The sequence below is a fragment of the Pogoniulus pusillus genome, chromosome 6, assembly GCF_015220805.1.
Source record: "Pogoniulus pusillus isolate bPogPus1 chromosome 6, bPogPus1.pri, whole genome shotgun sequence".
NCBI classification, from domain to species: Eukaryota; Metazoa; Chordata; class Aves; order Piciformes; family Lybiidae; genus Pogoniulus; species Pogoniulus pusillus.
In genome coordinates this window covers 3,151,543-3,725,498 of record NC_087269.1, presented here as the reverse complement: position 1 = coordinate 3,725,498, position 573,956 = coordinate 3,151,543, and the positions used below count along the sequence as shown (strand labels likewise).

General features: G+C 48.4%; 2 protein-coding genes and 2 long non-coding RNA genes across 21 annotated transcripts; 2 read left to right on the top strand and 2 right to left on the bottom strand.

Annotated features, from left to right (window-relative positions):
- The first annotated feature begins 36,811 nt into the window (after nt 1–36,811).
- Nucleotides 36,812–103,028, top strand: WDR11 (WD repeat domain 11). Of its 5 annotated transcripts, XR_010302488.1 has the most exons (30): nt 36,812–36,922; nt 39,322–39,433; nt 45,875–46,028; nt 49,995–50,168; nt 52,522–52,708; nt 53,647–53,812; nt 55,396–55,510; nt 57,365–57,560; nt 59,663–59,766; nt 62,973–63,152; nt 67,228–67,312; nt 72,427–72,533; nt 76,891–76,966; nt 79,003–79,111; nt 79,441–79,565; nt 80,922–81,069; nt 81,931–82,037; nt 84,270–84,384; nt 86,089–86,260; nt 89,632–89,740; nt 91,134–91,196; nt 93,020–93,085; nt 94,480–94,651; nt 94,897–94,992; nt 96,676–96,841; nt 97,823–97,920; nt 98,779–98,924; nt 99,825–99,907; nt 100,750–101,661; nt 101,954–103,028. XR_010302488.1 is itself a non-coding variant. In XM_064144255.1 (29 exons), exons 1-29 carry the CDS (start codon nt 36,837–36,839, stop codon nt 100,902–100,904), a joined length of 3,666 nt encoding a protein of 1,221 aa, XP_064000325.1. In that variant the 5' UTR covers nt 36,812–36,836; the 3' UTR covers nt 100,905–103,028. The 5 variants fall into 5 exon arrangements, 4 of the variants coding, with proteins under 4 accessions (XP_064000325.1, XP_064000323.1, XP_064000322.1 ...); XM_064144255.1 differs by having other exon boundaries at nt 59,666–59,766; nt 62,976–63,152; nt 100,750–103,028; XM_064144253.1 differs by having other exon boundaries at nt 59,666–59,766; nt 100,750–103,028.
- Nucleotides 103,029–149,609: 46,581 nt separating this feature from the next.
- On the top strand, nt 149,610–162,075 carry LOC135175872 (uncharacterized). Its single transcript, XR_010302487.1, has 3 exons — nt 149,610–149,808; nt 157,100–157,214; nt 161,928–162,075. It is a non-coding gene; the product is annotated as an uncharacterized LOC135175872 (long non-coding RNA).
- Nucleotides 162,076–203,913: 41,838 nt separating this feature from the next.
- Nucleotides 203,914–371,065, bottom strand: LOC135175871 (uncharacterized). Of its 5 annotated transcripts, XR_010302483.1 has the most exons (7): nt 370,503–371,065; nt 368,572–368,672; nt 302,619–302,703; nt 247,962–248,084; nt 236,539–236,636; nt 224,861–224,987; nt 203,914–204,067 (listed from the first exon to the last, which is right to left on the bottom strand). It is a non-coding gene; the product is annotated as an uncharacterized LOC135175871 (long non-coding RNA). The 5 variants fall into 5 exon arrangements; XR_010302482.1 differs by lacking the exon at nt 203,914–204,067 and having other exon boundaries at nt 224,542–224,987; nt 370,503–370,992; XR_010302486.1 differs by lacking the exons at nt 203,914–204,067; nt 236,539–236,636 and having other exon boundaries at nt 224,541–224,987; nt 370,503–370,991.
- A 1,614-nt stretch (nt 371,066–372,679) lies between these two features.
- FGFR2 (fibroblast growth factor receptor 2) lies at nt 372,680–569,205 on the bottom strand. 10 transcript variants are annotated; one of them, XM_064144242.1, is made up of 19 exons: nt 569,122–569,205; nt 547,193–547,309; nt 487,505–487,761; nt 462,817–463,083; nt 461,841–461,915; nt 453,878–454,047; nt 444,179–444,302; nt 419,413–419,603; nt 415,558–415,702; nt 412,729–412,931; nt 399,028–399,179; nt 394,593–394,714; nt 393,713–393,823; nt 390,889–391,079; nt 388,021–388,143; nt 386,529–386,599; nt 383,364–383,501; nt 381,784–381,889; nt 372,967–373,458 (listed from the first exon to the last, which is right to left on the bottom strand). In XM_064144242.1, the coding sequence occupies exons 3-19, from the start codon at nt 487,677–487,679 to the stop codon at nt 373,294–373,296; spliced, it is 2,529 nt and encodes an 842-aa protein (XP_064000312.1). In that variant the 5' UTR covers nt 487,680–487,761; nt 547,193–547,309; nt 569,122–569,205; the 3' UTR covers nt 372,967–373,293. The 10 variants fall into 10 exon arrangements, with proteins under 10 accessions (XP_064000310.1, XP_064000312.1, XP_064000314.1 ...); XM_064144244.1 differs by having other exon boundaries at nt 487,505–487,758; XM_064144243.1 differs by lacking the exon at nt 569,122–569,205 and adding an exon at nt 548,537–548,551.
- Between the last annotated feature and the right edge of the window lie 4,751 nt (nt 569,206–573,956).

Sequence of the window (573,956 nt, the reverse complement as noted above, 5' to 3'; positions counted from 1 at the left end):
TCACCTCATCCAAATAGGAGCAGTGAGGTCCCAGCAAAACAGGTGTCCATGCTCAGGCTCCTGGAAGCTGCCTGTCTTCAGTTTAGTCTAAATCTCTTCAGACTAAGAATGTGGGGAAGCTTGGAACTGGCAGGAATATTCCATCCCTTCATAACATACAGCCCAGCACAGCCTTCTCCCTCCCTAATTTTGTGATCTCTTTTTTCTCTGCTTGAGCACTTTGTTGTTTTTCTTCCCAATCCTCTCAGCCTAACTCCCCCACAGGCTGTTTTTCTTTTTATGTAAATTCTGATATTTTATTGTCTCTTTCCACAGTCTTTCAAGTAGATGTGATTGACCTTGATAGTTTCATCTCCTTTTAGTCACCACTTTTCCTTTCAAATATTTCCTTTTCCTTTTTTAATGAGAGGATTTTAGTAGACATCATTAAGGTTCCTGTCCAGATCCCTTCCCTTTCCTTCTCTGCACCCTACCAGGTGTGGGTTTTGTCCACACAACTTTTGTTTCTTTCACCTCTTAACACTATCCTCTCACAGAATTTCTTAGATAGGAAAAGATCTTCAAGCTTATTGAGTCCAATGATTAGTTTCACACTGACAAGTCCTCGACTAAACCACATCCCTCAGCACAACATCTCATCACTATGAATCGCTATGGTTGGAAAGGACCACCAGGATCATCCAGTCCAACCTTCTTCCCAGCATCTTTAATCAGTGGACCATAGTCTCAAGTGCCACATCCACTCTCCCTTTAAATACCTCCAGAGATAGTGACTACACCACCTCCCTGGGCAGCCTGTGCCAGTGCCTGACCACCTGCTCAGTGAAGAATTTCCTCTGAAGATCCAACCTAAACCTCCCCTGATGCAACTTGAGGCCATTTCCTTTTGTCCTATCATTAGTAATTGGGGAGAAGAGACCAGCTCCTCACTACAACCTCGTTTTAGGTAGTTGTGGAAGGCAATAAGGTTTCCTCTCAGCCTTCTCTTCTCCAGATGAAACAACCCCATTTTCCTCAGCTGCTCTTCATAGGTCATGTTTTCCAGACCTCTCACCAGCTTCATTGCCCTTCTCTGCACCCACTCCCTTTTGTCCTTCTGTGTAATGTTTTACCTACACTTATTTACCTCCTTTTATTGCCCTCAGGTCATTCTCACATGCACTGCAGTCAAGCACTGAAAGATTCATTTCAATTCCACCTCCTCTGTCTTTTTGTTAGTCCTATGCTACCATTAACAGGGCAGGTAATTATTTTCAAGCTAAAGAATACTTCCATATCCTCATAACCTAAAGTATACTTCACCTCTGCCTCAAAGCTTATAATGGAGAAACTCCTGTGTGGTACCTTTGTGAGATCAAGACTCTAAATTAGCTGGAGGGAGGAAACAAAAGAGGGGAAATCAGGTAGCAAATTGTAGGCAAGTGACATTTGTCTTGCACTTTGTAAACCATTTTGTAAGGATCTGTTAGCCAACAGCCTGAAGCATAATGTTGCAGGTGCAAGGTTTGGGAGGAAAAAACCTATTTGATTCAGTGTGTTAACCTTAGTTGTGTTTTACTTGGAGATAAATCCAAGTTTCTCCTTGCTGCTGTGAGCTGGGATGGAGTTGATGAACTGAGGTGATTTGATATGTAACAAAGGGAGCAGAAGGATCTAGTTGATTGGAGAAGGCAGAATGTCTAGTTGATTGGATAGGGCTGGGTGATAGGTTGGACTGGATAATCTCGGAAGCCTTTTCCAGCCTGGTTGATTCTATGAGCCAGATGCAGACTTGATACTCTAAAATCAGTGGAAGAGTTTTGGTCTCATCTGTAGGAAACAGTGAGCGTTATTTTGGTTCAAATCTGACCAAAACTTTTATATCAGCTTTGATGAAAACAACTAAGTGTCTCTGAGCAAGCTGCCAAGATAGAGCAGCTCAGGGTTGGTTCCTTGTGATATGGGTCAGGATGTGAGTGTATGGCATATAGCAGATATGAGCCAGGCCATATAGCAGTGTCTTGGGTTCAAATGCAGGTTCCCAGAGACTCTTATAAATTTGGTAGACCCAATGACAATTTATAGGATTTATAGAGTTTATAGAGTGCCCTCCCCTCCTCCCCCTCCTTTCCCCAAAAGACAGGGAGAGAGATAAAAGGTAGGGACACCCCAATAAATCAATCTCACTCGATTTGGAAGTTAAAAAAAAAGGAAAAAATTTAACAATAACTTAGAAAAAGGGATTGGAGGTAGGGGAGTTTACAAAGGATAAGGAAGGGAAAACAGCAAAATACAAAACAGGGATGGATACAACCCGAGTAGTGTGATGGTGTCTCTGCCTCGTGGCTGGTATGCAGTATCAGTGTGTGTGTGCGGTCATGAACGCAGGTAGGGAGAAAGAGGGCGAAAAGAGAGGAAGAGACAGGAGAACTCCTGTCTTTTATACCACAGGAAGTGGGGGGAGTGGGCTAACCATCACCTGGAGTGTGGCCCACCCCTGAGGAGGGGCCAAGACCCCTAGGGTCAGGTTCAGGGTCACTCCCCCAGGAGTGTTAACCCTATACAAGCAGATATTAGCCAGGGCTAATATCAAACCAAACAATTTTGTGGAGTGTGTGAAGTTTTGTTTGGTTGAGGTTTGTTTGGTTTGATTTGGGTTGTTTTTTTCCCCTGGAAAAGGTTGTGCTCAGATTCTTCCTCTGGGCAACCTGATCTAGTTGAGGATGCCCCTGCTGACTGCAGAGAAGGTTGGACTGGGATGACCTTTGGAGATCCCTTACTCCTATTCTGTGACTCTGAGATACCTGCTTTGTAAATGTCACCTTAGGCTGTGACCAGTTGTCTCTCAGTTCCCCAGTGTGGCTATTTCCAAGCCACCCCACCCTGATTCCTCTTTAACAGGTGAAATTTTGGCATTTGCCTCTCCTTCACTGTGTTACTCAAAATGTGACATGGTTGTGTCTTTAGTGATGTGGCTGGATGGTAGTGTTTGACAAGATGTTCCCTGCCCAGATCAGAAACCTACAGAAGCTGATGAGAGCCTCAGCTTACGGCTATCTGCATGACAACCTTTGTCCTTGAGTGTGTTCAAGCTTGAATTATAGCCACACTAGCACAAGTACCATCAGGTTGTACTTTCTGTGGGGACTTCCATGACCAAAAAAACAACAACAACCCCTATTTCAAGTGTTTTCCTCAGGAATGTTTCCATTGTCAAAGGAAAATAATAATGCTTTATTTTTTTTTTCCTGCTTCAGTGAAAATTACTTCAAACACATTTGGAGATGTGACTTCAAATCATAGAATCAGTCAGGGTTGGAAGGGACCACAAGGATCATTCTGTTCCAACCCCCCTGCCATGGGCAGGGACACCTCACACTACATCAGGCTGTCTAGAGCTTCATCCAGCCTGGCCTTAAACACCTCCAGGCATAAGACTTCCAACACCTCCTTGGGCAGCCCCTTCCAGGCTCTCACAACCCTCATGCTGAAGAACTTCTTCCTAACCTCCAGTCTGAATCTACCCATTTCTAGCTTGGTTCCATTCCCCCCAGACCTATCACTACCTGACATCCTAAAAAGTCCCTCCCCAGCTTTCTTGTAGCCACAAGAAGGTCACCTTGGTCACTTGTAGGAACTTTAAGACTGTCTGGTTCTGTCAATAGGGCTTGACAGAACAAGAGAGAATGACCTCAAGCTGCCAGTGGGTCAGTTTAGGTTGGATACTAGGAAAACTTTTTTCCTGGCAAGAGTGGTCAGGGACTGGAATGAGCTACCTAGGGAGGTGGTGGAGTCATCAACCCTGGATATGTTTAAGGATTGTTTGGATGTAGTGCCTGGGAATATGGTTTAGGGATGAACCTCACAGGGTAGGGTCAATGGTTGGACTTGGTGACCCTGAGAGGCTTTAGCAAGATGGATGCTTCACAGAATTAACCAGGTTGGAAAAGACCTTTGAGATCACCAAGTCAAACTTATCACCTAACACCTTCTAATTAACTAACCCATGGCACTAAGTGATTCTATGGAAGCTCTCCATCCATGATCAGCTCTCTGAAGCAATTCTGAGGAGCAGTTTCTTCTCTGATTCTTCTTTGCTCTAGAGGAAGTATTTCAGCATATTTGGTACTTTCTCCTTTGTGTCAGTGGTGGAAATGCAGCTTTTATATTACCTTGTGATTCTTCTTTAATATTCATTTCCCTATGATATCTGTTTGCCAAGCTTTTAGCTGAAAGCCAAGGCTGTAGTTGGATGAGGCTTATTATCACTTCTCTTAACAGGAGAGCAAATAAAGATGCAGTCAATGCCCATTTCCCCCAAGGTCAAGGAGAAAAGGAGCATACAGGGGGTACTTAAGAGATAAAAAAACCCTAACCAAAACCAAAGAAATGAACTAAAAATCATCACAGCTGGACCTCTGTTGTCCTGTTAAAATGACAAATCTGCCATTCAGCCTCTGTGAAAAAAAAAGGCCACTGATGGAATCACTCACTGAAAGCTGACAGTTGCCCTTTGAGGCTGACCTTTTGTTTGACCAATTCTCCCCCACTCAGATCATAATGCCCATTGCAGAGAGGTTGATGCAGAGCAAATAGTCCAGAAAATTACTAACAGTGAAAGAAGCTCCATCAGAAAAATGAAACATTTTTTATATGTGCTGCTCACTTTTTTTTCTTTTAATGGAAAGGTCAAAATTAGCATTTTTGTTTAGGTCAGAATGGAGATCCTTGATCCAATGGAGACTTATCCCCCTCTCATCATGAGTTTGTGTTGTATGTGGTCTTGGAGATCACAGCTTGATTCTTTTCAAAGAAGGAAAAGCAGATGATGTGCCAGGGGAGGTCTAGGCTGGATATTAGGAGGAAGCTCTTCCCAGAGAGAGTGATTGGCATTGGAATGGGCTGCCCAGGGAGGTGGTGGAGTCACTGTCCCTGGAGATGCTCAAGAAAAGCCTGGATGAGGCACTTAGTGCCATGGTCTGGTTGATTGGCTAGGGCTGGGTGCTAGGTTGGACTGGATGATCTTGGAGGTCTCTTCCAACCTGGTTGATTCTACGATTCTAATATCCAGCCTGAACCTGCCCTGGCAATGTGTCCTCTTGTTCTGCCTCTGAGTGCCTGGCAGAAGAGACCAAACCCACCTGGCCACAACCTCCCTTTAGGTAGCTGTAGAGAACAGTGAGTCTGCCCTGAGCCTCCTCTTCTGCAGGCTGAACACCCTCAGCTTCCTCAGCCACTTCCCATAAGGTTTATTATTTTCCAGTCCCTTTGCCAGCCTTGATGTCCTTCTCTGGACACCTTCCAGCACCTCAACATGTTTCTTAAATTGAGGGGCCCACAACTGGACACAGGACTCATGGAGTGGCCTAACCAGTGCTAAGCACAGGGCAGATAGACTGTCCTGGTCCTGATGGCCACACTGTTCCTGATCCAGGCCAGGATGCCATTGGCCTTTTTGGCCACCTGAGCACACTGCTGGCTCATGTTCAGCTGCCAGTCACTACCCTCTGGTCCCTCTCTGCCTGGCTGCCCTCCAGCCACTCTCTCCCCAGCCTGTAGCACTGCATGGGATTGTTGTGGCCAAAGTGCAGAACCTGGCACTTGGACCTGCTCAAACTTCTGGCACATAAAGACTCTCCATAGCTTCTGGCAGAAGTTACTCCCCAAGCAGCACATTTTTTCTCTAGAGGATAGCAGCTGCAGATGCTCACAGGTTGGGGTTGAAGTCTTTATGCCATGTAAGAAGTCAGCTTGGGGTATCTATTGGGCAGAGATAAGGCTTTTCATGCCTGTTGTTCCTCTGACCTGCCCAGGTTGTGTGAGCAAGCATGCAGCTGCCTCAAGAGACCTCAAGCATTTCCCTTCTGGTAAGCTTGAAGGCTCTGGTGGACAGTCCTGTGTATTTACTGCATCTGATGTGAGTAATAGCACCTGGCTGTGGAAAGGGCTTAAACTTCCATTGTGGTGATTGCAGACACTCTTATTCAAGGCTCCCCAGTGAGGCCATTAACTAAAGTTGGAATGCAAGAAATAGTTTGATCCAAAGAAGACAAAAATAGAGAAGCCTGCAAGTAGCATTCTGACATTTCCACACATCAATATTTATCCTTCAGGCTATGTATTTGAAAAAAACAGCCTGACATCTCCACAGGAGCTAGAAGAGAAGGGTTGGCAGGGCCATCTGCTTGCCCTTCCATAATAAACTGCAGGAAACCTTCCCACTGGGTCTCTTCTGTCTCTGATTGCTGCTGCTAGGAAGGTTGGCTTAGGGCTACGAAGATGCTGAAGGGGCTGGAGCACTGCCCTGCGAGGAGAGGCTGAGGGACCTGGGGCTGTTTGGGCTGGGAATGAGAAGATTTAGAGGGCATCTGATCAAATTTTATAAATATCTGAGGGCTGGGGGTTAAGAGGGAGGGGATAATCTCTTCTCAGTTGTGTCCTGTGACAGGACAAGGGGCAATGGGTGGAAAATACAGCACAGGAGGTTCCACCTCAACATGAGGAAGAACTTCTTGACTGTAAGGGTCACAGAGCACTGGAACAGGCTGCCTACAGAGGTGGTGGAGTCTCCTTCTCTGGAAACTTTCCAGCCCTGTCTGGATGTGCTCCTGTGTGACCTGAGCTAGATTGTATGGTCCTGCACTGGCAGGGGTGTTGGACTGGATGATGCAGGACCAGGGCAGTCCTTCTGCCCCTGTTCTCAGCACTGGTTAAGCCACTACTTGAGTGCTGTGTCCAGTTCTGGGGCCCTCAATTTAAGAAAGATGTTGAGGTGCTGGAAGATGTCCAGAGAAGGGCACCAGGGCTGGTGAGGGGGCTGAAGCACAGCCCTGTGAGGAGAGGCTGAGGGAGCTGGGGGTGTGCAGCCTGTAGAAGAGGAGGAAGGAGGCTCAGGGCAGAACTCATTGCTGTCTACAACTACCTGAAGGGAGGCTTTGACATTGGTCTCTTCCGCCAGGCACCCAGGATAGAACCAGAGGACACAGCCTCAAGCTGTGCCACAGCAGGTTCAGGCTGGATGTTAAGAAGAAGTTTTTCCCAGCAAGAGTGATTGGCATTGGAATGGGCTGCCTGGGGAGGTGGTGGAGTCCCCAACCCTGGAGGTGCTGAAGAAGAGGCTGGATGAGGCACTTGGTGCCATGGGTTGGTTAAATAGAAGGTGTTAGGTGATAGGTTGGACTCGATGATGTTAGACCTTTTCCAACCTGGTTAATTCTGTGATTCTGTGGTCTCTGGAGGTCCCTTCTCCTGATCTAGGGTAGGTAGGAACTAGATGATCCTTGTGGTCCCTTCCAACCCTGACTGATTCTATGATTCCAACCTCTAACATCCTGTGCCCCTGTGGCTGGCCATTGGCAATGGGTCAGCAGTCCTGACCCAAATATCAATGCAAAGAGGGCACTGAGCTTGTGGTTGGATTGGTAACTTTTAAGTCCTTCTCACAGTAGTTCTGGTGTTCTAAGAGTTGCTACCTGAAAACAGCCATTCTGCCTGGAAAGTGCTTTCTGGCCACACAGTCCCCCATGAATAAGTAATTCAGGGAATTTCATTATGAAAACACACTAGGTTTCATGATAGGATGAAATAGGGAACTTAAGTGATTAAATTCCTGTGGGTAATGTGTTTTACACGCAGCACTTCAAAGCACAGAACATTACCAGCTGCCTCCTGTGCTCTTGGGAACTGCATAAATAATAACAGTCATAGGGATTAGGGGAAAATCAAGCAGGAAAGGTCACGTGTGTCTGGAATTACAGAGTAATACATCAGCCTGCAGAGCAAGACAGTGCTTTAAGGTTGAAAGAATACATTGTTCTGAGCAAACTGCCCTGGAGTAAATGACAAAAATTCATCATTTGCAAAGAACTGCTGCTGTTTATGATGAATGTTGTAGGCAACAGAGACACAGCACCCTAAGATATTCTAACAGGCAGTGTCTGCATCTGGCTTGAGACTGCTGGAGCAAGGATGCTCCTACCCTGCCTTCTGCTCTGTGGGTCCTGGGTGCAGATGTTTGCTTTAGTATGTCTTCTGTTTATTTAAATTAGGGTTTCTCAGCTCTTTTTTGTATTTCCAAGCCTGATCTAAAGCACTCTGGAGACAGTGGAAGCATTCAGGAAGCATCACATGTGACCCACTTGAGATGGTTCCTTGTCAGCTGGTGTCCTTTGGGTGTCTGATTCTTGGTGGGGCTTGCTCCACAAGCCAGACTTGGGAAAGCAGCCTCATTTAAACCAGTAACTGGGTGACTCCACCACCTCCCTGGGCAGCTCATTCCAGTCCCTGAACACTCTCTCCAGGAAAAACTTTTTCCTAATGTCCAATCTAAACCTCCCCAGCCTCAGCTTGAGGCCATTTCCCTTTGTTCTGTCTGCAATTCCCTGTGAGGAGAGCCCAGCAGCAGCCTCTCCACAATGTCCCTTCACGTAGCTGCAGACAGCAATGAGGTCTTCTCTCAGCCTCCTCTTCCTCACACTAACCATCCCCAGCTCCCTCAGTCACTCTTCATCAGATTTATTCTCCAGGCCCTTCCCCACTTTTGTTGCCCTCCTCTGGACTTGCTCCAGCACCTCCACATCTCTTTTGTATTGTGATGCCCAAAACTGAACACAACACTCGAGGTGTGGCCTCGCCAGAGCAGAGTCCAAGGGGACAATCACCTCTTTTCTCCTGCTGGACACAGCATTTTTAATCCAAGCCAGGATGCCACTGGCCTTCTTGGCCACCTGGGCACACTGCTGGCTCTTATTCATCTGCTTGTCTGTTACAACCCCCAGTTCCCTTTCTGCCAGCAGCTCTCCAGCCACACTGCCCCAAGCCTGTAGCGTTGCTTGTGGTTGTTGTGACCCAGGAGCAGGACCTGGCATTTGGCCTTGTTGAAACTCATCCCAAGTTCAGTGCAGCAAAACTGCTGCTCTGTGGATAAAGTAAAGCAGTGCTTTAATATCTAACCAGCGCTCAGCTTCCAACCTTGCGTTATCACACACAGGCAGAGGCAGATAAAGCAAATCAGAAGCACTCTGGGGCAATCACCAGAGGAGCAGGGACTTCAAGCAGGATTACTCACTCGTTTTATATAGTCCCTCTACATGACAGCTGAGGTGTATCAGAGGAAAAATGGGATGGGCTTCATGATTAGTAGCTGGTTTGTACTTTTCTTACAGCTACCAAATTCTTACTTGCAGAGCTCACAGTCCAGTGCTTTTTATCAGTGATGCCTCTGTGTAGTTAGGTGTTAATACAAGAGACATTCTGGAGAGCTGAGATCTGTGACCACCTCTGAGTAATTTCCTGCATGAATGCCTGGGTGGAATTTATTGCATTCTCATGGCTACTGCTAAGAACTGGACAGGATCTTCACAAGATTTATCTCCCCATATTAAACACTTGTATGCTAGGCAGTGAGCATTGATTTTGTGATAACAGCTCATTTGAGGATGTTCATCATGGTACAAAATATGACACTATGCTTAGCAGAATCATTTTCACCTGTATTTTTCACTGCCTTACTCTAGTTGATCCTTCTTCTAAATGTTATGCATTGCTGTTTCATAGTCCTTGTGTACTAAAGAGCACTCAAGTTTGTTTAATCTGCCCAGCATCAAAGGGTGATTAAAAAAGAATCATAGTTATTGCAGTCCAAGAAGCCTCATCAATTATTAAACCTTTCTATCTCTCTCTGCTTTACAATGGAATCAACAGAGTTCAAGCTATGCTTGGGTTTGACTTTATTAATCTGGAGTCTGTGATTCTTGTGAAAACAGTTAACAGCTAAGGCAATTTTTTTGTGGAGTGGAAGGAGTAGCTACCTAACTTCTCTGGGAGTAGCTTTAAATATAGGTTTTCAGACAGTATTAAAACATTCAAAACACTTAGGAATCATAGAATCGTAGAATCAGTCAGGTTGGAAGAGACCTCCAAGCTCATTCAGTCCAACCTAGCAAAGGCAAAGCAGCTGTGGCTCAACACCCCTCACAAGCATACTTCTCTGCTCTACTAGCCCCCTAGAATCATAGACTCAGGGCTGGAAGGTACCACAAGGATTATCTAGTTCCAAACCCCCTGCCATAGGCAGGGACACCTCACACTAGATCAGGCTGTCCAGAGCCTCAGCCAGCCTGGCCTTAAACATCTCCAGGGATGAGGCTTCCACCACCTCCCTGGGCAACCCCTTCCAGGCTCTCACCACCCTGATGCTGAAGAACTTCTTCCTAGCATCTAGGCTGAACCTCCCCATTTCTAGTTTTGTCTATTCCCCCAAGTCCTGTTACTACCTGACAGCCTAAAAAGTCCCTCCTCAGCCTTCTTGCAGCCCCCTTAAGATACCGAAAGGCCACAATAAGACCACATCAGATCCTCCTCTCCAGACTGAACAGCCCCAACTCCCTCAATCTCTCCTCACAGCAGAGCAGCTCCAGCCCTCTTCTCATCTTCATGGCCCTACTCTGGACACCTTCCAGCACATCCATATCGCTCATGTCCCAGGGGCTCCAGAACTGGACACAGTACACCAGGTGGAGTCTCACCAGTGCAGAGCAGAAGGGGAGGATCACTTCCCTTGACCTGCTGACCTCTTCTGAAGCTGTTGCTGCTCCAAGGGGTTCTTCTCCTCCAAGCCATTCTGCAGCTCTCTGCATATCTTTGGCTTGAGGTGCTTCATTTCCTCCAGCCTACTGCTCTTGACTTTATGCCTCCTGATCAACAGCTTTCCATTAACTGGATGGCAAGCACTCATATTTGCAACATCAAAGGCATTTCCCAGGGCAGACTTTGGATCTTATGATGAGGTAGTGGCTGATACTAAAACCTCTTTATCAAGCAAAATTCTCAGCACCCTTTGTTTATTGTGCAGATATTCCTCTCGAAGATGCATTTTTGTGGTGAGAGATTTAAAGACTGCTCCCTGTCATCGATGGATACCATCGAAGGGGAGCTGCTCTGAAAAACCCTCCAGGCAGCAGGGGCTTGTTTTTAGTGTGGTTAACAGCAGGGAAAACCCAGTGTTTGGAGTGATGTGTGATTTCAGCTACTGAGGTCAGTCTCTGCTGTCCTCTTCTGCAGTGTATTTTTGCTTGATTGAGATGTCATACTCCAGCAGGGTCAGAGCTAGCAAAACATGTCTTTATTCCCCCCTCTCCTAAATTCAGCTTTAATTCTGAAAATTTGGTCTATAAGCTTCAGAACAGTTAAAGAAAAGAGTCTCCAAGATCAAAGAGGCAGTAGCAGATGAAAGGGGAACTTGAGGATGCCTTTAGGGATTAATGAGGAGTCTTGAGGAAAAAGGCACCAAAGATCCAGTCAGACACTACCAAACTCTGCAGAAATATCTTCTCTGTCAAAAAAAAAAGGCAGAATTACATAAAGAAGGTTGATTGCTGTTATTTAGGCAAAATCTGGAATGCTGATGATGGGGTGATGGAGAGAGAGAGGGGGAAGAAAAATGGGGGTTGCCATCACCCCAGAGATGAAAACAGCAATGGCAGTGCTCAGGGAGGGAAGTGAGAGGATTCATTATTTATAGCTCTCTTGAGACAAGATGCAAAATAGTTCATGTTCTTCATGCACCCCTGTGATTTGCAGCAAAGGGAATGAGCTTCCTCTTCTGAGATGTTCACTTAATGTCTGTGTAAGCAGCCCAGCGGAGCTGCATGCTCATGTGTCTCACTTCAGCAGGAGAAATAACCACGCTGCAAATAGGTAAGAGTGAGCAAATGCTGACCTGGCACTGAATCTTCCCAACCCTCTGCCTGGGTAATGAGCATGTGAAAATGCTAACATGGAGCTTATTGCTTCATTACTTATCACCTGTATTCCTCCTGCTGAATTTAATTAGCTTTCATAGGCTAAGAGGAGTGAATATCTGCTGGCAGATTCTGGGTCATTGCTGTAGCTTTCTGTGACATATAATTAGAGTAACTATCCACAGGAGTCAATGGCAATAACCTGTCCTGCATCACTGGACATGTGGACTATAACCTCTGCAAAGGGAGTTGGACTTGATGACCTTTATGGGTCCCTTCCAACTTGAGATATTCTGTGACTCCAGCAACTTTGCCATGTGGCAACTGTGAGCATCCTTTGGCTTGCTGAACACACAGTCAATAAATGCTGAGTTAAAAGCCCAAACTAGCAGGGCTTGTAACTCAGGACAAGGGGTGATGGTTTCAAAGTGAAAAATGAAAGATTTAGACTGAGTAGAAGGAAGAAGTTTCTTATGAAGCTGGTGGAACCCTGGCACAGGTTGCCCACAGCAGTGGTAGATGTCCCATTCCTGAAAACATTCCAGGTAAGGTTGGATGGGGCTTTGAGCAACTTGCTTTCATTGAAGGTGTCCCTGCTGACTGCAGGGTGTTGGACTAGATGACCTTTAAAGGTCCCTTCCAACCCATCTCAATCCATTATTTTATGATTGTAAATTCCCACTGAAACAAGCTCAGCCTGCAGCAACTCAAACTTGGGTGTGTGGAAAGGTTCAACCTGGGTCAGACTGTTTTGCTAAGAGGGATGAGCAAATGATGGGAGGAAGCTATGGTGACACTGTGTTGTCTGGTTTGATAAAAAGGAGACAGGTGGAGGACTGTTGCATTAGAAAGGTCAGAAAAATCCTAAAGCAAGGTCTGGCAGACAGCATGAAGATGTTGGTAGTTGGCAGACCTGCACAACCTGAAGATGAGGTCAGTTACTCCTTGCCTAGCTACAGACATGGTGAAGACTGGGAGGAGCTGCCCTGTCTCAATCCCTGCAGCCTAGGTCAGCTTGCTCCTTGGCTCTCCTTTACTTCAGGGCAAGTCAGGAAAGACTTTGATTTAGCATCAGTGGGGCCGATACAGCCCTTGAAAGAGCTAAGGAAAGCTAAGGATTGTGGTAGTGTTAATTTCCCATATTTCTGCAGTTCACCAGGATTTTCCCACACCTATCCACGGTCCCAAGATGCTGGAAAACCTTTGTGTCACTCTGCTGCCTGACTCTCACCATTCAGTATCTCACAGGGTCCAGTTCTACTGCAGCTTGTAAAGCTCACACATGAGCAGGCATGGGAAGGTCCCTTCAAGCCTCAGGCTTTTGACAACCGGGCAAAGTTGACTACCACAAATGTCATCACAAGCAGCTGCTTATCAAAGCACTGCACACTGGAAGGGCAACATACTACAGTGTCTGCTTTCACTGGGTGTTCTGGGAGCACAAAACAGCCTAGCAAAAAGCAAACAGGTTTAGAAATTACTTAAAGGAAACAACAAAAGTGAAATAATAATAATATATATATACATTCTTGGGCTATTAAATTACAGTAAGAACATTAGTCCTGCACAGATCGTTATTTTATCATTAGCTTAATGTAATCACTTAATGAAGGCTTCCAAGAAACATTCATGCAGCTATTATGCATGGCTTGGATAAGAGATGCAATTAAAAGGCTGCCAAAGTCATCATCTTTGCAGCAAAGCTTCCCAAGTGCCTATCAGTGCTCCAACAGCACTGGTTGTGGGTTGGTGGTGAGAAGTGTTTTTAATTTTACCCTGAGAGATTCTTGTTTTCCCCATAGCATGGAACAGGAAATTTTCCATCACACTGTCATGAAGAGGGGGAATTCATGTGGCTGAGTCAGGAATTATGAAAATGGAACTATTATTTTTCTGAAAACCCTGCTCCCAAACTAGTTTAGAATGATAGAATCAAGCAGGTTGGAAGAAACCTCCAAGATCATCCAGTCCAACCTAGCACCCAGCCCTAGCCAATCAACTAGACCATGGCACTAAGTGCCTCATCCAGGCTTTGCTTGAACATCTCCAGGGACAGCAACTCCACCACCTCCCTGGGCAGCCCATTCCAATGCCAATCACTCTCTCTGGGAAGAACTCTCTCCTAACATCCAGCCTAGATGTCCCCCAGCACAATTTGAGATTGTGTCCCCTCATTTTGTTCTGTTGCTGCTTGCCTGGAAGAAGAGCCCAACCCCACCTGGCTACAGCCTCCCTGCAGGTAGTTGCAGACAGCAATGAGCTCTGCCCTGAGCCTCCTCTTCTCCAGGCTGCACACCCCACAGCTCCCTCAGCCTCTCCTCACAGGGCTGTGCTCTAGTCCCTTCCCCAGTCTTGATGCCCTTCTCTGGACACCTTCAAGCACCTCAACATCTTTCTTAAATTGAGGGACCTACAACTGGATGCAGGACTCAAGGAGTGGCCTAACCAGTGATAAGTACAGAGCAGAAGGACTTTCCTGGTCCTGCTGGCCACACTGTTCCTCACATAGGCTAGAATGCCATTGGCCTTCTTGGCCACCTGAGCACACTTTGGCTCATGTTCAGCTACCAATCAGTTTGCCAGGTCCCTCTCTGCCTGGCTGCTCTCCAGCCACTCTGTCCCCAGCCTGTAGCACTGCATGGGGTTGCTGTGGCCAAACCTGGCACTTGGACTTGTTCAAAGTCATGGCACTGGCCCGTGCCCATCTGTGCAGCCTGCCCAGGTCCTTCTGCAGAGCTCTCCTGTCCTCTAACAGATGGACACATACTCCCAACTTGCTGTTGTCTGCAGACTTACTCCGAAGGGATTTGCCTTCTAGGAAGAAGAAAAAAAGTGTTGGTAAAGCTCTCCTGAGTTTTGTCAGCTTCTGTTTCTTGAAGGTGTCCTGTAGCACCCAGCAACCCCCTCACACACACACGCCTGCCTCAGCCCCTAAAATGCCCTCTGCCTGGCAAGGTTGAGGCATTTGCAGCCACTTTCTGAGGTGAACAGGTGATGGGTGACTTCTAGGGAAATCTATTGTAATTAATATTGGGGTGAAGCCTCAGGCAGCACCTTCCCAGGGAATGATGTAATAGGATCCAGCAAGGTGCCTGCCCTGGTGTGCAGCATCACTCAAGTTCCTGGGGCTGCGGTTAAGAAAGATTTGGTTTCACTGTTTTGCACATGCTGCAGTTTTGAACTTAGCATCCCCCACGTGTGAGCAATTTGTGTCTGCCTGGCCTGCCTGCCATTTGTCTTGTCTGCTTCCACAGTAATCAGCTAATTTACACTCCACATATGACTCAGCACAACTGCATTCATCTCAGCAGAGGAGCTCATTTTGCACTGCAGAAGCATCACTTCATCTAATTCTCTCTGCCTGGAGAGATATTATCATAACACAAGCTCACAGGGTGTTAGGGGTTGGAAGTGACCTCCAGAGATCATCCCTGCCAGAGCAGAGCCATAGAATCCAGCTCAGGTCACAAAGGAACACATCCAGACAGGGCTGGAAAGTCTCCAGAGAAGGAGACTCCAGAACCTCTCTGGGGATCTGTTCCAGTGTTCTGTGACCCTTCCAGTCAAGAAGTCCTCCTTCATGTTGAGGTGGAATTTCCTGTGCTGCAGTTTATACCCATTACCCCTTGTCCTACTAGAAGAGTTCATTCCTTCTCTCTTGATACACATCATTATCATTGTTACAACAGTCGTATTAGTAAAGAAATTGCAGGGTGCTGTTGCAGCAAGCTGCAGGATGAATGGCCTCAAGCTGAGGTGGGGGAGGTTTAGATTGGACATTAGGAAAAAGATTTTCACAGAGAGAATGTTCAAGGACTGCAATGAGCTGCCCAGGGAGGTGGTGGGGTCACCCACCTTGGATGTGTTTAAGGGTGGTTTGGATGTGGCGCTTGGGGATATGGTTTAAGGTGAACCTTGTAGAGTAGGGTTCTAAGTTGGACTTCGAGGGGCTTAGGCAACCTGGATGATTCTCTGCTTCTGTTTCCTCTGCCTGGTTATTTTGGTAAGAAGACATTAATTTCTTACTACTACTTATTTTCTTGCAGCCTTTAGGTTCTGCCCAGTGACAGGACAAGGGGCAATGGGTGGAAGTTGAGGCATAGGAGGTTTCATGTGAACTTGAGGAAGACTTTTTTTTTTTATCCTGTGAGGGTGACAGAGCACTGGAACAGGCTGCCCAGGAGGGTTGTGGAGTCTCCCTTTCTGGAGATATTCAAGAACCATGTGCATATGGCCAGTAGGAACAGTGTGGCCAGCAGGACAAGGGAGGTTACTGTTCCTGTACTCAGCACTGGTGAGGCCACACCTTGAGTGCTGTGTCCAGTTCTGGGCCCTTCGATGCAAGAGAGATGTTGAGGTGATGGAAGGTGTCCAGAGAAGGGCAACAAGGCTGGTGAAAGGCCTGGAACACAAACCCTATGAGGAGAGGCTGAGGGAGCTTGGGGGTGTGCAGCCTGCAGAAGAGGAGGCTCAGGGCAGACCTCATTGCTGCCTACAGCTACCCAAAGGGACGTTGTAGCCAGGTGGGGTTGGTCTCTTCTTCCAGGCAAGCAGCAACAGAACACAGTCTCAAGTTGTGGCAGGTCTAGGCAGGATGTTAGGAGAGAGTTCTTCCCAGAGAGAGTGATTGGCATTGGAATGGGCTGCCCAGGGAGGTAGTGGAGTTGCTGTCCCTGGAGGTGTTGAAGCAAAGCCTGGCTGAGGCACTTAGTGCCATGGTCTGGCTGATTGGCTAGGTCTGGGTGCTAGGTTGGACTGGATGAGCTTGGAGGTTTCTTCCAACCTGGTTGATTCTATGATCCTATGTGTTCCAGTGTGATCTGCTCCAGGTGAGCCTACTCTGGCAGGGGAGTTGGACTGGATGAGCTTTGCAGGTCCCTTCCAGCCCCTGACATTCAATGATTCTATACTACATCAGAAATTAAGAAGTGACATTGTGTTTCCTATCATTCCTGCATCTCAGTGTGTGGAATCATGACAAGCCAAAGAGCAGAAAGTCACATTTCATGCTACTTGTAGGAAGCTTGGAACAAGACTATCCTCGAGGTCCTTCCAACCCTGGCAATTCTGCAGTCCTGTGACTTTTAGAAAAGACCTCCTCTCTAAAACCCCAAGAACCACGAAGCAGACAAAAAACTGAGGGCAAATTAACTTATAAATCCTTCTTTTATTCTCAGCCACAAACTTGAGGGGATACTTTTTTAATCTACTCCATGCAGCTAGGTAATTAGATGTCATTGCCTATGAGGGCTCCAGGTGGTACCATCAAAATTCCAGAAGCCTTTGCAAGCTTCCAGACAGCTTTGAAAAATGTGTCCCTGCAGTGATCAAATGGATCAAAATATGCAAAACCAGAAAAGCTACAAGGGGGCTCAGTTGTTTAATCAAAGAGATGGATAGGAGTTGTAAATGGATGAGCAAATGGCTACAGGCAGGGAAGGCTACAGTAAATAGAATCCTATAATGGTTTGGGTTGGAAGGGACCTGAAAGCTTAGCCAGTTCTAACCACCAACATAGGCAGGGACACCTCCCACTAGAACAGGTCACTCAAGGCCTCATCCAATCTGGCCTTGAACACCTCCAGGGAGGTTGTGGAGCACAGAACCACAGAATGTGATCAAAGATGACATTCATCACATTCTGTGATTCTGTGCTCCACAACCTCCCTGGGAAACCTGTGCCAGTGTTTCACCACCCTCACTGCAAACAACTGCTTCCTAACATCCACTTTCAATCTCCCCTCTGACACTTCAAGCCCATTCCTCCTTGTTCTGTCATTACCAGACCTTGTCAATAGTCCCTCCCCAGTCCTCCTCTAGCCCCCTTCAGATACTGGAAGGCCACTCCAAGGTCTCCTTAAAGCCTTCTCTATTCCAGGCTGCAGAACCCCAACTCTCTCAGCCTGTCATAGCAGAGCTGCTGCAGTCCTCTCAGCATCTTGGTGGTCTCCTCTGGACTGGCTCCAACAGTTCCATGTCCTCCTTGTGGTGGGAGCTTCAGAACTGCACACAGGAGTGCAGGTGGGGTCTGAGGAGAGCAGAGCCAAGGGGCAGAATCCCCTCCCTTGCCCTGCTGCCCACACTGCTCTTGCTGCAGCCCAGCACAGGGTTGTGTCTGGGCTGCACTCACACTGCAGGCTCACGCTGAGCTTTGCATCACCCTAGACCCGCAGGTCCTCTCCTCCGGGCTGCTCTGAGCCATTTGCCACCCAGCCTGGAGTTGGGATTTCACACACCCAGATGCAGGATCTTACACTTGGCCTTGTTGAATGTCATGAGGCTGGTCTGGGCACACCTCTCGAGCCTATCCAGGTCCTTTGGATGGATCCCTGCCCTCTAGCAAGTCTAGCATGTAAAAGAGAAGGGAAAACAAACAGGCAGTTGAAGCTCTTGTGGGCTTTTTTTTTTCACATGCTGGAGAAGTGGAGCTGTGTTGTCCACAGACAAGGATGTGACTGCTCCTACCATGTAGATTTGGCCAATCACTCTCCCTTCAGTCACAGAGATGCTGCCTGGGAGCAGTGTTTGATTAATTTGCTCCTGAGTTGCTGAAATACAGCCTACATGTTATTATTTATGATATTAAGTGACCTCAGCCTTAGTATTCTGCTCCCAAAGTACAGCAGCAGCAAATAAATTGCTGCCTTTTCACACAAAGCTTCCAAACCTCCCCCAACAGCAACTGGCCTGAAACTTGAGGCATTTGCATTTTTAATTTCCTCTTGTCAGGCCTGGTTTTAATTAACAAAAACTATGATGGCAGTGACTTGCACAGAGAGGTGCTGGGACTAATTCCTGAGCTGGCACAAGCAAAGATTTAAAAGGTAGATTTAATTTGGGGGAAGGACAATATTTAATAAAAAATAAAAGCAACCTCAAAGCCTTCCTAGAGACAGCAGTTTGCAGCAGTGTGCTGAGCTGCCTCTTACAGGAAAGTGGATTCTGTTTGCAGGAAGCACACTGCCATATTTCATATCCTATCAGCTCTGAGGAGAAGGACCTGGGGGTCAGGGGTGATGAAAAGCTCAACGTGAGCCTGCAGTGTGAGTGCAGCCCAGACAGCAACCTTGTGCTGGGTGCAGCAAGAGCAGTGTGGGCAGCAGGGCAAGGGAGGGGATTCTGCCCCTTTACTCTGCACTCCTCAGACCCCACCTGCAGTCCTGGGTGCAGTTCTGGAGCCCCCAACACAAGAAGGACATGAAACTGTTTGAGCCAGTCCAGAGGAGGCCATCAAGATGTTGAGAGGGCTGCAGCAGCTCTGTTCTGAGCACACACTGAGAGAGTTGGGGTTCTGCAGCCTGGAGAAGAGAAGGCTTTGAGGAAACCTTGGAGTGGCCTTCCAGTAAGTGAAGGGGGTTACAGGAGGGCTGGTGAGGGACTACTGACAAGGTCTTGTAATGACAGGACAAAGGATAGTGGGCTTGAAGTGTCAGAGGGGAGATTGAAAGTGGATGTTAGGAGGAAGTTCTTTGCAGCGAGGATGGCGAGACACTGGCACAGGTTGCCCAGGGAGGTTGTGGAGCACAGAATCACAGAATGTGATTTCTGATCAGATTCTGTGCTCCACAACCTCCCTGGAGGTGTTCAAGGCCATATTGGATGAGTCCTTGAGCAACCTGTTCTAGTGGGAGGTGTCCCTGCCTATGGCAGGGGATTGGAACTGGACAAGCTTTGAGATCTCTTCCAACCCAAAGCATTCTATGATTGTGTTGTATTTTCAGGGGGAAATGAATCAAAATGTATTGATGGTAGAGATTCTATTCCTGGAACTTCAGAGTTCAGCTGAAGTTCAGATCAAAATAAAAGCAATCTCTGACTTTTGGAGTATGAAATATTTGGTGCCTAGCACAGTTTTACACAAAATCAAATGGTTTTGAGCAAATACACAATCACTTGCCTCCCTTCTCAAATGCTTTCAGCTAAAAGGATCAAAAACAGAATCATAGATTCACAGAACCTAAACCATTCTCAATTTGAGAGGGATGTTGAGATACTGGAATGTGTCCAGAGAAGGGTGACAAAGCTGGTGAGAGGCTTGGAACACAAACCCTACGAGGAGAGGCTGAGGGAGCTGGCAGTGTGCAGCCTGCAGAAGAGAAGGCTCAGGGGTGACCTTGTTGCTGTCTACAACTACCTGAAGAGAGGCTGTAGCCAGGTGAGGGTTGTTCTTGGACAGGGCTGGGTGATAGGTTGGACTGGATGATCTTGGAGATCTCTTCCCACCTGGTTGATTCTCTGATTCTATGCATCTTATTCTTTTCACTGCATCTTATTTCTTCACTGCTGCTGAGAGGGGAGGGGAGAAAAAGGATCAAATTCATCATTGCAGTAAATCCACTGATATGAGTTCACATCTGAAGGCAAAATTATCACAAGCAGTGCAAGGGGTTTTGTGTGAGAGGCAAAATTCTCATTCTTTATTAATGAGGATTTGCTGTTGACAGATGTGCTTTGTGTGCCAGCAGCTGCAATTGGTTTTAGTGTTACAAGAACTTCTATAGGAGATGCCTGAGTTACTTACAGCTAAGCAGTGATGTTCAAAGAAGAGCTGATATGCAATCCATGGCACAGCAGTGAATAAGAAGCTTTTGCTATGCAGCCTCCTGCCGTTTGTGAATCCTTTCACTGGAAGGATCACAGATAGGGCATCACACTGGGACATGGCAGGCTCACATTTTTCCTAGCTGTGCCACCAGTTTGTTGGATCATAGAATCACAGAATGTCAGGGGCTGGAAGGGGCCTCCAAATCTCATCCAGTCTAACCCCTCTGCCAGAGCAGGATCTCCTATACCAGATCACACAGGAACACGTCCAGGTGGGTTCAGAATATCTCCAGAGAGAGACTCAACAATCCCCTTGGGCAGCCTGTTCCAGGGTTCTGGCACCCTCACAGAGAAAAAAAGTGACCTTCTTGTGGCCTTTCAGTATGTTAAGTGGGCTACAAGAAAGCTGGGGAGGGACTTTTTAGGCTGTGAGGTAGTGATAAGTCTGGGAGGAATGGAACAAAGCTAGAAATGGGTAGATTCAGACTGGAGGTTAGCAAGAAGTCCTTCAGCATGAGGGTGGTGAGAGCCTGGAATGGGTTGCCCAGGAGTGTTGTGGAAGCCTCATTCCTGGAGGTGTTTAAGGCCAGGCTGGCTGAGGCTCTGGACAGTCTGATGGTAGCGTGAGGTGTCCCTGCTTATGGCAGGGGGGTTGGAACAGAATGACCCAGGGACTGATGGGACACCTCATTGCTGTCTACAGCTACTTGAAGGGGCATTGTGGAGAGGCTGCTGCCAGGTTCTTCTCACAGGGAATTGGAGACAGAAATAGGGGGAATGGCCTCAAGCTGAGGCTGGGGAGGTTTGGATTGGACATTAAGAAAAAGTTTTTCCTGGAGAGAGTGGTCAGGGACTGGAATGAGCTGCCCAGGGAGGTGGTGGAGTCACCCACCCTGGATGTGTTTAAGGGTTGTATGGATGCAGAGCTCTAGGATATGGTTTAAGGTGAATCTTGTGGAGTAGGGATCTAGATTGGACATGGTGATCCTGAGGGGCTTTGCCAACCTGGATGCTTCTGTAATTCAGTGCTCCTGTCTCGGGCAGAGGCTCACTGAGCTGAACACAACAGATGCCGCAAAAGTGTAAACCAATCTGATTTGCAAACCAATGAAAGATACAAGAACTTATTTTGCCCAGCAGCCCTGCTGAGGATTGGGGAGCTCTACATAAAAATTGGAAAGAAAAAAATACCCAGGTTGCTGACTGTGAGGAATAATGCAGCTGTGCTCCTCATTGAGCTGGGTAATGAAATGAGGGACGTGCTTAATTATGCTGCCCCAGTGGTAATGTGGGAAATAATCAAGTTGCTGTTTGCTTCTCCTCTTATTCCTCCTTGCCATCATCCTTCTGCAATTTCTAATCTTGCTAAAAGAATTGTTAAATTACTGTCCAATGTTCAATGCAGAAGTAAGGCTACGAAGTATGGTAGGACAGTGTTGATGGTCACAGTGCCAGCCTAATCACAGCCTCGGCTTTGGCAAAGCCTCTTCCCTGTAAGTCACAAAAGTAGTCCTTTTAAGTCTTAGAAACAGGGAAAACAAAGCAAAAAAGGAAGAAATGTGATAAGATTTGGGGTGTGGGCGTGTGTGACTAAGGTTTTTCATGTTTGGGTTTTCTTTCTTCTTTGTAAATGAGCATTTATCTCTTAGTAAAGCATAGCACAGCTGTCTTTGTTCTGGTTTAAGTTTCCCAGAGGCACAAAATATAGGTAACAGAACCAATGCAATTATAGGATGCCTTCCCCTCTTTTGGAAAGAAAAGGAATTAGATGTAGAGAGGAAAAGGTAAACCACACTCAAATAAAGAGTCTCACTTTGATTTGGAAGTTAAAAGAGAAATAAAAAAAACCCAACTTGAACAATAAATAAAGATATGTAAGGTAGGGGAGTTACAAAAAGGTATAGGGAAGGGGAAAAACAATCAAGATACAAATATATATATATATATATAACACCAGACTAATGGCAATGGATGGAGACAGTGATAAGAAGGGTTTTGTCCACCACATGGAAGGATGGCCATGTGACAAAAAATGGGAGCAGCAGCAACAAGGTGATGGTAACAAGCAGGCAGGTGAAAGACAGAGAGAGAAACACAAAGATGCTCTGATTTTATAGGGGGCTGGACAGGAAGTGTGAGTGGGCTAAGCATTATACCTGGAGCCAGGTTCAAGATCCACCCCCCAGGAGGAGTCAGGAAGACCTGGGGTCAGGTTTGAGACCACCCCTCAGGAAGGTTAACCCTTTACAATTGCTCACACTGTACTCAGCACTGGTCAGGTCACATCTTGAGTCCTGTGTCCAGTTCTGGGCTCATCCATTCAAGAGAGATGTTGAGATACGGAAACATGTCCAGAAAAGGGTGATGAAGATAGTGAGAGGCCTGGAACACAGCCCTCAGGGAAGGCAACTCTTGTGCTACAGAGGACATAAAGAAGGAATCATCTTTGCACACCTCAGCTCTCTGAAGCAAAAATCTCAGCCCCCACTGGTGGCTAAGTAAGGTTGACTGCTAGGGATAGGAGGATTGTGGCTGCCACTAGGCTGAAAATCACAGAACCACAAAAACATCCAGGTTGGCAAAGTGCCTCAGGACCACCAAGTCCAACCTATGACCCTACTCTACAAGATTCAGCTCAAACCATATCCTCAGGCACCACACCCAAACAACCCTTAAGCACATCCAGGTTTTCAAAGCCCCTCAAGATCATAAAGTCCAACCTATAATCCTACTCTACAACATTCATCATAGAATCAAGCAGGTTGGAAGAGACCTCCAAGATCATCCAGTCCAACCTAGCACCCAGACCTAGCCAATTAACTAGACCATGGCACTAATTGCCTCATCCAGTCTTGTCTTGAACATCTCCAGGAATGGTGACTCCACCACCTCCCTGGGCAGCCCATTCCAATGCCAATCACTCTCTCAATGAAGAATTTCCTCCTAACATCCAGCCTAGACCTCCCCTGCCACAACTTGAGACTGTGTCCCCTTGTTCTGTCCCTGGGTGTCTGGCAGAAGAGCCCAACCCCACCTGGCTACAGTCTCAGGTACTTGTAGCCAGCACTGAGGTCTGCCCTGAGCCTCCTCTTCTGCAGGCTAAACACCCCCAGCTCCCTCAGCCTCTCCTCACAGGGCTGTGCTCCAGGCCCCCCCACCAGTTTCATTGCCCTTCTCTGGACATGTTCCAGCATCTCAACATCTTCTTTGAATTGAGGAGCCCAGAACTGGACACAGCACTCAAGGTGTGGCCTGACCAGTGTTGAGTACAATGGAAGAATAACCTCCCTTGTGCTGCTGGCCACAAATATCCCTGCAAAGATTGTCACAATATTCTATTTGATATCACACACAAAAAAGATTTACTATTAGAAAGACTAAAAAAAAACACTTAGAGTTATGAGACACAAAAAATTTCAATGTAAAGTTGCTTTTAACTTGTCTAAAGGCAAGCCAGAAGTTCTGAGCAGTATTTTATCACCATTTCAGATAGAGATTCTACCCTACAAACAAAAATCAGAAAGAAATAGGAACTTGTGGGTTTGTTTGAGAAATTCTTTAACAGGTTAAATGAACTCAAGAGTGCTTTGTAAATATCACTGCCCTGGCTTCAACTCTCTTTTGGTTTTAATATTGTATAACTCATGCTGAATATTTAATTCTATTTTTAAATGTTTCCTGCTCTGGAGCTTGTCCATCCAGGATGTGGTTGAGATTGATCATTCTCCCTTCAAACTGGAGATGCTTTATTTAACATTCTGTAGAGAATAGGGAGCTAGAGGACTGCTTTATCAAGGAAATCTCATTTACAGTAACTCACTGTATGAGCAACATCTGTGTTCCCCAATATATGCAAAAGGCAACACAGAGAGAAAGAAGAGGAAAATACTAGGATGAAGATGGAACAGAATTTGTAAGCAAGGGAAAAGTGCTTTGGGCTCCCAGTTTCAGATCTGTGGATCTCACCAGTGACAAAGTGGCTATGCAGTTTGTGTCAAAACTGAGTGTTAGATCTCTTCTCACAGCAGAAATTCCAAATTTTCTGAAAGAAACAGCTGCAGGGGAGTAGGAAAGAAAATGAAGGAAACCTTTCAAAGGCAGCTGAATTACGGAGCCTTAGAGGTTGGAAGGGATGTCCAGAGATCATCCAGTCCAATGCTCCCTTGCCAAGCAGGATCCCTTAGGGTAGTTCACACAGGAGTGCATCCAGGGCGCTTAGAAAGTCTCCAGAGAAGAAGACTCCACAACCTCTCTGGGCAGCCTGTTCCAGTGCTCTATCACCCTCACACCAATGAAGTTTCACCCTATGGTGAGCTGAAACCTCCTCTGTTCCAGTTTGTAGCTGTTGCTCCTTGTCTTATCGCTGCTGAGCACTGAAAAGAGCTTGGTCCCAGCCACTTGACACCCACCCCTCAGATATTTGCACACATTGATCAGATCTCTCAGCCTTCTCTTTTCCAGACTAAGCAGCCCCAGGGCTCTCAGGCTCTCTCCATAGGAAAGATGCTCAAGCCCCCCACCCATCCTCGTGGCTCTCCACTGGACTCTTTCTAGCAGGTCTCTGTCTCTCTTGAACTGGGGAGTGCAAAATTGGACACAGTATTCCAGGTGTGGTATCACTAGGGCAGAGTAGAGGGGGAGAACAACCTCTTTAGCCCTGCTGGCCACATCTTTCCTGTTGCCCTCCCAGGATGCCATTGGCTCTCTTGGCCACAAGGGCACATTATTGGCACATGCAGAATTTTCTGCCTTACAACCAGCACTCCAAGGTCTTTCTGCACAGAGCTGCTTTCCAGCAGGGCAGCTTCAACCTGTACTGCTGCTTGTCACCATTCCTTCCCAGAGCAAGCAGATTGTGCCGGGGAGGTTTAGATTGGCTATTAGGAAACATTCCTTTACAGAAAGGGTGCTTAGGCACTGACACAGGCTGCCCAGGGAAGTGGTAGAGTCACCATCCCTGGAGATGTTCAAAACCATGTGGCCATAGCCTGCTGGGACATGGTTTAGTGTCCATGGTGGTGTTGGGTTGATGGATTATGAGGGGCTATGACTGGATGATCTTGGAGGTTTAATGGCCATGGTGGTGTTGGGTTGATGGATTATGGTGGATTATGATGGATGATCTTGGAGGTCTAATGGCCATGGTGATGTTGGGCTGATGGATTATGATGGATGATCTTGGTGGTCTAATGGACATAGTGATGTTGGGTTGATGGATTATGATGCATGATCTTGGTGGTCTAATGGACATAGTGATGTTGGGTTGATGGATTATCTTGGAGGTCTAATGGACATCGTGATGTTGGGTTGATGGATAATGAGGGATTATGACTGGATCTTATTGGAGGTTTAACGGCCATGGTGATGTTGGGTTGACGGATTATGATGGATTATCTTGGAGGTCTAATGGCCATGGTGATGTTGGGTTGATGGATTATGACTGAATGTGCAGCCATCCAGAGAGACCTGGTCAGTCTAGAGAGCTGGGCACAGAGGAACCAGATGAAGTTCAACAAGGACAAGTGCAGAGTCCTGCATCTGGGGAGGAACAATAAACTGCACTAGTACAGGCTGGGAGGTGATCTGCTGGAAAGCAGTCCTGTGGAGAGGGACTTGGGGTTCCTGGTGGCTAACAAGCTAACCATGGCACAGCAATGTGCCCTTGTGGCCAAGAAGGCCAATGGGATCCTGGGGTGTATTAGGAAGAGTGTGTCCAGCAGATCAGGAGAGGTTCTCCTCACCCTCTACTCTGCCCTGGTGAGACCTCATCTTGAATACTGTGTGCAGTTTTGGAGAGAGCACTTGAACAGGCTACCCAGGCAGGCTGTGGAGTCTCCCTCTCTGGAGATATTAAAAAACCACCTGGATGTGTTCCTCTGTGATCTGGTATAGGAGATCCCACTCTGGTAGGGGGGTTGGACTGGATGAGCTTTGGAGGTCCTTTCCAGCCTCTGATATTCTGTGACTCTATGAAAATAGCAGCACATACAGCTGGACTTTGAAGGAATTGATTTATTCTTAGCTGGCAAGGCAGGGGTCTAATCCCAGGCAGTATTTATTTTTAATAGGCTCTTGAGAGGATGATTTTCCTATCTCAGGATTAATAGATCCTGTATTTCAGCCAAGCCACTGCCTCCCTTGCAGACCCTGTGAAGAACAGGCCACTCTGTGCGTCAGACTTAGAGGATTTTTACCACAACATTGCTTCTGTTGCTGATCATCAAGCTTGCTGTCTCAGCACAATGTCAGTGTCAGATCAAAAAATTACTGTACTTATGGGAAACATTTACATAAGCTCTTTACAATCTGAAATCTGAACAGCCACACATCAAATTTAAGACTTCTCTGATTTCAGTAACTTAATGCCACACGAGAAAGCAGTTTAAAGCGTGAGAAGCAGCCATGGCCTTATTGAAGAAGCAGCCCCTGTGACCTGCTCTCTCTCCACCAGCCACAGATTTTTCTCTTCCTTGTGACTCTCAGACCTCGTTGCTGACAACTGCCACTTTTTTCTACTTCCCACACATCTGAAGTTTCTGCAGAGCTGCCTTCTACCTGCTCTGACCAGTTTGTCCCACAGGCAGAAGTCAGAATCACAGAACCTTAGACGCTGGAAGGGATCTCTGGAGATCATCCAGTCCAACCCCCTGCCAAGGGGGCCAGGAGAGCCAATGGCATTTTGGGAGGCAGCAGGAAAAAGCATGGCCAGCGGGGCTAGGGAAGTTGTTCTCCCCCTCTACTCTGCCCTAGTGAGACCACATCTGGAATACTGTGCACAAGTTTGGGCTCTCCAGTTCAGGAGAGACAGAGTTGCTGGAGAGAGTCCAGCAGAGAGACATGAGGATGAGTGGGGAACTTGAGCATCTCCCCTGTGGAGAGAGCCTGAGATCCCTGGGGCTGTTTAGTCTGGAGAAGAGAAGGCTGAGAGGAGATCTAATCAATGTGTACAAATCACAGGCTCAAGGGGGGTTGGAAGGGACCCAAGGAGATCATCCAGTCCAACCCCCCTGCCAGAGCAGGACCATACAATCTAGCTCAGGTCACACAGGAACACATCCAGACAGGCCTTGAAAGGCTCCAGAGAAGGAGACTCCACAGCCTCTCTGGGCAGCCTGTGTCAGTGCTCTGGGACCCTTACAGTCAAGAATTTCCCCCTTGTGTTGAGGCAGAACCTCTTTTGCTGCAACTTACACCCATTGCTCCTTGTCCTATCCCAGGGAGCAAATGAGCAGAGCCTGTCCCCCCCATCCTGATCCCCAGACCTCAGACAGTTATAAGCATTTATTAAATTCCCTCTCAGTCTTCTCTTCTCCAGACTAAGCAGCCCCAGGTCCCTCAGCCTCTCCTCATCAGGCAGTGCTCTAGTCCCCTGTTCTCTGCTGGACCCTCTCCAGCAGATCCCTGTCCCTCTTAATATGGAGAGGTAAAACTGAATGCAGTATTCAATATGAGGTCTCACCAGGGCAGAGTAGAGGGGAAGGAGAAACTCCCTTGATCTGCTGGACACACTCTTCCTAATACACCCCAAGATCCCTGTCCCTCTTAAACTGAGGCGCACAAAACTGAAGGCAGTACTCAAGATGAGGTCTCACCAGGGCAGAGTAGAGGAGGAGAAGAACCTATCTTGATCTGCTGGGTCCCATTTGCTCTCTTGGCCACCAGGGCACATTGCTGTCTCATGGACGTTTTCCACCAGCACTCCCAGGTCCCTCTCCACAGGGCTGCTCTCCAGCAGATCATCTCCCAGCCTGTACTGCTGCAGTTTATTCCTTCCTAGGTGCAGGACTCTGCACTTGTTCTTGTTGAACCTCATTTGGTTCCTCTCTGCCCAGCTCTCAGCCTGTCCAAGCCTTGCTGCATGGCTGCACAGCCTTCAGCTGAATCAGGGTGGCACTGCACTGTTCAGCGTTAGATAAGGTGATACTGTGTAGGGATTGGCAAGTTTGGGGTGGGACTAGCTTGAGCTCTCTGTTCTATTCATTAGCCTTCTCTTTTGTTTATTGATTTCTCTGATGCTGTGTGTCAAAGTATTTCTCAAACAGCCCTGAGAGTGAGGGTTGCTGCAGCAGTAATTTACCTGTTCAAGACCATCTCAGTTAATTAGTTCATGGCACCACCACTTGGAAGAGAGGTTGCCTGGGTAACAGAATAATCCTCTCTTCTTTCTTACAAAAGCTTTAAATCTTTCCTGATTTGTTTCATCCCTCATTCAGAGGATTAAGCCACCCCAATATTGATGGGCCAACATCACTACACTGTATGGCTCCAACTCCTAAATCAGAAAGGAAGAGAATGAAAACTGGCACCAGAGAAATTAATTTGTGAATAAGGTAATCACTTGTTCTACTTTTCATCACCTTCTTAGACACTTAGAGAAATGCTTAAGGCTGAGGAAAATATTTTCAAAGGAAAAACCAGCACAAAACCTGAGAAGTATTTCCTTGGATAACAGTCCAAAAGAAAAAAGGGAGACTGGAGGCAGTGATTTGAGCTCTCTCCAATCATTGGAGGTTGGTTTGCTCCACTACCATTGGGGTGGTTTGCTCCACTACTTTGAAAGGTTACATTTATGTGCCCAGCAAGTTTGGTGGAACTGAATCAGACCAAACATGCTCACTTGGAGGAGAGTTTCTGGATCATTGATCATGAGCCAGCAGTGTGCACTGGTGGCCAGGAGGGGCAATGCTATTCTGGCATGTACTAGAAGGGCTGTGGCTAGTAGGTGGAGAGAAGTTCTCCTGCCCCTCTACTCTGCCCTGCTTAGGCCACATCTGGAGTACTGTGTCTAGTTCTGGGGCCCACAGTTCAAGAGGGACATAGAACTGCTTGAGAGCACAGAGCCACAAAGATGCTGAAGGGAATGGAACATCTCTGTTATGAGAGAGCTGGGGCTGTGCTGCTTGGAGAGGAGGAGACTGAGAGGTAACTTTATCAGTGGTTATCAATATGTAAAGGTGAGTGCTAGGAGGCTGGAACTGGAACCAGGCTCTGTGGGGTGATGCCCAATGCCAGGACAAAGGGCACTGGGTGGAAGCTGAGGCATAGGAAGTTTCATTTAAACATGAGGAGGATTTTTTTCCCCTGTGAGGATGACAGAACCCTGGAACAGGCTGCCCAGAGGGGTTGTGGAGTCTCCCTCTCTGGAGACACTTCACTTGGACACATTCCTGCGTGATCTGCTCTGGGTGATCCTGCTCTGGCAGGGGGGTTGGACTGGATGAGCTTTGGAGGTCCCTTCCACCCCCTGACATTCTGTGATCCTATCATTCTACAATTCTATTTTTGATCCTTTTAGCTGAAAGCATTTGAGAAGGGAGACAAGTGATTGTGTATTTGCTCAAAACCATTTGGTTTTGTGTAAAACTGATAAGAGTTCTAGGCACCAAATATATTTCATACTCTGAAAGTCAGAGAGTGATTTTATTTTGAACTTTAGCTGAACTCTGAAGTCCCAGGAACAGAACCTCTACCATCAATATCTTTTCATTCATCTTCCCTCCTGAAAATACCACACAGAATCATAGAATGGGTTGGGTTGGAAGGGACCTCAAAGTTCATTCAGTTCCAACACGCTGATATAGGCAGGGACACTTCCCACTACAACAGGTTGCTCAAGGACTCATCCAACCTGACCTTGAACACCTCCAGGGGGGGTTATGCATCACAGAATCACAGAATGTGACTGGAGATCACACATTCTGTGATTCTGTGCTCCACAACTTCCCTGGGCAACCTGTGCCAGTGTCTCACCATATTCACTGGAAAGAACTTCCTAACGTCCAGTTTCAGTCTTCTCTCTGCCAGTTTAAACTCCTCATCCTGTCATTACAACACCTTGTCAATAGTGCCTTGCCAACATGAAATCCACAGATCCCTATTAGAACAATAAAGTTAGGCTGTGATTCAGTGAATCTTGATCTTAAGATATATCACTTAAAAACAAACAAAGCAACCAACCCCCAAACCCTGCTTTCTTGATTTAAAATAACAAAGTTACCCAGGCTAACACCCAAAACAAGGCAAGGCACAGAGGGATTCCCTTTCTTCAGGGCAGCCTTAGAAACAGCTGCAGTGTTTCAGTGCACATAAGAAGGTGCTTGCTCACCCTTCTTTGTTGGAGAGGACTGCTTGGCTGAAAAAGGAGCTCATTCTCTGCAGGTGCTGAATGCAGAAGTTCTGCTTGACTCCTTGAGAAAAGGCAGTGTCATGTCAGGTCAATTGCTGGGGAAGCTGTCTGCTTTCTGTGATATGACATAGCTGTGCCAAGCTGCCTTTCCAGCCTGCTATCTCAGGCTGCAGGTGCAGGACCTTGTTTCAGATGAGCTGTCTGCAGTTTGAGGAGCTTGTTTCAGGTGAGTTCAGGAGCTTGTTTCAGATGAGCTGCCTGCAGTTTGAGGAGGTTGCAGCTATAGGGGCAGAGGACATGAGTTTTTCAGAGAACGTGGTCAGGGACTGGAATGAGCTGCCCAGGGAGGTGGTGGAGTCACCAACCCTGGATATGTTTCAGGGTCATTTGGATGTGGTGCTCAGGGCTATGGTTTAAGGTGAATCTTGTAGAGTAGGGTTCGAGGTTGGACTTGGTGATGCTGAGAGGCTTTGCCAACCTGCATGTTTCTGTGGTTCTGTGACTTGGCATGGAACTGGGCTTGTGTAGGTGATGTGAGTTAGGAACCTTCTCCCTTCCGCTACTGCTATTTACCAGACTAGCTCAGATGGATTTAAAGTAAGCTGAAGCTCTATTTACAGCAAGACAAAATGTACAAGCACATATGCAGACAATATATTTACAAGTATTTACAATTATAAACAAATCAGAGATAATATAGAAATCCAAACTCTCTCCTGGACAAAGCAAATTGCCCAGAAGGGGCTCAAAGGTACCCTCTCTTTCTCCCTCTCTATCACCCTTCCAGCCAGCCAAACAAAAGAACCAGCAAAGCTTAAGTTTTTATGTGTTAGCTGAGATTAGAGGAGAGATCATAGAATCAGTCAGGGTTGGAAGGGACCACAAGGATCATCTGGTTCCAATCCCCCTGACATAGGCAGGGACACCTCACACTACATCAAGGCTGGCCAGAGCCTCATCCAGCCTGGCCTTAAACATCTCCAGGGATGAGGCTTCCACTATTTCCCTGGGCAACCTGTTCCAGGCTCTCGCTATCCTCACGGCAAAGAACTTTTTGCTAACATCCAGTCTGGACCTACCCATTTCCAGCTTTGTTCCGTTCCCCCCCAGTCCTATCACTACCTGACAGCCTGAAAAGTCCCTCCCAGGCTTTCCTGTAGGCCCTCTTATGATATTGAAAGATATTAGAGAGGAGTTAAGAGGAAGGAATTACATCCAGCAACACAGAACAGACTGCTCCAAATTGTTTTACATTTTAGCTTTTTATCCCTCTCAGCAAACCAAAGAATGATATGGATTTCATCATTATTTTCTTTTCTCAACTAATGATTCAATTCCCTTCCTTAAAATATTCCAATTAGCCTCAAATCAGCACAGTAGGGTGGCCAGCTGTGAAGTTGTACCAAGCAAAGGACAATTGTGTGAGTTGTGCCTTGTGCATGAACTCTGACATGGAGAATGACATCAGTGCATGTTTTTTTATTGCCAGCCCCCGCTCAACAAAGAGCACTTCGCTAGAAAGAAGCTTAAGAATGCACAGAGCAGAAATGATAACACTGAGGCAACACCAACATCATTTGCAAGTCAAACATCACCTGCCCCATAGCAGATATGAACTGGTTACACATCCTGACTTCAGACTGGAGTTTGTCTAATGGAATGTAAGAATGCAGAGTTTCAGACCGTGGTGGCTCACTAGTGGATCCCAAGAGCTCCTGGAGCTCTAACTTGAGGCCATGGAAATTAAAGATGTCCCAAAAGCTTTCACGGAATAAATCCTGAAGTAATCACTACATAAAAGAGAAACCTAAAAGAGCAAAACCGTGAACATGAGTCTACCTTGGCCCCACTTCTTCTTGTTCACTCAAGAAAATAATACAGTCATGAGCCAAAAGCTATGCAGAAGCACAGTTCTCAATGTTTATTTAATCATTAATTTATTAATTTTTTTTTTATCCACTCCAGAGCCTCATTCAAGAGAGATGTTGAGGTGCTGGAACATGTCCAGAGGACGGCAGCAAGGCTGCTGAGAGGCCTGGAGCACAAACCTTATGAGGAGAGGCTGAGGGAGCTGGGGGTGTGCAGCCTGGAGAAGAGGAGGCTCAGGGCAGACCTCATTGCTGTCTACAACTACCTGATGGGAGGTTGTAGACAGGTGGGAGTTGGTTTCTTCTGCCTGGCAAGCAGCAACAGAACAAGGGGACACAGTCTCAAGTTGTGGCAGGGGGGATCTAGACTGGATTTTAGGAGGAAATTCTTGCTGGAGAGAGTGATTTGCCATTGGAATGAGCTGCCCAGGGAGGTGGTGGAGTCACCATCCCTGGAGGTGTGCAAGCAAAGCCTGGCTGAGGTACTTAGTGCCATGGTCTAGCTGACTGGCTAGGGCTGGGTGATAGATTGGGCTGGATGAGCTTTGGAAGTCTCTTCCACCCTGGTTGATTCTATGATTCTCCACATATACTGTGTGAGGACAACTGGAGCTCAAGCTGTATGAAATGAAGTATCTCTCACTGAGTATCTTCTCTTGGCCATTTGCTACTCCCAGAGTTTTAGTGAGTTTCCCACTGGTCCTGACCATGCAGCTGAACAGATTGCTGCAGTCTGATGTTTACTGTTTGCAGAGCAGGCAAAACTGTGCCTCGGTATTTAGAGATGAATGAGAGGACTAAGTGCCTTAATGCATTTTGCATTCTTGCTTGGCAAAGATTTAAATTCACAATGGCAAAGACTTAAATTCACAATAAGGGCTGAAAGAGGGCAAACTGTTAACCAGCTCAATACCCCATTAGAATCTCTGGCTTTAGTTTGCATCTATCTGCTGGGCACCACTCTCTGGGTCAGTGAGTAGCTACAGAGGGACCCCAGGGCTCAAGTCTAGTTCAGTTTATTAAAATGAATTTAATAAATGTTTACAAATGTCTGAGGGCTGGAGGTCGGGGGGGGGGGTGGGGCAGGTAAGCAGGCTCTGGTCACTTGCTCCCTGGGATAGGACAAGGAGCAATGGATAGAAGCTGCAGCACAGGAGGTACCACCTCAACACAAGGGGAAACTTCTTGAGAGTCCTAGAGCACTGGAACAGGCTGTCCAGAGAGATTGTGGAGTCTCCTTCTGTGGAGCCTTTTAAGGCCTGTCTGGATGTGTTCCTGTGTGACCTGAGCTAGATTGTATGGTCCTGCTCTGGCAGAGGGGTTGCTCTCGATGACCAATTTGGGTCCCTTCCAACCCCTGACGTGCTGTGATCATCCAGGACATGCCTCTTTTCCTTCTAACACCTCGCATTCTTTCTTCTTTTGTGCTCTTCCAATGCTCTTTAGCACTGCTCACAAACCTCTTCCTCTTCTCCTCCCCCTCCCTCTGATGAATCTTCAGTACATATTCTTCTGGCTGATGCAGACTGATTTTCACCTTTTCTGACCCTGAAAACCACTCTCAGATTCCTGATTTTTCACACAATTTGGTTACACAGACCTGATTTTCTGCTTCTCTCTTTTCTTTTTCCTTCATCCTTATCTTTAACAACCTTAAAGCATCTATTTCTTTCAAGCATTTCATTTATCTTTTGGTTTCCCAGGGAGATGGTTGTCGCCCCATCACTGGAGATGCTCAAGGTGAGGCTGAACAGGGCTGTGGGCAACCTGATTTAGTGGAGGATATTCCTGTTGACTGCAGAGGGGTTGGACTGGATGAGCTTTGGAGGTTCCTTCCAATGCAGACCATTCCATGAGTCCATGGTTTTCTGGTACCAAGAAGGTCGACAGGAAGCTGTCAAGAAGAACCTCTGGTTCTATTGTGCAAAACTCCCTGCAATCTTCCAAAGCACCCTTTGTAAAATCCAACAAACCACAAAATATCATAGAATTAACCAGGATGGAAAAGACCTCTGAGATCATGAAATCCAACCTGTCACCTAACCCTTTTAATTAACTCATGGCACTAAGTGCCTCATACAGCCTCCTCTTAAACATCTCCAGGGATAGGGACTCCACCACCTCCCTGGGCAGCCCATTCCATGGGAAGAACTTCTTCCTAACATTCAGCCTGAACCTGTCCTGGCATAGCTTGTGGTTGTGTCCTCTTGTTCTATCCCTGGGTGCCTGGCAGAAGAGACCAACCCCACCTGGCTACAACCTCCCTTCAGGTAGTGTAGACAGCAATGAGCTCTGCCCTGAGCCTCCTCCAGGCTGCACACCCCTCTGCTCTCTTGGACTCTTTTCACAGGGCTGTGCTCCAGCCCTCTCACCAGCCTTGCTGCCCTTCTCTGGACACCTTCAAGCATATCCAAAACCTGGAGCAGTAGCAGGTTATTCAAAGACACAGGGAAAAGGAAGAATTAGCAAAAAGTAACTGAAATTAATGAAGGCAGTGCCTGCTTAGGCTCCTGCAAAATTAGTCTCTGGAGGTGCAGATCATTTAGTCCTCAAATAGTAGTAAAGAAAAAGGAATTGCTTCTCCAAACAGTGCTTTTTCAGCTTTAAGAGCAGAGAGAGAGAGATTTAGGTAGAGGTTTTCAGAAGTAAGTTTCAATATTAACATGATGTGAAAATGGTATTGAACAATGCAGTGCATTTCAAGAGTAGATTTCCATATGAGAGTGTTGGGAAAGATACAAGTGGAAAAAAAAAATCAATCCCAAAATAAAATAGAGGAAAGCACTGTTGGATCTTCTGTGACACTGCAGCACTGCAAAAAACCCCCATGTACCTGGCATTAAGATCTTGCCATCTTTGGCCATCTAGTGGCATCTTGTTTTACTGTGCAAAACAACAATTCCTAGCTGTTTGGAAGAGAAATAAATCTCCAAACGTTGCATGAATGTCAAGTAATGTGCCTGGAACTATGTGGTTCTAGCCATCTTATTAGTGCTGTGGCACAGGAAAATGTTCTGGCTGCTTCCGTGCTCTGCAGCCTGCTGTAAACGTGCAGCAGACTTGCATGTGGATGTGTGTTTGCCAGGGTGGTCTTGCCAAGCACGAGTGGCAGCCTGTGGGCAAGATGGAAGATGGGTGCATTAGAATCATAGAATGGTTTAAGTTGGAAGGGAGCTCAAGGATCAGCCAGTTCCAGGCAGGACACCTCCTGCTAGAACAGGTTGCTCAAGGCCTCATCCAGCCTCGCCTTGAATACCTTCAGGGAGGTTGTGGAGCACAGAATCACCCAATGTGATCTTTGATCACATTGGGTGATTCTGTGCTCCACAACCTCCCTGGGTAACATGTGCCAGTGTCTCACCACCCTCACTGCAAAGAACCTTTTCCTAACATCCAGTTTAAATTTCCCCTCTACCACTTCAAACCCATTCCTTCTCCTCCTGTCATTACAAGACCTTCCACATAGTCCCTCCCCAGCACTCCTCTGGTCTCTTTCACATACTGGAAGGCCACTGCAAGGTCATCTCCAAGCCTTCTCACTGCAATGTGAGTGCAGCCCAGACAGCAAACATGGGCTGGGCTGCAGCAAGAGCAGCAGGGCAAGGGAGGGGATTCTGCTCATTTACTCTGCTCTCCCCAGACCCCAACTGGAGGACTGTGTGCAGTTCTGGAGCCCCCAACACAAGAAGGACATGGAACTGTTTGAGACAGTCCAGAGGAGGCCACCAAGATGCTGAGAGGGCTGCAGCAGCTCTGCTCTGAGGACAGGCTGTAAAGCTGGGTCTCTGCAGCCTGGAGAAGGCTGGGAGGAGACCTTGGAGTGGCCTTCCAGTATCTAAAAAGGGCTCCAGGAGGGCTGGGAAAGGACTATTGACAAGGTCTTGTAATGAGAGGAGGAGGAATGGGTTTAAAGTGGTAGAGGGGAGATTTAAACTGGATGTTAGGGAAGGGTTCTTTGCAGTGAGGGTGGTGAGACACTGGCACAGGTTGCCCAGTTCAAGGCCAGGCTGGAGGAGACCCTGAGTGCCCTGTCCTAGCAGGAGGTGTCCCTGCCTATGGCAGGGGATTGGAACTGGATGAGCTCTGAGATCCCCTCCACCCTACACCACTCTATGACTCTAGTTACTTGGGAGAACAGCGCAACTCCCACTTCGCTGCAGCCTTCTTTCAGCTAGTCGTAGAGAGCGAGAAAGTCTCCTCAGTGCCTCCTTTTCTCCAGGCTACCTAATCTCAGTTCCCTCCACTCGCTCGCTCCAGGATGCGTGACTGAAAGCCAGCGAGGCGGCAGCAGCCTTGTGCCCGGGTCCGGGTGGCTGTTCTGGCGTTGCCTGGAGTGAACCGGGAAGCCAGACTTCGGCGGATAGCGAACAATCCCCGCGCCGAGAGGGGCCGGGCCCGGAGCAGTGCAGGCTCCCCGAGCGGCGGCGCACGTAGCCTGCCCCGGAACTGCCGTTCCTGAGCCGCGGCGGCCCCGGCGGAGCCCGGAGGCACGGACCGGCGGCAGTGCCGAGACAGCGCTTCCTGCGCGGCGGCGCTGCGCAGGGCGAGCGGCTGCGCCCGGCGCTCCCCAGCCTCGCCATGCAGCGCTTCACCGTCAACATCAAGCTGCCGGCGCGGACGCTGACGGGAGCCCTCAGCGCCCCCAACAGAGGGGCGGCCGACTGGTGAGGGGCCGGGCCGCGGGCGGGCGGTCTGCCGGGCTCGGGGAGGTGGCGGAGGAGAGGGGCGGCTCAGGTGTCCCGGGGCGCGACCCGCCGCGTCCCCCAAGCCGCCTTGCTGCTGCCTTTCATAGCATCGTAAAATCACAGAATGGTTTAGGTTGGAGGACAGGGACACCTCCTGCTAGCACGGGTCGCTCAAGGCCTCATCCAGCCTGGCCCTGAACACCTCCAGGAAGGGAGCACCTGGAACCTTCCTGGGCAGCCTGCGCCAGTGTCTCACCAGCCTCACTGCAAAGAGCTTTTTCCTGACCTGCAGTTTAAACCCCTTACCCCTCGTCCCGTCATCATAAGAACTTGTCAGTAGTCCTTCCCCGGCCTTCCTGTAGGTCCCCTTCAGATACTGAAAGGCCACTCCAAGGTCTCCTTGAAGCCTTCTCTTCTCCAGGCTGCACAGCCCCAACTCTTGTAGCCTGTCTTCGTAGCAGAGCTGCTGCAGCCCTCTGATCATCATCGTGGCCCTCCTCTAGACTCACTCTAGCAGTTCCTCAGCTGCCGGTTGGGCTTTGCTCTGCGCTGCCTGCCCCGGGTTTGCCGCGGGGCCCTGCTCTTTGAACAGGGACGTTCTCGTGGCCAGCAGTGCTAATGCTGTTCTGGGTTGGATTGGAAGGGCTGTGGTTTGTAGGTCGAGGGAGGTTCTCCTTCCTCTCTACGCTGCCCTGGTGAAGCCTCCTCTGAAGTACTGTGTCCAGTTCTGGGCCCCACAGTTCAAGAAGGGCATGGAGCTGCTTGAGAGAGTCCAGCACAGAGCCGCAGAAATGATTAAGGAAGTTGAACATCTTTTTTACGAGGAGAGCCTGATCGAGCTGAGGCTTGGAGCTGGGAGAGGAGAGCACTAAGGAGTGGCTTCGTTAATGTTTATACATAGGTACGGGGTGAGTGCCAGGAGGCTGCAGCCAGGCTCTGCTCGGTGATGCCCAGTGACAGGATGAGGAGCAACGGGTGCAAGCTGAGGCATAGGAGGTTCCATGTGATCCCGAGGAAAACTTTTTTCCCTGTGAAGGTGACAGATCACTGGAACAGGCTGCCCAGGGAGGTTGTGGAGTCTCCATCTCTGGAGATACTCAAGAACCACCTGGATGTGTTCCTTTGTGATTTGCTCTATGTGATCCTGCTCTGGCAAAGAGCCTGGACCAGATGATATTTTGAGGTTCTTTCCAGTCCCTGATACTCTGTGATTCTATTTCTTCTGTTTTGGAGGCTTGCTGTACATTGCCAGTACATGTTTTGGGGTTTATGATCGTGTTTCAGAACAAAGATTTCACTCAGCTGTGTTGTAGAGCATTACCCCTAAACTGCAGAAGCTTCAGCAGGGGAAATGATTGAGCTGAACCCAGTCACTTTTTTTCCCCTTCTAAACTGTGGCCTTTAGGTTTGTCATCTTACAAAGCCATGAATGTGGAAGTACTCTATATAAATTTCTTGCTTCAAAACCTTCTTTTTCTCCTTTGACTGTTCCCACTTGTGTGGAATGTACCATTGCTTTATAGTTGTTATTAGCCCCTTCTGAAGTTAGACAGGCCTCAGTAGATTTCCATTAATGTGGCTTTCCAGTATCTGAAGTGGCCTACAGGAAAGCTGGGGAGGAACTTTTTAGGCTGTCAGGTAGTGATAGGACTGGGGGGAATGGAACAAAGCTGGAAATGGATAGATTCAGGCTGGGTGTTAGGAAGTTCTTCATCATGAGAGTGCCGAGAGCCTGGAACAGATTGCCCAGGGTGGTGGTGGAAGCCTCATCCCTGGAGATGTTTAAGGCCAGGCTGGATGAGACTCTGAGCAGCCTGATGTAGTGTGAGGTGTCCCTGCCCATAGCATTGGGGTTGGAACTGGATGATCCTTGAGATCCCAAGGATGATCCTTGAGTTTCCAACCCTGACAATTCTATGGTTGCTACTCTAATTGTTGTTCACATGCTCTGTGTTTGCCTAAGAAGAAAAAATGGGGGAGGGCAATTAAAGCCATAATTTCAAATCCATTGCCTGTCTGCATGCTCATACATGAAACTTGGGAATGCACTTCCCAATCCATTGCCTGTCTGCATGTTCATATATGAAACTGGGGAAAGCACTTCATGTATTCCTGTCTGCTGCCTTAAATTTACAGGAGAGGATTTCTGTGAATGAAGACAAAGAGATGCTTTGGGGTAGCTTAGAGTTCCATTAGCAAATGGTTCAGCAGACAGTGCAGCAACAGCATTTTGTAATGCTTTTGAGTTTTATTTAATCAGTTTTTACTGTTTGATGCATGTGTCTAGTAGCAAGTATCTAACTTGAAGAAAAGTCTTGCTGTGGAGTGGTTTTTGGTCTTTTCTGTTTGATTGCTGATGTTGATATGTGATTTTCTAGGGGCTGGCAAGGTTTGATTGCATATGGATGCCATTCTCTTGTGCTGGTAATTGATGCTGATACTGCTCAGACTTTGCAGGTTTTGGAAAGACACAAAGCTAGCGTTGTCAAGGTGAGGTTTATGTGTGTTTTAAGGTATATTACTTGATTCTAGTGCATATGTTATTTTTCTGAGTCATTGTAAATGCTTGACATGATATGGCACTTGATTTGCACATAAAATCTGGGGTAAAATGCCTGTTGGTTACATGATCTCTTTTGTAGCTAAATCAAACCATACCTGCTGAAATTTGAACTGAGGTTGAAGGTATAGAATATATAGAAATACATAACAGTGTTGTAGAACACAGAACTGAAGTGTCTTGGGACAGAAATTTCTAAGTAACATTACAAAATGCTAGATGAGTCTTTTTTGGTTGACCTTTCCTTCCTTATCTATTTGATGTGGACTTGTTCTGCTTTAACACTACAAAATACTAGGTGAATCTTTTTTTGGTTGACCTTTCCTTCCTTATCTATTTGATGTGCACTTGTTCTGCTTTAAGGATGAACTAAGATAGGCTGAAGATACCAAAAGAATAAAGAAACCTTAATGCTAAGCTAGTGGGAATTTATCTATCACAAAAATGACTGGAGGTAGTCAGTGCACCTTTTGATTAGAGTTGCTTTTCAGGTTCCTATTTTTGTTCTTAGCTGTAGAAAAAAAACAATAGCAAATAAAATTGAACATTTGGTTTTAGGAATAAAAAGAAGTGGCTAACATTTAAGCCTAAGTGTAGACTAGCTGTATTTTTTGCTTTGAATGTCCTTGATTTGAAATTTGAGAGGGTTTGGCTTTGGGTCAAGCATGGAACACTTTGATGCATCATTTCTTTGATATGTGCTTTCTTTGATACATCATTACTCTGATGGGACATTTCTGTCACTCTGGAGAATGACAGACTGAGGGTGCAGAAGCATGTTTGGCTGGCAGATGAAATATTTGATAGCCCTTAGCCCAGATGTTATATTAGAAAGCAGGCAGTGATTTATGAAGAAAAATACATTTTTTTTTAGATAGGAAGATTTGGGGATTTTTGTGTTTCTGTAGTTTCTTCTGCCAGGCAAGCAGCAACAGAACAAGGGGACACAGCCTCAAGTTGTGCCAGGGGAGGTCTAGGCTGGATGTTAGGAGAAAGTTGTTGTCAGAGAGAATGATTGGCATTGGAATGGGCTGCCCAGGGAGGTGGTGGAGTCACCATCCCTGGAGGTGTTGAAGCAAAGCCTGAATGAGGCACTTAGTGCCATGGTCTAGCTGATTGGGTAGGGCTGGGTGATAGATTGGATCTTGGAGGTCTCTTCCAACCTGGTTGGAAGATGTCCTGTGAGGGGGAGCTGGGGCTGATCAGCCTACAAAAAAGGATGCTGTGAGGGGAGACCTTACTGCTCCCTACAACTACCAGAAAGGAGGTTGTAGAGAGGTAGGCACTGATCTCTTCTCAGAAGTTACTAAAGACAGAATGAGAGGGTATGGCCTCAAGCTGCTGCAGGGCAGGTTTAGGCTGGACATCAGGAATATTTTTTCATGGGAAGGGTTGTCAGGCACTGGAATGGGCTGCCCAGGAAGGTGGTCAAATAACGATCCCTGGATGTGTTTAAAAGCCATACGGATCTGGTGCTTGGGGACTTGGTGGAGTGGACAAAATGGCTGGACTTGATGATCCTTTCCAGCCTGGATGATTCTATAATTCTAAGAAAAAATTTGAATGGACCTTCTGGAAATAGCATGTGATTTTTTTTTTTGCTAGATGTAATTGTCTTTAGATAAACCATCTTGACAATCTCATTACTGTGTATCAATATGTAAAGGTGAGTGCCAATAGGATGGAGCCAGGCTCTGCTGGGTGATGTCCAATGAGAGGATGAGGGGCTGTGGATTCAAGTTGAGGCATAGGAAGTTCCATGTAAACATGAGGAGAATTTTTTTTCCCTGTGAGGGTGACAGGACCCTGGAACAGGCTGTCCAGGGACTTTGTGGAGTCTCCCTCTCTGGAGTTATTCAGGATCTGCCTGGATGTGTTCCTGTGTGATCTGTTCTAGGTGATCCTGCTCTGGCATGGGGATTGGACCTAAACCATTCTGATTCTATGAAATGACTTAACCGGTCTCTGAGTAAGGAAAAGTTGTTTTTTGTCAGTTAGGTCTGAGCTGCCTATGGCAGCAATCATGGAGCAAGAAGTACTCCCTATATCAGTACCATGCTTCTCTGTTGGCAGCTTGCTGGATAAAGCATAATCTTAGCCTCAGTTCTCTTCAGGCTACCCTTTAAAATGAGCAAATCAATTCCAGTGTCTGTAATTGTGTGAAAAACAGAAGATGAAAGTGGGAGCTGTAATAATGACCTTGCTTTAAAATCTCCACTTAGCTTGATAATAAGTTGTAGCCGAATGAATTTTTCATCCCTGTAGTGATAGCATTTTAATGTTCTTCACTTAACGTTCACTAGCTTTGAGAAGGATCACGATTTGAGTAGGAAACCAAGTGCTAAAGTCCAAATAGTTTTTATTTCATTTATAAGATAATTTCTCAAACTCACTGTCTGCTGCTTTGTTATTAACAGAAATAGACTGTGAGGAGAAAGAATGAAGAGAAATTCTGTTCTTCTTTGAGAAGTAGACATTACATGAGAAATTACTGAGCTCATGATCACTGCAGATAACTTTTCCATGCAGTTGTAAAGAATTTTCAAGTTCCTGACTTCTGATTTTGTTTGTAAATGCCATGAGCCTAAAGAAGCTGAGGGAGGTGTGTAAGAAGTCTGCTGTGTATGTGTGACTTAAACCATTTTGTATTAGTGCTTCATGCCAGCAAACAGTCTACAGGAGATCCTCTCTCCCCAAAACCCATGCTTCAGCTAAAACATAACCACTACCTGCAACCAAAAAACCAACCAACCAAAACCTGATTGTTTCATCATCCTTCTGCAGTCAGCTTAACTGTTTTTGTTGAAACATCCTGGCCTTTGGGTGTGTTTGCATAGAATCATAGAATCAACCAGGTTGGAAGAGACCTCCAGGATCATCCAGTCCAACTTAGCACCCAGCCCTATCCAGTCAACCAGACCATGGCACCGAGTGCCTCATCCAGTCTTTTCTTGAACACCTCCAGGGACAGTGCCTCCGCCACCTCCCTGGGCAGCCCATTCCAATGCCAATCACTCTCTGTGAAGAACTTCCTCCTAACATCCAGCCTAGACCTACCCCGGCACAACTGGGGACTGTGTCCCCTTGTTCTGTTGCTGGTTGCCTGGGAGAAGAGACCAACCCCACCTGGCTACAATGTCCCTTCAGGTAGTTGTAGACAGGAATGAGGTCCCCCCTGAGCCTCCTCTTCTCCAGGCTAAACAACCCCAGCTCCCTCAGCATCTCCTCATAGGGTTTGTGTTCCAGGCCCCTCACCAGCTTTGTTGCCCTTCTCTAGGCACGTTCCAGCACCTCAACATCTCTCTTGAATTGAGGGGCCCACAACTGGACACAGTACTGAAGGTGTGGCCTGAGCAGTGCTGAATACAGGGGAAGAATAACCTCCCTTGTCCTACTGGCCACACTGTTCCTGATGCAGGCCAGGATGCCATTGGCTCTCTTGGCCACCTGGGCATGCTGCTGGCTCATCTTCAGCCTACTATCTATCAGTACCCCCAGGTCCATTTCCTCCTGGCTGCTCTCAGCCACTCTGTCCTCAGCCTGTAGCGCTACTTGGGATTGTTGTATTAACTGTGTGATAATGTAATGATTTCTGTGACAATAGATTCAGACTAGTTGTCCATATGACATCTGTGGGATGTTTGTATGGCATGGATTGTACCTGATTTCTTTAAATGTAATGCTACAGAGTTAACTTCTACAAAAGAAAATGTAATTACAGAATGAGTGGTTTGATTGAGAGTTGAAATTTCACTTGTGTGCGTTCTGATGTGCTGATAAAAAGTGATAATAAGGGGCTTGAAATTAGGTGAGATTGTGAAAAGTAGAAAACCTTCACCTCTGATTCTGTTTCTGACCAGTGCTGCTGTATTTTGAAGTCAGGGTAGGGAGTCAGTGACCAGTCCAGTAAGAAAAAAAGTTGCTTTAGCAGAGGGATCATGTGTGAGGACTGTTGGAGCAATGTGGTTAGAATGAGAACAGAGGGCGGAGAGAGCAGCATGAGCTCTGGCTGAGACTGGATGCATTAAAGGTCTCTTTTTTGTTGTTCATAACTTCATGGCAGCTCTTCCCTTGGGAAATGAAGCTTTCCAGGCTTGGATTTTGCTTCAGAATAATGCATATTTAACTGAGGAGTTAACAACTTTGCAGGTTTCTGTAATTACATTGTTTTGATAGTAACATGGATGTCTCCTTGTGAATAGCAGGGAAGTAGAAACTGCATCACTGAAATTGCAGGCAGAGGAGAGTCTCCCAAGATTTCTTCCTTACTCTGGTAGAAAGGCACTTTGAGCTCATAGTTAGATCTCTTCAAAAGCTGCTTGCTAAGTTGTTATTATTCAGGTAGACTCTTGCAGAGTTAGTGGTGCCCACCTTTTATTCAGTGTCTTTTAAGTGTCTGCTGTGAGTGGTGTGTTTAACCTCACCCTTTCTCTGTCAGGTGTGAAAGAACACAGCTAGCTACTGAAAGTGTCATTTTTGTGATAGGTCAATTCCCACTAGCTTAGCTTAGGGTTCTTTATTCTTTTGGTATCTTCAGCCTCTCTTAGGGGCATAAGTTCACCTTTAAAGCAGACAGCAAAATAAGTCCATGTCAAATAGATAAGGAAGGTGTCGGACTTATCTCTTTATAACCTCCACGGAGTCATCTTGTAGACAGAGTGTTTCAGATTTCAAGACATGTAGTTTTCATCAGTGTTGCCAACTTGCAAGCCTTTGCAGCTGGAAATCCCAAACCAGAAAGTGATGTGTGGAAATTAATGGTGGCAATGTGCAGAACAGGGTGAAAAAGGTAACAAAGATAACACTTGTCAGGACTAGAGGTTGGACTTGATGATCTCTTGGGGTCCTTTCCAACCCATAACATCCTATGATCCTGTGACTAGCTTGACATGAGACATCATGTATGATTTAACACTTGGACTTCATGACCTTAAAGGCCTTTTGCAACCTAGGTGATTCTGTGATTGTGTATGGGAGAAAGACTTCCTCCCCAATCCACAATATACTTATTTTTACTAGATTAGGAAGATGGTGTGTTTTAGGATGGATGTACAAGCTGTAAACCTTCATTTCATTTCATGTGAGCTTTCATTTTGTTTGAAGTCAGTGATTCTAGGTCTGTAGATGCCCACTGAAACTCAAACACTGCCATTTAGTTTCTTCTAAATATTTGAGTAGGTATTTTTTTATACATTGCATCTATGATCTAGTTGATTGGATAGGGCTGGATGGTAGGTTGGACTGGATGATACTAGAGCTGTCTTCCAACCTGGGTGATGCCATGATAAATAGAATCAACCAGGTTGGGTGAGACCTCCAAGATCATCCAGTCCAACCTATCACCCAGCCCTATCCAGTCAACTAGACCATGGCACTAAGTGCCTCATCCAGGCTTTGCTTCAACACCTCCAGGGACGGTGCCTCCACCACCTCCCTGGGCAGCCTATTCCAATGCCAGTCACTCTCTCTGTGAAGAACTTCCTCCTAACATCCAGCCTTTACTTCCCCTGGCACAACCTGAAACTGTGTCCCCTTGTTCTGTTGCTGGTTGTCTGGGAGAAGAGGCCACCCCCTACCTGGCTACAATGTCCCTTCGGGTAGTTGTAGACAGCAATGAGGTCACCCCTGAGCCTCCTCCAGGCTGCACACCCCCAGCTTCCTCAGTCTCTCCTCACAGGGCTGTGCTCCAGGCCCCTCACCAGCTTTGTTGCCCTTCTCTGGATGCCTTCCAGCACCTCAACATCTCTCTTGAATTGAGGGGCCCAGAATGGGACACATCACTCAAGGTGTGCCCTGACCAGTGTTGAGTACAGGGGCAGAATAACCTCCCTTGTCCTACTGGCTACACTGTTCCTGATGCAGGCCAGGATGCCATTGGCTTACTTGGCCACCTGGGCACACTGCTGGCTCATCTTCAGCCTACTGTCTATCAGTACCCCCAGGTCCCTTTCCTCCAGCCACTCTGTCCCCAGCCTGTAGCACTGCTTGGGGTTGTTGTGGCCAAAGTGCAGAACCCTGCACTTGGCCTTGTTCATCTCATTGGCCTCTGCCCACCTATCCAGCCTGTCCAGGTCCCTCTGCAGGGCTCTCCTACCTTCCAACAGATCAACACCTGGATTGCTGTAATTAGCTTCAGGAACAAGGACTGTCAATTTACTTGGCCTGAAAGTATCAACCATACAATCATGCAGCACACTTGCAACATGCACAGCTGATGGTAGCTTAAATGTGTGGTTGCACAGATGCTATTAATGTTAATTGTTACTATGCTGTTTAGTTGAGTGAATTACTCTTTGTTTATCCATCTGGAAAGTGTGTAGTATCATGCCTTAAGTTTGCCTCCTTTGACCAGTTTTCATCTGTCTCTTCAGGTTAAATGGGCTAAAGAAAATTACCATCACAATATTGGCTCTCCGTATTCTTTACGTTTAGCTTCTGCCGATGTCACTGGAAAAATCATTGTGTGGGATGTGGCCACAGGCACAGCTCGTTGTGAAATACAAGAACATGCAAAACCAATTCAAGGTAATGACAGATGTGGGGTTTGTGTGGGGAGAATCACAGAATGGTTTAGAATGGAAGGGACTTCAAAGATCATCCAGCTCAAATCCCCCCGCCATAGGCAGGGACATCTCCCGCTAGAGCAGGTCGCTCAAGGCCTCATCCAGACTGGCCTTGAACACCTCCAGGGAGGGAGCATCAACAGCTTCCTTGGGCAGCCAGTGTCTCACCATCCTCACTGCAAAGAACTTCTTCCTACCATCCAGTTTCAATCTCCCCTCTGCCACTTTAAACCCATTCCTCCTTGTACTGTCATTACAAGACCTTGTCAATAGTCCCTCCCCAGCCCTCTTGTAGCCCCCTTCAGAAGACCACTGCAAGGTCTCCTCCAAGCCTTCATTCTTCAGGCTGCAGAGGCCCAACTCTCTCAGACTGTCCTCAGAGCAGAGCTGCTGCAGCCTTCTGATTGTCTTTGTGGCCTCCTCTGGACTGTCTCCGACACTTCCATGTCCTTCTTGTGTTGGTGACTACAGAACTGCACACAGGACTCCAGGTGGGGTCTGAGGAGAACAGAGCAAAGGGGCAGAATCCCCTCCCTTGCCCTGCTGGCCATGCTGCTCTTGCTGCAGCCCAGCACAGGGTTGCTGTCTGGGCTGCACTCACACTGCAGGCTCATGCTGAGCTTTTCATCACCCCAGACCCCCAAGTCCTTCTCACCACCCAGCCTGGAGTTGTGCTTGAGATTGGGCCCACCTGTCTCCCAGAGAGGTGCTGTGAGATTTAATTAATTTTGGTAATATTTCTCGGGATATTCTGATGAAAAGTTCCAATCTACTGTTATGAATGTGATTGATTGAAATAATATTGACAATATCAAGGACATCTTCATGCTTTTGAATTGGGGATATAGTGTGCTTTGCATCACACCTGAATGTGAATGCCATCTGGAGTTAAGAGTTCTGGTTATGCACATCTGCCTTGACAGTTATTGAGGTAGTTCATCATTGAATATACTGGCATGCTAATATACACTTGCATTATAACTAGAGAGCAGCTGTGCAGTTGTCTTGATTCACAGGAGTGAAGAGATATTTTCTTTGCATACCAATATTAAGATGTGAAAAGTGACTGCATACATCTTAGCAGAGAAGACACTTGTCAATAAGGGAGGTTTCACATAAAGCTGGAGCTAGGAGTGTGAAGACTTGAAACTGAGGATGACACATTTGAATTTGATTTCTAGTAAACATAAAACACAAGGATTAAAACAGTCAAGAGAAGGAGAAATTGTGAAAGTGATAGAAATAACTTGGGTTTGGCTTTCACAGCATCATAGAGTGGTTTAGGTTGGAAGGGACCTCAAAGGTCATCGAGTTCCAACCCCCTGCCATAGGCAGGGACACCTCCTGCTAGAACAGGTTGCTCAAGGCCTCATCCAGCCTGGCCCTCAACACGTCCAGGGAGGTTGTGGATCACAGAATCACAGAATGTGATCTTTGGGCAACCTGTGCCAGTGTCTCACCACCCTCACTGCAAAGAACTTCTTCCTAATATCAAGTTTCAATCTTCTCTCTGCCACTTTAAACCCATTCCTCCTTGTCCTGTCATTACGTGACCTTGTCAATAGTCCCTCCCCAGTTCTCCTTGAGCCCCCTTCAGATACTGGAAGGCCACTCCAAGGTCTCCTCCAAGCTTTCCTATCTTCAGGCTGCAGAGACCCAGTTATCTCAGCTTGTCCTCATAGAGCTGCTGCAGCCCTCTCAGCATCTTTGTGGCCTCCTCTGGACTGGCTCCAACAGTTCCATGTCCTTCTTGTGTTGGGGGCTCCAGAACTGCACACAGTCCTCCAGGTGGGGTCTGAGGAGAGCAAAGTGGGAGGATCACCTCCCTTGCCCTGCTGGCCACACTTCTCTTGCTGCAGCCCAGGACATGCAGGAGGAGAGTTTTTTCATATGAGAGGAGAGTTCAGTGATGGTGTTTGCTGCTTTCATTTCTGTTCTGTGGGTGTAACACAGTGCACCTGGGAAGGTCTGAAATAGAGTCATAGAATGTGTTGGGCTGGAAGGCACCTCCAGAAGTCATTTGTTCCAACTCCCTTGCAGTCAACAGGCGCATCCTCAGCTAGATCAGGTTGCTTGACAACGCTTAGGTTGCTCTAAGCCTTGTCAAGCCTGACTTTGAATGTCTCCAGGGATGGGGCCCCTAACACCTCCCTGGGTAAACTATTCCAGTGTTCCACTACCTTCATAATAAAGAAGTTGTTCCTGGTGTACAGCATATGTCCAAAATATGTCTAATATACATCCCCCTAAAAATTATCCAAACAGTTCTGGGCAACTGGATGGTGGATGATTCTTTATCCATTGCACAGAAAGTCTTGACAGCATTCAGGAATTTCACACATCTCTAGGGGGGGAAAAAATAACCAATCCAGAAAAAAAAGCAAAAGCAAACCCAAACCAACAACAAAAACAACCTCTGTCAAGAAAAAAAAAACCAAAACAAAATCCCAAACAAGCAAACAAAAAAGCCTGAAGAAAGGATTTATGAAGATTTAGTTTTGCTTGTGCTAGAGGCTGGAAGCCTGGCCTGGAGGTAAGTGTTGTATTAGTTGTTCTTATTATTGATGAAGTAAAATTTAGAACTCTTATTTCTTTTTCTCTTCTTTATTTCCCCCCCTCCCCCTCTGCCAAACTTAATGAGTTTCTAAGAATAACTTACATTGCTCTATTTTAAAGACCTCTGATTATGGCTTGTGTTATATGTTTGGTTTTCATTTGGAATCCCATTATGATGAAAACCCACCTGTGAAATTAGGTTGTCTTATTATTACTCTGTTTTTATTAGTCCTGTGAAACCAGATAAAACATTCTATGCCTCCTTGTGGGACACTGAAAATTTATTCTATTGACTGCACTTAGTTTGATTAAGTTTTATTTCTTTTTGTGTGCCTGTGTGTTATAAGTTGCTTTTTATTTATACCCATTCACTGAATGTTTGATTGCTTTTGACCATGCTGTTTGAAGATTTCTGTAAGTTTTCAGACCCAATTTTTTTCTCTGGGTGGGAAAAAAATGTAAATAAGCAACAGATTTAAAATTCTGTTGTGTCTTCTGATTTGGTTCAGCAGTAATCATAGAATCAGTCTGGGTTGGAAGGGACCACAAGGATAGGGCTGGGTGCTAGGTTGGACTGGATGATCTTGGAGGTCTCTTCCAACCTGCTTGGTTTTTATGATTCTATCATCATCCAGTTCCAACCCCCCTGCCATGGGCAGGGACACCTCACACTACATCAGGCTGTCCAGAGCCTCATTCAGCCTGGCTTTAAACACTCTCAGGGATGAGGCTTCCACCACCACCTTGAGGAACCCATTCCTGGCTCTCACCACCCTCATGCTGAAGAACTTCTTCGTAACATCCAGTTTGAATCTTTCCATTTCTAGCTTTGTTCCATTCCCCCCAGTCCTATCACTCCCTGACAGCCTAAAAAGTCCCTCCCCAGCTTTATTGTAGGCCCGTTAAGATATTGAAAAGCCACAATAAGGTCACCTCCAGACTGAACAGCCCCAACTCCCTCAGTCTCTAAAAAAAGCAGCTTTGATTTTGCTTTCCAGCTGTTTCTGAGGCTTCTGGGTTTTTACAAGCCTGTAGAAAACGGTGCAAATACAGAGATGGAGCACCAGAGTGATCTGTAGGTTTTCTGTGTGTAGGATAACAGCTGGAGCCTCACTGTTTCAATGAAGGGAGAAGTGATGCACTGTCTGAAAAGATCTGAATTCCTCAGCTAGGATGTGAGTTGTGTGCATGTATTTAGACAGCTATAACTCAGTTTCTTGTTGCTTGTTAAAAACATAAATTCAGGCCAGAAGGGAAACTTTGGTTTCAAAGCATCTGGTTCTTGACAAGTCATTGTTCATCTCTTTAAAGAGATGTTAGAGAAGAAGAATGGTTTTAAAATGTCACTGTTGTTCCTTCTTTCTTTTGACAGACATGCAGTGGTTATGGAATCAAGATGCTTCTAGAGACCTACTGCTTGCAGTTCATCCACCTAACTATATTGTACTGTGGAATGCAGATACAGGCACCAAACTTTGGAAGAAAAGTTATGCTGAAAATATCCTGTCTTTTTCATTTGACCCCTTTGATCCCTCACACTTAGCTTGTAAGTTTATTTGTATAAAGTACCTTGAATGTGTGATCAGAAAAAATGTTAGACTTAAAATGGTTAATACTGAGACTAAAAGTAATGGGTTGGAAAGAATAGAATCACAGAATATGTTTGGTTGGAAGAGACCTGGAAGGTTATCCAGTCCAACCCCCAGCTCATCAGCACTGAACACCAAACCATGTCCCTAAGTGCCAGGTCCACAAGCTACTTGAATACCTTTGGGAATGTTGAGTCCAGCACTGCCTGGGGAGACCATTCCAATGTTTGACAATCCTTTAAGTGAAGAAATTTCCTAACATGCAACCTGAACCTCCCCTGGTAGAGCATGGAACCATTTCCTCTAGCCCTGTCACTTGTCAACTCAAAGAGGCTGTCTTGCTCCATCCTCCTTTCAAGGAGCTGTAGAGAGTCATGAGGTCTGCTCTCAGCCTCTTTTTTTCTAGACTGAACACCCCCAGCTCCCTCAGCTGCTCCTTGTAGCCCAGGTGCTGCAGGCCCTTCATGAGCCTCCCTGCCCTTCTCTGGATATGCTCAAGCCCCCTCAATGTCCTTCCTGTAATGAGGAGCCCAGAACTGAACAATCATGCTTGAGATGTGGCCTCAGCAGTGCTGAGTATAGAAGGATGATCACCTCCCTGTCCTTACTGGCCGCTGTTTCTGATACAAGCCAGGATGCCATTGGCTTTCTTGTCCACTGGGCATACTGCTGACCTATGTTCAGTCAACTGTCAACTGAAATAATGTCATAGTTGCCAAGAAGACATCTCAAAACCAAGACAGGAGAATCTTTGGCCAGTGTGGAGTCTTCTATAACTTGATGCCATTGTGGGTGGGAATATGAAAGCTAGGCATGAGCAGAGAAGGTGGAGACCTGCAAAGAGATGTTTGAAGCTTTAAGAGTTGTAAAGTGTGTAGCTAGGGAGCTGGAGGAAGCCCAGTGTGATGAGCCCTGTTAAACTGACATTAAAAGCTATAAAAGGATTGATGCTGAGAGGGAATCACTGAGATGAGTAGACCAAGAGTAAAGGTTACTTATAACAGACAGGAATACAGTGTGGACTGCAGTTTCAGAAGCAATGCAGTCATCAAGGGGGATGTAATGCAGAATTACTCACATTTTATAAGGACAAAGCTAGGAGAAGTCAGAGTCACTATTTTATTCTTTAGTTTAGCTTCCTCACTCCTGATGTGTAATGAGACAGTGCAGTTCCTGGCTTTTGTGGTTGTATTTTCTTGTTACCTGTCAATCCATCATATAAGCACAGAGTGAGGTTTTAGCTCCATCTTGCCACTTAGCTGAATCTTTGTGCAGCAACATAAAAGATATGAATGAACTGTTCTTTGAGCCATAGAATCAGAGAATCATTAAGGTTGGAAGAAGACTTCTAAGATCATCAAGTCCAACCATCCTTTGCACAAGAACAAACAATAGTGATACAGTGTGGGCAACCTTGAGTCCTGTTTGCATTGTGAAGCTTAGTTAACAGAGTAACTGTTCTGAACAGCCAAGAAGTTTCTGTCAGTAATTTCCACAGTATCTTTTTAGTATAGACTAAAGTGCATTTAGTGGATATAGAATGATAGAACTGTCAGGGCTGGGAGTGTCCTCAAGGATCATCTAGTTCCAGCTCCCTGCCATGGACAGGGACACTTCACATTAGATCAGGTTGCTCAGAGCCACATCCAGACTGGCCTTAAAAACTTCAGGGATGGGGATTCCACCACCTCCCTGGGCAATCTGTGCCAGTGTCTCATCACTCTTATGGTGAAGAATTCCTTCTTAACATCCAATCTGAATCTTTCCACTTCTAGCTTTGTTCCATTCCCCCCAGTCTTATCACTACCTGACAGCCTAGAATGTCCCTCCTCAGCTTTCCTGTTGCCCCCTTCGGATACTGGAAGGCCACAATAAAGTCTCCTTGGAGCATTTCTTCTTCAAACTGAACAACCCCAACTCTTTCAGCCTGTCCCCGTAGCAGAGCAGCTCCAGCCCTCTGATCATCCTTGTGGCCCTTCTCTGGGCACCTTCCAGCACTTCCAGATCTTTCTTGTAACAGTGGCTCCAGAACTAGTCACAGTGCTCCAGGTGGAGTCTCACAAGTGTGGAGTAGAGGGGGAGAATCATAGAATGGTTTAGTTTGGAAGTGACCTCAAAGATCATCTAGTTCTAGTATGAATTAATTGTAATGGACCATCTGCTGCTTTTAAATGGAAGTTGCTGGGTTTCTAGAATGAAGGCTTTTCTCCCTAATATGACATATTACAGCTAAATTTCATTCAAGTGGGATGCTACATTCAAGTTGCAGGTTGTTCTTTGCTACAATAACAATTGTTTTTCTTGATACAGTGCTCACCAGTGAAGGAATAGTGTTCATCTCTGACTTCTCTCCTTCCAAAGCTCCTGCCAGCTCAGGGAAGAAAGTTTACATCTCTAGTCCCCATTCCAGTCCTTCTCACAACAAGCTGGCTGCTGCTACAGGAGCTAAAAAGGCCCTTGATAAAGTAAAAATACTAATCAGTAATGAAAAGCCAAGGTGGGTGGCAAATATTTCTCCTCAGTTAATGTTTTTTTCTGCCTATATATTTCATGTGTACAATTAGGAGAAAACCTTTAAGATAATTAGTTGAAAAAAGAAAATTCATTGTGGTCAGAGGCAAACCCAGGGAGGTTCTCCCCCTCTGCTCTGGTGAATCCATACCTGGAATACTGTGTCCAAGTTTGGGCTCCACAGTTCAAGAGAGACAAGAACCTGCTGGAGAGAGTCCATCACATTCTGTGATTCTGTGATCCACATCCTCCCTAGGCAACCTGTGCCAGTGTCTCACCACCCACCATGGTTTGGGTTGGAAGAAACCTCAAAGCTCATCAGTTCCAACCACTGCTGTAGGCAGGGACACCTCCTACTAGAACAGATCACTCAAGAACTCATCTAACCTGGCCTTGAACACCTCCAGGGAGGCTGTGCATCACAGAATCACTGAATGTGATGAAAGATCACATTCTGTGACTCTGTGATCCACAACCTCCCTGGGAAACCTGTGCCAGTGTCTCACCACCTTCTTTGTCAACAGCATCTTCCTAATATCCCCTCTGACATTTTAAACCCATTCTTCCTTGTCCTGTCATGACAAGACCTTGTCAGTTGTCCCTCCTCAGCCCTCCTGTATATAGAAATGGAAGTCAGCAGTATAGTTAAGAGTAAATGGTATGGCAGCTAGTGCACAGCTCTGTGTTTGACATGACTGTAAGATTGTAGTTGTTCCATTTGCATCACATCCATGGTAACATTGCAGTCTTCTTTAGACAAAAGCTTTCAAAGGTCAGTGATGCTTTGCAGCAATGAAATGGAATTCTGCAGTTGCCCAGTGATCAAAATGGGGAATGCCTTATGAAAACTGCAGATATGTGCTGTTGAGTTGGAAGCATTTGCTGAGACCATCTGATTTAACATTTCTGTCTGCTGTTTTACAGTGCTGAATCTGTAACACTCAACGACTGTCTTCAGTTGTCATTTTTGCCTTCTAAAAGGAACTACATGCTCCTGTTGTATCCCAGAGAAATCTTGATTCTTGACTTGGAAGTGAACCAGACTGTGGGTGTGATTGCAATCGAAAGAACTGGTGTGCCTTTCATACAGGTGATGGCTGTTCCACTGCTTTCTGTCACTGCAAGAGTTTTCTGAGCTCATCTGTAAGTTTGTGATGAGGCCACATCTGGGGTTGTTCAGCCTGGAGAAAAGGAGGCTCAGGGCAGACCTCATTGCTCTCAACAACTACCTGATGGGACACTGTAGCCAGGTGGGGTCTCTTCTGCCAGGTACCCAGAGACAGAACAAGAGGACAGAGCATCAAGCTGTGCCAAGGCAGGTTCAGGCTGGATGTTAGGAAGAAGTTCTTCCCAGCAAGAATGATTTGCATTAGAATGGGCTGCCCAGGGATGTGGTGGAGTTGCCATCCCTGGAGGTGTTCAAGACTGGATGAGGCACTTAGTGCCATGGTCTAATTGATTGGATAAGGCTGAGTGCTAGGTTGGACTGGATGATCTTGGAGGTCTCTTCCAACCTTGTTGATTCTATGATTCTGTGAATATTGTGTTCAATTCTGGGCTGCTTAGGACCTCAGGGAACTGATTGAAAGAGTCCACCACAGAGCCACAAAGCTGCTGCAGGCAGTGGAACATCTCTCTGCTGAGGACAGGCTGAGGGAGCTGGGGCTGGTAGCTTGGAGAAGAGGAGTCTGAGGGAGGGACTTCATTCATGTGTGAAGGATGGAGCTAGGCTTCTCAGAGATGCCCAATGATAGGATAAGGAGCAGTGGGTGCAGGCTGGAGCATAGAAGGTTCCATGTGAATGTAAGGAAAAACTTTGTTAGGGTGACAAAACTGGCCGGAGCAGCTCTGCTACAAGAGTTTGGGCTCCTCAGCCTGGAGAGGAGAAGGCTTGGAGGAGACCTTGGAGTGGCCTTCCAGGATCTGAAGTGGGCTACAGGAAGGCTGGGGAGAGACTATGGACAAGGTCTTGTAATGACAGAAGGAGGAGGAATGGGTTTAAACTGTCAGAGAGGAGATTGAAACTGGGTGTTAGGAAGAAGTTGTTTGCAGTGAGGGTGGTGAGACACTGGCACAGGTTGCCCAGGGAGGTTGTGGATCACAAAATGTGTCCCTGCAGGGCTTTGCAAAGAGTCTCTCTGCAGCCTTCTTGTACATTAGTGTTGTTGTTTGGTTTTTTTAATGACTAAGCAACAACAAAAAAACCCAAACCAAACAAGCACACCCAACAGAAACCTCATCTCTAAAGCAGCAGGTAATCCAGAGATAAACTTTGAGTTGCTTTCTCACATTACTTGACCTCCCTAGTCTCAGCTACTGTAACTAAAGACATTCATTGAAGTGTTCCATTAATGCTGCCATTTTTACTGAGTTTGCTGACATTGATGAGATCCCCTCTCAGTTTTCTCTTCTCCAGACTAACAGCCCCAGGTCCCTCAGCCTCTCCTCATCAGGCAGTGCTCCAGTCCCCTCATCATCCTCCTAGCCCTCTCTTGGAGTCTCTCCAGTGGATCCCTGTACCTCTTCAACTGGGGAGCCCAAAACTGAAGGCAGTACTCAAGATGGGGTCTCACCAGGGCAGAGTAGAGGCAGAATTTTCTGTTAATTTGCAAGTGTGCTTTGCATAGGATAACATTTTGCTAGCAGAGTATGATGTAGTGTTTCTTTACCTAGGTGATTCCCTGTTTCCAACGTGATGGCTTGTTCTGCCTACATGAAAATGGTTGCATAACTTTGAGAGTTCGTAGATCTAACTGCAGTGTAACTGGAACTCCACATGAAGAGCCAGGTATGTTTGTTTTGGGGCAGAAATGTCCAGAGCTCCACTTGGGGACATTTTAATGCTTTAACCCAAATATTACCTGTCACATCCCGTAGAGGATGGTGAGTAACACCTTTTCTAGTGGCTCTTTTTTTCCTTCTTGTGCATTACATTGAGGTGTATCACAGAAACATCCAGGTAGGCAACGCCCCTCAGGATCACCATAGTCCAACCTAGATCCCTACTCCACAAGATTCACCTCAAACCATATCCTAGAGCACTGCATCCAAACCACCCTGAAACACATCCAGGGTGGGTGACTCCACCACCTCCCTGGGCAGCTCATTCTAATCCCTGACCACTCTCTCCATGAAGAACATTTTCCTAATGTCCAATCTAAACCTCTCCAGCCTCAGCTGAGGCCATTCCCCCTTGTTCTGTCTCCAGTGACCTGTAAGAAGAGCCCAGCAGCAGCCTCTCCACAATGTCCCTTCAGGTAGCTGTAGACAGCAATGAAGTCTCCCCTCAGCCTCCTCTTCCTCACACTACCCATCCCCAGCTCCCTCAGTCACTCCTCATCAGATTTATTCTCCAGGTCCTTCCCCAGCTTTGTTGTCTTTCTCTGGACCCACTCCAGTTACCTGTGAGACCAGCACGAACTTCTGCAGTGTCCTTTCAGGTGGGACTTCTTAGGATATCATGTAGTGACAGGCCTAGGGGGAATGCAGCAAAGGTGGAGGTGGGTAAGTTCAGACTGGACATGAGGAAGAAGATCTTCACCATGAGAGTGGTCAGAGCCTGGAATGTGTTGCCCAGGGATGTGGTTGAGGCCCTGTCCCTGGAGGTGTTTAAGGCCAGGCTGGATGAGGCTCTGACCAGGCTGATCTAGGGTAGGGTGTCCGTGGGCACGGCAGGGAGGTTGGAACTGGCTGATCCTTGTGGTCCCTTCCACCCCTGACTGATTCTATGATTCTATAGTTGTAGACAGCACTTCCCCAAAAAAGCTTCTCTTATACTCAGTGAAAAATTAGATATATTAAGATCCTGCAAATCACTAAATCATAAAGTGTCACTAATACTTTAATTATTAAATAGCTTAATAGTCCCAAATTCGGGTGTATTTTAGATGGCAGTTGATGAATGTGTTCTCTTTTATCTCTAAGGAAAAAATGTATTTTCCAGGCAAACACAAGAATTTGGAAGTCATTTGATCAGTTGAAAGAGCTGATTTTAGAACCAAGACATGAGATTAAAATCTAAATGGTCAAAGATTTGTCTCTTATGAAATGTTACTTAGAATAATATTTTAAGACTAATGGAGGAGACTGGGGGGGTGAAAAAACAGAAGGGAAAACAGTTTTGTATATATAAGTAAGTAATTTTTTTTGGTCAGTGTTGGTTTAGTTTTAGCAGTTTGGTAACTTCTACTAAGCCACTTCACTAATCATAGAGTCATAGAATCAACCAGGTTGGAAGAGACCTCCAAGCTCATCCAGTCCAACCTATCACCCAGCCCTATCCAGCCAACTAGACCATGGCACCGAGTGCCTCAGTGCTTCAAGGTTAACCAATAAATGGGTTTGGTGTTGTTGAGAGCAGGAGTACTTCCTGCCAAGATGTAACAATTAAAATAAGTAGTGTTTATTTTGCAAGATTCCTATGGAATAAGATATTTTAAAGTCAAAAGTTATGTTTTGGAGACCTTTCCACAGCTGTTTTGTACAGCAAGATCAACACTATATTTTTTTCACCATTTTTTCCTGATTGTCACACAGGCAGCAAGTGGATTTCAACCAAAATATTCAGTCATGCTGCAGCTTTACCATCACATTGTATTAATCACTCTAATTGTTTATCCTTTGTGGGACATTGATGTTGCAGATGCAGACCCAGTTCAGGAGCTGGTTTATGATTTGAGAAGTCAGTGTGATGCAATCAGGGTAACCAAAACCATTCGACCCTTCAGCATGGTGTGTTGCCCAGTGAATGAGAATTCTGCAGCTCTCATTGTCAGTGATGGCAGGGTAATGATCTGGGAATTAAAATCCAGCATTTCTGGCAGAACTATACGTAACAGGTAATGGGATTTACCTTTCTTATCCCAGCTTTCCCCTCTTAGATTTACAAGTGGTGTGTGGTAGTTAAATATATTTCACAAGCAACAGCGGTGCCCTTGTGTATATGGCAATGTGCTATAGATCTGTGTGATTGAAAGGAAGGGAAGGCAAATAGATCAGCCAAGTAGATGAGTTCCCTTGCTTTGGGAAAATGAAGGAACTGCATTTACTATTCTCTCTTTAAAAAATAATCCCATACTAAGTGATTGGAGTAAGAAAAGAAGAGACAGAATGAATATCCACATGCATCATTCTATTTGGCTTTCTTCAGACTATATATTTTCTCTCAGGAATGGATCCCTCACTTACAGTGACATGAAAAGACTTCAAAATGAGTCTGGGAAGGACTGGTTTTAGCAGGGGAAAGGTTTTCTGTTAGATCAGTGTGAATCTGACACTGAACAATATGAGGCTGCACAGCAGGTGGCTGGGATACAGTGGTAAAAACTATTTTAATATGTAAGTAAAGCTTTGAGAGCTTTGGATTTTGAGCAGGCTCAAAAATTGTGTGTGAAGTAGTATAGTTCTTTGAACATTCAGTGCATTAAGATCTGCTGCAATAAACCTTTGATGAAGAAAACAACTGATTGCCACAAGAGAAATACTTAATTCTTACTACATATTTAAAAGTCAGTAGTGCTGCACACATCCTTTTGTTGTTCATCTGTGAGTTAATGCTTTTATTCTTGGTGTCCTTAAAAATACTCTTGTGTGGATTCTTCTTCAGATGCAATATCCAAGAGAGCTGTTTAGGATCCAGATCTTGCTGGATTTTACTTGCATTCTTAAGACTTCTTTGTAAAACACTGATTTTTGTCATGATTATGTAACAAGGGAAAATGTACTAATATAGGAAGCACTGAGCTTAGAGGAATTCACCTTCTGGATATAGTTGGATTGTACTGAAAAGTAAAGCATGTTTCTTGTTGGCAGAGAGTCTTTAATGGATTTTTTAAGGAGGCTTCCTCCATTAGTTCTTAATCCTGCTGGATTTGCTAGTCTTAAAATCTGAACTCAAAGTCTGCTCAAATGAGATTTTAAAGGAAAAGGCTTTGTACCTGCCTTAAACTGCATTTTTGCATGCAGGTAGAAGCAGACAGCAGTGTTTGGTCTTTGGTTCTGACATCAACCTGCCCCCAAGCCCAGCTAAATAAAATTACTAAGGCTACAAGGGCCATTTGAGTCCCTTCTAGATGAAGGTTGTGCTGAAACCCAGTGAGAACATTGGGGGAAATAATAACACAAAGCCTTGATGCACAGATACCTGCCAAGGCTGTAAACACAGCTGATCATAGAATCAACCAGGTTGGAAGAGACCTAAGATCATCCAGTCCAACCTAGCACCCAGCCCTATCCAGTCAACCAGACCATGGCACTAAGTGCCTCATCCAGGCTTTTCTTGAGCACCTCCAGGGACGGTGCCTCCACCACCTCCCTGAGCAGCCCATTCCAATGCCAATCACTCTCTCTGGCAAGAACTTCCTCCTAAAATCCAGCCTATACTTCCTGCTGTAGCTTTGTCTGTGCAAAGGCTCTCAGGTTTCATGTGTTTAGGAGAAGAGCATTGTTTCAGTTATGGCTTTTATCATCTGGAACCTAAGTGAGAAGTTAATACAGGTTAACAAAAGCCCTTTCCTCAGGGAATTTGTTGGTAAATGTTAAAGCATTTATGATTGTTGCTTAGCTGCATTCATTGGCAGGGTAATAATGCAGTAGGCTCTACATATTAGCACACACTATGTTGAAAAGCCTCCTTTCAGTGCTTGCTGCAGAACAAGAGGTGCACCTGCCTACGTTTCCATTACAAAGGAAGGTGAAATTTGTTTTCAGTTTTGTGTATTTTTCTGTGCTTTTTTCTCCTGGAAGAGTTGTTCCTGGAAGTTGATAGTGGGAATAATCTTCTTAAAATATTCTGAAAGTAGTAAGTGTTGAGAATACTGCAAAAACAATCACAGGGAAAAAAAAACCAAACAAACACAAAACCCAATCAACAAAATCAAGTATTTAAGTCAGCAAATGATCTATTTTTTTCACCAGGAACTTGTTTTCATTCCTTTTACAGCAGTTCCAGTGCATCACCTTTATATTCTCCTGTCTCCTTTTGTGGAATTCCTGTAGGAGCATTCCAAAATAAACTTCCAGACCTCTCACTAGACAACATGATTGGTAAGAATTTCTTCCACTAATATCACTGCTGTTCATTTCTAGTTGTTTTTTTTTCATCTAAATAGCTACCAACACTTCAGGATGGAGAAATATTCCATGCAAGTGATTACCCTTATGTTTTAAAACTCTTGCTTTTGATGAAAAAGTGATTAGTACTGCTCAGAGATACAAAGCTGCAGATTTCAAATTGCTGTTGGTGAAAGCTGGTGGAGGCAGCTTACCACTGTGGGAGGTTCTTCTGCACTTTTATGTTTAAGGAAGATATTTAGGGCATGAATTTTCTCCTGCCTGCGTTTCCCACAGTAATAGATACCATTGCTGTTGTTCTTCTCTACCTCACATCCTTCAGACTTGTGGAATTGCATCTTCACTGTGCCCATCTTTATTGTTCTATCTGAGCAAATTTGTTGTATTTGTAGCATTAGGCTGCACTCAGTTTTTTGATCTTTGGTGTTTGACTTCTATTAGGCTTTGAGTTGGTCTAATAATTTAAAAATACTTATAATTAACCTCAGAATCATCAACAGCCTCTCTGGGCAAGCTGTGCCTGTGTTTCACCACTCTCATTGGGAAAATTTTCTTCCTTGTATACAGGAATCTCTCCTCTTTTAGTTTCAAACCATCACCCCTTGTCCTGCTAAAAAGATTGCTTTGAGGAAACCTTGGAGTGGCCTTCCAGTATCTGAAGGGGGCTAGAGGAGGGCTGGGGAGGGACTACTGACAAGGTCTTGTCATGACAAGATGAGGAGGGATGGGTTTAAAGTGGCTGAGGGGAGATTGAAACTGAATGTTAGGAGGAAGAAGTTCATAGAATCAGTCAGGGTTGGAAGGGATCACAGGGATTGTCTAGTTCCAAAACCCCTGCCATGCCCAGGGACACCCTACCCTAGATCAGGCTGCCCACGGCCTCATCCAGCCTGGCCTTAAACGCCTCTGGGGATGGAGTCTCAACCACCTCCCTGGGCAACCCATTCCAGCCTCTGACCACTCTCATGCTCAACAACTTCCTCCTCATGTCCAGTCTGAAACTTCCCATCTCCAGCTTTGTTCCATTTCCCTTAGTCCTATCACTCCCTGATGTCCTGAAAAGTCCCTCCCCAGCTTTTTTGCAGGCTCTCTTCAGATACTGAAAGGCCACAAGGAGGAGCCTTCTCCTCTCCAGACTGAACAGCCCCAACTCTTTCAGTCTGTCCTCATAGCAGAGCTGCTGCAGCCCTCTGGACATCCTCCTGGCCCTTCTCTGGACACACTCCAGCATCTCCACATCTTTCTTGTAATGGGGGCTCCAGAACTGGATGCAGTACTCCAGGTCGGGTCTCACCAGAGTGCAGTAGAGAGGGAGAATCACCTCCCTCTACCTGCTGGCCACACTTCTGATTGTCCTCCCTCCAGGCTGCAGGTGCACACTGCTGGCTCATGCTGAGCTCCTCAACCACCAGCACCCCCAAATCCCTCTCCTCAGGGATGCTCTCCAGCCACTCACTGCCCAGCCTGGATTTGTGCTTGGGATTGCCCCAACCTAGATGCAGGACCCTGCATTTGGTCTTGTTGAACCTCCTGAGGTTGGCTTGTGCCCACCTCTGCAGCCTGTCCAGGTCCTTCTGGCTGGCATCCCTGCCCTCCAGCCTGTCTGCTGCACCACACAGCTTGGTGTGCTCTGCAAACTTGCTGAGGCTGCCCTCAATGCCTCTGTCCATGTCACCAACAAAGATGGTCCCAGGACTGATCCCTGAGGGACTCTGTTTGTCACTGGCCTCCACATGGACATGTACCTGTTGACAGCCACTCTTTGGGTGTGGCCATCAAGCCAGTTCTTTATCCATCTCGTGGTCCACCCATCAGACCCATGTGTCACCAGCTTGGAGACCCGGATGTGGTGCAGGACAGTGTCAAAGGTCTTGTTCAGGTCCAGGTGAATGACATCAGTTGCTTGCCTCTCATCTATTAATGTTGTGACCTGTTCATAGAAGGCCACCAGGTCTGTCAGGCAGGATTTGCCCTTGGTGAAGCCATGCTGATTGCACCCAATCACCTCTTCACTATTCTTCTGTCTCAGTAGTGCCTCCAGGAGGATCTGTCCCATGATCTTACTGGGCACAGAGGTGAGGCTGACTGGCCTGGAGTTCCCTGGCTCATCCTTCCTACCCTTTTTGAAAATGGGGATTATGTTTCCCCTGTTCCAGTCAGTGGGAACTTCACCAGACTGCCAGGACTTTTGGAATAGAATAGAGAGGGGTTTAGCAACCTCATCTGCCAGGTCCCTCAGCACCCGTGGGTGTATCCCATTGGGTCCCATGGACTTGAACACTTTCAGGTTCTTCAGGTGATCACAAACCTGATCTTCACTTATGATGGGCAGCTCTTCCTTCCAGCTCCTGCCATTACCTTCCATGGCTCCAGGAATGTGGCTGGAGGCCTTTGCAGTGAAGACTGAGTTAAAGAAGTCATTGAGAACCTCAGCCTTTTCCATGTCACTTGTGACCATTTCACCTGTTTCCTTTCTGAGGGGGCCCAACCTTCCCTAAGCTTCTTTTTACTATTAATATACCTTTAGTGTTCCCTTTGCCTTCCCTGGCTAGATTCAATTCAAAGTCTGCCTTGACTTTCCAAACCAGATCACTGTCTGCTCAGGCAGCTTCCTTGTGTAGCCCCCATTCCTTATAGAGTTTCTTTTTGTGTGACAGCATGTCTAGGAGCTCCTTGCTCAGACAGGTAGGCCTTCTGACATTCTTCCCTGCTTTCCTCTTTGTTGGGTTGCAGTGCTCCTGGACACAGAGGAGGTGATCCTTGAATACTAAGTTCTTGACAGTGAGGGTGGTGAGACACTGGCACAGGTTGCCCAGGGATGTTGTGGATCACAGAATCACAGTATGATCCAGGATCATATTCTGTGATTCAGTGCTTCACAACCTCCCTGGAGGTGTTCAAGGCCAGGTTGAATGAGGCCTTGAGTGACCTGTTCTAATGGGAGGTGTCCCTGCCTACGGTGGGGAGTTGGAACCGGATGTGCTTTGAGGTCCCTTCCAACCTGAACCATTCTATGATTCTTAGGAGCCCTCTTTAAGTACTGAAAAACCACAATAAGGTCTTCTGGAAGCCTTCTTTTCTCCAGGTTGCACAACCCCAACTTTCTCAGGTATTCTTCACAGGAGAAGTGTTCCATCTCTAGTGAAAGTTTTATACTAATAAGAACTTTAATTTTTAAGCAGGGCAAGGCACAATTGCTGGAGAAGAACAGTTGAAGAATTGTTTTCTACAAGAGGTACAGCTCAAATTTCTGCTGACTGGGCTGCTCTCAGGACTTCCTTTGCCTCCGTTTGCTATCCGCATGTGCCCACCTCTTACAACAAAAAACATTAAGCAGTATGAACCAATCCTTGCTGTTGGTAAGTGCCTGGAATAGATTATTCTTTGCTCTGAAGATAACCCATTCTATATTGAATACAAATGTAGTTTCTACTAAAGAAAGATCTTTTTGACCTCTCATAACATGGATATCAACCCTTGTGTTAGTTTGTCATCTTCATTCTTCTCCTGCTCTGGGTTTAAGTAATGCTACTTTAAGAATTGCAGTGTTATTGGCAAGTTAATGGTTCAGATTGATGATCCTAAGGGTCTTTTCCAACCTAAACCACTCTATATGTTTATCCTTTCATTCAGTGTGCCGTTGGTCCGTTGAGACACTTTGTGTTTTCCATGCTGCTCTCCCTTCAATCTGAGCATCAATAAATAGGATTTGCTGCAGCACTGAATTCCTAGAACAAATAAATAAACTTCACAGACACTGTGTTTGGATCCTGATGTTGGTGCCTAAAAGTACGCTTACAGCAGGCTATTGAGTGGTTCTATTCTACCTTACAACAAATGTACTTAAACTCATTTAAATTTTTGAGTAGTTGCCTGTGAGCACCTGATTTATTACTTTAGCAACTGAGTTTTCTGCCATGCCCTTGCAGGCCACATCAGTGATGGCTGTTCCACTGCTTTCTGTCACTGCAAGAGTTTTCTGAGCTCATCTGTAGGTTTGTGATGAGGCCACATCTAGGGTTGTTCAGCCTGGAGAAAAGGAGGCTCAGGGCAGACCTCATTGCTCTCAACAACTACCTGATGGGACACTGTAGCCAGGTGGGGTCTCTTCTGCCAGGTACCCAGAGACAGAACAAGAGGACAGAGCGTCAAGCTGTGCCAAGGCAGGTTCAGGCTGGATGTTAGGAAGAAGTTCTTCCCAGCAAGAATGATTGGCATTAGAATGGGCTGCCCAGGGAGGTGGTGGAGTTGCCATCCCTGGAGGTGTTCAAGACTGGATGAGGCACTTAGTGCCATGGTCTAATTGATTGGATAAGGCTGAGTGCTAGGTTGGACTGGATGATCTTGGAGGTCTCTTCCAACCTTGTTGATTCTATGATCAGAGATTTCACAGTGCATCCATACAGGTACCTCTCCTTGTAGTGAACACACTGCAAGAGTCCACACACAGAGATGCTCTAAGATTGTCATAGGCTGTTCAATCAGATCTCCAGGTTTGGGTTGTTCAAATGTGCTCTTGATGTATGTAAGCTGTTGATTCTGGGCTATACAGCCTGAACTTTGCCTTGCCACTTGGGAGATCCTTGGTAAGGTTGTCTGCTCTCTAAAGCCTTCTTAGGTTTTTCAACAGGGCTGAGGTCTATCACAGAGGAGAATATTATGCAGAAGCTTATAAATAGGCTATGACTCCAGTAATGAAAATGCCCTAATAGTGTATGTATCTTTTGTGTACTTACTGCAATACTTCTGTTATCACTGAGCCAAAGGTGCCATCAGTAGTTGTGCTTCAAGCTGTGAGCAAGCTACCTTTACATGATGTGAAGATTTAGGAAGAATTTCATTGCAGTGGGGGTGGTGAGACACTGGCGCAGGTTGCCCAGGGAGGTTGTGGAGCAGAGAATCACAGAATCTTTGATCATATTCTGTGATTCTCTGCTCCACAACCTCCCTGGAGGTGTTCAAAGCCAGGCTGGATGAGGCCTTGAGTGACATGACTGAGTGGCTGGAGAGCAGCCAGAAGGAAAGGGACCTGGGGGTACTGATAGATACTGATAGATAGTAGGCTGAACATGAGCCAGCAGTGTGCCCAGGTGGCCAAGAGAGCAATGGCATCCTGGCCTGCATCAGGAACAGTGTGGCCAGTAGGACAAGGGAGGTTATTCTGCCCCTGTACTCAGCACTGGTCAGGCCACACCTTGAGTGCTGTGTCCAGTTCTGGGCCCCTCAATTCAAGAGAGATGTTGAGATGCTGGAGCATGTCCAGAGAAGGGCAACCAAGCTGGTGAGGGGCCTGGAGCACAAACTCTATGAGGAGAGACTGAGGCAGCTGGGGGTGTGCAGCCTGCAGAAGAGGAGGCTCAGGGGTGATCTTATTACTGTCTACAACTACCTGAAGGGACTTTGTAGCCAGGTGGGGGGTGGCCTTTTATGCCAGGCAACCAGCAATAGAACAAGGGGACACAGTCTCAGGTTGTGCTGGGGTAGGTGTGGGCTGGATGTTAGGAGGAAGTTCTTCCCAGAGAGAGTGATTGGCATTGGAATGAGCTGCTCAGGGAGGTGGTGGAGGCACCGTCCCTGGAGGTGTTCAAGAAAAGCCTGGATGAGGCACTTGGTGCTATGGTCTAGTTGACTGGATAGGGCTGGGTGCTAGGTTGGAGCAGATGATCTTGGAGGTCCCTTCCAACCTAAACCATTCTATGATTCAGCTACCTTAAATGGAGGATGCAAAGACAAATCTCTCTCCTTCTAATTGCAATACAGGTTTTTTGATTTTGCATAAGCTGTGTCAGTTAAAATGGCTGAAATACAACGATCAGGAGACTAATGAGTATATATAAACTGCACTTAACAGCAAGATCTGCTGCATCCTAGACTCAAGGTACCTGAATGACTTCTTAGGTATCTGTTTTTGTATTTAATAAATTTGACCTGAGTGGAAAAGAAAAGAAAAGAACTAAGTCTTCCAGTGTCTAAGAGAAAATTGTAGCTTTCAGTGTTTCAGAAGATTTATTTTATCTAATTGAAGCTGATAGCTACTAAGTTATTGATTTGGAATTTGAAAAAGGTCATTGTTTCAGGCATTAGAAAGCAGAACTGCATTGATGAGTTGGTAAAAGCTACCCATGGTTGTCCCCTGAGGTTATTGGTGCATAACAGTTAATACTTGAGGCATTTGCTCTACTTTATCAATCAAAACATAAAGAAACATTCCTGACCTGCCACTGGCTGTGTTCTGAAAACGCAGCAACACTGAACATATTTTCTGCAGACTCTACAGGGAGATGTAGGAAAAGATCTTAGAATCATAGAGTTAACCAGGTTGGATGAGACCTCTAAGACCACCCAGGCCAACGTAGCACCCAGCCCTATCCAGTCAACCAGACCATGGCACTAAGTGCCTCATCCAGGCTTTGCTTGGACACCTCCAGGGACAGTGACTCTACCACGTCCCTGGGCAGCCCATTCCAATGCCAATCACTCTCTCTGTGAAAACTTCCTCCTAACATCCAGCCTATACTTCCCTGGCACAACTTGAGACTGTGTCCCCTTGTTCTGTTGCTGGTTGCCTGGCAGAAGAAACCAACCCCACCTGGCTACAACCTCCCTTCAGGTAGTTGTAGACAGCAATGAGCTCTGCCCTGAGCCTCCTCTTCTGCAGGCTGCACACCCCCAGCTCCCGCAGCCTCTCCTCACAGGGCTGTGCTCCAGGCCCCTCATCAGCTTGGTTGCCCTTCTCTGGACACCTTCCAGCACCTCAATCTCTCGAATTGAGGGTCCCAGAACTAGACACACTCAAGGTGTGGCCTGACCAGTGTTGAGTACAGGGGAAGAATAACCTCCCTTGTCCTACTTGATCCAAATGCATTTTACTTTCTGCAGAGAATCTCAGAGGGTTTTATATCTGAGACTTAAGCTCTAAGAGACCTCATTGCTATCTACAATTACCTGAAGGGACATTGTGGAGAGGCTGCTGCTGGGCTCATCTCACATGGAATTGGAAACAGAACAAGGGGGAATGGCCTCAAGCTGAGGCTGGGGAAGTTTAGATTGGACATTAAGAAAACTTTTTTCATGGATCCCAGGTTAGGGACTGGACTTAGCTGCCCATGGAGGTGGATGTGTTTAAGGATGGTTTGGATGTGGTGCTTAGGGCTATGGTTTAAGGTGAATATTGTAGAGTAGGGTTCTAGGTTGGACTTGGTGATGCTGAGAGGCTTTGCCAACCTGGACATTCCTGTGATTCTGTAATTCTAGAAGTCAAAATACCTTTTCTAAAATGTAAAATAGAAGTTAAAGGTTTTTAAAAAAACTTAGAAAAGCAATGAAAAAAGGAGAAATAGCTGTCAATTCTGCATTTTTCACTACTCTTTGAAGAGGAGAATAAATCAAGCCTACATTTTCTTCTTTCTGTTTTTTTAAACCACTCTTTCTAAGGTACAAGTAATGGCTCTGTCCTGGTGTTTCATCTTACAAGTGGACTCTTGCAGAAAGAGCTAAGCATCCATTCCTGTGAAGTCAAGTAAGTTTTCACTTTTAATGCCTACTCTAATCCTTTTGGGAGACAAATACCAACAAACCTGACTGAAGTTGGAGCAGCAAGGTAGGTTGCTTCATTGGTAATGACTCAAGAAAATGAGTCCTTGAATGGTCTACCCTGGCAGTATCTTTGCTATGTCTCAAAACTGAGGTGGAAAGGACATAGAACTAAACATTTACATTGTATCTGTACCCTGCTGATCTAGGGTGCTTATCAACTACTTTCAGTTTCTTCAGTGCATGGTAGTACACAGACTTTTTAGGGTGAGAAACTTGCTTGCAGTGTCTTATTTCTAAACAGTGACTCAAAGATTTTGTCCTTTTAAATAATTGTGCTTTGTACACCAGATTTATTTGCTGAAATTGCTACTGAGACAGTTCTAGCCCTAGCTGAAGTTAAGAAAGATGTTGAGATGCTTGAAGGTGTCCAGAGAAGAGCATCAAGGCTGGTAAGGGGGCTAGAGCTGAGGGAGCTGGAGGTGTGCAGCCTGCAGAAGAGGGAGCTCAGAGCAGATATCATTGTTCTCTACAGCTACCTGAAGGGAGGCTGTAGCCAGGTGGGGTTGGTCTCTTGTGCAGGCATCCAGGGACAGAAATAGAGAAGACACAGCCTCAAGCTGTGCCAGGGCAGGTTCAGGCTGGATGTTAGGAAGAAGTTCTTCCCAGCAAGAGTGATTGGCATTGGAATGGGCTGCCCAGGGAGGTGGTGGAGTCCCCATCCCTGGAGGTGTTTAATAGGAGGCTGGATGAGATACTTAGTGCCATGGGTTGGTTAAATAGGTGAGGTGTTAGGTGATAGGTTGGACTGGCTGATTTTAGAGGTCCTTTCCAGCCTGGTTAGTTCTGTGATTCTGTGACTCTCCATGCAGCCCAACAAAGCTGTGTAAGACACCAACCATGTCCAAACTCTGGTCAGCCCAAAGCAGGAAGGCAGCAGAACATCCATGGTCTGGGGGATAGGTTGGACTGGATGATCTTAGAGGTCTCTTCCAACCTGGTTGATTCTATGATTCTATGATCATTTGTAAACTCAGTATCTGCCTCAAGCTGGGTGCTTGCTTTTTGCACAGTCTGTGTTTTCAGCAGTGATCAGTATTACCTAGTGGGAGATGGTTACCAAAATAGATCTGAGGATCTAAGATTCTGTGATTCTGTGAAGTAAAAAGAAATCTAAGACCAAATAGAGGGCTCAGTATTCATCTGTGCTGAGAACACTGATAGACAACTCGTGTCACAGTTGAGACTTGAAGCCTTCATCAGGTTATAGTCTCCATTTTAACGTTGACTTTGTGCGAGGATTAAGTACAGGTGACTGAGAATGGATAGTTCTGAAAGTTCATTGTGGAGATCTATTTTGAATCTGCCACCAAAATCACATATTTGTGGTGTGATTGGGCAGCAGTGTAAAGCTGGAACTCCCCTTTCTATTCTAAACCAGTTGAGATTTTTAGTTCCATACCATTAACTACTTATTATTGTCATTTGATTTTCTATTAGGCAGCACAATATATTACTGCTTGTTTTTCTTTATGAAGGTGATTAGAGAATTCAAAATGAAAGCCCCTGCAGCTGTAAATAACCCAACCAAACCTTTGAACAATCCTTTCTCTTTTATTTAAAGTCTGTGTATTGTTAATTTGGGCCTTGAACTTTGTGGAGATTTTGCTACTTTTGAAAAGCTCCAAGAATCTGCTGCCTTTCTAGCAACTGTCCTCCCACAAGTGCTATTTCCAGAACAAAGTCAAAATGATTCTGAACTTTATTTAGCCAGAAGCTGGTAGCTGAGTAAGTCATTTAAATGTTTAATTCCCTCAGTCCTCCTTTTATGGTCTGAGTGACTTTCCACTACCTTTTACAAGTTCAAGGAAATGCTTTAAGCAGTGTAGAATAAGGCACAGGCTTTTTAATTATTTGGTGTTAATATTCCTGGAGTGCAACAGTTTTGCTTTCAGTGGGAATTCTTTACCTCTGAGATGCAGGCAGATTGGAGAATTACTTGATTTCATTTTTGTCTGAGAATGCACCTTCAGAGAGTAGCATTACTGTAGTATGTAATTGAGAGGATACCCTACAACTGTAACCAGGACCAAAGGGCTTTACAGTGCTCCATAGTGTGACAAGAGTCATAGAATCAGTCAGGGTTGGAAGGGACCACAAGGATCATCTAGTTCCAACCCCCCTGCCATGGGCAGGGACACCCTACCCTAGATAAGGCTGAGTTAGTCTCATATCCCAGACAAGACAGTCTCAAGTTGTGCCAGGGGTTGTATAGGCTGGATGTTAGGAGGAAGCTCTTCACAGAGAGAGTGATTTTGTAAAACTAAGGTCTTTGGAATGGCAGCTGTCCTTTACACATAGGTGTGATGGAATAGTGGGCACTGAGCTCTCAAGGTGCTAGCAACTGCAACAGGATTTTAGAGACTGGGTGTTCTTTTGTAGAGGCTGCAGATGTTGTTACAGGTTTGGTTTGAGTTTTGACTTTGCAATTCTGTATTGCAATTAGAAGAGAGATTTGTGTTTCCATCCTCCATTTCAAGTAGCTCATAGAATCACAGAATGGTTTAGGTTGGGAGGGACCTCGAAGATCACTCAGATGCAACCCTACTGACAAAGGCAGGGACACCTCCCACTAGAACAGGTCGCTCAAGGTCTCATCCAACCTGATCTTTGATCACATTCTGTGCTTCTGTGCTCCACAACCTCCCTGGGCAACCTGTGCCAGTGTCTCACCACCCTCACTGCAAACAACTTCTTCCTAACATCCACTTTCAATCTCCCCTCTGCCACTTTAAACCCATTCTTCCTCATCCTGTCATGACAAGACCTTGTCAATAGTCCCTCCCCAGCCCTCCTTTAGCCCCCTTCAGATACTGGAAGGCCACTCCAAAGTCTGCTCAAAGTCTTCTCTTCTCCAGGCTGCAGAGGCCCAACTCTTCATACTCCTTAGTAACCTTGAATACTCATTTTATCTGTGATGATGGCTCAGCTATTTCACTATTTGTTTGGAACTCTGAGTGAATCCTTAATCCTCTGAGTTTATCTTTTGTAAGGAAACTGAGGCAAGAAAGGATATGGAACTGTTGGAGCCAGTCCAGAGAAGGCCACAAAGATGCTGAGAGGGACACAGCAGCTCTGCTATGAGGACAGGCTGAGAGAGTTGGGGCTCTGCAGCCTGGAGAAGAGAAGGCTTTGAAGAGACCTTGGAGTGGCCTTCCAGTGTCTGGAGGGGCTCCAGGAGGGCTAAAGAGGGACTACTGACAAGGTCTTGTCATGACAAGGCAAGGAGTAATGGGTTTAAAGTGGCAGAGGGGAGATTGAAACTGGATGTTAGGAAGACATTCTTTCCAGTGAGGATGATGAGATGCTGGCACAGGTTGCCCAGGGAGGTGGTTGAGGTCCCATCCCTGGAGATATTCAAGATGAGGCTGGACAGGGCTCTGGGCAACCTGATCTAGCTGAGGATGTCCCTGCTGACTGCAGAGGGGTTGGACTGGATGAGCTTTGGAGGTCCCTTCCAACCCAAACCGTTCTGTGGTTCTGCAAATTAGAAGAACCTGGAAATAACTAAGTGATATCTGTTCTGTTGGCTGAGTGGAGCAATCTAAGCTGTTGTGGTATGAAAGGAGCTGATAATCCATTTTCAGTGCAGAGGGGAATGTATTTGGGATGTGGTGTAGCTTCTAGCTGAGCACAAGTGGTGCATTTGCAATGCCTCTTACTGCTAATTTTGCATATTCTGGTAGCTAACTGTGAGCAGAGCAGTTTTTTTCTTTCCCCTTTTCACTGGAGGTGAGCAAGTTGAAGTTTACAGCAGGTTTAGTTTTTAAAATGAAAACCTCACTGCCTTCAAGAACATCTATGGCCTGCAGAGAAATCTTGGAGATGACAGCCTTACAAACAAGCTTTTAGCAGGTGAATTGAAGTTGAGTCACCTTTGGGCAAACTGCTTACCAAATATTCATCACCTGCTCCTTAGGAGGAGAGCCTGAGGGAGCTGCAGCTCTTTAGCTTAGAGAAGAGGAGACTGAGAGGTGACCTCATCAGTGTTCATAAATGTGTGCAGGCAGAGACCCAGGAGGCTGGAGCCAGGCTCTGCTGGGTGATGCCCAATGACAGGACAAGGGGCACTGGGTGGAAGCTGAGGCATAGAAAGTTTCATTTAAACATGAGGAAGAATTGTTTCCCTATGAGGGTGCCAGAACCCTGGAACAGGCTGCCCAGAGGGGTTGTGGATTCTCCCTCTCTGGAGATACTCAAAACCCACCTGGATGCATTCCTGTGTGATCTGCTCTAGGTGCTCCTCCTCTGGCAGGGGTTTTGGACTGGATGAGCTTTGGAGGTCCCTTCCAGCCCCTGACATTCTGTGATTCTGAGATGGGAACAGAGAGCTATCTCCTTTTGGAACAGTACCACCTAGTGCCACTTCCTATCTTTTTGTAGCCTGTGCCATACTTGAGGGATTTGCTTAGAACCCATTTGTGGGGACAATGTGTTGTACACAGGGTAACTTTACATTCTTGCAGCTCTTCCAGTTGACTTGCTTTGTGAATGCCCATGAAAAAGGAAGGCCAAGAGTTCAGTTCCTTTGTGCTAACCTTTGAAATCTGTTCAGGGCCTCTCTCTCAGTGTCATCTTTGTTTCTCCTCTCTCTGTATTCAAAGAATCAAGTCTCCTGCTATCCATACAAGTATTTTCCAGTATCCTGGCAGATTAGAGTTACTTGGTTGTTCTTCCCATTTAGTAAACCACTGATTTAATCAGAGTGGTCCTTCTGACCTGCTGCAGTGCTGAATATTTGTGAGGGATTTGAACAAAAGCTGCCAGTGCTCTTAACTGAAATTGTTGTTTTAACCACACAAGAACCAATGTAGCCTGACTAGGAAGCTCTTAGTAACTATGCATTGTAGTTGTGAACATGTAGCTTCTTTTTATGCTGAAGTACAGTATATCCATCAAGTGTACAAAACCACTCTGTGCTGTTGTCATATTAAAGAACATGCATAGAAAAAAGCCCAAAACTCTGCTTCAGTCCAGGCTGATTTGTAACCATTTGAATGTTTTTGCTAATCTGCTCCTTTTTCTCTTTTCTGATGACAGGGGAATTGAGTGGATAAGCTTGACTGGATTTATTTCCTTTGCCACATCAACACCTAACAATCTGGGGCTGGTAAGGAATGAGCTGCAGCTGGTGGATCTACCAACAGGTCAGTATTTGCTGAGAAATAGAGGCTGACAGATTTGCTGGGGAGTGACAAGCCTGAGTTCTTACTGAGTGTTGTGACAAAATCAAGTAATAAAGAGGACTTTTAGCTGGTTCTGCTCTCCTGTCCCTAGTGAAGCTGTGTAACATGTTCCACCTGGTGCTCCACAGACAGGCTTGAAACAACACCTTTGCAAAGATGTCTGTGGTTGGGACTTACTGAAAGGATGAATATATGTCAGCAGGAGGCGTAGAGGCAGTCACATAGCACAGGTATTAGTTGGGTACTTTGTGCACTAAATGCATAGAGTGCCAAGTGTGATTTGTCACAACCTGTAGCCAGTGTTTGATGTACTCTTGAAAGAGTGTTGAACCATTTATTATGCTTTGGGTCAGCAACAGGACATTTCTCAAGGTAGACCAGGCCTGTGACCAGGATTTGAGTGCGTGCATGAATGTGAAGTTCAAGGGTTCATTGAATGGTTTGGGTTGGAAGGGATCTTTAAAGTCTATCCATCTCCCCTGCCATAGGCAGAGACACCTTCAACAACCAAGTTGCTCAAGGCCTCATCCAGACTGGCCTTGAACACCTCCAGGGAGGGGGCATCCACAGCCTCCCTGGGCAACTTGTGCCAGTGTCTCACCACCCTCACTGCAAAGAACTTCTTCCTAATATCCACTTTCAATCTCCCCTCTGCCACTTTAAACCCATTCCTCCTCATCCTGTCATGACAAGACCTTGTCAATAGTCCCTTCCCAGCCCTCCTGTAGCCCCCTTCACATACTGGAAGGCTACTCCAAGGTCTCCTCCAAGCCTTCTCTTCTCCAGGCTGCCAAGCCCCAGCTCTCTCAGCCTGTCCTCATAGCAGTGCTGCTGCAGCTCTCTCAGCCTCTTTGTGGCTCTTCTCTAGACTGGCTCCAACAGTTCCATGTCCTTCTTGTGCTGGGGTCTCCAGAACTGCACACAGTCCTCCAGGTGGGGTCCCCCCATTTACGCTCATATTAGTGTCTTGTTTGACTTGCCCTCCTTGTGTGCTCCAAGGCATTTTGCTGTTTCTTGCCTCAGGGCCCCAACACTCAGCCTGTCCCATAGCAGAGGTGCTTCCAGAGGTACCAGAAGGTTTCTCTAAGAGCTTTCTCTTCTCCAGGCTGAACAACCCTCATTCTCTCAGCCTGTCTGCTTAGAGAAGGTGCCGCAGCCACCTGATCATCTTTGTAGCCTCTTCTGGATCTGCTCCAGCAGTTTCCTGTCCTTATGGAGGAGTCAGCATCCCTGGAGGTGTTCAGAAAAAGCCTGGATGAGGCACTTAGTGCCGTGGTCTGGTTGACTGAATAGGGCTGGGTGCTAGGCTGGACTGGATGATCTTGGAGGTCTCTTCCAACCTGCTTGATTCTGTGATTCTTATGCAGGGAGCATCAGAACTGGACGCAGTACTCCAGGTGTGATCTGTCAAGAGCAGAGTAGAGGGGGACAATCCCCTCCCTTGGAATTCACAAACAAACCAAACATGCATTTTACTAATGAAACAAGAGACTTTTGTAAAGGATTGGAAGAGTTAACAAACAAAAGCTTTTAAAGCTACTGTTGATAGCAAAACTGAAAGGTCATCTGAGGTTCTACTGGGATGTGTCCCAGCCTATGGCGGGAGGTTGGAACTGGATGATCTTTAAGGTCCCTTCCAACCTAAATGATTCTATCATTCTGTGGTTTTCAGCTCTTCTGGCCTTACCATAGCTGACAAATGCATTTGTGATGGAGTTCAGCATTTGCACAATACCAGGAGGTGTAATTGGGGAGATTAAACAGCCCCAAATAGGAAGCACTTAGATAATTTCAAATTACATTTGAAGGGGAAAACGTGGAGACAATCAATTTCTAACTGAATAGCCTGAATCTTCTAACACATGGCTAATTCTCAATTAGTTTATGTAGCATAAAGTGAGGTTTCATATCCCTTTTTTTTAAAGAACCTGGAAAAAGACTCAATTTTTTGTTCTTACAGGGTGCTGCACAGTGAGGCTGTTACTTTAATGTAATAATACCATCGTTTTTTTCCCCCCATAGTGTTTTTTTTTCCCCACTCGTTTAAAAGCAAAAGAGAAAAGGTAGATGCTTTGTAAAATTCATTTAGTGGGAAATGGGCCTTTGATTTTTCACTCAGCTTGTAAATCAATCTTGGAACATTGGTTAAATAGAAGTGATGAAAGGTGCAGGATTTCTACAGGCGGCCAAGTTGCAAATAAAAGTGACTGCCTGACACCACAGTGTATGTTTTTGCTTCAAAAACTTAGCTTTCTCTCTGACAAGAAAGGCTTAGCTACTTAACTGTTGGTTCTTCCACCACTAATTAGCCCAATTTTCTGTTCTAGTGCTAAGGAAGCTGTGCTGATTTGTATTTACTTCATGACTACTTTGACAAAATCCTCATTTACACCAGTAAGGAAGAAAATTCCTAGGGTGTTTGATCACTAATGAAGACAGGAGAGGTGGGAGGTTTCCTGTAGCCTGCCTTCTGACATGAGAGCTCTAACAGTGTTTTTGCTAACTAGATTTATTGACATAATTGTTGTGAGATCAGTAATTTAGCTACAAGCAGCCACAGGGGTGGCTGAAGTGTGAAAATTTGAATTTGCTTGGAAGGAAACTTGCATGGGAGGTGCTGTGACACCCTGGTGCTTGTAGGTCATTATTTTTGTGATATCATAGAATCATATCATAGAACCAACCAGGTTGGATGACACCTCCAAGATCATCCACTCCAACCTAGCACCCAGCCCTAGCCAGTCAACTAGACCATGGCACTAAGTGCCTCATTGAGGCTTTGCTTCAACACCTCCAGGAATGGTGACTCCACCACCTCCCTGGGCAGCCCATTCCAATGCAAATCACTCTCTCTGCCAACAACTTCCTCCTAACATCCAGGCTAGACCTCCCCAGCACTCCCCTTGTTCTATTGGTGGTTGCCTGAGAGAAGAGACCAACCCCCACCTGGCTACAACCTCCCTTCAGGTAGTTATTATGTAGACATAATGCCTTTAATTCTCAAATGCTTTGTACAAGTGGGTCAAAATTTCAAGAATAAGATTGTGAGTTCTTAAGATTGTGAGTTTTGTAAGTTTTATTCTTTAGCTGGAAAAGAGAATAGTTCTGCTCAGTTGAGTATAAAAGCATAGAATCCTAGAATGGTTTAGGTTGGAGGGGAGATTCAGTTCCAACCCACCACCACAGGCAGAGACACCTCCCACTAGAACAGGTCACTCAAGGCCTCATCCAGCTTGGTCCTGAACACCAGGGAGGTTGTGGATCACAGAATCAAAGAATATGATCTTCGGTCTCATTTTGTGATTCTGTGATCCACAGCCTCCTTGGGCAACCTGTGTCAGTGTCTCACCACCCTCACTGTAAGGAGCTTCTTCCTGTCATCTACTTTAAAACTCCCTTCTGCCAGTTGAAACCCATTCCTCCTCATCCTGTCACTCCAACACCTTGTCGATAGTTCCTCCCCAGCCCTCCTGTAGCCTACTTCAGATACTGGAAGGCTGCTACAAGGTCTCCTCAAAGCCTTCTCTTCTGCAAGCTGAAATTAATTGGTGTTTCATTCATTCATTAGAATGAATTAGTGTTTCACTGTGGAAGGATTTTAAGATGTGGTTCAGGGCAGAGTTAATTTTCTTAGAAACTTGAAATCTACCAATGAGTTTCCTTCCCCCTCCTCAGTTGAGAGTTTAGCTCATTGGCTTTGAGTGGAGAAGAATAACACTTGTAACTCTCTCTGCATATTTGTGTAATGTAATGACAGGATGAGGAGGAATGGGTTTAAAGTGGCAGAGGGGAGATTGAAAGTGGATGTTAGGAAGAAGTTGTTTGCAGTGAGGGTGGTGAGACACTGGCACAGGTTGCCCAGGGAGGTTGTGGATCACAGAATCACAGAATGGGATCTTTAATAACATTCTGTGGTCCACAACCTCCCTGGAGGTGTTCAAGGCCAAGTTGGAGGAGGCTTTGAGCAACCTGTTCTAGTGGGAGGTGTCCCTGCCTATTGCAATGGGTTGGAACTGGCTGAGCTTTGAAGTCCCTTCCAACCTGAACCATTCTATGATTCTATCTAATGTTTAAGATGTATCAATTTCAGTTGTGCTCTGGAAGCAAGTCAAGAATTGTATTGGACAGTAGAGGTTACATTATGTTTAGTCCTTTGAAATGCAGCAAAGCTTAGACAGTAATAAGATAAATTAAGACATGATAGGATACTTGGAGATGTTCCACTTCTGAACAGAGTAGCTCAGAAACTACTTCTCTACTTCTCTACTTCTCTTTAGTTTAGTAACTGTTCTCCCCTTTGTCCTTTTCTGTGTTCCAGGCAGGAGCATCGCGTTCCGTGGGGAGCGAGGCAACGATGAGCCAGCTATTGAAATGATAAAGGTGTCTCATTTGAAGTAAGTAGATTAGCTGTGTGTAGTTCATAAATTATACTTCAATGCCTGAACATCTCCATGACTTGACAGGAAGAACAGAAATTCCAGGAACAAATGCTCTTCTCTGAGAGCATGGAAAAATCTTGCAACGGCATTGAGAGCAACAAGCCCTGTGAGGAGAAGCTGAGGGAGCTGGGGGTGTGCAGCCTGCAGAAGAGCAGGCTCAAGGGTGACCTGATTGCTGTTTACAACTACCTGGAGGAGGTTATAGCCAGGTGGGGTTGATCTGTTCTCCCAGGCAACCAGCAACAGAACAAGGGGACACAGTCTCAAGTTGTGCTGGGCAGGTATAGGCTGGATGTTAGGAGGAACTCACAATCGTAGAATCAACCAGGTTGAAAGAGACCTTCAAGATCATCCAGTCCAAGCTAGCACCCAGCCTTACCCAGTCAACCAGACCATAGCACTAAGTGCCTCATCCAGGCTTTGCTTGAACATCTCCAGGGACAGCAACTCCACCACCTCCCTGGGCAGCCCATTCCAATGCCAGTCACTCTCTCTGGGAAGAACTTCCTCCTAACATCCAGCCTAGACCTCCCCCTGCTTCTTCACAGACAGAGAGATCTTTAATAACATTCTGTGATTCTGTGCTCCACAACCTTCCTGGAGGTGTTCAGGACCAGGTTGGATGAGTCCTTGAGAAACCTGTTCTAGTGGGAGGTGTCCCTGCCTATGGTGGGGGGCTGGAACTAGATGGTTCTTGAGGTCCCCTCCGACCTAAACCATTCTATTCTTCTATGCCATTTTGATGATACTAGGGAGGATAAAAATCCTGAACAGCTTCTGTCAGCTTTGGTTCCATTATGACTTAATTCCCTTTTCTGTGAGTTAAACTCCAAGATTGGCTTTAAAGGTAGAAGGGATTTCCACATATTTATTCATTTTTCCAAGTGAATATTTCACATCTATATAACATCTATCTACGGGAAACTCAGATGTGAGGTTAAGTTTGAGAAGTCAGATGATGAATGACCAAACTCTTTGCCATGAAATCCAGATTTTGAGATCAGGCCAGTGACAGGAGGCTCTGGTCATTATAGTATTAAAAAGAATAGTAGTAGGACTCTGTACTTCCCTGTGTAAGTAAAATTAAAGTCGTGTTGAGTTGAACAAGACGTCTCTACATTGTAGTAGTTTCTTCTTTACAGAGAAGGAAAGAAAATACTGTTCTCTAGCTTGCACAGGAGTATTTTTGGAAGCATGTCTGTGTTCCAGGGAATTTGCAGGAGTTCAACCATAAAATGAACTTATTACTGCATTAAAAAATAAGGAGAGCCCTGGGCTTAGGTGAAGAGAACAAAATGTTAAGTGAGGAGAAGAAAAGATCATTTGAAGAGAGGCTGATATGGTTGTGAAGGGTACATGTAGCTGCAGAGCCTCTCTATTTTCAAGCTGGATGTGAGAAGTGGTAGACTGAAGGTGTTTGCCTCATCTAGCTCTGCAGATGAAAGGTTTTGAAGACATGACTGAGAAGTGGTTCAGAGTAAGAGGATTTTGTGTTCCTTTATCACTGGATTAGGAAAGTGTTATGCATCTGGAGTGGAGGGGGAAAAAATGTGTCCAACCTCTAGCCTTGGCCTGTCTGTCTGCTATCTTGTGCAGCCATCAGCTCAGGCTGAGCAGGCCTAAATTAGAGCTGCTGCTGCTGTCTGTGAATCCCTTCCTTTGGCTTCTTTATAGCAGTTGAGCAGTACCACTTGACAGAAATGTCTACATCTTTTAGCTTCAAATCATAGAATTATTTGGGTTAGAAAAGACTTGTAAGAGCTCTTTTGGCTTTGAAGGAGGACTGTCTTTCAGAAAGACTCTTTTTGCACCTCATTAACTCAAAGGAAATCACAAGTTTCAGAGTGAGATTTGAGTCACCTGAATTTTCTCTGCTTCCTCTTAGTCTTTGAGTGTTTCCCAGGTGTTGACGTGAACATCTTGTGTGAAATAAAATGCTCAAATAAGAGAGTAATGATTCCTTTTGATGTAGTAAATTCTTATTGTTTTAGGCAGTACCTAGCTGTGGTCTTTAAAGACAAACCCCTGGAGATCTGGGATGTCAGAACATGCACTCTGCTCAGAGAAATGTCCAAAAACTTCCCAACAGTGACTGCTTTGGTAAGGAATAAAATCTGTTACTTACTGTTTAGTAAATGTAGTATGTTGAGATAGCATAGAACAATTTTGCAGCAAAGTATTGCTGCATCTGTGGCACACAGATAAATGCTTTCACCTTTTTGTTTTGCTTTGTCATCAAGTAGAGGCAAGGGAAAAAAAAAGTCAAGGAACTGGTATCCAATTTGGATTGGCTCCTTGGCTGGTGGAGGGAACAGTGTTATAGAAAGCAATCTGCATTGAACTCATTACAAGGATTTGAAACCCCCCAAATAAATTCAGAGAGTAAACTTTTGCCTTTTGCACTTTTCCTGGACCTTTTTCTTCCACAGGAGTGGTCACCTTCTCATAACCTGAAAAGCCTGAGGAAAAAGCAGTTGGCAGCTCGTGAGGCCATGGCCCGGCAGACAGTTGCATCAGATACTGAAGTTAGCAGCTTAGAATCTTCTGTGATCAGGTATTTCTCATTCTGATCTAATGAGATTCTTTGAGCAGTTGCTGTTTTTCCACCATATGCCATTGGGCTGTAGAACAGAGTATTTTGGAACATGCTGTTCTTCAGCCTGGAAATGAGGAGGCTCCAGGGAGACCTTATAACAGCCTGACAGTACTTGAACGGGGGCTACAAGAAGGATGGACAGAGACTGTTTAAAAAGGCCTGCAGGGACAGGACGAGGGCAATGGCTTCAAACTAGAGAAGATTAGAGTTAGATTGGATGTTAGGAACAAGTTCTCCACCATGAGGGAGGTGGAACACTGCAACAGGTTGCCCAGAGAGGTGGTCAAGGCCTAGTCCCTGGAGATACTCAAGGTGAGGCTGGACAGGGTTCTGGGCAACCCGATCTAGTTGAGGGTGTCCCTGCTGACTGCAGAGGGGGTTGGGCTGGATGACCCTGGGAGGTCTCTTCCAACCCAGGCAACTTTGTTATTCTATTAAATCAACTTTATGGGCTTCCCTTTAGCCTTTAAGTGTAGAGCTTTGATTTACTGCTGAATGAAACAGGGCAAGTCTCTGTCAAGTGTGTCTGTAACAGTCTATTACTTACTTGGTCCTTCAAGTCAAGAACTCTTTGTTTTCCCCTGAATACCACAAGTGGTCAAACAGGTTGCCCAGGGAGGTTGTGGCTGCTCCCTTCCTGTAGGTGTTCGAGGCCAGGTTGGAGGAGGCCTTGAGTGACCTGTTCTAGTGGGAGGTGTCCCTGCCTATGGCAGAGGGATGGAACTGGATGACCTGTGAGGTCCCTATTCTGTGATAGATGAGTTAAGTGGTGCTTCTGGTTTTGAAGGATGTATATATTTTTGTGCTGCCTCTGTGCATTAGTTAGGAAGAAATTGAACATCTTCCTTATGATGAGAGCCTGAGGGAGCTGAGGCTTTTTGGCTTGGAGAGGAGACAACTAAAGGGTAACCTCATTCATGCTTATCAATATGTGCAGGGTGAGTGCCAGGAGGCTGGAGCCAGGCTCTGCTGGGTGATGCCCAGTGACAGCACAAGGGACAATGAGTGCAAATTGAGGCATAGGAGGTTCCATGGGAATCTGAGGAAGAATTTTTAGCCTGTGAGGGTGACAAAGCACTGGGACAGGCTGCTCATGGGGGTTGTGGAGTCTCCCTCTCTGGAGATACTCAAGAACTGCCTGGATGTGTTCCAGTATGATCTGGTCTAGGTGCTCCTGCTCTGGTAGGAGGGCTGGACCAGATGATCTTTCAAGCTCCCTTCCAGCCCCTGACATTCTATGATTCTGTGATAATTTGCCTTGCAATTGTAATTTCAAGAAAGAAATCCTTGTATTTTGTTTTGTTCTCTTTCAAGTTTGTTACAGGAGGCTGAAAGTAAATCAGAGCTGAGCCAGAACATCTCTGCCAGAGAGCACTTTGTGTTTACAGGTGCTGATGGGCAAGTTTATCACCTCACAGTAGAAGGAAACTCAGTAAAAGACAGTGCAAGAATTCCTCCTGATGTGAGTTTCAGTTTTCTTTATCATTTCTACTTTGATTTTTTTTCTTGGCTGTTATTGCCTGAAAAAATATCAGGGATGTGCATTGTAGGAGTGAGTGGTGGATGGGCATTAAATCAGTAGTTTGAAACATGAAATGCAAATTCTAACTTCACTGAAGCACTTCTCTTTTCCTAATATTTATACTGAGAGCACCATTGAAAGAAATCATTTACTTCTGTTGGGTTTTTTTTTGCCACAATTTAGGATCTTCATAGGCTCTGATGTCCTTTCTCAAATCACATGGCAAGGATTTTATTGAAGCATATACAAAAAGGCTTGAGTGGCAAAAGAGATGTTACTGAAGCATGGTTGTGTTCTGTTAATGGATTTATCTTATGCCATCTGGAGGGCTTGAGTGGGCCAAAGCTCTCTTTAGTGAATGTTAAGTTTGGGTTTTTCCAGATACTCTGAAGAACAATCTTATTTCACTTGATCTTGAAAGCTTTGCTAAACCAGACTCCCAAATAGGACACCTTTGATTTGTTTCTTCTTATTTTGTTCATAAATATATGCCAGGGTTGTGATTAATGAAGTCTGTCATGCTGCTGTTCCCATGCAATAAGAGACAGAGAAGTGATTTGCATTGCTTTAAACCCCAAATTTGTCAGAAGGAAGTTTCTTTTGAAGCATATTGAAGCACATGTGACAGACTCAAGAAATGCTTACATTCAGTAGAATGATTTCCTTTCTTCACTGAGCAGAATTTGGTCTTATACATCATGTGGCATTTGCTTAGAAAGAATTGTTAGTGTCAAAATGTTTATTCCTATGCTTGGCTCTATTAATCACAACATTTTATTCTGCTTTTTTGAATGATTCCAGGGCAGTATGGGTAGCATCACATGCATTGCCTGGAAAGGGGATATCCTGGTTCTTGGGGATGTTGATGGGAACTTAAACTTCTGGGATTTGAAAGCCAGAATGTCCAGGTAAGAGTGCAAATTGTTGTAGCCAGGTGGGGGTTGGTCCCTTCTCCCAGGCAACCAGCAGTACAACAAGAGGACACAGTCTCAAGTTGTGCCAGGGGAAGTATAGGCTGGATGTTAGGAGGAAGTTCTTCACAGAGGGAGTGATTGGTATTGGAATGGGCTGCCCAGGGAGGTGGTGGAGTCACCATCCCTGGAGGTGTTCAGGAAAAGCCTGGCTGAGGCACTTAGTGCTATGGTCTGGTTGACTGGCTAGGGCTGGGTGCTAGGTTGGACTGGATGATCTTGGAGGTCTCTTCCAACCTGGTTGATTCTATCATCCAGTCCAACCTATCCCCCAGCCCTATCCAGTCAACCAGACCATGGCACCAAGTGCCTCATCCTGGCTTTGCTTGAACACCTCCAGGGATGGAAACTCCACCACCTCCCTGGGCAGCCCATTCCAATGGGAAATCACTCTCTCTGTGAAGAACTTCCTTGGAGGTCTCTTCCAATCTGGTTGATTCTATGAAATGAAATCTGTCATCAGATGGAAAGTGTTAGAATGCTTGGTTGTTTTTTTTCCCTCCTCATTTTTATTCACAGAATCACAGAATTAACCACATCAGAAAAGACCTCTAAGATCATCAAGTCCAATCTGTCACCTAACCCTTCTAATTAAGCCATGGCACTAAGTGCCTCATCCAGCCTCCTTTTAAACACCTTCAGGGATGGGGTCTCCACCACCTCCCTGGGCAGCTCATTCCAGTGCCAGTCACTCTTGCTGGGAAGAACTTCTTCCTAACATCCAGCCTGAACCTGCTCTGATGCAGCTTGAGGCTGTGTCCTCTTGTTCTGTCGTTGTAAGAGGTCGTCTGTGACTTTTGGGGTAAAATCTGCAAGGATTTAGAAGTAATTTTTCACAAAATGCCTACTGTGTTACAATTCTCTCTTGCATTCAGTTGAGAGAGTTGGGGCTCTGCAGCCTGGGAAGAGAAGGCTTGGAGAAGACCTTGGAGTGGCCCTCCAGTATGTGAAGGGGGCTACAGGAGGGCTGGGGAGGGACTATTGACGAGGTCTTGTAATGGCAGGACAAGGAAGAATGGGTTTAAAGTGTCAGAGGGGAGACTGAAACTGTGTGTTATGAAGTTGTTTGCACTGAGGGAGGTGAGACACTGGCACAGGTTGCCCAGGGAGGTTGTGGATCACAGAAGCACTGAACATGATCAAAGATCATATTCTATGATCCACAACCTCCCTGGAGGTGTTCAGGACCACACTGGATGAGACCTTGAGCAACCTGTTCTAGTGGGAGGTGTCCTTGCCTGTGGCAGGTAAGATGGAACTAGATGAGTTTAAAGCGTCAGGGGAGATCGAAAGTGGATGTTAGGAAGAAGTTGTTGGCAGTGAGGGTGGTGAGACACTGGCACAGATTGCCCAGGGAGGCTGTGGAGCACAGAATGTGATTTTGGTCACATTCTGTGCTCCACAACCTCCCTGGAGGCGTTCAAGGCCAGGTTGGATGAGATCTTGAGCAACCTGTTCTAGTAGGTGTCCCTGCCTATAGCAAGGGGTTGGAACTGGATGATCTTTGAGGTCCCTTCCAACCTAAACCATTCTGTGCTTCTCAGATGAATTAAAATCTTTTAGCAACATTTTAAAACCAGCTGAACAGTTATGGTCAGTCTGCAATGGCCTTTAATAAAGTGTTAAGCACTGTGTTTATTTCAGGCATTTTCCTCTTTTCATGTTATCTTGGAAAGCTGTTTGTGTGTGTGTATGTAGCTTCTTCTCCTCAATCTGTACAACATCAGGATCTGCAATGCTCACAGAGAGAGACAAAGGCTGAGAGGGGATTTAATCAACTGAAATATCTGAGGGCAATGAGTCAGGAAGGGAGGGACAGGGACAGCCTCTGCTCACTTGTGCCTTGGGGTAGGACAAGAGGCAAAGATATGTGAACTACAGCACAGGAGGTTCCACCTCAACATGAAGAAGAACTTCCTGACTGTAAGGGTCACAGAGCACTGGATCAGGCTGCCCAGAGAGGTTGTGGACTCTGGAGTCTTTTTAGCCCTGCCTGGATGTTTTCCTGTGTGACCTGTGCTTGATTCTATGGTCCTGCTGTGGCAGGGGTTTGGACTTGGATGATCTCTGGAGGTCCCTTCCAAGCCCTAACATCCTGTGATCCTGGGAACTACCCCCAGTATTAGGTATGGAATGATTGATGCTAATCTTACCCTTTTCTTTCCTTAGAGGCATTCCCACACACCGAAGCTGGGTTAGAAAGATTCGGTTTGCACCTGGGAAAGGAAACCAAAAGCTCCTTGCAATGTACAACGATGGAGCAGAAATATGGGATTCAAAAGAGGTGAATATCTCTTGCTCTCATAGGCTCTTCTTTGCAAACACACATTATTTCTCAAAATCAGAGCAAGTCAGGGGTTAAGTTTTGCTTAGCTCTGATCCCTTGCTGACAGTTGTATAATAAAGTTGCATGACATTGCCCTTTTAGTTCCAGCCTTTTTAAGCTGTCATCAGGGCAAAGTTCTTTTCACTCAGTGAAGCTGGCAGTGTCTGCATTGTACCCTTTGGCGTTCTCTTGTAATGTTTTTTTGAGGCAGACATGAAAAGTTTAATGGGGAGTCCTCAATCTTGCAGTCTGTATTTTTACTACAGCTTTCTTAACTGCTGTGGGTATTAAGGAGTGTGTCACTTGTTAGGTACTGCTAGAAAGCTAGAGACACTTGAAATGTAACATTCTCTAGCTTCTCATTTTACTCAGGAATTCTCTTGTAATGCTCAGAAGTCTTTTGAGATGTAGAATCACAGAATCATTTAGGTTGGAAGGGACCTCAAAGATCATCTAGTTCCACCCCCCTGCCATAGGAAGGGATGCCTTGCACTGAGGCACTGTGGTCAGGATGGTCAGGGCACTCCCTGATTGGGAACTCGTTGAAGGAAAGAAGCCAGAGAGCTGTGGTCAATGGGATGGAGTCTAGTTGGAGGCCTGTGACTAGTGGGGTCCCACAGGAGTCAGTACTGGGAGCAGTTCTGGTCAATATATTCATCAATCACCTGTCTGAGGGCACTGTCAGCAGGTTTGCTGATGACACCAAACTGGGTGGAGTGGCTGCCACACCAGAAGGCTGTGCTGCCATTCAGCCAGACCTGGACAGGCTGAGGGGAGGGCAGGGAGAAATTGAATGAAATTCACCAAAGACGAGGATAGAGTCAGGCACCTGGGAAAGAACAACCCCAGGGATCAGGACAGGTTGGGGACTGAGCTGTTGGAGAGCAGTGAAGGGGAAAAGGATCTGGGGTCCTAGTGGATGGGAGGTTGACCATAAGCCAGCAATGTGCTCTGGTGGCCAGGAGGGTCAGTGCCATTCTGGGGTGGATTAGAAGGGCTGTGGTTAGTAGGTGGAGAGAGGTTCTCAAAAGAAAAAGAACCTTTACCACTAAATAAAAGGTATTTGAGGTAGGGGAGTTACAAAGAGGTATAGGGGAGGGGAACAATATACAAGAAATACGTATATGCATCCAGATTGATGGCAGTGGATGGAGGTAGTGGGAGGTGTCCCTGCCTATGGTAGGGGGTTGGAACTGGATGAGCTTTGAGGTCCCTTCCAGCCTAAACCAATCTGTGATTCCTGTTCTATGATTCTATTTCCATTCTATGATTCTATTCCCATTCTACGATTCTGTTTCCCTTCTATGATTCTATTTCCATTCTATGATTCTGTTTCCCTTCTATGATTCTTTTTCCATTCTATGATTCTATACATTTCCACCACTTTTCTGGCATAAAATTTCCATGGTAAAGATAACAAAAGCTGTATCAAAAGGGTCTCAGCTCCCACTTAGGAAGAAGTATTATTTGAAGGCAACCATGAGCCCCACTGCAAGGTTTCTAACTTCCCTCTTCTTAGGCAAAGATCAGCATTAAAAAGATTTGTGGCTCCCTTCCCTTTTTATTGCCAGTTTCGTGATACACCTCGTGGGCACCTGATGGAGTCTTTACAGTGCATGATGGAGAGCCTACTGAAAATAACAAACAACTCTGCTTTTCAAGGTGCAGATGGTGAGCAGCTTGAGAAGTGGGAGAAACGTCAACTTCCGCATCCTGGATGTGGACTGGTGTAGCTCAGACAAAGTAGTCCTGGCATCAGATGATGGCTGCATTAGAGTCCTGGACCTGTCCATGAAGCCCTCGTGTTTTAGAATGGATGAGCAGGATTTAATAGGTGTGTTGATTGCTTTTTGGGTTTTCTTTCCTGTTGACCCTGAGAAGAGAAAGCTCTTGGAGTAACCTTCTAGTACCTGTGGAAGCACTTCTGCTGTGGGACAGGCTGAGAGAGTTGGGGCTCTGCAGCCTGGAGAAGAGAAGGCTTGGAGGAGACCTTGGAGTGGCCTTCCAGTATCCAAAGGGGGCTAGAGGAGGGCTGGGGAGGAACTATTGACAAGGTCTTGTAACAATAGGACGAGGAGGAATGGGTTCAAAGTGTCAGAGGGGAGATTGAAAGTGGATGTTAGGAAGAAGTTGTTGGCAGTGAGGGTGGTGAGACACTAAATAGGTTGCCCAGGGAGGTTGTGGATCACAGAATGTGATTTTGGTCACATTGAGTGATTCTGTGCTCCACAACCTCCCTAGAGGTGTTCAAGACCAGGTTGGATGAGATCTTGAGCGACCTGTTCTAGTGGGAGGTGTCCCTCTGGCAGGGGGCTGGAAGTGGATGGGCTTTGAGGTCCATTCTGTGATTCTACCTGAAGGGGACCTATAAGAAAGCCATTGAGGGACAATTTTATGATTCTGTAGAAACTTTTGAAAGTGGACCATAAAAATGTTGACCATAAAAATGTTCAGCACTTGTGTGATTCTGTTAGTACAGAGCATTGTCACCTGAAGAGGATTAGGTGTCCCTGTAGTGGTTTTCTTTGCTGCAGATAAATTCTGTAGGCTCAGAGCACTGAGTTGGTTTAATCTCTTGAATAAGCAATACTTGTAACAATCTCATTTGGGATGTAAATTAACAACACAACAACTTTTTGTGCAGCTGTCTAGCAAGCTGACCTCAAAAGTGTCAGTATCTCAACTGAGTGTCAGTACCTGTGACACTGATAAATCCTTACCTGGTTTTGATACATGTGTTGATGTGTGAAAAAGGCTTTTCTGATTGTCTGCAAGCTGCCTTTGGTATGCTGATTCATTGCTTTGCTAAGTAGGGGTCGTGCAGTTTGGAGAAGAGAAGGCTTCAAGGAGACCTTATTCTGACCTTCCATTATCTGAAGGGGGCCACAAGAAAGCTGGGAAGGGACTTTTTAGGGTGCCTGGTAGTGACAGGGCTCAGGGGAATGGATCCAAGCTAGAGGAGGGGAGATTGAGATTGGACATTAGGAAGAAGTTTGGTGACACATTGAAACAGATTGCCCAAAGAGATGGTGGAAGCCTCATCCCTGGAAGTTTTTAAGGCCAGATTGCCTGTGGCTCTGAGCAACTTCATCTAGTGTGAGGTGTCCCTGCCCATTGGGAGGGGAGTTGGAACTGGATGATGCTTGAGGTCCCTTCCAACCCTGACAATTCTGTGATTTTTGCCCACTGAACTTCAAAATAGCAAAACTAGTGATGTTTGATTGGGTTTTTTTGCCATAGTTGAGGAGGGAATTTAAATATTTAACTGCTTAAATAGTTAACTGAGCTATACTTTTCTATTCTTTGTTTCTAGTGTTCCAAATAACTGCTTCTGGTTTGGTCTTTTTGCTCAGTCCTGCCCTTAAAAGGTGTAGATTCTGACTCAGACATATCTAATAAAACAGAGCTGTTGTGAGCTGTGATGTGGGAGGAGAAAACCATTTATCACAGCTATTTTTACTGTCCTTTGAATGTTCTGTAATATTAAGCTATAAAAATCAATGTTCTGAAGCCGAGCTCACTGAAATTGAGGGATAGCAGGGTTAAGGTTGCCTGCCATTCAGCTCTCCTTCTGCCTCTGCACTGTGATCATCTTTTTAATTAAAACCCAATCACATTTAACAAGATTCCTACATCACTCAGTGCATGTGAGGTAGAGGGAATTGCTGAGTATTTAATAATGTAGCTGGTTGCTGCTTGGTGTACTCCTGACTGAGGAACATTTATTGCATGCCACCACAGCCCTTGGACCAAATCATAGAATCAACCAGGTTGGAAGAGAACTCCAAGATCATCCAGTCCAACCTGTCCCCCAGCCCCATCCAGTCAACTAGACCATGGCACCAAGTGCCTCATCTAGTCTTTTCCTTAAGACCTCCAGGGACAGTGACTCCACCACCTCCCCAGACTTGCTGACTTTTAAATTGGTATGAAAGCCACTTAGTGCTCTTATTTTTTTTGGTGAATCTGATTTCTTTGCTGTCAACATAACACCATCATGGCCATGAAACCATGTCCCCAAGAGCCATGTCCACAGGTTTCTTGGCACACCTCCACTGATGGTGACTCCACCACCTCCCTGGGCAGTCTATTCCAATCATTGGCCACTCTTGCAGTAAAGAAGCTTTTCCTAATGTCCAAACTGAACCTCCCCTGGTACAATTCCAGAAGAGACCACCCCCCACCTCACTCCAGTCTCCTTTCAGGTAGTTGTAGACAGCAATGAGGTCTCCACTTAGCCTACTCTTCTCCAGATTGGACAATCCCAGATCCCTCAGCACCTCCTCTCCAGCCCTCTTCTCCAAACCCTTTGTCAGCCTTGTTGCCCATCTCTGGACATGCTCCAGCACCTCAGTATCTTTCATGTAATGAAGAGCCCCAAACTGAACACAGAACTTGAGGTGAGGCCTTTCCAGCATGTCCTTATAGAAGCACAGAATCACAGAATGCCAGGGGCTGGAAGGGGCCTCCAAAGCTCATCCAGTCCAACTCCCCTGCCAGAGCAGGATCACCTAGAGTAGATCACACAGGAACACATCCAGGAGGATTTGGAATATCTCCAGAGAGGGAGACTCCACAACCCCCTTGGGCAGCCTTTTCCAGTGCTCTGTCACCCTCACAGGAGAAAAATTCCTCCTCATGTTTCCATGGAACTTCCTATGCCTCAGCTTCCACCCAGTGCCCCTTTTCCTGCCACTGGACATCACCCAGCAGAGCCTGGCTCCAGCCTCCTGGCACCTGCACATCTTGATAACCACTGATCAGGTCACCTCTCAGGCTCCTCTTCTCAAGCAGCACATCCCCAGTTCCCTCAGGCTCTCCTCATAACAAAGATGTTCCATTCCCTTCATCACCTTTGTAGCTCTGTGCTGCACTCTCTCAAGCAGTTCTATGTCCCTCTTGAACTGGGGGGCCCAGTAGCAGCAATCATCATGCACAGCTCTACTTGGCTGCCAGTGTAATGTATGCCAGGAGTCTGTAGCTAAATCCAATGTGGAATGTGCTAAAATTTTCCTTTGAGAAGCCTGTACCTTCTGTGAGATGGTTTTGCTTGCCTGTAGACATCAGCTGCTGTCTGGTAAGAAGTGCTGTGTTTGTGAAGAGCCTGTGATGGATGATTTTCTTCTGGGGCTTGCAAACAAGGTGCTCTGTGTTATGGTTCTGCACACTAACCACTCAACCATGAATCTTTTCCTTCTGTTTCAGAACCTGCATGGTGTCCCTATCTGCTTGTTCCAAGGGCTTCATTAGCTTTAAAAGCATTCTTACTGCATCAGCCATGGAATGAAAAACACTCTCTAGATATTACAAGCATGTAAGAAGAAATCTATATCTCTATGTAAAAAATATTATGGCTTTCCTTAAATCCAGTATTTTTATTACTCCTTCAGTGCAAATAACTGTTAGGCATGCAAGCCTCCTCTCTCTGAGGCAGGCAGAAAGGTAATAGCTTTGCTAAATGTAACAAATAGAAAATGTTTTAAGATCAAGCATTTTATTTCTTTTGACTTTCATTAGCCCTTGGCTGTTGAAAGCTGCTGTCTGCTCTTAAAGTACTGGCAATATTTTTATGTCCTTCACAGGTTATATGATTTCAGAGAGTAACTGTGTGTTTGCTCTTTGCAAGGAGTTAATGTAAGGGTAGCCAGAGTTGGTTCCTAAAGTGTAATTGAAAGTCTGCCACAGTCTAGTAGGCCTGTCAGTACTTTTAGTGAGAGTGAGCTGTGCTTCACACCACAGTGGGAGCACCTTTCTGTGGCACAGAATGAGAGGGGTTGGAATGGACCCCTGGAGATCATCAAGTCCAAGCTCCCTGCCAAAGCAGGACCACCAAGAGCAAGTTGCACAGGGCAGTGTCCAGATGAGCTTTTAATGTCTCCAGAATATGGAGACTCCACCACCTCTCTGCTCCAGTGCTCCACCACCCTCAAAGTGAAGATGTTTATCCCACATCCAGGTTTGTCCTGTTGCTGGGCAGGACTGAAAAAAGACTGTCCCCATCCTCCTGACACCTGCTCCTTAGATATTTATAAGCATTTATAATTCACCCCACCTGCTCTCCCAGTCTTTCTCCAGGCTAAAAAGCCCCGAGTCCCTCTGTCACAAGACATATGTTCTAGTCCTCTAATCGTCTTTGTAACCCTTTGCTGTACATTCTGCAGCAGTTTCTTGCCCTTCTTGAAATGGGGAGACTAGAACTGGTTCTCCCTGCCTCTACTCTCTCTTAGTGAGACCTCATCTGGAGTCAGTACAGCAGATGAATCCTCACCAGAGCAAAGCAGAGGCAGGGAGTATCTTCCTCAGCCTTCTTGCTACACACTTGATGCATACCAGGATACCATTTCTGGCCATAAGGACACCTTGCTGGCTCATGCTCATTTGTTGTCCACAGGATGTATTTGTTTGTGGCTGGGTTTTGCCATTTTATTTTAGTCATTAACCTTGAAATGAGTTAAAAGCAAGAAATGAAAGCTTGGTGGCACCAACTCTGGGATGGAAAGGAAGCAAAACCACTCCTTCATTGATGTTTTAGAACCAGTAGTTAGACAAAGAATATTGTATGGATGGCTTAGCATAAGAGCATGAAAGATTGTTTCCATCTATATAGCTCTGTGTGTGTCTTCTACCAGTAATGCTTCTCCATTTCAGATCATTTTGTCATTTTGGTAACACAGGAACCTTTTTTTTTCTTTCATTTTTCCATCCAGTGATTATCCAGAGAATGAAAATACTAAAACCCTTCTTCAGGAGCAGTTGAACTCATTGTCCAAGTAAGACAATTCCTCTTACTATTTGAATAAGCTGGGGAATGCAGGGAAGTCAAAAAGAGAATCCAATTAGTGGCAGTTCAGCACTTAATGAGGGAATGCTGCTTTGGCTTTCTGAAGAGAAGCTTGGCTAATGACAGCTTTTAATGAGTTAATTTTGAGGTTTATGTCACTCTTCAAGGTGGTGCTTTATTCTTTTCAAATAAGCAACATTTGTTAAATATTGACTCATCAAAATGTTCTTTTCTGAGTACATAAATCAGGCTCGGAATTTTAACACACTGACTGACAATTGGAGATTGAAAGATACTTCTTGGGTTAGTTTATGCTCTGTGCTTGACCAGTGAGCATTTAGCATTTCCAGGCAGTACTTCTCAGTGATGTATGGTTCTCTGGTGCTGGTCACAGAATCACAGAATGGCAGGGGCTGGAAGGGACCTCCAAAGTTCATCCAGTCCAACCCCCCTGCCAGAGCAGGATCACCTAGAGCAGATCACATAGGAATGCATCCAGGAGGGATTTGAATATCTCCAGAGAGGGAGACTCCACAACTCCCCTGTACACCTTGTTCCAGGGTTCTGTCACCCTCATGGGGAAAGAATTTTTCCTCCTGTTTCCATGAAACTTCCTATGCCTCAACTTCCACCCATTGCCCCTGGGCATCACCCAGCAGAGCCTGGCTCCAGCCTCCTGGCACTTACCCTTTTCCTCTTTATAAACATGAATAAGGTCCCCCTTCAGTCTCCTCCTCTCCAAGCAGCACAGCCCCAGCTCCCTCAGACTCTCCTGGTAAGGAAGATGTTCCACTGCCTTCAGCATTTTTCTGGCTCTGTGTTGGACTCTTTCAAGCAGTTCTCTGAGGTCCTTCTTGACCTGAGGGGCCCAGAACTAGACACAGTACTCCAGATGTGGCCTCATGTGGCCAGGGCAGATTAGAGGGGCAGGAGAACCTCTTTCGACCTATTAACCACAGCCCTTCTAATACACCGCAGGATGCCATTGGCCTTCTTGGCCACCAGAGCACACTGCTGGCTCACAGGCATCCTTTCCCAGGTCCCTCTCCCCTTCACTACTCTCCAGCAGGTCAGTCCCCAACCTATCCTGATCCCTGGGGTTGTTCTTTCCCAGGTGCAAAACTCTACCCTTGCCCTTGTTGAACTTCATTCAGTTTGTTCCTGCCCAACTCTCAGCTTGTCCAGTTCTGGCTGAGTGACAGCACAACCCTCTAGCGTGTCACCCACTCCAGCTAGCTTTGTGTGGTCAGCAGACCTGCTGACAGTGCCCTCTGTGCCCTCATCTGGATCCATACTGTCTTGGACACTACTGCTGAAGTACTCCAAGGATTGTTAAGATATTGAAGCTCAGAGAAAGAAAAGACAAACAGTTGTAGATAAACATGACATATCTCCACCCAGTTTGAAACATCTCTACAAAAACTAACTTCTTTTACATAACTCCACTATATAACTGCAAGATTATTTCTAATGGAATTAGTTCTATCATTTGTAGAATCACTGCAGACTAATTCGCAGCTTTGTCTACACCCTTGTGGCTGTTCCTTTCATTACAGGAATAAGGACTCCTGGTGGACTCCCTGTTTGTATGCAGGCTGGATCAATCCTGGTTTAAGTGCTGTGTACTTGCTGTTGTAACAGTTTTGACAGACGTGTGTTGTAGTTGTTTGGGGCTTTTTTTCTTTTCAGAATAGAAATTCTGTCTCTTGGGGGTTTTCTATCAGCAGGTGATCTATCATGTTTGTGTTCAAAACCAACTGAAGTAACTTGTAGGGCTTTTTACACATCATTTATGTCCTTTTCTCTTGGCAGTGACATCAAGAAACTGTTGCTTGATCCAGATTTTACTCTCTTGCAAAGATGTCTCCTGGTTGCCAGGTAGGAGAGGTTCAGATACCTTTTTTCCCTAATAAAATCCTGATCCCCTAAATGTAAATTAGTTGAAGTACTCAACTCATTCTCCCTTAACTCAGTGCAATTCCTAAACCATTCTGTTACCCACATATCAGAGTGTTCCCAGGAGCAAGAATGGAAATGTTTACCTTGCTGAAACACTTTGTCTTTGCTTGCTGGATGCAGAGAGCTGTCTTCAGCTATGGTGGTACTTTCCTAGTTAGCAGTTCTGCTAACTACACTACACTGAGTCATACAGTGTCCAAAACTGGACTTCACAACTCCACAACACATAGGTTATATGCAGGCAGGGCAAGTTGCCATCCCTGGAGGTATTCAAGCAAAGCCTGGATGAGACACTTAGTGCATGGTCTTGTTGACTGGATAGGGCTGGGTGCTAGGTTGGACTGGATGAGCTTGGAGGTCTCCTCCAACCTGAGTGATTATGTGATTTTATGTTTGTTTTATTTCAAATGTATCTGTTCTGTGTTATTCTTCTGCCTAAACTCTAATTTTAGTCTGCATTCAGAGATATTTTCCAACCTCAGTCATTTCCTCAGAGTTAAAAGAGGGTGTTAAAGTGGAAAACAATAATGAGATATCAATTCCCACATCTATTGATGCTGAAAATTTATTAATTGCTCTTGTCAGACTCTTCTGACCACCCTCTTACCTCTCTAGCTTGTCAAATCACATACCTTAATTTTTTTTCCTTGTGATGATTTAGGTGCTACCTGCTCCCCCACACACACACTTAAGAAAATCACCCAGACCAGACTCAGCTGCTGCAAATTTTGAATGAAGCTTTATACTTTAGCACAACATCCAAGCAGATATTTACAGTATATGCAGCTGTGGACAGAAATAGACAAGTTAAAAAGCAATACAGAAACACAACAGCCCTCCCAGAAAACAGAGTCCCCAGGAGAGGCTCCCAACCAGAGTCCCTTTCACCTTCTCCCCATACCTCTACCTTACCCCAGACTTTGCCTTCCACTCAAAGTGAGTTTGGAGAGTCAGCCAGCGGGGCTAGGAAGCAGGATTAGTCAGGCAGCAGGTTAGAGAGAGAAGTTCATGCAGCCCCGAAAGCCAGAGAGACACTCAGTTATCTGTGTTAATGTTCTTGGTCATATCCATCTCAGCAACCCTGTGAGTGAAGCAGACATCACCACTGTTTCCTTTTCACAGCCTATCATCTCATTCTTCTCACCCAAATATCCCAGCTAGGCTCAAACTAGCACATTCCTGTACTTTGTCCCTCTGATGATGCAAAGCATTTGTGGCATGGTCTTTGTGCAAAGCTATTCTGGAGGTGTCATATTTTAATGTGGCATATGGAAAAGTGCAGGCACTTCACATCCTGACTTCTGTCTTCTCAGGCTGTATGGAGATGAATCTGAGCTGCATTTCTGGACTATTGCTGCCCACTATTTGCACAGCTTATCCCAGCAGAAGCCTGCAAAGCCAACAGACACAACTCTCCTGCAAGAGCCCTTGGTCAATCCCTTGGATATATGCTATGACATACTGTGTGAAAATAACTACTTTCAGGTATTTCAAGGAGTTCACAAATGTGTTTAATTAGGTTGTCATCAGCACCATGGGCACTCAGCCTTGACACCTTCTTCTCATCTTACCCCTTTTCACTTCTGTTAGTAACCTACCTCTCTGGATTAAATCAGTCTCTATTATTTCAAAACCCAGAGGTCCTCCAGAAGCCCTCAAAAGAATTCTGTAGGTTGCTTTTATTTCTTGTGGTAGTCTTCCTCTGAAAATATTTTTCATTCCTTATGCAGAAATTCCAACTTGAAAGGGTAAATCTGCAGGAAGTGAAGAGATCAACATATGATCACACCAGGAAATGTGCTGATCAGCTGCTTCTCTTGGGCCAGGTTTGTGGGTAATATTTGAGTTTTTTCTTCTTCTTCTCTCTCCATTTCACATACTCAGCCTATTCAAGTAGTGTTTTGTCTAGCTCATATCTGCTGTTTCCTTCTTCTAGTCACCCAGTGCAGAGTTTCTGCTGTCTTAATCTGCTATTACTCTGCAAACTCTGTGTAGTTACATGGTATATAATAATGTTTGCTGTTACCTGCATCAGATGATTTTGTTTTCAAGGGAACCCTATGAAAATCTTCCTTTTCATTTTGTGGCTAGAAGATGAAACTTAGCATCTTGAGTATCCAAGAACCAGAAGAATGTAACACCTCTTTGATGAGTCAGTCGGAACCTACTGCTCTCACCTTAGTTAACAAAGGATGCATTTGAGCTTTTGAGCAGTGAGGCTTCACAGAGCTGCTCACTCAGACCCTGACAAGAATACTGTTGCTTTTGTACAGCATATACCATGAGGTTGTGCTGCATCCACTTCCAAAAAAACCATAGAATCACAGAAATCATTGAACCATAGAATCAGTCAGGGTTGGAAGGGACCACTAGGGTCGTCTAGTTCCAATCCCCCTGCCATGGGCAGAGGCACCTCACACTAGATAGAGCTGTTCAGAACCTCAACCAGCCTGGCCTTAAACACCTCCAGGGATGGGGTTGACACCACCTCCCTGGGCTACCCATGCCATGCTCTCACCACGCTCATGCTGAAGAACTTTTTCCTAATATCTAGGCTGAATCTACCCATTTCCAGCTTTGTTCCATTCCCCACACTCCTATCACTACCTGTCAGCCTAAAAAGTCCCTCCCCAGCTTTCTTGCAGACCCTCTTAAGATACTGAAAGTCCACAAGAAGGTCACCTGGGAGCCCTCTCCTCTCCAGACTGAACAGTCCCAAATCCCTCAGGCTCTCCTCACAGCAGAGCAGCTCCAGCCCTCTGCTCATCCTTGAGGCCCTTCTCTGTACATCTTCCAGCACCTCCATATCCCTCTTGTGAACTGGACACAGTACACCAGCTTTAATGTTGCTAGTTTGACCTTAAGTGCTTTCTGTGCCACTGTGCATTTGAGCATGAAACACAGCCTACTAGGAAAAGATGCCAGAAATATTTATTCTGTAGCTAGTCTGTTTAAAATGCCACTTTATGGAAGCTGAAAAATCCCCTTCCTGCAGCAGTTCAGGTGTCTGCAGCCAGTGTGAGCAGCTTCACACCTCAGGTGCTCAGCTAACATTTTTGAAGGGGTGAACACTACCACTGGATGAATTAATCCATGACGCTTTGCTTTAAAGCATCAAGTACCAAATCAATCCTTGGGATCCTTACATTTCCTTTTTCTTTTCTGCTTATTTTAAAGGCTTCTCTTCCTTTTTCTTTATAACTCTGCAAAATATTTTGTTGAACAGGGAAATAAAATATTCTGCATTGCATTTTTCTTGGCCCTCTCCTAGAGTTAGGCTGTGATTAAAGATGACATTCGTGGTGGGTGTTTAAATGCTCTCTTTACTAAGGATGCCTTTATAGAGTAGAATCTTCATTATTCCTATGCTGGTAGGTGTTTTTGTAGCCTGTTTTAGAGCAACTTTCCTTGTTACTCATTTCACATCATTAAAAAGGGTTAAAAATCTAAAGACTTTTGTCTCAAAGTGGGGAAACAAACGTTTCATTTCTTTCTTTTTCTCCTGGCAGACCGACCGAGCAGTACAGCTGCTGTTAGAAACAAGTTCAGAGAATGCACATTATTACTGTGATTCACTCAAAGCTTGCTTGGTCACAACTGTCACCTCCTCAGGGCCATCTCAAAGCACCATTAAACTGGTGGCAACCAACATGATAGCCAATGGAAAGCTGGCAGGTAAAACGTGGCTTGAATTTTCCCTTTGCGTCTAAACTACTAAATCTAATCTTTGTTTAATGGAAATAAGAGAGGAGGAGGTCCTGTTGTGATAGGTCTTATATGTTGCATATGTTACAGTATGCACTGCCTGGGGTAGGTGACACAAGAATAATCAGTCAGTTGTAAAGTTCAGCTGGGTTTGGTTTGGTTTGGTTTCAGTGGAAAGCATATTTCTGGAGCAGTTCTCTGATACCCAAGTTCTATGAAGACAAATAAGGGCTTATCACAGAGTCATAGAACCTTAGAGGTTCTGTGGGTGTGGAAGTGACCTCCAGAGATCATCCAGTCCAACCCCCCTCTCAAGGGGGAATCCCCTAGGGTAGTTCACACAGGAATATATCCAGGTGGGTTTGGAATATCTCCAGAGAAGACTCCACAACTTCTCTGGGCAGCCTGCTCCAGGACTCTGTCACCCTCAATGCAAAGAAGTTTCTTCTCATATTGAGGTGAAACTTTATCTGTTCCAGTTTGCAGCTGTTGCTCCTTGGCTTATTGCTGCTGAGCACCAAAAAGAGATTGGCCCCAGGCACTTGACACCCACCCCTCAGATATTTGTACACATTGATCTCCTCTCAGCCTTCTTTTCTCTAGACTAATCAGCCCCAGGGCTCTCAGTCTCTCTTTGTAGGGGAGATGCTCAAGTGCCCCATTTATCCTCGTGGCTCTCCACTGGACTCTCTCCAGCAGGTCCCTGTCTCTCCTGAAGTGGGAAGCCCAAAACTGGACACAGTATTTCAGATGTGGTCTCACTACGACAGAGCAGAACCTCCCTAGCCCTGCTGGCCACACTTTTCCTGCTGCCCCCCAGGATGCCATTTGCTCTCTTGGCCACAAGGGCACGTTGCTGGCCAAACATCCTTTTTCTGGATGTGAGCTGCTCATACTTACATAGCAGTTCCTTTAAACAGCTCCTGCTGTGTTGTCCTTTGTGTTTTGCAGAGGGGGTGCAGTTGCTGTGCCTCATCGATAAGGCTGCTGATGCCTGCCGCTACTTGCAGACCTACGGTGAATGGAATCGTGCAGCCTGGCTTGCAAAGGTATCAGTTCTCAGTTTTCAGTCTGCTAACAGCAATCCCCTGCCTAGGTATGAATGCTGATGAGGGTACCCAAGTCCTCCAGAGTTAACAGCCTGAGACATGAGTTTGAAATACCATCACCAGTTCTTTCTGTGTGCGAAGCTGTAACAAGCCAGCCTTTCAGTCACTGCTGGCAGCTTCTTCAGCCTTTGGCCTACAGAGGTCTGCCCTGGATCTTGGAGGTCTCTTCCAACCTGGTTGATTCTATGATTCTATGGCAGAAGTGAGGCCTAGAAATTGTTGGAGTAGTCACTTTTCTAGTTGTTGAGGAGGGCTTTGTAAAGCTGCAGATAGCTGCAGCAGTACAGAGATCAGAAAGTACAAAATACCACTCCCAAAACTCCTTCACCACAGAAGTCATTAGTCACAGAATCACAGAATGGCAGGGGCTGGAAGAGACCTCAAAAGCTCATCCAGTCCAACCCCCATGCCAGAGCAGGATCACCTATACCAGATCACACAGGAATGTGTCCAGGCAGGGTTTTTTAATCCCTGTTTATTCTTAGTTTTCCTTTATATTGTATTAATTCAAGGTATAATCTATGTTGCAGAAGGGAGGTTGTGAATGCTTCCTCCCTGGAGGTGTTCAAGGCCAGGTTGGATAAGGCCTTGAGCGACCTGTTCTAGTGGGAGAAGTCCCTGCCTATGGTGGGCAGTTGGAACTGGCTGAGCTTTGAGGTCCCTTCCAACCTAAACCATTCTATGATTCTCTGCTTTCACTTCTGCTCAAAGTGTTTCACTCCAAATACAAAGCAGGAGCAGAATGCTTTCTTTAGCTGGCAGCTGAGAATTTCTAAGTGGCTTTCCCATCTCCTCAAGGTCCGTTTGAACTCAGAGGAGTGTGCTGATGTGCTGAAGCGTTGGGTAGATCACCTGTGCTCTCCACAAGTCAATCAGAAGTCCAAAGCCATTCTTGTCCTCTTGTCACTTGGCTGCTTTGCAAAAGTGGCAGAGATGTTGCACAGGTAAGGATGAAGTAGTGCAATCTCTATTTTATCTTGTCCAAAACTGTGATTTAAACATTTGTGACTCAGAGGGGGAAGGAGGGAGCCTGCAGTTTCTGATGTTTGCTTCATTCTGCTGCAGCCTGGTTTTCTTTAATGAACTTCCATCTCAGCAGTGTGCCAGAGCTGATGTTTTAGCTACCATTTCAATTAAAAAAGACTGGCATTGAGATTTAGTGCAGCCTTCAATATTGCTGGGGAGCACTGACCAGGCAATTTAGAGAAGCTGTGATTATTTCTGAGCAAGTTGGGCCTTGATCTTTCCAAAATTTGGCATCAAATATCAATTCCTTGAGTGCAAGAAGGAAGGAGACAGATAAGAAGCTTGGGAAGAGGGCAGTGCAATACTATCAGATGTGAGGGGAGCATGAGGCAATACATGGGGACAGGGTAAGGTGTTCCTACCTGTCTGGGAGCAGGGTAGCAGCAGTCAGTACTGTTGTGGTGTGGTGAGCACTCAAGGTCTATGAAGCATGAAGATGGAAGTGTTCAAGGCCAGATTGGATGAGGCTTTGAGTGACCTGTTCTAGTGGGAGGTGTCCCTGCCTGTGGTGGGGAGTTGGAACTGGATGACCTCTGAGGTCCCTTCCAACCTAAACCATTCTGTGATTGTATGCAGAGAAGCTGTGGGGGGTGTGTGTGTGAAGTGTGTGTCACAGTGGCAGCTGAGTGGTGATGCTGTTTAACCCTGGTGATCTGAAGCCTTGTTCAGCCTTCAGTGCCCAAGAGATTTGCTACTCCAGGCCTAGGTGCAAAGTCCCACAAGGATCTCTCTGCAAGTGTTTTGGTGCAGTATCCTGGAATACTTTCCTGTGGTCTTGACTTAACAAATTGCTCCCTTTTTTCCCCTCCATCTAACAGCATGAGGTACTTTGACAGAGCAGCTCTGTTTGTTGAAGCTTGTCTGAAGTATGGAGCACTGGAAGCGAACGATGACACAAATATCCTTTTTCTGAAACCCTGCTTTGGCATCTAGGGCCTCACACGCAGTGAGTATGGCTGGAGAGCAGCCCTGAGGAGAGGGACTTGGAGGTGCTGATGGACAAGAAGCTCAGTATGAGCCAGCAGTGTGCTCTTGCAGCCCAGAGAGCAACCAGAGCCTGGGCTGCAGCAAGAGCAGTGTGGGCAGCAGGGCAAGGGTGAGGTCGCCGCACTGGTGAGACCCTACTTGAAGTACTGCATCCAGTTCTGGAGCCCCTGGGACAAGAGGGCTCTGAAGGTGCTGGAAGGTGTCCAGAGAAGGGCCACGGGGATGAGCAGAGGGCTGGAGCTGCTCTGCTGTGAGGAGAGACTGAGGGAGTTGGGGCTGTGCAGTCTGGAGAGGACAAGGCGCCCAGGTGACCTTCTTGTGGCTTTTCAGTATCTGAAGTGGGCTACAAGAAAGCTGGGGAGGGACTTTTTAGGCTGTCAGGGAGTGATAGGAGTGTGGGGAATGGAACAAAGCTGGAAATGGGTAGATTCAGCCTGGATGTTAGGAAGAAGTTCTTCAGCATGAGAGTGGTGATAGCCTGGAACAAGTTGCCCAGAGTGGTGGTGGAAGCCTCTTCAGTGGAGGTGTTTAAGGCCAGGCTGGATGAGGCTGAATCAGACACCTCCTGATCTAGTGTGAGGTGTCCCTGCAGGTTATGGCTTGGTATCACTGTAGCTGCTTACCCATATCTGAAATGTGTCTGAGTTTGTAGCTCTCTGCACCTTGCTAATAATTGAGTAGTAGAATTTAATACTTAAGGAGTAGAATTTAAAGCAACTCTGAACTTTGTGTTTTCCTTAATGCTTCCTTTACATAAATTGATCCATGCTGTGTATGCAGATTATGCCAGAAGCTTGAAGCTCCTGGGCTTTAAAGAGGGAGCTGTTCTTTTTGCCTCAAAAGCAGGAGAGAGTGGCAAAGAGTTACTGTCTGAGCTCAAACAGCCTAAGGAGGAAGTCACACAAGAGTAAGGTTTCTGTGTCTGAGGAGGTTTGGTTATCTGGCAAGCTGAGACTGCTGTGTGAAGCTGCATTTTCCCCATGATCACTGTAAAGCTGATCTGTGTGATTTGAGCAATGACTGTTAAATATGTGTGTGGAAGCAGGGTTAACAACTGCTTTATCTTTGGGGTTTGCTTCCCTTGTTTTCACCTTCCTGAGAAACAGGAGCCTGTGATGAAGCTATACAAAAATATCTTCAGCTGTAGCAGGAAATCAGATTTCAAATTGTGCTGAGTTTTGTCCCTGTGTAAAACTCTCCTCCTGTTTACTTCTAAGCAGTCTTTACAGCTCTTTGTTCCTGTTGTATTTATTGTGTATAAATGATTCAATCTGTGCTATAAGAACATCTAAATCTACTTAAAGAATAAATGTAGATGGCAAACCACACTTTTATTTCCTGGGATGTGCTGTTCTCTCAGTCCAGTTCTTCTGTTGGTTTAGAGCAGTAGTTCTTCTGTTGGTTTAGAGCAGTAGTCCTTCTGTTGGTTTAGAGCAGTGCTTCTTCTGCTGTTTTAGAGCAGTTCACTCTCCTGTCATTTTCATAACAACCTAAAAGAGGTCTTTAGCAGCTCTACTTATGAATGTCTCTTAGCATTCCAAAAATCCATGTTCTTGTTATAGCCTTTGTTACTCACTCCCTGCACCCCTTAGGGACTGAGTTCTGCCTTGTGTCGACTGGTTCATGGGATCAAAGGATGGAAGAAGATCCTACCTCATGGGCAGCAAGGTAGGCTCCTGCAGCATACTCAGGAGACTGCCAGTGCTGTCTCCACAATTCATGTGTTGCTATTTGAAGCTGTTGGTAACAAGAGGTTAGAAAAAATAGCATTTTGCAAAGCTCAAGTCTGACTTTTTAAACAGATCCTTTTATTACTGTCTTAAGGTCTAGGTACATAAGGGTGCCACAAATCACAGCTTTCCTGATCTTTGTGCCAGTGTTTCTGTACTTGAGTGCTTGCTTTCATGATGGTTTCTTATGTCAGATGTATCTTTTTGTTACTGACTGAATTTTTTTCCAGCTGAGGAGCAGGAGCTGATGTTAAGTTGCCCTTGCAAAGCGGAGCAGGAGCTGATGTTAAGTTGCCCTTGCAAAGTGGAGCAGGAGCTGATGTTCATTTGCCCTTGCAAATCAGAGCTTGGGGCACCTCAAATTCATTAGTGTTGGCTAAAAAATAAAACATTCTTCTCTCTGGCAAGTGGTTGGAGCTGCTGGAGTTCAGTACACAGCAGTGAAAAGAATCATACCATGTAAAAGGGCTCATGTTGGAGCGTGATTTGTGGTTTGTCTGCTTTAAGTAACAGTGTATTGAGTTCTCCTTATGTTTGGGTATTTGTGGGTATGAATTCTGTGCTCTTTCCTAGAGGAGTCCACTTTGGGACTTCTCTAACTCCATAAGCCCTCTGGTTGAAATCTAAAGCAGCACCTCTGAGGAAATGGGAAAGGTTTCCCATAGTGGTGGGGTTTAGACACATTGAAGCTGTAAGTTTCAGTGCTCTAAGAAGAACAGCACTTTAACTGCAGGCTGTCTTCTTTCTTACCCACATCTTACACCACAAAATGCTTTCTGGTCAGTGTGTTACAAATGTGGCCACACCTTACACCAGAAAATGCTTCCTGGTTAATGTGTTGCTTTAGCTTGGGAAAATAAGTATACAGTGAGATTTGTCTTAACTGTTAACTGGTGAGCAGCAGAGTGGAGCACAATTTACTGACATTAACAATGAGCTAAATTCTGGCTCCTGTTTGCTACTACAATACTCCTCAGTTCCTGCTCTTGTCTTTGGCAGCAGTACCCATAGAGAGGGTTACTACAGAGTTAGTTTAAGCAGACACAAACCTGTGCTTTGTAGAATTGTTTGTCAGTGGGTCTCTGGAAAAGAAACTGTTTTAATATCCACTTGGCTTTATAAATCTGATGTTTGTAGCACGTTGCAAAGGCCTTTTAATACTGACTGTTTCTATATACTTTTAAATGTGAAGGTTGCAAACAGGGTGTGGAACCTTCCTAATGAAAATAGTGTGCAAAGGTGATTGAAAAGTTGATTTGGATAACAATACAGTCATGCTGTAGTAATAAATCAGACTTGTACATCTCTCTGTGTCTTCATTTAATACAGAAACATCACCTGCTGCACTGGGATTCAATCCTGGTTGTCTCACTGGTGGCTTCTTGCCTTCCAGACTGACCCAGGGCTGGTTTTAGTGGAGGAAGAGATTGTCCGTGTACATTCCATACAGGTACTGATGAAATGTTGCCTTTGGGAAGCCAGAGGGTTGTGGTTAATGGGATAGAGTCTAGTTGGAGGCCTGTGACTAGTGGGGTCCCACATGGGTCAGTACTGGGACCAGTTCTGGTCAATATGCTCATCAGTGACCTGGCTGAGGGCACAGAGGGCACTGTCACCAAACTGGATGGAGTGGCTGCCACCCCAAAAGGCTGTGTTGTCAGCCAGACCTAGACAGGCTGAGGGGAAGGCAGGGAGAAATTGAATGAAATTCACCAAGGGCAAGTGTAGTCTGGCACCTGGGAAAGAACAACCCCAGGGATCAGGAGAGGTTTGGGACTGACTTGCTGGAAGGCAGCAAAGGCTAAAAGGATCTGGGGGTCCTGGTGGATGGGAGGTTGACCATGAGCCACCAATGTGCTCTGGTGGCCAGGAGGAGCAATGCCATTCTGGGGTGGATTAGAAGGGCTGTGGCTAGTAGGTGGAGAGAGGTTCTCCTGCTCCTCTACTCTGCCCTGCTGAGGCCACATCTGGAGTGCTGTGTCCAGTTCTGGGTCCCGAGTTCAAGAGGGACATAGAACTGCTTGAGAGAGTCCAGCACAGAGCCACAAAGATGCTGAAGGGAATGGAACATCTCTGTTATGAGGAGAGCCTGAAGGAGCTGGAGCTGTGCTGCTTGGAGAAGAGGAGACTGAGAGCTGACTTCGTCAATGGTTATCAAGATGTGCAGGGTGAGTGCCAGGAGGCTGGAGCCAGGCTCTGCTGGGTGATGTCCAATGCCAGGACAAGGGGCACTGGGTGGAAGCTGAGGCATAAGAAGTTTCATTTAAACATGAGGAAGAACTCTGGGAGTGGGGTTGGACTGGATGACCTTATGAAGTCCCTTCCAGCCCCTGACATTCTGTGATTCTATGGTGGTATGATTAATTCCCAAGCTTTGCTAGCACCAAATTTGTACAGGTTAAAGTGGAGCAGGACCCTGTCTCTGCTTGCTGGTTTTTAAAAGCATGGAAATATTTATGGAGTCATAGAATGGTTTGGATGGGAAAGGACTTAAAGATCAGCCAATTCAAATTCCTTTGCCATGGGTAAGGACACCAACTGGACCAGGTTGCTCAAGGCCATACCCAGTGTGACTTTGAGCACTTTTACAGGGTTGGAGCCTTCACAGCTGCTCAAGGCAGCTTGTTCTTGGGAAGAAGCTTTTCCTCCTGTCTCAGGCACCCAGGGACAGAACCAGAGGACACAGGCTCAAGCTGTGCCAGGGCAGGTTCAGGATGGATGTTTGGAAGAAGTTCTTCCAAGCAAGAGTGAGTGGCATTGGAATTCACATCCAGGGAGGTGTTGAAGTCCCCACCCCTTGAGGTATTTAAGAGGAGACTGAATGAGGCACTTAGTGCCATGGTCTAGTTGATTGGACAGGATTGGGTGAGAGGTTAGAACGGATGATACTGGAACGGATGATCTTGGAGGTCTACACCTTGAGTAGTGTGTCCAATTCTGGGCTCCTCAATTCAAGAGAGATGTTGAGGTACTGGAATGTGTCCAGAGAAGGGTGACAAAGCTGATGAGGGGCCTGGAGCACAGCCCTGTGAGGAGAGGCTGAGGGAGCTGGGGGTGTGCAGCCTGCAGAAGAGGAGGCTCAGGGCAGACCTCATTGCTGTCTACAACTACCTGAAGGGAGGTTGTAGCCAGGTGGGGTTGGTCTCTTCTGCCAGGCAACCAGCAACAGAAGAAGGGGACACAGTCTCAAGTTGTGCCAGGGCAGGTCTATGCTGGATGTTAGGAGGAAGTTGTTGGTATTGGAATGTGCTGCCCAGGGAGGTGGTGGAGTCGCCATCCCTGGAGGTGTTCAAGCAAAGTCTGGATGGGGCATTTAGTGCCATGGTCTGGTTGATTGGTTAGTGCTGGGTGCTAGGTTGGCCTGGATGAGCTTGGAGGTCTCTTCCAACCTGGTTGATTCTGTGATTCTCTTCCAGCCTGATCAATTCCATGATCAGGTTGCCCAAAGCCCTGTTGAGCCTCACCTTGAGTATCTACAGTCATGGGGTTCCCCAACCACCTCCCTTGGCAACCTGTTGGAGTGTTCCATGGTGCAGAACCTGTTCCTGACATCCACAGTGTACGCTGCCCACAGCTCCCCACGCTTTGGGTCTACAAGCAAAGGTGGTACAGAGGTGCCACAAAAAGACCTCCAGCATGTGCAAATCCCCCAGCCTGCCTCAAAGACAAAAGTCCTTCTAGCTTTTGTCTACAGCTGTGGACAAAGGTTTGCCTCTGCCTGTGGCTCTGCAGCATACAACAAGCCAGCAACTCAGACAAGCAGGTATGAAGCTGGAAAAGAATCTGAGTCCTCCTGGGAAGAGACCATTTGCCTGTTTTGCTGTTTGACTTCTTAGCACTGGGAGCGGTAAGTACACAGCTCTGCTGAATGTCTGAATGAGCAACCCTGTGTGAAAGCTGTCACCTTAAAGCAGAGTGTTTATGCCTTGAGTATCTGCAGATCCACCCCCAGCTTCCAGGCCCTGCTTTTTGCTTTGCCATTCCTACCTTTTAACCACTTTCCACCCCCGTCCTGACAAAAGGGACTCTTTAAAGGGCTTTTTCTCTCCAATTTAAGAGGAGTCAGCTTCTCCCTTCCCAAGTGCTGGTAGTTTTTACTCTCATTCTTCTGGGAAAATCATGTTGAGCTTTGGTATCTGTCACCTGCTGCCCTCAGAGCAAGGAGGCAGAGACTGGTCTTTGTACAGGGTTGTCTGTGCACAGTGAGTTGCTCTAACAGTCACCTACAAAACATAGAAGCATAGAATCAACCAGGGTTGGAAGGGACCACAAGGATCATCCAGTTCCAACCCATCAGCCATAGGCAGGGACACTTCACACTAGATCAGACTGCTCAGAGCCTCATCCAGCCTGGCCTTAAACACCTCCACTGAAGAGGCTTCAACCTCCTCTCTGGGTAGCCTGTTCCAGGCTATCACCACTCTCATGCTGAAGAACTTCTTCCTATCATCCAGTCTGGATCTACCCATTTCTAGTTTTGCTCCATTCCCCTCAGTCCTATCACTCTCTGACAGCCTAAAAAGTCCCTCCCCAGCTTTCATTTAGGTCCTCTTAAGATACTGAAAGGTCACAAGAAGGTCAGCTGGGAGCCTTCTCCTCTCTAGACTGCACAGCCCAAACTTCCTCAGTCTCTCCTCACAGCAGAGCAGCTCCAGCCCTCTGCTCATCCTTGTGGTCCTTCTCTGGACACCTTCCAGCACCTCCATATCCCTCTTGTCCCAGAGGCTCCAGAACTGGACACTCAGCATGTGGACACTGTGGGCTAAGAGCTCTGCACAATCCCTTCAGGCCTATTTGCTCTCCTCTGATCTTTCTCTCTCAACACAGACATTTTAGGCACCATTTTTCGTTAGTCCTCATGCATTGAAGTCACAATCACCAAATGGTTGGAAGGGATCTCCAGAGCTCAGCCAGTCCAACCTCCTGCCAGAGCAGGATCACCCAGGGCAGGCCACACAGGTGGGTTTTGAAAGCCTCCGAAGAAGGAGACTCCACAACGTCTCTGGGCAGCCTGCTCCAGGGCTCTGACACCCTGGTACCACATTAAGGATACCACACTTCAAGCCAACACTTTGTAATATTCTTTGCTTTTGAATTCTGCTCAGCATTGCTGCCTTCCAGCAGAGCCAGGGGAGGCTGGAGTAAGGTAGGTATGGTCTCTTCTAAGGAATCTGCTCTGCTCTGCTCTGCTCTGCTCTGCTCTGCCCTGGTGAGACCGCATCTTGACTACTGCCTTTGGTTTTGGGCTCCCCAGTTGAAGAGGGACAGGGATCTGCTGGAAAGAGTCCAGTGGAGGGCTACAAGGATGGTGAGGGGACTGGAGCAGTGCCTGATGAGGAGAGGCTGAGGGACCTGAGGCTGCTTAGTCTGGAAAAGAGAAGACTGAGAGTGGATTTAATCAATGTTTATAACTATCTGAGGGCTGGGGGTCAGGAGGGGGGACAGGCTCTGCTCACCTGCTCCCTGGGACAGGACAAGGAGCAATGGATGGAAGCTGCAGCACAGGAGGTTCCACCTCAGCACAAGGGGGAACTTCTTTCCTGGAAGGGTCCCAGAGCACTGGCACAGGCTGCCCAGGGAGGCTGTGGAGTCTCCTTCTCTGGAGCCTTTCAAGGCCTGTCTGGATGTGTTGCTGTGTGACCTGAGCTAGATTGCTCTGGCAGGGGGTCGGACCTGATGATCTCTTTAGGTCCCTTCCAGCCCCTGACATCCTGTGAGCCTGTGTATCAATGACCAGAAAGCTTCTAGCCTCCTGTAAGAGAGAGCACTGATCTTTGTCAGAGCTCTCTCTCATTTTACTGTCTCAGAGCATCTGAACAAATGCATCAGTGCCCTCTGTACAGTTACAGAGGGTCAGTGGTGCTCCCTATACAGTTACAGAGGGTCAGTGGTGCTCCCTATACAGTTACAGAGGGTCAGTGGTGTTTCCCTATGCCTGCTGGAGGAAGCTGAAGTTTGATTTCAGGCTTGAAAATCAGGGATTACCTGGGCCTAGCTTTATCCCCACAACACCCACTGAAATTTTTGGTTCCCTTCCTCCTCCATCTTGCTGTTTTCTCCTTCTCAGCTGGTACTGCAGGAGCAGTGGGGAGGACCAAGGGGTGGCAGGAGGGGGACTGGCATCACCCATGGTATGGAATGCCTCTGAGCTGGGCAGCAGGTGCTGCAGGTACAGCAAGAGTCATCTGTTAGCCTCCCCAACTCCACAGCTGGTAGAGGTGAAATGCATTTAAATACTTCTTGAGAGTGACTTTATTGGCCCAGGTTAATAATCTGCTTTCTGGGAATCAGATCCTGAAGTTGAAAATACTTTTCTGGGGGTTGTTTTATGTTGTTTTTTTTATTCCACGTTGTTGTCAGCACTCCTTCATTTAGAAAATCCTGCTTGCAGCTCAGCCTGCCTCCCACTGACACACTCTTGTTCCAGGGGCTGCTTTGCAGAGGGCAACTGAGTGATGACAGCATCAGATATTGTTCTAACCAGCTGCCAGCAGGTGCTTGGAAAGGAAAAAGGGCAGTGCTTTGTCAGAAGTTTTCACCCTGGTGGAGGAGGAGGAGGAGACAGCAGAGTTGTGTTAGATTTGCCTGGCTCCTGTTTCACTTGACTAATGAAAAGCCACAGGCAGCAAATCTGAGTTGCAGAGAGTTCACCTCTGTGGTGACACAAAACCACAAAATGTCAGGGGCTGGAAGGGAGCTCCAAAGCTCATCCAGTCCAACCCTCCTGCCACAGCAGGATCATCCAGAGCAGATCACACGGCAGTGCATCCATGTGGATCCCAAATATCTCCAGAGAGGGAGACTCTACAACCTCCCTGGGCAGCCTGTTCCAGTGCTTTGTCACCCTCATAGGGGAAAAATTCCTCCTCCTGTTTAACTGAAAGTTCCTATGCCTCAGCTTCCACCCAGTGCCCCTTGTCCTGGCATTGGGCATCACCCAGCAGAGCCTGGCTCCAGCCTCCTGGCACTCACCTTTACATCTGTATACCTATTGCTGAGGTCACCTCTTCTCCAAGCAGCACAGCTCCAGCTCCAGCAGGCTTTCCTCATAACAGAGATGTTCCATTCCTTTTGTCATCTTTGTGGCTCTGTGCTGGACTCTCTCAAGCAGTTCTATGTCCCTCTTGAACTGCATCTTGCATCTGAAATTTTAACTGCTGCCCAAAGTATTGTCTCTTGGCTTCTGACTGCTTGCATTCAGTCTCTCCCTCACACGTAGCCCTCCTGATTCACCTGGGGCACTTGTTTGCCCGTTTCTTGATGCTTGGCAGCCCCCACCTTTTGTTTCCACAATCCAAAAGGTCAGTTTTGCAAACTGTCCTCCTAGGTTTCTTGCTTTTTGAATCTTAGACAACCAAAGAGGAGTTGCTGGCTGCCAGCCACTGTATAAAGCAGCTCATCCTGCCTGCAGTTGGCAAAAGAAAGCAGGCACAGCTCTTTTCCCAAACTGGACCAAACTGCAGTAGTTTCTCTCTCTCTTCCCTCTAGAAGAAAACAGCTTTCAAATACTTATCAAGCCAAAGAGACTTTTCTTTCTGACTGTTCCTTCCAGTTGTACCCTGTGGTTTACCTCAGCCTCTGCTTTCTTTTTCTATTCTGCAAACTTTAGGCTGGTTTTGATTAAAAGCGAACCCTGAAAGGCAGATTGCTGCATTGCAAGGCAAAGCAGTGTGGCTGACATGGAAGGAGAGCAGGAAGGTGATTTGTCAGGACTCACCTGCTCCTAGATGTGACCTTTGGTGGTAGCAGCTTTTTTCTTCCGGCAGGGCTGAGCCAAATCCTTAGGGGAGTTTATTATCTTATTTTAGGCCACAGGCACCCCACCAAAAAACCAAGACACCTCCTTTGAACCCAGCTGACATTTCTCAGCCATAAAATGATATGCCAAATACATTAGAGCTCTCCTCCTACCACTTTTTCACTCGTGGTGGACTTCTAAAGCGTTTGCATTGGTGTGGAACTGCAGGCTTGCTGAACGTATCCTCTGTGACTTCAGCTTTCAAACCAAGGAGGCAGTGTGAAATTAGAGCTTCACAATTTAGTATCCCAAGCACACCTCACAGGCAATCTGGTTCAGCTTTTATTCCAAGAAATGATGACTTAATGAAGGAATAGCAGAAAATGCAGACAGAATGAAGAACGGAATGGAATAGGATAGAATAGAATGGAATAGAATAGGGTAGAATAGAATGGAATAGAACAGAATGGAATGGAATAGGAAAGGATAGAATGGAATAGAATAGAAGAGAATGGAATAGAACAGAACAGAGCAAAATATCATTAGATAGAATAAAATAGCATAGAATAAAATAGAACAGAATAGAATAAAATAGCGTAGCACAGGATAAAATAGAATGGAATGGAATAGAATGGAATAGGATAGAAGAGAATGGAATGGAACAGAACAGTGCAAAATACCATAGAATAGAATAAAATAGAGCAGAACAGAATAGAATAAAATAGAATGGAATAGGATAAGATAGAATGGAATGTGATAGAATAGAATGGATTATGATAGGATAGAATGGAATAGGATAGAATGGAATAGGATAGAAGAGAATGGAATGGAACAGAACAAAATAGCATAGAATAGAATAAAATAGCATAGCATAGCATAGAATAAAATAGAACAGAATGAAATAGCATAGCATAGAATGGAATAGAACAGAACAAAATAGCATAGAATAGAATAAAATAGAATGGAATAGGATAGAATAGAATGGAATAGAATAGAACAGAATAGAATAAAATAGCATAGCATAGAATATAATAGGATAAAATAGCATAGCATGGAATAGAATATAACAGGACAGAACAGAATAAAATAGCATAGAATAGAATGAAATGAAACCCAAAGCCAAGTGAATCGAATAAAATAGCATAGCATAGCATAGAATAAAATAGAACAGAATGAAATAGCATAGCATAGAATGGAATAGAACAGAACAAAATAGCATAGAATAGAATAAAATAGAATGGAATAGGATAGAATAGAATGGAATAGAATAGAACAGAATAGAATAAAATAGCATAGCATAGAATATAATAGGATAAAATAGCATAGCATGGAATAGAATATAACAGGACAGAACAGAATAAAATAGCATAGAATAGAATGAAATGAAACCCAAAGCCAAGTGAATCACAGCATAAGGAGTGCAAGTCAGTGAGGGATGAAATGCTGAGACTGGAGGGAAGCAATAAAAGAGGAGAGCAGACCGTGGGAAGAAGAGAGCTGTGCAGAGGTCCCACGCACAGAACAAGGTGGGTGTATGTCTTCTGTAAGTTGAAGGAGCCACAGAACTCGTGCAAACAACTGGAGGCAATGTGGGGGCTGGGCAGAGTCATTTCGAAGCTGGAGCTGGAGGATCAGTCAGATGTAGATGCCCAAAGGGGAGCCCAGCACACAGAGCATCCTGCTCCTGCAGCATTGAGCTGCCTGGGCAAGGCAGGGAGCAGCACTGGGCTCTGCTCCAGCCTGACCTGCGGCTACAACAGAAAGTCAGAGCAGAAGAAAACAGCTGCTCTGCTTCTTATGTGGGCAACAGGCAGCTGCCTCCTCCCGTGCTCCCAACAGAGGTGGTTAGTGCTGGGAAAGTTGCTTTGCTCTTGCTCCCTACCAGAGCCTTCATGTGCACCTCAATATCTGGGTGATGATTCATAGAATCATACAGGTTGGAAGAGACCTCCAAGATCACCAGTCCAATCTAGCACCCATCCCTGTCCAACCAACTGGACCATGGCACTAAGTGCCTCATCTAGTCTTGAACACCCCCAGAGATGGGGACTCCACCACCTCCCTGGGCAGCCCATTCCAATGCCAATCACTCTCTCTGCCAACAACTTCCTCCTAACAGCCAGCCTAGACCTCCCCTGGCACAACTTGAGGCTGTGTCCCCTTGTTCTGTAGCTTGTTGCGTGGGAGAAGAGCCCAACCCCACCTGGCTACAGCCTCCCTTCAGGTAGTTGTAGACAACAATGAGCTCTTCTCTGAGCCTTCTCTTCTCCAGACTAAACAACGCCAGCTCTCTCAGTGTAATTAGTAGTAGTGGCGGTGTCATCATCATCATCATTGTCAGTGTAATTGTCATTGTTGTTATTCATAGAATCATAGAATCAACCAGGTTGGAAGAGACCTCCAAGATCATCCAGTCCAACCTATCCACCAGCCCTATCCAGTCAACTAGACCATGGCACTAAGTGCCTCAGCCAGTCTTTGCTTGAAGACCTCCAGGGATGGTGACTCCACCACCTCCCTGGGCAGCCCATTCCATTGCCAATCACTCTTTCTGCCAACAACTTCCTCCTAACATCCAGCCTAGACCTATCCCGGCACAACTTGAGACTGTGTCCCCTTGTTCTATTGCTGGTTGCCTGGGAGAAGAGGCCACCCCCCACCTGGCTACAATGTCCTTTCAGGTATTATCATCGTTGTCATTGTTGCTGTCATCATTATGATCATTATCATGTTAATTATATTTCATTCGTTATTATTGTTGTTACTACCACCATTGCCATTGTAATTATAATCATATTTTATGTACTGTTTTGTTATCATTGTCATCATTATCAACAGATAACTATTGTTGAGGAGGGACTTTGTAGGATATCAGGTAGTAACAGGACTAGAAGGAATGGAGCAAATCTGGACGTGAGGACATTCAGACTGGATGTGAGGAGGAAGTTGTTGAGCAGGAGAGTGGTGAGAGGCTGGAATGGGTTGCCCAGGGAGGTGGTTGAGGCCCCATGGCTGGAGGTGTTTAAGGCCAGGCTGGCTGAGGCTGTGGACAGCCTGCTCTAGGGCTCATGTCCCTATCCATGGCAGGGGTGTTGGAACTGGATGATCCTTGTGGTCCCTTCCAACCCTGACTGATTCTATGATTCTGATTATTTTCACCATGATTATATTTATTATCATCATTACTGTTGTTGTTGTTTTTATTACCATAGTCATTGTCATTATTTTCATCATCATTATTATATTATCATCATCATTGCTGTTGTTTTTGTTTTTATTGTCATTATTGTCATTATTGTCATTATTTTCATCATCATTATTATATTATCATCATCATTGCTGTTGTTTTTGTTTTTATTGTCATTATTGTCATTTTCATCATCATTATTATATTATCATCATCATTGCTGTTGTTTTTGTTTTTATTGTCATTATTGTCATTATTTTCATCTTCATTATTATATTATCATCATCATTGCTGTTGTTTTTGTTTTTATTGTCATTATTGTCATTATTTTCATCATCATTATTATATTATCATCATCATTGCTGTTGTTTTTGTTTTTATTGTCATTATTGTCATTATTTTCATCATCATTATTATATTATCATCATCATTGCTGTTGTTCTTGTTTTTATTATCATAATCGTTGTCATTGTCATCATTGTCATTGTTTTGGTCATTATCATTATTACATTTATTATCATTATTGTTGTTTCTTCTATTTATTATCACAATCATTGTTATCATTGTCATTATTTTCATCAGTATCATTACCATTATTGTATTTATTGTGAGGCTGAACTGGATGATCTCAGAGGTCTTTTCCAGCCTCAGTGATGCTGTGATTTTGTCTCTTACTCCGTTCAGAAAGTCGCCAAGACCATTTTCCTTTTCAGCTTCAGTTTTCCCTATCCCAAGCCCCCTTGGTTTTAGTCAGATCCCCAGGAACTGCCTTAATAAGCTTAGTCCTCGCTGTCTCATGGAGGGAGATTTTCGGTCTGCTGCAGGAGAGGGCAGCAGAGATCAACAAATGCAGAGGCTGTGGGGACAGGGAGAGGGAAATGAGGAGAACCAAAGGGCTGGGGATTGATTTCCTTCTCTTCATCGCTGAGAGTGGCAGCTCCAAGGCGCTAGCCAAGCAGGAGAAATCTCAGTTATGGCTTCCAGTGGCATTTGTAAATAGCCAAAGGGTGTTTGGAAAGGAAAGGAGGGCAGGGAGAGTATCCAGTTTTCTTACAAGGACTTAAGAAGCAGGAGGTAGAGCTGCTTTGAAGCATAAGGGCACACCTCTGCTGAAATCTCTCTTGTTAGAAAGGCTTAAAAATGCCTTTTTAAGTACTAGGTAAAACATTATTGTGCATCTTCTGCAGGCAGGGTAGGGTTTGCTTTGAAGCTTGGTGGCTGGTCATGGCCAAGTCACAGAGTATCACAGTATCACCAAGGTTGGAAGAGACCTCATAGATCATCCAACCCTTTACCACAGAGCTCAAGGCCAGACCATGGCACCAAGTGCCACGTCCAATCTTGCCTTGGACAGCTCCAGGGATGGCGACTCCACCACCTCCCCGGGCAGCCCATTCCAGTGTCCAATGACTCTCTCAGTGAAGAACTTTCTCCTCACCTCAAGCCTAAATTCAGTTTATCTATGTTGAAAGATTTAGTCATTATTTCCTTCCTAGAAGACACTGAGAACAGACCTGATGCACGCGGAAATTACAGCAACTGTGTCCTGTCTTCAGCTGACCAAAGCAAACTACTTCTGCACTTCCCTGCAGGAGCAGAGGATGCTTGTGCCAATAAACCCACAGTAAGCCACTGGCAGCATCCTTGTGGCCCTGCAGGCATCACAGGAGTTTATTTCATCTGTGTCTCAGTGTAGGAAGAAAAAAAATGTAGCAAAGAGAAAATCACACAATGTGAATTATGACAGGAGAAAGTTCTCTCTAATGGCTTTCAAAGAGGAGTAGCTCAGCACTTGCTGGTGTGGGTCAGCAGCAAGCTCTGGTCTGTGAATTTCAGTAGGACTTTAACATTTGAAAGTAAACTCCAAAGCAGCAGCAAGACAATCGACCAGAGGCAGTGGTGCTTTGGACAGTCCATATGCTGCAATACTCTTTTATCTCTGTTATTAAAGCTTATTAACTGTTGCAACACTGAACACTCTTAACAGCATCCCCTTTGAAGGGAGAGCAAACTGAGCTACCTCCCTTTAAACATTCAGACCTACACAGTGCTGAAAGCTCTGCCTGAGATGATTTCACTCAGAGAGCAGTTTAAGTTCAGCAGGAGGCAATCCCTGTGGGGAGAGCCAACATAAGATGGGTTTGGTTTTTTGGGTTATTTTTTTGGGTGCTAGGTTGGACTGGATGATCTTGGAGGTCTCTTCCAACCTGGTTGATTCTATGATTCTATGACCTAATATTCATAACTAGTGATGCAAGTCCTTAGTGGCACTGATTCTTGAGGCTCAACTCCACAAAGAACAGAGTTTTGTTTGAACCATGAAGCTTTGGCTGGGTGTCAAGTGTGGAGAGTCTTCCTTTTATGCCTAAAGCAAAGCATTTCATTTGCTAGATGTAGTTCTTCAGTTAATGTGGTCAAAAGTGGCAGGAAAACAAGAGCAGTAATGAAGGTGGTATTGAAAAGATTATCATCCTTACCCTGGCAGCATCCTTGAGGAGTTTGTGCCATCCTCTGACTTCTGTATGTTCTCCTGTTTCAGATTCATCAAGTACCTGACTTGGAGACCCAGATAGGTACATTTGTACCTTGCACATCCTTGACACCATTTCTCCTGCAGGAAGAGAATGTAGCAGAAGGCCTGAGGGCTGACGCTGTGCACAAGAAGGTTTCCTGGTGTGCACATGGAGGTAGGTACTGGCTGATGCTTTCTTTGGATACAGAAGTTGTATTTTATGGAGCAAGTACTTCTATTTTAAAGCATGGACCTGCTCGTGTGTTGATTGGACAGCGCTGGGTGATAGCTTGCAATGGATGATCTTGGAGGTCTCTTCCAAGCTGGTTGATTCTATGATGCTATGATTCTGTGTTCACACCCTGAGTCTAAGGATTAAAGGAATGATTATATATATCCTTATTGAACTGAGCCCCTCTCAGCTTTTGATTCATCCTGGAGCTAGGTTGGTCTTGGTGTTCCTGAGGGTCTTTTCCAACCTGGATGTTTCTGTGATTCTCTCTGTCCAAGGGTCTGGGGGCTGGCAGTGTGTAAGAGCATCACTTTGGAGGCAGTTGGTTTCTGTGGCTGTGGGCTGCAGCTGGCCCTACTGCAGCTGGGAAGGGGGAAAAGAGCCTCCTTGCCCCATGGATTTGGGGGATGCTTTATCATAGAATCAACCAGGTTAGAAGAGACCTCCAAGATCATCTAGGCCAACCTAGCACCCAGCCCTGTCCAATCAACCATGGCACTAAGTGTCTCATCCAGTCTATTCATAACTGTGCTCATGTTAAACTTTTTCACCCAGCAGTCTGAGGAGTTAGTAAGATGCTCTGAGTAACAATGAGCATTGCTGAGTCTCTCACTTGCAGGTTTGAAGCCAGCTCAGGCTGACAGCAGTTGCACCCCAGGAGAGTGATAAATTGCTGCCATAAATAAAGATGATGTAAACACTGTCAGTGTCAGGGGAACTCCCTCCCAGAGCAGTTCTGGGTTCACTGATGCAAGTCTGTGCTTAGCTTTCCTGCTAGAACAGATATGTGAAAGAAGTCTCCCTCTGTCAGCAGCAAAGCTGGGTCACTGCTGGCTGGGCAGCGTCAATTCCCTTGATCAGGCCAGGCATTATTGCTCTCTACAGCTACCTGAAGGGAGGTTGTAGCCAGCTGGGGTTGGTCTCTTGTGCCTGGCATCCAGGGACAGAACAAGAGGACACAACCTCAAGCTGTGCCAGGGCAGGTTCAGGCTGGATGCTTGGAAGAAGCTGTTTGCAGCAAGAGTGATTGGCATTGGAATGGGCTGCCCAGGGAGGTGGTGGAGTCCCCATCCCTGGAGATGTTTAAGAGGAGGCTGGATGAGGCACTTAGTGCTGTGGGTTAGTTGATTAGAAGGGTTAGGTGACAGGTTGGACTTGGTGGTCTTTTCCAACCTGGTTCATTCTGTGATTGTATGGTCAGTGCTTATAGGTCTGCCTGGTTCAGGAGTTTGGTCATTAATCCTCATCTGAATCAGAATGAGTCTGTTCATTTACTCCTTAAAATATGTGTTTCTTGTGGCTTCTTTCTCTGCTGGTGAGAACTTCTAAAGAGGCCTTTTGCCAGATCTGGTGAGACCCCTGCAATTAAAATCATCTGCTGTTATTTGATACTAAAAGGAAAAAAATAGTCTTTTCATAGAATCAGGCAGGGTTGGAAGGGACCACAAGGAGCAGCCAGTTCCAACCCCCCTGACATGGGCAGGGACACCCTACCCTAGAGCAGGCTGCACACAGCCTCAGCCAGCCTGGCCTGAAACACCTCCAGGGATGGGGCCTCAACCACCTCCCTGGGCAACCCATTCCAGCCTCTCGCCACCCTCATGTTAGCCAACTTCCTCCTCACATCCAGATCTGCCCCAAAGATCCTGCACTGAATTCATTCATGCTAAGTTATTCCAAGATAGTCAAACGTCAGTGCTTGCAAACAGAACAAACAACTCCCAAAACAACCAACCAACCCAAACTGGGGAAAAAAAGAAAGATAGAAGAGCAGAAAATGAAAATCATCCTGCAGAGTCTGCAGGAAAGGATTGGATTCCTTCCTGTGAATCTGGCAGGTTCTGATTCAGCCCTGGCAGTAACTACTCAGAGCAAAGACTGATTCTGTATGAGAGAGAAAGAAAATGCACATCATTCCCAGGGAGCCTTGACAGGGTATGCAATTAAACTGATTTCTGACACCTCTGGACAGTGGGAATGGGGGAGAATGAAGTGCAGATTTGATGTACATGAATTCCTAAGGCAGAACAGCCAGCTTGTCTGCTGAGATGCCATGGGATTCTGCATCTGCCCCATGGCTGCTGGGTAGGCAGGAGGTCACCCCTGTGATGCCCTCTCCAGATTTAGAGCCTCATTTAAAATTGCAGCTTCTGCTAAACCACCTCCCCCCCCCACAATGTGCTGTGTTTCCAGATTGGATTAGTCCAGCTTCAGCTTCTGGCCGTTCACCAGGAAGCCATGGGGAGGGCGTTGCTGCCTGTCAATGCTGGGAGAGCTGCTGGATGCCAGCCAGCTCTGAGCCCCTCAGCCAGGCTGCTTGCTTCAGATGTGGTGTTGCACTGCCAGAGTCACTCGGAGCAGCCAGCAGGGTGGGCACAGTGTGGTGGATGCATACCCTGAGCTTCTCACCGCTACCCTCCTGGGGTTAGGCAGCTCAATCGCTGCCCACTGCAGCTCTCTCACTGCAGCCCCATTGTGAGGGGCTGTTCTCTGCCACACTGCCTGCAGCAGGATGGAGCATCTCTGGTGCCTCTGTGTGTGCCCTGGTGGGCAAGAGGGCCAATGGGGTCCTGGGGTGCATTAAGAAGAGTGTGTCCAGCAGATCAAGGGAGGTTCTTCTCTACTCCATCCTGTGTGCAGTTCTGGAGCCCCCAACACAAGCAGGACATGGAACTGTTTGAGACAGTCCAGAGGAGGTCAAAAAGATGCTGAGAGGGCTGCAGCAGCTCTGCTATGAGAACAGACTGAGAGAGTTCAGGGCTGTGTAGCCTGGAGAAGAGAAGGCTTGGAGGGGACCTTGGAGTGGCCTTCCAGTATGTGAAGAGGGCTGGGGAGGGATTATTGACAAAGTCTTGTAATGAGAGGATGAGGAGGAATGGGTTTAAAGTGGCAGAGGGGAGATTGAAAGTGGATGTTAGGAAGTTGTTTGCAGTGAGGGTGGTGAGACACTGGCACAGGTTGCCTAGGGAGGTGTTCAAGGCCAGGTTGGATGAGGCCATGAGCAACCTGTTCTAGTGGGAGGTGTCCCTGCCTATAGCAGGGTGTTGGAACTGGCTGAGCTTTAAGGTCCCTTCCAACCTAAACCATTCTATGATTCTAGTGCACTGGATTGGATGCACCCTTGAGGGTCATCTTGTCCAACCCCCCTGCAGTGAGCAGGGATATCTTCAGCTAGATCAAGGCTGCTCAGGGCCCCATCAAGTTAGACCTTGAATGTCCCCAAGAATGGGGCTTCCACCACCTTTCTGGGCAACTTGTTCCAGTATTTGACTACCCACATAGTGAAGGCTTCCTCTTAATGCCCAACATAAATCTGCTCTACTCCAGTTCTAAATCACTTGCCCTCATCCTGTCACCACAATCCCGTGTAAACAGACCCTCCCCAGCTTTCCTGTCAGTCCCTTTCAGGCACTGGAAGGCTGCTCTAAGGTCTGCCTGGAGCCTTTTCTTCTGCAGGCAGCACAGTCCTAACTATCCCAGCCTGTCCCCACAGCAGAGCTGCTCCAGCCCTCTGAGCACCTTCGTGGCCTCCTCTGGATCCTCTCCAGCAGGTCCAAGAGCAAACAGCCCAATTCAGTGGAAGCACTGCAGAGTCATTAATATTTGCTGATGGATTCATTTGTTTGGTTTGCTGTTTTTTTTCCTGTTTAAGGGGTGCCATCTCTCCTCACTGGTACATCAGCACCTTTTATTAGCTATCATATTTTCACACTATGTACCCAGCAGAATATTTCACTCTAACCACCTGCCAAATGAAACTTTTCAGATTCCAGGAAAAAGTGTGATGGTTCTGGTTTAAGTTCCTGCCTACAGCACAACAGAATTCCATCCCAAAGGCACAGTTCCATCCCAAAGGCAGACTTTCATCCCAAAGGCAGAATTCCATCCCAAAGGCTGAAGTAGCTTATCCAGTGTAACAGGATGGGAGTTTAAAGATGGCAAAGCTGAGCAAATATCAATAAACATTTTCAAAGAGGAAGGCTTCTCCTTAGAGCTGTTGACTGCATGTTACTCTGGCCAGCCTGCTCTAAGGTAGGGTGTCCCTGCCCATGGCAGGAGGGTTGGAACTAGATGCTCCTTGTGGTCCCTTCCAACCCTGACTGATTCTATGAAAAGCAATGCCCCAGCCCAGTCTGGCAGGAGCAGGAGAAGGCAGGAGGTTTGGATGCTGCACCTTGCTCTGCCTTTGAGATGTCCTGTGGGTAAGTCACATTTGGTCTGTTCTTCTATGCTTACCTGTCTTTAAAGTGAGGCTGAATTCTGCCTCCCTGTAATGTGTGTGAGTGAAACAAAATGCTGCATAACAGACTAGGGGTGTACAGGATGCTAATGGCAGGCTCAACAGTGAGGAGACAAAGTGGATGTAAAACCAGGTCTTGTGTTTTCCTGCATAGATGTTACTGTTGCAATGTCCTTGTGATGGTTTGGGTGTTACCTGCCCCTCCACTCTTATGAAATCACCCAGACTAGACTCAGCTGGCTGGAAATTAAGAAATGAAGCTTTATATTTACAGCTTAGCACAATGCACAAGCAGGTACTTACAGTTTATGAGGATGCTCAGAGGGCTGCAGCAGCTCTGCTATGAGGACAGACTGAAAGGGTTGGGGCTGTTCAGGCTGGAGAAGAGGAGGCTCCCAGGTGACCTTCTTGTGGCCTTTCAGTATCTGAAGGGAGCCTGCAAAAAAGCTGGGGAGGGACTTTTTAGGCTCTCAGGGAGTGCCAGGACTGGGGGGAATGGAGCAAAGCTGGAGATGGGTAGATTCAGGCTGGACAAGAGGAAGAAGTTTTTGAGCGTGAGAGCCTGGAATGAGTTGCCCAGGGAGGTGGTTGAGGCCCCATCCCCGGAGGTGTTTGAGGCCAGGCTGGATGAGGCTGTGGGCAGCCTGCTCTAGGGTAGGGTGTCCCTGCCCATGGCAGGGGCTTGGAACTGGCTGATCCTTGTGGTCCCTTCCAACCCTGACTGATTCTATGAACACAGCAACTCTTTCTGATGCTTCTGTGGCAGAGAAGTGTCATCGTGACCCAGACTCCCAGAGCTGCAATGATGAGCTGTCCAAAGCAGGACACATCTCCAGAGAGGGCTGCTCAGGCTCTTCCAAACAGACATATAAAGCAGGCTGAAAAACAAGACAATTTCACTAAAAACAGCCACCAAGGATCATCTTAGCTCAAGGCAAATTACACAGCTGGAAGAACTTGGACCTTGTCCTTAATGTTCCGGTGTTGTGTGGCTCAGCTTTGATAAAAAGCTACACAAAATAAACCCAATCTGACTGTGTAGTAAAAGCAGTGAGACAAGACAAAATCCTTTCAGGTAGATGGGTCAGAGGGGCCTGGTAAGCTTTTTTGTGTGCAGGGTTTGGAATGGTCTTAGGCTGGGCATTAGGAAGAAGTTCTTGGCAGGAAGAGTGATTAGCATTGGAATGGGCTGCCCTGGGAGGTGGTAGAGTCCCCATCCCTGGAGGTGTTTAAAATGAGGCTGGATGAAGCACCTGGTGCCATGGGTTAGCAGATTAGGTAATGTTGGGTGATAGGTTGGACTCAAAGATATCAAAGGTCTTTTCCAACCTGATTGATTCTGTGATTCTGTGGTTTAGTTTGGAAGGGACCTCAAAACTCATCCAGTTCCAACACTCCCTGCATAGGCAGGGACACCTTACTCTAGAACAGGTTGCTCAAGGCCTCATTCAACCTGGTCTTGAACATCTCCAGGGAGGTTGTGGAGCACAGAAGCACAGAATGTGATCTTTGATCACATTCTGTGCTTCTGTGCTCCACAACCTCCCTGGGCAACCTGTGCCAGTGCCTCACCACCCTCACTGCAAACAGCTTCCTCCTAACATCCACTCTCAATCTCTCCTCTTCCACTTTAGTCATCCAAAATCAGTGAAGCTTTGTTGTAAGCCAGCAGGGAAAGAGATCATTCAGAATTGCTCTTCCTTCCAGAACTGCTTCATGGCACATGAGGAAGCAGAAGTTATCTCTCCTACTAGGGGGTGTAATGGACCTGGAGGTCACCAAAGACCTTTGCAATGTCTGCTCTTCATCGTGCAGTAAGGTAGCCAGAACAGCTTTTGGGGCAGCACTGGAACACAAAGCTGAGGCAGGCAGTACAAGGCATTGGCCAACACCATCCTCACCACCTTCAGAAGAGGCTTCTCTGAAGTGGTTTATTAATACATCAAACTGGATGGAGCCAGAAAGGGTGTGCTAGCTGCAAGGCACACACAGTGTAAACCCAATAAAAGGAGGCTTTCAAGAGAGGAATGTGTCAGCTAATGCAATCCTAGAGCTGGAGGAACTCATGCTCCAACAAGCAGGATGCATGTTTGTGCCTGGGGTTGCTAACTTGCTCCCACTTGTCTATGCCAATTATCTTCCACTAAATGAACCTTCAGGTCTTAGTGGTCACCTCTTGTTTCAGTGAGCAACTCCTGAGCTGTCCAGTTGCTGCCTCACATGTGTGAGTTAGTGAGCTGGCATGCAAACAGGCCTGTGGGTCACAAGCTGGCTGGCATGAGGCTAACAAGTTCCAGATGGGTGCTATATGCATGGCAGAAAAAAAGACCCTGAAAACAAGATCCATTGCAAATAACTATGAGAGCCACAACCATCAGAACACCATCAGAGTAGCTTGGTTGTGCAGCATCTCAAAGTGAAAGTTGCTAAGGAAGATTTTGGAATGATGACACCAAACTGGGTGGAGTGGCAGAAGGCTGTGCTGCCATTCAGCCAGACCTGCACAGGCTGAGGGGAGGGCAGGGAGAAACTGAATGAAATTCAGCAAGGACAAGGGTAGAGTCTGGCACCTGGGAAAGAACAACCTCAGGGATCAGGATAGGTTTGGGACTGACTTGCTGGAAGGCAGCAAAGGCTAAAAGGATCTGGGGGTCCTGGTGGATGGGAGGATGACCATGAGCCACCAATGTGCTCTGGTGGCCAGGAGGGACAATGCCATCCTGGGGTGGATTAGAAGGGCTGTGGCTAGTAGGTGGAGAGAGCTTCTCCTGCCCCTCTACTCTGTCCTGCTGAGGCCACATCTGGAGTACTGTGTCCAGTTCTGGGTCCCCAGTTCAAGAGGGACATAGAACTGCTTGAGAGAGTCCAGCACAGAGCCACAAAGATGCTGAAGGGAATGGAACATCTCTGTTATGAGGAGAGCCTGAGGGAGCTGGGGCTGTGCTGCTTGAGAAGAGGAGACTGAGAGGTGACCTCAGCAATGGTTATCAAGATGTGCAGGGTGAGTGCCAGGAGGCTGGAGCCAGGCTCTGCTGGGTGATGTCCAATGCCAGGACAAGGGGCACTGGGTGGAAGCTGAGGCATAGGAAGTTTCAGTTAAACAGGAGGAGGAATTTTTTCCACTGAGGGTGACAGAGCACTGGAACAGGCTGCCCAGGGGGTTGTGGAGTCTCCCTCTCTGGAGATATTCAAGAGCTGCCTGGATGCATTCCTGTGTGATCTGCTCTGGGTGATTCTACTCTGGCAGGGGGAGGTTGGACTGGATGAACTTTGGAGGTCCCTTCCAGCCCCTGACATTCTGTGATGCTGTGATTCTGTGACTCTCTATCAGAGAAGGTTTGTTTTTAGGGAACCCAAGGCACACATATGCTAGAAACAACACTGGTTGGTTGTCCAAGGGCAGGAGATGAAGTGACAAGTTTCTCATGGTCTCTTATATTGTAGTTTTCTACCTGCATAAAATGTTTTTGCTGCCTGTACAAGTGACATTCTCTAGTTTAGCTTAAAAGAGGTTCAGCTGACATCCAGGTCTTCCAATGTGCTCAGCCATAAACCCCTCCAGACAGATTATACACCTGAACTATTAGAAGCTGTTACTGAGAGAGCAGAAAAGCATGTTCCTGACTATTGGAAAGTTCAGGAGGTGAAAAGCATTTCCTGCTTCTATAAATGACACATCTGAAAAGGCAGCATTTCATTACAATGCTCCTTTGGAAGCTGCAGCTGGCAGCTCTCACTTGGGGGGGGGGGAGGAGAAATAGTTGTGGTTTTGACAGTAGCAAAGTGACAGTGTACAATGAGGGAGCTGACAGTGTTCAGGAAGGTGTCACTTTGGTTTGAACTGAGCTTTCCTTCAGTGCCAGCAGGCTTGCTGAAGGGAATGTTTAGGCTTTCCTGCAGAAAGCTTTATTTGGAGGGCAGAGGGACAGTGAGAGAGAGGGAAAAGGAATTCTCAGCACTTTAGGCTAGTTCACATTGGAAGGGACCTCCGAAGAGCTCTATTCCAACTTTCTTAGGGGATCTTGTCTTGGCAGAGAGGTTGGGCTCTGATCTCTGGAGGTCCTTTCCAACCTCTAAAGTTCTGTGTTTCTACACCAGATTGTGCAGGGCTTCCTGCAGTCTGATCTTGGAAACATCAAAGGATGGAGACCTCGCATCCTCTTGAGGCAACCTCGTCCACTGACCAGAGGGAGTGATTTACCATTGGAATGGGCTGCCCAGGGAGATGGTGGAGGCACCATCCCTGGAGGTGTTCAAGAAAAGACTGGATGAGGCACTTAGTGCCATGGTCTAGTTGACTGGATGGGGCTGGGTGCTAGGTTGGCCTGGATGATCTTGGAGGTCTCTTCCAACCTGGTTGATTCTATGATTCTATGGGGCAGAGTGCTTCTATCAGCCTCTTGATTCTAGAGAGTCAAAATCATGAGACAAATGTGCCTGCTGCTGCCTTGGAGACACTTCTCTTTCTGTGACCAGAACCTGCACTCCTTGTCCTTAGAGGCAGAGTTCTGTCGCTAACCCAGTCTGCTTTGAGAGAGCATTTACGCATCTGAAGCTATTCCAGCTAAGGCATTTCAGGTAGGAGGCTGTTGGTTGGTCCCTGGGTGGGCAAGACAGCAGCTGGGAATTCTTGCTGCTGTTTTGCTTTGTAGAATTTCAGATGGAGTCTCACCTGGCAGGGGTGCTTGGCTGATAGATGAAACCTAGCAGGCATGGTAGGGAAGTGCCAGATGGAGCTTTTACAGTCAAGTCCCTGTCTAGACTCAAGGAGCTTTCCTAGGGGCTTCAGGTGCCTTCACTATTGCTGAGCAGGGCTTCAGAGGCTTTAATCTGTGATTTCTGTGAGCTGCCAGCTGTGAATTGCAGACTCGGTCATGGGCCCCACTGCGTGGGGGCAGCAGAGAAGAGCTTTGCAATTGTTCTCACCTCTCATGCTACAGAGGTGCAGCAAAGAACAGAAACTACAACATTACAACACTGAAAACAGCTAAAGGGCAGCAAAAGTACACTGCAGAATAGCAGCCTCGAGCTGAAGTGTTTGGCACAGAGGAAGGGTTCAGCACAGCTCCTCACACGCTGCTCTTTAAGCATCTGTGTAGTTGTTTGGCTCACCAAAACGACCAACTCTGAGTATTAGATCAACACCTCTCAGGTTGGTACCTGCTGGAGCGTGTAGGTGTTAGCAGCATTGCATCTCTGGAGTCATTGGAGCCCTGCTGATAAATCTCCAGGGGTTACCTTTTTGCCTTTGCTTTTTTTAGTTTTGTTGGGTGGTAGTGATTTGGTTGGTTGGTTTGTTGGGTTTCTTCCCCCTTTCTTATCTTTTCTTACCCCTCTTTCCCTTCTTTCTTTTCTTTCTCTTTCCTTTATTTCCTTTCTTTCCCTTCCCCCTCTTCCCCCTCTTCCCCCTCTTCCCCCTCTTCCCCCTCTTCCCCCTCTTCCCCCTCTTCCCCCTCTTCCCCCTCTTCCCCCTCTTCCCCCTCTTCCCCCTCTTCCCCCTCTTCCCCCTCTTCCCCCTCTTCCCCCTCTTCCCCCTCTTCCCCCTCTTCCCCCTCTTCCCCCTCTTCCCCCTCTTCCCCCTCTTCCCCCTCTTCCCCCTCTTCCCCCTCTTCCCCCTCTTCCCCCTCTTCCCCCTCTTCCCCCTCTTCCCCCTCTTCCCCCTCTTCCCCCTCTTCCCCCTCTTCCCCCTCTTCCCCCTCTTCCCCCTCTTCCCCCTCTTCCCCCTCTTCCCCCTCCCTTATTCTCTTTCTTTCCCTTTCCCTTCCTTCCTTTCTTTCCCTTTCCCTTCCTTCCTTTCTTTCCCTTTCCCTTCCTTCCTTTCTTTCCCTTTCCCTTCCTTCCTTTCTTTCCCTTTCCCTTCCTTCCTTTCTTTCCCTTTCCCTTCCTTCCTTTCTTTCCCTTTCCCTTCCTTCCTTTCTTTCCCTTTCCCTTCCTTTCTTTCCCTTTCCCTTCCTTTCTTTCCCTTTCCCTTCCTTCCTTTCTTTCCCTTTCCCTTCCTTCCTTTCTTTCCCTTTCCCTTCCTTTCTTTCCCTTTCCCTTCCTTTCTTTCCCTTCCCCCCCTTCCTTTCTTTCCCTTTCCCCTCCTTCCTTTCTTTCCCTTTCCCCTCCTTCCTTTCTTTCCCTTTCCCCTCCTTCCTTTCTTTCCCTTTCCCCTCCTTCCTTTCTTTCCCTTTCCCCTCCTTCCTTTCTTTCCCTTTCCCCTCCTTCCTTTCTTTCCCTTTCCCCTCCTTCCTTTCTTTCCCTTTCCCCTCCTTCCTTTCTTTCCCTTTCCCCTCCTTCCTTTCTTTCCCTTTTCCTTCCTTTCTTTCCCTTTCCTTTTCCCCTCTTTCACTTATTTCCTTTTTTCCCTTTCTCTTCTCTCCTTTTTTCCCCTTCTTTCATTTCCCTTCTTTCCTCCCCTTCCCCCTTCCCCCTTCCCCCTTCCCCCTTCCCCCTTCCCCCTTCCCCCTTCCCCCTTCCCCTTTCATTTTCCCTTTCTCTCAGAGCTGATCCTGTACCCAAGCCCAAATGTTTCAGTGTCATCGTGAAAGTGGGCAGGAGTCTCGAGTTTATTTACTGACTGACACTGACCTCTGATTTGCCTTTTGACACCTACCTGCCAGTACTATTTGTAGCTATTAATTCCTAAATTATTCCAAAAGGAGCCATTTTTTAATATAAATTGATGAGATGTGATGCTTTTCAACCTTTTTTTTTTCCCTTAGCTATAGCAGATACTGATTTTTATTACTGTTTACACAAAAATTAACTGCTTTGTTTTCTGGCACTTGAAGACTACTGACCAAGATAGCAACTCTGATTGACTGATTTTGATCTGGAAAGTCTGAGCAGCTTGGAAAGGAGGTGGATGCTTTTAAAAAGGGGGGTGGGTTTTTTTTTCATAGCAAATGCTACTGTAAATGGGGGGTAAATCATTTAAAACCATTGAAGGGAATCACAGCAAACTCCAGAAGTGGATACTCAAGTGAGTGGTCCTTACCCTCATAATCATAGAACCATAGAATCATAATCATAGAACCATAGAATCAGTCAGGGTTGGAAGGGACCACAGGGATCAGCCAGTTCCAACCCCCTTGCCATGGGCAGAGACACTTCACACTAGATCAGGCTGGCCAGAGCCTCAGTCAGCCTGGCCTTTAACACCTCCAGGGATGAGGCTTCCACCACCTCCTTGGGCAACCTGTTCCAGGCTCTCACCACCCTCATACTGAAGAATACTTCACATGAAAGTGTTTACTCCTTTGATAACATTTCAGTTTCTACCTAAAGGGCATCAGTTCTTGAGAGCTGTGCTCAATACCCAGCCCTGCACTGCTGTGGTTGCAAACACATGTGCCCAGACAGCATTTCTGCATGGACCTGTGTCTGTGATTAATGCATTTAGGATATTGCTGCTCTTAGCTGGACTGAACCTAAGCATGACCTATATTTCAAGCAGACATCTGAAAGAAATGGTGTGGGGGGAGAAGGCTTTTTATCTTCATCTAACTTCCAGAAGCCCCCAGAGACTTACTTTGTTTTGACTGCGATGGTGAAAACAAATTCACTGCTCATGCATCTTAGCAGACAAGGCTCAGTTCGGAGGAGGTTCCACATGGGAGCTGCGAGCCCTTGGAAGTAGAGGCTTAGTAGAGGCTGGTAGATAGTAGCTGAAGATGAACCACAAGTGTGCCCAGGTGGCCAGGAGAGCCAATGGCATCCTGGCCTGAATCAGGAACAGTGTGGCCAGAAGGACAAGGGAGGTTATTCTGCCCCTGTGCTCAGCACTGCTCACGCCACATCTTGACTACTGTGTCCAGTTCTGGGTCCTGCAGTTTAAGAAAGATGTTGAGATGCTTGAGGTGTCCAGAGGAGGGCAGCAAGGCTGGTGAGGGGCCTGGAGCACAGCCCTGTGAGGAGAGGCTGAGGGAGCTGGGGATGTGCAGCCTGCAGAAGAGGAGTCTCAGGGCAGAGCTCATTGCTGTCTGCAACTACCTGAAGGGAGGCTGTAGCCAGGTGGGGTTGGGCTCTTCTGCCAGGCAAGAAGCAACAGAACAAGGGGACACAGTCTCAAGCTGTGTGAGGGCAAGTTCAGGCTGGATGTTAGGAGGAAGTTGTTGGCAGAGAGAGTGATTGGCATTGGAATGGGCTGCCCAGGGAGGTGGTGGAGTCCCCATCCCTGGAGATGTTGAATCAAAGCCTGTCTGGGGCACTTAGTGCCATGGTCTAATTGATTGGCTAGGGCTGGGTGCTAGGTTGGCCTGGATGATCTTGGAGGTCTCTTCCAACCTGGTCAAGTCTATGAACATAAAGACATTGCTGACAATGTTTAGCTTTGCAGCAGAGCTCACACCAGCATTGTTGGTCAAAACAATCTTGTTCTGAAAGTGACAAGTTTGGATCTGTTTTTACACAGTGCTTTCATGAAAGCAGAGGGAGAAACATTACTTAGGGCAGGTCATAAAAGTGCTTTAAAAATGCTATTAAGATTTAAGGCATAATGCAGGTCCTGTAAATCCACTCTGCATTCCTTCCCTGAGAGTGGCTGCCTTCCATAAAAACTAGGCAGTGTAAATCAGAAGCCTTCATAAGGCAGGGTTTTGACATGCAAATATAGATTATACATTAGCTGGGCCCTGACTTGACTGCCTCCTGGAGAGGAGGAGGCTCCAAGCTGACCTTATTGTGGCCTTTCAGTATCTGATGGGGGCTACAAGAAAGCTGGGGAGGGACTTTTTAGGCTGTCAGGTGGCAATAGAACTGGGGGGGAATGGAACAAACCTAGGTCAGAGTGGATATTAGGAAGAAATTATTCAGCATGAGGGTGGTGAGAGCCTGGAAGGGGTTTCCAGGGAGGTATTGGAAGCCTTATCCCTGGAGGTGTTTAAAGCCAGGCTGGATGAAGCTCTGAACAGCCTGACCTAATGTAAAGTGTCCCTGCCCATGGCAGGGGGGTTGGAACTGGCTGATCCTTGTGGTCCCTTCCAACCCTGACTGATTCTATGTCCTCTGAAGGTCCCTTCCAGCCCACCCCATTCTGGAGACATGATTAGTGGCAGGCTGCTAATGTGGAGGATCAGTATTGCTTGGAGTGTAGGAGAGCCTACCAATATCTGTTGGAGTGTAGGAGAGCCCTACAGAGGGACATGGACAGGCTGGATGGGTGGGGGACACACAGGGTAGATATTTATTCTCCTGAGCCACAGCTTTGCCTTGTAAAAACTGGTAACCAAAAATGCAGTTTAGCATTCCACTGGGGAGAAACATTAGAGGTCTTTTTTCCTGCTGCTTTGGGAATCAGATTTACTTGCTCTCTTGCTTAGTCCTGCCTGTCCTGACTGCTTGTTTGGGGTTGTGTGAGCTCTGAGGAGATGGCATCACTGCTGAGAACACTCCTAAGGCTCTCTAAACACAGATGTTCACCAGAAGGATAAACCCTCACACACATGCAGGCAAGCAGAGGTACACATGCACACACACAGAGCCTCATTTCAGTGCACCCAGGCAGCCTTTGCTGTGCTTTGGGTGCTGTTTTAAGAGGCAGCCAAACCATCTGTCCCAATCCTTTCCAACCTCCTTAGGAAACTCTTTCCAATATCTCAAGGGGGCCTCCAGAAAAGCCATGGAGGGACTTTTTAGGATGCTGAGATAGGACTGGGAGGAATGGATCCAAGACAGAGAACAGGAGATTTGGATTAGACATTAGGAAGAAGCTCCTCACCATGAGGGTGATGAGACACTGGAACAGGTTGCCCAGGGAGGTGGTGGAAGCCTCATCCCAGGATGTTTTTATAGGGTCAGGCTGGATGTGGCTCTGGGCAACCTGATCAAGTGGAAAATGTCCCTGCCTGTGGCAGGGGTGTTGGAAGTGGATGATCCTTGAGGTCCCTTCCAGCCCTGACAATTCTGTGATTTTGTGAAATGCCAACAGCCTTCATAGAATTGACCAGGTTGGAAGAGACACCAAGGTCATCCAGTCCAACCTAGCACCCAGTCCTAGCCGGTCAACCAGACCATGGCACTGAGTGACCCATTCAGGCTTTGATTCAATGTCTCCAGGGATAGGGACTCCACCACCTCCCTGGGCAGCCCATTCCAATGCCAATCACACTCTCTCTGATGAACTTCTTTCTAATATCCAGCCTGAACCTGCTCTCACACAGCTTGAGGCTGTGTCCCCTCATTTTGTTGCTGGTTGCCTGAGAGAGCCCAACCCCACCTGGCTACAACCTCCCTTCAGGCAGTTGCAGGCAGCAATGAGGTCACCTCTGAGCTGTTTATCACCAATCCATTTGACCCTGGCATCTGTTCCCTCGGCTTCATTTGTTTCCACCTCCTACCCTTGTCTCCATGCTGTAATTCATCCAGCACAACCCTGCCCAGCCAGCAGCTCCTGCAGCTGCTTATCTGGGCGTGCTCACAGCTGCCAGCTTACTGCACCTTATCTGCTTTAGGCTTCTATATTTAAACAAGGAGAGCTCTTTGTGGCTGAACTAACAGAAAATACAACTTGCCTTAGATGCCTGACTTGTAGAGAAAGGGCATCTATCACTTTTATGTGGCATTTCAAAGGAGAAGGCATTTAACAGCACTGGAAGACAAAGAAGGGAATCTGTCTTAATATACAACCAGCAGACTAATGATTAACTTCTCTTCATACTTAATCAGTTCATTGTTGGGGGGAAAAACCCAACAAATGCCATGACACCCCCCCAAAAAAAACCAATCCATGCTCAAATCCAAACAAAAAACCCCTTTTTTTCCCCCTTTTTGTGCTTGTTATAGAGGTCTTCATTTGTTTTGTGTGGGGCTGAGATAGGAATGTGAAGAAAGCAAAGTACAATGCAGACTTTCCAGTCCAGTCCAGACACATTTGAGGCCATGCTGCTGACTGCTATCAACTTAAACATTCACAGTATCACACAGTATCACAGTATCATCAGGGTTGGAAGAGACCTCACAGATCATCAAGTCCAACCCTTCACCACAGAGCTCAAGGCTAGACCATGGCACCAAGTGCCACGTCCAATCCTGCCTTCTCCTTTGGTTTCTGAGTAGCTATGTCCAGGTCACAGCATCCACCTCAGAGTTTGAGCATCTTTGTGGACAAACCATCAGAGTTCTTTTATTAAAGGTTAATTTGCAAGTTACAGAAAGAAATGTTTCTTGATGATTTGAGACTGTCTGGAAGGCAGCTAAAATTTGCCATTGGAGTGGGCTGCCTGAGAAGGTGGTGGAGTCACCATCCTTGGAGGCTGGATTAGGCACTCAGTGCCATGGTTAAGTTAATTAGAAGGTGTTGGGTGATAGGTTGGACTTGATGATCTGTGAGGTCTCTTCCAACCTTGGTGATACTGTGTCTTTTCCAACCCATTTCATTCTATGATTCTATGATTCTAGTCGTGTTTGGACATGCTTGCTATGATGTTCCTGTGAGGGAGCCCCCAGCAGCACTCAGCCCCAGCCTAAGCCTCCTCCAAAGCGCTCTGCTGAACCCAGCCTGCATGCAGGACACAGCGCTCTGATTACTCAACACTTCGTCAGTGCCTGCAGTGGTGGCCAAGGAGCTGTCCTGGATAACTCATGTTCAGTCACTCCCTGACTGATGGACATCCCCCAGCACAGTGCCAGCAGCGGGTACAGCTCCTTGCCTTGCTCTAGGGGCTTGCTGCAGCACTGGGAAGTCCTTGCCAGCCTGCTGAACACCAAAGCTAGGTCAGGCTCTTCTCTTTGCAGGTGATCTTCAGAGAGAGGAGTTTTGGTTCATTTTGCTTTCTTTTATTGTTTTATTGTATTAGTAAATTCTACTTTCTTTTATTTTACTTCAATATTTTAAAATATTTTATTTTATTCTATTTTATTATTTTATTATATTTTATTCTTTTATATTTAAAAATATTATTTCATTTGACTTTAATATTTTGTTTTTCCATTTTTATTTGACTTCATTCTTTTAGTGTATTATTTTGTTTCAATTATGATCTTATTTTTTTATTTTTTAAATTCTATTTACTTTTATTGTTTCATTTTACTTTAATTTTTGTTTTTCCATTTTTATTTGACTTTATTCTTTTACTGTATTATTTTATTTTAATTATTATCTTATTTTTTTATTTTTAAAATTCTATTTCCTTTTATTATTTCGTTTTACTTTAATATTTTATTCTTCCATTTTTATGTTACTTTATTTTATTATTTACTTTAATTATTTTAATTTAATTTAATTATTATGTTATTGTTTTATTGAACTTCATTATTTTAATTTTTTAATTCTATTTTATGTTACTATTTTATTTTACATCAATATTTTAATGTTTAATTTTTATTTTATTTTACTTTATTATTTTTGAATTTTACTTAAATATTTTATTTTCCTAATTTTTATTTTTACTTTAGTATTTTTTAATTTTACTCAAATATTTCATTTTCCTAATTTTTGTTTTATTTTACTGTTTTTTAATTTTACTTAAATATTTTATTTTCCTAATTTTTATTTTATTTTACTTTACTATTTTTTAATTTTACTCAAATATTTCATTTTCCTAATTTTTATTTTAATATTTTGTTTTTAAAATGTAATTTAATTTAATTATTGTATTATTTTACTTGACTTTTTATTTTTTTATTATTTTATTTTATGATTTTGTTTTTTATTTTAGTATTACTTTAATTTTTAAAAAATATTTTATTTCACCGTATTTCATTTTATTTTATTGTTTTGTTTTTAACATTTAGTTTAATTTAATTATTTTATTATATTACTTTAAATTTTTTTTTACTTTATTATGTTATTATTTTATTTTACTATTTTGTTTTAACATTTTATTTTAGTTTATTATTTACTTTTAAAAAAATATTTTATTTTACTTTATTTTTTATTATTTTATCTTATTTTATTATTTTGTTTTTAAACTTTAATTATTTGCATTATTTTACTTGACTTTTTAATTTGTTTTTTATTTTATTTAATTATTTTAATTTTTTTATTTGAGTATTTTATTACTTTAATTTTTAAAAACTATTTTATTTCACCTTATTTCATTTTATTTTATTATTTTGGTTTTAACATTTCGTTTAATTTAATTATTTTATTATTTTACTTTTTTTTGCTTTATTATTTTATTTTATTGTTTTTAAAATTTTATTTTAGTTTATTATTTACTTTACTTTTTAAAAAAATATTTTATTTTACTTTATTGTCTTATTGTTTTATCTTGTTTCATTTTCTTTAACATGTAATTTAATCATTTTATCATTTTACTTTTTTATTTTTAATTATTATTTTATTAGTCTCTTTTATTATTTTATTATATTTTCTTATATTTTCTTACTTCATTTTTTTTAAATAGTTTATTATTTCCTTTTACTTTAATATATTCTTTGTTTATTATTTTATTATTTAATTTAATGTGATTAATTTTCTTATTATTGAGTTATTAATTTATTTTACTGTTTAATTTAATTAGTATTTTACTTTTAAATTTATTTTATTCTTTTACTTTATTTTTATTTTTACTTTATTCTTTTATCATTTTATTTTTCACTCAGGTATTTTTTTTCCCAACTCCTGCCTGTCCTCCACCTTGAACTGCTGATGATTTTCCTGTCCATGTGACTGGGTTTTATACCTCTGAACACATCTGAAGGCAGCTGCCAACACTGATCCTATAAAGTCTTCCCCCTCTCAGCCTTTCAGACACAGTGTCACAGTATCATCAGGGTTGGAGAGACCTCACAGATCATCAAGTCCAACCCTTTACCACAGAGCTCAAGGCCAGACCATGGCACCAAGTGCCACGTCCAATCCTGCCTTGAACAGCTCCAGGGACGGCGACTCCACCACCTCCCAGCACAGCTAAGCACAAAGCAGCGCTGCACAGCTGAAGCCTTCTGCCAGCTCTCTTACGTGGCTGGGGTTTTATAACCACAGCACACTTAGGTGTGACTGACAGTTCATAAACCCCCAGAAGTTAGAGGTGGAAAAGAGTCTGAGGTCACCAGCTCCGTTTCCCTGCCAGGGTGGGATGTGCCGCAGGTGGTGCTGCTCTAAGACTCTCTGAAGTGCTGTGCCAGTGGTGGTTGTCATTAGTTCTGTATTCTGGCTAAATCCAGGTGGTTCTGAGCCACCTCCTTACAGCAGGAGGAGTCTCAATATTAACTCTGGTTTTTCCAGACTTAGAATCATAGAGTGGTTTAGGTTGGAAGGGAGCTTTAAGCTCATCCAGATTCAACCCCCAGCCATAGGCAGGGACACCTCCCACTGGAACAGGTCTTGGGACACCATGTTTAGAAACATGATCTCTGAGATCTTCTGTCGGGAAGAGCAGAGGACAATAAAAGCCAGGGGTGAGTTGGGTTATATTCATGCAGGGGATAGTTTCCATAGCTGGTGAGAGTTAGACACTCCTAGCTGTACCCACTTGGCATGCAAACAGCCTGGCCCTGCCTGTTTTTAAGTCAGGGAGGAACTTCCTTTAGCTACAGGGTAGGTCATTCACAGTTCCATGTGATCCTTCCCTCCTTAGCCATTCAGTACCATGCAGCTCACACCTTCAAGGTGTTTCAAGCTGGTCATTCCTAGCTAGGTATTACAGCTTTGTTCTGCAACTTGTTGTAGTGGACACAACTTCATGTCACTCAATCAGGGCCAAATGTAAGTTCCTGCACCAGGGTCAGTGCAATCCCAAGCACAACTCCAGGCTGGGTTGGGAATGGCTGAGAGCAGCCCTGAGGAAAAGCACCTGGGGGTCTGGGGTGGTGAAAAGCTCAACATGAGCCTGCAGTGTGAGTGCAGCCCAGACACAACCCTGTGCTGGGCTGCAGCAAGAGCAGTGTGGGCAGCAGGGCAAGGGAGGGGATTCTGCCCCTTGGCTCTGCTCTCCTCAGACCCCACCTGCAGTCCTGTGTGCAGTTCTGGAGCCCCCAGCACAGAAAGGACATGAAAGTGTCAGAGCCAGTCCAGAGGAGGCCACAAAGATGCTCAGAGGGCTGCAGCAGCTCTGCCATGAGGACAGGCTGAGAGAGTTTGGGGCTGTGCAGCCTGGAGAAGAGAAGGCTTGGAGGAGACCTTGGAGTGGCCTTCCAGTATCTGAAAGGGGCTAGAGGAGTGTTGGGGAGGGACTACTGACAAGGTCTTGTAATGACAGGATGAGGAGAAATGGGTTTAAAATGTCAGAGGGGAGATTGAAAGTGGATGTTAGGAAGAAGTTGTTTGCAGTGAGGGTGGTAAGACACTGGCACAGGTTGCCCAGGGAGGTTGTGGAGCACAGAATCACAGAATGTGATCAAAGATCACATTCTGTGATTCTGTGCTCCACAACCTCCCTGGAGGTGTTCAGGACCAGGCTGGATGAGGTCTTGATTGACCTGTTCTAGTGGAAGGTGTCCCTGCCTATGGCAGTAGGGTTGGAACTGGCTGAGCTTTGAGATCCCTTCCAACCTAAACCAATCTATGATTTTATTTTTCATGTAAGAATAAAGTTCCTTTATCATTTTATGAGACTCTAGCTGACATAAAGAAAACAGAACTCAAGCAAAGATGAACTCAGCCTTTGCCCCAGTCTGAAATCCTGTTTGCTCTCCGATGGCGCATCAGACGTTGACATTAACTAGCAGAAATGCCACTGCCATGCCAGGGTTTCATTCTTGGCACATGAGATCAGGCTGATGCTGTGAAAATAAATATGAAAGCAAACATGCTCAGTGAAGTGCTCAGCTCATAAAAGGCCTCTGCTAAGAAATCTGGGCAGCTGCTGCCACCCCCACGGAGCCCTGCTCAGCCCCCAGGTCCTACTCCCCGAGGTCTGCACTGAGTTGGATTTTCACAGGTTGCAAACATGACTCTCTTGCTGTTTAGAGTGACACAGCTTCAGTGTCCAGCTTCCCCTCAAGAATGACCTCTTTTCCTGATTGATACTGCAAGAATCAGGCCTTTCCCTGGTTTCCAACTGCTTCCATTTCATGGTAACCTGGCAGGTCCTCAGCTTGCTTAGTTACAAAGCAACAGACTTGGATTGTTTTTTTTTCCCCTTCTAATGTAGTCTTCCTCAAGTTCCAGAAATGAACCCCCCTGTCAGGTCCAGCATGCTGAGAGTCTGCTCTTCCTCTGCAGCTCTACAGAATGACAGGCTCACAGGATGTTAGGGGTTGGAAGGGACCCAAAAAGATCATCAGGTCCAACCCCCCTGCCAGAGCAGGACCACACAATCTAGCTCAGGTCACACAGGAACACATCCAGACAGGCCTTGAAAGGCTCCAGAGAAAGAGACTCCACAACCTCTCTGGGCAGCCTGTGCCAGTGCTCTGGGACCCTTCCAGTCAAGAAGTTCCCCCTTGTGTTGAGGTGGAACCTCCTGTGCTGCAGCTTCCATCCATTGCTCCTTGTCCTATCCCAGGGAGCAGTGAGCAAAGCCTGCCCCCCCCTCCTGACCCCCAGCCCTCAGATAATTATAGACATTTATTATATCCCCTTTCAGTCTTCTCTTCTCCAGACCAAACAGCCCCTCTCCTCATCAGGCAGTGCCCCAGTCCCCCAATCATCCTTGTAGCCCTCTTTTGGACCCTCTCCAGCACATCCCTGTCCCTCTTAAACTGGGGAGCCCAAAACCAAAGGCAGTACTCGAGAAGAGTTCTCACCAGGGCAGAGTAGAAGTGGAGGAGAACCTCCCTTGATCTGCTGGACACGCCACAGTCTTCTTAATGCACCCCAGGATCCCATCAGCCCTGCAGATCTCATCTGAAATGTGTTCTTCACATAGTTATGGGACTTGAGCAAGAGACATTTGATTATCAATGCCTTTGCTTTGGAGGCTGACCTTGGTTGGGTGATGCAGTAAGGCAGTCATGAGAGCAAACTACCAATGCTGTGGGAGAAGGGAGGTGATGGTAGCTGTGAAGCCCTTCTGCTTGGCTTTATGCTCTCTGAGCACAGACTATTTTCTTCTGTCCCAGCTGTTTAAAACTTTGGTTTGAAAACATCTCACTTATGTTTGTGGCATTTGGAGAGCCAAATACTGCTTTTCCAGGCCAATTAATGATGGTCTAGTCCTGGGAAAGTTAATGAGACAAGTTTATTTTGCCTCCAAGTGCCTTATCTCAAGGGTGACCTCATTGCTGTCTACAATTACCTGAAGGGAGCCTGTAGCCAGGTGGGGTTGGGCTCTTCTGCCAGGCAAGCAGCAACAGAACAAGGGGACACAGTCTCAAGTTGTGCCAGGGCAGGTCTAGGATGGATGTTAGGAGGTAGTTGTTGGCAGAGAGAGTGATTGGCATTGGAATGGGCTGCCCAGGGAGGTGGTGGAGTCCCCATCCCTGGAGGTGTTCAAGAAAAGCCTGGATGAGGCACTTAGTGCCATGGTCTGGTTGATTGGACAGGGCTGGGTGCTAGGTTGGCCTGGATGAGCTTGGAGGTCTCTTCCAACTTGGTTGATTGAATGATTCTATGAGTCAAAGGCTTAGGTGAAACTTAAGCCAGATTTAAAAAGAGCAACATTGAGGTGCCATTGCATGCCACATTTTGACTTTGTGCTGATGGCTCTCTGTAGGGGTGGCAAAGATCAACCCAGATTTCAGTTTGGTTGTTCTTTCTGTCACCAGTGCTCAAAAAACTGTATTCACAAAAGGGAGCCTGAGATTGCAGCTGGACTGATTTCAGTAGCATTAACCAAGTGAAAGCAGTCACTAGTGCTGTGCCCCAGGGATCAGTGCTGGGCCCAGACTTGTTCAGTGCCTTCACTGATGGTCTGGATGAGGGGATGGAGTCCTCCATCAGTGAGTTTGCAGACAACACCAAGCTGGGAGGAAATGTGGATCTGTTAGAGGGCAGGAGGGCTCTGCAGAGGGATCTGGACAGGCTGCACAGATGGGAACAGTCCAGTGCCATAAGTTTGAACAAGTCCAAGTGCCAGGTTCTGCACTTTGGTCACCCCATTCAATGCTACAGGCTGGGGACAGAGTGGCTGGAGAGCAGCCAGGCATAGAGGGACTGATCAACAGCAGCTGAAGATGAGCCAGCAGTGTGGCCAGGAGTCCAGGAGAGCCAATGGTATCCTGGCCTGTATCAGGAACAGTGTGGCCAACAGGACCAGGGAAGTCCTTCTGCCCTATGCTCAGCACTGCTCAGGCCACACCTTGAGTGCTGTGTCCAGTTCTGGGCCCCTCAATTGAAGAAAGATATTGAGGTGCTTGAACATGTTCAGAGGGGGCTGGAGCACAGCCCTGTGAGGAGAGGCTGAGGGAGCTGGGGGGGTGAGCTGAGAAGAGTAGGGTTCTAGGTTGGACTTTGTGATCCTTCAGATCTTTCAGACTGGAGGTGAGGAGGAAGTTGTTGAGCATGAGAGTGGTGAGAGCCTGGCATGGGTTGCCCAGGGGTGTGGTTGAGGCCCCATCCTTGGAGGTGTTTAAGGCCAGGCTGGATGAGGCTCTGGACAGCCTGATCTAGGGTAAGGTGTCTCTGCCCATGGCAGGGAGGTTGGAACTGGCTACTCCTTGTGGTCTCTTCCAACCCTGACTGATTTTATGATCTTGAGGGTCTTTACCAAGCTCCATGGATGTTTCTGTCACTCTGTGATTCAAGAACATGGACTAGATCCTCTGGTCTGTGGTAGCTGCTACACCAATTTAGCAGGACTGGAAGAACTTTATCTGCTTAGAGCTGTTCATATGCAACTCTTCTGAAACTTCATTAGTACCACTGCAGTACTACAAGCATTTAGGACTCCTGTGCATAACATCAGGACATGAAAAGTTATCAGTCTTTGGCCTCACTGCTGCTTAGAATTAACCAACCTGAAGACAAATGAAGTATAATTTCTGCATGTGTGTGTGCATAACAGCAGGAATGAGCTCTGCAGAGCTTCTGCCTACAAAGCAGAGCACTTCACAGAGTCCATTGTGCCAATAATATAAAGAGTTTCCTTTTTTAGCAGGCAATGAGGAAAAAGAGAAAGAAAAAGAAAGAAAGAAATGTGTAGCTTACTGTCCTGTGGAAACTTTAGAGGCTTGCTCCTCAAGGTCAGGACCATGCTGGTAGACTTCCACAGCTACCAGAGCTGCTTTCTGTGCAAAACTTTGCCCCTGACAAAACTTTTTAAACCTGGCAGTAGAGAGAGGATTTTTTGTGCCAGGCATTAACTGTTTAATAGTTAGGGACCTTGCCAGGCTGGATGGGTGTGCAGAGGCCAATGGGATGAGATTGAACAAGGCCAAGTGCAGGGTACTACACTTTGGCCACAACAACCCCAAGCAGTGCTACAGGCTGGGACAGAGTGGCTGAGAGCAGCCAGGCAGAAAGGGACCTGAGGATACTGGTAGAGAGTAGCTGAACATGAGCCAGCAGTGTGCCCAGGTGGCCAAGAGAGCCAATGCCATCCTGGCCTGCATCAGGAGCAGTGTGGCCAGTAGGACAAGGGAGGTTATTCTGCTCCTGTGCTCAGCACTGCTCAGGCCACATCTTGAGTCCTGTGTCCAGTTCTGGGCTCCTCAATTCAAGAGAGATGTTGAGGTGCTGGAAGGGGTCCAAAGAAGGGCAGCAAGGCTGGTGAGGGGCCTGGAGCACAGCCCTGTGAGGAGAGGCTGAGGGAGCTGGGGGTGTGCAGCCTGCAGAAGAGGAGGCTCAGGGCAGAGCTCATTGCAGTCTACAACTACCTGAAGGGAGGCTGTAGCCAGGTGGGGTTGGGCTCTTCTCCCAAGCAACCAGCAGCAGAAGAAGGGGACAGAGTCTCAAGTTGTGCCAGGGGAGGTCTAGGCTGGATGTGAGGAGGAAGTTGTTGGCAGAGAGAGTGATTGGCATTGGAATGGGCTGCCCAGGGAGGTGGTGGAGTTGCTGTCCCTGGAGGTGTTCAAGCAAAGCCTGGCTGAGGCACTTAGTGCCATGGTCTGGTTGATTGGACAGGGCTGGGTGCTAGGTTGGACTGGATGATCTTGGAGGTCTCTCCCAACCTGGTTGATTCTATGATTCACTGCCAAATTCACTGTCTACTTTGGACAAAGGGAAGAGGGAGGCATCCGGTATCAGCTATCCAGGCCATTGAGAGATGGCTCTCTGAAGAGGGGATGGATGTCCAAGTCCTCATTACCTCTTTTCTTGCAGGAGAGGCAGGTCTATGAACATGATTAAGGGGCTGGAGCATTGTACTACGAGGAGAGGCTGAGGGACCTGGGGCTGTTTGGTCTGGGGAAGAGAAGACTTAGAGGGAATCTAATTGGTTTATAAATATCTGAGGGCTGGGGGTCAGGACAGAGGGGACAAACTCTTCTCAGTTGTGCCCAGTGACAGGACAAGGGGCAGTGGATGGAAACTACAGCACAGGAAGCTTCACATCAACATAAGGAAGAAATTCTTGACTGTGAGAGTGACAGAGCAGTGGCACAGGCTGCCCAGAGAGGTTATCATAGAATCAGTCAGGGTTGGAAGGGACCACAAGGATCAGCCAGTTCCAACCCCCCTGCCATGGACAGGGACACCCTACCCTAGAGCAGGCTGCCCACAGCCTCAGCCAGCCTGGCCTTAAACACCTCCAGCCATGGGGCCTCAACCACCTCCCTGGGCAACCCATTCCAGGCTCTCACCACTCTCATGCTCAACAACTTCCTCCTCACCTCCAGTCTGAACCTACCCATCTCCAGCTTTGCTCCATTCCCCCCCAGTCCTGTCACTACCTGATATCCTGTAAAGTCCCTCCCCAGCTTTCTTGTAGCCCCCTTCAGATCCTGGAGGGCCATAAGAAGGTCACCTGGGAGCCTCCTCTTCTCCAGCCTGCACAGCCCCAACTCTTTCAGTCTGCCCTCATAGGAGAGCTGCTCCAGCCTCCTCTAGGTTACGGAGTCTCCTTCTCTGGAGACTTTCAAGACCCATCCTGTGTGACCTGAGCTAGATTGTACAGTCCTGCTCTGGCAGGGGGGTTGGACTGGATGATCTTTTTGGGTCCCTTCCACTCCCTGCCATCCTGTGCTTCTGTGCTCTCACAGATGTTGCTATACCAGCAGCTTACCTTGCATATTGCAAAGCAGAAGCCATACCCTACCGTGTTCTTCAGCAGAGCACTGGAAAGATGAAGTCAAATGTTTACTTTCCAGCAGCAATTAGGTGCTAGTGAGGTCTTGCCTGCTTTGGGCACTGCTTCTGAAGGAAGCAGCTGGGCTTTGGCAGGCCTTGGCTTTACCCAGGGAGTGACCAGAGTGAAAAGCACTCAGCTTGGAGTGCAGCATCCAAAGATCTTCCAGTGCCTTCTAAGCCATATTCTGAAAATAAAACCCCCAAACCCAAAGCAAAACAGCCCAACCTACAACAAAAGAGCTTCTCCTATAATTAAATAGGTTCTCCTATACTAAAATTAACAGAGGAAAGCAGATCAGTACTTCCCACTATAACCCTCTGACCTCCAGGTCTCTCCCAGTCCACTTTGCAAGCCCAGCTGAGTTATTAGCTCACACTAAGCACTGAGAAGCAGATTGTTTGCAGCCTTCACCTACGTTAAGCTAGATGCAGTTAGAGTCTGCTTTTCCTATGCCTTGCTCTGATCACTTGCTCTGTTTTGTTTGCTTCACAGGATTTCAGTAATGATTACAGAAGCAAAATGAAATCAAATGAAAGGGTTTTTATTCCAGAAGGTTATGGGAAGCCTGCACTCACAGTCTAGGAAACCTTACCAAATTCAACCTGTGACCATAGAAGACTTTTAAGACATTTTCTTTCCTTTGTCTTAACTTTCTTTCCTTTGTCTTAACTTTCTCTCCTTTGTCTTAACTTTCTCTCCTTTGTCTTAACTTTCTCTCCTTTGTCTTAGTTTTTTCTGCCACGTGGAATGCTGTAGTGAGCTGCTCCTCATTTCCAAGTGCAATTAGCTGAAGACAGGCTGGTGTTTGTGCAGTCTTCTGCTGGGATGTTGAGGAGGTGGCAGGTGGTAAAGCAGCCTGTGCCAACTATTACAGCACTGCCCTTCTGGAAAGTGGATTTGAGGTGAAAAATGTTACCACATCCATCTCTAGGTCTCCTTTCCCCTCTGAGCTTCTCACTGGAGGGAAGCCTCAGTGTTCAAAGGCTTGCATTGTACCCATGGCCTTGCTAAACAACATAAACTGCACTCTGGCTTGGTATGGGTGGGCAGTTAAAGCTAAGGGAAACAACCTGCATTGCCAAACCATATATTTTGAGGAGTAGGTAAGAAGCATTTCAACAAATGCAAAAGGAATGGCCACAAAGACACAGGAAGCACCTGCAAGCTTTGTTGTGTAGCACTCTCCACAGCAGGGACCCACCTGGGACTTCCCTGCCAAGTTGTTCCTGCAAGGCAGAAACAGAACTGCACCTACTCACTGGGCACATTTTGCCACAGAATGACAGGAACATGCAGGTTGGCAAAGCCCCTCAAGATCACCAGGTCCAACCTAGAGCTCTACTCCACAAGATTCACCTTAAACCATAGCCCCAAGCACCACATCCAAACCACCCTTAAACACATCCAGGGTGGGTGACTCCACCACCTCCCTGGGCAGCTCATTCCAGTCCCTGACCACTCTCTCCATGAAAAAACTTTTTCCTAATGTCCAATCTAAACCTGATTCCCCCTTGTTCTGTCTCCAGGCACCTGAGAGAAGAGACAAAACCTCTCCACAATGTCCCTTCAGGTAGCTGTAGATAGCAATGAATGAGCTGCCCAGGGAGGTGGTGGAGTTGCTGTCCCTGGAGGTGTTGAAGCAAAGCCTGGCTGAGGCACTTAGTGCCATGGTCTGGTTGATTGGCTAGGGCTGGGTGCTAGGTTGGCCTGGATGATCTTGGAGGTCTCTTCCAACCTGGTTGGTTCTGTGATTCAGCCTCCTCTTCCTTACACTAACCATCTCTCACAGCTGAAGGCTGTGCAGCTGTGATGGGTGTGGGAGCCATTCTAAGGGCTAAAAGTGCAGAGAGAGTGGGCTAGGGCTGGAACTGGGTTATGTTTGCCTACAAACCCACAAGCCTAGTCGTGCCCCTCAGCAGTAGAAGATTCTAGGGTGTACAAAAGTACATCCCTGCCCTGTGCTGGCTGAAGCTGCTCTACATCTTCATGGGCTTAAACAAACACCTGGTAGAAAGGCTCAGGTTGGATGAGACCCAGCCTGAGGCTCTTGTCAAAAAGTTGCTGTACAGATTTCTCCATAATGAGACCCTGAGCTGTTTCCTGTCTCTACTCAGACTCAGATCTATTTACTTTGTTCTTTAAATAACCTATTGCCACTCTTCAGGGGGCTTTCTCAGCCCTGCAGAAACAGAAGCTAACTGGGGTTCTGGCTCATGTATTGTGAGGGAGACTCTTTCAACCTCCTCATTGTAAGATCTTTGCTGCCAGTGTGACCCAGAAAAAGTCAGCTTTGACTTTTGGGCTGAGCTCTCACTGACAGGCAGCAACAAACCCACCCCTTCAGTGCTTAACTGCATAGGTTTGCTCAAGGGATAATTGCAAAGGGAATAAATAGGGAAGCCCAGGATGGAATTTTCAAGAGCCTGCTCTTCACAGGAGCTGCCTGTGACACCACTTTGAGCTTCTGCTGCTTTACAGTTGTTGTCTCAGCAAACAAAAGATCTCCTCCCTTTGCTGGAGTCATAGGGGGAAAAAAAATACAAGACAACTGAACAAACACCTCAAAAAAAGATCATCTGAGGCTGAGGGAACATTTACAAACCCTGAGATTTTGATAAGCCTTTTTTTTTCCCCCTTTAAAGCATATCAAATGTCTAAACATTTGAAGCTGTTCTTCTGTGGGTTGTTTTCCTAGTGAAAAGCCTCACATGGCTCTGTATTCATGTTTCATTGTCAGAGGGGAAGGAGAAGGTAGAACAGACATCTGTGTCCCAGTCTAGGATGTGGATCCAAGCCTTTGAGGTCCCTTCCAACCTAAACCATTCTCCAGTTCTATATATTGTCATTTGCTCAAATATTCTCATTGTCCTACAGGACTCAAAGGAGTTTTCTGCTCAGCTCTCTGCTTTCAGGCAGCCCTCCCACTTGTGTTAGATTGCAGCAAGAAGAGGTGTGCAGTGCTGCCTCTTTGGGTCCCATAAAACACCACTGGGTTTAGAATCATGGAATCATTGATGACCTCAGAGCTCATCCAGTTCCAACTCCTTGCTAGAGTCAGGGACACCTCCCACTAGAACAGGTTGCTCAGGGCCTCGTCCAACCTGGTCCTGAGCACCTCCAGGGAGGTTGTGGAGCACAGAATGACTGAATGTGATCTTTGATCACATTCAGTCATTCTGTGCTCCACAACCTCCCTGGGCAACCTGTGCCAGTGTCTCACCACCCTCCCTACAAAGAACTTCTTCCTAACATCCACTTTCAATCTCCCCTCTGCCACTCACATGGCTCTGTATTCATGTTTCATTGTCAGAGGGGAAGGAGAAGGGAGGGTTGTGGAGCACAGGATCACAGAATGCATGTTTCTGTCATTCTGTGCCTGCAGAAAATGTCAGACTGGTGCTGTTGTGCTACTGATGAGCAGAGAAGCTACTTAAAATGTCTTCAAAACTCTTCTTTTGTCTGCCAGGTAACTGATAGCTCTCCTGGGATTAATGAACCATTAATACAGGCTGTCCCCACAAGCTCAAGTTCTGTTCCTCCCCAAGTGGCATGTTGGAGCATGATACAGGTATGCAGGTGCCAAAAGCATCTTTTCCATCTTTCTTGGTGTCACACAGCAAAGTAGTGGAATGGCAAACAAACCAAACCCAGCCCACTGCCATCAGGAGCCTGTCATGCTGGTACTCACATCTGGAACTCTAAAAGGAGAGGTCATTTGTGTCACAGAGTCACAGAATCACAGAAACATGCAGGTGGGCAAAGCCCCTCAGCATCACCAAGTCCAACCTAGAACCCTACTCTACAAGATTCACCTTAAACCATATCCTTAAGCACCACATCCAAACCACCCTTAAACACATCCAGGCTGGGTGACTGTACTACATCCCTGAGCAGCTCATTCCAGCCTTTGACCACTCTCTCCAGGAAAAGCTTTTTCCTAATGTCCAATCTAAACCTCCCCAGCCTCAGCTTGAGGCCATTCCCCCTTGTTCTGTCTCCAACTACCTTTGAGAAGAGCCCAGCAGCAGCCTCTCCACAATGTCCCTTCAGGTAGCTGAGCACTGAGGTCTCCCCTCAGCCTCTTCTTGATTTCTACCTTTTTGCACAGAGCCTGAGGGCTGTCTTCTCTTTATCAAATGCACAGAAGGACTCTGATATGTAGCTGGAGCTGCATTACACAATAAATCCTGGAGCTGACAGCAGCACTGATGTAAAGCAGCCAACCCACTTCACTCTGGGTTTGGAATCCTGTTTGGTGGAGCTCTACTTTTCTAATACCCCGTGCCTGAGCCTCCTGAAGTCAGTTCTGGAGACCAATTGCCTTTTTCTCTACCAGCAGACTTCTCTCCTTTCAGGGAGGACAGGCCAAAAGCATCCCAGGGCGTCCTGAGCTAATGCCAGCAGCATTTCTCCTTTGTGGATCAAATAGCAGGGAATTGGAATGAGCCTTCCTCAAATTCTCTTTCAGGATCTCCTCCAGGCAAAACTTTGAGGTTTGCATAACTCTGAAAATTAATCTGACTTGACTTTGGCATTGGAAATGAAGCCTCTTGTTTGTGCCAAGCAAAAATGTAGTCCTTCTTAGCAGCATTTTTCATTGCTAATTTGTCATTTCTATCTTCCCTTTCTTTTTTCTCTTGCTGAGATTTCTCCCCCTCCTCCCCTCCCCCATTCACTCTTAAGGACTTTTTTTTTTACATATCCTGTTTCAGGCATGCTGAGACAAGGGTGAGATATTTGCAGGAGTTTATCAGAGTGCATGGATTTGATGTGGTCAGACAACACACTGCACTTTGTGGTCTCAATGTGTTGAAAGCTGGAGGATGATAGGAACAAATGGAAAGAAAACAAACCCTAATTTCCCTTTATTTCTTCAAATACTCCCAGAAGCCTCAATAAGGACAATCAACTTGCTAAGCACACCAAGCTGTGTGGTGCAGCAGACAGGCTGGAGGGCAGGGATGCCATCCAGAGGACCTGGACAGGCTGCAGAGGTGGGCACAACCCAACCTCATGAGGTTCAACAAAACCAAGAGCAATGTCCTGCATCTGGGTCGAGGCAATCCCAAGCACAAATCCTGGCTGGGCAGTGAGTGGCTGGAGAGCAGCCCTGAGCAGAGGGACTTGGGGGTGCTGGTGGATGAGAAGCTCAACATGAGCCAGCAGTGTGCACTTGCAGCCCACAAAGCAAACCAGATCCTGGGCTGCAGCAGGAGAAGTGTGGCCAGCAGGTCAAGGGAGGTGATTCTCCCCCTCTACTCTGCTCTGTTGAGACCCCACCTGGAGTACTGCATCCAGTTCTGGAGCTCCCATTACAAGAAGGATGTGGAGATGCTGGAGTGTGTCCAGAGAAGGGCCACGAGGATGCTGAGATGGTTGCAGCACCTCTGCTATGAGGACTGACTGAAAGAGTTGGGGCTGTTCAGTCTGGAGCAGAGGAGGCTCTGAGGGGACCTTCTTGTGGCCTTTCAGTATCTTAAGGAGGCCTACAAAAAAGCTGGGGAGGGAGATTTTAGGCTGTCAGGGAAGGAACAGGATTAGGGGGAATGGAGCAAAGCTGGAGATGGGTAGGTTCAGGCTGGACATGAGGAGGAAGTTGTTGAGCAGGAGAGTGGTGAGAGCCTGGAATGAGTTGCCCAGGGAGGTGGTTGAGGCCCCATGGCTGGAGGTGTTTAAGGCCAGGCTGGCTGAGGCTGTGTGCAGCCTGCTCTAGGGTAGGGTGTCCCTGGACATGGCAGGGGGTGTTGGAAGTGGCTGATCCTTGTGGTCCCTTCCAACCCTGACTGATTCTGTGATTCTAAAAATATACCCAAACAAAGAAGCAAACAACCAAGAAAGAAAAGGGAAGAGATTTTGCAATGCACAGGTAGCACTGTGGGGTTCTTGCCATTTTGCATTGCAGAACAAAAGCAATGCAGCTCTCACCCTCAGGTTTGATCAATGCAAAGAATTTATGTGGCTTTTCCACAGTTTCTCCTATGAAATACTTCTTCTAGTCTGGAGCTAACTACAGCCACAGCCTTGGTACCTTCTGCTGTTAGAATTTTGTGGTAGTGGTTGCATGGAAGCTTAATTCAGGACCTACAGGATCCTTGGGCCAGTTTCAGGAGGCAGCTTGTGCCTGAAAGCTGAGCAGAGGGATGGAGCTTCTCCCTTGTAAGGACAGGCTGAGGGAGCTGGGACTGTTCAGTGCAGAGAAGGGAAGGCTCTGAGGAGACCTTATTGTGGCCTTTCAGCATCTGAAAAGGGGGTACAAGAGAGCTGCTGAGAAACTTCTTCTCCTAGGCAACCAGCAACAGCTCAAGGGCTCAAATTCCTGGTTATTTTCTCTCGCTCTGGTGTGTTTCAAAGCATCACAGCCCTGCTCTGCCTTTCGGTGGTCATGCTCCCCTCGTTCGTGCTTTCATCTTGTCTGGAGGAGAGGAGAGAAAGCAGCCTAGCTGGACATTGTGTATTGAAATCCAGGCATGTCAGAGGGGCTGTACAAAGAGGGGAGCTGCCCAGCCAGGTTGGAAAGAGGTCAGGCATGAGCACATCCATCACTGATAACAGCTTGAACCAGGCAGAGCGAAGTCACCAGGGCACAACCGCGGCAGCGCGCGGCTCTCGTTGCACCCTTGTCGTGGAGGTGATGGAGTACAGGTTGGAAGGCCTTGATGTCAGATATGGTAATGCCCCCTAGAGCTGAGGTTAATGATAAAGAGAGGAACAAGGGAAGCAAATGTTGGACCAAAGGGGCTGGTGGAAGTGATTTATTGGGAGGGCTAAATTTCTTGTTGCTGTGTGATGGAGAAGAAGTCTGTAAAGCACCACAGGTTTTCAGGCTAGAGAGGAGTTCTTTGCAGGGAGAGGAGTAGCAAAAGCTGCCCCATAATTATTCTGTTCTATTCTGTGTGCCCTCTTCAAGCATTCAGACTCTAATCCTCATCATAAATTAAGAGACAGTAATTGCCTACTTCTTTTCAAAGTTTTCCTGCTCCTGTTTGATGTCATTGTGCCTAATTCATCCTTTACCCCAAGGTTAAGCCTGGCTTGTTGCTTTTTTTTTAGTGCTGCCCCTGCTTTAATCCTCTTAATTTATGTGAAGTGCCAGTGCTTGCTTAGAACTCTAAATCAGATACAAACAGTAAAATGGAGACATCACTGAAACAAAGAGAACCTCTGTTGGTGACAACTGGGAAGGAATCTTTCTGTCTTCACTAAGGACATCACATTCATGAAGGGAAACTGTGTACAGAGGAAAGGCTTCACTTTGGGTTAGATTGGGTTTGAAAGAGAAAGCAGAACCCAGGAACAGCTTTTCAGTCTCTTCTTTTTGGTATCACATCTCAACTGCAAAGCATAAAGCCTCGTGCAGAGATGACATGACACAGAACATCTCTGTCCTACTGCATCTCCTGGGTTTTATACTGAGAAGAGGATCATGGAATCATAGAATACACCAGGTTGGAAGAGACCTCCAAGATCATCCAGTCCAACCTAGCACCCAGCCCTGGCCAATCAACCAGACCATGGCACTAAGTGCCTCATCCAGGCTTTGCTTGAACATCTCCAGGGACAGCAACTCCACCACCTCCCTGGACAGCCCATTCCAATGCCAATCACTCTCTCTGCCAACAACTTCCTCCTAACATCCAGCCTAGACCTCCCCTGCCACAGCTTGAGACTGTGTCCCCTTGTTCTGTTGCTGGTTGCCTGGCAGAAGAGTCCAACCCCACCTGGCTACAGCCTCCCTTCAGGTAGCTGTAGACAGCAATGAGGTCTGCCCTGAGACTCCTCTTCTGCAGGCTGCACACCCCCAGCTCCCTCAGTCTCTCCTCACAGGGTTTGTGCTCCAGGCCCCTCACCAGCTTCATTGCCCTTCTCTGGACACATTCCAGCACCTCAACATCTCTCTTGAATTGAGGAGCCCAGAACTGGACACAGCACTCAAGGTGTGGCCTGAGCAGTGCTGAGCACAGGGGAAGAATAATGTCCCTTGTCCTGCTGGCCACACTGTTCCTTATCCAGGCCAGGATGCCATTGGCTCTCTTGGCCACCTGGGCACACTGCTGAGGAATATGCAGAGGGATATGCTTCACAATTGGCATGTTCACACATGAGTCCTGGGTGTAAGGATTCAAAGTCTGGGTGTAAGGATTCAAAGTCAAGGCTGTTCAGGTTCATAAATGTTAATGTATAAATGTAGCACTGACATACTAATGGCCATGATGATGTTGGGTCTTAGAGGTCTTTGCCAAATGAGAAAATCCCATGATTCTATATTTATGGAGGAAAGGTTTGGAGGTACAGCAGGAGTCAAAAAGGATGATCAAACAGGGATTGAACTGACTCCTTTACAGAATGGTAGGGGCTGGAAGGGACCTTGAAAGATCATCTAGTCCACCCCCCCCGCCAGAGCAGGACCACCTGTACCAGATCACCCCAGAACACCATATCTGACCCTTTTCTACCCTACCTGCCCCATTTTGCCCCCTTTTCCCCTCCAAACTCACAGCACCTGGACTCTGTTGAAGTCTCCTCCCACTCCAGGTGTGGCCACTTTGCCCTCTCTGCCCACTCCCCTTTTTAATCCCCCCAGGTAAGGCAGAAGCCCTAAGCTATGCCCAACTGGGCAGAGGGATCCTCCTCCTCTCATCACTGGTGAGTCCTCATGGTGTGCACTGGGTGAATGGTGGAGGGGATCAAAGGCCAGGGGGCCAGCAGGCCCCCCAGTTACATAGCAGTAGGCTTCATGGTCCCTCTAGTGTGCACTCATACAATTGTCAGGGCTGGAAGGGACCTCAAGCATCATCTAGTTCTAAGTCTCCTGCCACTGGATCAGGTTGCTCAGAGCCCAATCCAGCCTGGCCTGGTTAAAAATCTCCTTAGCTACTGAGGTGTCTGAACGATGCTTATTAAATGTGATGCTCTTTCTGCATCTCTTTCCAAAGGCAGAGACTACCAGGAGGCTAATCTCAGCTTCTTCTGACCATCCCAGCCTGTAATCCACCACAGATCTGATGAACACCTCTGCTGAGAAGATTTGCCATCCAGATTTTGATCAAGTCAGAATGCTTATCCCAGCTGAACCCTGCAGTGCTGATAAAACTGCTGTCTGCCACCAAAGAAGCCCACACAAACAGGCCAAGCAGGAACCAGGTGATCCATCACTCACAGAGCACCTGACCACATCCCCTGGTGCTTTTTACTCTGTAGGCTTTCATCCTCCTTGCAGCATGTATCCCTTTCTCCCACCACACCAGTTCCAGCAGTGCTTCAGAGCTTGCATTAACTCTACCTGGGAAAGTGAATAGAGAGTGCAACATTTCTCTATGATGTCTTTATGATGATCTGGGCTAGGGGATTGAGTCCAGCATCAGTAAGTTGGCAGATGACATCAAGCTAGGAGCAGGTCTTGATCTGTTGGAGGGTAAGAGCCCTGCAGAGGGACCTGGACAGGCCGGATGAGTGGGCAGAGGCCAAGGGGATGAGATTGAACAAGGCTAAGTGAAGGGTTCTACACTTTGGCCACAACAACCCCAAACAGAGAGGAGAAGGCTCCCAGGTGGCTTTATTGTGGCCCTTCAGTGTCTTAAAGGGGCCCACAAGAAAGCTGAGGAGGGATTTTTTAGGCTGTCAGGGGGTGATAGGACTGGGGGGGAATGGAAGAAGGCTAGAAATGGGTAGATTCAGATTGGATGTTAGGAAGAAGTTCTTCAGCATGAGGGTGCTGAGAGCCTGGAATGGGTTGCCCAGAGAGGTGGTGGAGGCCTCATCCCTGGAGGTGCTTAAGGCCAGGCTGGATGGGGCTGTGGACATCCTGATCTAGTGTGAGGTGTCCCTGCCCTTTGCACCTGAATTTGCTCGAGTCTTGCAACCTCTTACCTCAGCACTGCATTGCTGGCTCTTACTTGAGGAATCAGTCCCTGTGCCTCAGAGCAGACATTTGTGCTAGAGATGGAGAAACACATCAGGCTCTGAAGAGCAAGCTTCTTCTCTTGGTTGGCTCCAGAAACCCCATCACATCAGGCTCTGAAGAGCAAGCTTCTTCTCTTGGTTGGCTCCAGAAACCCCATCACATCAGACTCTGAAGAGCAAGCTTCTTCTCTTGGTTGGCTCCAGAAACCCCATCACATCAGGCTCTGAAGAGCAAGCTTCTTCTCTTGGTTGGCTCCAGAAACCCCATCACATCAGACTCTGAAGAGCAAGCTTCTTCTCTTGGTTGGCTCCAGAAACCCCATCACATCAGACTCTGAAGAGCAAGCTTCTTCTCTTGGTTGGCTCCAGAAACCCCATCACATCAGGCTCTGAAGAGCAAGCTTCTTCTCTTGGTTGGCTCCAGAAACCCCATCACATCAGGCTCTGAAGAGCAAGCTTCTTCTCTTGGTTGGCTCCAGAAACCCCCAGTGAGCTGCTGCTCCCAGTCTGATAACTTGGTGTAATGATATTTCTAGACAGACCACAACCTTGTGTCCACTCCTGTCATGTTTTATGCACAGGGACCATTTGGGGAGCCAGCAAGGCTGGTTGGCTCCTGGCTCATCCCTCAGGATTGCTGGAAGAGACCAAAACTGTCCTGGCTTCACTGTGACCTTCACTGTGAGCATCTCAGCCATAGCTAATTACTCTGATTACTTCCTCTGAGCATTCTGTGGCTAATATTCTGTGATAGTGACTCCTCCATACAGGCATAGATCAACCTGTCTAGTGTTAGACCAAGTGTATTCATCTTAGGCTAAAACAACCACTCTGATTGTTTGTGCTGTAATTGGAACTTGCCTTTGACATCAACCTCCAACAGACTAATTAATTGTGTCTGGTTGTTCTCTCTCATTATTCCCCCCCCCCCCCATCTCTTCTGATCAGCTCAAAAGGTAACTCCTTAGCAGTACTAAATTAAAACCAAATTGGCCTGTCACAGAAACCAAGGCATGAGTTCACTCCTTACCCTAGAGACCTTTCTGAACAGGTTAAGTGAGTGAGGTAAAAGATGGTGGAACTTGGTGACTCCTTGTGTCACTCAGGCTTCTGGAAATCAGTTTTTCTGCAGCTTTACTGCCCTCATAATTATTTCCATGAGGCCAACACAGGGTTTGGAGGCTTCCAAATCTGAATGTTAACATCATGCTCTCTCACCATATGAATAGGAGCATATGAGCTGTGGCTCGTTAAAAGGCTGTTCCTGGGGGTAGTTCAGGGCATGTAGCACACCCTCCATGGTGATATATATAAAGAGGGAAGGAGTGAAAGCAGCCAGCTGATTGTGTGGCTTACAGTCACTGGAAAACACATCCCCTATCCTGTCTGCTTTTGTGGGAAGAGTTCTTTTTCCCTGCTCTTTGTCATGCACCCACTTCCAATGACTGATCTCTTGCACGACAGCCTGCATGGCTGGGACACATCTGGCAACCAACCCAAGGAATTCTTTGGGTTTTTTTAAGTTGAAAAGAAGAAGGAGAAGTTTAAAATAGCAGTGATTGGAGCTGGGGCTGCATTAAAAGGGGTATAAATAACCCCATGTGCACAAAGACATTCTAGTGGGAGGTGTCCCTGCCTAAGGCGAGGGGTTGGAACTGGGTGAGCTTTGAGGTCCCTTCCAACCTAAACCATTCTGTCATTCATTCTATGGTTTACAACTTAAACTCACCTGCAGGTTCTGTGTCACTTCATCCATTCCATTACATGGACATAAGGAAGAAGTTTTTCATGGAGACCGTGGTCAGGGACTGGAATGAGCTGCCCAGGGAGGTGGTGGAGCCACCCAGCCTGGATGTGTTTAAGGGTGGTTTGGATGTGATGCTAAGGGATATGGTTTGAGGTGAATCTTGTAGAGTAGGGTTCTAGGTTGGACTTGGTGATGCCAACCTGCATGTTTCTGTGATCCTGAGGAGCTCTGCCAACCTGCATGTTTCTGTGTTCCTGAGGAGCTCTGCCAACCTGCATGTTTAGTGATCCTGAGGAGCTCTGCCATCCTGCATGTTTCTGTGCTCCTGAGGACCTCTGCCATCCTGCATGTTTCTGTGCTCCTGAGGACCTCTGCCAACCTGCATGTTTCTGTGCTCCTGAGGAGCTCTGCCATCCTGCATGTTTAGTGATCCTGAGGAGCTCTGCCACCCTGCATGTTTCTGTGCTCCTGAGGAGCTCTGCCATCCTGCATGTTTCTGTGCTCCTGAGGAGCTCTGCCATCCTGCATGTTTCTGTGTTCCTGAGGAGCTCTGCCAACCTGCATGTTTCTGTGCTCCTGAGGAGCTCTGCCATCCTGCATGTTTCTGTGCTCCTGAGGAGCTCTGCCATCCTGCATGTTTCTGTGCTCCTGAGGAGCTCTGCCATCCTGCATGTTTCTGTGCTCCTGAGGAGCTCTGCCAACCTGCATGTTTCTGTGCTCCTGAGGAGCTCTGCCATCCTGCATGTTTCTGTGCTCCTGAGGAGCTCTGCCACCCTGCATGTTTCTGTGTTCCTGAGGACCTCTGCCAACCTGCATGTTTCTGTGCTCCTGAGGACCTCTGCCATCCTGCATGTTTCTGTGCTCCTGAGGACCTCTGCCACCCTGCATGTTTCTGTGCTCCTGAGGAGCTCTGCCACCCTGCATGTTTCTGTGTTCCTGAGGACCTCTGCCAACCTGCATGTTTCTGTGCTCCTGAGGAGCTCTGCCACCCTGCATGTTTCTGTGCTCCTGAGGACCTCTGCCACCCTGCATGTTTCTGTGCTCCTGAGGACCTCTGCCATCCTGCATGTTTCTGTCATTCTGTGATTCTTCTAAACGTTTCTATGGATCAGGTTTGTCCTTGAAGTCACCTGGTAATTCCTTGTGACTGTAAAGAGCAGCAGATCTGCCCAGGGAGGTGGTGGAGTCACCAACCCTGCATGTGTTTTAAAGTCCTTTGGATGTGGTACTTAAGGATATGGTTTTGGGTGAGCCTTGTAGAGTATGGATGTGGGTTGGACTTGATCATAGAATCAGGCAGGGTTGGAAGGGACCACAAGGATCATCCAGTTCCAACTCCTCTGCCATGGGCAGGGACACCTCACACTAGGTCAGGCTGTCCACAGCCTCACCCAGCCTGGCCTTAAACACCTTCAGGAATAAGGCTTCCACCACCTCTCTGGGCAACCTGTGCCAAGGTCTCACCACCCTGATGCGGAAGAGCTTCTTCCTAACACCCAGTCTGAGTCTGCCCATTTCCAGCTTTGTTCCACCACCATCCCCAGTCCTATCACTCCCTGACAGCCTAAAAAGTCCCTCCCCAGCTTTCTTGTAGCCCCCTTCAGATACTGAAAGGCCACAATAAGGCCACCTGGGAGCCTTCTCCTCTCCAGACTGAACAGCCCCAACTCCCTCAGTCTCTCCTCACAGCAAAGCAGCTCCAGCCCTCTGCTCATCCCCGTGGCCCTTCTCTGGACACCTTTCAGCACCTCCATAGCCCTCTTGTCCCAGGAGCACCAGAACTGGATGCAGTACTCCAGGTGGAGTCTCACCAGTGTGGAGCAGAGGGAGAGGGTCGCTTCTCTCACCCTGCTGCCCACATTGCTCTTGCTGCAGCCCAGGCTCCGACACACTGAGCACACTGACAGCTCAGATTGAGCTTCTCATCCACCAGCACCCTCAAGTCCCTCTCCTCAGGGCTGCCCTCAAGGCAGGCACTGCCCAGCTTTTATTGGTACTTGGGATTGCCTCGACTCAGAGGCAGGACCTTGCACTTAGTCGTGTTGTACTTCATGTTGATCTTGAGGATCTTTTCCAGCCTGAATGATTCTGTGACATTCTGCTACCCTCTATATCTACAGACTACCTGAATAATACAGAGCTCAGTTTCAATGTTGAGGGTTTTTTATCCACTACAAGAAAGTTGTTTCCACTAAATACCAGAAAGAAGTCACAACTGATTAAGCAGCAGGTTTCCAGTGATTCCTGTCTTGATGTAGCATAACTTTAGGAAGTGCTTAGCATTGATATCAGAAGAGGGAAGAAGAGATCATTCAGGATCCTCAGGCACAACCAGCTCCCAGTATCTCCAGTGGGGCAGCAGAACTCACACTGTGCAGGTATTTTGTGTCTGTTCTCTTTAACAACTTGAATCATAGAATCAACCAGGTTGGAAGAGACCTCCAAGATCATCCAGGCCAACCTAGCACCCAGCCCTAGCCAATCAACCAAACCATGGCACTAAATGCCTCATACAGTCTTTTCTTGACCACCTCCAGGGACAGCGACTCCACCACCTCCCTGGGCAGCCCATTCCAATGCCAATCACTTTCTCTGCCAACAACTTCCTCCTAACATCCAGCCTAGACCTCCCCTGCCACAACCTGAGACTTGTTCTGCTGCTGGTTGCCTGGCAGAAGAGCCCAGCCCCACCTGGCTACAGCCTCCCTTCAGGTAGTTGTAGACTGAAGTGTGGGTTTTCTCCCCCCTCTTCCTTCAGAAATGGCATAGCCATGGCATATATGCTGCAGAAAACAGGCTACTGGCACTTTAGGCAATCTATATTACCTAGCACAGTATCACAGTATCACCAAGGTTGGAAGAGACCTCACAGATCATCAAGTCCAACCCTTTACCACAGAGCTCAAGGCTAGACCATGGCACCAAGTGCCACAAGTGCTGTTCCAAACATGCTGCCTAAACCCATGCTCCTCATCCTAGCAGCTCAAGCAATCCCAGTCCTCCTGGGAGAAATGGAAGTCTTGGCTAACCCTGCTGCATCCTGTGCCTCCCACTCCCACCCTTGGAGTGGGGTGAAAGGATTTAGGAGAGATTTACTGTGGCAAGAATCCCAAAGTCATCTATTTAATTCCAGAGCTCTTTTCCCTCTTTCAAAAGGCAAACACACAGCCTTTCTTTGTGCACCACTGTCTGGTGTGAGCCTTCCCAGAGCTTAAAGCACTGCCTATATGCACTGCTGGCATACCCATGACACTGACTGCTGCTGCTGGGCCCTCTGCCTCCCCCACTGCTCTTTGTGCTGTGATCTCAGAAGGTTTTCCATCCTCTGATCTATTTGGGTGCTGTTAGATTTATCCTAGAATTTATCATAGGGTTTGTGTTCCAGGCCCCTCACCAGCTTTGTCACCCTTCTCTGGACACCTTCCAGCACCTCAACATCTCTCTTGAGTTGAGGAGCCCAGAACTGGACACAGCACTCAAGGTGTGGCTTGAGCACACCTGCTGAGTACAGGGGCAGAATAACCTCCCTTGTCCTGCTGGCCACACTGTCCCTGATCCAGGCCAGGATGCCATTGGCTCTCTTGGCCACCTGGGCACACTGCTGGCTCATGTTCAGCTACTCTCTACCAGTATCCTCAGGTCCCTTTCTTCCTGGCTGCTCTCAGCCACTCAGTCCCCAGCCTGTAGCACTGCTTGGGGTTGTTGTGGCCAAAGTGCAGAACCCTGCACTTGGCCTTGTTAAACCTCATCCCATTGGCCTCTGCCCACCCATCCTGTCTGTCAAGGTCCCTCTGCAGGGCTCTCCTACCTTCCAACAGATCAACACAGAATCAGTCAGGGTTGGAAGGGACCACAAGGGTCATCCAATTCCAACCCCCCTGCTATGGCCTGGGACACCTCACACTAGATCAGGCTGTCCTCAGCCTCATCCCCCCTGGTCTTAAACATCTCCAGGGATGAGGCTTCCACCACCTCCCTGGGCAACCCATTCCAAGGTTTCACTACCCTCATGCTGAAGAACTTCTTCCTAACCTCCACTCTGACTCTATCCATTTCTATCTTTGTTCCATTCCCCCCAGTCCTATCGCTACCTGACAGCCTAAAAAGTCCCTTCCCTGCTTTCTTGTGGGCTGAGCCACTGAGGGGCCACAATAAGGCCACCTAGGAGCCTTCTCCTCTCTGAGCTCATCTCAGGTTGAGACTTTTTCATGTTGTTGCAAAGCTCAGGATGCCAAATTCCCACCAGAGTGATGAGAAAGGAACCTTCCCCATCCAAAACCAGTGCTCTTGTGTCTCAGCTGTGAAGGGTTTTACTCACACTAGCTCAAAACTTGCCCATGCAGGCACTGGTAAGGTATTTACAGGCAAATGTTCACTGATCAAATGCCACTCTCACAGACTAGGAGGATAAAAATAGGAGATAAAATTCCTTCCATTAGAATCAACACCAGAGGAATGACTTGATTGCAGCTTTTGAGAAGGAATGATGGATCCCTTCAAGTCCTACAGTGCCCTTCCCAGCACCAGCTGCTCTTCTATGTGTAGCAGTCTGTGCTTTAAAGGTCCACAGGCTCTGTCTTGTAGATCATGTTGATTTCTTTCTGCTAAAACAAGCTTAATACTTGGCTGAGAAGAAATCACCTCTGATAGTAATATTGTCTGTAAAAAGCCAACTGGGCTTGCATGTACTCTCCCTTGTTGGGAGTGCAAAACTCTAAAGAGGTCTGACTGCTTTTCTTTCCCTAGAAATTATTTATTTCCTCTCTCCTCCATGTTTTCCTGCAGGTTTTGGAACCCCTAAAGATCTTGTATCTAGCTGCAGCAGGCAACTACAATGTCTTCTCTTAGTCCCTGAAGCTCAGCAGCTGTGTTCTCTCAAGCACCTGGATGGCAAGAACAGGTGGGGTCATTTTTTCTTCTGCACAATATCATTTTCTCAGAGTTACTAATAAATATCTCAAAGTTATTAATAACTAGAATGGAGGATTGAGGTGAATCTTGTAGGCTAGGGTTGTAGGTTGGACTTGGTGATGCACTCATACTTGGTGATGGACTTGTAATGACAGGATGAAGGGTAATGGGTTGAAAGTGGCAGAGGAGAGACTCAAACTGGATGTTAGGGAAGGGTTCTTTCCAGTGAGGCTGGTGAGACACTGGCACAGGTTGCCCAGGGAGGTTGTGGATGCTCCCTCCCTGGAAAGAATGATTTGCCATTGGAATGGGCTGTCCAGGGAGGTGGTGGGGTTGCCAGAGAAGACTGAATGGGGCACTTAGTGCCATGGTCTAGTTGATTGGATAGGACTGGGTGCTAGGTTGGACTGGATGAGCTTGGAGGTCTCTTCCAACCTGGTTGATTGTATGATTCTATTCTATGAAATCTCTCATGGAGTGAGCATTAAAGCTCCTGCCAGAGAAGACTGGATGAGGCACTTAGTGCCATGGTCTGGTTGATTGGATAGGGCTGGGTGCTAGTTTGGACTGGATGATCTTGGAGGTCTCTTCCGACCTGGTTGATTCTATGATTCTATTCTATGAAATGTCTCATGGAGTGAGCATTAAAGCTCCTGGGTGCTTGCCAGTTGCCATAAAATTTCTTTGTCACTCCACAGGATTATGGTGCTGTGTAACCAAGCAGCCAAGGGATTGTTCTCTCTATTGTTTCCCCTGTTTTGTTGCTTGGAGCAAGCACATTTCACTGCACAGCTACAATCCTCAGCAGAACTTGAGCTACTCAATCCATTCAGTCTTCATCTCCACCTAGCCCATGATGAGACTGTAAGATGCCAGGAGTGAAGTTAATATTTGCATCAAAGATATCAGTTAATCAGAACTAGGCAAGCTCAAGGCTACCCAAGCTGAGTTGGCTCTTTCACAGCCTGTTAATGGAAAATACAGAGCATGTTAATTGTTAAATAGGCTGATCATTCTTTCCAGCTCTCATCCAACTACATCGAACTTTAGAGTAAAGGAAATAGTTCAGCTTCATCTTAAATGCCAATACTGCTATTTTAATGTCCAAGTGTTCCAGATCTCCCTCCTTATTAAGTGTGTATGTTCTACTCTTCCTCCTTTCCTTCTTATTAACTATGTATGTTCTACTCTTCCCCCTTCCCTTCTTATTAACTGTGTATGTTCTACTCTTCCCCCTTCCCTTCCTATTAACTGTGTATGTTCTACTTTTCCCTCCTCCCTTCTTATTAACTGTGTATGTTCTACTCTTCCCCCTTCCCTTCTTATTAACTGTGTATGTTCTACTCTTCCCCCTTCCCTTCTTATTAACTGTGTATGTTCTACTCTTCCCCCCTCCCTTCTTAACTGTGTATATTCTACTCTTCCTCCCTCCCTTCTTATTAGCTGTGTATGTTCTAGTCTTCCTCCCTCCCTTCTTATTAACTGTGTATGTTCTACTCTTCCCCCCTCCCTTCTTAACTGTGTATATTCTACTCTTGAGACAGCAAGTGCTGTATGAAGCATCCCAGCAGCACACACTGCTGTCTGCTTTGCTCTAGACTGGTTGTAGGCTCCTAGCTGCACAGCTACAGGGACATTCCTTTCCTACAATACTTCTGAGAAGCCATTCTCTAATTCCTGGTTTTATTTGGAAAGTGATACTCAAATGATCACAGAGTTTGCTGCACTAAGCATGGCAGCCTAAGTACTAATAAATTATGTGACCTTGACAATAAGGTCAGACTCAGCTGAAGGTTTCGATGCCTTGCAACTTGCTACATCCAGGACGTGTTTTGTGGTGTAAATCTATTAATGAAACAGTGGACTTCTAGAATGGTTTTTAGGTTGGAAGGGATCTCAAAGCTCATCCAGTTCTAACCTCCCAAAAGAGGCAGGGACACCTCCCATGGAACAGATTATTCAAGGCCTCATCCAACCTGGTCCTGAACACCTACAGGGAGGTTGTGATCTTTGATCACATTCTCTGATTCTGTGCTCCATAACCTCCCTGGGCAACCTGTGCCAGTGTCTTACCACCCTCACCAGAAAGAACTTCTTCCTAGTATCTCATTTAAATCTCCCCTCTGCCAGTTTAAACCCATTCCTCCTCATCCTGTCATTACAAGACCTTGCAAATAGTCCCTCCCCAGCCTTCCTGTAGCCCCCCTTTAGACACTGGAATCACAGAAACATCCAGGCTGGCAATGCCTCTAAGGTTCACCAAGTCATAGAATCAACCAGGTTGGAAGAGACCTCCAAGATCATCCAGTCCAACCTAGCACCCAGCCCTGTCAATCAACTAGACCATGGCACTAAGTGCCTCATCCAGGCTTTTCTTCAACACCTCCAGGGACAGCGACTCCACCACCTCCCTCTACAAGATTCACCTTAAACAATAGCCTTAAGCACCACAACTTAAAACTTGCAGAAGGGAGCACCTCTGCTGTGAGGACAGACTGAAAGAGTTGGGGCTGTGCAGGCTGGAGAAGAGGAGGCTCCCAGGTGACCTTATTGTGGCCTTCCAGGATCTGAAGTGGGCTACAAAAAGGCTGGGGAGGGACTTTTTAGGCTCTGAGGGAGTGCCAGGACTGGGGGGAATGGAGCAAAGCTGGAGATGGGGAGGTTCAGACTGGATGTGAGGAGGAAGTTGTTGAGCATGAGAGTGGTGAGAGCCTGGAATGGGTTGCCCAGGGAGGTGGTTGAGGCCCCATGGCTGGAGGTGTTTCAGGCCATGCTGGATGAGGCTGTGGGCAGCCTGCTCTAGGGTAGGGTGTCCCTGCTCATGGCATTGGGGCTGGAACTGGCTGATCCTTGTGGTGCCTTCCAACCCTGCCTGATTCTAAGATTCTATCACTTATAACTTATTTAGTTCTAGGTAACTGGAAGGATTTTTTCTTTTCTATTTTGGGCTACAGATGTTAAAAGAAAAAAAATCTCCAACCCCAAAGTCCTGTCTTTAATTTGCTGTAAAAATGAAATGCTCCTCCCTACCTTTTAATAACACCATCCCCTGTGCTCCCTCCAAAGCTCTCTAAATGGCCTTAAACAGCAAAGGCTGAATTTGTGAAATGTGGCAGCTTCAGTTAACATCTGGAAGTACTCCCAGGGCTCTCTTCACTTGCTTTCAAGACAGAGAAAAACTAGGCTGGCTGATTCCTTGATGCTCATGCAAGGCTTGCCTGGTGGCATCAGTGCTAGTAAATATAAGATCCCAATTTCTGCACTGGAGTTTGATGTTGAAAAACTTAGGGCTGGGCATTTCCTGGTGCATAATGTTAGGAGCTCTTTGGTTTATGCTTTGTGGCCAGAGGAGGCAACCTAATGCTCATTAGGTGATCTTTATTGGCCCATCTCTGCTGCATTTGTACTGGCTCACTACATGCTTAGTTCCATCTAGTTCAGCTGTTAAAATTAGACATTTCCACTGCATTCAAAACTCAGCCTTGTTCTTGGCTGGCAGGCCCAGGATTTGAAACTAACCATTTAAAAGTGATTCTGAAGCAGCTTCTTAGACAATTTACTATTCCCAGCTCTTCTGTTTGGGACTGAGCATTCACAGTGCCTGGGAATCACAGAGGACTAAGGTGATGGTTCCAAGGGGAGCTGCAGTGAACAGGAGGAAGTTCATGCTAAACTGGGTGCAGTTATGAGGAGATTGGGGCATCTGCTCTTCAGAACAGGGAGGCTTTGTGCTTTGTCCTTGCTTCCTAAGCAGTTATTTGCCCACTTTGCAAAAGACTGAGACAAACTAAACCACACAACCACAAAATTAACCAGGCTGGAGGAGACCTCTGGGATCATTGAGCCCAACCTATCACCTAACCCTTCTAATTAACTAGCCCATAGCACTAAGTGCCTCATCCAGCCTCCTCTCAACTCCAGGGATGGGTGCAAGAGGGCTATGGATGTGCTGGAAGGTGTCCAGAGAAGGGCCACGAGGATGAGCAGAGGGCTGGAGCTGCTCTGCTGTGAGGAGAGACTGAGGGAGTTCAGCCTGGAGAGGAGAAGGCTCCCAGGTGACCTTCTTGTGGCCTTTCAATATCTGAAGGGGGCTACAAGAAAGCTGGGGAAGGGCCTTTCAGGCTGTCAGGGAGTGATAGGACTGGGGGGAATGGAACAAAGCTGGAAATGGGTAGATTCAGCCTGGAGGTTAGAAAGAAGTTGTTCATCATGAGAGTGGTGAGAGCCTGGAAGGGGTTGGCCAGGGAGGTGGTGGAAGCCTCATCCCTGGAGGTATTTAAGGCCAGGCTGGCTGAGGCTGTGGCCAGCCTGATCTAGTGTGAGGTGTCCCTGCCCATAGCAAGGAGGTTGGAACTGGATGATCCTTGTGATCCCTTCCAACCCTGACTGATCCTATGAAGAAGCAGACACAGTGGTGGTGTGTGCTGGCCCTGCAGTCAGCTGGAGACTTTGCCATACTCTCACATACTGGGGTTGTGAGGAATTTCTTCCAGGAATTCCTCTGGAAACAGCTCTCATGACCCAGGCTGTGAACTGCACTCCTATGATCGCTAAAGAAGTTTGTTTGTTGAGATTTTCTTTACTACTATAAACAAAGGAATATTTTTCTTTTCCTTTAATCATTTTTGTTTTGCTGCAGCATATTCTGGGATGATTCATCTGCACATTTTTACTTTCTTCTTATTTGTTTGTTCTCTGTGAGGCATGGAAGAAATATCCAAACTAGCACGGAGCTGATATCTCTCCCTCACTGTGACATACCAGGACCCAAAGCACCCTCAGGTGTGTGCACTTAGGATTCATCTGCTAAGCTGGAATTCTTGGGAAGCAAGCACACATTCTTCAGGATTCTTTTGGTAAGCTGGGATTCTTGGGAAGCAACCACACATTCTTCAGCTAAGCTGGGATTCTCTGGATGTGAACACAGATTCAGGGCTCCTGAGTTTTAGGTTGTCTCATTTCACACAGAGGCATCCACAGGTAGGCAAAGCCACTCAGGATCACCAAGTCCAACCTAGAACCCTACTCTACAAGAGTCACCTTAAGCCACATCCCCAAGCACCACATCCAAACCACCCTTAAACACATCCAGGCTGGGTGACTCCACCACCTCTCTGGGCAGCTCATTCCAGTCCCTGACCACTGTCCCCATAAATACCTTTTTCCTAATGCCCAATCTAAACCTCCCCAGCCTCATCTTATTCATAGAATCAACCAAGTTGGAAGAGACCTCCAAGCTCATCCAGGCCAACCTAGCACCCAGCCCTATGTAGTCAACTAGAGCATGCTTTGAAACCATGACCTGTTGCAACAGGCCCTGCTAAAATATCCCTGCCTGCCTTTCTTACAGCCCACTTCAAGCACTGGAAGGCCTCCAAGAGGTCTCCTTGGAACTTTCTTACAGTCCCTTTTAAGCACTGGAAGGCCTCCATGTGGTCTGCTTGGACCCTTCACCTCTCCAGGCTGATCTCTCAGCCTGTCCCCACAGCAGAAGTGTCCCAGCCCTTGGATCAGTGTTGTAGCCTCCTCTGGACCTGTTCCTGTGCTCAGAACTCCAGAGTTTGATCCAACACTGGATTTGGATCTTTTCTTGTAGGCAGGGTGCTGCACTTTGGCTACAACAACCCCATGGAGAGATACAGGCTAGGGTCAGAGTGGCTGGAGAGCAGCCAGACAGAGAGGGATCTGGGGGTACTGATTGATACCTGCCTGAACATGAGCCAGCAGTGTGCCCAGGTGGCCAAGAGAGCCAGTGGCATCCTGGCCTGCATCAGGAATGGTGTGGTCAGCAGGAGCAGGGAGGTCATTCTGCCCCTGTACTCTGCACTGGTTAGACCACACCTTGAGTGCTGTGTTCAGTTCTGGGCTCCCCAGTTTAAAAGGGACGTTGAGATGCTTGAGCGTGTCCAGAGAAGGGCAACGAGGCTGGGGAGAGGCCTTGAGCACAGCCCTACGAGGAGAGGCTGAGGGAGCTGGGATTGGTTAGCCTGGAGAAGAGGAGGCTCAGGGGAGATCTTATTGCTGTCTACAACTACCTGAGGGGTGGTTGTGGCCAGGGGGAGGTTGCTCTCTTCTCTCAGGTGGCCAGCACCAGAACAAGAGGACACAGCCTCAGGCTGTGCCAGGGGAGATTTAGACTCGAGGTGAGGAGAAAGTTCTTCACTGAGAGAGTCATTGGACACTGGAATGGGCTGCCCGGGGAGGTGGTGGAGTCGCCGTCCCTGGGGCTGTTCAAGGCAGGACTGGACGTGGCACTTAGTGCCATGGTCTGGCCTTGAGCTCTGTGGTAAAGGGTTGGACTCGATGATCTGTGAGGTCTCTTCCAACCCTGATGATACTATGATACTATGATACTATGATACATTCACTGCAGGTTTTTTTTTTTTTTGTAAAGCAGTTCAACTTTGACTCTGGATGTTAATGTTGCCCCCAAACTCTCATTTGAAATGAAGCTTTTGGACAGAAATCACATCAGCTAATCCTTCTAAGTTATAACATATGCCACAGCAAGCAGGACGTAGCCTCTTAGACCTTCCAAAGCCTGTTAAGCCCCACTGACATTTAACCCACTTGAATTTTTAGCAACAGGATTAGTTTTATGAAAGAAGAGGCAGTTCAGCATTTCCAGCTTTAGGGAATCAGCTATCAGCCTGACTGATGATCGTCCAGGGCTTAGCAAAGGAGGTTCTATCAATACAAATCCTGATTTGAGAGCAAACAGGCATGCTTCAGGAGAGCCCCGCTCCATGGTTCCCATGTCAGGCATCACTACACACTGAGAGAGACTTGAAGAGGCCAGAATCAAAGATTTTGGTGCACAGGTACCTGAGCTGCCACTGGTCAGGTAGCCTCTCTCATCTGACAACTAAGGCTTCTTGTCTCATGTGAGCATCGCCTTAGGACTCCCTGCACACTTCTCAACTGCATAGCATGGATGGGTCACATTGATCACAGAGTAACACAGAGACACAACACCCATCCCAGAAACCAGAGTCCCCAGGAGGGGCTCCCAACCACCTTTCCACCCCTCTGCCTTATCCCAGACTTTGCCTTAGGTTCAAGGTGAGTTTGGAGAATGGGCCAAGGGGGTTAGGAAGCAGAGGGATTAGTTACACAGACAGCAAGCTAGGGAGAGAAGTGCATGCAGCCAGAGAGCAACTCTGTTAGCTATGTTTATGTTCCTGCTTTTATCCATCTCAGCAAGCTTATGAGTGAAGTAGACACCACCATTGCTTCCTTCTCCTACCCTGTAATCTAATTCCTCTCACCAAAATATTCCAGCTAGCTTCAAATTAGCACACCTTGAAAGCAGGACCATACCTGAGCAGTGCCTTAGGTAATCCTGACAGGTGCAGAGTGACCTTCCAGAGGGCCTCACCATGACCTCCTTTGGCTGCTGAGCCACCATCTCAAAACCCCTTGCCATTTCCCACCTGCTGTAAATGACACTAGAGATAGAGCTGAGGCAACAGTTCACTAAGAAGCTGTAGCTACAGCCTCATTTTTCTTCATTAAGTGAATGTTAAACATCATCTACTACAGGGGCCCTGTTCAAGGAACAGATGGTAAATAGGAGGTAACACAGATGAAACCGTACTGGCAACAGCTGAAACATTTACACCAAGCATAAAGTTAGTAGGTGCTAAGAGGTCTTTAAAGATGTGCTTAAATCATGGACAAAAGAAATCCTTTCCTAGATTTGAGTTTAAATACGTTCAGATGCAAAGCACTTCAGTGGATGCTGCAGGGTAAAAGGCTCCCAAGGTCTCCACCTATGAAAGCTCAAATTCCACTTTATGCAGTGAAGATCTGATTGTAATTGCTGCTTTTCCTGAGCTGTGATATCAAACAAATAAGCTCCTTGGGCAGGGGAGCCAAGTGGTTAGATCACAAAAATTGAAGCTGAGGTGCCCGGGCTTTGCCAGCTGGAGGAACTACTGCTTCAAGAGTAGCACAACAAGGCTGTAGTTGGCTAAGGAAGAAAAACCCAAAGAATTCAGCTCTCACATGACAGCATCAGCTGCTGTGTGGGGCAACACCATAGCTTGACCTCTAAACACAGGTTGCACCAAAATCTTCTTCACATTCCTGCTACCTGCTAGAGAGCACTTTGGTTTCTCATGCTACCCACAGGCTCCAGCAGTGGAAGATCAACCCAAACTCTTTTCCTGCATGACTACTACTTACCCATGGGGCTGGTAAGAGTCCTGTCCCTGGAGCCTTGGGCAAACAGGACCACCCTAAAGGGAGACAGAGAATCATAGAATCAACCAAGTTGGAAGAGACCTCCAAGCTCATCCAGTCCAATCTAGCACCCAGCCCTACCCAGTCAACCAGACCATGGCACTAAGTGCCTCATTCAGGCTTTGCTTGAACACCTCCAGAGGTGTCAACCCCACCACCTCCCTGGGCAGCCCATTCCAATGCCAATCACTCTCTCTGCCAACAACTTCCTCCTAACAGCCAGCCTAGACCTGCTCTGGCACAGCTTGAGGCTGTGTCCTCTTGTCCTGCTGCTGGTTTCCTGGGAGACAAGACCAACCCCACCTGGCTACAGCCTCCCTTCAGGTAGCTGTAGACAGCAATGAGCTCTGCCCTGAGCCTCTTCTTCTGCAGGCTGCACAACCCCAGCTCCCTCAGCCTCTCCTCACAGGGCTGTGCTCCAAGCCCCTCACCAGCCTTGCTGCCCTTCTCTGGACACCTTCCAGCACCTCAACATCTCTCTCGAGTTGACGGGCCCAAAACTGGATACAGTACTCAAGGTGTGGCCTGACCAGTGCTGAGTACAGGGGCAGAATAACCTCCCTTGTCCTGCTGGCCACACTGTTCCTGATCCAGGCCAGGATGCCATTGGCTCTTGTGCCCACCCAGGCACACTGCTGGCTCATCTTCAGCTACTCTCTACCAGTACCCCCAGGTCCCTCTCTGCCTGGCTGCTCTCAGCCACTCTGTCCCCAGCCTTTAGTGCTGCTTGGGGTTGTTGTGGCCAAAGTGCAGAACCCTGCACTTGGCCTTGTTAAACCTTGTCCTATTGGCCTCTGCCCACCCATCCAGCCTGGCAAGGTCCCTTTGCAGGGCCCTCCTAGCCTCCAAGTATCTCCCCTGCCTCCTTGGGTGGCTTGACAGAAATACTCTTGTTAAAAACTTCATTTTCCCTTGTGTTGAAACAAGAGCCAAGGGAATTGCCCCACTCATTCACTGTCAAATCACCCCAGACTCAGCAGACCTCTGCTCTCAGGACCCTTCCTCTGTGCTGAGACAGAGGTAGGCAGGATCTGTGGGGCTGGGCCACAAAGTCCATGAAATCATCTGATGGATAGCTGGTCTGGGGACCACCATCATCATGAGCTGCCTCTGGAGGTGGTGGAGTCACCCACTCTGGATGTGTTTAAGGGTGGTTTGGATGTGGTGCTTGGGCATATGCACCCTTGTAGGGTGAGTCTTGTAGAGTAGGGTTCTAGGATGGACTTGGTGATCCTGAGGGGCTCTGCCAACCTTCATGGTTCTGTGATCTCAAGGTCCTTATAGAGCATCACAAGCACAAGTCAAAGGGCAGCAGAGATTCAAAGAGGGGAAGTTTGTCTTTGCTGGGTTCTTCTCTTGGAGTCTGCCCCTCTCATTTTCTCTGTGCTCTCTCTCTCTCAGCTCAGTGTATACTTGAAGGCTGCAGACTTATACTGGTACCTTTATACTTCAGCAAGCCAAAGCTATTTTGCTTTGCAAATAATAAGCTTTCAACTCCCTGGTGAAGAAAAGCCAGCCAGTGTGTTGTGTGCTGAAACAAAACAACAGAGAGGAGCTCCAGATTTACAGCAAAACTAAACCCCCAATTGCCTGCAGAACCATTTGCTCTAAGTGCAGCAATAATTCCTCCAGGCAGATTCCATGGAACCCTTACATATGAGTTATACCTCAGCAGTAAAGTGCAGCTCAGCCTAGCAAGGAGACACTGCTCAAGTGTTTATAGCGAGCAGGATCTGGCTAGAAACTGCTCTGCTAAGGCACTGCAGAGCCTGGTAGCATTGCTCTGCAGGTTTCAAATGCACAAAGGTGATGGAGTTTTCCATTAGATGTATTTTTGGAGTTAAGTTGAGATGCAGAGGGACCTGGATAGACTGAATAGATGGGCACAGTCCAGTGCTGTGAGTTTGGACAAGGCCAAGTGCAGGGTTCTGCACATTGGCCACAACAACCTCATGCAGGGCTACAGGCTGGGGACAGAGTGGCTGAGAGCAGCCAGGAAGAAAGGGACCTGAGGCTACTGGCAGACAGCACCTGAACATGGGCCAGCAGTGTGCCCAGGTGGCCAAGAGAGACAGTGGCATCCTGGCCTGGACCAGGAGCAGTGTGGCCAGCAGGACAAGGGAGGTTATTCTGCCCCTGTACTCAGCACTGCTCAGGCCACACCTTGAGTGCTGTGTCCAGTTCTGGGCCCCTCAATTCTAGAGAGATGTTGAGGTCCAGAGAAGGGCAACAAAGCTGGTGAGGGGCCTGGAACACAAACCCTGTGAGGCTGAGGGAGCTGGGGGTGTGCAGCCTGCAGAAGAGGAGGCTCAGGGCAGACCTCATTGCTGTCTACAGCTACCTGAAGGGAGGCTGTAGCCAGATGGGGTTGGTCTTGTCTCCCAGGAAACCAGCAGCAGGACAAGAGGACATAGCCTCAAGCTGTGCCGGAGCAGGTCTAGGCTGGATGTTAGGAGGAAGTTGTTGGCAGAGAGAGTGATTGGCATTGGAATGGGCTGCCCAGGGAGGTGGTGCAGTCCCCATTCCAGGAGAGCAGGCTGGATGAGGCACTTGGTGCCATGGGTTAGTTAATTAGAAGGATTAGGTGCTAGGTTGGCCTGGATGATCTCAGAGGTCTTCTCCAACCTGGTTAACTCTGTGCTTCTTAGGGGATGCTCTGTTCCAAAATACCTCCCCACTCACTGCTCACTGATGCAGGGAATTTACCTGGGTGAAATCTAACCCCCAAGGCACAGTCTTCAGAGTTCAGCTATGGCTGGCTCAGTGTGACCACAGGCATGAAAGGATGGAGGTAGCCTTAGTGCTGGGTTGAGAGGGAGGGTGGGACTGTGGTGCAGCTTCACTGCAGCGCTCGATTGCTCTGTCACACTGAATCACTGCTGAGCTTCTGTGAAGTCAGAGCCCAGCTCAAAGTATTTTCCTACCTCCCACCCTGTTTTTATTTTCCCCAACTCCTCCTCCAGTTTGTGAAGCCCCATTTTGAAATGTCTTATAGTTAATTTTTCTTAGGTGGGTTATTTAAATACCAGTACAACATTGCCCAAACACTAAATTCTTTCCCTTCCTTAAGAGCCTCCAGCATGCAGAATTTTGGCTAGCAGCTTGAATAAGCATCTCTCTCCCCATCAAGACTGCTGAAACATATGGAGTGCTGCCTGATCTGAGACACCTTTACTCTTTCTGAGGCATTTGTACATTCTGCTGTGAGATGCCCTGGAAACTTTGGAGTTTCCAGGATAATTGGAAGTGTTAACCCAGATATTTAATGTATAAATGCTTTTGCTTTCCCAATCTCTCTCCCTCTCCTGTCCCACTTGGAAAGCAATCTCATCACCATTTGTTTTAGCTAAGCCCCACTTCAGACTGAAGCAGGTCTGTCCCTCAGCCCCTTTATTCTTCCTCTCTCATCATTGTCTTCTCTGCTCTTAGAAGGCTGTTTGGCCTCTTCTCCCACTTGGCACAGATTCAGTAGTTTGTGTTCTTTTTTTTTTCACTTGTCTCCAAGGCTGCAATGCTAAAAAGTCCCAGAGAAGTAGGGTGCTTGACTGGAAAGACACCAGCAGAGTGCAGGCCCTGCTGCTCCTCATCACTTAGCCAGGAATGTGTTTTGCTGGGACTTTGAAAGCAAGCTGCAGGGCCACAGGCACCAGTTTCCTATTATCTGTCTCTGTAACCCCAACACCTGCTTAGAAAACCCCAGCATTTGCACCTATCTTGTGCAGATTTTGCCAGAAGCACTTAATGCCTAATGGTAAAGATGTAAAAGACAGCTTGTGCTAGAGCTTTGCTCACAGGCTGTGATACTGCTCATTCATAGAGTCATAGAATCAACCAGGTCATAAGAGACCTTCAGGATCATCCAGTCCAACCTAGCACCCAGCCCTGTCCAGTCAACCAGAACATGGCACTCAGTGCCCCAGCCAGGCTTGACTTCAACACCTCCAGCCACAGCCACTCCACCACCTCCCTGGGCAGCCCATTCCAATGCCAATCACTCTCTCTGCCAACAACTTCCTCTGAACATCCAGCCTAGACCTGCCCTGGCACAACTTGAGACTGTATCCCCTTGTTGTGTTGCTGGTTGCCTGGCAGAAGAGACTAACCCCACCTGTCTCCAGCCTCCCTTCAGGTAGTTGTAGAGAGCAATGTACTGCTTTTGAAGGGTGAAGAGAGCAAAACTAGAATGTAGGGCAGAAATGCTGAAGGATTTAGCCAACAGCTTCTTGACATGACTATTAGCTTTGAAAGGACAGTCACACCCAAAATGAGCTTTGCACTGTACACATAAGCAGCAGACAAAGTCCCTGCCCAAACAGCAAACAATTGAATGGAACTTATTTCCTTGTCTCTCTGTTTTTGACAACAGTGAACACTGCAAATGGAGACAGTGAAGATTTAATTCCAGTCTGCAGTCCTACCTACAACACTGAGATCATAGAATCATAGAATCAGTCAGGGTTGGAAGGGACCACAAGGATCAGCCAGTTCCAACCCCCCTGCCATGGGCAGGGACACCTCACACTAGATCAGGCTGTCCACAGCCTCATACAACCTGGCCTTAAACACCTCCAGGAATGAGGCTTCAACCACCTCCCTGGGCAACACCTTCCAGGTTCTCACCACCCTCATGCTGAAGAACTTCTTCCTAACATCCAGTCTGAATCTACCCATTTCCAGCTTTGTTCCATTCCCCTCAGTCCTATCACTCCCTGACAGCCTAAAAAGTCCCTCCCCAGCTTTCTTGTAGCCCCCTTCAGATACCGAAAGCCCACAAGAAGGTCACCTGGGAGCCTTCTCCTCTCCAGACTGAACAGCCCTAACACCCTCAGTCTCTCCTCACATCAGAGCAGCTCCAGCCCTCTGCTCATCCTCGTTGCCCTTCTTTGGACACCTTTCAGCACCTCCATAGCTCTCTTGTCCAGTTCCAAATGCAGTACCAATCACAAGTGCATAGAGCAACTCAGCACATTTCTCCAAGAGCCTTCTTTTTCCTTTGAACTGCACTGCTCTCTTTCAGATGTGACTTACAGAGAATCACAGACTCAGCTAGGTTGGAAGAGAGCTCCAAGCTCATCCAGTCCAACCTAGCACCCAGCCCTGTCCAATCAACCAGACCATGGCACTAAGTGCCTCATCCAGTCTTTTCTTGAGCACCTTCAGGGACGGTGACTCCACAGGAGGTGCTTGTTCCATGGTGTTTATTTTCACTCCACAACTGCTGTGAGCCTTGAGCTGCTTTTAAGCATTCAGACTCTCTCATGTGCAGTGTACCAGCCAAGGGCAAGAGCAGCACCACAAGCAGCTGTATCTGAAGCAGCCCTCTGCTGTTGCACACGTGAGGAATGAGCTCTGCTGGGCACCCTCTGCCATGCCCTCCATCCTGGTGAGCTTTGGTGACTCAGGACCACATGCAAGGTGGCAGGTCCACAAGTTGATGCAGAGGCACCCTGCCTTACCCAGTCAGCTCCACCAAATGAAAAGCTGCCACTGGCAGTACATCAAGTACCAGGATTTGGTCTAGATTGAAGCGAATGCCTCGTGGCAAGCGTACAATGGAATCTAGGTCATGCAGGCAAGAGTGATCAACAGCAAAGAGCCACAGGCTCTAATTCCAACTAATCAAGACACCAGCCAGCAGTTTAGCCTTGGCAACTGATATGGCAAACTGAGAGCAATAAGACATCCCCTTGGGCATTCCTAGCCAGCCCAGATCGCTCGAAAGGCATCATGAGCTAAGCAGTCGGCTGGTAGCAGCCAGAAGATCTGTTGCTGTGATCAGGATCCAGACTCTGCAGAGGGGGAAGAGCAGAGGATTAGCAAAGGAATAATGTGTGGGGAAGTGCAGTCACATCTGGAATATTGTGTCCAGTTCTGGGCCACTCAGGTCAAGAGGTCAAGAAGGCCCTCAGGGAACTGCTAGAAGGAGACCGGCCCAGAGCCACAAAGATGCTGCAGGCAGTCAACATCTCCTGTTTAGCCTGGAGAAGAGGAGGCCCAGGGGTGAAGGTGTCCAGAGAAGGGCAACAAGGCTGGTGAGGGGCCTGGAACACAAACCCTGTGAGGCTGAGGGAGCTGGGGGTGTGCATCCTGCAGAAGAGGAGGCTCAGGGCAGACCTCATTGCTGTCTACAACTACCTGAAGGGAGGCTGTAGCCAGGTGGGGTTGGTCTCTTCTGCCAGGCAACCAGCAGCAGAACAAGGGGACACAGTCTCAAGTTGTGCTGGGGGAGGTCTAGGCTGGATGTTAGGGGGAAGTTGTTGGCAGAGAGAGTGATTGGCATTGGAATGGGCTGCCCAGGGAGGTGGTGGAGTCCCCATCACTGGAAGTACTCAGGTAAAGCCTGGCTGAGGCACTTAGTGCCATGGTCTGGTTGACTGGACAGGGCTGGGTGCTAGGTTGGACTGGCTGAGCTTGGAAGTCTCTTCCAACCTGGTTGATTCTATGATTCCTGTGAGGTCAGGCTGAGGGAGCTGGAGCTGGGAGGTGCAGAGGAGCCTGAGGGCTGAGCTTGTTGCTGTGCTAAAGATGTGCAGGGCAGTGTCAAGAGGACAGAGTCAGGACAAGGTGCACTGGGGGCAAGCTGGAGCAGAGAATGTGCCATGGAAACAGAAGGGGAAACTTTTTCAGTATCAGGGTGCCAGAGCCCTGGAAGGGGCTGCCCAGAAAGGTTGGAGTCTCCTTCTCTGGAGACATTTCAAACCCACCTGGATGTGTTCCTGTCTGACCTACTCAAGGTGCTCCTGCTCTGGCAGGGAGTTGGAGGTCCCTTCCAACCCCTACCACGCTGTGACTCTGTGATTTGCCAACACCATGTGTATAGAGCATTAGCCTAGGAGGGAAACAGTAGCAAATACACCTGGATGCATCCTTGGGGCTGTGGAGTCTCCTTCTCTGGAGCCTTTCCAGCCCTGTGTGACCTGCTCTAGATGATGCTTCTGATCTGGCAGGGGGCGTTGGACTTGATGATCTCTATGGGTCCCTTCCAATCTCTAGCATCCTGTGATCCTGTGACCCTGTGACTTAGCCTTTTGGGAAACTACACATTTTGAACCACTCCTATAAATATTTCTCTACTCCTCTAGAAATGTCTTCATTTCTGTGGCTGTTGCCAAACATTTTAAAGCAGTTGTTTAGAAAAGCTGCTGCCTGTTTCAGGCAGGTGCTCAGGGATGCAGACATGAAGATGCCTGCAGAAATTTCAAGCCCATAAATCCAGGGGAATACCCTTGGGGTTAAGAACTGGGATGTGATGTAAATTATTCATGACTGGAAATGAATAATTAGTCATCCAGTGACAGAGGAGACAGGAAGCCCAGATAAAGTGTTCATTAAGGGGTTGCAGGCCCTTTTTTTTTTCAGGCAGGCTGCTAAGTGAGAAGTAGAAAAGCCCACAACAAACCCAGTGAAGAGGAAGGTTATCTTGCAGGAGCAGATTTGAAGTCAGGGAGTCTTGCAGCTGTGTGAATAAAGCTGGATGGGAAATGAAAAGATGAAGACAGTGCCCACAGGTCACAGGCTCACAGGATGTCAGGGGTTGGAAGGGTCCCAAAGGGATCATCCAGTCCAACCTCCCTGCCACAGCAGGACCATAGAGTCTAGCTCAGGTCACACAGGAACACATCCAGACAGGCCTTGAAAGGCTTCAGAGAAGGAGACTCCACAACCTCTCTGGGCAGCCTGTGCCAGTGCTCTGGGACCCTTACAGTCAAGAAGTTCCCTCTTGTGTTGAGCTGGAACCTCCTGTGCTGCAGCTTCCATCCATTGCTGCTTGTCCTATCCCAGGGAGCAGTGAGCAGAGCCTGTCCCCCCCTCCTGACCCCCAGTCCTCAGATAGTTACAAACATTGATTAAATCCCCTCTCAGTCTTCTCCAGACTAAGCAGTCCCAGATCCCTCAGCCTCTCCTCACCAGGCAGTGCTCCAGTCCCCTCATCATCCTCATAGCCTCTCCAGCAGATCCCTGTCCCTCTTCAACTGGGGAGCCCAAAACTGAAGGCAGTGCTCAAGATGAGGTCTCACCAGGGCAGAGTAGATGAGGAGGAGAACCTCCCTTGATCTGCTGGACACACTCTGCTTAATGCACCCCAGGATCCCACTGGCCCTCTTGGCCACCAGGGCACATTGCTACCCCATGGATGTTATCCACCAGCACTCCCAGCTCCCTCTCCACAGGGCTGCTCTCCAGCAGATCCCCTCCCAACCTGTACTGCTGCAGTTTGTTATTCCTCTCCATGTGCAGGACTCTGCACTTGTCCTGTTGAACCTCATTTGGCTCCTCTGTGCCCAGCTCTGTCTGTCCCTGTCTCACTGGATGCATCCCAGGATATGGTTGACTTTCTGGGCTACATCAGAAGAATTGTGGCCAGCAGGGCAAGGGAGGAGATTCTCCCTCTCTACTGCACTCTGGTGAGACCCCACCTGGAGTACTGCATCCAGTTCTGGAGTCCCCATTACAAGAAGGATGTGGATGTGCTGGAGTGTGTCCAGAGGAGGCCATGAGGATGAGCAGAGGGCTGGATCAGCTCTGCTGTGTGGAGAGACTGAAAGAGTTGGGGCTGTTCAGTCTGGACAAGAGGAGGCTCCCAGGTGACCTTCTTGTGGCCTTTCAGTATCTGGAGGGGGCCTACAAAAAGGCTGGAGAGGGACTTTTTAGGCTTCAGGGAGTGACAGGACTGGGGGGAATGGAGCAAAGCTGGAGATGGGTAGGTTCAGACTGGACGTGAGGAGGAAGTTCTTGAGCATGAGAGTGGTGAAAGCCTGGAAGGGGTTGTCCAGGGAGGTGGTTGAGGCCCCATCCCTCGAAGAAGAATCATAGAATCAAGAAGGTTGGAAGAGACCTCCAAGATTATCCAGCCCAACCTAGCACCCAGCCCTAGCCACTCAACTACACCATGGCACTGTTTAAGGTGTTTAAGGCCAGGCTGGATGAGGCTCTGGACAGCCTGATCTAGGGTAAGGTGTCTCTGCCCATGTCAGGGAGGTTGGAACTGGATGATCCTTGTGGTCTCTTCCAACCCTGACTGATTCTATGATTATATGTATGTGTGTGTGTGTTTGAGTGATGTTGGTCTTCATTTTCAAGATGGTGTTAACCATTGAAGGGCTTCATAGACTCACAGAATGGTCTGGGTTGGAAGGGACCTTCAAAGCTCATCCAATTGAACCCCTTCTGCAGTCAGCAGGGACATCATCCATTAGATCAGGTTGTCCACAGCCCTGTTGAGCCTCACCTTGAATATCTCCAGGGATGAGTCCACAACCACCTCCCTGGGCAACCTGTTGCAGTGTTCCACTACCCCTGTGGTGCAGAACTTGTTGCTAACACCCAATCTAAATCTGCTCTGCTCTAGTTTGAAGCCATTGCCCTCATCCTGTCCCTGCAAACCTTTGGAAGCCATCCTTAATCTTTAGTCTTCACACAATCACAGAATGTCAGGGGCTGGATGGGACCACCAAAGCTCATGCAGTCCAACTCCCCTTCCAGAGCAGGATCACCTGTAGCAGATCTCACTGGACTGCATCCAAGCAGGTCTTGAATATCTCCTGAGAGGGACACTCCACAAACCTCCTGGGCAAGGCAAAGACAAATCACTCCAGATGATGACTGTGTTTTAGTGCTGTAGGACTTAATTAGGGGCTTGTGTTGTGATTCATGTTTCTGTTGTAGACTGGCAAGCCAGAAGGGTCCTTCTTAGCATGCTCTGCATAAAGTGTCTCTGTTTTACACAGAAGAATGTATGCAAGGTTGAGGGCAGCTGCAGTGTAGAAGGAAATTGTTCATAGAGTCACAGAATCACAGAATCAACAGGTTGGAAGAGACCTCCAAGATCACCCAGTCCAACCTAGCACCCAGCCCTAGCCAGTCAACCAGACCATGGCACTAAGTGCCTCATCCAGGCTTTGCTTCAACACCTCCAGGGATGGGGACTCCACCACCTCCCTGGGCAGCCCATTCCAATGCCACTCACTCTCTCTGCCAACAACTTCCTCCTAACATCCAATTCAGACCTCCCCTGGCACAACTTGAGACTGTGTCCCCTTGTTCTGTTGCTGGTTGCCTGGCAGCAGAAGAGCCCAACCCCCACCTGGCTACAACCTCCCTTTCAGGTAGCTGTAGACAGCAATGAGCTCTGCCCTGAGCCTCCTCTTCTGCAGGCTGCACACCCCCAGCTCTCTCAGCCTCTCCTCACAGGGCTGTGCTCCAGGCCCCTCACCAGCCTTGCTGCCCTTCTCTGGGCACCTTCCAGCACCTCAACCTCTCTCTTGAATTGAGGAGCCCAGGGCTGGACACAGCACTCAAGGTTCAGTTAGAGGACATGTCTAGGTCAAGAAGAGCTTTCAATGGAGTGGAAAAAAATGAGGGAAAGAAGGTTTAGGAGACACAATGATGAGGTGAATTTTTGGCACATGGACACTCTCAGGATTGAGTCAAAGAGCATTTGAACTGGAGTTGGCCAGTTTTTGCTGTCTGAGCAGGATAGCAGTGAGGATCATTACTCCAGGCCAGGAGAAGGAAATGAGAAGATTATCTATAAACAACAGAACTGGGGCAATGTCATAATAGAGAATTCTGACAAATGCTGCTTGGAACTGCATTTGCTTACAGAAAAAGCCCTTCCCAAAGCTACATATAAACCCATAAGCTACCAAGAGTTTGAATATGAGGCTCTGGGGTTTTTACTCTTACAAATATGTGCTGAGGTGGCTGGGGCACATTTTCTTTGCCATTAAGTGAAATGGTAGACTCAGTATGCACATCCACCTGTGGTGTGTCAAGAGGAGTGTCCAATTTGTGAAGCCTGTTACCAGGCAGTGAAGGGGATTAAGGAAAGGAGAACATAACATAGTATCATAGCATCATAGAATCAACCAGGTTAGAAGAGACTGGATCAGCCAGTCCAACCTAGCACCCAGCCCTAGCCAGTCAACCAGACCATGGCACTAAGAGCCTCAGCCAGGATTTGCTTGAACACCTCCAGTGATGAGGACTCCACCACCTCCCTGGGCAGCCCATTCCAATGCCAATCACTCTCTCTGCCAACAACTTCCTCCTAACATCCAGCCCACACCTCCCCTGGCACAGCTTGAGACTGTGTCCCCTTGTTGTGTTGCTGCTTGCCTGGCAGAAGAGCCCAACCCCACCTGGCTACAGCCTCCCTGCAGGTAGTTGTAGACAGCAATGAGCTCTGCCCTGAGCCTCCTCTTCTGCAGGCTGCACACCCCCAGCTCCCTCAGCCTCTCCTCACAGGGCTGTGCTCCAGGCCCCTCACCAGCTTTGTTGCCCTTCTCTGGGCACCTTCCAGCACCTCAACATCTCTCTTGAATTGAAGGGCCCAGAACTGGACACAGCACTCAAGGTGTGGCCTGACCAGTGCTGAGTACAGGGGCAGAATAACCTCCCTTGTCCTGCTGCCCACACTGCTCCTGATCCAGCCCAGGATGCCATTGGCTCTCTTGGCCACCTGGGCACACTGCTGGCTCCTGTTCAGCTGCTCTCTACCAGTACCACCAGGTCTTTTTCTTCCTGGCTGCTCTCCAACCACTCTGTCCCCAGCCAACGTTAATGGGATGAGTTTCAACAAGGCCAGTGGCAGCCTGGCTTGGATTAGAAATGCTGTGTCCAGCAGGGGCAGGGAGGTGATTGTCCCATTGGACTCTGCTCTGGTGAGGCCACACCTCGAGTGTTGTGTTCAGTTTTGGACACTGCAATACAAGAGTGATGTGGAGCAGGACCAAAGGAGGACAACGAAGCTGGGGAAGGGCCTGGAGAATAAATCTGATGAGGAGTGACTGAGGGAGCTGGGGATGGGTAGTGTGAGGAAGAGGAGGCCAAGGGGAGACCTCATTGCTCTCTACAGCTACCTGAAAGGGGGTTGTGGAGAAGTTTGTGCTGGTCTCTTCTCACAGGTCATTGGATACAGAACAAAGGGGAATGGCCTCAATCTGATGGGAAGGTTAGATTGAGCATTAGGAAAAGGTTTTTCAGGGAGAGAGTGGTCAGAGACTGAAATGAGCTGCCCAGGGAGGTGGTGGAGTCACCCAGCCTGGATGTGTCTAAGGGTGGTTTGGATGTGGTGCTTGGGGCTATGGTTTAAGGTGAATCTTGTGGAGGAGGGGTCTAGGTTGAACTTGGTGATGCTGAGGGCTTTGCCAGCCTTCGTGTTCTGTGAGCCAGTGTAGCTACATTAGAGCCTTCACATTTGCTTGGGTTTCTATTGGTACCTCTACTTGTTTCCAAAGAAGTGGTTTGTGGCTGCCCAGCAGAGCAGATAAACCAAACCATGGCTGCTTCAGTTCACGTGGATTCAATTCTATCCCTTCGAGCTGCTGCTCATGGTGCCTCTGCTCTTACCACCTTTGGCTTCTTCATAGCTTTGTGCTAGGTTAAAATTGCCTTCATCCTTTTCAAAGAAGCAGAAAGACATCAACAAGTGTGTGAGAGTGTACAGCCTGCTGCAAGGCCAAGCATTTGTTTAGCTCCTATATTGCCAGCAATTAAAGCAAGCTTCCAGCCCAGCTTTAAACCTGGCAGTATAATTATGCTGTTTGAAGTCCTCATTAAGACAATCAAAACACCATTTAGCAGTGTAGATAATGGTCATGTGAAGCATAAATGAGCCCTTGGGCAGTCAGATTCCCTGTGTATCTACAGAGCAGCATGTGGCCAGGGGGACAGAATCATTATCTGCTTGGGCAGCTCATAGTTTGTTTAATGCATTTGTTCCTGAGTGCAGTTCTACTGAGACTACTCCTGGAAATCTCTTATCAGAGCTGGAGTTAGAAGCAGATATTCTTCTCTCAGGGTGATCCCTCTCTTGGGTTCATTAACCAGAAAGCACTTAAAACAATTACAGTGCAAAAATAACTTCCCACAGCTGGGGGTTTTCTCATTCAGTTAACACTATACCTGCCAAACTGCACCATTCCTCTGGTGGCTGAGACTTTCACCTCGTGGCAGTTGGAAGTGCAATGCTCACAGTTTCATCACTGCATTGTGAAGGATCTAGAAAGCCTGATTAAAAAAAATAGGAAAACAAGCTTTAATATTGTCATGGATTTGTGGTATCCATGCCACATAATCATGTAGCTCACATTATTTCCCAGCACTGGTTAATTCACAGAGGAAAGCTGCTAGAACATTCTCATCACCTGGGGCATTTCTGCTTGTGACTGGAAATCATAGAAGCAACCAGGTTGGAAGAGACCTCCAAGATCATCCAGGCCAACCTAGCACCCAGCCCTAGCCAATCAACCAGACCATGGCACTGATCAAAGATCACATTCTGTCATTCTGTGCTCCACAACCTCCCTGGAGGTGTTCAAGGTCGGGCTAGAGGAGGCCTTCAGCAACCTGTTCTGGTGGGAAGTGTCTCTGCCTATGGCAGGGGGTTGGAACTGGCTGAGCTTTGAGGTCCCTTCCTACCTAATCCATTCTATGATTCTATCACTCTGTGCAAATGCCTTGGCAAGAGCGAGGTGACTGCATAGCTGTGTGGCACCACAGGCATGAGGGCAAGAGCTAACTCACCCCTGGGTCTACCATCTGCCCACACAAAGCCAATGAAAAAGGAATTCCACTGGAGAAGTTACTCCCTCTACAAACACAGTAGCAGATAATACAAGATGAAAGTTAATTCTTCACTAAGGAGGCACTTCACTAATGAGGTGGACAACCCCAAGAGGCTGTTGGCTGCAGGAAAATCCAGTGGGTGGGCCAGACCACTGCTTAGCAATGCCAACATTAAGTGCAAACAGGAATTTCCAGGTGATATCCCAGCATCATCTGGAAATCACAGGCAGAGAGATAAAACAGCAACTTGTAGGAGGCTTTTTTTGTATCAAGACAGTGACAGAGGTGGAAAAGCCTTCCCTTCACCCCCTGTTCTCACCATAAAATGCAAATGCTGTGCACACATGTGCCTGCCATCTGCAGGGCCTGGCAGCCACGGGCTGCTTGCATGGGCAATCCAGAGTTCACATTGTGGATGATAAGAGGGCAGTGCAGGAGCAGCGGCGGCTCCTGATGTGCTCTGCCAGGCAGGTGCTGTTTACAGATAAGTGCCTTTTTGGAATGAACACTTGAGGTCAAAATAATCCAGGGAGTTGTTTGAGCAGAGGCAAACAATAGGAAATAAATAGGAGCTCACTGTAGCTCTCAGTGCTCAGGCTGTTGTGTTTATGGCAGGCTTGCCAAAGGGAGCAGGCTCTCTTTGTAGTCCTGCAATGCACCTGCCACTCTTACAGCACACCTCTGCTTTTATGGAACTGGCACAGAACCACACAATTGTTGAGGCTGGAATAGACCTCTGAGGTCATCCAGTCCAGCCTATGACCTAACACCACCACATCGACCAGATCGTGGCACTAAGTGCCACAGCCAAGCACTCCTTAAGCACCAGGCTCTGGCCAGCCTGATCTAGGGTAGAGTGTCCCTGCCCATGGCAAGGGGGGGCTGGAACTGGATGATCTTTGTGGTCCCTTCCAACCCTGACTGATTCTATGATTCTACCTCCAGGGAAGGCAACTCCAGCACCTCCCTGGGCAGACCATTCCAGTGTCTAATTCCCCTTTCCATCAGGAAGTGCTTCCTAACATCCAACCTAAACCTCCCCTGGTACAGCTTCAGGCCTTCTTTTCTGGGAGCAGCACCTGACCCCCACCTTACTGTAGTAGCTTACCTTCAGGTAGCTGTAGAGTATGCTGAGGCCCCCTCTGAGTCTCCAGGTAGAACACCCTCAGCCTCTCCTTGTCAGACTTTGCAACGATCTATCTGCATGCTCCTTGCAGTCATCCATCTACATGTTCCTTGCAAGTCATCCATCTGCATGCTCCTTGCAGTCATCCATCTACATGTTCCTTGCAGTCATCCATCTACATGTTCCTTGCAGTCATCCATCTACATGTTCCTTGCAAGTCATCCATCTGCATGCTCCTTGCAGTCATCTGTCTGCATGCTCCTTGCAAGTCATCCATCTGCATGCTCCTTGCAGTCATCTGTCTGCATGCTCCTTGCAAGTCATCCATCTGCATGCTCCTTGCAGTCATCTGTCTGCATGCTCCTTGCAAGTCATCCATCTGCATGCTCCTTGCAGTCATCCATCTACATGTTCCTTGCAGTCATCCATCTGCATGCTCCTTGCAGTCATCTGTCTGCATGCTCCTTGCAGTCATCTGTCTGCATGCTCCTTGCAAGTCATCCATCTGCATGCTCCTTGCAGTCATCTGTCTGCATGCTCCTTGCAAGTCGTCCATCTGCATGCTCCTTGCAGTCATCCATCTACATGTTCCTTGCAAGTCATCCATCTGCATGCTCCTTGCAGTCATCTGTCTGCATGCTCCTTGCAGTCATCCATCTGCATGCTCCTTGCAAGTCATCCATCTACATGCTCCTTGCAAGTCATCCATCTGCATGCTCCTTGCAAGTCATCCATCTGCATGCTCCTTGCAGTCATCTGTCTGCATGCTCCTTGCAAGTCATCCGTCTGCATGCTCCTGGCAGTCATCTGTCTGCATGCTCCTTGCAATTCTTCTATCTGCAGGCTCCTTGCAGTCATCCATCTGCATGCTCCTTGCAAGTCATGATTGCAGGAATCTGTCTGCATGCTCTCACTGTGCTTTTAGCTTGTACAGTCAAAGAAATAAGCATCTAGATGTGACCCTTGCTATTGTGTTGGTGAGTGGCATTGTGCAGAAGTAGACTGAAGGTCTATTTAAAAGAAGCAACCACCATGCCTTTGGCAAAGAGCAGCATACCTTGACCAGTTCATAGCTGTTACCACCAGAATGATGACCCCAAAAAATCAGTTTGCCACTGCACCTCAGCATTCAGACACATTTATGTTCCAAGATGGGCACTTGACTGAGATTTAATGTAGACATTCACCACAAAAATGAATTAGGACACAGTGTGTTTGACGAGATCAACTCTGCTGTGCTATAACTCAGTTTAAGTACATGAGCAATCTACAGAGCTGAAACAAATCATACCCAGCTGAAGAGCTGCCTAAGAGGAAGGTCTTTGTCTCTGAATGTGTGATTTAATGCTGGGTCAGAAGAAGAATGGGCAGTGGCACCAAAGCCTGGTCCCAGGTCAATTAATACTATCCAGAATCAGAATCAACCAGGTTGGAAGAGACCTCCAAGATTATCCAGTCCAACCTAATCTATCCATTCTAGTGTCACCTCGGTTTTGTGAGTGTGTTTTCTTCTGTATGGCTCTGTGCAGGGCTACAGTAAGCAATGTCATGTTACCAGTTGCTGTGCAAGCAGAAAGCACCCCTGGCACTTACACCTCCTGAAGTGCATCAATCTCCCTAGCTGATCTATGTTATTGCAGGTTTTGATGTCTTCACCAAGCTCAGCCCTGTAGCACTGGTTCTCTCTAGAAGCTGTGTTCACAAAGCTCCCTGAACAAAGAAGCCCTGTGTAAGAAAGCTTTCTTTGGGAAATTGCTCCTTGGTTTATGAATCTGACAGAAAGAAAGGAGAAGGGAAAACCTTCAACTTTCAGGCTTTTATTATTACTCTTACAGAGCCAAATGCTTCCACTGCATCCAGTTCTAGAGCCCTCATTACAAGAGGGATGTGGAGATGCTGGAGTGTGTCCAGAGCAGGGCCATGAGGATGCTCAGAGGGCTGCAGCAGCTCTGCTGTGAGCACAGACTGAAAGAGTTGGGGCTGTGCAGGCTGGAGCAGAGGAGGCTCCCAGGTGGTCTTCTTGTGGCCTTCCAGTATCTGAAGTGGGCTACAAAAAAGCTGGGGAGGGACTTCTTAGGCTGTCAGGGAGTGACAGGACTAGGGGGAATACAGCAAAGCTGGAGATGGGTAGGTTCAGGCTGGATGTGAGGAGGAAGTTATTGAGCATGAGAGTGGTGAGAGCCTGGAATGGGTTGCCCAGGGAGGTGGTTGAGTCCCCATCCCTGGAGGTGTTTAAGGCCAGGCTGTGTGAGGCTGTGTGCAGCCTGCTCTGGGGTAGGGTGTCCCTGGGCATGGCAGGGGAGTTGGAACTGGCTGCTCCTTGTGGTCCCTTCCCACCATGACTGACTGTATGATTCTGTGCTAGGAGGGGTTGTCACTCTCTAATTGAATGCAAAGACCTGTCTCAGCCACACATAGAGATCAGTAAGGAAATAGGTCATTTGCTCAGAACACTGTTAACAATCTGATGGCAAGGCCATGTTGGGTATTTTCAACTGCTGATTATAAAAAGCAAGTGGGGAAGATGTGGAGTAAGTGATAAGGAAGGCTTTTGGCTGTCTTCCTCCCCAATCAAAGGCAAACTGTGTGTAGCAAACACATTTGATTGCTCAAGATTAGAGAACTTTTACCAAGAGTCTTTCTGGAGGCAGCAAAGATTAAACTGAAAGTAGCCTGTCAGCAATTTTAGTGATGCTAGGTCCTTAAGGCTGCTTTGAAACACAGATGGCAGGGAGCTGGGATGGAGTCTCACATTTCTTTCTACTAATAGCTGTCGTTCAGAGGGAATTGCACTTCCTAGAGTACTTTACTTCACATATACACACATTTGCATATACATATAGGCAGAGATTGCAAAAAAAGGGCATTTCTGTCAATAAAAAAGACCATTTGAGACAGTGTTGAGTAGCTCCTTCAGAGGGCTGCCTGGGGTTGTAAGCCGTGCTTCAGGACAGAGGTTGTGCTGCACAGCCTCGGGGATTTAGCTCGACTTGCATGGCAATCTACTGTGAAATTTGGATTTTGCAGTGCTCAGTGGCTGCTCACAACAGGAAATGAGTGTTATGAATGCTAATAATTGGAATCCACTGCACAGCTCTTTTCCCTTCAGCGTGGGAGAAGGTTCGTCAGGTCTGTGCCTGCATCGTACAGCTCTTTCCCTGCTCTGCACCACAGAGGAGAACTCCAGTGACAATGCAGCAATCTGGGTAGCCTCCTGGGACAGAAGTTGCCCTCAGCACCCTGAACATGTTGATGCTACTCTCCTCACAAGCTTCTGCTTCCTCTTTGGAGGAAGGTGTGATGGGAGTGAGCAATGCTGCTGGAGGTCTCCTCACCTATACCAGAACTTCCACTGTAGACAGACAGACACATTTGCAGAGAATCACAGAATGTCAGGGGCTGGAAGGGACCCCAAAGCTCATCCAGAGCAACCTCTCTGCCAGAGCAGCATCTCCCAGAGCAGATCACACAGGAACACATCCAGGCAGGTCTTGAATATCTCCAGAGAGGGAGACTCCACAACCTGCCCTGGGCAGCCTGTTCCAGTGCTCTGTCACCCTCACAGGGAAAAAAAATCCTCTTCATGTTTAAATGAAACTTCCTATGCCTCAGGATCCTGCAATTAGCAGGGGATCCTGCAATTAGCACTGCATGTATGTAAGATGCTATGCAGCCCACCTATGGCCAGGAGCAGCCTGGGCTGCTGACTCAAACCACAGGAGTGGGACTCAGCACCCAAGAGTTAAGTAAAGGGAATTGAATCGTTCCTGCTTCTACCCCAGGCAGAAAGCCTGCCACAGTACACACAGATCCCAGACCATCAGTATCCCACATGGAAAGGGATGGGTATTGGATGCAAGTGCAAGCACCAAGCTTGTTTGGATTGCCACCCCAGGGCCCCTTATCTACAGCCAAAGTGATACCAGCAGACTACAAATACACACCAAGTGAACAGGTGTAGAGCTTGGGAGTACGACAGGGAGACCTTGACATTAGGTGTCAATGATGTCACCTCTGGCAGGTACCAGCTGTCAGCTGCCATGCCCAGGCACTTGTGAGTGCATCCTCAGGGGAAAAGAAAGCAACACTTGAGAATGCAGCCAGGAAGGAGAGAAGTATTGGGGGGCAGGGGGATCAAACCCTTCTTTTGGCCAGGAGGACAAGGGAGGTTATTCTGCCCCTGTACTCAACACTGCTCAGGACACATCTTGAGTCCTGTGTACAGTTCTGGGCCCCCCAATTCAAGAGAGATGTTGAGGTGCTGGAAGGTGTCCAGAGAAGGGCAGCAAGGCTGGTGAGGGGCCTGGAGCACAGCCCTGTGAGGAGAGGCTGAGGGAGCTGGGGGTGTGCAGCCTGCAGAAGAGGAGGCTCAGGGCTGACCTCATTGCTCTCTACAGCTACCTGAAGGGAGGTTGTAGCCAGGTGGGGTTGGGCTCTTCTGCCAGGCAACCAGCAACAGAAGAAGGGGACACAGAAGGATGAGGAGCATGGGTTTAAGGCAGCATGTTTGGAACAGCACTTGTGCTAGGAAATATAGATTGCCTAAAGGGCCAGTAGCCTGTTTTCTCAGCATATATGCCATGGCTATGCCATTTCTGAAGGAAGGGGGGGGGAGAAAATCCACACTTCAGTCTACAACTACCTGAAGGGAGGCTGTAGCCAGGTGGGGTTGGGCTCTTCTGCCAGGCAACCAGCAATAGAACAAGTCTCCAGTTGTGGCAGGGGAGGTCTAGGCTGGATGTGAGGAGGAAGTTGTTGGCAGAGAGAGTGATTGGCATTGGAATGGGCTGCCCAGGGAGGTGGTGGAGTTGCTATGCCTGGAGGTGTTCAGGAAAAGCCTGGATGAGGCACTTAGTGCCATGGTCTAGTTGATTGGACAGGGCTGGGTGATAAGTTGGACTGGATGATCTTGGAGGTCTCTTCCAACCTGGTTGATTCTATGATGCTATTCTGAAGAACTTCTTCCTAACCTCCAGTCTGAATCTACCCATTTCTAGCTTCATCCCTTTCCCCCCAGTCCTATCACTACCTGATGCAGCAGCTTCAATCCTGATTTGTGCCTCTGAGAGCAGCAGCAACAAACAGAACATTCTCATGTGGCAAATCATTTTTCCCTTATCATGCACAAATCCTCAGGGCCCAGGGAAGTTTAATGAATGGAATTTATCTTCTTGAAAACAATAGGCTGTAATTACCTCCTTCCTGGGCTGTTGTATGCCACTGGAGCTTGGGCAAACTGAACATCTGGGTGGCAGCAGAGGACATTTCCATGCCTGTCAAACCCATGGTTCAGAGGCAGCTATCACTGAGCTGTTAAAGAGCACAGAATTGGAGATTACACTGCTCATCTGTTCTTAAAACTGTTTCTGGATCTGACTCCAAAGATTCAGGACCACTCCACCAAAGCTCTATGTTTTCTTTGCCTGATCTTGCTTGCAATTGCAGCTAATTAGTATTTAGACTTTACATGCCCCATCTGCTTAAGATGATATCTGCTCCATGATGCATATCCCAGCTGCTGCAAAGGGGCAGTGTCTGAAGCTTAATTAAAAACAAACAGAATGAAAGTAACAAAGCACTCCAAAATGCTCTAAAAATGTCTCCATCCTTAAATCCAAACCTGAACCTATCTAAACCATGATTTTATCGTGGCCCTTCTCACCATCTGTGAATGCAAATCTTACCCTTCTGCTGTTGAATGGCACTTTTGGCACCAGCCCTGGTTATACAGTGGTTCAGCTTTGAGCTGCCATGCTTATTTGTTACGTTAAGAGCACTGAGTGAAGTTTGAGCCCCATGTAATTGAAAACATCAAATGATACAGCCATGGAAATGGGACTTAGGGTAGAAAAGGCAGCTGAGGCTCAGTTGAATGAGAGGTGGTGGAGTCACTGTTGTGTACCTGATTCTTAAGTCTTCAGATGATTCATTTAGAATCACAGAATCAGGCAGGTTGGAAGAGACCTCCAAGATCATCCAGTCCAACCTAGCACCCAGCCCTAGCCAGTCAACCAGACCATGGCACTAAGTGCCTCATCCAGGCTTTGCTTCAACACCTCCAGGGACAGCAACTCCAGCACCTCCCTGGGCAGCCCATTCCAAAGCCAATCACTCTCTCTGGAAGGAACCTGCATTTAGGCAGGACTCAGCTAGGCAGAGCTGTAATTTTGAAAAAAGGGAGAGGTCAAATAGCAGAGAATTGTCAGGGCTGTGAAGGGACCACAAGGATCAGCCAGCTCAAACCCCCCTGCCATGGGCAGGGATAGCCAGCCTGGCCTTAAACACCTCCCTGGGCAATCTGGTCCAGGGTCACACCACCTTCATGGTGAAGATCTTCTTCCTAACCTCCAGTCTGAATCTACCCAGTTCCAGCTTTGTTCCATTCCCCCCAGTCCTGTCACTCCCTGACAGCCTAAAAAGTCCCTCCCCAGCTTTCTTGTAGCCCCCTTCAGATGCCGAAAGGCCACAAGAAGGTCACCTGGGAGCCTTCTCCTCTCCAGACTGAACAGCCCCAACTCCCTCAGTCTCTCCTCACGTCAGAGCAGCTCCAGCCCTCTGCTCATCCTCATGGCCCTTCTCTGGACACCTTCCAGCACATCCACAGCCCTCTTGTAACAGGGACACAGTACTCCAGGTGGGGTCTCAGGAGAGCAGTGTAGGGAGAGAATCACCTCTCTCAACCTGCTGCCCACACTTCTTTTGGTGTATCTTCCTTGGTTACTGCACAGACCTCTCAATTAGTAGTAAACAGCAGGTAAATGGCAAGGGTCTGGCAACAGGAAGCCTGGAAATGGTTATTAATAAATGCCCAATCTTGACCACTTTATATAGGATGGGTCAGAGGTCACACCAGTGATCAGGCCTTCCAGAGCCATTGGAAACATAAAACAGATCAGATAACAAAGATTGGAAGAATAAAAATGGATCAAGTGGCTGATTTGGAAGATTCTCAGCATTGTTATAGCTGGGACATAGTGGGCAGGAGGCTTTGCTTTCTGCAGGGCAAAGCTGAGGCTGGCTGCTACCCAGGAGGATGTGCAAGGACATTCTCCCTCAGTGCCCCACTGTCAGCCAAGGCTTTCACAAGATCATTCAGACCAGGTCTTTACACACCAGAGATAACAAAAGCTGGCAAACAGACTCTGCTGGACATCTAATGGTTGTGAGTACCTACCAAGAGGAGTGGAAGCAACAAGTGGACTATTGCTACTAAATGCAGCCACACCAACTCACAAGCCATATTTAGAGGACTGCTGGTGAAATGAAAACAGGTTTCATTTTAAAGCATGCTAAAACACACCTGCAGAATAAATAAGAAGCCCCCAGATGAAACTTAAACAAAGTGATTAATACCTGAAGCTGATGATAACAATAATAGATAATAAGAATAGAGTTTTATGAAGGGAATCAGGCATCTATGCCTGCAGTCATCCCATGTGGGTGGGCCCTGCAGCTGGAGAACACTGAGCTGGTGGCTCCAGGTCTCTGTGGGTGCAAAGTAGGACAAGGGAGGTTATTCTTCCCCTGTACTCAACACTGGTCAGGCCACACCTCGAGTGCTGTGTCCAGTTCTGGGATCCCCAATTCAGGAGAGATGTTGAGATGCTGGAATGTGTCCAGAGAAGGGTAATGAAGCTGGTGAGGGGCCTGGAACACAAACCCTATGAGGAGAGGCTGAGGGAGCTGGGGGTGTTTAGCCTGGAGAAGAGGAGGCTCAGGGAAGACCTCATTGCTGTCTACAACTACCTGCAGGGAGGCTGTAGCCAGGTGGGGTTGGTCTCTTCTCCCAGGCAAGCAGCAACAGAACAAGGGGACACAGTCTCCAGTTGTGCCAGGGGAGGTCTGGGCTGGATGTTAGGAGGAAGTTGTTGTCAGAGAGAGTGATTGGCATTGGAATGAGCTGCCCATGGAGGTGGTGGAGTCACCATCCCTGGAGGTGTTGAAGCAAAGCCTGGCTGAGGCACTTAGTGCCATGGTCTGGTTGATTGGGCAGGGCTGTGTGATAAGTTGGCCTGGATGAGCTTGGAGTTCTCTTCCAACCTGGTTGATTCTCTGATTCTATGAGAGGTCCAGACACACCTAGCTGAGGTTGCAACTGCAGGAGCAGGACTAACATTTAGCCCTCTTTAGTCATTCACATCCCAGCTGGAAAATGCCAAAGAAGGTCAAATATCTTTGACCTCAGTGTTGGTGAAGGGTTTCTGCCAAGTGCAAGACAAATCTGTAATCTATAAATATGATTTTATTCTATCCTTAGTCATTTCCTTAGCAGAAGCAAGCTGTAATTATGGGCTTGCAACTATTTTCTTATGTTTAACACATTACTTACCCAGTCTTTGGTCTGCCACTTCTTTTAGTTCCACATTTTAGTGAAGAACCTCGGGAAAGCTGAAAGGTCTAAACAAGGATCTTGGAGAATAAACTGTTGTCCTTAACAGTAATTCCTCCTGGAAGGAAATAAGATGACTGAGAGGTCAGTGGGGCTGGGGTAAGCATAAGTCAAAAGCTATTTGAAGGAGTGTTGCCTTTGATCTGCCAGACCTTTCCATGCATAAGGAAATCCAGTGGGGTGCTAAAGGCTTTGCTAATCTTCCTAATGATATGCTAAGGATGCTTAAGGTTGAGGTTAAAGAGGCCTTTCAGTGCAGCTTGGCTTGTGAACTTTGGAAATGCAGAACCGACCTCCCTCTCAAAAGATAGTTGCAAAGTAATCTGCTCACATCACCAAGTGTGTGGGCAACTCTACCTGTGAGCTGGAGCCACAGAAGTGATGTTGAAAAGAGAAACTTGAGATAAGCTCTGCCCTTAGCAGCCCTGCCCAGGGCAGTGATACTGTCCACAGGGCTTTGTGATCACAGTGTGTTAGAACAGGGATGGTTTAACAGACTGAAGGGAATGAATAAGGAATCAAAGAGGTGAGTTGATCAAAACCTTCGAGAAGCATTGTCAGACAGATTGGTCTGCACAGAAAAGCTGGCAGAGGGGAGGGTTAAACTGGATGTTAGGTAGAAGCTCTAGACAGTGAGGGTGGTGAGACACTGGCACAGGTTGCCCAGGGAGATTGTGGAGCACAGAATGGGACCAAAACACATTGAAACTATGAAAATAGAGAAACTGTGAGAATAGAAAGAGAAAATAAGAAATTAGAAAGAGAAAAGATGAAACTAGAAAGAGAAATTATGAAACTAGAAAGAGAAATTATGAAAATAGAGAAGAAGTTGAAAATGGAAAGAGGAAATTTGAAGCTAGAAAGAGAAAAGATGAAAATAGAAGGAGAAAAGATGAAACTAGAAAGAGAAAAGTTGGAAATAGAAAGAGGAAATGTGAAACTAGAAAGAGAAAATATGAAAATAGAGAAAAACTGAAAATGGAAAGAGGAAATGTGAAGGTAGAAAGAGGAAATATGAAACTAGAGAGAGAAATGATGAAACTACAAAGAGAAAAGATTAAACTGGAAAGAGAAAATATGGAAATAGAAGGAAAAAAGATGGAAATAGAAAGAGAAAAGATGAAACTAGAAAGAGAAAAGATGAAACTGGAAAGAGAAAAGATGGAAATAGAAGGGGAAAAGATGGAAATAGAAAGAAAAGATGAAACTAGAAAGAGAAAAGATGAAAATAGAAAGAAAAGATGAAAATAGAAGGAGAAAACGAAACTAGAAAGAGAAAACTTGAAAACAGAAAGAGGAAATGTGAGACTAGAAAGAGAAAAGATGAAACTAGAGAAAAGTTGGAAACGGAAAGAGAAAATATGAAGGTAGAAAGAGAAAAGATGAAAATAGAAGGAAAAAAATGAAACTAGAAAGAGAAAAGTTGGAAATAGAAAGAGAAAAGATGAAACTAGAAAGAGAAAAGTTGGAAATAGAAAGAGAAAAGATGAAACTAGAAAGAGAAATGATGAAACTAGAAAGAGAAAAGTTGGAAATAGAGGAAATGTGAAACTAGAAAGAGAAAAGATGAAACTAGAAAGAAAAGATGAAAATAGAGAAAATATGAAAATGGAGAGAGGAAAGATGAAACTAGAAAGAGAAATGATGAAACTAGAGAGAAAAAAGATGAAAATAGAAGGAGAAAAGATGGAAATAGAAGAAGAAAAGATGGAAATAGAAAGAGAAAAGATGGAAATAGAAGAAGAAAATATGGAAATAGAAAGAGGAAAGATGAAACTAGAAAGAGAAAAGATGGAAATAGAGAACAGTTAAAAATGGAAAGAGGAAATTTGAAGGTAGAAAGAGAAAATATGAAAACAAAGAGAAAAGATGAAAATAGAGAACAGTTGAAAATGAAAAGAGGAAATATGAAGGTGGAAAGAGAAAAGATGAAAATAGAAAGAGAAAAGTTGAAAATAGAAAGAGAAAAGATGAAACTAGAAAGAGGAAATGTGAGACTAGAAAGAGAAAAGATGAAACTAGAAAGAAAATATGAAAATAGAGAAAAGTTGGAAATGGAAAGAGAAAATATGAAGGTAGAAAGAGAAAAGATGAAAACAGAAGGAAAAAATATGAAACTAGAAAGAGAAAAGATGAAACTAGAAAGAGAAATTATGAAACTAGAGAGAGAAAAGATGAAAATAGGAGGAGAAAAGATGGAAATAGAAGAAGAAAAGATGGAAATAGAAAGAGAAAAGATGGAAATAGAGAACAGTTGAAAATGGAAAGAGGAAATATGAAGGTAGAAAGAGAAAAGATGAAAACAGAAAGAGAAAATATGAAAATAGAAAGAGAAAAGATGAAACTAGAAAGAGGAAATGTGAGACTAGAAAGAGAAAAGATGAAACTAGAAAGAAAAGATGAAAATAGAGAGAAGTTGGAAATGGAAAGAGAAAATATGAAGATAGAAAGAGAAAATATGAAAATAGAAGGGAAAAAGATGAAACTAGAAAGAGAAAAGATGAAACTAGAAAGAGAAAAGTTGGAAATAGAAAGAGGAAATGTGAAACTAGAAAGAGAAAAGATGAAACTAGAAAGAAAAGATGAAAATAGAGAAAAAAGGAAAATGGGAAGAGGAAATATAAAGGTAGAAAGAGAAAAGATGAAACTAGAAAGAGAAATGATGAAACTAGAGAGAGAAAAGATGAAAATAGAAGGAGAAAAGATGAAAATAGAAGGAGAAAAGATGGAAATAGAAGAAGAAAAGATGGAAATAGAAAGAGAAAAGATGGAAATAGAAGAAGTAAAGATGAAAATAGAGAACAGTTGAAAATGGAAAGAGGAAATATGAAGGTAGAAAGAGAAAAGATGAAAATAGAAAGAGAAAAGTTGAAAATAGAAAGAGAAAAGATGAAACTAGAAAGAGGAAATGTGAGACTAGAAAGAGAAAAGATGAAACTAGAAAGAAAAGATGAAAATAGAGAAAAGTTGGAAATGGAAAGAGAAAATAGAAAGAGAAAATATGAAAATAGAAGGAGAAAAGATTAAACTAGAAAGAGAAAAGATGAAACTAGAAAGAGAAAAGTTGGAAATAGAGGAAATGTGAAACTAGAAAGAGAAAAGATGAAACTAGAAAGAAAAGATGAAAATAGAGAAAAAAGGAAAATGGAAAGAAGAAATATGAAGGTAGAAAGAGAAAAGATGAAACTAGAAAGAGAAATGATGAAACTAGAGAGAGAAAAGATGAAAATAGAAGGAGAAAAGATGGAAATAGAAGAAGAAAAGATGGAAATAGAAAGAGAAAAGATGGAAATAGATGAAGAAAATATGGAAATAGAAAGAGGAAAGATGAAACTAGAAAGAGAAAAGATGAAAATAGAGAACAGTTGAAAATGGAAAGAGGAAATATGAAGGTAGAAAGAGAAAAGATGAAAACAGAAAGAGAAAAGATGAAAATAGAGAACAGTTGAAAATGGAAAGAGGAAATATGAAGGTAGAAAGAGAAAAGATGAAAACAGAAAGAGAAAAGATGAAAATAGAGAACAGTTGAAAATGGAAAGAGGAAATATGAAGGTAGAAAGAGAAAAGATGAAAATAGAAAGAGAAAAGTTGAAAATAGAAAGAGAAAAGTTGAAAATAGAAAGAGAAAAGATGAAAATAGAAAGAGAAAAGTTGAAAATAGAAAGAGAAAAGATGAAAATAGAAAGAGAAAAGTTGAAAATAGAAAGAGAAAAGATGAAAATAGAAAGAGAAAAGTTGAAAATAGAAAGAGAAAAGATGAAACTAGAAAGAGAAAAGATGAAACTAGAAAGAGAAAGCACCAATCCCTTCTTGTTCACCCTTCCTAATGAGCAAGCCTCTGCCTACAGCTGCCAAAATGACTGCTCCAATAGCCATGGTGTAGGCTGGTGCAGAGTAAGCATCCTTCTCTTTTGGGGCACTAGGACTGGTGGCTTTGCCTTCCCCTGGTATAGTCTGCTGGCTAAAACCGAGTAGAGGAGGTTGAGTGGGGGCCCAAAGAGCATTTTACAAAGCCCCAAACCTGCAAGAGCAGCTCTTGGTGAGGGCACACACTTCTGGCCTCTTCACTGAGCAGGTTTCTAAGGGCTAGCTCCATGTAAACAGCCACAGAGGCGGATCAGGGCAGCCAAGGCAGAAGGTGAGATCATGGAAACCACTAATCATGTATTGCCTCACCTCAGTAGCCTCTCAGCTGCCTGTGGCTGTTGCCTTGCTGACTTGAGAGTTTCCCCTGGTGTTGAGCCACACTTCAAACCCAGAAACACCTCCTGGAGGTGTTTAAGGCCAGGCTGGATGGGGCTGTGGCCAGCTTGATCTAGAGTAGGGTGTCCCTGCCCATGGCAGGGGAGCTGGAACTGGATGATCCTTGTGGTCCCTTCCAACCCTGACTGATTCTATGACTCTAATTTCCTCAGCCCAAGCCTGCTGAGCAGCCTGGCACTTTGTTCCACTGTGTCCCCAAAAGCACACACACACACACTTCCCACCTCATCCCAGGAGGCCTCCAGGAGGAGAACATTCCTTGGGGATGGTCTGCTTATGGAGAAGTGTGCTGAGCACAGAACCATAGAATCACAGAATGGTTTAGGGTGGAAGGGACCTCAAAGCTCAGCCAGTTCCAACCCCCACACCATAGGCAGGGACACCTCTCACAGGTCACTGAAGGCCTCATCCAGCCTGGTCCTGAACACCTCCAGTGAGGTGGTGGAGCACAGAATGTGGTTCTTTGATTGCATTCTCTGATTCTATGCTCCACAACCTCCCTGGGCAACCTGTGCCAGTGTCTCACCACCCTCACTGCAAACAACTTCTTCCTAACATCCAGTCTCAATCTCCCCTCTGACACTTTAAACCCATTCCTCCTCATCCTGTCATGACAACACCTTCTCAATAGTCCCTCCCCAGCCCTTCTCTAGCCCCTTTCAGATCCTGGAAGGCCACTCCAAGGTCTCTTCCAAGCCTTCTCTTCTCCAGGCTGCAGAGCCCCAGCTCCTGTAGCCTGTCCTCATAGCAGAGCTGCTGCAGCCCTCTGAGCATCTTCATGACCGACTCTGGACTCTAGACTCTGGACTCCTTTGTTGTCCAAAGTGTTGTCCAAGTTGAGCAAGTGTTGTCCAAACACTTGCTCCTCAAAGCCAGCAGCTCACCACAACCCATGCAGCTTTGCAAAGGGCTCCTCTTTTGTGTGGATATGCATGGCCATGGAGATGAGTCTGTGGGTGCATGTTTAGATATTGAACTGTGCAGGACTAAGCTCTCTGGATGGCAGCTGAGAAGGATCAGATGAAAGCAAGCACTGAAATGATTGCTAAGGTAGGAAGAAGTCCTTTTTGTGTCCTTACATTGACACTGTTAAAGCTTCGAATCATAGAATCAGTCAGGGGTGGAAGGGACCACAAAGGTCACCCAGTTCCAACCCCTCTGCCATGGGCAGGGACACCTCACACTAGATCAAGCTGGCCACAGCCTCATCCAGCCTGGCCTTAAATACCTCAAGGGATGAGGCTTCCACCACCTCCCTGGGCAACCCATTCCAGGCTCTCACCACTCTCATGCTGAACAACTTCTTTCTAATATCCAGGCTGAATCTACCCATTTCCAGCTTTGTTCCATTCCCCCCAGTCCTATCACTCCCTGAAAGCCTAAAAAGTCCCTCCCCAGCTTTCTTGTAGCCCCCTTCAGATATTGAAAGGCCACAAGAAGGTCACTTGGGAGCCTTCTCCTTCTCAGACTGAGCAGCCCCAACTCCCTCAGTCTCTCCTCACAGCAGAGCAGCTCCAGCCCTGAGCATTGTGCTCCATTCCCTAACTACAGGGTAAAACAAATAACATGGATTGAGCCAAATCTTGATGCTGTTTGCATAAAGAAAGTTGGACTTCAGGAGGTGCAAGTTTCAGCCAGAGAGGGAACTAAGCAGAGGCAGAGCTGGAGCAGCATGGAGAGGAGGTGCACAGCCATAATGCGACATGCCAGGCTTGACCACCACTGCCTATGCACTCAGAAAACTGAGCAAAGGAAAGGTTTGGGGAGTTTTATACTTCTGAGGAGATGTGGTTATGAGGTCAGATGGAAGGATGGAGTGCCAGGAGGCACTGAGGATCTGAATCAGCCCCGGGGTCAGTCACATGAGCTCTTTGCCTTCATGGAAACCAAAATGAGCCAGGCAGAACCTCACTGCACACCAACCCCGTGCCTAAGAAATGCTTTCCAGGTCAGGTCATGAGCATACAGATTCCTCTGGAAAGCACCTAGCAGCCTGGTTACTCTGGAGCCTTCCAGAACCCTCCAAAAAAACAGGATGCCTGCAAAAGTAGGGCCAGTGCTGCTGTGGGCAGTTCAAGGGAAGCTGTCCCAGACCTCTCTATCTTAAACATCCAAACCCCACAAGATGGACCCCTTAGAAATGCTGGAAATGAAGTGGCTGTTTGCTGAGCTTTTCTGTGTTTAATTAAGCCCTGGACTGCAGTGGAGGCCAGGGAAGAAAGAAACAAAAGAAAAAGGAATATTGAGCCTGTGGCTGAAGATTTAGTTCTAAGGAAGGCAATTTTGTGTCAGGTTGTGTGGGGCAGCATTGCCTCCTGCACTTTGAGATACACAGAAATGCTTTGCATGGATGAAATGATGAATGACTTCACTGGCTTCTGGTAGGCATGACAGCAATCTGATGTAAGGCTGAGAAGAACCAAATCTGAGGGACTTGTGGCTTCGAGCACAGCATCATAGAATCATAGAATCGACCAGGTTGGAAGAGAACTCCAAGCTCACCCAGTCCAACCTGGTACCCAGCCCTAGGCAGTCAACCAGGCCATTCTGTGCATTCTCTGCTTCTGTGATCCACAACCTCCCTGGAGGTGTTCAAGACCAGGTCAGATGAGTCTTTGAGCAATCTGTTCTAGTGGGAGGCATCCCTGCCTGTGTCAGGACGTTGGAACTGGATGATCTAAGAGGTCTCTTCCAACCTAAACCATTCTATGATTCTATGACTCTAAGATTGCAGACACATTGCTTTCCTATGTATGGCCTTCCAGTGTCTGAAGGGGGCTACAAAAAAGCTGGGGAGGGACTTTTCAGGCTATCAGGGAGTGCCAGGACTGGGGGGAATGGAGCAAAGCTGGAGATGGGTAGGTTCAGGCAGGATGTGAGGAGGAAGTTGTTGAGCATGAGAGTGGTGAGAGCCTGGAAGAGATTGTCCAGAGAAGGGCAGCAAGGCTGGTGAGGGGCCTGGAGCACAGCCCTGTGAGGAGAGGCTGAGGGAGCTGGGGGTGTGCAGCCTGCAGAAGAGGAGGCTCAGGGCAGAGCTCATTGCTGTCTGCAGCTACCTGAAGGGAGGTTGTGGCCAGGTGGGGTTGGGGTCTGCTGCCAGGCAACCAGCAACAGAACAAGGGGACAGAGCCTCAAGTTGTGCCAGGGAAGGTCTATGCTGGATGTTAGGAGGAAGTTGTTGGCAGAGAGAGTGATTGGCATTGGAATGGGCTGCCCAGGGAGGTGGTGGAAGCCTTATCCCTGGAGGTGTTTAAGGCCAGGCTGGATGAGGCTGTGTGCAGCCTGATCTAGTGTGAGGTGTCCCTGCCCATGGCAGGGAGGTTGGAACTGGCTGATCCTTGTGGTCCTTTCCATCCCTGACTGATTCTGTGATTCCATAAAAAGAGGTGAATGTGAAGAAGCCACTGAAATGCTGGAAGGCACTGATGGAGAGGGATGCAAAGGGGAGCTCATAGCCCATGGCAGTTGACAGGTGAAGGCTGCTTTGCTTTTGGGTGTCTGTCTGGTAACAGATGTGGCAGGAAGCTCCACAGAAACCACAGAGGAGTGCTGAGAGGGCTGGGCAGGAGGGTGTCTGCCACAGAAACAAAGGCAGGGCTTGTGTGCCTTGCGAGGGCAGCACTGACATACCTGACAAGAAATGCAGGATGGTCTCTCCACTTGGGCTGCAGACAGCCTGGCAGGATTCAAGGTGTGTTAGACTGGATCAGAGCTGTTTTGATGTAAGGACTCTCCTCAGTGAAAGCAAATCTAGTTTGTGGCAACTCAGCCAAGGCTTGCTCCAGGCATAGGGAAGCTGGGAGGAGTCTTTCCACTCAGCAGCTGCAGAGGCAAGCTGGGACTTCTCCAGTGCCAGCTGAATCAACTGGCTGCATGCTGGCATTGCATTAGGCTGGCTTACAGCAGCAAGGCACAGGATCACAGGATGTCAGGGGCTGGAAGAGACCCAAAGAGATCATTGAATCCAACCCCCCTGCCACAGCAGGACCATACTATCTAGCTCAGGTCACACAGGAACACATCCAGGCAGGGCTGGAAAGGCTTCAGAGGAGACGCCACAGCCTCTCTGGGCAGCCTGTGCCAGTGCTCTGGGACCCTTACAGTTAAGAAGCTCTTCCTCATGTTGAGGTGGAACCTCCTGTGCTGCAGCTTCCATCCACTGCCCCTCGTCCTGTCCCAGGGTACAACTGAGAAGAGTTTGTCCCCTCCCTCTGGACCCCCAGCCCTCAGACGTTTGTAAACACTGATTAGATCCCCTCTAAGTCTTCTCTTTCCCAGACCAAACAGCCCCAGGTTCCACAGCCTCACAGGGCAGTGCTGCAGCCCCTTGAGCATCTTTGTAGCCCTCCCTTGGACTCTCTGCAGTAGATCCTTGTCCAAAAGCTGAGAGTAAACCAACTAAAACACATCCCATTTTGTAACAGGAGGAGATGAAAGGAGATCAAGAGGAGCTGGTCAGCCTCTGGCCTTCTTTCTTTACCCCACAGCCCTCTACCTCAAAGCAGAATGGCCAAATGCAAGTGAGGACAGACTGAAAGAGTTGAGGCTGTTCAGTCTGGAGAGGAGAAGGCTCCCAGGTGACCTTCTTGTGGCCTTCCAGTATCTGAAGGGGGCCTATCAAGAGAAGGAAGTGAGGAAAGGGGAAAGAGGATAGCACCCAATTTTGTCCCAGGGACTCTTGGGGGAGTCCCAAACCTGAACTAGGACACATCCAAAATACTAAGGGCAAGACAAACATTAGCAGTTTGCTGAGTCTGAATGCCTAGAAGAGGTCTGGAGGACAGAGAAGGTACAGCTACTCCACTCTGCTGAGACCCCACCTGGAGTACTGCATCCAGCTCTGGAGCCCTGGGACAAGAGGGCTGTGGAGATGCTGGAGAGTGTCCAGAGCAGGGCCAGGAGGATGCTCAGAGGCTGCAGCAGCTCTGCTGTGAGCACAGCCTGAAAGAGTTGGGGCTGTGCAGGCTGGAGAAGAGGAGGCTCCCAGGTGACCTTCTTGTGGCCTTCCAGGATCTGAAGGGGGCTACAAAAAAGCTGGGGAGGGACTTTTTAGGCTGTCAGGGAGTGATAGGACTGGGGGGAATGGAGCAAAGCTGGAGATGGGTAGGTTCAGGCTGGATGTGAGGAGGAAGTTGTTCAGCATGAGAGTGGTGAGAGGCTGGAATGGATTGCCCAGGGAGGTGGTTGAGGCCCCATGGCTGGAGGTGTTTAAGGCCAGGCTGGCTGAGGCTCTGTGCAGCCTGCTCTAGGGTAGGGTGTCCCTGCCCATGGCATGGGTGGTTAGAACTGGCTGCTCCTTGTGGTCCCTTCCAACCCTGACTGATTGTATGATTCTAAGTCCAACATTCAGCTGGGAGTGCTGGTGGCTGAAAGCCAACTACATGGCTTCATTCTTGGGCTACAGCATGATCAGCCTTGTACCCTGCAGTTGTGAAAACAGGAGAGGTGCTGCTAGCTTCTGTCACTGGAGGAAGCAGCAGAGCAGGTTTAATTGCTTAGGGTGACATGTGGTAGTGTCTAAACGTTTTGAAGAGCTCTGGCTGGGTGTTTCTCACCACTTGTTACATGTCTGCAGCCTCAGGGCTGCCATCATCCAGTTTATATTCTTGCTTGTCAGACTTAAGCCTCAACTTATGCCCTGGCAGCAACTGCCAGAGCAGGATAGGCATAAATACAGAGATGAAAACTTCCCAAACACCTTTGAGGATAAGGTTAAAAAAAAAAAAAGTGGAGGAAGGCTTGACCCATTTAATAATCACATGGCAGGTTTCCAAAGGAGCAAAATTCACCTTATTGGTTACAATTGGTTGTTACCAAATGTGATTGTGTCCTGCTGCATTCATGAGAGAAAGCCTCAAAGCTCTGTTTGGGGTTTTGGGGCTTGTTTTCAGTTTGGTTTGGGTTTTTTTTTTTGGGTGCCAGGTGACTCAGTGTTGTTATCCTTAGCAGTCATCATCAGGCACTGGAATGAGCTGCCCAGGGAGGTGGTGGAGTCACTCAGCCTGGATGTGTTTCAGGGTGGTTTGGATGTGGTGCTCAGGGCTATGGTTTAAGGTGAATCTTGTAGAGTAGGGTTCTAGGTTGGACTTGGTGATGCTGCATGTTTCTGGGATTCTGTAACATTTTGACTTTGACAAGAGCTGCAGAACCACCACCTGGACAGGCTGGATTGAGGCTATGAGGTTTGTTAACTGGCACATTTTGGTAGTTCAGTAAGAAAAGCACAGCTTAATGGGTCAGATCCTACTCCATGAGGAGAGGCTGAGGGAGCTGGGGTTGTGCAGCCTGAAGAGGAGGCTCAGAAGTGACCTCATTGCTGTCTACAACTACCTGAAGGGAGGCTGCAGCCAGGTGGGGCTGGGCTCTTCTGCCAGGCAACCAGCAATAGAACAAGGGGACACAGTCTCAAGTTGTGCCAGGGGAGGTCTAAATTGAATATTAGGAGGAAGTTGCTGGCAGAGTGATTGGCATTGGAATGGGCTGCCCAGGGAGGTGGTGGAGTCACCGTCCCTGGAGGTGTTCAAGAAAAGACTGAATGGGGAATTAGTGCCATGGTCTGGTTGATTGGACAGGGCTGGGTGCTAATTTGGACTGAGTGATCTTGGAAGTCTCTTCCAACCTGGTTGATTCTATGTCTTCCTTGTAAAGAAGCAGTGCTCATTTTGTGCCACTGAGTCTAGCAAGCAGAGCCAAGGAAGAAGTTTTCACATGCAGTGTGTGAAGCTAGTGAGCATCCAAAATCACAAACAGCACAGCAATCTTTCTGGAAAGGATGTGAGGCTTCATGTTTCCAGGACAGAAGATAACCTCTAATTAACAGGGGCTAGCAAGAATTTCTTTCCTGTCAGCAAGTTATTGCATAATTGCCTTCTGTAAGGGTTCCTCTGCTTTGCTCTGCAGCAGCTGGTGTGCTCCTGCAGGAATCAGTGAATCCCTGACACAGCCCTCTCTGTCTGTGAATGCCTCCTCACCTCCCCAGGACTCAGGCTCTGTTTGCTTTGTTTGCAAGGTAGAAGGCACTAAATCTTGGGGCAGAAGGAATGACTTGCTTTCTGCAGTGATGTCTTCACATGGGGCAGGAAAAACAAAGCCCCAAGCTTCCCACTCTTGCTTTAGCATGTAGGAAGGCAAGCAAAATCATTTTACTTAGTCTGTTGGCTTGAAATTCATTTGTCACTACACAGGTAAGAATCCTCTTAGCAGGATAACATAAACAGGTTGTGTCTTGTTAATATGGACACAGCACACAGGTAAGAATCCTTCTTAAGAGGGTGAAATAAACAGGTTGTGTCTTGTTAATATGGACACAGCACACAGGTGAGAACCCTCCTAACAGGGTAAAATGAGCAGGTTGTGTCTTGTTAATATGGACACAGCACACAGGTAAGAACCCTCCTAACAGGGTGAAATAAACAGGTTGTGTCTTGTTAATATGGACACAGCACACAGGTAAGAATCCTTCTTAAGAGGGTAAAATGAGCAGGTTGTGTCTTGTTAATATGGACACAGCACACAAGTGAGAATCCTCCTAACAGGGTGAAACAGACAGGTTGTGTCTTGTTAATATGGACACAGCACACAGGTGAGAATCCTCCTAACAGGGTGAAATGAGCAGGTTGTGTCTTGTTAATATGGACACAGCACACAGGTGAGAATCCTCCTAACAGGGTGAAATGAGCAGGTTGTGTCTTGTTAATATGGACACAGCACACAGGTGAGAATCCTGTGTGCTGAGGTCACCTCTGAGCCTCCTCCTCTGCAGGCTGCACACCCCCAGCTCCCTCAGCCTCTCCTCACAGGGCTGTGTGCCCTCCCCAGCCTTGCTGCCCTTCTCTGGATGTGTTCAAGCACCTCAACATCTTTCTTAAACTGAGGGGCCCAGGGCTGGACACAGCACTCAAGGTGTGGCTTAATCCAACACAGAAACACTTCACTGAGCTGTGTTTGCAGTTCTCTCCTTCCCCTCCTTCTTCCATCAGTGTCAAAGCATGAATTAGATTGGCTTTTGTCCTGCCCTTGTTTGGACATGTACCAGAAAAAAAAGAACCTATTCATGCTTCAGACTTGTAGACTTTTTGCTAATCACCATTTACTAGCTGTGAATAAAGCCTTCAAACCTTATTCTAAGCATTACAGCCCTAATTATAGCTTCCCTAAGCAAAAGACACCCACACTGTAATTACCCATAACATTTTATCTTGGCAGTTACACCAGAAATCATATTGCAAGCTTCTACCAGGGGGCTGAGCTCACTTGACTGTCCCTGTCAATCTCATCTGTTGAGAACAAATGATGCAGCAGTTGCTGTTAGTTAACTCAGGGAAACCATCTGAGTATTCTCCCCAGCCCCAACACCTGCAGGAAACTCATTTCATATTCAGTATGCACCATTCAGTCACTGCAGGGCTCTGATTTCTCAGCTGATGCAGACAGATGTGGCCCCAAAACAGCAGCAAGAGGGTTTTGGAGAACAGTTCTAGAGAGTGGTCAGGGACTGGAATGAGCTGCCCAGGGAGGTGGTGGAGTCACCCAGCCTGGATGTGTTTAAGGGTGGTTTGGATGTGGTGCTTAGGGATGTGGCTTAAGGTGACTCTTGTAGAGTAGGGTTCTAGGTTGGGCTTGGTGATCCTGAGGGGCTTTGCCAACCTGAATGATTCTGTGATTCTGTGAATCCTTCCACTCTTGCCTGTGCTGTTAGCAGCCTTCAGGAGCAGTGTGGGCAGCAGGACAAGGGAGGTTATTCTAGCCCTGTACTCAGCACTGCTCAGGCCACACATTGAGTGCTGTGTCCAGTTCTGGGCCCCTCAAATCAAAAGAGATGTTGAGGTACTGGAATGTGTCCATTGTGTCACCAAGGCTGTTGAGGGGCCTGGAGCACAGCCCTGTGAGGAGAGGCTGAGGGAGCTGGGGGTGTGCAGCCTGCAGAAGAGGAGGCTCTGGGCAGACCTCACTGTTCTCTACAGCTACCTGAAAGGAGCTTGTAGCCAGGTGGAGTTGGTCTCTTTTGCCAGACACCCAGGGACAGAACAAGGGGACACAGCCTCAAGCTGTGCCAGGGTAAGTTCAGGCTGGGTGTTAGGAAAAAGTTGTTGGCATTGGAATGGGCTGCCTAGGGAGGTGGTGGAGTTGCCATCCCTGGAGGTGTTGAAGCAAAGCCTGGATGAGGCACTTAGTGCCATGGTCTGGTTGACTGGATAGGGCTGGGTGCTGGACTGGACTGGATGAGCTTGGAGGTCTCTTCCAACATGGTTGATTCTATGATTCTATTCCATGCTTCACTGATCACTCCACCCATCTGTATGCATGAGACAGGGACAGGTCTGGGCTGCAGCCCAGCTCACCAGAAATAAAGGTGTGTTTGGAGGGAAGATGATGTCTCAGCACTGTAGTGTGCACCCCTCTGTTAATTTCCTGTGTCTGGTAGTCAACAATGCTGGCACTTTCTGGGAGAAAGTGATCCCTGGCAGCACTGCAGTGACCCCCATGGAATTACCCTGTGACAGCTCTTGTCTACTGAGCAGCCAGAGATAAATTAAACAGGAGTGGGAATCTGGAACAAGCCCAGGCTTTATAATCTATGGGGGGATTTGGGCTAGAGCTGTATTCTTATCAGCCTCTGCAAATCCACACTCCCTTCCTGTACACAATCAGGTAGCTTCTAAACAGGCTGGCAGCAGAAAACCTGCTTAAGTGAACATGATTTTAGGTGACAGAAGTAATTTCTCTTTGGATTGCCTTTTGCTGTTTGCCTCTAGAATCTGGTGGCTTGGCTGCAGGACACTGACTTTCAGCTAAAACAATTTGCTCCCTAATTACTTTAGCAGATATTTCAAGCAATTAAGAGAGCATTTACAAATGTTTTCATCTTCTTTAGGAAGAGAAAAAAGTACATTATGAAGAGCTTTAAAAATTTATGGTGTAAGATTTTTTCATCCACTTTGCTTCTCCTTCCATATTAGCTTCCATATTAGGGCAAACTATCCAAAAGCTCCATGAAATACTTGAAGCTCCCCCACATCTCCAGACAAAAGGCAGTTGCCAGAGTTGCAGATGCAGTTGAAAGGCAGAATGCTTGCTTGCTTCCACAAAACACTTTGTGCTACTTTGAGCCTAGCTGGGATATTTTAGTGAGAAGAATTACAGGCTGTGAAAAGGAAACAGTGCTGATGTCTACTTCACTCATAGGCTTGCTGAGATAGAATCATAGAACCACAGAATCAAGCAGGTTGGAAGAGACCTCCAAGATCATCCAGGTCAACCTAGCACCCAGCCCTATCCAGTCAACCAGACCATGGCACTAAGTGCCTAATGCCTCACCTAGAGCAAATACAACAGGAAGACATCCAGGCAGCTCTTGAATAGCTCCAGAGAGGGAGACTCTCAACCCCCCTGGGCAGCCTGTTCCTGTGCTCTGTCACCCTCACAGGGAAAAAAAAGTCCTTCTTATGTTTGAATTGAACTTTCTATGCCTCAGCTTCCACCCATTGCCCCTTGTCATTGGGCACCATCCAGCAGAGCCTGGGTCCAGCCTCCTGCACTCACCTTTACATCTTGATAACCATTGATGAGGTCACCTCTCAGTCTCCTCTTCTCCAAGCAGCACAGCCCCAGCTCCCTCAGGCTCTCCTCATAACAGAGATGTTCCATTCCCTTCAGCATCTTTGTGGCTCTGTGCTGGACTCTCTCAAGGAGGTCTATGTCCCTCTTGAACTGGAAGGGGCAGAACTGGACACAGTACTCCAGATGCAGCCTCAGCAGGGCAGAGTAGAGGGGCAGCAGAACCTCTCTCGACCAACTAACCACAGCCCTTCCAATCCACCCCAGAATGGCATTGGCCCTCCCGGCCACCAGAGCACATTGCTGCCTTATGGTCACCCTCCCATCCACTAGGGGGTGGATCCTTTTCCCCTTCTCTGCCTTCCAGCAGGTCAGTCCCCAGCCCATCCTGCTCCCTGGGGTTGTTCTTTCCCAGATGCCAGACTCTATCCTCGCCCTTGGTGAATTTCATTCCATTTCTCCCTGCCCTCCCCTCCAGACCTGCCTGAATGGCAACACAGAAGTCAGAATGAAAATGGTACATGCTGAGGGGTTGCTTGGAATGAAATTCTGCTTTGCATATGCATAGGACAGGGTGGGCAGGACATGGTTTTATGGAAGCAAAAGCAATTATTACCTGGGGACGAGGCAGCCTGAAACACTGGAGCCAGGATCAGTAATCAGTGTGCGCTGCTGAACTCCGCTGCAAGAAGTGCTTTAATTTAAGAGCAAATTAAAAACCTTTGAGAAGAGTGCCTTAAAAATTACTCAAGCATTTCATGACTGTGAGGAGGACTTTCATTTAGGAGACAATTACTGCTGTCTCACATTCCTGCACATTGAGAACCCCCAAGGCATTGCAGTTTTCTGTCTGCATGCCTCTCTGTTGCGCTTTATCTGCCTACCAAAGGTGAAGCTTTGCTCTTGTTTTACAATCTTTTTTTTCTCTGCTTGTGCCTTAAGGAGTTCCTGTTGCTTCCTAATTTTCATGCTTTATATATGAGGAATTTATATATCATAGGATCATAGAATCAACCAGGTTGGAAGAGACCTCCAAGATCATCCAGTCCAGCCTAGCACCCAGCCCTAGCCAGTCAACCAGACCATGGCACTAAGTGCCTCATCCAGGCTTTGCTTAAGTACTTCCAGGGATGGGGACTCCACCACCTTCCTGGGCAGCCCATTCCAATGCCAATCACTCTCTCTGACAACAACTTCCTCCTAACATCCAGCCTAGACCTCCCCTGGCACAACTTGAGACTGTGTCCCCTTGTTCTCTTGCTGTTTGCCTGGCAGAAGAGCCCAACCCCACCTGGCTACAGCCTTCCTTCAGGTAGCTGTAGACAGCAATGAGCTCTGCCCTGAGCCTCCTCTTCTGCAGGCTGCACACCCCCAGCTCCCTCAGCCTCTCCTCATAGGGTTTGTGACCCAGGCCTTTCACCAGCTTCATTGCTCTTCTCTGGACACCTTCCAGCACCTCAACATCTCTCTTGAATTGAGGAGCCCAGAGGAATTTATATATGAGAAATTAATATATGAGGAATTTCATGCCTTGTATATGAGGAATCTCCCCCAGGAGAGGGAGCTGGGGGTCCTGGTGGGTAACAAGTTATCCATGGCACAGCAATTTGCCCTTGTGGCCAAGAAGGCCAATGGGATCCTGGGGTGTATTAGGAGGAGTGTGTCCAGCAGATCAAGGGAGGTTCTCCTGCCCCTCTACTCTGCCCTGCTGAGTCCTCATCTTGAATACTGTGTTCAGTTTTGGCCTCCCCAGTTTAAGAGGGACAGGGAACTGCTGGAGAGGATCCAGTGGAGGGCTAGGAGGATGATTAGGGGACTGGAGGGCATGGCTCATGAGGAGAGGCTGAGGGATCTGGGGCTGCTTAGTCTGGAGAAGAGAACAATTAGAGGGGATTTGATAAATGTTTCTAAGTATCTGAAGGCTACCAGGATGGGGGGGACAGGCTCTGCTCACAGCTCCCTGGGATAGGACAAGGAGCAATGGGTGTAAATTGTAGCAAGAGGTTCTGCCTCGATACAAGGGGGAAATTCTTTACTGTAAGGGTCCCAGAGCACTGGCACAGGCTCACCAGAGAGGTTGTGGAGTCTCCTTCTATGGAGCCCTTGCAGGCCTGTCTGGATGTGTTCCTCTGTGATGCTCTGTATAAGATAGTATGGTCCTGCTCTGGTGGAGGAGGTGAACCTGGTGATCTCCTTGGGTCCCTTCCAACCCCTAACATCCTGTGAGCCTGTGACAGAACCGATGAACTCAAGGCTAAGATCTCAGAAACGTTGCCCTGCCCTCGCTCACATCCACTTAAAGCAAATATTTGGGCTCTGTGGGATCCTGAAAATGGTCTCCATTTGACTCCTAACTCCACAGGAGGTGTGGTGTTGAAATCAGGTTTACACAGGCACAAACCCCTTTGCTTTTGCTAAGAATTTCTACAGGTTCATCGCTGGAGGAGGTCAATAAATACACCGAGGCATGAAAACAGAGCTGCAAAAGGAATCCACAGAGGGCAGGTCTTTGCTCCTTGCTGAAAGGGAAGTATCAAAAGCAATTCCAAATGTAGTTAGCTAGATTTACACACACCCACATAGATGTAAAAAGAAGACAGAAAGAAAGAGGGCACAGAATCACAGAATGGACTGTGTTGGAAGGGACCACAAAAGGTCATCCAGTCCAACCCCCTCTGCAGCCAGCAGGGACATCCTCAATTAGATCAGGTTGCCCAGAACATCACCTTGAATATTTCCAGGGATGGGGCCACAACCACCTCCTTGGGCAACCTATTCCAGTATTCCAGCACCCTTATGGTGCAGAGCTTGCTCCTAACATCCAATCTAAGTCTGCTCCACTCTACTTTGAAGCCATTGCCCCTTGTCCCATCACTTTGCAAACAGTCTCCCTCCATCCTTCTTGTAGCCCCTTCAGGTACTGGCAGGCTGCTGTTAGGTCTCACTGGGGCCTCTTCTTTTCCAGGCTGAACTCCCTCAGCTTGTCCCCATAGCAGAAGTGTTCCAGTCCCCCCATCATATTTGTGGCTCTGCTCTGAACCTGCTCCAGCATCCCTAGTTGTGGACCCCAACATTTCTTACTCCCAGGGCAGTTATTAATCAGCATTGATCCTGCAATGACAGGAGCCAGCACTGTTACTCTCCTGTTAGGACTGAGCTGAGGATGCTATGGAGCTGTAAGCTTCTTTAGTGAGGTCTAAAGCTCAGTACCTTGAGCTGGGAAGGACTGAGAGGTGAAGAGGCATGGCAAGGGCAGAAATCTGTGACCACAGGGCTAGATTTTGGGGAAGCTTTACACATAAGTGAGGCAATACCACAACAGCCTAGAGCCAGATTTTTCAGAGGGCATTTGTCTTGGTCTCAGCAGCAACAAAGGTGAACTCTAAATTGTAAATTCCAGTCTCTTGAGTGCATGAAGTGGGGTGCATTCATTTGTATCACTGGGTTTTATGTGACCCCCCCCTCTTGTACTTCCCCTGTATTCAACACAGGTCAGGCCACACCTTGAGTGCTGTGTCCAGTTCTGGGCTCCTCAAATCAAAAGAGATGTTGAGGTACTGGAATATGTCCAGAGAAGGGCAGCAAGGCTGGGGAGGGGCCTGGAGCACAGCCCTGTGAGGAGAGGCTGAGGGAGCTGGGGGTGTGCAGCCTGCAGAAGAGAAGGCTCAGGGCAGAGCTCATTGCTGTCTACAGCTACCTGAAGGGAGGCTGTAGCCAGGTGAGGTTGGGCTCTGCTGCCATGCAACCATCAATAGAACAAGGGGACACAGTCTCAAGCTGTGCCAGGGGAGGTCTAGGCTGGATGTTAGGAGGAAGTTGTTGGCAGAGAGAGTGATTGGCATTGGAATGGGCTGCCCAGGGAGGTGGTGGAGTCACCATGCCTGGAGGTGTTCAAGCAAAGCCTGGCTGAGGCACTTAGTGCCATGGTCTGCTTGACTGGCTGGGGCTGGGTGCTAGGTTGGACTGGATGGACTGGATGAGCTTGGAAGTCTCTTCCAACCTGTTTGATTCTGTGATTCTGTTCTGCAGAGATTTTTCACAAACATTAAGAAGATTAATATAAAATAATAATAATTTTTAAAAAAAGAAAAGAAAAAAAGCATTAAAAATAAAAACTCAAAGCCACCAAAACACACAAACAAACAGACAGAAAACCTCAATCAAAAACCAAACACAAACAAACCAAACTCAGCCTTGAGAAGGAGCAAGAGCAAAGGAAATAGCTGATTTAATTAGGATGATTCAGAGCAACATAAATCTCAATGAAAGGGCAAAAATAATTACAGGTGATTATTGCCAAACTATCTGAAGCTAAGGAATTCAGCTAGCCTTGAGCAACAGTACATAACACACCCAGCTCTTCCTTCTGGAGATAACAGAGTGCATCCATCCCCTCATTTAGGCCAGGGCATTTCTTTTACACTTGTAATTATTTTTAATGCTGCCACTGCTTTTGCCTTTAGGGAAGCATTGCTGATAGCACAGGACAGCAAACCTCTCTAAAGCAGAAGCATTTAGCTCCCTGGAGCTAAAAAAGAAGACCCAAACCCAACCCAAATGGCATCAATCAATCATTCTTCCACTGGATAGAGCTGTGTAAAATTATCAAGGTACAGGTAGGGCCAGGCTGAATATTTCTTTTTCTATCTCTCTGTTGAGGAGGGGAAATTAATTGCTGGGAGATGATGTTTTCTAACATTAATATTGTTTATTAATGTTGCTATTCAGAACTCTGGTCACTCCCAACCACTAATTTTGATAGTATTTTGGTTCTTACATGGTCATGGAAACGTTCTGTGGATAATATTTGCATCTAATATAACCAGCAAAATATAGAGACATCAATTGAACTGGAAGAGAAGGTTCCTGTGGCCAAATGCTGCTTGCAGCCAATATGCTGCTTGCCCAGTAGATGGGCTCAAGCTCTTTCTGCTCTATAGCAGAAGGCAGCAGAGAATCACAAAGAGGCATTTAAGCAGTTACTCACAGATTATTATTATCACACCTTGAGTGCTGTGTCCAGTTCTGGGCTGCCCAATTCAAGAGAGATGTGGAGGTGCTGGGGGCTCTTGTGTTGGGGGCTCCAGAACTGCACACAGGACTCCAGGTGGGGTCTGAGGAGAGCAGAGCCAAGGGGCAGAATCCCCTCCCTTGCCCTGCTGCCCACACTGCTCTTGCTGCAGCCCAGCACAGAGTTGCTGCCTGGACTGCACTCACTGCAGGCTCATGTTGAGCTTTTCATCCACCAGGTATTCCTGAGGGCTTTTGCTGTCAAAAGAATTTAACCTCTGACTTGTACAAGCAGAGAGTGGAGTTCTAGATAGGAGCTCTCTGCCTGCTTTTCAGTCTCTGACTGCTTTACAGTCCTTTGGAAAGCTGCACCCAAGTCTTTATGGTGCATGACACTTGGAGTTCTTTTTTATTGACTTAGGCTGCTCCTTGCCAAACTCAGACTGTTGGAAGTGAGGCTGCTGGCTTTGCAAAGGAATGCACAAAGAGTGAAATTGCTTTGGGTGGAAAGAAAACAGATGAAGCAAAAGAAACTTCACCATATTTTTATGGACCAGTTTGCTTCACAGACAGTCACCAAGAGAACCAAAGTAAGGTGTCTGCTGTGGGGTGGTGCAGGTACTCTCAGGCATCCAACACTGGTACTAACTCAAAGGGTTTTGTGATTCAGCCACGTGCTGCTGGGTGTGGACAACAGGCAAAACTTCATCTCAGCAACCCCCTGTTTCCCAAGACCACTTAGAATCATAGAATCAACCAGGTTGGAAGAGACCTCCAAGATCATCCAGGTCCAACCTAGCACCCAGCCCCATCCAGTCAACTAGACCATGGCACTAAGTGCCTCATCCAGTCACTTCTCTGCCTTTAGTCCCCCAGAGTTGTTGCCTTTTCCTTTGGGATCTCCCACCTTTGTTTTTCCCTTTTTCATCATCATTTTGACCCCTTTGCAAAGGAACCTGAGCCTGTGAGCTCATCCCTTTCTTCTCAAGTCAAACCATCAGCTCCCAGCTCAAAAATCCATAGTTCTCTGCACCTTCTGCTGCTCCCATGCAGACAAAGCTTCAGCAGACTTCGGCTTTGCAAAGGAGGAGGGAAAGAGGCCAGCTTGGAAGAGGGAAATCTGCTGACTTCCCAGCAATGCCAACAACCTCACCCTGTGCTTGCTGAATTTTTCTTAGCACGGCCTGAGGTTTGCAAATGCACCAAACCACAAAGCCACAGCTCAGTTTGCAAAGGCCAGAGCCCAAGGTTTAGTACTTACAGCCACAGAAACATTTCTGCTATGCCTTTTCTTGGCTTAGGAAAAACAAGCAAACAATCAAACCATCAACAACCAGCAGTTTGCAAGGCAAAATTCAGGCAAATCCCTCAAGCCTCACCTGTGTTCACATGGAAATCAAACCAGGCTATGAGCTTCACAAAGGTTCTGAAGCAGAATCAAGAGAGTCTGCAGTTCACTCCTGAAAAGGCCTGAATTGACTTGGACAGGCTGAGAGCTGGGCACAGAGGAGCCAAATGAGGTTCAACAGGACAAGTGCAGAGTCCTGCACATGAGGAGGAATAATAAAGTGCAGCAGTACAGGCTGGGAGGGGATCTGCTGGAGAGCAGCCCTGTGGAGAGGGAGCTGAGAGTGCTGGTGGATGACATCCATGGGGCAGCAATGTGCCCTGGTGGCCAAGAGGGCCAGTGGGATCCTGGGGTGCATTAAGCAGAGTGTGTCCAGCAGATCAAGGGAGGTTCTCCTCCCTGTCAACTCTGCCCTGGTGAGAGCTCATCTTGAGTACTGCCTTCAGTTTTGGGCTGAGAGGAGACCTCATTGCTGTCCACAGCTACCTGAAGGGACATTGTGGAGAGGCTGCTGCTCACAGAGAATTTCACACAGAACAAGGGGAAATGGCCTCAAGCTGAGGCTGGGGAGGTTTAGATTGGACATCAGGAAAACGTTTTTCATGAAGAGAGTGTTCAGGGACTGGAATGAGCTGCCCAGGGAGGTGGTGGAGTCACCCAGCCTGGATGTGTATAAGGATCGTTTGGATGTGGTGCTTGGGGGTATGGTTTGAGGTGAACCTCCTCTTCTGCAGGCTGCACACCCCCAGCTCCCTCAGCCTCTCCTCACAGGGCTGTGCTCCAGGCCTTTCACCAGCTTTGTTGCCCTTCTCTGGACATGTTCCAGCACCTCAACATGTCTCAAATTGAGGGATCTCTGAGTGAGCTCCCACAGCAGTGGTGCAAAAACTAACTGAGCACAGGCACCCAGCCAGCAGTACCTGCAGAAGCAAAGCATTTTAAAGGGGAGAGGCAAGCAGCCCATCTGTGCAGTGCTCATTCCTTCTGCAAGCACCACCAGGTGAGATCACAAAGTCATAGAATGGTTTAGGTTGGAAGGGACCTCAAAGCCCATCCAGGTCCAAGCCCATGCCATAGGCAGGGACACCTCCCACTAGAACAGGTTGCTCAAGGCCTCATCCAAGCTGAATCACAACCTCCCTGGGCAACCTGTGCCAGTGTCTCACCACCCTCACTGCAAACAACTTCTTCCTAACATCCACTTTCAATCTTCCCTCTGCCACTTTAAACCCATTCCTCCTCACCCTGTCATGACAACATCTTGTCAGTAGTCCCTCCTCAGCCCTCCTGTAGGACCTCTTCAGATCCTGGAAGGCCACTCCAAGGTCTCCTCCAAGCCTTCTCTTCTCCAGCCTGCACAGCCCCAGCTCTCTCAGCCTGTTCTCTTAGCAGAGCTGCTGCAGCCCTCTGAGCATCTTCATGGCCTCCTCTGGACTGGCTCCAACAGTTCCATGTCCTTCTTGTGTTGGGGGCTCCAGCACTGCACACAGGAGTGCAGGTGGGGTCTGAGGAGAGCAGAGCCAAGGGGCAGAATCCCCTCCCTTGCCCTGCAGCCCACACTGCTCTTGCTGCAGCCCAGCACAGGGTTGCTGTCTGGGCTGCACTCACACTGCAGGCTCATGCTGAGCTTTTCATCAACCAAGATCAGAAGGTAAGATGTGTGTAGGAGTGGGGGTAAGCAGTGTTTGATGTTAGCTATGTGGTTTGCAATATCCTGGAGAATGAAATCCACCCTCGCCAGTTTAACTCAGAAGTTTTGGGGTGAGAAAATTCCTCTAGTGAACCATGAAGTTCATGGTGTTTTGAATGCTGTTTCTGAGTGCTGCCACTCTGCTGGCAGGTAAATATTTAATCAGGCCACCTTCAGCTGTGTGTGGATCACACTGATCTTCTACAGAGCCAGACAAGAGGAACTAAGTGATGGTTCCAAGGGGAGCTGCAGTGAACAGGAGGAAGTTCATGCTAACCTGGGTGCAGTTATGAGGAGATTGGGGCATCTGCTCTTCAGAACAGGGAGGCTTTGTGCTTTGTCCTTGCTTCCTAAGCAGTTATTTGCCCACTTTGCAAAAGACTGAGACAAACTAAACCACAGAATCACAGAATTTAAAAGGCTGGAAAAGACCTTTGTGTTCGAGTCCAACCTGACACTTAAACCATGGCACCAAGTGCCTCATCCAGCCTCCTTTTAAACACCTCCAGGGATGGGGACTCCACCACCTCCCTGGGCAGCCCATTCCAATGCCAGTCACTCTCTCTGTGAAGAACTTCTTCCCAACATCCAGCCTGAACCTGCCCTGGCACAGCTTGAGGCTGTGTCCCTGGGTGCCTGGCAGAAGAGACCAACTCCACTGCAACCTCCCTTCAGGTATGGAGCAGAGGAAGAGTCATCCTGACTGAAAGCCTCCTAAAGACAGTGAGAGGAGACACCTCCAAGAATTTTACAGCACGTTCCCTGTGTCTGTACCTTGTTTATGCCACTGAAGCCTGCTGCTCTGCCTGCTGCTCTGCTGGGACACCACACAGAGAAGGTTTCTCTGCAATCTGCTTTGGTTTATATGTTAAATGGTGTCACATCACTAGAGACATCTCCAGCCCACCCTGAGATCTATCTTCCTTCCTTCCTTCCTTCCTTCCTTCCTTCCTTCCTTCCTTCCTTCCTTCCTTCCTTCCTTCCTTCCTTCCTTCCTTCCTTCCTTCCTTCCTTCCTTCCTTCCTTCCTTCCTTCCTTCCTTCCTTCCTTCCTTCCTTCCTTCCTTCCTTCCTTCCCTTTCTTTCTCTCTCTCTCTCTCTCTTTCCCTTCCTTCCTGCCTTCCTCCCTCCTTCCCTCCCTCTCTTCTTTCCTCCCTTCCTTCCTTCATCCCTCTGTCCCTCCCTCCCTCCCTTCTTCCTTCCTTCTTTCATAGAATCATGGAATCATCATAGAAGCAGCCAGGTTGGAAGAGATCTCCAAGATCATTCAGTCCAACCTAGCACCCAGCCCTAGCCAATCAACCAGACCATGGCACTAAGTGCCTCATCCAGGCTTTGCTTCAACACCTCCAGGGACAGCAACTCCACCACTCCCTGGGCAGCCCATTCCAATGCCAATCACTCTCTCTGCCAACAACTTCATCCTAACATCCAGCCCAGACAGACCTCCCCTGGCACAACTTGAGGCTCTGTCCCCTTGTTCTGTCCCTGGTTGCCTGGCAGAAGAGCCCAACCCCACCTGGCTACAGCCTCCCTTCAGGTAGCTGTAGACAGCAATGAGCTCTGCCCTGAGCCTCCTCTTCTGCAGGCTGCACACCCCCAGCTCCCTCAGCCTCTCCTCATAGGATTTGTGTTCCAGGCCCCTCACCGGCTTCATCGACCTTCTCTGGACACCTTCCTTCCTTCTTCCCTCCCTCCCTTCTTCTTTCCTTCCTCCTTTCCTCCCTTCCTCCCTCCTCTCTTTCACTATATCCTTCTCTTTCTCTCTGCCTCTTTTTTCCTTTCCTCCCTATAACTCAGATTTGACTTGCTAAGAGTCTAAGGGGTGGACACTGGTTAAGACCACCTTGCTGCAGTAACATCGGAGCTGCCAAAATCACTGTTTAAGCACAAGGAACAGCTTCCCCCTGCAAGGTCCATAGCACCATCAAATGTGATTAACACTAACAGGATTAAGGATGCCCTGTGTCTTTCAAGGCTGCAATTCACACCCTTAGCTCTAGCCTTAAGATTTTGATAGAGAAAGGCTGAAAGTATAATGACTCATGTTCAAGTAAGTGACACCTAATAGCCTGAGGAAGAATGAACACTCCATTACAGTGAGACACATCATTAATCATATGAGACAGGGGTAAAGAGGAAATAAATCTTAAGTAAAAGAACCATGGAATTTGAACTGTATCTCTATACATGCAAAAGTTATCTCCTGAAAGAGAAACAAACTCTCTTTGCTCCTTTGCTTTCTTGGCTGTTAGGATCCTTTAAAAGAGGGCTAATGGCATTATTTTACACTGCACCATGAGTTAGCTGCCTGTGCCTGAAGCAAATGACTGTAGGTAGCTGCTGAAACACAACTGAAGGGGAAAGTGTCCTTCTTACAGAGATTATTTCACACTGCACCATGAGTTAGTTGCCTGTGCCTGAAGCAAATGATTGCAGGTAGCTGCTGAAACACAACTGAAGGGGAAAGAGTCCTTCTTACAGAGATTATTTCACATTGCACCATGAGTTAGCTGCCTGTGTCTGAAGCAAATGACTGTAGGTAGCTGCTGAAACACAACTGAAGGGGAAAGAGTCCTTCTTACAGAGATAATTTCACATTGCACCATGAGTTAGCTGCCTGTGTCTGAAGCAAATGATTGCAGGTAGCTGCTGAAACACAACTGAAGGGGAAAGAGTCCTTCTTACAGAGATTATTTCACACTGCACCATGAGTTAGCTGCCTGTGCCTGAAGCAAATGATTGCAGGTAGCTGCTGAAACACAACTGAAGGGGAAGGATTCCTTCTTACAGAGATTATTTCACATTGCACCATGAGTTAGCTGCCTGTGTCTGAAGCAAATGACTGTAGGTAGTTGCTGAAACACAACTGAAGGGGAAGGATTCCTTCTTACAGAGATTATTTCACATTGCACCATGGGTTAGCTGCCTGTATCTGGAGCAAATGATTGCACAACTGAAAGAGAAGGAACTGAAACATAACTGAAGGGGAAGGATTCCTTCTTACAGAGATTATTTCACACTGCACCATGAGTTAGCTGCCTGTGTCTGAAGCAAATGATTGTAGGTAGATACTGAGACACAACTGAAGGGGAAGGATTCCTTCTTACAGAGATTATTTCACATTGCACCATGGCTTAGCTGCCTGTGTCTGAAGCAAATGATTGTAGGTAGATACTGAAACACAACTGAAAGGGACGGATTCCTTCTTACAGAGATTATTTTACACTGCACCATGAGTTAGCTGCCTGTATCTGGAGCAAATGATTGTAGGTAGCTGCTGAAACACAACTGAAGGGGAAGGCTTCCTTCTTACAGAGATTATTTTACACTGCACCATGGGTTAGCTGCCTGTGTCTGGAGCAAATGATTGTAGGTAGCTGCTGAAACACAACTGAAGGGGAAGGCTTCCTTCTTACAGAGATTATTTCACACTGTACCATGAGTTAGCTGCCTGTGTCTGAAGCAAATGACTGTAGGTAGATACTGAGACACAACTGAAGGGGAAGGCTTCCTTCTTACAGAGATTATTTCACACTGTACCATGAGTTAGCTGCCTGTGTCTGAAGCAAATGACTGTAGGTAGATACTGAGACACAACTGAAGGGGAAGGCTTCCTTCTTACAGAGATTATTTCACACTGTACCATGAGTTAGCTGCCTGTGTCTGAAGCAAATGATTGCAGGTAGCTGCTGAAACACAACTGAAGGAAGATTCACAGAATCACAGAAACACACAGGATGGCAAAGGTCCCTTAGGGCCCCCAAGTCCAACCTAGAACCCTACTCTGCAAGATTCACCTTAAACCATAGCCCTAAGCACCAGATCCAAACCACCCTTAAACACATCCAGGCTGGGTGACTCCACCACCAACCTGGGCAGCTCATTCCAGTCCCTGACCACTCTCTTTTTCCTAATGTCCAATCTAAACCTCCCCAGCCTCAGCTTGAGGCTTTTCCTCCTTGTTCTGTCTGCAATTCCCTGCGAGCAGAGCCCAGCAGCAGCCTCTGCACAGTGTCCCTTCAAGGAAGCTGCAGACCTACAGATTCCTTCTCAGAGAGCTGTAGCTGTGCATGGGGTTTGTTGCTGATGCTAAAGGAGCGATAGAAAGCAAACCGAATGCACAACGAATAAAGGCAAGTGAAGAAAGTTCTTTTGTTCCCTTGACTAATCATTACATGAAATCTTGTTGGGTTGTTGTTTTTTTTCCTCCCCAAAAGAGGAAGTAGCATCAGTTCCAGCTCTGCCTGAATGTTTCCACGTTTCTGTAGAGGAGCCAAAGGATATACAGTTTATAGAAATCTCCAGAAGTGCTCCAGGTGAGATGACAGATACAGCAACAACTTCCTTACCCCTGAGTTCCCCCTCTGCTTGACAGCCAAACCAAGCAATGCAAAACGTGGAGCAAAGCAAAGCAAAGCACAGCAACAGATGTAGTCACAGCTGCACTCTGCATTCAGGAAGGCAGTAGAGAAAGAAATGCTGCCCAGGCAATGCTGCTCTCCTCAGACCCCACCTGGAGTCCTGTGTGCAGTGCTGGAGCCCCCAACACAAGAAGGATGTGGAACTGTTGGAGTCAGTCCAGAGGAGGCCACCAAGATGCTGAGAGGGCTGCAGCAGCTGAGAGAGTTTGGGCTCTGCAGCCTGGAGAAGAGAAGGCTTTGAGGAGACCTTGGAGTGGCCTTCCAGGATCTGAAGAGGGCTGCAGGAGGGCTGGAGAGGGACTACTGAGAAGGTCTTGTGATGAAAGGACAAGGAGCAATGGGTTTAAACTGGCAGAGGGAGACTTAAACTAGAGTACTGTGTCCAGTTCTGGGCCCCTCAATTCAAGAGGGGTTGAGGTACTGGAATGTGTCCAGAGAATGGCACCAAGGCTGGTGAGCCTTTGTGGCTCTGAACTGGACTCTTTCAAGCAGCTCCCTTGAGCTGGGAGGCCCAGAACTGGACACAGTACTCCAGATGCAGCCTCACCAGGACAGAGCAGAGAGGCAGAAGAACTTCTCTCGACCTACTAACCACAGCCCTTCTAACACAGCCCGGAATGGCATTGGCCTTCCTGGCCACCAGAGCCCACTGCTGGCTCATGCCCATCCTTCCATCCACCAGCACTCCCAAGTGCCTCTCCCCTTCACTGCTCTCCCCAACCTATCCTGATCCCTGGGCTTGTTCTTTCCCAGGTGCCAGACTCTACACTTGCCCCTGTTGAACTCCATTCCATTTCTTCCTGCCCAACTCTCAGCCTGTCCAAGTCTCTCTGAGTGGCAGCACAACCCTCTGGTGTGGCAGCCACTGCACCCAGCTTGGTGCCATATGAAATATGGAAGTTTTGTTGCCAAAAAGAAGAAAAAAAAACCCTCTGTGTCTAAATGGAATGGAGCAGTAGTTTGTTCTGCAGAAAGAATGGCTCTCAACATAGCTACAGGGGACTTGGAAGCACTAAACTGTAGCTTGTTCCCAGGTGTGCTTTAATGTGCCCAGGAGGCATCATCTGTCTTGTCAAGCTGAGACTCTTTCCTATATTACAACATTTTCCTCTAGATAACCTTAATTAGGTTAGAGTTGGGTGTTAGCCATGGAGCCAGTGGGCAAGGCTCATGTGTTCAGCAACAAGCTATGGAATTCTCTTGCCTCCTTGGACAGGAATTCCAGCCTCACGTCAGCAAGCAGCAGATGACACTTGCAGAGTGTTTCAGGTTCCTCTGCTTTGGTTTCAGGTCAGCTTTATGATATCAAAGTTGCTACTTGTTTCCCAAACTTTGACTGTTTTCATGGAGAGCTTCTGCACAGTGCTGTCATCCCCTTGAGTGCTGTGTCCAGTTCTGGGCCACTCAAATCAAGAGAGATGTTGAGGTACTGGAACGTGTCCAGAGAAGGGTGACAAAGCTGGGGAGGGGCCTGGAGCACAAATCCTATGAGGAGAGGCTGAGGGAGCTGAGGGTGTGCAGCCTGGAGAAGAGGAGGCTCAGGGCAGAGCTCATTGCTGTCTGCAACTACCTGAAGGGAGGTTGTAGCCAGGTGGAGTTGGGCTCTTCTGCCAAGCAAACAGCAACAGAACAAGGGGACACAGTCTCCAGTTGTGCCAGGGGAGGTCTAGGCTGGAGGTTAGGAGGAAGTTGTTGTCAGAGAGAGTGATTGGCATTGGAATGGGCTGCCCAGGGAGGTGGTGGAGTCCCCATCCCTGGAGGTGTTGAGGAAAAGCCTGGATGAGGCACTTAGTCTGGCTGATTGGACAGGGCTGGGTGCTGGGTTGGACTGGATGAGCTTGAAGATCTTTTCCAACCTGGTTGATTCTATGATTCTATGATCACTGCAATAAATACACCCTGAACACAGGTCTGCCTTTAGTGCTTTCCAAGAAGGTGCAAAGAGGTCACTTTTCACCCACCATTTGCAAACCAAATTAGGGGAGTTTTTCAGCAGTGGATAAGCTACCACTGTGCTTATCTAGTGGCTGAGAAGGTGTCAAAGTCTTCGGAGCACTTAAGCTGTCCAGAGAAGGGCCACAAGGATGAGCAGAGGGCTGGAGCTGCTCTGCTATGAGGAGAGACTGAGGGAGTTGGGGCTGTTCAGTCTGGAGAGGAGAAGGCTCCCAGGTGACCTTCTTGTGGCCTATCAAGTATCCCCAAGAGAGCTGGGGAGGGACTTTTTAGGCTGCCAGGCAGTGATAGGACTGGGGGAAATGGAACAAAGCTAGAAATGGGTAGATTCAGCCTGGATGTTAGGAAGAAGTTGTTCAGCATGAGAGTGGTGAGAGCCTGGAAGGGGCTGCCCAGGGAGGTGGTGAAAGCCTCATCCTTGGAGGTGTTTAAGGCCAGACTGGATGAGGTTCTGGCAAGCCTGATCCAGTGTGAGGTGTCCCTGCCCGTGGCAGGGGGGTTGGAACTGGCTGATCCTTGTGGTCCCTTCCAACCCTGACTGCTACTATGATTCTAAGATGACCACCCTGAAGCTGTGTTTAGTCCCAGCTGAGGTGAGGGGGCTGTGTGGAGCAGTAGGTGGTAGGGCTGTTTTATGGGGCAGGTGAAACAAGACAGTCCAGGCTGCAAGACAGTTCCCTCTGACAGCTGGGGTATAAAATACCTCTTGCCTGAGTGGCACTTGCTGTGCCTGCTGGCTTCATTTCTCTCTGGCTGGTATAAAAGGCCACCCACTACGTGGCACAGGGCCACTCTTTCTGTGGAGGCTGCGATAGTATCGCTGCATTGTGGTCCTGCCACTGGCTTCACAGCAGGGATGGGGAACATTCTTGTTCCCATACAGCTTGGGAATGCCTTTCTTGGCTTCACCAGAGCAAGTGGAAAAGAAAAACATGGGATGGCAGTGAAGAAGGAGGCTACAGAACAGAATTACAGAGTAATGGGTTTAAAGTGGCAGAGGGGAGGTTGAACCTGGATGTTAGGAAGAAGTAGTTTGCAGTGAGGGTGTGAGACACTGGCACAGCTTGCCCAAGGAGGTTGTGGATCACAGCATGACAGAATGTGACTAAAGAGGTAGATGACTGAGAGCAGCCCGGAGGAAAGGACCTGGGGGTCTGGGGTGATGAAAAGCTCAACATGAGCCTGCAGTGTGAGTGCAGCCCAGACACAACCCTGTGCTGGGCTGCAGCAAGAGCAGTGTGGGCAGCAGGGCAAGGGAGGGGATTCTGCCCCTTGGCTCTGCTCTCCTCAGACTCCACCTGCACTCCTGTGTGCAGTTCTGGAGCCCCCAGCACAAGAAGGACATGGAACTGTTGGAGCCAGTGCAGAGGAGGGTCACAAAGATGCTCAGAGGGCTGCAGTAGCTCTGCTATGAGAACAGGCTGAGAGAGTTGGGGCTGTGCAGCCTGGAGAAGAGAAGGCTTGGAGGAGACTTTGGAGTGGCCTTCCAGTATCTGAAGGGGACTAGAGAAGAGATAGGGAGGGACTATTGACAAGGTCTTGCAATGACAGGACGAGGAGGAATGGGTTTAAAGTGTCAGAGGGGAGATTGAAAGTGGATGTTAGGAAGAAGTTGTTTGCAGTGAGGGTGGTGAGACACTGGCACAGGTTGCCCAGGGAGGTTGTGGAGCACAGAATCACAGAGGTGTTCAGGACCAGGTTGGATGGGACCTTGAGCAACCTGTTCTAGTGGGAGGTGTCCCTACCTATGGCAGGGGGGTTGGAACTGGCTGAGCTTTGAGGTCTCAAACCACTCAATTATTCTATGACTTGCAGCACACCTACATTGAGGGGCTTTTGCTGAGCCAAATCACCATTTTCATTTCAGCTCTGCTAGGAGAAGAGGAGGACAAAACTAAATGCTTGCCATGTGGTGACAATGTGTTAAACTTCAAAGAAGAAGCAGGAATAATTAAATGCACATATGAAAAAGAGTTGGTTTAGGGCTGAGACTAGCATGCCAGTTTCAATACTATAAACCACACATATCTCATCCTATTAAAGGTGCCTTGAAAACAACCCAAGAAGGAGCCCTTTGAATCATGTAAGCTCTTAGGTCACTTTTTTTTTTGTTGTTTCCACCTGTATATTTAGTTTCATTTTGATTGAGGCTGCCCTAATAAGAAAACTCAGGGAGATTCTGTACAGCCTTGAAATGCACAGCAGCTGCTTGCATTTCTTCTGGAGGTAACCTCAGCATGAAGCAGCCTTTGAAGGCAAAGGAGTCAAAAGTGAAAAGCAGGATCAGGAACAACAGGGAAAATTAAAAGGGATATCAAAATAACAAACTGTACCAAGGGCCTCATGAAGAAATGATCCCTGTCTGAAAGCTCAACCCTGTCTGAAAGCTCATCCTTGGGATTTGCTGAGTAGGGCCTGACAATAGTGATGGGATCATAGAATCATAGTATCAAGCAGGTTGGAAGAGACCTCCAAGATCATCCAGGCCAACCTAGCACCCAGCCCTAGCCAGTCAACCAGACCATAGCACTAAGTGCCCCATCCAGGCTTTGCTTCAACACCTCCAGGGACAGTGACTCCACCACCTCCCTGGGCAGCCCATTCCAATGCCAATCACTCTCTCTGCCAACAACTTCCTCCTAACATCCAGCCTAGACCTCCCCTGGCACAACTTGAGACTGTGTCCCCTTGTTCTGTTGCTGGTTGCCTGGGAGAAGAGACCAACCCCACCTGGCTACAGCCTCCCTTCAGGTAGTTGTAGACAGTAATAAGATCACCCCTGAGCCTCCTCTTCTCCAGGCTAAACAACCCCAGCTCCCTTAGCCTCTCCTGATGGTTTTCTCATTGGGTTTCAAGCACAGCAGTTTGTGAGCCATGTTTGTGCTGAATCCTTGTACTTCTCTGGTCCTGGATCTGGCACAGGCTTCCTGGGCAAAAAGAGGGAGCTTTTGGCTGCACTAGACAGGCTGGATAGGTGAGCCCAAGCCAGCCCCATGGAGTTCAACAAGGCCAAGTGCAAGGTCTGCAGCTGGGTGGAGGCAATCTCAAGCACCAATATAGGCTGGGCAGTGACTGGATTGAGAGCAGCCCTGAGAAGAGAGACTTAGGGGTGCTGGTGGACAAGAAGCTCAATCTGAGCTGTCAGTGTGCTCTGACAGCCCAGAGAGCAACCAGAGCCTGGGCTACAGCAAGAGCAGTGTGGGCAGCAGGGCCAGGGAAGTGATCCTGCCCCTCTGGTGAGAGCCCACCTGGAGTACTGCACCCAGTTCTGGAGCCCCTGGGACAAGAGGGCAGTGGAGGTGCTGGAAGGTGTCCAGAGAAGGGCCATGAGGGTGAGCAGAGGGCTGGAGCTGCTCTGCTGTGAGGAGAGACTGAGGGAGTTGAGGCTGCTCAGTCTGGAGAGGAGAAGGCTCCCAGGTGGCCTTATTGTGGCCTTTCAGTATCTGAAGGGGGCTACAAGAAAGCTGGGGAAAGACTTCTTAGGCTGTCAGGGAGTGATAGGAATTGGGGGAATGGAACAAAGCTGGAAATGGGTAGATTCAGACTGGAAGTTAGGAAGAAGTTGTTCATGATGAGGGTGGTGAGAGTTTGGAAGGGGTTGCCCAGGGAGGTGGTGAAAGCCTCATCCCTGGAGGTGTTTAAGGCCAGGCTGGATGAGGCTGTGGCCAGCCTGATCTGTCCTTGCCCATAGCAGAGGGGTTGGAACTGGCTGATCCTTGTGGTCCCTTCCAACCCTGACTGATTCTATGACTGCATAAAAACCACTACTTCAAAGCAGTCAGGACACTTCCTTCAGAAAAGAAAACAGGAACTTACCTTCTTCTTCTCTTTCAGTAGATACAGGCTCCAGATATTCTCCTCTTTGATATTATTAGAAACAATTTTACATGGCAAACTGCACCAGCTTCAGTAGGAGAAATACAGACTTGGGTGGGAGAGAGCAGGAACTTGTGAGGCTGACTTAAATATCATCCTTTGCTTACAACTGAATACCAGTTTAAGGCTATCTTTGACAAAGAACAAGGGGACACAGTCTCAAGTTGTGCCAGGGGAGGTGTGGGCTGGATGTTAGGAGGAAGTTGTTGGCAGAGAGAGTGATTGGCATTGGAATGGACTGCCCAGGGAGGTGGTGGAGTCACCATCCCTGGAGGTGTTCAAGCAAAGCCTGGATGAGGCACTTGTTGCCATGGTCTAGTTGACTGGCTAGGGCTGGGTGCTAGGTTGGACTGGATGATCTTGGAGGTCTCTTCCAACCTGGTTGATTCTATGATTCTATGAAGTCTTTGAGGCTTTGTACTTTGTGTTCCTGCTGACAGCAGAGAGCACTTTGCACAGGCTGATTCTCTCCCAGTCTGGCTGGAGATACAGGTTACAAAACAATCCACAAGCTTTAGAACTTAAAAATGCAACTGTTGAGGTAGAAAGAGACCTTAGAGATCAGCAACTCCAGCCCCTCACCTGTATCTCACAATCCCACTAACTACTCTTAGTGGGGTTGACCTCATTGCTGCCTACAACTACCTGAAGGGAGGCTGTAGCCAGGTGGAGGTTGGGCTCCTCTCCCAGGCAATCAGCAATAGAACAAGGGGACACAGTCTCAAGATGTGCCAGGGGAGGTCCAGGATGGATGTTAAGAGGAAGTTCTTCATTGAGAGAGTGATTGGCATTGGAATGGGCTGCCCAGGGACATGGTGGAGTCACCATCCTTGGAGGTGTTGAGGAAAAGCCTGGATGGGGCACTTAGTGCCATGGTCTGGTTGACTGGTTAGGGCTGGGTGCTAGGTTGGACTGGCTGAGCTTGGAGGTCTCTTCCAACCTGGTTGATTCTGTGATTCTATGAAAGCAGGGCTGCAATATCCAGACTAAAGAAAATGAGTCTCACAGAGCATCAGTTTCAGCCCCCTTAATATCCTAAGGACTATGTCACACAATCCCCTTTATAAACTCTTCAGGCTTCATTATGGTGGAATTTATTGGCCTCCATTTTTCCTGGAAGGCTCTTCCAGAACTCCACTGCTCCACTGATTAGAAACCTTTTCATTTCCAAGTGTAACTTAATCTGACAAGCTTAGACTGTTCTGGAGAAGTGTTGCAGTCCTTCCCCACACCTACATCACAGAGCAAAGAGCAACGAGGGAAAAGAGCAATTCAGGTTCCAAACAATCACAGCACCAAAGCATTTCTGGCCAAGCAGTTTCCTCCAGTTTCAAACGTGGATCCCACTGCAACCTTTAATTCCTTGGTAATAAGCTACTGCTGAGGGAGCTCAATCTGTTCTGATCAGCTCTGGTTTCTATCTACAAATGCATATTAACCTCTTTCCAAGAAATGAATCATTAGGCCTATCACAGCTCTAATGAACTCATTTCTTTCTCAGGGTGTTGATAACCTCAAAGCTCTCACTTAGTTTTTTTCCCTGCCTGGAATCACAGTGGAAGTGTAAGCACATCTCCAGAGAGTTTATCTCTGGAGATTGAAGCCTCTGGATCTGCAGAGCATCAGCTTTTCCATTTGCAGCTTAAGGAGCAACTGTGTCAGCTCCAAGGGACAGTGCACTCACAGGCTTCTCTCTGTGTGTGACCTTCTGGAGAGGTTCAGCCTGTGGCAAGGGGTTGGAACTGGATGATCCTTGAGGTCCCTTCCAACCTAAACCATTCTATGATTCCTTGCTGAGGCTTGCCCCAGTATGTGGCTGCTCAGACACCATTGTGCAGCCTCTAGAATCACAGCATCATAAAATGGTTTAGGTTGGAAGGGAAATCAAAGCTCTTCCACTTCCAACTCCTCTGCCATAGGCAGGGACACCTCCCACTAGAACAGGTTGCTCAAGTTCTCATCCAACCTGGCCTTGAACACCTCCAGGGAGGTTGTGGAGCACAGAATCACTGAATGTGATCAAAGATCACATTTGGTCATTCTGTGCTCCACAACCTCCCTGGGCAACCTGTGCCAGTGTCTCACCACCCTCACTGCAAACTTATTCCTAACATCCACTTTCAATCTGCCCTCTGACACTTTAAACCCATTCCTCCTCATCCTGTCATCACAAGACCTTGTCAATAGTCCCTCCCCAGCCCTCCTGTAGCCCCCTTCAGATACTGGAAGGCCACTCTAAGGTCTCCTCCAAGCCTTCTCTTCTCCAGGCTGCAGAGCCCCAACTCTCTCAGCCTGTCCTCACAGCAGAGCTGCTGCAGCCCTCTCAGCATCTTGGTGGCCTCCTCTGAACTGGCTCCAACACTTCCATGTCCTTCTTGTGCTGGGGGCTCCAGAACTGCACACAGGAGTGCAGGTGGAGTCTGAGGAGAGCAGAGCCAAGGGGCAGAATCCCCTCCCTTGCCCTGCTGCCCACACTGCTCTTGCTGCAGCCCAGCACAGGGTTGTGTCTGGGCTGCACTCACACTGCAGGCTCCTGTTGAGCTTTTCATCACCCCAGACCCCCAGGTCCTTTCCTCAGGGCTGCTCTCAGCCATTCCCCACCCAGCCTGGAGTTGTACTTGGGGTTGTGCCCACCCAGGTGCAGGACCTTACACTTGACCTTGTTGTATGTCATGAGTTGGCCTGGGCACACCTCTCCAGCCTGTCCAGGACCCTGAGGCTAGCATCCCTGCCCTCTAGCAAGCCAACTGTGCCAAACTGTACTCTGCATTTGATTCAAGCCAGCCAAGTTTTGTGGGACTTTGCCTTCCTTGCGTGGCACACAGCCAGGAGGAGTGGTGGTCTTGACCAAAGCCTTTGATCACTCCAAAAGCATAAATGTAAGTGGTGCTTGCAGCTCATTTGCTTGGGCTTTAAAAGCATGTCTTTGTTAGAGGCACTTTTGATGTTCCTCCAAGCACAGTGAGGGGAGATTGGGTGGCTCAGTGCTCTCCCAAGCAGAGGGCAGTGCAGAACAGGCTATCCTCATCCACTTTCTAAAAATAACTAGGGCAAGCAAATGGGTTTTAATTACAGTTCCTAACATCTACAAAACACTTTGCAGGCTACTTACCCCTCACTATTTCAAATAACCCCCCCCCAGACCATAAGAGACTTTCAGACCAATAGAGGGAAAGAGAGCAGTTACCATTTCCTCACTATGAAGTTCATCAATTCATTCCTTGTCTAGCAATGATTAAAGGCAGCCACTTTTGGAAGCAGTACACACTGAAGTGTTATTCTGGCACAGAACTGCTGGGCAGAAGAGTGGCAGCCTGCAGAAAGAAAGAAGAACTCAGTTGCTATGCAAGTCCTATCTCACAGAAATTGCATTTGCTGCCTCACCTACTTTGGAACTTCATTTTCTACCATTCATACTCCATTTGTGTCCCACAGCTCTAGCAACTTTCCCATTCTCCTTTGGTTTGCTCTCTTGTCAGTGGTGTCCAGGCCCAGTCCTACAGGACATTCAATCACACCCTAAGAGATTCCCCTAAAGACAGGGGTTTGGAGATGCTGAAATAACTGTCATAGGATGTCCTGGGTTGGAAGGGACCTCCAAAAGACATCCAATCTGACCTCCTCTGTAGTCATCAGTGACATCCTCAACTAGATCAGGTTGCCCAGAGCCCTGTTGAGCCTCACCTGGGATACTCCCAGGGATGGGACCTCAACCACCTCCCTGGGCAACCTGTTCCAGTGTGTTCACCACCATCATGGCAAAGAACTTGCTCCTAAGATACCACCTGAGTCACCCTTCTGCTGGTTATCAATGCCTGGGCAGAGGGTGAGCAGGGCTGGTGATGATCAGCTGCCTCCCCCTCATCTGTGTTGAAACCTGTTCAGTCTCTGCTGAAGCTCTGGCACACAATTCCTGCAGTGACATAGGGAGAGTGACCAGAACCCTGGAACCCAGGGAGGTGGAGGAGTCACTGTCCCTGGAAGTGTTCAAGAAAAGCCTGGCTGAGGCACTTAGTGCCATGGTCTGGTTGACTGGCTAGGGCTGGGTGCTAGGTTGGACTGGCTGAGCTTGGAGGTCTCTCCCAACCTGGTTGATTCTATGATGATTCTATGATATCCCCAAGCACCATATCCAAATGTCTCTTCAACACACCCAGGCTGGGTGACTCCACCACCTCCCTGAGCAGCTCATTCCAGTCCCTGACCACTCTCTTTTTTGTCAAGTCCAATCTAAACCTCCCCAGCCTCAGCCTAAAGCCATTTCCCCTTGTTCTGTCTCCAACTACCTATGAGAAGAGCCCAGCAGCAGCCTCTCCACAATGTCCCTTCAGGTAGCTGCAGACAGCAATGAGGTCTTCCCTCAGCCTCCTCTTCCTCACACTAACCCCCCCCCCCCCAGCTCCCTCAGTCTCTCCTCATCAGATTTATTCTGCAGGCTGTTTGTTTTGCTGCAAACAGAAGTGGTACCTACAGCAGCGAGAGCTTCAAGAGGCTTTGCACCTCCTTCTAAGGAGGGATTTCCTAGGCTCAGCCCCTGATCCTGGGAGCAGATCACAGCAGTGCCTTTCATTAGCTAAAGGAAGGCAATCAGAACAGGCAAGCGCTCCCAATCACCTCTCAACACCGAGCAGTACCCACTGCAGCCTAAGCTCAAGGCTGCAGCTCCATTGTTAACAGGAGCATTCTCACCCAAGGGCTTCGAGCACACTGAGAACATTAAGGAGAAGATGCCTCGCATGTGCAATTACTCAACACATCTTTAAACGTGCAAACACTTGTTCACATGTGGTGAAAATTAGAGCTGTGAGCACTTGGGGGAAGGAGGAAAAGAATAAATCCCACCTGGCAGGCACACTCTTTGTTACTTTGGTGTTTTATAGGAGCAAGCAGACCTGGTTGCTCTGCTGAGAGCTGAGCTCAAGTCAATGGAGGAAACTGTGAGACAAGGAGGAAAAAAATAGAACAGAAGCCAAAGAGAGAGAAGTGCTATTCCTTTTTGGCTTAAGCTCTGCTCTGCCCTGGTGAGACCTCATCCTGAGTACTGCCTTCAGTTTTGGGCTCCCCAGTTGAAGAGGGACAGATCTGCTGGAGAGGGTCCAGCAGAGGACTAGGAGGATGATGAGGGAACTGGAGCACTGCCTGGTGAGGAGAGGCTGAGGGACCTGGGGCTGTTTAGTCTGGAGAAGAGAAGACTCAAAGAGGATTGAATAAATGTTTAAAATTGAGGGCTGGGGGTCCAGAGGGGGGACAGGCTCTGCTCACTGCTCCCTGGGATAGGACAAGGAGCAATGGATGGAAGCTGCAGCACAGGAGCTTCCACCTCAACACAAGGGGGAACTTCTTGACTGGAAGGGTCCCAGAGCACTGGCACAGGCTGCCCAGAGAGGTTGTGGAGTCTCCTTCTCTGGAGTCTCTGAAGGCCTGTCTGGATGTGTTCCTGTGTGACCTGAGCTAGATTGTATGGTCCTGCTTTGGCAGGGGGGTTGGACTCGATGAACTCTTTGGGTCCCTTCCAACCCCTGATATCCTGTGAGCCTGTGATCTTTAAGTGCACCAAGTCCCCATGTAACCTGCCACTGTGCCATGCCAAACAGCACTCACCATTAGCTACTCTGACTCTCAGCACAGTGTTCCCTATTGGGCCTCCTGCTACCACATCAGAGAAACTTCTTTTCTTGTTTGGTATCACAAGTAAATATTCAACATTACAGAATCAACCAGGTTGGAACAGACCTCCAAGCTCATCCAGGCCAACCTAGCACCCAGCCCTAGCCAGTCAACCAGACCATGGCACTAAGTGCCTCAGCCAGGCTTTACTTCAACACCTCCAGGCATGGGGACTCCACCACCTCCCTGAGCAGCCCATTCCAATGCCAATCACTCTCTCTGCCAACAACTTCCACCTAACAGCCCATACTTCCACTTGAAGTGGAACTATACTACACTTGAGACTGTGTCCCCCTGTTGTGTTGCTGGTTGCCTGGCAGCAGAGCCCAACCCCACCTGGCTACAGCCTCCCTTCAGGCAGCTGCAGGCAGCAATGAGCTCTGCCCTGAGCCTCCTCTTCTGCAGGCTGCACACCCCCAGCTCCCTCAGCCTCTCCTCACAGGGCTGTGCTCCAGGCCCCTCACCAGCCTTGCTGCCCTTCTCTGGACACCTTCCAGTATCTCAACATCTCTCTTGAGTTGAGGGGCCCAGAACTGCACACAGCACTCAAGGTGTGGCCTGAGCAGTGCTGAGTACAGGGGCAGAATAACCTCCCTTATCCTACTGCCCACACTGCTCCTGAGCCAGCCCAGGATGCCATTGGCTCTGCTGCCCACCTGGGCACACTGCTGGCTCCTGTTCAGCTACTCTCTACCAGCACCCCCAGGTCCCTCTCTGCCTGGCTGCTCTCAGCCACTCTGTCCCCAGCCTGTAGCACTGCTTGGGCTTTTTTTGGCCATTCTGTATGTCTCTAATACTATCTTGTGTTCCTGTGCCACGATTTAAGTGCTGAGAGTACTGTGAGGACACCAAACAGCAGGGAACAAAACAGACACTTGGCAGTTGCTGTTGCCCTTTTCCCAAGTCAGCTCTAGAAGCATGGATTTAGGTGCCCTAGCAGACACCTAAAGGAAGAACACACCTAGAACAGGAAGCCTTCTTTACTCCATCAAAGGGAGAGCTCTTTATTTCACTGACTATTTGAACTGGAAAATATCTGGGGAGTGGAGACAGAGTAATTTCAATAACACTTGAATATTCCTGTAGCAAAAGCAAAGATGTCCATAAGAAACTCCACCTTTGTTCCATGATTCTAACTGTTCACTGCCCACTGTGTCATGCAAAGGGCCTGTTTCAAATATTAGGAGGCAGAAGTTATCTGTTGAAAGGCTGGGCTGCAGCAAGAGCAGTGTGGGCAGCAGGACAAGGGAGGGCATTCTACCCCTTGCTCTCCTGAGATGCCATCTGGAGTCCTGTGTGCAGTTCTGGAGCCCCCAAAACAAAAGGGACATGGAACTGTTGGAGCTAGTCCAGAGGAGGACATGAAGATGCTGAGAGGGCTGCAGCAGCTCTGCTATGAGGGCAGGCTGACAGAGTTTGGGGCTCTGCAGCCTGGAGAAGAGAAGGCTTCAAAGAGACCTTGGAGTGGCCTTCCAGTATCTGAAGGGGGCTAGAGAAGGGCTGGGGAGGGACTATTGAGAAGGTGTTGTCATGACAGGATGAGGAGGAATGGGTTTAAAGTGTCAGAGGGGAGATTGAAAGCGGATGTTAGGAAGAAGTTGTTTGCAGTGAGGGTGGTGAGACACTGGCACAGGTTGCCCAGGGAGGTTGTGGAGCACAGAATCAGACAATGTGATCAAAGAACCACATTCTGTGCTCCACTACCTCGCTGGAGGTGTTCAGGACCAGGCTGGATGAGGCCTTGAGTGACCTATGAGAGGTGTCCCTGCCTATGGTGGGGGGATTGGAACTGGCTGAGCTTTGAGGCTTCAAAGAGACCTTAAAGTAGCCTTCCAGGATCTGAAGAGAGCTAGAGGAGGGCTGGGGAGGGACTACTGACTGTAGAGGGACTATTGACAAGGTCTTGTAATGAGAGGATGAGGAGGAATGGGTTTAAAGTGTCATAGGGGAGATTGAAAGTGGATGTTAGGAAGAAGTTGTTTGCAGTGAGGGTGGTGAGACACTGGCACAGGTTGCCCAGGGAGGTTGTGGAGCACAGAAATGATGATGCCTCGAGTGACCTATTCTGGTGGGAGGTGTCCCTGCCTATGGCAGGGGGTTGGAACTGGATGAGCTTTGAGGTCTCTTTAAACTGAAACCATTCTGCAATTCTATGATCAGAGAGAGACACCAAGCTCTGGGCTTTAGCAGCTCCTTCCACCTCAGAGAGGCACAGCTTCCACAATGAAGTTTTCCCCCACATCTCCTCCCTGTAAATACTCTGACAAGTCCCTGAGTGCAGCCAGTTGGGATGGGTTTTGCAACCACCTACAAAAATGACACTTGGAGGAAGCCCCTTAAAGCTTTTCTGAAGACTTTGTGAGGAAGCAGGAAGCTGTTTGGAGCTCAGCTGAGATGAAGACAGGCACTGTGAGCCAAAAAGCAGGGAAAGTGTTGACAGTGTAAGGAAAGAATGAGATGAGATTGGACTAATATTTCTTTTGGTCCATCCAGGGCGTGTTACAATTACTCCTTAACTTCCCCCCAGGGACTCATTCCAGTCTAGATAGCAATATCTGCCTACCACTGCTGTTCCCTTCTCTCTTCTAATGACAAAATGCTGATAGCCAGGCATCATTCCAGACACATTTACTTGTAATATAATAAGGTTGGAATAACATCTGTGGCAGACAGAGGTAATTTGATGGGCTGTGTGAGCCTGAGAAGCTAGAAGGGCTGCTCCTGTTTAATATTTCCAGGCTGGAGTGGCATAGGCAATAACCACAGCGACAGGAGAGCTCTAACAGCTACCATCTACTACACAACTTGTATGTTGGGACTAATAAAGTGAATAGAATTAACCAGATTGGAAAAGACCTTTGAGATCATCCAGTCCAACCTATCACCTAACACCTTCTAATTAACTAAACCATGGCACTAAGTGCCTCAACCAGCCTCCTCTTAAACACCTCCAGGGATGGGGACTCCACCACCTCCCTGGGCAGCCCATTCCAATGCCAATCACTCTCTCTGCCAACAACTTCCTCCTAACATCCAGCCTAGACCTCCCCCAGCACAACTTGAGGCTGTGTCCCCTTGTTCTGTTGCTGGGTTCCTGGCAGAAGAGACCAACCCCCACCTGGCTACAGCCTCCCTTCAGGTAGCTTGCAGACAGCAATGAGCTCTGCCCTGAGCCTCCTCTTCTGCAGGCTGCACATCCCCAGCTCCCTCAGCCTCTCCTCACAGGGCTGTGCTCCAGCCCCCTCCCCAGCCTTGCTGCCCTTCTCTAGACATGTTCAAGCACTTCAACATCTTTCTTAAATGGAGTGGCCCAGAACTGGGCACAGGACTCAAGGTGAGATGCTGTAACTAAGTGACAAAATAGTTCTGTACTGTTACCTCTCCACAGCCTGCCACAGTTTAAAGCACGAGGTAGCACACTCCACAGGAGCAAAGGTAGATGCTGAGGCTTGGATGCAAGGCAAGGGGACACTGCTGCAAGTGTGAAAGTGCACTTGTAGTACAGAATCATAGAATCAACCAGGTTGGAAGAGACCTCCAAGCTCATCCAGTCCAACCTATCACCCAGCCCTATCCAGTCAACTAGACCATGGCACTAAGTGCCTCATCCAGGCTTTGCTTGAAGACCCCCAGGGACGGTGCCTCCACCACCTCCCTGGGCAGCCCATTCCAATGCCAATCACTCTCTCTGTGAAGAACTTCTTCCTAACATCCAGCCTAGACCTACCCTGGCACAACTTGAGACTGTGTCCCCTTGTTCTATTGCTGGTTACCTGGGAGAAGAGGCCACCCCCCACCTGGCTACAATGCCCCTTCAGGTAGTTGTAGACAGTAATAAGATCACCCCTGAGCCTCCTCTTCTCCAGGCTAAACAACCCCAGCTCCCTCAGCCTCTCCTCATAGGATTTGTGCTCCAGGCCCCTCACCAGCTTTGTTGCCCTTCTCTGGACATGTTCCAGCACCTCAACATCTTTCTTGCATTGAGGAGCCCAGAACTGGACACAGTACTCAAGGTGTGGTCTGACCAGTGCTGAGTACAGGGGCAGAATAACCTCCCTTGTCCTGCTGGCCAGGTTCTTGTGAAACAGCAAGTCCCAGATATAAGCCTTTTAATCCGTGATGTAGGTGTAGAAAGAAGAGCTTTAAGCACTGATTCCTCACTCTGGAAGTTTCCAAACTGCTGACACGCAGAGGGAGTCCTGTTACTTCCCCCTGAGACTTGTTGGCCACGCCAATTTCCCAAATGATGTGGCAATTACACCGAGTTTGGTCACATCCAAAACGTGTTTGTGGACGTGGCTCTCTATTGCTACCATCTGTTGTGAGCGCCAAGCGGAGTCTGCACCGCTAAAACCTAAGCCCCAGCTGAAACCAAACGTTTAACCATTGCTAAACCCCAAACCCCAGGTAAAAGCAAACCTTTAGCCTTAGAAACAAGTAAATAAGAGCAGCAGCATGGTGCAGTCTCTTCTGCCAGGCAACCAGCAACAGAACAAGGGGACACAGTCTCAAGTTGTGCCAGGAGAGGTCTAGGCTGGGTATTAGGAGGAAGTTGTTGGCAGAGAGAGTGATTGGCACTGGAATGGGCTGCCCAGGGAGGTGGTGTTGTGGCCATCCCTGGAGCTGTTCAAGCAAAGCCTGGATGGGGCACTTAGTGCCATGGTCTAGTTGACTGGCTAGGGCTGGGTGCTAGGTTGGACTGGATGAGCTTGGAGGTCTCTTCCAACCTGGTTGATTCTATGATTCTATATTTTCTGTCTACAACTACCTGAAGGGAGGCTGTAGCCAGGTGGGGTTGGGCTCTTCTCCCAGACAACCAGCAACAGAACAAGGGGACACAGCCTCAAGTTGTGCCAGGGCAGGTCTAGGCTGGATGTTAGGAGGAAGTTGTTGGCAGAGAGAGTGATTGGCATTGGAATGGGCTGCCCAGGGAGGTTATGGAGTTGCTGTGCCTGGAGGTGTTCAGGAAAAGCCTGGATGGGGCACTTAGTGCCATGGTCTGGTTGATTGGACAGGGCTGGGTGCTAGGTTTGACTACATGATCTTGGAGGTCTCTTCCAACCTGCTTGATTCTATGATTCTGCAGCCAGATGAGGGCCCTCTGCGTTGGTTCATTCATTAGTTTTAGAGGGTTTAAATGTGAACTTAGTATTATGCAACACCAAGAGAAATCCTATGCCCAACTAGCAACAATTTATCCCCCCGCCCCCACCTTTTGACATTTGAAGGTTGTGGCTCAGACCCTAATATCAGGCATGTTGATAGGTTTTGGCAATGTATCTCTGCACACCAAATTGCATCAAAAGCAATATTCCTTCCTCTGTGCTTGTAGGAACCCTAGAAATGGATCCTACTAAATGGAAACCAGGGAAATCTCTCCACCAGCAGTGGTCACATTTCATTGCTTTAACTTTGCCCCTGATTTTTCTCATGTCCCACAGTGCTTCTCTGCATTGCTCTTTGCAAACAGCATCACTTTACTGGAAGCTTTAGCAATGGACCGAATCCATTTTCTGGTGGAGTGCATCACAGAGATTCAAGGTAACTGTGACAATTAAGTTGCTGTTTGCCTAACTTAGCTGTTAGTTGCCCTCAGCTTCCAAACTCTGAAAAATAGCATCATGGTAGAGCAGACTGAGCACAAGATGGGGCTGGCATCCTGCCTCTCCCTGTGTGGTGGTTTGGGAGTTTCCCACCACCACCATGATTCACAGAATCACCAAATCACAGGATTAACCAGGTTGGAAGAGACCTCTAGGATCATTGAGTCCTACATATCACCTAACCCTTCTAATTAAATAAATGATGGCACTGAGAGACCTGGGGGTGCTCGTAGATAGTAGGCTGAAGATGAGCCAGCAGTGTGCCCGGGTGGCCAAGGGAGCCAATGGCATCCTGGCCTGCACCAGGAACAGTGTGGGCAGCAGGACAAGGGAGGTTATTCTTCCCCTGTACTCAGCACTGGTCAGGCCACAGCTTGAGTGCTGTGTCCAGTTCTGGGCTCCTCCATTCAAGAGAGATGTTGAGGTACTGGAACGTGTCCAGAGAAGGGCAACAAAGCTGGTGAGGGGCCTGGAGCAGAGCCCTGTGAGGAGAGGCTGAGGGAGCTGGGGGTGTGCAGCCTGCAGAAGAGGAGGCTCAGGGCAGAGCTCATTGCTGTCTACAGCTATCTGAAGGGAGGTTGTAGCCAGGTGGAGTTGGTGACCTTTGGAGGTCCCTTCCAGCCCCTGACATTCTATGATTCTATGAGTTGAGTTGAGAATTGCTGCCAGCACTCCCTTTGAGCACTAGCTGTGCCTCTGTGCTGGTGCACTTAGAATCATAGAATCAAGCAGGTTGGAAGAGACCTCCAAGCTCATCCAGTCCAACCTAGCACCCATCCCTAGCCAATCAACCAGACCATGGCACTAAGTGCCTCAGCCAGGCTTTGCTTCAACACCTCCAGGGACAGTGCCTCCACCACCTCCCTGGGCACCCCATTCCAATGGGAAATCACTCTCTCTGCCAACAACTTCCTCCTCATTCACATTGTTCACCCCTGGGCCAGCAAAATGATTGTTTGCCTCCTTAAACCACATCCCTGCAAAGGTAGAGCTCCCAGCTCCAAACGCACACCGCTCCGGGGCAGTGAGGCAACCACACAGGTTCTTATGACAGGAGGAAATGGGAGTCTGGAGCAGGGAAAGTCACATCCACAGCAGGAAAAAGCCCCACTGTGCAAATTCTGCTCAGGAGGGCAAAGAGAAATGAATCATTCTCAAACAGTAGACATGAGAAGGTTGAATGGAACAATTTCTAAATGCTAGTCAGCCCAAAACCAACAGAGTGCTGAAATAATGAGGGTATAGAAGAACCCAACAAAAGCCAGGAAACTCAAAGCTGAGGCTGAAATTCCACCCTTCATTTGGAGCTGTTTTCTTTTCTAAAGGAGACAGCTCAGCTTGGTTGGGGCTGCACAGGGTTGTTTTCTTAAGGCTTTACAAAATACACACAAGCTGGAAGCTTTTTCTGCCCTCTCTCTGTTTTCTTTCTCAATTATTAGTCACAGAATCACAGAATGACAGGGGCTGGAAGGGACCTCCAAAGCTCAGCCACTCCATGCCCCCTGAATGAGCAGGGTCGTGCAGAGCAGATCACACAGGAACACATCTAGGAGGGTTTAGAACATCTCCAGAGAGGAAGAATCCACAACCCCCCTGGGCAGCCTGTTCCACTGTTGTGTCACCTTCACAGGGAAAAAAAAATCCTCCTCATGTATTCTCCCTCTTCAGATCTAATCAGCTATGTGGGGGACTGGAGCAGATGATCTTTCAAGGTCCCTTCCAGCCCCTCTCATTCTAGGATGCTATGATTTAGGGGGTCAATTTTAGGCATGTTCCTTTGCCATTGGAATGGGCTGCCCAGGGAGGTGTTCTGTCTCTGGAGGTGTTCAAGAAAAGACTGGATGGGGCATTTAGTGCCATGGTCTGGTTGACTGGCTAGGGCTGGGTGCTAGGTTGGCCTGGATGAGCTTGGAGATCTCTTCCAACCTGGTTGATTTTGTGATTCTATGAACTGTGTTCCAGTCAGATCAAATCTGCCTAACACTGGGCAACAGAACACAGACTAAAGACTCCTCTCCTTGAAGTTTGTTAGTGGAGTGGCAAAGGCAGCTGATGAAAGCAGTGTGGGGAGAATCAGACCTGATGATGTTAGCAAAAAGTTCTTGACAGTGAGGGTGGTGAGACCCTGGCACAGGTTGCCCAAGGAGGTTCTTTACAGTGAGAGTGGTGAGACCCTGGCACAGGTTGCCCAGGGAGGTTGTGGAGCACAGAATCACAGAATGTGATTGAAAAAAACAAAAGATGTTGAAGTCCTGGAACATGTCCAGAGAAGGGCAGCAAGGCTGGGGAGGGGCCTGGAGCACAGCCCTGTGAGGAGAGGCTGAGGGAGCTGGGGGTGTGCAGCCTGCAGCAGAGGAGGCTCAGGGCAGACCTCATTGCTGTCTACAACTACCTGAAGGGAGGCTGTAGCCAGGTGGGGTTGGGCTCTTCTGCCAGGAACCCAGCAACAGAACAAGGGGACACAGTCTCAAGTTGTGCCAGAGGAGGTCTAGGCTGGATGTTAGGAGGAAGTTGTTGGCAGAGAGAGTGATTGGCATTGGAATGGGCTGCCCAGGGAGGTGGTGGAGTCCCCATCCCTGGAGATGGTCAAGAAAGCCTGGCTGAGGCACTTAGTGCCATGGTCTGGTTGACTGGCCAGGGCTGGGTGCTAGGTTGGACTGGATGCTCTTGGAGGTCTCTTCCAACCTGCTTGATTCTATGATTTTATGATACATCCTAACCACGTGGAACACTCCAGGAATTGAGAATAATATCACACACAGGAGGCAGAGAGGCTCATAAATTAATTTACACATTTGAAACAACTGCTGGGCAGGAAATACTAACCTGTATCCTAGGCACTTCCAACAGGTGTTCTGTCTGCTGGGAGAACATCCTATTTGCCTTACTTAAATTGCAGAAACTGAGTTGTTTGCAAGCACCCCTGGGTATCTACAACACAGCATGGCTTTGCTGAAGCCAGACATGGATGCTCTATTGACAATTTAATTCCATAATTTAGTTTACAGAACAAAGCTGGAAATGGGTAGATTCAGACTGGGTGTTAGGAAGAAGTCGTTCAGCATGAGGGTGGTGAGAGTCTGGAAGGGGTTGCCCAGGGAGGTGATAGAAGCCTCATCCCTGTTGGTGTTTAAGGCCAGGCTGAATGAGGCTGTAGCCAGTCTGATGTAGTGTGAGGTGTCCCTGCTCATGGCAGGGGGGTTGGAACTGGATGATCCTTGTGGTCCCTTCCAACCCTGACTGATTCTATAGTTCTGTAATTCTATCTCCGTGAATCCTGGAACCATCCAAGCCTGCACTGCTCTTTCCAAGTGTCATCAGGCAAGCACTGAGCTAAGCCACTCAGTATTCATTTGCAGTACAGCACAGACACTCTGACATCTGTCATGAATGCAGAATGCATCATCTAGTCCTATTAGATATTTATAACTCATGCAGGGCTGATACTGTGCAAGCAAGAGTGATAATAAACTGCTGTGTACACTAACATATGTGCTGTAAACCTCCCTGCCCCCCAAATCCTTTTCATTAACACATTTCTGATTGAATCAAAATAGAGAAAACAAGGAGGGAAAAAAAAAAGCCAACAATCTACCTGGTTCTGCTAAAATGTGGCTGCCACAGAACTGTGGATTCTGGGGGAGCTCTTCTGGGCCACTGCTGTCTCACAGGAGGCAGGGATGAAGAGCAGAGCTGGGAGAGAGCAATCACAGAATTAACCAGGTTGGAAAAGATGTCTAAGATCATCAACTCCACTCTATCACCTAACCCTTCTAATTAACTAACCCATGGCACTAAGTGCCTCATCCAGTCTCCTCTTAAACACCTCCAGGGATGGGGACTTCACCACCTCCCTGGGCAGCCCATTCCAATGCCAATCACTCTCTCTGCCAACAACTTCCTCCTAACATCCAACCTAGACCACCCCTGGCACAACTTGAGACTGTGTCCCCTTGTTCTGTTGCTGGTTGCCTGGCAGAAGAGCCCAACCCCACCTGGCTACAGCCTCCCTTCAGGTAGTTGTAGACAGCAAGGAGGTCTGCCCTGGGTCTCCTCCAGGCTGCACACCCCGTTCCAGGCTCTCACTATTCTGAACAGTTTCCTCCTCATGTCCAGCCTCAACCTAACCATCTCCAGCTTTGCTCCTTTGCCCCTCTTCCTATCACTCCCTGAGAACCTAAAAAGTCCCTCCCCAGATTTTTTGTAGCCCCCTTCAGATACTGGAAGGCCACAAGAAGGTCCCCTCAGAGCCTCCTCTACTCCAGCCTGCACAGCCCCAACTCTTTCAGTCTGTGCTCACAGCAGAGCTGCTGCAGCCTCTGAGCATCCTCCTGGCCCTGCTCTGGACACACTCCAGCATCTCCACATCCCTCTTATAATGAGGACTCCAGAACTGGATGCAGTACTCCAGGTGAGGTCTCACCAGTGCGGACTAGAGGGGGAGAATCACCTCCTTCACCCTGCTGGCCACACTTCTGCTGCTGCAGCCCAGGCTCTGGTTGTCCCTCTGGGCTGCAAGTGCACACTGCTGGCTCACGCTGAGCTTCTCGCCCGCTCGCAGCCTGCTTTGCGCTCCCCCCGCGGGTTGGTGTCTGAGCACACAGCAGCAGCAGCAGCAGCACTGCAATCCCTACTGCGTGTATTTTCCAAGCATCCAGCAGCTCCAGGTCTGAACCATTTGGTCACACTTTCTAGGAAAACGAGGTCCTGCATATTGGATCATGCTTTCCAGGAAAGCTAGGGACAAAAATGGGAGGCTGACAGTTGCTCGACTGCCTTTGGGGTTTGCTTCCAACACAACTACAACTCAAATCTCTGCTTTTGAAGCCTACAAGAAGGAAAAGGCCCAGCTGGCATTTTTATGGGAGCTGCTTTTGTGGTTGAGCTGCAGTATTATTTCTAAAGCAATATTATGGAATGAGAAACTTCCAATAGTAGCCTAAATTCTGTAACTCTAACTCTTGAAAGTCAGGAGGAAACTTTAAACAGCTGAAACTGACTTTGGAGTGGCTGTGATTTTGCCACCAGTTTTAAGCACTGTCTCTCTGCCATTCATTTGGAGGGTAAATAGAACTCATATCTTATTTGCCTTCTGTCCTCTGACTTTTTAATCTGGGAGAACATTAATTTTTAAGTGCTCATCACTGAGATTCATCCTTGTCCAAAGTTCATAAATGGATTCATGGCTGGCATAATGAGAACTCTGGCAAGACAGGAATGATATTGGGGAGGAGGAGAAAGAAGAGGGGAGCTTGACAAGTTAATGGTCCATTAAAATAAATCCTGGGTCAGTTTAGATCCTGCATGGTTCATTACTGTATAATAGATTTTATTGATAGCCATAAAAACCTGGGAGGAAACAGGAGAGCTTTTGGTTAAACTCACTGAGTAGACATTGAAGATGTTTCTCAAAGGTTTTCAGTCCTATCTTAAGAAAGCTTTCTAGTGCCAGAAGAATTTGAGTACAGAAATGAAAGCAAAAACAGCCACTTTTAAACTGAGTGCCAGGCTGGATGTGCCATGAGCAGTCAGACACTCATGTGCAAGAGCCTCAGAAACAAGAAAAGTAAGGATTTGGGATCACAGGATCATAATATGGTCTGGGTTGGAAGGGACCTCTGAAGCTCAGGGGTGACCTCATTGCTGTCTACAACTACCTGAAGGAAGGCTGTATCCAGGTGGGGTTGGGCTCTTCTGCCAGGCAACCAGCAATAGAACAAGGAGACACAGTCTCAAGTTGTGCCAGGGGAGGTCTAGGCTGGATGTTAGGAGGAAGTTCCTGCCAGAGAGAGTGATTGGCATTGGAATGAGCTGCCCAGGGAGGTGGTGGAGGCACCATCTCTGAAGGTGTTCAAGCAAAGCCTGGCTGAGGCACTTAGTGCCATGGTCTGGTTGATTGGATAGGGCTGGGTGCTAGGTTGGACTGGATGAGCTTGGAGGTCTTTTCCAAACTGTTTGGTTCTATGATTCTAATCCAACTGCTTCTGCACTCAGCAGGGACATCCTCAACTAGATCAGGTTGCCCACAGCCCTGTTGAGCCTCACCTTGAATATCTCCAGGGATGGAGCCACAACCACCTCCCTGGGCAACCTACTGCAGTGTTGCACCACCCTCATGGTGCAGAACTTGTTCCTTACACCTACAGTAAATCTAAACTAAATCTGATCTGCTCTGCTCTAGTTTGAAGCCACTGCCCTCATCCTGTCCCTTCAGGCCTTTTCAAACAGTCTCTCTGCAGCCTCCTCGTAGCCCACTTCAGGTATTGGCAGGCTGCTATTAGGTCTCCCCAGAGCCTCCTCTTTTCCAGGCTAAACCCCCCCAACTCCCTCAGCCTGTTCTCACAGCAGAGGTGCTCCAACCCCCTGGTCATAAATTGAGAGCCATTTAAAATGCTTCCTGGAGTGGAAGTTATGCTCACACTTCTTTCAATATGAAAACTGGAAATATTAAAGGACACTACCCTTGTGCAGAACTTGTTCCTGACATCCAATCTAAATCTGCTCTGCTCTAGTTTGAAGCCATTGCCCCTAGTTCTAATACCACAGGCCTTTGGAATCAGTCCCATTTTGCCACTCTTGCATTTAAAAGAGTAGCATATAAAGACTTGATGCCCAAAATGTAGTTAGACACTGAGACAACCAATGGGGAAAGCTTCTCCAGACCAGGACTTTCTTCACAGCAAAAATGATTGGCATTGGAATGGGCTGCCCAGGGAGGTGGTGGAGTGCCCATCCCTGGAGGTCTTTACAAGGAGGCTGGATCAGTCAGGGTTGGAAAGGACCACAAGCATCATCTAGTTCCAACCCCCTTGCCGTGGGCAGGTCCAGAGAAAACAACCTTGGTCAAAGAGAAGGGAGGAAAATCAGCAGCCAGGTCTCACACCCACACAATTGCTTAGGAAATGATCAAGCAGCTTGTGAAGCTGGGGGACTAAACCTGGTGCACAGCTCCACTCATCTGCCTCATGCCCTCATGACTATTTTTCCTCTCTGTACACGTGTGTGTTACTGTGAGGTCCAGCAGCAGCCTCTGAAAGGCTCATTCAGCCTGCAGCAAGGAAACCTTGGCTCAGGGCCACATGGCTGCTTCTGCAGGAAAGGAAAAGCACAAACTCTCCTGGAAGGCTGCAGAAGACCTGCAGGCAGCTCAAAGGCAAATTTCAAGTCCAAGACCTGTGTTCTGAACACAGACTGAGAACAGCTCACTCCCAGCTAATTCTAATGCACCTAAACCAGGAGGGGAAAGGAATCAAATCCCAGGTTTGGATGCTTGTGAAGAAAAAAATACTTCTTATACATAGATCCTTGCATGAACCCTGACTGATTCTATGATTCTATGATCAGAATCACAGAAAACATCCAGTAGGGTGAGACCTCCAAGCTCATCCAGTCCAACCCTCCACCCAGTTACACTAAATCATGTTCCTCAGCACCAGTTCCACAGGCTGCTTGAACACCTCCAGGGATGGTGACTCCTGCACTGCCCTGCAGAGACCACTCCAATATTGGAGAACCTTCTCTGTGAAGAAAGACATCCTAATATCCAGCTGCCTACTGGTTGACTGAGGATCAGAATGGAAATTCACAGGATCACAGGATGCCAGGGGATGGAAAGGACCTCCAGAGATCATCCAGTCCAACCCCCTGCCAGAGCAGGATCATACAATCTAGCTCAGGTCACACAGGAACACATCCAGACAGTTCTTCAACATCTGCAGAGAGGGAGACTCTACAATCCCCCCTAGGGAACCTGTTCCAGTGCTCTGTCACCCTCACAGGGAGCAAAACTCTTCCTCAGGTTCACATGGAACCTCTTATGCCTCAACTCCCACCCGTTGTCCGATTTCCAGTTCTTCTCCATCCCTTTCTTTGCCACAAGCTCCATGTTCTGAAAGGGACAAGCCACTAGAATCATAGAACCACAGAATCAGTCAAGGTTGGAAGGGACCACAAGGATCATCCAGTTCCAAACCCCCTACATGGGCAGGGACACCTCACACTAGATCAGGCTATTCACAGCCTCATCCAGCCTGGCCTCAAACACCTCCAGCAACGAAGCTCCCACCACCTCCCTGGGCAACCCCTTCCAAACTCTCAACAGCCTTGTGCTGAAGAATTTCTTCCTAACACACAGTCTGAATCCACCCATTTATAGCCTTGTTCCATTCCCCCCAGTCCTATCACTACCTAAGGACAGTCTAGAAAGTCCCTCCCCAGCTTTCTTGTAGCCCACTTCAGATCCTGGAAGGTCACAAGAAGGTCACCTGGGAGCTTTTCTCTCCAGACTGAACAGCCCCAACTCCCTCAGTCTCTCCTCACAGCAGAGCAGCTCCAGCCCTCTGCTCATCCTCGTGGCCCTTCTCTGGACACCTTCCAGCACCTCCATAGCCCTCTTGTCACTACATACTTGACAACTTCTCCAACTAGATTGGAAGAGACCTCCAAGATCATCCAGTCCAACCTAGCACCCAGCCCTAGCCAATCAACCAGACCATGGCACTAAGTGCCTCAGCCAGGCTTTGCTTCAACACCTCCAGGCATGGTGACTCCACCACCTCCCCAGGCAGCCCATTCCAATGCCAATCACTCTCTCTGCCAACAACTTCCTCCTCACATCCAGCCTAGACCTCCCCTGGCACAACTTGAGACTGTGTCCCCTTCTTCTGTTGCTGGTTGCCTGGCAGAAGAGCCCAACCCCACCTGGCTACAGCCTCCCTTCAGGTAGCTGTAGACAGCAATGAGCTCTGCCCTGAGCCTCCTCTTCTGCAGGCTGCACACCCCCAGCTCCCTCAGCCTCTCCTCACAGGGCTGTGCTCCAGGCCCCTCCCCAGCCTTGCTGCCCTTCTCTGGACATGTTCAAGGACCTCAACATCTTTCTGAAACTGAGGGGCTCAGAACTGGACACAGCACTCAAGGTATGTCCTGCCCAGTGCTGAGCACAGGGCAAGTCCTGCCCTCTGTAGATAACTGCCCATGTTATGAGCCTTCAGCCCTCTTTCAAACAGGACTTTAGCCATTATGGAAGCTCAACTCCCAGGCTTTCCACTGAGAAGTTCATAAAACACCTACCAAGCCAAATGTTTAGTTTATGCTGAATCTATATTAGGCAAATTGAATAAGAAACCTTTTGAGCAGTCATTGGCTGCTGAGGCTCAGATGATTTTCTTATGGGGCTAATGCAGTAAAAAAACCCAAAGAAACAAAGGAGAAAAAATAATGATTGCCTCCTAAAATCTTTCTTAGGCACAGTCATTCTTGCTGGTGTTTGAGCCATGTATTGAGAGGATGATCTAAACCATTTATCCACTGTGGCTCCTGTCTGCTCTCACTGAATCCCTCTTCTTTCATCAGCAAAACAGCAGTCTGGACTCCAAGAGGCAAGTCCCTGCTGGATGATGCGAGGAAGAACACTTCCAAACAGAGGATTATTGCATTATGGCATGCCAGAATAGAGCTGTGAGGCTGAAGGACAGGCAATGACTTCTCATTTTCATGGCATTTGGCTGTCCCAGCTCCCAGAGTGGCTTTAAAAAGCAGGAAGCTGCAGAGAGTTCAAACTAACACTCAGCTTCTACCACAGTGAGAGGTCTGAGCAGCCTGATTAGAGCTTCTTTGAGGTCTGTTGGCTAAATGCAGTTGCAAAGTTTTTGCTTCAGTCCTCATATAGGAATTTGGGAGGAGTTGGGGTATTTTTTTTGCATCTAGTTGCCCTTCCTGTCAAAATATTGCAAACTGTTGTGTTGCTGTGGGGGTTGCTATGATCACAGAATCATAGAATCAGGCAGGTTGGAAGAGACCTCCAAGCTCATCCAGGCCAACCTAGCAGCCAGCCCTAGCCAGTCAACCAGACCATGGCACTAAGTGCCTCAGCCAGGCTTTGCTTCAACACCTCCAGGGACAGCAACTCCACCACCTCCCTGGGCAGCCCATTCCAATGCCAATCACTCTCTCTGGGAAGAACTTGAATTTAGGCAGGGCTCAGCTAGGCAGAGATGTAAAAAGGTAGAGGTCAAATAGCAGAGAATTGTCAGGGCTGTGAAGGGACCACAAGGATCAGCCAGCTGAAACCCCCCTGCCATGGGCAGGGATATCCAACCTGGCCTTAAACACCTCCAGGGAGGAAGCTTCCACCACCTCTCTGGGCAAACCCTTCCAGGCTTTCACCACCCTCATGCTGATGCAGCAATCATTCTATTTCTTTCTTAGTTATCAACATCTATTCAATCCACTTTGAGTCTTCTCTTCTCCAGACTAAGCAGCCCCAGGTCCCTCAGCCTCTCCTCACCAGGCAGTGCTCCAGTCCCCTCATCATCCTCCTAGCCCTCCCTTGGACCCTCTCCAGCAGATCCCTGTCCCTCTTCAACTGGGGAGCTCAAAACTGGAGGCAGTACTCACAATGAGGGTCTCACCAGGGCAGAGTAGAGGGGAAGGAGAACCTCCCTTGATCACCAGTAGATTTCCAACATACCTTCCACACAAGGAACATCAATTGAAAAATATTCCACATACTTTTAGAGGGAGACTGAACAGGACTGGAAAATGTCCAAGACCTCTAACCATGGAGTGCCCATAAACACAGAGGTCTCTGGAGACCCTGCCTGTGGCTGCTGTTCTGCTGACTGTGCCCTTCCTGAACACCTCATTTGAAAAACTCAGGCTGTAATTACTCCCCATCCTCTTTCCTCCAAGCAGTGTAAAATGTGGCTGTATGCTGAGGAAGGAAGATTATTTCTTGGCTGTAGACAGGTGGGGGTTGGTCTCTCCTGCCAGGCAACTAGCAACAGAATGAGGGGACACAGCCTAAAGTTGTCCTGGGGGAGGTCTAGGCTGGATGTTAGGAGGAAGTTGTTGGCAGAGAGAGTGATTGGCATTGGAATGGGCTGCCCAGGGAGGTGGTGGAGTTGTCATTCCTGGAGGTGCTGAAGAAAAGCCTGGCGGAGGCACTTAGTGCCATGGTCTGGTTGATTGGCTAGGGTTGGGTGCTAAGTTGGACTGGATGAGCATGGAGTGGACAGGGCTGGGTGTTAGGTTGGACTGGATGAGCTTGGAGTGGACAGGGCTGGGTGTTAGGTTGGACTGGATGAGCTTGGAATGGACAGGGCTGGGTGTTAGGTTGGACTGGATGAGCTTGGAATGGACAGGGCTGGGTGCTAGGCTGGACTGGATGAGTATGGAGTGGACAGGGCTGGGTGCTAGGTTGGACTGGATGAGCTTGGAGTGGACAGGGCTGAGTGTTAGGTTGGACTGGATGATCTTGGAGGTCTCCAACCTGATTGATTCTATGATTCTAGTTTGCTTTTTTTCATATAGCATTTGACATGTGCCAGGCACTGAGAAGACATTGACTGAGCCTGACAGGGATGCAGTGAAGTAGGTAGGTAATTATTACTTTTATCCCCTTGCTAAATACTTGAGAAGCAAAGAGACTTGCCCTTGGAGAGCATCCAAGCCAAAATGAGGACACAGGGCTGTGGGGAACCACCTGTCTTCATCCAGGCAAACCAGCACTGGAATTGAGCAGGAGAGAAGGAGGATGTGGAGAGTTTGAGCTCTGCAATGTTTTTCTAGACACAGCAATTTAACAAATAACTCTTCCAAGTTCTGCTTTATCCTTTCCCTTCATTTATGACTCACCCCAAGCTAATTGCATGGTGATGTTCTCTTGCTTTGCAGTTATGGGACTGGTTAGTGGGCAACTTTTTATTTCTTTTGTGTCACAACCCCCCCCAGAAATCCTAAATGTGTCTTGTTGAAGCTGGAAAATGCTGCAAGCTATAAAGTAAATACTCCTTTATGTAAGTGGGGTTGGCCCAGAACTTGGCAAATGGATTGCCAGAATCAAAAGGGAGGGGGAAAAAATCTTCAGTATGGCAAAAGCCACAGAAGGTTCATATGATTTGAATTAAATTCAGATAATAACCACACTTGGCCCAGTGGTGCTTGGAGAGGGAGTTTGAAGCTCTCTTCAGAGATATTTTGTAGCTTAGTTTTAAATGAGACCTAACCTTTAACCTTTAAACAACACCAAGCTGGGAGGCTTGGCTGAGACAGCTGAAGGATGTGAGGCCATGCAGAGGGACCTGGGCAGATAGAGCTGGGCACAGAGGAACCAGATGGAGGTCAACAAGGGCAAGTGTAGAGTCCTGCAGCTGGGGAGGAACAATAAACTGCACCAGTAGAGGCTGGGAGGTGATCTGCTGGAGAGCAGCCCTGTGGAGAGGGAGCTGGGGGTCCTGGTGGCTAACAAGGTACCCATGGCACAGCAATGTGCCCTGCTGGCCAAGAAGGTCAATGGCATCCTGGGGTGTATTAGGAGGAGTGTGTCCAGCAGATCAAGGGAGGTTCTCCTCCCACTCTGTTCTGCCCTGCTGAGACCTCATCTTGAATAGTGCCCTCAGTTTAGGGCTCCCCAGTTGAAGAGGGACAGGGATCTGCTGGAGAGGGTCCAGCAGAAGGCTACGAGGATGATGGGGAGGGGGGACAGGAAGGGAGGAGGAGAGGCTGAGAGACTTGGGACTTTTTAGTCTGGAGAAGAGAAGACTTGGAGGAGATTTGATAAATGTTAATAAGCATCTGAGGTCTGCCAGGAGTGGGGGGATAGGCTCTGCTCACTGCTCCCTGGGATAGGACAAGGAGCAATGGATCTAAGTTGCAGCAAAAGAGCTTCTGCCTCAACACAAGGGGGAACTTTTTGACTGCAAGGGTCACAGAGCCCTGGCACAGGCTGCACAGAGAGATTGAGGAGTTTCCTTCTCTGGAGACTTTCAAGGCCTGTCTGGATGTGTCCCTCTGTGATCTGAGTTAGATAGGACTGTCCTGCTCTGGCAGGGGGTTGAACTGGATGATCTCCTTGGATCCCTTCCAACCCTAACATCCTGTGAGTCTGTGACTGAAAAGGAGGCTGGATGAGGCACTTAGTGCCATTGGTTAATTAGAAGGCTTAGGCAATAGGTTGGACTTGATGATCCTGGAGGCTTCTTCCAACCTGGTTAATTCTGTGATTCTATGACTTCTCCTTCCAAAGAGGAAAAAAAAGGAGCTCAGCACATTTAAATGCTTTTCCTAGAGCCTCTTCCTTCTTTCAAAGTCTATTTCCTCTAAAAGTTGTATTTACAGGTAAAAGGAAGGGGATGAGAGCGAAGCAGACAGACATCTACACAAAAATGCTCCTCTCTCTGTGTACCACACTCCATAAATACACACACCATAAATGAAGGTAAATTGCTCTCTGTGTGCCTGTGGAAAAGGCATTTCATTTGGTCTCTGGTACCCAAGCATTTAAGCAGGCAAGGACCTGAGCACACACAAAGGCAACGTCAGTGTACTCAACCAGGTAAATAAAAACCTTTTGAAACCTATAGCAAGATCCTTAAGTCCTGTTCTAAACAGCCTCACTTGGTAGTCAGGTCACTGCAGTGCTACAACTAAACAAGAATTTGTCTGCTGTAATTAAGGCCTGGCAGCTGAGAAAAGGGCAGTGGGAAGCAAATGCCAAACCAGCATCATGCTGCAGACACATTCCCAGCATCCCAGCCTCCAGGAAGCTGGAATTTACATTGGCATCAACAGTCTCAGAGATCAGAGGCATGATCAGTCCCTTCCACCACTGATATTCCCTCTTTCCTTGGGATTCTCTGCCAACCACTTGGTACATCCAAGGGTTTCCAGGTGAGGGAGATCCCCAGCCCTTCTGTTTGCCAGCCTCCAAGCTGTCTTATGGGGGAGGCAAGCTGTTAAGATATTAAAATGCACCACTGGCACCAAACTGCTTTCAGATCACAATGCCTGCTGCAGCCACAGAGGATGTAATAACACTGAGAAAAACTAATAGCTCACAATGGAAGATATGAGGTGGTGGAGTTGCCATCCCTTCAGGTGTTCAAGCCAAGACTGGATGAGGCTCTGGACCAGGGAATTGAGTCCAGCATCAGTAAGTTTGCAGATGACATCAAGTTAGGAGCAAGTGTCAGTCTGTTGGAGAGTAGGAGGGCCCTGCAGAGGGACCTTGCCAGGCTGGATGGGTGGGCAGAGACCAATGGGATGAGACTGAACAAGGCCAAGTGCAGGGTCCTACACTTTGGCTGCAGTAACCCCAATCAGCACTACAGGATGGAATGAGCTGCCGAGGGAGGTGGTGAACCTCTTTCCTTACATGTTTCCATGAGAGTTTGCCTTTGGGAGACTGAAGGGTAGATAAGTTCATTTTACAGTCTGAGCTTGCAGCCTCTTATCACTGAACGTCTAAAATTCCCTGGTCTCTGAAGCTGGTGGTCCCCAACTCTCTCAGCCCATCTCCATATGAGGAGCTCCAGCCTTCTGATTGTCCTCATGGCCCTTCTCTGGACACACCCCAGCACTGCCAGGGCAGCTTCTTCATACAAAACCAGTTTAAGTAATTAGAGAAGAAGTTTCCTAGCTAACTGATCTGATTCTCATAAGAGGCACTTCAACAATGACAGTTTAATAAAGCAAATCATTGCTGCAGTTGGCTGAGTTGGGCAGCAGGAGGGCAGACAGGTCTCAGCTGAAGGCATCTACCAGGTGGGCAATGACCAATCCACTCAGAAGGAAGAGTCCATCAGACTCATCATCTTTTTCATCAAATGGGCATGAAGAGGGTCAGAAAAGCCAAAACAAAACCAGCCCAAGAGAAGCAGTCCCTACAGATGAAGTTTTCCCTCTGTTTAGTGCTAAAGTGGGACAGGGATGTCTTGGAGCAATGTGAAAACACAGTCTTGGGCTGTCTCTAAACCAGAACATTCAAAGTACATTCTCTGGTGCAAGTGAATTTGATTTCCAAAGCAACCCACCCACACTCAGTGCAAGCAAAGAACCTGCATGAGAGTTGTTATCTTCTGTTTGCAATCAGCCCTTGTTTTCTGCTGCAGAAACCACAAGCAAGTGTTAACTGGAAAGCCTTAATGAAACAAAACCCATTTGGTTTGAGGGGAGAAGTCAGCAGGGGCCAAACACTCAGGCCTAGGGCTCCCAGCACTTGTTTGGTTTTGTCCCACTTACTTTTATCCTCTTCTCTTTCACTTCTCACAGCAGCAAAAACATGTGCCAAGTCAACTGCAGTACAGGAGAGATGTGGAGGTGCTGGAGCAGGTCCAGAGGAGGGCAATGAAGCTGGGGAAGGGCCTGAAGAATAAATCATAGAATCACAGAATTAACTGGGTCAGAAAAGACCTCTGAGATCATCAAGTCCAACCTATCACCTAGGGCACCTTGCCTTGGGCACCCTGCACTTGCTCACTGGGGGAGAGCACCTGACTGAGGTCCTGAGGTGTGCACAAAACTCTAAAGCAAAGTCACAGAACCACAGAATTCACCAGGTTGGAAAGGAGCTCTGAAATCATCGAGTCCAACCTAGCACCTAACCCTTCTCATTAACTAACCCATGGCACTAAGTGCCTCATCCAGGCTTTGCTTCACACCTCCAGGGATGGGGACTCCACCACCTCCCTGGGCAGCCCATTCCAATGCCAATCACTCTTGCTGGGATGAACTTCCTCCTAACATCCAGCCTGAACCTGCCCTGGCACGGCTTTAGGCTCTGTCCCCTTCTTCTGTTGCTCAGTGTCTGGGAGAAGAGCCCAACCCCACCTGGCTACAACCTCCCTTCAGGTAGCTGCAGACAGCAATGAGCTCTGCCCTGAGCCTCCTCTTCTGCAGGCTGCACACCCCCAGCTCCCTCAGCCTCTCCTCACAGGGCTGTGCTCTCTGTGATGTCTCACCACATTTGTTGTGCCTCCCTGAGCCTCCATCAAGAAAAAAATACCTCTGTTCTAAGTGAAAGATTCAAACATTGTTTTGCAGAGGGAGATTAAAACTTGTTTCCAAATGGATACCCCTTCAATAATATCTAAAAATTCCTAAGTAAAGACATATTTGCTGGAGCTGATAAAGTGACAATTCAGGAATATACTTTCTTTTGCAGGACTAAGCATAGGCAGGTTTGGGGAAATCCTGTTCTATGCTGTGTTTAGAATCATAAAGTCATAGAATCAGTCAGGGTTGGAAAGGACCACAAGGATCATCCAGTTCCAACCCCCCTGCCACAGGCAAGGACACCTCACACTAGACCAGGCTTTGCCAGCCTGGCTGTATTTAAGGGTTATTTGGATGTGGTGCTTGGGGATATGGTTTAAGGTCAATCTCATAGAGTAGGGTTCTAGGTTGGACTTGGTGATCCTGAGGGGCTTTGGTACTCTGGATGTGTTTAAGAGTCATTTGGATGTTGTACTTAGGCACATGGTTTAAGGTGAATCTTACAGAATAAGGTTCTAGGATGGGTTTGATGATCCTGAAGGGCTTTGGTACCCTGGATGTGTTTAAGGGTGGTTTGGATGTTGTACTTGGGCATATTGTTTAAAGTGAAGCTTATAGAGTAAGGTTCTAGGCTGGGTTTGATGATCCTGAGGGGCTTTGGTACCCTGGGTGTGTTAAGGGTGGTTTGAATGTTTGGCACATGGTTTAAAGTGAAGCTTATAGAGTAAGGTTCTAGGCTGGGTTTGATGATCCTGAGGGGCTTTGGTACCCTGGGTGTGTTTAAGGGTGGTTTGAATGTTGGGCACATGGTTTAAGGTGAAGCTTATAGAGTAAGGTTCTAGGCTGGGTTTGATGATCCTGAGGGGCTTTGGTACCCTGGGTGTGTTTAAGAGTGGTTTGAATGTTGGGCACATGGTTTAAGGTGAAGCTTATAGAGTAAGGTTCTAGGCTGGGTTTGATGATCCTGAGGGGCTTTGGTACCCTGGGTGTGTTTAAGGGTGGTTTGAATGTTTGGCACATGGTTTATAGTGAAGCTTATAGAGTAAGGTTCTAGGCTGGGTTTGATGATCCTGAGGGGCTTTGGTACCCTGGGTGTGTTTAAGGGTGGTTTGGAAGTTGGGCACATGGTTTAAAGTGAAGCTTATAGAGTAAGGTTCTAGGCTGGGTTTGATGATCCTGAGGGGCTTTGGTACCCTGGGTGTGTTTAAGGGTGGTTTGGAAGTTGGGCACATGGTTTAAGGTGAAGCTTATAGAGTAAGATTCTAGGCTGGGTTTGATGATCCTGAGGGGCTTTGGTACCCTGGGTGTGTTTAAGGGTGGTTTGAATGTTGGGCACATGGTTTAAAGTGAAGCTTACAGAGTAAGGTTCTAGGCTGGGTTTGATGATCCTGAGGGGCTTTGGTACCCTGGGTGTGTTTAAGAGTGGTTTGAATGTTGGGCACATGGTTTAAAGTGAAGCTTATAGAGTAAGGTTCTAGGCTGGGTTTGATGATCCTGAGGGGCTTTTCCAACCTGGATATTTCTGTGATTCTGTGTAGCTACATCCACTGCTGTTCACACCTCACATCTGCACTTTCTGTCTGTTCCCTGCACTCAGCACCAGGTCAGAGCCTCTGCTTCATGTTCCACGTGGGAACCTCACCTCTCTCCCAGGGGTGAGAGCTGCAGGGATTAATTCAACCCTCTTTGGTCCAGGCCATTGCTCCAAACCATACAGCCAGGATTTGTGAAACCTTTCAAGGAGTGTTTACAAGGGGAATTATCTGCATTTAGCTGGCTGGCAAGTACCAGTCACTGGAATTCCTCCAAGGATTCTTTTTTTCTGTTGTTTTCCCAAAGTAAAATATTTGGAAAGCACATTTGCAATCAATTTAAGGGAAAGGCACATTTTCTGTTAAACCCCCTCAGACTCTGGCTAAAAACACTCACTTAGACTGTTCTAAAATGGAGTGTTACAAGATCCAAGCACAATACAGTGTGGTGAGCAGAGCAGAGTTAATAAACAGGGTAAGGTTTCACCAATGCAAGCTGAGATCCTGCTTCTCTTTAATTATTTCTCTTTTCATCCTGCCACTTTCCCACTACAAAGTGGAAAGAGAAGGGACTACATTAAATTCTGAAGGTCATTGAATCATAGAATCAGTCAGAGTTGGATGGGACTACAAGGATCATCTAGTTTCAACCCCCCTACCATGGGCAGGGTCACCCTACCCTAAATCAGGCTGCACAGAGCCCCATCCAGCTTGGCCTTAAACACCTCCAGGGATGGGGCCTCAACCACCTTCCTGGGCAGCCCATTCCAGGCTCTCACCACTCCCTTTGTCAGTGCCATGGACAGTGGCACTGAGTGCAGCCTCAGCAAGTTTGCTGAGCACACCAAGCTGTGTGGTGCAGCAGCCAGGCTGGAGGGCAGGGATGCCAGCCAGAGGCACCTGGACAGGCTGCAGAGGTGGGCACAAGCCAACCTCAGGAGGTTCAACAAGACCAAGTGCAGTGTCCTGCATCTGGGTTGAGGCAATGCCAAGCACAAATCCAGGCTGGGCAGTGAGTGGCTGGAGAGCAGCCCTGAGGAGAGGGACCTGGGGGTGCTGCTGGATGAGAAGCTCAACAGGAGCCAGCAGTGTGCACTTGCCTGTTCCAGTGTTCTGTCACCCTCACAGGGGGAAAAAAACTCCTCATTTTGAGACACTGGAGATATTCCAAACCCTCCTGGACACACTCCTGTGTGATCTGCTCTAGGTAATCCTGCTCTGGCAGGGGGGTTGGACTGGATGAGTTTTGGAGGTCCCTTCCAGCCCCTGACACTCTGTGAAGCCTGCTACATGACATGAGTGAAGACAGAGCATTGCTACTGTAGAGAGCACTTTGATCCCCTGAAAGGGAAAAAAATGGAATGATGAGACATCCTTACACTACATTTCACTTACATTTTGGAGGCCCTTAGTGCCCTTTGCCCCTAAAGAGGACGACCTCACCCAGCACAAGCTGACCCAGTGGGTGCTAGCACAGCCCTTATTAGTTGCAGCACTGCGTTAGTAAAGAGTTGAAGGAGAAATAACCTCTCTGGTTGAAAATGCAGTGGGAATTCAGGCAAACACACGTGGGAACCCAGCCAGAACTCAGGGACTGCCTCCCAAACTCTTCCAAAATGTGCTTGTGGGGTCACTTAATGAACACAGGCAGTTGCAGCAGAACAGTAGCTTTATGTTTGAGCACAGCCAGAAGCACACAGCCATCCAATTGTTAGGGGTCATGACTCAGAGATCCAGCCTGTTCCTGGGATAGGAATCCCTGGGTTTGGAGTCAGAGCTGTGCAGCCAGCCCACAGCTTGCACCTTGACTACAGAGTACATTTCAGCCCATTTAATCTCCACCCTCCTTCAGCTACTTGTGTGCTTGCCAGGCAGCCAGCAAAACTGAGAACTGGTCTGTGGCAAGGGACCAAACATATTTTACATATCATGGGGCTTAAGTCTTCTAGACTTGGTGGTTACTGAAGTATGTCTGGGTAAGTGGCACACCTAACAGCCAAGGCAACCTCCTTTCTGGCTTGTTTGGCTTCCAAACTTGTGGCTGAGGCAGACACTACCTGCTAGAACCCATCATGCCCCAGGAAAAGTCCATTTATTAAGCAAAACAACTCTTTGCTGTTCCAGTATTTTTCAAAGCAAGCAAAACTAATCTGGTTGCTTGGTTTCACCTTTCTTGTTTTCACTTACTCTGTATTGCATCTATCTGTAACTTAAGAGTAGACAATAAACCATGGCAGGCTTTGGAAGTGCTGAACCCTGTGGCTCAGCATCACAGCCATCACCTGCACCAAAGCTGTAAGGTCAATGGCATCCTGGCCTGGATCAGGAGCAGTGTGGGCAGCAGGACCAGGGAGGTTCTTCTGCCCCTGTGCTCAGCACTGCTCAGGCCACACCTTGAGTGCTGTGTCCAGTTCTGGTCCCCTCAATTCAAGAGAGATGTTGAGGTGCTGGAAGGTGTCCAGAGAAGGGCAACAAGGCTGGTGAAGGGCCTGGAGCACAGCCCTGTGAGAAGAGGCTGAGGGAGCTGGGGGTGTGCAACCTGCAGCAGAGGAGGCTCAGGGCAGAGCTCATTGCTGTGTACAGCTACCTGAAGGGAGGTTGTAGCCAGGTGGGGTTGGGCTCTTCTGCCAGGCAACCAGCAACAGAACAAGGGGACACAGTCTCAAGCTGTGCCAGGGGAGGTCTAGGCTGGATGTTAGGAGGAAGTTGTTGACAGAGAGAGTGATTGGCATTGGAATGGGCTGCCCAGGGAAGTGGTGGAGTCGCTGTCCCTGAAGGTGTTCAAGCAAAGCCTGGCTGAGGCACTTAGTGCCATGGTCTGGTTGACTGGCTAGGGCTGGCTGCTAGGTTGGCCTGGATGATCTTGGAGGTCTCTTCCAACATGAGTGATCCAATGATTTCCAAAGTCAACTATTTAAACATATGAAAAGTACAACATGACTTGGCAGTGCCTGGTACCAGCTTGCAGTGCCACAAAGCCTGCAGTGTACTGGGCCAGCATGTGTGATGTGTCCTATCTGTCACACAGGCATCAGCAATCTCTCTTACATTCGTGTTGGCTATGCCAGAGCATTCACACTGACATCAAATCATTTCACAGTCTGAGCTTGCAGGCTCTTATCACTGAACATCTGAACTTTCCTGGTCTCTGAAGGTGGAGGTTCCAGGCAGAATGTCAGGTGGAGTTCCTGCAATCAGGAAATAAGAGTCCTCAAATATTTATTTGTAGAGTCACAGACTCAGCCAGGTTGGAAGAGACCTCCAAGATCATCCAGGCCAACCTAGCACCCAGCCCTTTCCAGTCAACCAGACCATGGCACTAAGTGCCTCAGCCAGGCTTTGCTTGAACATCTCCAGGGACAGCAACTCCACCACCTCCCTGGGCAGCCCTTTGTAATGCCAGTCTCTCTCTCTGGCAACAACTTCCTCCTAACATCCAGCCTAGACCTCCCCTGGCACAGCTTGAGACTGTGTCCCCTTGTTCTGTTGCTGGTTACTGGCACAAGAGACCAACCCCACCTGGCTACAACCTCCCTTCAGGGAGTTGTAGATCTTGGGGCTAGTCCTGCCTGGAGGCAGAGCCCCAGATGAATGCCTCTGCAATTCAATTGGAATGAGCTGCCCAGGGAGGTGGTGGAGTCACCTACCCTGGCTGTGTTTAAGGGTGGTTTGGACGTGGTGCTTGGGGATATGGTTGAAGGTGACTCTTGCAGAGTAGGGTTCTAGGTTGGACTTGGTGATGCTGAGGAGCTTTGCCAGCCTGCATGTTTGTGTCATTCTGATTCTGTCTGCATGTTTTTGGAGCACCTCCAGGGATGGTGACTCCACTACTTCCCTGAGCTGCCTCTTTTCTTCCTGTGTGGTTCAAAGGCAGCCACACTGGGATGGAAGCTAATGGGACATGAGATTACAAGATATGAGCTATAGCTCTACACAAACACTTCATCTAATCTTGCATTGCTGTTAGTCATCAATGAGTGCCTGTGCTGAATTACATCAGGCAGAAACCATCTCTTTAAAGCCTTATTTCAGTGGCCTTCAGTATTTACCTTGAGGGAAGTAGCCCTTCAGGGCATTTACCTAAGGCCAAACCCTGTCACAGAGCCTGTGGTCTCATGGCTCAGAAGTTACTAAGGTTATGCTCTAAGGAATTTTAACCATAGAGAAAAGCTTCAGCCATGGGACTCAGCAACATCAAACTGACCCCATGAAGGAAGAGTTTGCAGACCACAACTAATGGACTGGAAATTATTCTGATCCAAGAGTAGATGAATCAGTCTGTGTTCAGGTGTTTCAGATGTTTGAGTGGTGGCTAGTTCTAGAGCTCCCACACAGGTCAACAAAATCATCTCCACCAGCCTCCAAGAGGCAGTCTCAGATGACAAAGAGACCACAAGAGCTGCATACTGGAAACAAAATGTTGTGCTTGTGCTTCTGAACTTCCCAACCACAGCAGCTGATCATCCATATTCAGCACAAGGGTTTCAGCTTTGGCAACACCAGGCCCTGAGGAGGTCAGCTGAGCCCTCCTGGGATCTGCTGAGGTGTATTCCTGGCACCTACAGGCTGGATATTAGGAGGAAGTTCTTCACAGAGAGAGTGATTTCCCATTGGAATGGGCTGCCCAGGGAGGTGGTGGAGTCACCATCCCTGGAGGTGTTCAAGCAAAGCCTGGATGAGGCACTTAGTGCCATGGTCTGGTTGACTGGCTAGGGCTGGGTGCTAGGTTAGACTGGATGAGCTTGGAGGTCTCTTCCAACCTGGTTGATTCTATGATTTAATTGCAGACAAATAACTTTATCTCTACACAAACACAGGTGAATTAGTCAAACTATACTGAGAAGCAGGAGGCTGAGCAGTCACTTTCTTCTGGAGTTAAAAATAACTGTCCTGAGAGCAGCCCTGAGGAGAGGGACTTGAGGGTGCTGGTGGATGAGAAGCTCGAGAGGAGTCATCAGTGTGCACTGGCAGCCCAGAGAGCAACCAGAGCCTGGGCTGCAGCAAGAGCAGTGTGGGCAGCAGGGCAAGGGAAGTGATCCTGCCCCTCTGCTCTGCACTGGTGAGACCTCACCCAGAGTACTGCATCCAGTTCTGGAGCCTTCATTACAAAAAGGATGTGGAGATGCTGGAGTGTGTCCAGAGAAGGGCCACGAGGCTGAGCAGAGGGCTGGAGCTGCTCTGCTGTGAGGAGAGACTGAGGGAGTTCAGTCTGGAGAGGAGAAGGCTCCCAGGTGACCTTCTTGTGGCCTTCCAGTATCTGAAGGGGGCTACAAGAGAGCTGGGAAGGGACTTCTCAGGCTGTCAGGCTGTGATAGGACTGGGGGGGATGGAACAAAGCTGGAAATGGGTAGATTCAGCCTGGGTGTTAGGAGGAAGTTGTTCAGCATGAGAGGGTGAGAGCCTGGAAGGGGTTGCCCAGGGAGGTAGTGGCAGTTTCATCCCTGGAGGTGTTCAAGGCCAGGTTGGATGAGGCCTTGAGCAACCTGTTCTAGTGTGAGGTGTCCCTGCCTATGTCAGGGGATTGGAACTGGCTGAGCTTTGAGGTCCCTTCCAACCTAAACAGTTCTATGATTCTATAAAACCAGAAGCTCTCTTTTCAAGCAGAAGCCATCACAAATCATACCGAAGTCAGTCTTTATCTCCAAGAACTAAAACCCCAAGCTGCCTTTCCATAGTTCTCACACATTTCCCTTGTTCCAGTGTGTGCCAGTATGCCATCCCAGCACACAGAGAGGAAATCAGCCTGAAGAGATGACACTGAAAGAGCTGCCAGCCCTGCTGCGATGCTCAGTGACCACAGTGTCCTACTACTGGAACGACACCAAGAGAGAAAGAGATCATTTTTAACCCACAGTACAGAGCTCATCAGGAGCATCTCTTAAACCAGGCACCAGCAATGACTCTGAATGCTACAGACCAGCAGCTCTGTGACCAGAAACGTAAACACTCTCCTCTAATTGAGGAAGGGGGGGGAAGACATTTGTGTTCTTGTTACAGCTATCTTAATTAAATGCAGCATCTGGAAAGGAAGTTCTACCCATAGGCTTCATTTCACAGCCAAATATTTCTGTCAGAAGAAATTCTTCTTCAGTTACAGAAGTGCAAAGTTCTACACTTTGGCCACAACAACCCCAAGCAGTGCTACAGGCTGGGGACAGAGTGGCTGAGAGCAGCCAGGCAGAGAGGGACCTGGGGGTGCTGGTAGAGAGTAGCTGAAGATGAGCCAGCAGTGTGCCCAGGTGGTCAGGAGAGCCAATGGCAACCTGGGCTGGCTCAGGAGCAGTGTGGGCAGTAGGACAAGGGAGGTTATTCTGCCCCTGTACTCAGCACTGCTTAGGCCACACCTTGAGTGCTGTGTCCAGTTCTGGGCCCCTCAATTCAAGAGAGATGTTGAGGTACTGGAAGGTGTCCAGAGAAAGGCACCAAGGCTGGGGAGGGGCCTGGAGCACAGCCCTGTGAGGAGAGGCTGAGGGAGCTGGGGGTGTGCAACCTGCAGAAGAGGAGGCTCAGAGGTGACCTCATTGCTGTCTACAACTACCTGAAAGGAGGCTGTAGCCAGGTGGGGTTGGGCTCTTCTGCCAGGCAAGCAGCAACAGAACAAGGGGACACAGTCTCAAGTTGTACTGGGGTAGATATAGCTGGCTGTCAGGATGAAGTTGTTGGCAGAGAGAGTGATTGGCATTGGAATGGGCTGCCCAGGGAGGTGGTGGAGTCACTGTCCCTGAAGGTGTTGAAGCAAAGCCTGGATGAGGCACTTAGTGCCATGGTCTGGTTGATTGGCTAGGGCTGGGTGCTAGGTTGGACTGGATGAGCTTGGAGGTCTCTTCCAACCTCCTTGATTCCCTGGACATGTTCCACTACCTCAGCATCTCTCTGGAATTGAAGAGCCCAGCACTGGACACAGGACTCAAGGTGTGGCCTGACCAGGGTTGAGTCCAGTCTTGCCTCCAAAGTCCCAGGCTCAACCTTGTGTTACCACTGTAACTCAGACTCCTAGATCACCTCCTTGCTGGGCAGGCCAGCAGCTTTTACCCATGAAGGGAAACTGGGAGAGCATTTCAGCAGGAGGCACTCTTAGTTCTAAAGCATCCTTTTAGCCATGGCTAAAAAGAAGCCTGTTGTTGGAAAGCCTGACTGCCTGCTGGAGTGGAAAACCTCCTGACCACTCATGGTGATTAATGGAAGCAGAATGGAAAACTTAAAAGATCTTATTCCACTTTTGACAAGAGCAGGGCTGTTAAGCTGAGTCCTGTGGCCAAATTCCAGGTAGCTACATCCAGCCTACCTAAATACTCCTAAAAGTTCTATTTGAATATACTGAGTTATTATTCTTAACCTCCTACCTTCCACTGGTATGCAGAATTTCTACAGGCAGCTGAACAACAGCTTCATTGTGTCTTGGGGCAGCACTGTGGCTGCACAGGGTGAGGAGGTTTCTTGGTGCATTGAAAGTGCTCTGAGGTTCTTGAAGGTGAAAGGATTGTGTACACACAGGGGAGTTTTACTCCCAGTTGTAACTGACCTGGGGAGGCTCGTCCTCACGTAGCTAAAATTCCACACACAGAGTTATTTGCACAGTTTTCTCCCCTTTCTTGAATGAAATGGGGAGAGATGTTGAGGCACTGGAATGTGTCCAGAGAAGGGCAGCAAGGCTGGGCAGGGGCTGGAGCACAGCCCTGTGAGGAGAGGCTGAGGGAGCTGGGGGTGTGCAGCCTGCAGAATCATAGAATCAACCAGGTTAGAAGAGACCTCCAAGATCATCCAGTCCAACCTATCCCCCAGCCCTATCCAGTCAACCAGACCATGGCACTAAGTGCCTCAGCCAGGCTTTGCTTCAACACCTCCATGGATGGTGACTCCACCACCTCCCTGGGCAGCCCATTCCAATGCCAGTCACTCTCTCTGCCAACAACTTCCACCTAACATCCAGCCTAGACCTCCCCTGGCACAATTTGAGACTGTGTCCCCTTGTTCTCAGGGCAGACCTCATTGCTGTCTACAACTACCTGAAGAGAGGCTGCAGCCAGGTGGGGTTGGTCTCTTCTGCCAGGCAACCAGCAACAGAACAAGGGGACACAGTCTTAAGTTGTGTCAGGGGAGGTCTAGGCTGGGTGTTAGGAGGAAGTTGTTGGCAGAGAGAGTGATTGGCATTGGAATGGGCTGCCCAGGGAGGTGGTGGAGTTGCTGTGCCTGGAGGTGTTTAGGAGGAAGCTGGATGGGGCACTTAGTGCCAGGGTTTAGTTATAATGGTGAGTTGGAGTTGATGATCTTGAAGGTCTTTTCCAACCTGATTAATTCTGGTTCTGACCCTCACAGAATCACAGAACTTAGTGCCATGGCTTAGTTGATCAGAGGGTGTTAGGTGATAGGTTGGGCTCAATGATCTCAGAGGTCTTTTCCAACTTGATTGATTCTGTGATCTTGGTCTACACATTTCTTGGGCCTCCCACATCTCAGCATCTACCTCTGTCTGGCTTCCCATCCCCGTGTTGGTCTCCCTGATAATGCCTCTCTTCAGAGACACTGGAATGCCTTTGTAATTCTGCAGCCCTGAGCTCAGATGGTTTGTATCAGCTCCTGGGGTGCTTCTGAAGAATGTAATGACCCCATGCTGCAGCACATCAGCAGCTCTGGCCCAAGGTTAGGCCACCTTAATTCTTCTTTTGTGCTTCCAAAAGGGATAGGATTTTAACACAGCTCCTGCCACTTTCCATTATTGGCCTTGGCAAGATCTTCTGTTGAGCCTTGATTGTTCCTCCTTTGGAAAGGACCACACCGGCACTGTGTCTTTGGAGCAGATGGGAACAAAGTGAATCGAGTAAGGGTGATTAGAAGATAAAAAGAAACTATGCTTGGAATGAGTCCACACTGGCTTGTGTTAGGCTCCTCTTTATCTCCTGCCTCTTGTGGTACTTTTGTAAAGTATCTCGTCTCCCTGGGGCCTCGGGTTTTGTTATCTGACATAATGACAGCCCTGGGACCAGGCAGCATTTTCACTGCTAATTATTCTCCCTGGGCACAGAGTCACTTTGAACAGGTTACAGCATCACAGAATAAACCAGGTTGGAAGAGACCTCTAGGATCATCAGGTCCAACCTATCACCTAACACCTGCTAATTAACTAACCCACGGCACTAATTAACTAACCATGGCACTCATCCAGCCTCCTCTTAACCACCTCCAAGGATGGATGTCCAAAGAGTCCAAAAGGAAGAAGGTGTGAGAACACTGCCCACTATCAAGAAGCCAGAGATGCCAGGACAGGCTTTAGCTGGCTGTGGTGCTGCTTTTGGAACACAACTCTGCAACACACAGCAGCAGAACAGAATAAAATTCAGGATGTGGTCAAACCTCTTGGGATTTCAAGGACCTGCCCTTCCATGCCCTACATCATTAAGTGCAGTTAAACACACCACAGAATCACAGAATCAACCAGGTTGGAAGAGACCTCAAGCTCATCCAGGCCAACCTAGCACCCAGTCCTGGCCAATCAACCAGACCATGGCACTAAGTGCCTCAGCCAGGCTTTGCTTTGCATCCCCAGGGATGGGGACTCCACCACCTCCCTGGGCAGCCCATTCCAATGCCAATCACTCTCTCTGCCAACAACTTCCTCCTAACATCCAGCCTAGACCTCCCCTGGCACAGCTTGAGGCTGTGTCCCCTTGTTCTGTTGCTGGTTGCTTGGCAGAAGAGCCCAACCCCACCTGGCTACAACCTCCCTTCAGGTAGTTGTAGACAGCAATGAGCTCTGCCCTGAGCCTCCTCTGCTGCAGGCTGCACACCCCCAGCTCCCTCAGCCTCTCCTCACAGGGCTGTGCTCCAGGCCCCTCACCAGCCTTGTTGCCCTTCTCTGGACACCTTCAAGCACCTCAACATCTCTCTTGAATTGAGATTACCATAGAGAAAGTAAATTTTGCCCTGAAATTTAACTCCTGCTTAAACATTCAGTCAACATTTTGTGACAGTTCCACCGTGTGTATGATACAAAATAAACACTTTCTCTACCACCACTTCTCTTTTTTCCCCCATGAACAACCAATTAAGATGTGGCCAAGCATTTTAAAAGACTCTATGGTAAGGAGCTCTAATAAATGATGAGGACTTCATGTACCACAGTCACCAAGAGCAATTTGAACAGTGGATGTCCAAAGTTATAGCCATTATTTCTTCCAGTCAAAACTGGAGCATTTATGTGGATGTTGCACTTACTCTTGCTTGCTTCTTATGCTGCCTTTAATTGCACCAATCACAGAAACATGCAGGTTGGCAAAGCCCCTCAGCATCATCAAGTCCAACTTACAACCCTACTCTACAAGATCCACCTTAAACCACAGCCCCAAGCACCACATCCAAACCACCCTTAGACACATCCAGGGTGGGTGACTCCACCACCTCCCTGGGCAGCTCATTCCAGTCCCTGACCACTCTCTCTGGGAAAAACTATTTCCTAATGTCCAATCTAAACCTCCCCAGCCTCAGCTTGAGGCCATTCCCCTTTGTTCTGTCTCAATTCCTTGTGAGAAGAACCCAGCAGCAGCCTCTCCACAATGTCCCTTCAGGTAGCTGTAGACAGCAATGAGGTCTCCTCTCAGCCTCCTCTTCCTCACACCAACCATCCTCAGCTCTTTCAGTCCTTCCTCCTCAGATTTATCTTCCAGGCCCTTCCTCAGCTTCATTGCCCTTCTCTGGACCTACTTCAGCATCTCCACATCTTGCATTGCAATGCCCAAAACTGAACACAACACTCAAGGTGTGGCCAAAGCAGCTCTGGGGAGAAAGAATCTTTCCTACAACTATCAGTCCAGTGCACAGCACATCCATCATCTGTTCCAGCTGCACAGTAATGCTTTCACTGACTTTAATCATTTCATTCTGTTCACATTTGCCATACTTCTTTATTTCTGTAATTATTTTCTTCTCCTCCTCCTCCTCCTCCTCCTCACAGCAGCCTCTGCTGCCTGTTTTTAATGAAACCGTTATCAACACTCATAGAATCAGTCAGGGTTAGAAGGGACCACAAGGATCAGCCAGTTCCAGCCCCCTTGCCATGCCCAGGGACACCCTACCCTAGAGCAGGCTGGCCAGAACCTCATCCAGCCTGGCCTGAAACACCTCCAGCCATGGGACCTCAACCACCTCCCTGGGCAACCCATTCCAGGCTCTCACCACTCTCCTGCTCAACAACTTCCTCCTCGCATCCAGCCCGAACCTACCCATCTCCAGCTTTGCTCCATTCCCCCTAGTCCTGGCACTCCCTGAGAGCCTAAGAAGCCCCTCCCCAGCTCTTTTGGAGGCCCCCTTCAGATCCTGGAAGGCCACAAGAAGGTCACCTCTCTGATGGTGAAGAACTTCTTCCTCACATCCAGTCTGAACCTACCCATCTCCAGCTTCACTCCATCAAAAGTGGGAAGCTGAAAATCCACTCCTGGAAAGTGGGAAGATAAAAATCACTCTAAGCATTTGATAATATAATTAACCTTTTCTTTCCCCTCCCCCCCCTTTTTCTTTCTTCCCTGCTCTTTTTAGTTTGTGCTTTCTACCATCCACAAGGTCCAGACCTAGCCTTAAAACAACGACAAGCTCAAAATCAGGCAGGTTTAAAAGGATCGGGAGCTTGGAGGTTTCCATGGTATGAAGCTTTCAGTCATATTGTCCATGTTTTAATTAAAGATGTTGGATCTGACAGGAAGAAATGAAAAGGGTTCTATTTGTCAGAGGAAATCTTGAAAAGCTCACAAAGGGATTTTCCAGTGGCAGGCAGCCAGCAGAGAAACTCGATCGCTCGGTCACTTTTATTAACTTTACACTTTTGACATCTGCCTTTCCCCAGTACAACTTCTTGGAGACAGGTAAGGGTAAGGAAATCAATGTACATAAGCAGAAGGGCAGATGGGGCAAAAGCCTGCCTTGTTGGTCAAAAATCAGCCTCGAGTTAAAGCAAATCTGCAATAGCTGCGCTGGACAAGTAGTGTATTACACACTCACAGCAGTAAGCAGGTTGGGAAAGACCTCTGAGGTCATTGAGTCCAACCTGTCAGCTAGCCCTGCTAATTAAGTAACCCATGGCACTAACTGCCTCAGCCAGCCTCCTTTTAAATATCTTTCCAAGCAGAGCCTGGGCTGCAGCAGCAGAAGTGTGGCCAGCAGGGCGAGGGAGGTGATTCTCTCCCTCTACTCTGCTCTGGTGGGACCTCGCCTGGAGTACTGCATCCAGTTCTGGAGCCCTCATTACAAGAAGGGTGTGAATGTGCTGCTTGAAAGAGTCCATCACAGAGGCACAAAGATGCTGCTGGCAGTGGAACATCTTCCTGCTGAGGAAAAGGAGCTGGGAGTCCTTAGCCTGGAGCAGAGGAGCCTGAGGGCTGCCCTCATGCCTGTTGATAAAGATGTGCAGGGCAGTGTGGAGAGGACAGAGCAAGGCTCTGCTCAGGGATGCCCAATGACAGGACAATGGGCACTGGGGGCAAGATGGAGCAGAGGAAGTTCCACATGGATGCAAGGGAAAACTTTTTCCCTGTGAGAGTACCAGAATCCTGGAGCAAGCTGCTTAGAGAGGCTGTGGAGTCTCCCTCTCTGAAGACACCCAAAAACCACCTGGATGTGTTCCCGTGTGACCTGCCCTGGGTGATCCTGCCCTGGCAGGGGGTTGGACTGGATGATCTTTGGAGGTTAGAATCATAGAATCAGTCAGGGTTGGAAGGGGCCACAAAGATCATCTAGTTCCAACCCCCCCTGCCATGGGCAGGGACACCCTACCCTAGATCAGGCTGGCCAGAGCCTCATCCAGCCTGGCCTTAAACACCTCCAGGGATGGAGCCTCAACCACCTCCCTGGGCAACCCATTCCAAAGTTCCTTTACAGCACACTTGAACTTCATGGGCAAAGCTTGGACTTAAAAGTTCTCAGAGCTGCAATCCAGCCTGACAGATCCAAGCTCCCTTTACAACACAGAAACCTGACCTGCAGCATAATACTGTGATTGCTCTAATGGCTAATCCTGCTCACAGGTTTCCCTCCCAGCATTCTATAAATCATTTAGATGTGCAAAGACTGACAAGCTGGACATAAAACTGCTTTCACAACAGCTTCCTCTCCAGCAGAACGAGGGATCAGGGTGGGGGTGATGCCTGCAATCCCAACTGTCTCCAGTCTCTTTTGAGCTTCCTAGAAATCACATGCCTGTTGCTGCATGCTGTGCTCTTCTACTGCTGAAAGCATCTGTCCTGCAGTGGAACTAATTCTGGAATCCTGTAGAGCTTGTGCCTAATTCCATCCAGCTTAGCAGCAGAGCACTTTGCTTGCAGCATGGGAAAGAGGCACTCGGTGGAATCTTGTTAAGCAAAGTACTTCAGGTGGTCAGAAGAGGATTTAGAGTCACATTAGTGAAAGTCTGTCCAGTTTAATAGGCAATAAGAAAGCATTAGGCAGGTTTTGATTGAATCACAGAATCAACTAAGTTGGAAGAGACCTCCAAGCTCATGCAGTCCAAGCTAGAACCCAGCCCTATCCAATCACAATAGAATCAAAGGATCAAACAGGTTGGAAGAGATCTCCAAGCTCATCCAGTCCAACCTAGCACCCAGCCCTGGCCAATCAACCAGACCATGGCACTAAGTGCCCCAGCCAGGCTTTGCTTGAACACCTCCAGGGATGGGGACTCCACCACCTCCCTGGGCAGCCCATTCCAATGCCAATCACTCTCTCTGCCAACAACTTCCACCTAACATCCAGCCTAGACCTCCCCTGGCACAGCTTGAGACTGTGTCCCCTTGTTCTGTTGCTGGTTGCCTGGCAGAAGAGCCCAACCCCACCTGGCTACAGCCTCCCTTCAGGTAGTCGTAGACAGCAATGAGCTCTGCCCTGAGCCTCCTCTTCTGCAGGCTGCACACCCCCAGCTCCCTCAGCCTCTCCTCATAGGGTTTGTGCTCCAGGCCCCTCACCAGCCTTGCTGCCCTTCTCTGGACATGTTCTAGCCCCTCAACATCTCTCTTGAATTGAGGGGCCCAGAGAGCTGACTCCTGCTGCTTCAGATAGCAAACAAGTGTCAAAATGTCCAATTACTTCTATTACATTCAGAAGCTTTTAGGAATCTCAGTGGCCTTCTTTTTACCTTTGGCCTGCAAAGTAACTTCAGCTTACAGTATTATCCTTCAGTAATAAAAACTGAGTTTATTCATGACTATATTTCTAATAAAGTGATTATAACTGAGACTCTTTGATACTGTAATTATTGAGCACTGTTATGACAATAAATACAGCAATAACACCACCAGTAGCACTCTGGAGCATAGCAGGAGATGCTGCTGCACTTTCTGGAAATGAAATGTGAAGCCAGGAAACCAGAATAGAAAAAAAAAAAGAGGCTTAATTTCATTTGCTTATGAACTTCTCAGACAGCTACCTGAAACCCAACACTGCAAAGAAGCTCTGATAGAGATTTTTGTGTGTGCGCTACAGGAAGAAATGAGGAGGGGATACAAGCCCAGGGTCTTAGGGAATTATAGACTCAACCAGGTTGGAAGAGACCTCCAAGATCATCCAGTCCAACCTAGCACCCAGCCCTAGCCAATCAACGAGAGCATGGCACTAAGTGCCTCATCCAGGCTTTGCTTCAACACCTCCGGGGATGGCAACTCCACCACCTCCCTGGGCAGCCCATTCCAATGCCAATCACTCTCTCTGCCAACAACTTCCTCCTAACATCCAGCCTAGACCTCTCCCAGCACAACATGAGACTGTGCTCCCTTTTTCTGTTGCTGCTTGCTTGGGAGAAGAGCCCAACCCCACCTGGCTACAGCCTCCCTTCAGGTAGTTGCAGACAGCAATGAGGTCACCCCTGAGCCTCCTCTGCTGCAGGCTGCACACCCCCAGCCTCTCCTCACAGGGCTGTGCTCCAGGTCTCTCACCAGCTTTATCACCTAGTTTCTTGCCAACTTCCTCCCCTCCCCCCAACCTTTACCACTCCAACTTTCCTGCATGCTGCTGGGTTTGCTTCCACAAGTGCAGCTCTGCATGATCAGTGGAGTGGGGTTTAGCAAAGTGGACCTCCTGCTCCTGGCAGCTGCTTGGGGTGGTTCTCGAATTGAGGCATAGAGCTGTGACAGTGCTAAAATTAGAAGGTCTGATGGCCTCAGAGACAGCTGTAGATCACCAAGGCAGTGCAGCTCTGCAGCAGAAAGCCTTTGAACTCTGAGGGGAAGGGGAAAAAAACCTACATGGAACGAGAGCAGATGGAAATTTGTCAAAAGCTTATAAATCATCACCCCCCCTGCTCTCTGGAGCTTCAGTATAGAAGCAACCTACATAAGCCTGTGTTTGACTCCAGAGCAGACTCGCCCTGCTTCTGCTGTCTTCATCCCTGTGCTGTTAAAAGAGCTGAGCTAACAGGGAGTAATGAGAAGCCTTTTACTGGCACAGAAATTAACATCCAATGGGAAGAAAAGTTTCCCAGGAAGAAAAGAGCCATCTACACCACTAGACTCAAAGAGTGCCTGCTCAGAACAAAACAAGGCTCCTGTTTAGGGCACCAAGGTTGGTGAAGGACCTGGAGCACAGCCCTGTGAGGAGAGGCTGAGGGAGCTGGGGGTGTGCAGCCTGCAGAAGAGGAGGCTCAGGGCAGACCACAACTACCTGAAGGGAGGTTGTAGCCAGGTGGGGTTGGGCTCTTCTGCCAGGCAACCAGCAACAGAACAAGGGAACACAGCCTCAAGTTGTGCCAGGGCAGGTTCAGGCTGGATGTTAGGAAGAAGTTCTTCCCAGCAATAGTGATTAGCATTGGAATGGGCTTCCCAGGGAGGTGGTGGAGTCCCCATCCCTGGAGGTATATCATAGAATATCATAGAATCAAGCAGGTTGGAAGAGACCTCCAAGATCATCCAGTCCAACCTAGCACCCAGCCCTGTCCAGTCATCTAGACCATGGCACTAAGTGCCTCAGCCAGGCTTTGCTTCAACACCTCCAGGGACAGTGACTGAAGAGTCTGTCCTTGAAACTTCACAAGCAACCACAGAAACCCCAAGGACAGCCTTTGATACTTCCTTTGCATCCTATGGCTCTAGACAACCTGATCTAGTGAGGTGTCCCTGGCCACGGCAGGGGGTTTATCACTAGCTGATCCTGGTGATTCCTTCCAGCCCTGACTGATTCTGTGATTCCATAAAGTAACAGAACAAACAAGAGGCTGAAAACAGAGCTCTGAAGCATCATTCTGTTAAGGCAAGTGCTGTCTAAAGCACAGCTTTAGTTTAACACTGGGCAAAAGGAACTCCTGCACCCCTCTCTCTCTTGGAGAAGCAACCTATAGAGGTACCTCTAGACCTCTCTATTAATCAAGAAGCAGAGAAACATGAGCTGCTGAATGGGGACTTTCAGGAGGCATACATAACACTCAGCTTTCCCTGGAAAACTTCTGACTCTCCAAGGCACCACAGCTCTGTAAGCACTTTTTGTTCTGGTATCCAGAAGGACAAGCAAAGAGCAAGCCTGCAAAGCAACTGCCAGCATTTATTTGCATTCCCCTTCCCTTCTGCCTTCTCTTCTTGTGTGTTTAGGGCAGGAAGGAAATGTTCAGTCCTCAGCTTTAAACTGGGTCACACCACAGCTACTTTTGTGGCTTGCTGTATTTGTAACCTTCTACTACCTGGATCCCATCTACAGTTCTCCTCACCTCTCTGCCTTAACATCTCAATTCTGCACTGTCATTCTGAAGCACTTACTGTGTGTTTCCCTTGCACCATGCACAAAAGCAACTCCGAGGTATGGTTCATGACTATTGTTAGCAAGGAGTGTGTTTCTCAAAGTGTTAACTGCTCCTGGCTTCCTTTCCTGATGCTTAGCAGACTAGCAGGTCATTAACCAGTGGAAGTGGCCAGAGGTTTATGGATTAGGCTCTAGGAATTGGAATTCACACAGTCCACACACAACTCATGCTGATGAGCATTTTACTTTTGGCCTTCTTACAAAATAAGAAAGTCTCCTTCTTGGGCCTCTCTCGTGGTCTTCTTCTCTTGAGACTTTCAAGGCCTGTTTGGATGTGTTCCTCTGTGACCTGGGCTAGATTGTATGGTCCTGCCCTGGCAGAGGGCTTGGACTGGATGATCTCTTTGGGTCCCTTCCAACCCCTGACATCCTGTGAGCTGTGATCTGTAATATTCTAGATTTTTTAATACCATGGGAAGAGGTCATAGAATCAAACAGGTTGGAAGAGACCTCCAAGATCATCCAGGCCAACCTAGCACCCAACCCTGTCCAGTCAAACAGACCATGGCACTAAGTGCCTCAGCCAGGCTTTTCCTGAATACCTCCAGGCACAGCACCTCTCTGGCACACCACCTCTCTGGGCAGCCCATTCCAATGCCAATCACTCTCTCTGACAACAACTCCCTCCTAACATACAGCCTAGACCTGCCCTGCCACAACTTGAGACTGTGTCCCCTTCTTCTGTTGCTGGTTGCTTGGGAGAAGAGCCCAACCCCACCTGGCTACAGCCTCCCTTCAGGTAGTTGTAGACAGCAAATATAGAAAGACAGACTCATAGTATCAACCAGGGTGGAAGAGACCTCCAAGCTCATCCAGTCCAACCTATCTCCCAGCCCTGTCCACTCAACCAGACCATGGCACTAAGTGCCTCATCCAGTCTTTTCCTGAACACCTCCGGGGATGGTGACTCCACCACCTCCCTGGGCAGCCCATTCCAATGGCAAATATAGCTCCAACCCCTCCCTTTACTTCTGCCTAGTAAAAGAAATAGAGTTGTACAGCCAGCTGAAGTTAATGACACTCCCTCTTAAGCTTACAAAAGGCAAAAGCAAGAGTAGTTTGATCACAGTGTTTGATCATTTACACAAGAAAGAGAAAACACTGCTCTGGGAAAGAAAAATAAGAGGTGATGACAGGAGGATGAAGCCAAAAGGAGGGAAAATGGCACAAAGCAACATGTTTAAAACACTGAGGATAACTAACAGTTGGAGCATGTTAGTCATAGCCTTCAAATGGAGATCAAACAGCCCTCTTTAGCCAAAGATGAATTTATTGGCTTGTGGGAAAATGTTACAAATCTGCCCTGCAGAGAAGGTCAGGCCAGACATGCTAATGCTGCTGGCTGGCTTTAAACGTTATTGATCAGATGCTGAAGTGCTCACTTGTGCTGGGCTTAGTGGGGCTGAGGGCTTGGCTTCCAAGTGAGCAGAATGGGCAGCATCTTGTGCACAGGAACAGGCTGTCAGTTTCTGAGGTGAGCTGGGTGATAGGCTGGGCTGGATGATCTTGGAGGTCTCTTCCAACCTGGCTGATTCTATGAATCACAGAACATCAGGGGCTAGAAGGGACCTCCAAAGCTCATCCAGTCCAAGCCCCCTGTCAGAGAAGGATCACCCAGAGCAGGAATGTGTCCAGGTGGGTTTTGAATATCTCCAGAGAGAAAGACTCCACAGCTTCCCTGGGCAGCCTGTTCCAGTGCCACTCACAGGGAAAATAATTCCTCTTCACATTCAGATGGAACTTCCTATGCCTCAGCTTCCACCATTGCCCCTTGTCCTGTCACTGGGCACCACCCAGCAGAGCCTGGCTCCAGCCTCCTGGCACTCACCCCTTGCATATTGAGAGCCATTGCTGAGGTCACCTCTCAGTCTTCTCCTCTCCAAGCAGCACAGCCCCAGCTCCTGTCCTGTCAAGATATGGACATCCTGCACCCAGGCTTGCAAAGGAATCCATTGCCATGGTCTGCCACAGCACCTGCACTACAGAAACCCTACCCAGGCAGGAGAACAGGCAGTCCTAGCTCATGGACACCCCATCCAAGCCTCTCACTTGAATAGAATAGAATCAACCAGGTTGGAAGAGACCTCCAAGATCATCCAATCCAACCTATCCCCCAGACCTATCCAATCAACTAGACCATTCCCTTCAAGTAGTTGTAGACAGCAATGAGCTCTGCCCTGAGCCTCCTCTGCTTCAGGCTGCACACCCCCAGCTCCCTCAGCCTCTCCTCACAGGGCTGTGCTCCAGGACCCTCACCAGCTTTGTCGCCCTTCTCTGGACACCTTCCAGCACCTCAGCATCTCTCTTGAATTGAGAGGCCCAGAACTGGAGTCTCTCTAAAAAGGGAAGAGAAGGGTTTGTGTGCTACAATTATGGTCACACAAAAGTAATGAGAGAGAGAAGAAAGGGAGACAGAAAGGTATTAGTTAGATGCCTAAGGGCACACAATAAATCAATAGAAAATACTCAGCTAGGAATCCAGAGACTCACTGAATCACTCACTGAGTCCCAGTCTGCAGCCCTGACTACTAGATAGGCTTCCACCCAGAGCAGCATTTGTTTGTGCACAACATGCCCAAAACACATTCTTGATCTAAGAAAGAAAAAGGGGAATGATACAAAGCAGGTTGCCTAGTAAAGAGAGATTTAACCCAGTGTCCTCCATCTGTGCTCTCAGACTCTCTGGGGAGTCACAAATCAGAGCTGTGAGGTGATGTGAAGGGGAACAGCATCAGAAAGATAACTTGGATGGGCTATAAAAATAAAAGGAAAGCCCCTTTGGGAATGAAAGCTTCTACCAGACTCCCATCCAACCCTCTCACAGCAGGAGCTGATGTAGCAGTGTGGTCAAGCTACCACACACTGCCCTGTCAGCATCCTGGTGGGAATTTGGGATGACAGGGAAACAAGCACCTGAAGGGCTGCAGCAGCTCTGCTATGAGGACAGGCTGAGAGAGTTGGGGCTGTGCAGCCTGGAGAAGAGGCTTGGAGGAGACATTGGAGTGGCCTTCCAGTATCTGAAAGGGGCTAGAGGAGGGCTGGGGAGGGACTACTGAGGAGGTCTTGTAATGAGAGGATGAGGAGGAATGGGTTTAAAGTGGCAGAGGGGAGACTGGATGTTAGGAAGAAGTTGTTTGCAGTGAGGGTGGTGAGACACTGGCTCAGGTTGCCCAGAGAGGTTGTGGAGCACAGAATGATCTTTGATCACATTCTGTCATTCTGTGCTCCACAACCTCCCTGCAGGTGTTCAGGACCAGGCTGGATGAGACCTTGAGTTACCTGTTCTAGTGGGATGTCTCCCTGCCTGTGGCAGGGGGTTGGAAGTGGATGAGCCTTGAGGTCCCTTCCAATCTAAACCATTCTATGATTCTCTAAGTACTTCTCCCTCCATTCAAGTATTCAGGAAGAAAACCTGAAGGTTAAACTCCCATTCATACCCTTTGCAATCCTTTCTTTAACCTGGGCTCTGCTGGGCTAGCTCTGAACTCCTCCTGTTGAACTTTGCTAAGAGAAGAGCTGCTGCAAGCATCTGCTTTGCTCTTAAACTCTGTGTGTTGCAGCATGAATCCATCCTTCAGCTCTCCCTCACTGCATGTTCCTCCCATCCAATCTCCATCTGCTCTGCTCTAATTTGAAGTCATTGTCCTTTATCCTATCACTTTACAAACAGACTCTCTGGAGCCTTCTTATAGCCCCTTCAGGTACTGGCAGACTGCTATTAAGTCTCCCTGGAGCCTCCTCTTCTCCAGGATGAACAATCCCCATTCTATGATTCTAAGATTCACCTTAAACCAGGCTGGACATGAGAAGGAAGTTGTTCAGCATGAGGGTGATGAGAGCCTGGAATGGGTTGCCCAGGGAGGTGGTTGAGGCCCCATCACTGGAGGTGTTTGAGGCCAGGTTGGATGAGGGCTGAGCTCTGGTCAGCCTGCTCTAGGGTAGGGTGTCCCTGGGCATGGCAGGGGGGTTGGAACTGGATGAACCTTGTGGCATCAGAACTAGATGTCTGAGTATCTCTGAGGAATGCACAAAAACCTACACTGCAAGAAAAATATCTAAGCAAAAAGAGAACTCACAAAGTGAATTAGGGACCTGTAGCTGCTCTCAGTCTATTACCATCCAAATCACAGAGTCAGGGAACAGTTTGGGTCGGAAAGGACCTCCAGAGGTCATCCAGCCCAACACCCTCTGCAGTCAGCAGGGACATCTTCAACTAGATCAAGCTGCCAAGAGCCCTGTCAAGCTTCACCTTGAATATGTCCAGGGATGAGGCCTTGACCATCTCCCTGGGCAACTTGTTCCAGTGTTCCACTACCCTCACAACTCCTTCCTCACATCCAATCTAAACCTGCTCTGCTCTGGTGTGAAGTCATTGCCCCTTGTCCTGTCACTTTGCAAACAGTCTCTCTGCAGCCTTCTTGGAGTCCCCTTTGGGTACCAGCAGGCTATTAGGTCTCCCTGGAACCTCCTCTTCTCCAGGCTGAACAACCCCAAATCCCTCAGCCTGTCCTCATGGCAGAGGTGCCCCAAACCCCTGATCATTCCAGGGCTCCAGCCTCACAGTGGAGAAGCCTCTCTAAACATTGACTAGTATCTGTCAGCATATTAGAGTGCAGCCATAAAGTAGTTTCCTGACTTCCCAAGACCAGTCAAAACCAACCATTTGCTTTGACAGCAAGAAAAGAGTGTAGGGGAAAATGAAGTGTGCAAACCTCCTGCCTTGAGCTGCCAAAGTCATCCACCTTGGATATGCACACATTTGGCTGTATTTTGGCTGCTACAGATCCTCTCTCAACACTTTGAAAGTCTTCTGCTGGTATTTATTCATAATCATTGCAGCTCTGCATCATGTCTGAAGGTTCCTCTAATATGAATTTTTGTGAGTATTCATGTTTGCCTGTTGAACTTTGCTAAAGAGCTCCTGCAAGCAGCTGCCTTGCTCTTAGACTCTGCTTGTTGCAGCATGAATTCATCTGCCAGCTCTCCCTGCACCGCTTGTCTCCTTCATCCACCTGCTTGACTTTACCTGACACCTCGATTATGAGCCTCCAGAGAGCTGGGCAGCACTTCTGCTTTAAGCTCTTCTGCTATATCTCATGCATGCAGCCAAGCATTTCTCTCAGAATCCTCAGTGCTTCTGTAAAATTCTATCATCGTGGCTGTCAGGCTCTGAGCTTTCTTAAGCTCCATGCTTGAGTACATGCAATGTGCCCAAGAGGGCCAATGGGAGCCTGGGGTGCATTAAGCAGAGTGTGTCCAGCAGATGAAAGGAGGTTCTCCTCCTCCTCTACTCTGCCCTGGTGAGACTTCATCTTGAGCACAGTGTTCAGTTTTGGGCTCCCCAGTTGAAGAGGGACAGGGATCTGCTGGAGAGGGTCCAAGGGAGGGACACAAGAATGATGAGGGGACTGGAGCACTGCCTGATGAGGAGAAGCTGAGGGACCTGGGGTTGCTTACTCTGGAGAAGAGAAGACTGAGAGGGGAATCTAACAAATGTTTATAACTGAGGACTGGGGGCCAGGAGAGGATGGAGAGGTTCTGCTCACTGCTCCCTGGGATAGGACAAGGAGCAATGGATGCAAGCTGCAGCATAGGAGGTTCCACCTCAACACAAGAGGGAACTTCTTTACTGTAAGGGGCACAGAGCACTGGCACAGGCTGCCCAGAGAGATTGTGGAGTGTCCTCTGGAGCCTCTGAAGGCCCTGTCTGGATGTGTTCCTGTGTGACCTGAGCTAGATTGTATGGTCCTGCTCTGGCAGGGGTGTTGGACTGGGTGATCTCTTTGGGTCCCTTCCAACCCCTGGCATCCTGTGAGCCTGTGATATACATTTTGTCCCCATCTATGTTGAAAAAAACAACGTTGGACAGATTCTGCTCTTCTTCTTCATACCAGTGCATAAACCAGCAACATTTCAACAGCTCTTTAGGTCTTTAACTTTGGCAGCAGTGTTCTTGTGCAACAACATAAACCACCACGCTGCTGCTGCTGCTGCTGCTCCTGTAACACATCTGAGTCTTTCACACAGGAAAAAGAAAATAGAAGGAAAGATGATCCAGTGTATTGCTGCCTCTAGCTGAACATGGGAGGAAAAAAATGTTCTTCTCCATCTAGAGACTTGGATTCTAAAATGGGTCTTTTATTGGCCATGGGTGATGTGTGAATGATTACAATCTGGTAGGTATTTAAGGGTAAAGTCCAAAACTGCAGAACAAAAGCTGGTTTCTATTCACATTTGGCTTCAAATCCCTCAAATGGAAGGGACCACCCACAAGCTGACACTTGAAGCTGCAGAGCACTGAGTCTGCTGAGAGCCAGCTAGGAGAAGTGATCCAGTAGGATCCTGCTAAATGCAAAAGGAACAAACGACCTAATGAGTGTACTAAAAGGAGAAGTCTGTTGACCTCACAGGAACATCTGCATGTGACAGCTGGAACTTCTGGGCAAGCCTCTTTGTGATGAAAGGACATTACATGGATCAAGTCTCCTCCAGGCAGGAAGAGCACCATGAAGAAACCTTACAGAATCACAGAATGTCAGGGGCTGGAAGGGACCTCCAAAGCTCATCCAGTCCAACCCTCCTGCCAGAGAAGGACCTCCTAGAGCAGATCACACAGGAATACATCCAGGCAGCTCTTGAATATCCCCAGAAAGGGAAACTCCACAACCCCCCTGGGCAGCCTGTTCCAGTGCTCTGTCACCCTCACAGGGAAAAAATCCTCCTTATGTTTCCATAGAACTTCCTATGCCTCAGCTTCCACCCCTTGCCCCTTGTCCTGTCACTGGGCATCACCCAGCAGAGCCTGGCTCCAGTCTCCTGGCACTCACCTTTACACACTGATAACCACTGCTGAGGTCGCCTCTGAGTCTACTCTTCTCCAAGCAGCACAGCCCCAGCTCCCTCAGGCTCTCCTCATAACAGAGATGTTCCATTCCCTCCAGCATCTTGATGGCTGTGTGTTGCACTCTCTCAAGCAGTTCTATGTCCCTCTTGAACTGGGGGGCCCAGAACTGGAAGCTTGTTTCATGCATAGATCTCACCACTCCTACTACCTTCATGATAAACCTGAGCTTCAAACATGGGCAACCTGACACATGCTGCTCTATTGCAGAGACACCAACCTGTGAGTCCTAGCAGCATGAGATCACTGCTTAGCATGTCTGCAACTGCTCAAGGGAAGACTGCTAAACAACAAATGCGCTGGAAGAGGATGGAGGAAAAGGAATCTCTCTCCCATCAGAATACAAAGTTGGTTTGGAAGATGGTGCTCCCTGTAGTCAGCACTGGCCAGGCCACAGCTTGAGTGCTGTGTCCAGTTCTCTGGGCCCCTCAATTCAAGAGAGATGTTGAGGTGCTAGAACATGTCCAGAGAAGGGCAGCAAGGCTGGTGAGGGGCCTGGAGCACAGCCCTGTGAGGAGAGGCTGAGGGAGCTGGGGGTGTGCAGCCTGCAGAAGAAGAGGCTCAGGGCAGAGCTCATTGCTGTCTACAACTACCTGAAGGGAGGCTGTAGCCAGGTGGGGTTGGGCTCTGCTGCCAGGCAAGCAGCAACAGAACAAGGGGACACAGTCTCAAGTTGTGCCAGGGCAGGTCTAGGCTGGATGTTAGGAGGAAGTTGTTGGCAGAGAGAGTGATTGGCATTGGAATGGGCTGCCCAGGGAGGTGGTGGAGTCCCCATCCCTGGAGCTGTTCAAGCAAAGCCTGGATGAGGCACTTAGTGCCATGGTCTGGTTGATTGGCTAGGGCTGGGTGCTAGGTTGGCCTGGATGAGCTTGGAGGTCTCTTCCAACCTGTTTGGTTCTATGATTCTATGACTCTGATTGCATTCTGAACCTGTTATTAATTAAAAATAAGCAGGAGGCCTAAAACTCACCATCCCAAGGAAGCTAGACTGAGTTTTTCAGGGAGCAATTGGTAGCACAATTGCTGCCCCCAAAATATTTCCTTTTCCCTTATTGCTGTGTGTGTCCCTGTGATTAGTCTGATCAGCTTAGTCTTGCCTGATGTGGGATGCTCTGATGTGTGTTAACCTTCAGCAGGAAAGCCACTTAGGAGCTTGAGACTGAGCTTGTGCTGAATTAGAGCATTAAACTAAGACTCACAGTCAACATTTCTGCACATGCAACTCTAGTTTGCCTTTCAAATCCCCTCTAGCCATTGCTGCCCAGACATAAGACATGTGATTAAATAACTCTCCTTCACTATAAACCCTGCCACCCACTGTCTTATGCAGATGTGCTTGGGTACAGTGAGGTCCTTCTGCCCCAGCTGTAGTGAGACCTATGCAGTTTTCATAGAGTCATAGAACGTTCTGGGTAGGGAGAGAGCTCCAAAGGTCATCTAGAATAGAATAGAATAGAATAGAATAGAATAGAATAGAATAGAATAGAATAGAATAGAATAGAATAGAATAGAATAGAATAGAATAGAATAGAATAGAATAGAATAGAATAGAATAGACCAGGCACCCAGCCCTAGCCAATCAACCAGATCATGGCACTAAGTGCCTCATACAGGCTTTGCTTCAACACCTCCAGGGATGGAGACTCCACCACCCCCCTGGGCAGCCCATTCCAATGCCAATCACTCTCTCTGCCAACAACTCCCTCCTAACATCGAGCCTAGACCTGCCCTGGCACAACTTGAGACTGTGTCCCCTTGTTCTATCCCTGGTTGCCTGGCAGAAGAGCCCAACCCCACCTGGCTACAGCCTCCCTTCAGGTAGTTGCAAACCTCCTCAGCAAATGAAGCCTCCCACAGACTCTCAGCAAGCCCAGGCACCCAACATTTATGACAACTACTTCCAGATATGAGGCAGGAAGAGTAAGTGACAACAGGTTCCCTAAACAACCAGCCCATTCCCTAGGTCTTATTCTTCCTCCTGTCAAGAGCTTAAGACCCTCCTTCCTTACAGGCTGCTGACAGGCAGAGAAACCAAGCTGAATGCAGCATCTATGTGCAAATCGTTTCCTCGGGCAAGTGATTATGGGCTCTGTTGCTTCTCTGGAGTGGTAATGGAGTCCCTAATTGCTCTCCTGACTGATTATGCCGTTCCTGGTGTTTCATTTTCAGAGCAGTTAAAGTGGAGGTAAATCACACTTGCCACACGACCTCTGCTGCTTTATGACCCTGTGTGCTGGGGAAAGGCAAAGCCATAGACGTTTCCTTTCTGCTGCTGCTGTTGGTGCTAGCTGGGGATTTCGAGGTGGAGAAGCACAAGGAACTATTCTTGTTAAGCTGTTTTGTTGCTGTTAAGTTAATCTTCTGTGTGAGCCCTTTGCTAGTTAGTGCAGGCACAAGCATGTGTTTACAATTAAGCCTGTGCTTAAAAGCTTGGTGCAAAGGAAAGCTTAATGCTTGTCAGCCCTTCCACTGGCTTAAATTCTGGTGAAGTTTGCATTTCCTTCTGGGTTTCTTCTTCCTGCTCTGGGAAATGTACCTCTGTTTGCAGCAGCTGCTGCTGTAACCTCTCTGGTACACAACCTTTGCACACACAGAGCCCTGGTGCTCTCTCTCCAAAGCAAAGCTGTCCTTTCTACACAGAATGCCAGGGCCTGGAAGGGTCCTTCAAAGCTCATCCAGTCCAACTCCCCTGCCAGAGCAGGATCACCCAGAGCAGATCACACAGCAACACATCCAGGCAGGTTTTGAACATCTCCAGAGAGGGAGACTCCACAACCCCCCTGGGCAGCCTGTTCCAGTGCTCTGTCACCCTCATGGGGAAAAATTCATCCTCATGTTTAAATGAAACTTCCTCTGCCTTAGCTTCCACCCAGTGCCCTTTGTGCTGTCCTTAGGCATCACCCAGCAGAGCCTGGCTCCAGCCTCCTGGCACTCATCTCTACATCTTCACAAAGGTTGATGAAGTCACCTCTCAGTCTCCTCTTCTCCAAGCAGCACAGCCCCAGCTCCTTCAGGCTCTCCTCATAACAGAGATGTTCCATTCCCTTCAGCATCTTTGTGGCTCTGTGCTGGACTCTCTCAAGCAGTCCTATATCCCTCTTGAACTGAGTGGCCCAGAACTGGACACAACACTCCAGATGCAGCCTCAGCAGGGCAGAGTAGAGGAGCAGGAGAAGCTCTCTCCACCTACTAACCACAGCCCTTCTAATCCACCCCAGAATGGCATTGTCCCTCCTGGCCACCAGAGCACATTGCTGGCTCATGGTCACCCTCCCATCCACCAGGACCCCCAGATCCTTTTAGCCTTTGCTGCCTTCCAGCAGGTCAGTCCCCAACCTCTCCTGATCCCTGGGGTTGTTCTTTCCCAGGGGCCAGACTCTGCACTTGCCCTTGGTGAATTTCATTCAATTTCTCCCTCTCTCCCCCACCCCAGCCTGTCCAGGTCTGGCTGAATGGCAGCACAGCCTTTTGGGGTGGCAGCCACTCCACCCAGTTTGGTGTCATCAGCAAACTTGCTGACAGTGCCCTCTGTGCCCTCAGCCAGGTCACTGATGGATACACCAACAGACACAAACCCTAGCCAGCATTTACTGCTGCAGACATGATTTTGGCAGAGGGACAGAACGACAACACAGTTGACAACTCCTCCTGCACAGAAAACTCCTAAGGCATTTCATAACAACCACCAACATTCTCATCACTTCACATGACCCTGCAAGAGGAAAGGGTCTAAACTTCTCATGCAAAGATGATTCCCCCTCTGATAAACCCATGGGGCTCAGAGAGCAATTTACACACAGCCTTGTGAAATACCTAACCGGTGTTCTTGATGTACAAGCCAACAACATGCTCTCATGGCCAAGACTTCCTGGGGTGCATTCAGAGTGTGATCAGCTGGTTGAGGGAGGTTCTTTTTCCCTTCTATTCTGCCCTAGCAAGCCCACATCTGGAGTACTGGGTACAGTTCTGGGCTTCCCAGCTCAGTAGACACAAGAAACTACTGGAGAGAGTCCAAAAAGGGTGATGAAGACATTAAGGGGACTGGAATATCTTCCATCCAAGCCAAGAGACTTGGAGCTGTTCAACCTGGAGCTGAGAAGCCTGAAAGAAGATCTTCTTAATGCCCATAGATAGTTAAATGATGGGGGGCAAGAAGATGGGTCTGACTCTTTTCACTAGTGCCCAGCAACAGGACAAGGGGCACAGACTAGAACACAAGAAGTTCCATCTGAACATGAGGGACAACTTTGGTGTAAGGGTGCCTGAGCACTGGAACAGGCTCCCCAGAGGCATCCTAAAGGGAGACTGTAGCCAGGTGGGGTTGGTCTCTTCTCCCAGGCAACCACCAATAGAACAAGGGGACACAGCCTCAAGTTGTGCCAGGGGAAGTACAGGCTGGATGTTAGGAGGAAGTTGTTGGCAGAGAGAGTGATTGGCATTGGAATGGGCTGCCCAGGGAGGTGGTGGAGTCACTGTCCCTGGAGGTGCTCAAGAGAAGCCTGGATGAGGCACTTGGTGCCATGGTCTAGTTGACTGGCTAGGGCTGGGTGCCAGGTTGGACTGGATGATCTTGGAGGTCTCTTCCAACCTGCCTGATTCTAAGTTATCACCAAAGCTAACCAGAACTATGCTCAAATGCTTAAAGGCTTTAAAATGCAAGGAGATGGCTCTATAATATTTAATCCTTGCATCCCATCCCTGCAGGGAGCTTTGAACAGTGACAGCAGTTCAGAAAGGTGTTGTGAATTCCAGTTGAAATCACAAACTGCAAAGAAGACAGAGGACTGTGATCATTTTACAGGAGAATCTGCAAGATGTCTGAACTAAATGGCAGCATAGTAAGACTCAGTCAAAAAAAAGCCACCAAAACTCAAAAAGGAAGAGAAAAAAAGTTTCAATTAAAGCAATATTAAAGAGCTGCTACAGTGACTCAGCTCTGTGTACAGAGCCCACAGCTAGAGAGCACAGAGGTTGGACTTGATGATCCTGAGGGGCTTCTCCCTAACCTAGATGCGTGATTCTGTGATTTTCAACTGCTAGAACTAAAGAGTGATTGGCATTGGAATGGCCTGACCAGGGAGGTGGTGGAGTTGCTGTCCCTGGAGGTGTTCAAGGCAAGACTGGATCGGGCACTTAGTGCCATGGTCTAGTTGATTGGATAGGGCTGACTGCTAGGTTGGACTGGATGATCTTGGAGGTCTCTTCCAACCTGGTTGATTCTAAGTTATCACCAAAGCTAACTAGAACTATGCTCAAATGCTTAAAGGCTTTAAAATGCAAGGAGGTGGCTCCATAAGAACATTTCATCCTTGCATTCCATCTCTGCAGGGATCTTTGAACAGCAACAGCAGTTCAGAAAGGTGTTGTGAATTCCAGTTGAAATCACAAACTGCAAAGAAGACAGAGGACTGTGATCATTTTACAGGGGAATCTGCAAGATGTCTGAACTAAATGGCAGCATAGTCAAGAGAAAAAAAACAAAAGGGAAGAGAAAATAGTTTCAATTAAAGCAATATTAATCAGGTGCTCTATGTAAAGAGCCCAGGTGCTAGAGAAGAGCTGGAAAGCAAAGTCACAGGGACATACAGCACCTCCATCACATTTCCAGATCTATTCTGATCCCCAAACTATGCCTCTCTTTAATGTAAAAGGTAAGCTGTTTCCCTAACACAGCATTTCCCTTTGAGGGTTCTTTGCTCCCAAACTGGACTAAAAGAGCTGAAAAACAAGAACACAAAAAGCTCTATTTTTACTCTCAGCTCTTGCCTCAAAGGGCTGCTGGAAATCTCTCTGCTTCCTTAAGTCTTAATACATCAGAAATAGGCAACTCTGGCTAAGGCTAACCCCAGTCTTTAATTACCAATTAACTGTCCACCAAATTATATCACAATCAAAGTTATGCTTTTGCCCCTTCAATTTGTGCTTTATTTAATGGGCTCTTTTGTAGGGAGTGAGAAACAAAAGTGTCAGGCAGACAAAGGCAGAGCTTCCATTTAAACCAGCTAAGAATGTGTACACAAACCATGCCCCCTCCAACCAATGCACAGCACATCTCTAACGAGCTCATTGTTCCCAAACACAGGATTTGGCATTGTCCCCTGACAGATCAGATTGTTTTCACTTTTAATGCTCCACTTCATCTGTTCACACTTTGTACTCCTAAATAATTCTAGTGTCAGGTTTTGTGGTGCTGTAATTTAGAGGCCATGTTGTAATTGCTCCAACGAGGGCACGCAGCAAAGAGGAAGGATTCTGTGATCCACAGCTTCCCTGGAGGTGTTCAGGACCAGGTTGGATGAGGTCTTGAGCGACCTGTTCTAGTGGGAGGTGTCTCTGCCTATGGCAAGGGGGTTGGAGCTGAGGTTGTTTAGCCTGGAGAAGAGGAGGCTCAGGGGTGATCTTATTACTGTCTACAACTACCTGAAGGGGCATTGTAGCCAGGTGGGGGTGGCCTCTTCTCCCAGGCAACCAGCAATAGAACAAGGGGACACAGTCTCAAGTTGTGCAGGGGTAGGTCTAGGCTGGATGTTAGGAGGAAGTTGTTGGCAGAGAGAGTGATTGGCATTGGAATGAGCTGCCCAGGGAGGTGGTGGAGTCACCATCCCTGGAGGTCTTCAAGAAAAGACTGGATGAGGCACTTAGTGCCATGGTCTGGTTGACTGGATAGGTCTGGGTGCTAGGTTGGACTGGATGATCTTGGAGGTCTCTTCCAGCCTGGTTGATTCTATGATTCTATGATCTTTGAGGTCCCTTCCAACCTAAACCATTCTATGATTCTAAGTGCTGGTCCAGGCAGGTTCATTCAACAAGAACTCTGCGAGGACTTCAGGTGGTGTCCTGCTGAGCCAGGACAAGAGGATCTCAGCCACCAATGCTTTCTTAGATGTTTTTACTCAGCTAGCCCTGCAAGAATTTCCTGGGGTGTTGTAACACTACTTTTCTGCCATCACATTTGTCCTTTTGTTCCAGGGGCTTGCTTGGCACCGAGCGTGGGTTCCTCTGCCCATCTGATTAGCTCCAGTGGCATGCTTGTACTGTTCCTACAAGCCAATGCACCAGACCTACAATTAAGTGTGGAATGGTGCAGGGTCTGAATGGAACCAATGTCTGGCCCTAGGAAATATCCCAGGCCCATTTTTTTTTTTTCACTCCTCCCCTTTAAATTGATATTTTTTTAGGCTCTTTTCCAAATGCTAAGCCCCTGAAACAAGTCCAAACAGCGAACCAACTCACCCTAGCTGCAATTATTGCTGCTCCCAAGCCTTTCCCAGTATCTCTGACAAATCACTCCGTGCACAATATTGCCCTTGTAAGGGAAGAACGACCTGGAAGCAGCACTGTGATGTCATTCAGCTTGTATAATGTCAGCATTTAGGGGGGAATAGGTTTGTTAAGGGCGACCACGGGAGAAAGCTGAACACTGCAGCTTTGTTTGCCTCTGCTTTGAGAACGGAACAGGAGAAAATCCTCCAAGGGAAAGGAAACAAACCAAAAAGCAACCAAAAGAAAAAAAAAATATAAACCAAAAGAAAACACAACCTGAAAAAGCAGAACCACCCCTAGAAGCCCCTCCTATCCTGGCAGGAAAGCAAGAAAATAGCAGAGGTGTTAGAAGCCCTCTGGCACTGCAATTCCTGACGTTATGACAGAGCCCTCGAATTTGTTCTGGCTAGTTAGTCTGAAAACTTCCTAGAGGGAAGGAGATAAATGGATAACGAGATGATTATTGCCCAAAGGCCCCAGATGGAAAAAAAAGGCTGTAATTTCAGTGCACTGATATGATTAGACTTAATTTGCTGGCTGTAGGTTGCAGCATGCCGAGCGCTGAGGAGGACAATCTGATAACTCCGAGCGGTGCTCATGGAATTTGGATCTGTTGGCACCAGAGCTGGAGTGAAGATTAATGGCAACGTGCTCCACTTTGCCTCCAAGCAGGTTTGCATCTCCTTCCACTTTAACAATGATCCTAGGAACATTATTTAAACAACAACAACTGAGGATCAAGAAACCTGGCAACTGAGCTCTTGTTTGCATGCATCCTCCTGAGTGCTGCTTGGGGTTCAGTTACTGAGCACTCTGTGCACTGGAGTGAGCTGCCCAGGGAGTCACCCACCCTGCATGTGTTTAAGGGTGGTTTGGATGTGGTGCTTAGGAATTAGGGATATGGTTTAAGGTGAATCTTGTAGAGTAGGGTCCTAGGTTGGACTTGGTGATCCTGAGGGGCTTTGCCAACCTGCACGTTTCTGTGATTCTGTGATTCTTCAGCTCAGCTTTCAACAGAGCAAGAGAAAAACTTTCTGGAAGATGCTCTGGAAGCCTCAGACTCAGCCACAACTTAGCCCCATCCACTGAACCCTTGAGGCAAACCAGCAGCTGAATTTTGTCTCTTGGTGCAAGTTCCCAAGAACCTTGTCTCACACTGTGCTCACTTCACAGAATCAACCAGATTGGGAGAGACCTCCAAGCTCATCCAGTCCAACCTAGCACCCAGCCCTAGCCAATCAACCAGACCATGGCACTAAGTGCCTCAGCCAGGCTTTGCTTGAACACCTCCAGGGATGGTGACTCCACCACCTCCCTGGGCAGCCCATTCCAATGCCAATCACTCTCTCTGCCAACAACTTCCTCCTAACATCCAGCCTAGACCTCCCCTAGCACAGCTTGAGACTGTGTCCCCTTGTTCTGTTGCTGCTTGCCTGGCAGAAAAGCCCAACCCCACCTGGCTACAGCCTCCCTTCAGGTAGTTGTAGGCAGCAGTGAGGTCTGCCCTTAGCCTCCTCTTCTGCAGGCTGCACACCCCCAGCTCCCTCAGCCTCCCCTCTCAGAGCTTCTCTTTCCCTCGCTCCCTCTGCTCCAAGCTTTGTGTGTCACATTTGCTAATGAATTGGAGATTTCTCCCCAAGTCAAACTACTTCTTTACCTTTGTGCTACTGGGAAGCTTGATTTTCCCAAGAGGGCTGTGTTTTAATTCCCCCTGCTATCCACTCAACACCTCCATGTCCTGTAGCACAGCAAAACCACCACGAGTGTCATTTCCTGCGCACGCTCCGAAAGCGCCTGTGCCCAGTGTCCAATTAAATCACAGCTGATTGACTGCTGAAACCACAAAGAGTTCATCTAAACCCTTCTCTCTCTTCACCCTGGAGACCTGCCTGTGTGTAATTATTTTCCATGCCCACCACTTCAAATTGTTGGACCTTTTCCAGCTAGGTCCAACTTTCACACTGCGTTCTCCTACTTAACTCCTCTGTGACAGAGCCTCCCAGGTGAGCAGCCAGCCCAGTCCTTTCCAGTCTTGCTTTTGGTTTTGGGAACCCCACCCTGGGTAAGATCCGTACCCTTCAGCTATTCCACTCAACAGGAAAAGATTTTTTTGTTGTTGCTATTGTGCAACCTGCCCTCTGGGGCTTGAGGCCGTCCTAAGGTCTGATCTTGTCCCCAATCTCTCAGGCACAGTACATAGAATCAACCAGGTTGGAAGAGACCTCCAAGATCATCCAGTCCAACCCAGCACCCAGCCCTATCCAGCCAACCAGACCATGGCACTAAGTGCCTCACCCAGTCTTCTCTTGAACACCTCCAGGGATGGTGACTCCACCACCTCCCTGGGCAGCCCATTCCAATGCCAAACCAACAAAACCAACAAAAAGCTTTGCCTTGGCTTCCAGCACACTCCACTGAGACACCAAGGCCTGTCTGGTCCCTTTTTCTTTCTTCCCTTTCCTTGAAAACCTTTTACAGTGGAATAAGCTCAAGTACTGACAGGGATTTGAGGTTATCTTTATTAAAGATGTCATTTCTCTGGACATGTAGGATACTTTGAGAGGAAGGGAAGATAAATGTGGTCTGGTAGAAGTTTGTTTTCCTAAGCTAAAATGAGATATTAGTCTTTATTTGTTCTTCATTCACTCATTAATGTCATATATAATGTTCAACTTCCATTTCCAGACCATGCAACTTTAGATACTAAAATGTGGTCTGGGGGAAGACATTGGAAACTAAATGTGGTTGGGCTTTCCAGTAACAAATTCCTGCTAGGATTCTGCTAGCTCTGGTGGTGTCAGACTTTGAGGATCACTTTTTCCTTCTCTTCTCTTTGAAGGAACTCTTAATTTTAACTGTGTGCCACTAAAGGCACACAAGATACAAGCAACTCAGTGTCAACTCAAGGCACTCTCTTTCCTTCTGCATTCCTCCTTCTAGTCAACTCTGGCTGCCTACAGTCCTATTCCTTTTCTTGTTGTTGTCCTAAACTCTTTAGATGTCACCCACACTGCAGGGGAAAAATGAATGACAGGCAAAATGTGGTCTGATGGAAGACACTGGGAACTAAACGTGGTTGGGCTTCCCAGAAACAAATTCCCCCCAGCATTCTGTTAGCTTTGGTGGTGTGAGACTCTCAGAATCCTTTTTTCCCCTCTCTTTTCTCTGAAGGAATTCTTTTTTAACTGCATGCCACTAAAGGTATGCAAGGTACAAACAACTCAGTGTCAACTCAGGGTACTCTCTCTCCTTCTGTGTTCCTCCTTCTAGTAAAAAGTGGGTGCCTACAGTCCCTTTCCTTTTGTTGTTGTTATCCTAAACTCTTTAGATGTCCCCCACACTGCAGGGGAAATTGAATGACAGAAAAACCTCTGAACTGACTTTATTTGACCATACAGGCTGGGCAGTGAGGGGCTGGAGAGCAGCCCTGAGGAGAGGGACTTGGAGGTGCTGGTGGATGAGAAGCTCAACATGAGCTGTCAGTGTGCTCTGGCAGTGCAGAGAGCAACCAGAGCCTGGGCTGCATCAGGAGAAGTGTGGCCAGCAGGTCAAGGGAGGTGATTCTCCCCCTCTGCTGTGCTCTGGTGAGACCCCACCTGGAGTACTGCATCCAGCTCTGGAGCCCCCATTACAAGAAGGATGTGGAGATGCTGGAGTGTGTCCAGAGAAGGGCCAGGAGGATGCTCAGAGGCTGCAGCAGCTCTGCTGTGAGGACAGACTGAGGGAGTTTGGGCTGTTCAATCTGGAGAAGAGGAGGCTCCAAGGGGACCTTCTTGTGGCCTGCCAGCATCTGAAGGGGGCTACAAGAAAGCTGGGGAGGGACTTTTTAGGCTCTCAGGTAGTGACAAGTCTGAGGAGAATGGAACAAAGCTAGAAATTAGTAGATTCAGCCTGGATGTGAGGAGGAAGTTCTTCAGCATGAGGGTGCTGAGAGGCTGGAAGGGGTTGCCCAGGGAGGTGGTTGAAACCTCATCCCTGGAGGTGTTTAAGGCCAGGCTGGCTGAGGCTGTGGGCAGCCTGATCTAAGGTAGGGTGTCCCTGCCCACGGCAGGAGGGTTGGAATTAGATGATCCTTGTGGTCCCTTCCAACTCTAACTGATTCTATGGTTCTATTTCAGAGATGTGGTAGAGGTTTTCTGAATCCTATCTTTACCAAAGACATTGAGCAGAGCAATTTTAGCTTTACACTTTCTCCAGCCTCTCTCTTCAGAGTTTCACTGATTTCAGAGACTGTGCAGTTCTCTGCACATCAAAATTAGTATTCCAAGGGCAAAATTATGCAGCCTTCTCTTTCACCATATAGGTTATATCTCTCACTCTTTGGGGAAAGAAACACTCTTATCACTGTCCAAATAAATGATCACTAGAAAAATAAACCTGAACCACAAACAGATTGTTGGACAGAGGTGTACATGTGGGACTCAGAAGCCATCTGTTGAGGTCTGCTCTTTTTCTGTTTGGTTTCTCTTGGTCTGTTAATACACAGAGGAGTGCAAGAGCAGAAAAACTCTTAGGAGGGAGACTGTTTATCTGAAGCAATCATTTTGCCTAGAGGCTACTGGAAAGTTCCTTTTTCTTGCTCTTTTGATGATATGATGACAGGATGCAGCTATATTTCAAGACAGTTTTTGATGTGCTGTTCATAGAATCATAGTCGGGGGTGGAAGGGACCACAAGAATCAGCCAGTTCCAGCCCCTCTGCCACGGGCAGGGACACCCTACCCTAGAGCAGGCTGCCCACAGCCTCAGCCAGCCTGGCCTTAAACACCTCCAAGCCATGGGGCCTCAACCACCTCCCTCGGCAACCCATTCCAGGCTCCCACTACTCTCATGGTGAAGAACTTCTTCCTCACACCAAGTCTGAACCTACCCATCTCCAGCTTTGCTCCAATCCCTCCAGTTCTGGCACTCCCTGATAGCCTAAAAAGTCCCTCCTCAGCTTTTTTGTAGCCCACTTCAGATCCTGGAAGGCCACAAGAAGGTCACCTGGGAGCCTCCTCTTCTCCAGACTCAACAGCCTCAACTCTTTCAGTCTGTCCTCACAGCAGAGCTGCTGCAGCCCTCTGAGCATCCTCCTGGCCCTGCTCTGGACACACTCCAGCATCTCCACATCCTTCTTGTAATGGGGGCTCCAGAACTGGATGCAGGACTCCAGGTGGGGTCTCAGCAGAGCACAGCAGAGGGAGAGAATCACCTCCCTGTCCCTGCTGGCCACACTTCTGCTGCTGCAGCCCAGGCTCTGGTTGCTCTCTGCACTGCCAGAGCACACTGACAGCTCCTGTTGAGCTTCTCATCCACCAGCACCCCCAAGTGCCCCTCCTCAGGGCTGCTCTCCAGCCACTCACTGCCCAGCCTGTATTTGTGCTTGGGATTGCCCCGACCCAGATGCAGGACACTGCACTTGGTCTTGTTGAACCTCCTGAGGTTGGCTTGTGCCCACCTCTGCAGCCTGTCCAGGTCCCTCTGGCTGGCATCCCTGCCCTCCAGCCTGTCTGCTGCACCACACAGCTTGGTGTGCTCAGCAAACTTGCTGAGGCTGCACTCAATGCTTCTGTCCATGTCACTGACAAAGATGTTGAACAAGACTGCTCTATCACTGTGAAGCAATGGAGAAGAATTCCCTACCAAAATTAGTGCAGTCAACTGAAAATGTTGTGATTGCCTTGGAAGAAGCAGAGAGCCTGGCTGCTATGTCTGCCACCTTCCCTACTACAGAAATAATTCATCTAACAACCTGACCAAAGCTTTGCAATTTATTTGCTCTTAAAGAAATGGACAATCCAGGAATCACTTTCAATGTTTATCTGAGCCACAGTGATAAGGAGAGTCAAAAATGCTCTAGGAAATGTGTGTTTTCTTTTAGGTATTTTATGACAAAGTAATATTTTGCCTCTTGACATGCAAGTTAGCTCAATTTATCTTTTCCCCTCTCATTTTCTTATTCACATAACTGGAATATTCCTTTCTGGGTCAACTGCATCAAACTATTTCACTTTGTAGGCTGCATGATACTGTTTTTTCTAAGTCAGCAGCTCAGCAAACTTTATCTGTCATGCTGGTTCACAGAACATGTAGCTCAGGTGATAGATAGCTTCTCTCTCTAAGGAGATGCTGTCTTGGGCAAAGCATGAGACACTGGCAGGGCCATATGATCACAGATGTCAAGGGTTGGAAGGCATCCAAAGAGTACATCCAGTCCAAACTCCCTGCCAGAGCAGGACCACACAATCTAGCTCAGGTCACACAGGAACACATCCAGACAGGCCTTGAAAGGCTCCAGAGGACGACACTCCACAACCTCTCTGGGCAGCCTGTGCCAGTGCTCTGAACCTCACAGTCAAGAAGTTCCCCCTTTCTGGAACCTGCTGTGCTGCAGCTTCCATCCATTGCTCCTTGTCCTATCCCAGGGAGCAGTGAGCAGAGCCTGTCCCCCCCTCTCCTGACCCCCAGCCCTTAAATATTTATGAACATTGATTAGATCCTCTCTCAGTCTTCTTCTCTCCAGACTTAACAGCTCCAGGTCCCTCAGCCCCTCCTCACCAGGCAGTGCTCCAGTCCCCTCATCATCCTTGTAACCCTCCCTTGGACACTCTCCAGCAGCACCCCCTGTGCCTCTTCAACTGGGGAGCCCAAAACCAAAGGCAGTAGTCAAGATGAGGCCTCACCAGGGCAGAGTAGATATGATGGAGCAGTTGAGTCACTATTACCTCACTGAAGCTGTGCTATAGTTCACAGGGACTCCACTGCATGAGGTACTCTGGTACCTACTTTGCTGGCAATACTGATTCTGTACAGACTATTACAAGAGGTTAGTTGGGGATTGGGGGAAATTCATTCCTATGTGACCTAGTAATGAAGTTGGCTGTTTCCCAGGTGGTCTCTTCCCTCCATTCCAGACCACTCTACATAGCAGTTTCATTAAATCCTTACCAAAGGGAAATCTGGCAGCCACAGAATCACAGAAACATGCAGGCTGGCAAAGCCCCTCAGCATCACCAAGTCCAACCTAGAGCCCTACTCTACAAGATTCACCTTAAACCATAGCCCTAAGCACCACATCCAAACCACCCTTAAACACATCCAGGTTGGCAAAGCCCCTCAGCATCACCAAGTCCAACCTAGAGCCCTACTCTACAAGATTCACCTTAAACCATAGCCCTAAGCACCACATCCAAACCACCCTTAAACACACCCAGGTTGGCAAAGCCCCTCAGCATCACCAAGTCCAACCTAGAACCCTACTCTACAAGATTCACCTTAAACCATAGCTGTAAGCATCACATCCAAATGACTCTTAAACACACCCAGGTTGGCAAAGCTCCTCAGGATCACCAAGTCCAACCTAGAACCCTGCTTTACAAGATTCACCTTAAACCATACTCCCAAGCACCACATCCAAACCACCCTTAAACACATTCAGGCTGGGTGACTCCACCACCTCCCTGAGCAGCTCATTCCAGTCCCTGACCACTCTCTCCATTAAAACCTTTTTCCTAATGTCCAATCTCAACCTCTCCAGCCTCACCTTGAGGCCAGATAACCCCACAGCATTCCTCCACTGAAACTACAGCAGCATTCACCACAGCAGTTTGCATCCATCCAGTGTTCCTCAATGCATCTCCATAGAGTTTCCAAGCCTATTTCCATCAGCTTTATGATGCAGCTGATTAATAAAATTAGCACCAAAATTAATGAATAAATGTTTGTCTCTCACCATTGGAAATTCCCTTAGGAGTCTCTGAAATCAGAAAGCTGTTCAGCTGTTGCAGTCAAAGGTGTCATGAGTTAAAGACCACGGATGGTACATGCACAAACAGAAGGTAACCCAAACAAAGAAGTTCATAGGATCACAGGATGTTAGGGGTTGGAAGAGACCCAAAGAGATCATCGAGTCCAACCCCCCTGCCAGAGCAGGACAATACTATCTAACACAGATCACAGAGGGACACATCCAGACAGGTCTTGAAAGGCTCCAGATAAGGAGACTCCACAACCTCCCTGGGGAGCCTGTTCCAGTGCTCTGGGATCCTTACAGTAAAGAAGTTCACCTTATGCTTGCTAGCTCACTGCCTTGGATAGGGCCCTCCTGAGTTCTCCTGTCTGCTTTATTCTTCCCTTGACAGCAGTGTGGAGACAATTATTACCAGTTGAATTTGTGGGAGAAGAATTCCTTGAGAGAGCCAATGTCTCCATCCTTGAAATACACAAATACATCCACACATAAACAGCTTTTACTGTCATTCATGCAGCCACAGGTGTGCTGGATGGAAGGGACTGATGAGGAGAGGCTGAAGGAGCTGGGGGTGTGCAGCCTGGAGAAGAGGAAGCTCAGGGCAGAGCTCATTGCTGTCTACAGCTACCGGAAGGGAGGCTGTAGTCAGATGGGGTTGGTCTATTCTGCCAGGCAACTAAGGACAGAACAAAAGGACACAGCCCAAAGCTGTGCCAGGGCAGGTTCAGGCTGGATGTTAGGAGGAAGTTCTTTTCAGGAAGAGTGGATTTGCCATTGGAATGGCCTGCACAAGAAGGTGGTGGAGTCCCCATCCTTAGAGATGCTTAAGAGGAGGCTGGATGAGGCACTTAGTGCCATGGCTTAGTTAATGAGAAGGTGTTAGGTGATAGGTTGGGCTTGATGATCTTAGAGGTCTTTTCCTACCTGCTTAATTCTGTGGTAAAGCCAAATAAGAAGAGGACCTTTGCTTGACACAATCCCATAGGAGCATCTCCTGCAACCTGAGCACCCTACACAGTCTTTTAGCAATGTATAGATCTACTAAAGTAATCTGGCAGTGTTAGGTGATAGGTTGGACTCGATGGTCTCCAACCTGGTTAATTCTGTGATGCTGTGATTAACTGGATGGGGCACTTAGTGCCATGGTCTGGTTGACTGGAAAGGGCTGGGTGCTAGGATGGACTGGATGAGCTTGGAAGTCTTTTTCAACATGTTTGATTCTATGATTATGATTGGATAGGGCTGGGTGCTAGGTTGGACTGGATGATCTTGGAGATCTTTTTCAACCTGTTTGATTCTATGATTATGATTGGCTAGGGCTGAGTGCTAGGTTGGACTGGATGACCTTGGAGGTCTCTTCCAACCTGCTTGATTCTATGATTATGATTGGCTAGGGCTGGGTGCTAGGTTGGACTGGATGACCTTGGAGGTCTCTTCCAACCTGCTTGATTCTATGATATGATTCTAGGGTCTAGTTGACTGGATAGGACTAGGTGCTAGGATGGACTGGATGACCTTGGAGGTCTCTTCCAACCTGCTTGATTCTATGATATGATTCTAGGGTCTAGTTGACTGGATAGGACTAGGTGCTAGGATGGACTGGATGATCTTGGAGGTCTCTTCCAACCTGCTTGATTCTATGATATGATTCTAGGGTCTAGTTGACTGGATAGGACTAGGTGCTAGGATGGACTGGATGACCTTGGAGGTCTCTTCCAACCTGCTTGATTCTATGATATGATTCTAGGGTCTAGTTGACTGGATAGGACTAGGTGCTAGGATGGACTGGAGGATCTTGGAGGTCTCTTCCAACCTGCTTGATTCTATGATTCTATAGATGGTGACAGCAGAGCCATCAGCAACACTAGCTCAGGCAGCAGGTGGCTACCCTGAATGACTCCAGGCTGCACGAACAAGCAGAGCTCACAGGACTAAGACACATTTAAACACAACCTGACACGAGACCTGCCTGCTCACTTCCCTTCTCCTTTTTAAGCAGGAGCTGCTTTACTCATGCTGTCCCCTTGAAAAAAAAACAATCAACTTGGCTTTCAACTCAGCTGCCCCTTTATAAAACAAAGCCAGCCTGGTGCCAAATACCAGCACAAGAATGCTGGCAACACTGTTTAACAAAGGGCAAGCCCCACTTAGCCCTTTTGATGCTCATTTTAGGTGCATCAATCACAACCAGCTCCTTCTGCATGTCGCAGGACTGCTGGGTGCAACTTCTCAGGAATTCCATTTCTCATTTAGCATTAATTAAAGAGCAGCTAATACAGCCTTACCAAAATTAATTCCTGCTCCTGCAGCCCTGCCTGCCAAGTTTCAACCTTCAGCAAAATTATCATGGGTGAGTTATAGACCCTGGGAAAAGAAGAAAATGAGGTCTTGTAATGGAATATTAAGGGTTGGGAGGCTTCGTCACTACGTCACGGCAAGGGCAGGGGATGGGCAGGCAATCAGCTTCCAAAACAATGCACACCTTGAGTGCTGTGTCCAGTTTTGGGCTGCCCAATTCAAGAGAGATGTTGAGATAGTGGAATGTGTCCAGAGAAGAGTGACAAAGCTGGTGAGGGGCCTGGAGCACAGCCCTGTGAGGAGAGGCTGAGGGAGCTGGGGGTGTGCAGCCTGGAGAAGAGGATCAGAGCAGACCTCACTGCTGTCTACAACTACCTGAAGGGAGGCTGTAGCCAGGTGGGGTTGGGCTCTTCTCCCAGGCAAACAGCAACAGAACAGTCTCAAGTTGTGCCAGGGCAGGTCTAGGCTGGATGTTAGGAGGAAGTTGTTGGCAGAGAGAGTGATTGGCATTGGAATGGGCTGCCCAGGGAGGTGGTGGAGTCACCATCCCTGGAGGTGCTGAAGCCAAGACTGGATGGGGCACTTAGTGCCTCTAGTTGACTGGCTAGGGCTGGGTGCTAGGTTGGCCTGGATGATCTTGGAGGTCTATTCCAGCCTGGTTGATTGTATGATTCACTCTGCAATCCTACTCCTGTCTAGCCCTTTAAAGAGAGCTATTGGAGCCCATAAGCACTGCAAACAGCAAGCCTGTTGAATCCCATTTGGTTTGTGAGCTGCTCTATGCTTCTTACTTGGAGTCTGTTTGATTATGATCAGACTCAGGAGATTGCCTCTTTGGCAATCCAGCTTCCAGCTGCTGAGGCTGCACAGACACCATGGCAGTGGTTTTGATCCAGCCCAGCAGAGCAAACTGTCATTCATTAAAGGAAGATTTATTCACCTGCATCTGTCTTGAAGCTGTCATATTTTCCCCAGAGGGACTCAGACCTTAAATATGTCTTTCTTTTTTCCCACCTGTGACATTCACCATGGAGCACATAATCTCAGCTTTCCCCTGTTTCCAGCAGGAAAAGAGCAGGTTTGTGTATCTTAAAAGGATTTTGCTGTATCCTGTTTTTGCAAGACACCCTAGTGAGGCCATGAATTATATAACAGACCTGCCAGGAGGAGGGAAAAAACTTTGGGCATTGCTTTTTCCTCTTGCCTTATGCAAAAAGTTCACACACCATTAGTTGGTCCCTTGCTCTGGCATCCCTCCTACAAACTTCTGAGCAGCTCCAAAGCCTTCATGCTGAGGGAAAAAAAGTAAATAAATCTAGGCAAACAGAACAATTCTTCTGCCAGGCCTGGGACAGGTTTTTGGTTAGCTTCTTTTAGTGTTTGCTTGGTTTGGGAATTTATTTCCATTTGCTTTTTTGTTGTTGCTGTTGTTCTTGGTTTATTGTTTGCTTGCTTTATAAACCTGGATAGGTTAAAATATCTTTTAATATCTTTATTGATGATCTGGACCAGGGGATTGAGTCCAGCATCAGGAAGTTTACAGATGACAGTAAGCTAAGAGTAGGCCTTGATCTACTGGAGGGTAGGAGAGCCCTGCAGAGGGACCTAGACAGGCTGGATGGGTGGGCAGAGGCCAATGGGATGAGATTGAACAAGGCCAAGTGCAGGGTTCTGCACTTTGGCCACAACAGCCCCAAGCAGTGCTACAGGCTGGGGACAGAGTGGCTGAGAGCAGCCAGGCAGAGAGGGACCTGGGGGTACTGGTAGAGAGCAGCTGAACAGGAGCCAGCAGTGTGCCCAGGTGGCCAAGAGAGTCAATGGCATCCTGGCCTGAATCAGGAACAGTGTGGCCAGCAGGACAAGGGAGGTTATGCTTCCCCTGTACTCAGCACTGGTCAGGCCACACCTTGAGTGCTGTGTCCAGTTTTGGGCTCTTCAATTCAAGAGAGACGTTTAGATACTGGAACATGTCCAGAGAAGGGCAACCTGTGCCAGTGTCTCACCACCCTCACTGTCAACAGCTTCTTCTTAACATCCAGTTTCAATCTCCTCTCTGCCACTTTAAACCCATTCCTCCTTGTCCTGTCATTACAAGACCTTGTCAATAGTCCCTTGTCATCTTTCCTGTAGCCCCCTTCAGATCCTGGAAGGCCACTCCAAGGTCTCCTCCAAGCCTTCTCTTCTCCAGGCTGCACAGCCCCAACTCTCTCAGCCTGTCCTCAGAGCAGAGCTGCTGCAGCCCTCTCAGCATCTTCACAGCATCCTCTGGACTGGCTCCAACAGTTCCATGTCCTCCTTCTGTTGAATGACTCTGTCCAAGCCACGAGCTGCCAGCTTTGCCAGGAGCTTGTTGTGGCAGACAGTGTCAAAGGCTTTGCTGAAGTCCAGGTAGACTACATCCACAGCCTTCCCTACATTCACCAGGTGGGTAACCTGATCATTAAAGAGCAGTTGGTGGAGTCGCCGTCCCTGGGGCTGTTCAAGGCAAGATTGGACGTGGCACTTGGTGCCATGGTCTAGCCTTGAGAATTGTGGTAAAGGGATGGACTTGATGATCTGTGAGGTCTTTTCCAACCTTGTTGATACAAAAAAAAAAAAAGGAGAACAGCAATGAGGTCTGCCCTGAGCCTTCTCTTCTGCAGGCTGCACACCTCCAGCTCCCTCAGCCTCTCCTCATGGAGCTGTGTTCCAGGCCTCTCACCAGCTTCATCTTCCTTCTCTGGACACATTCCAGTATCTCAACAAGGTGAAGGGTTGAGACTGTGATTACCAGACTGAACACACCAAAATCCAGCATGCCCTCACTCAGAAATCAATGATTAACTACTAAGCTATTACCTCCTTGATACATGTTTGCTTTTTCCACTGTGTGAAAAAAAAAAAAAAGGAAGGGAAAGTTTAAACAAGACCCAGATAAAAATCCATCAGCACTGAGTCACAGCAGTGCTGCCATTCAACAGCCTTTCAGACTCTGACTACACACATAAAGAATCTTTGCCTCTTTTTTCACAAGGTGACATCCATCACACTCAAGCAGCAGCTTGCAAGGTTTCTCTCAAGCACATTTGGTGAGTAAATGCTGCAGGTGAAGTTCAAAGCACACAGCAGAGGGATCTGGGTCATGCACAAGCACACATCTGGGAGAGAGGAGAGGTCTTGGTGACATTCTCACGTAAGAGCTTCTTATGTACCTTTCATAGAAGCATAGAATCAAGCAGGTTGGAAGAGACCTCCAAGCTCATCCAGTCCAACCTAGCACCCAGCCCTATCCAGGCATCTAGACCTTGGCCCTAAATGCCTCACAGGTTTCCTCTGAGCCCTGCCAAACTCTGCCTACACTGTCCCATGCCTTTGGTGGGAATGAAAGGCTCAGCTGAGAACGTGGATCTGTTTCTAGCAGGGAACATGCTGCTACCTGGTGACTCACCCCAATAACATCTCCATCAAGGATGTGAGCTTCACAATGATTCTGTGAACATATTTCACTCCACTGTCAACTGTAGTCCACTCCAGGCTCCTGAGTGGCTGGGCAAGCACTTAGTAGAGGTTATTGCTAATCTAAATAGATTCTTAGTTGCTCACAGTATCACAATTTCATTAAAAATCAAATATAGCAGGTTAGTGAAACAATGAAGAATAAGGTCAAATGCTACCATCATAGAATCATTTCAGGTGGAAAAGACCTTTAAGATCATCCAGTCCAACCATTCTCTAACTCAACCAAAGCTGGGCCTATGTGGTCCTTCAGCAACATATCTATGCATCTTTTAAACACCCTTAGGGACAGGGATTCAACCACTTGTTACTAGGGAGAAGAGACCAAACATCTACCTCTTTACAACCTTCTTTCAGGATATCATGCAAGAACATCATGCATTGGGCTCCAACATCACCATCATGCATTGAGCTCCAACATCATCACGCACTCAGCCCCAACACCATCATGCACTGAGCTCCAACATCACCATGCACTGAATTCCAACATCATCGTGCATTGAATTCCAACACCATCGTGCATTGAATTCCAACACCTTCATGCACTGAATTCCAACATCATCATGCATTGAGCTCCAACATCATCATGCATTGAGCTCCAACACCATCATGCACTGAGCTCCAACACCATCATGCACTGAGCTCCAACACCATCATGCACTGAGCTCCAACACCTTCATGCATTGAATTCCAACATCATCATGCATTGAGCTCCAACACCATCATGCCTTGAGCTCCAACACCTTCATGCACTGAATTCCAACATCATCATGCATTGAGCTCCAACACCATCATGCATTCAATTCCAACACCATCATGCACTGAGCTCCAAGACCTTCATGCACTGAATTCCAACACCATCATGCATTGAGCTCCAACACCATCATGCATTCAATTCCAACACCATCATGCATTGAGCTCCAACACCTTCATGCACTGAATTCCAACACCGTCATGCCTTGAGCTCCAACACCGTCATGCCTTGAGCTCCAACACCGTCATGCCTTGAGCTCCAACACCGTCATGCCTTGAGCTCCAACACCGTCATGCCTTGAGCTCCAACACCGTCATGCCTTGAGCTCCAACACCGTCATGCCTTGAGCTCCAACACCGTCATGCCTTGAGCTCCAACACCGTCATGCCTTGAGCTCCAACACCGTCATGCCTTGAGCTCCAACACCGTCATGCCTTGAGCTCCAACACCGTCATGCCTTGAGCTCCAACACCGTCATGCATGCATGTATTGAGCTCTGTACCAGGTTAGAATGGATTCCTCCCCAGTAGAGTAAACTCACCACAATGTGGATTTTTCTTTAAGCCAGGAAAAATGAAATTGTATTTCTTATAGTTTAAACTAAATATAACAGTATAAGGAGAATAAACTACTGCAGAAATATATATAATCACCCTAAGAAAGATGGGGAAGGGGTCAAGCAGAGGTGAAGCAGCAAAGCAGCAGCCAAAAGAGCAGCGAGGGAAGATGGCAGTGGGCGCAGCAGAAGCAGCAAGGGAAAAGGTCTAAGCTGTGCTTCCAGACATAAAGCTCTTGGTGCTCCAATGAAATGATATTACCTTACCCATTGTTGCCATTATATGGCCTATCACTAAAATGTTCACCTCTCTACTCAGAGCTTTCATTTCTAAGTTTCTCTGTCCCCAGTTTTTCCAAGTCTGAGCTGGAGATCTAGCTCAAACAGCCACAAGCTTCAACATCATGCACTGAGCTCCAACACCAGCATGCCTTGAGTTCCAGCATCACCATGCCTTCAGCTCCAGCACCACCATGCATTGAGCTTCAGCATCACCATGCCCTCAGCTTCAACACCATCACACATTGAGCTCCAGCATCATCATGCCTTCAGCTCCAACACCATAATGCATAGTCTTCATTGCCTATAGCTCTCCATAAAGTCTCACTCTGCAAGTGAGTAGTTTTGAGACAAGTGACAGAAGAGTTGTAACATCAAAACTCAGCTACTACAATAATGTAGCACCTTGGAGGTGGCAACTGCCTACAAGCAATTATCTCATTGCTTAATTTTAGATGAAATATTAGGACTTTATGCTCTACAATTACTTGGGAACAGTCATTTGGTAGACTTTGAGGGCCCTGAACATTTCAAAGAACTCAAGCCACTTTTTCACAGGTTCATAGAACAGCTTGGGTTAGGAGGGACCTTTAAAGATCCTCTAGTCCAACTTCCCTGCAGTCAGTAGGGACATCTTTGACTATATCAGGTTGCTCAGAGCTCCATCCAGCCTGATCTGAGATTTGGTGTCTGAATTGATTCTAAGAAGCCATCAAGAATCATAGAATCAACCAGGTTGGAAGAGACCTCCAAGATCATCCAGGCCAACCTATCCCCCAGCCCTGTCCAATCAACCACACCATGGCACTAAGTGCCTCATCCAGGCTTTGCTTCAACACCTCCAGGGATGGTGATTCCACCACCTCCCTGGGCAGCCCATTCCAATGGCAAATCACTCTCTGTGTTTCAGAACCTGTCATTTCCCTTGGGGCTACTTCAAAGGAATCCTAGGAAGTTTATAAATGAAGACTATAAAGTGGCGATTGCTTGAAGGAATTACTGCTGGAATCACCTTCAAAACTAGAGGGGTGGTGAGCTTGTGGCTAGGCACAGCTGAACACTCCCATTTAACTCACCAAAAAAAGGGAAATGCAAAGGAGTCAGCTGCCAAATGGTTGTAAATCACACCAACCCAGACACTGGGCTGCAGTGAGGAGCACTAAATTCAGCTCTTTTCATTTTTGAAGCTGAGAGCTTTTCCACAGAAGCTGAAGAAAATGTAGCGCTTAATGAACATTGAATTTCCATTTCTCTGACATTTCACCATGAGCATTAGCTTGTTGTGGAGCTATTCCTTATTTCCCTTTGCAAATCCTGGTTCCTGAGAATACAGAGTCTAAAGTTCCCCCTCTGGATGAAGATCAGAGCAGTTTAAAGCAGACTATCTCCCTTAGGTTGACTGAAAGACACAAGTCTTTGATGGAGCCAAACCAAGACCTCCCAAGCTGTGCTTTCTGGTCTGTGTAAGCTCTTCAGAGACCAAGCTACTTCCTCTGCAAGGGACTGGTGACAACTGATTTAACTGGTCCAGTTCTCTAGCTCCTGTTACAAGAGGGCTATGGCTATGCTGGAAGGTGTCCTCAAGCAATCACAGAATCAACCAGGTTGGGAGACCAAGATCATCCAGTCCAACCTAACACTCAGCCCTATCTAATCAAACAGACCATAGAATCAAGCAGGTTGGAAGAGACCTCCAAGATCATCCATCCCAACCTAGCACCCAGCCCTATCTAATCAACTAGACCCTAGAATCTTATCATAGAAGCAACTAGGTTGGAAGAGACCTCCAAGATCATCCAGTCCAACCTAACACTCAGCCCTATCTAATCAACTAGACCCTAGAATCATATCATAGAATCAAGCAGGTTGAAAGAGACCTCCAAGATCATCCAGTCCAACCTAGCACCCAGCCCTGTCCAATCAACCAGACCATGGCACGAAATGCCTCATCCAGTCTTCTCTTGAACACCTTCAGGGACAGTGACTCCACCACCTCCCTGGGCAGCCCATTCCAACTGCAGGCAGGGAAACACCAAAGGGATTCTCCAGGCCAGTGCATTAAATGGGCTCGATTTGGTATCACAGAGGCCAGGGAGGCTCTGACTGACCTGCTTCTTTACTGAGTAGGTGGTCAGGCACTGGAACAGGTTAGCCTAGCCAGAGAGGTGGTGGAGTCACCATCCCTGGAGGTGTTTAAAAGGAGAGTGGAAGTGGTGCTTGAGGCTATGGTCTAGTGATTAAGGATGCTGGGATGAAGGTTGGACTGGATGTTGCTGGTGGTCCTTTCCAACCATAGTGACTCATAGTAATTGTTGTGCTGAGGGATTTGGTTTAGTCTAGGACTTGTCAGTGTGGAACTAATGACTCCATGATCTTGAAGGTCTTTTCCAATCTAAGAAATTCTGTGATTCTGTGACAATCTCTCCATTCAGCTGTGAGGAATAGGAGCTCTCTCCTTGCATGGAGCCAAGCCTGAGTGAATCAGAAGATGTACTGTTTGGAGATGTGCTTTGACTGGTGCAGTTGGCAGCAGCGTGGTGGTGTTTTGGGTTTCTTCCATTTAGCCAATTGCTAAGAAATCTGTTGGGGCAAAACTCTTTGTCTTTGGCAAAAGTTCTACAGCTATTCCTCAGGATTCCCTAAAATAACTTTTCTCTCCCTCTTATTTCTTTTTTCCAGCATTTCAGCTGCATATATGCAAACATTTTTCTCCTGCCTGCCACTGGATGTAAGGTTTTGCAGCTCCCAGCTCTTCCCACCTGGCTCCCCTTGACAAAACAGCATTTTGTGCATTAGGAAGGAGGAGAAGCGACTTGGGAATTGTGGTTGTGTGAGAATCATCCATCCCAGCCATGGCACAACATCTGCTGACACTGCACTGGGCAGTGACACATCACTGATTTCATCCCTCCATCACCACGCTTGGTTTGTGATTCCTTTTCCAACACAGAGTTTGCTTGCAGTAAAAGATGAAAACAAGGAGCTCACTTCCACCCTGCAGCATCCCTCAGAGCTCCAAACTGACCACTTTTCCTTGGCATTCATCTTTCCCAGAGGTGTCCAGCATCTATCAAAGTGCCTTCTATAAACAGGATTAGCTTTCTGTGTTTCCTAAGGGTTTTTTTTCATACCATTTCAGGTAATGCTTCTTGACTCACTCAGGAACGTGCCTGGGAGTCTGGTGAGTGTTAGGCTTGTTTGGCAGAGAGGAAGTGACTGCACCATTAACACTATCCAGAAGTGAGTGGTGATAAACCCTGGCATGGCAACAGAAAGAGGAGCCAGGCAGAGTGACACCAGAACCTGGGGAGTACATTCTTGTAGTTGAAGGTAGAAACCCACATGAACTCCAAACATAACCAACCCAAATAAACCTTGTGCCTTGCAAGCTGTAAACAGAGTTCAAGCCTGAGTGTGGTGGGTATGGCATGGAAGTGAAGTGAGAGAAGATCTTTTCTTGCACTACTACTTCTCATAATAGATTAAGCTTGTTTTATAGAATCACAGAACCTTAGAGATTGGACAGAACCTTAGAGATTGGACAGAACCTTAGAGATTGGAAGGGACCTCCAGAGATCATCCAGTTCAATCTCCCTGTCAAGGCAGGATCCCCTAGGGTAGTTCACACAGGAATGCATCCAGGGGGGTTTGGAAAGGCTCCAGAGAAGGAGTCTCCACAACCTCTCTGGGCAGCCTGCTCCAGGGCTCTGTCACCCTCACTCTAAAGAAGTTTCTCTTCTTATTGAGCTGAAGCCTTCTCTGTTCCAGTTTGTAACTGCTGCTCCTTGGCTTATTGCTGCTGACTACCAAAAAGAGCTTGGCCCCAGGCACTTGACACCCACCCCTCAGATATGTGCACACATTGAGCAGGTCTCCTCTCAGCCTTCTCTCCCCCAGACTAAACAGCCTCAGGGCTCTCAGTCTCTTTCCACAGGGGAGATGCTCAAGTCCCAGATCATCTTTGTGGCTCTGCCCTAGACTCTTTCCACCAGGTCCCTGTCTCTCTTGAGCTGGGGAGCACAAAATTGGACACAGCATTCCAGGTGTGGTCTCACAAGGGCAGAGCAAATTTCATCTTTACTGTAATGCAGTTCACAATGTAATTAAACCTGCAACCAGTTGAGAGAAGTCCAATTCATCATAGAATCAACCAGGTTGGAAGAGATCTCTAAGCTCATCCAGGCCAACCTAGCACCCAGCCCTAGCCAATCAACCAGACCATGGCACTAAGTGCCTCAGACAGGCTTTGCTTGAACACCTCCAGGCATGGGGACTCCACCACCTCCCTGGACAGCCCATTCCAATGCCAATCACTGTCGCTGGCAGGAACTCCCTCCTAACATCCAGCCTAGACCTCCTCTGGCACAGCTTGAGACTGTGTCCCCTTGTTCTGTTGCTGGGTGCCTGGCAGAAGAGACCAACTCCACTTGACTGCAGCCTCCCTTCAGGTAGTCATAGACAGCAATGAGGTCTGCCCTGAGCCTCCTCTGCTGCAGGCTGCACACCCCCAGCTCCCTCAGCCTCTCCTCATAGGCATTGTGTTCCAAGCCTCTCACCAGCTTTGCTGAATCTACCTGCCATGAATTCTCTGCTGTTCTCTTCCAGCTCAGTTGGGAGCCCACAGCAGCTGTCTGGTAACAAACACAACATCAGACTCACAGGAACAGATCTGCTCCAAGGGAATTCCTCAGATTCTGGTGTGCTGCTCCTGTTTTGACTTGGAGCTCCACAAACTGCACTACTTTCTACACAGTGTTCACACTCCTCTCTGCTGCTTAGGATGAATTATTGCTGTCATTCCCCTTCTACTGTGAAATATGAGTCAGTTAATGGATTTAACTTATTTCCTCTCAAGATAGAAACTCAGAAAGGACTGAAAGAAAAAAAAAAAAATCTAGCTGGAAGTGATGAAATACCAAATAAAATATTTGTATCTGAGAATGTGTTCATAAATTAAGCCATTTTTGAGGTTTCTATAAGGAAGTCTTAAGTTCCCATGGATGCTGACCTGCTTTGGGCATGAATTTCATCCACCCTAATCTACCCATCTATTCTGCTCTGGACTAACAGCTTGCATCCCATCACATCTGAAACAAACTTTTGCTAATGAGTTCAAGGAAATTGGACTATTTGCTTTGGCATCCTGCATATTTATATTCCCCAGACTTGGCCCATTCTGACATAATCAGCAGCAGGAGGACACATTAACCTTTCCTCAGTGTTCCTAACTCAGCCAGTCTGATAGCCAAGCACAAAGCCAGGTAGCCCAGATAATTATTTAGGAAAACAAGAATCAAAGCCTTCAAGGAACAATCTGAGACTGTAACCTATGCAGAGAAAGGTTAAGTACAGATAATATTTGAACTAGAATTGCACTGCCCTGGGTCAAACTCTTTCTTCTATCTCAACAGTTAACCATGTTTGTTTCTCTAAGCAATGGCTGATTGAGTTCTCGTGCCAGCACACTGAGACATAAAATCAGAATGGGCAAGACTAAATTGGTGGCAAATACTGATGGTACCAGTAATGCAGAGAAGTCTGCAAAGTCAGCTCACAGCACGTTGCCTAATTCGTAGTTTGGAAGCTCAAGCACAGCTTTCCAGCAGCTGTTGATAACTGGGAGGAAGGAGGAGTTAAATGGAAAGCCTTAATCTCTTCAATTATCAGAAACATCTGACTCCAGGGGCTCAGCTCCTCAGAAGTCTCTCAACTCCCAGTGAACTGGATCCTGGCTCTCCTTCAGTTTCTGGGCATGTAACATGGCAGTGCAATCCACTTACCAAACAGCTCCTTGAAGGTACTGAAACTCAGCAGCAGAGCAGCCTCAGTACAGCCAGATCCTTTTCTCTTAGTTTGCAGGTTAACCCAGGATCAGCTCTACATTATCAACACCTCATTGCCCTGAGATATGAGGGCATCCTCCTGGCATCCAGACACCTGCCCTTTCCCTCTGTAAATCCCATCCTTGGAATCCAATGCCTCATGATAAAGTTACACACATCAAACCTCTGTTATTTTCCTTCACAGAATCACAGAATGTGCTGTGGGCTGGAAGGGACCCCCAAAGCTCATCCAGTCCAACCCTCCTGCCAGAGCAGGATCTCCTAGAGCAGATCACACAGGAATGCATCCAGGCAGCTCTTGAATATCTGCAGAGAGGGAGACTCCACAATTCCTCTGGGCAGCCTGTTCCAGTGCTCTGTCACCCTCACAGGGAAAAAATTCCTCCTCAAGTTTCCATGGAACTTCCTATACCTCAGCTTCCACCCAGTGCCCCTTGGCCTATCAGTGGCATCACCCAGCAGAGCCTGGCTCCAGCCTCCTGGCACTCACCTTCACAACTTCATAACCACTGTCGAGGTCAACTCTCAGTGTCCTCTTCTCCAAGCAGCACAGCCCCAGCTCCTTCAGGCTCTCCCTGAAATAGAGATGTTCCATTCCCTTCAGAATATTTGTGGCTCTGCACTGGACTCTTTCAAGAAGTTCCCTGAGGTTCTTTTAAACTGGGGGGCCCAGAACTGAACATTTATGCATGCCTAAGGAAGGTGGAGAAGGTGTTACTGTTTGGAGGGATAGGATGTCTAGGGACTTGATGGCTTCTGGAGCCAGACTGGGGTCTCACACATAACTATGTGCCCACCATAGAATCAATCGGGTCTTGTCTTGAACACCTCCTGGGACAGTGACTCCACCACCTCCCTGGGCAGCCCATTCCAATGCCAATCACTCTCTCTGCCAACAACTTCCTCCTAACATCCAGCCTAGACCTCCCCTGGCACAACTTGAGGCTGTGTCCCCTTCTTCTGTTGCTGCTTGCCTGGCAGCAGAGACCAGCCTCTGCCTGGCTACAACCAGCTTTAATGCTTCAGGCCCCTCACCATCTAATAGCTGTTGACCAAATAACCTTTGCAAACATCAAGGACAGCATCACTGGGTCTAAAACAACCTGGGGAAGCATTTCTCTTTTGTGAGGCCTCCTTTCTGCTTTGTTTCAAACTTCTCAAGAGCTACAGCAAAACAAAGAGCCACCACAGATGGAAGTGCTGTTATTTGTGCCCCTTTGAAATCTCTACTGCTTTGCACAGTCCTCCTCAGCCCAGGGTTTGTCTCCAATTGGAAAAGTATTTCACACTCAAATCTCTGCTGCAGCAGCTTTAAATGGCTATGCAATAACAAGTATGCAAAGCATCAAGACAGCTCCCTTAGATCATCAAAAGGAATTATGCCACAAAGAGGCCAGCATTTATCTAAGCTGAAACAGGGTCCTGAGCTATTCCTTCTCTACTGCTGAGTGAATTAGTCTTGGGGATTTTTTTTTCCCCCTTCACTGCTGGCTTTCATTGAGAGCTTTCTGCAGCTATTTTCAGCAGTTGGTTTGCAAAAGTTGAGGTTCTATTTTTTCTGGCAAGCATTGTTGATATAAACAATCTCCTGATCTAATCCTGCAGTAGTCCTGTGCTTAATTAAATTTATAGTGCATCTGCACATTAAGGGATTGGTTTAGCCCATGAAACTTGCTTTAAAAGCCCAAATCTTGGCCTGATGGAAAGGTATCACAGTATCACCAAGGTTGGAAGAGACCTCACAGATCATCAAGTCCAACCCTTTAGCACAGAGCTCAAGGCCAGACCATGGCACCAAGTGCCACGTCCAATCCTGCCTTGAACAGCTCCAGGGACGGCGACTCCACCACCTCCCCGGGCAGCCCATTCCAGTGTCCAATGACTCTCTCAGGGAAGAACTTTCTCCTCACCTCCAGCCTAAATCTCCCCTGGTGCAGCCTGAGGCTGTGTCCTCTTGTTCTGGTGCTGGCCACCTGAGAGAAGAGAGCAACCTCCTCCTGGCCACAACCACCCCTCAGGTAGTTGTAGACAGCAATAAGGTCACCCCTGAGCCTCCTCTTCTCCAGGCTAACCAATCCCAGCTCCCTCAGCCTCTCCTCCTAGGGCTGTGCTCAAGGATGTGGTGGTTTTTTGGGTTTTTTTTTTTTTTTTTTGAGGGAAAGGAAACAATTCAAAAAGGGACCTGGGGGGAATGGTAGAGAGTAGCTGAAGATGAGCCAGCAGTGTGCCCAGGTGGCCAAGGAGGCCAACGCCATCCTGGTCTGGATCAGGAACAGTGTGGCCAACAGGACAAGGGAGGTTATTCTGCCCCTGTACTCAGCACTGGTCAGGCCACACCTTGAGTGCTGTGTCCAGTTCTGGGCTCCTCAATTCAAGAAAAATGTTGAGGTCCTGGAACATATCCAGAGAAGGGCAGCAAGGCTGGTGAGGGGCCTGGAGCACAGCCCTGTGAGGAGAGGCTGAGGGAGCTGGGGGTGTGCAGCCTGCAGAAGAGGAGGCTCAGGGCAGAGTTCATTGCTGTCTACAGCTACCTGAAGGGAGGCTGTAGCCAGGTGGGGGTTGGCTCTTCTGTCAGTAACCAGCAATAGAAGAAGGGGACACAGTTTCCAGTTGTGCCAGGGGAGGTTCAGGCTGGATGTTAGGAGGAAGTTGTTGGCAGAGAGAGTGATTGGCATTGGAATGGGCTGCCCAGGGAGGTGGTGGAGTTGCTGTCCCTGGAGGTGTTGAAGCAAAGCTTGGATGAGGCACTTAGTGCCATGGTCTGGTTGACTGGCTAGGGCTGGGTGCTAGGTTGGACTGGATGAGCTCAGAGGTCTCTTCCAACCTGGTTGCTTCTATGATTCTATGAACATGTGAGATTTCAAAGGGTTGCCACACAAGTAAATAAAAAGCTTTACCTCCTCTGGGAAACATAATGGGTTTAAAAGATGAACAAAATCCCAGTGTTTATGCAGCCTAATGGATAAAAAGGGACAGACTCCCTGACTGATCACAATGGTCAATTGTACAAGGAGCTGCAACAGGCTGCTCCTGACAGCCAGTGAAAAATAACATTTGTGCCCATAAACAACAAAGCCCTCATGTTGTATGTCTCATAGAGAAGCCAAGAGGAGTCCCTGGCCAAGCTCTTTTTGTTTTTAAATCACCAAACTATCTTGATTTATGCTTTGCTTGAAGTTCTCAAAATGAAGCTTTCAGTCCCTCCCTCACTAAAAATAAACCTGCCCTAGCTGGTCAGGAGGCAGCTGATGCAGGCACAGTCTGAGCAGTCAGTCCTTAGGAGGATAACAACTGAGGGATTACTCCTTCCCTTCCACAGAAAGCCAGCAGGACCTCCAGATGTTTAAGCTTCAGGTTCTGCAGAGTCTGAGCAATTAATAGCCCAACTGAAGCTGATTTGTGAAGTGAGTTTGTGGAGTCTCCTTCTCTGAAGTCTTTCAAGACCTACCTGGATGCGTTCCTGTGCCAGCTACCCTGGGTGATGCTGTCTTGGCTGTGGGGTTGGGCTGGATGGTCTCTGGAGGACCCTTCCAACCTCTAAGGTTCTGTGATTGGCAGAACCTGACTATTTGCTGAGGAATCCAGCACTACCAGTAGAAAAATGAACAGCTCTAACTACACAGAATGGTTTAGGATGGAACTGCAGAACACTGATACTGTGAATCATAGAATAGAATCATAGAAACAGTCAAGGTTGGAAGGGACCACAAGGATCATCCAGTTCCAACCCCCCTGCCATGGGCAGGGACACAGAATCACAGAATTTCTTAGATTGGAAAAGACTTTCAAGCTCATGGAGTCCAATCATTAGTTCCACACTGACAAGTCCTTGACTAAACCAAATCCCTCAGCACAACACCTAAGCACTATGAGTCACCATGATTGGAAAGGATCACCAGCATCATCCAGTCCAGCCTTCATCCCAGCATCCTTAATCACTAGACCTTAGCCTTAGGCACCACATCCACTCTTCTTTTAAACACCTCCAGGGATGGTGACTCCACCACCTCCCTGGGCATTCTGTTCCAGTGCCTGACAACCTGCTCACTAAAGAACTTCCTCCCAATGTCCAACCTGAATCTCCCCTGATGCAACTTGAGGCCATTTCCTCTTGTCCTATCATTAGTAACTGGGGAGAAGAGACCAGCTCCAACCTCACTATGACCTCTTTTTAGGTAGTTGTAGAGGACAATAAGATCAGCCTCCTCTTCTCCAGACTAAGCAACTCCAGTTCTCTCAACTGCTACCCATAGGTCATGTTTTCCAGACCTCTCACCAAGCTCATTGCCCTTCTCTGTACCCACTCCAGCACCTGACATTAGATCAGGCTGTCCAGAAACTCATCCAGCCTGGCTTTATGGTTTGCAGTAGCTGACTTCTTTGGGTCTAGATGACCTCTCCAGGTTTCCACTTAGCCTGTCAAGACTCTGAGAGTTTCTCCACTGGAAAAGATGTCACTTGTGCAGCTAGGTACAGCACTGCTAACCCAAACCTCATTTAGATTGTCGGTGCTGAACTCAGACTAGGCTGGCAAAGACTTTCAGACCTGCATGCTAGCTCCTGAGCTGCTCCTAAAGACATATCCTAACCTCTCTGCAGAAAGGCATTTGGAGAGAACAAATCAGTGACCTGCAGGATAGGAAAGCTAGATTGTTTCAGACCAAAAGAAGGGGACTGTTCATAAGAGTAAAGACTTCACATTTCCTTTCTCATCTCTGATCTCAGAATGATCACACCTGAGTAGCTACGTGGACTTTGGAAGGTGGAGTCAAGCAGTTTGGTCTAGAATCATAGAATCAGTCAGGGTTGGAAGGGACCACAAGGATCATCTAGTTCCAACTCCTCTGCCATGGGCAGGGACTCTCTACCCTAGATCAGGCTGGCCAGAGCCTTGAATGAGCCTTGATGAGTAATACATCAAAGCCAAGGCATCTTTGTGCCTCACATTTAGTTAGCCTTTCTCTCCCAAGTGTTAGGAAAAGAAACCTGGAAGGAGCCATCATTTACTTTCCCCTCCCCCCTATTAACATTAAACTTATCACAAACAACAAAATCCATGACAAATCCATTCTTAATCTGGCAGACATTGTGCACTGATTCCTTCGGATCTACTCTAGCTCCATAGAGGTGTTGTGCTGAGGCCAGTCCTCAGGGGCTCTAATATGGAATGGACTTTAATTAACTTATTCTTTGCAGCCAAATATATATATTTTGAAGCCACTAAAGTACTATGGAAAAAATGTATCCTGTTAATAAAGGAGTTAGTTTGTCACTTAGGTAGTGATAGGACTGGAGGAGATGGAACAAAGCTAGAAATAGGCAGATTCAGACTGGATGTTAGGAAGAAGTTCTCTAGCATGAGGGTGGTGAGAGCCTGGAATGAGTTGCCCAGGGAGGTGGTGGAAGCCTCATCCCTGGAGCTGTTTAAGGTCAGGCTGGATGAGGCTGTGGGCAGCCTGATCTAGTGTGAAGTGTCCCTGCCCATGGCAGGGATGTTGGACCTGGATGATCCTTGCAGTCCCTTCCAACCCCGACTGATCATATGATTTTCTATGCTTCAGTTATCCTGGGACACTATTTCTTAACTCAAAAGCAATAAGGAGTTGGAAGATCAAAGTGGGAAAAGCTTCAGTTCATTGGAACCCCTTTATGTACCACAGGGCCTGAAATTCCTCCCTGCCATAGAATCAAGCAAGTTGGAAGAGATCTCCAAGATCATCCAGCCCAACCTGGCAGTCCATTCCAATGCCAACCCAGCCCTAGCCAATCAACCAGACCATGGCACTAAGTGCCTCAGCCAGGCTTTGCTTGAACACCTCTGGGGACGGCAACTCCACCACCTCCCTGGGCAGCCCATTCCAATGCCAATCACTCTCTCTGGCAGGAACTTCCTCCTAACATCCAGCCTAGACCTCCCCCAGCACAACTTGAGACTGTGTCCCCTTGTTCTATTGCTGGTTGCCCGACAGAAGACACCAACCCCACCTGGCTACAACCTCCCTTCAGGTAGCTGTAGACAGCAATGAGCTCTGCCCTGAGCCTATCTCACTCAGGATTCTGCAAAGCAGACAATGAAAAGGAGAGAAGATAAAGACATGAGAATTAAAGCCTGAGTGTTTAAGTATCTTTTGCTTATGCTGGGGGCTCATTTTAAGCCTCAGTATTGACACTGTTAGACCTAAAATAACATTTAAATTAAAAAAATCAGCTCTTGAAAGTTTTTAGATCTCAAAACTGGGACAAATCACACCAACTGCCACAAAAAAAAAGGTGGAAGCTGCCTTGGTGTGAATGCACTCCAAATGGAAAAGCACAAGGAAAGTATTGTGCTTGCATTCTGCAGCACAAAGCCTGTGTTGTAGAGCCCATTCCTCAATAACTCACACTGTAAAAAAAAGGCATTTCGAGCCTTAAAACAACAACAGCTCCACTCCTGCAGAGGTTGTACCACATGGGGGTGTTCATTTCCCTTTGTCTTAGCTGCATAAACTCAGCATCAGCCCTCTGCAGTAAATGATGGCTGCCCTATTGTCTTGTATAAACATTCTTTTCTTTCCCTTTGGTGAAAAAGCTGTGTTTAAAGCCAGCTCTGTCCCAGTTCCAATAAAGAGAGCAGTGTAAGAGAGCTGGGTTGACAAAGTGAACTGGAACAGCTCTGCTCTTACACCACCGGTGCTGGGGAGCCAGCAAAAAGTCAGATCATATTTTATTTGGAGCCCAAGTGAACTGTTGTGAACTCTGACAAAGCAGCACTTCAAAGCATTCTGAACATAGTGCCACTAGCACGGGGGAATTTATCATGACTAAGAGCCTGACTCTGCTCTTATTTACACCGTGTTTACTCTGCTGACCTCAGCTGGGTGGAAGATCAGGATTAAGACATTCGCAGCTGGCTGGAGCACTGCCCTGTGACGAGAGGCTGAGGGAGGACCTGAGGGGTTTTGATCTGGTGAAGAGAAGATTTAGAGGGGATCTAATGAATGAGGGGCTGAGGGAGGAGGAGGAGAGGCTGAGGGAGGTAGGGGTGTGCAGCCTGGAGGAGGCTCAGGGTAGACCTCATTGCTGTCTACATAGAATCACAGAATCAACCAGGTCGGAAGAGACCTCCAAGCTCATCCAGTCCAACCTAGCGCCCAGCCCTATCCAGTCAACTAGATCATGGCACTCCTTGTGGAGCTAGAGAAACATGGGAGGGGGAGGGAAATAAGGAGGGCATCATACTTAACATATCTATTCCCCTCCCACCAAAAGGCAGCTCAGAAAAACCTCAGACAAAACCTTGCACACTTACACAACTTCATGGGTGGCCTATCACGGAATGAAAAGAAGTGATGAAAAGTAAGATGCCAGATTAGGTGATAGAACCAGAGAATTATAGAATCAAACAGGTTGGAAGAGACCTCCAAGATCATCCAGGCCAACCTAGCACCCAGCCCTAGCCAGTCAACTAGACTATGGCACTAAGTGCTTCATCCAGGCTTTTCTTGAACACTTCCAGAGACAGCAACTCCACCACCTCCCTGGGCAGCCCATTCCAATGCCAATCACTCTTGCTGGGAAGAACTTCCTCCTAATATCCAGCCCAGACCTCCCCTGGCACAACTGGAGACTGTGTCCCCTTATTTTGTTGCTGGGTGCCTGGCAGAAGAGCCCAACCCCACCTGGCTACAACCTCCCTTCAGGTAGTTGCAGACCGCAATGAGGTCACCCCTGAGCCTCCTCTTTTCCTGGCTAAACAACCCTGTTTTACAACAACAATATTGCTGAACCTTGAGGAATTGATGCTTCCCGGGCCTGGGATGCAGCCAGCATCATGCCATTGTTTTCACTGGACCTTAGAAATACATCAGGGTGGGCAAATCAAACCATAAAACTGCAGCAGAAGCATTTGGAGGCTTTAAGATGTGGATTTTTACAGCCTCAAGGCCATGACAGATTTCATGGAGCCCAGCATGTAGAGACCTGACATCATTACAATGATAATTTATTAGTGATTTGTATCTTTCAGTCTCCTCCTTGTTCTGCTGAGACAGCATCAAGACTGATCCCTGCTCTGTGTTTCACTGATGCAAGGAACGAGCTGCTTGGTCCCCATAAATCATCAGAATCATGCCCTTGCTGAAGGCACATAAAAGCCAGAACACAAGTGGACTGTATAATCTGTACAGGGACTTATCCCTAAATGTTCCCTTCTTTTAGATCTCTGCAGGGTTTTTTTCCTCCCTGTCCTGTGTGTAGATGCTCCTCAGGCTGGAGGTGAGGAGGAAGTTGTTGAGCATGAGAGTGGTGAGAGCCTGGGATGGGTTGCCCAGGGAGGTGGTTGAGGCCCCATGCCTGGAGGGTGTTTGAGGCCAGGCTGGATGAGGCTGTGGGCAGCCTGATCTAGGGTAGGGTGTCCTTGCCCATAGCAGGAGAGTTGGAATTAGATGATCCTTGTGGTCCCTTCCAACCCTGACTGATTCTGTGAAGGAGAAGAGTTGAAGCTTGTGAAATTCCTTGAGGGTGCACAAGCAAGCAAGGAGCAAGAGTAGCACAGCCAGCAAGAGCTCCTCCAAGGGCTCTGAACCTTTAGATCTGCTGTGTAACTCAGCTGACACGTGGCATGAGAAACCTAACACAGACTCATGCAAATTGGTTACAGAAATGCATCTCAGGAGGAAAAAAAAGTGAGGGGGTGGGGAGGGGAATACAGTACAGAATACAGTCTTTAGTAACCCTGGACACCCAATAAAACAATCATAGCAACTGGCCTGCTGCCAGCACAGTACAAACAGCACAGCCATGAGGCTGACAGAGCAAGAATCCCACCAGCAACCCACAGGGGAGCAGTTTGCATCTTAGCCGTGGCTATGATGTCATCAGAAGGCTGTTATTTCATGCTCCTTTTTCCTCCCCTCCCCAAAAATAAAAGTCATACAATCAATCAAGTTGGAGGAGACTTCCAAGCTCATCCAGTCCAACCTAGCACCCAACTCCAGCCAATCAACTAGACCATGGCACGAAGTGCCCCAGCCAGGCTTTGCTTCAACACCTCCAGGGATGGCAACTCCACCACCTCCCTGGGCAGCCCATTCCAATGCCAATCACTCTCTCTGCCAACAACTTCCTCCTAACATCCAGCCTAGACCTCCCCCAGCACAACTTGAGACTGTGTCCCCTTGTTCTATTGCTGGTTGCCTGGCAGAAGAGCCCAACCCCACCTACAACCTTCCTTCAGGTAGTTGTAGACAGCAATAAGGTCCCCCCTGAGCCTCCTCTTCTGCAGGCTGCACACCCCCAGCTCCCTCAGCCTCTCCTCACAGGGCTGTGCTCCAGCCCCTCCCCAGCCTTGCTGCCCTTCTCTGGACATCTTCAAGCACCTCAACATCTTTCCTAAATTGAGGAGTCCAGAACTGGACACAGTACTCAAGGTGTGGCCTGAACAGTGATGAGCACAGGGCAGGAAGACTTCCCTGGTCCTGCTAGCCACACTGTTCCTGATCCAGGCCAGGATGGCATTGGCTCTCCTGGTCACCTGGGCACACTGCAGGGCCATTGAGATTTGATTTAGTCTGATCCCTTCAACCCCCACCAGATAGTGTCTCCCAGTAAATGCTACTGCATTACTGACTTCTTTTTAAAACTTTCTTAGCCAAAATGCTTTTCCAGTTCTCACTGCCCCACTCTCCCTTAAATATTTGGAAGCACAGCCTGTGATGCCCAATCCAGCAAAACCATCTTACATTCCTGCCTGCTTAACCCTGCCTCTCTGCAATGCATCCCCTTGAGAGTTCAAATGTTCCTTTCTTCGGCCACTGCAATGCACTTCTGAAAAGCCCTTGATGAATCCCAGGTTAGTTGAACTGTTCAATTATAGCTTTACCCTAATCCTGCTAGCTAAGTATTAATGCTAACAACCTCCCACATGCTAATCCTGTCCCACTTGACACTGACCCAGGCTGAGCCCTGGGTGATGTGTGTGCTAGCATAAAGCCCTGCAAACAACTTATTCATCAGGAGCGCTACGAGGAAGTGAGAGATCTCTTACAGAGCAGGGCTGAGTGCTTCAGCAAAAGGAGACACTGCTCTTTCTCCAGGCTGGGCACACTCAGGTGAAAACACAACTCCCAAAGCCCAGATGTAAATGCAGGCACAATGATGTTGAATTCACAAAATCAACCAGGCTGGAAAAAGACCTCTGAGATGATCGAGCCCAACCTTGAGTGCTGTGTCCAGTTCTGGGCTCTGCAGTTCAAGAGAGACGTTGAGGTGCTGGAAGGTGTCCAGAGAAGGATGACAAAGCTGGTGAGGGGCCTGGAGCACAGCCCTGTGAGGAGAGGCTGAGGGAGCTGGGGGTGTGCAGCCTGCAGAAGAGGAGGCTCAGGGCTGACCTCATTGCTGTCTGCAGCTACCTGAAGGGAGACTAGCCAGGTGGGGGTTGGTCTCTTCTCCTAGGCAACCAGCAACAGGACAAGGGGACACAGCCTCAAGTTGTGCCAGGGGAGGTCTAGGCTGGATGTTAGGAGGAAGTTGTTGTCAGAGAGAGTGATTGGCATTGGAATGGGCTGCCCAGGGAGGTGGTGGAGTTGCCATCCCCGGAGGTGTTGAAGCAAAGCCTGGCTGAGGCACTTAGTGCCATGGTCTGGTTGACTGGCCAGGGCTGGGTGCTAGGTTGGACTGGATGAGTCTGGAGGTCTCTTCCAACCTGGTTGCTTCTATGGTTCTATAATCCTTTGACGTTCCATCAAAAACAACTTTTGACCCTAGAGACACAGAGGCAATCACCCAGGTACTGAGCTTGTTTTGGATCCAAATTACCTTTGTGAAGTTAACTGTGCAGAACAAACAACAGGAGAAAATTAGACACAGACATAGCAAAATGGAAAGCCTTTTTGTGTGTGATAGGCTCCCATCCCCTGTAATGCACTGCAGATTGGCAAAGCAATTCCTTCAGATCTACTGCTGACAGCTTAATATTCCCAGCAATAACGTTGCCAGGTGATAACAAAGAGCCAGCCTCTGTGCTTTGATCTGAGTGAAAGGTTTGCACTGACAAACATTTTGGAGAGAGATTCTGCTTGGGGGGTGGTGGTGGTAAATAACTAAAACAGAAAAACCAACCTCATCTAGGCTGAAATGCAACCTTGGAAAGCACTTAATTGCAAAGATAGAAGTGTGTTGGCTTTGGAAAGGTCCAAAGTGCCTTCTCTGAAAACACAGAATCATAGAATCAGTCAGGATTGGAAGGGATCACAAGGATCATTCAGTTCCAACTCCCCTGCCATGGACAGGGACACCTCACACTAGATCAGGCTGCCCACAGCCTCAGCCAGCCTGGCCTTGAACAGCTCCAGGAATGAGGCTTCCACCACCTCCCTGATCAACCCCTTCCAGGCTCTCACCATTTTGATCCTGAAGAACTTCTTCCTAACACCCAGGCTGAATCTACTCATTTCCAGCTTTGTTCCATTCCCCTCAGTCTTGTCACACCCTGAGAGCCTAAAAAGTCCCTCCCCACCTTTCTGGTAGCCACTTTCAGATACTGAAAGGCCACAAGAAGGTCACCTGGGAGCCTTCTCCTCTCCAGACTGCACAGCCCCAACTCCCTCAGTCTCTCCTCACAGCAGAGCAGCTCCAGCCCTCTGCTCATCCTTGTGGCCCTTCTCTGGACACCTTCCAGCACCTCCATAGCCCTCTTGTACCCGGGGCTCCAGAACTGGGTCCAGTAGAATCATAGAATCAACCAGGCTGGAAGAGACCTCCAAGATCATCCAGGCCAACCTATCCCCCAGCCCTGGCCAGTCAACCAGACCATGGCACTAAGTGCCTCATTCAGGCTTTTCTTGAACACCTCCAGGGATGATGACTCCACCACCTCCCTGGGCAGCCCATTCCAATGCCAATCACTCTCTCTGTGAAGAACTTCCTCCTAACATCCAGCCTATACTTTCCCTGGCATAACTTGAGACTGTGTCCCCTTAGTACTCCAGGTACATCCTGAAGAGCAACTGAAATTCTCCTTCCAGAAAAAAACCACAGTATTCCTGAGGCAGCCAAGAGGCACAGAAGAACCTTCAAGTCCCTCCTACCCAGTTTAAAGCGAGTGCCATTGTCAAATGTTTCCTCTCCAGTTTCAGGAAGATGAATACATGCCTTGTACAAAGCCTTGGTTTGAATGTCTCCTTGCAGCTTTCTTCAGCTAACCACAAGACCAAAGAAATTCCTCCAGCTTTCTACATCCACACAGCTAAATATGCTTCCAATTATTTTCCTGGCACGGTTCAAGAAGAATTTTGATAGTCTGAGGGCTTTATGTCAGGATAGTAAAACTCTGCATTTCAGAATGATATTGATACTGCTCTGTTGCTGCCTGATGTGGTGATGGCAACAGCAAGAGGCTGTCCCTGAGAGTACATAACGGGAAGGGAAGAGCTGAGCAGCTTTCCCCACCAACACAGGGAGAGTGAGGGCAGTGGTTCCCTGCCCCAAGACAAGGGGCAGAAAAGTGAGACAGAAAAGAGTGAAGTGATGCAGGGACATGGATTTTTCTCCTCTGGTGATACTGTGGTTGGACTTGATGATCTATGAGGTCTCTTCCAACCTTGGTGATACTGTGGTTGGACTTGATGATCTATGAGGTCTCTTCCAACCTTGGTGATACTGTGGTTGGACTTGATGATCTATGAGGTCTCTTCCAACCTTGGTGATACTGTGGTTGGACTTGATGATCTATGAGGTCTCTTCCAACCTTGGTGATACTGTGGTTGGACTTGATGATCTATGAGGTCTCTTCCAACCTTGGTGATACTATGGTTGGACTTGATGATCTATGAGGTCTCTTCCAACCTTGGTGATACTGTGGTTGGACTTGATGATCTATGAGGTCTCTTCCAACCTTGGTGATACTGTGGTTGGACTTGATGATCTATGAGGTCTCTTCCAACCTTGGTGATACTATGATACTGTGGTTGGACTTGATGATCTATGAGGTCTCTTCCAACCTTGGTGATACTGTGGTTGGACTTGATGATCTATGAGGTCTCTTCCAACCTTTGTGATACTGTGGTTGGACTTGATGGTCTATGAGGTCTCTTCCAATCTTGGTGATACTGTGGTTGGACTTGACGATCTATGAGGTCTCTTCCAACCTTGGTGATACTGTGTGTGCTATCAACCTTTGAAAAATGTAGGAGAAAACCTGCAGTGTGTTTGGAAGGAAAAAGATTCATTTCCCCATCTCCTGAGAAGCTCTGAAGTTTACTGGGAAAGGCCATATAGGAACAATCAGGTTTTGCACTGTGCTCAAGACCAGTCCATTTACACAGGCACAAGTTAGAATCATAGAATCAAGCAGGTTGGAAGAGACCTCCAAGATCATCCAGCCCAATCTAGCACCCAGCCCTATCCAATCAACTAAACCATGGCACTAAGTGCCTCATCCAGGCTTTTCTTGAACACTTCCAGGGTCAGGTACTCCACCACCTCCCTGGGCAGCCCATTCCAATGCCAATCACTCTCTCTGCAACAACTTCCTCCTAACATCCAGCCTAGACCTCCTCCAGTACAAATTGAGGCTGTGTCCCCTTCTTCTATTGCTGGTTGCCTGGCAGAAGAGACCAACCCCCAGCTGGCTAAAGGCTTTCAGTCCAGCGATGCTCATTCAACCTGAAATAGTAGCCAGAGGTGGCCACTTCTCCACCAGGCTAATGCAAAGTAAGACACAAAGCTGGAGGGTTTCTTTTCTCCTAGCAGCCAGTGGCTGAGGCAGCTTCTGGGCTGCAGATAGCCACCAAACACTGTACTAACTCAGGCACTAACTGACACTAACTCAGCTGTCCAGAGAAAAGCTGTTGTTACAATCCAAGATGCTTTTGGCCTCACAATATGCTGTGTAGGTGTGAAGTTTGTTGTCATCACAGAATGTCAAGGGTTGGAAGGGACCTCCAAAGCTCATCCAGTCCACCCCCCCTGCCAGAGCAGAATCACCCAGAGCAGATTACACAGGAAGACATCCAGAAGGGTTTGAAATATCTTCAGAGAGAGAGAGACTCCACAATCTCCCTAGGCAGCCTGTTCCAGTGTTCTGGCACCCCCACAAGAGAAAATTTCTTCCACATATCTACATGGAATTTCCTATGCCTCAACTTCCGCCCAGTGCCCCTTGTCCTGTCATTGGGCATCACCCAGCAGAGCCTGGCTCCAGCCTCCTGGCACTCACCCTGCACATATTGATAAACATGAATGAGATCCCCTCTCAGTCTCCTCATCTCCAAGCTCCAAGCCCCAGCTTCCTCAGGCTCTCCTCATAAGATCTTCCACTCCATCATTTTCATGGCTCTGCACTGGACTCTCTCAAGCAGTTCCCTGAACTGACAGGTCCAGAACTGTTTGCTGTAAACCTGCTAGGCAAGTACAGTAAATGATCATCCCTAATCATCACCTCAGCACCATGCAACAGTTGTGCTGGGAGAGGTCTAGGCAGGATGTTAGGAGGAAGTTATTGGCAGAGAGAGTGATTGGCATTGGAATGGGCTGCCCAGGGAGGTGGTGGAGTCTCTGTGGCTGGAGGTGTTCAGGAAAGGCCTGGATGAGGCACTTAGTGCCATGGTTTAGTTGACTGGATAGGGCTGGGTGCTAGGTTGGACTGGATGAGATTGGAGATCTCTTCCAACCTGGTTGATTCTATGATCCACAAACAGACCTCTGTCACATCCCAGTCTTAGGCTGCATAAGAACATGAATGCCCCAATTGTCACAGCCTCATTTTCCACATCAGGTTTGTGTTTCCAGTGCATTCTGACAGCTTGCACAGAAAATTACAACCTTGTCCCTACAGCACACCTAAGCAGCACCTGCTGAACATGAAGGGATTTAAGGTGGCAAGGAACGTGGCACCACTGCTCCAACACTACCAGCACAAACAGGAAACTGGATTGGAAAATTAACCTGCTTTGGGGATTAGAACTAAGGGAATGATTTGAAAAGTGCTGTCAAGTATTATGTTTACCAAAATTGCTTTCCTGCCTGGAGTGAATTGCAGAGTTGTTATCACCTACCACACAGAACAGATAACCGCAGCCACTGTAATCTGAGCAGTGGCCACACAATAAAGGGTCTCATTAAGAGCTTCCCTGCCATACTCTGGTGTTTATAGCTGCACACATGTGCCCCATTGGTCTGTGTGTGCATTATGAAATCACTTTCCTTTTAATTGCAAAAATTAAGGATGGCTTTGTGCTGAACAGAGGTGTTTTGGAGCTATCACTGCCTTGGGGATCAACAACAGCAGAAGAATCATAGAAGCAAACAGGTTGGAAGAGACCTCCAAGCACATCCAGCCCATCCTAGCACCCAGCCCTATCCAATCAACCAGACCATGGCACTAAGTGCCTCATCCAGTCTTCTCTTTCCCTATTTCCACTCCCACCAAAAGGCAGCTCAGAAAAACCTCAGACAAACCCCTGCACACTTAGACAACTTCATGGGTGGCCTATCATGGAATGGAAAGAAGTGAAGAAAAATAAGATGCCAGATTAGGTGATAGAATCATAGAACTGTAGAATCAACCAGGTTGTAAGACACCTCCAAGATCATCCAGCCCAACCTAGCATCCAGCCCTAGCCAGTCAACTAGACTATGGCACTAAGTGCCTCATCCAGGCTGGACTCTCTGATCCTAGAGGTCTTTTCCAACCTGATTCTGTGATCATGTAGTCCAACTCCCCTGCTAAAATGGGCTCACTCAGAGAAGGCTGCAGGATGGTTAGGTCATGGGTTGGAATCTCTAATCCTAGAGATCTTTTCCAACCTGTTCAATTCTGTGGTTCTGCCAGCAAGTCTCTGAAGAGACCACACTTGAATGAGGCATCCAACCCCTCCTCAGCCTGCCACTGAAACAGCTGCCCTCCTCTAGCTGTTTAGCCTGGACTTAACTTGCTTTTATTTCTCTTGCCACCTTTACAGGTGCTCTACAATTTGGAAACTCTCATATCTTGCCCAATTTACCCCAACAATGATGGCCTAGGGGTGGCTGCCTACACATCATCAGTCTCTCAAGGAGCACCAGAGAACAGGCTACAGAGATAGAGATGTCAAGCCCACACCAACTCAAGTACAACGTGTTGCTCTCATGCAGAGATGATAAAAAGCCTGTGGAGCAAGGGTAGGTCATGCATCACTGAAAACTACACGTGAAAGTTGTCCCTAGCACAGCTCTCCCCTCCAGCAGCCCATTCTTTATCATAAATACACCTTATGTCACTACCTATGTCACCACCGCCAGCCTGCTCCTGCTGATCAAAACCAGACTGACCAAGCACTGCTCTGACATTCACCAAGCATCCACCCAATCCCAGGCATGTCCAACAGCACTGCTTTAAACATGCACACATGCTGTGCTGCTCCAGGTTTGAGAGGAACTCCTTTTCTTTTTTTAATAGGGTTTTCTTCTTCCAGGTGGCCTTAAGTTTTCAAGCATGCAATGAACTTTTCCAAACCCATATTAAAATCACTGAGCCACAGAGCTGACCAGGTTGGAAAAGACTTCAGAGATTGTCGAGTCCAACCTATCCCCCAACCCTTCTAATTAACTAACCCCAGGTACTAAGTGTCTCATCCAGCCTTCCCTTAAACACCTCCAGGGATGGGGACTTCAACCACATTCACAGGCAGTCCATTCCAATACCAATCACTCTTGCTGGGAAGTGCTTCCTCCTAACATCCAGCCTGAACCTGCGCTGGCACAGCTTGAGGCTGTGTTCTCTTGTTGTGTCCCTGGGTGCCTGGCAGAAGAGACCAACCCCACCTGGCCACAACCTGTCTTCAGGCAACTGTAGAAAGCAATGAGCTCTGCCCTGAGCCTCCTCTTCTCCAGGCTGCACACCCCCAGCTCCCTCAGCCTCTCCTCACAGGGCTGTGCTCCAGGCCCCTCACCAGCCTTGCTGCCCTTCTCTGGACACCTTCCAGCACCTCAACATCTTTCTTAAACTGAGGGGCCCAGAACTGGGCACACTACTCAAGGTATGACCTAACCAGTGTTGAGTACAGGAGCAGAATAACCTCCCTGGTCCTGCTGGTCACACTGTTCCTGATGCAGGCCAGGATGCTGTTGGTCTTCTTGGCCATGTGGGCATACTGCTGGCTCCTGCTTCCACCTCACTCCTCAGATGATCTGGTGTGTATGTGTTCTGAGCACTAGCTCTCAGTCTTCTCTTCTCTAGGCTAAACAGCCCCAGGCCACTCAGCCTCTCCTCATCAGGCAGTGCTCCAGTCCCCTCATCATCCTTATAGCCCTCTGCTGGACCCTCTCCAGCAGATCCCTGTCCCTCTGCAACTGGGAACTCCAAAACTGAACACAGTACTCAAGATGAGGTCTCAGCAGGGCAGAGTAGAGGTGGAGGAGAACCTCCCTCAATCTGTTGGACACACTCTAAACATGAATGTCCGACAGCTCCTCCTGCCACTCTTCCACGTTCCCTTTCAACTTTCAAGCCTATGCTTTGCTTCCTTTCCCTCAAAACTTATCCACAGGCTTTTGGAAACGTTTCTGTTCCTGGCAGGGCTGCCAATATCTGCTGACAACTTGTGCATGGGCAGAAGTTGCCCGCAGGGCCATGGCAGCGTTTCTCTTTTCCCAGGCTATTTTGTACCCTGGCTGTTCCGCTCAGTGTGGGGTTCCTGGCCAGAAGAGCATTTTGTCCTGTGTGTCATCCACTTGAGCCCTCCCCTCTCTTCCTGCTTATAATCAGGAGATTACTGTTAACAATAATCATGTCAACAGTATGAGTTTACAAAACAAAAGGAAGAGAGATTAAGCCCTTTAATTAATCCGCTGAGGGAAACAATCCCTGGGCTGCTACCAGAGATAATTTGTAACAGAGGGGGAAAAAAAATAACCCCCAACCCTTATTTTAAATTAATTTCTAGGTTATTAAAAATGACTCAAAAAAAACCCAACCTGAGTAGCAACCAAAGCTCACAGTGCTCTTCAGCAGATGTAGCAGGGCACTGCTGGAGAGGGTCCAGTGGAGATGATTAGGGGATTGGAGAAGTGCCTGATGAGGACAGGCTCAAGGACCTGGGGCTGTACCAGAGTACCTCATGCAATGGAGTCCCTGTGAGCTGGAGCACAGCTTCAGTGAGGTAATAGTGACTCATCTACTCTGCCATCCTCTGCTCTGCCCTGGTGAGACCTTATCTCGAGTACTGTGCCTTCAGTTTTGGGCTCCCCAGTTTAAGAGGGACAGGGATCTGCTGGAGAGAGTCCAAGGGAGGGATACAGGGATGATGAGGGGACTGGAGCATTGCCTGATGAGGAGAGGCTGAGGGACCTGGGGCTGCTTACTCTGGAGAACATAAGACTGAGCATGGATCTAATAAATGCTTCTAAATATCTGAGAGCTGGGGGTCAGGAGGGCAGGGACAGGCTCTGCTCACTTGCTCCCTGGGATAGGACAAGGAGCAATGGATGGAAGCTCCTGTGCTGCAGCTTCCACCTCAACACAAGAGGGAAATTCTTGACTGGAAGGGTCCCAGAGCACTGGCACAAGCTGCCCAGAGAGGTTGTGGAGTCTCCTTCTCTGGAGACGTTCAAGGCCTGTCTGGATGTGTTCCTGTGTGACCTGAGCTAGATTGTATGGTCCTGCACTGGCAGGGATGTTAGACTGGATAATCTCTTCAGATCCCTTCCAACACCTGACATCCTGTGACTGAGAAGCAGCAGCTGCTCAGAGCAAACCCAAACCCCCTTTCACCAGGCCATGCTCTGCCATGATGCAGAGAAAAGACAGGTGAACACAGGCTCACAGGATGTCAGGGGCTGGAAGGGACCCAAAGAGATCATTGAGTCCAACCCCCATGCTAGAGCAGGGCCATACAATCAGCTCAGGTCACACAGGAACACATCCAGACAGCCCTTGAAAGGCTCCAGGGAAGGAGACTTCACAACTTCTCTGGGCAGCCTGTGCCAGTGCTCTGGGACCCTTACAGTAAAGGAGTTCCTCCTCGTGTTGTGGTGGAACTTCCTGAGCTGTAGTCATAAAATGTTTGCAAAAACAGATCTTACTCCTGCATGTTCCTGAATCACAGAACCCTTGAAGCTAGAAAAGACTGGCTTGGCAAGGATGAACTCTGCCACCACAAAAAAACCCAAACAGAGGCTGCCATGGCTGTGATAAGCACTCTTCCAAACACAGCAGGAGAAAGCATCAGCAGAGATGATTCAGGGGACTGCTCACAGTCCCATCCTGCTCAAGTGCAATCCTGAAGGAGCTCAGTGCTCTCCACAGCCACCGAGATGCTAACACTCCTGCCCAGAGTTTCCTTAGAAAGCACAAACCATCTTTCTCTGCAGTGGGCAGAAGCCTTGCTCCTGTCCTTTAATGAATCAAGTCTTTTCTCACCCAGCTCCATGACTCGCTCTGAGTAAGAACATTACATCTTCTTTTAAGAGCATTTAGTCACTGTTGACTTTTCCAGCACTGCTGCCAGCCTTTCCCATCTTGTCAGGAGAAAGAAAAAAGCCTCAGCGTGAAGACCCTAAGCAGTGCTGCTATGATGCAGGTTTCATGGTTGGGGCAATCCTGAAACCATCCTGTATTCTTCTAACACATGTGGTGGGGAGCACTGGAGCACTGACTTCACCCACAAGTAGTTCAGCACTTTACAAAGTTCCACTTCCTTGCCCTCCAGAGTTTTCTGTCCTAAATGGCAAAACCAAAAGCAGTGAAAATAACAGACAAAGCTCTCTCCAACAAGGACTCTGGTCCTTTGTTTCACCATTTCTGTCAGCTGTTTTACTGTATTAATTGGTGTGTGTGTGTGTGTCTGTAAAATAGACTCGTTTAGCACCCACACTGTTTTACTGTTCACTAAGCCTTTCTTCTGACCCTCAGCAAAGGTTGAACAGGTCCAGGAATTGCTCCACAACCTCTGTCAGGAGTCAAACTTTCATTCACTTCAGACCCCTAAGTCTTATCCTATGAAACAAATGGAATTAATTCCTGGAAAGAGGGCAAGCCTCCAGCCTTTGATTCAGGAAGAAATAGTGCAGCATTAGATACAAACCTCATCCCATCTGAGTGAGGCTGGGGAGCACTTCTCACCCTACAGCTGTAGTGCATTTCTACACTGAAAGTAAACCCCAACACTCCTCTGCTTCATCTGTCAGCAGATGTTAACACGAGGCCTGATGCTATTAATAGCAAGGGGGGAAAAGAAAACCCATCTCACTAAATTAAAGGTATGGAAAGAGTTGAGACTTGGCATTTGCTCATTCAAGCAGCTACGTTTAAGGGTGCTGGTATTAAACTAAGGAATGCACTATCGCTACTGATGTACTAAGAGCAGCTGCTCTGCTTAGAAAGCAATGGTGGTTAAGTTGGAAAAGAAACTAGCCCAAAGTGACAAAGGCAAGGGGCAGTGGAGGCCATGGAGGCTTTTGAGGCCTGTCTGGATGTGTTCCTCTGTGATCTGTGTTAGATAGCATTGTCCTGCTCTGGCAGGGGGGTTGTGTGGAAATGCAAAGTGAAGAAGGATGTGGGAACGGAGCAAAGAAGGATAATAACAGGGGGATGCTGACCTTGGTTCCCACCAGCTGCTGGCTACCTTATCTCAGAAAGGATAGATAATGGACACCTCATTAATGAGAACAACAAGGCGTGGTTTATGCTGATGGAGTGGGTTGTCCTTGACTAATTATGCTAATGTGCCTTGTGGCCCTGAGGGTATTTCTGGAGGGCCAAAATGATCACTAAAGGTCTCTGGCATAACTCACATTGAATGGTCTGGAGTCCATGTGGCATTGCCTTTGATCACATTGGTCCATGGGGCCTTGACCACATTTCCCATGGCAAGCTCATCAGGCTTCTGCAACACCTGAGCTAATCCAGGTGTTTTGCAACAGGGTTGGACTCCATGATCTCCTTGGGTCTCGTCCAACCCCTATCATCCTGCAAGCCTGGGATGGGTGGAAGTTGAGGCATAGGAAGTTTCATGTAAATATGAGGAGGGATTTTTTCCCCTTATGAGGAGAGCCTGAGGGAGATGGAATCTGCAGTTTGGAAAGGAGAAGCCTGAGGGGGGACCTCATCAATCATTTATTAATATTTGAAGGGTGAGTGCTGAGAAGAGGGGCTTGAGCTCTACTCATTGATGCCCAATGCCAGCACAAGAACTGTTGGAAGTTGAGGCATAGGAAGTTCAATGGAAACAGGAGGAAATTTTTCTTTCCTGTGAGGGTGACAGAGCACTGGAACAGACTGCCCAGGGGAGTAGTGGAGTCTCTCTCTGTGGAGATATTCAAACGCCCTCTGGACATGTTCCTGTGCAATCTGCTCTAGGTGATCCTGCTCTGGCAGGGGGCTGGACTGGATGAGCTTTGGTGGTCCCTTCCAGCCCCTGATACTCTGTGATCCTATGAAGACATTCTCAGGTCAGCAACAGAAAGCACAGCGCCTACAAACCTCACTTTTTGAAAGGCCTCACTTCACATGGTTGACCTATGAGGGGGAGAAGTGACCAGACAGACCTGATGCCACAGATGGGGAGAAGTGACCAGACAGACCTGATGCCACAGATGGGGAGAAGTGACCAGACAGACCTGATGCCACAGATGGGGAGAAGTGACCAGACAGACCTGATGCCACGGATGGGGAGAAGTGACCAGACAGACCTGATGCCACGGATGGGGAGAAGTGACCAGACAGACCTGATGCCACGGATGGGGAGAAGTGACCAGACAGACCTGATGCCACGGATGGGGAGAAGTGACCAGACAGACCTGATGCCACGGATGGGGAGAAGTGACCAAGCAGACCTGCTGCTGTGGATGGAGAGAAGTGACCAAGCAGACCTGCTGCTGTGGATGGAGAGAAGTGACCAAGCAGACCTGCTGCTGTGGATGGAGAGAAGTGACCAAGCAGACCTGCTGCTGTGGACCAGGGCAGGAGTCTCAGGGTGCTTTTTGCTCTACCACTCAGAACAGTAGGATTTGAAAGCATTTTTTTTTCCCCCCATTAAAAAAACAAAACCCAATTAAAACCACACAAAAATAGCAAGAGCAAGACCCAGCCTTCAGGAACATATAAACATCAGTGCCTGGGTTTGAAACTCGCAGCCCTTTAAACCCTTAACATTTTATTTTCAAACATCACCCCCCTTGCCAAGAAGTTACATTCCCCCCCCCCTCTGCCCCCTCTTTAAATAAGCAGCCAGGGTAATGGCAGGATGAACAAACTTCAGTTCTTTCTGTCCAGCTTTTTCCATCTTCCAGGCAGCCTGCAGCGGGCCAGATGGCAGCGCTGCAATTGCCAGTAAGTCAATACATCTGGCGGCATTCCTGAAATGACAAATCTGATGGATAGAGCCCCGGCTCCTATAACAAAGCCTCTTTTCAGAAGGCTCTCCCTGGTACTTGTCTGCTTTAAGCAAAACCTAATGTGTGAAAACAAAATAAAATTGAGCTCTTTCACCACCCCTCGGTAAGGTTTCGCTGGCAGTGTTTGCGTTAGCGCTGCCCCGCTCCCTGCCCTGCTGCCGGCCCCACGCTGCCCAGCGCGCTCCTTTTGGCACAAGGCTGGCTCTGTTCGAAGACCTCCCTCCTTGGGAGCTGCTAACAGTTCAGGGCAGGTTACAATAAACACTCTGGGCTCCTCTTGTTAGGAGCAGCAAGACTGTTTGGGAAGTTGTCGTAGAGTAGAATTGTAGAATGGCTTCGGTTGGAAGGGAACTCAAAGACCAACCAGTGCCAACCCCCTGCCAGAGGCAGGGACACCTCCCACTAGAACAGGTCACTCAAGGACTCATCCAACCTGGTATGAAGAGCAATTTAACCTTCAAATTTTCTTCCTAAATACTTGAATGGAGAGAGAAGTACTTAGAGAATCATAGAATGGTTTAGATTGGAAGGGAACTCAAAGCTCATCCACTTCCAACCCCCTGCCATAGGCAGGGACACTTCCCACTACAACAGGTTGCTCAAGGCCTCATCCAACCTGGCCTTGAACACCTCCAGGGAGGTTGTGGAGCACAGAATGTGATTGGAAATCACAACCTCCTTGGGCAACCTGAGCCAGTGTCTCACCACCCTCACTGCAAACAACTTCTTCCTCACATCCACTTTCAATCTCCCCTCTGACACTTTAAACCCATTCCTCCTCATCCTGTCATTACAAGACCTTGTCCATTATCCCTCCTCTAGCCCCCTTCAAACACTGGAAGGCCACTCCAAGGTCTCCTGGAAGCCTTCTCTTCCCCAGGTTGCAGAGCCCCAACTCTCTTAGCCTGTCCTCATAGCAGAGCTGCTGCAGCCCTCTCAGCATCTTTGTGACCCTCCTCTGGACTGGCTCCAACAGTTCCATGTCCTTCTTGTGCTGGGGGCTCCAGAACAGTATAGTGCCCCCCAAAAGAGAACAATCTGAGAAAAAAGAAGGAACCTGAGAAGTGAAGGAATTGTTTCTTTCCACCTCAGTGGTACCTTGCTGGGCAAATTAGGAGTTCATACGATGTTAGAGTTTGGAAAGGACCTCCAGAGATCAAGTCCAACCTCTCTGCCAGAGCAGGACCACACAATCTAGCACAGGTCACACAGGAACACATCCAGACAGAGCCAGAAAGGCTCCAGAGGAGAAGACTCCACAATTTCTCTAGGCAGCCTGTGCCAGTGCTCTGTCACCCTTACAGTAAAGAAGTTCTTCCCCATGTTGAGGGGGAACTTCCTTTGCTGTAGTTCACATCCATTACTCCTTGTCTTATCCCAGGGAACAACTGAGAAGAGTTTGCCCCCTCCCCATTGGAGCCATGGGTGACCTCTTGCCATCATCAGAGCAGCAATCTGCCAGCAAGGCACTGTGCTAGCACTGATGCTTCAAAGCCCTCTATGTAAGATGCAGTGCCAGCAGATGTAAGGTGTGAGGGATTCCACAGCCCTGCACAGCAGCAGTGGACCATTCCTGAGCCCACAGATAAATATCTGGAGGCAGCTGGGCAGACCAACAAAAAGGTGTACAGCAGAAAACTACAGACCACTGCTCATCAGGTGTTAACCTCCTCAATCAGTTTGGAAGAGACCTCCAAGCTCAGCCAGTCCAACCTAGTACCCAGCCCTAATCAATCAACCAGACCATGGCACTAAGTGACCCATCCAGGCTTTGCTTCAACACCTCCAGGGATGGAGACTCCACCACCTCCCTGGGCAGCCCATTCCAATGCCAATCACTCTCTCTGGCAGGAACTCCCTCCTAACATCCAGCCCAGACCTCCCCTGACACAACTTGAGACTGTGTCCCCTTGTTCTGTTGCTGGTTGCATGGCAGCAGAGCCCAACCCCACCTGGCTACAGCCTCCCTTCAGGTAGCTGTAGACAGCAATGAGCTCTGCCCTGAGCCTCCTCTTCTCCAGGCTGCACACCCCCAGCTCCCTCAGCCTCTCCTCACAGGGTTTGTGCTCCAGGCTCCTCACCAGCTTCATTGCCCTTCTCTGGACACATTCCAGTACCTCAACATCTCTCTTGAATTGAGGGGCCCAGAACTGGACACAGCACTCAAGGTGTGGCCTGAGCAGTGCTGAGCACAGGGGCAGGAGAACCTCCCTTGTCCTGCTGGCCACACTGTTCCTGAGCCAGGCCAGGATGCCATTGGCTCTCTTGGCCACCTGGGCACACTGCTGGCTCCTCTTCAGCTACTGTCTACCAGTACCCCCAGCTCCCTCTCTGGCTGGCTGCTCTCAGCCACTCAGTCCCCAGCCTGTAGCACTGCTTGGGGTTGTTGTGGCCAAAGTGCAGAACCCTGCACTTGGCCTTGTTCGATCTCATCCCATTGGCCTCTGCCCACCCATCCAGCCTGGCAAGGTCCCTCTGCAGGGCTCTCCTATCCTCCAACATCTCCACACCTACTCCTAGCTTGGTGTCAAACAGTGGGGCTGACTCTTTCCAGGTTAAAAAAACATCAGTGGAACATCAATTCTTAGCTTACAGGAAAACAGCCTTGTCTCAAACCTGCTTTGATCAAGCCAGAGAAAGTCAGCAACAGTTCACAAACTGCTTTTAGACTAAAAAATAAAATTCAGAAGCTCAGCATTAAAATTTAAACCTGACCTTGATGCTGGAACATCAGACAATACAATCTTCACTTATGTATTTTGGGGGTGGAGGAAATCTAACATTAGATAAATGCAGAAACACAAAGAGATGGGTTTGTGTTTATCAGGATATTCTAACCAATGCCAAAGAAGAACTTCTTCCCCCCAAGGACTGCTTGGTTTACCCCCAGAGCTGTTTAATGCAATGAAGCACCACGTGAGGTATGGTGTTCCTAACTTGTGGTGTGTTTATTCACCTCTGACAGATTCCTGACAAGGAAGAAGTTATCTCTGTGTTAGCTGCAGTCACAGCTGTGACAAATATCAAACAACTGAAGGGTTGGAGTCACAAACCCCAAGTTACTTCAACAAGTAGTAACTTGGTCTGAGAAACCTTCACTGTTAAAATTAGGGGGTTTGCCTGCTAAGGAAACCAACTGAAGTCACTGAGGTAGCTCAAGGAGTAATGAAAGCATAAAGAAATCAAAGCACACATTTATAAATGATCTATAAATCATTTATAAACACTAATTATAGCAATTAGCAACAAGAGAGAAATGTGCAATGCCCAAGGGGGTTAAAGATGAAATAAATCCATCCCCAGCACAAGTCCTGCTGGTGGGTTTCAGCAACTCCACCAGAAGCATTTCAGTCTGCAGCCTGAGCTGAGCACAGACTTGAGCCAGAAATCTGAGAGTTCTTCAGACTAAGATCTCTGATTTATTTGGTACAATCTTTGGGCATAAGAACAAAAATGATGACAGTGAAGCTTTTCCAACCCTTCTGCTATGCACCCAGGCAATGACTCCTTCAGAAGCAGTTTTTCTTCTTAAAGGGGCAAAACAATTCAGGCTGAACAGTCCAGACAGACCCCAGAGAAGCAGCATTGGGTGCTCAGGGCCAGATCCCCTCTCAATTGCCCTGCCCTATAATTCTTCAAGGCTTACAGGATTTATTCTGTTTTAACTGTATCAACTCCTGGAGAATTCACACAGTATCACAGTATTATCAGGGTTGGAAGAGACCTCACAGATCATCAAGTCCAACCCTTTACCACACAGCTCAAGGCCAGACCATGGCACCAAGTGCCACGTCCAATCCTGCCTTGAACAGCTCCAGGGACGGCGACTCCACCACCTCCCCGGGCAGCCCATTCCAGTGCCCAATGACTCTCTCAGTGAAGAACTTTCTCCTCACCTCCAGCCTAAATCTCCCCTGGTGCAGCCTGAGGCTGTGTCCTCTTGTTCTGGTGCTGGCCACCTGAGAGAAGAGAGCAACCTCCTCCTGGCTACAACCACCCCTCAGGTAGTTGTAGACAGCAATAAGGTCTCCCATGAGCCTCCTCTTCTCCAGGCTAACCAATCCCAGCTCCCTCAGCCTCTCCTCAGTCACTTGCAAAGGAGCTTTTTGCATAGCTCTGTAATACTCTGTCTTACAGGCTGGAGACAGAGTGGTTGGAGAGCAGCCAGGCAGAGAGGGACCTGGGGGGTACTGGTATAGAGTAGCTGAACACGAGCCAGTAGTGTGCCCAGGTGGCCAAGAAGGCCAATGGCATCCTGGCCTGGATCAGGAATGGTGTGGCCAGCAGGACCAGGGAAGTCCTTCTGCCCTGTGATCAGCACTGGTCAGGCCACACATTGAGTACTGTGTCCATTTCTGGGACCCTCAAGAGAGATGCTGAGGTACTGAAAGGTGTCCAGAGAAGTGCAACAAAGCTGGTGAGGGGCCTGGAGCACAGCCCTGTGAGGAGAGGCTGAGGGAGCTGGGGGTGTGCAGCCTGCAGAAGAGGAGGCTCAGGGCAGAGCTCATTGCTGTCTGCAGCTCCCTGAAGGGAGGCTGTAGCCAGGTGGGGTTGGTCTCTTCTCCCAGGCAACCAGCAACAGAACAAGAGGACAGAGTCTCAAGTTGTGCCAGGGGAGGTCTAGGCTGGATGTTAGGAGGGAGAGAGTGATTGGCATTGAAATGGGCTGCCCATGGAGTTGGTGGAGTTGCTGACCCTGGCAGTGGTCAAGTAAAGCCTGGATGAGGCGTTTAGTGCCATGGTCTGGTTGACTGGATAGTGATGTGTGCTAGGTTGGACTGGCTGAGCTTGGAGACCTCTTCCAACCTGGTTGATCCTATGAAACATAAGGAGCTCTAGGAATGAGAATATTAACCCAGAAGGAGCTTTGTTCTCCGGGTCTTGCCATCACATTTTGCCCATCACCTGCAGTCCTCATTTCTTAATCATGATTAATGACTACAGTGGACTGCCAGGGTAAATAATTTGGACTTCTAGAGTCCTTCAGTCTCTCCAGGTTGCTTCTCTAGTTGTTCCTGTCAGAAGACACTGTCTGTGGATAAATACTTTCCATTTCTCCACTCATTCTTATCAAGTGACATCTTTCCAATTGCCTCATTCTTCCACACAAGCTTTGCCTACCAACGTAATTGCTTCACAGGCTTGAATCAGCTAACACCAGAACATCCTAAAATAGCACTAATGATCTGCAAAGCCAAAAATAGAGAGAGCACTTTGGGAGAAGCTTTCAGCCGTGGAGAACTCAAAGGACTCTAATGTGGAAATACAAAGTAGATTGGGATACATTTTACAGTTGGGAATTCTTCCACACCTTCTTCATGCACAGATCCTGTCTTCATCTTCTGAACCCAAACCTTCCCTGGCTTTGTCACCCTGCTTGACTTGCTTCATGAGGAAGCACTGCAAAATTGCTCTGTTTTTGAATATTTATCTGTTGAGTCATGTGCTGAGCTTAAAGCATAGCAGTTGAGAGGGACTCTCAACAGATTAAGTCACCTTCCAGGACCTGGCACGCAAGCAAGGGAGAAAAAGGATAGCACAAGTAGCTGTGTTTTGAAAAGAGAGTTAAAACCTCAAAGCTAGCACCTTTGATGCCTTAGCACTGAGAGAACCATGAAAAATCATGTTTTATGAGCTTTAGTTTTTAAACTTGCCCTTAGGTAGTGAGGTGACAAATATGAGGAGGGGACTGGAGCACTGCCTGATGAAAAGAGGCTGAGAGACTTGGGGCTGCTTAGTCTGCAGAAGAGAAGACAGAGGGGATCTGACCAATGTTTATAACTATCAAGAGAAGACTGGATGAGGCACTTAGTGCCATGGTCTAGTTGACTGGATAGGGCTGGGTGATAGGTTGGAGTGGATAATCTTGGAGGGCTCTTCCAACCTGGTTGATTCTATGATCTGAGGGCTGGGGGTCAGGAGGGGGGGACAGGCTCTGCTCACTTGCTCCCTGGGATAGGACAAGGAGCAATGGATGGAAGCTGCAGCACAGGAGGTTCCACCTCAACACAAGGGGAAACTTCTTGACTGAAAGGGTTCCACAGCACAGGCTGCCCAGAGAGGTTATGGAGTCTCTTTCTCTGGAGAGTTTCAAAGCCTGTCTGGATGTGTTCCTGTGTGACCTGAGCTAGATTGTATGGTCCTGCTGTGGCAGGGGGATTTGATCTTTTGAGGTCCTCTCCACTCTGTATGCCTGCTTGCCTACTTTTAGGGGGAAGTTGGAACTAGATGATCTTTAAAGTGATGAAGACAAAGGGCACTGGGTGGAAGCTGAGGCACAAGAATTTTCATGTAAACATGAGGAGGAATTTTTTCCCTTATGAGGAGAGCCTGAGGGAGCTGGGAATCTGCAGCTTGGAAAGGAGAAGGCCAAGGGGGCCCTCATCAGTAATTTATCAATATGTGAAGGGTGAGTGCCAAGAAGATGGACTTGGGCTCTGCTCAGTGATGCCCAATGCCAGCACAAGGGGTACTGGGTGAAAGCTGAGGCATAGGAAGTTCCATGGAAACATGAGGGTTTTTTTTCCTCCCTGTGAGGGTGACAGAGCACTGGAACAGGCTGCCCAGGGTGGGTGCAGAGTCTCCCTCTCTGGAGATAATCAAAACCCTCCTGGATGTGTGTCTGTGTGACCTTCTCTAGGTGATCCTGCTCTGGCAGGGGATTTTGACTGGATGAGCTTTGGAGGTCCCTTCCAATCCCTAACGTTCTGTGATACTAAACCACATCCCTAAGCACCAGGTCCAGACACTGCTCCAGGGACAGTAACTCCACTGTTAATAGAAATCACTCCCAGCTATATGTGATGCAGACATATTTGATCTTTAAGGTCTGATATCAGTGGGGAGAACAGCAGGAAGCCCACTGCAATTTAGTCCTTAAAAAGAACATTTGGGAAGCTTGATGTGGGTTTCTGGTACATTGTGACAGGGATTCAGCATCATTAGTAAAAGAAATCAGTGTTTACCTTGTCCCACAAGACCATCTGCAAAGCTCCAAGGTCTTCACCTCCAATTTTCCAGTCTGAATTGAGTTAGGAAAGCATGAGAAAGGCTTAGAAAACCTTGGAACTGTGCTCAGCAAGCAGAAGCACAGACAGAAGCTCTTGACAGTGAGGGTGGTGAGACACTGGCACAGGTTGTCCAGGGAGGTAGTGGAGCACAGAATCACAGAATGTGATCTTTGATCACATTCTGTGATTCTGTGCTCCACAACCTCCCTGGAGGTGTTCAAGATCAGGTTGGACGAGGGCCTTGAGCAATCTGTCCTAGTGGGAGGTGTCCCAGCCTATGGCAGGGGGATTGGAACTGGATGAGCTTTGAGGTCCCTTCCAATCTATACCATTCTATGACTCCATAACTGACACCATTGGGTTTTCCTACCATTTCATCCACAAGCCTCTATTCAATAAAAACTATGTTGCTGGAATCACAGTTTGGGTTTCTGCTTGCTTGGATTGATTTTGTTAGAGCCTTGAGTCCTTGATGCTTTGATCCCTGGCTTTCAGCAAATAGGACGTGGCAGGTCACAGAATCAGAATGTCAGGGGCTGGAAGGGACCTCAAAAAGTCATCTGGTCCAGCCTCCCCCTGCCAGAGTAGCATCACCTAGAGCAGATCACAAAGGAACACATCCAGGTGGATCTTGAATATCTGCAGAGAGGGAGACTCCACAACTCCCCTGGGCAGCCTGTCCCAGTGCTCTGTCACCCTCACAGGGGGAAAAAAATCTTCCTCAGATTCCCATGGAACCTCCTATGCCTCAACTTGCACCCATTGCCCCTTGGCCTGTCACTGGGCATCACCCAGCAGAGCCTGGCTCCAGCCTCCTGGCACTCACCCCTTACCTATCTACAAACATAACCAGGTTTGCCTCCCAGAGGCTGACATTATGAGCTCTTGGTGGAGCAGCACACGCTGAGCTATCTCCTGCTCTCCCTCTACCTCCTCAGATGCAGAATGAATGTCCTGGATTCAGATATCCTCCTTCATCAAAGCACTCCTTGGCACCTGCCACGCTGGTGTGTCTGTGCCATAGACACGGCGTTATCAGGGCTGCTGAGGATAAAGAGGTCCCTTGTTCCTGGTGTAAAAGAAGGTTGGTGGCTATGCAAGTATGTATAAAATCATTTGCCAGAGGAGATAGTGCTGAGAGAAATAAAACATGGCACGCATGAACCCAGTAACCAAGTATGTGCTGGCTGCTTTGGGTTTCATTTCAAGAGAAAACAGAAGGCTGGAGATCATATCTAGACAAGAACAACCTGTGGCTGTTACAAATAAAGGTGCTTGGCAAGGTCCATTAAGCACTAATCAAACCTTAGGTTAAGGGGAGAAAGGGGAACCACAGATCTAAGATTGTTTCAAGGGTGCATTTCATACTATGAAGAAACTGGAGATGGAGACAGGTCAGGCTGGGTTCTGTTTAATTTAAAAGATACTCATCTCATGCCTTAGTCAGAGGTCTCAGAAGGCTGAGAGTGTTTCTTGTAACACAGAGAGGAGAATTTCAGGGGTGGAAAGAGGAAAAAAGCTCTGATCTGAGCCTAGTCTCCTTCACTTACCCAACCCCCCCATGCTTCAACAGTGAGTTCTGGGATTATTCTCACAAATTTGCAAGCTGCTCACCTAAACCACATCCTGAAGATGTATTTTTCCTTCCCTGTCAGTTGACTCATGTCAGGGTGCACTATACAATGCCTTTTGGGGCAAGTTCTGACTGGCTGCAGTATTTTTCTTTCCCTGCTTCAGCATTTCTGTAGCTCACACAGGCAGTGCCAGGCTGCAGAGGTGCCTGCATCCTGCATTCCCCTGATCTGCTTTGCTCCCCAAGGGCTGCTCTGCTATCAGCTTGTGGTGGTTTGGGTGTTCCCCACCCCCTACACACTTTGGAAATCACCCAGACTAGACTTATCTGGCTCTGAAAATTTGAATGAAGCTAATATTTACAGCTTAGCACAATATAAAAGCAGATAGTTACAGTATATACAGAAACAGACAAGGCAAAGATAATACAGAAACACAGCAGCCCTCCCAGAAACCTGAGTCCCCAGGAGGGGCTCCCAACTGCCCTTCCACCTTCTCCCATCCCTCTCAACCTTACCCCAGTCACAAGGAAGGACAGCAACTCCACCACCTCCCTGGGCAGCCCATTCCAATGCCAATCACTCTTAGTGTGAAGTACTTCTTCCTAACATCCAGCCTGAACCTGCCCTGGCACAGCTTGAGGCTGTGTCCTCTTGTTCTGTGCCAGTGTCTGGCAGAAGAGACCAACCTCACCTGGCTACAGCCTCCCTTCAGGTAGTTGTAGACAGCAATGAGCTCTGCCCTGAGCCTCCTCTGCTGCAGGCTGCACACCCCCAGCTCCCTCAGCCTCTCCTCACAGGGCTGTGCTCCAGCCCCCACACCAGCCTTGGTGGCCCTTCTCTGGACACCTCCCAGCACCTCAACATCTTTCTTAAATGGATGCACCCAGAACTGGACACAGGACACCAGTGCTGAGCACTGGATTTAGTGTAAAGTGCTGGCAGAGCAAAGGGTAGCTTATCCAAGAGCTACCTGTCACCCAGGCCAGCTGGCACCTTGCTCACCTCCAGTCTCCACACAAAGCAATCACTGAATCAGGCTCCAGGTCACACAGCAGCCCACACCACCTCTGCTGGCAAAGCTTAATCCAAATCCCAGTCAGACCCACAGGTCTCTGCACAGTTCCAATTCCACCTGACCAAGCTTGGTGACTGCAGCCCCTATCAAACCTCCCATTCTCTGCAGTGACCTACCCAAGGTCTCCTCAGGGAAGTCTGCACCAGCCCAGCTCTCTGCTCCTCTGCCTGGGGGAAATCATCCCAGAGTCAGAGTGGAAAACATCACCTTTGAAATGGAAGGAGGTTTCTGTAGCACATTATCATGTAATGTAAACAGCAATGACACTAGAGAGAGCAGAAGTTTGCAGCTGTAGTATAAACTTTCTTCCAACCCCTTCTGCCTAGGACTAAGTCATCCAAACAAGCCCTGGCAGTTTTGACTGCTCAAGGAACTTTATGGCTGAGAGCTTCGCTGATGATTTACTGCTAGGTCCTCTTTCCCCCACCAAGCAGGCACTAAACTAGGAAAATCACAGTTGTTTCATAGAGGCAAAAAGCAAGCACACTGTCCTCCTTTCCTCCCTTCTTCTTCCTCCTCCTGAGAACACTTGTTTTCTAGTTCTTGTGAAAGAATGTGTGATGCCTGATTACAACACTGAGCCATAAATCCAAGTCTTTAAAAACACAGCCTGCCTCTCTTTCTTTTATATGCTCAGCAACAAGACACTTGTTTTAAATGAGCCAACTGTCTAGGTATGAGAACACAGGACTGCAGAGAGCACAAGATAAGACAGGACATCCTGCTGCATCCCTGGGCTTTCTTTTGCTGGTTGGCTTTGGGGGTTGTTTAGATTGGAAGCGACCTCAAAGCTCAGCCAGTTCCAACCCCCTGCCATAGGCAGGGACACCTCCCATTAGAATAAGTTGCTCAAGGCCTCATCAAACCTGGCCTTGAACATCTACAAGGAGGTTGTAGATCACAGAATCACAGAATGTGATCACATTCTGTGATCCACAACCTCCCTGGGCAACCTGCAGCAGTGCTCACTGCAAACTTCTTCCTAACATCCAGTTTAAATCTCCCCTCTGACACTTTAAACCCATTCCTCCTCGTCCTGTCATCACAAGACCTTGTCAGAGTCACTCCCCAGCCCTCTTGCAGCCCCCTTCAGATACTGGAAGGCCACTCCAAGGTCTCCTCAAAGCCTTCTCTTCTCCAGGCTGCACAGCCCCAACTCTCTCAGACTGTTCTCAGAGCAGAGCTACTGCAGCCCTCTCAGCATCTTCATGGCCTCCTCTGGACTGGCTCAAACAGTTCCATGTCCTGCTTGTGCTGGGTGCTCCAGAACTGCACACAGGACTCCAGGTGGGGTCTGAAGAGAGCAAAGTAGAGGGGCAGAATCCCCTCCCTTGCCCTGCTGGCCAAGCTGCTCTTGCTGCAGCCCAGCACAGTGTTGCTGTCTGGGCTGCACTCACACTGCAGGCTCACTTTGAGCCTTTCACCAACCAGCCCTGTCGCTGTCATGATGGATGCTGCTCTAACCCAGCACGTAGCTGATGTGCAGAGCTGTTTATCAGCTTTAGGCCAGCCAGTTTCTGCTTGTGAAACAGCCTGAGAACAAAGCCCAAAGCATGCCCTGGTGTGCTAAGCTGCTTCAAAAGATACAGAATCTCAAGAGCATTGCCTTAGTTGGTCAGAGATGCAATTTGCAGGGCTCTCTTGCTTAATTAGTTTTAGGCTATGAATATAATACAGGACAAATAATTGTTTCTGTACTGCCTTAAGACACCACCAAAGGAGATGCAAACATCCCTTTTAGGCAAATAGGTGTATGATCAGAGCTAAAACCTGAGCAAATGGAACTCACTCACCTGCTCTCACAACCCGAAGTGATACCTCCAACCACCACTAAGATGTTCCCAAATCTACACACAATCCTTGGTCTGAACAACACAACCCACAACTCACATCCCTCACGGTCCACCCCTCAGCCCCTTGCTAATTCAGACACCAGAATTCCTGAGAAGGACACCAGCAGTGACTGCACCAATGCAATGTCTCTCCAAGGTCACAGCTGCCATGGCAGGGGGATGCACTCAGGACATTCCACTCGTCCCTCTCAACCTGCCTGGTAAATCCAAGGCTGAAGAGAACTCCCTGCACAGCTTAGGTTTTTCTTGCCCCAGGTCTTAGGGGGTTATAGCATTTGTTGCTCAGAAAAGACCATCTCCCTTTTCCCTCCCCCAGCTGCAAGGATGGCTGTTGGGTCATTCTGAACCATCCCATTAGTTGATGCTGTTCTGCACTCCTAATAGATGAAATCCAATGAGAACTTCAAACATTACAGGAGAAACTTAACTCCTGTTCAAATGCAAGCCCACAGGCAGACACGAGCAGGTACAGATCCTGCTGTCCCACAGGGAAACTTGTGGAGGTTAGCACTTCGCACAGGGAGCAACAAAAGCCAGGAAGTGACTCACAGAGGAAGACCAATACTGAACTCAAGTCCATACTCCCAGCAATTCTCTTACTTTCCTAGACCAGTATGTCTTGTTTCCAGCAACCAGAATTTAGACTTGAGAAGAATCCATTCCTACATTGAAATCCTACTGAAGAAACTCTGAAAGCAAACATAAATGCTGTAGCAGTGGTGATAGAACAGAATCAACCAGGTTGGAGGAGACCTCCAAAATCGTCCAATTCAACCTAGCACCCAGCCCTATACAAGCAACTAGACCATGGCACTCAAAGTCCAAATTATTCAACCTTGCAGTCTACTGTAGTCATTAATTATGATTAAGAAATGAGGACAGAGGTGATGAGCAAAATGTGATGGCAAGATCTGGAGAATAAAGCTCCTTTGCAGTTAATTTTCTCATTCCTATTTCATAGAATCAACCAAGTTGGAAGATATGTCCAAGCTCATCCAGTCCAACCTAGCACCCAGCAATGTCCAGTCAACCAGACCATGGCACTAAGTGCCTCATCCAGGCTTTGCTTGGACACCTCCAGGGATAGGGACTCCACCACCAACCTGGGCAGCCCATTCCAGTGCCAATCACTCTCTCTGCCAACAACTTCCTCCTGACATCCAATTTAGACCTCCCCTGGCACAACTTCAGACTGGGTCCCCTTGTTCTCTTGCTGGTTGCCTGGCAGAAGAGCCCAACCCCACCTGGCTACAATGTCCCTTCAGGTAGCTGTAGACAGCAATGAGCTCTGCCCTGAGCCTCCTCTGCTGCAGGCTGCACACCCCCAGCTCCCTCAGCCTCTCCTCAAAGGGCTGTGCTCCAGGTCTCTCACCAGCTTCGTCACCCTTCTTTGGACATGTTTCAGTACCTCAACATCTCCCCAGAACTGGACAGAGCACTCAAGGTGTGGCCTGAGCAGTGCTGAGTACAGGGGCATAATAACCTCCCTTGTTCTGCTGGCCACACTGTTCCTGACCCAGCCCAGGATGCCATTGGCTCCCCTGACCCCAGTTACTAAATTGCCTATAAGCAGCTTTGTGAAGCTTTTCCCCAGATGAATTAGAACCCAATTTTAACCAGCCTGCATATAGTTCATGGGCAGGGCTTTTCAGAGATAAAAGTAACTACATGGTTTTGTAATCCCTGCCTCATTAATTGCCCCAACTAATTCAGTATTTTTCAGTACTAGAGGAGAAAGGGAAGAAAATACTGCTGCACCCATAGCAGCAAACCTGCAGATGGAAGAAGCCAGCCAACACCCACACATCTGCTTTGGGGGTTTCCCACCAGCCTTCATTGCTGACTGAATAAAATCCTTTCATTTCAGTTCAAAATACTTCAGCTTAGCTTCTGAAAACTGAAAACAAAAACCACCCCAATGTCCTTTTTCCATCCCCTGCTTTCAGATTTTTCTTCTCTCTCCTGTCATTAATTTCCTTCTCCAGAAAGAATGAAGTAATGTGAGATATTAGAAATACAAGGAGGAGCTTTTTTAGGTCTTTTTTACTGCTGTAACTTCATACTTGTGATTTTTTTTTTCTTTTCTAACTAATAAGACAGCGTAGAAGTGGAATAGAAGCAAACTCCTTAATCTCTAGTTTGGAAGACTTTTGAAAGTCAAGCAGTCTGTGCTGATACCTGCAAGGAAGATGCCAGCCCTCAGATAGCCTTCACAGAGCACTCAAAAGAAGTATTCAACCTTATTCATTTGGAAGTGCTCCAGATGATTATTTTAGTCAATGAAGTTTTCATTCAGCTCTACATAGCACAGAGGGAGGTCATGGGGGAACAGCTTGCTTATTTTTCCATTCATTGTGACAAATGTGTGGCTGCAGGAAGGCTTTTGGTGTTGATATTAATGATTGGCGTTTCAGATGCATACACTGCAGCTTGAGAATCATTGAATCAAACAGGTTGGAAGAGACCTCCAAGCTCATCCAGTCCAACCTAGCACCCAGCTCTATCCAGTCAACCAGACCATGGCACTAAATGCCTCATCCAGGCTTTGCTTCAACACCTCCAGGGACAGTGACTCCACCACCTCCCTGGGCAGCCCATTCCAATGCCAATCACTCTCTCTGCCAACAACTTCCTCCTAACATCCAGCCTAGACCTCCCCTGGCACAACTTGAGGCTGTGTCCCCTTGTTCTGTTGCAAGTTACAGCATATAAAGTTATATACAGAAATAGACAAGGCAAAAGGTAATACAAAACCACAACAACCCTCCCAGAAACCTGAGTCCCCAGGAGGGGCTTTCAACAGCCTCTTCACTTTCCTCCCACCCCTCCCAACCTTACCCCAGTCCCAAGGAAGAATGGAGGTTCAGCCAGGGGGTTAGGAAGCAAAGTGGATTAATCAGAGAGACAGCAGAGAGGGGTGAGGTTAGAGATGCAGCCCAGCCAGTTCCCCAGCAGAAGAAGTTGTGCCTTATCTATGTTTTGATTCTTGGTTTTATACATCTCAGCAAGCCCATGAGCGAGGTAGACATCAGCCTTGCTTTCTTCCCACAGCCTATAACCTAGCTCTTCTCACCAAAACATTCTAGCTAGGCTCAAAGTAGCACACTGCTGAAGGTTTCAAGGGCTGGGTGTCCTCCCAACACAAGGGGTACCAGCCTCAAAAAGCCACCCCTCAAGCACAGCCAGCTGAGGGCTTTCCGCGTTCCTCAGCTGAGCTTTTTGGACTTGGGCTGCACAACTTCAACCCAGAAAGTGTCATAACTCTGGGTTTAGCCTGGATCTGCAACCTTTAAAGGCTGAGTGTCATTTCCTGCATCCCACCAACCTTTCACAGCATACACTTCACTTGTGCTGCTGCTGTCTACTGAGGCAGGCTCGAGTACATTGCTGGCTCCCAAGGAAAACACTCAGGAGTGGGAGTGCTTCCTCCAGATTGTGTTGTGCTTCCAGATAAGCCAAACAGAAAACAAAGAGCACATTTATAAGCAACTGGAATAGCAGCTTCTGAGGTTTCCAATGCCTAACTGAGTTTAAAGCAAAGTGGATATTAATGACAAACAGCCACTTTCTTTCTTAGCAGCTGTGCCATTGCTTTCTGCTGGATGAATCGAGCAGGACAGACCTTGCTGATAAGCATGGGTTTGGCCACAGCTCTGCTTGTGGTGTCAGACAGTGAGGTGGAAGTCAGGAACACTGCAGGGCACATCTACTGTAGGAAATGCAACCTAGGAAATAGATATACAGGTCGTTTACCTAAGTAAAGGGGATACACACTGAAAAGTAGCAAACCTGGTATCAGAGCCCCACAAAGCTTTCCAAGAAGCTGGTCCAACTGAAGTGGAACATTAAGTGGGTAAGATGTGCTTGGCAGGACACTCTAAATGGAAGCAGATCATGCTTTTGCCTATGCTGGCTAAAGCCCTCCATTTAAAAGGAGTCTAACAAGCTTCTCACATTAAAAAAAACCCTCTCCCACCTCTGATGATTGCATAAAGCTTCTGATACTTGGCAAGCAGAGCATCTTTGAGTTAGAAAAAGACCTTTCCTTTGTCTCAGATTCTTTCTTGCTTTGTGTTGATATGAAATTGTTAAAAGTCTCCCTTTTCCTTTCTCCAACCTGCCAAAATAGCAATTAAAAGCAAAAAGGTGGCTGATTAAAGCCTCAAAGCAATAGAAAGTTTGGCAGGATTTTAGCTTTAAGTGGCAGGCTCTGCAAGTTAAGCCATTTGTTTTAAATTCCATCACCTAGAACATACTACCTAAGAGCAGCCTGCAACACACAGGGCAGATTAAGAGCACAGAATTGTGCAGGCTACAGCCAGATCTGGATTGTTTTGGTTTTTGAAAGGCAGGAGAAAATAACACCAGAAGTTCTTAGAACCTTACATTACAGTGAGGTTGTGTAGGCTAACTTGCCAACAGCTGAACACTTGTTGAGACAGCACAGGAATTAGGGGCAGTGAGACTCCACAGGCTCTTTGGCAAGGGCTAAGTCTGTACTAGCACTAACAGAAAGGGCAGGGGATTACTACATTACTTTTTTTCCCCCCAGTATAAAAGCTTGGACAATGCTAGAGGTGCCCCTCTGGGCCAGCTACTGGCTTGTTGAGGTGAGAATACAAGAAGTGGCCTCTGGAGAAATGCTGTCAAAGTTGTCCCCATCAGTGTCAGCACCACCAATGCTGTAGCATTTGTCTGGTGACAGACAACAAATCAGGCAAGGACTGATGGAGGAATTTCTAGAATTGCTGCAGAAATACTTCCCCTGAAGCACTCATCTAGTGAGAAACACCTCCAGAGTCCTGGGGTGGATTAGAAGGGCTGTGGTTAGTAGGTCAAGAGAGGTCCTCATGCCCCTCCACTGTGCCCTGTTGAGGCTGCATCTGGAGTACTGCGTCTGGCTCTGGGCCCCCCAGTTCAAGAGGGACATGGAACTGCTTGAGAGAGTCCAGCACAGAGCTACAAAGATGCTGAAGGGAATGGAACATCTCTGTTACAAAGAGAGCCTGAGGCAGCTGGGGCTGTGCTGCTTGGAGGAGACCGAGAGGTGACCTCAATGGTTATAAAGATGTGCAGGTGAGTGCCAGGAGGCTGGAGCCAGGCTCTGCTGGGTGATGCCTGATGACAGCACAAGGGGCACTGAGTGGAAGCTGAGGCACAGGAAGTTTCATTTAAACATGAAGAGAAACTTTTTCCCCTGTGAGGGTTACAGAGCACTGGGACAGGCTGCCCAAGGGGGTTGTGGAGTCTCCCTCTCTAAAGATATTCAAAAGCCACCAGCACGTGTTCCTGTGTGATCTGCTCTAAGTGATCCTCCTCTGGCAGAGGGATTGGACTGGATGAGCTTTGGAGGTCCCTTCCAGCCCCTGACATTCTATGATTCTGTGACCTTTGGATCCACAGTTGTGCTGCACCTGATCCTGGAGCTCAGAACTGACTTTGGATCCACACACCTCCACGGATGAAGAGCAGTATGACCAGGAGCACTTCTTTGCATGACCCAGGCAAAAGAAATTTCATACAAGTCAAGCAAGTGACTCCTTGACCATTGCCATGTAAAACTTCACCTACATGAGCAGACATAAGCTATGAAAACTCCACTGTCACACTGGAGAGCAATAGTGCTGCCCTGCTTTAGATGCAAAGCAAAAAGAGACGAGAAAGAAAAGGTAAGCCACAAATTGACTCTTCTATTTATGCTGCAAGTTATCTTAAGCTTCTGTGCTGGCTTGGATGAAATCTCCTGGTTTAGGGATGCTTCCTCCCCACCAAAAAAAAACAAATTAGTAAAATAACAATTCCCAACAAGCTGGGGAGAGAGTGGCTGAGAGCGGCCAGGCAGAGAGGGACCTGGAGGTACTGGTAGAGAGTAGCTGAACATGAGCCAGCAGTGTGCCCAGGTGGCCAAGAGAGCCAATGGCACCCTGGTCTGCATCAGGAACAGTGTGGCCAGCAGGACAAGGGAGGTTATTCTGTCCCTGTACTCAGCACTGGTCAGGCCACACCTTCAGTGCTGAGTCCAGTTCTGGGCTCCTCAATTCAAGAGAGATGTTGAGGTGCTGGAAGGTGTCCAGAGAAGGGCAACAAAGCTGGTGAGGGGCCTGGAGCACAAACCCTATGAGGAGAGGCTGAAGGAGCTGAGGGTGTGCAGCCTGCAGAAGAGGAGGCTCAGGGCAGAGCTCATTGCTGTCTACAACTACCCGAAAGAAGGTTGTAGCCAGGTAGGGTTGGTCTCTGCTGCCAGGCAAGCAGCAATAGAACAAGGGGACACAGCCTCAAGTTGTGCCAGGGGAGGTCTAAATTGAATATTAGGAGGAAGTTGTTGGCAGAGAGAGTGGAATGGGCTGCCCAAGGAGGTGGTGGAGTCACTGTCCCTGGAGGTGTTCAAGAAAAGCCTGCATGAGGCACTTAGTGCCATGGTCTGGTTGACTGGCTAGGGCTGGGTGCTAGGTTGGACTGGATGATCTTGGAGGTCTCCTCCAACCTGGCTGATTCTAGGATTCTGTAACAAGCACAAACCACAGCAGCAGCTGTGCTCCTTTGCCCAGTGAATCAAGTCAGTCAAAAAATCCTCTCTCTCCAAGGTGAATAAACTCAAGCCATAAGTAAAGCCCTGCTTAAATATTGACAGGCAATGCTATACTCTCTACTGCCCACTGTTTTGTTAGCAATTAAAGTATTAGCTAACCAGGCACATGTACACAGCTGGATGGAGAAACCTCACATTTCTGAACAGCTTCCCAGTTTCAGGAGTCAAAATGACCTTTATCTTGCCAATGTTAACAAATTTAGATTGAGTACACAGATACCAAATTCCTTGCATGATTTATCCACGAGGTAATGCTGATTTCTGTGCCCCTGCAATTTGTAGTCTCTGTTTTTACTAGGCACTGAATGAAGGAACCTGTCAAGCAGATGACAATGTTGAAGATGGATAGCCTGGTTGGGTTTTTTTTCCCCCCCACTTGGTTTGTTTCCCCATGGAATAACCTGGGGATACCTTGATAACTGGCAAAGCACACACCACATCTCCAGGCAGATCAGACAGGTAGTAAGCAGTGTGAGCTTGCAGCACAGAAGGCCAGTGGCATCCTAGGCTGTATCAAAGGATGCATTACCAGAAGATCCAGAGAGGTGATTCTGCCACTTTGCTCTGCTCAGACTTCACCTGGAGCACTGCATCCAGCTCTGGAGCCCTCAATACAGGAAGGACATGGAGCTGATAGAGCAGGTCCAGAGGAGGCCACAAAAACGATCTGGGGATTGGAACACCTCTGCTGTGAGAACAGGCTGAGGCAACTGGGGGTGTGCAGCCTGGAGAAGAGAAGGCTCCAGGGAGACCTAATAGCAGCCTGACAGTACCTGAAGTGGGCCATGAGAAGGCTGCAAACAGAAAGACTGTTTGCAAAGGCCTGCAGGGACAGGACAAGGGCAGTGGCTACAAACTAGAGCAGAGCAGATTTCAATTGGATGTGAGGAACAGGTTCTGCATCAGGACGCTAGTGGAACACAAACAGGTTGACCAGAGAAGTGACTCAAGCTCAAGAGGTCTCTGGACAACCTGATCTCACTAAGTATGTCCCTGCTGACTGCAGGAGGGGTTGGGCAAGATGACCTTTTGAGGTCCCTTCCAACCTAGACTCTTCTGATTCTATGGTTCTATACTATTGGTCAGAAAGGCAGGGAACATCTGCTAGGGGAACAGGTTGCCCAGAGAGGTGGCTGTAGCCCCAACCCTGGAGGTAGGTAGGTATTCAAGGTGAGGCTGAACAGGGCTGTGGGCAACCTTATCTAGTTGACTGCAGAGGGGGTTGGACTGGCTGAGCTTTGGAGGTCCCTTCTAACCCAGCCCATTGCGTGTGATTCAACCAGGACATGGCAGAAGACACAAAGTGGGCACTGGGGGAAGTGCAGTGCTGGTTCATACACATGCATGATTTGGATGTGTCAGCATATAAAGATGCACTGAAGCTCTCCTTTGATAGGCAAAGGAGCAGCAAAGCTCTAGTTAAAAGTGGCATATGAATGTTAGGAGGAAGTTCTTGCCAGAGAGAGTGATTAGCATTGGAATAGACTGCCCAGAGAGATGGAGTCAACATCCCTGGAGGCACTGAAGAAAAGCCTGTATGAGGCACTTAGTGCCATGGTCTGGTTGATTGGATAGGGCTGGACTGGATGACCTTGGAGGTCTGTTCCAACCTGGTTGATTCCATGATTCTGTGATATCTAACCTTGCTTACAATGCTAAGGAAAGGCAGGCATAAATAACACTTAGGTCCTGGTAAAAACACAGCTGCTAAGCCAAGTTCTCTCAGCAGCACTGCAAGCTCTCCTGTCTCTTTGCCTGCTGGAACAGGCTGTGTCCCTGCCTCTCCTTTCTCTGAAAACTCAGAACAACTACTTTTTAAATTAACCCAACACAGGTTTGTCTAACAGAAATCATTGAAGTGCACAACTCCCCCATTCCAGCTGCGAGGTCAGGAGGTCAGACACAAGCTCCCTCCCACTTCCCCAGCTCTGGATTGAAATATCATTAGCAAATTACACGCTGAAAGGAGCACACACGATGGCTTTATAATTGCCACTTGAGCACTACACCAGAGCTGTTGCCTCACACAGGTTAGCTCAAATCTGAGGCTACCAGGAGGAGCTCAGACTCTTGCTTATCACGCTTGTGAGGAGCACATACCTGCACCCTCTGGGCTGGGGCTTAGGTGACAGGATGATTTACAGCACCAGCTTTCCTGCCTGCAGCAGAGATGCCTTGTCCCCCAGGAACCATAAATTTGCCATTCCTCTTTTCCTATCCATTTGTCACAGCAAAAGAACCACTGCTCACTCACAGGATCACAGATGTCAGGGTTTGGAAGGGACCCCCAGAGATCATCGAGTACAATCCCCCTACCAGAGCAGGATCACAGAATCTAGCTCAGGTCACACAGAAACACATCCAGACAGGGCTGGAAAGGCTCCAGAGAAGGAGATTCCACAATCTCTCTGGGCAGCCTGTGCCAGTGCTCTGGGACCCTTAAAGAACTTCTTGTTCATGGTGAGGTGGAACTTCTGTGCTGTATTTGCCATCCATTGCCCCTTGCCCTATCCCAGGGCACAAGTGAGAAGAGTTTATCCCCTCCATCCCTCAGATGTTCATAAACATTGCTCAGTCTTCTCTTCCCCAGTCCAGAAAGCCCCAGATCCTTTAGCCTCTCCTCACAGGGCACTGCTCCAGCCCCTTCAGCATCCTTGTAGCCCTCCCTTGGAGTCCTTCCAGTAGATCCCTGTCCCTCTTTAAAACAGGGAGAGGAAAAATCAGTGCTTTTAAATCTTAACACTCACACTTCACAGCCATCTGGTCTGACTTTGGGTTGGTATTAGGGGAGCTACAATAAATTTGGGGCTTTAAAAACCCCACAGACCATGAGAAAGATCCAGCACCAAGGCACAGTTTGCATTCCAGTTTAGCAGCAAGTTGTCCTCACTCCCAGCCTGTGTTCCATAAGCCAGCTCAAGAATATCAACCAATAAATTAGCACCTAAACGTGGAGGAAGGTCCAAATTGTGCCTAGAACACATATCCATCCAAATACTCACCTTGCCCCCCCTTTCCCGGGTGGAAGAAGCAGGAAAGCAGAGAGCAGCTTTGGCACCTCTCAGTCTCTCACAGACTCCATCCCGGGCCTTGTTTTGCAGCTTGCTTTGTTCTGTGACAAACACAGCTCAGGATGCTAGGGCTGTGCACCTGCCTTTTGTGGGGCAATAACCCAGGATGGGTTCCAGGGCTGGTTTCACCTGTTGCTGCTGCTCAAAGACGCTGGCCAAAATGCTTCCAACCCTAGCAAACTGCTGGTGTGCTGCTGCTGTTGTTGGTTTGCTCGCCGCCCGCTCGCCTCACCGCCTCTGTGTGCGCCGCACCTGGCACGGCGCCTAGGCGGGGACCCGGCCTGCGCCTGGCAGCCTGACCCTGCCTGACCGAGCCCCGACACAGGCAACCACCCAGCAACGAGGTGCGACACTGGGACCTGCCTGATGGATCCCGAACACAGGGAACGACCCAGCAACCACCCAGCAACGAGGTGCGACACTGGGACCTGCCTGACCGAGCCCCGACACAGGCAACCACCCAGCAACGAGGTGCGACACTGGGACCTGCCTGACCGAGCCCCAACACAGGTAACGACCCAGCAACCACCCAGCAACGAGGTGCGACACTGGGACCTGCCTGGCCGAGCCCCAACACAGGCAACCACCCAGCAACGAGGTGCGACACTGGGACCTGCCTGACCGAGCCCCGACACAGGTAACGACCCAGCAACCACCCAGCAACGAGGTGCGACACTGGGACCTGCCTGGCCGAGCCCCAACGCAGGTAACGACCCAGCAACCACCCAGCAACGAGGTGCGACATTGGGACCTGCCTGACCGAGCCCCAATACAGGTAACCACCCAGCAACGAGGTGCGACACTGGGACCTGCCTGACCGAGCCCCAACACAGGCAACCACCCAGCAACGAGGTGCGACACTGGGACCTGCCTGACCGAGCCCCGACACAGGTAACGACCCAGCAACGAGGTGCGACACTGGGACCTGCCTGGCCGAGCCCCAACACAGGCAACCACCCAGCAACGAGGTGCGACACTGGGACCTGCCTGACCGAGCCCCGACACAGGTAACGACCCAGCAACCACCCAGCAACGAGGTGCGACACTGGGACCTGCCTGGCCGAGCCCCAACGCAGGTAACGACCCAGCAACCACCCAGCAACGAGGTGCGACATTGGGACCTGCCTGACCGAGCCCCAATACAGGTAACCACCCAGCAACGAGGTGCGACACTGGGACCTGCCTGACCGAGCCCCAATACAGGTAACGGCCTAGCAACGAGGTGCGACACTGGGACCTGCCTGACCGAGCGCCAACGCAGGTAACGGCCTAGCAACGAGGTGCGACACTGGGACCTGCCTGACCGAGCCCCAATACAGGTAACGGCCTAGCAACGAGGTGCGACACTGGGACCTGCCTGACCGAGCGCCAACGCAGGTAACGGCCTAGCAACGAGGTGCGACACTGGGACCTGCCTGGCCGAGCCCCAACGCAGGTAACGACCCAGCAACCACCCAGCAACGAGGTGCGACACTGGGACCTGCCTGACCGAGCGCCAACACAGGTAACGACCCAGCAACGAGGTGCGACACTGGGACCTGCCTGACCGAGCCCCGACACAGGTAACGACCCAGCAACGAGGTGCGACATTGGGACCTGCCTGACCGAGCGCCAACACAGGTAACGGCCTAGCAACGACCTGCGACCCTGGGACTTGCCTGACCGAGCCCCAACACAGGTAACGACCCAGCAACCACCCAGCAACGAGTTGCGGCCCCGGGACTTGCCTGATGGATCCCGAACACAGGTAACGACCCAGCAACTTGTTGCGGCCCCGGGACTTGCCGCCCGCCGCTCCGGCCGCCGCCCGGCTCCTCGCTGCACCCAGCCGGACTGCTCCGGCCCGCAAGCCTGGCCCCTGCTGTGCCCAGGTGGCTGCTGCGCACCTGATGGCTGCCTCGCGTCCCGTGCCCTCCGCAGTCGGCGTGCTCAGCTCGGACTGAAGCAGCAGCAAAGCCACACCGCAGCATTGCCACCTGAAGTCCACCACGACATACATTTCCCTGCTTATGCTTTAGGAGACTTTTGAGCAGCGAGCACCCGAACTCTCTTTACTCGAGTTGGGAAAGGTTTATGCTTAACCGTTCAGCGGCAGGTTGTGCTGCAAGGCTCTCTGGTTAGAAACCTTTCTAAAGGTTCTCCCTGAATCATTTAATTTGACTGTAAAGAGGCATTCTGCAAAACAGTTTTACCAACCACATCATAGAATCTGTCTCTGTTCATTGAAAATAAGTTTGGGGAAGTTTTCTTTGTACAATTAATTAACTACTTAATCATTTTTTACATCAGCCTCCTTACAGTTCACTCCTAACCCAGACTCAAACCCCTCCTTAACAGCCAAACGCCAAGTTTGTTCAGGACATCACTAAACAAAGGGCTTCTTTAATGAGGAATGTACCTTAAGGGCAAGGAGAGCTGAGAGAGTGATTGAAACAAGTGCTAAAAAGAAATACCACAGGTTGGCTGCTAGGAACTGAGCAACATAAAGTCATTGCTGCACTAAAGAAGAACACCTGTTTGCAGGGCTTTTGGAAGCAAAGACACGTGCACATAATCACAGAAACCTCCCTGGGCAACCTGTGCCAGGGTCCCACCACCCTCACTGCAAACAACATCCTCACATCTAGTCTAAATCTCCCCTCTGCCCGTTTAAACCATCACCCAAACGAAAGAGATTCATCTCTTTTCAGCCTCACACAAATGCTATGTGATGATCTGGACGAGGGGATTGAGTCCAGCATCAGTAAGTTTGCAGATGACACCAAGCTAGGAGCAGGTGTGGATCTGTTGGAGGATAGCAGAGCCCTGCACAGGGACCTAGGCAGGCTGGGTGGGCAGAGGCCAATGGGATGAGACTGAACAAGGCCAAGTGCAGGGTTCTGCACTTTGGCCACAACAGCCCTAGGCAGTGCTACAGGCTGGGGACTGAGTGGCTGAGAGCAGCCAGGAAGAAAGGGACCTGGGGTCCCCCAGTTGTTGCCAGAGAGAGTGACTGGCGTTGGAATGGGCTGCCCAGGGAGGTGGTGGAGTCACTGTCCCTGGGGGTGTTCAAGAAAAGCCTGGATGAGGCACTAAGTGCCATGGTTTAGATGTCTGGATAGGGCTGGGTGCTAGGTTGGACTGGATGATCTTAGAGGTCTCTTCCAACCTGGTTGATTCTGTGATGGGGGCTGCAAAAAGGCTGAGCTCAGACTTAGCACTCTTCCCCAGCAAGGCTCACTGAACCCAGAGCTGCAGAAAGCCTTTTCAATGCAGCAGCAGAGCCATATCATCACACTGGCACAGTGCACACCCAGTTTCCACCCCCTCCCAGGTGCTGTGTAAAGGGGAATAGTCAATACAAAGGATTTGGCTTTGCTCTCACTCTTCCCCAGTGTAAATCAATAGCAATTTCATTAAGAGCATAACGAGCCATTAAGAGTCAGGATGGGGCTGCCAGGATATACACAGCAGAAATAGAACATAACATAATCACATAACACAGCACTTGGAAATTAAACATTGGCTACCATTTATAACAGCAGGACAGCTCATCTGGGGATGGCTGCCAGGCCAAATCTCTCTATGTATTCCTAGAGAGCAGGGTACAAGATCAGGGGAAGCTTACAACATACAATCATAGAATGGTTTAGTTTGGAAGGGACCTCAAAGCTCAGGCAGTTCCAACCCCCCTGCCATAGGCAAGGACAACTTCCACTAAAACAGGTCACTCAGGGCCTCATCCAATCTGGTCTTGAACACCTCTAGGGAGGCTGTGGAACACAGAATCACAGAATGTGATCAAAGATCACATTCGGTAATTCTGTGCTCCACAACCTCCCTGGGCAACCTGTGCCAGTGTCTCACCACCCTCACTGCAAACAACTTCTTCCTAACATCCACTTTCAATCTCCCCTCTGACACTTCAAACCCATTCCTCCTCGTCCTGTCGTTACAAGACCTTGTCCACGGTCCCTCCACAGCCCTCCTATAAGCACCCTTCAGACACTAGGTCTCCTCCAAGCCTTCTCTTCTCCAGGCTGCACAGCCCCAACTCTCTCAGCTTGTCCTCATAGCAGAGCTGCTGCAGCCCTCTCAGCATCTTTGTGGCCTCCTCTGGACTGGCTCCAACAGTTCCATGTCCTTCTTGTGTTGGGGGCTCCAGAACTGCAGACAGGACTCCAGGTGGGGTCTGAGGAGAGCAGAGCCAAGGGGCAGAATCCCCTCCCTTGTCCTGCTGCCCACACTGCTCTTGCTGCAGCCCAGCACAGGGTTGTGTCTGGGCTGCACTCACACTGCAGGCTCCTGTTGAGCTTTTCATCACCCCAGACCCCCAGGTCCTTTCCTCAGGGCTGCTCTCAGCCATTCCTCACCCTGCTTGGAGTTGTGCTTGGGATTGCACCCACCCAGGTGCAGAACAAAATACAGCCATCAATTAAAGAGTATAAGTGATAACACCTGACTTAGCCAAGGAAGGGGCTCAAGCAATACCTGACCAGCAGTATATTCTGGATGGCCTGAGTGGCACAGCTGCTGACACCAGCACTTAGAACTGATCCCTTAGAAGCAGGTCAGAGGAGCTGTTCTCCAAGACTATTTGCTGCCCGTGGCTTTACAGAGCAGCTGGGGGAACTAAACCACAGCTACTGCCAACTGCCATGGAAGCCACAGTGCCCAGCCACCAGCAACTGGCACTAATCAAACTCCCTTTTTCTTCAGCACATGTAAGCAGAATGACCTGCTAGGAACTTAGCAACATAAAGTCATTGCTACACTGGAGAAGAATGTCTGTTTGCAGGGCTTTTGGAAGCAAAGACACATGCACAGAACCACAGAAACAGCCAGGCTGGAGAAGCCCCTCAGGATCACCAAGTCTAACCTAGAACTCTGCTCTACAAGATTCACCTTAAACCATAGCCCCAAGCACCACATCCAAACCACCCTTAAACACAGCCAGGCTGGGTGTCTCCACCAGCTCCCTGGGCAGCTCATTCCAGTCCCTGACCACTCTCTCCAGGAAAAACATTTTCTTAACATCCAATCTAAACCTCCCCAGCCTCAGCTTGAGGCCATTCCCCCTTGTTCTGTCTTCAGTTCCCTGTGAGCAGAGACCAGCAGGAGCATCTCCACAATGTCCTTTCAGGTAGCTGTAGACAGAAATGAGATGTCCTCTCAACCTCCTGTGTTCCACACCAACCATCCCCAGCTCCTGTCACCACTCATAAGAGTTATTCTCTAGATCCTTCCCAACTAATAGAGCTTGCTTAAGGAAAAAGACTTTGCAGAAGAAGGTTTGGTCACTTCACCAACATGAGAACAGAAAACTGCCAGGCAGCAGGGTTCTTATTCTTACCTTTCCTCTCCCACAGCACACAGCCTCCAGTCCTGGCCCTCAGGAACGTTTCATGCTTCTTACAAACAGAAACACTTCTGGGAGGCTTCGAGGGTGCTTCCCAAAAGCACACCACGCCCACAGGTGACAGGTGAGCCTCCTCAGCACCTAAATACCCTTACCCTCACACAGCTGATGCTAATGACCCTGTTACACAATTAACCAGGTTGGAAAGACCTTCAAGCTCGAGCCCAATCTATCACCTGACTCTCATTAACTAAACCGTGGCATTGAGTACCTCATGCAGCCTCCTTTTAAATGCCTCCAGGGATGGTGATTCCGGCTCCTCAAGCAGCCCATTCCAGTGCCAATCACTCTTGCTTTCAAGAACTTCTTCCTTGCTCTAGAGAACAATAAGGTCTCCCCTGAGCCTCCTGTTAGCCACATCCTTCTGCTCTCAGCAAACACTGCTGCTCTCTAGGGTGCTTTGGCACAGCAGGCTGGGCAAGTGCCTCTGGTGCTGGCCATGTGTTCCTCGTTTCACTGATAGCAATTAAGGCTACGATAGATTTAGCATGGGGAAGGCATGCCCACCTGGAAGGAAAAACTAAGAGGGAGGTGAAATGAAGGAGCATGGCAAGGTGGTCACAAAACTGCCTGATGCAGTGGTTTGGAGCTAGTCTGGAGTATCATCACACACTACAGCATGGCACATACAGTTCCTGAACACAGAGTGCTGGTTCAGGCTGGCACTGGGGCCTCAGGACACCACCTGGAAGAAATGAGTAGATTGGCAGTTGGGGATTGCTTTCTCTTCTTCTTGTTTTTCTTCTTTCTTCTTTTTTTTATTATTTTGTTCTCTCTCTTTTTTCTTTTTCCTTTTTTTTTTATTTTGTCTCTTTTCTTTCCCTTCTCCCTCTTCCTCTTTCCTCTCTTCTTTTCTCCTTCGTTGTCTCTTTTATTTCCCTTCTCCCTCTTCCTCCTTTCCTTCTCTCTTTTCCCTTCCTTTTATCTCTTTTCTTTCCCTTCTCACTCTTCCTCCTTTCCTTCTCTTTTCCCTTCCTTTTATCTCTTTTCTTTCCCTCCTCCCTCTTCTTCCTTCCCCTTTCTCTTCTCTTCCCTTTTGTCTCTCTTCTCCCCCTTCTCCCTCTTCCTCCTTCCCTTTGTCTCTTTTCTTTCCCTTATCCCTCTTCCTCGTTTGCCTCTCTCCCCTCTTCTTTCTTCTTCTTTCCCTTCTCCCCCCCTCTTGCCCTCCCTTTTGTCTCTTTTCTTCCCCTTCTCACTCTTCCTCCTTCCCCCCTCTCCTCTCTTCTCCTCCCCTTCCTTTTTCTTCTTTCTTTTTCCTCCCTATTTAGCCATTTACAGGAGAGAAGCAAAGTTATTTTACTCCAAGGATCACAAGTGCAAGAGACACTTTTGTGCAGTCCAGCAGCAGCAGCAGGTGTTGCAGCCCTGTAGTCATAAAAGCTAGTTCAGAAGTGACTCTAAAACCAAGACTCTCACCTCCCGTAAGCTGCTGAGCAGTGTTCAGCCTCCTGCTAGGCTGTGTTCCAGTAGCAGAATGTTAAGAGTGGATTCTTGCATCCCTTTTGCTCAAGGGTATATTCCTAACTGTGGAGCAAAGGTTTGCTGAGTAGCTGACATCTTCACAGCACACAAAACTCCTGAGCACTAAATACATAGTTTCACAGAATCACAGAATGATCGAGGCTGGCAAAGCCCCTCAGCATCATCAAGTCCAACCTAGAACCCTACTCTACAAGAGTCATCTTAAACCACATCCCTAAACACCACATCCAAACCACCCTTAAGCACAGCCAGGCTGGGTGACTCCACCACCTCCCTGGGCAGCTCATTCCAGCCCCTGACCACTCTCTCCAGGAAAAACCTTTTCCTAGTGTCCAATATAAACCTCCCCAGCCTCAGCTTGAGGCCATACCCCCTAATAGCTTCAACACCTCCAAGGATGGGGACTCCACCACCTCCCAGGGCAGCCTGTTCCAATGCCTGACCACTCTTTCAGTGAAGAAATTTCTCCTCATCTCCAACCTAACCCTCCCCTGGCACAGTTCCACAGAGTCACAGAATCAGTCAGAGTTGGAAAGGACCACAAGCATCATCCAGTTCCAACCCCCCTGCCATGGACAGGGACACCCTCCCCTAGCCAGGTTGGCCAGAGCCTCATCCAGCCTGGCCTTAAACACCTCCAGGCATGGGGCCTCAATCACCTCCCTGGACAAATTTCAGGCCACTTCCTCTTATTGTATCAACTGAGACCAGGGAGAAGAGCCCAACCCCCACCTCACTGCAACCTCCTTTCAGGGAGCTGTGGAAATTGATGAAGCTTCCCCAGTTGTTCATTTATATTCATTTATACTTGCTGATGCTCTCTGGGTAATTCAGAAACTTAATTTAAGATTTAATATGGTCACAGGAAAGCATCCATAAGCCTCCAGCATCTACAGTGCTGATGGATACAACCATGGCATCGACAGGAGTTTCAGCAGAGCACAACTGAGGGCTTGTGCTTAGCTCTGGCACGTGTGTGGTGGAATATTTGCTTTCACATCACTCTCTTCTGAAGGGTGATCCTAATCTAGCAGCTCAGGGTTTGGCCTGCACTGGAAGGATGAAGGTAAATGGATCTCCCAGAGGATGAGGCACTTAGTGCCCTGGTCTGGTCGACTGGACAGGACTGGGTGCTACGTTGGCCTGGATGAGCTTGGAGGTCTCTTCCAACCTGGTTGCTTCTATGATTCTAACTCCACTTTCAAGAGCACAAGGCTGCAAGCTGAGATTCCCAGTTATCATAGAATCACAGAATCAAGCAGGTTGGAAGCGACCTCCAAGATCATGTAGTCAAACCTAGCACCCAGCCCTAACCAATCAACCAGACCATGGCACTAAGTGCCTCATCCAGGCTTTTCTTGAACACCTCCAGGGACAGCAACTCCACCACCTCCCTGGGCAGCCCATTCCAATGCCAATCACTCTCTCTGCCAACAACTTCCTCCTAACATCCAGCCTAGACCTCCCCTGGCACAACTGGAGACTGTCCTCTTGTTCTGTTGCTGGTTACTGGCACAAGAGCCCAACCCCACCTGGCTACAACCTCCCTTCAGGTAGTTGTAGACAGCAATGAGCTCTGCCCTGAGCCTTCTCTGCTGCAGGCTGCACACCCCCAGCTCCCTCAGCCTCTCCTCACACTCAAGGTGTGGCCTGACCAGTGCTGAGTACAGGGACAGAATAACCTCCCTTGTCCTGCTGGCCACACTGTTCCTGATCCAGGCCAGGATGCCATTGGCTCTGCTGCCCACCTGGGCACACTGCTGGCTCCTGTTCAGCTACTCTCTACCAGCACCCCCAGGTCCCTCTCTGCCTGGCTGCTCTCAGCCACTCTGTCCCCAGCCTGTAGCACTGCTTGGGGCTGTTCTCTCCACCTGCATCCCTACATCTGACGCCTCCCTCCCTTTCAGTACCTTCTGTTGATTCAGGAACTGAGGAGTCCCTTCTCAGGGTGTAACCCTTCAGCCAAAGGCAGGAGAAATGCATTTTCCTATACATTTCCCTTTTTTTCCCAAACAACCTCCCACCACAGGCAGGGACACCTCCCACTAGAACAGGTTGCTCAAGTTGTCATCCAACCTGGCCTTGAACACCTCCAGAGAGGGAGGATCCACAACCTCCCTGGGCAACCTGTGCCAGTGTCTCACCACCCTCACTGCAAACAACTTCTTCCTAACATCCACTTTCAATCTCCCCTCTGACACTTTAAACCCATTCCTCCTCATCCTGTCATCACAAGACCTTGTCAGTAGTCCCTCCACAGCTCTCCTCTCACCCCCTTCACATACTGGAAGGCCACTCCAAGGTCTCCTCCATGCCTTCTCTTCTCCAGGATGAGGAGCCCCAGCTTTCTCAGCCTGTCCTCATAGCAGAGCTGCTGCAGCCCTCTCAGCATCTTGGTGGCCTCCTCTGGAGTGGCTTCAACAGTTCCATGTCCTTCTTGTGTTGGGAGCTCCAGAACTGCACACAGGACATCAGGTGGGGTCTGAGGAGAGTAGAGCCAAGGGGCAGAATCCCCTCCCTTGCCCTGCTGCCCACACTGCTCTTGCTGCAGCCCAGCACAGGGTTGCTGTCTGGGCTGCACCCACACTGCAGGCTCATGTTGAGCTCCTCATCATCCCAGACCCCCAGGTCCTTTTCCTCCTTCAAGTTGAAGATCTGAATCCATTTAGTTTTTTAGCTACACTCAGCTGTTAGTTCCTCCTGGTCTCAATCTGCAGGCCAGGTTATGAGAAAGAGCTGGGGGGGGAATAGACTCAAAAACAAAGCAAAGCAAAGCAAGGAGCCCGTCAGTACTGTTAAGATTTCAGGCATGGCTAAATCACTTTGGATGCCTCTTTGAACTCCCCAAAGTCCTCACTGGAGTTGTTGAATTGCTGCTGACAGAGAAAAGGATCTTTCATCCAGGCCAGAGCACTGGATTCCTTTAGGCTTCTGAGCCTGCTGACATCCTTGCTGCATTCTGTGCCAAGTTAGCACTGCTAGAGCTGTACTTGACAAACGGTTTAGGCACCAGATATCCTACTGATCAGAACCAGGATTTGGAAGTAAACATCCAGTGAGAAGAATCCATCTAAAGGCTGCCCCAATAAGCTTGTAGTAACTTAGGAGGGTTTTTTTCCCCATGTGCCTCTTACAGTCCCAATGGCAAAAATACTTTTTTCTTTCAAAAGTAAATTCTTTTATCCTTTTTATCTCAACCAAAGTGTTCCACAGTGATGAAATTCAAGAGCCAGTATTTCCAGACCCAGACAAGAAGCTGCTGTGCTGTGTGTGATTACTTCTGCCCCTGAGGAGGAGATATCTGCAGGCAATTAATTCCATCCTTATCAATTAGCTCTTGTGATGGAAGGAATTTTATCTAGGAGGAACATCTTTGTCAGTGCCATGGCCATTGGCACTGAGTGCAGCCTCAGCAAGTTTGCTGAGCACATCAAGCTGTGTGGTGCAGCAGACAGGCTGGAGGGCAGGGATGCCAGCCAGAGGCACCTGAATAGGCTGCAGAGGTGGGTACAAGTCAACCTCATGAGGTTCAACAAGACCAAGTGCAGTGTCCTGTATCTGGGTTGGGGCAATCCCAAGCACAAATCCAGGCTGGGCAGAGCCTGGCTGGAGAGCGGCCCTGAGGAGAGGGACTTGGGGGTGCTGCTGGACAAGAAGCTCAACAGGAGCCAGAAGTGTGCACTTGCAGCCCAGAAAGCCAACCAGAGCCTGGGCTGCATCAGGAGAAGTGTGGCCAGCAGGGACAGGAAGGTGATTCTCCCCCTTTGCTGTGCTCTGCTGAGACCCCACCTGGAGTACTGCATCCAGTTCTGGAGCCCTCATTACAAGAGGGATGTGGAGATGCTGGAGTGTGTCCAGAGAAGGGTCATGAGGATGCTCAGAGGGCTGCAGCAGCTCTGCTGTGAGCACAGACTGAAAGAGTTGGGGGCTGTTCAGTCTGGAGAAGAGGAGGCTCTGAGGGGACCTTCTTGTGGCCATTCAGTATCTGAAGGGGGCTACAAAAAAGCTGGGGAGGGACTTTTCAGGATATCAGGGAGTGACAGGACTGGGGGGACTGGAGCAAAGCTGGAGGTGGGGAGACTGAGGCTGGCTGTGAGGAGGAAGTTGTTGAGCAGGAGAGTGGTGAGAGCCTGGAATAAGTTGCCCAGAGAGGTGGTTGAGGCCCCATCCCTGGAGGTGTTTAAGGCCAGGCTGGCTGAGGCTGTGGGCAGCCTGCTCTAGGGTAGGGTGTCCCTGGGCATGGCAGAGGGGTTGGAACTGGCTGATCCTTGTGGTCCCTTCCATCTCTGACTGATTCTATGATACTACCACTATACATACACAAGGACTATTTGAGCCTTAACAGCTTCTCTGAGCAAGTATAAACCAAACACACCACAAACTGCCCAGCAAAATGATGGATGTTTGTGGTCATTTAAACACATCTGACGTTTAGGACAAGTTAAGAGCCACACTCAACATAACAGAAGGAGTAAGCAGAAAACCAGTGAAAAATCACCCAAAATCCCTCCTGACAGTGGATTTTTTTCAGTAAGCCTCATTAAAATCACAGAGTCAACCAGGTTGAAAGAAACCCCCAAGATCATCCAGTCCAATCTATCGCCCAGCCCTGTCCAATCAACTAGACCATGGCACTAAGTGCCTCATCCAGGCTTTTCTTGAGCACCTCTTTTTGAACACATTAAAGGAGCTGTGAAAAATAATTTCTCTCCTAGAGCAAGTTGTTCAGACACAGAAGTAAGGGCAATGAGGTTTGGGAGCTCAACTGAATTTGTGCAGTCATAGAATGGTTTAAGTTGGAATGGACCTCAAAGCTCAGCCAGTTCCAACCCCCCTGCCATAGGCAGGGACACCTCCCACTAGAACAGGTTGCTCAAGGCCTCATCCAACCTGGCCTTGAACACCTCTAGGGAGGTTGTGGAGCACAGAATCACAGAATGTGATCAAAGATCACATTCTGTGATTCTGTGCTCCACAAGCTCCCTGGGCAACCTGTGCCAGTGTCTCACCACCCTCACTGCAAACAACTTCTTCCTAACATCCACATTCAATCTCCCCTCTGACACTTTAAACCCATTCCTCCTCATCCTGCCATCACTGACCTTGTCAGTAGTCCCTCCACAGCCCTCTTGCAGCCCACTTCAGGTACTGGAAGGACACTTCAAGGTCTCCTCCAAGCCTTCTCTTCTCCAGACTGCACAGCCCCAGCTCTCTCAGCCTGTTCTCAGAGCAGAGCTGCTGCAGCCCTCTGAGCATCTTTGTGGCCTTCTCTGGAGTGGCCCCAACAGTTCCATGTCCTTCTTGTGCTGGGGGCTCCAGAACTGCACACAGGAGTGCAGGTGGGGTCTGAGGAGAGCAGAGCCAAGGGGCAGAATCCCCTCCCTTGCCCTACTGCCCACACTGCTCTTGCTACAGCCCAGCACAGGGTTGTGTCTGGGCTGCACTCACACTGCAGGCTCCTGTTGAGCTTTTCACCACCCCAGACTCCCAGGCCCTTTTCCTCCAGGCTGCTCTCAGCCATTCCCCACCCAGCCTGGAGTTGTGCTTGGGATTGCCCAGACCCAGGTGCAGGACCTTACACTTGGCCTTGTTGAATTTCACAGAGCAGAAAAAGACACAAGTTCTGTGTGCTCCATCTGCAGAGCTAAGTGGCAGAGGAGACAGCAGCACAGGAGAGTGGTCAGAAAAGCTAAACTCCAGTGGCTCCCTTTCATTGCCTGCCAAAACAAAGCATCCTCCAAAGGCTCCTGGAGGAAGAGGAAGGTTCAGAAGTGTCTCTCTGTCTCTCTGAGCCCTGCTGCTCCAGCTGCTTCTCAGCCATACGACTTCAAACTGCAAGCCAGCTGCTGGTAGTTTTCATTCCAATTAAGTTGTGAGTGGTTTTTTTTTAAACAAAATATTTTCCTAGAGCCACTAGGAAGAGATTTCATCCTGATCTGATTTCAAACAACCAACCCTCAGCGAGCTTGCAGAGCCTGCCTGAGAGCTGAAGAAACGTCTTTGGAGATCATAAAAGCGCTCAAAGGATTTCGCTTGGCAAGCAGCAGCTCAAGAGCTCAATTTGACTCAAGGGATGCCAAAGCATGGAGGGCTGTGGTAAACAGTAAGCCAGACCTCCTCTGTAAGCTGTCCATTAATAGGGGACCCCAGGGACACATTAAGAAATTAACAATTGGAAACTTGAAACTGAATCCAAAGCTGAGCAGAGCCCAGGCAGTGTCCAGGCAGCGTGGTCAGTGCAGTAGCTGCCTTTTGAAGGTGATGCTTCAGAGGCACTGGGAGGGGTTGGGGGGAGTTTAGTTGGTTCCAAACTAAAACTGAGGTTTGGGTATTGGGTTTTTTTTAGTTGGAAGGAGAAGAGGCAGCCAGCATGGGCAGGATGGAAGCTGCTTGATCCTCCAGACAGCTCAGTCACAGGTGAGTTGTGGAGCTTTAACAAGTGTGGGGATCTGGGATGGTTTGGGTGTTAACTGACCCCCTCCCCTACCCTTAAGTAAAATCACCCAGGCTAGACTCAGCCACTGGGAATTGACTGAATGAAGCTACATTTACAGCTTAGCACAACATCCAAGCAGGTATTTACAGTATCTACAGCTACAGACAGAAATAGACAAGTTAAAAGGTAACACAGAAACACAGCAGCCCTCCCAGAAAGCAGAGTCCCCAGGAGGGGCTCCCAACCACCCTTCCACCCCTCTACCTTACCCCAGACTTTGCCTTATGCTTAAGGTAGTTCAGAGGGTTGGCTAGAGGGGTTAGGAAGCAGATGGATTAGTCAGGGAGGTTAGAGAGAGAAGTGCAGCCCAAAAAGCCCAGAGAGAGACTCTATTACCTGCATTTATGTTCTTGTTCTTATCCATCTCAGCAAGCCTATGAGTGAAGCAGATATCAGCATTGCTTCCTTTTCACAGCCTATCATCTAGTTCTTCTCACCAAAACATCCCAGCTAGGCTCAAAGTAGCACAGGAACCCTTTGGGGGGGTGGGGGGGGGTGCAAAAGCAAACACAGGAGGACACTCAAGACCTCATCCAACCTGGTCTTGAACACCTCCAGAGTGGGAGCAGCCACATCCTCCCTGGGAAATCTATTCCAGTGTCTTACCACCCTCACTGGAAAGAGCCCTATCTTGAATCTCCCTTCTGCCACTTTAAACCCATTCCTCCTTGTCCTGTCATGACAACATCTTGTCAGTAGTCCCTCCACAGCCCTCCTGTAAGCCTCCTTCAGACACTAGAAGGCCACTCCAAGGTCTCCTCCAAGCCTTCTCTTCTCCAGGCTCCACAGCCCCAAACTCTCTCAGCCTGTCCTCAGAGCAGAGCTGCTGCAGCCCTCTCAGGATCTTCATGGCATCCTCTGGACTGGCTCCAACACTTCCATGTCCTGCTTGTGCTGGGGGCTCCAGAACTGCACACAGGAGTGCAGGTGGGGTCTGAGGAGAGCAGAGCCAAGGGGCAGAATCCCCTCCCTTGCCCTGCTGCCCACACTGCTCTTGCTGCAGCCCAGCACAGGGTTGTTGCCTGGGCTGCACTCACACTGCAGGCTCCTGTTGAGCTTTGCATCACCCCAGACCCCCAGGTCCTATTCCTCAGGGCTGCTCTCAGCCATTCCTCACCCAGCTTGGAGTTGTGCTTGGGATTGCATCAGCCCAGGTGCAGGACCTTACACTTGGCCTTGTTGAGTGTCATGAGGTTGGCCTGGGCACACCTCTGCAGCTTGTCCAGTCCAGGTCCCTGTGGATGGATCCCTGCCCTCTAGCAAGTCAACTGTGCCAACTCCAAACTTGCTGAGGGTGCACTGATTCCTCTGTCCATACCACTGACAAAGATGTTAAACAGCAGTGGTGCCAGCACTGACCCCTGAGGGAGTCATTTGGCACTGGTCTGCAGGTGGACATTGTGCCCTTGATCAGCACTCTCTGTGTGTGCCACCATTCAGCCAATTCCTTATCCAGCAGTGCTCCACCCACCAAGTCCATGTTTTTCCAGTCTGGTGACCAGGATGTCATGTGGGACAGAGTCAAATGCCTTACTCAATATCTGAGCAGCTCTCCCTTTCCATGCCATATGAAGAGCACAGGCACCAATGTCTGAGCAGCTCTCCCTCTCCAGGCTACATGAAGAGCACAGGCACCAATGTCTGAGCAGCTCTCCCTCTCCAGGCTACATGAAGAGCACAGGCACCAATATCTGAGCAGCTCTCCCTCTCCAGGCTACATGAAGAGCACAGGCACCAATATCTGAGCAGCTCTCCCTTTCCATGCCATATGAAGAGCACAGGCACCAATGTCTGAGCAGCTCTCCCTTTCCATGCCATATGAAGAGCACAGGCACCAATATCTGAGCAGCTCTCCCTTTCCATGCCATATGAAGAGCACAGGCACCAATGTCTGAGCAGCTCTCCCTCTCCAGGCTACATGAAGAGCACAGGCACCAATATCTGAGCAGCTCTCCCTCTCCAGGCTACATGAAGAGCACAGGCACCAATGTCTGAGCAGCTCTCCCTCTCCAGGCTACATGAAGAGCACAGGCACCAATATCTGAGCAGCTCTCCCTCTCCAGGCTACATGAAGAGCACAGGCACCAATATCTGAGCAGCTCTCCCTCTCCAGGCTACATGAAGAGCACAGGCACCAATGTCTGAGCAGCTCTCCCTCTCCAGGCTACATGAAGAGCACAGGCACCAATATCTGAGCAGCTCTCCCTCTCCATGCTACATGAAGAGCACAGGCACCAATGTCTGAGCAGCTCTCCCTCTCCATGCTACATGAAGAGCACAGGCACCAATGTCTGAGCAGCTCTCCCTCTCCATGCTATATGAAGAGCACAGGCACCAATGTCTGAGCAGCTCTCCCTCTCCATGCTATATGAAGAGCACAGGCACCAATGTCTGAGCAGCTCTCCCTTTCCATGCCATATGAAGAGCACAGGCACCAATGTCTGAGCAGCTCTCCCTCTCCAGGCTACATGAAGAGCACAGGCACCAATATCTGAGCAGCTCTCCCTCTCCAGGCTACATGAAGAGCACAGGCACCAATATCTGAGCAGCTCTCCCTCTCCAGGCTACATGAAGAGCACAGGCACCAATGTCTGAGCAGCTCTCCCTCTCCAGGCTACATGAAGAGCACAGGCACCAATATCTGAGCAGCTCTCCCTCTCCATGCTACATGAAGAGCACAGGCACCAATGTCTGAGCAGCTCTCCCTCTCCAGGCTACATGAAGAGCACAGGCACCAATATCTGAGCAGCTCTCCCTCTCCAGGCTACATGAAGAGCACAGGCACCAATGTCTGAGCAGCTCTCCCTTTCCATGCCATATGAAGAGCACAGGCACCAATGTCTGAGCAGCTCTCCCTTTCCATGCCATATGAAGAGCACAGGCACCAATGTCTGAGCAGCTCTCCCTCTCCAGGCTACATGAAGAGCACAGGCACCAATGTCTGAGCAGCTCTCCCTTTCCATGCCATATGAAGAGCACAGGCACCAATGTCTGAGCAGCTCTCCCTCTCCATGCTACATGAAGAGCACAGGCACCAATGTCTGAGCAGCTCTCCCTTTCCATGCCATATGAAGAGCACAGGCACCAATGTCTGAGCAGCTCTCCCTCTCCATGCTACATGAAGAGCACAGGCACCAATGTCTGAGCAGCTCTCCCTCTCCATGCTACTTGAAGAGCACAGGCACCAATGTCTGAGCAGCTCTCCCTCTCCAGGCTACATGAAGAGCACAGGCACCAATGTCTGAGCAGCTCTCCCTCTCCATGCTACATGAAGAGCATATCTAATCTTCACAAGCCTTTCACTGCAAGACATACACCAACAACACTGTCACTCCATTTAACCTGTGGAACCTTAAGGATCCCTGAGCACTTCTCCTCACAGGTTGGCAGAATATGGCTTCCAAACCTTCTGGACTCACCACATGAACATCACAGCTGCTGTGAGGTGTAAGAATTGCACTCAACAGCAGATGAATGAGCAAATCAATATGAAGAAGCAGTTTCTGGTGGCTGGTAGTTCCCTGGAAGCCAGTTGCTGGGCTGTGGGTGCACACAGACACTCTGCAAATCCAGAACTCCAAAGCTACCAAAGAGTTTACAAACCCAGCATGCAGCTTCCCCAAGCCTGTAGCAGATCTTGGCTATTAATTAATGAAGTGGGAATGTCCCCCCCTGAAGAGGAGCATACCAGGCATGGCTGCTGTGCCACTCAGAGTGAAAGCAGACACCACACAGATCCAGACTTAACCACTTCATCACACGATGCTCCTTTTACCCCCACTCCCACTCCAGGACCAAAAGTAAATCCCTACCTTCTGGTCTTCCCTTTGGCTCTTTAACACATAAAAATGTACATCCAGACCTTTGGGGGTACTGAGAGAGGCTGAAAATACCCTGGAAATTTTGCCTTTTCTTTTGTTTTTGCTCCAAGCCTCTCAAAGACCCAACTCTAGAGAAGGCTGAAAAGGACTTTGAGAGCAGCATCTGGAAAGTTGCCTGTGTTGAAGTGCAGGGTGGTTTCATCAGCACAGCACCATCCATCTCCCACGTGTCAAACAGAGGGAGCTGATGAATGCAGCAATGGCTGTCTGCAGTCGAGCCACAAAGAAACCTCCACCAAACAGGAAAGTCTTTGAGCTGTGTGGATTTGGACTGCTGGTGTGGTGTGTGCTGCATAGCTGTGAGGGCAGGAGGTAGAAGAAGCTCCAGCAAGAAAGACAACTGCCATGGCACCACAAACAGCAGGGGACTGCTGCATCTTCCCTCTTCATCTGTCTGCAGCAAGTGAAGCAAAGCCTCAAAACCACAGCAGATATTTCACAGAATCACACAGTGGCAGGGGCTGGAAGGGAGCTCCAAAGCTCATCCAGACCAACCCCCCTGCCAACAGCAGGGGCACCTAGAGCAGATCAAACAGGAACACATCCAGGTGAGTTTGGAATATCTCCAGAGAGGGAGACTCTACAACTTCCCTGGGCAGCCTGCTCCAGTGCTCTGTCACCCTCACAGGGAAAAAATCCTCCTCATGTTTACATGAACCTTCCTGTGCCTCAGCTGCCACCCAGTGCCCCTTGTCCTGGCACTGAGCACCACCCAGCAGAGCCTGGCTCCAGCCTCCTGGCACTCACCTGCACATCTTGATAACCATTGCTGAGGTCACCTCTCAGTCTCCTCCTCTCCAAGCTGCACAGCCTCAGCTCCTCAGGCTCTCCTCATGAGGAAGATGTTCCACTGCTGTCATCATCTTTGTGGCTCTGTGCTGGACTCTTTCAAGCAGTTCCCAGAGGCCCTTTTTTGAATTGGGGGGCCCAGGGGTGGACACAATACTCCAGATGCAGTCTCAGCAGGGCAGAGTAGAGGGGAAGGAGAACCTCTCTTGACCTACTGATACACCACAAGATAGCCTTGGGCTTCTTGGCCACCAGAGCACATTGTTGGCTCATGGTCATCCTTTCATCCACTAGGACCCACAGACCCTTTCCCCCTTCTTTGCTTTCCACCAGCTCAGTCCCCAACCTATCCTGATCCCTTGGGGTTGCTCCTTCTCAGGTGCAAGGCTCTACACTTATCCCTGTTGGATTTCATTCCATTTCTTAGACTGTCCAACCCTCAGTCTGTCCAAGCCTGGCTGAATGCTTTGTTTATCACAACAGCAGGAGCAAAGGGAGCTCAGCACACATAAGTAACTGTGAAGCCACTTCACATGCCTGGAAAAAAGGGAGACTGCAAGAAACTCATCAGCAGACAACTGGAAACAAAACCTTTTCCAAGTGCAGTTATTAGCAGCACTCAGCTGTCACTCTGAGTTAGCCTAACCCTTCTGTTCTGACAACATCCAAATGCTCCCCTCTGACTTTATCCAGCATTGTCTACTGTTAAATGCTTGCATCATAGAGTGACTTCATTGCCTTTGGACTAGATGGCTCTGACTGGGTCGTGTCATCCTGATACAGCCAAAATACCTTCTCTTCTTGCAAGACACTTTGAGGAAATAAATCAGGAATTAAATCAGAAACCCCTGGCGAGCTGTGATAATCAAAAGCAAACCAGGACCTGCCTTTTAAAACCCAAAAGCCTCACCAGAGGAGGATCTCTCTCTCTTTCTCTCATTGAATGCATCACAAAATGGAATTCACTGAGTGACCACCACTGACAACCTCACCATGAGGCAGTGCAGCTTTTCCAGGAGTCCTCTGCAGACCTGGGTTACCTTTGGCCAGTAACAAAGCTTTGCAAAATCACAGAGAGGTTTCAGCTGGAAGAGACCCCAGAGGTCAGCCTGGCCAATGCTGTGTTGAAAGCAGAGCTTCGGATTACTTTATCCACAGCCAAGTCTTGAATAACTACAGCCATGCACATTCCACTGCTTCCCAAGGCAGCTTAGCCCAGTGTCTAAATGGTCTCAGAGTGAAGAAATTGGTTCTAAACTTGAGACAGAAATTCCCTGGATCAGCTGGTGGCTCTGGCCCCTTGTTCTTCACGCATCCCCATGGAGAAAACCACTGCCTCCACCTTCCAGTGTGATCTGCTCTAGGTGATCCTGCACTGGCAGGGGGCCTGGACCAGAGGATCTTCTGAGGTCTCTTCCAGACCCTGACATTGTACAAGTCTATGATTCTCTCTCTTCTTAGGAGGCTTGTGGAAAACACATGGCTGACAAGAGCCTTGCCCCAGTGAGAGTGGCTTATAAAAGCCTTGGCTCCACATTTAAGCTGCCTGTACCACTCAGGATGCAGGGTGGCAGCAGCTCAGAGGCACACAGGCACACTCACAGGCAGAGAGCTGAAGACCCTTCCAAGCACAACCCATCAGAGCTAACTTGTGCTCCAGCACAGCAAAATCCACACATCTGCTGTGGGGAAAAGAAGTCACTGAAATATTTCTGTAGTGATCAGATCAAATGATCACAGAATCAGAATCAGTCAGGGTTGGAAGGGACCACAAGGAGCAGCCAGTTCCAACCCCCCTGCCATGGGCCAGGACACTTCACTCTTGATCAGGCTGTCCAGAGCCTCATCCAGCCTGGCCTTAAATGATGCAGATGTGGAGCTCCCTGGGTACAGACTGGAGAGGTGGCTCCCCAAACAGAGCTGCTGGCTGCCTTCTGCTTTCCATCTACAAACAGCAACATTTTCTCTCCACTTTCACCTTTGAATATCTTAGGATACTTCTAACAATCCAATTGAGACTTAAACATTTGAAGGTTCCTGAAAGGTCTTCTAAAGCACTTCCTCAGTTGAAGAGGGACAGGGATCTGCTGAAGAGAGTCCAAGGGAGGGCTAGGAGGATGATGAGGGGACTGGAGGGCACTGCCTGATGAGGAGAGGCTGAGGGACCTAGGGCTGTTTAGTCTGGAGAAGAGAAGACTGAGAGGGGATCTAATAAATGTTTATAACTATCTGAGGGCTGGCTAGGAAGGGAGGAACAGGCTCTGCTCACTTGCTCCATGGGATAGAATAAGGAGCAATGGATGTAAGTTGCAGCAAAAGAGGTTCTGCCCAGGCAGGTGGTGGAGTCACCGTCCCTGGAGGTGCTCAAGCAAAGCCTGGATGAGGCACTTAGTGCCATGGTCTGGTTGACTGGATAGGGCTGGGGGGATAGGTTGGGCTGGATGAGCTTGGAGGTCTCTTCCAACCTGGGTGATTCTACGAGTCTATGATTCAACACAAGGGGGAACTTCTTTACTGTAAGGCTCCCAGAGCACTGGCACAGGCTGCCCAGAGAGGTTGTGGGGTCTCCTTCTCTGGAGCCTTTCCAGGCCTGTCTGGATGTGTTCCTGTGTGATCTGTGTTAGATAGGATTGTCCTGCTCTGGCAGGGGGGTTGGACTCGATGATCTCCTTGGGTGCCTTCCAACCCCTAATCTGTGATCCTGTGACCTGAGCCATACCAAACCTGGCTCCTGCATCCATATTGTCTCATCTATTACAGAGTCAATTCGGATCAATACTGTAAACAGGGCACGGGGAACAATTAGGTGCTGCAGGAAATTGATTATACACAGAACATAATCCTCATTATCCACATCAATATCAACTCATTTCCTGACATAATGCTGCTCCTCCCTACTGCTCCTGTTATTAGTTAGCAATATTCTTTTCACAGGAGATAGAAATCCCAATCCCTAACCCTATTTCCCCATGAAAGAGCTGAAGGCCACCATGGCAATAAATATTTCCCCTCTGGACAAACATCACTGTCAAATTTGATTTTGTTGCCTGGTTGCAGCTTTCTGCCTTGAAGTTGCAACTTGGCACACAGAACTTGTTCTGCTTCTCACCTAGAAGTGGAGTGCTCCTGTGGCATGCTCCACAGACAGTGCTGTCACAGGAGGAAATCAGCCAGCAGGCAGTGGAGAAGTCTTTGGGTAGAATCATAAAATCACAGAATGTCAGGGGCTGGAAGGGACCTCAGAAGCTCATCCAGTCCAGCCCTGCTGCCAGAGCAGGATCACCCAGAGCAGATCACACAGGAACACGTCCAGGCAGCTCTTGAGTATCTCCAGAGAGGGAGACTCCACAACCTCCCCTGGGCAGCCTGTTCCAGGGTTCTGGCACCCTCACTGGGAAAAAAAATTCTCCTCAGGTTCACATGGAACCTCCTATGCCTCAGCTGCCACTCAGTGCCCCTTGTCCTGGCACTGGACATCACCCAGCAGAGCCTGGCTCCAGCCTCCTGGCACTCACCCTGCACATCTTGATAACCATTGCTGAGGTCACCTCTCTCTCTCCTCTTCTCCAAGCAGCACAGCCCCAGCTCCCTCAGGCTCTCCTCATAACAGAGATGTTCCATTCCCTTCAGCATCTTTGTGGCTCTGTGCTGGACTCTCTCAAGCAGTTCTATGTCCCTCTTGAACTGGGGGCCCAGAACTGGACACAGTACTCCAGATGCAGCCTCAGCAAGGCAGAGTAGAGGAGCAGGAGAACCTCTCTTGACCTACTAACCACAGCCCTTCTAATCCACCCCAGAATGGCACTGGCCCTCCTGGCCACCAGAGCACACTGCTGGCTCATGGGCATCCTTCCATCCACCAGGACTCCCAAGTCCTTTTCCCCCTCACTGCTCTCCAGCAGGTCAGTCCCCAACCTCAACTCATCCCTGGGGTTATTCTTTCCCAGGTGCCAGACTCTACACTTGCCCTTGCTGAACTTCATTTGATTTCTCCCTGCCAAACTCTCAGCCTGTCCACGTCTCTCTGAATGGCAGCACAACTCTCTGGTGTGTCTCAGCCACTCCACCCAGGTTGGTGCCATCAGCAAACTTGCTGACAGTGCCCTCTGTGCCCTCAGCCAGGTCATTGATCAATACATTGAATAATACTGGTCCCAGTACTGACCCCTGAGGGACTCTCCTAGTCACAGGCCTCCAGCTAGACTCTGTCCCACTGACAACTCACTGACTTCTTCCCTTTAACCAGTTCCCAATCCACCTCACTACTCCATCACCCAAACCACACCTCCTCAATTTAGCTGGTAGCAGGAAAGAATTAAAAACTTAGTCCAGGGATCACAGTACAGAATGAGGAATGAGAAAAATGGCACAAGAGACTTCAGCTGGCACTGCTGGAACTCTGATCTGCCTCCAAGATGCAAATTCCAATCTTTGAGAGCTAAACCAAACATATGAGGAGGAATTTTTTCCCTGTGAGGTTGACAGAGCACTGGAACAGGCTGCCCAGGGGGGTTGTGGAGTCTCCCTCTCTGGAGATATTCAAAATCCACCTGGATGCATTCCTGTGTGGTCTGCTGTGGCAGGGGTTGGACTGGATGAGCTTTGGAGGTCCCTTCCAGCCCCTGACATTCTGTGATTAACAAAGGGAAGGCAAACAGCAGTGCAGCCAAACACATCTACCTCATCCAGTTACCTTCACATCACCTTCCTGAACGTCCTAATGTCACTTTACAAAGACATCAAGGTGGCAAAGATACACTGAAACTCATTTCAGTCCAAGATTCAAGATCTTCCAGCATCCCTTAAGTAATCTTACCCCCAGTTGTGTCACTCAGATACACGCTGGAGTCACTACCCCTGCAGATAACTTACTCAGATGTGGGGAAAGGGAAAGGTTTTGGTGCAGCCAGTGGGAATTTTTCAGTGTGATCACTCTCAGTCCAAATCCATCTCTTTTCCTGAAGTTTCCTGGTCTTGATATGGGATGGAAGTAACAGAGACAAAAAAGAAATTAACAAATGGTTTGGTGTCTGGAGCACTTGTACAGCATGTGGTGAAGACCAGGTTCAAGAAGTCTTTCCTGGCTAAGCTGAAACAGCTTATGTGAATGTGACCAAAGTTTTTCTGTCTCAAACACTGAGTCATCACATAGAATCACAGAATGGTTTAGGTTGGAAGGGACCTCAAAGCTCATCCACTTCCAACTCCTAGTCATAGGCAGGGACATCTCCCACTGGAAGAGGTCACTCAAGGATGCATCCAACCTGGTCCTGAACACCTCCAGGGAGGCTGTGGAGCACAGAATCACAGAATGTGATCATCAATCACATTCTGTGATTCTGTGCTCCACAACCTCCATGGGCAACCTGTGCCAGTGCCTCACAACCCTCACTGCAAACAACATCTTCCTAACATCCAGTTTCAGTCTCCTCCCTGACACTTTAAACCCATTCCTCCTCATCCTGTCATGACAACACCTTGTCAACAGTCCCTCCCCAGCCCCCTTCAGATACTGGAAGGCCACTCCAAGGTCTCCTCCAAGTCTTCTCTTCTCCAGGCTGCAGAGCCCCAACTCTCTCAGCCTGTCCTCATAGCAGAGCTGCTGCAGCCCTGTCAACATCTTAGTGGCCTCCTCTGGACTGGCTCAAACAATTCCATGTTCTTCTTGTGTTGGGAGCTCCAGAACTGCACACAGTGCACAAAGAAGTTGTTTGCAGTGAGGGTGGTGAGACACTGGCACAGGTTGCCCAGGGAGCTTGTGGAGCACAGAATCACTGAACGTGATCTTCAATCACATTCAGTGATTCTGTGCTCCACAACCTCGATGGAGGTGTTCAGGACCAGGTTGGATGAGGCCTTGAGCAACCTGCTCTAGTGGGAGGTGTCCCTGCCTATGGCAGGATGGTTGGAACTGAATGAGCTTTGAGGTCACTTCCAACCTAAACCATTCTATGAAAGTGTCCTGCTCCACAAACACCACTGACTGTCCACATGTTGACTTGAACAACCCAAGTTAGACTCATAGAATCAGTCAGGGTTGGAAGGGACCACAAGGAACATCCAGTTCCAATCCCTCTGCCATGAGCAGGGACACCCTACCCTAGAGCAGGATGCCCACAGCCTCATCCAGCCTGGCCTTAAACACCTCCAGGGATGAGCCTTCCACCTCCTCCCTGGGCAACCCCTTCCAGGCTCTCACCACCCTCATGTTGAACAACTTCTCCCTAACCTCCAGGCTGAATCTACCTATTTCCAGCTTTGTTCCATCCCCCCCAGTCCTATCACTACACTTTTACAAGGCAGAGGCAGAAGTATTCATCCCGAAAGTACTTCTTTTTGCCCTAGGATCCACAACAAGGTCAAGAGGAAGCATTTCTGGACCCATTCCATCACTTGATCTTTAAGAAACCATTTTGTATGCCACAAAGGATTAGGAAAAATAAGCTGCTTGACATTTATTTGTGTAATTTGCACATTAATATCCGTAGAAACATTTCTCTTTTTTATTGTCAGTACAAAAGTTAACAGAATTTAATCTTCCTTCTTTTACCCAAATTTTTGATTTTTGTTTTGGTTTGGGTTTGTTTTTTTTTTTTGGGGGGGGGGGTGGGGGAGGAAATTAGAACCCAACTAAACCAAAAAAAACCCACCACTAGATAAAACCAGTGTCAAGTTGCATTCCTCCTGCACAGCCACATTGGGGTGAACACTTTGGAAGTGAAAAAAATCAAACACAAAAGGGCCTCAGTAGAAAAGGTACAAAACAACAGTGAAAGTCTGGCAGAGGTCAGTGCTGTACCTACTGTTAGGGAACGGATCAGCAGGAAACGCTGGAGTCAGCAGGAACTAATCCCTTACAAAGATGCTGATATTCCTATGGCAAACTGTCACTATAAACAACTTCTCTCCTTTTAGCTTAGCTCACAGTAGAAGGATAGTCTGAAAGGCAAAAAGAAAAAGATCCAGGCCAAAGGATCTGGAAGACATTATCCAGCCCAGGGAGGAGAATTCTGCTTAATTTGATGCATGTGCAACACAGGGTAGAAGCTTCAGCTCCTTTCACAGCAGTACATTCTGCTGTGCTTAAAGACAAATTCATGTCTTGACTTACTTTAGGAATCCTCTTTCAAATTATCTTCCCTTTAGACTTTCTCTTTCTTGGGTCTTTTCCTTCCTTTTTTTTTTTCTTCCTTTTTTCTCCCTTTTTCTTTTAAAATCTCTTTCTTCTTCCTCTTTTTTCTTCTTATTTTTAATGTTTTTTCCCCCTCTTTTTTTTCTCTCCTATTTTTTTTAATCTTCTCTTTTTCCCCCTTCTCTTTTTTCCTTCTTCTTTTTTTTAATGGGTTTGTTCCTCTCCTTTTTCCCCCTTCTTTTTTTGTCTTCTTCTCTTCCTCCCCCTGTTTTTTCCCCTTCTTCTACTTTTTTATGGGTTTTTTGTCTCTTTTCTTTCCTTCCTTTTTTGTCTTCTCTTTTTTCCTCTTTTCTTCTTCTTCTCTTTTTATTGGTTCATTCCTCTTTTTCTCCTCCTTTTTGTCTTCTTTTTTTCCCATTCTCTTTTTCCCCTCTTCTTTTTTAATGGGTTTGTTGCACTTTTTTTTCCCCCTTTTGTTGTCTTCTCTTTTTTCCCCTTCTCTTTTTTCTTCTTCTCCTTTTTTCCCTGTCTTCTCTTTTTTTTCCTGTCTCCTCTTTTTTCCCCTTTTCTTTTTCTCTTTGTGTTTTTTTTCCTTCTTGTACTTTTTCCTCTTCCCTATTTTTCCTTCTTCCCTCTTTCACCTTCTTTTATGTCCCCCTTCTTTCCTTTCTCCCCCCTTTTCCCCCCTTCTTCTCTTTATCCTCTTCTTCATTTTGCCCCCTTCTTGGTTTACTTCTCTTTTCCCCCCTTTTTTCCCCTTTCTTCTCTTTTTTCTTTTGCTTTTTTCCCCCCTTTCTTTTTTCCCCTTCTTCTTTTTCCCCCTTCTTCTCTTTTTCCCCTTCTTCTCTTTCCCCCCCTCTTCTCTTTTTCCCCCTTCTTCTCTTTTCCCCCCTCTTCTCTTTCCCCCCTCTTCTCTTTTCCCCCCTCTTCTCTTTTTTCCCCATCTTCTCTTTTTTCCTCCTTCTTCTCTTTTTTCCCCCTATCTTCTCTTTTTTTCCCTTGCTTCTCTTTTTTTTTTTCCTTCTTTTTTTCCTTGTTCTCTTTTTTTCTTCTTCTTCTCTTTTCTTTTCCTCCTTCTTTTCTCCCCGCTGTGGCACGATTCAGCTTCGTGTTTCTCTGTGTGGGTTTGTTTTGGCTGCAGGAAACCTGGCTAACAACTTCCACTGTTCCAGTGACAGGTACTGAGAATAAAAAAAAAAAACAAAAGACCTCCTCCTTAAAGGATTTGGTTTAGGTAAGAAAAAAATCCCACCCCCAAACCAGCTGACACTGCAGGTTTGGTGTTTCTCCTTTGTTTCTTTTTAAAGCACAAATAAACCCAAAGTTTCAACTCCTCTCTCCCCAAACCCCCCCCAAAAAGAATTATATACTGTAAATATTTCTTCTTTTCTTAAAGATCTGAACACCAGCAAAGTCTGAGCAATATTTACCTACAACTCCTCTGTGCTGCCTGCACTACCAACGCCACTTAAATTACCAAACACCACCGTGACCCTCCCGACGATGAACTGCTTTGTACAAGAACCAATCAGTTAATAAATTAATGCTACAACCATTTGGTTGGTTTGGTTTTGTTGGGTTGTTTTTTTTTCCCTGAAAGCAAAACAAAACCAACTATTTCCCCCCCTCACCCTCTGGAGGGTGAACAATCAAGAACAAAATTTCTGTGTCAGAAACAGCAATTTCTTTAAGCCAAGAGAGAAAAAAAAAGAGACCAATTTTTGCTAGGGATGGATTGGGATAATCCATTTTGCCCTCCCTCTCTTTCCCACTCCCCCCCCCTCTTCTTTTGGTTTTTTTTTTTTTTGGTCTTTTCTTCTTTTTGTTTTCAATCAATACAAAAAATAATTCACTGTAAATATATATAATATATATTTGTACATATTTCTGAATATATTTACATACATCCAGCACCTCTACAACCGCATTTTGTGCTCTGTAAGTGTGTGCCAACATATATTTTCTCCAAAAATATTACAAAATAAACAAGGCAAGGCAGACCTCCACCCCCAGAGTTTGCCTCAAGTCCGTTGTACAAACAAAACATAACAAAAGAAGTTTGGTGCAGCTTACAGGAAGCCAGGAAATGGATATTGGTGGGTGCACAGCTCAGGAGACGTTCTCCTCTGTTGGGGATATTTAACAGTTGCAAATGATGAGATCCTTTCTGTAGCTTCTGACTGCTTTTCCTTTTCCTTTGGGTGGTTGGTTGGTTGTTTTTTTTCCCTTTTCATTTTTTTTTCCTTTTCCTTGTTTGGGTTGGGGTTTTTTTTCCCCTTTCCCCATATTTCCTATGTACAAGCAGAAACATGAAGGTCCTGGAGAAAGAGATTTTTGCGTTGCATCTGGTAGGTAGCTTGATGTTCTCCTTTGTTTCCTTCTCCTTTCTTTTCCTCCCCTGCTAGCTTGATGTTCTCCTTTCTTTCCTCCTCCTTTCTTTTCCTCCCATGCATGGTTTCTTTTCATGTTTTGACACTGCCATTCATGTGTTGGTACTTAGGGAGGCAAGGTTCATAAGGCATTGGGTCGGGAGAGAAGACAGAGTCATCGCCTGAAGAGCAGGAACTCCTCGTGTCAGGGTAGCTTGGGGAATACTGCTCCAGAGGTCCACTCAGGTCCAGATACTCCTGCCACAAAAGAGTGAAAATGCAGTGTTAGGCAGTGAGGAAAGCTGATGTTTGAGGGGAGACCTCATTGCTGGCTACAGCTACCTGAAGGAACATTGTGGAGAGGCTGCTGCTGGCCTCTTCTCAGGTAGTTGGAGACAGAACAAGGGGGAATGACCTCAAGCAGAGGCTGGGAAGGTTTGGATTGGACGTTAGGAAAACGTTTTTCCTGGAGAGAGTGGTCAGGGACTGGAATGAGCTGCCCTGGGAGGTGGTGGAGTCACTCAGCTTGGATGTGTTTAAGGGTCATTTGGATGTGGTGCTTGGGGATATGGTTTAAGATGAATCTTGTAGAGTAGGGTTCCAGGTTGGACTTGGTGATGGTGAGGGGCTTTGCCAACCTGCATGTTTCTGGATTCTGTGATGAGAGCACTGTTGTGATTTGGCTTCACATAACCACAGAATTGTCAGGGCTGGAAGGGACCACAAGGATCATCCAAGTTCCAACGCCCCTGCCACGGGCAGGGACACCTCACATTAGATCAGGCTGACCAGAGCCTCAACCACCCTGGCCTTACACACCTCCAGGGATGAGGCTCCACCATCTCCCTGGGCAACCCCTTCCAGGGTCTCCTCCCAATTAGCAGCAGTTATCTTACCAGGCTTTACCTCTCAATCCACTCAGTGAATTCACACTCTCAGGGCTATTTCCCATCTCTCTCCAATCATCTGATAACATGAACTACCCACCAGCAAGAGGGGATGGATGTGATCCCCTAACATCCAGGTCTCACCTTTCTCTATTACACACCCTGTGGAAAGCTTTGTTTTATCACAGAAACCAAGTGCAGCAGGGCAATGGTTGGGATCCTTCCCACAGGCTGCAGCCACATCTCTGGCTGCTCTGGGGTACAGATGACAGACATGAAGATGCTGCCTCAACAAATGCCTGGCAAAAAATGCTGAAGGGAATCCTCATGGAAACAGCACAGGAGGATGTACACTGGCTTAGAATCATGGAATTCTCAGGGCTGGAAGGGAACTCCAGGATCATAGAATCATAGAGTGGTTTAGGTTGGAAGGGACCTCAAAGATGATCCAGTTCCAACCTCCCTGCTATGAGCAGGGACACCTCACACTAGATCAGGTTGCCCAGAGCCACATCCATTCTGGTCTTAAAGACCTCCAGGAATAAGTCTTCCACCACCTCCCTGGGCAATCTGTGCCAGTGTCTCAGCACCCTCATGGTGAAGAACTTCTTCCTAACATCTAATCTCAATCACAGAAAGTCAGGGGCTGGAAGGGACCTCCAAAGCTCATCTAGTCCAACCCTCCTGCCAGAGCAGCATCACCTCAAGCAGATCACACAGCAACACATCCAGGTGGGTTTTGAATATCTCCAGAGAAGGAGACTGCATGACCCCCCTGGGCAGCCTGTTCCAGTGCTCTGTCACCCTCTTAGAAGGTGAGAATCATAGAATCAACCACTCTGGAATTCCAGAGACCTTGAAGCTCATCCAGTCCAATCTATCACCCAGCCCTGTCCAATCAACCAGACCATGGCACTAAGTGCCTCATCCAGGCTTTTCCTGAACATCTCCAGGGATGGTGACTCCACCACCTTCCTGGGCAGCCCATTCCAATGCTAATCACTCTCTCTGCCAACAACTTCCTCCTAACATCCAGCCTAGACCTCCCCTAGCCCAGGTCTAATTGACTGGATAGGGCTGGGTGCTAGGTTGGCCTGGATGAGCTTGGAGGTCTCTTCCAATCTGATTGATTCTACGACTCTATGATCAGTATCTCAGCAAACAAGAAGCTTGAGTGGAGAAAGGGAAAAAAAACCTCCAACCCAATCCAGGGCCCTTTGCTGCAGTCCAACATCAGCAGCATTAGCCACGTCAGTGGAAACAAACACACCAACCACATCAAAAGAGAGCTTTTCACTCGCAAGGATGAAAATGAAATTTCAGCCTAAATAGAAGCACTTTTTTTTTCTCTAGCACATGGTAACAATTTGGAGAGGGAAAGATTCTTCCAACTTTATATCCCCTTGCTCAGTTGGAATATCTGTTTTGTATTCTGGGATGTAAAGTTTGTGTGGAAGCATACGGTGGCATACATGGAGGGGGGGAGAAAAAAAGAGCTGAAAGGAGAAGAAAAAGGAATTCACTAAGTTTGGGAGGTTTATACTACATAATCTTGTGTGTCTGTGGCACAGCAGAGTAGCCACAACCAAAGCAGCCATTAATAAAGGAAATAATATCTGCTGAATGCAAGTTTTGGGTTAAGGCTCTTCAGCTAGAAACAACAGTTTTGGCAGGAGAAGAAAGTTATTCTCCCCCTCGAAACGTTCCTTCTCTTTCAACTTCTGAAGGCAGCTGCATTCATTTAAGGGCAATCTCTTCATTTGCTAAACCACAAGTTCTGATCCTCCTGACCAGACAACTCACCCACCTCACTCACTGTTTGGTGCTACTCTGCTTAGCTCTGGAGCAATTCCATTTTTAGTTAAGGTATTTTAAGTCAGAGATTCAACTGCTACCAAGTTATGGGCACAGAATGGTCACTACTTCAAAAGAGGAGGACGCCTCAGCTTTGCAATGCTGGCAACAAGAAAAGGCAGCCTGGAGCTCTGATTCCTAGCATGATTATCTTGCTGCCTTAGAGAAGAGACTCTCAGAAGTTCCACAAGGACAATCTTAGGCACCAATGGCAAATCAGAAAGCACTCTGTGGACAGGAATAAGAGAGCACTGCAGTATGTGGAGAAATGACTTTCTTATGAGCTATCAGGGGTTGCTTGCCCCAGCAACACTTGATGTAGCTCAGTTATGAATCCAGTACAGAAGAGAATCCTCATCTCCTTCTCTTCATCCCCATCTCCACTATGCCTTGCTCTTCATCCCCTTCTCCACTATTCCTTTCCCCTCATCCCCTTCTCCACTGTCCCCTTCTCCTCATCCTCTTCTCCACTATGCCTTTCTCACCCCCTTCTCCACTATGCCCCACTCCACTATGCCCTTCTCCTCATCCCCTTCTCCACTATGCCCCACTCCACTATGCCCTTCTCCTCATCCCCTTCTCCACTATGCCCTTCTCCTCATCCCCATCTCCTCATCCCCTTCTCCACTATGCCCTTCTCCTCATCCCCTTCTCCACTATGCCCTTCTCCTCATCCCCTTCTCCACTATGCCCTTCTCCTCATCCCCTTTTCCACTATCCTCTTCTCCTCATCCCCTTCCCCACTATCCCCTTCTCCACCATCCCATGGGAAGGGTCCAGGAAGCTTCCTATTGGGATGGTTTCTGAACAACACAGCCATGAGGATGACTCTTGGCAGTTTCAGCTCATGCAAATCAATATTATTGTGGGAATATATAGAGAGTGTTTTGGGGGAGGAAAACCAAACACCACACCAAACTAACCCAACAATGACTCCCCTCCAAAATAATCCAACAGCAACAAAGGACCAACCAACCAACCCACCCACCCACCTCCAAAATACAACTAAAGCCCACAAGCAATAAACCACACCAAAGCACCAGCAAAAAAACACCCCACCAGGTGATGAAGCCTCACAGAGAAGGAAAAGCAAAGCAAAGCACAAAGAACCTGTGCCTCAGGAAAACTGGGCAGGGGACACAAAATTAGGGGTCTGAAAAGCAGCCCTGAGAGAAAGGACCTGGGAGTCTGGGGTGATGAAAAGCTCATCATGAGCTGGCAGTGCAGGTGCAGCCCAGACAGCAACCCTGTGCTGGGCTGCAGCAAGAGCAGTGTGGGCAGCAGGGCAAGGGAGAGGATTCTGCCCCTTTACTCTGCTCTCCTCAGACCCCACCTGGAGTCCTGTGTGCAGTTTTGGAGCCCCCAGCAAAAGCAGGACATGGAATTGTTGGAGCCAGTCCAGAGGAAGCCACGAAGATGCTCAGAGGGCTGCAGCAGCTCAAAGATCACATTCTGTGATCCACAACCTCCCTGAAGTTGTTCAGGGCCAGGTTGGATGAGGCCCTGAGTGACCTGTTCTAGTGGGATGTATCCCTGCCTATGGCAAGGGGGTTGGAACTGGCTGAGCTCTGAGGTCCCTTCCAACCTAAACCATTCTGTGATTCTCTGGAGTCAAACAGGACAGACTCTGGAGCTCCCTGGGCAAACCGAGGGTGAATGTGATGAGCTCTCAGGAAGACAAAATGTGCTGCAAGGGGAAATACTCCACTTTCTGTGTCCAGGGGAATAGGACAAAAGCATTATCTTATGTTGAAACTCTGGAGAGGAGGGAAAAGCTCTCCAGCAGCAAAGCTAACGAAACAACGAGCGCGTCGAGGGGCGAGGCGGAAATGCGGCAGCGGAGAGCTGTAAGGACAAGTTCCATAAACATCTGTCAGGGATGACAAACGCAGGGTCAGATGGGCTGGGTGTGCTCCACAGCTTTTTTCCAGCCCTTTTTCCTAGGATTCTAGCCTAAAAGTCATTTACATAACCCTAAAGGCCTTTTCAGGTTACCTTTGAGATGATTCCAGCCCTAGGAGCAGTAGAGGATCGGGAAGACAAGATGGCTAAGCACAGAAAGAAAGCAGGATCCTGTCCCAGGCACGGAATGGCAGCCCACAACCTCCCTCCACAAAGTGCAAATAAAGAACCAGGCCAAGCCACCCAGCACTCCGTGGTGGCAGCCAGCCCACCTCTAACCACTCTTGTCAAATCCTATATAAATCAGGCAGGAAAAGATGCAAGCCAGTGCTGGGTGAGGGGAAAGCGGTACGAGTATGCTGAGCTGTGTTAGCAGCTCCACAGGGAGCACACCACCCTGTCTCCTCTCTGCATCAGCCTTCAGGTGCCACTTTTCATAGAGTATCATAGAATCAACCAGGTTGGAAGAGACCTCCAAGATCATCCAGGCCAATCTAGCACACAGCCCTGGCCAATCAACTAGACCATGGCACCAAGTGCCTCATCCAGTCTTTGCTTGAACACCTCCAGGGACAGTGACTCCACCACCTCCCTGGGCAGCCCATTCCAATGACAATCACTCTCTCTGCCAACAACTTCCACCTAACATCCAGCCTAGACCTCTCCCAGTACAACTTGAGACTGGGTCCCCTTGTTCTGTTGCTGGTTGCATGGCAGAAGAGACCAACCCCCACCTGGCTACAGCCTCCCTTCAGGTAGTTGTAGACAGCAATGAGCTCTGCCCTAAGCCTCCTCTTCTGCAGGCTGCACACCCCCAGCTCCCTCAGCCTCTCCTCATAGGGTTTGTGTTCCAGGCCCCTAACCAGCTTTGTTGCCCTTCTCTGGACACCTTCCAGCACCTCAACATCTCTCTTGAATTGAGAGGCCCAGAACTGGACACAGTACTCAAGGTGTGGCCTGACCAGTGCTGAGTACAGGGCAAGAATAATCTCCTTTGGCCTACTGGCCACACTTCCTGATCCAGGCCAGGATGCCATTGGCTCCCTTGGCCACCTGGGCACACTGCTACTATCCACCAGCACCACCAGGTCCCTTTCTTCCTGGCTGCTCTCAGCCACTCTGTCCCCAGCCTGTAGCACTGCTTGGGGATTTTCTTAGAGTAAACCTTAAAAAGCAGAATCCACACACATTTATAGTTGCTACTGAAGCCAAATCTTTTTCACAGGATCAGAGAATGTTAGGGGTTGGAAGGGACCTCTGGAGATCTCCGAGTTCAACCCCCCTGCCAGAGCAGAATCATAGAATCTAGCACAGGTCCCATCCAGACAGGGCTAGAAAGGAGACTCCACTACCTCTCTGAGCAGCCTATGCCAGTGCTCTATCACCTTTACAGTAAAGTTTTTCCTTATGTTGAGGTGGAACTTCCTGTGCTGTAGTCTATATCCATTGCCCCTTGTCCTGTCCCTGGGCACAAGTGAGCAGAGGCTGTTCCTGCCCCTCCCTTCCTGACCCCCACACCTCAGATATTGATAGATATCAATGAGGCACTCAGTCTAATTGACTGGATAGGGCTGGGTGCTAGGTTGGCCTGGATGAGCTTGGAGGTCTCTTCCAACCTGGGTGATTCTATGATTCTAGACATTGCTCAGATCCCCTCTCAGCCTTCTCCTCTGCAGACTAAGCAGCCCCAGGTCTCAGCCTCTCCTCATCAGGCAGTGCTCCAGCCCCCTCAGCATCCTTGTAGCCCTCCCTTGGACTCTCTCCAGTAGATCCCTGTCCCTCTTGAACTAGAGAGCCCAGAGCTGGATGTAATAGTCCAAGTGAGGCCTCACCAGTGCAGAGCAGAGGAGGCTGGGTGTTAGGTTGGACTGAATGATCTTGGGAGTCTCTTCCAACCTGGTTGATTCTATGATGCTGTGAGGAGAACCTCCCTCGATCTGCTGAACTCACTCTTCTGAATGTACCCCAGGACCCCACTGGCTTTGGCCACAAAGGCACATTGCTGCCCATGGGTAGAAGGCAATCATACAAACTGGCAGCCCTTTACTCAGGTTCTGCTGGAGTGCATGCAGCCTTCCTAATGCTGCTTAGCAATCCACTTGGCATTTCTCTAACAACTCTGCAATACTGGAAAGCAGTGTGGAGGATCAATACAATGTGAGCCATATCCTTTTTTTTCCCCCTCCTACCTTTCCTCCTCCCTTCTGAAGAATCAAATCTCAAAAGCTCATTTTGAAGATGGCCAAAATTGATTGTTGCAACTTTGCTCTGTACAGTTTTGTCCCTCCCCTTTTTTTTATTCCCTCTTTGCTTTCCATTCTAGATATCACTCTTCAGAAATCAAAGGCATCTGTACAAATATTTCTGGGACACCAAGCAGTTTCCCTGTAAAGAAGCTTCCAGTTGTGATCTTCCCCAAAGGTGCATGTGATGTAGTGATGAGAGCAGAGGCTCCTGCGTGAATACTCTAATCAGTGCGTATCTTGCTCAAACTAATCACATCTCAGACCCCTGGAAGAATGCTCTTGCAATGAAACCCTTCTGCATTCATCTCTCCCAACCTGAAGCAGTGTTAGGCAGGACCTTTGGATAATTGGATGGCTGTTCACAAGTTCCCTGCGGGTCCTCGTTCCCTCCGCAGAGATCTGTTTCCATAAACCTAATTCACTCTCAGACATACAATCTGAAATCTACTAGTGACAGTTTCTCCTCTTCTGACCTAGATACCACGGCTGAGAATCACACTGAGTTGATATATGAAACCCACCATGGCCTTTCCATCCTCCCTGCCTCTGAAACCAACGATGGAAAACAAACACTGCCTCTCACCCTGCCCTGTGCAGTCCTCTAATACGACTGCACTAAAAGCATCAACATCTGCAAGGAGAAATAAACTAAAGCACTTTAAAGATGTGCTTCTGTTTAGTTCCATCCAAGAAGGCAGAACGGCAAGAAACTGAGGATTTCATGCAATGGGCTGGGTTGGAAGGGACCACCAAAGGTCATCCAGTCCAACCCTCTCTGCAGTCAGCAGGGACATGCTCAACTAGATCAGGTTGCCCACAGCCCTGTCCAGCCTCACTTGGAATATCTGTCAGGCGTTGGAACTAGGTGATCCTTGTGGTCCTTCCAACTCTGACTGATTCTATGATCTCCAGGGATGGAGCCTCAACAACCTCCCTGGGCAACCTGTTGCAGTGTTCCACCACCCTCATGCTGCAGAACTTGTTGCTAACATCCAACCTAAAGCTGCTCTGCTCTAGTTTGGAGCCACTGCCCTCATCCTGTCCCTGCAGGCCTTTTAAACAGTCTCACTGCAGCCTTCTTGTAGGTCTCTTCAGTAACTGGAAGGTTGCTATTAAGTCTCCCAGAGCTTCCCCTTTTCCAGGCTGAACACCTCCAGCTCCTTCTCAGCCTATTCTCATAGCAGAGGTGCTCCAACCCCCGATCATAAATTGAGAGTCACTTAAAATGCTTCCTGGAGCAGAAGTTATTCTCACACTTGCTCCCATAGGAAAACTGGAAATATTAAGGGACAACTGTGTGGTCCTTTGCCACCTCTGGAGTTCAACTCCTCAGCAACAGGCTGCTCTTAGGTCTCCCTGGAGCCTTCCCTTCTCCAGGCTGAACACCCTCAGCCCCCTCAGGTGTCACAGGCTCACAGGATGTCAGGGGTTGGAAGTGACCCAAAGAAATCATTGAGTCCAACCCCCCCTGTCAGAGCAGGACCATACAATTTAGCTCATCCCCATAGTAGAGGTGCTCCAAGCACCTGACCATTTCCATGGCTCTCCTCTGGGCCCAGGTCACAGTTAGCTGTGTGTAACCCCAGAGGACAACGACAGAACAAGAGCAGCATTTCACATCTGAAGGAATTCTGTCTGCCTCCTGAAGCATTTCTCCTTAGCAGCAACTTATGGAGGGAAGCAAGTTTGCCTACCTCATTAGTTGTGAGAGTGAGAATCCGATCCAAGTCTTCCACCAACTGCTTAAAAGTGGGTCTCTGTGAAGGCACAGCATGCCAGCAGTCCCTCATCATCATGTAGCTGTAAGAAACACAACATTGCCTGGGCTTCAGTCACATCACACTTCTCCTCAACCTCTCCATGCATGGCCAATGCTCCCCACGGCAAGCAATGCCAGGAGCACCACCCATGCTCCCAGCCATGCACCACTGTGCCACACTCCCTCCCCTTACAGGTGCATTATTCACTGCCCTCTTGCCCAGTGTCTTTGTGTGGACCAAATTCTGCAGCCTTCTGTCCCAGGCATTCATGGCTGTCAACATGTCCATGTCCAAGTGGAGGCCAGCGACAAGTGGAGTCCCTCAGAAATCAGCCCTGGGACCAGTCTTGTTCAACATCTTTGTCAGTGACATGGACAGTGGCACTGAGTGCAGCCTCAGCAAGTTTGTTGATGACATCAAGCTGTGTGGTGCAGCAGCCAGGCTGGAGGGCAGGGATGCCAGCCAGAGGCACCTGAACAGGCTGCAGAGGTGGGCACAAGCCAACCTCAGGAAGTTCAACAAGACCAAGTGCAGTGTCCTGAATCTGGGTCGAGGCAATCCCAAGCACAAATCCAGGCTGGGCAGTGCCAGGCTGGAGAGCAGCCCTGAGGAGAGGGACCTGGGGGTGCTGCTGGACAAGAACCTCAACAGGAGCCAGCAGTGTGCACTTGCAGCCCAGAAAGCCAAGCAGAGCCTGGGCTGCATCAGGAGAAGTGTGGCCAGCAGGGACAGGGAGGGGAATTCTCCCCCTCTGCTGCGCTCTGGTGAGTACTGCATCCAGTTCTGGAGCACTCATTACAAGAGGGATGTGGAGATGCTGGAGTGTGTCCAGAGAAGGGCCACTGGGTTGCTCAGAGGGCTGCAGCACCTCTGCTGTGAAGTCAGGCTGAGGGAGTTCGGGCTCTGGGAAGCCTGATCTAGGGTATGGTGTTCCTGGCCATGGAAGGGGGGGTGGAACTAGATGATCCTTGTGGTCCCTTCCAACCCTGACTGATTCTATGAACTACCTTTTGCAGGTTGGGGACTGTGGGTTTTGTGAAGACATCCAAGTGGTGCCAGTAATTTAAAATAGTTGAGGGCTACACTGAAATATGAGAAAATGAAAACAACCTTCCCTCATCACCAGCAGACAATGTCCTGCTAATGCAGAAGCTGTCAGGGGTAATCTGTTGTGTGCAAAACCGGTCTGAGGTAGCTTACAAATGATCAGTGGCATCTGTGCCACTTAGGGTAGCTTTATGTGAATGAGATTAAAACAAAACAAACATGGGTCTAAAACCATTGAGACAAAGGCTGGTTTGTAGCTCAGCTTCTCTCAGTGGGATTACAGAAGGGTGTGTGGAGTCACAGCCCTCTGGCAAACATTCCCTGAAGACCTTTCCATACCTTGTCTTCACAAGGCACACACAGAGCCACAAGTTTGGAGTCAAGAGGTTCTCTGTCAGGGAATTAACCATGGCAGTTCAGTACAGTTTGTGCCTTTCCATGCTGCTATGGTAAATAAGGGTCCTTACAGTTCATTGGTGCAGTTGGCAGGCTTGTCCATTCGGTGCCCTTCTTTAAGCAGCTTAAAAAGTTCTTCCACTGGGATTCCTGGGTAGGGCGACCCTCCTAAGGTGAAGATCTCCCACATCAGGACACCAAATGACCAGCTACAAATCAAAGAGAAAACTGCATTAGTAGATCTGCCCTGATGCTGAGAACAGAGATGTGACTGCAGCATATGCCAGGACTGCCAGTCCCTCTCAGGAGGTGCTTAAATCAGCCCCTGCCCAACTCCAAGCACCCCGAGTGGGACATCACAGCATGGTTTGGGTTGGAATAGACTTTTGAAGGTCATCTTTAACTAGATCAAGTTGCTCAGATACAACCTGATCTTGAATGTTACCAGGTATGAGGCTTCTATTGCCTCTCCAGGCAACCTGTGCCAGTGTTTTACCATCCTCATTGTAAAAGACTTCTTCCTTCTCACTAGTCTAAATCTCCTCCCTTTTAACCATCACCTGCCACACTGAGAACCATCCTGCCACGACAGGTCCTGCTAAAGACACTGTCTCCATCTTTCTTCACTGTCAGCTTACACCCAGCTTTTCAGCCAGCAGCATCCCTGAGTCCCTTCTGCACAGGGTTGCTCTCAATCCCATCATCTTGCAGCCTGCACTGATACTGAGAATTGCCCCATGCTAGGTGCAGGACCTTGCACTTGGTCTTGGTGAACCACAGGAGGTTCACACACACCCAGTGACCTGCAAAGTGCATCAGGTGCATAGGCAGCAAAAAGGAACGACCTGAGCTTGTTCTCAAACACTCTGTCTGGTGGCTGAGCTGTGTCTTCACAGCTTAACTACTTACAGAGCAGTCAGAGCTGAGCTGGACTGCAGTTCTGTGGCAGGATGCTTTGGAAAAAGCAGACTGCCCAAAACAACAAATATTTTGCTCTTTCTTTCTCTCTTTCTTTCACTCTTCTCCTTTCTCTTTCACTCTCTCACTCTCTCTCACTTTCTCTCTTTCACTCCCTCTCTTTCACTTTTTCTCTCCCTCTTTCTCTCTTTCTTTCTCTCTTTCACTCTTTTTTTCACTCTCTTTCACTCTCACTCTTTCTTTCACTCTTTCACCCGTTCTTTTTCTTTCACTACTCCTTTCTCTCTTTCTCTTTTGCTCTTTCTTTCACTCTCTTTCTTTTTCTTTCACTCTCTCTTAATTAATTTGTGTTAGTAAGTGAAGGAGGTCAATTTCAAGCCATTTTTCCTGCCTGCCTGCCACCTCCTCCTGAGCCTGCTTCATCCTTTTTGGCAGGTAGCTTTGCCAGGTGAGCCACAGTACACAGCTGGCACTGGCTCCCGAGCATCTCTGCAGCTCTCCCAGCTTTGCAGCAGTGTGTTTAGTAAACTCTTCGCACAGACCTCCAATAATATTATCTTTAGCCCTCTCAGAGCCACCATGGGGCCGAGAGTCTGGAAGTTCCAGCACTGAAATCCTTGTACTCCCTGGCTGCTGAGAAGCTTAGGCTGACTCTAGTCCTGAACCAGTGAAGTCATTTACTTCACATTCACTTAAATATTTTGCCCAGATGTTATTTTAAACCTACAGTTTGATCCACCCTTCACCTCTTTATGTAGCTTGCTTCATCAATAACATAAATGTGGTAGGGAAACCCTCAGTGAATGCTTTTCTTAGGCAGAGCAGCAGCTGGAGAAGTGCACCCAGCTTAAAGGAAGAGGAGACAAAATCAGAGCTGTCTCCTACCCTTTCACTTTTTAGCCCTGCACTGGCATGCACAACCTTTTCAATTGTGCTGGGAAGCATCCAGCCCTTTGCAGCTAACAGCTTCTCTTGCAGAGCCAAAGAAATGTAAGATCTTCCTCTGCACTGCATAAAGAACATAGGTCAGGCTTGAGCACAACACACACCAGCAACTGTAGGTCATAGAATCATAGAATCAAACAGCTTGGAAGAGACCTCCAAGATCATCCAGCCCAACCTAGCAACCAGCCCTATCAAGTCAACTAGACCATGGCACTAACTGCCTCAGCCAGGCTTTTCCTGAACACTGCCGGGGACAGCGACTCCACCACCTCCCTGGGCAGCCCATTCCAATGCCAATCACTCTCTCTGCCAACAACTTCCTCCTAACATCCAGACTAGACCTCTCCCAGTACAACTTGAGACTGTGTCCCCTTGTTCTGTTGCTGGTTGCATGGCAGAAGAGACCAACCCCACCTGGCTACAACCTCCCTTCAAGTAGTCATAGACAGCAATGAGGTCTGCCCTGAGCCTCCTCTTCTCCAGACTAAACTACACCCAGCTCCCTCAGCCTTTCCTCATAGGGTTTGTGTTCCAGGCCTTTCACCAGCTCTGTTGCCCTTCTCTGGACACCTTCCAGTACCTCAACATCTCTCCTGAACTGAGGAGCCCAGAACTGGACACAGTACTCAAGGTGTGGCCTGACCAGTGCTGAGTACAGGGGCAGAATAACCTCCCTCGATGGGCCCAGGAAACTGTAATAGGAAGCAGAATAAACGCTGAGCTGTTGCATCAGCCAGTGGCTCTGTGCACACAATGAAAGATTTTGAAGTGTCAGAGCCCAGTGATTTCCTACTCCATGTGAAGAACTCCTGGGAAGCAACAACACTTCTAAAAACCAGAGGGGAAAAAGCTCTTCCAGTACATCCAGCCTATGTTTTTATTGTACTTAACCTTAGCACCAATTTTTTGCAAGAAGTTTTCAGGAGCTTTCTTTTCTTTCCTCTTTTTTATTCTCTGCTTTTCTTTCTTTCTTTTTTTTTTTTTCACCCTGAAGGAAGTCCAGTGTATGGCAAAAGCCAAGCAAATTAGATAGACTCTTTGTAGCTGCACATCCGTAAATAAGTTCAAGGAGGGGGAAACTTCCGCACTGACAGAAGGAGGTTAAGCATTTTCCACCTTTCATGTGCTTTGAAGCTGGGCAGATTAGTAACAGAGCACTGGTTAGCAGTCTACCATAAAATCCTCACTTTCTAAGGGCAAGTCCTGCTCCATCTATTAGTATGTGAAACAGAAAGAGAACCCTTCAAGGTAAAGGACAACAGGGAAAAACACATTTAAACCACCCCACACCTTCACAAACACAAACCAAAACAAGCTTTTTCTTCCCATCCCCACCCAAACTCTCCCCCCCCCATTCAAATAAAGCCACTTACACATCACTTTGATGTGTGTAAACTCTGTCAAACAGAGCTTCTGGAGCCATCCACTTCACTGGAAGTCGGCCCTGTGAGTTTGAGAGGGGAAGGAAAATGAAAACTGTAGGATTACTTTGACACCAGGATTCTTTAGAAGATGAATCAATTCTCAATTAATAGGAAGCACACAACTCACTTTGGCAATTTTCAGGGGATACAGAGCAAAACTGGCTGAAGTAGGGAGACTTAAAAATAGATATAAACATTGCAGCTAAAATATCAAAAGCCTTGAGGCTTCTCCAAAAAAAGTTCCCAGACTGCTTGCTAAGAGAATAACAGGATAAGTAGATGGAAACTTAAGAGACCATTCTACTATGGGTCCTTCAAACAAAAACAAACCCAAAGCCAATCATAGAACTGTAGAATTAACCAGGTTACTAAAAAGAGTACTCACTGTGGACATTCATAGAGTCATAGAATCATAGAATCAACCAAGTTGGAAGAGACCTCCAAGATCATCCAGGACAACCTAGCACCCAGCCCTAGCCAGTCAACAAGACCATGGCACTAAGTGCCCCAGCCAGGCTTTGCTTGAACACCTCCAGGGACAGTGACTCCACCACCTCCCTGGGCAGCCCATTCCAATGACAATCACTCTCTGGCAACAACTTCCTCCTAACATCCAGCCTAGACCTCCCCTAGCACAACAGGAGACTGTGTCCCCTTCTTCTCTTGGTGCTTGCCTGGCAGAAGAGACCAACCTCACCTGGCTACAGCCTCCCTTCAGGTAGTTGTACACAGCAATGAGCTCTGCCCTGAGCCTCCTCTTCTGCAGGCTGCACACCCCCAGCTCCCTCAGCCTCTCCTCATAGGGTTTGTGTTCCAGGCCCTTCACCAGCCTCTGGAATGAGCTGCCCAGGGAGGTGGTGGAGTCCCCTACCCTGGATGTGTTTAAGGGTCATGTGGATGTGACACTTAGGGATATGGTTTAAGGTGAATCCTGTAGAGTAGGGTTCTAGGTTAGACTTCGTGAACCTGAGGGGCTTTGTCAACCTGCATGTTGCTGTGGTTTTGTGAATGGCTTCAAGCTGAAGCTGGGAAGGTTTAGATTGGACATCAGGAAAAAGTTTTTCATGGACAGAGTGGTCAGGGACTGGAATGAGCTGCCCAGGGAGGTGGTGGAATCACCCACCCTGGATGTGTTTAAGGGTGGTTTGGATGTGGCACTCAGGGATATGGTTTAAAGTGAATCTTGTAGAGCAGGGTTCTAGGTTGCACTTGGTGATGCTGAGGGGCTTTGTCAGCCTACATGTTTCTGTGATTCTGTGGTGATGTGACTGTAAGAGGGGACAGAAACGTTGATGTCCTACAGGCAAACTGCTCTACAAGAAGCCTATTCAGTTCATAAGCATAGTTTTAAAGTGCATCACTTGGGGGGGGAGGGGAGGGAGGGGGAAATCCAACCAACCAAAAGATTTGTTTCCAAGAGCCAGGAAAACCATCCACTTACATTAGTAGTCTTTTTATAATAATCTATATTGTTGATGTCTCTGGCTAAACCAAAGTCTGCTATCTTCATGACATTGTTCTCAGTCACCAAAACATTTCTTGCAGCCAAGTCTCGATGGATACACTGGAAAGAAAAGAGAAAGAAAAAAGGCTCACTGAAACACTGTGCAAATGAAATCTCTTCTGCATCACAAGTAAGATTCTAGCCAACATCACAAGCTGGACATGTGCATGGCACCAAGTGAAAGTCTTTTAGTAAAGGAAACCCCAGTATTGTATTGGGTAAAACAAAGAATCACAGAATTAACCAGGTTGGAAAAGACCTCTGAGATCATTGAGCCCAACCTACCACCTAACACCTTCTAATTAACTAACCCATAGTACTAAATGCCTCATCCAGCCTCCTCTTAAACATCTCCAGGGATGGCCACTCCACCTTAGGGTATCTCATTTTATGCTTAGGGAAACAGTTTCCTGGCAGTGAGCCACATCCCAAAAAACAGCACTGTTGTGATAGGAAAAAAATAAACCTTTTGAATGCCAAATCTTAAGAAGCAGCATCTGCCTGAGAAGCTCAGAAGTGCAGTGTAAGACACTGCCAAGGTGTGCACTGGGATGCACACAGCAGAGCCACTTCATCCTTGACCTGGATCCTTTGCTAATCACTTGATCAGCATTGCACAGAGCCAGACAGAGTTGTGCTGAAGGCAGAGGGAAACCCAAGGCAGCAGGAAGCACAGCTGTGTGTTCCACTTCTTCAGACAGCCCACTGCTGCTGTTTGGATTTCACCACTTCTCCCTGTTAGGATCCATCTAGGGAGCTGGAATATGGAGAGAGCTGGAGTTGGAGCTGTGAGGACTTCTGTCTTCTTAGATCAATACAACAAATTGGTTCTCTGCAATCAATACATACAGATTTTTAGGCAGCTGCTTTACGCCTCGCAAGCTATTGCACATTGGAACTGGGATGTTGTTCCTAGCTTGGATGCATGCTTCCTGAAATTCTGCTGATGGGTCCCTTCTGTTGCTCTGGTACTGCACAAAACCAACAGGGGAGCTCCAGCTAGAGGGACCAGCCCAGATCCATGCAAAAAGACAGCAAATTGTTAGGGACAGAGGGTCAGCTGTGAAACCTGTCACACACAGCCAGCCATGATAGAAAATAGGAAGTCTTGGCTGTAAAACTGTAGGATATGGGAAAGCAGAAATATGTGCTGACAGAAGGTAACAGGGCTTGGATCATTTGGGGAGCACTTCAGAGGTGTTAGGTGGCATTTAAGATGCTCTGTGCTACCCCCAGCCTGACTCTTTGGAAAGGTACTGGTCTGCTGTAGATCCTGTATTGTCCCTTGTAGTCTCATCAAGATGCCTTGGGTGTCAAAAGGCATCTCAGGTGGGAATCCCTGTGACCTTTTGGGCAACAGGACTGAGTTCCTTGTGTCTTGGAGAACGTTCTTGTAAGGTTTGAGAACAGGGGCAGAGAAGTATCAGGACCAGCGTGGCCAGTAGGAAAAGGGAGGTTATGCTTACCCAGGACTCAACACTGGTCAGGCCACACCTTGTGGCCCTTCTCTGGACACCTTCCAGCACATTCATAGCCCTCTTGTAATAAGGATCAATAAATCAATCAAGAAAGGAAAATCAATCATGACTCCCACAACAGGAATGGAGGCTTACACTCAGAAAAGGTCTTTAGTTAAACACAGGTCCATACTCGGGAGGTGACCTGACTGGTAATCAGTACAAATGCCACTTAACCACTCCACACTCTGCAGGAAGTGCTTAGCATCAGTACCTGGTTTAGCCACTGGGTCCAAACACCACCCACAGCACTCATGCTTGCTCATCCACCAAGCCACAATGTGTTTGCAGAGTTAGCTGTGCAGAGCTACTGAATGTTTCAGAACTATAATTACAGGTTAAAAAAGACATCTGAAGGGAAGTTGAAGAAGTAAGTGTCTAGGGACATGACAGGACAGACTCCTTCAACAAGCCTGCTCAGCTGACAAACACCAGCTTTAACTGAAGTGCCTAATTTAAGTGACTAATGCACTCCACTGATTTTTGCCTCTTTTGTTCCCAGTGTTCACCCTGGCACCTTGTGGTCATCTCAGCTCCACTTGTTTTCATCCAGTAAAGCCTTTCACTAACCAAATGCATTTTTTTCACATCACTATGCCAGCTGATTTGGTTGGATGCAGAAGGCAAATGGTGCCTGAGGGAGACCTCAGGCACTCCAGTGACCACCTGCCCTTGCCACCGCCTGCAATAGTTACATCACAGAATCACAGAACGGTTTAGGTTGGAAGGGACCTCAAAGCTCATCCAATTGCAACCCCCTGCCATAGGCAGGGACACCTCCCACTAGAACAGGTTGCTCAGGGCCTCATTCAACATGGCCTTGAACACCTCCCTGGGCAACCTGTGCCAGTGTCTCACCACCCTCACTGCAAACAACTTCTTCCTAACATCCACTTTCAATCTCCCCTCTGCCACTTTAAACCCATTCCTCCTCATCCTGTCCTTACAAGACTTTGTCAATAGTCACTCCCCAGCCCTCCTGTAGCCCCCTTCAGATACTAGAAGGCCATTCCAAGGTCTCCTCCAAGCCTTCTCTTCTCCAGGCTGAAGAGAATCCACTCCAGGCCTCCTTTCAGCAATGCTGTTAAACAGAGATTAAAAGCTGTAAGCACATGAATTTACCCCTTGATTTTTCAAGAGCATGGCTCAGGCAACTTCTTCAAGACAGGTCCTTCAACCCAAGCAAATTCTTGAACAGAGAGATGAGGATGAAGCTAAACTGAGGAATCAAAACAAAACAGTGCCAAAACAAATCCACCTCAGGAGCACTTGGCTGAGTTCTACCTACTTTTTGTGAGGCCAGGTACTCCATGCCTCTTGCCAGCTGGTAGGTGCATGAGACTAGGTCCTTGAATGTCATCTGCTCTTCTGGCACCCTGTTGATGTCAAAGGAGTACTCCATGCCCGGGGGCCGGCGTGCTCGCAGGTACTCCCGCAGGTTTCCTTTGGAGGCATATTCCACTATCACGTACAGGGGACCTTGGGATAAACAGAGCTGTGTGAGAAACTGGACTAAGGTTGAAAGGTGAAATCTTTTGAGGTAAAGAGGCCTTTGGTGCTCTATAATAAATGAAGCAAACCAATAAATGTTTAACTATGACATCAGTAAGCACAGGTGGTCAAGAGAGCCAATGGCATCCTGGCCTGGACCAGGAACAGTGTGGCCAGCAGGACAAGGGAGGTTATTCTGCCTCTGTACTCAGCACTGGTCAGGCCACACCTTGAGTACTGTGTCCAGTTCTGGGCTCCTCAATTCAAGAGAGATGTTGAAAATGTCCAGAGAAGGGTGATGAAGCTGGTGAGGGGCCTGGAGCACAGCCCTGTGAGGAGAGGCTGAGGGAGCTGGGGGTGTGCAGCCTGCAGAAGAGGAGGCTCAGGGCAGAGCTCATTGTTGTCAACAACTACCTGAAGGGAGGCTGTAGCCAGGTGGGGTTGGGCTCTTCTCTCATGCAAACAGCAACAGAACAAGGGGACACAGTCTCAACTTGTGCCAGGGCAGGTTCAGGATGGATGTTAAGAGGAAGTTGTTGGCAGAGAGAGTGATTGGCATTGGAATGGGCTGCCCAGGGACGTGGTGGAGTCTCCATCCCTGTAAGAGAAGGCTGGATGGGGCACTTAGTGCCATGGCCTAGTTCACTGGATAGAGCTGGGTGCTAGGTTTGACTGGATGATCATGAAGGTCTCTTTCAACCTGGTTGATTCTATGATTCGATGATTCTGTTCTATGATAACTTGAAAGAAAAGGAGGTCTGGGGCTGGCAAAGTGACAGACTCAAAGTTTAAGGCAGAGCAGTGGTGGAGCTACAAGTAGTGGCTAGAAGTACTTCAAACCTGACTTCCTGACTTCCAGACCATGCAAAAGCAAACCTTTTCAACCAAAAAAAAGTGCCATGAGATCAAAACTGCTGGAGCAGATCCAGAAGGCAGCCAGGGAGAGCACTTCCCCTATGGGGATAGGCTACAAGGGCTGGGGATGTTCAGCCTGGAAAAAAAGAAGGCTCTGGGGAGCCTCCTAACAAGAAAGAAGGGAAGGGACTTTTGACAAGGGTCTGTACTGGCAGGGTGAGAGGAATGGATTGAAGACTGAAGGGGAGAGATTTAGGCTGGAGATTAAGAAGAAATTCTTGACAGTGAGGGTGGGGAGACACTGGCACAGGTTTGCCCAGGGAGATGTTGAAGGCCAGGTTAGATGAGGCCTTGAGGGAGCTGGGGTTGTTTAGCCTGGAGAAGAGGAGGCTCAGGGGTGACCTTATTGCTGTCTACAACTACCTGAAGGGTGGTTGTGGCCAGGAGGAGGTTGCTCTCTTCTCTCAGGTGGCCAGCACCAGAACGAGAGGACACAGCCTCAGGCTGCGCCAGGGGAGATTTAGGCTGGAGGTGAGGAGAAAGTTCTTCACTGAGAGAGTCATTGGACACTGGAATGGGCTGCCCGGGGAGGTGGTGGAGTCGCCGTCCCTGGGGCTGTTCAAGGCAAGGTTGGATGTGGCACTTGGTGCCATGGTCTAGCCTTGGGCACTGTGGTAAAGGGTTGGACTTGATGATCTGTGAGGTCTCTTCCAACCTTGGTGATACTGTGATACTGTGATACTGTGTAAGCTAATGGGAGGTGTCCTGCCTATGGCAGGGGGGGTTGGAACTGGGTGACCTTTAGGGTCCCTTCCAACCCATTTTATGAATCTATGAATCTCCAACAAGGAGGGGAAAGTACTTCCCAAGATGTTGTCTTTTTTTTTAATTCCAGGGCTTTATAACATTCTGCATCACTTCAGATAATGTAATCACCTCTTCAATAATAAACAAAGAAAAGTGGTCTTTAAAGAACAGAATCATAGGACCATAAAATCAGTCAGGGTTGGAAGGGACCACAAGGATTATCCAGTTCCAACCCTCCTGCCATGGGCAGGGACACCTCACACTAGATCAGGCTGCCCACAGCCTCATCCAGCCTGGCTTTAAGCACCTCCAGGGATGAGGCTTCCACCTCCTCCCTGGGCAACCCCTTCCAGGCTCTCACCACTCTCATGCTGAACAACTTCTTTCTTACATCCAGGCTGAATCTACCCATTTCTAGCTTCCTTCCATCCCCTCAAGTCCTATCACTACCTGACAGCCTAGAAAGTCTCCCCCCAGCTTTCTTTCAGCCCACTTAGGGTGCTGAAAGGCCACAATAAGGTCACCTGGGAGCCTTCTCCTCTCCAGACCGAACAGCCCCAACTTCCTCAGTCTCTCCTCAAAGCAGAGTAGCTCCAGCCCTCTGCTCATCCTCATGGCCTTTATTTCAAGCTCTTATTTCAAGTTCACAGATTACAGAGTCCACTAAACCAGGGCTGATAATTCAGAACAACAGGAAGAGGTAGAGACCCTGTGTAGTGTCATTTCCCCCCGCCTCCAGCAATGGATTAAAGAGTTTTCCTATGATACAGTAGTCTTCCTCAGGCTAAAGCTGCAAGCATGAGAGACAGAAGTCAAAATATAGCTGCTAAGTGAGAGAAATAGCCAAAAACCCCCTCATGGCATGACTGCTTCCTTAGAAGCCTCTGGAAAAGTGATGATTAATGAGGGTCCCCCAGCCCTGCTGCAGAGTCCTGCTCTGCTTTCTTTTCTCTACTCACCATCTTGGGTACAGGCTCCCAGAAGATTGATGATATTTTTATGCTTCCCAATCATCTTCATCATCTCCATCTCTGACACCAGGTCAGAGAGGTCTTTCTCTGTAGCATCATCTGTACAAGAAACAGGTTCAGTTCATATTTTATAGGCTGCCAGCCAGAGCTTTGCTCAGCCTCATCAGTTACAGAGTGCCAGCCTGTGCTTCACTCAGCCTCACTAGTTACAGGCTGCCAGCCTGAGCTTCACTCAGCCTCACCAGTTACAGGCTGCCAGCCTGAGCTTCACTCAGCCTCACCAGTTACAGGCTGCCAGCCTGAGCTTCACTCAGCCTTCCCAGCTGGTTTAAACCATGTGTGCTTCAAAACACAGAACACAGCCTTTGTTTTCCAATAGTCACTGTAGGTTACACAAAACCACATGCAGTGTCCTAACCAAAAACCAGTCTCAGTCTCTGAAGGCCTGACTGCCCAGCTCTTCAATGCTGCACGTTGAAAGCACCCAACATCAGACAGCAAAATGCTGTCCTTAGCTCGGGGGCATGCACCAAGTCTATCCTGCAAACTAACCTCACAAAGAAACTGAAAGCAAATAAGCACCAAGCACCCAGATTGAGCAAGCACAGGGACAGCCTCTGACATGAGCTGAGCTAAAAGCAGAGAGACCTGCACCATGCTAATACATCTCCTGGTCCCTAAACACTGCTCCAGATAAACAGGCTGTCAAGGGCACAGATTTACACCCCACACTGCTAAAGGCTGAGGTCAGCTATGTGCTCTTTGACCTCCCCCACGAAGACAGAGTTCAGATGCCACAGAAGAAATCTTCCTGGTTGAAAGCTGCCATATCACCCACCCCAATCCCTAATCAACCCAATTTTCTTACCTTTCAACATCTTCACTGCCACAGTCACTGCCTCTTTTGGCCTGTCCTTGTCAATTCCCACGGCTTCAGCCATGACGACTTGCCCAAAGCAACCTTCTCCCAGGGGCTTACCCAGCGTCAGCCTAGAGGTGTAAAGAGGAGATTACCACACAGCATCTGCTGGAGGGATGCAGCCAGGCAAATTCCAGGGCTAGATTATAAACAGCTCTCCACAACTTGCTAGGCATCAAGTAACAATAACTACCTGAAGGGACATTCTGAAGAGGCTACTACTGGCCTCTTCTCACTAAGGTAACTGGAGACTGAACAAGGGGGAATGGCCTCAAGCTGAGGTTGGGGGGGTTTAAATCGGACAATAGGAAAAAGCTTTTCACAGAGAGAGTAGTCAGGGACTGGAATGAGCTGCCCAGTGGAGTGGTGGAGTCACCCAGCCTGGATGTGTTTAAGGGTGGTTTGGATGTGGTGCTTGGGGATATGGTATAAGGTGAATCTTGTAGAGCAGGGTTCTAGGTTGTACTTGGTGATCCTGAGGGGCTTTGCCAGCCTGCATGTTTCTGTGATTCTGTGTGATTTATCAGACAGAACTAACAAGACTCTGGGTGTGCAGTGGTTTTCACATGCCCTGCAGCATACTTCCTTAGGGATGCTCCAGCAAGCACCTCAGCTGGGCAAACCAGTTGCTAAACTGAGCTTTCAAACTCCATCTCTTCCCGGGCTAAGTGGCTGCACTTGAAGGCTTAGGGGCAAAGCACAGCACGAAGGGGAAGCACCAGGCTGCAGTTGAAATTCCAGAGCAGCCAGCAACAGACAAGCTCCTCCTGTCATTGCAAGGCAGCTGGTCACCTGCTTTTGCCACACTGACTGCAAGGAGATGAAAGAAAAGTTTCTTTGTGTGCACTGCCAGGTGGTCACTGCCGGTCTGTGTGCTGAGGAGTGGCATTAAAGTGCAGAGGAGATGTTTTAAATAGATATGAACTACATCACACACGTGTGTGTGATACAATGACACAGCACACACAGAAAGCAAAACCCAACACCTTCTCAGCCAGTTTAACTTCAGCTGACAGTTCCCATCCTAGCTTTCTGGTCGGGAACATTTGCCTAACGAGCTCTAGTGCTGAAGGCAGCAGACAGGCCAGAGACAGCACGGCAGCAGGCGTCGTCTTGGGGCGCAGTTGTGGCCATTGTCACGTCCACTTGGCTTTCTTGTGGCTGAGGAGGTAGCCAAAGAGCTGCCTTCTTGTGGGAGAGAGGAAGGAGGAGAAAGGAGGCTGGCGACAAGCCTGCGGTGAAGGAGGGAGGGAGCCTGGCAGGGGACGGGCGCCCGAGACGCTTACAAGAGCCCTGATGCTCATGTGCCTTGAATGGCTGCCAGGAGCTGCCACCGCCTCTGCTCTGCAGCTAATGTCCCAGTGCAGCTCCCACAGAGGTGACCCTGTCCCTGCACGGCCACACAAGCCACAGCACAAAGGCTGCACCTTCACGGGACAAAGCACTTGGCAGCCTGGAGCATCCCCCACGCAACGCCTTCTGCACAGCCTCTCACCCACAGCCAGAGCCTCTGCTGACATCTTCACGCATTGCCCCCGCACTTTGATCCTTTAGGCAGTGAGACTGGATGCTTTATTTACCCACATCTGGGTCTGGCCCTTCTTGGCTGCAGGCTCTCTGCTGCTGCTCTTCACAGCAAGAGTGACTGCCCATTGGAATGGGCTGTCCAGGGAGGTGGTGGAGTCCCCATCCCTGGAGGTGCTTAAAAGGAGGCTGGATGAGGCACTCAGTGCCATGGGTTAGTTAATTAGAAGGGTTTAGGTGCTAGGTTGGACTCGATGATCCTAGAGGTCTTTTCCAACCTAGTTAATTCTGTGATTCTGTGAAATGTCATGTGTGAGGGTAACAGGAGATGCTTCCTGTCTGCAGCACCCAGGCTGTGCTCAGAGACCAGGGGAAAACTGGAACTCAGTTACAATCACAGCACCAACACAAAAACCCTTTTCAAAAGAGGAGGCATTAAATGAGCTAAGCAAAATGTGCTTCGTGGAGCAAATACCTGGCTGTAAAAGCTGCTCAGCTATAACAGACACAGTTCTTCCCAGCAAGAGGGACTGACATTGGAATGGGCTGCCCAGAGAGGTGGTGCAGTCCCTATCCCTGGAGGTGTTAAAGAGGAAGCTGGATGAGGCACTTAGTGCCATGGGTTAGTTAATTAGAAGAGTCAGCCAAAAGCAGTGGCACAGCAGAAAGCAGGGAGGGTGCTCAGTGAGTTTGAAGCTGCTCATGTAGGGGCCAGATTTGCATTTTCATTAAGGAAGCTGCAGAGATGATGAGGGGACTGGAGCACTGCCTGAGGACGAGAGGCTGAGGCACCTGGGGCTGTTCAGTCTGGAGAAGAGAAGACTGAGAGGGGATTTAATAAATGTTTATAACTATCTGAGGGCTGGGGGTCAGGAGGGGGAGACTCAGGTGCTCACTTGCTCCCTGGGATAGGACAAGGTGCAATGGGTATAAATTGCAGCACAGGAGGTTCCACCTCAACACAAGGGGGAACTTGTTGACTGGAAGGGTCCCAGAGCACTGGAACAGGCTGCCCAGAGAAGTGGTGCAGTCTCCTTCTCTGGAGCCTTTCAAGGCCTGTCTGGATGTGTTCCTGTGTGACCTGAGCTAGATTGTATGGTCCTGCTCTGGCAGGGGGTTTAGACTCGATGATCTCTTTGGGTCCCTTCCAACCCCTGACATCCTGTGATCCTGTGAAGCTCTTAAGGTCTTTGCCTTCCATGGTCAAAAGTAGGATATACACAGTTTCATTCTTAAAAGCACAGACTCAGACTTGTGTCTTTCCCCATGAAAGGCAGGCAGAGAGCAGCGCTAGCCCAGGGCTAAGGAGTTTGAAAACCCTGCTTATCTGCTCAGGCACAAGACAGCAGTGAGAGGTGGTCTCTCCTGAGGACAGCACACAGACCCCTTGTCAAACAGGGTCTTTGCCTGAGTGAGAGTTCCCTGAGCTGTTTTAGATTGGTTTGTAAAGCAAATGTGAGCCTAAGAAGGTGCAAAGCCTGAGGGGCAGAGTATGCTGCGCTGAGGTCACCCTGCGTTCGCTGCAGAACTGGGGCTGAATTTGGAACCTTGGCAGAGAACAAACATTTGCATTGGAAACTGGTTAATTTATGTGCCATTGCCCTGCTAGCACTAACCTAACAAACCCCTCATTGTGTGCCTCCTGCCCCCCAACCCAATAAACTGCCTCTAAATAGCCTCCTTTCATTGCAACTCTGCTCCACCTACAGTTGTGCTGAACCTCGGTTTGGGCTGTTCAGCACTCAGAAGTGTTCTGCCTCCTGTGTATCCCCGCGGGGCATGGGGCTGACAGGAGGACACACACAGGCCCCCACTGTTGGCTGGGATACTGCAGGTGGCAATTACAGCATTTTACACTAGGGTGGGGTTTTATTTTTCACCTACAGCATCAAAATTCATTTCCAGAGCAGCTGTCAGAAGGTTCTAGCCAAGTTATAACTCTGAGCTTTCAAAGAGAAGTGTTCAGGATAAAACTGTTCTCAAAGCCACCTAAGGACTTCTTAGAGGTAGTACTAACTTTAATATATTAATCATGATTCTACCTGTCCTAGCATTATCACTCTTTTACATGTCTTTTTATACTAAGAAATACAGCTCCAGCTTTAATTAGGTAATTCAGAAGCTCCTTTTGCATGCCAGCCAGCAGGCTTTGAAGGAAAGATTCTGCAGCCATGGCAATTTGCATAGATCAAAACTCAGCATCTTCTGCCTGACATGGAACACACTTAAGCCACAGAAGCTGCAGACATGCACACATGAAATGCCCCCCCTAAATGGAAAATCATCCTCTCCATTAATACAGGCTAACACAAAATCAACATAAATCCCTGCCCAGAGTCCTGACAGGAAGAAAAATTTGTTTCATATCATACCCTAAGGTGTATCTGCTCCATGATATTGTACTCCCTGTTTAATAAATGTTGAGTAATCAACCAGGAAACACAGACTCGTGTTAGAGAGGTGGTGACTAGGGAAATCCCAACTCCCCTTCAATAGTGCTGGTATGTGGCTATCTCTCCCAGTCTAGATCACATCTGTTTGGAAACAACATTTCAGAGTCACTCTTTTCCAAACAGAGGAATCACAACTCAGCAGAGTAACTGAAAACCCACCAGAAACCTGAAAAGTGGAATGACAGGCAAAGAAAATTCAGTTCCTATTTAAGCAAACTGATTTCAGATCCTTAAACTGGATCTTGATCTACAGAGGAGACTCAGGCAATTGGGGTTTCCCTTCAACTAAAGAAACCCTGAGAGACATCAGGAAAGATGCTTCCTCCCACACTGTGTCCTTTCCTCTCATCGTGTGTCATGTTTGACAGCTGTGCACAGGTAGTGTTAAGGGAAAAGAGTCCACATACTTATCTCTTGGAAACTCCCATTTTGGGTCCTCTGGCAACTCATATTCTGAGACTCCTGCCAGCATAGGGGCGTCAGCAGCAGAGGAGAGGCGAGTAGTGATCCTCACCAGGGGAGTGTTGGAGTTCATGGAGGAGCTGGAGTCAGCTGACACCTATTGTTGCAATGCAAGATGCAACAAAAGGGAAGAAAAAAGGAAACAGAGATGTAATCTTGGCCCAAAGTTTGAAAACCAGCACTGGAGGAGAACCAAGCCAGCTCAGGACCATGGTAGACAGAAGTGACTTGATGCACTCTCCTCACAGGTACCCTCCCTTGTAAGCACCACGCTCAAGACTGCTTTACTGGAAGGGTCACAGAGCTCTGGAGCAGCCTGCTCAGAGAGGTTGTGGAGGCTCCTTCTCTGAAGCCTTTCCAGCCCTGTCTGGATGTGCTCCTGTGATGACCTACACTACATTCTATGATTCTGCTCTGGCACAGGGGTTGGACTCAAAAGATCTCCAGAAGGTCCCTTCCAACCCCTAACATCCTGTGAACCTGTGATCCAAGTGCTGCCAAGGCTGGAAGTGTGTCCCACAGGTTGGAAAAAAATTAGAGAGTAAGCTTTAAATAACTTTCCTTAGATGATAAATTAAATAACCTTTCCCCTCTTCTCCTCAAGCAGAGTATTTACACCACCACCCTCAAACAGCTAAGCAGGAAATTTGTGCCACGAGCAGTAGTTACTCTCTCCTTGCTCTCACTTCCAGCTGTTTGTGCCACCATTTCTTTCCCAGATCAGCACTACTGCTTTGGTCTTACAATGCCAGTGAATTTTACAATTGAGAAATGGTTGTTCTTGCAAAGGCTCACACATTTTCCATGGGTGCCAACGATGCACATCACATCGTGTAGGAAACTCTGGATTCTCTTACATTCTAAGCATTCAATACTGAAAGCATCAAAAAGCCATGACAGTAATTGGGGGATGCTTAAGCTTTCAGTTAACTGTACTCTTAATTAAAGATTCTGCAGGCAATGTGGAGGAGAGCTCATAAAAATAATTCACAGTGCCCACTGCTTTGACATGCAATTCACTTTGGAGCACGGTTTCTCATCAGCCTCAACAGCAGGGCATTGTCCTCAGAGCATCAAAGGTACTTAATGCTTTGAAATGGGAGGCTGCTATTCCCAGACAGCTATTCCCAGCCCCGTGGCAAAACTTGTTTTGGTGGGAACAGTGCAGCTTCCATAAGGCTTTTGCCTCAACCCTGCAAGCAGCAGCCTGTTGTTTGCTGACCTCGGAGTTTCAAGTGAATAACAAAACAAAACTGCTTGTGCTGCCAGTCTTTCCCTCTCCCGTGTGTGAATCCTTCTTCTTTCTTCAGGCCAAGTCCAAACCTGGTGGCCAAGGAAGGATGAAGGTTGCTTTGTAATGCCATTGCTGGTACTCATCCTCACATCAAATGGAAGAGGTTCTTCTCGGTCCTTGCTGGGATCCTGCCCAAGCTGGAAGCCTAGGTGAGAGTAACTGCCTCTCAACCTCAGTCCTCATCACCTAGAATCAACTTTGACACCAGGTTTGCTTAGGGTAAAGTGTCATCAGGCTACAGTTTTGTCCCACAGGTCACATATCTTGATGAAAAAGTAAAACAGACCCTAACAGCATCAGGCTTCAAATCAGTGACAGATACCAATATGAACACAAAACCCTCTTTTCCCTGTGACACCTCAGAAGCACAATCCAGCGTCCCCTCACTTCAAGTCCAATTGCAGTGTCTCAGCCTCTGGAGTTACTCAAGCTGCTCAGAACAGGGCTCAGAGGCTTTTGCACCTGTGCCATGCTCTCACACAGTGAATTTAAGGCTCTCAAAGACATTCTTTTTCATGACTGACAACATGTTTTGGCTGAGAGGTCTTTCTGCAGGGCAGCATCCTCTAGCCTCTCTCATCAAATAGGGTTAGCACCTTCTGGCTGACCTGACAGCTGAAAGTGTTCAAGGTCAGGCAAGATGAAGCCTTGAGCAACCTGGTCTAGCAGAAGGTGTCCCTGCCCATGGCAGGGGGGTTTGGAACTGGGTGATCTTTAAGGCCCCTTCCAATCCATACTCATTCCATGGTCACAACTGGAAAGATGTTTGACAAGGAAGAAAGTGTTAAGGACTGCTCTAAGGAAACCTAACCTTGACAATCAGCTTTGCCAGCTACGTGACAGAGCTTTCTTGCTGTGAGAAGCTCCAGCTTCAGCATGTGAGATGTAGAATCTATGGATCAAGAGAGCATAACTGCACAGATAAGGCTACCATTTGGCTCAGAGAGGTGGACTGCTTTCCCCCTTGTCCATCCAAACATGGTAAATGTCAACTTTCAACAAATCAAACTGATACATTCCTCTAGATTAATAAATATGGGAGCCACCTGAGTATAAACAGAAAACTACTATTAAAGCAGACTACCTCACTACAAATAAATCAGTAAGTCAGTAATGGACAGAGGGCTGAGAAGTGCCCAGCCTAGAGGGCAACAACCTGGTGGAGTGGAGTTGCTCACTCAGAATAGCATGGGAGGGTCAGCACAAGAACTCAAGCTTTGACTTCTTGTTTGCTCATTTCCATCCTCTCACTACAGAGTAAAAAAGGAGGCTTCATGAAATGAACCAGATGAGCACTAAGAAATGCACACAGCTCCATGCAGCAACTCCTCTGCCCTCATGACTCCCCTGCAGTTCATTTCTCTTATTTGGTTTGTGTTCTTAAATCTCTGACTGCAGACCTACTGCTAATAATCCACCATCACTCCCTTGCATGTTTCCAAAATCCACCAATCAGCCTTTCTGCCAAAACCCTTAGAGAATTCCAGATCTACTTATCAATCCATTCCTTCCTCACCTGCCTTTGTCATTACTGTGTACAGTTCTGGAGTACTGTGTGCAGTTCTGGAGCCCCCAACAGAAGAAGGACATGGAACAGCTGGAGCCAGTCCAGAGGAGGCCACCAAGATGTTCAGAGGGTTGCAGCAGCTCTGCTATGAGGACAGTTGGGGCTCTGCAGCCTAGAGAAGGTTTTGAGGAGACCCTGGTGTGGCCTTCCAGTATCTGCAGAGGGCTAAAGAAGGGCTGGGGAGGGTCTTGTAATGACAGGACGAGGAGGAATGGGATTAAAGTGGCAGAGAGGAGATTGGAAGTAGATGTTATGAAGAAGTTCTTTGCAATGAGGGTGGTGAGACACTGGCACAGGTTGCCCAGGAAGGTTGTGGAGCACAGCATCACAGAATGTGGTTTCTGATCTGATTCTGTGATGCTGTGCTCCACAACCTCCCTGGTGGTGTTCAAGGTCAGACTGGATGAGGCCCTGAGTGACCTGTTCTAGTGGGAGGTGTCCCTGCCTATGGCAAGGGGGTTGGAACTGGCTGAGCTCTGAGGTCCCTTCCAACCTAAACCATTCTATGATTCTGATTTTATTTCAGCCACCATTTTCCTGGGACATCAGGAAACAAAGCTACACAATTTAGGTGACATCTCCCACACCTCAGAAATGTTCTGGGGTTGTCTGTTTTTTTTCCCCCCTCAGGAATACAACACTTGTGTGAGACACTGTTGAGATCTCTGCCAGATCTTCCTCTTTGCACAGTTAAAACCTAGAAATGTAAACCTGCACTAAGTTGTGATTTCCACTGCAGGGAAGGCTATGTTCTGGATGGCTTCTCCTGCACTCAGTGCACAGCACAGGGAGGGTGGTCAGAGGCAGCATCAAAATGTAAAGATGAGATTTACTGGGTTGGAAATCATCAAGTAAAGCTTGGATTAGCTCCAACAGTCCTTCTCATCCAAGTGCAGTCAAGGACTAAAAGTAATCCCAGTGTGCTTAGAGCACTTCTGATAAGCAGCTCTCCAGAGAGGGATCACTTAGCCTGTTGCATGAGAGACAAAGGAGTGCAGGGTGACAAGCAACACTCAGGAGCTGTCTGTCCAATACAAATGTTAACAAGCTTTTAAGGTGGAGTGTTCATAGCACAGAATCACAGAATGGTTTAGGTTGGAAGGGACCTCAAAGCTCAGCCAGTTCCAACCCCCTGCCATAGGGAAGGACACCTCCCACTAGAACAGGTTGCTTAAGGCCTCATCCAACCTGGCCTTGAACATCTCCACGAAGGGAGCATCCATAACCTCCCTGGGCAACCTGTGCCAGTGTCTCACCACCCTCACTGGAAAGAGCTTCTTCCTAACATCCAGTTTAAATTTCCCCTCTGCCAGTTTAAACCCAATCCTCCTGTCCTGTCATTACACGACCTTGTTGATAGCCCCTCCCCAACCTTCCTGCAGCCCTCTTCAGATACTGGAAGGCCACTAGAAGGTCTCCTCAAAGCCTTCTCTTCTCCAGGTTGCAAAGCCCCAGCTCTTGTAGCCTGTCCTCATTATTCTGGCCGTAACTCTTTATTTCCTACATCTCTCTTGTGGCATTTAGTGCCATGGTTAGGCGACTAGATGGTGTTGGGTAATAGGTTGGACATGATGATCTCTAAGGTCTGTTCCAACCTGGTTAATTCTGGGTTTCTGGGAATACTCTGGTGATGTGTTTCATACACAGAAGTTAAATAGTAACAAGATATGGAAAAAACACAGATGAAACACTCTGCCAGTTTCCCTTTTAACACTCCTGCATATGTTTACTCCACGCAGTAAGTGGATGATTGGCTGAGGATGCTGTAGGTAGCCGAAGTGCATTAATGTGGATAGGAATGATGAGAAATCCAGAGGAACTACTCCAGTGTCTGGGAGAAGAAAAATGGCCTGCAGTCCCAGGGAATATTCTTCTGACTGATTAATTGGAGCAGTATAAGGAGCTACAGGAGCTCAAGGGCTATAAAAATCTGCTCCAGAAAAGATGAAGGCGACCAAGGCCAGCCTGCGGTTGGAGATTTGGTTTCAAGAGGACCTTTCACCTTCTCCAAGACAGCAAAGAATTAACCTTTGAACTCCTCCCTTAAGCATCTCATTACCTTAGAGTGCACTACAGAAAAGACGAGAAGAAAACCCTACCTACCCCAAGGTCAGCAGATATGGTCAGCTTCAGTCTACATGTATGCACTTAAGTAATAGCAGACAGCAAGCAGTTGTGCAGCTGGCTACATGCAACACTGCTCTCCAACCACACAGCTTCAAGGGCCCTTCTGCCAGGAGCCTCTCACTCAGCATGTGCCTGCTCTTTGTGACTGCAGCTCTGCAGAGGTGTAAGGTGTGTAAGACACAGGCATAATGAGGAGGCCACAGCAAGCTTTTGTACGTGATCAACAACAGAGTGCAGGGCCACTTCTGGGTCTGTCAGGTGCCAAGTAGCAGCAGCTGGACATAGAGTCAAAAATGCATCAACACCTTGGGCAATCACCCAGCTCACCATGAGGTGTTTCCCAGAGCTGAGAATAAAGTGCCATGGGTTAGTTAATTAGAAGGGTTAGGTGATAGGTTGGACTTGATGATCCTAGAGGTCTTTTCCAACTTGGCTGATTCTGTAAAGCAGAGCCAGGGCAGAGAAGCAAGGAAGGGCACCTGATCTGGGTAAGGTAGACATCTTTCAGGCAGGACAAGGAGCACTGGGTGGAAGGTGAGGCATAGGAAGTTTCATTTAAGCATGAGCATTTTTTTTCCCTGTGAGGGTGACAGAGCACTGGAACAGGCTGCCCAGGGGCACTGTGGAGTCTCCCTCTCTGGAGATACCTTTCTGAAGGAACTGCCGTGTGATCTGCTCTAGGTGATCCTGCCATGGCAAGGGGGCTGGACTAGATGAGCTTTGAAGGTCCCTTCAAGCCACTGACATTCTGTGATCCTGCACCTGGGTCAGCACAGTCCCAAGCACAACCCCAAGCTGGGTGGTGAATGGCTGAGAGCAGTCCTGAGGAAAAGGACCTGGGGGCTGGGTGGATGAAAAGCTCAACCTGAGCCTGCAGTGTGAGTGCAGCCCAGACAGCAACCCTGTGCTGGGCTGCAGCAAGAGCAGTGTGGGCAGCAGGGCAAGGGAGGGGATTCTGCCCCTTGGCTCTGCTCTCCTCACACCCCACCTGGAGTACTGCAGTCCTGGAGGCCTCAACACAAGAAGGACATGGAACTGTTGAAGCCAGTCCAGAGGAAGCCACAAAGATGCTCAGAGGGCTGCAGCAGCTCTGCTCACTTGCTCCCTGGGATAGGACAAGGAGCAATGGATGGAAGCTGCAGCACAGAGGTTCCATCTCAACATAAAGAGGAACTTCTTTACTGTAAGGGTCACAGAGCACTGGCACAGGCTGTCCAGAGAGGTTGTGGAGTCTCCTTCTGTGGAGCCTTTCCAGGCCTGTCTGGATGTGTTCCTCTGTGACCTGAGCTAGATTGTATGGTCCTGCTCTGGCAGGGGGGTTTGACTCAATGATCTCTTTGGGTCTCTTCCAACCACTAACATCCTGTGATCTTGTGATCTAGTTGAGGATGTCTCTGCTGACTGCAGAGGGAGTTGGATGACCTTTGAAGGCCCTTTCAACCCAGACCGTTCTATGAGATCCTATGTTTGGTCCTACAAATGCTTCCTTCTCCTCGCTCTGAAGCTGGCACATCTCTGCAGAACATGGATGACCCCAGCAGAGCACCACACCTCTGCTTCCACACAAAGAGAAGCAGCTCCTCTGCTGGATTTCCCTGTGAGCAGTTTCTGTTTCAGAAAGCAAGTACCAGACCCCAGTGAGGCTGAGGGCTGCAGGGGGAGGGAACTGATAATTCCTGACTCCATCATGACCCCTCCTACAAATGCAAAGGGAACTGTGTTTTGGCAGGCAAAAAATGCCTGCATGTGGGGAATGAGAAAACCCTGTAGTAGCTCAGACTAAACAGTGCACGAGAACCCAGGCCTACAAACCAAACCAGATGTTGCTCAGCAAGACTCCCAGCCCACTTAGACAGGATGGCATCACAGCTACGCAAATGCCTCCTCCTGAGCTGCCATTATTTTCAGAGCCAGAGCCTTAGGGAGCCTGACCCAGCAGCAGAGGGCTTGGAAAACAGTACTGAGAACTCCCCAAACTATGGCCTCATTTCTCTGGAATTGGGGCTCTTTTGCTTGAAGAGGAGGAGACTGAGAGGTGACCTCATCAATAGTTAAAAAGATGTAGAGTGCCAAGAGGCTGGAGCCAGGCTCTGCTGGGTGATGCCCAGTGACAGCACAAGGGGCAGTGGGTAGAAGCTGAGGCATAGGAAGGTTCATGTAAACATGAAGAAGAATTTTTTTCCCTGTGAGGGTGACAGAGCACTGGAACAGGCTGCCCAGGGGGTTTTGGAATCTCCCTCTATGGAGATATTCAAAACCTGCCTGGATGCATTCCTGTGTGATCTGCTCTAGGTGATCCTGCTCTGGCAAGGAGGTTGGACTGGATGAGCTTTGGAGGTCCCTTCCAGCCTCTGACACTCTGTGATTCTGTGAATTCCAACAAACCCCATCAGCCAGCCCCAGGTCTCTGCCTAGCTCACACCATCTACCTGCCACGAGCAGCTCTGCTGCTTGCACTCATCTATCCTCTCAACTGCTTGGCCTCTTTCCTCCCACACACAGCACAAAGGCAAGAGAGTAGCTTCTGTCATCAAGGCTGAGTTGAGCACCCTGGCCTAGTTGAGAGGGGTTCCTGCCCAGAGAGGTTGGATTAGATGATCTCTGAAGTCTATTCCAGCCTAAGTCATTCTATGATTGCAGGATCAACACATAAATAAAGGTTTAGTGACAAAACCCCACCAGGAAATATAAATCAACTGAAACAAAAATAAGCCTGGCAGGACAAGAAAACAGTTGAGTAATCCAGAAAACTCCTGCAAACAAAACATCTCCTGGACTGGAGCTATGGCTCTTCAGTCTAGAGAGGAGAAGGCTCCCAAGATGACCTTCTTGTGGCCTTTCAGTATCTTAATGGGGCTACCAGAAAGCTGGGGAGAGACTTTCTAGGCTGTCAGGTAGTGATAGGACTGGGGGGAATGGAACCAAGACGGAAATAGGTAGATTCAGAATGGAGGTTAGGAAGAAATTGTTCAGCATGAGGGTGCTGAGAGCCTGGAATGGGTTGCCCAGGGAGGTGGTGGAAACCTCATCCCTGGAGGTGTTTAAGACCAGTCTGGATGAGGCTCTGGACAACCTGATCTAGTGTGAGGTGTCCCTGCCTACGGCAGAGGGAGTGGAACTGGATGATCTTTGTGGCCCCTTCCAACCTTGACTGATTCTATGATTCTATTCTATGACTGTTTTTCAGTCCCTGACGTGTGGCAACGGCTCTGAAATCTAAACCCAGCTTTAGAATGCACAGAAACTGCTTCAGCCTTTAGAGATAAAGCTGATGCTAGCTAAGAAATGCAGGACCACTCACTGTTGATGAGTGTGCTAGTTTGAGCCTAGCTGGGATATTTGCTGAGAAGGATTAGATTACAGGCTGTGAAAAGGAAACAATGCTGATGTCTACTTCACTCATAGGCTTGCTGAGATGGGTAAGAACAAGAACACAAACATAGATAAGAGAGTGTCTCTGGGCTTTGGGCTGCACTTTTCTCTCTAACTTGCCTGCCTGACTAATTCTCCTGCTTCCTAACTCCCCTGGGCCACCCTCCAAACTCACCTTGAACGTAAGGCAAAGTCTGGGGTAAGATAGAGGGGTGGGAGAAGGTGGAAGGGCAGTTGGGAGCCCTTCCTAGGGACTCAGGTTCCTGGGAGGGCTGCTGTGTTTCTGTATTACCTTTAACTTGTCTATTTCCGTCTATAGCTGTAGATACTGTAAATATCTGCTTGTATATTGTGCTAAGCTGTAAATATAAAGCTCCACTCAATTTCCAGCAGCTGAGTCTAGTCTGGGTGATTTTACTTAAGCGTGGAGGGGGCAGACAACACCCAAACCATCACAATGAGCAAGCCTGCAGGGACTGCTCATCTCCTCCTGCCTGTGCAAGCTAACACAACCCAGCAGCGCACTGCCCAGTGGAATCAGCAAAACAGAAACACAGATTTCTTTGAACACATCTAGTAGTTCTCTTTCCCTCTGTGGAGACACGAAAGCAGAGAGCACTTCAATGAGAAACTCCTGTTAATAAAGACCAAAAAAAAAAACCCCAAACCAAGGAGAAAGTCCTTGGGAGAATTGAGAGTAGTGGAATTTTTGCTTAGGGGGCTGAAATTGGATTCGCGCTTTCAAGCTTATGCTGGTTTTCAGGAAGAGAGGAGGGGGGGAAAATATTACTCTGTTTAAAAGCAAAATATAGGAACTCAAACTAAAACAATAAACCCCTAAGTTGGCAAGCACGTTGTGAGAGAGGCAATTTTTTTTCTTCAGTGAAAACAAAAGGGTCTGGAGAAGGTCTGCATTGCATCATTTAGTGATGAATAACTAGAAGGAGGGCAGGGGTTGGCACTGCTGTCACACGCAATGAAGTAACAATCACCCCAGCACCCACCACTTGCAGCTGAGACAACTGAGCTCACACCAAACCCCAGGTATTTTTTATGCTGTCAACTTCTCTCTGAGTCATGGTGATGCTCAAAGATGCAGGCAACAATTTATGGCATATCTTTTATCTAAGCAGTTGACGTGTGCTTCTTTCTCTGCTGAAGTATACAACCTTTGAAAGCATTCTCTGCCCAGAAAGCCACAGAGATTTTCAGCAGTGGAGATGTGTGGGTTCAGCTGAAGGCTTTCTCATCACTCTTTCTGGTAAAGTCAGGACTAGAAGTCCTTTTTTTTCCCCCAGTGATTTTCAAGCAAATGACTACAATCAAAACATTACCAAAAAATCCCACACCACCCCAAAAACAAACCAACCAACCAAACACACATCAAAACACCACACACCAAAAACACCCCAGAACCAAACCAAACACACACACATAAACACACCACACACCAAAAACACCCCAGAACCAAACCAAACACACACACATAAACACACCACACACCAAAAACACCCCAGAACCAAACCAGTCAAACACACACACATCAAAACACCACACACCAAAACACCCCAGAACCAAACACACACACATAAAAACACCACACACCAAAAACACCCCAGAACCAAACCAAACACACACACATAAACACACCACACACCAAAAACACCCCAGAACCAAACCAGTCAAACACACACACATCAAAATGCCGCACACCAAAACCACCCCAAAACCAAACCAAACCCACACACATCAAAACACCACACACCAAAAACACCCCAGAACCAAACCAGCCAAACAAACACACATAAAAACACCACACACCAAAAACACCCCAGAACCAAACCAAACACACACACATCAAAACACCACACACCAAAAACACCCCAGAACCAAACCAAACACACACATCAAAACACCACACACCAAAAACACCCCAAAACCAAACACACACAAAAACACCACACATCAAAAACATCCCAAAACCAAACCAAAAACATGCACATAAAAACCCCACACACCAAAAACACCCCAGAACCAAACCAGCCAAACAAACACACACAAAAACACCACACACCAAAAACACCCCAGAACCAAACCAAACACACACACATCAAAACACCACACACCAAAAACGCCCCAGAACCAAACCAGCCAAACACACACAAAAGCACCACACCAAAACCCCCAAACATCTCAAAACCAAACCAGCCAAACACACAAACACCACACCAAAAGCCCAAAACACCTCAAAACCAAATCAGCGCAACACACATAAGAACACCACACCAAAACCCAAAGTCCTCCAAAACCAAACGAGCCAAACACACACAAAACCATCACACCAAAAGCCCCAAACACCCCAAAAACAAACCACACTAAACAACACAAACACCACACTAAACCCCCCAAAAATCCAAACCCAAACCATCCAAACACATAAATATCACACCAAAAGCAGGAAACCCCACCAAAACCAAACAAAAAAACCCAAAAAACCCAAACACCCCCCCCCCAAAAGAAGCCAAACACCTCCCCCCAAAAAATAAAACTCAACTAATAAAAAAACACCACAGAAAGTGGCAAAGAAATTAAAAAAAAAAGAGCATCACAACTTTGTTCATAAAAGAAACCAAATTTGCTCATCTGCTCTCACACCAAGATTTCCTCATATACTACACTGAGAGGAAGGTGGCTGAAGCACTTTCATAGAATTATAGAGTCAATCAGGTTGGAACAGACCTCCAAGATCACCCAGTCCAACCTATCTTCTCTTTAAAACAAGGAGTTCCAGAAACCAGGAAAAAAAAAGGTTCAGACAAAAAAGGAATGATGTTGAAAAGCCCATGTCCTGTGCATCTCTACTTCAAACACTTCTCCACACCACATCTTAGAATCACAGAATCAACCAGGTTGAAAGAGACCTCCAAGATCATCCAGGTCAACCTAGCACCCAGCGCTAGCCAATCAATTAGACCATGGCACCAAGTGCCTCATCCAGGCTCTTCTTCAACACCTCCAGGCACAGCAACTCCACCACCTCCCTGGGCAGCCCATTCCAATGCCAAGCACTCTCTCTGCCAACAACTTCCTCCTAACATCCAGACTAGACCTCCCCTGGCACAGCCTGAGGCTGTGTCCCCTTGTTCTAGTGCTGCTTGCCTGGCAGAAGAGACCAACCTCACCTGGCTACAACCTCCCTTCAGGTAGTTGTAGACAGCAATGAGGTCTGCCCTGAGCCTCCTCTTCTGCAGGCTGCACACCCCCAGCTCCCTCAGCCTCTCCTCACAGGACTGTGCTCCAGGCCCCTTCACCAGCCTTGTTGCCCTTCTCTGGACACGTTCCAGCACCTCAACATCTCTCTTGAATTGAGGGGCCCAGAACCGGACACAGCACTCAAGGTGGGGCCTGACCAGCGGTGATTACATGAAAGAATAATCTCATTTGAAAGGTTCTTGCATCCCTCTGACAGTGACAATATTCTGACCAGGCTGTAAAAACAATATGCAGGAATTCTACACAACCTCTTTGTGCTGCAGACTGACCTCAATTATGCCCTCAGGCTCAACCCCCCCTGCCCAAAGTCTGGATCCAAGCCCTGCAGGTGGTCCCTATTTTGAACAAGGAGATGAGGCACAGCCCTTGGACGTTAACACCTCACAGGGCTGAAATGTGGGGGTGGATTTGGTGGGTTCAGAGGTTTATCCTGCAGACCTACTGCAAGGGGTGGGGGGGAAGAGAATTTATTAAGCCTCAGCTTCAAAAGAAACAAGTCTTTCAGGAGAGGCTGGTATGTGGGAATGGAGGCTGCCTGTGGCAAAGCCCAAGTGCTGGTACTTGTTTGACTGGTTTGGAGCTTGTGGTGTTGCCCATTCCAGCAAGTCTCACTGCCAGCCTCCATCAAGTGTAAAATCCATTTTATGCAGTGCTGTTTGTGTGCCTTTTAAATATGCCATCTGCTTTTACTCCTCATTCTTGAATCACAGAATGGTTTAGGTTGGAAGGGATAGCAAAGATCATCCAGTTCCAACCTCCTGCCATAGGCTGTCTGAGGTCTAATATACTCCCTCTCCCCTGTTTTCACTTTATTGCAGCTTCTTCTCTCTTTTTAGGGTGGTTGGCTATGAAATTCCCTCCCCTCCATCCTCACAACTGTTCCTGACAGTCCCTCTGTGTCTGGAACCCAGTTAGTATGACCAGAGTCACTTAGAAATGCTAGAGATGCACAATTCAACAGAATTCTGCCCCAAACTCCATCAAGTCAGGAAAAATTTATCCAGTGAGTGGTGGGACCAGGCCCCCAGATCCTCTAACTACTTCTTTTCCCCATCTTTAGGCTGCTAATAGAGACCATATTCCCTTTTCCACATCTCTCCTCTAACACCAACTTGAGGAAGAATTTCTTTACTGTAAGGGTCACAGAGAACTGGAACAGGCTGCCCAGGAAGATTGTGGCATCTCCTTCTCTGGAGACTCTCCAGTCCTGTCTGGAGGTGTTCCTGTGCAACCTCAGCAAGATTCTATGGTCCTGCTGTGGCAGGGGGCTTGGAGGCTGGAGCCAGGCTCTGCTGGGTGATGCCCAGTGACAGCACAAGGGGCAGTGGGTGGAAACTGAGGCATAGGAAGGTTCATGTAAACATGAGGAAGGTTTTTTTACCCTGTGAGGGTGACAGAGCACTGGAACAGGCTGCCCAGGGGGTTCTGGAGTCTCCCTCTATGGAGATATTCAAAACCTGCCTGGATGCATTCCTGTGTGATTTGCTCTAGGTGATCCTGCTCTGGCAAGGAGGTTGGACTGGATGAGCTTTGGAGGTCCCTTCCAGCCTCTGACACTCTTGTGATTCTGTGAATTCCAACAAACCCCATCAGCCAGCCCCAGGTCTCTGCCTAGCTCACAACATCTACCTGCCATAAGCAGCTCTGCTGCTTGCACTCACCCATCCTCCCAACTGCTTGGCCTCTTTCCTCCAACCCACAGCACAAAGGCAAGAGAGAAGCTTCGGTGATCAAGTCCAGGTTGGATGGGTTAGAGTTAGGTTCTATGACTCAATGACCTATGGAGGCCCCTTCCAACCCCTAACATCCTGTGATGCCTACCCCTGGTGACACACATAGCTCTGTCAAGATGAACTTTCCTCCTATGCCAGTCTCCTGGAGACCAGGTGAGATCTCCTTGCTACCGCCATTGAGTAAAGGATTCCGTGCTCCCCTCCCCAAAGCCCCATTCAACAGGCTGTGCTGGCTTAGTGGTGGAGTTAAAAGAGGGTTTTTAACTCTTTATCTACTTTCTGTTACCTGTCTGCGCAGAGGGATTCGCTTGGTCAGCTTATGGACTGCAGGCTGGCTGCTGAAGTCAGGCTTCTTGGTGGTGTTCTTCATGCGGCACACGACGACTGTCAGCACCATGCAGGCAATCAGGAAGACCCCTATGCAGTAAATGGCTATCTCCAGGTAGTCTGGGGAGGTCGGGTACTCTTTTTCCTTCTCAGGAGCTGGATTGGAAGTTTGGAGGAGGGAACAACCACGCCACAGAGTTAGCAGGCAGCAGAGGCACAGTTCAGTACAGCGCTTGGAACAACTTGAAACGGTCAAACATCAGCAGTTTTGGTAGGGACTGTGTGACACAGAGAGTACTGTGAAGGTTTGGGTCATCCTGCAGTTTGAGAACAGCTTCTCTAACTAGATTAGTGCTTTGACTTCTCAGTTTGCCACTGAGTGTGTGTTTGTGCATGTAAGTACATATATGTAGACATAGAGATGTGTCTGCCTAGCTAGGGTGAGACATAAACGTAGTGATCAAACATAAATTTAGGGATTAAGTAGAAGATGAAGTGTTCAGACTAAGCTCAGGCTCATTTTGGGGCTCACATCAAAATCCAAAAGCACTGTACTTCTTATTAGCACAGGAAGACACATCTAACAACAAAACATTGAGCTAGCTAGCCTAGAAGAACAGGGTTTAAACAGGTATTTAGGCTTGAGTCTGCATTGCCTGGTGTTCCAAAACTGTCACTGGGATCTCAAGACAGAAAGGGAAGGCAAACAGGTACTTAGGCTTGAGTCTGCATTGCCTGGTGTTCCAAAACTGTCACTGGGATCTCAAGACAGAGAGGGAAGGCAAACAGGTATTTAGGCTTGAGTCTGCATTGCCTGGTGTTCCAAAACTGTCACGGGGATCTCAAGACAGAGAGGGAAGGCAAACAGGTACTTAGGCTTGAGTCTGCATTGCCTGGTGTTCCAAAACTGTCACTGGGATCTCAAGGCAGAGAGGGAAGGCAAACAGGTATTTAGGCTTGAGTCTGCATTGCCTGGTGTTCCAAAACTGTCACTGGGATCTCAAGACAGAAAGGGAAGGCAAACAGGTACTTAGGCTTGAGTCTGCATTGCCTGGTGTTCCAAAACTGTCACGGGGATCTCAAGACAGAGAGGGAAGGCAAACAAACAGGTATTCAGGGTTGAGTTTGCATTGCCTGTTGATCCAAAACTGTCATTGGGATCTCAAGACAGAGTGGGAAGGCACAGTAAATTGGTCCCTCTTCATGTTTATCAACTCAGGTTTAGGATTTCAAGACAGTTTCAAGGACCCAGCTTCTCAACTCGCTGCAGCTCCTGGTGGGTGCCTAACTCCTCTGAGGTCCTTCTGAGAGCCCAGTGCCAGAGTAAAAGGCATGGAGCAAGCACGAGCTTTACTGCTAACAAGACCTGAACTGCCAATTCCCCTTTTGTGAGGGCTGCATACTTCAAGTAACCTCACCAGTGCACATTTGTCTAGCAGATTAGGTTTTAGGGGGAGTGGTCCTGCAGAGCTGTTACTGTGATTGAAACCATTCTGAAATGATCTCCAGGACAGTTCTGTGTGCAAACACTGTCCCTAATCCCTTATCTGGGATTCAGCCCCTGGATAAACAGCATTCCACAGCAATCAGCAATGCACGTTCAAGCCCAAGTCTTCTCGTGCCTCACTCTAAATGCTCCGTTCAAGAAAATGGGGTTACAAAAATGCTGCTCAGGCACTTTCAAAATGCAAACACTGCTAGCAGAAGCAAGCTCTACACAAGCACTGCTGTGCCCACTTGGTGACAGGGCAGGCAGGCTCAATGCTCACATTCAGAGAGAGGTGGGAGAAAGATGCCTTCATTTTAATGTGTCTTAATGAAGGGCAAGAAATGATCTGCACAAAAGTGGGAACATCTCACTCTGGTACTGTGAACCTCGGCAATATTGCACATGCAGCTTTTGTACCTTCTCAACTCAGGCATTGGCAATTAATAACTGGTAAGCACAAGATGACCCAGCAAACCTCAGGTGGTTCATGTTTTGTTTGGGGTTTGGGGATTTTTCCCCCAGAGGAACTCCTAAGGCAGCTGCCAACAGTTATAAACGAGAAAGTTTGACTGGTGTCAAAACCAACTGCGGTTACATCATCTAACAGCTGATAACAATTTTCAGGCAATAAAGCACACTGATGTTTGTTTCTTTTGAAGGCCAGAAACATCATCAACCCCAGAAGAGCAGGACATGCTTTGCAGTGGAAGCAAATGACTACTTGTTTCCCTTAGAGCATGCAATGTTTAAAGATGCAGGGAGCTGATCCCCAAGATATGGACAGCACTGCTTCTGTACACAATCTGCTGGCACTCCAATCAGAATTTCCACCAGAGCTTTGGGTGATGGGCAAAAAGTGAATTTTAGGGCACTCAACAACTTATGGCCAAATTAGTCCCAAAGCTTCATGAGAAAACTTTGAATTTCCTTCTCTTGAAAACATTTACAATGATTCATGTGCTGATTTTCAGTGATCTCGCTTCAGCGCTAAGGAAGTGCAGCTCCTTAGCGTTTCTGATGAGAAGTTAACAAGTGGGGGGAAAAAAAAACCATTTCCAATTGAGTGCAGTGGCCATTCCCTGCCCACCTTCCCTCCCCCTTTTTTGTTTTGGTCATCATTCTGTTTTGGAGCATCAAACCCACGGCCGAAATCCGCTGGCGCGAGATAACCGCGTTGACGAATCATTGTAAAAGTGACTTTCTGAGACAGAAGCTGTGCTAATTCTGCAGCCACCACCACAGAGGGAAAACAAAAGGAGGGGAAAAAACCACGGGGAAGAGAGCAGTGTATACCTGGCAGAACTGTCAACCATGCAGTGTGAAAGGATATCCCAATAGAATTACCCGCCAAGCATGTATACTCCCCAGCATCCTCAAAAGTTACATTCCGTATATAGAGAACCTCAATCTCTTTGTCCGTGGTGTTAACACCGGCAGCCTAGAAAAAAACAGAAGAGGGAAGCAAGAGAGGAAAAAAAAGGGGAAAAAAAAAAAAGCTAGACATTGAGAGAATTCTTGTGGATAGGGAGATGGAGCCACAGGGCAGAGGCGGAGAGAAGCAAAGCTCCTTCCCCATCCACAGTCCCTCATCCAGAAGGCTTTTACCAACAGGTCCCAGAGCTCACCTCAGAAAGTAATCAACACCCTTCACCAGACCTAAACTCACCACCTAGACATGCATGCAATCAAACAACATGGAAAAATTACCCCACAAAGCTTTTTTTTTTTGGTAAAGCTTCTCTTTTTTTTGTTTGTTTGTTTTTTGAAAGGAAAGAGAGTTGACAGAAGAGCAAAGAGAAAACAGAAGTAGGAAAGAATGCAGAATCTTGCACATGTAGTTACCTGCTTGAGAGGAAAGAATTTACTGTCAAAACACACTCTGAGAGGATTGAAAAGGTAACATCTGTTTCAAAAGCCACAACTTAGCAGCTGTCTTCAGCAGTGTATGGTCCTTGCATCACCCACTGCACTGTATGTTGTGCAATGCTGCCAAAGCTCCTAACCTAAGCATGGTGGCTTGGTTGGAAGCACCGTGGAAGGTATCTCAGCTCTTGGTTCAACATAGATCAGTTGTGGCTCTCAGAGACGTGGAGAACAAACAGACCCTGAAGGTCCAAGATGAAAACAAAATACATTTTTTTCAAGTCTTAAGAGAGTGGGGGGAAAAAAAATCAGGAAGGGCTTTTTTTTCCCTGCTGGTTTCCTTCCAGACTTGCTACATCCCTGACTTGACAAGTCATTATGCACCAGGCCAATCAGTGCATCAGGGATTATCCAAACTCATATTGATAGAATGAGCTGGAGCTCTGCAGCTGTCCCAAAGTGGACACAGCAGAGTATCACTACTGAGATCCCCACGATGCAGATTCAGAGAAGTTGTTTCTCTCTCTTTCATTCCAAAATGTTACTTTGAAATACATGACAAAGGAAATCAACACATTTTTACCAGATCATTTGAAATGCCAATTGTGAGCTGCAGTCACATTATTACCAGTCGCTGTTATTGAGGGGATGATTATCCACCAGGTGATGAGTAACAATTGGAAACCCTTCCCACTCTGCACAGCCACAGGTGATGTGGGAACTTGCAAGTGGCTAAATTGATATAACTTGTGCCTCGGTGAGCACTGATATGAACATCTGTTCTTCACAGAGAGAGAGTGATTGGCATTGGAATGGGCTGCCCAGGGAGGTGGTGGAGTCACCATCCCTGGAGGTCTTCAAGAAAAGACTGTATGGGGCACTTAGTGCCATGGTCTAGTTAATTGGATAGGGCTTGCTGATAGGTTGGACTGGATGAGCTTGCAGGTCTGTTCCAAGCTGGCTGATTGTATGATTCACATATACACACACGTGTGTATACACAAAAGACAGGAATCAAGTCACAGTTAAGTCGCTCAATGATTAAGCTACGTCTGAAATGCAAAGTGTGCAGACTCAGCAACAGAAGTGGACACCAACACACAGACACACAGAGAGAATAAAGATCAGCACCAGAAACCAGTGCTTATGGTACACACAGAATATTGTGGGAATTTTTCCATGGCTGCTGGTGCGATACCAGTTGCATCACCCAAGGAGGATTACAGATACACCACAAGGCCAAAGAATCACCCTACAAGCTGCCTGCAGTCTCCCAAAGCACCAGTTTTTTCCAGCTTCTACATCCAGCTTGCTTTAAAAAACGTTGTTACCTTGTTTGCTGGGCAGAACAGAGAGCCAGGCAGACTGGTTGGCCTCCCCTATATAATTGGAGACCTTACAAATATATTCTCCAGCGTCCGCCTCTGTCACATTGTACAGTGTCAGCACTTCAGCATTGGAACTATTTATCCCCGAATGCTAGAATAGACCAATAACACAGGAGAACAATGTCACTGCTGCCCAAAAGGGACACCAATCTGTCTATGGTCCCACCACCAGCACCTCATAAGAATACGCCTTCCACTTCACATAGCTATCAGCATCAACACACTGAGGGGTTTGGGCTCAGTTGGGGTTTTCGGTGTCGATCGGTTTTAGTGTGCTTTGGCTTCATTCCCTATCACAAGAGGGACATAGATGTGCTGGAAGGTATCCAGAGAAGGGCCACAAGGATGAGCAGAGGGCTGGAGCTGCTCTGCTGTGAGGAGACATTGAGGGGGAGAAGGCTCCAAGGTGACCTTGTGGCTTTCAGTATCTGAAGGGGGCTACAAAAAAGCTGGGGAGGGACTTTTTAGGCTGTGAGGTAGTGATAGGACTTTGGGGGAATAGAACAAAGCTAGAAATGGGTAGATTCAGACTGGATGTTAGGAAGAAGTTCTTTAGCAGGAGAGTGGTCAGAGTCTGAAAGGGGTTGCCCAGGGAGATGGTGAAAGCATCATTCCTGGAAGTGTTTAAGGCCAGGCTGGATGAGGCTGTGGACAGCCTAATCTAGTGTGAGATGTCCCTGCCCATGGCAGGGTAGCTGGGACTGGATGATCCTTGTGGCCCCTTCCAACTCTGACTGATTCTGTGATTCAAAGAATCACTCAAGGAGTTAGAAAACAGCAGCATAGAGGGGAAAAAGCACTTGGGCTGTCAGACCAGCTCTGCGGAACAGGATGCTCTTGCTCTGGCAGGGCGGTTGGGCTCAATGGTCTCTTTGGGTCTCTTCCAACCCCTGACATCCTGTGACAGCATAGAGCTTGCTGTGCTGCCCACCAGTGCACTGGGCTTTGGCAATGCCAATCCAGCTCAGAAAAAAATGAGTTCCCTTGCTTAGTAGTGGCCTTCCAGTATCTGAAGGGGACCTACAGGAGGGCGGGGGAGGGACTATTGACATGGTCTTGTAATGATGAGGAGGAATGGGTTTTAATTGGCAGAGGAGAGATTAAAACTGGATGGCAGGAAGAAGTTCTTGACAGTGAGGGTGGTGAGACACTGGCACAGGTTGCCCAGGGAGGTGGTGGAGCACAGAATCACAGAATGTGACCTTTGATCACATTCTGTGATTCTGTGCTCCACCACCTCCCTGGAGGTGCTCAGGACCAGGTTGGATGCATCCTTGAGTGACCTCTTCTAGTGGGAGATGTCCCTGCCTATGGCTGGGAGTTGGAAGTGGATGATCTTTGAGGTCTCTTCCAACCTAAACCATTCTATGATTCGAAGGCTTGCACAAAAGGCCTGCAGGTAGGAGTGAAAGCAGCATTACACTGGCAAAACTGGACCCCTTTGCAAGTTCAGCATCCAGAACACCCAACCTGCCAACCAGCTCGGGGCAGCAGGTGTCACAAAAAAAGCTGAAGAACCATGAAGGGAATGGAGAAGATTGTCCTGGGTATGGTTTTGGATACATTTTACCCACACTTAGATGTCTGTGATGTTCTGTGAGAGGGTTTTCATGTGTTTTTTTTTTCCTGAATAAAGTCATTCCTGAAATATTCAGAGACAAAAGACTTGGCAGAAGCAAACAGAGAGCCAAACAGCATCTATGAGTTGCACAGTTAGCGTTCAGACAACCAACCCTCTACCTAACTCACCATTTCATTTGTAACACAAACACTTCCCACTTGCAAAAGAGGTTCATCTCTCCATAATTCCTGGGATTTACAGCAAATAAAGCCAACACTTTACCAAAGCCATTGCCACCTAAAGCCATCATCGTTGCCAGCAGCCACCAAGCCTCACCTTTAAGACCTGCAGGTAGGGTCGCCCATCGGGTCCGTATTTGCTGCCGTTCTTCTCCACATGTTTGATCCACTGGATGTGAGGCTGAGCATCACTGTAGACTTTGCAGACAAACTCCACATCCCCTCCCACGACAGCAGAGGCGTTTGCTGGGAGGCCAGCCTGGAGGATGGGCCTGTGCGGGGAGCGCTCTGCTCGGGCAAGGTGGGGAGGGGGAGCGAGAAGGAACAAGGGGGAAAGGGAGGGATAAAGATGCATAAATAAGCAGAGCTGCCAGGAAAACTGCAGTGAACTCAAGCCAACAGGGCCTGCAAGCCTGTTGGCTGGCTCCCCCAACACAGCACCACAGCCAAAACGTGTAACAAAAAGTACAGTTCAAAGGAGAGGGCTCAAGAGCTCCACTTGTAAAATCAAGAATAGCTACTTGGGGGGGGGGGAGGGGAGAAAGGCTGCTTGGAAACTTCTCATAGCTCAGCAAGAATTAAGTAAAATACATATTTTTATATATTTTAAAGCTGTTGTCCTAACTACCTTAAAAGTGGATAAAACAGCTACAAATTGGGAAGAAATATTGATAGTAATGAATAAAAAAACCCCAAATTACTAAAGTATTGAAATAAACCAAAGGCAGTTTCTCCAAACCAGCAGCACTGAAGCTCCCCATGCAGGATGCACACACCAGAGAGCTCAACTCTGCAGAACACCATGACCAGTACTGCCATCCAGAACATCCTGACCACTGCTCTCTGCTTTGTCCAGGCACAGCAGCAGAAGCTCCACTTTGCTCTCGCCCTGAGGAGGGCATGGGCAAAGACAGAGCTCTCTGGAAAGACTGCAGGGTATTTATTGTGAGCCAACAGAGCTTGCACTCAATCAGCTTGCAGGATTTATCCAGTGTTCTTTGTCAAGCTTACTCCACGGAGTATTCTGAGAGAGAACTGTAGAATCAACCAGGTAGGAAGAGAGCTCCAAGATCACCCAGTCCAACCTAGCACCCAGCCCAAATCAACAAGACCATGGCACTAAGTGCCTCATCCAGATATTGCTTGGACACCTCCAGGGACAGCAACTCCACCACCTCCCTGGGCAGCCCATTCCAATGCCAATCACTCTCCATGGCAAAAGCTTCCTCCTAACATCCAGCCTAGACCTCCCCTGCCACAAATGGAGACTGTGTCCCCTTCTTCTGTTGCTGGTTGCCTGGAAGAAGAGACCAACTCCATTTGGCTACAGCCTCTCTTCAGGTAGTTGTAGACAACAATTAAATCACTCCTGAGCTTCCTCTTCTGCAGGCTGCACACCCCCAGCTCCCTCAGCCTCTCCTCACAGGGCTGTGCTCCAGGCCTCTCACCAGCTTCATAGCCCTTCTCTGGAAACATTCCAGTATCTCAACATCTCTCTTGAATTAAGGAGCCCAGAACTGGACACAGGACTACTCTACCCTGCTGAGACCACACCTGGAATATCATATTCAGTTTTGGGCTCCCCAGTTCAAGAGGGACAGGGATCTAATGGAGAGAGTCCAATGAAGAGCTACAAGGATGACTGAGGGACTCGAACATCTCTCCTGTGAAGTAAGACTGAGAGCCATGGGGCTGTTTAGTCTGGGGAAGGGAAGGCTGAGAGAGGTCCCTGGAGGTGTTCAGGAAAAGCGTGGATGAGGCACTTATTGCCATGGTCTGGTTGCTTGGCCAGGGCTGGGTGCTAGGTTGGACTGGATGAGCTTGAAGGTCTCTTGCAACCTGGTTGATTTTATGATTCTAGAACCTTACCCATGTCTTTAAATATCTGAGTGGTGAGTGTCAAGAGGAAGCGGCCAGGCTCTTTTTGGTGGTGCCTACTGACAGGACAAAGAACAAGGGGTATCATTTGGAACACAGGAAGTTCCACCTCAACACAAGGAGAAACTTCTCTACTGTGAAAGTGTCAGAGCATTGGAACAGGCTGCCCAGAGAGGTTGTGGAGTCTTCTTCTCTGCAGTGGGGTTGGGTCTGGATCCTCTCTAGAGGTTCCTTTTAAGCTCAAATATTCTATGATTCCCTGACACTGGTGCATCCTGTATCACCTGGGTGCCCAGAGCCACAGCAGCTAGCATTCCGGGGACAACTTTGTGGATGATGACATACAGAGTCTTTGGAGAGAGCACTGATGGGAGCCTTGCCCTCAGCTCTGACCATGAAGCAGGTTTCCATCACCTGGGCTTAAGCCCAACTTAAGCAGCTAAAATATTCTGGGTGATGAGCCAGCTTCTCAACCCTCAGGGCACCAACAGCCTCTTTTTTTTTGAGGTTAAGTGGGCAAAGCATAAAAACCTCCTCTTTGAAAAGTCCTCAATATGGAATCATAGAATGGTTTTGAAAGGACCTCAAAGATCATCCAGTTTCAAACCCCTGCCATAGGCATACTACAGTCCTAGTTATTAAGTTGTCTTAAAATAATTTTGGGTGAGGTAGAAAATGGTTGGGCTCAATGAGGACAGGGTGAGAGAGTCTGGACTCTGCAGCCTGGAGAAGAGAAGGCTTCCAGGAGACCCTGAAGTGGAATTCCAGTATCTGAAGGCAGCTACAGGAGGGCTGTGAGGGACTAGTGACAAGGTCTTGTAATGACAAGATAAGGAGGAAGGGCAAAGAAGAGATTGAAACTGGATGTTAAGAAGAAGTTATTTTCAGTGAGGGTGGTGAGTCACTGGCACAGGTTGTGGAGGGAGGTTGTGGATCACATGTTTTATCACATTCTGTGATTCTGTGCTCCACAACCTCCCTGGAGGTGTTCAAGGCCAGGTTGGACGAGGCCTTAAGCAACCTGTTCCAGTGGGAGGTGACCCTGCCTGTGGCAGGGAGATGGAACTAGCTGAGCTTTGAGGTCCCTTCCACCCTAAACCATTCTATGATTCTGTTCTATGAGCCTATCTTCAAAGGATTCTTCCAACTGAAGCAATTCTATGACTACCCAGGGGGTGGGATGGACAATGCCACTCTCCCTAGAAAAGCTTCAGAGGAGCTGCAGTTTTTATCACCCTAGGTGTGAAGCAGCCTCTTTCTTCATGCCAATTCAATCCTGCCCACTTCTAAGAACACAGAGTTAATACTGACTCACAGGTACTGACAACTCACATATCAGAAGCGAAACACCCACTGCCTGTCCTCACTCTGAGCTGCTTGCTCTTCCCTGCTCCAGAGAGAGATGTTGAGGTACCGGAACATGCCCAGAGAAGGGTGAGGAGAGGCTGAGGAAGCTGGGGATGTGCAGCCTGCAGAAGAGGAGGCTCAGGGCAGACCTCATTGATGTCTACAGCTACCTGAAGGGAGGTTGTAGCCAGGTGGGGTTGGTCTCTTCTGCCAGGCAACCGGCAATAGAACAAGGGGACACAGTCTCAAGTTGTGCTAGGGGAGGTCTAGGCTGGATGTGAGGAGGAAGTTGTTGGCAGAGAGAGTGATTGGCATTGGAATGGGCTGCCCAGGAGGTGGTGGAGTCACCATCCCTGGAGATGTTGAAGAAAAGCCTGGATGAGGCACTTAGTACCATGGTCTAGTTGATTGGCTAGGGCTGGGTGATAGGTTGAATCATAGAATCAGTCAGGGTTGGAAGGGACCACAAGGATCATCTAGTGCCAGTCCCCCTGCCATGGGCAGGGACACCCTACCCTAGACCAGGCTGGCCACAGCCTCATCCAGCCTGGCCTTAAACACCTCCAGGGACGGGGCCTCAACCACCTCCCTGGGCAACCCATTCCAGGCTCTCACCACTCTCATGCTGAACAACCTCCTCCTCCAGCCTGAACCTACCCATCTCCAGCTTTGCTCCATTCTTCCTAGTCCTGTCACTCCTTGAGAGCCTGAAAAATCCTTCCCCAGCTTTTTTGTGGCCCCTTTCAGATACTGGAAGGTTGGACTGGATGAGCTTGGAGGTCTCTTCCAACCTGGCTGACTCATTCTATGAATTCTTTTGAAGTTAAAAAAAAAAAAAAAAAAAAACCAAAACAGTGGACCTAAATATTTATTTTTAGAGGCTGCACACTGTAAAAGCTTTGACTTGAGGAGCCAAATCAGCTGCATTTCAAGTCAAGCCTTCCTCCTGAACCCTACTAGCTGCCAATAAAGCGTTTCACAAGCAAACACCGCGAGTGCAACAGCAAATAATGCCGCCCAGGGAACAATGGGAGCTTTTATACAGTCCAATATATTTGGCATGCAGCAAACATCTACTGGGAATTTCTTCAGTGAGGCTGTGCTGGCAGCACACTGCAGAGCAGGCAGTCCTGCTTTCCCTGTGGCAAAAGCGCGTTTGCGGCGCAGTTATTAGATTCCATGGTTCTGTGTGTCCCTGGCAGAGATTGAGGAGCAGATCACTGTTATTTTTTTGGGCAGTAGAACATATCAAGGAGTGTTTTACACTTCTAGAGAGAACTCTGAAGTTTCTCACCTTGTACTAAATAAGCTCCAATTCCCATCTCCTTCGCCCCTTCATTTGGGTACAAAACTAGCAAAGGGGGGGGGGGGGAAAAAGCTCTCTCTTTAATAGAAACCTTACACCATCTTCCCAAACTTATTACAGCTGCCTTCAGTCTAAAATGAAACCTTAGAGAATGTTATTTAAAATGTTTTTTAGAAGTCAGTAGGCCTCATGTTTCATTTCTCCACATCAGGGTTTGATTTCCTTTGTGACCTTATTCTCTGCCCTTAAACAAACCAGAGGAGGAGGCCTGAAACATCTTGGAAAGGTTCCTACTATGCCAGCATCAACACACAGAAACGTGTTTGGTTTATCCTGATAGCCATCAATGATTTAAGCTTTTACTGATGACTGTCAAACATTTCCTCTACCAGGGAAAAAAAAAGGGAGGAGGAGGCAAAGCAAAGAAGCAAAAGCAAAGTTCTGATGTTCTTAGTCCCAGATTCCTTTTAAAACTTTAAAGAGTGTGTGCTTGTGTATAGCTGTATACATCAATTCCATCAATGGATACACACACAGAGCCACTGGTAAAATCCCTTCTCTAAAGGTAAATGTGTTAAAAATAGATTTTAGTTGCCCTCCAACACATGGAGCTATGATTACTGTCGGTCAAGCCCCCCACTTCGGCAGAAGGCATCTCTCCTATGCCTACCAACACAGAGCCTCACCACCAACCAGGCTGGAAAAGACCTCTAGGATCAGCTCCAACCTATCACCTAACCCTTCTAATTAACTAACCCATGGCACTGAGTGCCTCATCCAGCCTCCTCTTAAACACCTCCAGGGATGTAGACTCCACCACCTCCCCAGGCAGCCCATCCCAATGCCAATCAGTCTCTCTGTGAAGAGCTTCCTCCTAACATCCAGCCTGAACCTGCCCTGGCACAGCTTAAGGCTGTGATCTCTTGTTCTGTCCCTGGGTACCTGGGACACCCAGAAGAGAACAACTCCACCTGGCTACAACTTCCTTTCAGGAAGCAAATTAAACAGGGTCTCACAAACAAAATACACACTCAGTACTAGGGAAAAGAACTAAATATGGAGAAGCTTCAACTCATTACAACTGACCAAGCACAACTCAGCACACAGTGTCACTTCTTGGTGACAGTAGTGTCAGGTTGTTATCCTTTCTCATTTCTCTGCACACCACACACATCTAAGGACTTTGCTTTCAAGCACAGCTACTGTCAACTCTGCATTCCTCCATCTCCCATCACTATTAAGCACTTGAAATAGAAAGCACACACTTTGTAAGCAGATCTCATCACTCAAACAACTGGCTGCACTAATATCAGGTGGGAACAGAGCTTTCTTGCCACTTGAAGATCAGCAGAAGAGTCAAATTTGCCTTTCAAAATAAAACAAAGGGTGGTGAAACTAATATTAGCATTAGCCTTACATAACCTATGGCCTGCAACCAAGATCATCACTAAACTCTGGTGGCTTTACACATTCCTTAGCTATGAAACTCAGACAAAGCAAACTCAGCTCATAGCTCTGTAGCCCTCCTGATTTCAGTACTCCCCTTGGCTCATTAACAGTTAATCGAATCAGAACCTCAATGAAACAAATGTTTGCTACCTGACCACTGACTGTTTTGTGTGGTGCTAGCAGAGTGAAACTGTGCTAGTCTGAAGCTAGCTGGGATATTTTGCTGAGAAGAATTAGATTATAGGCTGTGAAAAGGAAACAATGATGATGTCTACTTCACTCATAGGCTTGCTGAGATGGATTAAAAACAAGAACACAAACATAGATGACAGAGATGCTTTCTGGCTCTGGCTACCTGTACTTCTCTCTGCAACCTGCTGTCTAACTAATCCTTCTGCCTCTAACACCCCTGTCCAATTCTCCAAACTCATCTTACCACAGAATCATAGAATCAACCAGGTTGGAAGAGACCTCCAAGATCATCCAGCCCAACCTAGCACCCAGCCCTATAGAAATCAACCAGACCATGGCACTAAGTGCTTCATCCAGGCTTTTCTTCAACACCTCCAGGGACAGTGACTCCACCACCTCCCTGGGCAGCCCATTCCAATGCCAATCACTCTCACTGCCAACAACTTCCTCCTAACATCCAGCCTAGACCTTCCCTGGCACAGCTCGAGACTGTGTCCCCTTGTTCTGTGGCTGGTTGTCTGGCAGAAGAGCCCAACCCCACCTGGCTACAGCCTCCCTTCAGGTAGTTGTAGACAGCAATGAGGTCACCCCTGAGCCTCCTCTTCTCCAGGCTAAACAACCCCAGCTCACTCAGCCTCTCCTCATAGGGTTTAGTCTGAGATAAGGTAGAGGGGTGGAAGGGTGGTTGGGAGCCCCTCCTGGGGACTCTGCTTTCTGGGAGGGCTGTTGTCTTTCTGTGTTACCTTTTTAACTTGTCCATTTCTGTCTATAGCTGTAGATACTGTAAGTACCTGCTTGTCTATTGTGCTAAGGTGTAAATATAAAGCTTCATTCTAATTTGCAGCTTGGCTGAGTCTAGTCTGGGTGATTTTCTTCAGTGCAGCACCCAAACCATCAGAGGAACACGGCTCAAAACCAAGACAATACCATCAATTAATAACACAGAAAAATCACCCTGTGGATTAGCTGTCTTCAAGCAGACTAAAAGGTCCATGGTAAAGATCATTAAGAGTTGTAGATACAAATTTTATTGCCATAAATATGAGTTATTTAGTGAACTACATACGAGATCTACAAGGTGCTTCACGGATATGCCCTGCTTCCTGCTCCCACTGAAATGTCAGAGATGCTCAGAAGTGAGTACAGTGGATGGTCAAAAAAAACCCCAAAACACTAACAGAGGAAAATAGTTTTGATTACGTTGAAAGCAATTCAAACTGATAATTGCATCTGGAAGGTGTCCAGAGAAGGGCCACAAGGATGAGCAGAGGGCTGGAGCTGCTCTGCTGTGAGGAGAGATTGAGGGAGTTGGGGCTGTTCAGTCTGCAGAGGAGAAGGCTTCCAGGTGACCTTCTTTGGGTGATCCTGAGGGGCTTTGCAAACCTGGGTGTTTGAGTGATCCTGAGGGGCTCTGCCAACCTGGGTGTTTGAGTGATCCTGAGGGGCTCTGCCAACCTGGGTGTTTGAGTGATCCTGAGAGGCTTTGCAAACCTGGGTGTTTGAGTGATCCTGAGGGGCTCTGCCAACCTGGGTGTTTGAGTGATCCTGAGAGGCTTTGCAAACCTGGGTGTTTGAGTGATCCTGAGGGGCTCTGCCAACCTGGGTGTTTGAGTGATCCTGAGGGGCTCTGCCAACCTGGGTGTTTGAGTGATCCTGAGGGGCTCTGCCAACCTGGGTGTTTGAGTGATCCTGAGGGGCTCTGCCAACCTGGGTGTTTGAGTGATCCTGAGGGGCTTTGCCAACCTGGGTGTGTGAGTGATCCTGAGGGGCTTTGCCAACCTGGGTGTTTGAGTGATCCTGAGGGGCTTTACCAACCTGGGTGCTTGAGTGATCCTGAGGGGTTTTGCCAACCTGGGTGTTTGAGTGATCCTGAGGGGCTCTGCCAGCCTGGGTGCTTGAGTGATCCTGAGGGGCTTTGCCAACCTGGATGTTTGGGTGACTGGGGCCAAGTCTCGCAGCCAACAAAGGCTGAAGACCCAACCCCACCACTCCAGCCCCTCTGCAGGAGGAGCAGAAGGGAAAGGCTGTGGGAAGAGAGCTGCTTGGCGAGCAGGCTGGCAGAGGGAAGATGTAGGGCAGGAACTGCTAGTGCCAGAGGCCAAAGCAGAGGCTATTGTGGCTGACAGAGAGGCTCTGCCACTGCAAGAGAGCCTCGGCAGGGAGGGGAGACAATAACCCCGGAAGGGCTGAGCTCTGGGGCCCATCCCCAGGCCAAGTCTCCTTAGCAACCTGGCTGTGCCAGGGGCTGGGAAGAGCTCTGGGAATTGTCTATCCAAGCCTCCCTGTCACCCTAGCACAGACAGTTCAGGACCTTTCATGGGAGCTAAAAGCCAGAACCAAAGGCCATTGAAGTTGGAGGGAAAACTCACATGGAATTCAATGGGCTTTGGATAAGGCATCTGATTCATTTCAAGAAAAATGAAAACTACTCTTATTTTCTCCTTTTGAATGTGCTTGTTTCCTCTCTTTGCAAATGTGTGAATCAAGTGCAGGGCTAGGAAAATAAAAGCTGAATAGCAATAAAACCCACAAAGCCAAAACATGAGTTCTAGGGACAACAGAGAGAGATCCTCAATGAAGGAGGGGAGGGGAGAGAGAGGGGAGCAAAAAAGTTCCCTAATTCTTTTGCACAGTTTTTAATTAGACACATTTATCAAAGCCTGCAACACCAACTCTGCAATGTTACTGACTCCTGCAGAGTCACCTTGATGGTTGCCACCATGCAGCTACAGAGAGGACCAGGCTGAACAGGAGCCAGCAGTGTGTCCAGGTGGCCAAGAAGACCAATGGCAGCCTGGCCTGGATCAGGAGCAGTGTGGCCAACAGGACAAGGGAGGATATTCTGCCCCTGTACTCAGCACTGGTCAGGTCACACCTTGAGTCCTGTGTCCAGTTCTGGGCTCCTCAATTCAAGAGAGATGTTGAGGTGCTGGAAGGTGTCCAGAGAAGGGCGACAAAGCTGGTGAGGGGCCTGGAGCACAAATCCTGTGAGGAGAGGCTGAGGGAGAGTGGGGTGTGCAGCCTGCAGAAGAGGAAGCTCAGGAGTGATTTAATTGTTGTCTACAACTACCTGAAGAGAGGCTGTAGCCAGGTGGGGTTGGGCTGTTCTGCTAGACAACCATCAACAGAAAAAGAGGACACAGTCTCAAGTTGTGCCAGGGAAGGTCTAGTCTGGATGTTAGGAGGAAGTTGTTGGCAGAGAGAGTGATTGGCATTGGAATGGGTGCCCAGGGAGGTAGTGGAGTCACTGTCCCTGGAGGTGTTCAGGCAAAGCCTGGATGAGGCACCTAGTGCCATGGTCTAGTTGACTGGCTAGGGCTGGGTGCTAGGTTAGACTGGATGATCTTGGAGGTCTCTTCCAACCTGGTTGATTCTATGATTCTATGAGTCTCAGCTCTGGATCCACAGTTTCTGGCAGAAGCTCTGTGTATTCAGTCATCACAGAACACAAAAATGAAGCAGCTCCAGCTGCTTCTCTGCTTCACTGAATACAGAGAGCTGCTGTGCCTGCTCGTCCTGGCCAGCACAGCACCTTCAGCCCTAGCTGCTTCTTTTGCCTGACTCCAAGCTTGGGAAGTCTTCAGGCAGCAGTCTGGTCCCTGTTCAGTGAAAACACTGACCATTCCCAACCACCCACCTGGTGCAACATCTGCTGCTTTGGAAAATGCCAATTATCCTGCAAATCATGGGTCTCAACAGGATCCTACAGTACTGAAGGCCAGACTGGAATTACAGCCTCTTGCTTTGGCATCCCAAGCTTGCAAGACTGATTCTTCAGCCTTGAAAAACAAACAACCAGCCTCAACCTTTTCACAGAACCATAGAATCAGTCAAGGTTGGAAGGAACCACAAGGATCATCCAGTTCCAACCCCTCTGCCACGGGCAGGGACACTTCACACTACATCAGGCTATACAGAGCCTCATCCAGCCTGGCCTTAAACACCTCCAGGCATGAGGCTTCCACCACCTCCCTGGGCAACCCTTTCCAGGCTCTCACCACCCTCATGATGAACAACTTCCCCCTAACATCCCATCTGAATCTACCCATTTCCAGCTTTGTTCCATTCTTCCCAGTCCTATCACTACCTGACAGCCTAAAGAGTCCCTCCCCAGCTTTCCTGTAGCTCCCTTAAGATACTGAAAAGTCAAAATAAGGTCACCTCAGAGCCTCACACGTCAGCACTGAAATAGCTCTCTGTTTCATCCTCACCCAGCACACATCACTCTCACCAGTTCCTAACAGGGGAGGTCCCAGAAGGCCACCAAAATCTGGGAGCAGCACTGCTTGCAGAAGACTTTCGCTGTATACCTCTGCACTCAGATTCACTCTGTGTGTCCTCTCCTATCCAGCAGTGCACCACATCTGGGGATTCCCTGGGCAGATGCTTTCAAGAGGGAGGCATATTCACCTGGCACATCCCTCATGTCACCAACTGACCCCCAGCAAGCCCTGTGCAGTGGGCTCACCCAGAGTAAGCTGCAGGCTGTTTAGAAGCCTTTTAAATAAAACTGAGGCATTTCTTTTCCTACTGCTGTCTCACACACCTCACCAACACTAACTACTGGCCCCACATGTCCATCTCTGCTTTGCTTTGTGGATGAGTATCAGCAGTCAGCATGAAGTGAGACAGCAGGGAACGAGACTTCACTTATCCCTGGAGGTGTTCAAGGCCAGGGTGGATGAGGCTCTGGCCAGCTTGATCTAGGGTAGGGTGTCCCTGCCCATTGGCAGGGGGGTTGGAACTAGCTGATTCTTGTGGTCCCTTCCAACCCTGCCTGATCATAGAATCAACCGGGTTGGAAGAGACCTCCAAGATCATCCAGTCCAACCTAGCATCCAGCCCTATCCAGTCATCTAAATCATGGCACTAAGTGCCTCATCCAGGCTTTGCTTGAACACCTCCAGGGACAGCAACTCCACCACCTCCCTGGGCAGCCCATCCCAATCACTCTCTCTGCCAACAACTTCCTCCTAACATCCAGCCTGAACCTCTCCCAGTACAACTTGAGACTGTGTCCTCTTGTTCTGTCCCTGGGTACCTGACAGAAGAGACCAACCCCACCTGGCTACAGCCTCCCTTCAGGAAGCTGCAGACAGCAATGAGGTCTGCCCTGAGCTTCCTCTTCTGCAAGCTGCACACCCCCAGCTCCCTCAGCCTCTCCTCACAGGGCTGTGCTCCAGGCCTCTCACCAGCTATGCTATTCCCTGCTGTGTTAATTTTGAGAGGACCATTCAGTGACATCTGAACACCATTAAAGAACCTTAGCTCTAAAGATTACAATTCTGTCACAGACCCACCTGCTACTCACAGCAAAGCCTCTGCCACCCCATCCAGCCTCCCTGTGCCACCCAAGCCCTCCTATTCACCAAGGCCAGTCGAGTAAAAAGCAGTGCCCTTTAACAAGTCTTTCTAGAAGCTAACCAGATGCATTCCAACTCTTTGTCCTTGGCTTCACCACCTTCACCTCTGATTTGGAATAATGGCACTGCTTCTGCAGCAGGCAACGCTCCTGCTGATGTTTTCCCATCTGCTGCTTTGGATAGCTCTACAGCATGGCTTCAGCTTGCTCTCCTGTGTGCATTTCAGCTAAAGTGCACCTTCAGAGAACACACTGACAGCATAAGTTCATCTGCACACCTCTTTCTCATATGGCAGCAAGGCAGGAGAAGAAAGCAAACAAAAGTGACTTATTTGGCATGGTACAAAACCCACTGGTGTGAGTGAGGACAGGAGGAAAAAGAAGAATAAGCAGAGTCAGAAGCAGCTAAGAGCTTCCTCTAGCAGAGGGTTAAAAGAGGCAGGAATATTCAGCAAGCCCAAGGCTAAATCAGGCAACATGAACCCTCTTGTTTCAAAACATGGAACTGCCACCAGGGATTTTAAGAGCAGCCTGTCCCTAAAGCTTGCCCCATTGTGAGGCTGGCACAGTGTGGGTCTGATCAGCCCCACGGAGCAGGAAAAGACACAGCTCGCTTGCAGGCTCCCTCACACAGTGCCTGCATAAGCAAAAGCTTCATACATGTCTGAACAAAAGTGGGGGGAGAGGCTTTATTTTAGTGTGGAAAAAAGCCATGGGAAGCAGCACAATGAGGAGCCAAGATTTTCATTCAAATTCTTTTCAGTGTAGCCTAAGAGAAAAGGAATACAAGAGAATATGGAGCATAAAAAAAGCCCCAACTTGTGACTTGTCCCAGACAAGTGGTAAATGTTATTGTTCTGGCTGCTCCCAGAGACTGCATTATTTTTTACACCCAGAGACACCCTCCTTTGTACTCTGCATAGCTTCCAGCACTCAGCTGCCTCAGAATAGCCAGAGACAATGCTGGGGGATACAGCATCATTGCAGTGGGCTCTCCAGTAGGTTCTGCCAAAGGTTTACTGTATGCCTGGCAAAGGGCATGTCCCCCACAGGGATGATGTCCTCTCCCAGCTGCAGTCAGTTTAACCCCTCCACAGTGGACCCAGCAACGCCATAAAGCACACAGTGGGAGTTGTTACTGGGACCTGACTGCCTCTTTTTTCATCCTCTACTTTTCCTTTCCTGCAAACAGCTTTGCCTTTAAAAGTAAAATGGAAAAGGTTATGTAAACCCTTAAAAGCCCTCTTATGTTTCTACACTCTCCCCCTTCCCTTACACAACACACTTGCTCCATTGAGCAATGCAGGTGTGAAATGCTCAGCAGGACCATGGCTGGCAGATTGACCATGCACAGACTCTCAGGACTGGAGAGAAGCTCCAGTACCTAATTTCAGTGCTCTACATTGCATCCCTCTGGGTCAATCTCAAAACATGCCTGCCTAGGACCTTAGCCTTTGGGCTTGCCCTCCCTGCTGCTGAAGGGTCCCAGGTCAGAAGGGGAGATACTCCTACATCAGGATCACACTCATCTTTGAAATACACAATCCCTGATCTGTCCTAAACGTTGGACCAGATGCTGAAAATTACTCCTCTTGGTGTGACCCTGGCAATACACATTGGTCATTACATTTCTGTAATGTCATGGCACACCAAGGCTGGTGAAGGGGCCTGGAGCACAGCCCTGTGAGGAGTGGCTGAGGGAGCTGGGGGTGTGCAGCCTGCAGAAGAGGAGGCTTGGGGCAGACCTCATTGCTGTCTACAACTACCTGAAGGGAGGTTGTAGCCAGGTGGGGGTTGGTCTCTTCTGCCAGGCAACCAGCAACAGAAGAAGGGGACACAGTTTCCAGTTGTGCCAGGGGAGGTTCAGGCTGGATGTCAGGAAGAAGTTCTTGCAGAGAGAGTGATTGGCATTGGGATGGGCTGCCCAGGGAGCTGGTGGAGTCCCTATCCCTGGATGCGTTTAAGAGTAGGTTGGATGAGACACTCAGTGCCATGGTTTAGTTAACTAGAAATTGTTAGGTTGGACTAGATCTCGAAGGTCTTTTCCAACCTGGTTGATTCTGTGATTCAGTATATCCAGGTACTTTGTGACATGCAAACTACCTGGCAGGCACACCTCACACTAGATCAGGATGCCCAGAGCCTCAGCCAGCCTGGCCTTAAACACCTCCAGGCATGAGGCTTCCCTGGGCAACCCCTTCCAGGCTCTCACCACCCTCATGATGAACAACTTCTTCCTAACATCCAGGCTGAATTTACCCATTTCTAGCTTGGTTCCATTCCCCCCAGTCCTATCACTACCTCACAGCCTAGAGAGTCCCTCCCCAGCTTTCTTGTAGTGCCCTTCAGACACTGAAAGACCACAATAAGGTCACCTGGGAACCTTCTCTCCAGACTGAACAGCCCCAACTTCCCCAGTCTCTCCTCATAGAGACCTTTACCTCTTCCACATCCTTTTTAACCCTAGTTTAATCCCCAGAACCAGCAGTGTGGTGGTCTCAGGAAGGATTCAGCTCAGCCATCACAGGCAGCTATCCCAAAGCAGTCGTGGGGTCGTCCCACCTCTGTGTCTCCTCCCACGCTGGGGGGACAACAGAAAGAAATGCAGGTGCAAACTCCTCAGAAATGAAGCAAATGTGATTAACAACCTTGTGTTCAGCCACCCAGGATCACAGCTCCTTTGCTACTTCCCCTGTTGGTGATAACTAAAAGCACTGAGGTTTGGTTTTGTTATTTTTTACTGAAGAGAATGTAACTTTACCAATTAACTGCCAATCACACTGACGGTTTTCCTAGTAACAGAACTGTTAGGTGAGACTGGATCAGCTCATAAGAGGATTAATAATAAGGATCAGGCCCAGACCTGGCTTTCAACACCTGCCAATTGCACCTTTAGCATGGCAACAGCCTCCTGAGCATCTTCAGACAGCTCCTGCAAATTCCTACTTGCGTTTCCACGAGTTGGATACTGCACCAATTAGAAGGCATGATTAAAAATGATAATAACAGAGCTGAAACAATATCCTGTTCCTCACTCATCAAAAGAAAGAGAAATCCCTGCCTTGGGGCTGTAATAAGCCAGAAAGTGGGGCAGGGAGAGCAGTCCTCCCCTAGCAGACTCTACAGGAAGCATTCCAAAGATGACAAATTCACTGCTGGCCCAGCAGATGAAATAATGACACCAATGTTTGTCTACGAAATGGAAGCTAGCCAGACTGCTCCACTGCTTTACCACTATGAAACAGGCAGGTTGGAGTATTTTTACCTTAAGGAGGAGGGGGAGGGGAGGCAGGAAGCATCCTCTTGCATTTTGCCTTAGCTGAACCATCACATTGTAGCTTTTGTTTCCAGGAGCAATCTGCACACCCTCCAGCACCAAACAATTTGTGTCACATCTTCAGGGCACACACCTTGCCAAAAGCCCAGTGCCAGGTGTAAAGTCCACACTTGGGCTTATCAGTACACTGAATAACATCTTCCCTCTCAGCCTAACTAAATACCTGAGGGCAAGCATCAGCTTGGATTCCTTCACGCTTCCAGCCCCTGTCTCATCACGTCCCTCGCCGCAAGCGCTTGGGTGAAGACATCAAGCCAAAGCTTGTCCTTGTTGAGAGTCAGTCAACAACTCTAAGCACATCTGCCAGAAATGCAAGTCTAGGCTTGGTGGTAATACCTACACTTAACTCCTGCCAGACATCAGTGGTGCAAGGTCCAAGGCATGTACTCAGTTGGTGTCAGATCCTTTTTCACATGTAACCTGAGTCCCAAAACTGAAGTCTTTGGAAATGGGAAGAAGGTAGAGCAGTGAAGGCAAACCCACTCTGAGCTCTGTTTTGACAAAACAAGCCTCAACAAAAAGCACAGGCCAATCCTGTTATGAACTGGAGAATGGAAACATGTCTTTAAAAAAACACAGAAATGATCTGTCTATGCCATGCTGGCAGCTAGAGACTGAGAGCACATCAGAATCCAAAAATAAGTGACTAGAAACTAAGGCTTTTCTTCTGCCCTAACCTACGGGAAACACAAACAGTGAAGCACCAACAGCAGAAAGTTGGTTCCATTTTAACCAGATTTCTTTGAATAAAGTGCTGTAAAAAAAGCAAGAATGAAACACATCCAAAGCTCTCCAAAACCTCCCAGAGTTCAGAATGAAAAGTGGTTTTCTGCACAGCTGTCAGTAAAAGCACTCAGACAGGAGATTTCTGGGGCACAAGCTTTCAAGTCACAGAATCATACAGTGGTTTGGGTTGGAAAGGACCTCCAAAGGTCACAGAATCTCTTCACAGAGAGGGTGATTTGCCATTGGAATGGGCTGCCCAGGGAGGTGGTGGAGTCACCATCCCTGGAGGTGTTCAAGAAAAGACTGGATGGGCCACTTAGTGCCATGGTCTGGTTGATTGGATAGGGCTGGGGGATAGGCTGGACTGGATGAACTTGGAGGTCTCTTCCAACCTGGTTGATTCTATGATTCTACACAGAATCAGTCAGGGTTGGAAGGGACCACAAGGATCAGCTAGTTCCAACCCCCCCTGCCATGGTCACCCTACCCTACATCAGGCTGGCCAGAGCCACATCCAGCCGGACCTTAAACCCTTAGGTCATCCAGACCAACCCCCTCTGCAGTCAGCAGGGACATCCTCAACTAGATCAGGTTGCCCACAACCCTGTCCAGCCTCACCTGGAATATCTCCAGGGATGGAGCCACAACCATCTCCCTGGGTAACCTGTTGGAGGGTCCCACCACTCTCAAGGTGCAGAACTTGTTCCTAACATCCAGTCTAAATCTGCTCTGTTCTAGTTTGAAGCCACTGCCCTCGTCCTGCCCCTGGAGGCCTTTGCAAACAATCTCTCTGCAGCCTTCTTGTAGTACTGGACGGTCACTATCAGGTCTCCCCAGAGCCTCCTCTTTTCCAGGCTTAACACCCCCAGCTCCCTCAGCCTGCTCTTGTAGCAGAGGTGCTCCAAACCCCTGATCATAAATTGAGAGCCATTTAAAATGCTTCCTGGAGCAGAAGCACATGAAAATTGAAAATATTAAGACACAACTGCATGGTCCTTTGCCACCTCTGGAGTTTGACTCCTCAGCAACAAGAGCCAAAGGCACAGCTGTTAGGCAAAAAAAGTGGTCAAAGCAGAGCCAGACTGGCTGCAAAAAGGACTTCTTTTAAATACATGTAGTTGTGAAAAGCTATGTTCATTTTCACAGTAAACAGCATGGCTGTGTTGTCCATTCTTGGGAGCTGTGTCATGCTATTACAGCTGCTCATAAAACCCAGGCAGTGAGGTAATGTGCCAAACTCCACCTGAAACCAAACCAGCTTTTGTCCCCCTGGATGATGACATTAAATAGGACAGGAATGGCTACCTGCACTAAGACTCTTCCAAGACTAACCTTTTTTTTTCCTTGCCATTAAAGTATAAATTCAATTAGTTACTTCCATGCTTAAACAGACCTGAAACTGCACTCTAGTGATAATTGCAATCCAAGAGTGATCTAATTATATACAAGTCTCAGTGGCTGCATTCCCACGTTGCTTCCTCCAACCTGGATTCACTACAATGCAACTAGTAAGTGCAAACCACCTCCCTTTCATTCATTCTCCCTTAAGACTGCATGACTTTATATATGTTTAATGAGAATGGAGTTAGTCTATTAGTAAGCTTGCCATAAAAATGCAAGCTCCTACCTGCTGTTAAACACAAAAGAAGAGAAAGGCACTTCAGCTGCATGCAAAGAACCAGCTGATGGGCTGAACTGTACAAGGGAAAGAACATTCTTTTAATTAAGGTCCTGGATTAGGATTCAAGTACCAGCTTTACTTTTTGGCTCTGCCATCAGCTTCCTGTGTGACCCAGGGCAAGAAATTTCATCACTCTGCAGCTCGGTTTTTCATCTATAAAATGGACAATGACATTTCCTTCTCCTGGCCTCTCTGCATTTGGGTTGGGAGCAATTACTGAGCCCTGGCACGTTGCCTTGGACAGTAAGTATCCAATAATAATTAAAGTCTCTGGATCGTGCTCCAACAAAAAGCTAAACTCAGCTCGTCTCCCTCGCACAGGATTCCTGGCGGAATTTTGCTCTGCCACCATTTGAGGCTCCTGCAGCCTAATGCATTTTCTAGCCCTGAGCAAAGCCCTGCAAGCAGCCTGCTTTGAAATGGAGGTGGGGGGAAAAAAAGCAGTGGACTGGGGTATCCCCAGCACTTACAGGATAACTTTGTCCAACAGAATATCCAGGCCAGCCCAGCAATTCCTCCCTAACACTGTCAGCCTGCATCAGTATCCCCTGCAACACAGAGAGGCTGCCAACGACTTTCTGCACTTCTTTCCTTCAGTGTTTTCTGCTCCCATTGTACAAACTCCGTGCAAAGGTTTGGCCAAGTTTGTAGACTCGAAATGAGACCATCTGAGCCGAACTGACTATTTTAAGAGGGTTCTTGCAAGTAATTACAAGGTAAAAACGAGAGCAGTTCACACCTAACGTTCTGACTGCAAACTACTCAGCCCGACTGGCTCCAGGCTTTTAATTGTCAGAAGAGTTCAAGGTTTGGAAAGTTATTGGCAGGGAGTTAACAGTGGATATTCCTAACTAGCATTGTGTCATTATTTGGCAGGATTGATTTTTTCTTGCTGGAATGCCTCCCAAATCTGTGACATAATCAAGAGGGTTCTCAACATTACACCATGCAGTCAGATGCTCGTGTTAGTGTAATATGTTACCATGTTTAATACCATTTGCTATTACTTACACTTAATCAGCTCTGGAACCAGTTAAACCATATAGAAAAAGCAATTTCAGAGGCTTCCAACTGACAGTTTTCCACGCACAACTCACTCTGAAATGACAACCTGAAGTTTGTAAGATGTGGTCTAGGCGTGCAACTGCCCTCTAAACAAACACCCACTGCTCTCCACAGCCCTGTGGGAACTGGAAATGTGCATGAAAAGAGAAAGGAAAGCACAAAATCAGCTCTTAGAAAAGACTCTGAACTAGAAATACTTCAGCTTCCCCTTCTAGCCAGCCTTCATTTACTGCTTCATAGAATCACAGAATCAGTCAGGGTTGGAAAGGAGCACAAGGATCAGCCAGTTCCAACCTCCCTGCCATGGGCAGGGACACCCTACCCTAGATCAGCCTGCCCACAGCCTCAACCAGCCTGGCCTTAAATACCTCCAGGGATGAGGCTTCTACTACCTCCCTGGGCAACCCATTCCAGCCTCTCACCACTCTCATGCTGAACAACTTCCTCCTAACATCCAGTCTGAACCTACCCATCTCCAGCTTCGCTCCATTCCCACTAGTCCAGGCACTCTCTGAGAGCCTGAAAAGTCCCTCCCAGCTTTTTTGTAGGCCCCCTTCAGATACTGGAAGGCCACAAGAAGGTCACCTCAGAGCCTCCTCTTCTCCAGACTGCACAGCCCCAACTCTTTCAGTCTGTCCTCATAGCAGAGCTGCTGCAGCCCTCTGAGCATCCCAGTGACCCTTCTCTGGACACACTCCAGCATCTCCACATCCCTCTTGTAATGGGGGCTCCAGAACTGGATGCAGTACTCCAGGTGGGGTCTCACCAGAGTGGAGTAGAGGGGCAGAATCACCTCCCTCCACCTGCTGGCCACACTGATGCAGCCCAGGCTCTGGTTGTCCCTCCAGGCTGCAAGTGCACACTGCTGGCTCATGTTGAGCTTCTCGTCCACCAGCACCCCCAAGTCCTTCTCCTCAGGGCTGCTTCAGCAATTTTATGTCCAATCTGCAGGATTATTCTAAGCTTTCAGCAACAAAGCAATGGCTGAGCTCTATAACGTCAACTCTCCTTTCAGGTGAGATTCCCAATGTAATATCTCTTGGAAGCCTCACAGTAAGTTCAAGACAGGTATCTTCAAGGCCAGTTTGGATGAGGCCTTGAGCAACTTGGTTTAGAATCATAGAAACAGTCGAGATTGGAAGAGACCACAAGAATGATTCCAGTTCCGACTCCCCTGCCATGGGCAGGGACATCTCACACTAGATCAGGCTGGCCAGAGCCTCAGCCATCCTGGCCTTAAACACCTCCAGGGATGAGGCTTCCATCACCTCCCTGAGCAACCCTTCCAGGCTCTCACCACCCTCATGCTGAAGAACTTCTTTCTAACATCCAGGCTCAATCTACCCATTTCTAGCTTTGTTTCACCCCCCAAGTCCTATCACTACCTGACAGCCTAAAAATCCCTCCCCAGCTTTCTTGTAGGTCCCCTTCAGATACTGAAAGGTCACAGTAAGGTCATCTGGGAGCCTTCTCCTCTCCAGACTGAAGGTTTAAGTTGGAGGTGTCCCTGGAAGTAGATCATCTTTAAGGTCTCACCCAACCAAAACTCTTCTATGAATTGTAGAATGGCTTAGGCTGGAAGGGACCTCAAAGACCATCCAGTTCAAAACCCCCACCATAGGATGCAGATTCCTACACCTGTTTTCAAGGCCACCTAATAACTGCACCCTTGAAATAGAATGCAAGCAACAACCTGAAAGTACAATAATTAAGCACACAGAAGTCCAAAACGCAGGTTGTGACTTGCAAAAGCCTCTTTTGGACTTCTGCTTTCATCTTTCACAAGGCTCAAGCATCACAAAATCACAGAATCATAGAATGTCAGGGGTTGGAAGGGACTTTGAAAGATCATCTGGTCTTGCCCCTCTGCCAGAGCAGGATCACCCAGAGCAGATCACACAGGAACACATCCAGATGGTTCTTGAATATGTCCAGAGAGGGAAACTCCACAAACATCTGCCCAGAGAAACATCAAGTCTCTGCTAGGTGCCATCAGGCAGGTAACCAACACACCTACTCACTGGGCACTGCTAAAAAACCCTCATTATTTACTTTTCTGCCTCTCTGTAGGAAAGGAACAGACATTTAAATAAATGACATAATCCTTATTACCATTCTGTTCATTCATGCAGGCCACCAGGACTTGCTGCCAGGAAAAACAAACCTCTGCATAATATTTCTGAATGTAAGACATTCAGAAGGCTCAAAGGAGGCAGGAGAGCTTCTGACAAATATTTGCTAGGCAAAATAATGGGTGAAAAATAAAACTTAGTCAATATGAAATATGCCAGATGGGAACTGCAGTGGTAATGAGGGGAGAGGGGAAGGAATTTTCAACCAGTTTTGTCTCCCAGCACAACAAAGCTGACTTTTGCCTCCCATATAGCCTACTACAAACTGGTTTTGAGCAAAACCGAAGTTGAGCCAAAGAAGGCTCCATAAAGGATTAAGAAAAAACCCTAAAACACCTCCCAGAGATCCCACAATTCATCATCTCCTTACATTCTTCCTGGGCAAGGCTCTGTCAATCAAGGTTCATCCCTAACAAGCCCAGGCAAGGTGGTCAGCAGAGGACAGGAGCACACAGGACACAATTTACTACCACCTCTGGCAGCCGTTGCCACTGCACCCTCCATAAACTTTGTTTAAACAAGTGTTCAAACAGCAAAAGCTTTGCCAGTCACTCAGTTCACCTCAACAATACCAACAGCTCACTCCACCTAGGATGACAAAATACCACCCAGGCTGTCAGGATCCTGCTCTCAGTGGGTTTCAGTACACCCAAAGCCAAGTCGAGATGAGTTGGGTGTCTCACAAGGGCTGACTTGCTTCACTGGGGTTCATGCCTTGGACCTCACCACACAGGGATTGGTGGTAGGGTTTCAACCTGAGGACGTCCCCATCACATCATCATCCTTTTCCTCCTTTGCTACATGAAGGTCCATCTGGCTCCAATTGGCACCTTCATGGAGCACATTTCCATTCCTTGCTGGCCAAGAGAGCTGGTGCTTGTCTTCACAGAATCATGCAGGCTGGCAAAGCCACTCAGGATCACCAAGTCCAACCTAGAATCCTACTCTACAAGATTCACCTTAAACAATAGCCCTAAGCATCACATCCAAACCACCCTTTAAACACATCCAGGGTTGGTGACTCCGCCTCCCTGGGCTGCTCATTCCAGTCCCTGAACACTCTTCCCTGTGAAAAACTCTCTCCTAAGTGTGGCGAGCAGGTCGAGGGAGATGATTCGCCCCCTTTACTCCACTCTGCTGAGACCCCACCTGGAGTACTGCATCCAGTTCTAGTTCTGGAGCCCCCATTACAAGAAGGATGTGGATGTGCTGGGGTGTGTCCAGAGAAGGGCCAGGAGGATGCTCAGAGGGCTGGAGCAGCTCTGCTATGAGGACAGACTGAAAGAGTTGGGGCTGCTCAGTCTGGAGAAGAGGAGGCTCTGAGGTGACCTTCTTGTGGCCTTTCAGTATCTGAATGGGGCTACAAAAAAGCTGGGAAGGGACTTTTTAGGATATCAGATGTAGGACAGGACTAGAGGGAATGGAACAAAGCTGGAGATGGGTAGGTTCAGACTGGATGTGAGGAGGAAGTTGTTGAGCATGAGAGTGGTTGGTGAGAGCCTGGCATGGATTGCCCAGGGAGGTGGTTGAGTCCCCAATCCTGGAGGTATTTAAGGCCAGGCTGGATGGGGTTGTGGGCAGCCTGCTCTAGGGTAGGGTGTCCCTGCCCATGGCAGGGGGGCTGGAACTGGCTGATCCTTTTGGTCCTTTCCAACCCTGACTGATTGTATGATTCTAATGTCCAATCTAAACCTCCTCATCTTCAGCTTGAGGCCATTCCCCCTTGTTCTGTCTCCAATTACCCATGAGAAGGAACCAAGAGCTGCCTCTTCACAATGTCCCTTTAGGTAGTTGTAAACAGGAAAGAGATTTGGATTTGGGGGGTCCCACATAGTTAAGTGGATCCAGGCACTGTTTCAAATGGCTAAACAACACCATGCAAGAGATGCATGTTTGTTCAGGTAAAAAACAATCAAGAAATACTGAAATGAAAGCTGTCACAGCTTTGGTCATACCAACCCAAACTCCCAGCAAGACAGAGGGTAAAGCTGGGCCATCAGTCAGCTGCCAAAATCAGCTTACGATGATCACAGTCATTTTTGCTTTCAATACTGATGGGTCAAAAGTACATTTTGCAGAGCTTGTGATGCTCAGATCACCTCAGGAGCCCCAAGAGAGCAAAGCTCATTTTTAAGTCTCACTTCAGAAACTGCATCTCAGATCTCCCAAAGGCACCAGATAAGTCACTGTGGCCCCATCCCTGGAGGTATTCAAGGTGAGGGCTCAGCGGGGCTCTGGGTGACCTGATCTAGGTGAGGATGTCCCTGCTGATTGCAGGGGGGTTGGACTGGATAACCTTTGGAGGTCCTTTCCAGCCCAGGCCATTCTGTGATTCTATACCACCAGTAGGTCCTGTAACAGCCAACCTTGAGTACTTTTGGACAGCAATGCCATCAGAGCCAATAAAATCCACTCCCATCCATTCAGGCTAACCAGCAAGAGCAGGAGTGAGCAGAACTAGTTCCTCAGATTTCAAGCCCTAATTTAGCTAAGCACCTCAATAAACATGTCAGCCTTATTAAAGTCAACAGGATTTTGGCATTATTAAGTTAACATTATTAAGCCTCTACTTAATAGTCCTGGTGAATCATAGCTTTGCTACCATGAAGAATTTTTACAGTTTGTCCTCAGGTAAAACACTTCTTCATAATTTTTATCACCTGTGTTTCCAGGGACAGCTCAGAGCCCACACAACAGGCTGTGGTCAGAGCTCTGTTGCAAGGCAAACTACCTCTCCTGAAGCTCCAGAGCTGCACTAGGTTCACACTCAGAATCTAGCTTTGCATTTACAAGAAATAAAATCTTCTTTCAGCTCTGCTAACAACCACCTAAAGGACCATTTCACCCTTTTCACAGCCAACTGTGTGCTGGGCTGCAGCAAGAGAAGTGTGGGCAGCAGGGCAAGGGAAGTGATTCTCCCACTTTACTCTGTTCTCGTCAGATCCCACCTGAAGCACTGTGTGCAGTTCTGGAGCCCTCAACACAACAGGGACATGGAACTGTTGGGAGTGAGTCCAGAGCAGGGCCACAAAGATGTTCAGAGGGCTGCAGCAGCTCTGCTATGAGGACAGGCTACAAGAGTTGGGGCTCTTCCGTCTGGAGAAGAAAAGGATTTGAGGAGACCTTATAGTGGCCTTCCAGTATCTGAGGGGGCCTAGAGGAAGGCTGGGGAGGCACTAATGACAAGGTCTTGTAATGACAGGATGAGGAGGAATGAGTTTAAACTGACAGAGGGGAGATTTAGACCAGATGTTAGGAGGAAGTTCTTTACAGTGAGGGTGGTGAGACACAACCTCCCTGGCACAGGTTGCCCAGGGAGGTTATGGCAGCCTCCTCCTTGGAGATGTTTAAGGCCAGGTTGGATGAGGCCTTGAGCAACCTGCTCTAGTAGGAGGTGTCCCTGCCTACAGCAGGGTGCTGGAGCTGGATGATCCCTGAGGTCCCATCCAACCTAGACCATTCTATGATTCTATGATTTTCCTAACTGCAGCCATTAAAATCCGTCAGCACAACTGCACAAACAATCATTAAAACTTAATGCTAATTAGCCAGATTGCGTCACTACTCCTCATTTGGCCACCACAGTAGGCTTGTAGATATATCAAAGCAACAACAACTTCCCTTGCACACACAGATCTTACTCCTTTGCCACAGCCTGGCTACAGTAGTCCTGCAGAGACAACTGAGACAGGTGAACATCCAAAGCTACAGAGCAATGCTTAGGTAGTAAGAACTTCATCTTCACACTCCTGCCAAAGCAACCTCAGTGCTGGGCGATCTAATAAATGTTTATAAGTATCTGAGGCCTGGAGGTCAGAAGAGGGGGGGGACAGATTCTATTTGCATCTCCAGTTTAAGAGGGACAGAAATCTGCTGGAGAGTCTAAGGGAGGGCTACAAAGATAATGAGGGAACTGGAGCACTGCCTGATGATGAGAGGCTGAGGGACCTGGGGCTGCCTAGTCTGGAGAAGAGAAGAATGAGAGGGGATCTAATAAATGTTTCTAAATATCTGAGGGCTGGGGGTCGGGAGTGGGGAACAGGCTCTGCTCACTTGTGCCCTGAGATAGGACAAGGAGCAACGGATGGAAGCTGCAACACAGGAGGTTCCCTCTAAACACAAGGGGAAACTTCTTGACTGGAAGGGTCACAGAGCACTGGAGCAGAGAGGTTGTGGAGTCTCCTTCTCTGGAGCCTTTCAAGGCCTGTCTGGATGTGTTCCTGTGTGACCTGAGCTAGATTGTATGGTCCTGCTCTGGCAGGGGGGTTGGACTCGATGATCTCTTTGGGTCCCTTCCAACCCCTGACACTCTGTGAGCCTATGAACACAGAATGCCTCAGCTTCGCTCGAAAGGGTTAACAAAGAAACTCATTCCTTGCCTTACTCACCCACAACGTCCAGGTGGTAGGTGTGGTTGATGGAGCCATACTGGTTCTCCACTATGCAGGTGTAGTTCCCCTTGTCGGACGGCACCACACTCTCCATGATCAGACTCCAGTGCTGGTTGCGGACCTGGCGGGTTGGAATCAAAGGCTGAGAACTTCACCAGCAGAACTTCACCCTCCCCCACCCTCCAAAAGAAACACTGTCTGAAGAGTTAATCTTTCGACATCCGCGTTTAAAGGCCTCTTCTGTGCTTGTTTGACAGCTGTGGACACTGAGGTACTCTATTTACAACTGAAGTAGCAGAGCATAGATGCAGCAGCGAAGGCTTTCACACATGGTGCTGTAGGTGCACCTCATCTCCAGCCTGAGCTCTGCAGACACTCAGTCCTACCAGCCTTGCAAGGATGGCACAAATCATAGAATCAACCAGGTTGGAAAAGACCTCCAAGATCATCCAGTCCAACCTAGCACCTAGTCCTATCCAGTCACAGAATCAGTCAGGGTTGGAAGGGATCACCAAGATCATCCAGTTCCAAGCTCTTTTCATTCCCCAATGCAGTGACTGGAGATGTGCAGAATCTGTCACTGCACAGCACCCATGGTGCACAGGTTACCCTGCTGAGAGCAACAGAGGAGAACCATAGAATTAGTCAGGGTTGGAAGGGATCACAAGGATCACCCAAGTTCCAACCCCTCTGCCATGGGCAGGGACACCTCACACTAGATCAGGCTGGCCAGAGCCTCAGCCACCGTAGCCTTAAACACCTCCAGGGGTGAGGCTTCCACCACCTCCCTGGGCAACCAAGGTCTCTTCCCAATTAGCAGCAGTTATCTTACCAGGCTCTACCTCTCAATCTACTCAGTGAATTCACACTCTCAGGGCTATTTCCCATCTCTCTCCAATCATGATATTGTGAACTACCCACCAGCAATAGGGGATGGATGTGATCCCCTAACATCCAGGTCTGCACCTTTCTCTATTACACACCCTGTGGAAAGCTTTATCATCAGCTCCAACCCTCCTGCCATGGCAGAGACTAGATCAGGTTTCCCAGATCCTGGTCTTAAAAACTTCCAGGGATGAGGCTTCCACAACCTCCCTGAGCAACCTGTGCCAGCATCTCACCACCCTCATGGTGAAGAACTTCTTCCTAACATCTAATCTCAATCTCCTCTGCTCTATCTTGGATCCACTCCCCCCAGTCCTGTCACTACCTGAAAGCCTAAAAAATCCCTCCCCAGCTTTCCTGCAGCCCCCTTCAGAATCTGGAAGGCCACAGTAAGGTCTCCTCAGAGCCTTCCCTTCTCCAGACCGAACAGCCTCAACTCTTTCTCAGTCTCCCCTCAACAGCAGAGCAGCTCCAGCCTTCTGATCATCCTCGTGGCCCTTCTCTGGACACCTTCCAGCATCTCCAGATCTTCCTTGTAATACAATCCTTCTGTGACAGAATGTATTGAAGGTGCTGTTCTGTTCCTATTTGAACTCAACAGGAGTGCTGGCATTGGCCTTGCAGAGAACAGGATCCATCCCAGCACTGGCAGGATACGGAGGCATCCGGTACACAGAGAGACTTCCTGCATCATAACTTGGCTCTCAGAATGACCTGCTGCTGCCTATCCACTAGTCCCTTGTTTTAGCATTACCCTTTTGACAAAGCACTCCAAAAACTTACCATTCTGTCACCAGAATGGACAGCTTAGAAACTGCTAAGTACTTATTCCAGCACATGGAACAATCTGGTACAGTCATTTTCTGCAGCCAAATGGAAAGCAGCACTGCAGTGCAGTACACCAGCCACAGATTTATAGGCCATTCAGAGACACTTCCAGTAACTATATGTTCTTAAAAGATCATGACAGCTTCAGCCCTGAAATCCTGCTTTGTGCCTGACACTTGTGTAGGTCCTTCTCCAGCTGAAATAGGCTGCAGAGGGCTGAGCCCTCACGCTTGCTGGAGGTAAAAATGCCTTCGGTTGAAAGCTTGGAAGAAGAGTCCTCTCTGCAAGGGGATTCTGGCTCTCCTAGTTCCCCAGACAGTCATCAGCTCATTATCCAATCCTTCCTGTTACTGTCCAGGCTAATATTAGAATCACAGTTTTCACAGGATCTCAGGACAGAACCACACAATCAGTCAGGGTTGGAAGGGACCACAAGGATCAGCCATTTCCAATCCCCCTACAATGCCCAGGGACACCCTACCCTAGATCAGGCTGCCCACAGTCTCAGCTAGCCTGGCCTAAAACACCTCCAGGGATGGGGACTCAACCACCTCCCTGGGCATTCCATGCCAGGCACTCACCAACCACTCTCATGCTCCACAACTTCCTCCTCATGTCCAGCCTAAATCCACCCATCTCCAGCTTTGCTCCATTCCCCCTAGTCCTGTCCTACATCTGATATTCTAAAAAGTCCCTCCCTGGCTTTTTTGTAGCCCTCTTCAGATACTGAATGGCCACAAGAAGGTCACCTCAGAGCCTCCTCTTCTCCAGACTGAGCAGCCCCCAACTCTTTCAGTCTGTCCTCACAGCAGAGCTGCTGCAGCCCTCTGAGCATCCTCGTGGCCCTTCTCTGGACACAATCCAGCATCTCCACATCCTTCTTGTAATGGGGGCTCCAGAACTGGATGCAGCACTCCAGGTGGGGTCTCACCAGAGTGGAGTCAAGGGGGAGAATCCCCTCCCTGGTCCTGCTCGACACACTTCTGATGCAGCCCAGGCTCTGGTTGTCCCTCTGGGCTGCAAGTGCACTCTGCTGGCTCATGTTGAGCTTCTCATCCATCAGCACTCCCCAAATCCCTCTCCTCAGGGCTGCTCTCCAGCCACTCACTGCCCAGCCTGGATTTGTGCTTGGCATTGCCTCGACCCAGATGCAGGACCTTGCAATGGGGGATGCACGACCTTGCACATGTGATTTACCTCACCACTACAAGGTACATCACACTTCTCAGAATCAGAGCAAGTGGTTTTAACCTATTTGATTGCAAAAGTGGAACAACAAAAACCAAACCAAAAGTCACAGTCACAAGCTGTAAGTAGTTCTATAGGAAGACAGAAGAGTTTGGTTACCATAACTAATTTCCAGCCACAAGCAGATGGACTGGATGGCAACACCAACCAGAATTTGTTCCATTCCCCCTCCTTGTAACTCCAAGGAGAGGAGGTAAACATCTTCAGAATAAAACAACAGCTGAAGCCTCCTCTGTCTGAGCTGAACAACTGCCTTAGGGGCCCAAAGTATTTATGACACATCACCACACTGCTGGATTTATGTCACAGAGCTGGATTCAGCTGGATTCAGCTTGTTAGCTTAGCACTTTCTGGCTACAAGCACAGCACTGCAAACCCAGACGATGGCATCTTGTGCTGAAGATTCCCAAATGGAATGTTTCACTCTGAAGAAACCTTTTATTGCAGCCTTTCAACACTAAGAAAGATGGGGAGAATGTTTTTAGCAGGGCCTGTTGTGACAGGAGCTATTCAAAAACCCTCTGTGATCTGCTCTAGATGATCTTGCTCTGGCAGGGGGGTTGGACTTGATGAGCTTTTGAGGTCCCTTCCAGCTCCTGGCATTCTGTGATTCTATGACAAGACAGAGAGTGATGGTTTTAAATGTAAAGATTTAGACTAGGCAGAAGGAAAGAAAATGTTTACAGCGAGGTTGGTGAAGCATTGGCAGAGGTTACCTAGAGAGGTGGTAAAAGACCTATCCCTGGAAACATTCCAGGTCAGGTTGGAGAGGTCTTTGAGCAAACTGATCTAGTTAAAGATGTCCCTGCTGACTGCAGGGAGGTTGGACTAGATGACCTTTAAATGTCCCTTTTCACCTTGAGCATCCTATGATTCAGCCCAGACAACAACTCTGTGCTGGGCTGCAGCAAGAGCAGTGTGGGCAGCAGGGCAAGGGAGGGGATTCTGCCCCTTGGCTCTGCTCTCCTCACACCCCACCTGCAGTCCTGTGTGCAGTTCTGGAGCCCCCAGCACAAGAAGGACATGGAAGTGTTGGAGCCAGTCCATGGAAGGCCTCCAAGGTGCTCAGAGGGCTGCAGCAACTCTGCTCTGCTATGAGGACAGGCTGAGAGAGTTGGGACTCTGCAGCCTGGAGAAGAGGCGGCTTGGAGGAGATCTTGGAGTGGCCTTCCAGTATCAGAAGGGGGCTACAGGAAGGCTGGGGAGGGACTACTGACAAGATCTTGTAATGACAGGGCAAGGAGAAATGGGCTTAAACTGGCAGAAGGGAGATTGAAAGTGGATGTTAGGAAGAAGTTCTTTCCAGTAAGGGTGGTGAGTCACTGGCACAGGTTGCCCAGGGAGGTTGTGGATCACAAATACTGATCTTTTATCACATTCTGTGATTTTGTGATCCACAACCTCCCTGGAGGTGTTCAAGCCAGGCTGGATGAGGCCTTGAGCAACCTGTACTACTAGGAGGTGTTCCTGCCTATGGCAGGGGGTTGGAACTGGATGAGCTTTGAGGTCCCTTCCAACCTAAACCATTCTGTGATTATGAGCTCATAAGGTCCCTTCTAACTGAAGACATCAGGGTTATGCTTTCCAAATACTCCCCAGTGAGCAACACCTACTCCCTAGGTAACAGCAGCTGCTCCACTGAAGCTGTCTGCATAGATGACCTGAGCTTGTCTGGCAGATAGAACACAACAGGATGCTCATGGGAACTAACCCACTGGGGAAAAGCCACGAGAGCAGCACCAAGCTGCTGAAAGCAGAGACATCCTCACCAGACATAAGAGGTCCAGCAAAGGACAAGCATCCCTGGAGGTGTTTAAGACCAGCCTGGATAAGGCTCGGGACAGCCTGATCTAGTGTGAGGTGTCAATGCCTATGGCAGGGGAATTGGAACTGGCTGATCCTTGTGGTCCCTTCCAACCCTAACTGATTCTATGATGAGCTGTAAGGAACTCTGGCAGCTCCTTAACCTAAACCTCCATCAACTGTTATCCTCTTATGTCTCTTTGTTCCCCGAGGCTCCACTTCATATTGAGTTCTTTCCAAATCCCAGAGCATAGCCACACATTTCCACCTGCTCCACAACCTGGTCCTCAGCATATTCTTTCCCATCTGTCATTGCCTTCCTTGATGGAAGGGAAATTCAGGGAACAAGTGCATTCCAAGCATCTCAAATCACAGCTTGACCCTTCACATACTTTGTCACCAGAGTTTAATAACTAAAAGCTTTGCCCTTTTTTTCCCCTTCATTGCTTTGCAATCCCTACTTTCATGTTTCATCAGTGCTTCATGCCCAGAAATGGTACTTTATTGAGTAATAAATATAATTTCAACAGGTTGGGCTTTTTCTTTCTCCTTGACTAGGTGTGGACATTTCTAACCAATTACTGAGGTGCTTCTTTGGGCCATCTTTCCCTATCAAATTTCTAACAGTTCTCAGACAACCTCTCTAAACATTTTGATTAATTAAATTATCAAATGGATACACTCATCCCCTTAAAGATACAGCTTGGAAGTAAGAAGCAAACAGGAATCAAAATGCCAAGTAATATTGGTCAGAAATCTAGAAAAGGGCAAAGAGGACTTCACAGAAATGTTTGGTTTCTGGAGTGCCCACATCAGTTTAATGTTAAATTCCAAGTCTTCAGAGAATGGGGAAGGTGTGAAAAACTGTCAGTAAATGCTAAAAAGACTCACAGAATCAGTCAGGGTTGGAAGGGACCACAAGGATCAGCCAGTTCCAACCTCCCTGACACAGGCAGAGACACCTCACGCTACATCAGGCTGGCCAGAGCCTCATCAAGCCAGGCCTTAAATACCTCCCTGGGCAATCACTTCCAGGCTCTCACCACCCTCATGATGAACATCTTCTTCCTAACATCCAGGCTGAATCTACCCATTTCCAGCTTTGTTCCACTTCCACCACTCCTATCACTACCTGACAGCCTAAAAAGTCCCTCTCCAGCTTTTTTGTAGCCCCCTTCAGATACTGAAAGGTCACAAGAAGGTTACTTGGGAGCCTTCCCCTCTCCAGACTGAGCAGCCCTAACTCCCTCAGTCTCTCCTCATAGGAGAGCAGCTCCAGCCCTCTCATCATCCTCATGGCCCTTCTCTGGACACCTTCCAGCACCTCCATAGCCTTCTTGTCCCAGGGGTTCCAGAACTGGACGCAGTACTCCAGGTGGGGTCTCACCAGTGTGGAAGGGACCCAAGGAAATCCCTGAGTCCAACCTCCCTGCCAGAGCAGGACCCTATAATCCAGCTCAGGTCACACAGGAACACATCCAGACAGGCCTTGAAAGTCTCTGTAGAAGGAGACTCTACAACCTCTCTGGGCAGCCAGTGCCAGTGCTCTAGGACCCTTACAGTCAAGAAGCTCCCCCTTGTGTTGAGGCAGAACTTCTTCTTCTGCAATTTACACCCATTGCTCCTTGTCCTACCCCACGGAACAAGTGAGCAGAGCCTGTCCCCCTCCCTCCTGGCAGCCTTCAGATAGTTATAAACACTTATCAAATCCTCTCTCAGTCTTCTTTTCTCCAGACTAAACAGCCCCAGGCCCCTCAGCCTCCTCTCATGAGCCATGCCCTCCTGTCTCCTCCTCATCCTCACAGCCCTCCACTGGACCCCTCTTCAGCAAATCCCTGTCCCTCTTAAACTGTGGAGCCCAAAACTGAAGGCAGCATTCAAATGAGGTCTCAGCAGGGCCCTGCTGCCCACATTGCTCTTGTTGGCTTTCTGGGCTTCAAGAGCACACTGAAGGGTCCGTTTCAAACCCATTTCAAAAGAAAGAAGGATTAGGAACCAAAATGTGATCCCTCACAACTTCAGCACAGTTTGGACATCCACTGGTAGTGCTCGGGGACAGAGGAGGAGTTCCGAAGATCCTTCCAGAAGCTACAGGAAAGGCTGTGGAGTCAGAACTCTGCATTTGGATGTGGATATGATGGCTGCGGTGAGGAAGCTTATCAAAATGCATATGGGAAAACACTACACCTGTTAAACAGTAACAGTTGATAGGAGTACATTTGCTTTCTGGGTGGTGTACAGGAAAAGCAAAGGCTCCTGTGGTGTCTCATAAAGGACTGAGATTATCCACTTCAAGAGATGGTTAAAAGCCCTTAAATGCACAAGCAAGATCATCACTTCAGAAATGAAAAGACTAACAAGGATTTAAACAATCAATAAGTGGTCCCCATCTCCTTGCTGTAGGAACTTTTTGCATACATTGAAAAAGAAAAAAAGAAATCATTAAGAGTTGAGTTTTGAAATTCACCACCCACAGTTAGTCAGGGTGGAGGAATTTTTCTCTGGAAGCTATCTTGGCCAGCACACAGACCCTCCTGCTAGCCTGCCCCAGTGCAAATTGACTTAAGGCATTCCCCAGTCAGAGGGACAAAGTGCCACAGGTCACTATCTGATTGTGATAAAGAAAATACAAAGAAGAGATTTCTGAGCTGAAGGCAGCAGGACCAAGGTGGCTGAAGGATTACTGGAGAGCTTCACATATTCCTTCCCTTTACTTTGCTCTGAAAGCCTCAAAGGGACAATTACCTCTTCCCGAAGGGACAGGTAGTGCTACACCAACCGGTCACGGCAGATGGGGGGCAAGTTTGCTTACAGTTATTCTGGTGACTCAAAGCATTTTGAATGTGAAGATCTCCAGCAGAAACAGATGCAGATTCAACACAAGCCAGCAGACAAGAAAAATCAAGATTCCAGCTGCTGTGATACCTGGCTGAACACAGACTGACATGAAAAAGCCTCAGTCCTTCCCCAGAACCCTTTCATGATCTCTTTGGGTCCCTTCCAACTCCTGTGATCTCCATCCTGCCTTACAGGACACATTTTCCTTCATGGTTTTCAAGAGTGATATCTACATTTCCCCTTCAGGAGATGTCCAGGGCGCAAATCATGTCTCAGCTGGTACTAAACCAGTTAGTATTATTTTCCAAGACAGGATTAGTTTGGTTGTTTGGTTTGGGGTTTTCTTTTTTAATTGGCACTTCATTTTTTGTCTTTCAAAAAGCACTGAAAAAGGTGAAAATCTCTGAACTGCAGTCAAGATGTTAACACTTCAGAGCACTGTGAAAGGCAGAAGGTGCTGCCAGGTGTACACTCACAAGGAACAGCAATTTATGGTGTAAGCAAACGGAGATGGAAAAGTCTACTTAGATAATTAGTCATCATGCAGAGAGATTTTCTGGGCTCTGCTCTTCGCAAACACAAATGTTGGAAAATTTGACACTTGCTACAGTAAATCCAGCTAGAGAGCAAAGAACACTATGCCTTGGCTTCCTCTGCACTGGAAAACTTGGTGGGGGGGAAGTGGTGTTGGTACCAAGCAGGAGCAGAACCAGCAGCAGAAGCAGCAATATACACCTTGGTTCTATCAGGGCATGGCAAAATGTAGCACCCCAAAATCATTGTAGCTGCTGGGGTAAGGCAATAGCAGGAAGGACCCAGGACTCACTCTTGAGTTTATTGTGTTGTCTGGAAAAGTCTTAATTACCAATCACTAAAAACAGCCTTTTGGAAGAGACCTCCAAGATCACCCAGTTCAACCTTCAACCCAGCACTGAAGGGTTGACACTAAACCATATCCCTAAGTGCCAGGTCCACAGGCTGCTTGAACACCTCCAGGGACAACCTGAACAGGGACATCTCAGGAGAAGTTCTAAGCTGGGACTTATAAGGTGACTAACTGAGAGCTTTTCGTCTTTGGAGAGAAGTTGCTGAGGTGTCAGTGACATGAAGGAGCCACTGATGGAAGGTCCTTAGAAGAGGTTACGATGACTCAAAGACGGGGCAGGGTGGAAAGGGTAGAGCTTGAACTGCAATTTCCTTAGGAGGAATGGGATAAGATGACCCAGTCCTGACTTCTGACCTAGACAGATAGCAGGAGGTTAAAGGCCCCTTCCCTCACCCAGAGAGCCAGCTGGCCTCCCTGAGACTCTCACTTAATCAGTAACCACCAATTTAGACTGAAACATCTAATCTGAAGCTGTTTAAAATTCAAACAATCCCTGGCCAAGTAATTGCTGCTACTTTCCCTCAAATTCTACTTCCCGTTTCAGTTTCACAGACCATAAACTCCACAGAATATAATAACTTCTGCCTTCCAACCCCACCTTTAGTCAACCTCCTGCAACCACCAGAGCGGATGGTTGTGTTCCCAACAACAGCTGAAAGTGAAGGTAGCAAAAGAGCCTCAGTCTGCTTTGCTGGGGCAGTGTTAAGTGCTCCAAAGAGGGCTGTAAAACATCCTTAGCTGCACTTCTTTGCTATGAGCGCGAATTTGAGATTTAAAAAATAATAATAATATCATAGAATAAGAACCAACCAGGTTGGAAGAGACCTCCAAGATCATCCAGGCCAACCTAGCACCCAGCCCTAGCCAATCAACCAGACTATGGCACCAAGTGCCTCATCCAGGCTTTTCTTCAACATCTCCAGGCACAGCGACTTCACCACCTCCCTGGGCAGCCCATTCCTATGCCAATCACTCTCTCTGACAACAACTTCCTCCTAACATCCAGCCTGGACCTCCCCCAGCACAGCTTGAGACTGTGTCCCCTTGTTCTGCTGCTGCTTGCCTGGCAGAAGAGACCAATTCCACCTGGCTACAGCCTCCCTTCAGGTAGTTGTAGACAGCAATGATGTCACCCCTGAGCCTCCTCTTCTCCAGGCTCTTTCAAAGTCCCTTCCAACCCCTACTGTTGTGTGATGCTTTGGTCTTACCTTATAGCCACCAATACGATGCTCCTGCTTAAACTCCTTCCCATTTTTCAGCCACCGCATGGTTGGTGTTGGGTTTCCCATCGCAGGACATCGAAACTTGACAGTGTTTGCCGCCGGCACCGCGTGCAGCCTCTTCTCCATTTTGTCCGTGTGTGTCCAGTAGGGTGCCCCTGTTTCAAAGAGACACATCCAGGCACATCAGCATTCAGAACATGAGCTCCCTCCCCAGCCCCTCCTGCAGGCGTAAAGCACGGCACAGGATCGCTTTCAAGTGTGGGTTGGGAAGAGCACGCGACTGGAAATCAGATGTCACAAGTGCTGAGCAGAGCTCTGCAAAGAGCTTTGTTTGCAGCTTGGAGTATATCATAAATGACAAAACTCCAAGTAATTAACCCCAGATATCCTTTGTTTGATGTAAGATGGAGGGACCAAGTTTTCAGCAGGCTCAAGCCACCAGCTGCTTTTGACTTCAAGCTGAGCTCAGTAAATCTGAGCCTTCAGCTGCAAAGCCAGACAGACCAAGACTGAAGACCCACTGGAAGCATCAGCCTTAACCTTCCCCCATCTGTAAAAAGAGGAGTAAACACATCTGCCTGCCTGGCAGCACACTAAGGCTTACAGCAAGGTGAGCTGTGCTGTTACTGTCACAGCAACCACTGAAACATATTTACAAATGGAAGAGATTTCTGAAACCTTAACCAAGGCAGCAAATGTGGACCAGCAAAACTCAGCAGCAGCACTGACCATCTTGCTGGTCAGGCCACACCTTGAGTAGTGTGTCCAGTTCTGGCCTCCTCCATTTCAGAAAGATGTTGAAGTACTTGAAGGTGCCCAGAGAAGGGCACCAAAGCTGGTGAGGGGGCTGGAGCACAGCCCTGTGAGGAGAGGCTGAGGGAGCTGGGGGTGTGCAGCCTGCAGAAGAAGAAGCTCAGGGTAGACCTCACTGCTGTCTACAGCTACCTGAAGGAAGGTTGTAGCCAGGTGAGGTTGGTCTCTTCTGCCAGGCACCCAGGGAAAGAATAAGAGGAGAGAGTCCCAGACTGCACCAGAGCAGATTTAGGCTGGACATTATGAAGAAATTATTCACACCAAGAGTGATTGCCCATTGGAATGGGCTGCCCAGGGAGGTAGTGGAGTCACCACCCCTGGAGGTGTTTAAAAGGAGGCTGAATGAGACACTTAGTGCCATGGTTTACTTAATTAGAAGGTTTAGGTGATAGGTTGGACTCAATGATCCTAGAGGTCTCTTCCAACCTGGCTAAATTTGTGATTCTGTGATTTCCCACTCACAAGCTGAAGCCCAAATGCTCAGTGATGCCCAACATCACAGCACAAAACCAGAGTGCCTCAGACCATGTTTAGCAAAGTCATCATCTTTCCCAACTCCTGGCAAGGGTCTCCTGGCTCTCATTCAATTCCTTGCCACATCCTAGCCCAGCTTGTGTCCACACAATGTGAGCAAGGAGCACACAGAAAACCCCTCTCTTACACAGGTTCTCACTCGGTTGGCAGAGGAAACACACCAGAAAAAAAAAACACAACAAGATATTGCTACCCATCTGGTTTTATCCTCCAAGGAAGAAATCTGGGTAGATAGATCCACACACAAGGTTATTCCACACTCTGGATGCAAGGCAGCCAAAGAGGAGAGTGCCTTTCATCGCACTACTTCGGTTGCCTAACCACAACAGCTTTTAAGAAGTCAAAGATTTGAGGTCTGTTTAGTAGCTGGAAACATCAATTCCTTTCATAATGGAGCTTTCCTGAAGCAAATCAGATTAGTGTGGAATTTTAAGGACTATAGGGGTCCAGAAAAACAATCCCCATTTCTTTTCAGCCGTTTCATTTCCTTCATTAGCCACCCAACACTCCACTATAAATAAACTCTTCGGCTCCTCAAATATTTACAGCAGTTCTTACAATCACTGCAAAGTCAGAAATCTTACAATCACTGCAAAGTCAGAAATCCTGCTGCCCCCTCCCTACCTAAATAAAAACACAGCTGAGTAGAAAATGTAGGAATCAATCCTTTAACAACATTTCTCCCAGCATAAAGAAAACGTTCTCCAAGCAAGTCCTGTAATGATGCTAAGAACGATAAGCGGTTTGATTTTATTGTTATTTTTGCCTCCAGTGGCAATTAGGGCCAAAAATTAATGAAGTAGAAAAGGCAAAGCAAATTTGTGCACGCAATCAGAAGAGAGAATCAGGTAACTATTGAAGATTTAACTGTGGTGCTATGAAATCCTTAGGCAGGGCTAAAGCAAATTAGGGACGGGAAGGGAAAACCTCTGCTCATGTTGTTTGCTAGAACCAGGATCAGGTTAGAGCAACAGAAGGCTTTAAACAAAGCCAACCGAAGGAATTAACTGCTCCATGCAAAGATCAAATGGCATTACAAATGCAGCAGGCAAAGGCAGACTTGCATGTTGGTATTGGTGAATTAAAAGGGTATTTTCATGAGACCACTGAACGACTCCCACAGGACAATGTAAGGTGCCCACTGCTGGGCCCTACCCACAGTTACCACAAAGCTGAAGGAAAACTCTGGCAGGTCAAAGCCATTCAACCCTACACTGGTATCTCAGATAGGTTTGACTTCAAACTGGCAATGCCCAAACCAGAAACTTCGCAGCCAGCACAGCCTTCAGACCACAGGCTCCACAGCTTGCCCATTGATTGGCAAGGCTGCTGCAGCACACAGGCTGCTCTGCAGAAGCTGCAGGATGCAGCCCAGAACCAGGGCACTTGAGCTAGTCAAGATGCAGCCATCTCCAGTTTCCCAATCCAGGTTTCCACTAAATAACAGCAGTTCATCCTGTTGTTCTTTCATGCAACTTCCCTTTCTATCAGCCATAACCCTTTAAAAACCCTACTCCTGGAAGAGAGCTGCTCCAGTAAGACTCATGGAGAACAAATGTAAAGAGAGGAAAAACTTTGCTCCGTGGAAGAGATGGAAGAAGAGAAAAGGTCAGGAGGATTCAGCAGGAACAAAGTCACACACCTCAGTTTTATGCGACAGTTGGAAAGGCAACTCTCCAGGCTGGGAGGAAAGGCTCTGCTTGGAAAGCTTCCCCTCACACAATCCCCTCAGCACAACCTGCAGTGCTCCTAAATTGCTGGGCAGCTTGGGAGAAAAACATGAGGACATCACATGTTGCCTGCAAACACTTCAAGACATCCTCTCGCTTTTCGCCGGGTAGAAGCGAAAGAGAAAGGCAGCAGCATCCCCAAACCACACCACTCAGCCCCACTTTGTGCTTTTCTACAGCAAATGACTCGATTAGCACACAGAATTTAGAGCCTCAAAGCACCTTGTACCGTTCTGTTTGTCTTGAGAGGAAGACATCCAAGTTCACTAAGCCCAGTAAGGAACGCAGTTAACAAGCGCACACCACCAAGTGCCAAGTCCTCTTACAGACCAGGTCCATCGCATCCCATCTTTGCTAACAGGACAGGTGGAAGTAGGTAGCAGCACTGTGAACTTTGAACGGTAACAACAGAGCAGGCTCCAGCACACAGTGGTAATGAGCAGCAGGGGAACGGGTGGGAATTCCTGATTGCTTTTAGAGCTCTCATTAGTGAAGAAAATATCCTGCTGACCCACACTGTGCTCCCCTGCAAATACATTACATCTAATCAGGCAAATCTCCTGCATGTGAAACTGAAATTAGGCAGCCCAGGGGACCACTTCACTTCAGGACTCCTTCAGTTTTTATTTAGGCTTATCTAGCACAAAGAAACACGAAAAAGTAGTCAACTCCAGGCCTGCCTGACAAGCACCTCGAGCAGGCAACAGTGCGCCTGAAGTGACCACATCAAACCCAAGGACTTCACTCTATTGTGTTTGACCTTTAATTAAAAAACACTTCTAGGCAACATCCAATTTTTGCTGCTCCCTTGAGTGGGTTTCCACTCTACAGGATTTGATGAATTTGAGCCTTGCTTCATCCTTTCTGAACCTCTTCAAGGCATGAAAAGAACAGCATGTGGATTACATTTGGATACTTTTTTGTTCTCGGTGCCAATTTACCATCGCTTGGACCAGAAGTAATTGTTTAAAGGATGATAAGGAAGGAAAAGTCATAAAGCTCCCAGTCGCCTGACTAGAATTCGAGCCAGAAGAGCAGCATCTTCAGGGCTACTCAGGGGGCTCCACAACAAATTGCCACCGGTGGAACTCAACTGCAACCATTGTGCTAACTGCTGCCTGGCTACCACCAAGTGAAGATCACTGAATTCCCTTAAATGAGGGCTACCTCTCGACACTACGGTAAGGATGAGGCAACAAGTACCAACAATGTGTTTTCCACTGCTGTCAGTAGGCAGTGATAATGATTCTCAGTCCTTAGCTGAAAAGGAAGTCTTAGGTCAACACCCTCAGAGGTGCCAGGGGGGCTGGACCAGATGATCTTTCGAGGTCCCTTCCAGCCCCTGACACTCTATGATTCTATGACCTTCAGAACCAAGCTAAAGCATCTCTTTAGAACAACAAGGGGGAAAGCCATGTTGCCACAAAGCCCTTTTGAGGGGAGAGCACTGTTTTGCAGTGGAGCCAATCCTGCACCTTCCCCACAATCACTAATCCCTTCAACAAAAGCTGGAAGTAATAAAAAGCTATTCAGGATGCAGTCTGGAACAAATCTACCGCAGTGTTTTCTCAGACAGTTAAAATATCTGTCAAGCTGAAAGGACACCAAACAGAGAGTGCAGCCTGTGATGCATGCCTTTGACTTAAAAGTACACACAGGGCAAATGGTCAGCAGCACACATGTACACCTCAGTGCCCTCCTCTCCGCAGAATGAGCTGTTCCTCGCAGCTACCAAGCCACTTGCAGCCTTCCCCTGACTTCAAGAGCAGTTGCATTTCCTGAGCAACCTCGAGAACTAGACTGGATTTCCTCAACAGCCTTCCTCCCTGCATCCAAAATGCCTTGGCCTCTGGAAAATGTTATTGGTAACAGAGGCAAAAGAAGATTCTAAGAAGCTGAGAAGGATACTTACCCTCTTAAATAAAACAGCTTTTAAAGGTTTGCTTAGGGTTTTAAATATGCAGGAATGAGAATGCCAAGGTTCAGCTTCCTGTGGAAGGCACCAGAGCCATTTCCTGCCTCATCACATCATAATTAACATGCCAGGACAGCTGGACTTTATCAGAATTGTTTCATCAAAAAGCAACAACCTTTGAAGACTGCAGCCTTTGTTTCCATCAGTAGAGGCATAACCAGGCCAATTTCCATTTCTTATCCTTAACAATCGCAGCTGTAATTTTTATGTAAATTATCAGTTAAATTGGTTTAGATCTAAAAAGCTCAAACCATGATTCAGGAAACACAAGATTTATTCTCTTAAAGAGCAGCAACCAGGGACTCTCATGAGGTCCTGGACTTTCCCAACCTCCACCTATCATAGGCAGGAGGTGGTGGTGGGTCCAGCAACAGGACAGGAGGTAACAGGCACGAACTTGAACATAGGAAGTTCATCTAAACAGGAGTTAGAGCTTCCTTACTACTTTAAGGTGGTGGAACACTAGAACAGGCTGCCCAGAGAGCTGGTGGAGTCTCCATCTCTGGATTCAAAGGCCACCTGGATGTGATCCTATGCAACCTGCCCTGGTATAAGGTTGGAGTGGATGATCTCCAGAGGCCACTTCCAACTCCTATCCTTCTCTGATTCTGTTAAAGACATTTGGCCATCACACGTGGCACCCTCAGGACTTCAACTGCCTCTCAACATCTTGTTCACTTCTCAATTTGCTCTTGCAAGAGCTTATTTTAGACACAATATAGAACCTGGAAGGGGAATGGCAGATGAAAGTGATGGAAAGGCTTAGAAGACCCTCAATCTGCAAGCTCCAGTGGTTTGCAAAAGCACCACACCAAGTCCCACCCCCAACTTTCACACAGTTCAGAGCCTGCCAAATCACAGCCCTCTTTCAGCAGCGTTGCATTAATCCAGCTGAGTTACTATGCTGCAGCCCTTCATTGAAAACAGACCACTTGCAAGAATGCAGTGCCACGACCATCGCTCTGCTCCCAGCTCCTCCCATGGAGTGCTCAGGAATCAGAAGGAAGGCTGAGCTGCTCCCCACACCTCTCTGCAGCTTGCAAGGAGCCCCAGCAGTTTGTGGGAACTTTATAAAGAGCAATCTCATGAGGACTTGTTTTTGGAATGCTCTTCTCAGGAGCAATCTGTCTTCTAGCAGTCTCCTTTCTTCTGTGCTGCAAGAGCTTGCACTCTTTCCACCATCCAAGGCATTTAAACATCCACATCCTAGAGGCATCTTTCATTCTGAATAGGGAAAGTGCAACTGACCCCTGCTGAAGCACACCTCCCATCCTGGCAGATGGAAGTTGTCAATGGCCTTTCACCAGCTCCTGAATCAAGATTGATTAACAGCAGATTAAAACCATAGCTCCTATTACAGGAACATCCCCAGCGTTAGAGAGGACACCTCTGGGTAGTTCACCCCACTGAAAAGGGCAAAGTGATAAGACAGGAATTGTTACCACAAGGTTACAGAACTGCCTTGAGATCAGGTCCTTTTCCTTGTTTATCTCATTTCATGCACTTCACTGTGCCCACAGTGAATTTCCAAAGCCATCAGCATGGATTAGAAGCACAACTGTCTTCACTAACACGCCAAGAATATTGCAAGCCCTTTGCTGACCACCACCACAAAAGCTCTAAGGTGATACCAGACACAGACTAGTTTCCCAAAAGGCATTTCCACCCATAAATCCTTCCCAGGGAAACACTAAGGTTGCCCAGGTTGGTGGATTTTGCCTAGACAACCTCTTTTAAAGAGCAGTGTCCCTTTTCCAAAGTCACCAATTATCTTAGCCACCACATTCCTTTGTCAGAGCAGCCTCCAGCTGCTTCATCTCAGCCACTTCAAGCTGCACCTGCAAATCAGGCCGGGTTAATCACAGCAACAGATGGCAGGGGCCAAGCAGACAACTAAGAACTTACATCGTTTTAAGTAGCACCTAAATGTTTCACAGCTTCAAACCTGGGGCAATCACACGCAGCACTAAGTAACTGGGGGAGCTGCAGCTCCTACTTTACCACCCCAACAAGTGTTTTGAGTGCCCAGTACAGCTGCCAATTACCAATCAGGCTGAGGAGCAAATCTGCTACCTGGCTGCTGGTGCTGGAACCAGCTGACATCTCCCATGATGGATTTCTGTGTTCTGCCTGCTCCTGCCTCCACAAAGCAGGAGGCACAGCAAACTCAGTCACCGCTGGGACTTTGCATCAGCGCACAGGGGCATAAGGAACCAATATGAATTTCCCTTCTCTTTCCCCCCCCCCCCTTTCTTTCTTAGCAACTGCTCTATTTAGAGCCTATAAATAGCTTTCCAAATTCTCTAAAGGGACTCAAGTTTAACATTCAGATAGGTTTAAGACTCTTTTAGCCCATTTTCAGCATGCCTCAGCAACATAAAATGTGGTTTTAGTGCCCGGTTGTTTTCTTTGTGGTAAAAACTCGAGGTCCTTTGCAGACAAAAGAACCTCATTGTCTCCAAATTCATTCTCCCTGGGGAGATTTCTGCCAAGATTAAGGAGCGAAGGATTTGCTCCATTACGACTCAATTTTTTTTTTCTCGTTTTCATACCACTTTTTACCAAACTGAGCTGCATCTTTCACCTGTGAGAGTTTAAACCAGACAAAAGGCGGAACTTCAGTTCAGGAAGAAAGCAAACTGCAGAAGCGCCAGGAAGAAGGGAGAAAAAGGACAGACCAGTAAAGGGTGTTTAGAAGAGCATTAGTTTATTTTTCTCTTTCTTTTCCAAGTTATGAAGCACAGGGAACAGAAAAGAGGAAATGACAAAGGCACCACTATTTGACAGCTCATGCAGCTAACAACCGAGCAGCTCTGAAGGCCAGAGCGCGAAAAGACGGGACAGAATTTTCCACGCGGATCTTGCAAGTGACTTCTGGCAGTCCGCTGCTACTTACTCATCTGGTTGCTGTCATTCACAAAGTCCTCAGACCCATCATTGTCATCTTCATCATCCCCAGAAGAGAGGGCATCTGCACATGAAAAACAACCAAGTCTTTAAAGCAGCCTGTTTTTACAGACGAATAAGCCTTAGCTTACAAACAGGTGTGCAGAAGCTACAGACAAAGAAAACCCAGCCACAAAAATCTGTGCTACTCTAATAAAATTCTAACTCAACCAGCTAACCATCCTGACATGCTTCAAAGTTTCCAACGGGAGCTTGCTAATTCCAAAGCTCTCTTCCTACTTCCAACTGTTGTTTCTCTAAAAGACAGGCAGCCGAGCAGAACTCAGGGTCTCCAGAATGATTTCTTTCTGAACTTAAAGGATATAGGCCTCTCTTTACCTCTTCTGATGCATAGGGAGACAGCAAACAACCAACCCACAAGTTCTATTATATCATGACAGTGAGTCTGTATCACTTAATCCTGTCAGTGACCTAAATGAGAGGGCTACTCAGCAGCTGCTAATCACTATAGATCGATCTCAACAAGTAAAAGGAGTGTGTAGAGAGTCCGTCTCAGGGTCAGGACAAGGAGAAAAACCCCTGAAATAACCAAAGAACCCAGCTCAGCCCAGGGTGCCCAAATGGACTGCTTCCCATCCTATCATAATGTGTTCTTGAGCCAAGAAAAACTTGTGGAGACAAAAAGAAGCTCAAACTTTGCATTTCCTCTGCAGAAAAAGATGCAAGCTCCTGCTGCTGAACCAAGATTGTGGAGCCCTGGTGATGAACGCAGAGCCCCAAGCTCTTGGCCTCAGGTCACTGCCACAGGCAACCTGATCTAGTGGAGGATGTCCCTGCTCACTGCCGGGGGTTGGACTAGATGACCTTCAGAGGTCCCTTTCCACCCTCAAACCATTCTGTGATTCTGTGTCTTTAGATCACACTTTACAGCACCCCCATGCAAAAACCTTCTCGAACTCACTCACCTGTAACATTTACAATGAAGTACAGAGTATCACTGTCTAGGGTCCTAACAGCAGTGCAAGCATAGAGGCCCGAATCTCTGGGTGTAGCATCTTTAATTTGCAAGTACTCCCCAATAATGACTGTCCTATTGTCGGGCCCCAAGGGGACCCCATCCTTAGTCCAACTGATCATGACGGCGTCTTTCAACTGACAGCGCAACTCAAGCGGCTCTCCTGGAAGTGCTGAGTATACATCGGGCTGAGAGATTTGATATTTGGTTGGTGGCTCTGCGAAGGGGGAAGGAAAGGAGGAAAACAAAAAAGAGAGAGAAGAAAGAGAAAGGAAAGGAGAGAATTTCCAACACAGGTCAGTGAAAGCCCTTTTGATCCACAGAAAGCAAGTTACGTTCAAGTCAAAAAACGTTGCGTCCAGATTAGCCCAGCAACCTGCCTTGCAAAAGTGAACCCTGTGCAGCTAATGGGGATGGTTTCTTGTCATAGAATCAACCAGGTTGGAAGAGATCTCCAAGATCATCCAGCTCAACCTATCACCCAGCCCTATCCAATCAACTAGACCATGGCACTTTCTTTTCCTTCCCCTTTTTTTTCCTTCCTCACTTCACAGCCTCTCCCAGGCAGCATACAGCAAAACCTTGGGCACGCAAGGAAAGCTTTCCAAGTGTCCATGTTCACAAAGAGTTCAAAACAAAATGGCTCACCCATCCCTTCTGTAACCAAAGCAGATGAAAAATGGCAAACCACATTTTTTTTCCAGAAAAAAAACACATCCTTGGAAAACTGTATCTGTCTATAGAGGCCACCACCCCCTTCCAAGGCTGACTTTCAGCAAGAGGAAGGGAATGGCAGCCCCAGGCACTTGGTACCATCTCCACAGAAGCCTACAAATGCCACCACATCCTTCCAAGGCCGGCTCTCAGCAAGAGCAAGTGAATGGCAGCCCCAGGCACTTGGTACCACCTCCACAGGAGCAGTGAGATCCCCCTCCACACACACACATCACACTCATCACATACTTATGCTGTACCCAGTACAGTGATTGCCTTTACAATTGTTTCCCCCATCCAGCACAGCATCCCTCTGCCACAAGGTTCTCAGCCTCACCATGGCCAGCACAAAGAGCAAACAAAGGCCAGCAGCATGCAGGTATCTCCTGTTTGCTCACGAGGAGGGTCCCCTGGCACAGACAGCTGGTCACCGGCACAGCCTTCCCGCACGGGCGCCAACTGTGCGCCTCTGCACACAGCACACACCAGGGCATATAGGACAGGTGACCCTCAGTGCTCAGCCTGGTTTTTAAGGACATTGAAGCTCCTGTTCCTCATCGTGGGGCACAGAGTTGTAATTTCTTCTGTCACACCTTCCACAGCGTTGCGTTAAGACACAAATCGTGCCAGACCAATTTAATCATTGCCCTCCTTCTCCTGCGGCAGGTCCGGGAGTTGAGTACATGAGCCAATGGAGGGTTTGGCTCCAGCAAAGTCTTGAGGGCTAGGAGCTTAGCACCAGGTGTCAGGTGTCTTAGAATCAACCAGGTCAGAAGAGACCTCCAAGATCATCCAGGCCAGTCTATCACCCAGCCCTGTCCAATCAACCAGACCATGGCACTAAGTGCCTCAGCCAGGCTTTGCTTCAACACCTCCAGGGATGGTGACTCCACCACCTCCCTGGGCAGCCCATTCCAATGCCAATCACTCTCTCTGGTATCAACTTCCTCCTAACATCCAGCCTAGGCCTCCCCTAGCACAACCTGAGACTGTGTCCCCTTGTTCTGTTACTGCTTGCCTGGCAGAAGAGACCAACCCCATCCAGCTACAACCTCCCAGAGCATTGCCTTCCCTTGGGTAAAACTGTTGCATAACATGAGCAACAGACATCAATTTATGTGAAAATGAAGGCAGTGCTTAATGCCACCTGTGGTCAGCGCAGTTCACTTGGAATGTGTCCAGAGAAGGGCCATGAGGATGAGCAGAGGGCTGAAGCTGCTCTGCTATGAGAGACTGAGGGAGTTGGGTCTGTTCAGTCTGGACAGGAGAAGGCTTCCAAATGACCTCCTTGTGGCCTTTCAGTATCTTAAGGGGGCTGCAAGAAAGCTGGGGAGGGAACTTTTTTAGGCTGTCAAGGAGTGATAGGATTGGGGGAATGGAACAAAGCTGGAAATGGGTAGATTCAGCCTGGAAGTTAGAAAGAAGCTCTTCAGCATGAGGGTGGTGATGAGAAGAGATTGTCCAGGAAGGTGGAGGAAGCCTCATCCCTGGAGGTGTTTAAGGCCAGGTTGGGTGAGGCTGTGCCCAGTCTGATCTAGTGTGAGGTGTCCCTGCCCATGGCAGGGAGTTGGAACTGGATGACCCTTGAGGTCCCTTCTAGTCCTGACAGTTATGTGATCCTATGAGAGAGTCACAGATCCCCAGACCTGCAATGCAAGGGTTTCACCGAGCACTACACCACTAGAACTCTCGTTTTCAGAAGGAGCACAGGCTCCTCTCCACATTTTTCATAACAGTAATGAGTATATTTGAGTCTGCTTGAGACTTTTTTCAATTCAGATTCCACTGCAAAGTAAGAAGAAGGGGGGGAAAAAGCCAGCAAGCTAATTTACTTTGAAGTTTTTAAGACTTCTTTGTAATGCTGTACCTGGAAAAAGAAATTTCCTTTACTGTGCCAACAATGCACTGCAGTTTAGAAATGTCTTTGTTTAAAGTTTTTTAAACCCACCATGGATGAAGATCAGAGAATGCACTGGGTTGGAAAGGAGCTCTAGAGGTCTAATTCAACCCCTTTGCAGTAAACAGGGACATCCCCTCCTGCAGCACAGGAGGTTCCACCTCAACACAAGCGGGAACTTCTTGATGGGAAGGCTCCCCAGATAGGTTGGGGAGTCTCCTTCTCTGGAGCCTTTCAAGGCCTGTCTGGATGTGTTCCTGTGTGATCTGAGCTACATTTCATGGTTCTGCTCTGGCAGAGGAGTTGGACTTAAGGATCTCCTTGGGTCCCTTCCGACCCCTGACATGCTGTGAGCCTGTAAATCAGGTTGCTCAGAGATCCATCAAGCCTGATCTTGAAGGTCTCCAGGAACAGGACCTCCACCACGTCCCTCAGCAACCTGTTCCAGTTCTCCACTACCCTCATAATAAAGAGTTCCTTCCTAGTGCCCAATCTAAATCTACCCTGCTCTGATCTTAAAACTACTGCCCCTTCTCCTAATGCTGCAGGCCTTGGGAAATTAGTCCCTTCTTCACTTTTCTTGTAGGCTCTCATCAGATGCAGGACAATCACAATAAGGTCTCCCTGAAGTCTCCTCTGCTCCAGGCTGAACAGCCCCAGCTCCCTCAGGCTGCACTTGTATAACCCTCCATGAAGTGCATTAAGAGATTTCTGCTGAGGAGCTCCAGAAACCTTGCAGCAGGAGGCTCACGCAGGCTGCAGGGTCCTCCCTCACAATTAGCAGGAAAAGAATGTTTCTGCCTCCCACCCGCAACTTCATCTCTTTTTTCATTGAATCAACCAGGTTGGAAGAGACCTCCAGGATCATCCAGGCCAACCTAGCACCCAGCCCTAGCCAATCAACTAGACCATGGCACTAAGTGCCTCATCCAGGCTTTGCTTGAACACCTCCAGGGATGATGACTCCACCACCTCCCTGGGCACTCTCTCTGTGAAGAACTTTCTATCCCCACACATAGTAGTGTCTTCCAACACAAATCTAAACTCAAGACAGCAATTTATTCCAAAATTATCCCCTCAAAATAAATCTTTTTTCCAAGGAGAATTACCAGCACACTGAAGACAAACAACTTCCAAAGAAGTATTAGGATTTGGTAAATATTATCCTGCTCCGTTTTTGCTCTCTAGAGCATTAAGGACGACACAGCACAAAGAGTTGTCATGAAATAATGAAGTCATGTTTGGAAACAGTTGAGTTACTTCAGGTAAGCCTTTGTGTTGCCAAACCTGAACGCAGCAGCACTTAAGACTGTCACTTTTTATAATGTTTGCCTATAAACTCTTTTTTTTTTTCTTCCCCCAGTGTGGGTTTGAAATGGTGCCCAAAAGCAAACAGAGAACAGGTGGGATTCCAAGCCATGAGCCTGCCCAACAGCTTCACAGCAAAAAACCAACCAGCTTCAAGGGTTATAAAAAACACCAAATTCCCCAGCAGCACATAAACAACCTGTGCTGCAAAGTTAACTCTCCATCCAGGACACCACTCAGGGGTTTTACGGACAGATTCTGAGCTCAAATGCACACTGTACCATCAAATCCACTCTTCCCCCTGAGGCTAACATCAGGATTCTTTCCCTGCTGCCACATCTTTGGTGCGTGCCAGAGAAAGAAGGCTCCCAGGTTTGCTCCGCCTTGACTTTCAGCCATCCTCTAGTATTCTCAGCAGCAACATACTCAATTTTCCCTTAGCAAAACCTGCTGTATGCAGGGTTCTGCACTTTGGCCACAACAGCCCCAAGCAGCGCTACAGGCTGGGGACAGAGTGGCTGGAGAACAGTCAGGCAGAAAGGGACTCTGGGGGTACTGGTAGAGAGTAGCTGAACATGAGCCAGCAATGTGCCCAGGTGGCCAAGAGAGCCAATGGCATCCTGGCCTGCATTCAGGAACAGTGTGGACAGTAGGACAAGGGAGGTTATTCTGCCCCTGTGCTCAGCACTGGTCAGGCCACACCTTGAGTGCTGTGTCCAGTTCTGGGCTCCTCAATTCTAGAGAGATGTTGAGGTGCTGGAAGGTGTCCAGAGAAAGGCAATAAAGCTGGTGAGGGGCCTGAACATAAACCCTGTGAGGAGAGGCTGAGGGAGCTGGGGGTGTGCAGCCTGCAGAAGAGGAGGCTCAGGGCAGACCTCATTGCTGTCTACAACTACCTGAAGGGAGGTTGTAGCCAGGTGGAGTTGGGCTCTTCTGCCAGGCAACCAGCGATAGAACAAGAGGACACAGTCTCAAGTTGTGCCAGAGGAGGTCTAGGCTGGATGTTAGGAGGAAGCTGTTGGCAGAGAGAGTGATTGGCATTGGAATGGGCTGCCCAGGGAGGTGGTGGAGTTGCTGTGCCTGGAGGTGTTGAAGAAGAGCCTGGATGAGGCACTTGGTGCCATGGTCTAATTGATTGGCTAGCGCTGGGTGCTAGGTTGGCCTGGATGAACCTGGTAGATTGTATGATTCTTTCCTCATAGTAGAGGTGCTCTGTGACCTTAGTCCCTGCTGCAAAGCTGCCTTAGCTGACATGAGCACCACCTGCCTGGCATCCCTTACAGAACCAACCACCCAAGACACATGCGCAACTGCTGCCGCTGTTCTGCAACACTGGGGCACAAGTTGCTGCTTCTACTGCTGCTATTGTCTGATCTCTGCTACATCCTCATTTGTAACAGTGCTGCACACAACCTATTTAACCTTTAAAAGGTGGAGCTGTTGAACAATACCACCCTGGAAAATTCAAGCTGCTGCTAAACAAACAGACCTGAACTTTTCTCTTTGCCTGCCCAGAGAGTCTCGCAGCATGGTTCATGCAATCCAGCCATCAAATCTTGTTTGCCTTAAGAACAGGACTTACAATAGAGGGCTGGGGGACATTCTGAATGTGCTAATTTCAGATTATTATGTGGTGCAGGATTGTATTCCAAACCATGCTTCCATGCAAGAGTTGGTAGTGAAGAGATTTATTCTTCCTGAGGTTTTAAATTATTATTATTTGCCCCCATTTATTAAAATGAGAACAAAGAGCTGCTTATCTTAAGGCTCAAGGCATTTAGTTACTTAGTTACAGAGCCAAATAATTAAACAATCTGCTAATAGCTAACCCCAGCAAAGATTCTCACACAACTCTCCATAACACAAAAGCCCCAGATCCCATCAAGCCACTTTCTCTTCAAAAGGCTTTAGTAAATAACTAAACCCTCACCACAGTGTGCCCAGAAGGGTCAACAGACCTGACCTGTCAAGAATCCAACAGGCTCACTGCAAAACTGAATGTCCCCACAGGGAACACCATGCTGCCAACTGCCATCATTCCTCCTGCTTTCTCCTACCCCTTCTCCTGTTCTTCCTGACATTGAGGAAGCACCAGGAAGACTACATTGGACAAGCAATGTGGAACAGGGACGCCAAGCTATGCCTGAAGCAGAACAGCCAGGAGCTCCAGGATTTTGCAAGTTAAACCCAGGCCTTTACCCTCCCTCCAGGGCCAGGAAGCCCAAGCATCACCAGTCAGGTTTGTAATCTTCCCTCCCACCTCCCGGGTACAAGCTGAGAGGGAATCCCATTATCTTAAGTTGGCAGGCTAGTATTAAGGGCAGTCCCGTGGTGATGGATGATAGACTCAGCTTACAGCAGACAGCTGCTGGTGTAAATATGCAAAAAGTCACTCCTGCCCACAGTGACTAGGAGGAAGTTCTTCACAGAGAGAGTGATCTGCCATTGGAATGGGCTGCCCAAGGAGGTGGTGGAATCACCAACCCTGGAGGTGTTCAAGAAAAGTCTGGATGAGGCACTTAGTGCCATGGTCTAGTTAACTGGACAGGGCTGAGTCATAGGTTGGACTGGATGAGCTTGGAGGTCTCTACCAACCTGGTTGATTCTATGACTATCTCCCATGAGCTGGCAGCAAACCCAAGTCACAAAGGCTAAGCACATCTCCTGCACAAAGGGGACAAAATGGCATTTGCAATTCACCCAGCAGCCTCTCCAGAGTCAGTGGGTTCCTGCGGCTCGATCCACACTGCATTTCCACCAGCTAGCTGCCAGCTCAGCCTCCACCAAAACACAATGTGGGAGCCTCTCTGTACTGATAAAATTATAGAGGGGACTCCAGCAATTTGGAGAAGTCCTCACACACTAAACAAGTAAAACAAAACCCACTGGCACTCATCAACCCTCTGAAGAGCAGGAATCCATTGCATCCTCTCTAATATAGAATAGATCTAACCTTGTAGAAAACCTTCATCAAACACAAAGCATCAAAGAGATATCCATACCAGTTACAATCTTAAGGAACAGATTCTAAGTCTTAATTTATCCCTTTAGAATAAGCTCCCAGGATGCTTTATTTGAAAGCAACAAAACATCAAGCTCCATACACTCCATAATAAATGGAGATTGCTTTTTTTTTCCTGGCATCTTCTTTAACAATTATCCTTACTCCATAAGGACCTAGTCACCTGATGAGAAGGAGAAATTAAATCAGAAGCAACAAAACCCAACAAACCAACAAAAAAACCCTCAATTAACCAACCAAAAAAATCCCAACACAATCCAGGAAGAATCCTTTTGCCCTGGAAGTGAACATCTGCAAAACAAAAGTACGTGATGGCACACAACACATGCAGGCACAGAGCGTCCAGCCACACTGATGTGCCACATCACACATCTCCAGCATCATGTCAGCTCCTATTGAGCTGACTATACACTGAGACCATTAAAAAAAAAAAGAGAGAGAATCTCCTTCCAGTTGAAATATTTGCCAATGTCATCACGGATAAGGGAAAATATTACAGTGCACTAAGTTGTTTTCCTAAGCTTTGAAGACTCAGAAACATAAATAATTCTATTGAGCAGCAAAACGGTTTCACCACTTGCAGGACCTTCTGGCCAAGAAAAGAAGCTCTGCATATGCACCTCGAAGTTATCCCACAAGATTACATCTATCTGCCTCCTGCAACGCTCTTCGGCAGACAAGCAACTGTGGAACTGCAACTCCTTGAAGTAACTCTCCTCAAGCATCAGTCAGCTCTGGCTACAGGCAAGAGCCTCCTCACATTCAGCAGAAGGGAGCAGCAGGGTACTTTATGAAGCACCCTGCTACGTGTTGGCTGACACGGGGTGAGGCGCATGAACTATTTCAGCATGGCATTGTTGGCTGCAAAGCAGTTGGGTTGATGTGTCTCATCTTGTGGCTACAGGGAAAGGACTCCTCCTCAGAAACAAAACTAAACTGTACCTGTTTAGCCTTTCTGCTTAAACGTTCCTACAGCTTGCAGTCTGCTTGCTCCTACCTGCCTTTGGGGTTGCGGTTGTTGAGTTAGGGCTGCACGGCCACACCACGCACGTCACAAGTGCCAGGTATCACATGCCCGTGGGCTTGGCTGTGTGCTCTATGCCTGTGGAAGCCAAGCCAAGGAAGACTTCGAGCATGCCAAGTTCAAAGTAAACAGCTGAGAGACCAGCAAGGCCACCTCCTGCTGCTGGGAACGGCCCTGCAATTTCTTCCTGTTTGTCCACAGTCTGCTCCTTACAGCGTGAAGACTTTGTTATACAACAGGGATCGTAGGAGTTCTCCCCAGAGATGGAGCAGAAGGAGAACCAGCAAAGCACCAGCGTGTCTGCTGCACAAAGACGTGGTCATCAGGGAGGCAGAAAGCACTGCCAACCTCCAGCAGCCACACCAAAATCCCTGAGGTTCTTGTGCTCTCTTAGAATTCAATCAGTACGAAGAGGCCACACAGGACCTCTTCAGAAGGTGAACCTCTGATTCCGGGCAACAAATCTTGCCCGTTTCTGTTGAAGTCACAAGCTCCATCAGCTGCCTAAAGTAACAGAATGAAAGTCTCTGTGGAAAGTGTATTAGGGAGTACAATATAAGCTTAAGACACATGTAACACAATCTCAAAAATAATTAACTACTCTTTAAAACTCATTACAGCAAAGTCTTCTCATGTAATCTATTATACAATACAAAGGGGAAATGTATCACCAGTTGCCAGAACCTCACATGAAAAGCTGGAAAAAGAAAATTAACCTTTCCTATCTCTCAAAAAAAGAGAGAATCCAAGGCTAGGATCACTTTGTCATTGTTTCTGCTTTCATTAAAAGCAGAACAGCAAATCTCCCTGACTGTATGAGGCACATAACCAAGCGGCACAGCAATTTAACCAGCTCCCATTGTCCAGCTTAGCACTAAAGCCTGCTTGGGAAAGGCTCCACGTAAGATACACAGCTGTGGGGAAAGCTGTGAGCACATACATTCAGCTGCAAGGGTTTTTTTCCTTGGGTTTGGCTATTTTCTTGCATCTATTCCAATCTCCAGCCTTTTTTTTTTTTTCTTTTCCAGCTCATTATTTGCATTTCAAGAGCGATATTAAAAACCCAACAGAGCAGCAGCACAAACCCAAACACAAGAACACAACCTTTTCCTTCCAGCTTTGCCAAAGGCCACGCTCAGGACTGCTCCCACTCCGCAAGCAAAAGAAATACAGGACAACTGTGAGGTTAAGAATTGCACAACTCCACGTTCAAGTGTTAGTTCTGGACGCCGAGAACATCTCTTCAGAGTCCCCCTAAGCAAGTCAGCAGTTGTTGCTTTTGTACGCCGTCCCACTTCGACTTGACTGTACAAACCCTCTTAATTTTAGCAGCTCGCCTGGAAGTCTCATCTTGCCCATTCCTCCTGAAATTCACCTTCCTAAAGTGGGATTTGAAGAACGTCACTGGAAAGAAGATTCCCCAAAACATCCTCACAGCACTTCGGAAAGTCCTACCCGCAACGCGTAAAAACCCTCGGATGCTCTCCAAGGCTTCAAGGCATACCAGGCCTCCTTTTAAGCCAAAGACATCCCAGCTCACTTACCAGCAGCAGAACCAGCCCTGAAGTTAGGAGCTGGCCTAGCTACCTGCACTTGCAGGTGGCCCACAAACATTTACATGAGAAAGGTTATTTTTAACTGGCGACGCCTCTGTCACTCCTTACAGCAGCACTGTGGCTCCTGGGCACTTTGCCACGCTAATGGAAGAAGGATCCAAAGCTTCTGAACTGTCTGGAGAAAGACTTTACCGAGCAGTGGTATGCTACAGATTTTACACAGAGCCTCCAGGTTAATCCTGCACTCTGCCATACCTTCGCTCCCCTGGAGAGCAAACCAAATCAGATCCGTCTGGCTACTTCCACACCCAAACAGCTCACCGGGACTGGTTTTACATGACTGAACTCTGCTTAATAAAACCAAGACCTGCTCAGAAATGACACTGAGGGTTGGCTTTGTTGGGTTTTTTTTAAATGATTTTGAAGAACTCCTGGTTGGCATTCCAGAATTACAAATCCTGCTGCTTTCCTTGAAACAAATTAAACATTGCAACACGCCGACGCTTTATGAACCTGCAAAGCAGGTCTCAGGGAGAGCAGACTGCCCAGCAGCTCACCTGCACACCCATACAGGCCACCCTAAAGAAAGAACCTCGTGAATCTTACCCAGATTTTTCCATACCACAACATTTTAATTCCTTTATGTGCTAGCTTGAGCCTAGCTGGGATATTTTGACAAAAAGAATTAAGACTATAGGCTGTGAAAAGGAAACAATACTGATGTCTACTTCACTCATAGGCTTGCTGAGATGTATAAGAACAAGAACATAAGCACAGATAAGGGAGTTGCTCTTGAGCTCTGGGGCTGCATGAACTCTCTCTAACCTAACTTGCTGCCTAACTAATCTTTCTGCTTCCTAAACCCCCTGGCCAACCCTCCAAACTCACCTTGAACATAAGACAAAGTCTGCGGTACAGTAGAGGGGTGGGAAGAAGGTGGAAGAGTGGTTGGGAGCCCCTCCTGGGGATTCTGCTTTCTGGGAGTGCTGCTATGTTTCTGTATTGCTTTTTTAACTTGTACATTTCTGTATAAAGCTGTAGATACTGTAAATATAGAATCATAAAATCAGTCAGGGTTGGAAATGACCACAAGGATCAGCCAGTTCCAACCCCCCTGCCATAAGCGGGGACATCTGACACTAGAGCAGGCTGCCCACAGCCTCATCCAGCCTGGCCTTAAACACTTCCAGCCATGGGGCCTCAACCACCTCCTTGGGCAACCCATTCCAGCCTCTCACTGCTCTCATGCTGAACAACTTCTTCTTCACATCCACTCAGAACCTACCTACCTCCAGCTTTGCTCCATTCCCCCTAGTCCTGGCACTCCCTGAGAGCCTCAAAAGTCCCTCCCCAGCTTTTTTGTAGGCCCCCTTCAGATCCTGAAAGGCCACAATAAGGTCACTTGGGAGCCTCCTCTTCTCCAGACTGAACAGCCTCTTGCAGTCTGTCCTCATCAGAAACATCTGCTTGTGTAATGTGCTAAGCTGTAAATATAGCTTCGTTCTCCAATATCCAGATCGGCTGAGTTTAGTCCGGGTGATTTTCTTAAGTAGGGGGGGTGGGGGGGGCCTGGGGGCAAACCATCACACTTTAAAAAACTAAGTTAAGGCCCAGTGCTCTGAGCAAGTTCTGCTCCATCCAACCACAGCTTCACCACGCCCTGGTCAGTGCAGGCTGCCAAGGCATGCTCAGCTACAGCACCCAACCCCAGACCTCACTCAGAAACACACAGGGAGAAAGCCTGGGGTGGTAACTACCACATCACAAAACTCCTTCTGAAACAGAAACTCACGAAAACCTAGGAAGCAAAACAAGTATTAAAGCATAAGATACAGCTGAAATACCATTTTCTCCTCCCCAGCCAGCTTCCCACCCTCCTCCCTCTCCCTTTCCCTTCCAGTTGCCCAGCACTCTGCCCTTCCCAGCCAACCCTCACAAAAGCCAAGCTCTTAGAATCATAGAAACAACCAGGTTGGAAGAGACCTCCAAGATCATCCAGGCTAATCTAGCACACAGCCCTATCCAGTCAGCTAGACCATGGCACTAAGTGCCTCGTCCAGGCTTTTCCTGAACACCTCCAGGGACGGTGCCTCCACCACCTTCCTGGGCAGCCCATTCCAATGCCAATCACTCACTCTGCCAACAACTTCCTCCTAACATCCAGCCTAGACCTCCCCTGCCACAACTTGAGACTGTGTCCCCTTGTTCTGTTGCTGCTTGCCTGGCAGACGAGACCAACCCCACCTGGCTACAACCTCCCTTCAGGTAGTTGTAGACAGCAATAAGCTCTGCCCTGAGCCTCCTCTTCTGCAGGCTGCACACCCCCAGTTCCCTCAGCCTCTCCTCATAGGGTTTGTGTTCCAGGCCTTTCACCTCGGTACAGAGGAATTATCCCCTTCCTCTCAGTTCTTGTGGCTCTGCTACCATCAGAGCTCCTGGCCACAGGCTGATGTCCCAAACTGACGAGCCAGTCCTTTTGCGGGGGAGGAGAAGCACTAATTACACACAACTTGCAACGGCATGTGAGGAAGGGAACGAAAAGTAGGTCAGATCTCACAACTCCTCAGCTTCGCTGAGGTTCACCAAAGGTTTTTCACTTCCAGCCCTTTTAAAAACCCAATCCAGACAATGAGGGCACAGCAAGGGAGGGAAGCTGCCAGCACAGCTCAGCCAGTGCTTAGTTTGCTTTTCTACCCCTCTCTCATATGGGTAATACCATTTGTGGGGTGACAGGCAGCACAGGGACCTGAACCAGCAGAAAGCAAAGCCCATGAGACATCTCTCTATACCAGGTGCTGACTCCACTGACACCCAGAAGTAAGTCCAGGGCAACTAAAGCTCAACTAAAAGGGATACTGTGAAAAAAAAAAAATCAAACCAAATGCCCATTGGAATGGACTGCCAGGGGAGTGGTGGAGTCCCTGTTCCCAGAGGTGGTCAAGGAAAGACTGGATGGGCCACTTAGTGCCATGGTTTAGTTGACTGGATAGAGAGCTAGGTGATAAGTTGGACTGGACAAGCTTGGAGGTCTCTACCACCCTGGTTGATACTATGATTCTATGAAACCACCACTGATAATGAGGAGATAGGAAATGATCTGCCCTAGTGAGACTCCATCTTGAGTACTATGTTCAGTTTTTGGCTCCCCAGTTTAAGAGGGACAGGGATCTGCTGGAGAGGGACCAAGAGAGGGCTAGGAGGATGATGAGGGGACTGGAGCACTGCCTGATGAGGAGAGGCTGAGGGACCTGGGGCTGTTTAGTCTGCAGAAGAGAAGACTGAGAGGGCATCTAATAAACGTTTGCAAATATCTGAGGGCTGGGGGTCAGAAGTGGGGGGACAGGCTCTGCTCACTTGCTTCCTGAGATAGGACAAGGAGCAATGGATGGAAGCTGCAGCACAGGAGGTTCCACCTCAACACAAGGGAGAACTTCTTGACTTCCAACTCCTGACATACTGTGGTAACTTGGAGATGAACATAGCTGGTCCACATAAACCATAAAATCGTCAAATGTCAGGGGCTGAAAGGGACCTCCAAACCTCATCCAGTCCAACCCCTCTGCCAGAGCAGGGTCACCTAGACCAGATCATACAGGAACACAGCCATGTGGGTTTGGAGTATCTCCGGAGAGGGAGACTCCACAACCTCCCTGGGCAGCCTGTTCCAGTGTTCTGCCACCCTCAGTGGAAAAATTCCTCCTCATGTTTAACTACCCATCTCTCTTACAGACTCCCATTTTGCAGCTGTCCAGGTTGCTGGGCACAATCCCCCACAGCAGCAAATGCCAGTATGGTTTTGCTGAGGCTCTCAATCCAACTGGAATCCAAAGTGCCCAACTCCCAGCACAGTTCAGCGCTCCCAGCTCACAGAATCACACCAAGAGCTGCTGGCTGCTGCACCCCAGCAAATCTGGTCTTCATTTAAACAGATGCCTGCATTGAAAGTTGCTCCAACTTCTCTTTCAATCAGTTTGGAATTTCCTTCAGTTCCTGGTACTACAAAAGGGAGAGACTTTTCAGGCTGTCAGGTAGTGATAGGACAGGGGGAATGGAAGAAAGACAGAAATGGGTAGATTCAGACTGGAGGTTAGGAAGAAGTTGTTCAGCATGAGAGTGGTGAGACCCTGGAAGGGGTTGCCCAGGGAGGTGGTGGAAGCCTCATCCCTGGAGGTGTTTAAGGCCAGGCTGGATGGGGTTCTGACCAGCCTCATCTAAGGTGAGGTGCCCCTGCCTATGGCAGGGGGCTTGGAACTGGATGATCCTTGTGGTCTCTTTCAACCTTTAATGATTCTATGATGGCATCGGGGGGGGGGGAAGCCATGCCAAATCCCACCTCCAAAGCACACTGCAAACTGAACTTAAATTCAAAGGTCTGCATTTCAAATTGGTTCCCAAATTGCTATAAGGATGTCTTTACCCTGGCAGGCTCCACATCAAACCACATTCAGTTTTCCACAGTCACCGCAAACACAAACCAGTGCATCCTGCCCATGCCTGCAAAGGATGCTGTCACTTGGCAGTTCACTCTATCCAGCTTGTGACCAAGGATCACAGGATGTCAGTGGCTGGAAGGGACCGAAAGAGATCAAAGTCTAACCCCCCTGCCAGAGCAGGACCATACAATCTAGATCAGGTCACACAGGAACACATCCAGGCAAGACTTGAAAGGCTCCAGAGAAGGAGACTCCACAACCTCTCTGGGGTCTCTCAGAGCCTGCTCCAGTGCTCTGTGACCCTTGCAGTCAAGAAGTTTTCCCTTGTGTTGAGAGGGAACCTCCTGTGCTGCAGCTTCCATTCATTGCTCCTTGTCCTATCCTAGGGAGCAAGTGAGCAGAGCCTGTCCCCCCTCCTCCTGACTCCCAGCCCTCAGATATTTATAAACATTTAATAGATTCTCTCTCAGTCTTCTCTTCTCCAGACTAAACAGCCCTAAGTCCCTCAGACTCTCCTCATCAGGCAGTGCTCCATTCCCCTAAAGACAGAATCAACCAAGTTGGAAGAAACCTCTAAGGTCATCCAGTCCAAGCTAGCACACAGCCCTAGCCAATCATATAGTCCATGGCACTAAGTGGCCCATCCAGTCTTTCCTTGGCCACCTCCAGGGACAGCAACGCCACCACCTCCCAACACCTCCAGAAGTCTGGTCCCCTAATTATCCTCATAGCCTTCCCTTAGACTCTCTCCAGCAGATCCCTGTCCCTCTTACACTGGGGAACCACAATCTTGGTCACACTGGTACACAACTCCATTGTTTCAGGTATGTTACAGGTTCCTGATGCCTTTTCAACAGGAATTTTGCACTTAACTTACCCTGGAGTTAATTTTCTCTTTTAGTTAAACCAGGTGCACTATTAACAAGCAGGCAAGATGTAACTTGCCTGAAGTGGGTGATAGTTCCTTTAAAAACAGAGGTTTAGATTGCTAAAGAGCTCTGCTTGAAGGAAAGCCTGCTTTCACTGCACACCTTCAGCCTCGAGGACTCACAAAACCTTTAGCGCTTCAAAATCTGACCCTCCTAGTAAAGAATTTTCCTCCATTAATGATAGAAAAAAGGGGCAGCAAAGTATTTTCCTTGCATACTCATCCCCTTTCCAAACTAAATGCCCACTCCAAGAAAATGCTGACCCTTCAAATGTATTTGTTTAAAGCCAAGTGATCATTTCCAGTGAAGCTGGAGATAGGAGAATGCTCATTAAGAGTTATGCTGTGGTTGCTATTGTTAAAACACCACCACAGTTCATCATCTCCTGGGTGCACAACCTTGCGTAACTGCAGCTGGCAGCAACTTCAGGGTAAATTCTGCTTTCAAAATAATAAAAGAAAAGAAGTTACCACAGCCTGAAATTTCTTGCAAGTTCTCTGCCAAGGGAGAGCTATTTTGTAGTTAGAAATCTACAAATTCCACTGCAGTGGGTGGCTGGCTTGGGGGTTTAATCTGCAGGAGTCGTTTTTAAAACCACCCAATGCATAACTCCAGTCAGCACCTTTGAGAATCTGGCTCCAAAGGAAGGAAAAAAAGGATCATTAAAGGAATCACAGAATGATCGAGGTTGGCAAAGCCCCTCAGCATCACCAAGTTCAACCTAGAACCCTACTCTTCAAGAGTCACTTTAAACCACATCTCCAAGCACCACATCCAAACCACCCTTAAACACATTCAGGGTGGGTGACTCCACCACCTCCCTGGGCAGCTCATTCCAGTCTCTGAACACTCTCTCCAGGAAAAACTTTTTCCTAATGTCCAATCCAAACCTCCCCAGCCTCAGCCTGAGACCATTCCCCCTTGTTCTGTCTCCATCTACTTGTAAGAAGAGACCAGCAGCCTCTCCACAATGTCCCTTCAGATAGCTGTAGACAGCAATGAGGTCTCCCCTCAGCCTCTTCTTCCTCACACTAACTACCCCAGCTCCCTCAGAAGCAAAACTCTAGAAGATAAATATTTCCCCCTTTAAAAAGCTGCAATTTTATGACAGATGAGCCCAAAATATGTAATTATTTGTGCACGCTTCAAAACTGGTCCCCTGGCTGAGGCATTACCAACTCCCAGCCTCTCTTCAGCACCGGCTGCAAACAACAACCCTACCCATGCCCAATTAGTTTGCAGCCCAAGACCATGCCCCTGCTAAAGGGCTGGGGATTTTGAAGGCAGAATGGACACATGAAGGCTAATTTAATCTGGCTGCTGGTACAATTCCCCAGCTAGCAATTCCTGTGCTGGGCCAAATAACTTACTGAACCAGATGCCTGAGAGGGCATCCAGCCCTCACCCAGAGCCACTGCGATGTCACATTCCTTCATAATGGCCCCTGTGATAATTGCCCTTCCTTAGAAAGCAAACAAAGCCCTCCAATTGAACTAATCGGCTTGAATTATTAATCAGAACTCGAAGTTAACAAAGCCACTCTCCTGGTTACACAACAATAAATAGTGTAACAAGTGAGCCTTGGGTGAAGTTTTAGCTTTACTCCTCCTACCAAATTGGAAGCAGAGACCTGGTAGCTGTTTTTCTGTCTGCCTGGGGAATATGTCCGCTGTGTGAGGTTCCATCAGCCCTGGCAGCAGGGTGGCACCAGCACGGAGAGGCCCCAAGAAAGCACTCTGGGACAAGGAGCATGCTGCTGCTACTGCTGCAGCCGCCTCCGTGGGGACAGGGGACACGCCACCAGCACCCCTCCTCCACAGGCTGCACCCTGAGAAGCACCTCACCATTCTGAGCCAGGCAGGTGGCACCAGGCATCATAGAATCACACAATCAGTCAGAGTTGGAAGGGACCACAAGGACCATCCAGTTCATAGAATCAACCAGGTTGGAAGAGACCTCCAAGATCATCCAGGCCAATCTAGCAGCCAGCCCTATCCAGTCAACTAGACCATGGCACCAAGTGCCTCATCCAGGCTTTGCTTCAACACCTCCAGGGATGGTGCCTCCACCACCTCCCTGGGCAGCCCATTCCAATGCCAATCACTCTCTCTGGCAGGAACTCCCTCCTAACATCCAGCCTGTACTTTCCCCGGCACAACTTGAGACTGTGTCCCCTTGTTCTATTGCTGGTTGCCTGGCAGAAGAGACCAACCCCACCTGGCTAGAATGTCCCTTCAGGTAGTTGTAGACAGCAACGAGGTCTGCCCTGAGCCTCCTCTTCTGCAGGCTGCACACCCCCAGCTCCCTCAGCCTCTCCTCACAGGATTTGTGCTCCAGGCCCCTCACCAGCTTTGTTGCCCTTCTCTGGACACCTTCCAGCACCTCAACATCTCTCTTGAATTGAGGAGCCCAGAACTGGACACAGCACTCAAGGTGTGGCCTGAGCAGTGCTGAGCACAGGGGGAGAATAACCTCCCTTGTCCTGCTGGCCACACTGCTCCTGATGCAGGCCAGGATGCCATTGGCTCTCTCACTTCCAACACCCCTGCCATGGGTAGGGACACCTCACACTACAGCAGGCTGCGTTATGAAGGGGCTAGGTGAAACCTGAGCTTGAGGTGAAATGCAGTTAGGCCGATTCAAAAGTTCCTAAATAATTTATTCATATATACACAAAATATTTCCCCCAAACTTATTTACAGCTCTCCACACAAGCTCTTAGATGCAGTTAGCAGAACTATGTTACAGAATGTCTACATGCAACGGAATTTTGAAAGGTTTCAGAAACGTCTTTGGTAGAGAACCTGGCAGCTTAATGCACCGCCCGTGGGATTAATTAAATCCCTTTAGCAACTCGAACGAAGAATTCAGAATACTCACTAGTCCTCAGGAACAGCGTCTGTGGCCCAAAAGACAGGCAGGAAAATACTCAGCACAAGTCCCGTGGCGAATTCCACGTGGGCTGCGAAGCGGAGTCAGCTGCAGGCTGAGGCAGCCGAGGCGATGGCGGAGGCGAGGGGCGGGCGAGCGGCAGGTGAGCGAGGAGCGGCCGAGCACGCACCTGTGCGCCCCCATCGACAGGGTAATGTGCGAGGCTAACGGTCTCACTGGCCACGCAATCACCCGAGCACCTCTGGCAATCACCCAAACAGACCCAAAAATGGCAGAACCCACGGGTGTCGTCTCCCAGAAACGGGGGCGCGTTCGCCTTGCGCGCCGCAGGGGCGTGCGCCTCAGGAAACCCCTCTCAGGCGACCGGATCAAACCGGACTGGGCTGCCTGGGTTTCTCTGCGCTGTTCTCTCGCCTCTGGCTGCCACGCAGACCGGCAGGTACATCAGACAGGACATGCTCCAGCCCATTGTATGCCCTTCAGGACTCTCCACCACAGGCTGCCCACAGCCTCAGTCAGTCTGGCCTTAAACACCTCCAGGGATGAGGCTTCCACCACCTCCCTGGGCAACCCCTTCCAGGCTCTCACCACTCTCATGATGAGCAACTTCTCCCTAACATCCAGGCTGAATCTACTCACTTCCAGCTTTGTTCCATTCCCCCCAACCCTATCACTCCCTGGCAGCCTAAAATGTCCCTCCCAGGCTTTCCTAGAGCCCCCTTAAGATACTGAAAGGCCACAATAAGGTCATTTGGGAGCCTTCTCCTGTCCAGACTGAACAGACCCAACTCCCTCAGTCTCTCCTCATAGCAGAGCAGCTTCAGCCCTCTGCTCATCCTCATGGCCCTTCTCTGGACACATTCCAAGTGAACTGCGCTGACCACAGGTGGCATTAAGCACTGCCTTCATTTTCACATAAATTGATGTCCGTTGCTCATGTTATGCAACAGTTTTACCCAAGGGAAGGCAATGCTCTGGGGACTGCACTGCAGGGAGGTTGTAGCTGGATGGGGTTGGGTTGTAGCTGGATGGGGTTGGTCTCTTCTGCCAGGCAAGCAGTAACAGAACAAGGGGACACAGTCTCAGGTTGTGCTAGGGGAGGTCTAGGCTGGATGTTAGGAGAAGTTCTTCCCAGAGAGAATGATTGGCATTGGAATGGGCTGCCCAGGGAGGTGGTGGAGTCACCGTCCCTGGAGGTGTTGAAGCAAAGCCTGGCTGAGGCACTTAGTGCCATGGTCTGGTTGATTGGACAGGGCTGGGTGATAGATTGGACTGGATGATCCTGGAGGTCTCTTCCAACCCAGCTGATTCTACTGTTCTGTTCATTTGTCATTCAGTGCCAGAGAACAGCTGTGCCCTAACTAAAACCCAAGGGACAACTCCCTTCAGATCCCACCATAAGCATCCACCACCCATTAAAGGTGTCTCTTCTTTACTCTCTGCTTCTAGGAACCTCCCAAAACAGACATTTGGAACAATGGTGACTTTTTTTTTTCCCCATAGGACACCAAATGAGTCTGTCCCTCGTGGAAAGCTCCAAATTAGCCCTTTGGAATCTGACCTAAATTAAAAGAGCTGCAATCCTTCGTTAGCCCAGCAGGCAGGGGCTCCGAGTGGGTGCTCCAAGGACAGCGTCAAGGCATGGCGCATGGGGAAGAGCCTGAATTAGCTACCCAGCAGAAGGATAACACACAGCCTGGGCAAGGGAAGGTCAAGGGAGAGCTTGCTATTTATCAAATATATGTCTAAACTAATTATTCAGCTCACAAAGTAATCCTTCAGCCTATGTGTGCGGTCAGAGCCCTTTTGAAATGTTGGCTATCATCAAAGGCCCGGGTACACAGCAAGAGAATGGCTCCTTTGTACACACTGGGCTAGACTTGTTTCTAAATATTTAAAAGCAGAAAGTCTTTATAGTGCCCAGGACAAAAATGCATAGATGTAAACACTCGATGCGGGACATCACTCAACAGCTGACAGTCCCCAGACTGACTCCTATGGGCCCTGTGTCTGCTTATGCTGCCCAGCAGCCTCTGATTTTACCATCACTGCTCTAGGGTAACAACCACAGTTGAGCACCCATGCTACCACAGAATCACAGAAACATCCAGGTTGGAAGAGACCTCTTTGATCATCGAGTCCAACCTATCACCTAACACCTTCTAATTAACTAACCCATGGCACTAAGTGCCCCATCCAGCCTCCCTGTAAACACCTCCAGGGATGGGGACTCCACCTCTCCACAGGCAGCCCACTCCAATGCAAATCACTCTTGCTGGGGATAACTTCTTTCTAACATCCAGCCTGAACTTGCCCTGGCACAGCTTGAGGCTGTGTCCTCTTGTTCTGTCACTGGGTGCCTGGCACAAGAGATCAACCCCACCTGGTGACAATCTCCCTTCAGGTAGTTGTAGATAGCAATAAGGTCTCCCCTGGTGAGACAGGGGCTCAAGATACCGTCTTCAGTGCAAAAACCTGCACATAGAATCAACCATGCTGGAAGAGACTTCCAAGATCATCCAGGCCAACCTAGCACCCATCCCTATCCAATCAACTAGACCATGGCACCAACTGCCTCATCCAGTCTTTTCTTGAACACCTCCAAGGATGGTGACTCCACCACCTCCCTGGACAGCCCATTCCAATGATTCTATGATTCAATACCTAATGGAGGAGATTTGGAGTTCAATGAGAGCTGTGTTTCATAAAAAGCACCCAAGAGAAGCTCCAACTGCCTGCAGGAAACCAAAAGTAGCTTGTTGGCATCTTGTGCTTATCCGTGCAGTTGATTGCCCTGTTAGATAAATCCTGCTGGTACTGAAATACATCACTAACCAGAGACTCTGAAGCAAAACAGTTCCAGACGTGCCTACAGTTAGGTTTAGCTAAGAAACCAGAGTAGAATCATAGAATCAGTCAGGGTTGGAAGGGACCACAAGGACCATCTAGTTCCAGCCTCTGCCACGCACAGGGACACCCTACCCTAGATCAAGCTGGCCACAGCCTCATCCAGCCTGGTCTGAAACACCTACAGGGATGGGGACTCAACCACCTCCCTGGACAACCCATGACAGACTCTCACCATTCTCATGCTGAACAACTTCCTCCTCACCTCCAGTCTGAACCTACTCATTTCCAGCTTCACTCCATTCCCCCTAGTCCTGGCACTCCCTGAGAGCCTCAAAAGTCCCTCCCCAGCTTTTTTATAGGCCACTTCAGATCCTGAAAGGCCACAAGAAGGTCACCTGGGAGCCTCCTCTTCTCCAGTCTCAACAGCCCCAACTCTTTGAGTCTGCCCCCACAGCAGAGGTGCTCCAGATAGCACATAGAGTACATCCTCTCTTACAACCAAAGGAACAAGAAGCCACAGACACAGCCTGTTGCCCTCATAGCAGAGGTGCTCCAGATAGCACATAGAGTACATCCTCTATTACAACCAAAGGAACAAGAAGCCACAGTCACAGCCTGTTGCCCTCATAGCAGAGGTGCTCCAGATAGCACATAGAGTACATCCTCTCCTACAACCAAAGGAACAAGAAGCCACAGTCAGAATTCCCTGTTGGCACTGCATACAGCGTTGTGAATATCCTGAGTCACTAAGAGAATAAACAGCAGCAATAAAAGCACCTAACAAAAACCAAACAAGACAAACTTTAGGGTATGTCCATGAGAGTAGAACAAGGAACAGATCAGGCTGTGTCACCAAAGGTCATGGCCCCATGGAACCTTCTCAGCTGGTATGAAATGTCACAGCTGTATTGACTGCACAGTCAGCACCCCCTGATGAAAATCCACATTATTAGAGCACCTGACCCCCACCCAGATTAGCTGTGGCCAAAATCTTTGGCATTTACTAAATTAAACAAAACAAAAAAAGTCTGCTTTGTCTTTGAAAAGATTTCTTGTAAGGGTTTTTTGTTTTGTTTTCAGCTTGGAGAGCTTGTGGGTGGCAGTGATGGAACCCAGAGAAGGTGATTGTGTAAAAGCTTGATTTTCTCTTTTTTTTAAAAGAGTTTAATGAAGTACATAAAGGAGGTTTTATTTCCCAAATCTCAGATATAAATCCCACACAATTCCCTGTATTCTGCAGCATAAAAGCTCTTATTATACCATTAACTTAGAAGTGGTTTGCCTTTTTTTTACTTTCCTCCTGGTTTCTGGTAATGATTCAGGTTCTCACGTCAAAAAACTGTTTCATGTCAGTCCTATTCCTGCCCAGGGAAGAAGTTTTAAATCCTTTTTAACAATTTACTCTTTGATAAAACCCAGATTCTACCCCTTGGAAGCCACACTTTATTATTTTAAAAGGCACAGTTAAAAAAAAAAAAAAAAGCTATTCTTCCCCTGGTAAAGCTTAAAAAATGATCAGGTAACATTCCTAGAATCACAGAATCACAAATATCTTACTCTTCTCCCTATAGAATCATAGAATTAACCAGGTTGGAAGAGACCTCCAAGCTCAGCCAGTCCAACCTAGCAGCCAGCCCTAGCCAATCAACCAGACCATGGCACCAAGTGCCTCATCCAGGCTTTTCTTGAACACCTCCAGGGACAGTGACTCCACCACCTCCCTGGGCAGCCCATTCCAATGCCAATCACTCTCTCTGCCAACAGCTTCCTCCTAATATTCAATTTAGACCTCCCCCAGTACAACGTGAGGATGCATCCCCTTGTTCTGTTGCTGCTTGCCTGGCACAAGAGACCAATCCCACCTGGCTACAGCCTCCCTTCAGATAGCTGCAGACAGCAATGAGCTCTGCCCTGAGCCTCTTCTTCTGCAGACTGCACACCCCCAGCTCCCTCAGCCTCTCCTCACAGGGCTGTGCTCCAGGCCCCTCACCAGCTTTGTCGCCCTTCTCTGGACACCTTCCAGCACCTCAACATCTCTCTTGAACTGAGGAGCCCAGAACTGGACACAGGACTCAAGTTGTGGCCTGACCAGTGTTGAGTCCAGGGAAAGAATAACCTCCCTTGTCCTACTGGCCACACTGCTCCTGATCCAGGCCAGGATGCCACTGACTCTCCTGCCCACCGAGGCACACTGCTGCCTCATGTTCAGCTACTATCTACCAATACACCCAGATCCCTTTCTGCCTGGCTGCTCTCCAGCCACTCTGTCCCCAGCCTGTAGCACTGTTTGGGGTTGTTGTAGCCAAAATGCAGAACCAGACCAGACTCCCTCAGGCAGACCTGTTCTAGCAGGAGGTGTCCCTGCCTATGGCAGGGGGTTGGAACTGGATGAGCTTTGAGGTCCCTTCCAACCTAAACCATTCTATGATTCAATCACATTCTGAGCTACCCCTAAAACTGAGTGACCTCATTATACAGAGCTCATCTGAAACCCAAATTATTCTTCATCATCTTGTCACTCCCCTGAAAAGCCCAAAAAGGCACCAGATGTGCAAATAGCAAATCACACAGTTAGCAGTGATGAAGAGTCAGAGTTTCAGTTTTGGTGGCTTTTGCTTTGTTTTTAATTCTCTAGTTAACCTTCCAAATGAAGAAACAAACCTCCTCCCCCCAAAAAAAAATCTCTCCTCCCAGCAATCTCTGTGGCTGACAGATGACAATATTGCCAAACTCTGTTAGTTCTTCTGAGGAAGAATAGTTTAGTTAATTAGAAGGTGTTAGGTTGGACTCGATGATCCTAAAGGTCCTTTCCAACCCAGCTGATTCTGTGAATCCTTGCTAGGGAGGAGGGCTCATCATCTCCACAGAGTTCATCCTCTGCCATCAATAAAAATGTACTTGGGGCATGCTCTAAAAATGTGTCATGTTTTAAAAATGTCTATTTTTAGAGGCAGAGGACAGAAGCAATAAATTGTGCACGAAACTGCACTAAACAAAAACAAAGCTGTGCCTATGGATGGCAGCAATATGTGGAAGGCACAAAGACCAAATTCTCTCCAGCAAGCTCACAGGATCAGAAGTGCTCCATTGGTTTGACAGCTGAGAGACTGGAAATGTAATCACTCCTCCAAAAGACAGAGAAAAACTGGACAAAGTGAATCTTGCTTCCCTACCAGGTGCTCTGAGAGCAGGACAGGTCCTACATACGACAGTAAAATCATTCTCCACCACAAGCAGCTCATGACAATACAAACAGGCAGCCTCTCCTTAGCTCTTCCCAGAAGGAAATCACTTTGCAAAGGGATATACCTAGGGGAAGGTACCAAGAGGTGCAGTTCAAAACAGGGGATTCTAATCAAAGCAGCTCTTCCAGCATGAAGGTCTGATGAGCCTTTCTTTCACAGTGACAACTACCTGCAGTCCCTGCTGTTTGCATCTCAACATTTACACACCGCCAGAACCTGGTATCCAGGCACTGTACCAACCGTCCTCGGGCTGGGGACAGGGAAAAGGAATTTCATCCCGAGCACAAACACCAATGAAGCTGCAGTACCGTTTCTGCAGAGTGCCTGGCAAAATGAAACACTCAGGCCACAGGACTGAAAATGATTGAGATTTTTCCCTGCACCTCTCAGGTTAGGACACGCAGGCAGACATGCAGCTGCACAGCCGTCCCGTCGCTTCAGGCAGCAACACGGATCGCACACACAAGTGAAACAGGTTTCCTCCAAGACCCAATCCTGAAAACTTTCAGCCTCACACTTGGATTCTACAACACCATCACAGTCCCAAGCGCAATCACTGACACCACTTGCTTGCCTAGGCTTAAAGAAGCGTGGGCTTGCATTAACACAGCCCATGTGGGAGCGAGGGAAGTCGGAGAAACAGAACTCTTGAGGGCTAATCTGGTACTTGCCTTAGATTTACCAAAGCAGACAAAGACGTTGACTTCTATTTCGTGCATTCAAATTCAACTTACTTTGTGTGGAATTAAGGATTCTAGAGCGATTTACCTTCAGGTTCCAGCGTGGTGTCTTCAACGACTAAATTAAACGAAGGTCGAGCCAGGCAAAGTCCAGCCATGGTGACCACCACCAGGCAGATAAGGCAACCCAAATCCCAGCTGACCATCTTTTTAGAGTAAATTCCTGGTCCATTTCCATAGCTCCATGTGGACTTTAATCCCATCTGAACACCTCTAGAGAAGCATGGAGAGAAAGCAGTGTCTTCGGCCAGGGTAATACCTCCTCCCTTGGAACGAGGGCTGCTGCTGTGGAGAGGAAAGAGATTTAACACTGTCAGAGAAAACACCTTAAAAAACACAGACCAAAAAATCTGCAGGAAGCCCTGAACACAGCTGAGGTGAGAGGGAGGGGAGGATAGGAAAAAATAGTTTTCCAGCCTGAAGAATATGTGAAAAGTGAGTGACTTTTCATTTTCTGTTAGCAGTTTCCATCATCACCTGAGGCGTAACCAAGTCCTCCTTGTTTTCCCAAAAATCACTTCTCAGCACATATTTAGAGAGCTCTTTCACTGACAGAAAAATACACAGGTCTGGAAAAATAAAGAGAGGCACACACATGTGCAGGCACATAACCTGCAATGCTGCAAAATTACCACAATTACACAAATTATATTCTTGTTATTGTTTGAAGGTTTATGTAAGTGTGCCTTGTTTTTCATTCCTTCACCTAGGCAAGTTCTGCAGCCAGATGAATTTGTAAGAATTCAGTAATTTTCCACGAGAAAACACAGTTTTAAAAAATACATTAGTCTTTAGACTTGGGTAATCTCTAAAACTTCATTTCAAGGCTTGCAGCCACCCTATGGATGCACTACCTTCTGACTGGGAGTGCTGTACAGTCTTCACAGGGGTACTGGTTAGCTACACTGCATTACAGGCAGTTAAAATCTGCATCATAACGATTCCAGCTTCACCAGAGACCTCCCCAGCATCCTTTTGCATTCATATATGCTGAACTGCATGCATGCACATTTCTCCCCTCTCTCAGCAATGCTTATTGGTATAGAGTTTTAAGAAGGGGGGGAGTGGGACAAATCTACTTTATCCACAGTCATTTGTATGGAGTTAACTGGTAATCCAGGCATGGGCTGAAGGAAAAAGCAAGACCAAAGTAATTGGCACTCCCTTTGGAGGACCCTGCTGCCACCACACTAAGAAGCCAGGTGAGGGTCAGAAGAGCATCCTCAAAGGGTGATTTAACAGCTCAACCGGAAAATTAGACTTGATTTTCCACTTCAAAACATAAAAGATGGCAAAACTCAGGAAACGGATCAAACGAGTAACTGTAGCAATCTTTCTCATCTTGTCAATGATTCATCTTAGATGTGATGAAACCCAACTGAAACTTACAAAGAGTACTTCTCCAGGAAGGGCGAAACTAACGTGGAAAAAAAAAATCCCTCCTGTCCTCATCCTTTAAGAAGAAACAAATAACTCAAAGGCCAAAAAAAAACCAAAAGAGGGAAAGTAGCCATAAAGGCAAACTTCCCAAAGTGAACTCCCTGGATATGGCAGTATACAGAAACAGGGAGGTGGTGGAGTCGCCGTAACTGAAGGTGTTCAAGAAAAGACTGGAGTGCCATGGTCTAGCTGACTCCATGGATAGGGCTGGGGGACAGGTTGGACTGGATGATCCTGGAAGTCTCTTCCAACCTGGCTGAGTCTATGATTCTAATACGGACCTTCCAAGCATTAGGAAGGTCTCAGATTGTATTAGGCTTTTGCTGCTTGCTAGGTACAAACCAAGGTTACAGTGCTGAGGACAGAACTGCGTTCGTAGAACAAACCAGGTTGAAAGAGACCTCCAAGATCATCTGGGTTGAGACACCTTTTCTTGTGGGCACTGTATACAGTGACTTCCAAAGGCAGTAGAAACAGATTCTAGATGATGTAAAAGTGCTTGGGGAAAAATTATCAATACCTGGTCTGTCAGGTGAACCCTTGACACTTCGGGGCAAGCTTTTTCACTTCGGCTGATACCAGCGCAAAGCTCTGCCCTTCCTCTAGAGACTGAAGCACACTGCAAGCATCCCAGACCACAAGCTAGCAACTGCTATTAAACCTGCAGTGAAAACACCACCAGACCACTGCATAAACATTTGCAAAGAGCTCAGAGAGCACCTCTCTAAATACGCACAGAGCAGGTGGGGAAGTGAAGAGAGCTCTGTCTCCCCAGTCAGTTTGCTTTTGGTCAGGGACCAGATCAAGCCCTCCTGGATACTTAACCACCCAGGTCAACCTCCCGACTCGCTGTCTGAGAGCCACAGCTTTGTAGCTCAGTTTATCCAGCTGTACAGCTGCTAGAAACCCTCATTAAGAGACTAGATGTAATGCTGATTTAATTTCCATAAATCATCCTGTAAAGCCTGATTACAGGCTACACACATAAACGCAAAACTTAATCATAAATTTGCAAAAAGAAAACATTCCAGAGCACTGCCATATATCCCAGACTCATTTAACAGCATTAATTCCACTTGTATTTCAGCTGGTTCAGATTTTTAGGCTACGTTAAATGCCATTGAAAGGACGCTTGTAGTTCCTACCCTGACATGCAGCACAAGGCTACCCCTGAGGTCTTCTCCCACCTGAAGACTCCTGCCAGCTTCTGCACCTGAACATCTGCCAGTAGAAAGGACTCCTCGTCTACAGGGCACCACAAAACACAAACCCGTGGCTTGCAGAGGCGTAGCAAAGCACAAAAGTCAGAGCTATGGGCCCATCCGCGAAGCCAAAGCACTTTCTACCGCCACGACAGCGAGCAGGGTTTGACAAGTTGCCTTTTCCCAGACGAGGCAGAGTCCAATAAAGCTTAACCAAACCCAACTCCTTTCCACGGTTTAATCGCCACAGTTGCCGGGGGACGAGTCCCTGGAAAGACCTCCTGGGCTGGATAATTATGTCCCTTCTATCTCAATGTTTGGAACACAGCCCCAGCATGCTTTTTGGCCTCCACAATTCTGGCTTCCTGACTACAATACCATAATCCCTCCTGGAGTCTCAGACTCAGTGAAAGCCACACGTAGTGTTTATTTTTCCCCTTGAAAAGGGAACTCTGTCTCTCTTCTCAGCCTACACTTCGGGGAGGAGCTGTCAGCCCCCAATGATGGATGGCTCTCCTTGCCACTCGCTCATCAAGTCAATTTTCACCTCGTCGCATACCTGCCCAAATTTCTTTGCCAAACTGACAGGCATGGGAAAGCTGACTGGTTTGGGGAGCCGCAACCAAATTCCTCCGGGCTGCACTTCGGTTTAAACACACTTAGCACACGCAAACAAGTAGTACTTGTTCAGCAGTGGCATTAATTAAATCCAATGCTCAGTGTTCTTTTTAATCTGCTCCCATTGTTGTTTATAAGATGTTTATCACTCCCCAGGGAAAGAGCACAATTTGTAGAGCATGTTAACCGAATCAATACGCAGCTCACTGTATAGAACTCCTCGGCATCTTTCGCTATTAGGCAGGGAAACAGCAGAAATCTGAACGAAATCTGGACCTTCCCTCCACAAGGCAAAACCTCGAGCGCCCTGAAAGCCCAGTGGCTTCATCACAAAATGCCAGGTAGACGAAGCTTTAACGCTAACAGCTTGGTGTAACTCAAATACTTATGCGCCTATATATATATATGCATACACACATACACCTATGAATCTAAGAGGACTCTTCATCACAGTTCAACTCCAAGCAAATCTGAGCATCACAGCTATTAAACATTAATTCTAGAGGACTAATGGGAACCAGCTTGCAGCTCCACTACTTTTTTCATTGTCTGAACTTCTTTCATTTGCTTTCCAGTACTATCCTGTTTTTCTCAAGTCTTTTGCCACTAAGAGATCAGGGGAGGGAAGGGGGGGGGGGGGGGGGGGGGAAATAAATCTGCATTTTAATTGACATTCCAGAGAGAGAGAGAAGTCCAGAGGCTGCTGATTGCTGTCTATTCAGCCCAAACAGGCTTTTCAGATGAAAATGAGTAAAGGCTAGTGGAAGATTTACAGGGATTTGGTACAAAGGAGACAATGAAGTTTTAAATGTTGATAGCGTTTCACACCAAACGCATAATGGGTCCCTGTTTGAACGGGACGTTTTGCATTTAAATATCTATTTCGCTGCGGATTTCTTTGCCTCCTCATTTCAGGCGGGGGGCAGTTACGTACCGCCGGCTCCTCTCCCCCGAGCACCGCGGCGGGCACGGCGGGGGAGGACCTCCCGCTTCCCGGCTGCTCCGGGCGGCCCGTCCAGCCGGTGCCGGCCTCCGAACCAGGAGAGGCTGCTCCCCCAGGGGGCTCAGCCTCCCCCTCTCATCCCCCGCTGGCTGTCCCGCTGTCACCGCTGGAAACTGTCCCCAAAGACTGCCGTGCATCCAAGCGGCACGTACCCAGCGGTGCTGCTCGGGCTTCCCGCCGCGCTACGCAAAACACGACCAAGTGACAAGAAAATCCGTCCCGCCGAGGAGTAATGGGAGCCCCGCACCGCCGCGGCCCGCCCCGGGGGCTGCCCAAGCCCCGCACCGCCGCGGCCCGCCCCGGTGCCGCCGCGCTCCAGGTGCGAGGCCCCTCGTCAGGAGCCGGAGCTCTACTGCGAGCGAGAGTAGGGAGCCGGGGATGTCCCGGGACTCCCAGTCCTTCACCACCACACCGCCTGGCTTTTTAGGGGCTGCACCTCCCTTCCACAGCCGCCTGGCTTTTTAGGGGCTGCACCTCCCTTCCGCCACCGCTCAGCCCAGCCCGGTGCTGTTTACCTGCAGCGAGAAGGCTCCGCGGGAAGGGTCCGCTCCCCCGCAACAGGCGGGTTCAGGCGCGGTGCCGAACAGCGGCACCCTGAAAGTGGGGGTAAAGAAAACTCCTCCGCGGCCGCGGTCAGTCCGCGGGCAGCCGCGGCGGGGCCGGCTGGCAAACCCGCAGCGGCGCAGCGGGGCGCATCCCCCGCGGGACGCGGCTGGGGCAGGCGGGACGGAGAGAGGGAGGCGAGGCAGGAGCCCGCTCGGCGTCCCGTCCCGTCCCCTCGCTCGGCAAGCAGCGGCTACCGCCTCAGAGGGGCGAGCCCGCCGTGCCCGGCGCCAGCTGCCTCCTCCCCCGCGCAGGCATGGCCGAGCAGAGTGCCGCGGGTCCCGCTCCGCTCCATCCAGCCGCCCACCCCGAGCCGCCGCAGCTTTGTCAAGCCGACAACCCCCCTCGGTGGGTGGGTTGGTGGTTTTCTTTCCCTCCTCCTCCTCTCTCACTCGACGCACTCCTCCGGCTCCCTTCCTCCCTCCCCTGGTCACTCCCCCAGCTGCAACCCGAGCCGTTTCCTGGACGGCGCTGCTCGCCTCTGCCAATCGCGGCAGCTGTGGCGCGGAGCCCCTTCCCCCGCGGCCCGGCCCGGCCCGGTCCGGCTCGGCTCAGCTGGGCCCGGGGCACCCTGGGGCGCCGCTTGCGCTCCGTCGTCCATGTCCCCGGGAGAGCGTGAAAGCGCATCACACAACCATCATAGGGCTGGAGGGGGAAACCCGCACAGCCCTGCCTGGGTCGCCCCACTGAAAGTTTTTAAGCGGATAGTAAAGACGGCGGGTGAGACGTATCCCACCGGGGTGACTCGCTTCGGGCCTGGCCCAGGGCATCACCGTCCTGTCTTGGTGCTTTCTTGGTCCCTGGTGCCCTCCACACAGAGGGGTGATGCCAGGCAGCATCGAAACGCTCCCACAAAGGTGGTACCAGGTCAACTTCCCTCGAAAACTCCAGATCGTTTCCTTTTTTTCCCCTGAGAAGCCAGGGCTAGCCTGTGGCCTCTTCAAGCTGCAGAGGATGGCTGCATAACACCCACACCCTTGGTGTGGTAGCCTTTCAGCCTAAAGCCTGATTTTGCCTGCCCTGTCAATCTGTCTGCACCTTTAATAAGAGCATGTGTGATGCCCCAACAGGAACGCTGGCAAACAGCTCTGCAAACAGCATTTGCCTACACGCACGCATTTAAAACTGCTGAACATTGCCATTCGCAGCTCTGCATAGCTTCACCCGAAACTTAGCGAAGCGTTTGCTTTAGATGCCGGCAACTAAAAGGTTGCTAATGCGCAGCCTGTGTAACGCTGGCTTGGTAGAATCAGCCTGACACCGAAATCGATACGCGGTGCTTGCCTCAAATTAAATCAGCGCTGATCAATTTAATGTTACTGTATTTAAGCAGCGCCCTGCTGTACGTTTTGGATGCTGCGCAGCAGTAGTGATCAAGGGGATTTTCAAGGACTCTGGCTGCACCTCTGGGAACCTAACTTCCCAGACACCAAAAACCTGCAGACAGGTTTTCTGTGGAAAGCTCTTTTCCCTACCATGGGCAGCAGGTAGGAAAGACAGGAGGCAATTTTGTAGTTGATTAGAAACACGGGGGTGGGTTGTTTGGGTATTTTTTGGTTGGGGGTGGGTTGTTTGGGGTTTTTTTTTGTTGGGGGTGGGTTGTTCGGGGTTTTTTTGTTGGGGGTGGGTTGTTTGTTTTTTTTTTTGTTGGGGGTGGGTTGTTTGGGTTTTTTTTTTGTTGGGGGTGGGTTGTTTAGGGTATTTTTTGGTTGGGGGTAGGTTGTTTGGGGTTTTTTTTGTTGGTGGTGGTTTGGTTTAGTTTTTATTTGGGGTTGGTTGGTTGGTTTGTTCTGTTCCTCAAGCAACAGACATCTGAACATTCTAATTGAGAAGCTGAGATGTCAAGACCCAATTTTCCCAGCTCCGGGCATGTCCAGCGCCCATTGAAAAAGCTGTTAACGCCTTCTCACATAAATTATTGTCCGGCACAGGAAGCTGCGATTCATCGATATCTTTCCATGCTCTGAAAGAAAAGGAAGCATTCCACTAAAAATGGCAAATCGGAGCACCTATTTCCAATGTCTGGAAGCACTTGTCAGAAATTATTCTCTTTTTTTTTTTGGGGGGGGGGAAGGGGATGAAAAGATAGCAGTCTATCAATAGCAGCCCTTTCTCTTAAATGAGCCGCATTCTCCTAAAGTGGCTCACAGCAGCCCAGCTCCTCAATCGCAGAAAAGCAGAAGCATGTTTGGAATTAAAAAGCGGGGGGGTGGGGGGGAGAGGAGGTGGGATCAATTCTGTCATCATATTTAGGCTTCAAGAGATCTCAGTGGGCCCAGGGAGCCTTTCATAGCGGTTAGGCTGCTGAATGAGAGCATAATCTCTTTACAGTTTTTTTTTCCCCCCTCCTCCTCTCAAAGTGGCTGGGATCTTTTCTGTGAGCCCTCCTGCACGTGAATGGTGTGGCTAATAAGCCTATTAATGAGGTTCCACAGCCGAGTGTGAATAGGTAAATAAGCCCCAATCTGTTGAGGTTCAGGAGCAAGGGCAGTAAAGCCATCATGAACTAAAGGTGACAGTTTGAACTGAAATAGGAACAACAGCTCCAGGTTTCAAGCGAAAAGAATAGGCAGACAAGGCACGCATTCAGGCTCCTTCTACCCCCTACCGAGTCCTATTTTCTTTCCCATTCTTCCTCCTTTATAAAATGTCTTGAGTAGTCACCCACTTTTTCAAAAGCTCTTGAGACGTCCTTTTTCATCCTGGCAATGATACATCAATAGGGAGGAAGGAAAATGAGGACACCAATGCTCCTTTGCACTCGCACGTTTCAAAAGCAGGCACAGCGCTGTCCCCCCTCGCTTATGGGAGCGGGGGAGGAGAAAGAAAGTTAAATTGAATCTTTTAGCCCTGCCAGCTCTTTGTCACTGCTGTCAGCTGGACCCTGCGTCCCACCCCTCCGCATGCAGGCAGGGATACAGTTAATGTTCAACAGGGACACGGCTCAAGTGAGGGGCTCCAGCTGCAGGGAAGGCACAGCTGGGCTCAGCCAAAACTCCGCCGAGGAGCAGGCAGAGGTGAGAAGATGAATTCCTTTCCACCTGGCATCTCTTTTTACCTGGCAGAGTAAGGTGCAAATGTGCCTGCTGCTTCTGGGTGGATCCACAAGAGCCCAAATCGAGGGCTTTTAGGGATGAAAGTAGAAGAAGGTTAAGCAGGAGACAAAGAGCTTGTGTCTGTGAAAGCGATGAGGTAAGATAGGCAAGCAATGCCTTCGAGGGATGTGGGGAAAGTCACCTTAGGAAAAAACTCATGGCACAGAGCTTCTGAGCACTCCTCAGTTCTAATCCTTACAGAGCCTCTGACATTTCTTTTAAGCGCTGGAGATGTCACTGTAGTCAGGGCTCCACGGAAAACAGCTCCTCTGTGGAACCCCAGTGAGGAACCAGCCCTGGCTCCTGCCACATTGCAGACAGATGGCAAGAGAGGCCACGGGGACCTGAGGGAAGCAAATTCTCCAGGACCGGTCTGTTCTCCAGGTGCTGGACCTGCTAACATATCACATTTCTATCTATTTGATTTTTTTAAAGGAATGTGATACAGAAAATTAAATAAATTAAAAGAAAAAGACTCCCCCCCCCTCCAACTGGAGTCCTAGAGGAGTCCTCTAGATCTTAATTCAGCCATGCACAGCACTGAGAGTTTGGCTTCTCCACAGAAGACAACAAGGAGCAACATTTCCTCCTTGTAATTCAAGATGTCTTTGTCCAAAATTGTGGCTGGACTGTGATGGATACAACTGAATTCTTGTCTAGGATTTCATTTTAGTTAAGTTCTTCTAAGTGCCTAAACCCAACGTCTAGCAACTGTTTACCTGGTTTCCAAAGTATTTATGGCTCCTTTTCCTGGCAGCTTCAGACTTTTTTCTTTCTAGAGTGCCAAAGCAGCACATCACAGGAACCCACTTCTGAAATTCGTGTTGTTTTCAAAGATAGGCAAAGTTGCTGTCAATATTTGTCAGCATCTAAGAGGAAGTCACTTCACATAAGCACAAACCCTTTCTAACACAAAAATACCCCTGCTTCTGAGAGACTTCCATCACTACTCCTCACCATGTATTATTTCAAGATGCAGCTAAGCTGGAAAATGGAGATAAGAATTTCTCTGTTTTAATGCCAGAATACCCCATAATTTTCCACAAAAGCCTCAAGCAGATTGGCTACCAAGTTCTTTCACAGCAAAATCTAGACAGGTGGGAGAGTTGCAGCTCTCAGCCCATAAAGGACTGAGTTTTGTGGCTGTTTATCAACACCCCCCCCCCCCCCCCTCATTTTGGTGAAGCAAATGAACTGCTTTTGCCTATGAATGTTTGATGTCTCTCTGCATTCTGCACAACAGAATCTAGTTGACTGGATAGGGCTGGGTGCTAGGTTGGACTGGATGAGCTTGGAGGTCTCTTCCAACCTGGTTGATTCTATGATTCTATGATCTTCAGAGAGCTGAAGCAAAAAAACAAAGAGATTCATTTCACTGCTGCAGTGTCAATGACTTGCAGTGGCATTTTGAGTGTCAGCACTCCCTCCAGACTGCTATGCCTCGTAGCCATGTAACCTTTCTGATACTCCTCTCATTCTGTATGTCTTAAGGAAGAGAGTCCAAAACAATATTTGTTGTTGTTACTATGCTGTTGGAAGATAAATGTAAACAGGAAACATGCTGTGTTATGAGCAGGGTATTGCACTGGGGTGCTGGACATGGGATGATTTCTGCCCTTCCACGTTGCCTTTCCTACACAGTCCTGGGAAAAGCACTTAACTTGTCTGTGCCCAAGCTCTCCAGCTATGAAATGAGAATAATAGATGCTTCCTGTCTCCCACCCTTTATCCAGCTCATCTATTTAGATGGTAAGCTCCTCATCCCTGACCATGCTTTTATGCGTGGCTTAGAACAATAGGACGCTGATCTCAGCTGGAACCTCCAGGCACTTCCATAATGCAAATATTGAATACTAAATAATCAAAATAAAAGAAAATCCTCAATTTATTATGTATTCCCCCACAAAGAATTTGTCACACGCTGTCCTGCCGGAGCACCTCTGGCTCTCGGGGGAGACAGGGTGGAAAGCAGCATCCTTTGCAGAACTTTTACCAGTGAGCTCCCCTCCAGCAGGCCTCAGAGAAACCATGTGAATAAACCCCCTTTCAGCGCCAAGCAGGGCACAGCAAGGCAGAGCCAGACTTATAAAAGCTCAGAAGACAAAGGCTGCAAAGACAATTTGTCTTTCTGCTGCAGATCCTGGATGTATTTGGCCTGTTGGCCCACGCACTCCGTATTCCTGTCTCCAGCTGATCGATAGGCGCTGGTTTGTTTCTCTGCAGCTCTGTTGTCTAACTAGACCGGCTGGTGCTCGTGGCAGCTTCTCCTGCAACCTTACATCACAGCAGATTCTTCTCTGGTGACACCACGGGGTTCCAGCAAGCGTGCTCTGACTTTCAGGCAAGACCTCAGAGCAGAAGGTGTGAGCTTGGGCTTACACCAGGGTTCGTGTTACAGCTTAAGCCCTGGAAGAGGGACAACACTCAGGGCAAGGATCCGCGGTGGAGGCACTCTGCATTCTGGGCTGGGTCCTGGAACCAACCATCCTGCCTCTACCAAATCCCTGCAGACCCCTTCTGCTTCCCGCATCCTTCGCCGCAGTGCCAAGCTCTGTGCTTCCAGTTCACACTTCCAGAGGCCCAGCTGCAGACACAAACTGGCACAGCCTCTCTGCAGCAATCCACAAAAATGAAAGTCATTTTTATCACTGTCCACAGCCCTGGGTAATAAAGCACTAAATGCCTACAACTATTTCCCTGCCTCGTTCTTCTCACAGAATCATAGAATCAAGCAGGTTGGAAGAGACCTTCAAGCTCATCCAGTCCAACCTAGCACCCAGCCCTGGCCAGTCAACCAGACCATGGCACTAAGTGCCCCATCCAGGCTTCTCTTGAATACCTCCAGGGATGGTGACTTCACCACCTCCCTGGGAGCCCATTCCAATGCCAATCACTCTCTCTGGCAAGAACTTCCTCCTAATATCCAGTCTATATTTCCCCTCACCCAGCCATCTTAAAATCAGTGTTCCCCAAGCACTTCATGTTTCTTTCTTCTCCCCCAATCCTTTGCACATAATTTCACTTCCCTATCTCCTACCATAGTTTTCAGAGGAATTTTCTTCTTCCTCTGTGTCTCCCTTGCAGTGAAAGCCATGTCTTTGGTCAGCTCCAGTCCCTACTGTAAGTTGACCTCCTCCTTCACTTTGCCAGGTGATTAAGGTACCCACAATTTGACTTGACAGACTGGATTGCTTTGGAGAGAAGCCAGTGACCTGCCCAAGAGAGCCTCCGTGTCAACAGAAGTGCGTGGAGGTTCAGCAGTCCTCACTTTTTAACACTGTAACCACATTCACAAGCTTCCAAGTCCAGAAAAGCTGCAATGAAAAGGTGATGGGCAGGCAGGCAAAGCCCAAAACCAAACAGGGATTTCCTGTTTGATACAGAAGTCACAGGTTTCAGAATCATAGAATGGTTTATGTTGGAAGGGACCTCAAAGCTCATCCAGTTCCAACCTCCTGCCATAGGCAGGGGCACCTCCCACTAGAACAGGTCACTCAAGGTCTCATCCAACCTGGTCCTGAACACCTCTAGGGAGGTTGTGGAGCACAGAATCACAGAATCTTTGATCACATTCTGTGATTCTGTGATCCACAACCTCCCTGGGCAACCTGTATCAGTGTCTCACCACCCTCACTCTAAATAACTTTTTCCTAACACTCTGTTTAAATCTCCCCTCTGCCAGTCAAACCCATTACCCCTTATCCTGTCTTTAAAAGACCTTGTTTTACTCTAGGAAAGCTCCCCAAGTCACCAAACAGACCTAAACCATCCTCTTTCTCAGCACACAGACCCAGAAACACACTTTTCTCCTTCATTCTGTTGTGTTGCAGGGAAGCTCAGTTTGCATGAGGTCTAGACTTGCATTGCTGATTCTTCCTATGCCTATCAACAAGCATTCATAGATGTATGCCTGTTTCAGGGCTGCTTTTCACTTAGATGGCCACAGCTGGGTCCTAGAGATCCTTGTCATCTCTTAAAGGATAGGATAGGTCATGTCAGTGATTACTGGAGGAAAAAAAAACAACTCACTGGCAACTGAATGCAGAGAGACAGATACTGATGGAGACTCCCAGAACCGCTGAGTGCAATGGGTCAGGAAATGTTTTGGGTAGTAGATGGGAGCAAGGAGGTCAGAAACTTGATTCCAGGGGAGACTTAGTTAAACATTCAATGGGATTCATTATGTGAAAACCACTAGAAAGGAGCATGTTTCTACAGGCAGGGCAGGGCTGTTTTATCCTTGCCGCTGCTGTAAAAGGCTACGGACAGCTGCCTACGCCAGCTACTGTCCTCTAGTGGGAGGAATACAGCAGATCCGTGTGGATGCGCAGAAATGCTTTCCCTGGTTATTAATGGGCAGTGCTCCTTTAATCTGCCAAGGAGAGACTCGTCAAGACAACAGGACTTGATTCCCTGACCACCTTGCATTTGGTGAGCAGGTAGCATGAGCATCCTGGGCAAGAGGACTGCTATAAACAAGGTTTATAAAGCCTTAGAGATGACGCTTATATCACCCGTGGAGAGACTGAGGGCAAGCTGCACAAAAGCTTGGAGGCCAAGGAACTGCGTGGTGCTATCAAGCAATCCCCTGCCATGGAAAGGTGATGTTTGGCTTCTAGATCACACAGCCCATCCAACATCCATCCGAGGAGATGCCAGTGAAGCCAGCACTGCCTATCCCACCCTGCCGTGAGTGCTTTCTCCCCGGCTCTCAAGTGCTGAGTGAGCACCAAGTGGACGTTGCTTGGTGCTGCCTTCCAGCTGGCCACACACAAGATGAGGCAGTGCTTCCTGGCCCCGGCCCTCTGCTGTTTGGGAAGATCAGGTCCTAAGAGCATAAACGGGGGGGGGAGGGGAAAATGCAAACCATTCTGGCAGATCCCCCACGATGCTTCCTGTGAGGAAGCAGAGTGTGCGGGAGACAAGGGTGACCTGGTGTGCTGTCCCCTGCCCCACGGAGTGCTCCTCGCCTTGAGCGCAGACAGACCCAGCTCCTGTCTAGCGATCTGCAGGACTCTGTCCCACAGGCACTCCACACACAGCAAATAGGAGGAGGCTCACAATAGATAGCCCCTTACAAGCCATCTCCTCTGTGCACCTTCCCAGGCTGAATGGTTCCCAAAGTGTTGTCTGCTTGTTGTAATGCTGGTGAGTGACAGGTGAGAAATCTCTCAAAAGAGGGTTTTTTAATAGGGGCTCCAATTTTTACTGGCATGTTCCACCTCATTGCATGCAAACAAGAGCGATTCAGCAACAAATCTGAAATCAACTAGTTTCATTTTCACCACAGAGGATGAGAAGCATGTAGCAAGGAGTCAGGATCGGGAGGAGCATTGAAGCCTTAGCTGCAGAAAGCGCTGAGGAATCACACAATTAACCAGTTGGAATCACACAATTAACCAGACCTCTAAGATCATCGAGTCCAACCTATCACCTAACTCTCCTTCATCAACTAAACTATGCCACTAAGTGCCCCATCCAGCCTCCTCTTAAACATGTCCAGGGATGGTGACTCCACCACCTCCACAGCAGCCCATTCCAATGCCAATCACTCTTGCTGGGAAGAACTACTTCCTGACATCCAGCCTGAACCTGCCCTGGCACAGCTTGAGGCTGTGTCCTCTTGTTCTGTCCCTGGGTGCCTGGCAGAAGAGCCCAACCCCACCTGGCTATAACCTCCTTTCAGGTAGCTGTAGACAGCAATGAGCTCTGCCCTGAGCCTCCTCTTCTCCAGGCTGAGCAACCCCAGAGCTTTCCTGGCGTGCAGCCTTGGCCATGCTGTGTAGGCCAGGGAGGTAGCTCAGCACTGCAAACACACGAGGCAATAAATTTTATTCCCTAAAGCTTTACATTCAGCAATCTACTTTCTGAGGGGAAGGGAGAAAAAAAAAACAACCAAGCCAAAGCAGTCCCACCCTGCTAAGCATGTAGCAACAGGCTCCCAGTTCAATTCTGGAAAACAGAGAAGCTGAATCATTTCAAACAGAAAGTACTGTGATCTCCAGCCTACTACCAAGAGGCAGTGAGGGGGAAAAGCAGGAGCTGAAAAACTGACCTAAAAGCAAAGGAGCTACCTTTGTCATTTTGCTCACCAGGAAAACCATCACTTACAGATAAGGAATAACACCTGTGGAACCCTGTGCCCACAAACAAAACCAGAGTAAGCACTCAGTCTCCTCCCGTGCCTCAGTGAGGCTCCGTTTCAGCAGGTCCCATGGCAGGAGGAGAGGCAGTAGAAGGGCTAAAGGGGGAAGAAGCTGAAGGAGGGAAGGGAGGCATTCACGTGGTGCTGCCAGTAGAACTGTCAGGAGGCCAGGATGTGATGTGGGAGTGCAAGGTTTGTCTGCATGCAGCCTGGCCTGCCTCACAGCTTCAGGTCTCTGCTGCTTTGAGTGTAAGGAGCAGACCAGGAGCATTTCCCAAAGGGATGTGGAAAATGGGGTTAACCTCCTCCACCTTCCCCAGTTTAATAGAGACAGGGATCTGCTGGAGAGGATCCAGTGGAGGGCTACAAGGATGGTTAGGGGACTGAAGCACTGCCTGATGAGGAGAGGCTGAGGGACCTGGGGCTGATTAGTCTGGAGAAGAGAAGACTGAGAGGGGACTTAATAAATGTTTATAAGTAGCTGAGGGCTGGGGGTCAGGAGGAGGGGGGGACAGGCTCTGCTCACTGCTCCCTGGGATAGGACAAGGAGCAATGGATGGAAGCTGCAGCACAGGAGCTTCCACCTCAACACAAGGGGGAACTTCTTGACTGGAAGGGTCCCAGAGCACTGGCACAGGCTGCCCAGAGAGGTTGTGGAGTCTCCTTCTCTGGAGCCTTTCAAGGCCTGTCTGGATGTGTTCGTGTGTGACCTGAGCTAGATTGTGTGGTCCTGCTCTAGTGGTGGGTTGGACTTGATGATCTCTTTGGGTCACTTCCAACCCCTAACATCCTGTGAGCCTGTGACCTGTGGCCTTCTTCAGAAAAGGACTTGCAAAAGATCCCAGAGGTGTGATTCAGGCTGATTAGAGACAGTGAGTGGCTTTGTCCTCCAGGAAAATCTGCCTGATTCTTGGATATGTCACCTCCAGGGTTTAATACTGAAGCTTCCTTTTCTTGGATGCTAAGGAGATCACCAAATGTGCCCAATCCATCACTCATTTGGAGCTCTTCTCTCGGTAAAGAGAATCGTGAGAGAAGGAAATTAATTACACCAGAGGAAAATGTCTTGCAAAATCAAGGTGTATGTGTTAGAATCATAGGATAGGTTGGAAGGGACCTTTAAAGGTCACCTAATCCAGCCCAACTACAACAAGCAGGGTTATCTACTAGTTCAGGTTGCTGAGAGCCCCATCCAACCTGACTGGAAGGTATCCAGGGATGGGACTTCTACCACCTCTCTGGGCAAACTGTGCCACTGTTTCACCACCTTCAGTGTAAAAATATTTCCTCCTCATATCTGCTATTCCTTCTTTTCATTTAAAAACATCACCCCTTGTCCTATTGCTACGGACCCAACTAAGAAGTCTGCCCTCATCTTTCTTGCATGACTCCTTTAAATATTGAAAGGCCACAGCAAGGTCTCCCTGAAGCCTTCACCAGGTTGAGCAACTGCAGCTGTGCTGCGTCCTGCACTTCGGTCACAATAACCCACAACAACCCAAGCTTGGGTTAGAGTGGCTGGAAAGCTAATAACAAGTGATAGAACAAGGAAGAAATGTCTCCAGTTGTGCCAGGGGAGGTTTAGAGTGAAGAGTAAGAAAAATCTCTGCTCAGAAACAGTTGTTAAGCACTGGAACAGGCTGCCCAGGGAAATGGTGGAGTCACCATCCCTGGAGGTATTTAAAAGATGTGTAGATGTGGTGCTTAGTGACATGGTTTAGTTGTGGACTTGGCAGTGCCAAGTTAAAAGGTGGACTTGACAATCTCAAAGGTCTTCTCTAACCTAAGTAATTCTGTGATTTGATGACTCTCTCAGCCATTCCCCACGGGAGAGCTGTTTCAGCCCCTCTCATCATCATTTTTGAGGCCTCCTCTGAGCTCACTCCAACTGGCCCACCTCTTTCTTGTGCTGAGCTCTGCAGAGCTGGACCCAGCAGTGCAGGTGAAGTCTCACAAGCGCCAGACCAGAGAGGCAGAATCGCCTCCCTCAACCTGCCTGCCGCACTCCTTCTGCTGCAGCCCAGGAATTCGGTTGGCTTTCTGGGCTGCCAGTGTGCATTGCTGGGTCACGTCCAGCTTTCCACCCACTTTTCAGCCTGCTGCACAGGGCTGCAGCTCCAGGAACTGGTGAGCCCAACGACACATGCCGGAGAACAGGCAGCAGCCTGCAGGCAGTTGCCGACCTCCGCTCCCGGATCGGGTGGTCCGTGGGGGCGGGAGCTGAACTGCATCGACAGAGCGGTGAGGAGAAGCAGTTCGCAGCTGTTTGCACGATACATATCTTGTGAATAAATAAACCTCCTCTCCAGCGCTGCTGGCTCTCTAAACATTCTGTAGAGACGTGCATTCACTCAAAACCTTCTGAAAATAAACACAAAGTGCTGCTCGGCAGAGCCCTCCTCCAGCCCAGACCCTGCGCCCTGGAAGCGGCGCCTTGCAGCGCGGTCCTTACCAGCGTCTCTCCCTGCTCCCCGCCCCCCTCCCAAATTTCTCTGCTCGGGGAATGCTTTGTCGCCGTTTTTCTGATGCAGAGACACCTCAGAGGCCATAGCTTAGGGATTCCAAAACCCCGATGGGCTTTTATTCCCCATGCGGCTGCAGGCAGAAGGAGGTAAAGAATGGTTCAATGCGGCGCAGCTGAAACTGAGCTCTGGGTGCCGCAAGCTGCAGCTCAGATGCATTCCGAGATAACCTCGGTAGTTTCAAGAACGTAACAAGAGCAGCCTTAAGTCAACTTAAATACTTGCTCAGCCTTTTTTTTTTCCTTTTTTTTTTTTTGTCTCAGGATTAATGTCAGACTGAGGCTTTTTTTGTTGTTGGTTTGGTTTGGGATGGGTTTTTTGTTCTTGGGATTTTTGAGGTTGTTTTTTTTGGGTGGGGGGGTTGTTTGGTGTTTGTTTGAATCGTAGAATGAGTCAGGGTTGGAAGGGACCATAAGGATCATCTAGTTCAAGTTTGCTGATGACACCAAGCAGACAGGCTGGAGGGCAGGGATGGCAGCCAGAGGGACCTGGACAGGCTGCAGAGGTGGGCACAAGCCAAGCTCAGGAGGTTCAACAAGACCAAGTGCAAGGTCCTGCATCTGGATCGGGGCAATTCCAAGCACAAATGCAGGCTGGGCAGTGAGTGGCTGGAGAGCAGCCCTGAGCAGAGGGACTTGGGGGTGCTGCTGGATAAGAAGCTCAGCATGAGCCAGCAGTGTGCACTTGCAGCCCAGAAAGCCAACAAGAGCCTGGGCTGCATCAGGAGAAGTGTGGCCAGCAGGACCAGGAAGGTGATTCTCCCCCTTTGCTGTGATCTGCTGAGACCCCACCTGGAGTACTGCATCCAGCTCTGGAGCCCCCATTACAAGAGGGATGTGGAGATGCTGGAGTGTGTCCAGAGCAGGGCCAGGAGGATGCTCAGAGGGCTGCAGCAGCTCTGCTGTGAGCACAGACTGAAAGAGTTGGGGCTGTGCAGGCTGGAGAAGAGGAGGCTCCAGGGTGACCTTCTTGTGGCCTTTTCAGTATCTGAAGGGGGCTACAAGAAAGCTGGGGAGGGATGTTTTAGGCTCTCAGGGAGTGATAGGACTAGAAGGAATGGAGCAAAGCTGGAGATGGGTAGGTTCAGGCTGGAGGTGAGGAGGAAGTTGTTGAGCATGAGAGTGGTGAGAGGCTGGAATGGGTTGCCCAGGGAGGTGGTTGAGGCCCCATGGCTGGAAGTGTTTAAGGCCAGGCTGGCTGAGGCTGTGGGCAGCCTGCTCTAGGGTAGGGTGTCCCTGCCCATGGATCTGGGGCTTGTTAGTCTGGAGAAGAGAAGACTGAGAGGGGACTTAATAAATGTTTATAAATATCTGAGAGCTTCCACCTCAGCACAAGGGGGAACTTCTTGACTGCAAGGGTCCCAGAGCACTGACACAGGCTGCCCAGAGGGGTTGTGGAGTCTCCTTCTCTGGAGTCTTTCAGGCCTCTCTGGATGTGTTCCTGTGTGACCTGATCTAGTTTGTATGGTCCTCCTCTGGCAGGGGAGTTGGATTCGATGATCTCTTTGGGTCCCTTCCATCCCCTTCCATCCTGTGATCCTGTGGGTTACAGTGCTCTGGAACACTAATTATCTGCTGCAGCTTGGTGGGCAGTCAGCCAGGTGCCTCCTGCCAGCCTCTCTTTGTTTCAACTTGCTCAGTTGTACCAAGAGGCAGCTATGACCATTTTCAGGTCTTTTCCTGAAGCTTCAGTTGTTGTTGTTCAAAGCTCTCATGGACCATGCCCACAAGACTTCTGACCAAGTGACTGTTTCAAGATGCAGCTCTTTATTCTGGGGTGAATTCTGGAGACTTCTCGAAACTCAGAAGGGAAAAAACCCCTCTCCAAAGGGGCACCTGTGGCCTCTGGGATGAATTTCTGTTTTATGGTCGCCTGCAAGCTGGCTGAGAGACACACCCTTGCTTGCTGGAGTACAGATAAGCTCCCGAGGACTTCAAAGGGATTGCTGAAGCAGACTGCAATGAATTTCTGCAGAAATGTAATGCACAGCATGTGTCTGAGGGGATGGAGAAGAGCTGGGGTGGTTTAGATTAGATAGCACTATTTGGCTTCTGAGGGGCTTGGGGAAGTGAAGGACACGTAATTGTCTTTTAAAGTGCAATATTTGCCTTCACCCTCACTGCAGAGGGGCTTGCAGATAAGCAGTGGAAATCATTTCCGTGTGAGGGCTGAGTGCTGCTTTCATGCAACTCATCTCCCTGAGGTCAGTTTTCCATTCAGACTGCCAGCATGCTGGAGTAAGGCTGGGTTATAGAATCATAGAATGGCAGGGGCTGGAAGGGACCTCCAAAGCTCATCTGGTCCAGCCTCTTGCCAGAGCAGCATCACCCAGAGCACATCACACAGGAACACATCCAGATGGTTCCTGAATATCTCCAGAGAGGGAGAGTTCTTGCCAGAGAGAGTGATTGGCATTGGAATGGGCTGCCCAGGGAGGTGGTGGAGGCACCGTCCCTGGAGGTGTTCAAGCAAAGCCTGGCTGGGGCACTTAGTGCCATGGTCTGGTTGACTGGATAGGGCTGGGGGCTAGGTTGGACTGGATGATCTTGGAGGTCTCCTCCAACCTGGTTGATTCTATGATTTCACTGCCTCCCCGGGCAGCCCATTCCAATGCCAACCACTCTCTCTGGCAACAACTTCCTCCTAACATCCAGCCTAGACCTCTCCTGGCACAACTTGAGACTGTGTCCCCTTGTTCTGGCCATTGCACCTGTGCCTCATCTGCTGGAAGTTCACTGCTGCTGTTTATTGGTTGATTCCAGCTTTGCTCTGGAGGACTACAAATACACTTTGTCAGGAGCTAATGGGGGTGATCTTTCTCCTTAACAAGATAGCTTTTCATTCTACCTGAAGCCAATAAAAATCTTTCAAGATTTCAACACAAGGATGAGTTTCTTCCCATGATGGAAGGCACTCACAGAGAGCCAGCCTTTACTCAGCTTTTCCCAAGGTGAATGTTTCCCCTTCTGATAGCAGGATTTGTTTTCCATGAAGAAATGTGCCAGACCACACCAACAACGTGAGAAATCACTGTGAATTGGTCAGCAGAAACATTTGCTGCAAGTGCAGAGCCAGAGTCAAGGCTGGGATCGTTCCATCAGACAATTTACTGGCCAAACAGCACGAAGCAATGTCTCAGGCCAATGAAGAAACATCTGCCCAGCAAAACCCACCTCGTTCTCCATGGCATGCATTGAAATTCCTCAGGTAAATCTCTCTGCCTTGCCTGTCTCGAGGGTATCCTTCCCAACTTACTACATACTCTCCTGGTGAGCTACAGCCTTAAAATGCCACCCTGCATCTCTCTGCTGCTGAAAGCCACACCAGAACATTCCGTGCTCACAATCCAGCAGAGTTTTCAGGTCTGCACCTCACTGCCACTAAAGTGCAGGAAAATCCTCCTGTCCATTGTCAGCAAACACAGGCAGCTAAACATCTTCTCCCAGGTAACCAGCAATAGAACAAGGGGACACAGTCTCAAGTTGTGCCAGGGTAGGTATAGGCTGGATATTAGGAAGAAGTTCTTCACAGAGAGAGTGATTTCCCATTGGAATGGGCTGCCCAGGGAGGTGGTGGAGGCACCATCCCTGGGGGTCTTCAAGAAAAGACTGGATGAGGCACTTAGTGCCATGGTCTGGTTGATTGGTTAGGGCTGGGTGATAGGTTGGACTGGATGATCTTGGAGGTCTCTTCCAACCTGGTTGATTCTATGATTCTATGATCAGCAGTTTCCCCCCAAACATTCTTCAGCAAACTGTTCTTTTTTTTCCTTCCAAAATGAAATTTCTCATCAATAAATATTTCTTCCCCCTCCCCCCCCCCAAAGTGTAGCATTTTTCAGATGAAAGCATTGGGGTTTATTTTTCCTGTTAGTTTTAAGAGGCACTGGGCAATAAGCTTGAGAAAGTCACACAGATTGTGACGCTGCATTAAGCACAACGAAGACTCACTCAGCATTGGCAAAAGGATGGATCTTGGCTTTGGCACAACAAGACATCAAAGACTCATTTTCCAGTGTTTTACCCCTTAGGCTTTACCTGCTTTTCACAAGCCTAACATGAAGTTGGTAATTCAGATTTCCCCTGGCCCTGCTGTGCTCACAGGGAAATAACAAGCTCAGAGAACTAGCAACACTTAGTAGAATGATTTCCTAAAGCACAGGAGAGTGTTCAGTTTGAGGCTGTGTTCAGTTTTGGGCTCCCCAGTTTAGGAGGGACAGGGATCTTCTGGAGAGGGTCCAGCAGAGGGCTACAAGGATGATTAGGGGACTGGAGGGCATGGCTGATGAGGAGAGGCTGAGGAGCCTGGGGCTGCTTAGTCTGGAGAAGAGATTTGATCAATGTTTATAACTATCTGAAGGCTGCCAGGAGTGGGGGGACAGGCTCTGCTCACTGCTTCCTGGGATAGGACAAGGAGCAATGGGTGCAAATTGCAGCAAAAGAGGTTCTGCCTCGATACAAGGAGGAACTTCTTTACTGTAAGGGTCCCAGAGCACTGGCACAGGCTGCCCAGAGAGGTTGTGGGGTCTTCTTCTGTGGAGCCTTTCAAAGCGTGCCTGGATGTGTTCCTGTGTGATCTGTGACAGATAGTATTGTCCTGCCCTGGCAGCAGGGTTGGACTTGATCACCTCCTTGGGTCCCTTCCAACCCCTAACATCCTGTGAGCCTGTCAGAAGGAGTCTGACTGATGCTGCTGGGAGGACACACTCCGAGGGCTGATTAAACCAGCTGACTGTATACATTTAAATATAGACTCATGGAAAGTGCTGGAATGACTACACTGATTTCCCCAGCAAGTACTTTCATGATTACCTACTAATTCCAGAGTATGAAGAGAAGACTTCTTACTCATGTGCAACACCACTGAGTTAGTCACTCCCTGCCTGCACTCATTCTCCACCATCATTTACAACAGCAAAGTCAGGCAGGTCTTGTGTATAGGCTTTGCTTTTCCTTCTTCCTCAAGGTTTTTGTACAGACACAGCTGTGATGAGTACAAGAGTTGCTGATCATCACTGCCAGATTACTTTAGTAGATCTATACATTACTGAAAGACTGTGTTGGGTGCTCAGGTTGCAGGGGATGCTCTTATGGGATTGTATCTTACTTGGCTTTATCACAACATTAACCACGTAGGAAAAGACCTCTAAGATCATCAAGCCCAACCTATCACCTAACCCTTCTCATTAACTAAACCATCCAGCCTCTTCTTAAACACCTCCAGGGATGTGGACTCCACCACCTCCCTGGGCAGCCCATTCCAATGCCAATCACTCACTCTGGCAACAACTTCCTCCTAGCATCCAGCCTGAACCTGCCCTGGCACAGCTTGAGACTGTGTTCTCTTATTCTGTCCCTGGGTGCCTTGGAGAAGAGCCCAACCCCACCTGGCTACAGCCTCCCTTCAGGTAGTTGTAGACAGCAATCAGCTCTGCCCTGAGCCTCCTCTTCTGCAGGCTGCACACCCCCAGCTCCCTCAGCCTCTCCTCACAGGGCTGTGCTCCAGGCCCCTCACCAGCCTTGGTGCCCTTCTTCTGGACACCTTTGAGCACCTCAACATCTTTGTTAAACTGAGGAGCCCAGAACTGGACACAGGACTCAAGGTGTGGCCTAACCAGTGCTGAGCACAGGGGCAGAAGGACTTTCCTGGCCCTGCTGGCCACACTGTTCCTGATCCAGACCAGGATGCCATTGGGCTTCTTGGCCATCTGGGCACGCTGCTGGTTCATGTTCAGCTGTCAAGCAGTGTCCCTAGGTCTCTCTGTGCCTGGCTGCTCTCCAGCTACTCTGTCCCCACCTGTAGTGCTGCATGGGGTTGTTGTGGACAGATGTAAAACCCAGCACTTAAACTTGTTCAAACTCCTGGCATTGAACCCTGCCCATCTACCCAGCCTGTGAGGTCACTCTGCAGAGCCCTCCTACCCTCATCAAAATCTTGTAACCAACTCTTCAACACAGTCATGGCAAGAGCCTTGTTAGGTCTTGCCAGGCAAGGTATTTCCAGTGGTGTAGTAAACATTTCCATGCCCACATTCGTCCTAGCTCATCTGCAGGGGGTGATGGGCTCAGGGGCTGTTTGGGCAGGTATAGCAGTGGTTTGGATGTCACTGCACTGCAGCTACAGACCCACTAACAAGGGACCAGGAGAAGGAGCCAATCCTGCTCCAGTCAGGGAGGTCTGCACCCTGCCAAACATAGAGGCTTTTGTGTAACTCCCTCTAGGCAGCAGTATGCTGAGGGAAGAGCAGAGAAGTAAACTTCATAGCTTCGAGTCACCAGCACCACCAGCACCACCACTTGACTTTGCATTCCTTAAATGTCTAAGCACATGGATTGTTTTTGCAGGAAAATGAGTAGAAAGAGGGCTGCTGTGCTGAGCAGTTCTTTATTTGGCCTGGACTATTTCCTGGTGAATTATCCCTCAGTGCTGGTGTTCTGGCAGGCAGGCAGGCAGTAACCCATTCTCCAAGACAAGAAAAGGCATTTAAAGTTCTGCAAAGCTGATCCAGCTCCTTTTAGGTCCACCACATGTGATGCCCAGTCAGCAAGTAGCAGAACAGACAGAGTGATTGGCATTGGAATGGGCTGCCCAGGGAGGTGGTGGAGTCAATGTCCCTGGAGGTGTTGAAGAAAAGACTGGATGAGGCACTTAGTGCCATAGTCTGGTTGGTTGGGCAGGGCTGGGTGCCAGGTTGGACTGGATGAGCTTGGAGGTCTCTTCCAACCTGGTTGATTCTATGATTCTATGATTCTATGAAACAGGAATCTATCACAGCAGAAACAATTCACGAAGTGCCATTTGTTTCCCACTTCTTCAGTCAGAGGAGGCTGAGCTGAGGTTCCAAACAGGAGGGTAAAGCCATAGTTTAATGTAATGTTCCAAGTGGAGACTTGCAGTGCTTGGCCTGAACCTTTGCACTGCCTGTGTCAGAGAGCTGCTTCCCAGCACCTCCAGCATCAAGACCATAACTTCTGGCTAAACCAGATTGTTGGGGGGGGGTGGGGGGGGGGGGAGGAGGGAGATAATAAATAACCCCATCTTAATTTAAGTTTTCAAAGAGAGAATTCATCATGTCCCTAGGCAAATTGTTTCAGATATTAAATTCTCCAGTGGCCAAGAATGCACACCTTATTACTGGCCTGAATTCTTCAGCTTCAGCTTTCAGCCACAGAACCTCATTATAATTTTGCTTCATTAAAGAGCCCTTTTCCCCACAGGAATGATGATCCTAGGGGTCTTTGCCAACCTGGTTAATTCTGTGATTCTCTGAGTGGTTTGTCCACGCAGAGAGGGGTGGGGAGATGCAAATCCTGCCAGAGAGAGCTCACACAAGAGAGCCTGTAAAGTTACACTCCATGGGAATTTCCTGAGCAAAACTCAGTTAAGGTTTGTTGTCCAATCTTTTCTTTAGGCCAGTCCAACATCTGAAAGAAAACAGGTCAGGGTCAGTGTGCCAGGACCGTGGATCAGCTGTGGTGTATCACTGACAGCAGGGACAACACATCCCAAGGTTGTTGGTGGCTCCAGGGAGAGCCACACACACCACTCCTGGTCCCCAGTTTCAGGGAGTCACAGAATCAGAGTGTCAGGGTCTGGAAGGGACATAGAAAGCTCATCCAGTGCAACCTCTCTGCCAGGGCAGGATCACCCAGAGCAGATCACACAGGTACAGTTCCAGATGGTTCTTGAATATCTCCAGAGAGGGAGACTCCACAGCCCCCCTGGGCAGCCTGTCCCAGTTCTCTGTCACCCTCACAGGGAAAAAAATCCTCCTCATGTTTCCATGAAACCCTCCTGTACCTCTGCTTCCACCATGGCCCTTGTCCTGTCATTGGGCATCACCCAGCAGAGCCTGGCCCCAGCCTTTTGTTGCTCACCCTTTACCCTCTCAGGTCACCACACTCCAGCCAAGGGCACTGTCCCAGGGCCAGCCCCAGTCACCCCCAGCCCCTCAGCACAGTGCTTATGTGGTCCTTGTACAGTTCTTATTCTTCAAGGTTATCCTCACATGCTGTGATGTTGTCCATCTCCTGCAAGCATGTGGTTACACACCTTGAGCACCACTGTAAAGCTTGTCTTTTTCAGGCTAGAGTAGGGTGATGATCCATTACTCAGTGCTGGTCAGGCCACACCTTGAGTCCTGTGTCCAGTTCTGGGCCCCTCCATTTAAGAAGGATGTTGAGGTGCTCGAAGGTGTCCAGAAGAAGGGCACCAAGGCTGGTGAAGGGGCCTGGAGCACAGCCCTGTGAGGAGAGGCCGAGGGAGCTGGGGGTGTGCAGCCTGCAGAAGAGGAGGCTCAGGGCAGACCTCATTGCTGTCTACAACTACCTGAAGGGAGGCTGTAGCCAGGTGGGGTTGATCTCTTGTGCCAGGCACCCAGTGACAGACAAGAGGACACAGCTTCAAGCTGTGCCAGGGCAGGTTCAGGCTGGATGTTAGGAAGAAGTTCTTCAGAGCAAGAGTAGTTGGCATTGGAATGGGCTGCCTGAGGAGGTGGTGGAGTCCCCATCCCTGGAGGTGTTTAAGAAGAGGCTGGATGGGGCACTTAGTGCCATGGGTTAGTTAATGAGAAGAGTTAGGTGATAGGTTGGACTCACTCTTCTCCAACCTGGCTGATTCTGTGATTCACAGCAAATGGGTCATGGAATCACAGAACTGTTAAGGCTGGAAAAGACCTTTTAAGATCATGGAATCCATCTCTGACCCAGCTACCATGACCACTAAACTGCATCCTGAAGCACTACATCTACAGCTTCTTGAACACCTTGAGGGATGATGACTCCACCACCTCCCTGGGCAGCCTATTCCAACGCCTGACCACTCTTGCAGTAAAGAAACTTCTTAATACCCAACTCAAACCTCCCCTGACTCACCTTAATTCCCTTTCTTCTCATCCTCTCACTAGTTACTTGGAAGAAGAGACCAACAGTGGCCTTACTACAGCCTCCTTTCAGACACACAGCCTGCCAAAGGCACCAGCAACTCCTCTTGGGGTGAAGCTGTGTCTCAGCAGTTCCTGGCTCCCAGTGGCATGCTCAGACCATCACAGCTCATGAAGAAGGGCATCAGACCTCTCAGAGCCCTCCTGTCCCAGCCACCACCTTGCGGCCAACTGTGCGCATCAAGCATCACTGAGCTGCAGTATGAACACAAAGGCAAAGCAGCCCAGCACAGGGCCCCGTTGGCACCACAAGCCCATGGTGCAAAAAACCAGAGCCATGCACCACTGCAAGCCAATAGGAAAATGTTCTGCAAATAGGTTTTCTGTGCCTGTCTGTGCCTCACAGAGAGGGGAATGCTTGTTGTGTTTGGCACAGAGCAGCTGACACTAAACACCATGGTACCTGATTGTTATTTTCCACTCAGGTCTCGAAGGCTAAAGCAAGGAAAAGCAGAGAAGGGAGGTGAAGAACCATTCCAAGAGGTGTGTCTGGGTGTCTCTGGCGTGTTGCAGCTTGACAACTCTCCACTGTGCGTGGGCAATGATCATGCAAAGAGCCTGGCTTGTACCCCCAAGCTATGGCACAGCACAGAGTTAACTCTCAGAGCCTGGCTTGTACCTCCAAGCTATGGCACAGCACAGAGTTAACTCTCAGAGCCTGGCTTGTACCTCCAAGCCATGGCACAGCACAGAGTTAACTCTCAGAGCCTGGCTTGTACCTCCAAGCCATGGCACAGCACAGAGTTAACTCTCAGAGCCTGGCTTGTACCCCCAAGCTATGGCACAGCACAGAGTTAACTCTCAGAGCCTGGCTTTTACCTCCAAACCATGGCACAGCACAGAGTTAACTCTCAGAGCCTGGCTTGTACCTCCAAGCCATGGCACAGCACAGAGTTAACTCTCAGAGCCTGGCTTGTGCCTCCAAGCCATGGCACAGCACAGAGTTAACTCTCAGAGCTTGGCTTGTACCTCCAAGCTATGGCACAGCACAGAGTTAACTCTCAGAGCCTGGCTTGTACCTCCAAGCTATGGCACAGCACAGAGTTAACTCTCAGAGCCTGGCTTGTACCTCCAAGCCATGGCACAGCACAGAGTTAACTCTCAGAGCCTGGCTTGTGCCTCCAAGCTATGGCACAGCACAGAGTTAACTCTCAGAGCCTGGCTTGTACCTCCAAGCCATGGCAGAGTTACTGATAACAACCAACACAACCAGAGTGCTTCACCCTCACTCCTTCAGGTTGTGATTCTCACACACCCTGCAACGTGCTGCAAGTCAGTAACATCTGAGGGATGTTCACTTGGCTGGGTGAAGTAGGACACAGGTGAAAAACACTTGGGGCATGGCAAGATCTCTGCTTTTTGTAGAACAATGGAGTGCACTGGGTTGGAAGGGACCTCTAAAGGCCATCTAGTCCATGTCCATCTCCTCTGCAGTCAGCACAGACGTCTTCAACTAGATCAGGTTACTTAGAGCCCCATCAAGCCTGATCTTAAATGTCTCAAGGGATGGGGCCTCTGCCACCCCACCCAAGCAACCTGTTCCAGTGTTCCACCACTATCACAGTAAAAAACTCCCTGAAGCCAAATTTTTTCCAGACAGGAACAGGGAAAGAGGAGTTTGGAGGTGATGATTTCTGCTATGGTTGCATTTGTAGGGTGCACAGAGTGCAGGGTGGTTGGACATCCTCCAATGATGCTCTGCTTTAAAGCAGGGAAAGCTCCTGCCTGCAGATGCCATATTTCCAAGGTAGAAAGCTGCATGGGTCACAAGCAGCTGTTTGATGATGCATAGAATCCGTATCTTCATGGGCAGTAAGCCTATGTTTTAACAAAGCAATGAGATAGTGCTGATAAACATCCCATTACCTATGATTTGGTCACCTCAGGAGACTACAAAGCACAGTAGCACTGCAGAGCTTAGCTCACCTAAGCCATCTCCACATTCAGACCCTCCTTCATCTGCTTCCAGGCTGCCTTCAGGATTCTGCAGGGTCAACAGATGGTTATTTTTCTCACTTCTATACTAAAAAGAGTACTCACTGTGGACATTCATAGAGTCATAGAATCATAGAATCAACCAAGTTGCAAGAGACCTCCAAGATCACCCAGGCCAACCTAGCACCCAGCCCTAGCCAGTCAACCAGACCATGGCACTAAGTGCCTCATCCAGGCTTTGCTTCAACACCTCCAGGGATGGGACTCCACCACCTCCCTGGGCAGCCCATTCCAATGCCAATCACTCCCTCTAGCAACAACTTCCTCCTAACATCCAGCCTAGACCTTCCCTGCCACAACTTGAGACTGTGTCCCCTTGTTCTATTGCTGGTTGCCTGGTAGAAGAGGCCACCCCCTACCTGGCCACAATGTCCCTTCAGGTAGTTTTAGACAGCAATGAGGTCTGCCCTGAGCCTCCTCTTCTCCAGGCTGCACACCCCCAGCTCCCTCAGCCTCTCCTCATAGGATTTGTGTTCCAGACCCCTCACCAGCTTTGTTGCCCTTCTCTGGACACCTTCCAGCACCTCAACACCTCTCTTGAATTGTGTGGCCCAGAACTGGACACAGTACTCAAGGTGTGGCCTGAGCAGTGTTGAGTACAGGGGCAGAATAACCTCCCTTGTCCTACTGGCCACACTGTTCCTGATCCAGGCCAGGATGCCTCTTGGCCACCTGGGCACACTGCTGGCTCATCTTCAGCCTACTGTCTATCAGTACCCCAAGGTCCCTTTCCTCCTGGCTGTTTTCCAGCCACTCAGTCCCAGCCTGTAGTGCTGCTTGGGGTTGTTGTGGTCAACGTGCAGAACCCTGCACAACATTGTTCCATGAGGCACTGGGGATGGGGGATTGTGCCAGAGCAAAGCCTTTCTTGCCCCAGTGAACAAGCAGCAGCCTCACCTTGGATCATGGGGATCTTCCCCAGCTGCTGGGCAGAAGAACAGGTAGAGCCCAGTGTTTGTGGTCGCTTTCACCAGAGAGGCAGAGGGAAATACTTAGAGAGGCTGCAGGTACCATCTGAAACTAAAAGGAGGATTGACAGCATGGAAGGAGACAAAGAGCAGAGCTCCCAGAAGCTTGGTCTTGGGGCTGGATACATTAGCTCTTTGCATTAATATTCTTAGCACAGGAAAGGAGATAGGTGAATTTTGCTGATAGCACCCATCTGGGAAGGGCTGCCAAAGAGAGGAGGGTGGGACTGCCCATTCTGGGAGAAGGGAATCAGAGCAGACCAGGATGAAAAACTAAGCTGAATTTACTGGCACAGTGGACAAGAGTTGTGCTGCTGAGGATTCACCACGCTGATTTAGGCCAAGCTAACATGGAAGGCATGGGAGCTAGTTGGAAGTTAGAAAGCTTCTAGCCGTGGATAGAGATTCTGAGATGTCTTTCCACATGGTAGTGAGGGAAAATTCCTCACTGAGAGAAAAAGCTAAGCATAGACTGCAGCTAGATACAGAGATTCCATGAGGTGCTTGCTGATGGTTGTGGATGACCATGATTAGTGTCTCTGGCAGAGGCAGGAACTCTGAGTTGCAGCTGCTCACAACCCAGGAGGTGCATTGCTAAATAAATCCTTTTTATGGTAACTCTCTCCACTACCATTTCAGCAGTTTCTTAGGCTCACCACTGAGTATCACAGGTCCTTGTGCTACATTTTTCCCCCCAAATGATGTATTTGGAAGCATTCAAAGAATAGGTATTTGGAAACATTCAAAGCAGATCTCGCTCCAGACTTCTGCATCTTCTTACCTAACAGCCAAGCTCTTCCTCACCTTCAGCAGCTGACTGAAGAGACCTCTCTGCAAACAGCTCCTTTGGGGAGGTGCTTGCCTTTGTGTGCATGAAACATGGTTACACTAAACACACCACACACTTCAGGGGGAAGAGGCAAGGCACACCATAGCATCATAAAATGGTTTCTGTTGGAAGGGACCTCAAAGCTCATCCAGTTCCAACCCCTCACCATAGGCAGGGACACCTCCCACTAGAACAAGTCACTCAAGGACTTATCCAACCTGGTCCTGAACACCTCCGGGGGGGTTGTGGAGCACAGAATCACAGCATGTGATTGAAGATGACATTCTGTGATTCTGTGCTCCACAACCTCCCTGGGCAACCTGTGCCAGTGTCTCACCACCCTCACTGCAAACAACTTCTTCCTAACATCCACTTTCATTCTCCCCTCTGCCAGTTTAAACCCATTACTCCCTGTCCTCTCATTACAAGACTCTGTCAGTAGTTCCTCCCCAGCCCTCCTCTAGCCCTCTTCAGATACTGGAAGGCCACTGCAAGGTCTCATCCAAGCCTTCTCTTCTGCAGGCTGCAGAGCTCTAACTCTCTCAGCCTGTCCTCATAGCGGAGCTGCTGCAGCCCTCAGAGCATGAGATGATGTGATACTGAGCAAACCAAAGGAGGAACCACTAGGAGTAAAGCTGGAGTGGGAGGAAAGAGAGAAATCTGCTTTAGTGCTTGCTCCTGTGATGGTTTGGGAGTTATATGCCTCACACACACAATGAAATCACCCAGACTAGACTCAGCTGGCTGGAAGCTAAGGAATGAAGCTTTATGTTCACAGCCTAGCACAATATACAAGCAGATGTTTACATCCTATTACAAATATTTACAGCTATATAGAGCAATATGCAAGGTAAAGGTCATAGAATCATAGAAGCAACCAGGTTGAAAGAGACCTCCAAGATCATCCAGGCCAACCTAACACCCAGCCCTATCCAGTCAACTAAACCATGGCACTAAGTGCCTCATCCAGGCTTTGTTTGAACACCTCCAGGGACAGTGACTCCACCACCTCCCTGGGCAGCCCATTCACAACAGCCCTCCCAGAAACCAGAGTCCCCAGGAGGGGCTCCAAACCACCCTTCCACCTTCTTTCCACCCCCCACTCTTATCCCAGATCCTGTCTTGCATGCAAAGTGAGCTGGGAGGATTGGCAAGGTGGGTTAGAATCAGAATGATTAGTTGGGTTACAGAGATCCAAGTGGAGCAGCAGAAGCCTGACCGACAGATAGACACTGTCTTATATATGCCTTTATATACCTCAGCAAGCCTATAAGTAGACCTCACCATTGTTTCCTTTTCACAGCCTGTCATCTAATTTCTCCTATTAAACCATTCCAACTAGCCTCAAACCAGCAGAGCCCCTAAGCAAGCTGTTGCCTTCAGCACACAAAGACTCCGCTTCTCCTCTAAGCAGCGAGATGTCTCCAGCAAAACGTGGGTTAGAAATAGAGATATTTGCAATGCATTTTATGACCACCATCGTTCATCCAAGATGATGTGTCTGGTTTGGAAGTGGTGAAGAAAAAAAAGAAACAACCCACTGCATAGTCTCTCGTTAAAAAGGCTGCCAGGAGCTAAGTGGAAGCAGCCTGCTGCTGGGTCCGCGGCTCGCAGCGCTACCACTGGGCTCTGCCAGGGCTCTTTGCACAGACTGAGTTTCATTTCACAAGGCAAAACTCCGGAGCTCACACATCCTCCTCTATTTCTCTGCAGGTCCTTCTCACCAGGGTTAAGTCTTTACACTGCTTCCAAGCCAAGCAGCCAAGAAAAAGAAGAAACAAATGCTGCTACTACAGCTGAGCACAGAGGCCTCCTTTGCAAGAAATGTGAGTTACGGAATGAAGTTCCTGGCATGTCTGCCACGGGCTGTCACAGCATGTGCCTAAAATCCAAGGCTGAAATGTGATCCCCCTTCCTTCCAAGATGCCTTGTGGCTTCTAGCAAGTTCTGCTGAAAATGCAAACAACCACAACTGTTGGGAGCTGTTGTCTTTCTTTGCGTCGCCTTCGCCAGTCCCTACCTAGGGCAGTGCCCTTTGGGAGCCAGGACCCTCCTCCTTTCTTTCAAGGCTGTTACTCGTCAGCCCTGCTTTGGGAGTGAGTAGGTAACTGGAGACAGAACGAGGGGGAATGGCCTCAAGCTGAGGCTGGGGAGGTTTAGATTAGATATGAGGGAAAAGTTTTTCCTGGAGAGAGTGGTCAGGGGCTGGAATGAGCTGCCGAGGGAGGTGGTGGAGTCACCCAGCCTGGCTGTGTTTAAGAGTCATTTGCATGCGGTGCTTGGGGCTATGGTTTAAGATGAATCCGTTAGAGTAGGGCTCTAGGCTGGACTTGGTGGTCCTGAGAGACTTTTCCAATCTGGATATTTCTGTGATTCTGAGTAACCTCATGTTTTCCTTCAAGGCTGGTGCTGGTCAGCCTTGCTTTGGGAGTCAGTAGGTAATTGCAGGCAGAACGAGGTGGATTGGCCTCAAGCTGAGGCTGTGGAGGTTTAGATTGGACATGAGGAAAAAGTTTTTCATGGAGAGAGTGGTCAGGGACTGGAATGAGCTGCCCAGGGAGGTGGTGGAAGCCTCATCCCTGGAGGTGTTTAAGGCCAGGCTGGCTGAGGCTGTGGCCAGTCTGATCTAGCATGAGGTGTCCCTGCCCATGACAAGGGCATTGGAACTGGCTGCTCCTTGTGGTCCCTTCTAACCCTGACTGATTCTATGATTCTATAAAATCCAATCACTCAGCTGTACAGAGGAGAATTGTTGCTAACCTGTGTGATCTGGGTGATGAGCAGGGGCTTTCTGAGAGCAGTAGCTAACCAGCTGGTAATATTTTCCACCCCACAGGAAGACAGACCCAAGCGAGTCAGACAGCAGCAGCCTGACCGTTGGCTCTGTTTGCTCCAGCGAGCACTGGCACTGACCCCACTCCAGCCACAAGGTTTTCAAACCCATGCCTTTCTTCATCCTCATCTTTCAGCTTTACAGCAGGCACTTTTTTTCCCACAAGTGTCTCTGAGGCCGTGTGGGATGTGGTCCAGCTCCCATTAAGGTCAGTGGGAGTTCTGCCACAGCCTTCCCTGCGGGTCTCAGCCCTCTCCCATTGTATTACATTTCCAACTGCAATTGGAGACAGCTTATTTCAATTTTGCCCTCTCCTGGTGCCCACAATGGGCAAAGTATTTTCCAAATAGAAAAGAAGGTCCCACTGAATGTCCCTAAATTCTCTAGAGATACTGGAAAAATCCCTGTAATTAAATACAGTTGACATGCAAGATCACAACTGTTCTCTAATAACTCTTTTTTGTCTTTTAAAGGCTCCTCTCTCATGCAGCTTTGCTTTATTGCAAAATAGCAGGGATTAAGTCCCAGTTCTGCTGAAGTTTAGGAGAGGTTTTTTTCTTCCAACTAGCTTCACTGGGGCCACATTGTCTTCCTTCATCCCCATCTTTAGTGCTACCAGAGCACTACTGAAGATCATAGACTCAGTCAGGCTCAGAAGGAACCACAAGGATCATCCAGTTCTAACCCCACTCCTGCCCCACCATGGGCAGGGACACCTCACACTAGATCAGGCTGGTCATAGCCTCAGCCAGCCTGGCCTTAAAAACCTCCAGGGATGAGGCTTCCACCACTTTCCTGGGCAACCCCTTCCAGGCTCTCACCACCCTCATGCTGAACAACTTCTTCCTAATATCCAGTCTGAATCTACCCATTTCCAGCTTTGTTCCATTCCCCCCAGTCCTATCACTCCCTGACAGCAGAAGAAGTCCCTCTCCAGCTTTCTTGTAGCCCACTTCAGATAATGAAAGGCCACAATAAGGTCACCTGGGAGCCTTCTCCCATCAGGAAGGGTGGTTCAAGAGTCATAGAATTGTAGAATCAACCATGTTGGAAGAGACCTCCAAGATCATCCAGGCCAACCTAGCACCCAGCCCTGGCCAGTCAACCAGACCATAGCACTAAGTGCCTCATGCAGGCTTTGCTTGAACACCTCCAGGGGCAGCAACTCCACCACCTCCCTGGGCAGCCCATTCCAATGCCAACAACTTCCTCCTAACATCCAGCCTAGACCTCCTCTGGCACAACTTGAGACTGCTGCTGGTTGCCTGGCAGAAGAGACCAACTCCACCTGGCTACAACCTCCCTTCAGGTAGTTGTAGACAGCAATGAGCTCTGCCCTGAGCCTCCTCTGCTGCAGGCTGCACACCCCCAGCTCCCTCAGCCTCTCCTCATAGGGTTTGTGTTCCAGGCTCCTCACCAGCTTCATTCTGGACATGTTCATAGTGGACTTCAATATGTGTCTTGAATTAAGGAGCCCAGAACTGGACACAGCACTCAAGGTGTGGCCTGACCAGTGTTGAGTACAGGGGAAGAATAACCTGCCTTATCCTACTGGCCACACTGTTCCTGATCCAGGCCAGGATGCCGTTGCCTCTCCTGGCCACCTGGGCACATTAGTCAGTTTGTCACTGTCACTGTCACACCCTTGTTTGACCTTAGAGTATCTTGAATCAAAATGCACACAAAAAAAAAAAGAAGCATAAACTGCCTAAACTGAATGGAAACTGAGTGGAACTGTGCCATTTCACCTGCAGCAGAGCAGGATGCTGCCAAGATGCATTGCACCCCAAGGGTGGTGAGCACAGACTAGCACTGCCAGTAGTGATGGAAGGGCAGCAGCTCCCTGCTCTTGCACACAAACACAGTCACGGATGATTAGGAAGCTCACAATGAGGGTTCAAGAAGCGCAGCAGTGCTAAGAAGCAACTTGGAAGTGGGACCATTAAACATCATTCTGTTAATGGAAGGCTTCACCCTTGTGTTGGTGTCTGTTTTGGATGACCAAATTAATCTTCAGCAGAAGAATTAGTAAAGTTTATCCCAGAGAGCCAACCAATAAGGAGTAAAATGTTGGTCTGTTGGGAAGTGCTAAAGAAATCACTGCTGCCTTGGACCTTTATACAAGGGCCTTGAGACAGACAACTTAAAGCCTTCACAGACATCCCAGAGTGGGAGTTTCAGGAAGGAAATGCAAATTTAGAGTGATGGAAAGAAATATCTTTATGCTGGCCACAAGAACCCCATGCAGCACTACAGGTGGGGACAGAGTGGCTGGAGAGCAGCCAGGCAGAGAAGGACCTGGGGATATTGGTTAGCAGCTGAACATGAGGCAGCAGTGTGCTCAGGTGGCCAAGAAGGACAATGGCATCATGGCCTGGATCAGGAACAGTGTGGCCTGTCAGGATTCTGTCAAACAGTCCTGGAGTGGTTGGAGATGCCTCCAAAGCAGCAGCCCAGAGCCTTGGATAAGTATGAGCTTCTTTTTACTTCTAAATTCTAAAACCTATTTACCCTAACAAACCTCTGGATTGCAGCTGCAAACAGCATCATCATGAGGATGAGCAGAGGGCTGGAGCTGCTCTGCTGTGAGGAGAGGCTGAGGGAGTTGGGGCTGTTCAGTCTGGAGAGGAGAAAGCTCCAAGGTGACCTTATTGTGGCCTTTCATTATCTGAAGGGGGCTGCAAGAAAGCTGGGGAGGGACTTTTTGGGCTGTCAGGTAGTGATAGGACTGGGGGGAATGGAGCAAAGCTGGAAATGGGTAGATTCAGCCTGGATGTTAGTAAGAAATTCTTCATCATGAGGGTGCTGAGAGCCTGGAATGGGTTGCCCAGGGAGATTGTGGAGGCTTCATCCCTGGAGGTGTTTAAGGCCAGGCTGGCTGAGGCTGTGGGCAACCTGATCTAGTGTGAGGTGTCCCTGCCTTTGACAGGGAGGTTGGAACTGGATGATCCTTGTGGTCCCTTCCAACCCTGACTGATTGTATGATTCTAGGGGTGATCTTATTACTGTCTACAACTACCTGAAGGGGCATTGTAGCCAGGTGGGGGGTGGCCTCTTCTCCCAGGTAACCAGCAATAGAACAAGGGGACAGTCTCAAGTTGTGCCAGGGTAGGTATAGGCTGGATGTTAGGAAGAAGTTCTTCACAGAGAGAGTGATTGGCATTGGAATGGGCTGCCCAGGGAAGTGGTGGAGGCACCGTCCCTGGGGGTCTTCAAGAAAAGCCTGGCTGAGGCACTTAGTGCCATGGTCTGGTTGATTGGTTACGGCTGGGTGATAGGTTGGACTGGATGATCTTGGAGGTCTCTTCCAACCTGGTTGATTCTATGATTATCATGATGAAGATGATGATGATGATGATGATGATGATGATGATGATGATGATATTATCCCTCCCTGTGCAGAGATGGGCTGAAGTACCTTGCCAAGGCTCCTGGGTGCCCAAAACCCCAGACCTGTGTCCTCCAAACAGCTTCTTCTGGTAGTAACACAAAAAGTGACAGCAACAGCCTGCAGCCAGTCTCAGCAAAGGGAATTGCCATGCAGACAAAGCCATTGCAGCTTCCAAAACACCTTCCCTGTGCTCAGTGGCCAGGACTGCACAGGACACTTGTGCACTGCACAGAGGCTCTTGCTTCTGTGGTAGCTGAGCAGCTGCAAAGAGCCCTGAGCCAAATCAGCACTCTGCACCTGCCCACAAAAATACCACCTGCACTGATTATTCTGATACTGGAAGATTAAAAGTACTAAAGGTAAGCCCAGGGAGATCAATAGAAGGGGTTTCACCTGACAGCCCTCTCCTTTATTGCTCTTTCCAGTTGATACTTAAACAAATCACCCCAAAACCACCACCAAGAGAAGCTGTCTTGGAGCAGCATATGATTCCCCAAAGGATGCACACACAAACAAGGAGGGAACCATCTGTGCCACAAAAAATTCAGCAGCCAGAAGGGAAGGGGGAAAAAAAATCAACATCAGTAAGAGCAAACAAAACATTCCCATTTCAGATATGGCAAAAATGTTTCAGTCAGCTCTGATGAAGATTTTGTGCTGATTATGATTTTCCTTATCAAGCTAGCAGGGCAAATTCACACACACACACATCCCCTTGTGCTTTCTCAGGTTCTCAGCATGAGTGACCCTCTCTGCCCTCCAGCATCCCTGTTGAGCTCCTGCACTGCACTCCCCAGGGCTGGCTCACAGTTTGTTTTCCTGCTGCTGCAGTTCTCCCACTGCTGGTGTAAACAGGAGCAGAAGTTTCTCTTTGCTTTGAGGTTGCTCCTAGCCACATCTGTGAGACCTAAATCAGATCCTCCACACAGCAACGCTTTTAAACCTGGGCTTGCCCTCACCCTAGGGATCTCTCATGGATTTTGTAGCATTAAATCAAAGATGTACCAGCACACAGCCCTCATTGCTTTCTCCAGGCTCCCATTTGATCTTTTACCTTCAGATTACCAAGAAGTGGTAATTACCAAGTGGCCAAGAAGGCCAATGGGATCGTGGTGTGTATTAGGAGGAGTGTGTCCAGCAGATCAAGGGAGGTTCTCCTCTCCCTCTACTCTGCCCTGGTTAGACATCATCTTGAGTACTGCCTTTGGTTTTGGGCTCCCCAGATGAAGAGGGACAGGGATCTGCTGGAGAGGGTCCAGTGGAGTGCTACGAGGATGATGAGGGGACTGGAGGGCATGGCTGATGAGAGGAGGCTGAGAGAATTTGGGCTTTTTAGTCTGGAAAAGAGAACACTTAGAGGGGATTTGATAAATGTTTATAACTATCTGAGGGCTGGCCAGAACAGGGGGGACAGGCTCTGCTCACTGCTCCCTGGGATAGGACAAGGAGCAATGGGTGTAAGTTACAGCAAAAGAGGTTTTGCCTCAACACAAGGGGGAACTTCTTTACTGTAAGGGTCACAGAGCCCTGGCACAGGCTGCCCAGAGAGGTTGTGGGGTCTCCTTCTGTGGAGCCTTTGAAGGCCTGTCTGGATGTGTTCCTGTGTGATCTGTGACAGATAGGATTGTCCTGCCCTGGCAGCAGGGTTGGACTTGATCACCTCCTTGGGTCCCTTCCAACCCCTAACATCCTCTGATCCTGTGATTACAGGGTTTGTGGAGCAGTAAACACCTCTTCTGCCTTGAAAAGCTTCTAATGTCTACTGGCAGCAGGAGAAACAGATCAATACACCCAAGTAAAGCCCAGTTTGAAACAAGTATTGAACCAGCTGAGGAGGAATTGAATAATTGATAGTGACAGGCATTAATGGGGCAAACAGATTTACAGAGGCTGCAATTACACCCAGGTTGTACTTGTTTGAAATGTTAACTGTCTGATGAGACTTAACACCCAGCTAATTAGCTTTAAAAAGTGATTTCCACGTGCCACCACCTTCATTTACTCACAGAAGGGAAGCAGAGGCTCTGGCAATTGCCATGGCCATCAATCCAGGACTTGCAGCTAATCCTGTTTTATTACCATCATTAGCCAAATACCATCCACAGAGCAGCTGGCTGCTTTCCCTCTTCCCCCCTGCCCTTCCTCTCCATTCCTGCCCTCCAGCCCCTGCATGCCCAGGTAAAAGATATTGCTTCTCAGTCCACCCACCTCCAAGTACTCCTTTCCCCCCCTTTACCCATCCCGCAGGAGAGGTATTCAGGTTTCACAGCTGGCCCCAGTGGCTGTCTCCTAATCCAGCATGGCCCTTGCCTCCTCTCACCTGTGACTCCAGGATGGGCTTCCCCACTGCTGGTTTTAGGTCTGAAAACTAAACTCCCTCTCCTCAGGCTGGAGGTGTCCAGCCCTCCCCTAAAACTGTTCCTTTGTAGCCAGCAGCTCCTCCCTGGGCTCTGCTCAGCCATCTTCACTATGCCCTCTCTCAAACAGTTTGTGCCTATAGAGGAGACACCATCAGACTCTCAGTAAAAGGGCCACCCTGGAGGTGTTCAAGAAAAGACTGGATGAGGCACTTGGAATCATAGAATCAGGCAGGGTTGGAAGGGACCACAAGGATCATCCAGTTCCACCCCCCCTGCCATGCCCAGGGACACCCTACCCTAGAGCAGGCTGCCCACAGCCTCATCCAGCCTGGCCTTAAACACCTCCAGGGCCAGACTTAGTGCCATGGTCTAGTTGACTGGATAGGGCTGGGTGCTAGGTTGGACTGGATGAGCTTGGAGGTCTCTTCCAACCTGGTTGATTCTATGATTTTAAGATCCAAAAGGATGTATGAAAGAAGCCTCACAAGGTTTAAAACAGAGGGTCCCAGAGCACTGGAACAGGCTCCCCAGAGAGGTTGTGGAGTCTCCTTCTCTGGAGCCTTTCATGGCCTGCCTGGATGTGCTCCTGTGTGATCTGTGTTAGATAGTATGGTCCTGCTCCAGCATGGGGGTTGGCCTGGATGATCTCTTTGGGTCCCTTCTAACCCCTAACATCCTCTGATCCTATAAAAACACAGACCTAACCAAGAAGAGAGAGTCTAAAGAGTCAGCAGTCAGGAGGGCCCATGGAGATGTGCAACACCTGAGAGGTGAAAACATGGAAAGCTCAGTGCCAGGATGCAAAACTGGGGAGAGCAATCCCCAAACGTTCAGAGTTTATCGTGTTTCAGGGAGGAGTGAGGAGAAGAAATGAAAACCATGGTCAGAGCCTGGCATGAAGCAGTTTGCAGGTCTGATTTATTTACCTTCAGCTGGCCCTTGAACTCCTTTAATCCAAAAGGCATGTGTCCTTGCCTTACAAAAAAAAGGTGGCAAAGCACAGCTCTAAAGAATATTCTCCAGCACTTGAGCTGTTTTACCTGCATGGCAGGAGCTGGCAGGGCTTTCATCCAGCCTGCAGAAGGAAACAAAGAGGGAACCCACGCCCGTGTCTCCTGCCACAGTAAGCAAACAAATGCACTGTGAGATATGAGACCTTCATTCTTCCAGCTGCCTTTGCTTGTTTGCTTGCCCAGCTCCTTTTCTTCCTGGCAATGGCCATTCGAAAATCCTTTATCTGCTGCTGTTTACATCGAGATTTCTGCTTTACCAAGTGTGTCACAGAGAGTACAACCCAATATTTCCAAGCCCAGATGCTTCATACTGGGCTGAGGGAGATGAGCTTCTTCAGCCTCAAGAAGAGGAGGCTCAGGGCAGACCTCATTGCTCTCTACAACTACCTGCAGGGAGATTGTAGCCAGATGGGGTTGGTCTCTTCTGCCAGGCACCCAGAGACAGAACAAGAGGACACAGCCTCAAACTGTGGCAGGGCAGGTTCAGGCTGGATGTTAGGAAGAAGTTCTTCCCAGCAAGAGTGATTGCGATTGGAATGGGCTGCCTGAGGAGGTGGTGGAGTCTCTGTCCCTGGAGGTGTTTAAGAGGAGGCTGGATGAGGCACTTAGTGCCATGGGTTAGTTAATTAGAAGGGTTATTTGCAGCACAGGAGGTTCCACCTCAACACAAGGAGAAACTTCTTTACTGTAGGGGTCACAGAGCACTGGAGCAGGCTGCCCAGAGAGGTTGTGGAGTTTCCTTCTCTGGAGACTTTCAAGGGCTGTCTGGATGCATTCCTCTGATCTGTGCTAGTTTGCATGGTTCTGCTCTGGCAGGGGGGTTGGACTCGAAGATCTCTTTGGGTCCCTTCCAACCCCTAACATCCTGTGAGCCTGTTTGGTGTCAGGTTGGGCTCAATGATCCCAGAGGTCTTTTCCAACCTGGTTGATTCTGTGATTCTATTCTGTGGTTCTCGAGGTGTGCTGACTCTGCTGAGGGAGCTACCCAATGTCTGAGCACAAAACTGCCTCAGACCATTCCTTTTGTTCTCAGGTGGTGGCTACCTTTCCTTCATTATGAATGTTCCAGTCCAGACACTCAGTTTTAAACCTGTCCAAACTGCTGGCAAGGCACCCCAGGAATTTCCCTGCTGGGTCAGCAGTGGCTCTGCTATGTGAGGAATCCCACGGTCCTGTTGCTGCCTGATAACCAGGAGTATCACCAGATAAAAGGAGAGGGATGGCTTAAGGGACAGGAAAAGAAAAGGGAGCAGAAATACCAGAAAAAAACCCCATCCCTCAGATGTTTATAAACATGGATTAAATCCCCTCTCAGTCTTCTCCTCTCCAGACTAAGCAGCCCCAGGTCCCTCAGCCTCTCCTCACCAGGCAGTGCTACAGTCCCCTCATCATCATTGTAGCCCTCTTTTGGACTCTCTCCAGCAGATTCCTATCCCTCTTAAACTGGGGAACCCAAAACTGAAGGCAGTAGTCACAATGAGGTCTCACCAGGGCAGAGCAGAGGGGGAGGAGAACCTCCGTTGATCTGCTGGGATTGTGTAAAAGAACTTTCTGCATTCTTCACTCAGCATGGAATGACAGCAGCAGGAGCATTCTCCTGTGCCAGCCTGCACAAGCCAAGCCTTGCTGAGCTCTCCTCATTCATTCTTTCCACACTGGGCTTCAGTATGCCAGCCCCATGAGCTGAATTGCCCCTTTGTTGTTTCAGGTACAGTCCCTAGCCCTGGTACAAGCCCATCACTCCTCCTGAGAGTCCCCTTTGTCCACACTTGTTTACTGTGGGCTCGCTGGCACTCGGCAGCATGGGACATCTGGTGACTAGCAGCACTGAGCATCACTGGCGTCCTCAGGCAGGCACTGAAACAAAGCCCATCAGTAGCTCTTTGTATGCCAGCATCTCAGATAAGGAAGGACAAGATAAATGAGGTAGCTGAAGCCTGATCTTCCCTTTCTTTTCCTTCATGGGATCTCAGTCCTAGATAGGAGAGAGTGCAGCTTCAGAGCAAGAAGTTCACACAGAAACATCCAGGTTGGAAAAGACTCTCAGGATCACCAAGTCCAACCTATATTCAGTTGACTGCAGCCTGCACTCTGTAAGTCACAACATGTAGAGTGATGCTAAGGCATCACATGGGCAACTGGCAGCCACAGAAGAGCTGTGAGTTCTGTTTGCAGTAAATATCCTCATGCCATCTTGTGCATTTCAGTGATCCCAGGCCAGAAGCCTAACTCAAACTGAGCAGTGCATGGTTGGTTTGCCAAGCAAAGCAGCCTGGTGGAAAGAGTTTTCAGTCTCTGTGTATTGGCCTTGTGGCTTGTTTGAACCCCAGTACTGCCAGGAGAGTCTGTGCCAAGGGACTGAGCCCTTTGGAAAGGCCCAGATGATTTGTCTGCTTGGTGGAAAGACTTTGTGCAGCATTTGTTGTCCACTGTTCAGGGAGAAGGGGACTGAAGAGCCAGGGAGAGCCTTGGCATGTGAGGCTGTCGAGGAGTGGGAGAAAGTGACTGACTCAAAGCTGCTGCACTGGTTTTAGCTGCTTGAGACAACCCCACAGAATCACAGAATTAATCAGGTAGGAAAAGACCACTAAGATCATTGGGTCCAACCTATCACCTAACACCTTCTAATTAACTAACCCATGGCACTAAGTGCCTCATCCAGCTTCCTCTTAAACACCTCCAGGGATGGGAACTCCACCACCTCCCTGGGCAGCCCATTCCAATGCCAATCACTCTCTCTGGAAAGAACTTCCTCCTAACATCCAGCCTGAACCTGCCCTGGCACAGCTTAAGGCTGTACCCTCTTCTTCTGTCCCTGAGTGCCTGGCAGAAGAGCCTAACCCCACCTGGTGACAACCTCCCTTCAGGTAGCTGTAGAGAGCAATGAGCTCTTCCCTGAGCCTCCTCTTCTCCAGGCTAAGGAAAGAAGGACAAAGTCAGAGCCCTGAGGAGCATGCAAACAGAAGTCATCAGGGCAGAGCATGAGAAAGGCAATCTTAGGCAGGAAGGAGGCAAGTTAGAGACCAACAAGTGGAAGAACTGAGTCACCTCACCAGCAGGACAAACCTCTGCTGGACACTAACTGCACTTCTGCAGCTGCAGCTGTGTTCTGTAACTGGCTCACTCCTTGTGCACATTGTGCTTGAAGAGCACAGGAGGGTGAACCTGAGGCAGGTCCAGACCTGCTCCTCACAACTCATCCTGACTTTCTAGGGGCCACTGCATTCCAAAACAAGTGCTGGATCCAGCCCTCACTCTTTTTCTTAGTTCATTCAAGAAAATCTGAGTTTCTATTCCATCCTTCACAACACCTCATGGCAAAGAGCTGCACAGTTAATCTGGGGAGGTGGGCACACAAATATTTCCTTTGCTTGTCTTGTCTGCTGCTTGATATTTTCACTACTTATGCCCCAGTTTGGTTTTGTTGTAAAAAGCAGCTGATGACTGTGATCTCATGTGTCCACCTTAGAGGCTCTGGACATGGGCCAGCAGTGTAAGCTTGCAGCCCAGAAGGCAAATAACATTCTAGGCTGCATCCAAAGCAGTGTGGCCAGAGATGGAGAGAGGTGATTCTGCCACTTTGCTCTGGTGAGACCTCACCTGGAGCACTGCATCCAGCTCTGGAGCCCTCAACACAGAGAGGACACAGAGCTGATGGAGCAGCTTCAGAGGAGGCCACAAAAATTATCAGGGGGTTGGAGCAGCCTTGCTGTGAAGACAGACTGAGGGAGCTGGGGGTGTTCAGCCTGGAGAAGAGAAGACTCCGGGGAGACCTGATAGCAGCCTGCCAGGATCTGAAGAGGGCTACAAGAAGGCTGCAGAGAGACTGTTTGCAAAGGCCTGCAGGGACAGGATGAGGGCAACGGCTTCTAACTGGAGTAGAGCAGATTTAGCTTGGATGTTAGGAACAGGTTCTGCACCAGGAGGGTATTGGAACACTGCGACAGGTTGTCCTTGGAGGTGGTTGTGACTCCATCCCTGGAGATAAGATGAGGCTGGACAGGGCCCTGGACAATCTGATCTAGTTGAGGATGTCCCTGCTGAGTGCAGAAGGGGTTGGACTGGATGAGCTTTGGAGGTCCCTCCCAAGCCAGACCATTCTGTGGTTCTGTTATGCTGTAACTGCTCCAGATCAGTAGAGGACTGCTCAGCAAACAGCTTTGGAGAGAACAGATTTCCTCAAGGAGCAGGCAGCAAGGCAGAAGGCAGAAAAGAGGCATTAAGCCTAATGTAGGGGAAAGAACAAGGCTGTGGGAACCAGGGAAGTGTGAGGCACAGCTTGGGGCTGAGTGATTGATGTGAGCTCTTACAGCAAAGGCCAGAATGTGATGAGTTTCATTTTCATAGAGAAGGTTGCAGCCATTATGTGGTGGCCAGAAGCCTGTACAGCACTAAATAGTGCTGATGTTTAAGAGCTTCTTTTTAAGAGCTGGGATCTTAAAATACCATCTGTGGACACCAGCCAGCAGTTATTTGTGGTGAGTGGCTACCAATGGACAGAGGACCCAGCTGCCATAAACATCACAACTTCATTTTCTTCCTTCACACTCCCCCTCCCCAAAATGTGCCAAATAAAACACATTCCTCTAAAGCAGACCCAGGAGTCTTTCATGGCCTCACCATGCTGGGCTAGAAATTGCAGTGTCATGAGAACACCCTTGGAATAAATAATAAACCACAATATTCCTGGCATGGAGGTCTTTCATCTTGGAGGAGCCTGCACAGCTTCACAAGCATCCCCACACCCCACTGCCACCACAGGGGCAGGTAACCACTTCCCCCCCAAGCACAGAAGGGAGGCTGCACTGCTTTCATTCAGTTTGGGTTTTTTTGCACCAGTGTCAACAAGAACAGCAAAGCCTTGACATGGAGTCCCTCCATGCCCTCCTCCAAATTCTGCTGCAGCAGGAGCACCAGTAAAATGGACAGTTTCATGCTGGACTAGGTAGAGCAGCATTCCCCTGGAAGTGGCCCTGGGAATCTTGATGGAGTTGGAGATGTCCCTGCTGGCTGCAAGGAGGTTGGGCACAGTGATGTACTTGGGTGCCCACATCTGTGGGGACTACAAATACAACAAACAGTGAAGATAAGAATAATCTGGATCAAGAAACAACTCTACTGGATTAAAGGCCAGATGCCAGGTCCTGCACTTGGGTCACAACAACCCCAAGCAACGCTACAGGCTTGGGGCAGTGTGGCTGGAGAGCTGCTGGCAGAAAGGGATCTGGCAGTTGTAATAGACAGGAGCTGAATGTGAGCCAGCAGTGTGCCCAGATGGCCAAGAAGGCAAATGGCAGTCCTGGCTTGGATTAAAAATGCTGTGTCCAGCAGAAGCAGGGAGATGATTGTCCCCTTGGACTCTGCTCTGGTGAGGCCACACATTGAGTGTTGTGTTCAGCTTTGGGCACTGCAATAGAATAGAGATGTGGAGTTGCTGGAGCAGGTCCAGAGGAGGGCAATGAAGCTGGAGAGGACCTGGAGAATAAATCTGATGAGGAGAGACTGAGGGAGCTGGGGATGTGTGAGAAAGAAGAGGCTGAGGGAAGACCTCATTGTTGTCTACAACTACCTGAAGGGATGTTGTGGAGAGGCTGCTGCTGGGCTCTTCTCACAGGTAGTTGGAGACAGAACAAGGGGGAATGGCCTCAAGCTGAGGCTGGGGAGGTTTGGATTGGACATTAGGAAAAAGTTTTTCCTGGAGAGAACGTTCAGGGACTGGAATGAGCTGCCCAGGGAGCTGGTGGAGTCACCCAGTCTGGCTGTGTTTAAGGGTGGTTTGGATGTGGTGCTTGGAGATCTGGTTTAAGGTGAATCTTGTAGAGTAGGGTTCTAGGTTGGACTTGGTGATCCTGAGGAGCTTTGCCAACCTGCATGTTGCTGTGATTCTGTGACCTTACAGGGTCCCTTCCAACCTAATGCAGTCTATGACTCTATGGTGCCCACAGGCACAGCCTTGACTGCTGTGTATGAAATTCTCCTAAAGTCTGGATTTGGAAAAGGAAGAGGGAAAAATCAATAATCTCCTCTAAATGAGGTCTCATTTTGGAAAGTTTATGGTTTTGGTTTTCTGTCCACCTTCTCACTCCCTACAGTTACCTGAAAGGAGGCTGGAGCGAGTTGGAGGTCTGTCTCTTCTCCTAACTCACAAATGATAGGACAAGAGGAAACGGCCTCAAGTTGTGCCAGGGGCCAGGCATTAGGAAAGATGTTGTCACCAAAAGGGTTGTCAAGCCCTGGAGCAGGCATTCCAGGGCAGTGCTGAAGTCACTGTACCTGGAGGGATTTAAGAGTCATGTAGATGTGATGCTGAGGGACATGGTTTTGTGGTGACCTGGCAGGGCTGAGTTAAGGGTTGGGCTTGGTTATCCTAAAAGTCTGTTCCAACCAATACAAATCTTAATAACAATAAGAAAGAAGAAGAAGAAGGAGGAGGAGGAGAAGGAGGAAGGAGGAGGAAGAAGAAGAAACAGGAGATGGAGAAAAAGACAGAGAAGGTGAAGGTAAAGGAGAAGGAGAAGAGGAAGGAGAAGGAGAAGAGGAAGGAGGAGAAGAAGAAGGAAGAGAAGAGGAAGGAGGAGAAGAAGAAGGAGAAGAGGAAGCAGAAGGAGAAAAAGAGAAGAAGGAGGAGAAGGAGAAGGAGAAGAGGAAGGAGAAAGAGAAGAGGAAGCAGGAGAATAAGAGGAAGGAGAAGAGGAAGCAGAAGGAGAAAAAGACAGAGAAGAAGGAGGAGAAGGAGAAGAGGAAGGAGAAGGAGAAGAGGAAGGAGAAGAGGAGCAATATTAATAACTCTTCATTTGCCATAGCACATCAGAGAGCATTTCTTAGCAAAGCAGCCTGAGAGAGATGGGGAAGCCGTTGGGAACACTCACAGACACGGAAGGAACAACCAGGAGATAAGTGGCACAGGAATGCGCTTAAGCAGAGTGTGTGCAGAGCACTCAATGCCTCTTAATTCCCTGCTCCTAGCTAGAGGTGGAAAAAGCCTGCAGAGCTTCAGACCTGTAACCGTGTAACTGCTCATGGGATTTAGGCAGGCAACATGCACAGTGCCAGCCTTAGTGCCGCAGCAGATGGGATCTGCAGATCCCATCTCACATCTGATTATGGGTTCAAACTCCGTGGGTGCAAAATTAGAGGCTGAATTGCAACCCATTTTTGCAAGCTGCCTTTCAAGCGGTGCGCCAGGAGCCGCCGCCCGCCCCCCCCCCCGCCTCTGGGATGTCTGCCTGTAAGCCTGCCCAGCACCACTGGCAGGCAAAGAGGCCCTCCAGGCTGGCATTCAGGGCTAGGCAGAGCTAAGGGTACTTCTCCACGTCGAGCACATTTGGCAAAGGCATGTCTGGAATTGTGATGCTGTTGGCCTGGCTCTGAGCTGCGGGCGGTGATGCGTAGCAGTGAGGAGCCGACGTGAGCCACCAGCGAGCAGCAAAGGCAGGGATCAACCAGCCGCGATGCTGCCTCCGCCCTGCTGCACAGCCCCCGGGCAGGGATGCAGCGATTCACCATGGAACCTCAGCATAGGAAAGGCTGGAAGGGGCCTGGATCAGGAACAGTGTGGCCAGCAGGACAAGGGAGGTTATTCTCCCCACACCTTCAGTGCTGTGTCCAGTTCTGGGCCCCTCAATTCAAGAGAGATGTTGAGGTGCTGGAAGGTGTCCAGAGAAGAGTGACAAAGCTGGTGAGGGGCCTGGAGCACAGCCCTGTGAGGAGAGGCTGAGGGAGCTGGGGGTGTGCAGCCTGCACAAGAGGAGGCTCAGGGTGGACCTCATTGCTGTCTACAACTACCTGAAGGGAGGCTGCAGCCAGGTGGGATTGGTCTCTTCTGCCAGGCAACCAGCAGCAGAACAAGGGGACACAGTCTCAAGTTGTGCCAGGGCAGGTCTAGGCTGGATGTTAGGAGGAAATTCTTTCCAGAGAGAGTGATTGGCATTGGAATGGGCTGCCCAGGGAGGTGGTGGAGTCACTGTCCCTGGAGGTGTTCACGCAAAGCCTGGATGAGGCACTTAGTGCCATGGTCTGGTTGATTGGCTAGGCTGGTGCTAAGTTGGACTGAATGATCTTGGAGGTCTCTTCCAACCTGTCTGATCCACGACTGATCCCTTGCTAAATCAGAGCAGGAGGTTACAAAACTCAGGCAGAAGCTGAAATGTTTAAAAAAAGATTAAAAAAACAAACAAACCAACAACCAAACCCAAACCAACCCAAATTCTTTTTGTTCCTTCTCTGCCAAGACTCAGACCAAAACTGTTTCTGTCACATTAGATGATTTCTGAAGGGTCACTTCCCTCAGAGAACACAGGACGCCAGGGGCATGTGGGGAACTGTGTCCCTCAGCCTGGACTGCTACAAAATTGGAGTCTCTAAGAGGGATGGGTGTTTACATGGACCAGCTATGTTCATCTCTAGGTGATGTTAGTGTTTGGAAGGGACCCAAAGAGATCATCGAGTCCAACTCCCCTGCAAGAGCAGGACCATACAATATAGCTCAGAACACACAGGAACACATCCAGACAGGCCCTGAAAGGCTTCAGAGAAGGGGACTGCTCAACCTCTCTGGGCAGCCTGTGCAGTGTTCTGTGACACTTCCAGCCAAGAAGTTCCCCCTTGTGTTGAGGTGGAAGCTGCTGTGCTGCAGCTTCCATCCACTGCTCCTTGTCCTATCCCAGGGAGCAGTGAGCAGAGCCTCTCCTCTCCTTTGGACCCCCACCCTTGAGAGAAATATCTATTCAACCCCCTCTGTCTTCTCTTCTCCAGACTAAGCAGCCCCAGGTCCTTCAGCCTCTCCTCACCAGGCAGTGCTCCAGATACTCTCAGGGCTATCCTCCTATCAACCAGCTTTCCCAAAGCAGAATTGTGATGATCGCCACAGATCCTAACCCTGATGTGGAGCTCCTTGCAGTTAGGAGCAGAAAGCAGGGTGGTTTTGCATGATGTTCTGGGAAAGCTGGGCATGGCTGAGAGCTGGCACAGACAACACAGCTTCTGGGCAGAAAGCTGCAAAGAGCTTTGCTCTGTGGTGTGCACAGCTCACTCTTTCCACTCAGAGGTCCAGGGCTGCTCTCTCATCATGCACAGAACCACATGCTGCTTTTCCTAGGGGAAAAATAACAGCAGAGGCACTGGGATGACACTGATCCCTCCAGCTCAGCAGCTCAGATACTGTCTCATGGAGTCACAGAACTGGTAAGGTTGGAAAAGACCTTTAAGATGATCGACCCACACCATCATGCCAACTAAACCCTGTCCCCAAGTGCCATTCCTACAGGGCTTTTTAAGCACTGCCAAGGATGGTGACTCCACCACCTCCCTGGGCAGCCTGTTCCAATGCCTGACCACTCTGTGAGGAAAGAAGTTTTTCCTACTACCCAACCCAAACCTCCCCTGGCACAACTTGAGGCCATTTCCTTTTGCCCTACCCTTATGGGTAGGGCTGCAGCTGAAAGAATGTAGAAGTTCTCTCTAATCAATTCTGATACTCCATTCTGAGTTTTAAAATCATGGGTATGACCCAGAGGGAAGTCCGTCCCAGCCCTACATAATTTCCTCTTGGCTCTCAGCAATTCTGTTGCTCCGCTCCCCTTCTCTGCTGGCAATTGTATTAGGCAAAGGCTGCCAGTTTGTCCACCAGGCTGGCATCTCAGGGAGAAGCAAAACAGATAAAACTGTTCATGATGCCAAAAGGAGGGAGACATCTCTCATCGTTCTGCCAGCATCCAGCCATACAGTGCCAGCTGACTTCCCCCACTGACAGCCTCTCTATGACACTGCAGCAAATCCAGCTCTGCTTCACCCCTGTAACCTGGCTCCACTCCATGGGAGTCTGGTTTCTGCCCTGCTTACTGCCCCAAGGAGAATAGGAGTACATGGCAGAAGTCCCTGCAGCCATGTCAGGGCTTTGGTGGCACTCACTGCTTTCACTAGGGACTGTCTGACTTGCTGCTGAGAATCCCAAGGTAGCATTTGGCTCCCCAGACTGGAGCCAGGACAGCAGAACCTGGGTGCCATAGACACATAACAGTCAACAAATGCATCATGCATTGGTAGCAAAGGACTGAACCACTCAATGACTTCCTTCTGGAGGGATTCACCTGTTCACTCCATAAATGCTTTTCACTGAATCATAGAATCAGTCAGGACTGCAAGGGACCACAAGGATCATCTATTTCCAACCCCCCCTGCCATGGGCAGGGACACCTCACATTAAATCAGGCTGTCCAGATCCTCATTCAGCCTGGCCTTAAACACCTCCATGGATGAGGCTTCCACCACTCCCTGGGCAACCCCTTCCAGGCTCTCACCACTCTCATGCTGAACAACTTCTTCCTAACCTCCAGGCTGAATCTACCCATTTCTAGCTTTGTTCCACTCCCCACAGTCCTGTTGCTCCTTGACAGCCTAAAAAGTCCCTCCCTAGCTTTCTGTAGCCCCTTTAAGACACTGAAAGGCCTTCTGACACCTCTGGTGAAGTCCTTCACTGATTTTGACACACCTGGGAGGTGCTGGAAGTCTTCTGGAGACACAGAAGCTGAGCTGCGGTGCCTCCGCCCTGGCATGGTGCTGAGCTGCAACACTCAGTCCATGCAAAGAATCTGAGAATCAAAGTCTGGCATCTGAAATGGTTCCACTTGATAGGAATTTGGAGGCACTGGCAGCAGCAGAGAAGCTGCAGTCCAGCCCATAGTGCCAGGGCAGTGTCTCTGGCAGCCATCCCTAGTGTACATAAAGCAGCATGATGCTGTCAGAGCCCATGGGACAATGTGAGCTCACTCAGTTTTTGTCACCTCCAAGTGAAGTCTACCTCAGGAGGACAGATTTGTTCCCTTTTCTCTTTCTCCTGTGAGCATTATCACTTCAGGGAGAGGGAAAGGTCATCTAGGAAATAGCTTCTTTTTAAAGCTTGACCCTGATGACTCTTTGGTCCTCAGCAGCTACAGGCAGTCCCTGGATAACCTCACCCTCGAATCCTGTACTTTGATAAGTTTATGCTTTTATACCAATGCTCCTCTCACTTTCCAGGTGGACACCAGCCCTGGGCTACCAGCAGGCTGACTGGGACCACATTAACAGACTGGAGAGTAGAAGACGATGACAGAGGATATAGAGGGAGAACCAGGTCTAGACAGGAGAGGAATCAGGAGAAGGAGTGGTCCCTGTGAGTCATTGCTTCCTCCCAGCAGGGCTGATTTATCCCCAAAGCAGGCTGCAAAGACAATGCTGCAGACACAAGCTCTCCTCCTTTTGTGCCCAAGCTGTTTGCCACATCCCTGGCTGGATCTGCACCGTGCCCACATCCTGGATCACAGCCCTGAAGCACTGAAGGGAAGCACAAGCCCTGGTGCCCATGCTGAAATGAGCTTCCCAGGGGGGTGGTGGGGATATGGTTTAAGGTAAATCTTGTAGAGCAGGTTTCTAGGTTGGACTTGGTGATCCTGAGGGGCTTTGCCAACCTGGATGTGATTCTGGAGCAGTGCTGAGCTGGGCTCAGAGCAGGCAGGCACAGCTGCTGAGTCAGTGCCCATTGCCCTGATGACAGCTGTGGCCGTGGTGGCATTTCCCCTTTCAAAGCCTGATTTTAAGTACCTTGGAGGGAGCTGCTCCTTTCTTTTCTCCCATTTCTGCCTGGTTACTCCAGGTGAAGGGAAAAGCCTAACTTCAAAATGAATCCCAGTTTCCAAACTCCCTTTCACATTCACTGCTAACACCATCACTATTTTGGGTTGTTCCCATAGCTACAGCACTGGGCAAACATCCGCAGCCCTTGCCCTGCAGAAGTCATGGTACAGCCTTGAGATGTGACAAGGAACAAGCCCCAACAGCTCAAGGGGCTGGCAGGAATGAGGCAGTGAGCATGCAGTGGCTCATGGCAGGCAGGTGCACAGCTTGGTGCACCTCTGCTGAGAGATTAAATCTTTTTTTGTTTGTTTATTCAGTTATTAAACTCAGAATAAACTCCAGCAACCCTCCTGGGATCTGGATCCATGGTTTTGATCCAGGTCTATTGCTCATGTCTGAATTAGAACTGAAAAGCAGCTGGTGGGTTATTAGATGGCTGCAACAGAAGCTGACAATCTGTTCTGTCCCCTCGTAGGCAGGGGAGTGAGTGTTACAACATGTGGCATCCTTCCCTAGCTGTGTTTTGCAGCTGTTGATCCAGTGTTTCTGCACATAAATGAGGCAGGCAGGCAGGCTCACGTCCTCTAGCCCAGCTTCTCCAGCAGTGGACTTGTTCTAAAGGTTACTTACAAAGGAAGAATGATGTGCACAATTGGTGCACATCTCTAAACTCCACCAAAGCTCTAAAGACCTGCACTGAACCAGAATCAGAACTTGCTTTGCCTGTAGAAAATGCAGGTTGGAACCTCAAATGCTTAAAACCTCAAGGTATAAAACATATGATCAGATCCTCTGTTTTGCTGGAACTGTGTGAGCAGCAGAACCAAAGGAAATGCTGCTGATCAAAGAAGTAGGCTGAATGAGGAAATCAGTGTTTCACATGGGAAGAAATAAATCAGGGCAGGGCAACACTGAATGATGCTTTTGGGAGGGAAAGGATACAGCTTGGGTGCACTTCTGCACTGAAAGACAAATGAAGGCTGAGCCAGAAGGGTTTTTTTTAATGGATATGCAGGACCTGTTAAAGCAGCTCAAGTGACAAAATAAACAGCAAAAACAATTTGTGAACTCATCCAGGTCATAGAAAACTCTTCTGTTATAGTCACCTTGGCAGCATGCATGCCTTGGCCTCCCTTCCAGCCTGGGGATGCTTTTGCAGTCTTCACATCCCAAGTTGTTGTGTTCAGCATTTGACAAGAGCTTCAGATGTGGCATAAAATCCCTACCCAGTAATCTTTCTGGAAGCCTACACAAGCATACCCTCAGGATGATGTTGTCCATTTGGGCTTATGTAGCAGGGAGCCCTTGGAACACTGGAAAGGAATCATGATGCTGATGAGGGTCTTAGAATCAAAGAATCATCCAGGGTTGAAAGGGACCATAAGGATCATCCAGTTCCAAGCCCCCTGCCACAGGCAGCTTAGGACAGCCAAGAAAGGTTGCTTAAGACCTACAGACAAAATTCATCCTGGCAGCCACTGCCAGAAGCCAAGAGATCTGCTTGGTAGATCCATTTGGCTCCAGGTGACTGCAGCCATTGCCATGGACTGGAAAGAGTCAAATCATCTTGCACCAGGAGTTCTGCCAACGAGACACTGACCTGGTGTGCACTTTGCAAAGGAACTGCTTGGGGTTTGGGGGGACATCACAGCAGACTGAAGGACAACTGAAATGAAAGAAGTTACAGTCACTACTTCTCCTGACTTGCCCAAAGATGGAAGCTACCTTTTTTCTCTTCCCTTTCACTGGTTTAAAGGAGGAACAAATTAAACTGGGCTACAAAAGCACTCTTAAGTCTTGAGGACCATAGCAACATGTTCTGTCATCTGAAAAATCAAATCAAGTGCAATGCAGAAACCCACAGGATTTGTTTGCTGCAGGAAGCACAGAAACACAGAATCATAGAATCAGTGAAGGTTGGAAGGGAGCACAAGGATCTTCTAGTTCCAACCCCCTGCCATGCCCAGGGGCATCCTACCCTAGATCAGCCTCAGCCAGCCTTGCCTTAAACACCTCCAGGCATGGGGCCTCAGCCACCTCCCTGGGCAACCCATTCCAGCCTCTCACCACTCTCATTCTGAACAACTTCCTCCTCACCTCCAGCCTGAACCTACCCATCTCCATCTTGGCTCCATTCCCCCAGTCCTGGCACTCCCTGAGAGCCTAAAAAGTCCCTCCCCAGTTTTTTTGTAGGCCTCCTTCAGATCCTGGAAGGCCACAAGAAGGTCACCTGGGAGCCTCCTCTTCTCCAGACTGCACAGCCCCAACTCTTTCAGTCTGTCCTCACAGCAGAGCTGCTGCAGCCCTCTGAGCATCCTTGTGGCCCTTCTCAGGACACACTCCAGCATCTCCACATTGCACTTGTAATGAGGGCTCCAGAACTGGATGCTACTCCAGGGGGTGATCTCAGCAGAGCAGAGTAGAGGGGGAGAATCACCTCCCTCCACCTGCTGGCCACACTTCTCCTGATGCAGCCCAGGATCTGGCTGTCCCTCCGGGCTGCAAGTGCACACTGCTGGCTCCTGTTGAGCTTTTTGTCCACCAGCAGACTTGAGAGCAGTTTCTCCACAACCCTGGTTAGAACTACTCATCAGAACACTGCGCAGAATGAACTTTGCTTTAATGCAGCCTGGGTGGAGTGGAAAGTATCCAGCACATTATTAACGTTTAGCAGAGGCATGTGGTGAAATGTCTTCTTTTTTTCTGTCTTAGAGATGCATGCCAATGCCTTTGGTTACCAAGAAAAGCAAAGGTGAGGGGAGATGAATAGGAGCTGGGAAAGCTCAGACTCTAAAGCAGCAACACAAGAACCACCAACAGTGGAACAAAGACTTTTTCAGTTTTGCCTCTCATTCCTCTTGCAAAGCAGCTGCAGAACCAGGCCAGCTAGAGACGATGTGTTGGGTATTGCAAGATCATAGAATCATAGAATGGCAGGGGCTGGAAGGGACCTCAAAAGAGCATCTGGACCAGCCCCCCTGCCAGAGCAGGATCGCCCAGAGCACATCACACAGGAACACATCCAGATGGCTCTTGAATATCTCCAGAGAGGGAGACTCCACAACTCCCCTGGGCAGCCTGTTCCAGAGCTCTGTCACCCTTGCAGGGAAAAAAATGTTTCTCAGGTTCACATAGAATCTCCTGTGCCTCAATTTCCACCCACTGCCCTTTGCCCTGTCACTGGGCATCACCCAGCAGTGCCTGGCTCCAGCCTCCTGGCACACACCTGCACATATTGATAATCATTGATGAGGTCACCTTTCAGTCTCCTCTAAGGCAGATACAGGCAGTTTGTTGCAGCACCCACACCTATTTTTTTCAGCAAGTAGCCTGGGTGTTAGAGGGCTGAGAAAGGGCTCAACCAAAGCCTTCTGTGCCCAGTTCTCACCTGTGCCACGAGGTACCTGCCTTGCACAGCCACATCTGAAAGCAAAAGCATGTCTTGCAGTTTTGATTAAGCTGATTAATGTGTTCTCCTCCAGCACCTTGTCTGTGCTTAGCAAAGCTGCAGGATTAGATCATAGAATCAAGCAAGTTGGAAAAGACCTCCAAGCTCATGCAGGCCAACCTAGCACCCAGCCCTACCCAGTCAACTAGACCATGGCATTAAGTGCTTCATCCAGGCTTTTCTTGAACACCTCCAGGGATGGTGACTCCTCCACCTCCCTGGCAGCCCATTCCAATGCCAATCACTCTTTCTGGCAAGAATTTCCTCCTAACATCTAGCCTAGACCTCCCCTGGCACAACTTGAGACTGTGTCTCCTTGTTCTATTGCTGGTTACCAGGGAGAAGAGACCAACCCCCACCTGGCTACAACCTCCCTTCAGGTAGTTGTAGACAGCAAAGATTCCTCACAATGCCTTGTAGCATTTTGGGTGCTGAGGAAAGCTTGGCAGAGAGCTGGCTCAGGAAAGGGACAAGAGAAAATAGATTCATTGCAAACGCAGCCATGGCTGGGACTGAAGTTCTGAGGCAGTTTGTTTTAGTAGCACAGCTTGGACCAGGGCAGTGCTTTTCAAGTCACACTAATCCACAGTGGATTAGCATTTCACCTAAGGCAGACTGGCTGCTTGTCATAACCCCCATCACAAAATTGCAGCAATTATAAGTAAGAAATGCACTTTAAGAAAAGGAACTTACTGCTGGGGAGGGGGGGTGGAAGAAAAATATTGACTAGGGCACATTGCTGAGAAAAGCCTCCTGCTGACAAAGCACATGAAAGATTTCCATGTAGGACTCTTATCATAGCCAGCCCATGTTTGTACAGCCTTTCAGCCAAATGGGTTTTACTAAAGGGTATTTGAACAAGAAAAAGAACCCTTGAATCAGGCAGACACCCTGGATGAAAGACTCACAATTTTGACAGAGCTCATACATGCAAGCTTAAAACAAAGGCATGAAACTCCTCCAGATTTATAGCCAGCTTCAGCCCTTTCATACTGCTGCCTTTCAAATACTTGGTGAAAGGAGGGGGAAAAAAAATGAGTATAAAAATGTTGTCCTAACAATGCAGGGTGAATAGGCAAATCCATGTATTCCCAGTTGTTGTCCCAGGCAAACAAGAAAAAAACATGTCACACTTCACAGTTAATACAGTGTCCTTTTGTCCCAGCACATGAAAGAGCCATTTCAAACAAATAAATGAAGAGATAGCTACAGCTTTTAAACTATTCAATGCATTTGCACATTTCCCTTTGGAACTTTCAGTCCTGAGCACACAATACCATCAGAAAGGGCCAGAAGAGCTCTAGAGAGGAATGTGTTGCTTGTCAGCAGCTGAAAATCACAGTATCACAGTATCACCAAGGTTGGAAGAGACCTCACAGATCATCAAGTCCAACCCTTTACCACGGAGCTCAAGGCTACACCATGGCACCAAGTGCCACGTCCAATCCTGCCTTGAACAGCTCCAGGGACGGCGACTCCACCACCTCCCTGGGGAGCCCATTCCAGTGTCCAATGACTCAGTGAGGTAACTAAGGTCCTGTGGGTAAGCCCTGGGCTCTCTGTGCCCGAGTGGTGAAGAGCAGTGCCAGTCTTAAGGCACACTTAAAGGCCAGAATCCAAAGCATATGCTGGCATCTGGCTTTGCTGAGGTACTGTTCCCAAAAGCTACAGCCTCAGCCTCTTCCTGCTGACCATTCCTGGTGGATCTGCCACCACATCACCACCCTAAGCACCACTTGAAAAACTAGCTTAGGACTCCGGGTGGGTCTTGCAAAGATCAAAGCCCACTCAGCGACTGACATCCCTGAAACACTTTCAACATTTTGGGCTCTGGCCACCTGGAGTGGCACTTGTGTGCTACTGGAAGCTGAACGAAGAGGGTGGGAGGTGCAGTGGTTAAGGCAACTTGAGACTGGCAATGCACAAAGGCTCTTTTGCATGCTCTGCTCTTGGCTGAGCACAGGGTTGGGCTCATCCTCATAGGAGCCGGGGCAGATTTTCTCAGGGCACAGCCACAGGGACTCAGACCATGAAGCAGAACACTTTGTCTGAGGTAGCACAGGGGGACGGGGGGGTTGGTAAATACCCTGGAAAGAAGTAGCTCCTCTGTCCCAGGAGTACAGCTCAAGACCTGTTAGACAGCAGCTGGGGCCAAACTGCAGGTCCCAGTGCTAGCAAGGAGAGCTTGGCTGGTTTCACAAGCCTTATGGCTTCTGCATTCTGTGCACCTCGACAGGCAAGTTCCAGCATTCAGTTAACAAACACAGCAGAGCTCTTTTGTCAGTGCTTACTCTGCAGCTAAGCCAAACATTGGGAGGTGGATTAGAAGAAAGGGATTCTGCATTTTTCTCCTACCTCTCCCCTTCTTTTATGTCTTTGCAAAGTCTGTAGCTTTTTACACACAGACTTAATACAGCTCAACTGAGTCACAACCAGTAGAGCCAGCTGTTCACTGCCACGGGCTGTGTCCTCTTCACTCAGCTGCCTGCCCTTTGCTGATTCTTGCCATTTTAATGCACACAGGAGTTGCAGGTTTGATAGAGCTCTTGGGGGTCACAGGAATTCATACAGACTCAGGACAGACTTTACTGTTACTCAATACACAAAAGGAGTCAGAAGGGAGACCTCATTGCTGTCTACAACTACCTGAAGGGACATTGTGGAGAGGATGTTGCTGGGCACTTCTTACAGGGAATTGGAGACAGAACAAGGGGGAATGGCCTCAAGCTGAGGCTGAGAAGGTTTAGATTGGACATTAGGAAAAAGTTTTTCCTGGAGAGGGTGATCAGGGACTGGAATGAGCTGCCCAGGGAGGTGGTGGAGTCACCCAGCCGGCATGTGTTTAAGGGTTATTTGGATGTGGTGCCTGGGGATATGGTTTGAAGTGACTCTTGTAGAGTAGGGTTCTAGGTTGGACTTGGTGATCCTGAGGAGCTTTGCCAGCCTGCATGTTTCTGTGATTCTGTGATTTCACACACTAAACCCCTATTCCAAACACCATTGCTCTTTCCTGTGGCATCCACCCTTTTGTAGCTGGCACGGGGAAAAAATCATAAACCAAATCTTGAGTCCAGAGCTTGGGATCTGAGGCAGAGAACTTTGCAGGAGACACTAGGATTTGTAGTGAGCAGGTGTCTGTGGAAGCATAGAATCAACCAGTCTGGAAGAGACCTTCAAGCTAATCCAGTCTGACCTATTATCCAGCCCTATCCAATCAACCAGACCATGGCACTAAGTGCCTCAGCCAGGCTTTGCTTGAACACCTCCAGGGACAGTGACTCCACCACCTCCCTGGGCAGCCCATTCCAGTGCCAATCACTCTCTCTGACAACAACTTCCTCCTAACATCCAGCCTAGACCTCCCCTGGCACAACTTGAGACTGTGTCCCCTTGTTCTGTTGCTGGTTGCCTAGCAGAAGAAACCAACCCCACCTGGCTACTGCCTTCCTTCAGGTAGTTGTAGACAGCAATAAGGTCTCCCCTGAGCCTCCTCTTTTCAAGGCTAAACACCCCCAGCTCCCTCAGCCTCTTCTCATAAGGCTGTGTACCTCATAAGGGTACAGAGGTGCTGGAGTTCAGTGCTAGCATCACTGCAGTCAGGGTGCACAGACAATTTCACCTTTGACCCTATCAGGTCTAATTTATGGTTTGGGTTGGAAGAGACCTTAAAGATCACTTAGTTCTATCCCCCCTGCCATTAGCAGAGACACTGCCACTAGATCAGATTGATCCTGGTGGTCCTTTCCAACCATAGCGATCCATAGTGATCAGATGCTGTGCTGAGGGATTTGGTTTAGTCAAGGACTTGTCAGTGTGAAACTGCTGATTGGACTCGAGGATCTCGGAGGTCTTTTCCAGTCTAAGAAATCCTGTGGTATTCTGTGATTCTGTGTTCAAAGCTCCATCCAACCTATCTGCCACCACTTGCAGGGCTGGGGCACGCACAGCTTCTCAGGGCATTCTGTGCCAGTGCATCTTCACCCTCACACTGAAGAAGTTCTTCCTTGCACCTGATCTAAATCAGCCCTTTCCCAGTTGAAACCCCATTACCTCTCATCCAACCACTGCACTCCCTGATAAAGCTTTTCTATTTAGAATAGAATCATTGAATGGTTTAGGTTGGAAAGGACCTCAAAGATTATCTAGTTCCATTTCTATTTCTCCTACTGCGCTGGAACAAGAACGAACTCCCAGCTCTCTCCTCCTGCCCTTCAAGGAGCTGTTTACAGGATTAGAGCCAGGTCCTGCAGCCTGAGTGCGGCAGGCTCCTGCCCGGGCTGAAGCGAGTGGCAAGGGTGGGTTAGCAGCAGATGCGCCTCTATGTGTTAATTAAGCAGGACTCGGTCTGCGGCAGCTCACCGGCCAGCAGCCCCAGTCCCTTGCAGGCAAGGGTGAAAGCCCAGAGCTCAATGAAGACGCTGGGAGCTCTTAAGACATCTTTTGAAAGAGATTAAGCAGCCCCCACATTGGATTAGAAAGATGATGCCTGACACATTTAGTTTCCGTTACCTTTTGTGTACCCGATCAGTGCACAGACCTGTACCAAACACTGCATTCTAATGCAGATTTCCTTGAATCCCTCTGGGGTTTCACAGAATCCCTAAGACCCTCACAGCAGGAACCCCTATTATTAAGCTATCTGCACGTCCCAGGCAGTAAGCTGTGCCTAAGGGCCATCTAGAGGATGCTGCGCTGCAAGAAAGCAGAGGGGTCAGGGGTTTGCGGTGAGAAAAAGAGGGACTTTAATCTCAGGATGCCAGCGAGTGGGGGTGTGCAAAAGTGTTTCAGCATTCCTCAGTTTTCCCCATTCCTACACCTACTGAAGAACGCTGTGGAGTAAATTAGAGGAATTCCCGGGCCGGGTTGTCTGATTAGGAAGAATGCTTTGTTGCCAGAGGAACCACTTCAACTAAAAGTGACAAAGGAGAGATAAGACCCAGCAAACAACCCCCAAAAAACCCAGCACAACCAAGCTCCATTCACTGCAAACGCTGTAGTGCAGTTCTTTTCTCCAGTGAAGGGAAAAGAAGGCTCCAGTGGTATTTCCAGAAGGAACATGTGTTTAATAGCTCTCATACACTGCCTTGAAGGAAACCACTCAAAACCATGAGCCCTCTTCTCAGAAAAAGGGGAAAGGGAAAGAAGCAATCATGCAAACCGTTTATCTCTCGTATGCTAGGCAGAAGGAACAGTTTCTGCCCCTAGCTCATGACCACAGAGTTATTTTGAGGGAGGTCTGCTATTTCAGCCGTGCTGTTCTCTTATTTTTACTGGCACCAGAGGAGCAGAAGGTTGTGTGTGGAAGGGAAAGGCTTTTCTGCCTCCACTGGAAATGCCAGCACTGCGGCTCGGCCGAGGAGAGGAGCCCAGCCGCCACACAGGCTCCAGCCCCTGCTTCCACCCAGCCAGATTCAGATCCAGCCTTGGCCCAGGAAGCTGATCAAACTCCATTTTCTTCAATAAACAAGTCAATAAATTAATCAGAAGTTGACTGCCTGGCTCTGAAATCAAAGTTTAGCCTCCAAGCCCTTTCAATCCTCTTCCCCAAGCCCCCTGTTCAGCAGAAACCCAAGCCTGGTGGCAGATGCTCAAGAGCTTTGCTGCTCTACCTGCCAATGCAAACAGGCAAAGAGAACTTTCAGAGCCCTCCCTACAAGTTTCACATTAAGACAAACAGAAACAGGTCTTTCTACACACCTCTGATGTCAGAAGCAGCTTGCTTTTCAGGCTCTCGACTATTCTCTCTTGCCTCCGATGCAATTTCACACTCCAAGCCAAGCTGGCAGGCAGAAATGTTAGTTTAGCTGTCATGCCCTGGGAAAAAAAGCAAAAACCAGAGATTCAGAATGGCTCCCTTTCTCCACTCAAGATGAAGAAAACCTTGCCATAGAGAAAGCTTGCAAAATAAAGGAGTGGAGAATGCTTTGTTTGTTTTTTCACACTTATTCAATGCCAATAGTTTAATTCAATTAGAAGGAGAGAGGTTCATTTTTTAAGAACAAACCTTCCAAAACCTAGGCAAAGCCTGAGAGGAGAAGAAATCACAGAATTACAGAATTAACCAGGTTGGAAAAGACCTCTGAGATTGTCAAGTCCAACCTATCACCTAACCCTTGTAATTAACTAGACCATGGCACTAAGTGCCTCATCCAGCCTCCTTTTAAACACCTTCAGGGATGGGGACTCCACCAACTCCCTGGGCAGCCCATTCCAATGCCAATCACTCTTGCTGGGAAGAACTTCTTCCTAACATCCAGCCTGAACCTGCCCTGGCACAGTTTGAGGCTGTGTCCCCTTGTTGTGTTCCTGGGTGCCTGGCATAATAGACCAAGCACCCCCAGCCACGACCTCCCTTCAGGTAGCTGTAGAGATCAATGAGGTCTGCCCTGAGCCTCCTCTTCTGCAGGCTGCACACCCCCAGCTCCCTCAGCCTCTCCTCACAGGGCTGTGCTCCAGCCCCCTCACCAGCCTTGCTGCCCTTCTCTGGACACATTCAGGCACCTCAACATCTTTGAGACCTCAACCTCATCAGACACCTCAGTAGCTCAACCTCATCTTCAGGGGTGACCTCATTGCTGTCTACAACTACCTTAAGGGAGGTTAGCCAGGTGGGGTTGGTCTCTTCTGCCAGGCAAGCAGCAATAGAACAAGAGGACACAGTCTCAAGTTGTGCCAGGGGAGGTCTAGGCTGGATGTTAGGAGGAAATTGTTGTCAGAGAGAGTGATTGGCATTGGAATGGGCTGCCCAGGGAGGTGGTGGAGTCATTGTCCCTGGAGGTGTCCAAGCAAAGCCTGGATGAGGCACTTAGTGCCATGGTCTGGTTGACTGGATAGGGCTGGGTGCTAGGTTGGCCTGGATGATCTTGGAGGTCTTCATTTCAGTTTATCAATCCTGCTCCTTCTGTGCACCTTCACAGGCCTGTTCTGTGTGTCTCCATGCAGACAGATACAGCCACGTGGCTTTAGAGGCTCTCATGGTCTGCTGAAGCCTCAAGTGGAAATGAACAGAAGTCAGGCATCATCTGCAAGAGAGATACAAACCTCTCAGGCTAGCCAGGGCTTGCGTGCTAAGAAACCAAAGATGCTGTTCCTGATTCTTCTTTGTCTCCTTTTAACAGGATGCTAAGGAAAAATAAAAGGTGAGAGGTAGAGAGAGGAAAGTCTGAGCCAAAGAGTGAGCAGAAGACAGATGTTGCTCCTCCTATAGCCTCATCATCTAGAGCACTCCTGGAAGGAGATGCAGCCACAGCAGGCAATTCCACAGCCACAAGGTTTGTGGAGTCCTCTCCATAACAAAACATCAGGGCTGCATATTGTAATTGCTAGCCACAGAGGTCCTGTTTAAAGGTTTTCCTTTGATCTGTGGGGTTTTTTTCTGGGTGACTGATCTTTATGAATAGCCCTTCAGTAAGGTTGCCCTCGAGATGCTGGTTTTGTTTTTTTGAGCTCTAGCACGTTGCAAATTAACCCAGTGGAATTCACCAGGGGCTTAGGGGAGGTGTCAAAAGAGAGAGCCATTGGATCTCAGTTGATTTGTCACCATCTGTAAGGCTCCACCTTGGCTTTGCTTGGTCCAGGGAAGCCTGCAAGGTTTAGCTGCAGTGCTGGGTTAGGAAAGTGTGTTGCAGAAACAAAGACTGAAACCTAACCTCACCTGGTACATTTGCCTCCTACAAACCCAAACAATGTCATGTGCACATCTGGAGGCTTATTTCACTTGCAATTGCTTTTGAAGCATAGCAACATCATCTGGACCTGACAGTGAGGAGGTGGCTTCTAAGGGTAAGAAATCTTGCACAGTGCAGATACTGCTAGAAGATCACAGGCTCACAGGATGTCAGGGGTTGGAAGGGACCCAAAGAGATCATAGAGTCCAACCCCCCCTGCCAGAGCAGGACAATACAACCTAGCTCAGGACACACAGAAACACATCCAGACAGGCCTTGAAAGGCTTCACAGGAGACTCCACAACCTCTCTGGGTAGCCTGTACCAATGCTCTGGGATCCTTTCAGTCACGAGGTTTCCCCTTGTGTTAAGGTGGAACCTTCTGTGCTGCAGCTTCCATCCACTGCTCCTTGTCCTATCCCAGGGAGCAGTGAGCAGAGCCTGTCCCACCACCCCCCTGACCTCCAGCCCTCAGATATTTATAAACATTGATTAGATCCTCTCTTAGTCTTCTCCAGACTAAACAGTCCCAGGTCCCTCAGCCTCTCCTCATCAGGCAGTTCCTCCAGTCCCCTCATCATCCCTGTAGCCCTCTGCTAGACCTTCTCCAGCAGATCTCTGTCCCTCTTAAACTGGGGAGCCCAAAACTGAACACAGATGCAAGCTTTAGTGTTTGATTCCCTTGGAATACTCAGTAAGGTGAAAAGTGAACCATACCAGAGCTCTAACTCACTTTTTTCATCAACATCCAACAGGCCTTCCACAAAAGAAATCAAAAGAATCATCCACAATCCTCCCAGTATGTAAAGGAGGCCCACAGGAAAGGTGAGGAAAGACTCTATCAGAGGAGACAAGGGGTAAAGGTTTCAAACTGAAATAAGTTGGATTTAGAATCTCAGAATCACAGGTTGGCAAAGCCTCTCAGCATCACCAAGTCTAACCTAGAACCCTACTCTACAAGAGTCATCTTGAACCATAGCCCTAAGCACCACATCCAAACCACCTTTTAAACACATGCAGGGTGGGTGACTCCTTGGGCAGCTCATTCCAGCCCCTGAACACTCTCTCCAGGAAAAACTCTTTCCTAATGTCCAATCTAAACCTCCCCAGTCTCAGCTTGAGGCCATTCCCCCTTGTTCTGTCTCCAACTACCTGTGAGAAGAACCCAGCAGCAGCCTCTCCACAATGTCTCTTGACACACTCCAGCATCTCCACATCCTTCTTATAACAGGGCCTCCAGAACTGGATGCAGTACTCCAGGTGGGGTCTCACCAGAGCGCAGCAGAGTGGGAGAATCACCTCTCTGGCCCTGCTGGCCACACTTCTCTTGATGCAGCCCAGGCTCTGCTTGGCTTTCTGGGCTGCAAGTGCACACTGCTGGCTCATGTTGAGCTTCTCATCCACCAGCACCCCCAGGTCCCTCTCCTCAGGGCTGCTCTCCAGCCACTCACTGTCCAGCCTGGATCTGTGCTTGGGATTGCCTCAACCCAGATGCAGGACCTTGCACTTGGTCTTGTTGAACCTCCTGAGGTTGGCTTGTGCCCACCTCTGCAGCCTGTACAGGTCCCTCTGGATGGTATCCCTGCCCTCCAGCCTGTCTGCTGCACCACACAGCTTGGTGTGCTCAGCAAACTTGCTGAGGCTGCACTCAGTGTCACTGACCATGGCACCCACAAAGACATTGAACAAGACACTTCATGAAATGTACTCTTGTCTCTGAACAATAAATACACTAACAGCCATCTCAACCCTTTTTCTTTTGTTTTCAAGTCCAAGCAACACAGTGGAAGAACCAAGGGTACCTCTATGGATCAAGTTCCAGCCAAACTCTCTCAGATCAAGGGATGAAGGAAGAATTTTATTCCTTTGCTCTGACTATAATCCCTTAGAACACTCCTATAAAAGCCCAAATTGAGGAATCAAGTATTGCAGGCTAAAGGAAGTTAGCTTTCTGCCACACTACTCCTTCAAGGCACCGTGGATGGAAGAAACACAAAGGCAGCTTCAGTTCCAACAGGCTCTCAAGTTCACAGAATATGTCATATGCACATTACTATTTTAAGGCTATTTTTAAAAGAATAAAGTTAGAAATAAATAAATTGCCCTGTGGGAAGAGCTGGCAGCGAGTCAGCACCACAGGAAGCCAATTTTAACTCCCATGAATGCAACTATTTAGAAGGCCTCCTTTCTGCAAAGGAACAGCCCTGCTGTTGCTGGCAGTCCTGGTGTGGTACCAACGTGTTATTGCTAAGGCACTCAAATGGACTGGCTTAAAAAAACCCTGCTGGGGTTGTTGCTGATGCATCTGTGATGTTCAGACTGCTGCTGGCAGCTCCCAGGCAGCAGTGCTGCCATTCAGCCAGGCGGCAGCAGGCACTGAGGGATGTTCAGATGGAAGCATTCAAGCAGAGCCACAGCCACAGCTGTGCACTGACCTGGTGCTCAACCAGAGGACAAGATCTAAATGCAAGAATGCTTGGAAGGGACCTTAAAGATCATCTAGTCTCTACCTCCTGGCTATGGGCAGGGACACCTCCCACTGTTGAAGTTTTGCACTGTTGTGGTGGTTCTGCACTGTTGTAGCTTTGCACTGTTGTGATTGTTCTGCACTGTTGTAGCTTTGCACTGTCGTGGTTGTTCTGCACTGTTGTAGCTTTGCACTGTCGTGGTGGTTCTGCAGTGTTGTAGCTTTGCACTGTTGTGGTTGTTCTGCACTGTTGTAGCTTTGCACTGTTGTGGTGGTTCTGCAGTGTTGTAGCTTTGCACTGTTGTGGTTGTTCTGCACTGTTGTAGCTTTGCACTGTTGTGGTTGTTCTGCACTGTTGTAGCTTTGCACTGTTGTGGTTGTTCTGCACTGTTGTAGCTCTGCACTATTGTGATCATTCTGCACTGTTGTAGCTTTGCACTGTTGTGGTTGTTCTACGCTGTTGTAGTTTTGTTTACTGGAGCCTGAACACTCCTGTTGGTAATTCATAAATTCAGAGAATGGGTTGGAAGGGACCTCAAAGTTCATCCAGCTCCAATCGCCTGCCATGGGTCAAGGACACCTCCCACCAGCCCAGGTTGCTCAAGGCCTCATCCATCCTGGCCTTGAACACCTCCATGGAAGAAGCATCCATGACCTCCCTGGGCAACCTGTTCCAGTCTCCCCACCCTCACTGTCAAGAATTTCTTCCTAATCTCTAGTCTAAATCCATCCTCCCCAAGCTTCAATCCACTCCCTCTCACCCTTATATCTACAAGCCCTTGTCAAAAGTCCCTTCATGGCTTTCTTGCAGGTCGCCTTAAGGTGCTAGAAGGCTGCTCTAAAGACTCCTTTGAGCCTTCTCTTCTCCAGGCTGAACAGCCCCAACTCTCAAAGCCTGTCCCCATAGCAGAGGTTGTCCCTCTGATCATCACTGTGGCTCTCCATGTCCCTCTTATGCTGGGGGCACAAGAACTGGACTCGGTGCTCCAGGTGGAACCCCATGAGAGCAGAGCAGAGCAGAACAGGAGAATCACTTCCCCCATCCTGCTGGTCACACTGCTTTTGATGCAGCCCAGGTTATGGTTGACCTCCTGGGCTGCCATTGCTGGCTCATGGTGACTAATAAGAGATATAAAGAGGTGTTTAGGGAAAGTGAAATAGAAAGGTATTTTGAGACCTCGGTGCCTTGGACAGCATTAAAAACCTTCATTTGAAACTAAAAATATCACTGGAGGGGTATCCAGGGACTGCTGGTGTGACACAGCAGTGAATCAAGCCTTTACTACAGGAAACGCTAACGCTCTGCAAACACTGCACTAACACAGCAAGGAAACAGCCACCCGAAGGGGAATTGAAGGTTGCACAACCTACAGCAGCTAAATACAAAGGAGTGATCCCAGCACATGCTCGGTAGGCTGCTCCCAGATGCTGGGAGCGCAAAGAGCAACAGTGCAAAGCAAGGCTCGCAGGGAAAGCGTCGCCAGCCGCACCACGAGGGGCGCGCAGAGGAGCTGTGGTTTGAAAGCAGCTGGCAGCAGCAGGGGGGTGCTGGGGCAGACGTCGGCAAGTTGTCTCGGTTGAAAAAGAGAGCCCTAACCCCTCACAGGCAATGAAATTGTCTTCTCTCTCATACCTATTACAGGAGGGCTATGGATGTGCTGGAAGGTGTCCAGAGAAGCAAAGGGCTGGAGCTGCTCTGCTGTGAGGAGAGACTGAGGGAGTTGGAGCTGTTCAGTCTGGAGAGGAGAAGGCTCCAGGGTGAACTTATTGTGGCCTTCCAGTATCTGAACTGGGCTACAAGAAAGCTGGGGAGGGACTTGTTAGGCTGTTAGGTAGTGATAGGACTGGGGGGAATGGAACAATGCTAGAAATGGGTAGATTCAGCCTGGGCGTTAGGAAGAAGTTCTTCAGCATGAGGGTGGTGAGAGCCTGGAAGGGGTTGCCCAGAGAGGTGGTGGAAGCCTCATCCTTAGAGGTGTTTAAGGCCAAGCTGGATGAGGCTCTGGACAGCCTGATCTAATGTGAGGTGTCCCTGCCCATGGCAGGGGTATTGAAACTGGATGATCTTTGAGGTCCTTTCCAATCCTGACTGATCCTATCATTCTATGAGTGTCTAAAAGCATGCAGGGTTTTTTCTGCTGAGGCAATAATCAGGTGGTTGTCTCATGCTCAGAAGCAAATGGGAACAGACTGCTGAGTGCACACATCAGACACTGCTGACATGCTAATTTCCATGAGTGTCTGACCATGTAGGATCATCTCCCAGCACAGGAGAACCTGTTGAAGCAGGACGCACTGTCCACCACCCTCTCCTTCTCAGGAAGACGAGGAGGAGGAAGGAAGGGAAGGAGCACAGCAACTTGCAAAACTACCAAGGCAAAAATAACCAAAAAAAGACAGTAGGATGATTGAAATTTGTCTCTGATTATCTTAGTTCCAGAGATGCTCTGCAATTAGGCAGTTCAGGAAGTCTGCTGAGGTGATGTCATGGAACTCTGTGGCCAGTAGGACAAGGGAGTTTACTCTGCCTCATACTCAACACTGTTCAGGCCACACCTTGAGTGCTGTGTCCAGTTCTGGGCTACTCAATTGAAGAGAGATGTTGAGATACTGGAACATGTCCAGAGAAGCGTGGCAAAGCTGGTGAGGGGCCTGGAGCACAGCCCTGTGAGGAAAGGCTGAGGGAGCTGGGGATGTGCAGCCTGCAGAAGAGGAAGCCCAGGGCAGACCTCACTGCTGTCTACAACTACCTGAAGGGAGGCTGTAGCCAGGTGGAGTTGGTCTCTTCTCCTAGGTAACCAACAGAAGAACAAGGGGACAGAGTCTTGAACTGTGCCAGGGGAGGTCTAGGCTGGATGTTAGGAGGAAATTCTTTCCAGAGAGAGTGATTGGCACTGGAATGGGCTGCCCAGGGAGGTGGTGGAGTCCCCATCCCTGGAGGTGTTTTAGAGGAGGCTGGATGAGGCACTTAGTGCCATGGTTTAGTTAATTGGAAGGTGTTAGGTGATAGATCTCAGAGGTCTTTTCCAACCTGGTTAATTCTGTGATTGTGTGACTTTCCCCTCTGCATGTGCAGATGCTGGGGCAGGTATCTGTATGCCTGCAACAGAAACCGCTGTGAAGGTCTGAATCAAACTTCCAAGCTGCAGCACAGGTTAATTTGCCAGGCTTTGGCAGCTGATTCAGGCACTGGTCTTGTCTAGACTATCATAGAGCATTTTTCCCCAGCTGCTCAAACAGTCATCACAAAAGCACCATCCCCTCATGCTTGCTTCCACCCAGCAGACCCTGGGAAGCTCTTCTGTCCCTCTCCATTTCCCTCGCTCTGTAATCTTCATTTGCAGACAGCTGAAATTGCCAAACCAACATCCACCTACAAGTAAGTCACCAGAAGCCCTGATACTGAATGTCTTTGTGCTTGTGCTTCACCTGCAGCACACAGGCTGCACCATTTCCCTGAATACCACTGTCACAGTCAAGGACATGATTAATTATTTGCAGGGCTGGGGCGAAAAGGTGCACCTCGAGCACAAGTTCCTCTGCACACACATCAAACAAGTTCAGGAGCTCTTACTGGAACAATCTGCACTGCAGGCTGCAGTGCCACAGCATAGTGAGACAGGCTGAGAGGAAGGAGGGACAGAGGTCAAGGCTGACTCTCAGTTGAGCCAATCTAAGCTGCCTGGAAGCCCCAGCCATGCAGTGGCACCAACCATCACTCATCTGGCCCTGCACTTTGCCACTTCCCTGGAGAGTTAGTGTCATTGGCCAGGAGAAGCATTCCCTCAGCATCCTTTTCAGTTCTTGATGGTGAGAGTGGCACAGGTTTCCCAGGGAGATTCTGTGCGCCACAACCTCCCTGGAGGTGTTCGAGGCCAGGTTGGGTTTGGCCTTGAACAACTTGTTCTAGTGGGAGTTGTCCCTGCCTATGGCAAGGGACTGGAACTGGATGAGCTTTGAGATCCCTTCCAATCTAAAACATTCTGATTCTATGATCCTGGAAAGGGCTGAGAAGCAGGACGTGAGCAGAAGTCAATTTTCATGTCTGGAAGTCTCTTTGGAAAGGTTTCAAGTCTCTGCCCGTTTTTTTTCTCCCCAGACTGTCCTATCTAGGCAGCCTCTAGGGAATCTGAATCCTTTTCCCACTGCTTAGCAATTCAAAGGCATTCCTTACCTTGATACGCAGCTCCAGTGAGGTCATCTCTACATTCCAACTTCCCTTTGAAGCTCTATCTCTATAATCAGCCCAGAAAGTTTCCTGACTCCTGTATGAGTTGGCAAACTTTTTAAAGCCAACACTTCTGGCTGGGACCTACATTGCAGCAAAGCTGGAAGGGGAAAAATCTTTACAAACACCTGGCAGGCTTCCCACACAGTGAAAACGCTGTCACCTCCTCTTTGAAATCAGAAAAACCCTGCCACTGACAAAGAGAGCCGAGCTTCAGCTCCTAGCAGGTGTGCAAAACAGGGAGAAAAGAAACCCAGGTAGAAAAAGGGGCAAAGATGAATAAATGACATAGAAACAATATCTTGGAATGTTGAGAGCTGGCATTTTGGAGAGTTTAAATGTCCAGGTTTGGTGAGAGCTTCCTTAGGAGATTACCACTTTTTGATGACAAAAATCAGCTGTAATTGTCTGTAAGGTTGAGCTCAACATCCCTGAAGCCACCAAGCTTCTGCTCCTTCATGCAGTTTGGAGCTGAACTGAATTTTGTGTCTCTAAGGTTGAACTCAACATCCCTGAAGCCACCAAGCTTCTGCTCCTTCATGCAGTTTGGAGCTGAACTGAATTTTGTGTCTCTAAGGTTGAACTCAGCAGCCCTATAACCACCAACATTCTGCTCCTTCATGCAGTTTGGAGCTGAACTGAATTTTGTGTCTCTAAGGTTGAACTCAGCAGCCCTATAACCACCAAGATTCTGCTCCTTCATGCAGTTTGGAGCTGAACTGAATTTTGTGTCTCTAAGGTTGAACTCAACATCCCTGAAGCCACCAAGCTTCTGCTCCTTCATGCAGTTTGGAGCTGAACTGAATTTTGTGTCTCTAAGGTTGAACTCAGCAGCTCTATAACCACCAAGCTTCTGCTCCTTCATGCAGTTTGGAGCTGAACTGAATTTTGTCTCTAAGATTGAACTCAGCAGCCCTATAACCACCAAGATTCTGCTCCTTCATGCAGTTTGGAGCTGAACTGATTTTTTGTGTGTGTCTGTAAGGCTGAATTCAGCAGCCTTATAACAACTTTGACAGCTGGTTTGCCACCAAGATCCTGGTCCTCCACGCAGATTGGAGCCAAACTGATTCTTTTGTGTGTCTGTAAGGTTGAATTCAGCAGCCCTGTAGCATCTGAAAGCTGGTTTGACACCAAGATCCTGTTTGTCCATGCAGTTTGGAGTTGAACTGATTTTTGGGTCTGTAAGGTTGAACTCAGCAGCTCTGTAACCACCAAGATTCTGGTCCTCCATACAGTTTGGAGCTGAACTGATTTTTGTGTCTGTGAAGTTGAATTCAGCAGCCCTGTAGCCACCAAGATCCTGGCTCTGCATACAGTTTGGAGCTGAACTGGTTTCTGTGTCTGTAAGGTTGAACTCAGCAGCCCTGTAGCACCTGAAAGCTAGTTTGCCACCAAGATCCTGGCTCTGCATACAGTTTGGAGCTGAACTGATTTTTGTGTCTGTGAAGTTGAACTCAGCAGCCCTGTAGCACCTGAAAGCTATTTTGCCACCAAGATCCTGGCTCTGCATACAGTTTGGAGCTGAACTGGTTTCTGTGTCTGTAAGGTTGAACTCAGCAGCCCTATAGCAACCTTGAAAACTGGTTTGCCACCAAGATCCTGGTCTGCCACCAGGATCCTGGTCCTCCATGCAGTTTGGAGCTGAACTGATTTGTTTTATTCTCAAAGAATTCTTTATGACTGGCAAATACTTTAAGATGCAGAAGTACTTCTAAGGCAAGGGCAAAGCACCATGAGAACTATAACTGCCTCTGTGCATTTCCTTTTGGGACAGGAGCCCTACGAGGCACCAGAAGGCAGTTGTGTGTCTCCCTTTGCTGCCGCTGGAGACGGAATGTGCTGCAGACATTAGCAGATGGAGGTGCACAGAAACAGAGGAGTGCTTTAACACCTGCTTCTCTGTGCCACTTCCTTTATTCCCTGCTCCTCTGGCCTGTGTTTGGACACTTCCATTCTCCTCTGCCTGCCTGGATCCCTTGGCAAATTTCCTGAGACCGGCAGTTAGCTGTTTTCTGGGAAGGAGGATGGTAATTGGTGTGTGGGGGGGGACATATTCTGCTTTTGATGTGCAGGGCAATTAAATCCTGGGTGAATAGGGGAGAAAATGAGCCATTGGGTGTCAGTTGAAAGCAGAGATGTGTAGTGCCATTTCTACGCACCACTGTGAAATACAGAGGGGCAGAAGGGCAGCTCAGAGCTCTTTATGTCGCAGCCAGAGCCGCTCGCAGATGCAACGGCACAACAGCCCATTCAGAAGGGAGACTATACAATAGGTCATGAGAAAAACCTGTTGCTCCTGATTAAGTTTGCAAATACTGTATCTGCAGGGATTCAGAGACAGGGCTGCAGCAGATGAAAGGTACCAAGTGGAATGAGGGTGAGGGGCAACTCTACACCGCCGGTCAGGTCTGATTAAACTCGCATTCAGCCAGGGGCTCTCTTCTTACTCCTTTGTGCAACTTATTCAATTACCATTTTTGACAGGGTTTGGGGAGCTTTTTTGCTTACTTTTAAAGCAGCCCTAACAGTTAGCAACATACCCTGAGACGGTCTGTTCAGTCAGCCAGAAGAGCAGGCTCGCTCTGACAGTCACATCTTTGCATCCAATCTCAGAAGCGTTCTCAAGAGGCAAACAATCTGCCCCTGGGGTCGCTCCCACCTTCGAAACGATCTGCCCCTGGGCTGAGTGCACCTTCAAAGGAGCTGACACAAAGGATTGGGAGAATGGTACCAAATCCTGATGCTTTCTGAAGGGCCACCAAGGTTTAGAAAAATAGAGTTTAAGAAATACGTGGAGGCAAGGTCCTTACTAAGGAAAGTGAGCGGGGGGAAGCCCTGGCAGGACTGCCAGTCAGTGCCTGCAGTGTGGCCTTTTCTGGAGCTACTTCTCAAGCCACCTGTGGTGTAAGGGAGGCCTTGCACAGGCAGCTAACAGCATGAAAGTTATCACTGTGCTGCCTGCAAGGACAAATAAAAAGCCCAATTCAGTCTTAAGGTAAGAGAAATATAGCTGGTGAGGAGACGTGAGTTTGGATTTGCTGAGTTGAATTCAACAGGGGGGGAAAGAGGGAGGAGGGAAAGTCTGGCAAGACCCCACCTGGAGTACTGCATTCTGAAGCCCCTGGTACAAGAGGGCTATGGATGTGCTGGAAGGTGTCCAGAGAAGGGCCATCCCTGGAGCTGTTCAAGGCAGGATTGGACGTGGCACTTGGTGCCATGGTCTAGCCTTGAGGTCTGTGGTAACAGGTTGGACTTGACGATCTATGAGGTCTCTTCCAACCTTGGTGATACTGTGATGAGCAGAAGGCTGGAGCTGCTCTGCTATGAGAAGAGACTGAGGGAGTTGGGGCTGTTCAGTCTGGAGAGGACAAGGCTCCCAGGTGACCTTCTTGTGGACTTGCAGGATCTGAAGGGGGCTACAAGAAAGCTGGGGAGGGACTTTTTAGGCTGTTAGGTAGTGATGGGACTGGGGAAATGGAACAAAGCTGGAAATGGGGAGATTCAGCCTGGATGTTAGGAAGAAGTTGTTCATCATGAGGGTGGTGAGAGCCTGGAATGGGTTGCAGGTGGAAGCCTCATCCCTGGAAGCTTTTAAGGCCAGGCTGGATGTGGCTCTGGACAACCTGATCTAGTGGAAAGTGTCCCTGCCTATAGCAGGGGGGTTGGAACTGGATGATCCTTGAGGTCCCTTCCAACCCTGCCAATTCTCTGATTCTATGATTAAGAGGCTGCCACTGGGGTCTACCGAAACTCATGGGACATCTGTCACTGTCTAGAGTGGCAGCAAGTCAAGAGTGCCAAACACAAGAGGTAGCTTTAAGTCAACACAAAGAAGGAAAACTGCTAATAAAGAAAGAGGCAGTTTGCTTAGGGGGAAAAAATGTTCAGTTTGTAAGGATTTTAGCTTGAAGAGGAGATGACTGAGGGGTGACCTCATTCATGTTGACAAATATGTGCAGTATGAGTGCCAGCAGGCTGGAGCCAGGCTCTGCTGGATGATGCCCAGTCACAGGACAAGGGGCAATGGTGGAAGCTGAGGCATAGGAGGGTCCATGTGAACCTGAGGAAGATTTTTTAACCTGTGAGGGTGACAGAGCATTGGAACAGGCTGCCCAGGGAGGTTGTGGATCACAGAATCACAGAATGTGATCTCAAATTATGTTCTGTGATTCTGTGACCTGCAGCCTCCCTGGAGGAGTTCAGGACCAGGTTGGGTGAGGTCTTGAGTGACCTGTTCTAGTGGGAGGTGTCCCTGCCTATGGCAGGCTGGTTGGAACTGGATGAGCTTTGAGGTCACTTCCAACCTAAACCATTCTGTGATCCTCTATAAACTGGAGGCAGAGGTTTGAGGCTGTGGTAGTGGAGAAGGAAGGAATGGTTTGGCTTGGGAAAGCTGTTCCCAGCAGGGCTAGAGGCAGCCACATGCCATGCAAACAGCCCTGCAGAGCCAGAGTCTGGCCACCTACTTCCAGTATCTGCACATCTCAGGGTGGTTCCAGGCATCCCAAATAGGTGGGCAAATAAAACACTCAGAGCATTCTTTTTCTGGGACTGACCAAAATTCATCAAGTGCCATGAGAGGCAAGGTGAGAGAGCAGCTGTGCACACAAGTCCCAGTTTTATTTGAAGGCATTTTACAGCAGGCTCAGGAGCTGAGAGAGCTGAGATCATGGTGCAGAGACTTCACTCCAGCCTGGGGGAAGCCAGAGGGTTTGTCTGCTGGTCAGGCACAGAGAGGGCAGAAAGTAGGTATGCCAAGGGTGCCATGGCTGACAGGAGGCTGAGTCTGTGCAGCTCTCAAAACTCCAGCCCAGGGCAAAAGCTCTTTGCTTGGCTGGAAGCTACTTGTGCACCAGCATCTCTAGGTGATGGCAGCAAAATGCGAGTCTCAGGAGACAAGAGACTGACTCAAAAGCCCTGAGAACAGTCAAGGCAAAATGAAAGGCACCCTGGGTGGAAGGAGAGAAAAGCTGAGCCCAGACAGCACAAAAGGAAGAAGTTACAAGACACTGAGCCAGCTGTGGCACCTTGGCGCCATAGTTTGGCTGACAGGATCAGCCTCACACAGTGAGTGTAGCTACAAAGAATTGTCAAGGGATGTCAAGGACCATCTGGCTCCAACAGAGCCATGGACAGGGACACGATGGCAGCAAGACCCATCCAGCAAAACCTTAATGCAAGTGCATCTCCCCCTGGGCTGGCAAGTTGCTGGGAGTGGAAGCCGATGCCAGTTGGAGTGCATTTAAATCTGCCTGTGTGATGTTCTACAGTGAGAATGTCCAGAAAAGCATGAGGGGTAAGAGAAAGGTAGCACTTTGTCTGAACTCCACCCATGAGAGGTGGACACCTAACATTCAGGGTGGTGAAAACACGGGCAGAGGTAGCCCAGGGAGGTGGTTGAAGCCCCATCCCTTGATACATCCCAGGTCACTCTGAGCAACCTGCTCTAGTTGAAGCTGTCCATGCTGTCTGCAGGGGACTTGGACTGGATGAGCTTTAGAGGTCCCTCCCAACCCTGGGCACTCTGTGACACTCTCCTGTGACAGCTGGAGCACATTTCACTGCAACTAATGCATGAAAAGGATCTCAGACTTGTGGCCATTCATAGTTGTGCCTCACCAACAGAGCAGAGGCTTACACCTCACCAAGCTGAAAGAGTTGGCATTGTTCAGTCTGGAGAAGGGAGGGTTCTGAGGAGACCTTATTGTGGCCTTTCAGTATCTGAAGTGGGCTACAAGAAAGCTGGGGAGGGACTTTTTAGGCTGTCAGGTAGTCGTAGGACTGAAGGGAATGGAACAAAGCTAGAGAAGGGCAGATTTAGATTAGATGTTAGGAAGAAGTTCTTCACCACAAGGGTGGTGAGAGCCTGGCACAGGTTGCTCAGGGAGGTGGTGGAAACCTCATCCCTGGAGGTGTTTAAGGCCAGCCTAGATGTGACTCTGAGCAACCTGCTCTAGTGTGGTGTCCTTGCCTATAGCAGAGGAGTGGGAACAGGATGATCCTCAAGGTCCCTTCCAGCCCTGACAGTTGTGTGATTCCATGGTTCCAGCCACCCAGCAGAAAAGAGCTGCAGCATGGCTGAACTGGCTTGTGGCCATTGCTGCTGACCACCCAGGGAGAGCAGCCACACTGAACACCAGGAGTGGTGCAGGTACTGCTGCAGGCAGAGCCCACAGAGCTGCTAAAAATAGAGCCACGGAAAATCCTTCTGCTTTAAGGGCCCTGCAGCTTTGGGCCAGGTGCCAGGGGCTGTCACAACTGACAATGTGCACGTTTGTTAAGCAGCAGCAGCAGCACAGGCCACGGCGAGCTGCTTGGGGACTGCATCCTGTGTGCTTTCCTGAGGGTTCTGATGCTGGCCCTGCCAGAGCAGTCAGTTTACTTGGGCACGCCGGCAGAGGCTGTGCAGTGACTTAGAGCAGAAAGCAAACACCACAACTTTCCAGCGCTGTGGAATAAAGGGGATGTGTTCTCTGAGCTAGGGAGCACATTTGGCACACTCAGCAAGGGGGCTGGAGGCTTTGAGGAGGGTCTGCTGCAGCATGACCAAAGGCTCTTGTGTTTTGGAATGGATTTTTTTGGGGGGAGGAAATATTTTCCCCTTGTTTGGCACACAGGTACTTATAAGAGGAATGAAAATAAGGGTAAATAAGAGAAAATGAGGTTTTGCTCACAGGAAAATGTGTTTGGAACCCGTTGTGGTGTTGTGGCCATTATTCAAGTGGGAGGCAGAGGGCTTCTGGTGTGCTGTGTCTCTGAGTCCTGGGCTCTTGGGTGCTGCTGGACCATGGGTAGGCAGGGCTAATGCTGATGCTGCCTCTGGTCACTCCTGCTCACCATGACCCACACCCTCCTTGGTGCCTAAACCTATTGCTGTGGGAGGTAAGTCCTCACACACAGGATAAGAGGTGATTATGTCAGTGAAATGATAGTGGGAGCTGCATATTGGTGCTCTCAGGACATGGTTTGATGGCCATGGTGGTGTTAGCTCAATGGTTGGCCCAGAACTGGACACAATACTCCAGATGCAGCCTTAGCAGGGCAGAATAGAGGGACAGGAGAACTACTCTCAACATACTAACCACAGCCCTTTTGATATACCCCAGAATGGCACTGGGCCTCCTGGCCACCAGAGCACATTGCTGGCTTGTGGGCATCCTTCCATCCACCAGGACTCCCAAGTCCTTCTCCCCTTCACTGCTCTCCAGCAGGCCAGTCCCCAACTTATCCTGATCCCTGAGGTTGTTCATTCCCAGGTGCCAGACTCTACACTTGCCCCTGTTGAACTTGATTCAGTTTCTCCCTGCCCAACTCTCAGCCTGTCCAAGTCTCTCTGAATGGCAGCACAACTCTGGTGTGGCAGCCACTCCACTCAGCTTGGTGTCCTACAGTCCACCTTCCTCCTTCAATAACTCCTAGTTTTCCACATTTTCACCCTCTGTGCTTCCCCATCCCTCTTCCCCCCATTCCCTGCCCTCTCTCACAATGCCCAGCTTGGGCTTTACCCCAGAGTGCAGCAGCTCCAAGGCTATTATGCAGATCCATGAACACACAACTCCAAATGAAGCTACCACAGCAGCTGCCCTTCACTTTCCCAAGCCCATTGTGTGCCAAACAGCGAGGCAGGGCCAGGATGGCAGTGCAGGGCAATATGGCACACGCAGGGTTTCTCACAGCCTTACACCCCTGCTCCAGCCTAATCCCATTGGGAGCACTGCTGCCTGCATCACAAAGCAGAGATCCCTGCAGTGGGATGGCTCAGCCATCCTGTGCCACGGGGCATCTCCCCCCACCCCAGCACCACCTGGAGAGGAGGTTTTGGGAGGTAGGATGAGGCTCTCTGTGGCAATCTGTGATGGAGCTGCTGTGTTATCCCCTAGGGGGCTTTTGGCAAGGGCTCGTAGGGGTAGGATGAGAGGCAGTGGATTGAAGATTGAGGAGGGGGGATTTAGACTGCAGGTGAGGAAGAAATTCCTTACAGTGAGGGTGGGGAGACACTGGCACAAGTTGCTCAGGGAGGTCCTGTGTTCCTCAGCTGCTCCCACAGTCCTCCTGGAGACCTAATTGGGGTTTTGACTCAACCATAGAATAATTTAGTTGGGAAGGGAGGGTCTTTGGAGGTCAGCTGGCCCAGCTGTAAAATTCTCCTGTAGTCTGTCCTTGAACTTTACCTTCTCTGTCATTGAGTCCAAACCTTCTCTAACTGTACTAAAGCTGGTGCTAAACCATGACCCTCAGCACCCCATCTCTGTGCCTTAAACAGATCCAGGGATGGGGATGCAACCAGTTCTCCAGGCAGCCTATGCCAGTGTTTGAGACCCTTTTCAATGAGGCAGTTACTTCTCATATCCTACCTAACCTCCCCTGGTTCAGCTTCAAGCCATTCCATAGAATCACAGAATCAACCAGGTTGGAAGAGACCTCAAAGCTCACCCAGTCCAACCTACTGCCCAAGCCTTATCCAATCAACTAGATCATGGCAACTTCCCAGTGGACTTTCAGCCTCCCACAGAGCTCAGAGTAGCTCTTTGCACTTAGAACTCCTTGTCTGTAGATGTCAGAGCTCCTGGCAGGGATGGGTAAGTATCATCCCTTCTTTCCCAGAAGAAAGAGTGCTGCCTTCAGAGGATTTGGTGTCTCAGCATGCTCCACACTGCAGCAAAATGAAGCACCCCAGCAGCTGTGGCTCTGAGGAGCCTTCCCTGTGGAAAGGAACTGCAATCCACTTTGTCAAAGCCAAACTCTGCAGCAAGGAGTGACTAAGGGAGGGGGGGAGAAACTGTCAGGAGTGCTTGAGGGCCCTAATCATTAGCAACAAATGGTAATCCTCCCCCAAGGAAATGTTCTGTGCCTGCTTGTACCATATCTTCTGGAGCTGAGGGGCAAGGCATTGACTTGCTGTTATGCTTTACTCAGATGCACTTCATGCTGACTGTCTTAGCTCCTGCTCCACTCCTGTCTTACTTTACACTCTTCCAGACAGTTTGCTAAATGAATTGTGAAGCAGCCCAGGACCACTTGTTCTTTCTGCAGTGCTATCAACAGAATCTGCTCTTAAAGCACAGAGCCCCCAAACACCGGGGGGGGGGAACCCTTTCAGGAGAGCAGCTGCACGCTGCATGTGTGCTGTGTTTATGGGAAGAGTAAACAAGAAAAACAGGCACATTTGGTTTTAATCCACTTTGCCTGACCCAAGGAGCCCTCCCCAGAGATAATAGTCAAGGTCAGCCCATAAATTTTCAAATAAGTGTGGATGATTTTCACTGCATGTCCTCTCTTCAAAAAAGCCACAGAGCTGTGTGGGGAGTCATAGAATCAGAGAATCACAGAATCAGCCAGGTTGGAAGAGACCTCCAAGATCATCCAGTCCAACCTAGCACCCAGCCCTGTCCAGTCAACCAGACCATGGCACTAAGTGCCCCATACAGTCTTTTCTTGCACACCTCCAGGGACAGCAACTCCACCACCTCCCTGGGCAGCCCATTCCAATGCCAATCACTCTCTCTGGCAAGAGCTTCCTCCTAACATCCAGCCTAGACCTCCCTTGGCACAACTTGAGACTGTGTCCCCTTGTTCTGTTGCTGGTTGCCTGGGAGAAGAGGCCAACCCCACCTGGCTACAGCCTCACTTCAGGTAGCTGTAGACAGTGATGAGGTCTGCCCTAAACCTCCTCTTCTCTAAGCAACCTCCTTTCAGGTACTTGTAGACTCCTGTAGGGAAGGCTTTCTGAGCAGCCATATAGCATGGATGCTGGCACCAAGCTGCTGCAGCTGGGGTCTGCCTCCCCAGAGAGTCCAACCACTGCCCCAGGACATGCCAGGGCACACAGCCACCTGCTCCTGCAGGCAGAGCACCTCACCTTACCAGAGGCAAGGGCCAGAGGCTCAGACACCACACATTAAGTAATGTCTTATCTTGCAAAGAGCCTCACTGGTGCCCACAGATGAGATCCTGGGCTCAGACTCCATCCAGCACAGCCACCTCCATTTGCCCTGTGATTGCAGCTACTGGGAAAACCTTCCCACTTCTGCCCTCCTCCCAGTTTCCAGACAAGTTGAAGGGCTTTAGTCACAGAAAAGCAAACTTCTACCTTAGCTCTTTCTAGCAAAATAAATCCATGTGGAGAATCCTGAAGCAGTGCCAGAATGTGGTCCTCTTAATAAGAACTAAAATGTTGGAATGTCCATGACAGGACAATGTGCAATGACAGGACAAAGGGCAATGGGTGGGAGCTGAGGCATAGGAAGCTCCATTTAAACATGAGGAGGGATCTTTTCCCCTGTGGGGGTGACAGCAGTCAACTGCTTTCAGTAATCATAGAATCAAGCAGGTTGGAAGAGACCTCCAAGCTCATCCAGTCCAACCTAGCACTCAGCCCTGCCCAATCAACCAGACCATGGCACTAAGTGCCTCAGCCAGGCTTTGCTTGAACACCTCCAGGGACAGCAACTCCACCACCTCCCTGGGCAGCCCATTCCAATGCCAATCACTCTCACTGACAACAACTCCTAACATCCAGCCTAAACTTAACCCTGGCACAGCTTGAGACTGTGTCCCCCTGTTCTGTTGCTTGTTGCCTGGCAGAAGAGCCCAACCCCACCTGGCTACAGCCTCTCTTCAGGTAGTTGTAGACAGCAATGAGGTCACCCCTGAGCCTCCTCTTCTCTATGCTAAACAACCCCAGCCTGGGGTTATATTCCACTGAGGAGGTGATATTAATGAAAGTAAAAATCCCTTGAGAGCAAAATCCCTTTCTCAGCTTAGAAGTTTGTAACATCTCTAACACAGAGTCCCATCGTGTGACAACATCTTGAATTAACTGAGCTATGGGCAGCCCTCAGCCCTTTTTTTTTGTGTCCTATGAAATGTAGGAAACCCAGATGCTGCCTGTTCCAACTGTCAAACAAGTTTCCTGATGGTAGCTATCACGTCTGCTCCAGCCTTGTTGGTTTAACAAATGTTATGAATGCAAAGTTGGAACATGTGTGTCAAATATTCTGAGCTGTAAACATCAGAATCGTTAGCAGCTTGGTGAAGGTTTGTACCAACAGCATGAGAAGCTACGTAACTGCTCTGCCCATTTGGCTGCAGGGCTTCAGGAAGGCTTTTTCTGTTTCTAATAGGCCCAAACTTGCTGTGAAATGTCTCAACACCCAGCACAGGGGATCCTCACTGAAAGCTGCAGGCAACCAAGCAAACAGTCATGGAATCATAGAATCAGTCAAGGATGGAAGGGACCTCAAGGATCAGCCAGTTCCAACCCCCCTGCCATGCCCAGGGACACCTCACACTAGGGCAGGCTGCCCAGAGCCTCAGCCAGCCTGGCCTTAAACACCTCCAGGGATGAAGCCTCCACAGTCTCCCTGGGCAACCCCTTCCAGGCTCTCACCACTCTCATGATGAAGAACTTCTTCCTAACATCCAGGCTGAATCTACCCATTTCCAGCTTTGTTCCATTCCCCTCAGTCCTATCACTCCCTGACAGCCTAAGAAGTCCCTCCCCAGCTTTTTTGTTAGCCCCCTTCAGGTACTGAAAGGCCACAAGAAAGTCACCTGGGAGCCTTCTCCTCTCCAGCCTGCACAGCCCCAACTCCCTCAGCCTCTCCTCACAGCAGAGCAGCTCCAGCCCTCTGCTCATCCTCATGGCCCTTCTCTGGACACCTTCCAGCACCTCCACTGCCCTCTTGTCCCAGGGGCTCCAGAACTGGGTGCAGTACTCCAGGTGGGCTCTCACCAGAGGGGCAGGATCCCTTCCCTGGCCCTGCTGCCCACACTGCTCTTGCTGCAGCCCAGGCTCTGGTTGCTCTCTGGGCTGCCAGAGCACACTGACAGCTCAGATTGAGCTTCTCATTCACCAGCACACCCAAGTCCCTCTCCTCTGGGCTGCTCTCCAGCCACTCCTTGTCCAGCCTACACTGGTGCTTGGGATTGTCTCCAACCAGATGCAGGACCTTGCACTTGGTCAGCACATAAGAAGTCTTCTTGGAGCAAGTTAACAACAAAAGAAACCCTGCAGGTAATTGATGGGCCTTTGTCATTGCCAAATTGTTGGAAAATAAGCATTAACTCAGCAAGCAGATCTCAGGCAGTGCCTTTCGTGGCCAGATGCCATCTTGCCACACATCTCTATCAGCAAAAGTGCAAGGTCTTTGGGGGCTACACCCCCCCTATGTCCCTACTGCAGGTGTGCAGCAGGGAAAAGGAACAAAGCTGTTCAGAGGAGGGATGAAGCTACAAGGTGTGTGGTTATTCTGAGGATGGAGGTTACATGATTGAAATAAAGCATTCAGCTTATAAATCCATGCCACATCTAACTTCAACCTTTCGAGGATAGGTGCTCACAGCTTGCACAGGATCACAGAAGCATGCAGGTGAGCGCAGGCCAGGCTGCAGGCGTTCCCAGCCACCATATCTGTGCCCCCCAGCTCAAGAGAGACAGAATGCTGCTGGAGAGAGCCCAGAGGAGGGCAAGGACCTGAGGAGAGGACTGCAGCATCTCTTTCACGTGGAAAGGCTGAGAGCTGGAGCTCTTTAGCCTGGAGAAGAGGAGGCTGAGAGAGGATCTTATCATTACTTATTAATATCTGGAGGTCATAGAATCATAGAATCAGCGAGGTTGGAAGAGACCTCCAAGATCATCCAGGCTGACCTAGCACCCAGCCCTAGCCAATCAACCAGACCATGGCACTAAGTGCCTCAGACAGGCTTTGCTTGAACACCTCCAGGGATGGTGACTCCACCACCTCCCTGGGCAGCCCATTCCAATGCCAATCACTCTCTCTGTGAAGACCTCCCCCAGCACAACTTGAAACTGTGTCCCCTTGTTCTGTTGCAGGTTGCCTGGCAGCAGAGCCCAACCCCACCTGGCTACAGCCTCCCTTCAGGCAGTTGTAGACAGCAATGAGCTCTGCCCTGAGCCTCCTCTTCTGCAGGCAGGGCTGGGCCCTTAGGAGTGGTGAGCAGTGACAGGACAAAGCACAAGGGGCACAAACTGGGACACAGAAGGTTTCACTTGACCAAAGGAAAACCTCTGTCCCTGTGAGGGTGACAGAGCACTGGAGCAGACAGTCCAGAGAGGCTGTGCAGTCTCCTGCTCTGGAGGCTTCCAAACCCCCCACGGATGCAATCTGACACAACCTGCTCCGGCTGAGCCTGCTTCAGCAGGGGGGGTGGACGAGGTGACCTCTGCCCGGCCCAACCGACCCTCCCTGCCCCCCATTCCCTGATCTCCGCTCGATGCAGAGGAAGAGAAAAGAGCTTACCTTCTGTGGGGGCTGTTCAGAGGAGAGCCAGGCTGGCTGGAGGCCAGGTTCCCGCACGCCTCCTGCCCCCGACCGTGCCTTTCAGACGCGGGAACTCACCGGGGAGGGCCCCGGGGGTTACCGAGGCGAGGGCCGGGGCCCGCCCTGCGCGCAGCTGCCTGCACATTAGCTGATTGCCTGCCGCAGCCACAGCGGGCAAGGGCGGCTCAGGCGATGGCAACACAGCCCGGGCAGTGCCCGCCTTGAGAACAGCCCTCAGGAGGGGAACTTGGGGGGTGCTGGTGGACGAGAAGCTCCATCTGAGCTGTCAGTGTGCTCTGGCAGCCCAGAGAGCAACCAGAGCCTGGGCTGCAGCAAGAGCAGTGTGGGCAGCAGGGCCAGGGAAGGGATCCTGCCCCTCTGGTGAGAGCCCACCTGGAGTACTGCACCCAGTTCTGCAGCCCCTGGGACAAGAGGGCAGTGGAGGTGCTGGAAGGTGTCCAGAGAAGGGCCATGAGGGTGAGCAGAGGGCTGGAGCTGCTCTGCTGTGAGGAGAGACTGAGGGAGTTGGGGCTGTGCAGGCTGGAGAGGAGAAGGCTCCAAGGTGACCTTCTTGTGGCCTTTCAGTACCTGAAGGGGGCTACAAGAGAGCTGGGGAGGGACTTCTTAGGCTGTCAGGGAGTGACAGGACTGAGGGGAATGGAACAAAGCTGGAAATGGGTAGATTCAGCCTGGATGTTAGGAAGGAATTGTTCATCATGAGAGTGGTGAGAGCCTGGAATGGGTTGCCCAGGGAGGTGGCTGAGGCCCTGTCCCTGGCAGTGTTTAAGGCCAGGCTGGATGAGGCTGTGGGCAGCCTGCTCTTGTGTGAGGTGCCCCTGCCCATGGCAGGGGGGCTGGAACTGGCTCATCCTTGTGGTCATATCATATCATAGTATCATAGTATCATCAGGGTTGGAAGAGACCTCACAGATCATCGAGTCCAACCCTTTACCACAGAGCTCAAGGCTAGACCATGGCACCAAGTGCCACGTCCAACCTTGCCTTAAAGTGCCCCAGGGACGGCGACTCCACCACCTCCCCGGGCAGCCCATTCCAGTGTCCCTTCCAACCTTGACTGATTCCATGATTCTATGACCCTGTGAGCCTACCAAAGCACTGCCAAGCACCAGCAAGCTGAAAGATAAAGGTGCCCACGGGGAGAGTCATGACACTGTGAAGCTGCAGCGGGCAGGCGTTTGGGATCAATGACCACCCTGCTGCTCACAGGCCTTAATGAAACAATCACTGCCCTCCTGCTGGCTGCCTTTGCTTCCTGCCACCGATCAATAGCTTATCCACTGCCAATGGCACTGTGGGCACTCCTCGATGGCAGCTCAGCTCACAAGGCAATTCAAGAGAGATGTTGAGGTGCTGGAAGGTGTCCAGAGAAGGGCAACAAAGCTGGTGAGGGGCCTGGAACACAAACCCTATGAGGAGAGGCTGAGGGAGCTGCGGTTGGTTAGCCTGGAGAAGAGGAGGCTCAGAGCAGACCTCATTGCTGTCTACAACTACCTGAAGGGAGGCTGTAGCCAGGTGGGGTTGGCCTCTTCTCCCAGGCACCCAGCAACAGAACAAGGGGACACAGTCTCAAGTTGTGCCAGGGGAGGTCTAGGCTGGATATTAGGAAGAAGTTCTTCACAGAGAGAGTGATTGGCATTGGAATGGGCTGCCCAGGGAGGTGGTGGAGGCACTGTCCCCGGAGGTGTTGAAGAGAAGACTGGCTGAGGCACTTAGTGCCATGGTCTGGTTGACTGGACAGGGCTGGGTGCTAGGTTAGCCTGGATGATCTTGGAGGTCTCTTCCAACCTGGTTGATTCTATGATTATACGAAGAGCACACAGCACTTGGCCAGCTGTGCCCTTGGCTTACCAGCTCTGGGTACATGTCTCAGTTTCTAAAGCCTAACGAGCCGAAAGATGCTTAGAGGGGCAAAAAGAAAGCTGAAGACACAGCAGAAAGACAACAAAGGGAATGGGAAACGTTAAAAGGCATCAACATCTTGAGGCATACAAAATGTGTTCTTGGAAAGTGGGAAGTCTGCCTTGGCAACTTCCCTCCTTTGGCCTGAGTGGGTTTCTCTTAGGAGAGTTCTGCCTTTTCTGGAACATCCAGGTTTAGTTTTAGCAATTCTCTTTTTTTTTTCCTGTTTCAGTGTTCTGCTTTTTTGCTATTATGCAAATAATCTTTTAAATTTTACAGTAGAAGGCAAGAAAAGAAAAGCAGAGTTGTAGTGCATTAAAAGCAACCTGAAAGGTATGTAAGGAGATGTGAGGAGGAGATGTGAGGAGGAAGTTCTTCACCATGAGAGTGGTGAGAGCCTGGAGGTGTTTAAGGCCAGGCTGGATGAGGCTTTGGCCAGCCTGCTCTAGAGTAGGGTGTCCCTGCCCACGGCAGGGGGGCTGGAACTGGCTGATCCTTGTGGTCCCTTCCAACCCTGACTGATTCTATGATTCCAAGTGTAACTCCTAACATAGAATCATAGAATCAAGCAGGTTGGAAGAGACCTCCAAGACCATCCAGTCCAACCTAGCAGCCAGCCCTGCACCTCTCTTGCAGCAGCAGCGTGAGCAGCACACCCACCACTTCTGCAGGCTGCCTTTTTCCCCCAAGAGCCTGATTTAGTTGTTGCAATCCCCTTGACGAACATCGAGCAGCTGTCAAGATGCATGCAGCAAGCAGTCTGTCAGACACTGCTGAGACTCCTGCTGCACAGTTTGAGAGAGCAGCATGGGAAGCAGCAGCATCCAAGCATTCTGAGGCAGGTAACCCTGCCAGCTGGTGTCTCCTTAAGTGATCTTCAGGAATATATTACCAGTGTAGCTTACCTACTACATCCAGGGCTACAAAACTCCTAACTAACAAATCTACTGCTGTAAAATCTAAACTATTTGCCTTGACACAGCTTTTAATGCTGATTCCTGACCAATTGGTACTTGCTCAGCTAATGCAGCACACAACTTTGCCAGCCCCACATAGCAATATTTTTTCCCTTTGTTCTGATACAGTAGAATTAAAAACAATAAAAAGTTAAACTCGGAGTGAGAAAGCGATTTGGGTGCTCAGAGTAACGTGAGTGCTATGAGGAACTCGGCAAGCTGGACCTGCCCTCTGGTGGCTGCAGGTTCAGAGCATTGAAGGAGAGAAAAAACCTTTTTTGTTGGTGCAGTAAGGGTTGGTCCTTCACTGTATCATAGAATCAACTAGGTTGGAAGAGATCTCCAAGCTCATCCAGTCCAGCCTAGCACCCAGCCATATCCAATCAGCCAGACATAGCACTAAGTGCCCCATCCAGTCTTCTCTTGAACACCTCCAGTGTGCACAGGCAGCCAAGAAGGCCAATGGCAACCTGGCTTGGATTAGAAATGCTGTGACCAGCAGGAGCAGGGAGGTGATTGTCCCCTTGGACTCTGCTCTGGTGAGGCCACACCTCGAGTGTTGTGTTCAGTTTTGGGCACCTCAATACAAGAGAGATGTGAATGTGCTGAAGCAGGTCCAGAGGAGGGCAATGAAGCTGAGGAATGACCTGGAGAAAAAATCTGATGAGCAGTGACTGAGGGAGCTGGGGATGGTTAGTGTGAGGAAGAGGCTGAGAGCAGACCTTACTGCTGTCTACAACTACCTGAAGGGACATTGTGGAGAGGCTGCTCCTGGGCTCTTCTCACAGGGAATTGGAGACAGAACAAGGAGGAATGGCCTCAAGCTGAGGCTGGGGAGGTTTAGATTGGACATTAGGAAAAAGTTTTTCCTGGAGAGAGTGTTCAGGAACTGGAATGAGCTGCCCAGGGAGGTGGTGGAGTCATCCAGCCTGGCTGTGTTTAAGGGTGGTTTGGATGTGGTGCTTGGAGATCTGGATTAAGATGACTCTTGTAGAGTAGGGTTCTAGGTTGGACTTGGTGATCCTGAGGGGCTTTGCCAATCTGGATGGTTCTGTGATTCTGTGAAGGGGCAGCAGCAGCATCCACACAGCACTCAAGGTGTGGCCTGACCAGTGCTGAGTGCAGGGGCAGAATAACCTCCCTTGTCCTGCTGGCCACACTGTTCCTGATCCAGGCCAGGATGCCACTGGCATTCTTCCTGGCCAGCAACAATCCGATGGCACATACAAAGGGCAATGGCTGAAATCTGACACATTTCTTCCCAAGCCTGCAGCAGACTCAGCTGTAAACGAATCCTGCTTTTCCTGCAGCACAAAGCTCCCAGACTGACTGTCCCCTCGGACTTTGCTCCCCTCTCACTACTTAACAGACTTTCTAACACTTTCTTTTATCCACCTCTCAGCAGAACTTTTGGCAGGCACATGGATTATGTGTCAAATCCCAAGTGGGAACAACTGATGGGAAGAAACAAAAATCTGATGGGAATAGCTGGAGTAAGGAAAACAAATCAACATAAAAACAGTAAAGCCGAGCCGTGAAGAGATGCAGGCAGAGAGCTTCTGAGCTGTTCCTTGCCACTGTTCTCAGTGAGGATTAGACAGTATTAATATACATCATACTTAAGCTCATATATTCATTTCATCTATTTCTGTTTCTATTTAATGCTGTTAGGAAACAAAGCACCCCCAAGATCACTCAGGAGTGATGTTGCTGTCTACAACTACCCGAAGAGAGGCTGTAGCCAGGTGGGGTTGGTCTCTTCTGCCAGGCAAGCAGCAACAGAAGAAGGGGACACAGCCTCAAGCTGTGCCAGGGGAGGTCTAGGCTGGATGTTAGGAGGAAGTTGTTGGCAGAGAGAGTGATTGGCATTGGAATGGGCTGCCCAGGGAGGTGGTGGAGTCACCATCCCTGGAGGTGTTCAAGGTTAGAATGGATGAG

Bases quoted from the DNA above. Each gene is read 5' to 3' on its own strand.
- WDR11 (XM_064144251.1), top strand. From the start codon at position 36,837: ATGCAGCGCTTCACCGTCAACATCAAGCTGCCGGCGCGGACGCTGACG. The intron at 46,029-49,994 runs GTAATGACAGAT...TTCTTTTGACAG, and splicing joins ACATGCAAAACCAATTCAAG to ACATGCAGTGGTTATGGAAT. The intron at 67,313-72,426 runs GTAAGTTTTCAC...TTCTGATGACAG, and splicing joins ATCCATTCCTGTGAAGTCAA to GGGAATTGAGTGGATAAGCT.
- FGFR2 (XM_064144242.1), bottom strand. From the start codon at position 487,679: ATGGGATTAAAGTCCACATGGAGCTATGGAAATGGACCAGGAATTTAC. The intron at 454,048-461,840 runs GTAAGTAGCAGC...TCTTTGAAACAG, and splicing joins GAATGACAGCAACCAGATGA to GGGCACCCTACTGGACACAC. The intron at 399,180-412,728 runs GAAAGTAGATAA...TTGCAACAATAG, and splicing joins CTCTGCGCAGACAGGTAACA to GTGTCAGCTGACTCCAGCTC.